Source organism: Globicephala melas, chromosome 4, assembly GCF_963455315.2.
Source record: "Globicephala melas chromosome 4, mGloMel1.2, whole genome shotgun sequence".
In the NCBI taxonomy this organism is placed as follows: Eukaryota; Metazoa; Chordata; class Mammalia; order Artiodactyla; family Delphinidae; genus Globicephala; species Globicephala melas.
Genome location: NC_083317.1, coordinates 142,339,433 through 142,916,148, shown reverse-complemented (window position 1 = coordinate 142,916,148; position 576,716 = coordinate 142,339,433). Strand labels below are relative to the sequence as shown.

Here is a 576,716-nt window from a genome sequence, read left to right as displayed (position 1 = left end):
TTATAGGAATGGCTAGAGAGGCTTTCCTTAGGAGTATAGGGTGTTTTAGTTTAGTTCTGTTATTTAAATGGGACTTTCGTGTCCTTGCCTTATGAAATATACATGATGTGTAAGATGTGGCAGGCAGAGCTGTCCTGTGTGTCACCATCACTGCGTGGACATCTGGACGTGTGCTGTGCTAGGCCATCTCTGCAACAACTTTTAACACACAGCTTCTGCTTTCTAAAAAGCTCCACTTTTGTCTATTTCGTTTGTTTCCTTTTTATTATGAATATTTCAAACATTCATAAAAGTAGAAAGAATAGTACAAGTATCCCCGTACACTCACCTCACTACCTACATTCAAGAATTGATCATATTTTTCATATCTGTGTTTTGTTTGTTTGTTTGGCTGTGCTGCACTGCTTGTGGGATCTTAGTTCCCCAGCCAGGGATTGAACCCAGGCTCTTGGCAGTGAAAGAGTGGAGTCCTAACCACTGGACCTCCAGGGAATTCCCCTGTTATGTATTTTTATTTACTAAAACATTTTAAAGTAAACTGATATCAGGACAATTTACCCCTAAATTCTTCAACCTGCTTCTTCAAAAAATAACCACATAACCATTATCACACCTGACAAAACTAGCAATAACTCTGTAGTATTGTCTAAATATTCTGTACACATGCAAGTCCCTGATTTCCCTTTAGGTTCGAATCAGAATCCTATCCAACACCATGCACATTGGGTTTGTTTTGTCTCTTTTAACCCAGAAACATCCTCAGCTGTTCCACCTCTCCTGCCTTTCTTTAATTGAAGCATTGGCTTGTTGAAAAGACACAAAGAGTTTGTATTGCAGAATGTTCCCACGTCCAGGATTTGCTTGTTTTTTCTTGTGGTACCGTTTACGTGACCCCTTGATCCCTTTTGTATCCTGTAAATTCGAGGTTTCGTAGAAAGGTGTGATTCATTCCAGTTAAACATTTGGGGCAAGACAGTCCAGTCATAGGTGACCCTGCATACTTCCCGTTGCATCACATCAAGAGGCAATGACTTCTCCCTTAAAAGGCATCTCTTGAGCAGCAGAAACATGGACCATTTCTCATGTGTCTTTTTTTAAATAATTTTATTTATTTTATTTTTGGCTGCGTTGGGTCTTTGTTGCTGTGCGTGGGCTTTTCTCTAGTTGCGGTGAGTGGGCCCTACTCTCCGTTGCAGCGCGCGGGCTTCTCATTGCGGTGGCTTCTCTTGTTGCGGAGCACGGGCTCAGCTCTAGGCGCATGGGCTTCACTAGTCGTGGCTCGCAGGCTCTAGAAACGCAGGCTCAGTAGTTGTGGTGCACGCGCTTAGTTGCTCCGCGGCATGTGGGATCTTCCCGGACCAGGGCTCGAACCCGTGTCCCGTGCACTGGCAGGCAGATTCTTAACCACTGCGCCACCAGGGAAGTCCTCTCATGTGTCTTAAAAAATACCACTGGCCCTGAATTCAGAACCTGTGAAGGTCATTTAGCCTCACTGCGCTTCAAATTTCTTGCTAGAGACAAAACCCATACAGTCGGTAGGAATTGGTTCCAGGATCCCTACAGATACCAAAATCAAGGATGCTCAACTCCTTTATGTAAAATGGTGTAGCATAAGCATACAACCTACTCATCCTCCCGTATACTTGAAATCATCTCTAGGTTACTTATAATGCCTAATACCATGTAAATTACTATGGAAATAGTTGTAAATGCAATGTAAATGCTATGTAGATAATTGCCAGGATGCAGCAAATTCAAGTTTTGCTTTTCGGAATTTTCTGGAATTTTTTCCCCCAAATATTTCTGTTCTGCGATTGGTTGGATCCCTGGATTCGAAACCTGGGAGGTACTATTCCTATCATCTCCATTGCACAGGTGAGAAACTGAGGCACAACACGTTGAAGCAATTTGTCTGAGGTCAAAGAGCTGGTGAGAAGAGGAGGTGAGATGCAAACACAACCAGCCTGACCGCAGAGCCCACGTGGGAAATGGGAAATCACGTAAGTACCGTATAAAAAGCGAAGTATTGTCACAGTAATACCAGGTGTTGCATTAGCGAATGGAGAGGATGTTCTTCTGTTTTCTTTCAGACTCTCACTGATGTTATCCTATTACTTGAATAGCCACAACATGAACAGGTATTTACAGAGGAAGACATACAGTATGGATATAAAATAACAATCAGAATCAGTTATTACTTACCTGCGCTCACTGGTGGTTCTGACAACAGAATAAAAGGTATCACATCAACAATAGTAAAAACTTTGCCTAGAGGAAAAGACATATTAAGTGATGCCATATACAGATACTCTGTATTTGCTTCTTCGTGGCTCTGCTCCTTTTGTCCTGTTTCATTTGACATACGGCTCACTTCATAAAAATGTTTAAATATCGATTTCCAAATGGCTTCACTTGGTCCTAAAACAGTATTAACAGACCCTGTGGTTTCTGGAAGGATCTGTTCTGCTGTTTCTGTAAAAGATGTTTTGGGGTTTTTTTTCCCCAGGATGTTTGAATCAAGAGAATTAGTTGGTCAATCATACCCAAACATGATGACCACGTGATTTCTTTTTTAAAGGCTGTGCGTAAGGCAATCTAAAAAAGGCATGGCCATCAGTGGGTCCTCTGGGTTCAACCTCTCAGATGACCGTCTGTCCTCTCCAAGGTGTGAAATCATACTTGGCAAGTGGCATCTAAACCCCCAGAACCCTCAGCCAGAGCCATCACGTTTTATGTCCACACACAGTAAAGATAGCTGTGAAAACTCTGTGCATTCTTCAAACGATTTTTGCCACTGAAGTCACTAGGAGGTTCCCCCCCCCCAGCCTTTTCATTCTACTTCAAATATCAGAATTACAATATGTTTAATTTGGTAAGTGTAATAATCCCAACCCTGGAAATATTTACAATAACATATAAAAGCCAATAAGATCTTTGAAATAGATTTAAAATATATATACGTCAGTCTAATATGGGAGAGAGACACGAAGATCACCAGTGAAGATCTCAGCAAGCTGTGGTAGGGTAACTGCATCACAAAGTTGAAAAACTATCATTTATCATGCCCGGATGGTTATAAAAAGAAACACATGGTTTCTTGAAAATTTCACATAGCTTATTTCCACTCTAAAGCTACTAAAAATGATCTTTTGGGGGGCTGTACAGTGTTATAAATACCAGCTGGGATGTATGATTGCTTACTATGTCCTAAGCACTTCGTCTACATTATTTCACTTAGCCTTTACAACAGCCCTTTAAGGCAGATGCATTTATTACCCCCAGTTTACAGATGAGACCACTGAGGCTTAGGGAGATTAAGTAACTCAAACAGAGTCACCCAGCTGTTGGGAGGCAGAGTCGGAATTCAAACTCAGGGCTGACTCCAGGGCCCAACTTCCCTGGCCGCCCATGGATGAGAATAGTGACTACCACTTCCATCAACCGAATTTTAACCCCTAGGAACATGCAAAGTCCTAACGCAGCAGAGTGCCTCGTGCTGAACCTAGAACAACTCCACGCAAGGAATTGAGTTGCAAAACGGAGCTTCTAGAAGCTGGACTTAGATTCACATTTCCTGTGAAGAGGATTCTCAGCACTGCCGAGGGGCCCCCTGCGCCCCGCCCTCCGGAGCCCCTGTGGGCACCCTCCCTGAGGACTCAACACTACCCGGGTGTCCGCAGCTGCTGGGCATCCCTCCCTTTTCCTCTCCCCCGCTCCAAGCTCTGGCAGGCAGCGCGTCTTCCTTTCCCATCCTCTCGCGTTTCACCCAGCAGCCAATCAGTAACTATTTGTTCAATGAATAAACGAATGAATGAATGAGTGAATGGACAAACAACTATCAAACCAGCCACAAATGGAAAAGTACACAGAGGTCCATAAATAGTAAGCTGTCGGCCTAAAACAGCCTCAGCCTGACCAGAGTATAAATTTCACCAAACTTCATATGAAATTGGGGAATGTTTATTTTTTTTTTCTGTATTAGATATCATATGATTTATTCACATTTCATACTTGGAGTCCTCAATATTATTCCACACTTTACTTTCTGTGTGATTGGGTCCAGACACAACATCTCATCCTTGCTCTCTGTTACAAGACGATGCTATTAAGTTACCCTTCCCTCCCGCAAACACCGCCCCCCCCGCAAAAAAAAAAAACCAACCTACATTATAACGTTAAAAATATCTGGAACTGGGAATTCCCTGGAAGTCCAGTGGTTGGGACTTGGCACGTTCACTGCCAAGGGCCCTGGTTTGATCCCTGGTCGGGGAACTAAGCTCCCGCAAGCCAAGTGGCCAAAAAAAAAAAAAAAAAAATCTGGAATCATAAATACCAAAATAATGACAGCTATTGCTTTTGACTAACAATGATTTATTTATTTTTTATGTCTCCAACACTTCCATAATAATATAAAAAAGCAAATAAACCATTTATGATAGAAAAGAGTTATCCTTCCCAGGTTGTCCTAAGGTCACGTGGGGCAGTGCTCTGATGCTGTCATCATCTTGCATTTACTGACCCCTGCTCTTTGCCCCAGAAACCTTAGGAGTCCCCTTGCTCTTCCTGGTCTCCATTTCAGCCGTCACTACCGTGGTTGTCTAGACGGATGGCCAACAACCTGATTGTGTAATCAAGCCATGCAATCACCCTGGAGACAGCAATCGCTAAGAGAAATGCTGGGCTTGAGCACAGCACCTGCCCAGGTGGCTGGTCCAGGAACCAAGAGAGGCAGCGCCCCACCTTCCCCTCCTCATCCACCCTTATAGGGCAAAACGAGGGAAAACAAAACTCAGGTGACTTGTCCTCGGCCCATCCTAACTTGTTTTCCTCCTTGCTGGGATTTACCTGAGCACGCGTGACCATTAGCCTTTGCTCAGGAGGCCCCGTTGTGCCGACAGGCAGACCTTAGAGAAAGGACAGCACGGTGAGCTGGGGAGCTTGTGAATAAACCATGCTTCTCCCTTGGGTCTTCTGTAGCCCTCTTCTGTTTGTCACCACCCCCTGCTTCCATCTGTGTAAGAGGAAACCCCTTGAAGCATCTGTGAAACAAACCAACAAACCAACAAACCACAACGCTGTTTTCTTTTCTTCCTCCAAGGTTCTTGGCACTCATTTTTAAAACTGGAATTTTCTCAGCAAATGATTTTGGTGGGTTCAGGAACATACATTTTAATTCTCAGCCCCGAAGCAAACATTTCAACCAAAGATCCCTTACCTTTTTAAAAAAGTGCAAAATAAGTTTCTCCAGCAAAGAAAGACCTAGTATTTTCCCAGGCCTTCTTGCAAACAGAGGCCCCTTAGACAATATTTACATCTACATGTGGGTGAGTTGAGACTGTGCTTGGGGCACTTGGAATAAGAGAGGCATTGATAGATTCCAGTAAGGCTGGCAGGTATTGAGGAGTGAGTATGGTGTAACCTGGGGACCGTGCACTGTGTGAAACGCCCTGCGGACACCATCTTCCTGTTTTATATTCATAACCACCCCACGAGGTAGAAATGAATCTTCCTGATCTACAGATGAGGAAACCGAGACCCAGAGAAGCAAGGGATCTAGACTGAGTCTCCCACTAATCAGTCTTAGAGCCGGGGTCCTAACACAGGCCTCTGACCCCAGGCCCTGCTTCTCCTGTGGGGTCCTGGACCTGCAGCGTTTGCAATCTGCATTTTCACCCACCCTCTCCCCCTGGGCGATCTGCCTACACCTTCCCCTGCCGTCCTGGGTCCACGGTCTTATTCTGACCCTCACGGGCCCTGCTTTTTACCTTTCGGAGGCTCAGTTGCTCATTTCTACAATGAAGATGGTCACAAGATTGGAGAATTCAGTGGCACTTAGCAGCCGCTTTCTAAAGGTCTCTGTGGAGCTTTTTTGAAGTTTCTGTAAACGGTGCTACGTAAATGGCATAATTAAAACCTGACTTTCAAAAAGTTAAAACCTGACTTTCAAAAAGTTACTTTGGAATGATAATAGAAGTAATACACACTCAGTATAGGAGATTTGGAAAATAAAGAAAAGATACAGAAAACATAGAATTCTCCCATAAAGCCACTATCCTGAGATAACTGTGGAAACATTTAGTTGCATTTTTCCCCCCAGTATTTTCTCTCTGTATATGTGTTTGCGATTAAATATATTATTTCTACAAATAGGGATCATTCTGTATGTATACATTTGCACCCTGAATTTTTTTCTCTTCTCATTGAAAAAATTCTTTAAGCTCGTGAATACTCAAGCTGCCTTCCTGGGCTCAGACTCTGAGTCAGAAAGTTCTTTCCATCTAGTTATTTTTGTTTTTTGCTTTTTTTTTTGTAAATTTTATTGAAGTATAGTTGATTTACAATGTTGTGTTAATTTCTTCTGTATAACAAAGTGACTCAGTTATACATATATATATATTCTTTTTCATATTCTTTTCCGTTATAGTTTGTCACAGGATATTGAATATAGTTCCCTGTGCTATACAGTAGGACCTTGTTGTTTATCCATTCTGTATAAAATAGTTTACATCTGCTAATCCCAAACTCCCACTCCAGCCCTCCCCTACCTCCCCCCAGCCCTCAACTACGAGTCTGTTCTCTACGTCTGTGAGTCTGTTTGTTTCCTAGATATGTTGATTTGTATCACATTTTAGATTCCGCATACACTTAGTATGATAATCTCTAGGTCCATCCATGTTGCTGCAAATGGCATCATTTCATTCTTTTTTATGGCTGAGTAATATTCCATTGTATATAGGTACCACATCTTTATCCATTCCTCTGTCGATGGACATTTAGGTTGCTTCCATGTCCTGGCTATTGTAAATAGTGCTGCTGTGAACATTGGGGTGCCTGTATCTCTTCAAATTAGAGTTTTGTCTGGCTATATGCCCCAGAGTGGGATTGCTGTATCATATCTTTCCATCTAGTTTTATTTCCTTCTACTTCGATTTAAGAATTAAGATCGGGACTGCCCTGCGCTTGAGGGTTTCAGAGATAAACCCATGTGTTTCAAGCGAGTAGCTCACGGGAGGTGGTGAGCTCTTCTGCAGGCAGGCCCAGGAGACTGCAGAGACCTGCAGGGGACCCACGTTTGTTCTGGGCATCTCAGGGACTCCGCCTGTGGGACGAGGAATGAAAGCTGGGCTTCCAGCTGTGCACATTCCTTCCAAGTAGGAGTTGTCTGCTTTTCGTTTTTGTTTTCAAGTCTCTGTGCCCCAGCGCTCAGCACTGTGCTGGCACAGAGTAGGGATGCAGTAAATTTGATTGATGAATGAATGGGTCAGTAAATGAGTTGGTGAATGAAAGAAGGAAGGAAGCGGAGAAGGTGGGCAGCCGCCTAAGGCTACAACTGAGGCATCTCCTGCCACTCTCCCTTGGTCTCACCTACACCTCAAGTTCCACCATGCGATTACTTCCTTGCAGCAGTCTTTGAAGGCCTGTTCTCACAAACGAGCGTCCCTGGGAGGGCTACCTGTGTCATTTATTAGCCTTTTGCAAATATGTTGATGTTGGGATTTTAAGAAAGCGTTTTCCTATGGTTTACCATGGTCAATAATATTCTAGGTAAGCCAGCTTCCTAAACTAAGTTTTCTGTCCATTTGAATATTCATAAATTATCTGCCCATTAAGGGTGTTGTCCCCAGGAGCAAGGAGACTTTACCTTAAAAAGCTCCAGGAATGGCGGGAGCAGAGAGATCTGTAGCATCTTCTCAGTGAATGGTCTTTGGGGGTGACACTGTTACCCCTGGCAAGGCTGGAATAATCTGGATGGGGCAGTGTGACCCATACAACCTGGTGGCAAAAGCAGAACTGGGTAGACAGCACACCTGAATAGAGGAGGGGTTCGGTGAACTTGGACTTGCTCTGTGCCGTGTCTTTATAGGGAAATCTTTGGTTTGGTTTATTTTTTTAAATTTTTTTGGCTGTGCGCATGGCGTGTGGGATCTTAGTTCCCCAACCAGGGATCAAACCCGGGCCCCCTGCATGGGAAGCTCGGAGTCTTAACCACTGGACCGCCAGGGAAGTCCCCTTTATAGGGAACCTAAATGCTCTGAGTCAGCTCTTTAGCTGACAGCCAACAGCAAGCAAGTGAGGAGTGCAACACGCACTGCCTTCACGCCACCCCACTACAGCCGTCATCACCGTGCGCCCCGATTCCTGCAGTGGCCCCTTCATTAGCCTTCCTGCCACCACTGTAGCCCCCAAACATTCTGCATCTGCATCTGCAAATCCCAAGTCAGATCAGGTCGCTGCTCTGTCCAAAACCCTCCAGTGGCTGTCCAGCTCTGAGCAAAATCTGAATCTAAATCGACATGGTCCTGTGTGATCTGGCCTTCCCAGACTCCTTTCTGATTCCATCTCCTGTTTCTTTCCCCCTTGATCACTGTACTTGAGCTGCCTGAACAGATCTGCCCTGTTCCCACCCCAGGTTCCACCCTGCCTCACTCCCTCGCTTCCCTCAGGGCTCTGCTCAAATGCCCTGCCTGGCCCGCCTAAAAATAATAACACTCTCCCTCCCTCTCCCTGCCAAAAAATCCCCTGCCCCACTCTCTACCCCCAACCCTGCTTTATTTTTCTTCATAGCATCTCTCATCACATGACATTTCATGTATTTGTTTATGTATCTCCTTCTCAACTAGAATAGAAGTTCCATTAGAACAAGGATGCTTGTTTAGTTTCCTCTACTGCTGTGGTCCAGTGCCTAGAACCTTGCCTGGAACTTAATTGTTTGTTTGTTTTTTCATGAATATTGAATAACTCTTAAAGAACAACGGTATGATTTTATTTTTTTATAGTTCCATCACCATTCTTCCAGTTCAGTGTTCCTCTCTATTATTCTTTATTACAGTGCTTTTTATTTCAAAGGAAAATCCAGACTCAGACAGGGCTAAAGTTTAAATGCCAGGGTTCAAAACACTCAGGAGTTTGGGAGATGACTTTTCTTAACTTGATTAAAACATTTTTTTTTGAAAATCCATAGCTTCATGCAAAACTCAACGTGACAGATAGGCTGCGTTTCAGTTTCGCTTACTTACCAAAAATTGTCTAAGTTCATCAATGATGCACCAGCCTAACAGTTTCCTTTCCGTCTTTATATTTATTAAGTGTATCGTTGAATTTCAGGAATGGCACCTGTCAAGCTACAAGCCCAAGAAGGAGGCAGGGTATTTATTTCATGAACTGATGTCATGCCTCTGAAATTACCCTTCAAAACTTTAGTCAAGCCCCTACATCAATATTTCTCAAACTTTATGGTGCAGAAGAAACCACCGAGGGAATCTTGTTAAAAGTGTGTAGATTCCTGGGTCCCACCCCCCAAGATCTGGATCCCTTACATTTGGGAGCAGGTTGGGGGTCAGAGTGGCCTTGCAAAGCCAGCGCCCTGGGAGTGTGAGATGCAAGCTCCTCCCAAGCGGCCCGAAACCACAAACTCCACCCAGAGGCTTCTTAGAGATTCCGGCGCTGAGACAGTTCTTCTGGAATGTTCTCCTGGGAACCAACAAAGGAATCTCCCCAGAAAGGAGGGCAGATAGGGAACTGTAGAGAAGCAAACACCCCCAAATACTGCACTTCAATAGACCCTCTCGGAAGCATCCAACATTTTGCAGACTCTCTTTGGAGATGATGGAAAGATAATGCTTGTTAATCTTGTCAAGATAAGCTTTAAGATGATAGATTGATAAGGACACCTCCTTTTAAAATTTGAGACTATCATGAACTACCCAGTCGATTATAGTGGCCCCTCTGGACCCATTCTGGTTCCTTACTGCTCGTTTCTGGTACGAAAACAGTGACCTGGAGACGAGCCCAGCTCCTCCGACAGAGAAGTCTAGTGGCTGATTTTCCAGGGTCTGGGGAACCTGTCCTGCTTACCGTCTACCCTGAGACCCATTGATTGCCTGTGAATATTCTGCTGTTAATTGTTGTGATGGGGGTGGTGTAGTGTTTATGTTGGCTTTTCCCCCCATGAATCCTATCTTTTGTTTTCATTGTTTTAAAAATGCACACGTGGTGCATAGACATTCCTTGTTCAAACAAACAAAACACAACTATGTGAGTCAAAAGAGACAATCCCCACACCCCCTTCCCTGGTCTAGGGCCACACAGAGAGCCCCTCCCTTCTAGGTGGATGCGTGTCATTCCAGACCATTTTCGAGGTGTTAAAAAAATGTCCATTAGGCCAGGGAGGGGAAGAGATGCCCATTTCACTCCCCAGAGCTATGGCCGAACCATCCCACCTCCTTTGTCTCTCAAAGACCTAAATGACTTAGGAAGGTCTTGTCAGTTTCCCTCTGTTCCTGGCATGCCCCATGCAGCCATCAACCAGCTGCCTTCCTGCCGTACTTTATTCACTGAAGGTTTACTTTCTCAGCGTACTGTCTTCCTCTCCATTTGACTCCTGTCCCCATTCTTGGTCATTTCGACACCCACATCAGGGTCTTTCAGTACCCCCGACTGTCAGTAATTTGTTCCCCCTCCCCAGCATCCATCCCCCGTCGCAGCTTTGACTTGGCAACACCAGTCATGGTACCAAAGGTCAACTTCAAACACTGCTCTCAGACCAACACCTCCCACCTGCTCCAGCTGCCTTTCACTCTGCTGCTTCTTTCTCTTGCTTGGACAAACTAAGCGCCCTTTCCTCTTCCAGGAGTTTGCGCTTACTTTCTGTCAACCCAAGAGGGAGTCTTACAGCTCCCCGCTTTGCTGGATTCTTCTCTGGTTCAGTGTCTCTTAAAAATGTCACCTCCCCCGGGAAGCCTTCCCTTTCCCAGTCACTCTCTTTCAACACCCGCTTTATTCCTTCACAGAACTCATCACGATCTCTAGTTGTCCTGTTATGTATGACTTCACGTGGGATGAGAACTCCTAGGGCTTCCTCTCTCAGCAGCACAGCGAAGTTTTCTTAAGTTAAAAAAAAATTCCAGCAATACAAATGAACTTATTTACAAAACAGAAATAGACTCACAGACATAGAAAACAAACTTAGGTTTACCAAAGGGGAAGGGGGGCGGGGAGGGAAAAATTAGGAATTTGAGATTAACATATGCACACTGCTGTATATAAAATAGATAAACGACAAGGACCCACTGTGCAGCACAGGGAACACGACTCGATTTTTTTTTTTTAAACCTTAAGTCCTGCTTAAAATCTTTTTTTTTTTAAATAAATTTATTTATTTATTTACTTTTGGCTGTGTTGGGTCTTTGTTTCTGCACACGGGCTTTCTCTAGTTGCGGCAAGTGGGGTCTACTGTCCGTTGGAGTGCGCAGGCTTCTCATGGCGGTGGCTTCTCTTGTTGCGGAGCATAGGGTCTAGAGCGTGTGGGTTTCAGTAGTTGTGGTGCATGGGCTCAGTAGTTGTGGCACATGGGCTCAGTAGTTGTGGCTCGCGGGTTCTAGAGAGCAGGCTCAGTAGTTGTGGTGCACAGGCTTAGTTGCTCCATGGCATGTGGGACCTTCCCGGACGTGGGCTCGAACCCGTGTCCCCTGCATTGGCAGGCGGAGTCTTAACCACTGCGCCACCAGGGAAGCCCTCTACTCAATATCTTATAATAACCTATAATGGAAGAGAATTTATAAAAAGAATATATATATTTAATATACATGTATAAATGAATCACTTTGCTGTACATCTGAAACTAACACAGCATTGTAAATCAACTATATTTCAACAAAAATTAAAAAAAAAAAAACACTGAGAAAAAGAAATTCCAGCTTCAGGATTCAAATGAAATTACTTAGTGGGACTTGCTGTTGGTACATTTCTGAAACGGAGGTCCCACCCAAACCCTCTCCACACTTCAGTGCTTCCTGCCTTGCCATGGGCTTGCAGGTCCCTAGAAGTGCAGACACAGCTGCTACCTGGATTAAAACCCCACCCCACAAAGGGACCCGGAATTTCTGAGGTGTGTCCTCGCTGAGGAGTAGAACACCTGCCAGAGGGGGAGTGGGCAGGCACCCCTGGGGGAGGACTCGTTTCCATGTCCACAACTTCAGGGTGCCTGGCACTGAATAGGCACACAAAACTCCTCTCAAATTTTGTAGCTGAGTTTATGCTCAAGTTGCAGATTTGTGAGCGAAATAAATGTCATTTTAAGCCACTAAGTTTTATGGTCATTTTTATGCAGTCATACACAACTAGACCAGACATACTGAGGTTCCTGGGCTTAACGGTCACCCAGTGGAAAGCGAGTCTCACAGGGAAAAAGACAGGGATGGGGGGGGATTCCTGCGTCCCAGGGGAGGCATGGGAGCTGCCAGGGGGACAGGTACCGGTGGGTGGGGCAGCCTGGGTCTGCACAAGGGTCCCGAGGCCGCAGAGGACAGATCGACAAAGGGGGAGGTGCCCATTTAGGCTCACAGACCTAGGGAAGCAGTCAGTCACTTACCCCGAGAGGAGATATTCTGCTCGGTCCTTACTACCAGAATAGACAACATTCCTTCAACTTTTTAAAAATGTGCCAGCCACATACATGACCTCTAATCCCTGCAAACTAAGAGTCAGTGTTATTTCTTCTCTTTTACTTCAGTTATGGGGAAATTGAGGCTGGGAGACTTGCAACAGCCTGCTAGAGGTCACGGAAATCAGAAGTGGCAAAACCACGATTCATACGGGACCCTGTTTAATGATGAAACCACTGTTCATTGCTGATCACTTTGACAGGTTACTAAACAGCCCTTAGCCTCAGTTTCCTCGTTTGTAAAACGGGAGTGGTAATTGTTCTCAACTCGAAGAGAGGAGAAATAAAATAACACGTTAGACCAAAGCTGTCCGGTATGACAGCCACTATCCACGTGTGGTTGGTCTGAACTGGGACATGCTCTCAGTGTAACATACATACCAGGTTTCAGAGGCTTCGTATGCAAAAAAGATGGTAAACAATCTCAAGAATTTTTTGTATTGATTACATGTTGAGATGATAATACTGGGTTAAAAAATATGCTATTAAGATGGATTTTACCTGTTCCTTTTTACTTTTGGAAATGTGGTTGCTAGACATTTTATTATATATGTGGTTTGCATTATATTTCTTGTGGATGGCTCTGATTTGGCCCTCTAGACTGGGAACATTAAGAGGTGGCCATTAGTGGGACTTCCCTGGCGGTCCAGCGGTTAAGACTCCGCACTTCCACTGCCGGGGGCACAGGTTCGATCCCTGGTTGGGGAACTAAGATCCCTCATGCCGTACGGTGCGGCCTTAAAAAAAAAAAAAAAAAAAAGAGGGCTTCCCTGGTGGCGCAGTGGTTGAGAGTCCGCCTGCCGATTCAGGGGACACGAGTTCGTGCCCCAGTCTGGGAGGATCCCACATGCCGCAGGAGCGGCTGGGCCCGTGAGCCATGGACGCTGAGCCTGCGCGTCCGGAGCCTGTGCTCCGCAATGGGAGAGGCCACAGCTGTGAGAGGCCCGCGTACCGCAAAAAAAAAAAAAAGAGGTGGCCGTTAGTACTGAGACAGCTCAGCTTGGCATGGCCCATATCAGAACCTTGCAATTCTACCATTTCTTTTACTTAACTTGCATTGAATAGTCTTTCTCTATAACCTCGCTTAATCCTCAGAAGAGCCATTCTGTAATTCGATGATGGTTTAAAAAATATATATCTTTCCCATGGTTGTTGATCTTCTTTCTCCTAGTGCATCTCCCTGCAATTCGTGATGAGAGCATCCTGTGAAAAGGGCCCGTGGGCTTTTCCAAAGGGCAAGAAGCAAAGGGAAGCTGGGAGGACAGTGCTAGGCTTGAGAGGCAGGGATGCTGCTACGAGCCAGAGAGGACGGTGCTGGGGGGTTGTGGGAGAGAGCAAAGGATCTGACTGCTGGGACCTGCCCGGGGAGGTGGTCTCTCCCAGGAGCAAGGCCTGGCTGCCTGCAGCTGAAGCTTATCCTGAAGTGGGGTGGTGCCCAGGCGGCGGGTGGCAGGCTGGCCTCTGAGTGGAGGGCCACCTACTGCTCCACGCAGACCTGGGTCCTTCCTGCAAATTCAGATGTGCCACTGGGTACTCCCGTCAGGGCTGCCACGATAGATTTCAGGTAATAACCCGTGCTAAAGCAGATTTTAATGTACGGTAGAGACTTTTGCCTAAAATGGTTCTTCCCACAATCTGAGATAGTAACAGTGTTCAGAAAACCCTGAACCCCATTATCCCTCCTCCCTCCAAGAGTCCTACCGAATCGGATGCTTTCTGTTATGTGACAACAGGGGACATTGCTCCGGTTTCTACGTTCAAGATACTGATTCTAATTCCCCATCACTCAGAGAACAAAGTGGACTTTTCTGGAATGAATCATGCCTTCAAGAAAGGAATCACATGCTTTCCTTGGGAAACTTGCAACCTCACTCCCTGTCCCAGAGGGACAGAGGGTAATGATTTCATGTTGTCGGCTGCGTACTCCCTAGAGGTTCTGAAACACGGGCTTTCTTTTGAAAGGAAAGATGCCTCATTTTTTTCTAAAGGCATTGCACGGCTCTCCGTGGCACGGCTCAGCCCTGGCATCCACCACAAAGACATTTGTGTGTCCTTTTAGGCTGTGGGCCAGGCACGCAGACTGCCCAGACTTTCTGCCCATCTGCCAGACGGAGGGCAAAGCCCTGGATCCTGCCAGCCCCAGGCCACGGGGACGCTGTTCGGGGACAAAGACAGCCCTGCTCCTGCCCCAGCAGTGGGCCCAGGGCCCAGGTGTGAGCCTCGGGTCCCCGCACGCCCTCTGGCTGCTTGACTCCAGACATAGGCGTGGACCGCAGAGTGAGGTTAGAAAGGCCGGGACAGGCAGCTTCGTTTGACAGACCAGAGGACCATGCGTGGCCTGCCAGGTGTGTCGCAAGGACTGCCCAGGGATGTCTCCTTCTCTGGGGGAGCCTTGAAGTAGTGGTGTCTGCGGGCTGAGCAGCAGGGCCTCTGAACAGAGCCTGAGAAAGCCACTTCCTCCCCCCTAGCTCTTTGATCCCTGCCAGCCCCGTGGGGTTCCCCAAGTTGGGGAAGCAACTCATCTTTGAAGTTATGGGAGCTGGCTCTGGAGAGACCTCACAATTGCAACCTTGGCGCTGTTACCACCGGTGCCTTTGGCAGGCCGTCCCCCCTTTTCTGTAGCCGAGTCCCTGCAGAGGCCAACCTCAGATGAGTGGTCGGGGCAGGAGCGACTTGGTCGGTGCAGGAACAGTCCAGGGAAAGGGGGAAATGCAGCTGTCCTAGTGCATTTGGGCTGCCCTAATGGGTACCATTTCCCGGGTGACCTATAAACAACAGAATCTTGTTTCTCACAGCTCTGGAAGCTGGAAGTCCAAGATCAAGGCGCCTGCAGCTTCAGTGTCTGGTGAGAGCCTGCTCCTGTGTCACAGACTGTGTCCTCACGTGGCAGAAGGAGGAATGGAGCTCTCTAGGGTCTTTTTTTATTTTTATTTTTTTGCGGTACGCGGGCCTCTCACTGTTGTGGCCTCTCCCATTGCAGAGCACAGGCTCCGGACGCGCAGGCTCAGCGGCCATGGCTCACGGGCCCAGCCGCTCCGCGGCATGTGGGACCCTCCCGGACCGGGTCACGAACCCATGTCCCCTGCATCGGCAGGCGGACTCTCAACCACTGCGCCACCAGGGAAACCCCTCTCTAGGGCCTTTTAAAAAATTTTTGAGATATAATTGACATATAACATTGTATTGGGGGTATACAACATAATGATTTGATATATGTATGGATTGTGAAATGATTTCCACAGTAAGTTCAGTTAACAGCCATCACCACACATAGTGACAATTTCTTTTTCTTCTGATGAGAACTTTTAAGATCCAATCTCTTAGCAGTTCTCAAATATACAATACAGTATTATTATTATTATTTTTTTTTTGCTTTACAATGGTATGTTAGTTTCAGCTTCACAACAAAATGAATCAGTTATATATATACATATATTCCCATATCTCTTCCCGCTTGCGTCTCCCTCCCTCCCACCCTCCCTATCCCACCCCTCCAGGCGGTCACAAAGCACCGAGCTGATCTCCCTGTGCTATGCGGCTGCTTCCCACTAGCTATCTACCTTACTAGCTATCTACCTTACGTTTGGTAGTGTATATATGTCCATGCCTCTTTATCGCTTTGTCACCGTTTACCCTTCCCCCTCCCCATAGCCTCAAGTCCAATACAGTATTATTAACTATAGTCACCATGCTGTACATGATGTTCCCATGACTTATCTATCTCATAACTAGAAGTTTGCAACTAATGTCTCTCTCTTTTTTTTTTTGGCCATGCCACGCGGCTTGCGGGATCTCCGTTCCCTGACCAGGGACTGAACCTGGGCCATGACAGTGAAAGCCTGGAATCCTAACCATTAGGCCACCAGGGAACTCCCAAAGGTCTCTTTTATAAGGGCATTAATCCCACTCATGAAGGCTCCACCCTCATGACCTAATCACCTCCTCAAGACCCCACCTCCAAATATCATCCCATTGGGGGTTAGGTTTCAACATATACATTTTGGGGAGGACACAAACATTCAGTCTATGGAAGCAGCCAACAGGGTGCATTATTAAGCCAGCTACCGCAGTGGGCAACGGAAGCTTCAACCGGCAGGGAAACGCCAGGAAGCAGTATGGAACACAAAACTCACAATCATCCCAGCCAAGGGGTGAAGGGGCTGGGGTACGTATACCCCTTACATGTTGGATACCCGTTAAGGGCCTCCCAAGGGGGTAGTCAACTCCCAGGCAGTTCTGGCCTGTCATGTTCATGGGCAAAGTGGATTTTTGCAGCCTAAAGGCGGTTCTCACAAAGATACAGGGGCAGGCCACTGGGAGCCAGACTCAGTTGCTCCCAAATGGTAAGGAGATATGGGTGGAGTGACTGGAGTGTCTGCTATACCCTCTAAGCCTCCGGTTCTATGGAAAACTGAGAGTACTCACAGCTTTTATCTTGTAGGAAGGATGGAATAAAAAGTTAGGTCCTGGGGCTTCCCTGGTGGTGCAGTGGTTGAGAGTCCGCCTGCCGATGCAGGGGACACGGGTTTGTGCCCCGGTCCGGGAAGATTCCACATGCCGCGGAGCGGCTGGGCCCGTGAGCCATGGCCGCTGAGCCTGAGCCTCCGGAGCCTGTGCTCCACAATGGGAGAGGCCACAGCAGTGAGAGGCCCGCGAACTGCAAAAAAAAAAAAAAAAAAGTTAGGTCCTTAGCACAACGAGTGGCCTACAGCAGTGCTTGTTAAATGTTGGCCATTTTTACTGGGACCATCCAGCTTTTGCCCTAGAATTTTGTTTGCCGTTCCATCATTTCTTTTATTTCCTTGAGATCCCTGAGCCTTTGTGCCTCAGCACCAAAACACGCGGGTCTAAAGAGAGGGACCCAGGCCTTGCTTTTGTTCGCCCCCAATTTTGAAGACATCACTATTACCTTGTTGAGTTGAGATGCAGGAAGTGACCAGCCAGGGTGGCTTCTGCCTGGCGCCCCTGCTGCCTGCCCAGTGGTGGAGTTGGGGAGGTCAGCAGGCACAGCCCCTATGTATATACTAGCAATCAAAGAGTAGGAAAAGCTGTCTTTGCTCTCTGGTTGGGCCTCAGAGGACCTGCGCAAGGTTTGGCGGGGGTTTGGCGGGGGGAGAGATGGTGGGTTTTCATTTTTCCTGGGTATTGCACACACACATGTATTTCACCAATGAAAGGGAACGCAGCATGCCTTAAAAGTTTCATATATCCAATCATTTCTACATGATTATTTCTGTTTGTGTGGTTTTTTGGCTGTATGGCGTGGCTTGTGGGATCTTAGTTCCCTGACCAGGGATTGAACCCATGCCCGCTGCAGTGGAAGGGCAGAGTCCTAACCACTGGACCGCCAGTGAAGTTCCTCTGTGATTATTTCTGGATAGGAATTATGAGTGATTTTTTTCTTTTCCTGTGCTGTATTCTACCTTTTCTGTGGTGAGTATAAAGGACTTAAACAGTACAAAGTAAGAGCTGCTTTTAAAACTATATCACAGCTGACAGATTTAGAAATGTAAGCAGACCTACAAGAAGGCAAGTTGAGAGCAAATAAGCTTTTTGTACATTTGGAAGGCAGTGACTTAAAGATGCCCATTGACCCCCTCCTTGGGCTGCTTACTTGTGCGTTTTGTCAGGTACACTGTGGCCATAGTGCCTGTCTTTTCTAGAAAAAGTCACGGAAAATGTGACTGGATCAGTACATTTATTCCAAGCTGCTGTGAAATTGTTAGAAACTGAGCCTATATTCTGTTAGGTGATTTAAAATAAATAAATAAATATATATATATATTTGCAGTAAAATAGGTAATTTTAATAGTCAAATCAATCTGAAATTATGCAAATCAAGCAAATAATAGAGTGGGGACTATCTTTTAAAATATCTGAGCCATATGTAAAATGTTTTTTTAATTCCACATAGTATTTTTATCACTTTTCTAGCACTCAGAATGAATAAAGTGACACAGTTTCATAAATACTTGGAAGTTGCACAAAAAAATATATTTTTGTCAGTATGCTTTTTTCCCCTCCTTTTGACGATTCACGGTGGAGACAGTAAAGATTAATCACATAAGGGAAAGTGAATAGGTGAAAACACACCCATTTGCAGACACACGGCAGCCCTTTAACCACACCCCCAGGTGGGACTTACTTCTTACTACGCTCTCAGTTCCTTTTAATTCAGGTTTTATCCCAACAATTCAAAGAATCAGCCCACTAAAACTATTAAGCTGAAAGGAAAAGCAATGATCATTTTAAAAGCACACAATATTGAAACAGGTTTTACAACAAAACTCTGGGCATTAGCCTGTGTACTATGATTTCAGTTCTTTGCTCAATCCAGGGGAATATTCTAGACTCATTAGTCCTACTGTGGGCAAAAGGCTTAACAAGTGCTCGGTTTTCGTGGCCAGCGTGACTATATCTGTCTTTGATTTTCATACAGGTCTCTCTTGCCATCAGCTTAACAAAATTGAGAAAAGAAGTAGCTAAGAGCTTCCCTGGTGGTGCAGTGGTTGAGAGTCCGCCTGCCGATGCAGGGGACACGGGTTCGTGCCCCGGTCCGGGAAGATTCCACATGCCGCGGAGCGGCTGGGCCCGTGAGCCACGGCTGCTGAGCCTGCGCGTCCGGAGCCTGTGCTCCGCAACGGGAGAGGCCACAGCGGTGAGAGGCCCGTGTACCGCAAAAAAAAAAAAAAAAAAGGAAGTAGCTAATATAATGGGCAGAATCAGTACTCCAGAATTTGGGGACTTTGGAACCTATCACCCCAACAAAGCAATGAGCTCTTTGAAGGCAGGGGCTATCTTAAATTATATATAAATATAAATAAATATATATATATATATATATATAGCTTTATATTCTCCACACACTATTATTAAATACAAAGAGACAAAGGGCAGCTTTACAGTGGAGAGAGCCAGCAGACACCGCCTGAACCAAGTGATTAAAGTGGATGTCGTCAGTAAGAGGACAAACTGACCTGATGCATTGAGAAGGACAGCATCACTTCTGGGGTATTCCTGCCAAAGGTGTACAACCTGAATCAAATCACGAGGAAATATGAGACAGACGCATGTCAAGAGACAGCCTACAAAACAGCAGGCCTAGACTCTTCAGAAATGGCAATGTCAGGAAAGACGCCACCCCCCATAAAAAAGACCTAGAGAATATCACACTAAGTGAAGTAAAGCAGACAGAGTAAGACAAATATCATATGATATCACTTATATGTGGAATCTAAAATAATGATACAAGTGAACTTATTTACAAAATAGAAACAGACCCACAGACATAGAAAACAAATTTATGGTTACCAAAGAGGGAAGTGGGGGGAGGGATAAATTAGGAGTTTGGGATTAACATATACACACTATATATAAAAAAGATAAACAACAAGGTCCTACTGCATAGTATAGGGAACTAGATTCAATATCTTGCAATAACCTATAATGGAAAAGAATCTGAAAAATAATATATATGTTATAACTGAATCACTTTGCTGTACACCTAAAGCTAACACAAAATTGTAAATCTGTACTTCAATAAAAAGTAAATGCATACTTTAAAAAAATAAACAAATAATAAATAAAATTTTTTAAAAAGAACAATTTTAAAGGCTGAGAGACTGTTCCAGATTAAAGGAGAGTGAAGCGACTTGACAACTCATGCGTTATATAATCCTGGATCCTGCGTTGGGAGGAAAATTGCCATAAATGACATCGTTGGGAAATTGGCAAAATTTGATCATGGACTGTAGCTTAGGTAATAGTATTGCATTATGTTAAATTTCCTGAATTTGATAATTTTCCTGGAGTTATGTAAGCAGTCTTTGTTCATGCTGAACTATTTGGTTGGCATAAACGGTTCAGAGAGAGAAAAAAATTAGAGTCCCATAAATCTTAGCACAGTTTAAAAAAATGGAGGTGAAATTCACATAACATAAAATTACCCATGTAAAAGTGTACACTTCAATGACATTTAATGTAGTCACAGTGCTGTGCCACCACCATCTCTATCTAGTTGCAAATCGTTTTCATCATCTCAGAAGAAAACCTCATACCCATGAAGCACTCAATGTCCATTTCCAGCCTCTCCGAGTCCCTGGAATATATACTTTCTGTATCTATGGGTTTACCTATTCTGGCTATTTCATATAAAAGGAATCATACACTATGTGCTCTTATACATCTGGTTTCTCTTACTTACCGTAGTGTTTTTGAGGTTCATCCCCATTGTAGCATATATCAGGACTTCATTCCTTTTTATGGCTGACTAATATTCCACTCTATGTCGAGGCCACATATTGTTTATTCATTTATCCACTGATGGATGATTGGGTTGTTTCCCCCCTTTTGTCTACTGTGAATAATGCTGCTACCTGTTCCAGTCCCTTTTGTCACTTCTTTTGGGGATATACCTAGGAGTGAAATTGCTAGATCATATGGTAAATGGATGCTTAACTTGTCAAAGGAGCTGCCAAACTGTGTTTTCAAAGTGGCTGCATCACTTTGCTATGCGTACTGTTCTTACAACTCGTCTCAAAGTTTGAAATTATTTTAATGTAAAAAGTTAGGGAAAAAGAATGAGTGTGTGCACCCAGGCCGAAGGGAAAGGAAGTCTAAATTCAGGAAAGTGGGGAAGTGACGAGAGCTTCACCCCGCTGAGCAGACAGGCGTGGGAACTGGGACAGTTAGAGTGACAGGCGGGGTGGCTCAAGGGGAGATTCCAGAGTGGAAACTTCTGTAAGGGATGACACAGCTTGAAAGTGCTACCAAAGCACTTCCAGGACCAGAAAGTCAGCCCGACAGGCGGAGAGAGCACGGAGAGCCCCACTCTCCTCGGGGGGGCGACGTTTCTGCCCTGGGGGTGCACACAGGCATGAGGGAGCGTGTGCCGGGAACTCGGGCTTTGATAAATGCACATCCGTGGAAAACTACGATTTTCCCTACGGAAAGCTGCCTGACTGCCCTGCTGCTGGGACCCTCATATGTAGAAAGGGGATACTGGTCACCCCTACGATTGTTCTGATGGTTGAAGGAGACCAGTGTGGGTCCTGCGAAGACTAAAGCACTGATAGACCTTGAGGATTGTAACTAAAGCTTGTAAATTCCATTCACATCCTGCTAGTTCGTTACTTCTGCAGCTCAGCGTGTGGTTCCCCAACTAGCCACACGGGGATCCCCTGGGAGCTTGTGAGAAATGCAGACTCCCAGGCCCACGCAGCTGGCGGAACCAGAACCTGCATTTCAGCAATATCCCCTGGTATTTGGCATGCCCACTGAAGTTTAAGAAGCACTGCTTTTGCACACGACTATATGTAAAATAGATAACCGACAACGACCTACAGGGAACTCTGCTCAGTACTCTGTAATAATCTGTATAGCAAAAGAATCTGAAAAGAATGGATACGTGTATATGTATAACTGAATCACTTTGCTGTACACCTGAAACTAACACAAAATTGTGAATCAACTATACTCCAATACAAAATAAAAAATTAAATTAAAAAAATAAAAGTGCTGCTTTAGTGTAGACATTCCTAAACTTTTCTGATTTGAACAAACATCTGGGACTGCTTATGAAAGAATTCAGATTCCCAGGCTTCCCCATAGTAGAGATTCATTCAATGCACCCAGGCTGATGCCCTGGAAAGGGATTTTTTTTTTTTTTTTTCTGTACGCGGGCCTCTCACTGTTGTGGCCTCTCCCGTTGCACAGCACAGGCTCCAGACGCGCAGGCTCAGCGGCCATGGCTCACGGGCCCAGCCGCTCCGCGGCACGCAGCACCCAGCGTGCGGGTTTAGTTGTCCCTGGCATGTGGGATCTTAGTTCCCCGACCAGGGATCGATCCCTGTGTCCCCTGCACTGGAAGGAGGATTCCTAACCACTGGATCACCAGGGAAGTCCCAAAATACGTAGTTTTAAAGACAAAAGGGGGAAATCGGCTTTCTGGAGAGAGACTGTAAACACCTGTCTGACCAGCCTGGGATCTGATGCTTTCTCCCTGCTCAGACAAGCTTTGCTGAACTTCTGAGCCCTACTGAGCACAATGTTCTATTTTTATCCTAACGCTAGACAAGGAGTATTCTAATCTCTTTTGCCCAGGAGAGGAAACAAGGCTCAGAGAGCGTAAGTAGTGGCCCAAGGTCCCTCAGCCAGGAAGCAGCGTCGGGACCGGGATTCAGACCAACTTCTTTCCACCTGCCACGATGCCAACCAAGTAACCTGGACCCGACACATGTACCTGATCTAACGTGTCACCGTGAGCCTGCCGAGACCTCTCCCACCTGGCTTCCTTCTACCTTCCTTCCCTTCTGCCTCTGCCCCTGGGGATGTGGAAGCAGAGAACATGCCCACCCTTCTGGGCTGGAGGGCTTCCTCTGGCTTCTAGCCCTGGGTACCTCACTTCTGTAAACCTCCATGTCCTTAACTATAAAATGGGAATGATATTAGGTCAGGGTTAAAGAAAAAAGATTTTCTGTGAGGATTAAGTATAAAACACATTAAATTTCCTGGTACATAGTATGTGCTCAATTAACGGTAGCCATTTCTATTATAATTTTCTTGTAGCTGCAGCAGTAAACAAAATTTAGGGATGAAAACTGAGGAGGTGGTTAGGGTAGTCATAAATCCTCAAAGAGAAACTTTCCCTGAATTTTTACACATCTGTTGTAGTCAGGCGTTTCGGTTCACAAGATGTATTAGTTTCCCGTGGCTTCTGGTACAAATTGCCACAAACTTGGTGGCTTGAAACAACAGAAATTTGTGACCAACAGGGAAACGTGGAGGGATAAATTAGGAGCTTGGGATTAACCACTACTATATATAGTAGATACACACTACTGTATATAAAATAAATAATCAACAAGGGCCTACTGTATAGCACGTGGAACTCTACTCAACATTCTGTAATAACCTATATGGGAAAAGAATCTGAAAAAGAATAAATATATATGTATGTATAAGTGAATCACTTAGCTATACACCTGAAACTAACACACCATTGTAAATCAACTATACTCCAATATAAAACGAAAATTAAATTAAAAAAATAAAACTCAATGATAAAAACAAACAAACAAATAAACAAAAAACAGAAATATGTTCTCTCAGTTCTAGAGGCCAGAAGTAGGTAATAGAAGTGTGGGCAGCCCTGTACCTCCTCCAGAGGCTCTGGAGGAGAATCCTGCCCTGCCTCTCCCAGTTTCGGGGGGTTCCAGGCGCCCCCCACTTCTGGTGCCATAATTCCAGGCCCCGCCTCTGTCCTCACATGCCTTCCTCCCCGTCTCTCTCTGTGTCTTCTCCTTTTCTGTCTCCTGGAAGGACATTTGTCACTGGATTTAGGGTCCAACCAATCCAAAATGATGTCATTGCAAGATCCTTAATTACATCTGCAAAGACCCTTTTCCCAAATAAGGTCTCATTCACAGTTTCCAGGCATTAAGATGTGGACATGTCATTCCTGGAGCCAAGGTCAGCCCGCTACACCAGACGTGGCGTGTCCCTCGTTTCCTCGGCCCCAGAAGAAAGGCGTTTTGTGGTCAGGGACCAGTGGGCAGGAAAGGGAATTGGAGGACAGGTCTGCTCTGTTTTCTTCCTCTGGGTGCTCTGATTCCCACCGTGTACCCCCGTCTCCCAGCTTTATGACCGTCAGATTTGGGTCCCAGAGCTGCAGCCTAGGGCCTTCCAGGTTTCCCAGCTCAAGTTCCCAAGTGTTAAAAGTGCTGGCCAGCCCAAGACAGGCTGACCTTAGATCACATGTCTTTCCCTGGTCCAGTCACTTGGGGTCCTGAGGGGGCTGGGACAGCAGAGCCACGTGACTCAGCACATGGCCTCCAGGCCCGCTCCTTCAGGCCTCCCTGGTGGGGCTGCGGAGAACCTCCTCAGAAGGGGGATATTTGGGTTGACAACCCTTGCACGGGCCCTTGAAGGAGAATGTGGTGGAATCTTGGGCTCCACAGTGTCCCTGGGACTGAGCTCCATCTCCTGACGTGCCAAACTCCTTTTTACAAAGAAGTCACGCTTTTGGAGAGACGTAAGCATGAATCCTGGGGTCACGTTACCAGGGAGGCTCTGGTCATGATGTAATCAGAATGACGGTCCCACTGATCCATCACCACTTTCATTTCTCACTTAAGTGTCGTAACAATGCTGCAAAGGAGTCCCTAGCTCTGCCACCACCCCACGGGGCCATCAAGGACATCAAGGCTCATCACAGCTAAATTACTTGTTCAAGTTCACCTGACTGCCAAGTACTGGCCCAGAATGAGCCCGTCGCCTTCTTCACGGCAACTTCTCTGTAATGGCCACTTTCTTTTCATTTTTTTGGCCATGCCACTTGGCTTGTGGGATCTTAGTTCCCCAACCAGGGATTGACCCCAGGCCAACCACAGTGAAAGTGCAGAGTCCTAACCCCTGGACCACCAGGGAAGTCCCGTGGCTGTTTTCATTAACGCCTTACATTAGTCACTCCCTTTGGAAATCAGTTTGGAATTAATTTAATGCCAAGGGCTCAGCATTAGAAAAGTGGCCTGGATTTTGTGGCGCTCTGATTTGGCACCATCATGCACGTGAGGTTGCAGGGATTCACGTGTGGAAGCCGGCCCTGGGGAGTGTTGCCCACTGCAGCATAAGCACTGAGAATCTCGGGTTCTTACCCACCATCTTTTTTTTTTTTTTTTTTTTCTCTTCTGGTATTATCACTGAGGACCTGATGCTTATAAAATATGTGAGGGGAATTAATTAAAATTATTTATCTTCCCCCAATCAGGGATTAACTGTGGGGCAGGGAGGGCTCTAGCAGAGCATAGAAGGGACCCCTATGAAGCTGAGAGATCCCTGTACATATTCGGAGATGAAATGACAGCGCCAGACCCAGAAATGGTAAGGAGATCTTGTGACAAAGCGACAGCCTGGACACCACGGAAGGGTCTGGAGGGGACCCTTTGAGGGGGTTTGGGTTCCGGTTCGGGTTCCCGTTCAGGGTTCCTCGGGGTACCCCCTCGGGTCTCTCCCCACCCCCGCATGCAGGATCTTATTTCCCCAACCAGGAATCGAACCTGTGCCCCCTGCAGTGGAAGCGCAGAGTCCTAACCACCGGGCCACCAGGGAAGTCCCCGCTTTGAGGTTTTATGTTGGAATCTGCCTTCTCTTCCTTCCCGTCTACCAGGCGTGCTTCACGGTGACTGGGAACCCTCAGGAGAGGACGCTCAGGAAGACTTCTCTTTTCCCAATACCTCCCACACCCACTTAATTTTCAGTAAAATAATTAATTTTGAAAAGAACGAGGTAATCATTAAACGAACTGTATTTCTAGCGGGCCGCCCTCGTCGGACACAGAAGCATCAGGGCCATGCAACCCGGCATCTACATCACCCCCTCTGGAATCTGCTCCTTTTTTTTTTTTTAATGCTTCAATTTCATCTTTGGTGAAGGAGCTGTGAACTCCACCCGTCCGGCTCGGGACGTCATTAGGGCCTCTGCGGGCCTGCTGGGCTCTGTGGCTGGGTGTGCTAAAAATAACTGGAGAGGTTAAAAAAAAAAAAAAAAAAAGTGGAAGCAGATTTAAGGGCTCTTCTGGAAAATGAAACACAGAAGCTGGGCTCTGGGTGGTTCTATTTAAAGATAATCATCATCTCATCCATGCCCGTGGATCCACACGTGAAGGCTTTATTCCTGGAGCAGAGCCAGGGCAGGGGAGGAGGGTCTGATCTGCGCTGGGACCCACCCCTCCCAGGCGCTCTTCAGGGCAGCTGCTGTCCCCAGAGAAGGGCACGCGACAGACCCCAGCTCAGCCCTTTCGTTCCACAGCCATTCCTTCGAATCGAGGAAAGCGAAAATAAAGTTTTCGAGGCCAATGTCACAATATTATCTTCTGTGAAAAGCAAAATCAATGAGGCTCTGAAAACTTAAAAGAAGTTAAAAGACTTTTGTGTGGTCCTCCCCTTAAAGAGAGAAGGAGAAAGAGAGAGACAGAGAGAGACAGAGACAGAGAGAGAGAAAGAGGAAATCAGGCTGCTTTGTTCAAAGCAACGGCCAACACAGACTTTTCTTTCTTTCTTTCTTTCTTTCTCCCCCCCCCACCTTCTTTTTAAAATACATCTGGTCTTAATCTTTATACACCAGTGGACAAAAGCAATTAGACAGCTCTGCTTTCCATGTCATAATAATGAAAGTCATACATTTTCCATGGCTGTCTCATTTGGTTACCCCAGCTCTGCAGAAAGAGCTTAAATGCAATTTAAAATGCGGGTCTTTACTTGACAGTCCTGTTTGTCAAGCTTTGACCAATCTGGTGGAGGTGGCTACAGGCGTTTTCATATAAGGTGAAACTTCGACTATTGCTCTAGTGATCAGGACACTGCAAGAGACAGAACTCAGTACAAGCCAGCCTAAGCAAAAAAAGAGAATTGGTTCATATACCTGGGAAATTTAAGAGGGTGAATCTGGTCAGACACAACTGATTCCGAGGCTTCAAACAATGCCGTCATCTTTTTCTCTTCCCCTGACTCTCCCAAGATAAGCCACTCCAAGGAAAGGGTTGCCTCATTACCAATACTTCCTGTAATGATTCTGGAATGAATTCTCACTGAGTGAGGTGCCCATCCTTAAATTGCTTACAGCTTTGGGTTGCTGGTCCATTCCTGGAGATGGGAATGGGGTCCACTCCACGAAACCAGAGGACTGAGATTGGGTTGGGGTTGGTTCCCCCTAAGAAAAAGGCATTTCAGCTGCAGAAGAAGGGGGAATGGCTGGAGGATGCCATAGCTAGCCCAGGTGGGAGCCCTTCTGAATTGTAGCTAGGCACCCCCTCCAGGCTAATGCAGCCTTGTGCACCCCCCATTTGGGGGGCAGATGGCACCTACCTTCCTCTGGGCAGAAAGCAGCCCCAGACCCAGGACACAAGGTTGAGTGAGCAGAGATAAAGCGGGATATTAGCCCAGTCTCCTCTCTTGTACAGTGTGAAACCTGAACAACTGTGATCGGCGGCCCTGCTGGGTGGGCAGATGTCCTGACAACCACCCAGACCATCTTAGAAGAGATCCCTCGCCCCGAGGGTTCTGGCCCGATAGGCTTAAGCTGTGGCTTCTGCGCAGGCCATACGCGTGAGCCGTTTCACGGCTTCATGTTGGTTCAGCCTTGGGTATGTGAGGTTAACTCATGGGGGACGTGCTAGAGGAGGAGACCAGACCTGGTTTGCTTGCTGGTTCTGTCCTTAACCACCGGGACATACCTGCTTCCGTCCTGATGCCTCTGTGGGTCTCAACTTCCTGTGTGAGGCAAGAGGACCCTTGCAAGTACTCTCCCCTCCCACAGAAAGTCCCGATTGGGAAGGAGTCTGGTGGTTTGGTGGTCTTTGCTTTCCTCCCAGCCTTCCACTGCTTGTGTCAACAAAAACAATTCTTCCTTCCACCTGCTGGCCCCCTTCCCCCAGCCTGGTCTCTTCAGATGTGTGAAACTGGTGGTTTTACTGCCTTAGTCAGATCCAACACCTCCAGGGCGTCCTCAGGTTGTCATTTCCCTCCCCTAGGCACTGGTGACTCACAACCCCCCTTTCTGCCTGTTAGGCAAATGAGCACCCACCCACTCCCCAACTGGGGCCCCTGCCGAACCTGGCTGGGGACAAACTCAGTGTGTCTGAAAGAGTGAAAATGCAAAACATAGCAGTGGGACTTCTGTCCAATGGGGTCGGGCGCTCACAGCCTTGGCAAAGGGAGGACCGTGAAACAAGGGTGTCCCTAGGGAAGGCTGGGACACTGCGCCGATACCCCTACCTGTCCTGCTTTTGCCCTGGTAGCCCCTGGGGGCAGGGGGCGGAGCACAGGGATTTGTACTCATCTTACAGGGGAGCATTTAACATGCCTATTCGCCTTTGCCGATAGCCGATTCTAGTGCCAGCGGTGAACCCCACAAACGTCTTGAAGACTCTGTCATCTGACAGCAACCAAACTTCCTTTCAGGTCCTTCTGCCTGGTCCCACCCCCCTAGACCTGGGAAAGCCGGGGCGGAGTGAGCAAGTTTAGCACCTGCCCGAGCTGCTGGGGGAGGGGGTGAGGACTGTGTGACACGTCCTTTGGGGTGAGCTGGTCTGCTTGTATTTTACTACTCACAGCCAAATGGATCTTCCAAGGCCAATCCACTAGACTCATTGGTCTGGGTGGGGTTAAGCAATGCCTATGGGTGCCACTGCGTGCCGGTAGTGGAGTATTTTGGGGTCTAAACGACCAGTCCACACACAATGTCTTTTAGTGATGTCTCCTCTATCATCCGGTGTCTTCCAGGGATCAGATTATACGTGGGGAAGCATAATAACAGTGATGCCCATATTCAGAGAGCATCATTCAGTCCTCAGAGACTCCCCACCCCACCCCCGCTGCCCTGCCCCGCCGTTTTTTTCAGCTTGCGGGATCCTAGCTCCCCTATCAGGGACCAGGGATCAAACCCAGGCCCTCGGCAGCGAGAGCGCAGAGTCCTAACCACTGGACCACCAGGGAATTAACAAATTTTAAAAAATAATTTATTTTATTGAAGTATAGTTGATTTACAATGCTGTGTTAATTTCTGCTGTACAGCAAAGTGACAGTTATACACGTACATACATTCTTTTTTTTTTCTTAACATCTTTATTGGAGTATAATTGCTTTACAGTATTGTGTTAGTTGCTGCTGTATAACAAAGTGAATCAGCTATACGTATACACATATCACCACATCCCCTCCCTCTTGCGTCTCCCTCCCACCTTCCCTATCCCACCCCTCTAGGTGGTCACAAAGCACCGAGCTGACCTCCCTGTGCTATGCGGCTGCTTCCCACTAGCTACCTATTTTACATTTGGTAGTGCACGTATATACATTGTTTTTCATATTCTTTTCCATTATGGTTTATCCTAGGAGACCGAATACAGTTCCGTATGCTATACAGTAGGACCTTGTTGTTTATCCATTCTCTATATAATACTTTGCATCTGCTAATCCCAAACTCCCAGTCTTTCCCTCTCCTGCCCCCCTCCCCTCTGGCAACCACAAGTCTAGAACCCTTTTATATACAGGGTAAAACCTAGCAGTTCGGAACTTGAACTACTGGACTCAAATCTTCACTCCTCCAATGACTAAGAAAACTTCAATAAATTACTTAACCTCCTGGGCCCTCAGTTTGCTTATCTGTAACATAACGACCTCTAACCTCACACGTCCGGGGAGAGTTCAGTGCAACAATCCAAGTGAAGCTCTTAGCACACGGTCAGGCATGGAATAAAGGTTCAATACAAGTTGGCTACTGCTGTCAACATCCATGAACTCATTTGACGATAACAACACATTTGAAGTCATTTTCTTCTTTTGAAGATATTTTCTTCCTTGGATCAATGAGGAAAGTGAGATCAGAAAGTAAAAAAAACAAGCCTGGGGGAAAGAAGGGGGAGAGAAAGAGGAGACTAGGGAGTGGGAGGCCGGGTGCCACAGGCAAGGGGCATGAAGGGGACAGAGGCTTACGCTCCAAGTGGCTCTGCGTTCCCTGCGGCGTGCGCAGGAGGGGTCGTGACCCACAGATAACAGAGACGAGACAAAGACATTGAAAGGGGACCCAGTTACGGAAGGGACTGAAACTTTACAGTAAAGAGGGGAAAAGATTAGATTGGCATTTTATCCTGGAAAAAAAAAAGGGGGGGGGCTTCCCTGACGATCCGGTGGTTAGGTCTCAGCACTCCCACTGCACAGGACATGGGTTTGAGCCCTGGTCAGGGAACTAAGATCCCATGAGCCGTGTGGTGTGGCCAAAAAAAAAAAAAGACACCAAAATTATGAAAATAACTTTATGGAGATTATATTTCCAGCCACGTGCTCATTCTGAGACCAATAAAGACATCTGAACCTTTTTTTTTGATAAAATTGTATGGTCTTCTTTACTTCAATTTTGACTTTCACATCACATTTATTAAAAAAAGGGCACTTTTTTCCCACAAAAATATTTGATGGCCTCGTCAATTTTGAGGGCCTTTTCTGAATCCTTGTCACACCCGTTGTCTCGTTTTACTTCTCTGTTTTCTCTTTGGTGGTTGCCAACTGCCCTTGGTCAAGGTGGCTGAGATCAGTCCTGCTAAGTGACTTTCACCCACTTCAGGAAACCCCGCGACTCTGCAAGATTTGCAATTTCACCTTATGAACTGATTTGCATTCGATTTGAATTGTAATTTTGGATGTTGCTACAAACCACACAAGTGTTGATTTGCCCGGGGTGGGGGTGGGGGTGCGGGCGGGATGGTTTCTGGTGTGAAACAGGGAGAGACTGTGTTATGGTCCATTAGAGAGAGTTTCATGCTATGACAACTTTTGCTTCGTGAGCGAGTCATAACTGTAGGCACTTGGGTAACAAATTCTCAGATAACAACCATACGCCGTATAGGAACGAAGCACATGGTTTTGATAAACACAGGGCTTCATGGCCAAAAATGTGGCTAACATTTTCTTTCTATAGGCAATTACAGTGGGATGAGAGAGGGCAGGAAAGTAATGATAGTAACAGGTTATATATAACACACTGAATAAAATAGGAAGCCACTAGTCCATTCTGATATAAACAAATGACTCAATTGAAAGTCTGATGAGCAATGAAATATTTATGTGGTTTCAAGGGTCTCCACAAAACACTCATGAAAGAGGAGAGAATCACTGTTGAGGACACCATTCTGACCAACGTCACCAGCATGGGGCAAACTGAGGTCGCGCCCCACACGGTAGGATGCAAAGAACCCAGCATTGCTTCTGCAATATTCCCGCCAAAGAGGCCCTATTCCCGCCTGACTCTAACCCAGGGGAAACATCAAGTCAAACCCAAACTGAGGGACATTCTACACAAGTCTGGCCTGTCGTCTTCAAAAGTGTCAAGGACATAAAAATCAAGGAAGAAAGGAGGAGCTGCTCCAAACTGAAGGAGCCCGAAGAGACAGGGCAACGGACGCACAGGTGATTCTGAACTGGATCCCTCTGTTGAGAAAATGCTGTTTTCAGGCTACTTGTCAAGACTTGAATGGAGCTTGAGGGTTAAATGGCAGCGATGTCTCAATGTTAGTTTCCTAACTTTTCAAAGGGTTGGACTCTGCTGAAATTGCAGGGCATCAGGTCTGCAAGAGGCTTTCAAATGGTTCAGGGAGGAAAGGGCTGTTTGTACGTATACTTGCAACGTTTCTGTAAGTTTGAGATTGCTTTTTAAAAAAAAGAGCAAGGAAGGCGGTCCTTCTCACTGAGCAGTTGGTAAAGTCATGCAGGATGCAGGGTGGAGTTAAAGGGCAGTGCTAAGGAGTGGCACCGGCTGCTGTGTGTTCGTTCAGGGAAGACACCTGCCAGGCGCGTGGAGGGTGGGCCTCGGGAAAGAAGGTGGGGGAGGGGCTCGGGACATGCTGTAGATGACAGGGCTGGAGCTCCGCCAGGGACAATAGACAAGTAGAAAACAGATTCGAGACCTCCAGAGGAGGGGGATGCAAAAAAAGAGGAGGGGGAGAAGGTGAGGGAGGTTTTAGGCCTCACGGGGAGGGGAGGGTGACGTGGGTCAGTGGTGAGTTGGGGCCTGGGGGCAGTGGGCTTGGGCAGGCGGGTGATGGGCATGCTGAGGACCAGAGCAGGCAGGCTGTGGCATGGGCTCCCCACCAACCTCCAAGGTCCAAGGTAGAAGCCAGTGTGGCTCATCTTCCCAGAAGGGGATTTTGAAATCTTGGAGTGACAGACACCAGGAAGCAATGAAATATGGTCTGGAACCAGGAAGAAAGATCACAGATGAGCAATATGAATTGGGGGTTATCTGCTGGGAAGCCAAGAGAACAACTGAGGTTAGTGAGGGAGAGCAGGGGGGAAGGGGGGAGGGAGGGCAGGCATGGGGGAGGGGAGGGGAGAATATGGGGGAGGGGGAGAGGGAGTATGGGGGAGGGGAGGGAGAGGGAAGGAGAGGAGGGGAAGGGGAGGGAGGGAGAGCATGGGGGAGGGGAGAGGGAGTATGGGGGAGGGAGGGAGAAAATGGGGGACAGAGTGTGGGGAGGGGAGAGGGGAGGCAGGGAGAACACGGAGGAGGGGAGAGAGAGGGCAGGGGGAGGGGGAGGTTTCTAGGAGGTTGAGGGGAAGGGGCCTGGGAAGGGGACAGTAAGTGGGGCTGGGGAAGCAGGAGGGAAACCTGTCTATCTGATTATTTAATCGTGTGATTAATCTAAATGCCCCAGTGAGAAAATATCCACCAGATCACAAGGGTTTCCTACTTACTTTCTGACCTTCTAGCTTTGCTTTTTGTTTTTTTTTTTTAAATATAAACTAACCTCTATGGTTAAAAGTAGAGCCCTCCACACGGCACACCCCGAATCTGTATGAGTCCCTCTCGCTCAGTTTGGACAGAAGACTTGGTCCAGCAGTTAGCAGAGAGGATGCACAGGGTGTGGTCCTCAGGGTCCCAGCTCCACCATGTACCAGCCTTAGGACCTTGGGACAGTTACTTCATCTGTCTGTGCCTCAGTTTCCTCATCTGTTAAATGCAGGTCATACTAGTTCCTACTCCTAGGATTATTATGAGAGTTAAAGGTGTTAACGCTCGAGAACTTCCTGGAATCGTGGCCAGCACTATGTGTGACTGTGTGTTACTAAACAAGTGTGAACCCTAACTGCCGTCCAGCCACAGACGCCTACCGGCCACCCCTGCTGCGGGAGTGAAGTACAGGTTACCCTCGTACTGGTACAGCACAAGCAGATGGCCCGTGGGCAGGGAACTTCTGATGTCCAGAGGCCGTTCTAGCCATCCATTTGTTGCCAGATCAGAGCCCCCGTGGTTGATCTCAGGAATCCAAGCTGGCTGTCACACACACGTGACCATAGAGGTGACAGCGGGGGAGGGGGGACTGCGGGGGGAGGAGGGAAAGCCTGAATCCCCGCAGGACTGTCCGGAATGCGCTCTCCTCCCCCGTCTCAGCCCAGTCTCAGCCCAGGCATAGTAGAGCCGCCTCCGCCTTCAACCTGCAGACACAGGACCTTGTTAAATGCAGATTCTGCTACAACATGGATGAGCCTTGAAGAGGTGATGCTGGGTGTCACCAAAGGACAGACACTGTATGATTCCTCTCTCTGGGGTCCCTGAGTGGTCAAATTCATCAAGACAGAAGGTGAACGGCATTTGCCAGGAACTGGGGAGGTGGAGATGGGTAGTCATTGTTTAATGGGGCCAGAGTCAGTTTTGCAAGATAAAACGGGTTCTGGAGAGGATGGTGGTGACGGTTACACAGCAGTGTGAAAGTGCTTAATGTCACTGAACTGTACTCTTAAAAATGGCTAAGAGGGTAAATTTAATTTAATTAATTTTTTTTTAGGCCACGCGGTGCGGCTTGAGGGACCTTAGTTCCCCGACCAGGGACTGAACCCACGCCCCCTTGCAGTGGAAGCCCCGAGTCCTAACTACTGGACCACCAGGGAAGTCCCCAGAAGGTAAATTTTAGATGTGCATTCTTACCACAATGAAAAATTCTTTAAAAAAATGCAGATTCTGATTCAGCCTTTCAGGAGTGGGGCCTGAGACTCTGCATTTCTATACAACTCCTAGGGGAGGCCAGTGCCATGGGACCTCACTTAGAGCAAAAAGCTGCTGCACAGCTGAGCCAGGTGCCTTGAGGTCCTTTTTAACAGTCCCAGCACCTGCTTTGCATTAAAGCTATAGGAACGGCTTGAGTGAAATGGAATTGGACTCTAAGCCCTTTGAGAGCTCTGGCCTCCTCATTCGACACTCAGAGAAGCGGCCAAGAAAGCTTCCATCGCAACAGACACAATCCCAGCAAAATACTTCTAGAGGCAGAATTATTATCTGTTCCTCTAGGGCTGGCCGACTCACTAGGAAATTAACTTCAGCCTGCGAGCTCATCTGGTCCTTTACTAGGGGGTTCTTCTAGCGGGTCTGAGCCTGCAACTTTCCTCCGGCTAGCCCACCAACACAGGGACCACCCCTGTGATGTTCACTGCTTATCTCCCTAGCACAGTAACTAGTGCATAACAGATGTTCAATAAACACGTGTTGAATGAAAATAGCTAACACACAGATCGTGCTTATAAAGCAGTGTTCTGAGAATTTTATACGGTAGATGGTATTTTCCAAAGAAGGCCATAAAACGTCTCCCATCCTACATGTTCTTCTTCTTCTTCTTTTTTTGGATATTCATTTATTTATTTGGCTGTGTTGGATCTTAGTTGCGGCACACGGGAACTTTTGTTGCGGCGTGTGGGCTTCTCTCTGTAGTTGTGGCACGCGGGCTCTAGAGCACGTGGGCTTAGTTGCCCCGCAGCACGTGGGATCTTAGTTCCTGGACCAGGAGTCGAACCCATGTCCCCTGCACTGGAAGGCGGATTCTTAACCACTGGACCACCAGGGAAGTCCTTACATATACTTCTTATAATTGACCTGGATGTTCTTCCCATGGAGGAGTGGGGTTTATGTCCCCTCTCCTGGAACCTGGGTGGACTCAGTATGGATCAAATGGACATTTGAAGGCATAAGTCAAGAACTGTTTGCATAAGTTTTCCAATGCTGTATCTTTGAATTTAATTTTTTATTTTTATTATTTTCTTGGCCATGCTGGGTGGCTTGTAGGCTCTCAGTTCCCCTACCAGGGATCAAACCCGGGCCCGGTGAGTGAAAGTGCCGAGTCCCAACCACAGGACCGCCAGGGTATTCCCTCGAATGCTGTATCTTTGGAGAAAAGATCTTTCTAGAATTGGAGCGGACCTTCTTCCTGTGTTAGCCAACGATTGCCACAAAAGGGCTGGATAATAAACCATCAGTAGGCTTGCAATACTTTACTCTCAGGGATCTGTGGTTTGCTGGGGGGGTGGGGGTTGGACCAGGTTGTACTCAGCTGGGGGGTGGGTGGGAGGTGGTCTGGTTTGGCCGCACATGTCTGCCATCCTTTTCTAGAACCAACGGGCTCACCTAGGTCTGTTCTCAGGCAATGGCAAAGGCTCAAGAGAGCCTGCCAAACCCACCAATGCTTTCCAAACCTCCCCAGCATCTCACTTGCTTGTATCCCAGTGGCCAAAATAGACCTCACAGCTGAAGCCACAGTCAAGGGAGGGGAGGAGAGTGAATATTTTTAACAATAGCCACACCTTTTCCAATGTTAGCAACATATTTAGACGTGTTTAGAGGTCTTACAGATATGTGGTGGCCATGTCCTCATTCCATTCAATACCCTGAACACCTTATTTTCAGAGGCTTCCCGGTACCCCGTCCTATAAATGCATCCCAATGTACTTCATCGCTCCCCAGTGGTTGACTATTTAGATTGTTTCCTTTTATTGCTGCTGTAATTAATATATGACAACATCCATGCCCATGAATCTTGGTTCACATTTCTGGATAATTTTCTCAGGATAAAGTTCTTGAAGTGGAATTTCTGATCAAAGGCACTCAATTTTAAGTCTGTGGACAGAACCTTAATGGCAGAGAGCTTTGTTCAAACTCCCTCCTGGAAAGATTACACACAGACTGGTCTCTGTAAGTGGAAGCTCACTTACAAATTAAATTCTTTGCTGTAAAACATGGGAGCCTCAAGTGAGTTCGGGTGGCATGAGCCAATTTTGCCTAAGACTGGTCACCCAGGAAAATGGGAAATTTAAGTTTTACTGGGGAGAGAAATCTTATGCTGAGGTCCATAGTCAGAATGGACACATATTTATTTTGCAAAACACCATTGGAGGAGTACAGAAGAACAAAAACATGCTTTCTGTGAGAAGCATTTCTTCTTTGTTACAGCATTCAGTTGCTAAACCACGCTTGGTGACCAAGACGTATTACATTTTTTTAAATTGAATTAAAGCTCTCGGCCCCCACTCTGAAGGTTGGTGAGAAGTCCAAACCAGTCATTTTGATAGGACACACACACACACACACACACACACAGTCTCCAGCCAGGGCTACCATGTATATAGCACTCAGGTTGCGCACAGAACTGAAACCTTGCCACCCAGATTGGGACTTAAACCCACGGTCTTTCAACTGAGATCACACACCTCATCACAGGACCTAATGAAGCTCAGGTTCTTGATGTCTCATTGCAGAAAAGTGAGAGACAAAGTGATAGGTAAGAAGTAGATTTATTTAGAGAGAAACACACTCCATAGACAGAGTGTGGGCCATCTCAGAAGTCAAGAGGCCCCAGGGTACAGGGTGGTTACTTTTCATGGGCTAGGTAATTTCCTTCTTTCTTTTTATTTTTTTACGTCCTAAATTTTATTTATTTATTTATTTATTATTCATTTATTTACATAGCAGGTTCTTATTAGTTCTCTATTATATACATATTAGTGTATATATGTCAATCCCAATCTCCCAATTCATCCCACCATCCCACCCCAACTTTCCCCCCTTGGTGTCCATACGTTTGTTCTCTACACCTGTGTCTCTATTTCTGCCCTGCAAACCGGTTCATCTGTACCATTTTTCTAGGTTCCACATATATGCGTTAATATACGATATTTGTCTTTCTCTTTCTGACTTACTTCACTCTGTATGACAGTCTCTAGATCCATCCACGTCTCTATAAATGATGCAATTTCATTCCTTTTTAAGGCTGAATAATATTCCATTGTATATATGTACCACTTCTTCTTTGTCCATTCATCTGTTGATAGGCATTTAGGTTGCTTCCATGACCTGGCTGTTATAAATAGTGCTGCAATGAACATTGGGGCGCATGTGTCTTTTTGAATTATGTTTTTCTTAGGGTATATGCCCAAGAGTGGGATTGCTGGGTCATATGGTAATTCTATATTTAGTGTTTTAAGGAACCTCCATACTGTTTTAAACAGTGGCTGTATCAATTCACATTCCCACCAACAGTGCAAGAGGGTTCCCTTTTCTCCATGCCTTCTCCAGCATTCGTTGTTTGCAGATTTTCTGATGAAGCCCATTCTAACCAGTGTTAGGTGATACCTTATTGTAGGTTTGATTTACATTTCTCTAATAATTAGTTGAGCAGCTTTTCATGTGCCTCTTGGCCATTTGCATGTCTTCTTTGGATAAATGTCTATTTAGGTCTTCTGCCCATTTTTTGATTGGGTTGTTTGGTTTTTTAATATTGAGCTTCATGAGCTGTTTATATATTTTGGAGATTAATCCTTTTTCCGTTGACTCATTTGCAAATATTTTCTCCCATTCTGAGGGTTGTCTTTTTGTCTTGTTTATAGTTTCCTTTGTTGTGCAAAAGCTTTAAAGTTTCATTAGGTCCCATTTGTTTATCTTTGTTTTTATTTCCATTACTCTAGGAGGTGGGTCAAAAAAGATCTTGTTGTGATTTAAGTCAAAGAGTGTTCTTCCTATGTTTTCCTATAGTGTCCAGTCTTACATTTAGATCTTTAATCCATTTTGAGTTTATTTTTGTGTATGGTGTTAGGGAGTGTTCTAATTTCATTCTTTTACATGTAGCTGTCCAGTTTTCCCAGCGCCACTTATTGAAGAGATTGTCTTTTCTCCATTGTATATTCTTGCCTCCTTTGTCATAGATTAGTTGACCATAGGTGCATGGGTTTATCTCTGGGCTTTCTATCCTGTTCCATTGATCTATATTTCTGTTTTTGTGTCAGTACCATATTGTCCTGATGTCTGTAGCTTTGTAGTATAGTTTGAAGTCAGGGAGTATGATTCCTCTACCCCCGTTTTCTCCCTCAAGACTGCTTTGGCTATTCGGAGTCGTTTGTGTCTCCATACAAATTTTAACACTTTTTGTTCTAGTCTGTAAAAAATGCCATTGGTAATTTGATAGGGATTGCATTGAATCTGTAGATTGCTTTGGATGGTATAGTCATTTTCACAATATTGATTCTTCCAATCCAAGAACGCGGTATATCTCTCCATCTGTTTGTGTCATCTTTGATTTCTTTCATCAGTGTCTTATAGTTTTCTGCATACAGGTCTTTTACCTCCTTAGGTAGGCTTATTCCTAGGTATTTTATTCTTTTTGTTGCAATGGTGAATGGGACTGTTTTCTTAATTTCTCTTTCTGATCTTTTGTTGTTAGTGTATAGAAATGCAAGAGATTTCTGTGCATTAATTTTGTATCCTGCTACTTTATCAAATTCATTGATTAGCTCTAGTAGTTTTCTGGTAGCATCTTTAGGATTCTCTATGTATAGTATCATGTCATATGCAAAGAGTGACAGCTTTACTTCTTCTTTTCCAATTTGGATTCCTTTTATTTCCTTTTCTTCTCTGATTGCTGTGGCTAAAACTTCCAAAACTATGTTGAATAAGAGTGGTGAGAGTGGGCAACCTTGTCTTGTTCCTGATCTTAGTGGAAACGCTTTCAGTTTTTCACCATTGAGGACGATGGTGGCTGTGGGTTTGTCATATATGGCCTTTATTATTGAGGAAATTTCCCTCTATGCCTACTTTCTGCAGGGTTTTTATCATAAATGGGTGTTGAATTTTGTCAAAAGCTTTCTCTGCATCTATTGAGATGATCATATGGTTTTTCCCCTTCAATTTGTTAATATGGTGTATCATGTTGATTGATTTGCGTATATTGAAGAATCCTTGCATTCCTGGAATAAACCCCACTTGATCATGGTGTATGATCCGTTTAATGTGCTGTTGGATTCTGTTTGTTAGTATTTTGTTGAGCATTTTTGCATCTACGTTCATCAGTGATATTGGCCTGTAGTTTTCTTTCTTTGTGACATCCTTGTCTGGTTTTGGTATCAGGGTGATGATGGCCTCGTAGAATGAGCTGGGGAGTGTTCCGCCCTCTGCTATATTTTGGAAGAGTTTGAGAAGGATAGGTGATAGCTCTTCTCTAAATGTTTGATAGAATTCACCTGTGAAGCCGTCTGGTCCTGGGCTTTTGCTTGTTGGAAGATTTTTAATCACAGTTTCAATTTCAGTGCTTGTGATTGGTCTATTCATATTTTCTATTTCTTCCTGATTCAGTCTTGGCAGGTTGTGCCTTTCTAAGAATTTGTCCATTTCTTCCAGGTTGTCCATTTTATTGGCATAGAGTTGCTTGTAGTAATCTCTCATGATCTTTTGTCTTTCTGCAGTGTCAGTTGTTACTTCTCCTGTTTCCTTTCTAATTCTATTGATTTCAGTCTTCTCCCTTTTTTTCTTGATGAGTCTGGCTAATGGTTTATCAATTTTGTTTATCCTTTCAAAGAACCAGCTTTTAGTTTTATTGATCTTTGCTATCGTTTCCTTCATTTCTTTTTCATTTATTTCTGATCTGATTTTTATGATTTCTTTCCTTCTGCTAACTTTGGGGTTTTTTTGTTCTTCTTTCTCTAATTGCTTGAGGTGCAAGGTTAGGTTGTTTATTCGAGATGTTTCCTGTTTCTTAAGGTAGGATTGTATTGCTATAAACTTCCCTCTTAGAACTGCTTTTGCTGCATCCCATAGATTTTGAGTCGTCGTGTCTCCATTGTCATTTGTTTCTAGGTATTTTTTGATTTCCTCTTTGATTTCTTCAGTGATCACTTCGTTATTAAGTAGTGTATTGTTTAGCCTCCATGTGTTTGTATTTTTTACAGATCTTTTCCTGTAATTGATATCTAGTCTCATAGCGTTGTGGTCGGAAAAGATACTTGATACAATTTCAGTTTTCTTAAATTTACCAAGGCTTGATTTGTGACCCAAGATATGATCTATCCTGGAGAATGTTCCATGAGCACTTGAGAAAAATGTGTATTCTGTTGTTTTTGGATGGAATGTCCTATAAATATCAATTAAGTCCATCTTGTTTAATGTATCATTTAAAGCTTGTGTTTCCTTATTTATTTTCATTTTGGATGATCTGTCCATTGGTGAAAGTGGAGTGTTAAAGTCCCCTACTATGAATGTGTTACTGTCAATTTCCCCTTTTATGGCTGTTAGTATTTGCCTTATGTATTGAGGTGCTCTTATGTTGGGTGCATAAATATTTACAATTGTTATATCTTCTTCTTGGATCGATTCCTTGATCATTATGTAGTGTCCTTCTTTGTCTCTTCTAATAGTCTTTATTTTAAAGTCTATTTTTTCTGATATGAGAATTGCTACTCCAGCTTTCTTTTGGTTTCCATTTGCATGAAATACCTTTTTCCATTCCCTTACTTTCAGTCTGTATGTGTCTCTAGGTCTGAAGTGGGTCTCTTGTAGACAGCAAATATATGCGTCTTGTTTTTGTATCCATTCAGCCAATCTGTGTCTTTTGGTGGGAGCATTTAGTCCATTTACATTTAAGGTAATTATCGATATGTATGTTCCCATTCCCATTTTCTTAATTGTTTTGGGATCGTTATTGTAGGTCTTTTCCTTCTTTTTTGTTTCTTGCCTAGAGAAGTTCCTTTAGCAGTTGTTGTAGAGCTGGTTTGGTGGTGCTGAACTCTCTCAGCTTTTGCTTGTCTGTAAAGGTTTTAATTTCTCCATCAAATCTGAATGAGATCCTTGCTGGGTAGAGTAATCTTGGTTGCAGGTTTTTCTCCTTCAACACTTTCAATATGTCCTGCCACTCCCTTCTGGCTTGCAGAGTTTCTGCTGAAAGATCAGCTGTTAACCTTATGGGGATTCCCTTGTGTGTTATTTGTTGTTTTTCCCTTGCTGCTTTTAATATGCTTTCTTTGTATTTAATTTTTGACAGTTTGATTAATATGTGTCTTGGCGTATTTCTCCTTGGATTTATCCTGTATGGGACTCTCTGTGCTTCCTGGACTTGATTAACTATTTCCTTTCCCATATTAGGGAAGTTTTCAACTATAATCTCTTCAATATTTTCTCAGTCCCTTTCTTTTTCTCTTCTTCTTCTGGAACCCCTATAATTCGAATGTTGGTGCGTTTAATGTTGTCCCAGAGGTCTCTGAGATTGTCCTCAGTTCTTTTCATTCTTTTTTCTTTATTCTGCTCTGCATTAGTTATTTCCACTGTTTTATCTTCCAGGTCACTTTTCCGTTCTTCTGCCTCAGTTATTCTGCTATTGATCTATTGAATAATATTGAAATATTTTTGAATATTTTTTCAATATTATTGAAATATTGAAAGTATTTTTCATTTCATTTATTGTGTTGTTCATCATTGTTTGTTTCATCTTTAGTTCTTCTAGGTCCTTGTTAACTGTTTCTTGCATTTTGCCTATTCTATTTCCAAGATTTTGGATCATCTTTACTATCATTATTCTGCATTCTTTTCCAGGTAGACTGCCTATTTCCTCTTCATTTGTTAGGTCTGGTGGGTTTTTATCTTGCTCCTTCATCTGCTGTGTGTTTTTCTGTCTTTTCATTTTGCTTATCTTACTGTGTTTGGGGTCTCCATTTTGCAGGCTGAAGGTTCGTAGTTCCTGTTGTTTTTTGTGTCTGTCCCCAGTGGCTAAGGTTGGTTCAGTGGGTTGTGTAGGCTTCCTGGTGGAGGGTACTAGTGCCTGTGTTCTGGTGGATGAGGCTGGATCTTGTCTTTCTGGTGGGCAGGTCCACGTCTGGTGGTGTGTTTTGGGGTGTCTGTACACTTACTATGATTTTAGGCAGCCTCTCTGCTAATGGGTGGGGTTGTGTTCCTGTTTTGCTAGTTGTTTGGCATAGGATGTCCAGCACTGTAGCTTGCTGGTCGTTGAGTGAAGCTGGGTGCTGGCGTTGAGATGGAGGTCTCTGGGAGATTTTCGCCGTTTGATATTATGTGCAGCTGGGAGGCCTCTTGTGGACCAGTGTCCTGAAGTTGGCTCTCCCACCTCAGAGGCACAGCACTAACTCCTGGCTGCAGCACCAAGAGCCTTTCATCCACACGGCTCCTTAATTTGGGATGATTCGGTGTCTATTCATGTATTCCACAGATGCAGGGTACATCAAGTTGATTGTGGAGCTTTAATCCGCTGCTTCTGAGGCTGCTGGGAGAGATTTCCGTTTCTCTTCTTTGTTCTCACAGCTCCAGGGGCTCAGCTTTGGATTTGGCCCCGCCTGTGCGTGTAGGTCGCCGGAGGGCGTCTGTTCTTTGCTCAGACAGGACGGGGTTAAACGAGCTGCTGATTCGGAGGCTCTGGCTCACTCAGGCCGGGGGTAGGGAGGGTCACGGAGTGCGAGGTGGGCCTGCGGCGGCAGAGCCCGCCGTGACGTTGCCAGCCTGAGGCGCGCCGTGCGTTCTCCCGGGGGAGTTGTCCCTGGATCCCGGCACCCTGGCAGTGGCGGGCTGCACAGGCTCCCCGGAAGAGGGGTGTGTATAGTGACCTGTGTTCCCATACAGGCACTTGGTGGCGGCAGCAGCGGCCTTAGCGTCTCATGTCTGTCTCTGGGGTCCGCACTTTTAGCCGCAGCTCGCGCCCGTCTCTGCAGCTCCTTTAAGCAGCGTTCTTAATCCCCTCTCCTTGCGCACCAGGAAATAAAGAGGGAAGAAAAAGTCTCTTGCCTCTTCGGCAGGTCCAGACTTTTCCCCAGACTCCCTCCCGGCTAGCCGTGGCGCACTATCCCCCTGCAGGCTGTGTTCACGCCGCCAACCCCAGTCCTCTCCCGGCGCTCCGACAGAAGCCGGAACCTCAGCTCCCAGCCCCGCCCGCCCCGGCAGGTGAGCAGAGAAGCCTCTCGGCTGGTGAGTGCCGGTCGGCCCTGATCCTCTGCGCTGGAATCTCTCCGCTTTGCCCTCCGCACCCCTGTGGCTGTGCTCTCCTCCGTGGCCCCGAAGCTCCCCCACTCCGCCACCCGTAGTCTCCGCCCGCGAAGGGGCTTCCTAGTGTGTGGACACTTTTCCTCCTTCACAGCTCCCTCCCGCTGGTGCAGGACCCGTCCTTATCCTTTTGTCTCTGTTTATTTTTTTCTTTTGCCCTAACCAGGTACGTGGGGGGTTTCTTGCCTTTTGGGAGGTCTGAGGTCTTCTGCCAGTGTTCAGTAGGTGTTCTGTAGGAGTTGTTCCACGTGTAGATGTATTTCTGGTGTATCTGTGGGGAGGAAGGTGATCTCCGCGTCTTACTCTTCCGCCATCTTCCCGGAAGTCTCTCCTTTTTCATTTCTAATTTTATTGATTTGAGTCCTCTCTCTCTTTTTCTTGATGAGTCTGGCTAAAGGTTTATCAATCTTGTTTAACTTCTCAAAGGCCCAGCTTTTAGTTTTATTGATCTTTGCTCTTGTTTTCTTTGTTTCTATATCATTTATTTCTGCTCTGATCTTTATGATTTCTTTCCTTCTACTAACTTCGGGTTTTGTTTGTTCTTCTTTCTCTAGTTCCTTTGGGTGTAAGGTTAGATTATTTATTTGAGATATTTCTTGTTTCTTGAGGTAGGCTTGTATTGCTATAAACTTCCCTCTTAGAACTGCTTTTGCTGCATCCCATAGGTTTTGGGTTGTCGTGTTTTCATTATCATTTGTCTCTAGGTTTTTTTTGATTTCCTCTTTGATTTCTTCAGTGATCTCTTGGTTATTTAGTAATGTACCGTTTACCCTCCATATGTTTGTGTTTTTTACGTTTTTTTACTTGTAATTGTTTTCTAATCTCATAGCATTGTGTTCGGAAAAGACATTCGATATGATTTCAGTTTTCTTAAATTTACCGAGGCTTGATTTGTGACCCAAGATGTGATCCATCCTGGAGAATGTTCCATGTGCACTTGAGAAGAGAGTGTAATCTGCTGTTTTGGATGGAATGTCCTATAAATATCAATTAAATCTATCTGTTCTATTGTGTCATTTAAAGCTTTTATTTCCTTATTAATTTTCTGTTTTGATGATCTGTCCATTGGTGTAAGTGAGGTGTTAAAGTCCCCCACTATTATTGTGTTACTGTTGATTTTCTCTTTTATAGCTGTTAGCATTTGCCTTATGTATTGAGGTGCTCCTATGTTGGGTGCATATATATTTATAATTGTTACATCTTCTTCTTGGATTGATCCCTTGATCATTATGTAGTGTCCTTCCTTGTGTCTTGTAACATTCTTTATTTTAAAGTCTATTTTATCTGATATGAGTATTGCTACTCCAGCTTTCTTTAGATTTCCATTTGCATGGAATGAATTTTTCCATCCCCTCACTTTCAGTCTGTGTGTGTCCCTAGGTCTGAAGTGGGTCCCTTGTAGACAGCATATGGATGGGTGTTGTTTTGTGTCCATTCAACGAGCCTGTGTCTTTTGGTTGGAGCATTTAATCCATTCACATTTAAGGTAATTATCGATATGTATGTTCCTATTACCATTTTATTAATTAATTTGGGTTTGTTTTGGTAGGTCCTTTTCTTCTCTTTTATTTCCCACTTAGAGAAGTTCCTTTAGCATTTGTTGTGGAGCTGGTTTGGTGGTGCTGAATACTGTTAGCTTTTGCTTGTCTGTAAAGCTTTTGATTTGTCTGTTGAATCTGAATGGGATCCTTGTCAGGTAGAGTAATCTTGTTTGTAGTTTCTTCCCTTTCATCACTTTAAATATATCATGCCACTCCCTTCTGACTTGTAGAGTTTCTACTGAGAAATCAGCTGTTAACCTTATGGGAGTTCCGTGTATGTTATTTGTCATTTTTCCCTTGTTGCTTTTAATAATTTTTCTTTGTCTTTGATTTTTTTCAGTTTGATTACTACATGTCTTGGCATGTTTCTCCTTGGGTTTATGCTGCCTGGGACTCTCTGTGCCTCCTGGACTTGGGTGGCTATTTCCTTTCCCATGTTAGGGAAGTTTTTTTTTTTTTTTTGCAGTACACGGGCCTCTCACTGTTGTGGCCTCTCCCGTTGTGGAGCACAGGCTCCGGACGCGCAGGCTCAGCGGCCATGGCTCACGGGCCCAGCCACTCCAGGCATGTGGGATCTTCCCGGACCGGGGCACGAACCCATGTCCCCTGCATCAGCAGGCGGACTCTCAACCACTGCGCCTTCAGGGAAGTCCTCATGTTAGGGAAGTTTTTGACTATAATCTCTTCAAATATTTTCTCAGGTCCTTTCTCTCTCTCTTCTCCTTCTGGGACCCCTATATTGCGAATGTTGGTGCATTTAATATTGTCTCAGAGGTCTCTTAGTCTGTCTTCCTTTCTTTTTTTTTTTCTTTATTCTGTTCCACAGCAGTGAATTCCACCATTCTGTCTTCCAGGTCACTTATCCGTTCTTCTGCCTCAGTTATTCTGCTATTGATTCCTTCTAGTGTATTTTTCATTTCAGTTATTGTATTGTTCATCTCTGTTTGTCTGTTCTTTAATTCTTCTAGGTGTTTGATCTTTAATTCTTCTAGGTCTTTGTTAAACATTTCTTGCATCTTCTCGATCTTTGCCTCCATTCTTTTTCCAAGGTCCTGGATCATCTTCACTATCATTCTTCTGAATTCTTTTTCTGGAAGGTTGCCTATCTCCACTCCAGTTAGTTGTTTTTCTGGGGTTTTATCTTGTTCCTTCATCTGGTACCTAGTCCTCTGCATTTCCAGAACAGCCTCCTGTCTCAGAAGAGCCACAGGGGGAGGTATTCTATAGACTATGACTGGAGTTGTAATGCAGGGTGACAGCCTCTACTCCCACTTAGTTATAAAAGAACTGTGGGCCTTACGCTAGGCAGGAAAGTGGAGGTGAGAGAGAAGGGAAGGGGGCAGGACACAACCTTTAAAAGAATGACATAGCCTTTGAGGAAATGATGTAAACTGGTTAGAACCAACTCGGCTCAAGGTGGTGGAAGATTCAACTTCCAGTGGATGTTGAGCCTCAGTACGTGCTCACTGTAATACATTAGCATCTGAATGACACACTCACAGGTGCCATAACAGTTCCAAGACCAACCATGAAAGGACAAAAAGTGGGCAATAACCCAATTCCTGGAAATCCCCATCGCTTCCCCCAAATAGTTGGAATAATCCTCCCTCTCCTTAGCCTATGAAATTAACCAGTCCATAAAAACTAACCACCCTGTACCCTGGGGTCTCTCCCCTTCTGTGATGGCCCACACTTTGTCTGAGGAGTATGTCTCTCCCTGAATAAATCTGCTTTCACTCTACTTTGGCTCACTCTTGAGTGCCTTCCTGGGAGAGGCCAAGGACCCTCACCTGATGGCCATCCCAGGGACTCACCTGAGATCAGGGATGTGACCATCCTCTCACCCCATTTATTTCTGCAACGGAAGTATGCCGGCTTCGGTTGATGTGATTCCTGATGCGTTTGCTTGCCCATGTTCATTTGTAGGTGGGTATCTCTTGAGGCAGATCTCTCCAGGCGCTCCAGCCCCAGCTCAGCTGTGGGGATTTTTGCTGACACTCTCAAGGTGAAATCATTTACAGCCCAGTCCTCACAGGCACCCACCTGGCCATCTGTGTCCCTGGTCCTGCCCCCTCAGGAAGGAATGTTAGAATAGACCCAGGTTCTAAGGCCTATAAAGCCGCCATACTCTCTTCCGCTCTTGAAGCTCACAGCCACCATCTCCTTTCCCTGACATACTTCCGATTAATCCCCTTGGTGGGCCTAAGCCGGGGTTGAAAACTCAGACTCTCACAAGAGCTGGCAGGTACCTGAATGAAAGATGCAGGTGGTATTGTTCCTCCCAAACTGGATTTGTCTCTTGGTGGGTGTTGAGCCGAAAGATACAACCAAGCCGAGGATTGGGAGAAGGAAGGAGTTATTATTACTTGCAGCAAGTAAGGAGGACACTGGGGATCTTTCCCAAAGCAGTGTCTCAAGGAACAACAAAATTGGGGGAGTTTTCAGCTCAGGGTACATGCCTATTCATGAAGGGCCTGGAGCAGAGGAGAATTCAGCATAGAATTGGTCAACAGAGTCCAAGCTTTCGTTGATTGAAGTCAAGAGGGTCAACATTATCACTCCATCCTCCACCCTTGTGGGGGCCTTAGTTCCTGCAGGACTCAAAGATATATTATTATGTATATCCCTTGAAGAGGAACTAAGAGTCTGTTTTTATGCACTATTGTCTGACTGCCTTTTCTGCATTCCTTTGTTCCCTTAAGATCATTAATTACTGAGACCTGCTCAAGGGCAAGCAGCATGGCCAGGCTTAGATCACAAAGTGGCTTAGACTGAAATGGCTTCTTTTATGTCAAGGAAGCCGGTGCCTGGTTCTCTTTCTCTGGGGACCCCCTAACCTATCTTCTTACAGAATAAGACCTTAGGGAGTGGTGGCGATTGTGGTAAAGTGGAAAGTACATGACCTGTCTAAAGGGGATCAGCGTGATCTTGCCAGTTTTTGCCACGTGAATGTAGGGGCCCAGAGATGCTCCGTCTTTGAGTTTTCCAAGAGAGCCAAGAAATTTAGATTTTCATAGGAAATCTCCCACTTTTTGAACGTTGCAATGAATATTTAAAATTCATATCAAATGCTTCGAGGCCAAATAAAGGATGTCCCGGGCCTCCAGTTTTAACTTGTGGCCTACACCTCAGAAAACAAAGGGGGAGGCCACCTCACCAGGCAGCTTCCCTTTTCCCACAGAAAACACACAAAAAGGCTGTTAAGTCTCCCCAGGGCCCAGGGAAGTCAGACTTCCAGGCACAAAGCCCTGTTACCTTCTCTCGGGAGAGGGAGACAGAAAGAGGTGGGGAAATGCTTGTCATTCTTTTTGCAGGAGACGAGGAGAAACGAATCCTTTCTCAGCCAGCATGGTTAATGGAGCACGGTCCAGGTTTGAGAGTTTGGTTGGCTATTAGTTGGAGAGTCAGACATAAATAACTATGTATAATAATTACTTAGTCTATTCAGACAGACCCAGAGCAGGAGCCCTCCAGGCCAGGGCGTGAGCATGCAAATGCCCCAAGGTGGGGCTGCTGGTGGAGGGTATCCCATGCAGCTGGACGGGGCAGGAGCTGGTACAGTCAGGTTGACCTAAGTGTTAGGCTAAGACACGTTTGTGTTTTGTTGTTGTTGTTTTATTTTGTTTTTGATATCCAGAATATATTTTTATTTATTTATTTCATTAAAAAATTTAAAAAAATTTTTATATTGGGGTGTAGTTGATTCACAATGTTGTGTTAGTTTCAGGTGTACAGCAAAGTGAATCAGTTATACACATACATGTATCCACTGTTTTTTAGATTCTTTTCCCACACAGGTCATTACAGGATATTGAGCAGAGTTCCCTGTGCTCTACAGCAGGTCCTTGTTAGTTATCTAGGGCTGCAGTTTTGAGAGCCGTTCTGCAGATCAGTGCCTGTGTCAGGGCGGATTAGGAGGCAGGAAGGGGATGGGAGTGGGAAGACCGGTTCACAAGCTGTGGAAACGGGCCAGGTACAAGAGAAGGGCTGATGCGGGTGTGGGTAGGGAGAAAGGAAGGGGCCATCATGGGCGCTGTTACACAAGAGGAATTGGCAGGAAGTGAGGCACCAGGGAGGGGAAGCAATCAAGATCACAATCAGGCGGCTTCGTTCTCCCTTCCTCTCCTAGGTCCCTCAGGACCGTGAAGGGTGGAAAGTGACAGTTTCAAAGGAAGAGGTTTGTACATGTCCGTGCTCATCATCACCAAAGCAGATAGACTGAAGCTTGTCTCTCCGTCGCAAACCGTGCAGTTCTGACGTGCACTGCTGCTTACATGTTGACATCTCAGACGTCAGGATACATCGAATAACCCGTGGCATGCCAGAGTTTAATTGATGCATATCATGGGCTAAATTATGTCCCACGCGATTATTATGTTGAAGCCCTAGCCCCCAGCACCTCAGAATGTGCCTGTATTTGTATTGCCGGGGGAGGGGGTTGGGGGAGGGATGGACTGGGAATTTGGGATGAGCAGATGCAAACTATTATATATAGAACGGATAAACAACAAGGTCCTACTGTAGAGCACAGGGAGCTATATTCCGTATCCTGGGATAAACCATAATGGAAAAGAATATGAAAAAGAATATATATATATATGTGTATAACTGAATCACTTTGCCGTATAGTAGGAGTTAACACAACATGGTAAATCAACTACACTTCAATTAAAAAAAAAACGTGTCTGGATTTGTAGATAGGGTCTTTAAAGAAGTAACAAAGTTAAAATAAAGCCTTCAGGGTGGGTGGGTCCTACTCCAATATGATTGGTGCCCTTAAAACAAGAGGAGGTTAGGACATGGTCACACAGGAAGGCCAGAGCTTGTGAAGACGCAGGGAGAAGACAGCCGTCTACAACCAAGGAGAGAGGGCTCCAGAAGTAACCAACCCAACTGACACCTTGATCTTGAGCTTCCAGCCTCAAGACTGTGACACAGTAAAATCTCTGTTGTTTAAACCACCCGGCCTGTAGTTCTTAGTTATGGCAGCCCCCGCAGACGAATGCAGTGGGTTTTTTCTTTACTAATGGTACATGACATAATGGTGTATCTTAAAGTGGATGCGAGCTAAGCATCTTTGAGTCTATGAATTAGTGCACTTCATCATTTTCCCTTTTCTTACTTATTGTCCTTATTCATATAAGCAGAACTCTGATTAAGGTCACTACACAATTTACCATCCAAACTGGGATAATTTTAAAAGTGAAGAGGGAGCTTCTATTAATAATGACTCCGGGGACTTCCCTGGCAGTCCAGCGGTTAAAACTCTGGGCTTCCGCTGCAGGGGACACGGGTTCAATCCCTGGTTGGGGAACTAAGATCCCACATGCTATGCCACGCTGCCAAAAAAAAAAAAAAAGACTTGTGGACAACAGGGGTAACCTGGCATGGTCCCTGACAAGTTGGACACTTAGTCACCCTAACTCTGACACCCTGGAGGATCTTAGGAGAAAAGCGTGGCTTTTACCCCACATGTATCTCCTGCCTAAATGCCACGCCCCAGGCCACCACCTGTCCAAATGACAGCACAAATGATATCACCCACAGAAACCGAGAAGCCAGGAGTTTTTCAGTGACACAGATAACCCTGGATTCAGGGTGGGTCTTCTTTAAAAGGCCAGAAAAAAAATCTTGGTGGCATAATTGGATAAACTCTCTGAAGTCCCAATGTCTCAGGCAGGTCTTTCCCAACTGATCTGCTACAACTTGGGAAATTCCCACAGGGCTTCCTCTTTTGAGTTAATGCATCAGAGAGTCTTATAAAAACATGAAAGCAAAAATTACCCATGCAAAGTGACAACATATTCGGCTATTAAACCATGACTTCTATGGGCTGATCAGGGAAAACCACTGACTGAGCGCTAATCATCTGTTCTATATATGTTGTCTCTTTTAATTCTCACAATGAACCCAGTAGGGTAAATAATACTACTCCATTTTCCACATGACGAAACTAGAGCTCAGAGAGGTTAAGGGCCTGTCCAAGGCCACAAAACTGAAAGGTGGAGCTAGGATTCTCAAGCAGTTTCCTTGACTCTGATGCTGAGTCTTTTCTGTTCTGTTGTCTAGGTTCTTTCTTCCTTTCTTTTTCTTCTCTTCTTCCTTTTTAAAAATTTAATTATTTTTTTACTGAAGCAGAGTTGATTTACAATGCTGTGTTAGTTTCAGGTATACAGCAAAGCAATTAAGTTATATACGTGTGTGTGTATACGTATAACTGAATATATATATATATAAATAATTATATATATATATATTCTTTTTCAGATTCATTTCCCATATAGGTTATTACAAAATATTGAGTATAGTTCCCTGGGCTATACAGTAGGTCCTGTTGTTTATCTATTTTACATATAGTAGTGTGTGTATGTTAATCCCAAACTCCTAATTTATCCCTCCCCTACCCCTTCTCCTTCGGTAACCGTAAATTTGTCTTCTATGTTTGTGAGTCTGTTTCTGTTTTGTAAATAAGTACATATGTATCATTCTTTAGGTTTCACATATAAGTGATATCATATGATATTTGTCTTTCTCCATCTGACTTACTTCACTTAGTATGATAATCTCTAGGTCCATCCATGTTGCTGCAAATGACAGTATTTTCTTTCCTCTCTTCCTTAACTAAGTTTTATACGCTTACCCAGCTTGCAATATTTTTTGTGTTTATCAGATTTAGCATTTCATAACAAATAAGGGCTGGGAGGAGAAGCAGAGAACCAAATGAAATGGGCTGGATATGGGAGATGAGGGGACCTGATTCCTGGTTTTGCCAGATGCTGTGTTTCCAGTGCTGTGTTTCCTGGAAACTTGATACAATTCTATTATTTGGTATTGACTTGAAAAAGACAGGCAAATACCACCCACATTTCCTTTTGTTTTCAGAAGGCAAGTATTTTATAGCTAATGGTTTAAATGTTATTCAGGTTACCAGAGGCCAGGAAAAGGGCCTGCAGAGGATGAATCAGTCACTTTAACATAGCTTCAGCTTGTAAAACTGGACAGGATTGCTTATTTTTTTCTTCTATCAACGGTCTGGTGAAGTAATGTTTTTATTTGATTTAAGCAAAAAATCACTTTAACACATTTTCAAAATTACAGATGCTGATAATAAAATGCTAGGGTGGAAATCAAAATAGATATCTGGAAATCCAGAATAAGGGTGTTCTAGAGCAAAACACAGATTTTTCTACTTTTCAATAGCAAGGCAAATCTCTTATTATCCCACTTGCTATATCTGGAACAGAATCGCCAAATGCTTCTTATATACATTATTAGTTCCACACTTTCTAACTCACTTAGGTTTAAGACCCTTCACCTTATGTCCCGTGAAGAAATCTACATTTAAAGTTCTAGCTCACGTGTCCTGAGCTTCGTTTGAAGAAAATACGTATTAAAAAAGCAGTTTCACTTTGTTCATTCTTCAGGGACCATATTGAAAGAGACAAGGTCAAGTTTTTAAATGGAGACAATGCAAACATTCTAGGTGTTAAAAAAAAAAAAAAGGTTTATTAATAACAGTTCCCCCTATAATGACCCCTTTGAGTTGTCTTTTCCTCCTGGAATTTAGAGCCCAGAGTTCTATTGCTTGATAGCAGCTTGGCGGAAACACTGGCCATTCCGCATCCACTTTCAGGCCCCTGGCATTCCCGTGTAAAATCCAGGGGTGACAGGTGTTCTAGCAAAGCTCAACCCTGCTGCTGGGGAGGGAGGGACGGAGGGAGGAAAGAAAGGAAGGAGGGAGGGAAGGAAAGAAGGAAGGAAAAGAGGAGGGGAGGAGGGAGGAAAGCAGGGAAATATTTTCTGGAAGAGTCTAACTCATTGTCATTTCTAATGACTAATGAAACCTGGAGAAGTAAAACCCACACCAGATTTGGCTGAAAGTCCAGGCCACTCTGAGTCACCTAGTGCTTGGCCACCAGCCCTTGGACCACCTGTGTCCACTCCCCTCCCCTAGTTTCCTGCTTCCCTTGGGGCACATCACTGCTCTTAAGCGCCGTCACCAGACTGTAGGCTGTGGGGAGTGAAACTCAATTCAATCATTTATTTCTTGGTGTTTCAGCAGCTCTTGAATCTCCCTGTGTAGGAGAGGCTAAAATTAATGACCAGAATTAGTTATTTGGATTATCTTGGGTTTCCACGGACAGAGTTGTTTATTAGCTGGGTGGGCTACTGAGAGTTGGATCTTAAGAAAGTTTCCCCATTTTATTTTATTTATTTATTTATTATTTTTTTGCGGTACGCGGGCCTCTCACTGTTGTGGCCTCTCCCGTTGCGGAGCACAGGCTCCGGACGCGCAGGCTCAGCGGCCGTGCCTCACGGGCCCAGCCGCTCTGTGGCATGTGGGATCCTCCCGGACCGGGGCACGAACCCGTGTCCCCTGCATCGGCAGGCGGACCCTCAACCACTGCGGCACCAGGGAAGCCCGAAAATTTCCCCATTTTAAATGACTTGAGGGAAGTGGGATGGGGTCCAAATAAGAGAAATCTGATGTAAGAATGGAAATGATAGGACAGGAATCAGGAATCGATGCTGGGACCTCCCAGGCAACTTCCACGGCAAGGAGATGGGTAATTGGACAACAATTCAGGGCGGAGTTGCACCAGATCTTGCAATGTTTACCTCCTCTGTCTTCATGTCTTGGCTCTGGTCTTTTCACTATTGGTGGGTATCAGACAGAAGTGGGCGGTGAGGGCCTATGAGCCAGGCAAACGCTTAAATTTAAGACTTTTGGGTTTTATAGCATTCTTTTCTCTCCAAAGAAAAGCAGTCTACCAAAATCTATCTGTTGAGTACTGGATTTTAGTGAAACTATAGTATTAACGGGGGATTCAGTTTCTCATTTTTGTAAAAAGACACGCTTCCTTCGCCTCTTGAACACCGCTGTTTCGTCAGGGTATGGGTGTGTGCACTTAATTCTTATCAGTATTGTAGGTAAGGGCGGGTAATGTGTTCAAAGGTGGGACAAATTAAACCTTTCTTCTCTTCTCACTGTCAACTGAAAAAAATGCACAACTTACAAGCTGAGAATTATATTTTATTTGGTGGACTTTCTGAGGGCTGGCGCCCAGGAGACAGCCCCTCAGATCGCTCTGAGGCTCTGCTCCATAGAGGTGAGGCGGGGAGCCAGGATAGAGAGGAGTTTTTGCCACAAAAAACCAGGTAGTGGGAACATCAAAAGATTGCTGTTAATCAAAGAAAACCAGACATCTCAAGTTAAGGAAGTTAGCGCTTTTCTATGTATGGGAAGATGCAAGAGTCTGGGCTCACTGAAATCATTCCTCTGATATGCACCCTAACTATCTAGGGCCAGCGTCCTGTTTCTCTCCATCCTGAATCCCCTCAGGGTGCACTGCTGTTGGCCGCTGCAGGGGCTGCTGGCCTGATGGCTGTAACATCTTTTGTCCACACCACCCTCAATTTGCTGCTCCTGGAAACTTGAAGGAAAAAACCCCAAAGACTAGGAATTTGGGTGAATGGAAAAGCAACACAATTCTCCCATCTGGCTTTCTTCCCCTGCAGTTATCACCGTGGACGCTCACATCCAGGCTGCTGGGCCCAGGCTCAGAGAGGTGGTCCTCCCCAGGATCTTTGCAATGAAGCCCCATGCTGACCACTTGAGAGGGAGGCTTCTGGCTTCTGGGGAAGGACGCACTTGGCTGCTCAGAGGGCTAGGGCTTCCCCAGTTCGGAGTGATGGGTGAGAAGTAGAGAGGGAGCTCTGGACCTGGGGCCTGATGAGACTCGACCGTGCTCGAAAGGAAGGGCGAGGGGTTGGGGGGAGGGCGGGCAAGGCCCTTTTCCCCTCATCTCCAGCTCCGGTTGTGGATAGAATCTCAGTCCATAACTCTGGTAGAAAATAAACACAACTTAATTTGTAAAACACTCACTGATTTCTGATGTAAGTTCCCATTCTCCCTAGAGTGGTGGAAGCAGAACCTCAATCAGTTTTTGCCTTTCCTGGGGGCCATAGGCAGCCTGCAGTGCCAGGCATTGGTGGCGGGGGAGGGCGGCTCTCGGGGGCCTCGGTCATCACTCACTCGGGTCACCCCAAGAGCACGTAACTGTACCCCGCTGGCCTGGGTCCTGTGCTGGGCGGGGCCTGGACCCGCTGTGTCTGTGCCTTCTCAGGGGACAGAAATCTCAGAGACAGGCTAGGGCAGCCACCTCTGAGAGTCTCACCGCCTTTGTGGGCTCCAGGGGAAGCAGGTGTCCCCGCTCTTGGGTTCCACAAACCTCTTTTGGGTTTTGCTGCACATCTAGGGTCCCGCTGGGAAGCAGGGCATGTGGCTTCTCAGTCCAGCCTCACCCAGGTCTCTCCTCTTTCCAGCTCCAGGAATCCCCTTCCCTCAAGTATCAGTTCTAACATTTTGCTCCTGCAAAGTGCAAGCGTGTGGTTGGCTGATGGAGTATAAGCGGGGGAACAGACCTTTGCTTCCACTCTCCAGACACAGCCCTCCCCTGGGGCAAGGAGCTCCCAGCTGTGGGATAGGTGGGGGGAAGCTAGGACAAAGGAATGGGTAAAGATGACCATCTCAGAAAGGTTAATCTACTCCCACAGTGTTGAATATCACTCGTCTGATTCCTCTCTGCTGCAAGGGCTGGGCACCCAGGAAGCTGGGAAGGCATCTTTACCTTTGCATCTATCTTTGGTGAATTTCAGGACAAAGTAAACCAGACCCACTAGGGTCTGGTACCTTATATGGGAAATCCTGAATCCCAGAGAGGTCCCTACTGTACCCCGATGCCTGAGGGGACAGGAGGGGAGGTCTGACAGCTCTGGGAGGTCTAGGGTGGAGGGAGGGAGCAGAGGGCCGGGCGCCCGCCACAGGTAGGGAGGAGGCTTCGGGAGCATCCCAGATCTGCATCTAATAAGCGCTCCCTACCAATTTTTTATGAGCTTGGTGACAGGTTTATTATACCGAGGATAGGAAATTTCAGTGGGACACGAGCTCTCCCGAGGAGAGGTCCCGGAGTCGTCCACTGAAAACCAAGCGAGTGAATGAATGAAAATGTGCTCGAATTCCAGTCTTTAAAGACCTGTCAGCTGCGCCAGCGTTCATTCGTATTCATTAGGTAGCTTGGTCGGCAGAATCCCAGAAGTTCTGTACGTCTACTTAAATATAAACCACACTGAGACAAAATCAACCCCAAATTAAAAGTGAACGACTAAATAGAACCCAGATAGCAAGTATCTTTGCTTTTGGCTGGGAAGACAGCCAAAGTGATATGTGTTTGGGTTAATTTTTTTACAGGGAAAACAGATTAATTATGTAGTAAATATAGTTTGCTAGGCAAGAGCTCTCAAAACGTGGGAGAAAAAGGATTCAAGCAAAGTCTATTTATTATTTAACAGTCGTTTACATTAGCACAAGGGCAAATATTTGCCTTTTTATGTTGGTCTTAAATGTATTGATATATTTGAATAACGATTGGGCTGACCATTAATCAGTATTAACATCCAAGGCTTACTCGAAGCTGAAATTAACTGAAGTCACTAAACTCTGACACAATCAGAAGCCTGAGCCTTGTCAAAATTATTGAAAGGTTTAGGGTTTGCAGGATTGGTAGGGCTTTCTGGTCTTGTGTTTGTTCTCAGGCTCTGAACTTGCTGAGCGGGTAGCACTGCTCAGTGACCCCACTGTTTGGTTTTTGCCTTTGGTGTTTCAGACATATTTAAGGAGAGCAAACTTCCGGGCTCAGGCTGCTTCCCTGAGTTCTCCTGAGATACCCCTTCAAAGTTTATTCTCTGGGAGCAGAATAGAGAGTACCTATTGGGGGCTGGCACACTTTTATATCAAGATCCCTTTTCCCTGTGACCCGCCAAGGAGGGTGGCTGCCCGTGAAAGAGGGGAGGGATGAGCCACAGGGCCTTTGCATCTGCTGCTGTTCCTGCGCTCACAGTACAGAACTGGGGACAGGGTCCCCTTGCTCCTGAGCCTTCCATCCCCATCTCCCTCCAGCGAAGCTTCCTCAGAACACCGGTCCTGTAAGATGTTGACACATGCCGCTCCCCGCCCCCCAAAAGGGGTTCTGTGATTGAAGGGTGCCTGACACCAGTTGAAACAACTGCTTTTTTCTCCTGCAAGAATTCTCAGAACCTTTAATATATTAATTTACATTGAGAATCTCTAAGAGGAAAAGAGGTAACCTTTAAAATGTTAGAAAATTCCATGATTTTGTGCACACGTAGCACGTGTCTTCCCTGGAAAGAGTCTATAGCTGTGCTGGTAAGAAGTGGTTCATGACGTGACACCCGATTTGTTTCACAGGTTGAGGAGCCCATTCTATGGGCTCCAGTTTTCATGAAATTCTTGAGTTCCTTGCAGACAGCCGGTGGTATGAGAAGCAAGAAAAGGGGAGGGACCTGGTACCCACTTTTAAAAAATAGCTCTTGTTTTAATTTTGTACAATAAACATTAATTTATTTACAATAAACATTATTATATAATTAAAAACATATTTTAACCTATGAGATACACATTAATATTCATTTTATTTTATTTTTTCTGGTGTCACATTGTTGTTCTTTTTCCTACTGCCCACTTTTAAGTGATCGTCGTCTTGACCCCCCTCTCTGCCTGTCGCCTGCTATTTCCAGTGAATCCTACTTGTAACGTGGGGGCTGGAGAGCTGGCCTGTGAATAAGTCAGGGCAGGAGGTTGAAGGAAGCACTCACTCTGGGAGCCGTCAGAGGCTGAGCCTGCAATTATCCAAAACCAAGAGGGAGTCCCTCCCGGAGTCCTGCCCCCTCAGCCCCTCACCCTCCTCCAACGATGGGAGTTGTGTCCGCTAGAACTGAGTCCCCAGGGACTGGGCAATCAAACAGACTCCGGTGAACAAAGAAAAATCAGGCCATCGGCCCAATTCCCTGGGACACAGGGACCTAAAGTGATCATGATGGTTGGAGGTCCCCAAGAGAACAGGCTGGTCTGGGGACAGAAGAAGAAGGTGACATCGTTTTAAGAAGCGTCCTCCTCTTAGCTCAGAAAACTCATTAGCTGAAAGGGGATGGGAGAATTAGTACCTGAGTCATCGTGTTTCCCAAGGCACACAAATCAGCTCCTGGAAGAGACACAGGGTCTAATGAAATTATTTTTATGGCTTTACCGTGGGGAGTCTCCTCCACTGCTTAGATGATTCAGAAGTGGGCACTGCGTATAGATTTTATTAGATAACCTCCAAGGCTTAGTTTTATAAACTGGAATTCAGCACTTTGCATTCGCAAAGCAATTAATAGTGCCTGTGTTAGTTAATATCCCATTTTAGGTTCAAGAGCAATATTTTGTTACTTAAAAATTAATAGCAATGTCACAAAGGGCTTATAAAAAGAGATGGATGACTCCAATAGGGCAGTACCATATAATGCTATGTTTTTATTTGCCATTACTTTAATTACTGAGATATTATTTTATATGTTTTCATTATTTTAAAGTGCCTTGGGAGTGTGAAAGATGTCTTACAGATGTGTTCCATTTTACCCAGAGCAGCCTAATCATAAGTAGCTGTAGATTAATGCATTTATCACTTAAAATTTCTTTTTAATGTTCTGTAAGCAAGTGAAATTGATGTCTCCAAGAAGACAGATACCTCTCATACCATGGAATTCCTCCTCCGAGAATATCTCTTCGTTAGATTATGAATAGCCCTCGGAAAGGAAAAAAAAAAACCAGCAAACAATCAGTAGAAAGAGCTGTACAGGAGCATGACAAACACTAGTTAAGAGCCAGTGCTGAGAAAATAGCACACATCCTTTGGATACTGAATATCTATTCTAAACTAAAGTGGGTCTTAAAATTCCACGTGTACAATTTCTTCTCCATTTCCTCCTAGGTGGGCTGGGGTGACTGTTCTGCAGACGTGGCCGTGTGGTTTTCCCTCAGCAGGCAAACTCCGGGGAGAAATGTGACTCAGGGTCATGATTCCTCCAAGACGGTTTTTAAAAATAACCTATAGCCACTATTTTTAGCAAACCTGCCAGGCCGCAGGGCTGCCGGCTGCCTCTTTCACAGAAAGTAATTAACAATCTCTAATCCCTCAGGTGAGGGAGATACTGAAGTTCCCGATGTGGAAACACAAAATAGGCTGTCTTTACAGGTGGACACGACTCTTGAGACAAAGCCGGCCACCCTCCTGCCCTTGCGCACCCTGGGAGAGGCAGCTCGCTCCAAAAGGATCAGATCCATCGGAGAAAAGCAAATAGTTTTAAACTTCTAAGAGGTGTTATAAATAAGGGGGATCTGAAGCAAAACGTTCAAAAGCAGCTGCATCCTCTCTTTTCAGACAAGAGCTTCCCCCTGACTCGAGCTCATTTGTTATTCAATTTCACTTCCCAGTCCTGCTAAAGGTTTGAAAGGTCTTGGCAGGTTTCCGTGGAATCATTTAAGCGCTCTAATAGAAAGAGCAGAAGGGCAAATTTTACAAATTCATTCTAAGTCAAACTCTCTTATTTTACAAAAGAAGAGAATCTGTGATTTGAGAAGAGAGAATTCAGGCCAGTGGGACTAGGCTATGCAGGATGCCCTTCCAATGGACAGACTGTTGGTCCAGTTGACAAACGTCGGGGTCTGTGGCTCTGGCCAGACCCTGATTTCACACCTCTATCAACGAGTCATCCTCTTGACTGTGGTGGACCTGTCTCTGTGCACTTACCAATTTTCAGTGAACTTCCTTAAGCTGTTACAGAGCCTACCCGTTTGGAAACGTTCACTGGCTTGACACTTTCTTTGAAGATGATCGTAGGTTACTAGTTGTGGCACATGCTTTAGGGGTTCAATAAATGGGACTCCTGATGAATACTTGTTTTTCTTAACATTACTTTTTTTTTTTTTTTTTTTTCGGTACGCGGGCCTCTCTCACTGTTGTGGCCTCTCCCGTTGCGGAGCGCAGGCTCCGGACGTGCAGGCTCAGCGACCATGGCTCACGGGCCCAGCTGCCCCGCGGCATGTGGGATCCTCCCGGACCGGGGCACGAACCCGTGTCCCCTGCATCGGCAGGCGGACTCTCAACCACTGCGCTACCAGGGAAGCCCTTCACATTGCATTTTACCAGGTTATTTTCTCTTTAGTTTCTGATTGTTTTTCTATGCTCTTGTTCTTAAATTAACTTTTGTTGTTTTGTAGAGTACATTCTCTAGCAATCCTTTCACACGGGGTTTGTGAATGGTACATTTTCGGAGCTCTCGCTTGTCTGAAATGTCTCTATTTGTTCCCCATGGGAATGATATTTTCACTCAAAGTCTATATTCACAAGCTTTTTCCATCAGAATTTTAAAGATGCAGCTTAACTGTCTTCTCTCATCAACTGTTTTTGATGAGAAGTATGAGGTCAGTGTGATACTCTTTTTTTTTTTTCCCCTGTGTACAATCTGCTTTTTAAATTTTATTCTGCAATCTGCTTTTTCCTTAGGAAGATCCAGGACTATCGCTTTGTCCCTGGTATTCTGAAATCTCACCACAATGTCACCGTTATCCATATGGCATCTTTCATTTTTCCTGCTTTGGTCTTCTGGTTACTTTTGGTCAGAGGACTCATATATTTCATTAAATTTGGAAATTTTTCTGCTATTATCTTTTGAAGTATTTTATTCCACTTACCCACTTTATCCTCTCGTTCTGTTGGATGTGGGAACGTATGAAAGTATTTTCCGTGTTCCTAACTTTTCTTTCATTCTTTTCATCTCTTGTCAGGGAATTCCTTAGTTCAATCTTCCAGCTCTCTAATTAGTTCTTCAGCTGTTCCCATTCTGATATTTTATCCAACTACATTTTTTTTTTTTTGAAATGCCAGTGATCAAAAGCTTAAAGACCTCCATTTGACTCACTTAATGTAATATCTGCTTCCATGTCCGTGCAGATACTGATCAAACGTATTCTTGAGTCACCTGTCTTTTCCAATTAACTTTACTTTCTCAGACGTTCGTCCTTCCATTTGTTAAATTTTCTGTCTCCTTCCATGGGGTGGTTTTCGTGTGCTTACTGTTGTGAGCTTGAAGCAGGAGCTGGTAGGCCTCCACCCACCTGCCTGCGAATCCCTTGACCATCTTCATCAACAGGCTCCCGTGCGTCTGTGTCTCTGCTGGACCGCACTCTGCCAGGGCACCCCCGCCCCCCGCCCCTCCCAAGAGCCAGCAGTGCCTGGGAGTTAATGTTCCTGGGGATGTGCTAATGCCAACAGAGGATATAAATCCTCCAGGTCTTCACCCCTCAATGGGGACACCTTTGAGGTGTGACCTGTACTGTCGCCAGAGCTCCCCACTTGAAGCCAGAGTTATCTTCTGAGGGCCTCTGTTTGCTTTCAGGGAGTGAGTGGCCACTCCCTTCCTGGTCCCACATCCCCACTCTCCTATCCATTCTTCCTGGGAGAATGTCCTAATACATCAGCTTCCCCATAAGTCTTCATCTCAGAGGCTGTTTGTAAGAATCCAGCAGAGGGAAATAATGCCATTTGCAGCAACATGGAGAGACCTAGAGATGATCATAGTAAGTGAAGTAAGTCAGAAAGAGAAGGACAAACACCGTGTGATATCACTTATATGTGGAAGCTAAAATATGACACAAGTGAACTTATCTATGAAACAGAAACAGACTCACAGATGTAGAGAACAAACTTGTGGTTGCCAAGGGGGAAGGGGGTAGAGGAGGGAAGGAATGGGAGTTTGGGATTAGCAGATGCAAACTATTACATATAGGATGGATACACAACAAGGTCCTACTGTATAGCACAGGGAACTGTATTCAATATCCTGTGACAAGCCATAATGGAAAAGAATATGAAAAAGAATATATATATATATATATATGTATAACTGAGTCACTTTGCTGTACAGAAGAAATTAACACAACATCGTAAATCAACTATACTTCAATTAAAAAAAAAAAGAATCCAGCAGAAGGGGGATGGGGGAAGGGATAAATTAGGAGTTTGGGATTAACAGATACACACTACTATATACAAAATAGATAAACAACAAGGACCTACTGTATAGCACAAGGAAGTCTACTCAATATTCTGTAATAAACTATAAGGAAAAAGAATCTGAAAAAAATGTATATGTATAACTGAATCACTTTGCAGTACACCTGAAATTAACACAACATTGTAAATCAACTATACTTCAATTAAAAAAAAAAAGAATCCAGCAGAGACAGTGCTTATGTTTAAGTGGAGGCTGGGCAGGGCTCTCTGTGAATCCTGCATCCATTTCCACAGCCTGGGTCCAGTGAATGGGGAGGAGCCAAACAGATGCTTAAACACATAGAAATGGATACACAACACAAGACATGGGTATCTCTTAAGTCTTTTCTAGAAATTTGTAAGAAGAGGCCAGAATATGTGCTCAGTCTGCTTTCTTGGCCCAATCTCCATAAACATCTATTTAGTTTTTGTTCTTTTTTAAACAATTTTTATTAGAGTATATTTGATTTACAATGTTGTGTTAGTTTCAGGTGTACAGCAAAGTGATTCAGTTATACATACACATATATCCTTTTTTTTAGATTCTTTTCCCATATAGGTTATTATAGAATATTGAGTAGAGTTCCCTATGCTATACAGGTAGGTCCTTATTAGTTATCTATTTTATATATAGTAGTGTGTATATATTAATCCCTATCTCCTAATTTATCCTTCCCCCCTTTCCCCACTGGTAACCGTAAGTTTGTTACCTACATCTGTGACTCTATTTCTGTTTTGCAAATAAGTTCGTTTGTACCATTTTTTTAGATTCCACATATAAGTGGTATCATATGGTGTTTGTCTTTCTCTGTCTGACTTACTTCACTTAGTATGATAATCTCTAGGTCCATCCAAGTGACTACAAATGGCATTATTTCGTTCTTTTTTATGGCTGAGTACTATTCCACTCTATATATGTACCACATCTTCTTTATCCATTCATCTGTCAATGGACATTTTGGTGGCTTGCATGTCTTGGCTATTATAAACAGTGCTGCTACGAACATAGGGGTGCATGTATCTTTTCAAATTATAGTTTGGTCCAGATATATTCCCAGGAGTGGGATTGCTGGGTCATATGGTAATTCTATAGTTAATTTTTTGAGGAACCTCCATACATGGTTCTCCATAGTGGCTGCACCAATTTACATTCCCACCAGCAGTGCAAGAGGGTTCCGTTTTCTCCACACCCCCTCCAGCATTCATTGTTTGTAGATTTTTTGATGGTGGCCATTCTGATGGGTTTTGTTCTTTTAATCAAAAGTCAAAGCTACAAAAGCAGAGTGATGCAAAGTATTTGTTCCTGACGGCACACTTCTATCCTTTGAAGCACAAGTTCTGCTGCAGACCCTGAGCTTGGAAGTCAGTCCCTCATTCCATGACTGAGCTCTTGTTATATGTGTCCTCACCACACACACAGTAAAGGGCACAGCAGCCGAGGCTCCTGCCCTCACAGAGGACGAGGGCTTGGAAGCTCTGAGACTAAGTACTCACTTTGACACAGGAAGCTCTCACTTGAAGAAGTTAATCCTAAGGAAGGTATCTGAAAGAAGGGAAGGAAAACTATGTCTGTGTAAAGATGGTGATGCTCACAAGCCTGAAAATGTGTGAAGCAACCTAAGTGGGTAACAGAGGAAAGGATAAATACTGTATGTGGGCCCACTGATAATGCAGAAATGGAAAATGATAGTGGTCAGAACCGTGGGGATCCCAGAAACTGCTTATAATGTGCGGTGAAAAGAGCTGACTGTAAAATTGTATATACAGTTGATTCAGATCAATTCTATAAAATACATACGCATGCAGGCCCAGATGGAGGGCAGGCACTCTATCTAAAAATACAAGTGGTCTCGAGGTGGTAAGACGACAGATGGTTTTTCTCTCTTCTGTTCTCAAATCTCTTTGTTTTCCTATTTAAATTTTTTAAAAGTTACTTTATTTCATTTATTTATTTTTATTTATTTAAAAAGAAATATTTATTTATTTGGCTGCACCGGGTCTTAGTTGCAGCTTGCAGGATCTAGTTCCCTGACCACGGATCGAACCCCGGGCGCCCTGCATAGGGAGCGCGGAGTCTTAACCACCAGACCACCAGGGAAGTCCCCCAAAAGACTTTTTAAATTGAAATATAGTAATTTACAATGTTGTGTTAGTTTCAATTCTACAGCAAAGTGATTCAGTTAAACATGTATCTATTCTTTTTCAGATTCTTTCCCATTATGGGTTATTCCAAGGTATGGAATACAGCTCCCTGTGCTATAAGGTAGGACCTTGTTGTTTATCTATTTTATGTATAGTAGTGTGTGTATGTTATTTAAGCTTTTTTTTTAAAAAAAGTTTGGCTATTAAAAAAATGTTACCAAATGATTCTTAGAGTTAAGAACCCGGCCATCTGTTCTCCTGGAATCTTGATTGTTACCTGACTGGCCCCTTCTTGATATCCAGGTCCCAGATCAAATGCCACCTTCTGGGAGCAGCGACCCAGTTACCTCCACCCCCAGCTCCCACTCATTCCCCCGCACATTCTGGTTTCCTCTCTTCAAGGCTGAAGAATTCGATCTGGAATTCTAGCTTCTTTCTGCCTCTGTTCACTTGTTTACCGTTTGTCTCATGCAGGTAGCACGTAAAACCCCGTGAGAAGAGAGACCCGGCTCTTTTAATTACCTGTATCCCTCGTGTTTTCAGCGCCAAGCACTGGAGACTTTGTTGAATGAATGTGTGCATCCACTCACCCATTCCATCGTCTTAATGTGTCACTTATAAAACACCCTTCAGGGCTCCCCTCGTGGTGCAGTGGTTAAGAATCCACCAGACAATGCAGGGAACATGGGTTCGATCCCCAGTCCGGGAAGATCCCATGTGCCGCGGAGCAACTAAGCCAGTGTGCCACAACTACTGAGCCTGCGCTCTAGAGCCTGTGAGCCACAACTACTGAGCCCGTGCGCCACAACTACTGAAGCCCGCGCACCTCGAGCCCATGCTCCACAACAGAAGAAGCCACAGCAATGAGCCTGCCCTGTGCTAGACAGTAGGTCCTTATTAGTTATCTATTTTATATATAGTAGTGTGTATATGTCAATCCCAATCTCCTAATTTATCCCTCCACCCCATCCCCTGGTAACCATGTTTGTTTTCTACATCTGTGACTCTATTTCTGTTTTGTAAATAAGTTCATTTGTACCATTATTTTAGATTCCACATGTAAGTGATAACAGTATATCCTTTCAATGTCACATTAGAACATTGCCTATGAGGTCCTGCGAGGGGTTATTGAACTCTCTAGGGCTGCGCCGCCCCATACTGTAGTCACTTGTCACCAGTGGCTTTGTTTTTAAGCTTTAATTACAATCCACTAAAATTCAAAATTCAGTTTTCAACCATAGTAGCCACACTTCAAGTAGCACATGTGGCTACTGGACTGGATAGCCAGATGTGGAATATTCCATCATTGCGGAAAGTTCTTTTGGAGAGTGCTGGTCTAACGGTTGGACTTTGTTTAATTTACCATTCACTATTTTTTTTAGAAAACTTCCTTATTTACTTATTTGTTTATTTATTTATTATTATTTATTTTGGCTGCACCAGGTCTTAGTTGTGGCATGTGAGATCTTTGTTGCGGCATGCAGACTTCTTAGTTGCGGCATGCATGTGGCATCTAGTTCCCCAGCCAGGGATCAAACCCTGGCCCCCTGCATTGAGAGCACGGAGTCTTACCACTGGACCACCAGGGAAGTCCCTCCATTAACTTTTTTAAAATTAATTAATTAATTAATTAATTTTTGGCTGCGTTGGGTCTTCTTTGCTGCACGTAAGCTATTCTCTAGTTGCGTCGAACGGGGGCTACTCTTTGTTGTGGTGAACCGGCTTCTCGTTGTGGTAGCTTCTCTTGCTGCGGAGCACGGGCTCTAGGTGCGCGGGCTTCAGTAGTTTTGGCACGCGGGCTCAGTAGTTGTGGCGCACAGGCTTCGTTGCTCCGCGGCATGTGGGATCCTCCCGGACCAGGGCTCGAACCCGTGTCCCCTGCATTGGCAGGCGGATTCTTAACCACTGTGCCACCAGGGAAGCTCCTCCATTCACTATTGATTCGGGTGAGCTTATAAGTCACATTCCAACTTAAAGATTTTTGTCCAAATAGATTTCCATCTGCGGGAAAAGACAACCCAGAAGGTTCCAGTTTTACTGCCCTGTGAGACATGAACTGTTCAATTTATCTCTAAGCACAGTTATTTTGCATACCTTTGCTCACTGACTAGATAAATCTCTGTTTCTCAGATTTTCCTTTGAATGAACTTTACCGTCCTGCTGATTGCATCATTAATGAGCTTACTGGATGGAATGGTGCTTCCCAAAACCTCTGCCGTGTCCAAATCTGTTGAGTGTCCCTGTGAATGTCACCTTATTGGGAAAAGAGTCTTTGCAGGTGTCATGAAATGAAGAATTTTGAGATTGAGATCATCCTGGGCTCCTCACGTGGGCCTTAAATCCAATGATAAGTGGCCTTACAAGGGACAGGAGAGGAGCCCCGGAGGAGGAGGTGATGTGAAGACGGGGCAGAGAGCAGAGAGGTGTGTCCTCCAGCAAGGGTGGCTGCAGATGGCTGATGGTCCCCAGTCACTGGGAGACAGGCAAGGATTCTCCTTGAGAGCCTCTGGGCGAGTGTGACCTTGTGGACACGCTGACTGGGGCTTCTGGCCCCCAGAACTGGGGGAGGATACATTTCTATTGGTTTAATTCATCTGTTTAGCGGTAATTTGTTACTCTAGCCCTAGGACACTAATACAATCAGTTCAACAAACGTCTGGCCTGTGCTCATTTTATTTAACTATATTTCTATGAGAGTCATGCTTTTAACTTGAAAAAAATGTCTTTTGAGATTTGCCATTTATATTCAAGTTCTGCTCTTCTTTTCTCTCGTCTTCCTACATTTCTTTTTCGCCTTCCTGCCCCTGACGGTGTTTGAGACCCAGCCCTTGACCTCCTGTCCCAGCCCAGAAGGAAGAGCTAGTCCAAGTGGGCAGAGGAAGGGGAGCTGCCTGGAGCTGGGAGCACAGACTCTGGAACCAGCCTCCTGGCTCAGCCCTGGCTCTGCCTTGAGTCGTGGCACCTTGGACAAATCCTGTGTCCTCCCTGGTCCTTGGCGGCCTCATCTGTAAAATGGGGGTAGTAACTACCTCTGAGGACTTTTAATCTCCTTACGATAGAGATGGAGCTCTCCACCCAGGATTGAGGGAATTCACTGATGCCATGTGCAGTGAATCAACATACGACGTTGATTTCATCCTTGTCCTGTGAAAGGACAACCATAGTGCTTTGTCTTTTCAGGTGTTAGGTTGTTAACCTGTATGTCAACAATCTCTGCTTCCTGGCTTGGGCTCCCTGGGAAGTGAACTCAGAGAGTTTGTGAGCAGGGAGAACCCTCAGGTCCAACAACTGTGGGAGGGAGTGAGGGAGGGAAAAAGGCTGTGAGAAGGGCCCAAGCCTTTCAGCATCGTCTTGAGTTGAGCCGATGCAGCCAGGCCTGTACCCAATCCCTGGCCGCGGGCCACCCCTGGCAGGTGCACCCGGGTGACGGTGGCTCCCTGCAGTGGGTGAAGGGGGTGACAGCTGAGGCCTTCCGCTGACAGCCCTCCTCCTGGCAGCTGCGCCACTGGGGAGGGAGCTGGGGATGAATCAGTCCCCCTCAACTCCGTCCTCCAGGCTGTCTTCAGGTTTCAGTGTCCAGGGTGGGCTGGCTGTGGCATCATCCTTCCCTGGCTGCGGGCAATGTCGCAGGGCCACCTTCCTCCACCTCACCCCCACGCCCCACCCCACGCCCGCCTCTCCCTCTTCTGCTTCTTGTTTGCCCTTGATGCTGACTAGTAAAGAAATGGAGGGGAAGCTGTGGGGAAGGGAGAGGCCAGATCTGAGCTGGGAGCCGGAACGCCGTAGCCTCAGGCTGCCGTACTTCCCCCATCCATGGAACTGTGTGTCCTCCAAGGCCTGGGCCAGCCTCACACCCTTGTCTGCAGCAGCAGGGGAGCGGCCTCTCAATAACCCAAGGAGCTACTCTTTAAAAGCTCGAATTCCAAAGGGATTATTCCTGTCAGGGGAAAGGAATAAAAGGAATCCACTTCTGTAAACATGAAACAAAGATCAGAATAAGGGTTTTAAAGTAATGCTCAGCTAAGCCACCGAAAGGCATGGAAGATTGTACCTTGTTCTGAGGGGGGTTTTCCTTTCTGATCCGAAGACAGAGAAGTGGGTCCCATGTAGGATTGGGCAGGTGGGAGCGGGCAGGGGTTTGAGACAAGAATCTCAAGCGCCCTGACTGCTGAGAAAGGGTGAGTGTATTTCTCCTCAGGACAGCACACCACCCTGTCCGCAGGGCAAGGATGGAGACAAGGTCGTGGGGGTGGAGAGGCTGATGCTCCCAAGGTCAAGGTTGACGTTGCCTCTCTCTTCCTGGATTGGGATCCACTGAGCGCTACACCCCATCCTGCCACGTGGCAGCCGTGAGACCCCTGGAGAGTCACTCACTGCCCCTGAGCTTTGGTTTCCTCGTCTGTATAATGGGGATAATACCCGGTGTATCAGTAATGGCCTTGTTCGCAAGCACGGAAACCAAGCTTGCCTAGGTAAACCGGAAGGGAGGTTACCGCCATGGGTGGAACCCTGGAGGGAGGGAGAAGGCGCAGGAAGCTGGGATGCAGAGAGCCAGGCCTGGAGTCACAGCAGGATGGGTCCACGTGCTGCTGTCCTGCTGTTCCACAACCTCGCTCAATCACTCAGGGCCCCCGCTGTCCCTGGAGAGGGCGTGGGACTGGCCAGGCCAAGGTCCCCCCACCTTCTCCCCCCGGGCTGCGCTGCAGCTTCATCAAGAAGAAAGCTCAGATTCCCAGCCTTTCACCCCCACCAGGACCACACAGGATGACAGACCAGGTCTAGTAAGAGCAGAGCTGTTGCTGGACAGCAAAAGACAGAATCGCAAACAAAAATCCCCTCCAACGGCTGGCACACCTGCCCTCTCTGGCTGTTATGAGACATGGTTAGAAGAGCTTTCGGCAGTAGTGAGTACTCAATAATAGAAGTCACTACTAACGGATTAATGAAGCGGGGTGCGTTCGTAGCAGGCACGTCTACTCAGGAATCAAAAGGAGTCAACTCCTGATAAGACGACATGGATGATTCTCAAGACATGAAGACTGAACAAAAGAAACCCGAACCCAAACCGTACATACACACTGTATGATTCCCCTTGTATGAAGTCCCAGACGTTCTAGGAAAAAAATCTGAGCTATGATAGATAGATAGAATCAAAAGATTCTATTAGATAGATAGAATCAAAAGCAGTGCTTGCCTCTGGAGCAGAGACATAGGGTTCAGGATGGCCCGGAGGGGGACACGGGGGGATTTTCTGGGATGATGGACATGTTCTATATCTTGACTAAGGAGGTGGTTACTCAAGTGCAGACACTACTAAAACTCATCAAAAGACACATTTGAAGGCTGTACATTTTAGTCTATGTAAATGACACCTCGGTGAAAATGTTTTACAATTGTGATCTCTTTCTTGTCATCAGTTGATGCAAGGGGTCTCCCCAGTCAAGTATCTCTGCCACAAATATCATGATACTAAGAACATAGCCGTATAACAAATTATTTCAGACTCCATCCAACTCCCACATGTTTCAAACATCATTTTATTTTATTTATTTTTTGTTCTTCAACCACAGTCTTTTTTTTTTTTTAAGTGAAGTGAGGTTGAGCACAATACTAGGGAAGTTACAGGTGTACGATATCGTGATTGACAATTTTTACAGGTTATACTTTGTAGTTATCACAAAATATTGGCTATATTCCCCATGCTGTACAATATATCCTCGTAGCTTATTTTAGACCTAATAGTTTGTGCCTCTTAATCCCCTAGCCCTATGTTGCCCCTCCCCCCCTCCTGCTTCTTTTTTTGTTCTATTCACTATTTTATTGTACTTTTTAGATGCCACATATAAGCGATATCATACACTATCTGTCTTCCTCTGTCTGACTTATTTCACTCAGCATAAGTCCATCCATGTGGCTGCCAATGGCAACATTTCATTCTTTTTTACGGCTGAGTAGTATTCCATTTTATATATGTACCACATCTTCTTTATCCATTCATCTCAAACATCATTTTCAATGAAAATGAAAAATTCCCAAAGTGCAAGGAGTTTGTCTTGATGGGTTTGGCTGTATCAGTAGGATGATCTCTCCACGTGCCCCAACCCCTACCTCCCCCCAAACTGAGAACAAACATGTAGAACACATTTATAGAAAGCTGACATTGTGACATCCAGGTGTGTGATCAGAGGACTAGTCTTCTCGAGGAAGGAATAAACTAAGTTGAGTGTTGAACTCGCGGGGTCATCATGATAGGAGCACATACTAGGCTGCCATGGGTTGGAGAAAAAATCAGTGTCTGTAAGTGCTGTTCTGAGCTGCCTTCCCAGCTTACAAGCCACTCAGGGATGGGCGGCCCACCCCCCGGCCCCCACCTGGGTTATTCCTGCATCCACGTGGGCTGCGCGGAACACGCTCAGTGAATCTTTGCGCATTTGTATTGATGTGAAACCTGATTCCTCTGGACAAATAAACACACTTGCCAGGACTGGGCTATTCCAGCCCTTAGGTTGGTCCCCCACCCAGGAAAAGCCCGGACAAAGCAGGCATTCTTATGAGAGCCCAGAACAACTTCAGCCCAGATGTTGCAAGGGCAGTCGTGACCTTCACGTCTCGCCAAATGCAGAGACGGCTAATTGCCACTCCCAGCATTCCTTCTCAACTTACTCCTTACTTCCTCTTTATTTGTCCCTATTTTTAACTGGGCACATAATGACCCGGAGTAAAAGACTGATTTCCCTGCCTCCTTTGTTGCTTGTGGTGTCCGTGTGAGTTTCTTCTGGCCAGGGTGATGCATTCTGGGGGACTTCCCGGAAGGCCGGCTAAAGGGAGCTGACTCAGCAGGGTGGAGCCTCTTTTTGCATTTACTTCTCTTCTCCTGGCTTGCAGATCTGGCAGCCTGGCAGCCTGTCTTGGACCCTGAGGAAACCTTCAGGAGGGAAGCCAGGCGCTAGGATGGAGCCCCAGAAACATAGGTGGAGTCTAGATCCCACCATCCTTGGATGCTCGCCTCTGGACTTCCTTTGTGGAAGGAAGAAATAGGCTTCTAGCATGTGTAAGCCATTCTTAGTTTTTATATTTGTGTTTCATGCAGCGAAATCTAATCCTCAGTGACCCATAAGACAAAGGTTCCCTTTGCTCCTTCTTTCACTGACAGCCATCCACGGAGCAGCCTTGGCCTGTCCACCCTGCGTCCTGGAATTCATTGAGGGTAGTTCTCAGGCACATTTGCCCTTGTAAGAGGACATCAGGAAAAGCAATGCTTCGCCCCAAAGAAGTATTATGGTACCACTGGAAGTAGAATTTGGAATTTTGTAACTTTTCTGTATAGAGCTAGATACACGTAGGGACTCTAAGGAATGTATGAAGTGCATCCTCTGATTTTCAACAGCTCCATGCAAGCACTTGGCCACAGTAATAAGAGGAGAAATAAAAGTTAACTGGTTATGTTTCTTTGTTTTTCAGCTGACTTGATTTTTTTATTTTTAATTTTTTTATCGAAGCATAGTTAATTTACAATGTTGTGTTAGCTTCAGGTGTACAGCAAAATGGTTCATATATATATATTATATATATATATATATATATATTTTTAGGTTCTTTTCCCTTATAAGTTATTACAAAATATTGAGTAGAGTTCCCTGTGCTATACAGTAGGTCCTTGTTGCTTATCTCTTTTATATATAATAGTGTGTACCTGTTAATCCCCAACTCCTAATTTATCTCTCCTCAGCCCCCAACTAGTTACGTTTAAGATCGAGGCAAATATATGTTTAGAAAGGCTATACATTAATGTCTTATTGGAGGGAGCCACTGTGCACATTAATTTTCTCTAGTCTTTGGAAAGCATTTTCAAAGGAAAATTATATTCTCTAACACAAAAAACGACACCTCATATCAAACATTTCTAAGAATGGTGGTCTCCTGTAGCATAGTTACATATAAGTTTGAGCTCTTCTCTTAAAACAATGGAATGGTTGGCAGAATTAGTAAGGAAATTGCTTTTGAATACAGAAGTTGAAAGTTATTTGATTTAGAAGTGATTAGAGAAATTTATTCACTGAGAAGTGTCATAAAACTGTAACAAAAGTCATTATTCCTCCAAATACTGTAATTTGTGTACAACACACAGGCTGATTTATGAAACGTTTTTCTTCCCCATGAACGATGAGTTTATTACAAACAAGCAGGTAAATTGAATTTTTTGATAGCTTTGTCCTTCCCCACAACATCATTGGCTCTATAGTAAACCAACATATCTTCCAAACAGTCCCATAGACACACATGCAGCATTCACCTACCCTTTCTCTCAAAAAGTCAGTCTCATGTTGAGGTAAAAAGTGTTTAGAGTATTCTAGATGATTCTAACTTAAGAAATTAATGATCAAGGAATCCTGTCTAATTCACTGTACTTCTTGCCACCTCTGAGTATGACCATGGAAATTTTATCACAATTCTTTTTTTTCTTTTTTTTTTTTGCGGTACGCGGGCCTCTCACTTGTGGCCTCTCCGGCTGCGGAGCACAGGCTCCGGACGCGCAGGCTCAGTGGCCATGGCTCACGGGCCCAGCCGCTCCGCGACATGTGGGATCCTCCCGGACCGGGGCACGAACCCGTGTCCCCTGCGTCGGCAGGCGGACTCTCAACCACTGCGCCACCAGGGAAGCCCTATCACAATTCTTTAGATATGTATGCAAACATGTATGCCCACACCCTCGCCCTCTGCACCAGTTGTTTGTTTTAAGTTAACCTCTCACACTTGCTATATTGATAAAAATCAAGTTTCTCTGTGGTTGGTATCTGGAAACTAATTTTGATAAATCAGATGAACAAGTCAACAATTGGAAAATGGTGCCACTGACTTGCCCAGGACCTGACTCTCTAATTTAATAGATCACAGAGCCCTTCCTTTTAAGTGCACTCCTCCCATTTGAAAGATGAGAGTTACATAAAGAAAGGGACAGAGGAGATAACTTTTAACAAATTTTATTTACTTTTATTTATTTATTTTGGCTGCCTTGGGTCTTTGTTGATGTGCGCGGGCTTTCTCTAGTTGTGGCGAGCGGGGGCTACTCTTCATCGCAGTGTGTGGGTTTCTCATTGAGGTGGCTTCTCTTGTTGTGGAGCACGGCCTCTAGAGCACGGGCTCAAACCCATGTCCAGGGCTCGAACCCACGTCCCCTGCATTGGCAGGCGGATTCTTAACCCCTGCGCCACCAGGGAAGCCCCAGAGGGGAGAACTTGGATGCAGTGCTCGGGAGAAGCTCTTGCAGCAACATTAGGTTATTTACATTCAACGCTCCATATTCATTTACTGGACAGTTTTTGGTGGATACGGTTTCTTGTTGAACTTGACATTTCTTACAGCTCACGTCCATTAGGAAAGGAGGAGCAGTAACAAGTTACATACTGCAAAGAAGCGTTACACATTCAATGACAGTTGCCTAAGAGAAGGCTGGAGATGTCATTTCGTCTGTGCTGTCTTCCTTTTCTCAGGTAGGTACCTTCGGTTCTGTGAGCTGGCATGCTTAGCGTCCAGCCAAAAACACAGGGCAATGGGACCTCCCTGGTGGTCCAGGGGTTATGAATCCACCTTCCAATGCAGGGGGCGCAGGTTCAATCCCTGGTCATGGAACTAAGATGTCACATGCTGTGGGGCAATTAAACCCGCACGTCCGCAACTATTGAGCCCACGCACCACAACTAGAGAGAAGCCAGGGCACCACAACAAAGAGCCGACGCAGCCAAAAATACATTAAAAAAAAAAAAAGTTCAAAAGGGTGAGTTCATAAAAACAAAACAAAGCAAAACAACACAGGGCAAACATGATGTACACCTTCGATTGCTTAATCCAATAAACAAGCCTAGAGCATGAACGTAGACGTCATGCCTGTTATTATAATCATGGTTGAACAGGCTTGGCTGGACTTCAGTCATCTATCACCAGCAGTTTGTGCTTGCATTTGGGAGCAGTTCACAGACACGCCACCCTCTTTCAAGCCAAAGCCCATCCCTTGGCCCTTCCCCTCCACTGACTGTGGTCAGTGCAGTGGGTCCAAGGTCTTGGATCGCCATGGCTGCCATATCCCCACCTGGATTGGCAAGGTTGGCTGAGTGAGTGGCAACGATTACAAGGTTGTTCCCCAGAAATGCCTTCTGCCCTGGCTCATTATTGCTTTTTAAAAACTTCATTCATTGTTTTTGTTTGATTGCATTCATAAGTTACAGGAATAATACATGCAAGGCATGAATACATTCTCCTTGTAAAAATTAAAACATCTGAACTCAACAGCACCATCAATTAACTGGATATATTGACATCTATAGACTACTTCATCGAACAGCAGCAGAATACACATTTTTTCTAAAGCTCACATGGAACATACACCAGTATGGACCACATTTTGGAATAAAAACACACCTTGACAAATTTAAAAGAATGGAAGTCATACAATGTCTGCTCTCAGATCACAATGGAATTAAACTAGAGATCAAGAACAGAAAGATAGCTGGAAAATCCCCAAATACTTGGAGATTAAACGATATACTTCTAAATAACACATAGGGCAAAGAAGAAATCTCAAGAGAAATTTAAAAATATTTTTAACTAAGTGAAAATGAAAATACGACTTATCAAATTTTGTGAAATCCAGCAAAAGCAATGCTTTGAAAGAAATTTATAGTATTGAATGCATATATTAGAAAAGAAGAAAGATTTAAAATCAATTATCTAAGCTTCCACCTTAGAAAACTAGAAAAAGAAAAGCACATTAAATCCAAAGTAAGCAGAGGAAAAGAAATAATGAAAATTAGAGCAGAGATCAATTAAATTAAAAATAGGAAATCAACAGAGAAAAATCAATGAAGCCAAAAGCTAGTTCTTTGAAAAGATCAAAGAAATCAATAAGCTTCTAGTCAGGCTAACTAAGAAAGAAAGAGAGAGGACAAAAGTTACTAATATCAGAAATGAGAGAGGGGACATCAGTACAGATCTCATGGACATTAAAAAGGTAATCAAAGAATAGTATGAACAACTTTATGCCCGCAAATTAGATAACTTAGATGAAATGGATCAATTCCTTAAAAGACGCGACTTACCAAAACTCACACAAGAAGAAATAGACAACCTCAATAGGCCTAAATCTATTAAAGAAATTGAATCAACAATTCTGTTTGCTTCCAAAACAGAAAGCATCAGGTTCAGTTGGGTTCTCTGATGATTTCCACCAAACATATAAGGAAGAGAAATTATACCAATTCTCTACAATTTCTTCCAGAAGATTAAAGTAGAGGGAATACTTTCTAACTCATTCTAGGTGGCCAGTATTACCATAATACTAAAAACAGACAAAGACATTACAAGAAAAGAAGACTACAGACCAATATCTCTTATGAACATAGATGTAAAAATCCTCAGCAAGACATTAATGAATCACGTCCAACAATGTATAGAAAGAATTACACACCATGACCAAGTGGAATTTACCCCAGGCATGCAAAGCTGGTTCAATAATAGAAAATCAATGTATCCATCACATCAATAGGCTAAAGAAGAAAAACCACATGATATTATCAATAGATACAGAAAAAACATTTGACAAAATTCAACACTCATTCATGATAAAACTCTCAATAAACTAGGAACAGAAGTTGATAAATAATTGATAAAGAATTCTTTATCAACTTGGTAAAGAATACGAACAAAAAACCCTACAGCACACTTGATGGTGAGAAACTATAAGTTTTCCTGCTAACATCAAGAAAAAGGCGAGGATACTTGCTCTCATCACTCCTTTTCAGTACTGTATTCCTTAAAACAATACTGAAAAGTATTATATATAGTTGATTTTTCTTCCTCATCTTCCGTAGAGTAGAGGATGACGCTGTCTGAAGCCATGGGTCTGTCTATAACATCAGGTATCCCGAGGATGGAATTGATGAGTTTTATCACATGCACACCCTCGTTCTACATGCCCATTTCTGATTACATGTCTTTGTTCTTAGCATCTTAGAGGCCTTTCCTTTTATCATCTTACACGACTCCTCCTCAAAGGGCTGGGGTAGACCTCCTCCTTCACTTCCTCTCCCTTCCCTAAGCCACACCCGCACTGCAGCACCAAGGGGTCTGCTGGGTCTTTCAAACACTTCTCAGCTCTGTGTTCTCACACAAGCAACCTTCTAAAAATAGAGTGGCCGTAGCTGTGCTCCCCAGAAGCCAGGGAGGTTTTCCAAATGCTGAAGGATCACCTCCGACTTTGACCAAATGTGGCAGATTGAACACACACATGAACTCTGCCCTCACCCACACCCTACTAAACGACAGTATATTAAAAACAATGATACAACCCACAAGCCCAAAGAGATCAACAGGGGAGTTGGCAGCAGACAAGCCATGGCAATAAAATTTTGGAAAAGTGAAAGCAGATGGAAAAATGATAACTGACTTCACAGAACAGGGAAACTGAAACCTACTTTTTACAAAGTAGGGGCATATTTGCTCGGTAGAACTCTAGAAAGCCTCAGGATTTGGAGGACCAAGTACCTCTAAACACTGGGGTGTAGGGTGGAGGTACACCCAGGGTTGATTGAAAGTTTAATTGATGACTAGTTAGATACCCAGATTCCTCTCTCTAACCAGTCAGCCAACTACCCTCCCTGTATTAGTCAGCCAGCTACCCTTCCTGTATTAGTAATCTATTGCTGCATAATAAGTTACCAGGCGATGTAGTGGCCTAAAACAAAAATAAACATTCATTACCTCACAGTTCCTGTAGGTCAGGGATTCTGGAAGGGCTCAGCTGTGTGTTCTGGCTGAAGGTTTCTCACGAGGTCGGGACGCTGGCTGGAGCAGGAGTCACCACCTCCAAGGTGGTGATCCCTTCTTTCTCTGGCACTTTGGTGTTTGTTGGCCAGAGCCCTTGGTTCCTCACCACACAGACTTGCCCACAGGGCCCCATGAGTTTCCTCACAGCATGGTGGCCGGCTTCACCCAGAGCAAGGGGTACCAGACAGCAAGCTGGAAGCCGCCATGTCTCTTATGATCTAGCCCTGGATGGAAGTCACACTCCATCATTTCTGCAATATCATGTTGGTGACCCAGGCTGCTTGAGTCACTGTAGGAGCCACCTACATAGGAGGTGCAGATAGCAGGGGGTGCGAATCAGTGGGTACCATTTTGAAGGCTGGCTTCTAAGCCCCCCTCACCCCCTTCCTGTCTCTCTTCAATGTGAAAACAGAGACAAAGACCACCAGACATTCGAGAAAAATAAATAAATAAATAAGAGACCAAACAAAGAGAAACAAAGGAATTCAGAGAAAACAAAATATGCAGGAAGCAGAATGAAACTTTAAAAAAAGAAAAAAGAAGGAACTAAACCTTCAGAGGTAGAAGCTATCACAACCACGAAACAAGACCAGAATGTAATAATAATAATGATGAAAATCACAACAAATACCACACAACTGTCTCCCCCAACAGTCATGTAGTCCATACACTGTAACAGGCCTTCTTTTATTTTTTAAATACACTTATTTATTTTATTTATTTATTTTTGGCTGTGTTGGGTCTTCATCTCTGTGTGCAGACTTTCTCTAGTTGTGGTGAGCAGGGGCTACTCTTTGTTGAGGTGTGCAGGCTTCTCACTGTGGTGGCTTCTCTTGTTGCAGAGCACAGGCTCTAGGCAAGCGGGCTTCAGTAGTTGTGGTACACGGGTTCAGTAGTTGTGACTCATGGGCTCTAGGTGCACAGGCTTCAGTAGTTGTGGCTCGTGGGCTCAGTAGTTGTGGCTCGCGGCCTCTAGAGCACAAGCTCAGTAGTTGTGGTGTGTGGGCCTCAGTAGTTGTGGCACGTGGGCTCAGTAGTTGTGGCTCGCGGGCTCTAGAGCACAGGCTTCAGTAGTTGTGGTGCACGGGCTTAGTTGCTCCACGGCATGTGGGATCTTCCAGGACCAGGGCTCGAACCCGTGTCCCCTGCCTTGGCAGGTGGATTCTTAACCACTGTGCCCCCAGGGAAGCCCCAGGCCTTCTTTTTTTTTAATATTTATTTATTTATTTATTTTTGGCTGTGCTGGGTCTTCGTTTCTGTGTGAGGGTTTTTTCTAGTTGCGGCAAGCGGGGGCCACTCTGCATCGCGGTGCGCGGGCCTCTCACTATCGCGGCCTCTCTTGTTGCGGAGCACAGGCTCCAGAGGCGCCGGCTCAGTAGTTGTGGCTCACGGGCCTAGTTGCTCTGCGGCATGTGGGATCTTCCCAGACCAGGACCCGAACCCATGTCCCCTGCATTGGCAGGCAGATTCTCAAGCACTACGCCACCAGGGAAGCCCCCCAGGCCTTCTCTTAATCGGACTGTACCTGTATTAGGTCATTTAATCCTCAAACCCACCATCCAGAAGTAGAGCTGAGCCCACAGCTGGAGCTCTAAGAAGGGCTTCAGCCCTTGTAAGCAGACCCCTTTCTAGAGAAGGAAGGAGCTCTGATTTCAGAAGCAGATCAAGCCGACAGCAGCTCAGCCTTGCCTTTGCAGCAGGGAGGGTAAGGCTCACAGTAGGGGTGAGTCTGTGGCGGGGAGGCTGCAGGGCCGAGGGGCAGAGACACGGGCACAGAACAGGGCCCAGCACACTGCTGCACCCACACCGCACAGTCCTCCGTGTAGCCTGTTGGCCATAGCCTTCATGGAAACTCTGAGGCAGGATCAGAAGTTTAGGGGTCAGAGGTGGACACTGGCAGTCATGGCTACCCCATGGCCTCCCCCAATGACCCCTGTTTTGTTTTTCTTTTGATTTTTATTTTATATTGGAGTAGAGTTGATTAACAATGTTGTGTTCGTTTCTGCTGTACAGCAAAGTGAATCAGCTATACATACACCTATATCCACTCTTTTTCAAATTCTTTCCCCATTTAGCTTATTACAGAATATTGAGCAGAGTTCCCTGTGCTGTACAGTAGGTCCTTGTTGATTATCTAATTTATATAGAAATAAATATATATGTATTTCTATTGTGTATATGTTAATCCCAAGCTCCCAATCTATCCCTCCCCCCAACCTTTCCCTTTCGGTAAACATAAGTTTGTTTTCTAAGACTGTGAGTCTGTTTCTGTTTTGTATCTTTTTTTTGTATACCATATATAAGTGATATCCTATGATATTTGTCTTTGTCTGGTTTAGTTCACTCAGTAGGATAATCTCCATGTCCATCCACGTTGCTGCAAATGGCATTATTTCATTCTATTTTAATGGCTAGTGGCGCGATCGGTTAGCACGTGGCACTTATATTACTCCTGCTCTTGACCATAATGATACGGTGACCCTTTAGTGGTCACTTAGTCAAGTCACTCTAAACCTTTGCCAAAGCCCTACTTCAGGGGTAAGTAACCAGTGGTTCAGAGAGACTTTTCCAAGGTCTCACGGCTGCACAGTGACAGAGTGGGGTCAGAGCCTAGGCTTGCCTAGCTGTTCACTGTGCCTCTTCTCATGGGGGAGAGTGTTTGGGCACCTCTTCTCCCTTCCCTGGATCCACGCCACTGACATTTCCGCGTCCTGAGGGCGTGTCTGGCCATGTGACCTGCTGGCTGAGGGACCGTTAGCTTGTGTGACGCGACCCAAGGCTTGCGATTCTTGTGCATTTGCCTTTGCTCTTTGGCTCCTGTGCTGTCACTGACGAGGACCTACCTGGGCTCACGGGTCTCAAGAAGAGGACGAAAGATCTGGAGCAGAGATGCCCCAGCCGAGCCAGCCTAGATCGGCCGACTCCTGCTGACACACAAATCCCCAAGAAGAAAGAATTACTATTTTAAACCACTGAATTCTGAGGTCATTGGTTGAGCAGCATTTCGGTGGCATCAGCTAACTGATCTACCAGGCCTTAGAGACGCCTGCTGCTGAGATACCTAACAGATGCCTGATAATTAGGAGTCGCGGAGAGGGTCAGGGGCTGCCTGGCTAGGGTAGCCAGAGGTAGCAGAGAAAAGCACAGGACCCAGATCCTTTTAAATTTCAGATAAACATCAAGTCATTTTTACTATAGGTATGTCCCATGCGATATTTGGGAAAGACTTATACAAAAAATTATTCGATGTTCGTTTAAATGACACATTTAACTGGGCCTTGTGTATTTTATCTGGCAACCCTATTCTGGCGGATTTGCGAGAGTCACACTACACAGAAGGCACCTGTGTGTAAAAGTGGGCCTGAGCTAAAGATGAAGAGAGACGGACACCAGAAGCCAACTCCTGGCCCCTGCCATCAGGCAATAAGAATATTCATAGGGAAGGTACTAAGCCTCTGAGGTTAGCCTTACCTGGAGGGACTGAGTCAGAGAAAAAGGTGTCTGAAATGTTAAGAAAGGGCAGCTTGCTAGTAGTTGGGGGGAGTCTCTTTCAGCTTGATTATTCAACCACTCTACAATTGGGAGTGCACGGGGAGGGAGGCCCTGGCTTCCCTAGTTTCAGAGCCTGTTGGTAACACAGAGAGCATTCCTCCCAGCAATCAGAAACCTGCATCCCTTTTGCTGGACCTGGGAAATGCTTCCCGGATTACTGCACCATCTGTCTCCGAGGTCCCTGCAAGGAGAGGCACTGTGGGTGTAGGAGAGAAGGCTGCAGCCCAGGCCCAGGAAGGAATTGCCTAAGGACTGTTTGTCGAGAGGTCAGGCCAGCCAGCAAGTGGCCAGTGAAGCCATGGGGCCAGGTGAATCAGAGAGAAGAAAGGGACCCCTGCAGTGGTCACAGGGCAGAGCAGCAGCGGCTGGGGAACTCCATCCATCCTCCACTTTAGCAGATTGGGACAAGCCACTGTTCTCAGTTTTGCACAGTCTGTGAATAATCGTCAACTCAGTCCAGGAAGAAATTCCATGCTGTCAGCCAGCAGCACAGACTGTTGCAGGAAAAATGACACAACTCCATCCTCTGGGCAAACCTGCAAATTATTACAAATTTCCCCATCTCTCCTCCACTCACACAGCTGGCTGGAAAAGCTGTCAGTTTTTCCATGGAGATGGGAGGCTTTTCCTCCATGTGGTTTCTCATGATCAAACACATCCCTAGGGTGCTCTGTTGACTTTCATTCCTGGCACCCTTTTCTCCTGACGTTGGGACGGAACTGGCCCAGACCCTGCTTCAGGACTCAGACACTAAGGTCACCTATGCCTGGCCTCGGGGAGCAAAGATGGATCCCTGCGAAGGGAACACTGGCCAGCAAAGATTCTGCATCTCCAGATGAATGACGTCACGCAGACAATGTCCGTCACGTGGTGATCAGGGCAGAACAGTTCCGACATGAACAAGTGCCCGCTCATCTGAGGACCAGGGCTGACCTAACCTCTGAAACCTGCCCTGATCACAGTCAGCACCAGGGTCCTGCTTCCTCCAGACTCATGCTCCTGCTTCCTCCAGACTCATGCTCCTGCTTCCTCCAGACTCACACTCCTGCTTCCATGTGGCTTGTAGATTTCACAGCTGCTCTCCCACTTGAATTCAACCTAGTGAATAATTATCGTACCCTTATGGGGCTCGGCACACTGTACTAGGCTCCAGGCAATCCAACAACTAAGATGCACAAGGTCGAGCTCCAGGAAGTTTGCTGTTTAGAAAGAAAGGAGATCTATAATGTGAGAGGAGACCCAAAGACCCTGCATGGTAGCAGTGGCCACTGAGGGAGGGGACGTGGAGAGATGCTTCCTGGCAGGGAAAGCCTGGAGGGGGTTCTCGTTGAGCTGGGCTTCAGTAATGGCTTCTGGAAGGTCAGGAGAGTCTAGGCACCAAGACAAGCAAAGGTGAGGAGGGAAGGTGACCTTAAAGCACGGGGTTTGCAGGGAGAGGAGTGACAAGTCAGGTTTTAGTACGGGACAAGGAATCAGAGCCTCAGAAGCACTTCCTCAGAGGAATATCCAGACATTGGTTTGTGTCCCCAGCTGGACCCCAGGTGCTGGTGGGGTCTCCATCCGACAGTGCACAGTCCAACGCCCGCCCCTTCCCCTCGTATTAAAAGTCTAGATTCTAAAATATTAATAGTTTACCCTGATAGGTTAAAGGATGACTCTTATGTGTACCAATGTTAGGTTGCTATCATGATTCTTTAGGCTGTTTCTTTAGAAGACCTCAAGTAGCTCTGAGCTCCAGCTGTCTCTGTTGATAAAAAGAAAGTAAATTCTCCCTGTTGGAAAAACTTTTGGAGCAGCAGGAAACCAACCTGTCAACTGAAATTGATTTAGTCACTCAACTGGAATGACCCGACCCACTTAACACATCCCCTGAGAGGGAGCTGTTTACTTCATTGAACCCATAGGATCAGGATGATCGTCACACGATAACGTAACATCTTCGTTACTTGGGGAAGTCAGGGTAGAGATGACCATTGCTGCTTGATAAATGGAGAAAATGAAGTACAAATTTCACAGTCCCCCAGAGAGATATTCACTTCTAGCCCGATAATGTGTTCACCAGATCATCCTAGCGTAGTTTCCTTAGGTATGGGATGAGTTCCAGGCTTTCTTTGCATTTCTGTGTGTATGTTTCTCCTGACCAGAAAGCCAAATGCTAGGGCTTCCTTATCATCACAGAGAGAGAGAGAAACCCAGTTTTGCAAAATTCCCCCCGCTCCTTCCTAAGTATCTGGTAGCCTCTGTTTTCTTCCCCTCACGACACTTCCTTACAACTTCTTTTGCTCGTATTTAGAATACAGCCGACCCCTGAACAATGCAGGGGTTAGGGGCGCTGACCCACACACAGTTGAAATTCCACGTATAGCTTTACCGTTGGCCGGGGTATTCGGGTATTCGCGGTTCTGTATCCGCGAATGGAACCCACCGCGGACCGTATTTAGTGAAAAAACCCCGCCCATCAGTGGACCTGCGCAGTTCAAATCGTTTTTCGAGGGTCAACGGTTGTTCTTGGTGTTTTTCTGTGTCACAGCTTGCAGGCCGCAGGAGAGCTCAGAGCCCGACTCGCGAAGTTTGACTCTGACACGCTGGCTCCAGGCATTCGGTCCGTGAGGAAGTGACATGTGATACCGTGTCAGCTTCCAAAACTTCCACCTGGCCTTGATCGCCTGGGGTCTCCAGACACTTGTGTGTGTTGATCTCGGATGCAGAACTGCTGCCGGCCTCGGAGGCATCTCGGGGGCTATGGAGACAGGAACATTCCCATCGATGAGGATGCCAGGAAGCAGGCGGTGGTGGGCTTAGGGTTCAAGCTTCGGGGACTGATGCAGTTCTGATGCAGGATTCCAGGCCTGTCTTTATCAAGCCTCTGCCCGGCCTCGTTCTCACCCAGGCACTTAGTGATTCACTGGCTTATTCTGCAAATACTCACCAAGGGGCTGCTGTGTTGCAGGCACTGTTTAGGCCCGGGAGACAGAGGTGGGGAAGCAGAGTCCCTGCCCTCACAGAGCTTCCCAGGACCTGGGACTCTGCAGCGAAAACTGGGCAAATCCTGGGCAAACGGGGACCAGTTGGTCACGCCACGTGGGGGACAAGCCATCAGCGAGCACACAAATAAATATGGTAAGTTCAGACAGTGATACAGGCCAAGGAATAAGGCGGGCGATGTGCTACCAGTGGAGGGTAGGAGGAAGCTTCTGTTGACAGCTGGGCACGGCGGGGAGGAATGTCGCAGGCCGAGGGAGCCAGGACACAGCCGGCAAGGCAGAAGTCAGGAGAGAAAGGCTTGAGGCTGGAGTGGATGGAGAGGAAGCAGGTGGCATCAGGGAGGCATGGAAGGAGCTGGGATTCTGCGACAACACGAATCCGGCCAATCAGCAGTTACCGAGGCCGGGGCCGCCTTCCCGGGCTTTACTTGTGTCGACTCGCTTCATCCTCACAACAAAGGTAGGCTCGTGTCATTATCCTGCCCACGTGATGGAGGAAGAAACCCAGGTACAGGAGGCGTGAGGACGTAGCCCAGGCTGACGCTAAAGAGGCCGCCCCCCACCCCACTACCACCCGGCGTTTGGACCAAACCCCCCCTGGCGCCTCCCTGTGTGACCTGCCCAGTCCAGACCCGTCGCACCCCAGGGCCTCCCGGCTGTGTTAAAAGTCACAGATTGTCTGTGAGCTGCGCCTCTGTAATATTTTCACAATGGGTTTCAAATGAAGAAACCAAGGAGGCGAAACGATGATGGCGTACCGCCTTTTTAACTTCCACCCTGCTTCTTTATAACCACCCTCAATGTGTTATTTTTGCCCCTCCTTGAATGTAGAAAACAACATAGCCATCCAAGTGCAGAGACTGTCATACCGGCAACAAAATTACTTTATCAGCTGTGGTTAACAATAGGGTTTTCTTTCCTCTACCATTTCTGATAAAATGTTTGCACAGCATTATATGGGGAAACAGAGCTACCGCAACAATACACGAACAAGGATAATTTGTGTGTTGGCATTTCCACGATAGAATGTCAAGTATTTCATACCCCAGTGATACTGAGCCTTTCTAAGCCGACTGCTTTGAAAAAAAAAATGCTTCATGTTCATTTCATTATTAATCTTAAGCTGTACATATGCATTACAGACACTCTTTTTGTAGGGTATGTTTCTCAAACAATATTTGAAAGTCTGAATAAAAATAAATAGGCGTTTAGAATGATTGCATTGAAATACGCATTGAAAATGCTACTGTGTCAGGCAAACTAACGCAGTTGCTACTGATGGAGAACCTTTTTTTCTAAGACCACCCTGCCCTTATTTCATGTAATGCCCCATCCTTTTCAGGATTCCCTGCAATGATCACTTTGAAAGGGACTTTGTCGCTTTTATAGGACATGATGATTAATCAGTGTGGACTCATTTCTCTCATTATTCTTACAGTTCTGCTTCAGACAGACACTTTCCAGGTGGTAGATAAGGATAATCAGATCCCAAATTTAACGAGAAATCATCACATCTGAAGATTACTTACAAATCATGTATTGTAAAATGAGTTGAAAAGTAATCTGTATGCATCATTTGAATTTTAGGGATTCCTTTATTCTTAAGAAATCGCTTTCATATTAAACCATAGTAGACAGTTGAGACAGAAAAGTATCAAAAGGAAAAAAAAAAGGTAGGAGAGACCTGTAGGTAACTCTGGTTTTGCATTTCAAAAAGAACCCTCAAAAGCAGAAGGGACCAGCCCTCAAGTCCCCCTGTGGTGTGTAGGATCCTGGTGAAGACCTTGTATGGTCCGTGCAGATGTTTGATCTCAGGTTCACATCTGGTCCACAAGGGACGTGATGGAGGTTCATGCAGCCTCCAGAGGGAGAGAGTTTTGGAGCCTGAGGTGACGTATCTTTGGACTTGCCAACAAGATCAGGCAGTTTCGAGCATGAATACAGAGTAAACGAATGTTTTAGTTTTTTCATGTCAAAGACAAGAAGACGGCTTCCCTGGTGGCGCAGTGGTTGAGAGTCCGCCTGCCGATGCAGGGGACACGGGTTCGTGCCCCGGTCCGGGAAGATCCCACATGCCGCGGAGTGGCTGGGCCCGTGAGCCATAGCCGCTGAGCCTGCGCGTCCGGAGCCTGTGCTCCGCAATGGGAGAGGCCACAGCGGTGAGAGGCCCGCGTACCGCAAAAAAAAAAAAAAAAAAAAAAAGACAAAAAGAAATCACCTTCAGTATCTCAGAGTGAGCAATCGGTAAAAATGTCACAAATACCTGCCATCTGACAACTGGATACTTGGTACCCAGGTCATGGGAATGAGGAATGTGGGCAGTGGGTGTGATTGATTGAAAAATAGTCTCCCGGGACTTCCCTGGTGGCGCAGTGGTTAAGAATACGCCTGTCAGTGCAAGGGACACGGGTTCGAGCCCTGGTCCGGGAAGATCCCACATGCCGCGGAGCAACTAAGCCCGAGCGCCGCAGCTACTGACCCTGAGCTCTAGAGCCCGTGTGCCACAACTACTGAGCCCGTGTGCCACAACTACTGAAGCCCGCGCGCCTAGAGCCCGTGCTCCGCAACAAGAGAAGCCACCACAATGAGAAGCCTGCGCACCACACGAAGAGTAGCACCCGCTCTCCGTAAGTAGAGAAAGCCCGTGCGCAGCAACGAAGACCCAACACAGCCAAAAATAATAAATTTATTTAAAAAACGGTCTCCCAAAGATATGTCCAAGTACCAATCCCCAGAACCTGTAAATATTACCTTATGTGGCAAAAAAGTTTATATTACCTCATATAGTTTTCCTTCGGTATCTATGGGGCACTGGTTGCAGGATACTCCCTGCCCCTAATGTGGACACCAAAATCCGCAGATGCTCACGTCCCTTATATAAAATGTCGTAGTGCAGTCTGTCCTCCATGTCTTCGGGTTCTGAATCTCCCCGCGGATGCAGAACCCATGGGTACGGAGGGCTGACTATATGGCCAAAGAGGTGATTAAGTGAAGAAACTTGAGTCTCTTGCTCTGAATTATCCAGGTGGGTGCGAAATGAAATCATATGTCTTTATAACAGAGGGGGGAAAACAAAGGAGTTCTGACCCAGACCCTCATAGAGATGAAGCGATATGAAGATAGAGGCAGACATTGGAGTGATGCAGGCACAAGTGGAGAAACACCTGCGCCACAGAGCCTCTGTAGGAGGTGCAGCCCTGCTGACACCTTGATTTCAGACGTCTGGCCTCTAGAACTGTGAGAGAATAAACTTCTGTTGTTTTAAACCACAAAGTTTGTGATCACTTTTTACAGCAGCTGCAGGAAGCTAATACAATGGGTACTAAGTATGGGGAGAGATAAGAAGGAGAGGAGATTATTATTTTTTAGCTGTATATTCATGGAAGCTGGGTCCTTCCAACAGAGCAGGACCCTATGGCCCCCTCCCCATGTGCTCAGCCTGCCTTTTGCGTGTAGAAAAACTTTAGCCAAAGAATACGTTTAACCAGAGAAGTGAGCAAATGCAGAAACAAAGGAAAATAGTCCAACAAGACTAAATAATAACAGTTTCGTGATTGAGCATAGTTAAGGACCTCTAGTTCCTCCTCAAGGGCTGTAGGTAATGTTCTGAGCCCTATCGGGTGAGCTGTCCTGTAGATACTAAAACCTCCACCAGGTGGAAGAAGTTAACTACATGATGACCAGGCTGTAGCCATGACATAAGCTGCCACAATTCCGAGAACTGGCCTCAAAGAAATGGGAAGCAACCGACCCTGGAACTGAAGACTAACTGTACTTAAAACAATCAAGATGACACTGATCAGACCACTGATGACCAATTTCAAGTTGGCCATCAGAGCTGCCTGTGCTGTTTCTGCATGTAGCCCGCTCCCTCCGTCTACAGAAGCTCTCGCCCCCTGATTGTCAGTGGGGGGAGTTGGCCTTTGGACAGGAGTCTGCCCTCCCGCCCAGGTTACTGGCCTCCAAAATAAAGCAAACTCTCCTTTCCACCAACCTTGCCTCTTTATTGGCTTTTGAGCGGCGAGCGGCCGGACCCCACTTTTGGTTACGCTTCCGTTAAGTTACTGTGCAAAAACAGCAACAGCATCCCGTGTCAGGCAGCATCGTAATATGGCCACGCTCTCCACCCTCCAGTGTCTCTCCTGGGTTTATGTCACTTTACATGGTCCAGGGATTTTGTAGATGTAATTAAGGTTACTAATGAGTTGATTTTAAGATAGAGAGGTTATCCCTGTGGCCCTAACCTAATCACACCAGCTTCTTTAAATGCAGAGAGTCTTCTCCAACGGGTAGCAGAAGGGGATGTCATTGAGACACACTGTGCTGGCTTGGAAGAAAGCAAACCTCCATACTGTGAACTGCTGATGGAGAGCGGTGGGGAAAATGGGGACCGTAGTCCTGCAGCCATAAGAGAATGGGTTCTGCCACCTACTAGTGAGCTTAGAAGAGGACCACGGGGTCCAGAGGAGAACCACAGCCTCAGCCAGTACCTTGATTTGACGCCGTGATACCCTGAGCAAAACGCAGGCACACGGTGCCCCCACTTCTGGCCTACAGATCTGTAAGCTAATGAGTGGGCATTGTTTTAAGCTGCTAGGTTTGTGGTGCGTTGTTAGGCAGCAGTAGATAGCTGATACACATCTCTAGTTAGTGAACTAACGTGGAGTGGGCAGAGAGGTTGCAGGTATGACAGAGTTCTCTCCCATATCACACCTCTACTCATTCCCACCTCCCCCATCACCCATCACACTCACACCCACGATATGCCTGGGTTGCAAAGGATCTGCCGAAACCCAGGACACATTTTCTATGATCCGATCTCTCCAAGTGAATCCTGAAGAAATCAAGCTCTCAGTCCAGCAGAGGCTCTTTGCAGGCAGGTGCTAAAATCACATGATATGGAGAACAGACTTGACTGTTCCCAAGTGGGTGCCTATCATTGTGCAACACACGTGCACACACACAATGGTACAGCTAAGTGCTAAAACGTATTATGCCCATTTTCAAGAGGGAAAAACTACAGGCATTCACCACTTTAACCAAGAGGAAGAAAACTGCTCTGGACTCAAACTCAGAGAATAAACCTCATCGCTCTGCATTCATCCCACCCCTTCCGGAGGTTCACCTCCCTGCTCTAGGGCTCTTCCACACACTTTTCTTCTGCCTGCACTTCCACTCTTCAAATGGTTGACTCCATCTTTAAGGTTTCAGCTTAAATATAATCTCCCCAAAGGCTCTTTTCCCTGACCGCCCAATCTACGATTGGTCTCCCGTGTCAGTCTCTCCAAGTTTCTGTTCTTTTTGGTCATGACACTTTATCACATTTTGTAATTATATATCGACTTCTGTGTCAGCTTGCTTGACCACAAGAGTAGAGCTTTATATATTATTCAGTAGTCTTTTGTTTGCAAGCAACAGAAATCCCCTCTGGCTTGCTTAAACTACAAAAGAAGGGTAGCTCGTAAGAATCAAAGAAAATGCTGCACGCCAAAGCCCCGGCAAGGGCAAGAATGATGACTACTGTAGGACTTTTCAGCTCTTGTCTCGCAATTCCAGCCACGTTAGAAATCTGGGTGTCTCCACTCACATTTCAAATTCCTGGGAGAGAGAAACTGTTAGGTCGGGTTGGGTTGAGTTTCCACCCTTGGACTTCACTGTGAGCTCCTATGATGGACCCAGTGTGAGGTCGAGAAAGCACAGTCTGTTAGTTTGTTATCAGAAGGAAAGCGGGGTTGATGTTGGATGGTTCTGGACAGTTAGCACGTGAGGTGAACATAGATTATGCAGAAGGCTCTGGATGGAGTGATGTTACCAGAGCTGTGGGTCTCTGACTTTTTTAGTCTCTGGTGGGTACAAGTCTCCAGCAGGTGTTGCCATCGTCAAGAAGCTTTATGTCACTGTGCCTAGGTGTTACAGACTGAATATCTCTCTCCACACCCCCCAGATTCATATGTTGGAACCTAATCCCCAGTGTGATGGTATTAGGAGGTGGGTTTGGGAGGTGATTAGGGCAGAAGGGCAGAGCACCCGTGAATGGGATTAGTGTCCTTATAAAAGAGGCCCCGGAGAGTATCCTCACTGCCTCTGTCGTGTGAGGAGATAGTGCAAAGACAGCCATCTATGAACAAGGAAGCAGGCTCTCACCAGACACTAAATCTGCCAACACCTTGACCTTGGACTTTCCAGCCTCTAGAACTGTGAGAAATAAATACCTGCTGTTTATAAGCTTCCCAGCCTATGGTATTTTGTTATAGCAGCCTGAACAGACTAAGACAGAAATTGATAGGGAGAAGTGGGGTGCTCCCATAACAAATAAGGAAGAAAGAGGGAACCCAGGAAGAAAAGAGGGGAGCTGTAGCGACAGCCCGCCTTTTCTTAGAGAACACCTAAGTAATCCTGAGCAGAATGTGGGTCGAAATATGGATGGTAAAGGCCATTCTGATGACATCTCGGATGGAAACGAGGAACGTGTTATTGACAACGGAGAAGGGCCATGCGTATTATCAAGCGGCGAGGAGTTCGGCTGAATTGCCTTCCTGTCCTAGCGTCTTGGGGGAGGTCGAGAAAATTGGATGCTTAGCTGAAGTTCTATCTAAGCAAAGTGCTGAAGGAGTGGCCTGATTTCTCCTTACCGCTTCTAGTGAGATATGACTTAAAGACATTAATCGACAAGGAAGCAGATCTTAAGGATTTGGAAAATTCTCAGCCTGTCAGTGTTGTGATGAGAACGCTCAGGCTAAACCATTGTCTGAGACAGAAGTCCTCCATCTCACCAGAGGCCGGGGAGCTGGTGTGCAGCACAGGGGAAGAACGACCCCAACGGTAACACAGAGTAGCTCCGAGCCCTTTCCAAGGAGGGTCTGGCACCTGCAGGACCTCTGCGCACGCTGCCGGGGGCTGCCTTCCACCCAGACTCTGCTGCCCACACTTGCCGTGCGCCTCAGCTGCCTCGGGCGGGCGCCTGCAGCCCTTGGGCAGTGCGGGCTGAGGTGGCCTCCCCTCCAGAGGGAACAGGTAAAGTTGGCAGTGTCTGCGGAGCTGTCTGAAGAGCACATGAGCCATGGGGCTATGGTTGCCCGCCCTCGACGGGGTTCCAAGGGGAGCCCAGGCACAGAGCCAGGGAAGAGCCCTCAGGCCAAGCCAGGGGGGTGGGCAAGACCACCTCGGGCCTTGGGGGCCCAACCCCAGCCTGGTAGGAATGTCCACCCTACGCCTGACCCACGACTGTAGTTTTGAAAGCACATCGCCTGTTTGATTTTGCAGAGTCACAGCCGGAAAGGAACTTGCCTCTGCATCAATTGTACCTTAGGGCACACCTGGATCTCCTTTAGATGATATTTAGATGAGACTTTGGACTTTGACTTTTGCGATTTTGCTGGAAAGAGTTAAGACTTCGGGAGCCATGGGGATGGAATGAAAGTATTTCACATGCAAATAGAACATGAATGGGAGGGGCAGGGGCAGAAGGCTGTAGCGTATTTGTGAGTACCAGTCTATAGTATTTTCTTTTTTTATAGATGAAGGCACTAAACGGACTAAGACAGGAGATAAACCAGCTGCCACGGCTAAGAAGTGTGTTTGTTTCTGTGTGGTCTGTGTGTTTCCTGGAGCCAGAGGCATCCAAAGGCACCCTTGACAAGACGGGCTGGACAGCAGGATACGGTGAGACAAACTGTGGCTCCAGAGAGAATCTTGAGTATGAATCCAGCATTATCACTGCGACTGTGGCCAAGTCAGCCTGCCTGCGCCTTGATTTCCTCATCCATAAAATGGGTATCATTATATACGTTTGTGGGGACATTGCTTTTTTAAAAAAATTTTATTTTATATTATAGTTGATTTACAATGTTGTGTTAGTTTCAGGTGTACCGCAAAGGGATTCAGTTATACATATACATATATCTATTATTTTTCAGATTCTTTTCCCATATAAGTCATTACAGAATATTGAGTAGAGTTCCCTGTGCTATACAGTAGGTCCTTGTTGATTACCTATTTTATATATAGGTATAAAAATATATATATATGTATATATATATACAATATATATGTATATATACATATATATGTGTGTGTATATATATATGTATTTGTTATACAAATATATATGTATTTGTTAATCCCAAACTGCTAATTTATCCCTCTCCCCTACCTTTCCCCTTTGGTAACCATAAGTTTGTTTTCAAAGCCTGTGAGTCTGTTTCTGTTTTGTAAATAAGTTCATTTGTAACATTTTTTTTTAGAGTCTATATATAATTGATATCATAGGGTATTTGTCTTTCTCTGTCTGACTTACTTCACTCAGTACGACAATCTCTAGGTCCATCCATGTTGCTGCAGATGGAGGACCCTGCTTTAAATGACTGGCTAATAAAGCCTGACAGGGATTCCTTTGCACCGTATCGCTGTTATTTTCTGCATAAACCTATTCCCATTAGAAATTATGATATGTGTTTATACACTGGTTTATCTGTCTCCTCACCAGAATGGAAGTCGTAAGAGGGCAGGGACTTCGACTGGTTCAAGGGTGTATTTGCAGTGCCTGCCACATCCTAGGTGCTTACTAAATACTTGTTGAATAAATGAACACTCACCTGAATGAATAAATGGGGACCCAAGAGGAAACAGAAGGGAATACAATGGGGATCATCTTTTTCTGGGGCCTCATATGGATGGAAGTCACTTAAGAGCTCCAGCAAATAGCATCCTCTAGGCCACATTTTCTCTGCTTGTGTTCTTCTCTTTATTTTCCTTTTGTCATCCCATGACTGTAGTCGCTCTTGTGGAACATTCTGCAGTGCCACCCAGTAACAAGAGGAAGCCTGGGGGTCAGAGGAACCTCCGCCTCTAAAGGTGCCAGGACTCCAGTGACAACAATAGCTCATGAGTCAGGAACCCTGGTGGAGGTGCCCCCTCTTTCCCGAATCAACCTGTGAGCCCCCGGGTTGTCTATTTGAACAGAGAAACAATTTCCCCAACAGTTCCTTACAGGGGTGAGGATTCAGTCCCATGATGGGACACACAGTAGTTCTAGAATGTCCATTCTAGAAATCAGGCTAAAACTCCATAATTCCAGCCCAATACGTTTTTCCTTCTGAATGATAAACTGGACTTTCTCAGAATTCCTGCCAGCTTGGGCCCCCGGCATTTCCTCTTTCTCAAGAGAAATGTTCCCTTCTTTTCCATCAGCGCGGGGCCACTCAGTCCAGCGAGGAGATGTAAATTACCCAGAGAGCGGACCATCTGCAGTAGTATCTAGTGGTTCTTAGGCAGAGAAGTTAAACACACGATGGAACGCCTGACCCCTCATCTGAAGTGTTTCCACCTGCTTTGTAATTAAACACCCGTTTATGGCCCCGTGGGAAGGCCGGGTGAGCAGCAGTACGTTTTCCAGTTAACTTCTTTTGTGACCTGGCAAGATTCCCCTGATTGTCGAGGCGCCCCCCAACCCTGGTTCCCCGGGGTACACGATGCTGCCTGCGGAGCTGGACGTCCCTGCCCTGCTGCGACAGCCTGAGCAAACACAGCAGAGGTGCAGCAGGTTGCCTTTCAGCCAGGAGTTTTAGGGTGGCTTGAGATGTTTTTACCTTTTAAAATACTTCACCCTGTTTTATCTTGAGACAATTTCTGCAGGACGCCTCTGGGGAGTCTCACATTCTAAGATTTCAGAAATCCAAGGAAGCCGGGGGAGGGTACTGGTGAATTTCAGCAAGTTTCTCTGGCCAAACCTCCCACCTGTGAGACCCTGGGGGGAGCTACTTAACCCCTCTTTGAAATAGGAATCATAGGAATATGTTCCCTGGGGTGTGTGATGAGGACAGAATGACTTAGAAGAGTGTCTGGCACACGACATCATTCAATAAATTGTCCTCTCTCCCCTTTCCCTTCCTCTGCTTTGCAAACGACTACCTTCATTGACTGAGTAGGAAATACAGGCACACAATTTAAAAAAAAAAAAGAAACACACACAGGTTACAGTGAAAAGACTCCATCTCACTTCTAACCAGCCCCACCCCCGGGTGTCATCAGTTTCTTGGCATTCGTCCAAATGCTCCAGGAGACCCACGTTTGTGTTTGTATATGTGCACTTTAAAGAGACAAATGGTAGCACACAACACACTGCTACACCTTTTTAAAAAGTACAACAGCCTTATTGAGATATAATTCACACCCTATACAATTCATCCGGCTTGCTTTTTAATGTGTCGTTTATCTCAGATAGTTCCACATCAGCATGATTACATCTCTCTTATTCTTTTCTACGGCTGCATCTCATGCCACTGTACGTATGTACCATGATTTTGTTTACTCAGCTCTCGACTGCTAGACATCTAGGTTGCTGCCTGTGCTGCAATGGTAGTGAATAGCCTCGGCCGTAGTCTTGGCCTATGTCTAAGCATTTCTCTGAGGGTTTTTTTTTTCCCCTGTCCCAATCCCTTTCCTGGAAGTATGGACCCTCTCCTCGGTTATCAAAAATGACATCTCTAACAAACCAACATGCACATGATGCTTGCAAAACATACCTCTGCATTGTTCTGTGGGGGGGTTTTGGCTTATGGTTTTAACCTATACTGGGTAACTCATACATTAGCATTATTAATTACTGTAACTACTATTATTAATGAGACAGCTTTATGACAGGGGCCTTATGGCAGGAAAGCGTCAGGGAGAATTTCGGGGATATCTGTGGTTGAATTTGGATGGAACACTATTTACTCATTGTCAAGGCTGGGTTTAGCAAGAGATAATCGTGGACGCATCATGCAGGCTGTAGAGTCAATTTCCCTCAACCACCCTTCTGTGCTGCACTTGGAAATGAGCTAACACGGGCTCACATGGAGCACATCCCGAACCACGGCCCTCCTAGACAACCCCGAGGCTGGAACGAAGCCTCCTGAGAGCTCGTCTGACAAGGGACCAGAGGCACTTTTCAGCCCATCTTATAATAACAGCAGGAAATACTTACAATAGCCTTTACTACGCATCAGACACAGCTCTGAGCACTTTGCATGTATTAACTCAGTTGCTCTTCGTGACAAGCCCCCCATTTTACAGAGGAGGAAACAGGCCCACAGAGGCTCCAAGACTCGTACGAGGTCTTCCGGCTAGTTTTGTTAACTGCTCCTCTCTGCTGCTGTAGAGTCTGCAGGAGAGGGTGTTTGGTGTCTAAGCAACGTCACATAAGAGGATCCAGGCCCCTGCACAGCGGTGGGCACACAGAGAACACGAGAGACACTGGAAGGATTGTTCTTACATTATTTCTGATACTCACATTCTCCTGCTTCTTGTTAAATTCTTCCAGCAAAGGTGTGTTCTCTTGCATCCTGAAGGCTTTCCGGAATCTCCTATGAAGACACAAACAAGCCTGCGGAAAAAGAAATGCTCCTTGGTTGGAAAGAGAAGGGCCCTGGGCTCGATTCAGGGCTGAGTGTCCTGCTAGCTGTGGGTCCTCGAGCGACTGTTTTCATCTTCATCAAGCCTCCGTCTTCTCACCTGAAAAGGTGGGGTAGGAAGAGTGCCACGGATGCCTCATGAATTGCTGTGAATGTGAAATCACGAATTTGAAGCTCAGGGCCTGCAGCAGGGAGGCCTTGACAGTGGTGGTGAACTTAGCAACTCTGGGGTCTACCTGCTTGGTTTCAAAACCCACCTCGACCATTACCAGCTGTACCAAGTTGGGCAAGTCACCTTGCTCCAAGCCTCAGTGCCTCTTCTGTAACATGAGGCTTTTGGTGGGCCCTACGTGGCGGCGTATTTACAATATTTAAGTGGGACACACCTGCAACGTACCCGACGCAGAGCACCGGAACAGGGTTGGGCACAGCTGTCTTTGTGGTCTGGACTTTTTTTAAAATTTTAGCCACGCTGCTTGGCTTGCAGGATCTCAGTTCCCCGACCAGGGATGGAACCCGAGTCTCTGCAGTGAAAGCGCCAAATCCTAACCACTAGACCACCAGGGAAATCCCTGGATTTATATATATATATATATATATATAAATTTATTTATTATTTATTTATTTATTTTTGGCTGCATTGGGTCTTCGTTGCTGTGTGCGGGCTTTTTAGTTGAGGTGAGCGGGGGCTACTGTTCGTTGTGGTGCACAGGCCTCTTATTAAGGTGGCTTCTCTTGTTGCGGAGCATGGGCTCTAGGTGTGCGGGCTTCAGTAGTTGTGGCTCGTGGGCTCAGTAGTTGTGGCTCGCGGGCTCTAGAGCACAGGCTCAGTAGTTGTGGCGCACGGGCTTAGTTGCTCTGCAGCATGTGGGATCTTCCCGGACCAGGGCTCGAGCCCATGTCCCCTGCATTGGCAGGCGGATTCGTAACCACTGCGCCACCAGGGAAGCCCTGGATTTATATTTTTAATGGTTGTGTTAGTCAGGGTTCTTCAGAGAAACACTTTACTGCCCATTGTATTGGTCTGCTAGGGTTGCCATAACAACACACCACAGACAGGGCAGCTTAAAACAACAGAAATTAATTTCTCACCGGTCTCTGGCTGGACGTCCCAGCTCAGGGCGTCGCGGGTTTGGTTTCTGCTGGAGCTCTTCTCCCTGGGCTGCAGACGGCCGCCTTCCCCTCTCATGGCCCCACTCTGTGTGCTTACATACACCCTGGTGTCTCTGTATGTCCTCATCTCCTTGTCTAATAAGGACACCAATCAGATTGGATTAGGGCCCGCCCTAAAGGCCTCCTTTAACCTCTTTAAAGCCCATCTCCAAATACAGTCACATTCTGAAGTACTGGGGGTGACGGCTTCAACATATGAATTTGGGGGCACACAGCTGGGCCCATAACAATGGTGGAAGCTCACCTCGAAAGGATTGCTTTGAAGATTACAGAAACAAGGCACATGGCAGGTTTGTGACAGCGTCCACAGCAGGCACTCTATAAATGCTGGTCTTGTTCTGTCATCTTGAAAGCCCTTTGGAGTTGTAACACACGAGCTTAGCCCTCAGCTGGTGAGGGCCGTGAGGAGGGAATCTGGAGAACTGATGGGTTATCCTTGCCAGCTCCCTCCCCAGCGCTTGCCAGATGCAGTGGTTCTCAAGCTTGAACTTGCGTCCAGATCCCCTGAAGGGCCTGCAGGTCGCTTGTCCGTTGGCCTCAGACCCGAGGATGGAGGACGGGCGTTTCCAACCTGTTCCCAGGTGCTGCTGCTTGCCCGTGGACCACACAATGAGAGCCACGCGCCTAGTGTATTCCTTGGGCCTCAGAGGCTAAGAGTGAAGGAGAATGGGTCGCAGAGGGAGAGAGTGTCCCCGGAAATAATGGCTCGCACGGGGGCGCTGGCCTGCTTTTCTGGGGTGTGATGACTCCAAGGTAGCTGTTGCCCTATGTCTCCACGGACCCCCAGGTCAGAGCGAGGAAGGTTTTTCCAAGCACTTTTGCCATGAGGTGAGCCGGCTCAGCTCCTGCCTTCCCTTGCTGCCTCTCTCCTGCCCTCCACCTGGTCCGTGCGGGCTGAAGCCGCTTCGTAGGTTCCCAGGGAGGAGCCCGCCCCTTCACAAAGCAACAGCTCCCGCAGGAGGAAACAAAGCCAGAGCCTCCAGAAATGTGAGCTTCCTCCACAGAGCCGACTGGATGACAGGAGAAGAGAGGGATTTTCTAACTTCTCATTGAAGTCGTTTTTATGTGTCTAAAGATGTTTTATGGAAACAGAAATTGTACCTGATAAAGTGCCCGCATTAATCCATTTGATGTGTTTAAGGGAAGCATTTTCACAGCAACATATCATGTTAATGTAGGACTGATGGATAAGACATGGCAGAGGAGGAGTTCCAAAGACCTTTTTTTTTACCACGATGGAGAAGAAAAGAGCAACTTTCCATTTTATTTTTTCCTGTGAGTCAGTGTATCTCTAATCCTGATAGTATTTGCTGAAATAGAGTTTGGGCTAAAATCCAAAGGGAGTCTTCAGAGTGCGGCAACTTCTTCATACGTCTGCTTCACGGACTCAGCCATCGGACAAGCAATTCTGTTCGATACACATTAATTGAGCACCTACTGTGTGTCAGGGGCTATCCTGCAGTCGAAGGGAACACACAGGTGACAGTGACGTGTGGTAGCTGACCCCGACCCTGCACCCCAGCCCCTCATCTCTCCACCCCACCTACTCTCAATTCATGAACTGTCTTCAATAAATCATACTGAGTGCCCTGTTCTACACTGTGCTCTGCAATAAGGAAGCATACCATCTACTCAACTTGTACTAAAATTTCAAAAAATGTTGTGTTTTTAAAGGTATGTGTCTCCCCAGCCAGTCCCTAAACATCTTCCCCAAAGCATGCATGAAAGTACATTTTCAAAGGTGTTTCAGATGCACTTGCAAGTTGAAGAGGCCTCTGGTTTAGAGTACGTGGATGCACTCTGATTCTTCAAAGAAAAGTAATAAGTTGCTTATTACTAATGGCAGTTAAAACATCACAGTTGTCAAACGATTGGCTGTTTTTTTTTAATATACTCGAGGAGATTCCACGGCACTCTCATTTCCTTGCATCGTGACGACATGCTCTCCGGGAGCAGCCTGTAGCCCTGAGTACACGTGCGGGAGGGCAAGAAAGAGTCGTTTTCATCACGGGCGTTCGGGGCAGAAAAACAGGCCAAGGGCAGCTGACCCAGCTGGGACCAGGGCATGTCATAGGCGGGGGCTCTCCACGCCAGACTTGGGGTCAGGTATAAAAGCAGGGCTGAGGCTCTCTGTTAGTCTTCTTTCACCAAGAAACACGACAAAGCAGCCAGCAGAAGGGAGAGGGAAGGGGGGCCAGAGGAGGAGAGAAAAGGGAGAGTGGACAGCAGGAGGGGAAGAAAGGAAAGGTCAGAGTGGAGACAATGTTTGCTTCATCTTCCTTCGGGATTCAACTCCACACTGGCAGAAAGGATCCTTCTAGAGATACAGCCCCCAGAGGTCGGGCTTTGGTAGTCTCCCCATCACAGTGGGGTTCGTGCACTTCCATTTTCAATGAGAAACGCTTCCATCTTTACGTTATGAAGCTGAGTCATTATTTTTGAATTAGCACCGGGGTCTTTTGAGAGTTACCAGGCAGAAAAGATGTGTTTGGTTAAGAAAGTTGGCCGATTCATCCTTTCATTTTCTAGTGACCCTTCAAGAAAACCTGGGGCCCAGGCCAGAGCCACTGTCTACTGCAGGGTATTTTGCGAAGAAAGAATTGACACCGGGAAGACCCAGAATGGAATGGCTGGATAAAGCTTGCTCCCCACCCCCCTTGCCCCCCTTTTCTTTCCTTCAGTAAATTTACCCCTGCCCCTTGACGTGCCTGTTTATTTCCTCCTTCTTTCCTTCCAAGCCCTTTGTGAGCAGTTACGGTGGCAGGTGCTGTGCTCAGACAGCGGGTCAGCCTAGCGGGGGACCCAGACCCTGACCTTGGGTGTTCCTCTCTCTCCAGCTGCGCCGAGTCCTCCAGGAGGAGCTGGCCCGAGGCCAAGCGAGGCTGGGCAGGTTCGGGCTGCACAGAGCGCAGCTGCTGAAATGTGGCCGGTCAAGGCGCGACCAGCAGAGGGGAGAGATGGGCCACAGCCTCCTGGAGAAAGCGGGGTGGGGGTGGGGTGGAATGGGAGGGTTTAAGCGAGGGTGTCATTTGATTTTGCATTTTAGGAAGAGCTTTCTGGTTGCAATTTGGAGGACAGAGGGAGGGCATTTGCATGTAGGGAGGCCAGAAGAGTCTTTTAGAGATTTGTTAGAGATTTAATGTGCTACCAACCTCAGGAATACTCTCCCGTTTTTTGTTTTTTTTTTTTTGGCCACACCGCGCGGCATGCGGGATCGTAGTTCCCCGACCATGGATCGAATTTCTGCGCCCCGCATTGGAAGCGCAGAGCCTTAACCACTGGACCGCCAGGGAAGTCCCAGGAATCCTGTATTTTTAAAAGGACCCCAAGGAGAGAGTGATGCTCAGTACACAGAGGGGAATCGCCAACGGTGGAAGCTTCTGGACCCGGAGAGAGATCTTTGTGAGCCTGGACGCCTGCCCTGCTGCTGTCAAAGCACACTGACATCAGCTGTCTTCATGGGGAAGAGCTTCAATGAGGAAAGGGGTGGGGAGGACGCGGTTTGGGGGTAGGGGCTGGGGTGATGGATTAGGGAGGGTGAAGGAAGATTCTGGAGGCGTCCAGAGCAGGGGTGCACAATCTCAGCTGCACACGGGGATTACCTGGGTGAGTCCTGATGCTGAGGCCTCAGTGCAGACCAACTGAATGAAATACCTAGGACAGGGAGCTTCCCTGGTGGCGCAGTGGTTGAGAATCCGCCTGCCAATGCAGGGGACACGGGTTCGAGCCCTGGTCCGGGAAGATCCCACATGCCGCGGAGCAGCAAAGCCCGTGCGCCGCAACTACTGAGCCTGCGCTCTAGAGCCCAGCGAGCCACAGCTACTGAAGCCCACGCGCCTAGAGCCCGTGCTCCGCAACAAGAGAAACCTGCGCACTGCAATGAAGAGTAGCCCCCGCTCGCCGCAACTAGAGAAAGCCCGCGCACAGCAACGAAGACCCAAAGCAGCCAAAAATAAAAATAACTAAAATTTCAAAAAATAAAAAAAAGAAATGCCTAGGACGGAGCCCAGGCATCTGCAATTTTCAAGCTTCCACAAGGATTCCACTGCGCAGCCAAGACTGAGAACCACGGCCCCAAACTGGTGCCCCTCAGAGTGTGGGCAGCGGACCCAAGGTGTCCGCCTCACCCGGAGCCTGTTGGAAACGCAGATTCTCAGGCCCCACCCCGGACCCGCTGACTCAGAATCTGCATCTCTCCCGGATCCCTTGGTGATGGCCACCAGATGGACTGCACACTGGAGTCCCTTGGGGAGCTTTCCATAAAACCATCCCGGCACCCGGGATGTGATTTTGATGTGATGAGTGTGGGTGTGGCCTGGGCAACTGGACTTTTTAACACCGCCCCTCACACCAGCCCCCACAGGTGATTGTCAAGTGTGGCCAGGGTGGAGAGGGGGGGATACAGCTCAGAAATTCCATCAGTGTTCTTCATGGCCCAGCAGCCTCAAAAACGAAGACAGGAGGGTGGGGCTTAGGATCATGCAACGCTAATATAACTAAGTGCAGAGTTGATTTGGAAAAGTTATTAAGAGTATAAAAATCCTTGAATGGAATCTGTGTCGTCTGCAGCAAATCATTCCTGGAATCGAAATTCCAAAAAGAGGCAAAGCAGCCAGGATGTTCACCTTGAAATATGTCCCACTAGCTGCTTGCCAAGGATAAGCCCGTCTCAGGTCCGCCGCCTGAGTGTGTGCATCTGAGCGATGGGTACAGCACTGCCGGGTCCAGAGCATCAACAGAACATTGACAGAAAGCAACAACAGAGCTACTGCTGTTCGGGCCCTTGTGTCATTTCCTGCTCTTGTGCGTTGGCTGGACCTGGTTTCTAAGAAACAGAATGTGGTAAAGTGACAGGACATCACTTTTTCTTTTTTTTTTTTTTTAATTCTTTTGCTGCACCGCACATCATGCCCGATCTTAGTTCCCCGACCAGGGATCGAACCCGCGTCCCCCGCATTGGAAGGTGGATTCTTAACCACTGAACGGCCAGGGAAGTCCCAGGACATCACTTCTGAGATGAGGTTACAAGAAGATTTCCAGCTCCCTTCCCACCCCCTCCTCCATTTCTTGGAGTCCTTTTTGGGAGGAAAGCAAGCTCCCATGCTGCGCGAGTAGTCCTGCCAGCGGCAGCAGAGGCCCACAGTAAGGTCCTGAGTCACGTGAATGAGCTGGGATGGGACGCGCCCAGTCAGGCTGTGAGATGCTGCAGCCTTGGGGGAGAATCCTTCGTGATCTCACCTCAAACCACACAGGAGAAACAGACTCCACCTCCCAGTGGGAGGGGCTTCAGCCGCGCTGTCAGAGTGTTGGGGATGGGAGATGATCAGATATATATGTAACATTGCACGGCTCATAAAAGCCCCTCAAGGGGCTCCTCAGATTAAATCAGGCTTTGTGTGCAGGATGGAGCAGCTCCTGCAGAGAAGACCCCTTCCACCAACCTTAACATCTGTATTATATTTATATACAGCGAGTCCCCTGCATAGGAACCTTCACCTTGCGAACTTTCAGAGATGCAGATGTGCGTCCCACCAATGTCAGACGTGAGTGACATTGCAGCTGGCCCTCCGTCCCCTATTGCTGACGATCCCTCAGCTCTACCATCTCCCACCTCCCCTCCCTCCTCCAGTCAGTAACTCTTCTTGCCTGTTCCCTCGATGCCAGCCCCTGGAGGCCAGCTGCTGTACTGCACTACGTACTTTGCAAGGTACTGCACTGTAAGATTAAAAATGTTTTCTTTATTTTGTGTGTGTGTTTGTTTTCTATGCATTATTTGTGTGAAAAGCATTATAAACCTATTACAGTACAGTACGATATAGCCGATTGTGCTAGTTGGGTACCTAGAATAACTTTGTTGGACTTAGGAACAAATTGGACTTATGAACACGCTCTCAGAATGGAACTCGTTCGTATGTAGGGGACTTACTGTAGTTATCTGTCTCTGCAAAATGCAACAGTCACAAAGTATTAGCTGCCCCTGTCATCCATGCTATCAGTGGTAGCAACAGCATCTCTATCTTTTGGGCCCAGAGAAGGATGAGGTACAGGATGCCTGGCGCAGGGCTCTGGAGCCAGGGAGGTTTGGTTTGGAGTCTCAGGACAACCTCTTACACAGGTTCAGCCTTAGAAATATCACTTAACCTCTTGGAGTCTCAGTTTCTTCATTTGTAAAGAGGGGATTCTTATGCTTGCCGGGTGGGGTGGGTGTAAGCCTGCATCTGGGAGCCAGAGGGAAATAATGGCGGGGTCGGGTAAGAAACGCCATTCCTAGGGCCAGGCTGGGAGGAGAGCTTGGGCGAAAAAGTCCAGGCTCATGTACTTTTCCAATTGTGGTTTTCTCTAGATACATGCCCAGGAGAGGGATTGCTGGATCATATGGTAGTTCTATATTTAGTTACATGCACCCCAATGTTCATTGCAGCACTATTCAAAATAACCAAGACATGGAAACAACCTAAATGTCCATCGACAGATGAATGGATAAAGAAGATGTGGTACATATATACAATGGAATATTACCCAGCCAGAAAAAGAATGGAATAATGCCATTTGCAGCAACATGGATGGACCCAGAGATGATCATACTATGCGAAGTAAGTCAGACAGAGAAAGGCAAATATCATATGCTATCACTTATGTGCAGAATCTTAAAAAAATGGTACAAATGAACTTATTGATAAAACAGAAAGAGAATCACTGATGTAGAAAACAAACTTATGGTTACCGGGGACAAGGCGGGGCGGAAGGATAAATTGGGAGATTGGGATGGACATATACACATTACTGTATATAAAATAGATAACTAATAGGAACTTACTGTAGAGCACAGGGAACTCTACTCAATACTCTGTAATAACCTATGTGAGAAAAGTCTAAAAAGAGTGGATACATGTATATGTATAACTGAATCACTTTGCTGTACACCTGAAACTAACACAACATTGTAAATCAACTCTATTCCAATTAAAAAATTTTTCAAAAAAGTTTAAAAAGTCCAGGCTCACCAAAAGGCTGCTGGGGAAGATGCCCGGGTTAAGAAAGTCTGGATAGAGCAGCAAGCGGCAGGGGGTGGGTGGGGGTGGGTGGGTGGGTGTCGGGGAGGGCAGGCTGGGAGGTGGCCGGTCCTATAAACAGGCAGCTGGTAAAGGCCGCCACCCCCTCCCCATCCTGGGCTCAGCTGTCCCTCCTCCCAGAACCAAGGGAAAAGCCGGGAAACAGGGGTCCGGGCAGTCGATGGAAGGGGTCTCTCAGTGGGAGCTGTTCCCTCTCTGATTTAAATCCAGCAGGAGCCCCTGGAGGGGGATTTGTGGGCCACGTGATGCTAATTAACTCCATTGTTATATTTTGTTTTCGGCGTTAGAGTCCCTCTAGTATTGGAGCACTTTCTGCTGCAAGAATTTTACATCTTGCCCCAGTGTATCAAAGTCTCTGCCAATACCTTGGGCAGAGGGGTCTGGAAGCTGAACCGGTAGAATTTTCTGGACCAGGATTCAGGTGGAGAGAGACTGGTTTCAGTTACGGGAGGAGTTGACAACACACCATAACCAGCATCTTCTTTTGAGTTTTCATTCTGTTTAAAGTACTCTCTAGCTTCCAGAGTTATCCTATGTTTTAATGGTTAGGGCTTTTTTTAAATGAAAGAGAGCAGGGAGAAAACAATGACCCAATGAACTAAACCTTGAGAGAATGGAAGCCACGTGAAGGGGCCGATTAGTTTCTGCCAAATTCCCTGCAAAAGCGATTCCAGAAAATTCAAGCTCCCGCTGCCAAGTAGCCTGGCTGTCTGCGAGCCAAGAAGGAAAAAGGGACCAGATGAGACATCCTGGCAGGGAGCCCTGGTTGGTTGGGCAGAACCAATTTCCCCAACTTGATCTCATCCCAGAGAGGATCGGGTGATTCAAAAGCTAGTCAGGAAGACAATTGTTCCAGAGCCTCCTGGGTTACTCATCACTCATGCCCTGACTCACCAAGCTGGACTCACTCCAGCCGGGGTGAACCCACAGAACGGGCCGCCCCAGCCTCAGGCAAACTGAAATCCCGATCTAGACGACAGGACTGCGGAATCTGGGTTTTTGTCCACAGGGCAGAAGACGTCTGCAATTTATGACCCCCAAGGCTGAATAGAGGGGGAAACTCAGGCATTCCAGTAACTGGCTGGCATCCCAAAGGATGCTCACGATTGGACTGTGGGGATCTATTATGGGTAGGAAATAAGAGCAGCCTGGCTCTGTGGGTGACTAAGGGTGACGGTGAGACAGTTTATGAACCACGGAGAGTTTACGTGACTGGACCGAGCCTTACAGCCAGATGATGGCAGGTCTAGGATTTCAGCCTTAACGGGATCCAGCCATGTTCCTGATGTGGCGGTAGCCCCCAGACACAAGTGCTATCGAACACTTGAAATATGGAGAATCTAAACTGAGTCGTATAAAATACTCACCAGATTTCAAAGACTTGGTGTGAAAAAACATGGAAACTCTCTCATAATTATTTATCCTGATATGTGTTGAAATGACACATTTTTGGATATATTGCGTTAAGTAAGATAATTATTAAGAATCATTTTATTTTTCTTTCCTTTTTAAAAGGTCACTACTAACATGGATGGGCCTAGAGATTATCATACTACGTGAAATAAATTAGTCAGAGAAAGAAATACTGTGTCCTATGATATTGCTTCTATGTGGAATCTAAAAAAAATGATACAAGTGAACTTATTTACAAAACAGAAACAGAGTCACAGACTTGGAAAAAAAAGTTATGGTTACCAAAGAGGAAAGGTGAGGAAAAGGGATAAATTAGGAGATTGGGAATAACATACACACAGTACTCTATATAAAATAGATAACCAACGAGGACCTACTGTATAGCACACGGAACTCTACTCAGTATTCTGTAATAACCTAAATGGGAAAATACTTTGAAAAAGAATAGCTATACGTATACGTATAACTGAATCACTTTGCTGTACAAGTGAAACTAACACAACATGGTAAATCAACTCTACTCCAATATAAAATGAATATTTAAAAAATGTCACTACTAGAAAAGCTACAATTACATACGTGGCTCACTTTTTTGTGACTCACCTTTTGTTTCACTGGACAGCAGCGCTTTACCTCCGTTCAAGTCTCATCTCTCCTAAGGGAGAGTGATCAGGAACACGGCTGGATCCTGACTGTTCAGGCTGAAATCCTAGACCTGCCATCATCTGGCTGTAAGACTTGGCCCAGTTACCTAAACTCTCCATGGTTCAGTTTCCCCGTGTCTACAATGAGACTAAAACCAGCACAGAGTAGGTGAAACTCAAATGAGAAGATGTACTCAGAGCATATAGAACAGGGTTTGGCACATGGAAGCTTTTAATACATCCTTGCCTTTGTGATTGTCTATTCTTAAGACTTCCTCACAAAACTGAAAGGCAGGGAGGGGGAAGTGGGGGGTTATGGAGGTATGTGGCTCTTGGAATCCACCTTTAACCCACTGGTCCCTCCATAGTAGCTAGTGAAGAGAAGCTCCCCCTTCACATGGATTTCATTTGCAAATTTGGAGACCGAAGGTCAGAGAGGCCCTCTGACTTTCTTAGTAAGGCAGAATAAGTCAGCCAGCTCAGAATGAGAGGCTTGGGTTCTGCCTTGAAACTTGAAGCCACAGGTGCAGGGAGCAGCATACCTGACTTGGCATCTGAAGATCTGGGTCTGAATCCTGTCACATTCGATTTTGCCTCTACCTACCCCTACATGCTAATGCAAGGGTTTAGCATTTTTTCCCATTTTCCTCTCGTTTGTTCAACTATGTCAAGACTTTGTTGAATGTGAAGCACTATGTTTCCACTTGAATTTTATCATTTGTGATGACTGGCATCACTACAGGTACAGTCACACCTTCTGGTTCACTAAATAGAAGGGATTTTCAGTTGTGTTTTCAGAAGCGTTGTTTATTCTTATTTTTACCTGGTCATATAACAATCGACATATCTAGGTATATTTTATTTTATTTTATTTTTATTTATTTTTTTATTTTTTTGCGGTATGTGGGCCTCTCACTGCTGTGGCCTCTTCTGTTGCGGAGCACAGGCTCCGGATGCGCAGGCCCAGCGGCCATGGCTCATGGGCCCAGCCGCTCCGCGGCATGTGGGATCTTCCCGGACCGGGGCACGAACCCGTGTCCCCTGCATCGGCAGGCGGACTCCCAACCACTGCGCCACCAGGGAAGCCCATCTAGGTATATTTTAAAGGACATAACTGGAAGTTGAGGAATATCTAGCCTCCCAGTGTTTGGATTAGGGAGCTAGTATCCCACACAAATGGGGATTTTATACACAAAAATATATCAGCTAAAATAATAATCTTCCATATATGGCTTGGGAATATTGGGAAACTGGTGTGAAACTACTTTTTAAGCTGATAGAATTGTCTTTTCAAGCCCATCCAGGTAGAACTAACCTTGGACACTTCAACCTGTCCTCCCACCCACCCTAAAGGGGAACGAAAGAATTTGGTTTGGTGCCTTTTATCAATAACTTATATCAGTTTCAAAGATTCCCCTGGTTCCAGAAGACCAAATGTCCTACATCACACAGCCCATGATACATGTGTTATATAACATATAGTTCCGTACTGGCTAACTATGGGTTTGATATAGGTTAATTATTGATTACTGGCTTAAGTCTTGTGTAGTGGTTTATTTGTTTGAAACCCTTACCAGAATGAGAACTGCCTTTGAAAGCCATGAGAGTCCTGTTGGAAAATAAAATGTTCAGGCATCTAAACGAGAGGCAAAGGGCTCCCTGCAAACACCAGGAAAGGTCATTGCATGAACTCAATCCAGAGGAGAAGTTACACTTCACAACTGCTGTCAAGTTCCCAGCCAAGCCAGCAAGGTCTTCATGTCCTTCACAAATCCAATCGTGTTTCCACAGGGCTCTGAATGAAAGTTACTTCCAAAATGTAAGCCGTGTACTTTTCCTTGACAATTACGTTAGAAAACCAAACCAAGGACTAATCAGCTTCTTCCCTCAACAAAGTGCGTTTAATATCTCATTAGCTTTGGAAAATTTCACAGTAATTTGGCATAAATGGACACTAGAGAAAGCATTGTTATCGTTCTGTCTAAATAGCTGTTGACAATCATTGTGCTTTTTTTCTTTTCTTTTTTTGGACAGTGCACTCTGCATAGCGGATTTATAAAAAGAGGGGACGTAGCATCATTAGTTCACCTGTTTCTCTCCATCTCACGGCTGAGATAGACACATAAGCTGTCAGACCACTGCATGTCCTTCCACTGCTCTGTCTTCAGTGGGACTGTGGAAAATTAACTTGGAATATTGTCAAGAACCTTTTTGCTCCTTTAACTCCAGGTAAAGGAGTTAAGCTTCCTTGTACTTATTCATCCCAAACCCTTGGCTTCTCTCCACACGTGTCAGGTGAATACGAATCGCTCAGCAATCGCTCTTGCCCACACAGCCATCCCGAAGGAAAACCAGAGTGAGGAGATCTCCACTTCAGAGCTTCCTACAAATCTAGGCATCTCCTCCAGTGGAGGGACACCACGACACTTTAAGAAAATACATTAAATGGAGAGGGTGTGGAGAAAAGGGAACCCTCCTACACTGCTGGTGGGAATGTAAGTTGGTGCAGCCGCTGTGGACAGCAGTATGGAGGATCCTCAAAAAACTGAAAATAGAGTTGTCATATGATCCAGCAATCCCACTCCTGTGCGTATATCAGGAGAAAACTCTAATTCAAAAAGATTCATGCACCCCTGTGTTCATAGCAGCACTATTCACAATAACCACGACATGGAAGCAACCTAAATGGCCATCGACAGAGGAATGGATAAAGAAGATGTGGCACATATATACAATGGAATATTACTCAGCCATAAAAGGAATGAAATAGTGCCACTTGCAGCAACAGGGATGGACCTAGAGATTATCATACTAAGTGAAGTAAGTCAGACAGAGAAAGACAAATATCATATGGTATCACTTATATGTGGAATCTAAAATACAACACAAATGAACATGTCTACAAAACAGAAACAGACTCACAGATACAGAAAACAGACTTGTGGTTGCCAAGGGGGATGGGGGTGGGAGAGCAATGGATTGGGAGTTTGTGATTAGCAGATGCAAACTATTATATATAGGATGGATAAACAACAAGGTCCTACTGTATAGCACAGGGAACTATATTCAATATCCTGTGATAAAACACAATCGAAAAGAATATAAAAAAGAATGTATATATATGTATAACTGAGTCACTTTGCCATACAGCAGGAATTAACACAACATTGTAAATCAACTATACTTCAATAAAATTTTTTTAAAAAGAAAATGCATTAAAAATCAGACTCTTTTCCAAAGAATAGCAAAACTAAAAGTAAGAAATCCCAAGTTAGAGCTGGAAGGGAGAGAAGGCCGCTGGGGTCACAGTGGACCCGGCTTTTATTCTCATCTGCCCTCTAGAGAGAATCACCACAGATTTGGGAATCACTGGCAGAAACCCACCAGATCAATTCCGCATCGCCATGTACGATGGTGTCTATACCATCTTCATTCAATTCAACTCACAGGTAGGTATTTATCAGGGTTTAGTACATCCAGGTCATCACGTCTGTTGTTCTAAAATTCTTTAGAGAAAGACACACTGATGCTCTGAGTCATACGTTTCAGCAAACCATGACTCTTAGAAAGAAGAGGCAGCTGAAAGAGGGCAGCTTCCCTGGAAGGTGGATATAAGGAACTTCAGCTGGAAACATGTTGCTACGGTTGTAAAACTGGTTGGCAACACCGTCTTTTATGGCAACCAAAGTCTATTAGTTCAAAGTTCACAAGGTAAATTTCCACGTATGTTTGGAGCGGGGGGGGGGGGGGGGTGGATTTTGTCTCTCCCAGTAACCTTGTATGCTTTCAAGTATAAAGGAAACTGTTTGCAGCATAAAGCTGAAATAAACCACTCCAGTTATCTGGCAATCCCCATTTTCTGTTCACTTCACTTAATTTGTTTTCTGATTCTTTTTATATCCTATTGCCATGTCATTTAATATCATAAGCCATCTCATTTTTTTGAAGCATAGAATGTTACATTCAAAAAATTATTCCAGGGCTTCTCTGGTGGCGCAGTGGTTGGGAGTCTGCCTGCCGATGCAGGGGACGAGGGTTCGTGCCCCGGTTCGGGAGGATCCCACATGCTGCAGAGCGGCTGGGCCCGTGAGCCATGGCCGCTGGGCCTGTGCATCCGGAGCCTGTGCTCCGCAACGGGAGGGCCCGCAACGGTGAGAGGCCCGCGTACGGCAAAAAAAAAAAAATTATTCCAATTAAAACAATGAGTTACCACTACACACCTATTAGAATGACTAAGATCCCCCAAAACTGACAATACCAGTTGCTGGGAAGGATGTGGCACAACAGGAATGCTCATTCACTACTGGTGGGAATGCAGAATGGTCCGGTCACTTCGGGAGACAGTGACAGCTTCTTACAAAGCTAAATACAGGCTTACTGTACGATCAGCAGTCGTGCTTCTAGGTATTCACTCAACTGATTTAAAGTTATTTCCACATAACTACCTGCATGTGAATGTGTATAGACACGTTATTCATAATTTCCAAGAGGTGGAAACAACCAAGATGTCCTTCAATAGGTAAATAGATGCATGAACTGTGGTACATCCATGCAATGGAATATTATTCAGTGATAAAAAGAAATGAGCTATCAAGCCACAGAAAGGCACGGATGAATCTTAAATAAATATTGCTAAGTGAAAGAAGCCAGACTGCAAAAGGTGTGTAATGGTTCCAATTATATGAAATTCTAGGAAAGACAAAAATACAGTAAAAAGATCAGTGGTTGCCGGAGGTCAGGGGGAGGGGAGGAGAATTAAATGGATGGAGCACAGGGGATTTTTAAGGAAGTGGACCCATTCTGTATGATACTGTAGTGGTGAATACATGACACTACCCATTTGTCATGACTCACAGAACTTTATAGCACACATAGCGAAACTTAATGCATGTTGTAAACTCCAAAAAAATCATTTAGGAGGTTGGCAAAAATCCTAGGACGGAATTCAGAAAGTGACAAAACAAACTGTATTAAAAATATGTGAACAACTTCACTGAAGGGGTAAGGAAAAGTGTTGACCTAAGTAACTTTGGAAATGAGTGGGGTCTATAAGACTAAAGACAAAAGAAATTATATATAAGCGCCGTCCTCTAGGCAATACAATTTTTCTCTGGGGGTGTGGGTTAACCATGCTGACATTGCTATACAGGTACACTGGAATTGAACTATTCCATACATGGATGGCGGGGTGGAGGGAGCCACTGTGAGGGTGGGAGCGCAGGATAACCCGTGTGGTAGTGGGTTAGAGCTGGATACATCAGTGTGAACTCATGTTTAGCTTAGTATACATACAGATGGTTACATATAGAAATATTTAGAAGTATGTATATATACACAGGTTAGTATACATATTTTCCTTGTTTTGTTATTTCAAAAGTAAGAGTTTAAAAAAGAAAAAAAAAATCCATCAAACAAACAAACAAAAGTCCCCATGGAAGCTGAGAAAGTTATGAAGTTGACTTTTCTGAAACACGAGGAATGAGTGAGGGGTGATCCAGCACCATGGGGGTGGTGCCCCCCTCTGGGCGTGCTTCGGGGGGTTTAACTGCACATGGCACTGTTCCACCCCTTTCCTGGTGGGGGGGCGGGGCTTCAGAGCTTCTCACTTCCTCAAGGTGCCTTCTTACATACCCACTGGGCCCACTGTCCCCAACGCCAGGGAACTCCATTCTTTGTTCGCTCAAAGTCAGAGATGCCTGACACTGAGCCTCCTCCTCTGAGCCCCCGTACTCAGTGTCCCACCTGGAAGAGAGCTATCAAGACAGCATCTGTCCTCAGCTGCAGCCCAGATTGTTTTTATACATTAGAACTGGACAGTGCATCCAGGAGGGGCTCTTGGTACCAAGGTGTCGCCACCTGCCCATTAAGGACCCCTGTTCTAAGAGCCTGGAAAAATTGATTTGCGTTTACCTCCTTATGTACAATTTTTTTTAAGATTTATTTATTTATTTATTTTTGGCTGCATCGGGTCTTATTTGCGGCACGAGGGATCTTTCATCGCGGCGCGTGGGCTCCTCTCTAGTTGTGGCGTGCGGGATTTCTCTTCTCTAGCTGTGACGCACAAGCACCAGGGTGAGTGGGCTCTGTAGTTTGCGGTATGTGGGCTCTAGCTGAGGTGCACGAGCTTAGTAGCTGCGGCACATGGGCTTAGTTGCCCCGCGGCATGTGGGATCTTAGTTCCCTGGCCAGGGATCGAACCCGCGGCCCCTGCATTACAAGGCAGATTCTTTACCACTGGACCCCCAGGGAAGATCCCTCCTTATGTACAATTGCACTTAAATGCACACATGTGATGACATACAGGGATTCAAATCAGTGCGATTGTTTTCCTTCCCCTCTTTTGTTTGTTCTCCCTGGAGCACTTTTTGCTCTTCTTTTGGCTTCTACACAGGGGACCAGGAGGTCCTCTGTCCCCTCACCTCTCCTGCGACCACAGAGTCCCCGGGCTCAGCTGAGCATTGGGAGTGGAAGGGAAAGGATCTGCGGTCCCAGAATCCCCTCCACTGGTTGTCTATGTCCACCTTTTCTTAGGAGAGCACTTTCTTGTTATTACCCTTTGGTCAGTGGCAGGGCACTGGCTGTCAGAGCCGTCATAGATCCTGCATGACGTTTGAGTGAAATTCAGCAAACATTTCTGGAGAGCCTGCTTTGGGGTCCAGGCCCTCTGCCGCGTGTTGCTGATACAGACAGCATCAGGAAAACCTTGCCTTTAACGCGTTCCCAGGCGTCAAACCCCAAAACATGCTCAGTGCTGTTTTTCTTAGCAATGCCAGGGCATGGGGAGAAGCCTGATCTCACCTGGTGGGGGGCACACCCCCTTCTTCACCACTCCATCCTCTCTCTCCAAAGACAATTTCTGACATCATAATCTAGCACCTTTTAAAAATTGAAGTATAGTTAATTTACAACGCTGCGCTAACTTCAAGTGTACAGCAAAGTGATTCAGCCGTATACATAAGTCCCCTACATACGAACCTTCACGCTGCGAGCTTTCAAAGACGCGAACTGCATTCCATGGGCGTCAGGCGTGAGTGACCTTGCAGCTTGTCCTCCCTCTCCTGCTGCTGACGATTCTTCAGCTCTACCATCTCCCACCTCCCCTCCCTCCTCCAGTCAGTAACTCTTCCTGCTGTTCCCTCGATGCCAGCCCCTGGAGGCCAGCTGCTGTACTGCACCACTGTTCTTTTCAAGGGACTGCACTGTAAGATTAAAACTGTTTTCTTTATTTTTGTCTTTTTTAATGTATTATTTGTGTGAAAAGTATTATAAAACTATTACAGTACAGTGCTATATAGCTGATTGTGTTAGTTGGGTACCTAGGCTAACTTTGTTGGACTTACGAACAAATTGCACTTACAAAAGTGCTCTCAGAATGGAACTCATTTGTAGGTAGGGGATTTACTGTACATTCGTTTTCAGGTTCTTTCCCATTATAGGTTATTAAAAGATACTGAGTATAGTTCCCTGTGTTATATGGTAGTGCCTTGTTGTTCACCTATTTTATATACAGTAATGTGTATCTGTTAATCCCACGCTACTAATTTATCCCTCCCCCCACCTTTCCCCTTTGATAACCACAAGTTAGTTTTCTATGTCTCTGAGTCTATTTCTGTATTGATATAAACTTTTAAAAAATATTTATTTTATTTATTTACTTTTGGCTGCATCAGGTCTTAGTTGCGGCATGTGGGATCTTTCATTGTGGTGTGCGGGCTCCTCTCTAGTTGTGGCGTGCGGGCTCCAGGGTGCGTGAGGTCTGTAGTCTGCAGCACGAGGGCTCTCGTTGACGCACTCGAGCTCAGTAGTTGTGGCGTGCAGGCTTAGCTGCCCCATGGCACGTGGGATCTTAGTTCCCTGACGAGGGATCGAACCCATATCCCTGCACTGTAAGGCGGATTCTTTACCACTGGACCACCAGGGAAGTCCCCCTCCTTAAACTTTTATCTCACACTTAAATAGCCCCCATTAGACCCTCAAGCTCCCCAAACTGCTCTCTCTCCTAACTAAAGGGAGTTTCAAGTTTGACCAGTTCCAGTCCAAAAGAAAGCATCCGGGACAGGAATGTGTCTGCTCCCCAGAGCTCCTCTTTATGTGGAGAGAAGTATTTTAGGGCCCCAGCTATCTCTTTCTTGAGAGACCACACTTGTCTTTTCAAAGCAGTTCCCATCCTTTTCAGAGGTTTCTATTAACCCACTCTCAGGCTTTGAAGTTACGGATAATTCAACACTGCATCCTTGTGTGTTGAAAAAGCACTTTTTGTGGACATTGGATAAAACATTCAAGGTTAGGTTTGTGCATTTCTCACACCAGCTCAGCCAGAAACAGCTTAATCATCCGAGGAAGTGGCAGTGACTACACAAATACATCCCACTGTACCCAAATGAACTGTATTCTAAGCTTCATGTCCCCTTAGCAGAATTTCCCAAAATGCCCTTGGTCCCTCCAATACTCACCGCTTGACAGGAGCGGAAGTCAGAAAGGAAAGAGATAGGCATCTTAACCTATTGTTGTAAAAAAAGAAAATCTTACTTTTGTAGAATTAAAAAAAAATACAATCCTGTGAATATTCACTGTGCCCCTTCCAGGGCCTCCCAGGGACGGATGTAGCCTCCCCAGAAGCCTGCTTCCTGGTAAATCTGCCTCTGCTCACATCAAAATACTTTGAATGAGTCACTCTCATAAAATCACTGAGCGTTTCCTTTGATATCAGCAGGCTGTCTCTGCGGAGGGCGTTCCTGGGATCCTGCTTTTCTCCAGGACCTATTCATGAGTCCCGTTACTTGCAGCTAAGTAGACCCCAAAACTCTTTTATGTCCGCTGGCTTACTCTAGGCTGACCAACCATCCAGCTTGGCCCAGCACATCCCAGATTTAGCTCAGAAAGTCCCACATCCTGGGAACCCCCTGAATCCCAGGAAAACCAGGATGGTGTGTGACCCTGGTGTGAGGACGCGTAGCATGGTGTAGGTTTCCCAACCACACAGACTCTGGGACTGCGTCCCTGCCTGCCTTTTGGGTACCACCTTGAACATCTTGACCCTGTAAACTGTGGGAACTGGACCTGATTGACTTAGGCAGTACAGGAACTTTTTGAAAGGGTATTTTCCTCTCTCTGCTTCTCAGTCTCCCGTCTCCAGATTCCAAGTCTTGTTGGGGAGCATCGTATTTGATAAACTGATCCACGTGTCAACAAACACATGGTTGGGTCAGGGAGGCAGCTAGAATCTGCCTTTTTTTGGCTGTGATGGGAGGTGGACACATTCGGGGCGGGGAGACTGCCCCAAACTTGGGAATGGGGTTCAGATGATTGCCATCCAAAACAACTGCAAAGTCAAAGATGAAGATGACGCTATACCTAAATCAGGCATAAACAGCTGTGGGACAGAGAGTGGGGAGCAAGCTCTGTGGGTCAAGGTTACCCACAGCAGCTTTATGGAAAGCCAGCACCTGCCTTATAACGTCAGGAGGGCTGGGAGGGGGGGCACCCGGGCTGAGTTTGTGTGCTCAGGATGTGATGGGATGAGAGAGTGCAGCCAGCGTGGGGGGCGGGTGGCAGAAGGGATTAGGAACCAGATGACATGTTCTAATCCTAAAGTGCTCAAAGGCTAGGAGGCAGGGGTACTGATATTCAGGGGAATTAGGGGGAAATAAAACGAGATATTTGGCTTTAATTGGGGAGCCTGCCCAACCGCTTGGATACATTAGCTGAGGAGTTTGGATCTGGGATATAGTGCTAGTGTAACAGGAGATAAGAGAGGGAAACTTACAGTTTCTTTCCTCCCCAAAGTAGGTGTTGGGTATTTTGGCTACTTTGGGTTTGTCAGTTTCTCCCCTGCCCCACCTCAGGAGCACCCGCTGGAGTCAGAACTTTGGGATTTTTCAAAACCCATCTGGCTGTGCTTATTCAATCTATTTTCACATCCCAATGCCCTTTGTTTGTAAATCCCTCAGTGCATAACTGCCTGGCTGTATTTCTATCTTTAGCTATTTAGTTGCACAGATAAGTCACTAGATGTTTCCAGGAAGCTGCACTTTACGTCAAAACCTGGTAGGCTTTCCAGGGTAGCTTAAGCGTGAATTCCAGACCTTCTCTCAGCTCAGAACTTGCTTCTGGTTGTCTTTCCAGCTTGTGCCCTTCACAGGGAACCACTTTTCCCAAACATACACCTTTTTTGGGCTGTGGGGTGTGGCGACTCTCTGTGGCGACAAGAAATGGTTATTTTCCTGTTGAAATGCACCCCTGCCCTTCCCACCTGTCTTCATGCTCCAGCTTTACTGTTTCCTCTGCCTGAGACCTGTCCTCCCAGCTGGAAGTAAATTTCCCAGCCTCTGAAGCCTCAGAGAGCATCACACAGCCCCATGATGAGAAGGGTCTCCCGGCTCCTTAAAATCTCGACCTTGCTACTTTCTAGACCAGATTAGGTCTCACATAGCAATGCAGAATCTTAGGCCCCCTGTAGACCTGTGGAATCAGGATCTGCATTTTAAGATTCCCAGATTCTTTGTATATGTGTTAAAGTTTGAGAAGCCCTTCCTAAGATCACTGGTCCTCAACTTCTGCTGCACTGGAATCCTTTGGGGTGTTTAAAAATATCCTGAAGTCTAGTATTATTCAGTCATAAAAATAATAAAATCTTGCCATCTGCGGCAACATGGATGGACCTAGAGGGTATTATGCTAAATGAAATAAGTCAAACAGAGGAAGAAAAATACTGTATAATCTCACATATATGTGGAATCTGAAAAACAAGGTAAATGAACACACATCACAAAACAGAAACAGAATTATGGATACAGAGAACAGACATGTGGTTGCCAGAGGGGAAAGGGATGGGAGAAGAAAGAAATGGGTGAGAGAAATTAGGAGGTATGAACTTCCAGTTGCAAAATAAATGAGTCACAGGGATGAAAGTACAGCGTGGGGAATAGAGTCACTAACTATGTAATATCTTTACATGATGACATATAACTAGACTTACCACGGTGATCATTTAAAAATGTATAAAAATATGGGGCTTCCCTAGTGGCGCGGTGGTTGAGAGTCCGCCTGCCGATGCAGGGGACGCGGGTTCGTGCCCCGGTCCGGGAGGATCCCACATGCTGCGGAGCGGCTGGGCCCGTGAGCCGTGGCCGCTGAGCCTGCGCGTCCGGAGCCTGTGCTCCGCAACGGGAGAGGCCACAACAGTGAGAGGCCCGCGTACCCCCCCAAAAAAAAGAAAGAAAGAAAATGTATAAAAATATTGAAACACTATGTCGTGTAACTGAAAGTAACATAGTGTTATAGGTCATCAATTATACTTCAAAACCAAAAAAAAAAAACCCGTAGAACGAGATCAGATTTGTGGTTATCAGAGGTGGGGGGTAGGAGGAGGGGAAATTGGATGAAGGCCATCAAAATGCACAAACTCCGTTATGAGATGAATATGTACTAGGATGTAATATACAGTGCGATAAATATCATTAAGCCTGCTTTATGGTAGAAATGAAAGCTGTTAAGAGAGAAAAACCTAAGAGTTCTCATCACAAGGAAAACGATTTTTTTCTGTTTCTTTACTGCTGTATTTATACAAGAGGATGGATGTTCGCTAAACTTATTGAGATCATCATGTCATGATGTACGTGTGCCAAATCATGATGCTGTACACCGTAAACTTATACAGCGCTACGTGTCACTTAACTTTCAATAAAACTGGAAGAAAAAAAAAAAAACATCCTGAAGCCTGGATCCTAACGCTGGAGATTCCGATTTCATTAATTTGGGACTACTAGCAACTTTCCAGTGACTCTAATGACAGCAGAGTTTGAGAACCACTGGCCTAGGTCTGACCAGCTCAGTTCTTGTCTCATCTCCCCCGAAGTTCTAAAACCGTCTGTGAGATGTGTGCTCTGCACCTGTCTTGGGCAGGGGTGTGGGTATAGGATGTGGGAACATTCTCCCCATCACCTCTTCCCTCATGGCTCTGCGGGCACTGCATCAGCCCAACCACTTCTTTGAATACCCCCAAGCCCCATGTAACCAAAGAAAAAGAGCCATCCACATCCGACATCTGTGAGGGTGGGTAAAGCACAGAAAGGGTTTACACAGCAGCGGTGCAAACAACTCCAAGAGGGATTCTATTGTCAGCAGTAAGACAATGAAACCTTTCCTCAATGTAGTTATGTTTTTATGTACATAATAATTCTGCCTTGGTTTTTTTTTGTTTTTTTTTGTGGTACGCGGGCCTCTCACTGTTGTGGCCTCTCCCGTTGCGGAGCACAGGCTCCGGACGCGCAGGCTCAGCGGCCATGGCTCATGGGCCCAGCTGCTCCGCGGCATGTGGGATCTTCCCGGACCGGGGCACGAACCCGTGTCCCCTGCAATGGCAGGGGGACTCTCAACCACTGCGCCACCAGGGAAGCCCTGCCTTGGTTTTTATAGCTCTGTGGGTATATAGCCTAACTAGATTCAAACCCCCTGAGGGCAGGAACCAGTGTCCCCCAGTTCTTAGCTTACGTGGTGCTCAAAGAATGACGACTGAATACTGAATGGCTATCCTAGGATTTAACAGAGCAGATGTGGGACAGAAGCTGTGATTTTGACTGGAGACTAATCTTCAGGGACAGAAAAGCTTTCCAAGGGTAAGAGCCTCAGAAGGGAGGCTCCTGAGAGGGAAAGGGCTAATGCATCGTTTAGGAACGGTTATTGCTTTAAACCTGCACCATCCAACACGTCACCCTTGAGCACTTGAAGTGAGGCTAGTCCAAACTGAGATTTGCAGGAAGAGTAAAGCACATACCAGATTTTCAAGATTTAAGGTGAAAAAGGGAATGTAAAATAACTCATTATTGCTCACATGTTGAAATATTTTAGATAAATTGGGTTAAGTAGGATGCATTATTTTTTTAATTTATTGAAGTATAGTTGATTTACAGTGTTGTGTTAATTTCTGCTGTACAGCAAAGTGATTCAATTATATGTTCTTTTTCATATTCTGTTCCATTATGGTTTATCACAGGATATTGAATATAGTTCCCTGTGCTATACAGTAGGACCTTGTTGTTTATCCATCCTGTATATAATAGTTTGCACCTGCTAATCCCAACCTCCCACTCCATCCCTCCCCCACCCCCCCCCTCCGCCTTGGCAACCACCAGTCTGTTCTCTACGTCTGTAAGTCTGTTTCTATTTCGTAGATATGTTCATTTTCTTTTTTTTTTTTTTAACATCTTTATTGGGGTATAATTGCTTTACAATGGTGTGTTAGTTTCTGCTTTATAACAATAGGTTCATTTTCTTTCTTTCTTTTTTGACCACCCCGTGTCCCCTGCGTTGGGAGCATGGGGTCTTAACCACTGGATGGCCAAGGAAGTCTCCCATAGATAAGTTCATTTGTGTCACACTTTAGATTCCACATATAAGTGATATCATATGATATTTGTCTTTCTCATTTTGACTTACTTCACTTACTATGATAATCTCCAGGTCCATCCATGTTGCTGCAAATGGCATTATTTCATTCTTTTACGGCTGAGTGATATTCCATTGTACATATGTACCACATCCTCTTTATCCATTCATCTGTCAATGGACTTTTAGGTTGTTTCTAAATAGGATATATTATTAAAAAGAATGTGACTGTTTATGTTTACTCTTTTAATGGGATTACTAGAGAGCTTAAAATTCCATGTGTGAAAAATGACATTTGTGGCTCACATGACATTTCTATTTTAATGGTGCTGCTTGAACCACTGCACTCGAGAGAAAGACGCACTGACCAGGAGGTGGAAGGGGACTGCTGTGGAGACCCACCATGTGGCTGGCTCTGCACTGTCCCCCACACTCAGCTGTGTGACCGGTTGTCTCATCCTCACCCCAGGGAGGACTGAATGGAGGCTCACAAAGGCTAAAGACCATGCCCCAACCACCAGCTAGGAGAGGAAACACCATGTTAGAATTTAGGTTTATTGAATTCGAAAGCCCAAAGGTAGGTCCACTCTCAAGAGGGGAGACCCCCGGGAAGAAGGTCAGATGTAAGCTGCACAGGAACCGTGATAGAAGTTTGCAGACAAGATCCCAGGACAGACTATGAGCTCCATCTTCAGATAGCCAAAGGTTCACCAGTGATCGGTCGGGTCTGTGCAGCTCCACGGGGTAGTAGTGTGATTGACAAGAATGAATCTGACTCCATATTGGATCTGTTTCTTTCACTTTATCTTTGTAATCTATTGCTTTTGCTTCCAGTTAAAAATGTTGCCTAGGGCCTGAAATATACAGGATAGCCCATTTGCAAGGCTCTGACCTTTAAGGGTATAACACTTTCTATTCATATAGAGATAAAAAGTTGCAGAACAGAGAATAACATTTGTCTTATTGGAGGTTTACAGGAACATCGTGACCTGACCTACTTGGACAGCTGGAAGAACAAAGGATTCTGACACCAAGAAGTTTGTGACAACCAACCACACCCCCTCCCCTTTCAGTATAAAAGAAGCCTATATTCTGACTTGGGTAAGATAGTTGTTTGGGACACTAGTCCACCATCTTCCCGGATTCCCAGCTTTCTGAATAAAGTTGCTATTTGTTGCCCCAAAAGCTCATCTCCCAATTTATTGGCCTATTGTGGGGAGAGCAGAATGAGTTTGGACTCTGTAACAGGAGTAGAGTCAGCAGGAAGAAGCTGGAGGAAGAAATGTTTCCCTGAGATGGAGGAAGAATGTTCAACAGTCGGCTACTTTGGAAAGCAGTGAGGGTCAGGTGCTGGAGGAGACTCAGGAAGGCTTTTGACTCTTGGCCAAGTCCCTCAACACTGCCGCACTGTGTGGCGGTTCTGGAACACTGTCCTGTGGAACTGCTGCACCAGAAATCCCCTGGGTGTTAATCAAAATAAATAGGTCCACCTCTGATTTCTATAGGATCAGAGCCTCATGGGGGTGAGGCCAAGTGATGGTCATTTTGAACAAGTGCCTTTATTTACTCTGATGTGCAGTCAGTATTGGGGCCTCATGCACAGAGGATATTGGAATATCATTGGATGGTTGGACTCTGAGACTTTTCAAATCTCTTCCAATGTTGAAATTCTATTGTTACATGTCAGATAAGGCGTGCCCGCAAAATTAGGGTGAGTGAACTTGGCAAGGGGGATCATTTCCTTATTTGGCCTGTTTACTATGTAACAGGAGAGTTTCTTTAGCTAAAACAGGCAAACTGTTCGTTGCTCAAATGAAGCAAGATGAATTAGATATTACTTCTTTTTTATTTTTGGTCAGTCAGGGGTTCAGGGGAAGGGGCAAGGTAAAAGGAAACCTTTTCTCCTCTCTTCTGGCTAATAGAAATGCCAAATGTCAGGGCTCAATCCTGGGAACCAATTCCAGGCTCTTCTGTCAAAGCCTACCTGGAACTTTGGTTGGCTTTGCGGCAGATGAGGACAGTGAAGGTGCAGAGCTTTGCCAGTGGGATGAGACCGTGTTAATCTCCCGGGAAGCGGCTTTCACAAGCTTGATTCATAGCACACCAGTGACCAAAAGCAACGAGTGCCAAGTCCCTTCAAGTTTGGAGGTATTGTTGGAAACACAGCTGGGACACAGACCCAGTTGGAAAATGCAACAGGAGGAAAACCAGCAGCAGCAAATGGAGAACCAGAAAAGGGGCCATGTGTTGCTGAGAGAAATCCGTGGCACTCAGCTCGAACAGAAGGCCTGGCTGGGGACCGAATCTGGTGTTGCAGAATGTCTGCATCACCAACCCCTGGGGCTGCAGGCTGTCCTCCTGGTCACTCTGAGGACTGCAGCAAAGGCAGAGGAGGGTCCCCTTTCCAAAGAGCAAATGAAGTGGTTGTTTCTTTACCCAGAAGGCTAAAGCAAAGTTCATCATTTTACTGTCTTTTTCATTAAAGGATTGCCTGGAGGACAGGTACTGAACTGAAGAAATTAACAAGGAGGCTGACAAGAGTCCAGGTAAAAAGTGAACACGGAGTAGCAAGTGTCTTAACTCGATCAAGTCTAGGCCAATGGCTGCTCGGTCAGGAAGAGGCATGAATACAGAGCAGCCAGTGATTTGTTCCCGCTTCTCCATTTCTCCCTGAAGGGCGTTCGCTTGTTCTTTGCTTCATTCAGCTATTGAACACGGTCTTTTTGTTTTTTTTTTTAATTAATTAATTAATTAATTAATTAAATTTTGGCTGCGTTGGGTCTTCGTTGCTGTGCACGGGCCTTCTCTAGTTGCGGCGAGCGGGGGCTACTCTTTGTTGCGGTGCACGGGCTTCTCATTGCGGTGGCTTCTCTTGTTGCAGAGCACGGGCTCTAGGTGCATGGGCTTCCGTAGTTGCGGCACGCAGGCTCAGTAGTTGTGGCGCACGGGCTTAGTTGCTCTGTGGCATGTGGGATCTTCCTGGACCAGGGATCAAACCCGTGTCCCCTGCATTGGCAGGTGGATCCTCAACCACTGCGCCACCAGGGAAGCCCAAACATGGTCTTTTGAGAATAATATCTGGACTGGGGACACGTGGAATCCATTTCCCCCCCTTAAACTCAATAAAGTCATTTGTTTCCACTCCTCCTAGCTTATCATATTTCTGGCGCAGTCACAGCTGTTTTACCATGTCTTTTGGATAATTGGATTCTGGCGCTCACCGTCCTCTGCAGTTCTGTGTTCAGATGATCTTCTACACATGGGAGGGGCTGCCATCATTTCAGACTCGTGTCTGCAGTTTGTGATCCTAGACAAGTGACTCTCATGTGGACGCACTTGGGAGACTTGTCCACCTCTAGAAAGAGAGGGGAATCACTCGGGGATGCGGTTGGTAACAAAAGCTCCTGGGTATTCCCAAAGTAGGAATTCTATTGGGAATTGAGAAATCCAACGTACTCTGACTTTTCTTTCAAGGAAGTGGTTCTTGTTGCCAAGGAGTAAACCCTGTAAGTTCTCATCTCACACACACACACACACACACACACACACACACAGATATGTAACTTTGTGTGCTGACGGATGGTAACTAAACACCGGGGTGATCGTTTCACAATATTTACAAATATTGAATGTTTATGTTGTACACCCGAAACGAATATGAAGTGGGGTGTTTTTTTTTGGTCTTTAAAATTTTTTTTTATTTTCTATTGGAGTATAGTTGATTAACCCTGTTGTGTGAGTTTCAGGTGTACAGTGAAGTGATTCAGTTATAACATAATATTATATATCAATTATACCTCAATTAAAAAAAAACCTGTTTTCAGGGGGAAAATATCATTCTCAAAGTCAGATCTCTAGTGGCTATGAGCTAATGCAAAAATTCAACTCCTTTCACTGGCTTTTATGGTGATGTACCACTCAGACCCACTTACTAGTAATTTATGCTTGAGCAGAGAACTCTCTTCGTCCTAAGAGGTCTGGCCGTGACAACATTTGGCATCACTACTTTGACTTATTTTTTTCCTAACAAAGAGATTTTATGACCTAGTATGCATTATGTTCCAGTATGAATTAAGCACAGCTCCAGTTAAATAAGACAGGCACATCGACGGGTGAGTAACAATGCCTTGCTGTTACCTAGTTGCTGCTGGAAGGTTGAAATGCTTGGCCTTTGGTCTCAACCAAACGGTCTGGAACTGGAAAAGGCGGTGAGGCACTCGTCGAAGACAGTGGGTTGGAGGAGAAACAGAACAAGTCCTGGAGTCAGACCACTTCGTGTTCCCACCTATGGCTGCACAGGGCACCTGGGGAAGGGCTCACGGCTGAGTCCAGCGTGCACTCTGCTGGCCAAGCCACATTCATCAGGCCGTGTCCACCCAGGGTGGGGAAGCGCCAGGGGCTTTTTTCTCTAGTGCACATGAAGGCATACAGGCCACCGGCCGCCCTATAGTATTGACACATCTCAGTAGCAGAGTGACTTTAGCAGAAATCTTGCTTCCTGCCTGCGATTGTAGAGTCATCGTTCCTCTTTGGCTGGGGCGGTATAGAGTAACCAGATCATGTGTGTGGTATACAGTCATGGTCTGGTCCCAGCCCAGAGCTCAGATGGTCATGTGACTGGGGCAAAGTGACTTCTGGCTGAGATGGCCTGGTCCAGCTGCATCTTCTTGCATCTCTGTGGCAAAACAGAGGGGCAAAGGTCTCTGGAGACAGGCTGAAGTATCAGCCCCAGTTCTGTTTCTCACTCACCGTGTGACTCGGAGAAGTCATGGTACTCCTCTTGGTCACCTGTTTCCTCATTTAGAAAATGAGTACAAATAAAGCTTATTTCAAAGGGCTGTTGAAAAGAGGAAATGAAGTAATCAGCACATCTGGCACATTTTAGGTACTAGATAAACTTGAGTTCTTTCCTCCTACTCCCAACCCCTCCCACTCTAATTCTCTGTTTTATTCCACATTTACCAAACTCCACCCAAAGAGAGGGGGTGTCGCCCCGCCCCCCCCCCCAACAGGGCTCTTTCCTTAAGCCAAAAAGATTACCTATGGCTTTTCCATGTCAAGGTTTTTGGGTTTTTTTGGCCACACCTCGAGGTGGGCGGGATCTTAGTTCCTCACGCAAGGATTGAACCCGGGCCCTCAGCTATGAGAGTGTGGAGTCCTAACTACTGGACCATCAGAGAACTCCCTCCATGTAAATTCTAAATGAATCAAATAAACACTTCATATACTTACTATATCCTGGCAGCCATGTAGATTAATTGGGTAGAAAAGGTAGAAAGAAGATACAAAAAATGGTACTAAATAAAGAGCCCAGAAACCATCCTAAATATGTTAGGGGCTTGAGATGTGATAGCAGTGGCCCTACAAATCAAGGGTATTGGAACAGCTGTTTATCCCAATAGAAAAAATGGAAATGGAAAAAATAAAATAAAGTTAGAGAGCTTCCCTGGTGGCGCAGTGGTTGACAGTCCGCCTGCCGATGCAGGGGACACGGGTTCGTGACCCGGTCCGGGAAGATCCCACATGCCGTGGGGCGGCTGGGCCCGTGAGCCATGGCCGCTGAGCCTCTGCGTCTGGAGCCTGTGCTCCGCAACGCGAGAGGCCACAACAGTGAGAGGCCCGCGTACCGCAAAAATAAATAAATAAAGTTAGATCTCTAGCTCACCGATCCTGATGGGACTGAAAACCTATATGTGAAAAACAAAACTTGAACTCAAATGAAAAAGTGGATACATCTGAGTTCATCGAAATGAAAAACATCTGTAATAGAGCAGACACCATAAAAGTGTTAAAAGGCTGATGGCAGGCTAGGAGATATTTGCAACAAATAAAAACAGATTGAAGGATTATATTCAGAATATGCAAAGAGCCATAAATTCATAAGAAAAAGACAAACTTTGCAGTAGAAAAATAGCAAAGGACAGGGACAGACAGTGCTCATAAGAGGACATCAGGATGGACAACATCCCCAGGTGAGTGTGTGTCCAAGCTCTCATCAGTAGGGAAATGAAAGTTAAAACCCCAAAGACTTCCCATTGGGTTAGGGGAAATCAGAAAGTCTGACAAAACCAAGTGAGAGCAGGTGGGGGAAGGCCAGCATTTCAGGCAGGGCTGGAGGGAGTGTAAGTCTGTGCAGGGTTTGGCCGGGCCATTGGGTCATACCCAGGAAAGCTGAATCCAACTGAAGTCTGGGAAATCGCAGCATCGTTTGAAATATCGATAAATTGGAAACCACCTGAACGGCCATCACGTTGGGAATAACGACAGTGACAGCGGGAACATCCCGGGGTAGGGGGAGAGGGACATGAGGGGAGGGGGTGGGGGACACACACGGAGGTTCCAGGAATGAACGGATCTGCTTGTGCTCATGTGGTTGAGTCTCTGTGATGAGTGAAAACAGCAACTCCCAGCAGGAGGTGGGATCCCTGTAAGGGATGACACAGAGACAGGGCGCCCCAGTTATAATGTACGTCCATGCAGGGAAAGGATAGAACCAGAGCCAAAAGCTCACACGCCACGTCTGTGGTCATGCGCGCCTTGGGGAGGGGATCGGGGACCGGGGTGGAGGGTTTCATTTTATCTGTAATGTTTGTTCTGTTGTTTTTTTTTGTTTTTTTTTTTGTTTTTTTTTTTTTGCGGTACACGGGCCTCTCACCGTTGTGGCCTCTCCCATTGCGGAGCACAGGCTCCGGACGCGCAGGCCCAGCGGCCACGGCTCACGGGCCCAGCTGCTCCGCGGAACGCGGGATCCTCCCGGACCGGGGCACGAACCCGCATCCCCTGCATCGGCAGGCGGATTCCCAACCACTGTGCCACCAGGGAAGCCCTGTTCTGTTGCTTTTAATTATTTAATAAGTGTCAGCATTTGTTTGTTCCTTCTAGGTGGTGAGCATGCCAGTGTTGTTACTGTTTATCGTAAAAAAATTGTACTAGAAAGTATTACGCACAACAATGGAACTTTGAAAAGGAGCAATGAAGATCAAATATGAGGCTTGCCTGGCCGGATTTAGAATAGCTATAGGATGTTAAATTATTGGGTTGGCCAAAAAGTTCGTTCCAGTTTCTGCATAACATGTTATGCAAAAACCCGAACTAACTTTTTGGCCAACCCAATGTTTAAAAACTTGATTGGAGAGGAGAAAAGAAAGTGGGGACCCAGCACCCAAAGGCCCTTCTCTGCGTCTGTGCCAAACAGGTGTGTGATCATCACAAGCTCACCTCTTAATGAACGGTTATTTAATCCAGGAACCGAGAGCTTTGCTTCCTATAGTCTGTGATCAGCAAATGGTTCTACCTGGTTTCTCTTTCTCCCTTTTTTTCCCAATAGTAATTGAATCTAGGCTTAAACTCCCATTTCCTTACCCCTAGGAGTTGGTGACCAGGGTTTTTACAACAGCTCGTATAAAATTCTTCTGTGATTTATTTGACCTCAGAGCTTCCTAAAATGTCATGAGTTTATGCTCACAATCCTTGTATGCTGACTTTTCAGCGAGGCTGGGTGAATCCAGTAAGGCTCCACCATCCACGCCAGCGTCCTCAAGTGCCCCTGGCTGCCAGGGTTGGGTGCTGTGAGTGAGAAACACACAGGGAGCCAATGGATACATTGTCATTGCTACAGCTCTATTTATATGAAGCACCTTTCCTTTAAAGGATCCAGGGATCCAATGGGTCATAGCCAAGGATTCAGGTATATAACAGATCCAATCACTTGTTATTCAGTACTAAGGTTGTGGATATACTAACTACGTACTTGCAGAGCTTAGAAGCACCGTGGAGGGTGGAGTAAAAGGCAGGGAATATAAGCCCATCAGAGTGCAGGCAGTGTGGTTCAGAAACCACATGTGAATAATCACAGCCTTCATCAAGTATTTTATGCTCCAATACATTTGTCATTGACCAATGATTTGTTTCTATGGCGTATAATACCCAAGAATAAAATCCAGAGACTAGGACCTTTATCTCGTAGTTAAATATTTTTAGTTCTATTTTACACATAGTTCAGAGTGGGGTTTGTTTAGAGGAAGTGATGCTTAATTTTATTTATTTATTTTTTATGTTTTCATTTTATTGGAGTATAGTTGATTTACAGTGTTGTGTTAGTTTCAGGTGCATACAGCATAGTGATTCAGTTATATATATACTTATATATTCATTCTTTTTCAGATTCTTTTCCTGTATAGGTTGTTACAGAATATCGAGTAGAGGGTGATGCTTAATTTTAGTTTCTGATAATTTTTTCAGATTGTGTGATACGAGTAACCTAGCAGTCTTCTTCTTTTTTTTTTTTGGCTGTGCCACACGGCTTGTGGGATCTTAGTTTCCCAACCAGGGATTGAACCTGCACCCTTGGCAGTGAAAGCTCAGAGTCCTAACCACTGGACCGCCAGGGAATTCCCCCTAACAATCTTCTTTTTTTTTTTGGCGGTAAGCGGGCCTCTCACTGTTGCAGCCTCTCCCGTTGCGGAGCACAGGCTCCGGATGCACAGGCTCAGCGGCCATGGATCACGGGCCCAGCCGCTCCGCGGCATGTGGGATCTTCCCGGACCGGGGCACGAACCCGTGTCCCCTGCAATGGCAGGCAGACTCCCAACCACTGCGCCACCAGGGAAGCCCAACAATCTTCTTTTAATGACTTTTCTCCCTGAGAAAAGTATAACTGCTAAGGGCGAATGCCTTTTCCCACTCCCAGCTCTTAGCAGAGTTCTATTACCTAATATGCAAAAAACTACTTTTTTTAAAATTAAGATGAAACTTGACTTAACGGGTGCATGGTTATTGCATCTATCTTTCTGATCATACCCAATGCTTTTAAAGAAAAAAAGCAAGGAAGAATGGGCAAAGAAATATTAAAAGTTACCACGAGCACACCCTCCTTCCTGGAATCTGTCAAGTGATAAAATATAGTAGGTGCGACTGTTCTAACCTACTAAGGCAGTAATTTCATCTACTTAATATTATATAATCTAGCTGTGGCTTGATGCCCGTAAATGCAAGATGTTCAATTGTTAACTGTGATATATTTAGCTCGGCTCCTCTACCCTGGGCTGGGGACACCCCCCCTCGCTGCCCTTGGAGCAGAGGAGGTGGGGTCTTTTTGTGGCTGAGAAAAAGGAATGTTCCCTTCCCTCCCCCCCTCTGAGGGCACCCTATCTGCAGAAATGAGCAAACCCTCAGGGTCTGTGAGGGCCCCCCTGCCCCCGATCTGCCCCCTCCACCAGGCCCATACTCTTTGGGAGGGAAGTTTCACCAGGAGACAAAATTCTTCAGAAGACAAGTCTTAGGATGAAGTGGTTCTTGGTCTCAGAGGGTCCTGAGCTGGTAGGTTTCTCCCAAGTGCTTTCTTACTGAGAACAGTTGGAGTCCTGAGGTCTGCACAAGGTGTACTTAGAAAGGGAAGGGCACAGAAAGCAGGGTCTCCTTTGGTGATAACATCATGCCCGCCTGTAAATGTCACCGGAGCTGTGTCCAGAGAGCCTGGGACAAGCCTGCCCTTGCCCAGCACTTCTGGGTTTCCTGTCTGCTTTCTATAGATCATGCCTGCTTGAAACTGGAAATCAAGGCTCCGACACATTAACTGACTCTGCCTGAGGCCACAGAACCCCCAGGACAGAGGCGGGTCTGGACCAGGAGCTCTGACTCCCGGCCCTGCTCTGTCTACACGCTCTCACTGTGTCTACTTGGCCCGGGCTGGGTAGGCTTTGGCTGCCGTGGCCAACTGTCCAGCGCCTTCTGCCTGCGTCTACCTTGGACCACTGCTAACTGGCCTTATCACGTAGCAGGGGGTGGTGGATGCTGGGAGGAGCTTCATCTCACGTCTTCCTGCATTTCCCAATCCAACAGGACAAACAGTGAGCAGCTGGGAGTTAGGCAAACGTAGACTTTAATTCCGAAACTGCTACCTAGCAGCTGTGTATCCTAGGAAACTCTCGTGTCTCAGATTTTTCCTTTGTAAAAATGAGACTATAAATACCTCCTCAGAGTTGTGACAATTAACTAAGTTAACGTAGGGGAGTTGCAGGTACAAGATAAAGAGTCACACCTTGGGGCTTCCCTTGGTGGCGCAGTGGTTCAGAATCCGCCTGCCGATGCAGGGGACACAGGTTCGTGCCCAAGTCCGGGAAGATCCCACATGCCGCGGAGCAACTAGGCCCGTGAGCCATGGCCGCTGAGCCTGCGCATCTGGAGCCTGTGCTCCACGACAGAAGAGGCCGCGACAGTGAGAGGCCCGCGCACCACGATGAAGAGTGGCCCCCTCTCGCCGCAACTGGAGAAAGCCCTCGCACAGAAACGAAGACCCAACACAGACAAAAATAATAAAAAATTTAAAAAAATATTTAAAAAAAAGAGTCACACCTTTTTTTCCTTTCTTTTCCCTGTTGCCTCTCCCCATGCTCCCCTTCTGAATACTTACATTGCTTTCCCACCCACCGAAGAGAAAAGTGGTCTGTAATGTTACAATATTAGTAGATTTCTTAGACAATTCTAAATAGTAAAAACCTCATAAAATTGGACTCCATTCAGCCTTGGTAGAAATTTCGCTGGGACGGTCTCCCTGTGGTGTCTGAAAAGAGAGTGTTAGTGCCAAGATAAAGTGTGTTTGTCAGGAAAGGCTAGGCTTGTGCTGCAGTAACAAACAGCCCCGACTCACAGGAGAGGTTATCTCTCCGGGACATAAAGTCCACAGCAGGGCTAGTGGCTCTCCAAGGCTACTGCATCCATCTGGTGAGGCTGTGGGCTCACCTGTTCTATCCAGTGGTCCTGCCAGCTAATCACAGCCTCCACTCTCCCTGCCGAAGGGGAAGAAAGAAACTGGCACTTGCACAGAGGCAGCTTGCCGCCTCCACTGAGAAACAATTCTCATCTCCTCTGCTCACACCGCCTTGGCCAAATCTAGCCATAGGGGCTGTGTGCAAAGGGGCCAGGAAGTGCATTTTCTGGGTTCCTGGAGACACATAGCGTTACCCTGCCATATAGGAGTGATTAGGAGTTCAGGAAGAACACATAATTGCAGGTTCAAGTATCTCAAAATGTATTATTTATGGACATAAAAAATTTAAGATATGGAAAGCCAACATCAGCAGGTGACTGGATAAACAATTGTACACCCACACAACAGAATACTAGTCAGTGACAAAAAGGCATGAACGGTTGATCCTTGCAACAGCATGGATAAATCTCAAAACAATTATGCTGCGGGAAAAAAAGCCAAAGAAAAAGTCATTCATACCGTATACATATATTTATTTACTTTTGGGCCACGAGGCTTGTGGGATCTCAGTTCCCAGACCAGGGATTGAACCTGGGCCACGGCAGTGAAAGCCCGGAATCCTAACCACGAGGCCACCATGGAATTCCCAACACTGTATGAATTTATTTATATAAAATACTAGAAAAGGCCAACAAATCCACAGTCAGAAAGCAGATCTTGCCTGGAGTCACGGGTGGACAGAGGGACGGATTACAAAAGGGCATGAGGAAGCTTCTGGAGGGTGATGCAAATGTTATCTTGGTGTGGGAGTGATTTCACAGGTGTCTACTTATGCCCAAACTGACCAAACTTTACACTTGAAGACGGGCAGTTTATGTACCTCAATGAAGTTGAAAAAATGATCTTAAGAAACCGCTTCAGAATTATTTTATGTGCTATTTGCTCCTGAAGCAGTTGTCTCTTGGGGGTTTTCTTCCTAGAAAATGGAATCTCGTGATATATAGTCTGTTCACCACCACCATGCTCTCTCCTGTTTACTCCTGATTCACCTGGGAGAGACCGTTGCCTGGGGCTTTGTGATGAAGAGAAAAATCAGATTCAGATCCTGACTCACCACTTGCTTCCTGTTGGGCCTCAAGTAGCTTAATGAGCTTCTCCGAGTAGCTCCCCAAACATGTGGGATCTTAGCTCCCTGACCAGGGATCGAACCTGCACTCCCTGCATTGGAAGGCAAAGTCTTAACCACTGGACCGCCAGGGCAGTCCCTCAAATAGTATTTTAAAAAATCAACATTAATATAGAAATCCATGATGAACACTAAGTCAAATATTTAAATAAAAGACAAGGCTCAGTCCTGTCCCAATTCCTTTTCAAGCCCTTTCCCCAATGCTGGCAATTCTCACTGAAACTAATTCCTTCACACCCAAGGTATTAAATGTAAATACCTCTGGAATAAATGATTTACATCTCAAGATTTTCAGGTATTTCTTCAAGAGCAAGGCATGAAGGAATTGGAATAAATAAGAATTTGCCAGAATTGAGGGAAAGGCCTGAAAAAGAATTTGGGACGGGACTGAGATGGTCTTTATTTAAATGTTTGATGTCTTGATCATCACGGATTTTTGTATTAATTTTGATTAAAAAAATATTTCATAGCTACTATTTATTTCGATGGTGGAGTAGTTTGTTTGTTTGTTTGTTTGGAGATCCCTTCATTTCTATGCCTGAGGTGAGTGTGCCCTAGTTCCTGTCTGCCAGAAAGACAAACGGGTCCGTTCCAGGTTTGCCTGGTAAGCAAGGTCGCAGAGGAAGGTGGTCTGCTGTGTGGGGTACACAAGACTTGGAAATAGACCCGTGGGTTTTAACTCTTTTTTTCTCTCCCCTTGCAAGCTGTGTGGACTTCTATAAGCTAGGCTGTGGGTCTCCGTTTCCCAAATTGTAAAATGAGCAGGTTCCCCCACCCCTAGCGTGGGAAGGGAGGACGATTACCCCATAGTGGTTGAGTACAGACCCTGGAGCCTGGAGCCTGGGTTCAAATCCCGGCTCGGCCACTTACCAGTCGTGTGACCTCAGCCTTCTTCTCTGAGGTGATCAGAGCGGGTGGGAGGACCAATTGTGTGGATCAAAGGGGTTAACCTGGAGGATGTGTAGGCGGGATGTGATACAGAGTCAGCACTCAGTAAATATTCTCCACTATTCTTGTCACCGTGCAGTTGCTCTAAGGATCCAAAATGTCAATATTTGTAAAAGCCCCTTTGCAGGCCACTAAATCCTACTGTTAGTTATTATTATCGCAGGGCCTAAAATTGCATCTAAGATCGATTCTCTGGTCACCTCTGCTGCTGGCTGAGTTTTGGTGGAACCCAATTAATTGCAAAGGGTAAGCTCTAAGTCTGAACAGAGGTACATTCATCTCTCAAATGAAGACAAGAGGAAGGTCAACTTTCTCAAGAAAACACCCCCAACGACCCAAATGGCTTTTTTCACATCCACTTCTGGCTTTCCCCTCCTTTGAAGACAGCACATGTAACCTCCTTTGCATAACTGAATCTTCACAGGTTTACGGACCCATAAAAGAAAGCAGCTAAAAGGGAACTGCTCTAAGGAAGCTGCTTAGAAAAGTAACTGTGAGTTTCAGAGGTGGAAGACTTTTGTTAATTAGAAACTGAAGCTGAGCATTTGAAAATGTAAAAGGACGCTCAGGTGCTTGGTTTTGGGGGTTTTGTTTTTTAGGTAATTTGAACATTTCCATTAATAGAAAGGAAAAAATAAAAGGCAGTGAGGTTTTCCTGGGTCCAACTCCTCTCTATAGATCTTGAAAAATAACTCTTGGACTAGAACTTATAATTAAATCCCTATAGATTTCTATTTCCCCATCAAGGGGCTGCAAACTGAAAACTCAGGAACAATAGGAGAATTTCTTAGGGCAGAAATAAAAATGATAGAGGCAGAGACTGCATCCATTATACAAACACATATGGGGAGATTTAGTAAGTGAGGACTTAAAGATTGATTCCACCCTGTTTGGTGGACATTAGAGAAACTTAAGTTTGAATTTCTGATTCCTTGGGAGAGTAGCAAAGTTTGGTTTATTTTAAAAAATTTTTTTACTGAAATATAGTTGATTTACAATGTTGTGATAATTTTTGCTGTACAGCAAAGTGACTCAGTTATATCTATATCTATATTCTTTTCCATTATGGTTTACCCCAGGGCATTGAATATAATTCATGCTATATGGTAGGACCTTGTTGTTTATCCATCCTATGTATAATAATTTGCAGCTACTAACCTCAGCCTCCCACTCCATCCTTCCCCCATCCGCTTGGCCACCACCAGTCCGTTCTCTATCTATGAGGTCTGTTTCTGTTTCATAGACATGTTCGTGTCATATTTTAGATTCCACGTACAAGTGATATCATATGGTATTTTAATTTTTTTAATTGAAGTATAGTTGCTTTACAATGTTGTGTTGGTTTCACATATATATATATTCTTTTTCAGATTCTTTTCCATTGTAGTTTATTACAAGATATTGAATATAGTTCCCCATGCTATACAGTGGGTCCTTGTTGATTATCTATTTTATATATAGTAGTGTGTATCTGTTCATCCCAAGCTCCTAATTTATCCCTCCCCCTTTCCACTTTGGTAACCATATGTTTGTTTTCTTTGTCTGTGAGTCTGTTTCTGTTTTGTAAATAAGTTCATTTAACATTTATTTTAAAAACAAAATCCCCTTGACTGTTTTATCCAAGTGAAGGCAGACAGGCATAAGCCTCCTCTTCCCCGCAGGGAGTGACGCCCCGCCAGTGTTCCCGGGACCCCAACTCCCACTGGGGCCCCCCTCCTCAAGGCAGGAGCAGCGGGCAAAAAGGGACCAACGTGGAGTGGTGATGGAACTGGGGGAGACTCCCAGAGAACACTCCGGAGGAGGCTGGTACGGGGGGGGGGGCTCCCCACTGCCTGGCCCTTGCAAGATCAATGCAGAGCAAACCCTAGGTGGTCAGTGAGTCACTGAAGGGTCATGAATAACTGGAGATAATTGCCTCAAAGGGGAAAAGCATTTAAGCAGGCTACTTTGTATGACTGTTCCCACAGCCCTAGGGAAAAGGGGAAAAACTCAAACTCTTCCGCAAGGTTCCGCATGGGTGGAGGGGAGTTGATGGCATTGTTCTACTGCCTTAGGTTCACCCTTCGCTTCTTCTCTATACTCAGCCTCTGCACAAACCCTCCACACTCCCACCCTCCTCAGGAAGGAAACCCCACCTGCCAGCTCAGGAGCTGGTCTGGTCTGGATCTGTGCAAACACAGGACAGCCCTTTCCCACAGTCTGGGTCACTGTCTGGAACACTCCAGGGAGCGCTGTGGCACCCATATTGCGCTTAAGCTCTCTCTGCCCGTGAGGTCAAGTATACCTCTTCATTACTTCTGGATTTTGTTGTATGGCTCAGCTGTGAAGAAGATTTACGTCGTCATCAAAATGTAAATGCTAGGGACTTCCCTGGTGGCACAGAGGTTAAGAATCCACCTGCCAATGCAGGGGACACAGGTTTGATCCCTGGTCTGGGAAGATCCCACATGCCGCGGAGCAATTAAGCCTGTGGGCCACAACTACTGAGCCTGCGCTCTAGAGCCCGCGAGCCACAACTACTGAGCCCGTGTGCCTAGAGCCCACGCTCTGCGACAAGAGAAGCCACCGCAGTGAGAAGTCCTTGCGCCAGAAGGAAGAGTAGCGCCCGCTCGCTGCAACTAGAGAAAGCCCGCGTGCAGCAACGAAGACCCAACACGGCCAAAAATAAATAAATAAATTTATTTAAAAAATGTAAATACTAAGTGTTGACTCAACCCAAACTTGTGATGTCACTAACTCAGGAAGCCAGGAGAGGGAGTGGCTGAGTGTGAGTGGAGGTGGGGAGGGGCACGGGGCAGGGAGGGGAGGTGTGAGCATGCTAAATCCTTCTTTTCTGCACTGGGGAAAAAAAGAGGATACCTAAAATGGAAAAATCAATGGTTTTTCTCTTTATTATGGGTTGTACATCCTTGCTTTTTTGCAAGCTTGATAATTGTTGATGTGGTTCTAGACATCGTAAATTTTACCTTGTGGGCTGCTGGATATTTTTTGTATGCCTATAGGTATCTTTAACTTCCTTCTGGGATGCAATTAAATGACTCAGTTTTGTTTGGTGAAAAAAAAAAAAAGGACAAATCAAGAGATAACAATATCAACACATGATGAGAAATAGAAGTACAAGCACCAGAAGAAATGGCTAGAAGATTTGAAACTGATTGCCTCTGGAGAGTATCTTTAGAGACAAGGAGAGTATGGTGGGAGACTGCTGGTCCATAATTGAACTCTTGACACCAAACACATCTGTGCTTTGGAAAGCAATGAACATAAATGAAAAACAAAGCCATCCTTCCCTCTCCAAGGTCACCTCTGAGCCAAACAAAACCTTGACGTGACCCCTTGCCTACGTGTGTTTCATAGACAGGTTGTGTATCCATTTTTATCTCAAGTGAGTTGGGAGTGAAGGGGTAACAGGTTTGGTCAACTTGTTGGAGGTACATCTCCTGGAGGCCCATTCATTATACCATCTTCTCGGGAGGAGACGTGACAAAGGATTTGTTACCCTTTATCTTTTAACGAGCTGGTATCCATCATGCTCTGAAGAACGGCGGCATTGCTTATAACAAAACGTACATGTGGAGTCTATACAACATCAGGAACTTCCTGACCAGGAGGATGGAGAAGGCCATCTTCACCTGCAGTGTTTCCAAAGGGACCGGCCATAGGTCTCTGGAAGGGATCCTTTCACCGCAGATGGGAGGCTAGGACAGCTGGCCTCCCAATTCCGTCCAGGTCTCAGATCTTAAGTTTTCTGAGAAAAAGGTCTTAGACTTTTGTTGAGTATACTGCTGCACTCACATCCTTTTATCCACAGTATGAGAATTCACGGATGTTCAGCATTCACCCACACCCTTCCCACAGGTAGGGGACATTTGTACTGTGATAAGATAACATTGGAAGCCATTACCCAGCATATATTTGTTTTATGCAGTCATCATTACTGCCTATTTTAAAACAACGGGGGGAAAGTACCGATGTCAGCCTGAAAACAAGTAATAAATCTGCCTGATCGGGCTTGAGTGTGATTTGTGAAAGCCTATTGATGTTCTAGAGAACCTGGTTGCACAGGAAATGGCCCAGCTCTGAACTCAGGGAGGAAGTATGAAAAGTCAGAGACAAGTTTCTGAGTGAGTTCGGCATGTCTGAGCTGTTCTTATAACATTTGAAATATGTGAATCAGCGATCCCAGTGAAAAGACAGATGAATTGCAGGGTGTGGAGACAAGAGTCACACCTTGGTCCCGAGCCCAGCTCTGCCTTCCAGGCTATGCAACCTCGGGCAAGTTACTTAATCCCTTTGGATACTGGCTTCCTCGTCTCTAAAATGGGCATTGCATCTGGAGCAGTTAGGCGCTTTCGGTGTAACAGGAAATCCAACCAAATTGGCTTTAAGCATAGGACATTTGATGGGCTCACACACCTGGGAGTCTGTAGACTGCAAGGGCTTCAGGGCAGCTGCGGACATCTCAAGTGATGTCCTCAATGACCAGGGTCTTTCTCGGTCTACACTGCTGTCCACAGTGCTGATTTCATTCCATGGGGCTCCCCTCAGGGTCCCAGGATGGCAATCAGAGCAATCAGACCTCCTGGTTTTCTTGTTCACATTTAGCTGAAGATAGAAACTAGCTTTTCCCGGGGCTTTCTCTCTAGCTCAAGGAAAACAAAAATTCTAGAAGCCCCAGCAAACTTCCGCTGAATCCCGTTGAGCCAAATTGGTCATGAGCCCATTTCTGAACCCATCACTGCCAAGGGGGTGGGACTACTTTGATTTGCTTGGATCAATCGGGACCCCCCCCCAATGGATCTGGCATCCATACCCTAACCCTATGGCTACCACACAACAGAGGGGCGTGGAGAAAAGCCCCAGTGCATGTAATAGCATCTCCTTCACCTACAAGGTCGCTGGGAGGGGTGAACAACAGGACACTGTGAGAGCTTCTGGTAGGGGGACCAACAACCAAAGTCACTTCCTTTCCAATTATAGTTCAGCCTCCAAAGAAAATGTAAATGCTTTTCTGGGAGGGAGTGAATGAACTATGTCATCTGTATGGAATGGCTCACCAGGCTGGGCTATTAGAAAGCCTTCCAGGTCACCTTAGTCCCTGAGAGGTGAGTGCCTGGAGGCACAGCGGGGTCCAGGCTGAACTGCCCCACACGGAGTCTGCGCGGAGCTGAAGCGCCAGCGGCAGGGGCTTAGCCGACTCCTTTTCCTCTAAGTCCCCCAGCAGTGGTGGCCACATGACCCAGCTCTGCTCCATGAGATGGAAGAGAAGGTGGCTGTCGGGCTGCTGGGAACGTCTGTGCATTCTCGATGGAGATGTTGCACCCCACCCTCGCCCTGCTGACTGAAGGTGCGGTGGCCGCAGCAGCTATAACATCTCGAGACCATGAAGGTGTACCCCCGGTACAGCAGTGACACCAGCCCTGATGCCAACAGACGCCCACCTCATTCAAACCCTATTTGGGTTGAGCCATAGTGGCGGCCTTGAAAACCCACCGTGCAATCTCCTGCTGCAGTGGGCATCATGGGAGGCTCTGCTGTTTCCTTTCTGAGTCCATCACCCCATTCATGGTGAGACAGGCCTGGGACCTGGGCCCCTTTGCTGCAGGGCTTGCACCTGGACAAACATCTCCGGGAACAACAAAATACAAAGGGACTATAAGGGACTAAAAATAACTGCGTGCATGCACAGTTGGGGCAAATTATGGACAACAAGATACAAAAAGATCAAAAAGCCCAACTGCCACTTCTGAAGAGCTGGGAGCAAAAGCAGGGCACTGCGCATGCCCCCTGCACACACCACCACCAAAGGGGTGGGCAGACCACCTAAGCCACACCTCTGGCCCCACCCCCTGGACCCGCCCCTACCCTCACCCCATATAAGGAACCAGCTTTCAACATCCCTTACCCCACAGCCCCCCCGCCCCGCACCAGCTCGCCGCCCACCCCTCCCCCCCGCGCCCCGAGCAAATGAGCAAGGGAAAGTGTTACTTGTTCTAACTCCCCCATGCTGCAGCAGGGGGCCCAATAAAGCCTTGCCTAAATTTCGTATCTGGCCTCTGATCAATTTCTATTGATTAAGGAGACCCTTGGTCAGTAACAATGGATGGGAGGCCACACTCCCCATGGGCCTGGCTGGTGGGTCGGAGAGGCTCATCCCCATGAGATGTGGCCAGTTTCCCACAGGCAACGCTGGATCGGAGGCCCCCCCCTTCACCCTGACCGAGCCCGGCTTGGACCTGCACGGCAGACTGAGGGTTCCTACAGGAAAGATTGAATCCAGGGAGGCGCGACAGTGCTCCCTCAGGAACAGCCGAGGAGCAGTAGAGTGGGGCATCTGTGGAGGTGGTGGGGGTGCGATGGGGGTCATTGAAGGAGAAGGACCAGGGGCGAGGCGGGGACAGAGACCCTGGGGAGTTCTCCCACGCACTGCAGTCAGGAGGCTGTGTCTTCATGCAGGTGAGATTCAGGTGTGAACAGCTAGGCAACCCCCGTTTCCAAGAATCGGCTGCCCCAAGTGGAGATCAAGCACCCAGTGCCCAGGAAAGAGCGACTGCAGCCTCTCTGAGCGCCCATTCTAACCCGGGCACAGGGGCAATTCTCTTTCACCGGGCACAGGGGCAATCCTCTTTCAAACACACACAGTGCCGTGAAAGAAAGAAAAGCAACTCCTATCTGAGCAGTAACTGTTGCTAATTCTGTCCCAGACATTATGTAGAAAGAACCTTAACCACCAGGAGTGTTGTGAATTTCTCAAAAGGCTGGAAATTCAATCGATCTCCCCCAGCTAGAGGAACGGGGGCCCTCCTGTTTGATGTGCAAATTATAACAAGGGTGTTGATTACACCAAAGCGAGAATTTACAAGCTGCCAATGTGTATCTCAAGTGAGAAGCAATTTGAACACAGGCGTACACTTAACGCTATTTCCAATGTCTTCCGGAAATAGAAACACCTCTACAAACTCAGTTTAAGATCACGAAAGCTCTTTAAAAGCTCTATTCGGGATATTGGAGCTTCCCCCTCTTCTGGATATGGCAATTATATAACTTCCTCCACTGTAAATCATAAGGAACAGAGTGGAGCAGGTGAATCACACTCTTTTTTACAGACAAGACATAAATTACCGTAATGACAAGACAAGACATAAATTACCGTAAAGACGTCCAATCCCCAAATTCCAAAGCGCTGTCATCTGATAGAACGTGCCCGTCTCTTTTCCCACCTGTTATTCACAGAACTCAGCTTCTACAATTGGGATTCAGATAGAAACCAAGGCCCTGCCCTCTAACCGGGAGGCACGTGAGGCCACCACGGCCAGCTCTACTAATTTTCCAAGAGAAGCTGGAAATCCTCTTTTTTTGGTGGGTGGGGCGGAGGTTGATAAGCTTTAAAAAAATTTTTTTTTTAATTTTCTTTTGGAACTCTGAGGATAACAGGGTGAAGAGATGGGGCCTCAATAACAGCAGGGATCTGCTGAACCGAATAAGGAGCTGCCTCTTTGCAGAATGTTTGTGCAATAGTACTGCCACTATTTAAGCCGCTTTATTAGGAGATTCTTTCATTTCTAGCTAAAAGCTAGAGAAGTTCTGAGAGCAAGTGAGGTGGGCGTTACAGTCTTGCAGGAATTAGCGAACTTCTCTTGAAGAAGCTAACACAGAGCTGGGTCTCTCGGGTTTGGGAGCAGTTGCCAGTGGACGACGTACAGGGGGAAAAAGCCCTGAATAAGGAACAGATTCTTTGATCTTCTGAACACTGGAGAGTAAACTCTTCATATACAGTGAAAAAAAAATTTTTACATTGGAGCATAGTTGATTTACAATGTTGTGTTAGTTTCAGGTGTACAGCAAGGTGATTCAGTTATCCATATTCGTATACCTATTCTTTTTCAGGTTCTTTTCCCATATAGGTGATTACAGAGTACAATCTCCTGTTTTTCAATGTTGGCAATTAAGTACAATTTCTATAAGAACAGAGTGGGTTCCACAAGGCTGGACCAAGTCTCCCTTGCGTGACCCCTCTCTGGTTCTCAGAACCCGGGATAAAGCGGCAAGACCACACCTGCCCTGGTGTCTCCAGCCAAGCTCCTGGTGGGAGGGCTTCACGTGACTCTGCAAGTTCTGGTTCCACTGGTTCCCTCCGGCTCAGGCTTTCTCCTTTGTATTCCTTTGCTCAGGCTGCCCTGACAAAATACCACACAGCTTGTGGCTTAAACAACAGAAATGTATTATCTCCACGTTTTGGAGGCTGGAAGTCCACGAGACCTTTCTCCTTAGCTTGCAAATGGCCACCTTCTTGCTGCCTCTTCATCTCTCTGTGCAGGCGCCTCTGGTGTCCTTCTGTGTGTCCTCATCCTCTTCTTAGAAGGACACCAGTGAGTGACCTAGGACCCACCTGAATGGCCTCATTTTTTTTTTTTTTTTTTTTTTTTTTTTGCGGTACGCGGGCCTCTCACGGTTGTGGCCTCTCCCGTTGCGGAGCACAGGCTCCGGACACGCAGGCTCAGCGGCCATGGCTCACGGGCCCAGCCGCTCCGTGGCATGTGGGATCTTCCTGGACCGGGGCACGAACCTGTGTCCCCTGCATCGGCAGGCGGACTCTCAACCACTGCACCACCAGGGAAGTCCAGAATGGCCTCATTTTTAACTTAATGACTTTCTTATTATTATTTACATTTCTCTCTCCAACTGGGCTAGGATCTTCTTTTTTTAAATTGAAATATAGTTGATTTATAATGTATAGTTTCAGATATACAGCATTCAATATTTGTATAGATTTTAGTCCCTTTAAAGATATTACAAAATAATGGCTATATTCCCTGTGCTATACAATATACCCTTATAGCTTATCTTTTTTTCTTTTTTTTTTTTTATTTGGCTGCATTGTATCTTAGTTGTGGCACACGGGCTCTCTGTTGCGGCATACGGGCTTCTCTCCAGTTTCTCTCTAGTTGAGGTGTGCAGGCTCAGTAGTTATGCGCATGGGCTTACTTGCCCATGTCATGTGGGATCTTAGTTCCCCGACCAGGGATCGCACCCACGTCCCCTGCATTGGAAGGCGGATTCTTAACCACTGGACCACCAGGGAAGTCCCCAAGCTTATCTATTTTATACATAATAGTTTGTACCGCTTAATCCCCTACCCCTATTTGCCCCTCCCCCATCCCTCTCCCCACTGGTAACCACTAGTTTGTTCTCTATATCTGAGTCTCTTTCTTTTTTGTTATAGTCACTAGCTTGTTGACTTTTTTAGATTCCACGTATCAATGATATCATTTAGTATTTGTCTTCCTCTGTCTGACATATTTCACTAAGCAGAATACAGTCCAAGTCCACCCATGTTGCTGAAAATGGCAAAATTTCATTCTTTTTATGGCTGAGTAATATTCCATTGCATATATATATATATATACACCATATCTTCTTTATCCATTCATCTATCGATGGGCACTTAGGTTGCTTCCATGTCTTGGCTATTGTAAATAATGCTGCTGTGAACACTTGGGTGCATGTATCTTTTTGATAGTGTTTCTCTTTTCTCTGGATATATGCCCAGGAGTGGAATTGCTGGATCATATGGTAGCTCTATTTTTAGCTTTTTGAGGAACCTTCATATTGTTTTCCACAGTGGCTGCACCAATTTACATTCTTCTCAACAGTGTACAAGGGTCTCCTTTTCACCCCATCCTCACCAACATTTTTTCTTTGTAGACGTTTTGATGTTAGCCATTCTGGCACATTCTGAGGTACTGAGAGTTAGGACTTTAACATGTGGATTTTCTTTTTAAAAGTCTTTATTGAATTAGTTACAATATTGCTTTTGTTTTACATTTTGGTTTTTTTTGGCTGCAAGGCATGGGATCAAACCAGGGATCGAACTTGCACTCCCTGCATTGGGAGGCAAAGTGCCAACCACTGGACCGCCAGGGAAGCCCCAACATGTGAATTTTTTTTTTTTTTTAAAGAAGATGTTGGGGGTAGCAGTTTATTAATTAATTAATTTATTTTTGCTGTGTTGCGTCTTCATTTCTGTGCGAGGGCTTTCTCTAGTTGTGGCGAGCGGGGGCCACTCTTCATTGCGGTGCGCGGGCCTCTCACTATCGCGGCCTCTCTTGTTGCGGAGCACAGGCTCCAGACGCGCAGGCTCAGTTGTGGCTCACAGGCCTAGTTACTCCGCGCGGCATGTGGGATCCTCCCAGACCAGGGCTCGAACCTGTGTCCCCTGCATTAGCAGGCAGATCCTCAACCACTGCGCCACCAGGGAAGCCCCAACATGTGAATTTTGAGAGAGACATAATTCAGTCCATAATACTCTCTACCGCAATTAGCCGTGCCTCAATTCCTACCCAAAGGTGAGGGGAGTGGGAATATGGTCATACCATACTGTTGAATTTCCAGAAGACCTAAGACCAGATCACTCCCTCACTGAACTTGGAAGCACTGAACTGATGTCTTCAGAACTGTCTTGAACCCTCAGACAACTCCACAGCCTCTTCCCCCTCTCCCACCTTCTCTGCAGGTCTGGGGTTTATAAACAGAAGTCATAGGTTCCTATTTCATAACACACTGTGGTGGGTAGCCTCCACAGACAGCCACCCGTAACTTCTTCCATTTCTGACTGAGCACATCACTTCTCCCATCAAGAGGTGGAGACTCCGTGCCCTCCATCCGAGTTGACTCTGGTGACTTGCTTTGACCAACAACATGTAGTGGGAGTGATCACCTAAGAGGCCTGCAGCTTCCACTTTTGCCCTGTTAGAACCCTGAGGCCACCATGCTGTGCCGAAGCCCGAGCTAGCCTGGAGGAGGAGAACAAAGACGCCCCACCCAACAGCTCCAGCCTAGCCAACAGCAGATTACAGTCACACACGTGACCCCGGTGAGACACCAGGCTAGTGAGAAATAATAAAGCATGGTTGTTTTAAGCCATGAAGTTTTGGGGTAGTTTTTTATGTAGCATTACTGAAACACCCCTTCTCAGAGACAACCCTCCCCTGTTCTTTCTATTAGTTTAACCATAGTCCAATTACTGTGCTCAGTTCAATGTTAGAGAACAAAAGGATTTCCTTCATATAAAAGAGAGGTGAACTGAATTGTGGAAATTTCTTACAGTTATGTCTTCTGTTGCTCTCCAAGCCTTTGTTAGACATGGTGTTATGTGTAGATACTATATAAGAGGGTTATTTTTCACATAGAAGATGCAAGCTACATAGACAGAGACTAGGCATTTTTGATGAGACTACGCTCACTATGGACTTAGTCCAACTAAGAACAAGGAAACCACTGTTGCACAGAGGTACTGGGGAGAGTGTCCCTCGAAGTACCACATACAACTCTTGCCCTTTGAAGTTTTATGTTTATGACGTAGTCAGCTGGTCTTCGCTGCACCATATTGCAGTTGGGAGTGTTTTGTTCTTTTGTTTTTTCAATTAAAAAAATGTTTACTTTATATTGGAGTACAGTTGATTTACAATGTTGTGTTAGTTTCAGGTATACAGCAAAGTGATTCAGTTATACATATACATGTATCTAATGTTTTTCAGATTCTTTTCCCATTTAGGTCATTATAGAATATTGAGCAGAGTTCCCTGTGTTACACAGTAGGTCCTTGTTGGTTATCTATTTTATATATAGTAGTGTGTATGTGTTAATCACAAACTCCTAATTTATTCCTCCCCCCCACCTTTCCCCTTGGGTAACCGTAAGTTTGTTTTCAAAGCCTGTGAGTCTGTTTCTGTTTTGTAAATAAATTCATTTGTATCATTTTTTTAAGATTCTGCATATAAGTGATATCATATGATATTTGTCTTTCTCTTTCTGACTTACTTCACTTAGTATGATAATCTCCAAGTCCTTCCATATAAATTGCATTATTTCATTCTTTTTTAATGGCTAATATTCCATTGTATATATACCACATCTTCTTCATCCATTTATCTGTTGGTGGGCATTTAGGTTGTTTCCATGTCTTGGCTATTGTGAATAGTGCTGCTGTGAACAGAGGGGTGCATGAATCTTTTCGAATTATGGTTTTCTCCAGATGTATGTCCAGGAGTGGGATTGCTTGATCATATGTTGGGAGTGTTTTGTTTTTTAAAGTGAAAACCAAGGCACAGAGAGATTGAATAATTTACTCCCAGGCAAGATGTTGGTAGACTTGAGCGAACCTGGGAGGGTCTTGGTGGCAATATCGAGTCAGGCCTTCTTGGTGTCGACACAGTGTGATGGGAAGGAGTGTGAGTGGCCGGGTGGGTGTGCAATGCCCTGAGAGCCAGGCCTTGTCTTGTGCATCCTTGTAGCTCCTCCAACACCTTGGTCCTCAGTGTGCATTAAGTCCTACTGACTCTCACTCTGTGTGTGAAACACTCATGTGTGTGGAGAGACCTGGGTTCACGCTCTGGGTCTCCTACCCCTCAGCTGTGTGATGCTGGGCAGATCAGTAAATGAAGCCTCAGTTTCCTCATCTTCACAATGAGACTACTAACACTCTTACTGCAACAACGACCAGTACTTCAAAGCATTGTGCTAAGATAAAATTTAGAAAAGGAATGTGAGAACCCTATCAACTGAGAAGTCAAAAACTGATGTTAGGGACTTCCCTGGTGGTGCAGAGGTTAAGAACCTGCCTGCCAATGCAGGGGACACAGGTTTGATCCCTGGCCCGGGAAGATCCCACATGTGGCGGAGCAACTAAGCCCGTGCACCACAACTACTGAGCCTGTGCTCTAGAGCCCACGAGCCACAGCTACTGAGCCCATGCACCACAACTACTGAGCCCACAAGCCACAACTACTGAGCCCACGTGCCACAACTACTGAGCCCACGTGCCACAACAACTGAGCCCGTGCGCCTAGAGCCCGTGCTCCACAACAAGAGAAGCCACCGCGATGAGAAGCCCGCGCACCGCAACGAAGAGTAGCCCCTGCTCTCTGCAACTAGAGAAAGCCCGTGTGCAGCAACGAAGACCCAACACAGCCAAAAATAAATAAATAAACAGATAAATAAATAAAAACAAAAAAACCCCTGATGTTACTATTATGGGATGTCCTGCTTCCTCTCTTGCATTCTTTTCGTAATTTCAGGACATAATGTGTCTGACGTAATGCAGGGGAGAGGCCTCCACAGGCAATTGGGAGACTTGGGTTTTAGTTTTATCTCACCAGTTATTGACCCTGGGCCTTGGGGAAAATCTCTTAATTTTCCTGCATCTCAGTTTCCCCAGGGGTTGCAATCTTAGCATTCTATGGTTTTCTGCAAGGCCATTGCTTCTGAAAGCTTTATGGAATGCCACTAGGCATTAAGGAAGAGCTTCCCGATCACCGGTGGCTGAGATGCATATGGCCGTGGAAATGGACGAAATTATTAAAATTGTCTTCAATAAACTGTCGTCACAGCTACATACCACACTCCTCTATAGGTATAAAACAAAGATCGGAAGCTCTGGAAGTATATTAGAGTCCACCATTAGAGGTATATTGATATTTGTAAAAATTAATTCACAACCTAGCAGACTCAAGCACTCCTATCCCAGTGGAACAAGTATGGCATAGGCTATTAAATATGGTGGTTTTATTTTCCCCAGAGAAAACTACGTATGACTAGTTTTTTTTAACATGATAACTAAATAGAAAATTATCTATTTTAAAATGTTACATTTGGGTGCCTTTAGATTTCCAATTGTATTCTTCCTCAAACTAAAACTTCAAAATTGTTGCTGATACGAGGAAATGTCTTAATTCAGCTCTTTGTCTGTTGGGGCCTTTGTATTGGGAAAGAAAATACATTCCTTTGAGAATATGAAGCTTGCTATGACCCTGCTGAGTTATGAATAATTTGTGCTATCCAGAAACGGTACTCAATTTAAAAATACCATTTTAAAGACATCATTTGTTGTTTGACTACTGTTTCCTATTTCATACAAAAATTGGAAAACTAGAATAACAAGGTCTGTTCTCCTGGGACTTCTACCCTCATTTGTTTGATGTCTCCTTCCAATTTGAAAATGCTGTATGTCACACATTCATGGTATAAAATGAAAGTGAGCTACCAACATTCTGTTTGATAACTTTGAGGGGGAGGAAGAAAAAATATATGACATCATTTGAAATCTTAAGAAGCAACCAGTATTTGCAATGAGCGCTGCTGTTTTCAGGTACTGTCCACAGGTCATTATTTCCCGTCTTTTCTCAGCTCTCAACCCTCCCAAATGGAGTGGTCAAGGGCTCATCAATCCAATGAAATACAGAAGTAAAGAAAGAATCAGTGTAGGGCGGGACTCCCAGGATGGTGAAGTTAGGCACTCAACAGACCCTCTCTCCAGCAAAACAACTGAACTAGTGAAAACTACAAAAAAAGCAATCAAGTCTCTAGAAATTGCTCAAAGGGCATACAGCAAATGAAGAAAAAGTCATTCAAGAAAATCTATGAAGGGCTACCCTGGTGGCAGAGTAGTTAAGAATCCGCCTGCCAGTGCAGGGGACACGGGTTCGAGCCCTGGTCCAGGAAGATCCCACATGCCGCGGAGCAACCAAGCCTGTGCACCACAACTACTGAGCCCACGTGCCACAACTACTGAAGCCCAGGCACCTAGAGCCGGTGCTCCGCAACAAGAGAAGCCACTGCAATGAGAAGCCTGTGCACTGCAACAAAGAGTAGCCCCCGCTCGCCGCAACTAGAGAAAGCCCTCGTGCAGCAATGAAGACCCAACGCAGCCAAAAATAAATAAATAAAATAAATACATTTATTAAAAAAAAAAAAAGAAAATCTATTAAACCTTAGAAAGCACAGTGAGCGTCTGTGGCCTTTGAAGCGCCCCCAGCTTCCTTACCTGCACCCGCAGCTCTGTAGTAGGGACATGCTCCACGGGACCCTCTGCTCTGGGCGGTCCCCAGCTCCCAGCCTGAGGCTGTGGTCTCACTTGGAGGGGCAGGCTCAGGCCCCCCACTCCCATGTTGCAGAAGCTCTTCTCTGGAAGTACAGCCAAGAGCACCAAGTCTCCCCTTCCCCACCTGCCCCACTTGCTCCTGGGGTAGAAGCTCTCCTCCAGATGAGAATACTGGGGTCCCTGCCACCCACCCGCAGCCCAGCTCATGGACGAAAAAGGTGGGGGTTCCATGCTGCAAGGAATAGGCCAAGAAGACCAGGGCTGCCGAGGTCCCGCATACAGTTGTAAAGATGGGGCGTTTATCACTCTGGGAAAAGTGGGCCCCTGACCCCAGCGCTGTTCAGTGGTGCAGGGGTTGAGCTTGGGGGTGGAGGCGGGTGGAGGGACTGGGGAAGGCAGGCCTAAGGACAGAGCTCAGAGCTGTACTGAGAGGACTGACCTCACCTGGAGCAGAATGGAGGACTCCACGCCTAGGGACGCTGCCAACAGCAATGGAGGTCTCGGAGGAAACTAAGAGGCTGGTAACTTTGATACAAGGAAAGCAGCAGAGCAGCCAGAAGTGTAACAGGAGCAGGAAGAAGCCGTGCAGGAGAGTCTTCCTGGGATCACAACCAACGCTGTGCACATGCTCTAGGCCCAGGAGGCTCTGGGGGGCAATCAGAGCCGGATGTGGAGCTGAGTGTCCCCTGAGTCTCAAACAGACCCAGCGACACATGGAGACCTCACTGACTCGAGGGGCTTAAACACAACCTGTGACCAAACCCTGACTGAAAACGAAGTCATCCTGAGGTGGGAGATAGCTGGGCCCCTGGGCTGGACAGCTGGGGTTTGTCAAGCGGAGAAACACTGAAGCTTTGTTCTCACCCAGACACTCCAAGGACAAAGCTGGTGGCAGAAGCCGAGCTCTGCTGGAATAGAGAGATAAGAGGACCACTTCTGAGGTCAAAGAAACTTCCCCAACTGCACAGGAGCAGAAAGACCCCTTGGGGGTCAAAAAGGAGGGGACGCCACCCCATAACAGGTGATGCCAAGACCTCCACAGACCTCAGCAGTGGAATCCATCTGAACAAAACGTTGCTCACACATGTCGGGGAGGGTCCTAGGGCAGGTCAGGTGTGAAGAAAGAAACAAGGTAACTGGCCAAAGGTAAACAAAGACCCAGAAGGACTGTCCTATATTAGTGATTTAAATCACTTCTTTACTGCACTCCTCATCCAAGATGTCCCCACTCCTTTCCCCTGTGTATTTCTGCCTCACTTCAGACTTAAATAAATAAACTGTTTCTCTCTGTCTCTCCCATACGTTGTGCTATGTCTATTATAATAAACTCTGTACCTGTTTTTGCAGTTTTTGCCTCCTTGAAACATTCTTGCTTTCAAACGGGGCAAGAGCCAGGGGACTTTGCTTCTAGCCTCTAGCCCCTGGTCGACTGGCGGCTAGGTTCAATCCCTGAGCAGGGAAATAAGATTGTGCTTCAAGACTGCTGTCCCTCCGAGAACAATCTGACGCAAGGTCAACTTCTAGGGAACCAGGCTTAGAAAGACATCTCAGTTGACCCCTGGCAGGCTGGAAGACTGTGTGATGTCCAAGGCTGCCCCCTGCCGCCCCCGGGGGGCAGTCAGAGAGGAGCAGTCAGACGACTCTAAGGTACCTCCAAACTGACAGCAACTCCCAGCCACCCACGAATCACCGTACAGTGTCAAAACCTGACCAGATCTGGGGGCTCGAGCACAGCGTTGACCACTAACTGGCTTACGAACAGCAGGGGTGATTCCTTGGGGACCAGGCCAAAAGGCAGGAGCAAGGTGGTGGAAGACTGAGCGAGGACCTGAGAGGCTGACACTGTGGGGAGCTGGACTTTGCAGGATTATTTCAGTCCAGTCACTAAACCACCCAGCAAACGACAGCAACAGCAGCTACAGGGGTGGGTTGGGGGTCTGCGTGTCAATATCCAGAGTCGCCCCAAAATATGATCTGAAATGTTCCGTTTTCCACAACAATAAATCACAAGACGTGCAAAGAATCAGAACGTGTGACCCACACACAAGAGAAAGAAAGCATACGATAGAGATTGCCTCTGCAGGGGTCCAGAGAGTGGACCAAGCCGACAAAGACGTCAAAAGAGCTATTATGAATATGATGTTCAAAGAAGTAAAGAAAACCGTGCTTAGAGCACTGAAGTAAGGTATGATGACAATGTCTCATCAAAGAAAATACAGTATCCCCTCCCCTTCTGTGGTTTCGCTTTTTGCGGTTTGTTACCTACAGTCAACAGGGGTTCAAAAATAGTACATGGAAAATTCCAGAAATAAACAATTCATAAGTTTTAAATGGTGTGCCATGTTGTGTAGCTTGATGAAATCTCACACCGTCCTGCTCCTTTCCCCCCAGGATGTGACTTATCCCTTGGCGCCGTGTATCTAAGCCATATATGTTGCCCTCCCCTTAATATGGGAGAAGACGTGGTATATACAGGGTTCGGTTCTCTCCTCAGTTTCAGGCGTCTGCTGGGGGTCTCGGAACATATTCTCCATGAATAAGGTGGGACTACTGTACCAATAAAGAGATAAAAACTCTTAAATAAAAAGAACCAAATAGGGCTTTCCTGGTGGTGCAGTGGTTGAGAGTCCGCCTGCCGATGCAGGGGACACGGGTTCGTGCCCCGGTCCGGGAGGATCCCACATGCCACGGAGCGGCTGGGCCCGTCAGCCATGGCCGCTGAGCCTGCGCGTCCAGAGCCTGTGCTCCGCAACGGGAGAGGCCATAACAGTGAGAGGCCCGCGTACCAAAAAAAAAAAAAAAAAAAAAAAAAGAACCAAATAGAAACCCTGGGCTAAAAAGTACAAACTGAAATGCAAATTTCACAGAAGGGGTCAACAGTAAATTTGACCAGGCAGAGAAATCAAAAGGAAAATCAGAAAATACTTTGAGAGGAATGAAAAGGAAGATGCAGCATACTAAAACTTACGAGGTGCAGCTAAAGCAATGCTTAGAGGGAATTTTATAGCAGTAAATCCTTATATTAGGAAAGAAGGAAGATCTCAAATCAATAAACTAACCCTCTACATTAAGACACTGGGAAAAGAAGAGCAAACTAAATCTAAAGCAAGCAGAAGGAAGAAAATAAGATGAGGGTGAAAATTAATAATGTAGAGAAGAGAAAAACAATAGAGAAAATAAATGAAACCAAAAGCTGGTTATTTGAAAAGATTAACAAAATTGACAAACTCTTAGCTAAGTTGACCAACAGGAAAAAAAAAGACTCAAATTATTAGAATTAGGAATGGAAGAGGGAACATTATTATTGATCATAAAAAAATTATGAGAACACCTTGAAAATTGTATGCCAAAATTAGATAACTTAGATGAAATGGACAAATTCCTAGGAAGACACAAAGTACCAAAACTGATTAAAGAAGCAGACAATCTGAATAGATCTATATCAGGCAAAGAGATCAAATTGGTAGTTTGAAAACTTCCCGAAAAGAAAAATCCAAGTCCAGTTGGCTTCACTGATAGATTCTACCAAGCATTCAAAGAACAAATAACACTAATTCTTCACAAGCTCTTCCAAAAAATAGAAGAGGTAGGAACACTTACCAACTCTGAAGCCAGTATTACTCTGATACCAAAACCAGACAAAGATACACAAGGAAAGAAAATTAAAGAGCAATATCCCTTACGAATGTAGACACAAATATTCTCAACAAAATACTAGGAAGTATAATACATCAACACATAAAGAGGATTATATGCCGTGAGCAAGTGGGATGTATACCAGCAATACAAGATTGGTTTACATATATTAAGGTAATACACACTATTAATTTAACAGAACATCCATATTAGAAAGGAAGAATTAAAACTATCTCTGTTTGCAGACGACAATCTTGTACATAGAAAATCTTAAGAAAATCACTAAAAAAATTATTAGAACTGATAAACAAGTTCAGCGAAGTTACAGAGTACAAGATAAATATACAAATGTCAATGTTATTTCTATACTCTAAAAATGAACATCCCAAAACTGAAATGAAGAAAACAATTTTGTTTACAATAGCATCAAAAAGAATAAAATATTTAGGCATAAATTTAACAGCAGAAACACACAAATTGTACACTGAAAACTACAAAACACTGTTGAAAGAAAGTGAAGAAGATGTAAATTAATAGATAAGGATGATATAAATCATGGTTTGGAAGATTATTATAATTAAGATGGCAAGATTCCACAAATTGATTTACAGATGCAATGCAGTTCCTATCAAAATCCCAGCTGTTGTTTGCAGAAGCTGATAAGCTGATTCTAAAATTCATATGGAAATGCAAGGGACCCAGGATAGCAAAATAATCTTGGAAAAGAAGATCAAAATTGAAGGACTCACATTTCTAAATTTAAAAACATGCTTCAAAAAAAAAAAAAAAGTGCTTCAAAGCTACAGTAATAAATACAGTGTGGTACTAACATAAGTAGTCACATAGATCAATGGAATAGCATGAGAATCCATAAATAAACCCTTACGATTATCATCATTTGGTCTTAACAAGGATGCCAGTATAATTTAAAAAGGAAAGAAGAATCTTTTCAGCAAATGGTGCTGAGATACCTGGATATCTTATGTGAAAGAAAATTTGGACCCCGACAGCACACCATACACAAAAATTAACTCAAAATGGATTGGAGAGCTGAAACTATAAAACTCCTGTAGGAAAATGTAGAGGTAATTTTTGTGACATTGGGTTAGGTGATGGTTTCTTAGATATGACACCAAAAGCACAAGCAACAAAAGAAAAAGTAGATAGATTCAACTACACCAAAATTAAAAACTTTTGTGCCTGAAATGAGATTATCATGAGAGTGAAAAGACAACCGTACAGAATGGGAGGAAATATTTGCCAATCATATATCTGGTATGGGACTCACTTCTAGAATATATAAAAAACTCTGGCAACTCAGTAATTAAAAGACAGATAACCTAATTTAAATATATTTGAGCAAAGTGTTTGAGTATACATTTTTTCAAAGACAGATGAGTGGCCAAAAAGACCATAAAAATGTGATCAATATCATTAATCATTAGGGAAATGCAAATGAAAACCACAGTGAGATACCATTTTATACATACTAGGACGGCTATAGTAAAAATGCAGGCAATAAGTGTTAGTGAGTATATAGAAGAACTGCAACCTTCATATATTGCTAGTGGAAGTGTAAAATGGTGCAGCCACTGTGGAAAACAGTTGGGCAGTTGCTCAAAAAGTTAAATATAGAATTACCATAAGACCCGGCAATTCCACTCCTAGGTAGATACCCAAGAGAATTGAAAACGTACATTCACACATCAACTCGTACGTGACTACTCATAGCAGCGTTATTAATAATAACTGAAAAGTGGAAACAACCCAAACATCTATCAACTGATAGATGGATTAAAAAAGTGTGGTACATCTGAACAATTGACTATAATTTGGCAATAAAAAGGAATATAACACTGATACACACTACAACTTAGATGAACCTTGAAAACATTATGCTAAGTAAAAGAAGCTAGTCAGAAAAGACTACGTGTTATATGGGCCCTTTTATATGAAATGTCCAGAGAAGACAAGTCAGTGGAGAAAGAAAGATTAATGGTACTTAGGACTGGGGGTTAAGAATGTGAATAACTGCTTAGGGAACCGGGTTTTTTGTGTTTTGTTTCTTTTTAGAGGGACAAAAATGTTCTAAATGTAGATTGTGGTGATGGTTACACAGCCCTGTGAATATACTAAAAAAACTGAATTGTATACATTAAATGAGTGAATTACACGATAATATAATTACACAATAATTATATCTCAATAAAAGTATTTAAAAATCAATGTAGGGACTTCCCTGGTGGTCCAGTGAAAACTCCGAGCTTCCACTGCAGGGGACACGGGTTTGATTCCTGGTTAGGGAATTAAGATCCCATATGCCATGTGACACAGCTGAAGACCAAAAAAAAAAAAAAAAAATCAATGTATGTTTTCTTTTATGAAGAAAAGGTACTGATTGTCAATCTTCCTAGTTAAAAAATCTTAATATTAATGCCCCTTACTAAAAAAATATTCATATTAATGTTAAAAACAGTACTTATCGCTCCAGAATCATCCTTAATGGGGAAAGATGACTAGAGTGATTTTCCAGATACATAAGACTGAAAAGCAATGGGCACAGGTGGCCTGAATTTTAGTCTCACTGAGTGCTACCAGACAGACTGCAAACAGCTTCTGGAAAACAATAAATTAGAAGAAAATACCTTATTTGTCGTAAAAATAACACAGTTACCAGGAAGCCATGGGTTTATATTTGGAGGAATCATTTTACATGATCAGCTCTTGCTATGAAATGAAATCCCTTTCAACTAAAAATTCTGGCAGATTTTTTTTTCCTCATGGGGATTTCAAAATTTTATTCACACACCTTTTTTAAAAGAGAGAAACTCCTTTGTAAACATGATCTGTTTCTCATACTTTCCAGTGGCTGATTAGATCCACATTTTTAAGCAGATGGCAGTTGAGGATGCTAACAAAAAGAAAACACATTTTAATTTTCTTTATTAAATCACTTAAATTACTCATTCCTTAGAAAAAATATGGCCAAAGCCACAAAGCTATTTAAGCAGTGACAGTGGAAATTAAGTGGTTATAGGACAGGGAAAAGGCTGATTTTCTTTAATAACAAGAAGAAGCAGCGATGCTCTCTAGATACTGCCGTCTCTCCCTTTCAATCTAGGAACAGTTCCAGATAAGGCAGGAATTGCCCTGAGCCTGGGTGTTTCATACACTCAGGGGATTGAAAATCTTAGCAGGAGATGATCTTCAACTCAGCACACTTAGCACTTTCTCTGGTTACAACTGAAGAAAACATGAAGCGTTCACTGTATTTATTGCCACACTCAGAAGAACACCAGGTGTGTGATGTGACCGTGAAAACTGACCTGCCATTCTCTTTTCGAGCAAAAGTGTCACAACCTCTTCTTCAAGAGGCTTTTCCACTTTATGATGCTTTCTTGCTCCCTTCTGGGAAGTAGATATTTTCTATCAGGACAAGGAGAATAAGCGTTTTGAACTGTCAAATAGGCTGTTGCCTTTATTTCTTCGAGGCATGGATTCCATCTGCTTCATCCCTGGAATGTAAACCAGCCAGGCCGTCGTTCTTTGTACATGGATGAGGAAATAGCGCAGCACCCCCTGATCTTTGTCAAAGCTGCTCTGAGTTACAGGAGTTTACTGATGAAACTGGCGTGGCAGGCCTGCAGCCCTTATGACCTGTGGATTGTGGGTTCATGAGACAAAGTGAAGCAGAGGGAGGAGTTGACCCACATCATTGGAGAGAAAAACACTCTGGGGCTTCGCTGGTGGCGCAGTGGTTGAGAGTCCGCCTGCCGATGTAGGGGACACGGGTTCGTGCCCCGGTCCGGGAAGATCCCACATGCCGCAGAGCGGCTGGGCCCGTGAGCCATGGCCGCTGAGCCTGCGTGTCCGGAGCCTGTGCTCCGCAACGGGAGAGGCCACAGCAGTGAGAGGCCCGCACCGCAAAACAAACAAACAAACAAAACACCTTGGAATGACAGAAAATGAGATTGGCTAGGATTTAAACTGCCTGCATATTCAAGTGACTTAAGGGCTGATATCATTTGAACAGGTAAAGAAAAAAACACGGTACTAGGTGTACAATAGTTGAAACGTACAGTAGGTTTTGCTCCTGTTCTGCTATAATGGTGGACACACTGATAAAGTCCATTCTCATACCTTTTTTTTTGAGTTTTTTTTTAATGAGTTTTTATTCATTCTTTCAACAAATATCTGTTGGGTAATTATTATATTCTAAACGTAAGAATACATCAAATATGTCTCCAAAGCTGCATCTAGTCTAGTCTGCCTGGGCTTAAATCTTGGCTCTGATCCTTATGAGCTAGTTACTTACCATCTCTGTGCCCAGGTTCTTTGTCTGTAACCAGGGACAATATTAATATCTACTTCACAGACTTTATGAGATTTCAAGGGGTTGATACATATAAAGTACTTAGAACAGAGGCTGGCACATATTCAACACTATAAGTGTTAGAATTATTGTCATTATTATCATCCGTAATAATTTGTTTCTTAAAATAAGACTCAAGCAACTATAGTGAAGTGTTACCACTTGTTAAATCCGTGTGCTCTTTTTTCCAAGTGTTATATATTATTCTTGATAATTTTCTATATCTTTCAATGCTTTATAATAAAATTAAATTATACATACAAATATACAGTCTCAGTTCTCGAGTAGGTTACATCTTAGGGAGGAAGATGAGTAACCTGTCCTAGAGAAGAGTTGTAGTGTGTGTGTGTGTGTGTGTGTGTGTGTGTGTGTGTGCAATGAGCTGAAATCTCTATCTTACCACCTGGCTCCCGAATTCCTTTTGGGGGAGAGCAGTGTTTGTTTTGGAAAAACAACTTGACAAGGCATTTCAGCTTGGGGTTGAGGGTGGGACCTTGAGGGCCAGGTGCTGGCAGGAGCTCAAGCATGAAAGAGACAGAATTAAGCTGCTCTGCAGGGGACAATGAAGGGAAGAAAGGAGAGAGAAGAGAGGGGGAAGGGAAGGAAGAAAGAGGGGAGCCCTGAAGTAGTGGAGGCTGGGCTTTACCAGGGGTGAAGGGCATGTCTGTTAGGAACTCATTCAGCACCAAGTTATAGAAGATGGCACTTGGCATCCACAGATGTGTAGGAGTTTATTTTTCTCTGATAGACAGTATTCCAGAGGAAGTTAGTTCTGGGCAGTGGTTCAGTCATGCAAAGATTGGTGTTGTGGCCACGGGAATATGCCTCCTGGACCTCCAGCTACAGGGGACATAACCGACCAAGGGCTCCAGCTCTGGCCCTTTAAAATCCATTGCAATGTTTGTTTCTAAGCCATACCTTCCATGGGCAGCTCCCAGCCAATGATGGTGCAACACAGGTACCAACACAGACCAGCTCCTGGGAGACCTGGGACTCCTCTGACAGCCAACTTGGGTATGATGACTCCCCGATGGCTTTGCTGGACTTTCTTTAGACTGTAGAACCTCCTGTTCCTCACTTGGGGTCAGACTTGATCATAATCTGATGGTTCTCCCTGTCTCCCTCAGATTCCTTCCTACTTTCCCTCACGCAGGCATTTCCCCTCATAAAATCCTTGCACATTTAATCCCATTCAGGCATCTGTTTCTTGATGGACCTAGACTAACACAATTGGTAAGTCTCAGATTTCTCTGGGCTTTCCCCCACGGTTGCAAAAAGGTGGCCAGAGCTCCTGCCATCTCATCCACAACCAAGGCTAGAAGAAGGAGTGAAGAAAGAGGGGCTGGACTCTTGCACGCAATGCTTTTATCAGGAAAACAGAAGGTTCCTTAGGAACTCCCACAAACGCATATCCTCACACCCAGTGAAGTCAATTAGGGTAGCTTTTCTAGGACATCTTAACTGTAATATGAAGCATCAAAGAAAAAGTTCAATGCATGTAGGAGTTCTGGGAGCACTTTACACACTGAAAGAACCTCTCTTCAAAAGAGTATTGTTGGTCCTTGGACTTCCCTGGTGGTGCTGTGGTTAAGAATCCGCCTGCCAATGCAGGGGACACGGGTTCGAGCCCTGGTCCGGGAAGATCCCCCATGCTGCGGAGCAACTAAGCCCATGCACCACAAATACTGAAGCCTGTGCGCCTAGAGCCCGTGCTCCGCAACAAGAGAAGCCACTGCAGTGAGAAGCACATGCACAAGGAAGAGTAGCCCCCGCTCTCCACAACTAGAGAAAGCCCGTGTGCAGCAACGAAGACCCAATGCAGCTAAAAATAAATTTAAAAAAATAATCATTTTTTAAAAAAGAAGTATTGTTAGCCCTAATCCAATGCCTCATGTCTTTATTTATTCATTATTAAGCGGCAGCAGTGTGTAAGCATTCTGCCAGATAGTGTGTAATTTGGGGAGCTATTCAGTACTGTCAAAAACAATGCAATGTTTTTACGAGCACTCACACCCCAGAAGATTTCCCAACGCTAACGACCCTAATAAAGCCTTTACCGTATAGATATTGGCTCCACGGGCCAAAGAAATCGAAAAGCAACCGTGTACTTCCTTGAAAAGATCCCTGCATTTAATTTTGTAGCTTTTAAAGCTTCCTTAGAACATTTATCATTTAGTATAAAAGGCCCAGAAAGTCATTGAAAAGCCATCTGAACTAATATGAGGCTTTCTGGAACGTCTTCAAAAATACTAAGATCACAGGAAATTATAAAAATGTATCTTTTTCAAGGAATTTGTAATTGGTAGAATTTATCCTACCAAAATGCCAGCTAGTGGGGTCTTTAGAACACAAGCTGCTCTCTGGAAAACACGACGTTGGATTCCACAAATATTTATTGAGATGCCAGGTGCTTGTCTAAGAGTTAGATGAACCACACTGACAAGGCCTCTACCCTCAGGGAATTTACTTTCCAGTCGGGGTATGGGAGTCAACAAGCCCAGGAATAAACAATTAGAGCATGTGTTGGGTGAGCGATCTACATTAACTACACTGGTTGGGAGTGGCATTGCCCAGAAAGGGACATTTCATCTGAAAGAAGAAAGAAAAGCCAGGGAAAGAGAAGAAGAACCTGCCCTTGGTGTGCTCTAGGAATGAGAGTAGGTGGGGGGTGGGGGGCGGGGGGTGGTGGGGAGGTGTAGGGAGAAGGGAAAACTGGGTGTGACATGATCCAACTGGCTGTGTTGTGGAAAGTGGGGTGTAGGGACCAAGAAGCAGGAAGCCTCCAGGGGGCGATAGCAGTGAACTTGGAGAGAAGCCAGCGAACCTGCTGCCTCTAAGATGTAAAATTGTCCTGAGGATAAGTGCCCATACTCTGGCTACTGCTATTGCTGTAAGTGATAAACTGTCCTTTGTCTCTGACCCAGACTCTGGGTCACTTTTTCAAAAACATTTGCCTTTTTTTAATTAACAATTTTTTTCTTTTTAATTAACAAGTCTAAAGAAAACCGTCATTGAACCCGGGGATGTAATACACATTATAGTGACCTGCATATAAAACCTGGCACCAAATTTGGCCTTTTAGAAAGGTTTATATATAAAAATATGCATGAAAACCTGCACCAGAACACAGTGCAGTGCAGTGTCTTTGTGTCTTCTGTCAGCATGCAAAAAACTGGCAGGCAAAGATGGTAAAATCTCAGGTCCCTCAAGTTCTTTTTTAAAATTTATTTTTATTTAATTTATTTTTGGCTGCATTGGGTCTTTGTTGCTGCATGCGGCTTTTCTCTAGTTGTGGCGAGCGGGGGCTACTCTTCGTCGCGGTGCGCGGGCTTCTCATTGCGGTGGCTTCTCTTGTTGCGGAGCACGCACTCTTAGGTGCACAGGCTTCAGTAGTTGTGGCATGCGGGCTCAGAAGTTGTGGCACATGGGCTCCAGTAGTTGTGGCTCACGGACTCCAGAGTGCAGGCTCAGTAGTTGTGGCTCGCAGACTCTAGAGTGCAGGCACAGTAGTTGTGGCACACGGGCCTAGTTGCTCCACGGCATGTGGGATCTTTCCAGACCAGGGATCGAACCCATGTCCCCTGCATTGGCAGGCGGATTCTTAACCACTGTGCCACTAGGGAAGCCCCACGTCCCTCACATTCTTGATAGGCAGTTAACTCATCCCAACCATGATCTTGATTCTCCCCTAATCCTCCCACATTCAAATCTCGCCCACCCCACGTCCTTCCCATCTGAGTCAATGACGTCACCATCCACCTAGCTGCTCAGTCCTGAAACCTGGACTCACTGTTCATTTCCACCCACACATCCAGTCTCTCAACAGGTCTTGTTGGCTTTTCCTCCAAGAACAAGAGGGCAAATCTATCTCACAAGTGCTTCTCAAGCCTTTGCCACGACAGGCTAACACGTCATTGGCCCACGCTAGTCATATGACCCAACCTAAAGTCAAGGAACAGGGACATTGACTCACCACAAGTGAAAAGAACTGCAGAGTCCCGTAGCCAAGGTCATGGGTACAGGGAGGGGGCATGAAGTGAGGCCATTAATGAATTCTGCCACGAACACCAAAGCGAATTTGTTTTTGTTTTTTAGTTGTTTTTTTTGCTAGGGAGGGATCTATTTATTGTTCAAAGTAGACCACAGATTTTTGACATATCATTTGCTCTGACTACAAAAGGGCTTTCGGAGGAACAGAAGAAGGGCTGTTTGCCCGTGGAGTCGTTGGCAGAGCTGGAAATAGGGGGTTTCCTGGTGCTAGAAACACAGTGGCAGTGGATGCCTGGCCTTGGAAGGTTTACATCACCCCAAACCCCTCTGGCCTTGAGGGTGGGCTCAGGCACCACGCACACCAGCAGCGAACCGGGGCTGCCCAAAGCATGGTAAGTCATCCCTGGTGCTATGTGAGGTGCTGCCTTTAGGCATATAGAGACTCATAGAGTGAAAATAAATGTCATCTTTCCATCTTTTATTTTTTAACTTTTTAACATCTTTCTTTATTGAAGCATAATTTACATACCATAATATTCATCCACTTTCCTGGGGACCAGGGAAGTCCCGACAATGCAGTTTTAAAACAGTCCCACCAGGCCTTGCCTGGCAGTCCAGTGGTTAAGACTCCGAGCTTCCACTGCAGGGGGCACAGGTTTGATCCCTGGTCGGGGAACTAAGATCCCGCATGCCATGCAGCACGACCAAGGAAAAAAAAACCACTCCCATCATCCCCAAAGTGCCCTCAATTTCCTCTGTACACACTGGCAGTCAATCCTTCTTCCTACCCCATTCCCAAGCAACCGCTGATCTGCTTTTTCGTCTCTACATATTTGCCTTTGCTGGACATTTCCTATAAATAGAATCATACAATATGTGGTCCTTTGTGTCTGGTTTCTTTCACTTAGTTTTTGAGATTCACACATGTTGTTGCATTTATCAGTAGTCTGTTTCTTTTTATTGCTGAATAGTCTTTCATTATATGAAGCTAGGGTGTTTTTAACACATGCTAATCTCTGTGTTTAAGAAAGAGAAGGTTGGTTCATGTTCAGAGACTTGGGTAGTCAAGAGTATCTAATGAAATTCAATGACATTGTTTTGGCTTTATTTTGTTTATTTTGAGGATACTTTCTATTTATAGCAAGTGGTCCTGGTTTTCCATTTAGAGTTGTGTGTTAGTTATCTATTGCTGCATAACAATAACCCCCAAACTTAGCAGCTTAAAATAGTAAACATTTCTCATCTCCCTCAGTTTCTGAGGGTCGGACATCTGGGAGTGACTGAGCTGGAAGGTTCTGGCTTGGAGTTTCAGTTAGGATGTCAGCAAGAGCTGCAGTCCTTGGAAGGCTTGACTGGGGTTGGAAGAGCATCTTCTAAGATGGCTCTCTCACATGGTTGTTGGCTGGGGGCCTCAGTTCCTCACTGACTATTGGCAGGAGGCCTCAGTTCTCACCGGGTCCCTCTGTGGGGCTTCTCACAGCGTGGCAGCTGGCTTCCCCCAGAGCAAGTGATTCAAGAGAGTGAGGGACAGGAAGTCCCACTGCCTTTTATGATCTGGTTTCTGAAGTTTCAGACCATCACTTCTGCTTCCTTCTGATCCCTAGAAGTGAGCCACTACCAAGTCCAGCCCACACTCAAGCCATCTACAGACAGGTAGTGGTTTTAAACCAAAATTCCCCTTTAAAGCATATTTAAGTTAAAACTAAGTTAGGTTTAGAAAATGAACAATAGTACAGGTGGTGCATAGAATCAAGACCACGATGACCAAAGTTTGGAAACACAGCTTTAGGCCATGATTTATTTACTGATTTTAGTCCTAAGGAAGCCTTATTAATAATAAAAGTTTGAAAAAAAAAATAAAAGTTTGTGTTTATAAAAAATGTTGTGAGACAAGGGTTGGAGTAGGTAGGATGTACTTCCAATGAGTCCTTAAAGCTCTCAAGGCGTCCCACCGCCTAAGAAGTTAAGTACAATCTCTTCATCTTGTTACACAAGAACGTGATACGGTCCACGTGAACTTTCCAGTCCTTGCTACATATGTGCATATTACCGGCGGATGCAGCATTTCTCAGAAGGAGTCCTGTGCCATTTCCGCTGTTCTTGAGAGAACAGCATCTGAGGCCCCCTGAGCTTAAACCAAGTGGAATTGGTTTACTTCCTGAAGGACTCGTCAGAGTCTTGACTATGCCGACACACAGCGGAAAACTCCAAAGAAAGACTCAAACACACAGATTTCCCCACCTTAAAACACCCTATAAACGCCTTGTTTCATGTGCAGAGCATCTCGTGGGACTCTTTCTCTCAGCACTCCTGTAGTGCTGTGGTCAGACCCTGCCTCTTGCCAGCCTCCCGACAGGACTCACCTTTTCCGGCTTCTGTGCAATTAGGTGCACGTCTCCCTATGCCCAGAAGGTGCTTTCATGGCAGATTGAAGTCCTGGCCCCGGTCCCTCCCCTCTCTTCGCTTTGCCATAGTTCCCCACCAGAGGTGGAGTCTGTTTCCCCATCCCTGACTTTGGCCTTGACCATCTGACTTGCTTTGGAAAATGGATGTTAGGGGAAGTGACACAGCAGAGACTTGAGATGTGCTGGGGCAGTTGGGTTTGCCCTCTTGTGTCTATGTGTCACCATGGGAACTGGCCAGACTGCACAGATGTGGGGTACTCTAAGCGCCCGCAGAGGGGAGCCAAGCCCAGCAGAGCCTCAGTGTGAGCAGAGCTGCCCGGCCAAGCCAGCCTGGATCAGTCAAACTCGGGCTGACCTGCAGACATGTGGAGGAGGTTTTGGGGGTGTGATGCAGCATTTATTGTGACAGTAGCCGACCAACCAACCTTCCTGTAAAGCCCATCACCCCAGGCCTTTCTGCTCTCCCCCAGACCATCACTGGACTTGATGGTGACCCCCTCCCTCCTTTGAGCCGCTCAGCACCGGCACCGCCTTACGGCTCTCATCAGACCCCTCTTGTGTCTGCCCCACACCCCGTGTTTGGCCATACCCTGCTTGAGGACAGGCACTGTGTCTTCGTCCTCTCTGTGTCCCATGGTGTCTACTGCCTTGTACTCTCTATCAATCTTGGTGGATCTGATGTCAAATGTAGTTCATTTCACAGTTCTGGCTCTGATAAGAAATTGTTGCTGGATGTCACTAGTGTAAAGAAAAAGAACAAAAGGCAGCCACAAAAGAGCGTTGTTTCTGTAGCGGAGTTTGCGTTTTCTCCAGTCGATGACCTCCTTTGTTTATTACCTTCACTGGCAGGTTGTAACGACACCTTGGAAGCACTCCAGGGATTGAGGCCTGAGGACAGCCCCTCTCCTGCGGGCGCCTCTTCTGTCACAAGCTGTACCTTCACACAAATACCTCCTTACAGCTATGGGGACTGAACTGTCAATTCTGAAAAAGCCATCAAGGAAATAGGAGAGTAGAGATGGAAACAGAATGAGGACCACCCGGCGGAAATGATGTCATTTCCCCTTACAGTGCTCAGGACACAGTCCTTTCTTTCTATGTCAAAGGGGTGATTTGGAAGCTGGGTCATAGGGTCACCTTTGACGCCCACTCTCTGAGGACATCCTGCTGTCTGGGCCACCGGCAGCTGTGGGGTCTGTAGTACTGAGAACTCGCTCACCGGGGGAAGTCATGGTTTGGCCACGGCCAAGTACACATGGGGCTGTGGGTTCAGTGACAGCCCGTCTACGGGGCTGCCTAGAGGGGACTTTGGGGCTCTGCTGGGAGATCTAAGGGGCTGTATGTGATGTGCCAGGGAGACCAAGGACCCAGGCCCCGGACTGCTCAGCTGGCCCTCCTCCCATCATCCCTCCATCCTGAGGTGGGCTCTGTGAACTGCAAGAAAGTTTGGCAAAATACACTGAACACGTATATTCAGCGCTGATCACACCAGAAGAGAAGTGAATGTTTAGAGCAGCAGTTGGCAAGCTTTCTCTGTAAAAGTCCAGAGTGTCAATCTTTTAGGCTTTACAGACCATGGGGCTTCTGTGACAAATACTCAGTTCTGCCCCCACTGTCTCCTGGAGTGGAGGTTCCAATAAAACTTTATTTACAGAACAGATTGCAGGTTTGCCCACCTGTCAGAGAGTCGCACTGGGACAGGGACACTCACGGGAGCAGGAGTGATGTAAGGTGTCCTCTGCTGGCCGAAGATGAAGAATCCCTCACCACAGCCATCCTGAAGCGTATTCCTCCCTCGGAGTTGGCTTGCTAGCAATTCTATTTATTTTAAAGTGTAAGTCTCTCAATCTCCTGTATTCAGGGTTTTTCCTCTTCCCGTCTTCTCAAACATTACTGCCACAAACATCCAGGCATGTCTGGTGGCAGTGCTGGAGGGGACCCCAGAATCCCCAAATCAATCTCATTTCACAGTCTGGGGACCCGAGGCCCAGGTCCCGATGCCCGTTGGTGACTGAGCAGGCACAAGGTGCATTTGGCTTCTAATCCGCGTGAGTCACTGATTCATGTATGTTGTTGGACAATCCCTTTCTACTGGCGACAACAATATACTGAAAGGTGTGTGTGTGTCTTAGATATCCCATCACACGAAACTCCACAAGGGAGAGATCCTATCTTACGTCACTTTTTATTATGTTCTTAAATTAAAATAATCACAAAAATAGCACGTGCTTGTAAAAATGAATGAAACGATTAAGAAGCACATAGAGTAAAAGAAGGTGCCCTTTCATCCACCAGCATCTCCTCCCTGGACCCTCCAGAGATAACTACATCTCCCCCCAGCATGTTGTTATGAAAAAATTCAAATACACAGAAAAACTAACTTTGCAGTGAACACCTATATATCCATCTAGATTCTCAGATGAGTATTTTACTTGACTTGCTTTATCACATATCTGTGCATCTGTGTACCTATGCCTCTATTCAGCCATCAATTCATTTTTTTTAATGCATGAATATTTCTGCTGTGAAATACGTAAGAACTGTAAATAGCTTCCCAGCCATTCAGGCCAAGTTTGCAGACAGATGAATTAAGAGCACTTTGTATTTTGTGACTGTGGATAAAAGACTGTTTGCAGAGTTTTCAGTGAGTTATGTTAGTGGCTTTCGAGTTGAAATCATGAAATATTAAAAAACAGAAGAGAATTCAGGGGTCATCTTATCCAACTATTTTTACTTGTTAGGAAATAATAACAATATTAAGTGAGCACTTAAGATGCCAGCCTTGCATTATGTCATTTAATTCCACTTAACCATCACATTAACAAATGTCAGTTCTAGCCTCCAACAAAGAATTAGACTCAGAAAATACTTGGGTAAATCAAACAAGGTTGGTCACTAAATGACACAGGAGGAAATCAGCACGGCACCAAACTTCTCCAATGAGACAGAAGTCAAAGCTTTCAGGGTTTCCCCCAAAGGGCCACATCAACTCTTTTTTTTTTTTTTTTTTGGAGGGGCGTATTTCAGAGTCATTTGCAGACATCATCAAGAATACAAGAGGGCTGGGCTTCCCTGGTGGCGCGGTGGTTGAGTGTCCGCCTGCCGATGCAGGGGACACGGGTTCGTGTCCCGGTCCGGGAACATCCCACGTGCCGCGGAGCGGCTGGGCCCGTGAGCCATGGCCGCTGAGCCTGCGCGTCCGGAGCCTGTGTTCCATAACGGGAGAGGCCACAACAGTGAGAGGCCCGCGTAACGCAAAAAAAAAAAAAAAAAAAAAAAAAAAAAAAAAAAACAAGAAATAGAACAGAAACATCACTCCGGAAAGAGCCTAGCTCCCTTTCCAACCTGATATTTTTCCACCACAGATTATTTTTGCCTGTTCTAGAGCTTCATTTAAATGGAATTTTACACACACACACACACACACACACACACGCACGCACACACTCCGCAGTCTTTTGTGTAAGCTAGCACTGGCTAGCTCCTCCCCCACCCACGCACACATACCCACAAATAACCAGGTTTGTTTTCTTTTCCCTAGGGGTCATGCTCTACACGCTGTCCTGACGTTTGCTGGGTGGCTAGGAGCTGACAGTCTGGAGGATCTGGTTGGAAACCCTCCCCTGACACTTACTAGCTAAGCAATTTGGAGCAAGTGTTTTAACTTCCGTGCGCCCTGACGGCCTCTTCTATTGTAGAATGGGAACTGCATTACCGGTCCCAACCTCACGGGGCGCTACGTGGCATAAACGGCCAAGGCCTGGAAAAGGGTGGGGGGGGGGCGGGGGCAGGGCTGGTCCCTGGGGGTGAGCGCAGCTGCCCCACCGCGGCCCCCACAAGGGCCCCCCCCACCGCCACCCCGGACGTCTGTGATATTCAGGGAGCTGCCCTGAGGCCACTGGAGCCCCTCCCCAAATACGCAGAGAGCAGCAGATGCGCAACAGAGAAGAGGGATGTACTGGTTTATGCCCCACATGTGCGTTTCACAGGCGTTTCTGTCCCGGGACTGACGGTGTGCGGGTTGGGGGACTGGCTCCCCTGCTCTGGGCTGAGGACGCGCAAGGTGACTTGCACTCCGCAGCTCCCTCGGGTCAGGCCGAGGTCCGCAGAGGTGGCCCCTGCACGGTTGCCCGCTCCCTGTGCCCCTGTCCCCATCCCTTCCAGGCACCTCCTGGGAGCACCTGTGCGGTGAGCATCTCACTGGTCCTGGGTCCCCACCTCTGATGGCGTTCCAAGCACTTCTGTCGATTAATCCTCGATTAATCCACATCTGTGGGCAGGGGCCTGGCCCAGGCTGTGGCAGGAGCTGCGGGGACAGGAAGCTTGCTGGCCAGGATGGACCTGTCATTTCATCTTCCTGGGCCCTTTTTCTCTCTAGGTAAAGTGGGGCTGGGGCGTCGGGGTGGAAACCAGGTCGCCAGAAAGGTCCCATTTAAGGACTCTGAGTCTAGGTGGGGTTTCCTCAGAGCTGCCTGACGTGAAGGTGGCCGGTTCTGCAAACATCAACTTGTGATGCGTGAGGCATGCTTGGAAATAACGCTTAGAAGGTGAGTGGTGGCTGTGATGACAGGAAGGTGATGAGTTAGAGAAAAGGGATGTCTGTGAAAGAGAGCAAAAACAAAAAAAAAGAAGTGGAGGTTCTGAATCAACGAGAGGGAAGCGATCAGGTGAGGGCAAGAGCAGGTAGAGGCCCCGTGTGCCCTGGAGCCCCGCCCAGAGGGGCCCGCCACTGACACCCTCCCCCCCCCCTCGCTGTTACTGCTCACCTGTAAAGCCGCCAAGAGTCCCTCCCGAACTACACAGTAGTGCTTTACTCTCAAGAGTGTGTGGATTTGGAAGAACACGGAGACGGGCCCTGAATAAAAGTCAGGAACGGGCTTCAGTGCAACAGATATTCTCTGATGCAAATGCATGATGAGAGCTTTTCTGGTCTGCACCCCATGTGGGGCTATGAAGGTGTGCAGCGCACTGGCCGGTCTCGGGGGGGAGGGGCTGGGCTGGGGGCCAGCCGTAGAGTCAGCCCTCAGTGGTCCTACTGAATCCTCATCCAAGGGCTTTTCAGCTGAAGACAGTCACTCCTCCCCAGGGCAGGGCAGGCAGGCAGGAGACCCTCCAAGGAAGCTGCCATTCCTTCCCAAGCTTATCTCCTGGCCTGTGGGAGTTACCGTCCTAAGGAAGCAACCCAGGACAGAACCCAGGGAACTGGGTGAAAAGCCAACTCCACGAGGATGGAGAATAATGCCCTGGCTGAGGGAAGTAGGCTAGAAGGAGTCCCTCAGGAAGCCCTGGCCCCCATCAGCATCTCATGCTCACCTCAGCCGAGGAGGAGAGGCTCCTACAGGGAAAGTTCTGAAGGGTCTGCTCAGAGGGCAAGGGCATGGAGAAAAGGGGAAGGGGCCGGCCTGGAGAGAGAGCTGGAGAGACTGGGAAGTGGGTGCTGCTCTAGAGGAAATCACGAGTAACACCTGCTCCGCACGGGGGCCCCAGGGGGAGGCTCTGGGGTGCAGCCAGGGAGCCTGGATCCAAGGCAGTGGGACTCCCAGTCTCAGCAAAGACCCCGCGCGCAAGCTTGGCCCAGGATGGGCAGAACACCCTCCCCTATGCAAGATCACCTTGGCTCTGACAGTGGGTTCACGAGTCGTTGTGTGTCTTGGCCAGTTGGAGCTGTTTTAACAAACCGGCATAGACTGGTAGGCTCAGACAACAAACACTTATTCCTCGCACTTCTGGAGGCTGGAAGGCAGGTCAAGGTGCCAGCAGATCCAGTGTCTGGTTGGGGGCTCCTTCCTGGGTAGACAGCTGACCTCGTCCCATGGCAGGAGGAGGCTGAGTGGGAGAGCTCTCTGGGTCCCTTTTACAAGGGCACTAATCCCACCACGAGGGCTCCCCTCTCATGTCCTAATCACCCCCAACACCATCGCACTGGGTTAGGATGTCAACACGAAGCGAGGGGGGTGAGACTCGATCCCGTAACACTCAATCAGGCCTCCAAACCAGAGTGTCCTGGATTGTGTAAGATCCTCAGTTCCTTCACAGGACTGTGGGGAGCGGGGGGTTAAGGCACAGTTTCCCTCGAGTCTGACACTGAATCCCTCCACTCTGTGGAACGTGGGGGTGGAGTCTGAGCTGAGTAAATTTAACGTAGTGAAACACAGAACTGTGACACACGTTACGCACCAAATTGAGGAGTTTGTGCTCGCAAGCCCACAGCCTGAACAGAGATAAATATTAAAAACCTCACCAGCACTGTGAGAATTAAATAATGATACAAGAGAATATCAAAACTGTCCACAATGAATGACACAGTGAGGAAGTGCTGGAAGGGGAGTTCCTGGACCCTGAGGCCTTCTCTGAGCTCCCAGGCCAGGAGCCCGGCTGCTGCCCTGCCTGGGGCTCACCCAGTCCCTTCAAGCCCACCCTCCGAGTCTTGGCCTGAATGCCCAACTCTTGCACCCATTCCCAGCCCCAAGTAGGCTGGCTCCCCTGCTATTCTCTCCTCAGCATAGCCTCTGCTGAGACACATCCCGGTCATCATAAATGACGGATTCCGCACTGGACCTGAGCTCAGGGTCGGGGTGGTATCTGTCCTGTTCTCTGGGGCGTTCAGAATCTAGTCTTCCGTCCAAAATACCAGTGCAGAGGGACTCTGTCCTGAGTTTGCTTTATCACCCAGTGGATTTTCTCTCCTGGAAGCCCCTCCCTCTCCCTGCCCAAGCGGCCCCTTACCAGGAAAACCACAGAGATGGGCCGGGGCTTGCCCTGTGTGGAAAGAGAAACCCATCAATACTAGAAGCAAAAATCCTGACGACATGAAACTTCTCGGGGCGACGGGGTAGGTTTATTATCTCTATTGTGGAGATGGTTTCCCGGATGTTTACGCAAGTCAAAACTTATCAAATGGTACACTTGCATACACGCAGTTGATTGTGGTCAATTGCCTCTCATAAAGGCAGTTGAAAAATAAAGTGTGGCTTTGAGCTGGCTCTCAGCTCTGAATATGTAAAGTGGAAATAAGTTTTGAAAGCCTAGTTCTTAAGAAAGAAAAGCACCTTTGAATCCCAGACCTGTTTCCTTGTTTTTGTTTTTGTTGATGTTGCTGTTGTTTTCCTGGCCGCGCAGCTTGTGGGATCTTAGTTCCCCGACCAGGGATTGAACCCGGGCCATCGGCAGTGAGAGTGTGGAGCCCTAACCACTAGACCGCCGGGGAAGTCCCCAGGCCTGGTTCAAACTGTCAGGAGCTGGATGTGGTGGGCCTAGGACACTGGGAGCAGAGCCGCCCCCAGACACTGGCTGGGAGCAGTGGGGGCTGGTCCACCCCAGACTCAGGTCCCCTCCAGGGCGCCTGCCCTGGCGGTCAGGGTACTGCTGGGACTGGTCCAGAGAGCATGCGTCCAGAGCCACCTGGCTAGGTCTAGCACCAAGGAGGAGCGGGGATGGAAACACGGCTTTGCCACCTCGGGAGAGGAGCACGACTCGCAGGTGACAGGATCTGAGCTTCGAGGCGGGGTCCCCGAGAAGGTGCAGTGTTCTGGGATTCTGCCTCAGAGTGAGCCCCCAAAAACAGGTGGGGGCGTGGACACCTCAGACAGGTCAGGGGACTTGAGAGCAAAGCTATGACCACCTGCCTCTCCAGGCTGTGGCCCGGGATGCCAGCCCTCCCGGAGAATCCTGCTGGGGAGCTCTGAGCGATCTTGGGCACCCCTCCGGGGACAGTCCTGGTGGTCCAGCCATGGCCACAGAGGCCACACAGAGGTTGGCGGGACAGAGGGCACACCCTGGGGCAGCTTTCCGTCACTTCGGTCACCTGAGGAGCAAGTACCCAATAGGGCAGGATTTTTATGCTGGAAGCAACCAGTTGTTTTGCATTGGCCAGATTAGGTTTTCTGCCTTCAGCAGAAACAAGGGCTCAAGAGCTGAGCTCATTTTAGTAGGAGACGACAAATAGAGACAGTTCTATCTTCGAGCCCTTGAACTGCTGACTCTGGGCTGGTCAACCTTCAACCTGCTGGAAATGAATGCAGATGGCCCTGCTGGGGGCTAAGGAAGACTAGCCCATCTCCAGAAAGGAGTTGAAGTCTTGGAGGTTCAGGAGGACATCTGGGCCTTGGAAGGGGACACGGAACAGCAGAAGCTCAGAGTTAGAAAGCCCCATCCCCGCTTTGATGTGGTTGAAAAACCACAGGGGACTTGAGTCCTGCTTCATCTCCTAAGTCCCCCACAGATGCGGGCAGCTCTCAGCAAGGTGGGCTCGAAGCAGAGCTGAGCCAGGATCCGAGGCAGTGCTATGATCTGGCCCTGGCCTCCCTGGCTAAGTGGAGGGCTCAGTCGCATGGTGGCAGCCCCGCTGTCAGCATGAGGGGCTGGCAGGGCGTGTTTAGCGCTGTGTTTGAGATGGGAGCAAAGGAAGTGGTGCCCAAGAGGACAGCCTTCGTGATCTAGTCATCTTTATTCAGTCATTATTCATATCGTAACCCAAACAGAAGACACATCTTATAATGCTAAAATGAAGGGTTTAGAAGTGAGTTGTTTGGTCTCCTGCGGAAAAACAATTATATCCTATTTGCAAACCTTCCTTGAAGATCTACGCAATGAGATAACCCTGTCACACTCACTAGGATGGCTAAAATCAAAATCAGAAGTGTTGGCAATGGTGTGGAGAAACTGGAACCGTCACACATCGCTGGTGGGAATGTAACATGGTGCAGCCACTGTGGAAAACAGTATGGAGGTTCCTCAAACAGGTAAATATGGTTACCATACAACCCAGCAATTCCCACTCCTAGGTATTCACCCCAGAGAACTGAAAATGTATATTCACATAAAAACCCGTCCATGAAGGCTCATAGCAGTATTTTTCATAACAGACCCAAAGCGGAAGCAATCCACATGTCTATCGACTGATAAGTAAAATATGGTCTATCCACACAATGATTACTCAGCACAGAAAGGAATGAAGTACGGATACATGCTACAACATGGACGTGCTGAGTGAAAGAAGCCAGATAGGAAAGACCGCATGGTGTATGATTCCACTTATATGAGATATCCATACCAGGCAAATTCACAGAGACAGGAAGTAGGTTAGTGATTGCCAGGGTCTGGGGGTGAGGATGGATGTGGGATGGATGCAGAGTGATAGCTAATGGGTATGCAGCCTCTTTTTAGAATCGTGGAATGTTCTAGAATTAGTTGGGATGGTTGCACAACTTCATGCTAAAACCCACTGAAGTGTATACTTTAAGAAGGTGAATTTTATGGTATGTGACTTATATCTTGAGTTTTAGGCAGCACTCTCTTTAAGAACACTCTTCTGAGCCCCACATCAGGCTTCCCAACTTGGGGGTCCGGCAACGGGGGGAGAAATTCCTAGAGAATCAGACTTTGAAGCCTAGTGAGGTTTGATTGCAGGACTTCGACAGGACTGGGGGAGACAGAGACTCCACTCTTGGAGGGCACACACAAAGTAGTATGTGCATCAGGACCCGGGGGAAGGAGCAGTGACCCCATAGGAGACTGAACCAGACCTACCTGCTAGTGTTGGAGGGTCTCCTGCAGAGGCGGGGGGTGGCTGTGGCTCACTGTGGGGACAAGGACACTGGCAGCAGAAGTTCTAAGAAGTACTCCTTGGCATGAGCCCTCCCGGAGTCTGCCATTAGCCCCACCAAAGTGCCTGTAGCCTCTAGTGCTGAGTCGCCTCAGGCCAAACAACCCAAGAGGGAGGGAACCCAGCACCCCCCCATCAGCAGACAAGTGTATTTAAGTTTTACTGAGCTCTGCCCACCAGAGCAACACCCAGCTCTACCCACCACCAGACCCTCCATTAGGAAGCCTGCACAAGCCTCTTAGAGAGCCTCATCCACCAGAGGGCAGACAGCAGAAGCAAGAAGAACTACAATCCTGCAGCCTGTGGAACAAAAACCACAATCACAGAAAGACAGACAAAAGGAAAAGGCAGAGGGCTATGTACCAGATGAAGGAACAAGATAAAACCCCAGAAAAACAATTAAAGGAAGTGGTGATAGGCAACCTTCCAGAGAAAGAATTCAGAATAATGATAGTGAAGATGATCCAGGACCTCAGAAAAAGAATGGAGAAGATGCAAGAAATGTTTAACAAAGACCTAGAAGAATTAAGGAACAAACACCTAGAAGAATTAAAGAACAAACAAACAGAGATGAACAATACAATAACTGAAATGAAAAATGCACTAGAAGGAATCAATAGCAGAACAACTGAGGCAGAAGAACAGATAAGTGACCTGGAAGACAGAATGGTGGAATTCACTGCTGCAGAACAGAATAAAGAAAAAAGAATGAAAAGAAATGAAGTCAGCCTAAGAGACCTCTGGGACAACATTAAATGCACCAACATTCACATTATAGGGGTTCCAGAAGGAGAAGAGAGAGAGAAAGGACCCGAGAAAATATTTGAAGAGATTACAGTCCAAAACTTCCCTAACATGGGAAAGGAAATAACCACCCAAGTCCAGGAAGCACAGAGAGTCTCAGGCAGGATAAACCCAAGGAGAAACATGCCGAGACACATGGTAATCAAATTGACAAACATTAAAGACAAAGAAAAACTATTAAAAGCAACAAGGGAAAAATGACAAATAACATACAAGGGAACTCCCATAAGGTTAACAGCTGATTTCTCAGCAGAAACTCTACAAGCCAGAAGGGAGTGGCATGATATATTTAAAGTGATGAAAGAGAAGAACTTACAATCAAGATTACTCTACCCGGCAAGGATCTCATTCAGATTCGATAGAGAAGTCAAAAGCTTTACAGACAAGCAAAAGCTAAGAGAATTCAGCACCACCAAACCAGCTCTACAACAAATGCTAAAGGAACTTCTTTAAGTGGGAAACACAAGAGAAGAAAAGGACCTACAAAAAAAAAAAAAAAAAAAAAAAAAAAAAAACCAAAACAGTTAAAAATACGGTAATAGGAACATACATATTGATAATTACCTTAAATGTGAATGGATTAAATGCTCCAACCAAAAGACACAGGCTCACAGAATGAATAAAAAAACAAGACCCATATATATGCTGTCTACAAGAGAACCACTTCAGACCTAGGGACACATACAGACTGAAAGTGAGGGGATGGAAAAAAATATTCCATGCAAATGGAAATCAAAAGAAAGCTGGAGTAGCAATACTCATATCAGATAAAATAGACTTTAAAATAATGTTAAGAGACAAGGAAGGACACTACATAATGATCAAGGGATCAATCCAAGAAGAAGATATAACAATTATAAATATATATGCACCCAAAATAGGAGCACCTCAATACATAAGGCAAATGCTAACAGCTATAAAAGAGGAAATCGACAGTAACAAAATAATAGTGGGGGACTTCAACACCTCACTTACACCAATGGACAGAGCATCCAGACAGAAAATTAATAAGGAAATGGAAGCCTTAAATGACACAATAGACCAGACAGATTTTAATTGATATTTATAGGACATTCCATCCAAAAACAGCAGATTACACTTTCTTCTCAAGTGCACACGGAACATTCTCCAGGATAGATCACACCTTGGGTCACAAATCAAGCCCTGGTAAATTTAATAAAATTAAAATCATATCAAGCATCTTTTCTGACCAAAACGCTATGAGATTAGAAATCAATTACAGGGAAAAAAACCCACAAACATATGGAGGCTAAACAACGCATTAATAAATAACCAAGAGATCACTGAAGAAATCAAAGAAGAAATCAGAAAAAACCTAGAGACAAATGACCACGAAAACATGACGATCCAAAAACCTATGGGATGCAGCAAAAGCAGTTCTAAGAGGAAAGTTTATAGCAATACAAGCCTACCTCAAGAAACAAGAAACATCTCAGATAAACAATCTAACCTTACACCTAAAGGAACTAGAGAAAGAAGAACAAACAAAACCCAAAGTTAGTAGAAGGAAAGAAATCATAAAGATCAGAGCAGAAATAAATGAAATAGAAACAAAGAAAACAATAGCAAAGATCGATAGAACTAAAAGCTGGTTCCTTGAGAAGATAAATAAAACTTAAAACTATTAGCCAGACCCATCAAGAAAAAGAGGGAGAGGACTCAAATCAATAAAATTAGAAATGAAAAAGGAGACGTTACAATGGACACTGCTGAAATACAAAGCATCATAAGAGACTACTACAAGCAACTCTATGCCAATAAAATGGACAACCTGGAAGAAATGGACAAATTCGTAGAAAGGTATAACTTTCCAAGACTGAACCAGGAAGAAATAGAAAATATGAACAGACCAATCACAAGTAATGAAATTGAAACTGTGATTAAAAATATTCCAACAAACAAAAGTCCAGGACCAGATGGCTTCACAGATGAATTCTATCAAACCTTTAGAGAAGAGCTAACACCCATCCTTCTCAAACTCTTCCAAAAAATTGCAGAGGAAGGGATACTCCCAGACTCATTCTACGAGGCCACCGTCACCCTGATACCAAAACCAGACAAAGATACTACAAAAAAAGAAAATTACAGACCAATATCACTGATGAATATAGATGCAAAAATCCTCAACAAAATACTAGAAAACAGAATCCAACAACATATTAAAAAGATCATACACCATGATCAAGTGGGATTTATCCCTGAGATGCAAGGATTCTTCAATATATGAAATCAATCAGTGTGATACACCAATTAACAAACTGAAGAATAAAAGCCATATGATCATCTCAGTAGATGCAGAAAAAGCTTTTGAAAAAATTCAACACCCATTTATGATAAAAACTCTCCAGAAAGTGGGCACAGAGGGAACCTACCTCAACATAATAAAGGTCATATACAACAAACCCACAGCAAACATCATTCTCAATGGTAAAAACTGAAAGCATTTCCTCTAAGATCAGGAACAAGACAAGGATGTCCACTATTGCCACTATTGTTCAACATAGTTTTGGAAGTCCTAGTCATGGCAATCAGAGAAGAAAAAGAAATAAAAGGAATACAAACTGGAAAAGAAGAAGTAAAACTGTCACTGCTTGCAGATGACATGATACTATACATAGAAAATCCTAAATATGCCACCAGAAAACTACTAGAGCTAATCAATGAATTTGGTAAGGTTGCAGGATACAAAATTAATGCACAGAAATCTCTTGCATTCCTATACACTAACAGTGAAAGATCAGAAAGAGAAATTAAGGAAACAATCCCATTCACCATTGTAAGAAAAAGAATAAAATACCTAGGAATAAACCTACCTAAGGAGGTAAAAGACCTGTACTCAGAAAACTATAAGACACTGATGAAAGAAATCAAAGATGACACAAACAGATGGAGAGATATACCATATTCTTGGATATGGATTGGAAGAATCAATATTGTGAAAATGACTATACCATCCAAAGCAATCTACAGATTCAATGCAATCCCTATCAAATTACCAATGGCCTTTTTTACAGAACTAGAACAAAAAAGAATCTTAAAATTTGTATGGAGACACAAAAGACCCCGAATAGCCAAAGCAATGTTGAGGGAAAAAAACAGAGGTGGAGGAATCAGACTCCCTGACTTCTGACTATACTACAAAGCTACAGGCATCAAGACAATATGGTATCAGCACAAAAACAGAAATATAGATCAATGAAACAGGGGAGAAAGCCCAGAGATAAACCCACGCACCTATGGTCAACTAATATAAGACAAAGTAGGCTAGAACATACAATGGAGAAAAGACAGTCTCTTCAGTAAGTGGTGCTGGGAAAACTGGACAGCTCCATGTAAAAGAATGAAATTAGCACACTTCCTAACACCATACACAAAAATAAACTCAAAATGGATTAAAGACCTAAATGTAAAACTGGACACTATAAAACTTAGAGGACAACATAGGAAGAACAGTCTTTGACATAAATCACAGCAAGATCTTTTTTGACCCACCTCCTAGAGAAATGGAAATAAAAACAAAGATAAACAAATGGGACCTAATGAAACTTAAAAGCTTTTGCACAGCATAGGAAACTATAAGCAAGATGAAAGTCCTCAGAATGGGAGAAAATTTTTGCAAATGAATCAATGGACAAAGGATTAATCTCCAAAATAACAGCTCATGCAGCTCAATATTAAAAAACCAAACAACCCAATCCAAAAATGGGCAGAAGACCTAATTAGACATTTCTCCAAAGAAGACATACAGATGGCCAAGAGACACATGAAAAGCTGCTCAACATCACTAATTATTAGAGAAATGAGAATCAAAACTACAATGAGGTATCACTGGTTAGAATGGGCATCATCAGAAAATCTACAAACAACAAGTGCTGGAGAGGATGTGGAGAAAAAGGAACCCTCTTGCACTGTTGGTGGGAATGTAAATTGATACAGCCACTATGGAGAACAATACGGAGGTTCCTTAAAAAACTAAATATAGAATTACCATATGATCCAGCAATCCCACTACTGGCCATATACCCAGAGAAAACCATAATTCAAAAAGACACTTGCACCCTAATGTTCATTGCAGCACTATTTACAATAGCCAGGTCATGGAGGCAACCTAAATGCCCATCGGCAGATGAATGGATATAGAAGATGTGGTACATATATACAATGGAATAGTACTCAGCCATAGAAGGGAACAAAATTGGGTCATTTGTAGAGCTGTGGATGTACCTAGAGAGTGTCATACTGAGTGAAGTTAGTCAGAAAGAGGAAAACAAATATTGTATATTAACACATATATGTGGAACCTAGAAAAATGGTACAGATGAACCAGTTTGCAAGGCAGAAACAGAGACACAGATGTAGAGAACAAATGTATGGACCAAGGGGGGAAAGTGGGGGTGGGGTGGGATGAATTGGGAGATTGGGATTGACATATATACACTAACATGTATAAAACAGATAACTAATAAGAACCTGCTGTATAAAAAATAAAATAAAATTCAAAAAAAGAAAAAAAAAAAAAGAACACATTTGCACTCAAACTTGCACCCCTCCCTCATAGTCTCTGATGGTTGTGACAGCTGCAACGTCTATTAACGATACTTTTTTTCCCCTCCTCTGGCAAAACCCCAAGGAGGGAAAAATGCTACAACTTTCTAAATTGCTCCCTGGAATGACTGGAATAGTCACTTCTTCCAATAACTTCTTCTTCAAAATGAAAAGGCAAGAAGTTTCTTTTATAGTTTGGGGCATCTGTGGAAGAGGGGGATGGACACTGAATCATGTTCCTGTCTTAAAGAGGGGTTTAAACAGGTCCTCTGATCTTTTAAATGTTGAAAAAGATTATTTTTGAAACTGATGTTTAAATAGAGAAAGTAAGATTTCAGAAATTGCAGCTTCAAAGCCGGAATTCACGAAGCCGTATAGAAGTTCTAAAGCAGTATCACTAATAAAATTAAAGTGCTTCTAACAGTTATAAGGGCATTCTTTTGTGAATAAAAGAATTTCTTGGGCTTCCCTGGTGGCGCAGTGGTTGAGAGTCCGCCTGCTGATGCAGGTTCGTGCCCCGGTCCGGGAAGATCCCACATGCTGCGGAGCGGCTGGGCCCGTGAGCCATGGCCGCTGAGCCTGCGCGTCCGGAGCCTGTGCTCCGCAGCGGGAGGAGCTGCAACGGTGAGAGGCCCGAGTACCGCAAAAAAAAAAAAAAAAAAAAAAAAAAAAAAAGAATTTCTTACAGGGCTCCAACATATCTTGGGCTAAAGAGGAAGGCAGAAACATTGAAAATGTAGATTTTGTTTTATAAGAACGAGAGCACATGATAGATCTTACTTCACAGGGATTTTTTAAAATGTAATTTTCATTTTACATTGGCGTATAGTTGATTTTCAATGTTGTGTTAGTTTCAGGTGTACAGCAAAGTGATTCAGTTATACGTATACATGCATCTATTCTTTTTCAAATTCGTTTCCCAGGTAGGTTATTACAGAATACGAGCAGGGCTCCCTGTGCTCCACAGCAGGTCCCCGGGCCTCCCTGGCCACACTGGCTTTGAGCCCACCCTGAGATTTGAGGAGGGGCAGGGTTTTTCTCTCTTGACCCAGCTGCTCCTACCCCCGCCAACGCACCTGCTCTGATTTGCCTTCTTCAGTGAATAAAATCACCAGATTCTGACTCCTTGATATGTTACAGAACGGCAGCAGGTGACCAACCTACAGAAATTGGCACCTCCCGCCCTACCTCATCCCCGTGCACTGGCAGGAAGTTTCACACTCACTTGCCTGGCCTCGAAACCAGCTCCCCCTTTCTCAAATGAAGACCACCGACTCCTCTGGAATTCCTTATCAGGACTGAAGCAGGCCTGCCTTGGGGGGCCCCAGAGGAAAAAACACCCAATACGGATATTGCAGACTGGCCATCCACAACTTAGAAAACACAACCTTTGGGGGCTGTCCCTATGCTTAGGGACACAGCAAGCACCAGCTTCAAGGAGCTTTGTCTAGAAGCCCTTTCTCATCAGAGCTGGCTGCAGCTGGAGAGCCACCTCTAGGTCCTGTTGGGCTCAGCCTCCTTCACTGGGCTGCGAGTCTGGTTTTATTTTGGCCACGTCAAATTCTGGCTGGAATCCGTGCTAGGATTGCCAGCTCATTCGTTATGCCCATGAAATAACAATGCTAGCAATAATAGCAATGAATAATAACAACAACAATATACCTCATTTCCTCAGTACTTAACAGGTGCCCAACACTGGGCTAAATCTTTAAGCTAAATATTCTCATTTAATCTTCATAAACTCATAGAGGTAAATAAGCACCCTAAACCCATGCCAGCCAGGATGCTTTGCCTGCATCCCAAACCCACTGACGACTCTCTCTTCTGTGCACAGCCTAGGCCCTAAGAATCAGGCTGCATTTCAAATCCCCAGAGGGCTGAACCCAGACAGGCTGTCACACCCCTGGAGGTCGCAGTCCCTGGGGGCTGTCACTGTTGGTGAGGTCCTACCACAGATGGATGGCAAAGCCATGTGCCTGTCTCTTCATGTCAAAGATTAAGGGATTCCTTTTCTCCACACCCTCTCCAGCATTTATTGTTTCTAGATTTTTTGATGATGGCCATTCTGACTGGTGTGAGGTGATACCTCATTGTAGTTTTGATTTGCATTTCTCTAATGATTAGTGATGTTGAGCATTCTTTCATGTGTTTGTTGGCAGTCTGTATATCTTCTTTGGAGAAATGTCTGTTTAGGTCTTCTGCCCATTTTTGGATTGGGTTGTTTGTTCTTTTGATATTGAGCTGCATGAGCTGCTTGTATATTTTGGAGATTAATCCTTTGTCAGTTGATTTGCAAATATTTTCTCCCATTCTGAGGGTTGTCTTTGACATGAAGAGACAGGCACATGGCTTTGCCATCCATCTGTGGTAGGACCTCACCAACAATGACAGCTCTATTTACAATAGCCAGGACATGGAAGCAACCTAAGTGTCCATCAACAGATGAATGGATAAAGAAGATGTGGCACACATATACGATGGACTATTACTCAGCCATAAAAAGGAACAAAACTGAGTTATTTATAGTGAGGTGGATGGACCTAGAGACTGTCATATAGAGTGAAGTAAGTCAGAAAGAGAAAAACAAATACTGTATGCTAACACATATATATGGAATCTAAAAAAAAAATGGTCATGAAGAACCTAGGGGCAAGATGGGAATAAAGATGCAGACCTGCTAGAGAATGGACTTGAGGACATGGGGAGGGGGAAGGGTAAGCTGGGACAAAGTGAGAGAGAGGCATGGATATATATACACTACCAAACGTAAGGTAGATAGCTAGTGGGAAGCAGCCGCATAACACAGGGAGATCAGCTCCGTGCTTTGTGACCACATAGAGGGGTGGGATAGGGAGGGTGGGAGGGAGGGAGACGCAAGAGGGAAGAGATATGGGAACATATGTATATGTATAACTGATTCACTTTGTTATAAAGCAGAAAGTAACACACCATTGTAAAGCAATTATACTCCAATAAAGATGTTAAAAAAAAAAGAATACTAAAAAAAAAAGGGTTAAGGGAAAGGTCACGCTCTCTGAAAAATCAGAAAGAAAACCACGCAACTGGTAAATCTGTATCAGAGGAAAGCAAAGTCTGTCTTTGTCTGGTGGACACTCAACATTATTCTGTGAACTTGAACCCTTTCTTCTTCTTTTTTTTTTTTTTTAACCCCTTCTTGCTTAGAACTCGCTCTTTGGGCTTAGTGGACCACTCGATGTCTCTGTAGGGGAGGTGTTTCCCAAGCTCATTTTCTCCGACTGTCAGTCTCAAGTTCTTGAGCCTTAGATTTTCAGGCCGTATAAAATGCAGATGGAAAAACAATTTCTCCCTTAATTTCTTTTTCTCTCTCATCTTATTTAAAACACGCTTTGCAGAACCCTCTTACACTGTTGGTGGGAATGTAAACTGGGGCAGCCACTATGAAGAAAGGTATGGAGGTTCCTCAAAAACCTAAAAATAGAGCTACCATATGATCCTGCAATCGCACTCCTGGGCATATACCTAGACAAGACAAAATTCAAAAAGAGACATGTACCGCAATGTTCATTGCAGCACTATTTACGATAGCCAGGACATGGAAGCAACCTAAATGTCCATCGACAGATGAATGGATAAAGAAGATGTGATTGATATATATACATATAATACACACACATACACACACACAAGAATATCAGCCATAAAAAAGAATGAAATAATGCCATTTGCAGACACATGGGTGGAGGACCTAGAGATTATCCTACTAAGTGAAGTCAGACAGAGAAAGACAAAAATCATATGATATTGCTTATATGTGGAATCTAAAATATGATACAAATCAACATGTCTATGTAAGAAAAACAGACTCACAGACATAGCGAACAGACTTGTGGTTGCCAAGGGGGTGAGGGTTGGTAGAGGGATGGAATGGGAGGCTGGGGTTAGCAGATGGAAGCTTTTACATACGGAATGGAAAAACAACAAGGTCCTACTGTAGAGCACAGGGAACTATATTCAATATCCTATGATAAACCACAATGGAAAAGAAGATGAAAAAGAATATATATATGTATAACTGAGTCAGTTTGCTGGACAGCAGAAATTAAGACAACATTGTAAATCAGCTCTACTTCGATAAAATTAAAAAAAAATGAAAGCACCCTTCGGAGCCTGAGTGATTGAGTTGTGGTGAACACATCCTCGTGTTAACCAGAATTAGCAGTAAGTTGTTCCAGGGCTGCAACATTGACTGAGGTTTCAAAACCAAAACATTTCCCAAGAAACTATGCAGATTATTATTAGTAGAGTCTTTAAATTCCTTCTTAGAAACTGGTAGTGAATGAATCCTAAATATATAAATAGTAGAAACCAAAACAGGACAACCCCTCACTGGCGTTTATTTTTTTCTTTTTCTTTTTCTTTTTTTTTTTTTTTTTTTGCGGTACGCGGGCCTCTCACTGTTGTGGCCTCTCCCGTTGCGGAGCACAGGCTCCGGACGTGCAGGCTCAGCGGCCATGGCTCACGGGCCCAGCCGCTCCGCGGCATGTGGGATCTTCCCGGACCGGGGCATGAACCCGTGTCCCCTGCATCGGCAGGCGGACTCTCAACCACTGCGCCACCAGGGAAGCCCCCATTGGCGTTTATTTTAAACCCACTCCAGACGTGAGATTCCACACGCCCTCCAGGCTCTGCGTGAGGCGAGTGGACCTCCCCTCGGCTGCACTGTTTTAGTCGGGGAGTAAAATTAACCCCCCTTCCTCCCAGCTCCTCTCCCCGCTTCCTGCCCTTCCCCCCAAGTCTCTTCAGGAATCCTTTGTAGTTGTACCTAATTTTCTCGGGGCTTGTAAACCTTTCTCTCTGTTCTATTTCTTTGGCTGCATCTGTCTTGCCCTGGTGGCGCCAGCAGGTACAGGTCATAATGCGGACATATGCAGACCAAGCTGCCGTCTGCATTCAGGGGCAGAAGTGGGACAGCAGGACTCCCGCCCAGGCCCATCCCTGGTGGCTGTTCCATCTCCTGCTCTGCTGGCTCAGAGGACCAATCCCACGGCCACCACCAGAGCTCACACCCCGGGATCCTGCACCCTCTGCCTGGTGCCTGGGCCCCGAGCGTGCCCCCCTTCCTAGGAGCCTGTCCTTTCTTCCTTCTGGGTGTGTGTGTGTGTATGTGTGTGTGTGCGTGGTCTTCCTTCTCTTCCCCGGTCCTCATGAACTCTCTTCCACTTCTGGGTCCCATTCCCTTCCACCACCCTCTTTCCCACCTTTCCTTACGTCATATTATGGGAAACCTCAAACACATTCAAAAGTGGACCAGACAGTAACAGAACTCTCGTGTTCCCATGGCCTGGGTTTAACGGTGTGAACACACAGCCCCTGGTGTTTTATCTGTTCTCCTTTCAACTCCCTGCCAAGCCATCGCTTTGAAGCAAATCCCAGATACTATATCATTTCATCCCCAAATGTTTCAGCATGTATCTCTAAGGATTCTTTTAGAAAAACATAACCATCATACTATTATCACACCAAAGCCAATGAGCAATTCCTTAAAATCATTACATCTCCCTTACTGTCTAATAATTTTTTTAACAGATTGTTTAAAATGAAGACCCAAGTAAGGTCCACACATTGCAAATGGTAGATGTTTCCTAGGTCACTTTTCATTTACCCTCCCCGGGAACATGCACACGCACACGCACACACATACACACACACACCCCGTCCCCTGATGTCTCTGTTGCTTAGGACCTGGGTCACTCTTCCTGCGGCCTCCTGGAGCTGGGCTTTGTGGCTCACACCTCGCACTCTCCTTGGACACCCCCTCTGCCCTGCAACTGTGTGCTCAGAGTCTATGGTTACCTGCAGGGGGCGCTGTCCTGGGGGCATTGATTGTGGATTAGGAGCGGAGAAAGGGCACATCGTGAGTGCCCGCCTAGGGTGTCGGGGGCTTGCCCTGCAGGTGGGGTCCTTAGGGTGAGGTCCTTCTCTCCAGGTCCCGGGGGAATGTCCTCTGAGGTCTGTGCCGCTGTGACCAAGGATCTTGAGCCTGGGGCAGCACCTCTGGTCCTGAAAGACGGGCTCTCGCCAGGCCACGGGCCCCAGCAGTGGCATCTGAGGATGCTTCCGGGGAGCTAGCTGCCAGGGCCTCCCTCCTTTGGGCCTGACCTGGTTTTCTTCGATGGAGCCAATGCCCGGTTTTAAGACAGGCTGGGACCTGGGACCTGGGACCCTCTGCTGCAGTGCTTGCACCTGGACAAACGTCTCCTCCAGCAACAAAATACAAAGAAACCATAAAGCACTAAAAACAGCTGCGTGCATGCACAGTTGGGGCAAATTATGGACAAGAAGATACAAAAAGACCAAAAACCCAACTGCCACTTCTGAAGAGCCGGGAGCAAAAGCAGGGTGTCAGGAGCAAAAGCAGGGCGCTGCGCATGCCCCCTGCACACGATACCACCAAAGGGGGCGGGCAGACCACCTAAGCCACACCTCCGGCCCGACCCCCAGACCTACCCCTCCCCTCACCAGCTCGTCACCCCACCCAACTAGGGGAGCAAGTGAGCAAGGGAACCTGTTGTTTGTTCTCACTACCACCCCCCCCCCCCCGCCCCGGCCTCTGCTGCAGCAGGGGCCCCAATAAAGCCTTGCTTGAATTTCTTCTCTGGCCTCTTGTCAATTTCTATTGATTAAGGAGGCCAAGATCACTGGTTGGTAATGGTTGACATTTTTGCGAATTTTATCTCTTTTTTCTCTCCTCCTTTCTTTCCCACCTCCGGGCGGGCCAAGGAGCCACTGTTCTTCTATCTGCCCTTTCCGCCTGCATTGCTTTTATGAAAGTCTCCACCCACAGTCAGACCCCAGGAGTGTAAAGGGATTTTAGACAATTCAAGGTGATCGTCATGCTGCAGAATCCCAGTTTGGAAATTCAGAAATCTACACCCACCCGTCCCTGCTGAAGCACCTAAATCCACTCCTGAAATTTTGCTACTAAGGGAAAAGTCATTCATGAGAAATTTGTTCTCATCAATTTTAGTGGGAAAAAAAAATCACGATGTATTTTCTCCTAATCTGAGATACTTCAACCGTTTTCACAGGTAGAAAACTCTGTCAATTGTACAATGAAAATAAGTACATACAAGTAATAACGCATGAAGGTATATAAATCTGGTTTGGACATAGAATGTAAGGTAACAAAGGTCTTTTCTGAACTCACCAAAGGACCAAAAGGGGTCGAGGGAAGGAGGCTGGGAGGGAATCATGCCTTATAAGTTCGTCCTTCTTGCTTCATGTTTTCTTCACGAAGTTTTCAACCTTTGGGCTCACAATTACTTTGCTCTCAAGGTGCACTTCAAGGAGTATACAGATAAACATCATTAGGGAGAAATAAAGGCTGAGCACACGGGTTCTTGGAGATGTGGGAATCGCGCAGAGGTAACGAGAGCCGAGAGTCATAGGACGTGTTGCTCTGCATCTTCCTGGCCAGGTTTACTCGCCCGGTACACGGGGTTCGTGCAAACGTGATGAACAATTCAAATCCGTGCCATACGGTCTTCTTTGACGAGACGCTGTCATGTTGGTTAAACGGCTGATGTGTTTTTGCCTGCCTGGAGGTCAAAATATCACCGATTTCAACATATTTATTTAGTGTGCTGTTGGCTAAAAGTTATTGCACTGGAAAAAACAACAATGACAACAAGCTATCGTCCAAAATGTGGTTTGAGAGCCACTATGTTGCAGAGTTAATTCAACCATCATGATCGAGAAAAGGCGGTGGTTACCTGGGGCTTTCTCCTGGATTTCCTTCTGCAGCCGATGCTAATTTCCTCCCAGGCACCTGGACTAGGGTGAAGGTTAGCTTCTCAGAAAGCCAAGAGGGACAGCCCACTGATACTCTAAAAAAGTTTTACCGACACAGTACTCACCTGCCCCTCAGGGGATCAGAGTTAAAAAGTGCTTTGAATTATCAATACTCTGAATAACGTGGACGAATCTCGCAAAACGTGCTGAGTGAGAGAAGCCAGACACAGCAGATGACACACTCCAATCGTAGGGAATTGACAGCAGGCAAACCGCAGAGATAGAAATCAGAATGTGTTCCCTGGGGGTCGGGAGAGGAGCTGACAGGAAAAAGGCTTAAAAGAATGTTCTGGGATCAAGGAAATGTTTTACATCTTGTTTTGGGTGGTGCTTACACAAATGGATGCAATTGTCAAAATTCATCAAAATCAACGTCCACGATCTGTGCATTTTTATGGTAGGTTTAAAAAGTTTGAAATACTGTAAATGAAAAAAAAAAGAATTCAAGGGTACTTGACATTAAATTGTTATTAAATACATCTTTGAATAAACTTTATAGGCTTTGGGGTTGGAAGGCCTGGGTTTGAATTCCAGTTCCACAACTCCCAGCTGTAGGATGCTGGGCAAGTCAATGAACCCTTTTGAGCCTCATTTTTCTCACCTATAAACCAGCGGCGAAAACAGCCCTCAGCTCGTAAACGTTTGTGAACACTGGATAGACTAAAGCCCGCAAAGCGCTCAGTCACTGATGAACAAGAATTACGTTCCTCTGCTTCCCTGAGCATTCTAAGGACCATCATGCCAGCCCTCTATCCATTTCATGTTGTCACCATGCACACTGTTCCCGGATTTCACCTGCAGCCAGTCCTGTCATCCTCCAGAGGCTCTCCTGGGCCCCTGTGGTCCCAGAGGTGAAGCGCCAGAGAGGTGAAGGCCAGTCAGTGCCAGGGCCAAGGCTGGAACCTGATCCTGTCACCTGACTTCAGTTAACCCCTCGGTGGCCTGGAGCCTCCAGGGCCCGAGCCAGCGCCCACTTCTTGGCATCCCACAGTCGGTCAGAAATGAGGTTTGCAAAAAAAAAAAAAAAACCTCAAACAAACAAGAAACCCCAAACCACCTGAAACGAACACAACAGGGTAAAGCAACTATACTCCAATATTAAATAATAATTAACAACCAAAAAATGAGGTTTGCACGGCATCTTGGCTCCGTCTTGTGGGTGATGAGGTTGTACCAGGTGTTTCCATGCATCTTTATGAGCTCATTTGGGTTTATTTATCCAAAGACGACGTGTACTTTGGGTGAAGATGGTTAGCCTAGCTCCCCCCGCCCCCCGCCCCCCTGCAACTGTTCGCTGGAGAGAATTTTGTGTTGTTTGGTTGGTAGCTTTTATTTTTTGAAAATATAGTAATTGCATATGGTTAAGATTCACACAGGGCTATAGGTGGATGGTAAGACGTTTTCTTACCAGTTCTAACTTATAATACCCGGATCCCCTCCCTGGAAAGCAGCTGCTGTTAGTTTCTCGTGTGTCCTGCTAGAGACAGGAAGGCGGGGTGGTCGCTTAAACAGAAGCACCTGTGAAATATCTGAAATAAATTTCACCAGGATTAATAACTTTGGGAAAAACCCCTGACTCTCCACTGATCCAGTGTTTCTACCGTGCCCTCTAACTCATTTTCTTTTCTCTTCCTCTTTAATTTTTTACATCAAAAACGATTTTTTTTTATTGGAGTATAGTTGATTTACAATGTTGTGTTCGTTTCAGGTGTACTTTTCTCTTCCTCCTTTTTTTTTTTTTTTTTTTTAGCGGTACGCGGGCCTCTCACTGTTGTGGCCTCTCCCGTTGTGGAGCACAGGCTCCGGACGCGCAGGCTCAGCGGCCACGGCTCACGGGCCCAGCCGCTCCGCGGCATGTGGGATCTTCCCGGACCGGGGCATGAACCCATGTCCCCTGCATCGGCAGGTGGACCCCCAACCACTGCGCCACCAGTGAAGCCCCTTCTCTTCCTCTTTTAATTCAATTTTAACCCTTTCCTATTTCTGGGTTAAGAACACAGGAGAGGAACAAGGCGGGTGTTTTTCTCTCCAGCACGTAGACAGGCACACGTGGGGAGGGAGGCTACGTGACCTGCCCAGGTCCCAGCTCACCTGGTTCCAAGCCCATGCTCTCTGCCTGTGCTTCCTTCTGGAGCGGAACGCGGCAGGGCAGTCACGCGACTGTTTCCCTTTGGGGGACAAACGTACGTGGTGTCAGGCCGATTTGGTTCCTGGCAGGATGCACTTTGTCTTTTATCTCTAGTTCTCCTGCAGCTGGCCATGGTTTATGGATGCAACACAGGCATATTGAGTGCACGAGTTCAACCTAAAAAAATACAGTTTGCTGTGCTGTGGGATATCCAGGTAACCATTTTCTGAGGGAAGCTGGAAATTGAGAGCTGATGTTTGTGAGAGATGCCAGGTGAGTGACGTCGAGGTCACCAGAAAGCAGACGAGATGAGATTGTCACATGAGAGAGAAGGCGAGAAAACTGGGGCTCGGAGACATTCCGAGGGTGAAAGGCTGCCTTTGGGGTGGGGATCAAACCTGAGCTGAGAGGGAAGGGAAGCTCTGGAAGGAGGGTTAGAGCATGGAAGGCTCTGGAGGCCTGAAGATGGGCTGCTAGGGGATGCTGTTGGCTTTGATGATTAGTGAGTGGGTTTGAGTAAGAGGATTCAGGAAGGTGGCAGAAAGGAAGCCAGATTTTGTGTGTGTGTGTGTGTGTGTGTGTGTGTGCGCGTGCGTGCGCGCATGTGAGAGGGGTCCACCTACTGTTCCCGCCCCCGCCCCCCCCATCTTGGTTTGGGTCTACTGCAGCTTTATGAGGTTGGGTTGGCCAGGTCTTTACTCTGAAGGCTGGCATTTCTCCCAAGAGCACCAGTGCCACCTAAGGAGGGCAACTCGAGTGAATCCACAGCAAAGAAAAAGGAAAGTAATATTTAATTTCATCCAGCCTGACACACCACTGGACACAAGGAATGTGTCTGCAATTCTGAATCGTAAACGTATGAATGCGTTATTTCATGGAATAGAGATGTGTTCTGGCCAAATTGGCTGTGAAGTGATAAACACTATTTTTCTATTGAATTCAGCTACAAAATGACTAGAAATCCTCCCATGCAGATTGAAAAAAAAAGAAAGAAAGAAAGAAAGAAAAAAGCAGAAACCTGTTGCCAGAAGGAAGAAAAGAAGGGCTGTGGAGCTGGTGCCGTGGCTGAGTGGGTGGCAAGTTCTGTGGCTGGGTGGCTGGTTGTGTGGCTGGCTGGCTTAGTGGCTGATTGTGTGGCTGGGTGGCTGGTTCGGTGGCTAGATTGGTGGCTGGTTCTGTGGCTGGCTGGGTGGCTGGTTCAGTGGCTGGCTGGTTGGTTCTGTGGCTGGCTGGCTGGCTGGCTGAGTGGCTGGTTCTGTGCTCTCCAGACTGACTGTGAGGATTCCTCTCACTTCCTCCTGCTTTGTTCTCCTTGTTTTCCTTTTGAGGGGCTTTCAGACCTGGTGGAGCTACATACAATATTTTGCTTTACCTGAGGTCCACTGGACATAAGGTTCAAGGATTCTGGTTGTATAAACCCAATAATTTCTTCCTTCTCTAACTGGTAAATCCACAACGATGCATATCACGTTTCCTCAGGCTGGGAGGTGCTGCTTCTGCGCCTGGTTTTCACAGACACACAGATGTGGGTTTGAGACCCAGCTCTGCCACTTAGTAGTTACAGGAGTTTGGATCAATTTTTTAAAAATTTAATTAATTATTTTTGGCCGCATTGGGTCTTCGTTGCTGCATGCGGGCTATCTCTAGTTGCGGTGACCGGGGGGCTACTCTTTGTTGCGGTGCGCGGGCTTCTCACTGCGGTGGCTTCTCTTGTTGTGAAGCACGGGCTCTAGGCACATGGGCTTCAGTAGTTGTGGCACGCGGGCTCAGTAGTTGTGTCTCGTGGGCTCTAGAGCGCAGGGTCAGTAGTTGTGGCGCACGGGCTTAGTTGCTCTGCGGCATGTGGGGTCTTCCCGGACCAGGGCTCGAACCCGTGTCCCCTGCATTGGCAGGAGGATTCTTAACCACCGTGCCACCAGGGAAGTCCAGGAGTTTGGATCTATTAAAATCCCGGTCAGTTTCCACATCTGCATGATGAGGATAATATACGTCTCGGGGGATAATAGCAAGGATTAAATGAGATTATACGTACACATACATATATTTACACAGTGTGTTCCATGCCCTGTGCTGAAGGAGGGGTCGTCATTGTGGTGATGATAATGACAACGATGATGATGATGATACAGAATCCTGTACCCATCGATCACTCTTTTTATTCATCAAACAAAATTAAAATGAGCTGATGAAGGAGAAACAGAAGCCCTAAATGTTCTGCTACAGAAATCTACTTTTGTTGCCCAAAGGCACACAATTTTCACAGCTTTCTAGAATCTCAAGCCTTTCACACTAGTACTTCTAAAAGAATTTCACCTCCAGTCAGAAGACCAAGATTTAGAAAAGTCTACAGATAAGAAGTGCTACTATACGCTTGAGAACCCTCACCTTCAGCAAGTGAGGCTGCAGCGTGGGCTCCGCAGTTGTCTGAATTCTCTGCTCAGACTCACTAGATGCTCAGGACTGACTCTATATTCAGTAGTAGCCATAACAAGGGATGACATAATGCCATTTGCAGCAATGCAGCTGGACCTAGAGATTGTCATACTAAGTGAAGTCAGACAGATACCATATAATATCGCTTATATGTGGAATCTAAAATAATGGTACAAATGAACTTGTTTACAAAACAGAAACAGTCTCACAGATGTAGAAAACAAACCTACATCTGTTTGTAGGGGGGAGGGGCAGGGAGGGATAAACTGGGAGATTGGGATTGATATATACACACTACTATATAAAAAATAACAATAGGACCTACTGTATAGCACAGGGAGCTCTACTCAATATTGTGTAACAACCTATACGGGAAAAGAATCTAAAAAGGTAGATATATGTATAACGGATTCACTTTGCTGTACACCTGAAACTAACACAACATTGTGAATCAACTATATTCCAAAAAAAAAACAAAAACAAATAGTAGATAGAGCAATGAATTAGCCTCCCTGCATTGAAAGGGCAGCAGGCCAGGGCCTGCACAGCTGGTTGTTTGGCGGCCTGAATCAGGCCTAAGTGTGCACTGAATCCCCTGGTCAGGTGAGGCCACTGATGTTGCCCTGCAGACGGGGGAAGCCACGGGCTGCGCTCTCCGTGTAAGGGCCCGTCTACACGGGGCGGGTGAATGGGCTCTGCAGCTGTCCACGTGCCCTGGTTAGGCGCCCTGGTCCGACAGGCTGAAGGCTGTATTCAGCGATACACAGGGCTGCGCATTAGATTCTCTGCCTGGGTGCAGTGAGAGCCGCAGCTCTAAAACTGATAAAGCTCTTTGGTGTCTTCACTCCGGCCGCCCCGCCCCAAGTCCCCTGGCTGAACTGGGCCACTGGCTTTGCTCTGCAAACCATTGGCTCTGTCTGCCCTTCTCTCGGCTTGAGCGCCACTGGGCGTCACGGCTTTCAGGGGGTTTTGTGGGCCCTACTGGTTAGACGGGGCCGGAAGACACTTTCCACAGTGGGTGTGGCTATGTCTCAGCTCCTTTGCCTGAGCAGGAGGGGGCGGGGCCTTCCCAGGCTACTTGTCAATTTCCACAACAGGCTTTCTGAGGAGGAGGGGCCAGGAGCTGCCCTCCGCCTTGGCTATGAATGGATTCCCCTGCCTGAGTGTAGCAGGCCCGGTACTGCCTTTGCCCTGGGGGAGCTCCGTTCTGCCCGCCTGCCTCTTGGCCTGAGCACCACTGGGCCGCACAGCTTCCAGGGGTTGCCACCAGCCCTTCGGGTCAGATGGGGCTGGGAGGCACTGTCCACGGCCTCTGGTGGGGCTGGAACTCAGCCCCTTACCTGGGCGTGGGCAAAGAGGATCCGAACCAGGAAGATCTGCACCCTGCCGACTTCCGCGGTCAGAGCGCAGCCCTGACCTGGGTCTGCGGTGAGCAAAGCCGCCGCCTGGGATGAGGGCTTGGGCCCTGCAGGTAGGAACTCGGTCCCCCAGATCCGGGAGCTGGTTCTTGCAAGCCCCTTCCCCATCCGCATCACAGCCAGATTCCTCGTGGTTGAGCCCCCCGATCCCCCTGCAGTCCCTGTGGGCCGAGAGCAGAGTAGGGACCCCACTAAAGGGCCCACCATGCTGCGGAGGCTGTTTGTCCATCCCGGGCTCTCTCTTCCCACTTGAGGAACCCAGGCTCGGGGCTGACCCCGCCTCGTGGAGCTGTGCTGGCCTGGGAGGGGCATGCGGGCAGCACGTGGCCGCTTCTCTTACCTTCTTGGTCTCTGAGCCGCAGGAGTGGTTCAGCCTCACCCCATGTTCTGGGATTCTCTCAGTGCTGTCTTGTTCTTGAAGAGTTGTGAGATGTTCTCGTGAGGCGGAGGGAAGCCAGGAACGACCTATGCCACCATCTTGGGGACGTGACTCCTGCTTTGATTTTTAAATCCTAGTACTCGGGCGCTGTTGGCTGAGGAACAGAGTCAGCTGTCCGTCTACAGGATGCAGACTGACACCGTCAAAGTTCATGGCGGGACATCTTCATTTACACGTTTGCCAGTAGTTCCAAGCTGGAGGCTGAACAGGCCTCGAAGAATGTGATCATCTTGCTTCCAGGCAACCTCAGCAGAGGCAGGCTGGAGCGGGCGAGTGTGGCCCCTCTGGCCCTCTGTGCTGTCCTTGAGCTATAGATTAAGCAGGAGAATCTCGCCTGGTTTCTCAATGTGTCCAGGAGCCCCAGCTGTAAAGCACCTGTTACTTTTCTGTTGGATAGCTTGATAGAAGTTCTCAGAAAGTTCCTAAAATTTCCTACCGACCAGGATGTGACTGTCATCCTGAACTCTGACCTCCCATCTAATTAAGAGGGGTGAGTGAGAGGAGGGGATAATAGAGCAGGGATCAGGGGTCATGTCACATCAGCCCCAAAAGATACCAAGGTTATTGGATAAGGTTTTTCTTAAAACTGAAAACCCTGACACTGGGAATTCTGGGGCAGTTGGGGTTACCCCCACTTGGACTAAGCGGACCTATAAGCAGGTCATAAGACAGACAGGTGCAGACAGAGAAAGACAAACATCACATGGTATCACTTATATGTGGGATCTAAAAAAATGATACAAATGAACTTATCTACAAAACAGAAAGAGAGTCACAGCCGTAGAAAACAAATTTATGGTTACGGGGGGAGGGAAAGGCAGGGAGGGATAGATTGGGAGAATGGGATTGACACATACACACTACTATATATAAAACAGATAACTAATAAGGACCTACTGTGTCGCACAGGGAACTCTACTCCATACCCTGTCATGCCCTATATGGGAAAAGAATCTAAAAAAGAGTGGATGTATGTATATATGTATAACTGATTCACTTTGCTTGTACACCTGAAACTAACACAACATGGTAACTCAACTAAATTTTCAACTCCAGTGAAAATTTCGAAAAAATCCACTCACGAAAAAAAAGAAAAAAAGACAGGTGATCCCATTATCTCCTCCATTTTCCTGTGTGGGTCCCATACATGAGAGATTTTTAAAATTCAGGAATTTCCCTTAAAAAAATCCTCTACAAAGGCAGATTATGCTTCAGACCACTGGTAGTAAGACTCCTCATAGAAAGGCGTACATATCTGAAGTCACGTTTGAAGTTGCAAAGAAAGGCTGCAGTTGGTTTCACTCACTCATTTGCCTCCAGAAGCAGAGGGAATGAGTGCACGTGGCTGGGTGTGAAAGCCAGAGAGGGTGGAATATACAGGAATTCCTCAAGCTGTGGAGGGCACATCTTTTCTAACAGGATCTCTGTCCATTGAGTAAAATACTTTCTCAAATAAGGCATTTCTGTGAGTGCAACCAGCCCTGTGTAATGCGTGAGACCTTAGGCTGAAATTCAGTCCTGGCATGAAAGCTCCAGTAACCAACAGTCCTGGGGGGGTCCCAGGCTGAGGGCGTTCCTGAGACATGGGACTTTCTGTTTTAAAAGAGGGAAAGTCCCAGCCAAACTGGGGTAAGCGGGTCACCCTAATGCACATCACCAGTGATCCTGGTGGAATTCGAGTGTGAAAGGGGCCTAGTGTTCCAGGCCCAAGGGACCAGCCAGCTTCCCAGGCGAAGCCTGGATGTGGGAGATGCATGGCTGTCATGGGAGGTCCTCAGAGGCCGGCCTCAACTCCAAGAGCTCCCAGATCTGATGTAGCTGGAAATGCCATGCTCAGCAGACAACTCGGAGTGCTCCAGTTTTCCTCTGTGGACAATTACAGGACCAGTTTAGGGTACGGGACGTGCCTGTGTGGCTTGAGGCCCATGCCACAGACCTGAGAGCCCTGTACAGAGGGGACATGTTAATAGGTTATAAAGCCACCTTGAAATAAAATACATGGCTAAGTCAGGATCCTCTGGTAGGGCTGTTTTGTACAATTTCAACTGTTTTCCATAGTAATTACAAACATATCTCGTTTTTCTTTTTTTCAATCTGCATAAAGTATGGACTATCGCTGTTGGTTCATTCATTTTTTTAATCAATTTTTTAAACTGAAGTATAGTTGATTTACAATGTTGTGTTAATTTCTGCTATACAGCAAAGTGGTTCAGTTATACATACATATATATATATATATACACATACATTCTTTTTAAAATATTCTTTTCCATTATGTTTTATCACAGGATATTGAATACAGTTCCCTGTGCTATACAGTAGGACCTTGTTGTGTATCCATTCTATATATAATAGCTTGCATCTGCTAATCCCAAACTCCCACTCCATCCTTCCCCCCCTCCCCCCCCCTTGACAACCACCAGTCTGTTCTCTACAAATGCATCTCTTTCTAAAGCACAAATTATTATGGAGACATTCAAAGAATTGCCGTGCCTGGTAATAGTTAACAGCACTTTCATCACAGCACTGAGATGCAGAGAAGTTCAGGACTCTTCCAAGTGATGTCTCCCCAGGGCTGGGTAGTTTGTAAGGCAGCAGCTCTAAGATTGGAAGTACTGCCTGGTTTCCCATCTAACACCAGGGCCACACTTCCTACAACCTTATTTCCCATTTATTGAAGATGGCAAGACCCCCAGCACCTAAAACTGTACAGCCCCTGGACTCTAAGACTGAATTAGGCCAGTTTATCTTGATAGTATGATCTCGTCATTAGGAGAAAGGTGTGTATGGTTTTGTAGTTGACAACAAGGGCTCCGCTGTCACATGCCTGGTGGAACTCTCACTTCAGTACTTTGTTAGCTGTGCAGGACCCAGGGCCACTGTCTCTGTCTCTTCAGGCTGCTATATAAGCCACGGACTAGGAGGCTCATAAGCTACAGAAATATATTGCTCACAGTTCTGGAGGCTGAAGTCCAAGGCCAGGTGCTGACACGGTTGGGTTTTGGTGAAGGCCCTCTTCCCGGCTGCAGACCGCAGCTTCTCACTGTGTCGTCACATGATGGAAGGGGGTTCGGGAGCTCTCTGGGGTCTCTTTCCTAGGAGCACTAATCCCAATCACGAGGGCTCCACCTTCATGACCTAATCCCCTCCCAAAGGCCCCACCTCCTCATACCATCACCTTGGGGATTAGGATTTCAACTCACGAATTTTGGGGGATACGAACGTTCGGACCGTGACACCCACCTACACCCTACAGGGCTGGGCGAAGGTTTTTATTAGGTAACGCGTACGGCCTGGTGTATAGTACCTTCTGAATAAATATTTCCTTTCTCCCTAATTCCCAAACCAGTATTTCAGGATGAACGTTTAGATTTACTCTCTAATCTTAGAATAAGAAGGAAAGATCGACTACTCCTGCATTTGCTATCTTCAATGGATTCCTGCAGAAGAACACATGAGGACTGTTCTATTTATTTGCAGTTTTACGACAAATTAAGGCCACAACATTCTGAATTGTTTAAGATCAATAAATACCATTTTAAACTACTTTCTCAATTACCAGTGGTCCTCCCTCAGTCAAGGATCTGCCAACTTTTTATTTAACAAAGCTACAAAATACAACTAGCAATAGTATGTTTGGAAAGTTAAATAATAATAGGGTACAAAGTCAATGCTATCCCCATAATTATTAGCAAAACCATTTAGCTTTCTGAGAGCTAAGCTACTGTCAAATCTTATTTCACAAGTGTTATCGAAAACTTATTAGAATTGTATTGCCTGCTCTGATGTCAAATAAAATTACCATGTTAATCTGGAATCTAGACTTAACAGGCTCAACTAAGAGTTTCCTGGTCTCTCTGGAGTTTTTCCAGCTTTCACGGTTTGAAGGGAAGGTACATTTGTTTGTCATTAAGTCCTTGGAGTTCATAACATGGGGAAAGAAGTTGTATAGACTCTTCATATCAAATTGATAGAAAACCTGATCATGGAATAGCAAACACGGATTTCTGATAGGATTTCCTACTAGAGGTGTTATAATCTCTGTCTCCTAAATAACACATGTTTTAAAATGATCCAAAGTACAACCAGATTGGGGATGTAGATGTAATATATTAGAAACATCATTTAAAATGTGTGTCCAATGGTGCTGACATTTTAAAAGAAGAAAGGCAAACGGAATTTAAATACTCCCTATAAAAGTCAGCATTAATATCATGAGTCTGGTTTAATCAGTCAAAAGTAAAAAAAAAAATAAGTTTAATAAAATTTCATATTAAAATGATTCAATGCTTTTAGGGTTGAATATTTTAATCTAAAGTATTAAACTAAACATATAAACCTCGGTGGTGAGAAAGTCTGTAGGTGGTAAAATACTCTGGGTAATTTTCTAAAAATCAGTCTTGTATTATGTTAATTAAATTTATAACATTTTAAGGAAAGAAATGTTAAACACATAGTTATCTGACTCTTTCCCCTCAGTCTATGGTGGTCTGTAACGGGCAGTGGCAGACTACAACTCACGGGCCAAACCTGGCTACTGACTGCTTTGGTAAATAAAGTTTTATTGGAACACAGCTGTGCCCATTCATACACATTGTCTGTGGTTACTCTAGTTACAACTACAGATTTGAGTAGCTGTAACTGAGGCCGTATGGTGTTCTGTAAGCTGGAACCTGTTTTCAAATAAAATGAATGGTAAAATCGTTATTAAAAAAATCCTTAGGCACTGTGGTTTGAAAGTCCCACTTTCAACATTTAAACGTATTTTCTGTAGGATTTCTTTTGAACCACTAAAACCCAATGAAAACTGCATCTTCTGAATCAGATATTTAAAATGTTTCTGATAAGGATATTAAAATTGACGTCAGAACTATTTAGAGGTAAATGACTTACGTTTGTCAATCCTATTTACCAGGAAAGATGTTCCTTAAATGAGACCAGGCTGTATGGTGGGCTTGTAACTATAATTAGTAGAAGCAGGAGTTTCCAACGGGCCTTGTAACACAAAGAACCCTGAATATTAAACAGCATGTCAGTGTGGTTTTCAAGCTGCACCACACACAAGTTTCCTCAGCCTCCTGTAGCTGCAAACCTAAAATAGCCTGAAGCTCAAAGCCAGACAGACATACTCTTGTCACTGAATGTGCTGACCATGACTGATATGAGTTGAGTTTACTTCCTCCACTAAAATTATGGTGGAAAAACAAACTCCAAACTCAAGGGCAATCACTATAACAATCTTAAGAGGAAAAAGAAGAGAGAAATAAGTCCCAAAGTGGTCTCACACAACGATCAGCTCAGACCTCACTTTCACTAGGACCCTCCTTGTGGAGTCACATATCTGAATTATTGCATCAAGAAGGCTGTAACAGAAAAGATGTCCGTGAGAAAGTAATGTGAAGCCAATATGCAAAAACGAGAGTGATTGGAAACGACCATAAAATCATCAGGCTATTGACAGCTGGGGAAATTCCACATGCCAAGCAAATCAGCTGCAAGGAAATATGAGAGGCTTGAGGTGAAAAAAATACACCTGAATCCGTAATTGAATTAGACAAGCCTCGCTGCACGGAGAACTCTGCTGGTCACCAGGATGCAAAGCAAACGCCGGGTTGCCAGACGCGCGTTTATCAGCCACAGTGATTTATTGAGTGCTTTAATAATACAAGTGTACATCAACTGATCCACAGTCAAAAGTGGCAGGTCCCTAAGAAATTTACAAGCACTTTAAGTAAATCAAAATACATATTATTTTGTTCAATCCAGCAGTCTTCTGTGTGGGGACAGAAGGCTAGTGATAAACAGAGTCTCAGTAATGCACAGTGATTCTGATTGAAGCTTTTGTACAAAAATCTGGTTCCCAGTAGCATGCACCCACCGATAAAGACTTCAGTACAAAAAACTTAACCCTAAGCATTACATTGGAGTAGAAACGAGATAGAATTCTGAATTCGTGTTTTCCCCAAGATCACAGGAAGGGAAAAAGGATCCAAAGAAAACGAACAACAAAATAACAGAACCACACAGGAATATGAAGCTTTGAAGGAAAGCTCATATTATTACAGATCTGACATTGTTTGCACTGAAAACAAAAGTTCCCATCCACGTGGAGGTGGGATTAAAAAAAAACAAACCCAGATCTTTCAAGTTAATAGAAATTAAACAGGGAATAAAACGGGAAGGGGTGGGGGGCAAAGGAAAGGGAGGGTGGGGGATGGATGACATTCCATCACAAAACGGTTCAAAAGGTGATAAAAATAAGACAAGCAGAGCCGAGGTGCGGGGCCCCGATGCACTTGGTGAGTGTGCCGCGGGCCAGGGCCCTATGTGGCGTACCGCTTGGTCCACTGCCTGGCCATCCGGTCGTGCTCCGCCCTGTTGGTCATGTACTGTGTGGCGATGCTACCCACCAGCGGGTCAGCTGGAAAGGAAGCAGAGTCAGAGGTCAGTCAACACCAGCAGCTTGGCCTCTTCAAAGCCGGGGAAGAGAGGAGTGTCTGGAAAGCTGGCCCTGGCTCAAGGCGTGGGCAGGGAGGCGAGATGCTGCGCCCTGGAACAAGGTCACCTTCGCCATGACCTGCAAGTGACCTGCCCCGGAGACCGCATCTCACCCCCGCCGCCCGAGGAGCACCTACCTGTGCTCTGACTGCTGCCTCTTGTCACGTCTCCGGACGAGCGTGACTCTCTCTGTCCCCACCATACATATGCTTCTCCCCCTCTTGCTCCCCTGGTTTTCAGGTAGATGTTTATTTCACAGAGAAGATGCAGGTGGGCTGTGGGCGGGGCCTGCAGGGTCCTGGATACGATCCCCTGGGGGAAGGGGGCGGGGGAAGCCTGGCCAACTCCCTGACCTGGGTTATTGCCCAGGCAGGGGTCCAGCAGCAGGTTAGTGACCCACTGACACAGGGCGACAGGCTGCTTCTGCCTCTATATTTGGGAATATCAAAGCCACAGAGCTCTCTACTACATAAACAGCGATGGATGTTAGTCACAGCTAACCCTCACTGACCTACCACGTCCTAAAACTTTAACACGGGAGGGCTGGCACGGGATGAAACTGCAGCCTAAGGATGGGGGTCGTCAGGGCTGGAGCTGGGCCCTGACTGCAGGTCTCCCGGGACACTGCTCCACCCAGACGGGATCAACGGTTAATGAAAACAATTCAAAGCAGCTACAAAAAAAACGTAATTTAGGTTTCTGGAGATCCCAGAATCCACCCGTCTCCCTCCATTCTCTAATCTCACTTCTTCCCTGAGTTTTATTTCCTGTAATTTTTGGTGTTGAGAATTTGAGTGTATTAGGGCACGTGGATAAGAAAGAACCAAAAGGGAAAAGGAAAAATATTAGCAAAAGCTAACGTTAAATATGAAAAAAAGAAAATAGGTAAAGAATATGGAAGTGGGTTTGTGGTCTAATACCACCTCGTAACTCGGGAAGATTCTGAGAGTCTGCTAAGACCCAGTAAGACATCCAAGGTCACACCTTCGCGATAACCAAGGTATAACAGGAAGTCCACCTTTTAGCGATCTGCTGCTGCTGAGGATAACAAAGCTCGTGAAAGTCCTCCCGACAAGACTTTGCTTTTATTTTTTTAATTTTGTTACAGTTCTAACATTATATTACGCCACTTTTTTTTTTTTCCTTTTTCGCGGTACGCGGGCCTCCCACTGTCGTGGCCTCTCCCGCTGCGGAGCACAGGCCCCGGACGCGCAGGCTCAGCGGCCGTGGCTCACGGGCCCAGCCGCTCCGCGGCATGTGGGATCTTCCCGGACCGGGGCACGAACCCGTGTCCCCTGCATCGGCAGGCGGACTCTCAACCACTGCGCCACCAGGGAAGCCCACACCATGTTTTTTTGTTTGTTTGTTTTTTCTTTTTTGTTTTCTGGCTGTGCTAAGAGGCTTGTTGGAACTTAGTTCCCTGACCAGGGATCCAACCTGGGCCCCCTGCAGGGGAAGCGCCAAATCCTAACCACTGGATCGCCAGGGGAGTCCCCAAGACTTGCTTAAGTTTTAACAAACCTCACTTAAGTTTTCTTGGACTTGTGCTAAGTTTGTTACAATTATTCTAGGGAGAGGCCAGTTTCTTATATTCACTTACATCACAAACAATGATAGTCAATGGGTGTGTTCGGAATGTCTGCCTCTCTGCCTACTCTGTGATTCTTGTCCTTCACTTGCCAAATGGTGAAACTCTATCACTTCAACTAACGGAGCCAGGGTTCAAGATGATTGAAATCAGCAGTACCAGATGTAGACACTAAACACCTGGGATTGGCAAGATATTTTAAAAAAAAATGCTGTCTTTCAGTTCAGACTATAGAGTCTAAAAAGGGCCAAAGACAGGTCTGAGTCACATTTCTCTACCTTTGAAACAAATCATCTTGTTTCAATTTCTGGAATGCAAAGCCTTAGGGTGGAACCTGGGCACCTTCAACAGAGCTTACATCTACATCGCTCAAGACAGCTGCTGGGTTAAACACACTCTACATTAGTGATGTGCGCTGAAGAGCCATCTGTACTTCCTGACTTAACTGCTCGAGGTAAAGGACAGGTTTAATGTCAGAAGAATGACCAGTGACATGAATGTTCTAGTGCAAATCTACCCTCACTGAGAGTGGGCATACTGGGAACAGGAGTCTGCTGTTTCAGCTCAAAGGAGGGAGAGGGAGAAGGAGACAGTGGGGTGGGAAAAGCATCTATACTATTTCAACAGGGGCAGAGGGGAAAACCTCAAAAACACGGTAGAGTGTTCTTGATAAAACTCACATGCGTTGTGCAGACATTTTTTGGTACGCTTAAATAATTAGCAGGAAATTCCTCTGAGTTCCTTGTATAATACCTTTTCAAGTTCGATTTTGAAAAGAGAAATATTTTTCCATCTGCAAAATTATACATGCTAAATATAAAAATAATAATTAACAATTTCAAAAAATCACTTCACACAGTACACAGGACAGAAAGTTGTAAGTGAAAACCGTTTGCAAATTCACTGAGAGAAGTACTGTTAACATTTTGACTTACATCTTCCCAGACTTCTTTTCTAAACTACAATTAAAATAAAAGATCATAGTCTGCTTTTGGAACCTTTTAAAAACTCACTGTATGGTGAATAACTTTTTATATCAATAATTATATCCTACTTGATCATTTTTATTTGATTTAATTTTTTAATTGAAGTATAACTGACTTATATTACTATATTAGTTTCAGGTGTACAACACAGTAATTTGATAATTTTATAGATTATACTCCATACAAAGTTCTTATAAAACACTGACTATATTTCCTGCACATCATTTAAAATATTAACCTGAATTAATAACCAGTCTTCTGTTTAGAGACATTTGGGTTCTTTCCTTTTTTTTTTTTTTCTGCTTTATAAAATGCTGTGAAGAACATTATTGTGTGAGCATCTTTGTAAATTTATGCAAATCTTAAATTTAAAGTGTTAATGAAGGAATAAAGGTATAAAATGAAGGAATTTAAAAATCATGTGTTATCAATCAAATAGTTCTTAAATGCTAAAATGTTTTGTTGAACAGAAAAAAGTTAAGACTACCAGTAACTGAATAGAAACTATGCAATAAATGTATATCCAATGATCACTGCAGTGAATTTAGTGGAATGAGATACTCCTTTTGTAGTATATTTATAATTATGACTTGAAGTAAGATTGAATCTTGTTATTGGGTTTCACATTTCCTGGATACAGATACGCCAGGGATGAAATAGCGATGACGGGTGACACATCTTCTTCCTCCTTCTCCTCTACTTTCCTGTCTGACCTCTGCTTCCCTACACAGCGCCAGGCGCCTGAACAGCAAGCATGGTTATTTGCGAGTGAGTGAAAGGTGATCTCAGTGCTCTGCCCCCTCCCCTTTTTTGGAGATTCGTGTTACCTGCACCTTTGATTCCAGAAGAGAAAGGCTCAGGCGACTCCTGCAACCCCATCTGAAGGCTCACCCGTGACGGGGGCTATACTGGAAACATTGGAAACCAGAAGGGTTCACAGCCCGTCCAGGAAAGGAGGGAGACAGGGAGAACGGACTTGAGGATATGGGGAGGAGGAAGGGTGAGCTGTGACAAAGCGAGAGAGAGGCATGGACATATATACACTACCAAACGTAAGGTAGATAGCTAGTGGGAAGCAGCCGCATAGCACAGGGAGATCAGCTTGGTGCTTTGTGACCGCCTGGAGGGGTGGGATAGGGAGGGTGGGAGGGAGGGAGACGCAAGAGGGAAGAGATATGGGAACATATGTATATGTATAACTGATTCACTTTGTTATACAGCAGAAACTAACACACCATTGTAAAGCAATTATACCCCAATAAAGATGTTAAAAGAAAAAAAAAGACTAAAGCGGGTAAGAAGCAGCTACGTGGTTAGAGGGAGCAGAGAACGACGGGCAGATGGCCGAGCCGCCCAGTGATTCCATTTGCGAGGCCAGGGAACATTCTCTCTTGGTTGGTAGGTGGAATGGGAGAAATCACATGGCAAAGAAATGCTGACTCCCTTTTCTTAAGACAACACATATATTCTCAAAGAAACACAGACAAAACCAGTCCAGTATGATGGAAAAGGGGGTGCGCTCCGGGTCCAGACTGCCTGCCTTTGTACCTCGGTTCCACCGATAACTGTGTCATGTCAGGCAAAGGACTTAACTTCTCCGTGCCTCGGTTTTCTCAACTGCAAAATGAAGTTGCTACAGTTGTTGTTATAAGAATGAAATGAACTGCTCTATAGTTGTTTTAAGAATGAAATGAACTGATTATTGTCAGGCACATACAAAACTTCTGCTATCATTTTCAAAATGAAGACAGGAAAATGAATATTCACGTGCACCTTAAAAGAAATATAAATCTTATTGTCCTCTTGAAGACATTCTCTTCAGATAAAATCCATAAAATCCAAAGTCTTTAGCATGCAATTATTAGAGAAATGCAAATCAAAACTACAATGAGGTATCACCTCACACCGGTCAGAATGACCACCATCAAAAAATCTGCAAACAATAAATGCTGGAGAGGGTGTGGAGAAAAGGGAACCCTCTTGCACTGTTGGTGGGAATGTGAATTGATACAGCCATTGTGGAGAACAGTATGGAGGTTCCTCAAAAAACTATAACTAGAGCTACCATATGATCCAGCAATCCCACTACTGGGCATATATCTGGAGAAAACCATGGTTCAAAAGAATACATGCACCCCACTGTTCACAGCAGTACTATTCACAATAGCCAAGATGTGGAAGCAACCTAAACGTCCATTGACAGATGAATGGATAAAGAAGATGTGGTACATATATACAATGGAATAGTACTCAGCCATAAAAAAGAATGAAATAATGCCATGTGCAGCCACATGGATGGACCTAGAGATTATCATACTAAATGAAGTAAGTCAGACAAAGACAAATATCATATGATGCCATTTCTATGTGGAATCTAAAATATGACACAAATGAACTTATCTATGAAACAGAAACAGACTCACAGACACAGAGAAAAGACTTGTGGTTGCCAAGGGGGAGGATGATGGGGGAGGATGATAGGGGAGGGATGAATTAGGAGGCTGGGTTAGCAGAGGCAAACTATTATATATAAAATAGATAAACAACAAGGTCCTACTGTAGAGCACAGGGAACTATATTCAATATCCTGTGATAAACCATAATGGAAAAGAATATGAAAAAGAATGTGTGTATATATATGTAACTGAATCATTTGCTGTACACCTGAAATTAACACAACACTGTAATGCAACTATACTTCAATAAACTAAACTAAACAAAAACAAAAACAAAACCAACAAAGTCCTTAGCATGGCTCCCAAGAGCATCATGATCTAGACCTAATCTTTCCAGCCTTCTCCACCCATGCTTTAAACCAGAATTAACAACTCGCAGCTTCTCCAATAAGCCCTCCAATAAGCTCTCTGCACCTTTGCTTCTGCGACGTCCTTTGCTTGATGGGCTTCTACGAATTTCTCAACATTTAGCTCAGGCATAGCCTCCTTGGGGATGCTTCTAGGGGCTTTGTAGCAGGCTTATGTGTCCCATTTCTGTTTTGTCTGTTCGCACCTCTATCACTGTGCTGAGAACGCTGCCTTTTAGTTGTCTGTCTGCTGTACAGTCTACATTTCCCATGGGGCTGGAGCCCACGCGTTCAGTCATTCGTCAACTATCACTGAGTCCCTACTATGTTCCAGGTCCTGCAGAACTAGTGCTAAATAAGCAAACTCCTGCCCTCATGGGACTCTGCCGGGGTCCCTCTGTCTCCGTTTCCCTCTCGTTAACCTCATGTTTACTGCGATGTATGAATGGAGAAGAACGTAAGACAAGTAAGTAAGGAACACACAAAATAACAGCCAGAAGGAGCAGTTACTCCATAAGGCAGGTGTCCCTCTGTAGCACTATATGCTGGCTCACCATAGAAGTTTCTTCTCTATACACGACTAGCAAGTCAGTAAAGGGGACCTGATGGAGAGTGTGACAGCTTTCTTGTCTTGTCTTTTTTTTTAAACTTATTTATTTTTTAATTTTTTTGTATATAAGCAGGAATCCTCCCTCCCTCCCTCCCTCCCTCCCTTTCTGGCTGCGTTGGGTCTTCGTTGCTGTGCACGCGGGCTTTCTCTAGTTGTGGCGAGAGGGGGCTACTCTTTGTTGCGGTGTGCGGGCTTCTCATTGTGGTGGCTTCTCTTGTTGTGGAGCACGGGCTCTAGGCTCACAGGCTTCAGTAGTCGTGGCACGCAGGCTCAGTAGTTGCGGCTCGTGGGCTCTAGAGCGCAGACTCAGTAGTTGTGGCGCACGGGCTTAGTTGTTCCGCGGCATGTGGGGTCTTCCCGGACCAGGGCTCGAACCCACGTCCCCTGCACTGGCAGGCGGATTCTTAACCATTGTGCCACCAGGGAGGTCCTAACTTAATTATTTTCTTATTGAACTTTGTGGTTAGCACTTTGCCATGTCTTGGATTCTTCGAGGCTATAAACCACCGCTTCTCCAGCTGTCCCACCATCTCCATGATGAGCACTTACTCACCAAGTCACTGGAGGCTTTCTGTGGCTCTGCCTTGCCATGAGGAATAGCTCTTTTGTGTGTCTTTCATGGAACTTTTCTTCCATGGTTTGGTTTAGCCTAGTTTTATTTAAATCTTCTATAAAATTAAAAAGTAATTGATGCCCATTATAATAAATTCAAATAATAAAGAAGCATGTATGATGTAAAGAATACTATCTTCTTCCCTTCAATTTCCCACCATCTCAAGGTAACTGCTGTTAATGGTTGGATGCTCACTCCTCCAGACTGTTTTCTTTAGTTATATTTAAACCCAATGGGAATCACATGATTCTGCAACTTGCACTTTCCTCTGGACCAATATACAGTACTTGTGTTTCTAACATACTAGAAATAGACCTAGCTTATTACTTTTAATAATTAGAGGGCATTCCTTTGCACAGTTATTCAGCTTTCATTTTTCCATCCCCTACTGATGCACATTTATTGATACATTAGATTTGATGTTTTGCTATCAGGACTAGTATCACCATCTTGTATACATCTTTGAGCATAGGTTTGTGTCGTCCTGGAGGGTAGATTCTTCTAGGTGATGGTATTGGGCCAGAGAGTACAGTACACATTTAAACTTTTTGCCAAATACTGCCAAACGGCCCTTCAATAAAAGGATGTACAATTTATCCTATTTCTGGACATTCTCCCTAACACTGCATTACCAATCTTTAAAAATTGTTTTTGTCAAGGTAACCAAAAAAAAAAAAAAAAAATCCCTGTCGTTGTATCTGGATATAATTTGATGTCTACTGAGGGTTAACATATTCTTGTGTTTGTTCGCCATTTGTGTTTCTTCTCCTGTGACGTGCTTGTTCATGCCTTTTGCCTATTTTTTCCTTACTAGCATGAAGGAGTATTTTATATATTATAAATATTAAGCATGCACTGCAAGTTCGGCTTTGGCCTCAGCATTCAGCCAAAATTGCTTTAGTCTTTGGAGGACTGAACAGACAAATGCCTCCTTTGATGTTATTTTGAGCTTTGCTGAACTTGTGGAGATCAAAGATCAGGTTACCATCATATTTAATAAATACAGATCATCTTTTGGATTATTACTAATATCGGAATACTGGTTTTTAAAATATTGGTAAGCATGATGAATGTTAACTTGGGACTGAAAATCTCTTTCAGTTGAAGACAAACAATATGACATACAAGGAAAAGATTTGGAACCGTCTTCACATGTATTCACACAAACGCTCAAAGTGAGATGGGAGCGCAGCTATCGTGAGGAAGAAGGCTTCTGGCACGAAACAGGCCTTACAATTGTCCACGGCAGATACTGAGAGTAAAGCACTTGTAACAACCAGTGGCTGCTGGCAGAGAAAGCAGTGCATCCAATGACTGTGTGAGTCAGGAAATGAATGCAAACATATTAGAGATACAAATGTGAGGGCATAAGGCTTCTGTTGGCTTCTGAAACACCCAGAAGACACCGTCTTTAAGCATTTTGCACACAGCTCCGGTTTGTGGGAGGACCTGCAGGGACACTGCACAGTGATCGCCGTGAGCCAAATCTTTTAAGTCTAGGGGGTGAGGAGGTAAGTCTTCACCTTTCTGTTATCATTAGAGAAAAAAGAAAGCTTATTGACTTCATAGCAAAATCTCCACTAAGAGTAACCCACAGTGGGACAGGCAGCCAAAGAAAAACATGCTTTTCATCAGGCGAAAACATCTGTCTAAGTCTTGCAAGTGTGCAGAGGAGTCTCCTAGCAGCTGGCAGGGCTCAGAAGTTATACTGCAACATCATCATGACAAACTTTAAAAACATATCTAATTTTTTTCATGAAATTAAAAAAAAATTTTTTTTTGGCCGCTCAGCTTGTGGGATCTTAGTTCTCCGGCCAGGGATTGGATTGAACCTGGGCCACGGCTGTGAAAGCGTGGAGTCCTAACCACTGGGCCACCAGGGGGTTCCCTCTAATTTTTAATAATAATATTATAGCATTACTTAAATTCTTAAAACAAAATTTCATATTTATTCTTGTATCTCAGAAGATCACTTTATGGTGGGAACATTCAACATTGCCTTAGGTTGTTTATTGGTTTTAATGCTGGCTGTTCAGTATTCAGCCAGAAATAAATTCAGTGCACCTCTAAGGAAAATACTATTTATCTATTGTATGTGGAGGAAATATTTTCTCCCAGTCTTTTGTCCTTTAACTTAGTTTATAATGTCTCTTGCCATTACAAGTTTAACGTTTTTCAGTACTTAAATAAGTCAATCTTTCCTTAGTATTTTTTAGTGTGATGTCATGTGTATTTGACAAAGGCCTTCTCCACTCCAGTATTTCAGAAGTATTCTCCTACATTGACATACAGTAACCGTCTGTGCAATGCTAGCTTTATCACACAGATGATTCCCATACGTATCTGGACCTGATTCTGTACTTGATATTCTTGCATTCGATGAATCTGTCTTTTGCTTTATTTACTCCTATTTTCTTGCTACTGTCTTACAGTATGTTTGATATCTGGTAGGATAAGTTCTCACGCGTCCCCATTTCTTTCCTTCACTAAAGTTTTACTTGGAGCACTGTCATCTTTAGGCTGAGACTTGGAGCAATGAAAGCTAGTTCACCCCAGGGTAGAGGAATTTCATGTCTCTTTGAAGAATGTTATCAAGATTGAGGAATGACTGAATTCCTCAGGGTCTACTAATTAAAAATCAAGTGAGTAGGACAAAGTTAAGGTTTTTTGTAGTTTGGAATGTGGGGAAACCAGACCATTAATTATAGGCCTAACCCAGACCAGAAAGGTGGTTAAGTACCCTGAAAAAAAAAAAAAAATCACATATACATAGAGTGTGTGTGTGCCTGCGTGTGATGGTCATGGCTCATAAAGCGATTTAGGGAGAACGTTACCATGCCTATGATTTAAACCAAGTGGTGGATGTTATCCAACTAGATTTAACTTCGAAAATGCTAAATAAAACTGCATATCAGTCTAGCAAGATATGCTATTACCTGAGAATTAATAACTAGCGATGCTAAAAGAGGAATCAAGTACCCCAACTTCTAAAGAGACATTAATACCTTCCTCAGGACTCGCTAAGAGAAGAGGAGCTGGGGGGCTTCCCTGGTGGCGCAGTGGTTAAGAATCCGCCTGCCAATGCAGGGGACACGGGTTCGAGCCCTGGTCCGGGAAGATCCCACATGCCACGGAGCAACTAAGCCCATGCGCCACAACTACTGAAGCCCACAGGCCTAGAGCCTGTGCTCTGCAACAAGAGAAGCCACTGCAATGAAAAGCCTGCGCACCGCAATGAAGAGTAGCTCCCGCTCGTCGCGACTCGAGAAAGCCCGTGCGCAGCAACGAAGAGGCAACACAGCCAAAAAAAAAAAAAAAAAAAAAAAAAGAAACACAGCCATTCTCAAATATTAAATTACATAAAGTTACAATTAAGTAATTTATACAGGTAATCAATACTTAAAACTTATCATTTCTTAATTATTTTACGGCTATTATTATTTATCATCATAGTTTTTTTTAAGGTCTTCTCTATCCGTATGGTGGAAAAACACCATGTGCTACTGTGCATCTTGTCCCAATTACACACTCAGGAAGGTCACATAAGTAGCTTGAAATCAGCAAATGCTACAAATTAGGACTTGATTTACTGTTTTGCTGATTGTCTGTGGTTAAGAAAGTGATGGAGAAAATGCTAATAGTGCAGATCAAACTTAAAAGTGTATCATGTCTAGATCCTTACACAGTGAAGAGCATAAAAACTGGAGGATATATTCTTCCAGCACATGAGACCATTATCTGATTCAGAAAGAAGTTGCTCATGACACTAACCAGTGAAGTTCTGACACGCTTTTTCTTTGTTTTACTTTGGTCTTAGTTCGTAACTATGTATGAAAATATCGCCCAACATTCCTGTTAGAACCACACTCATTTGCTAAAAGTCACTGTAAGTCTTCTGAGAATGAATCAGCTATATGGAATTTGCAGTAAAGAGAACTGTATATTTTATTATCTGTAAACTGTGTACATTTTTACATCAGTAAAATGTATAATAAATCTGTGTACGTACATATGTGCATACAACCACCCCTTCTAGCCACTGCCCATTTCAAAGTTACCAACACCCATGGGGAAGGGCTTAGCCAAGGAAGCTGAGCCGGGGCTGGGTCTTCTACATCAGGGGACTGGGAAGTGAGACCTCGGACTACGGCACGTGAAGCAGCATTTTGACACCTGTCACCCAGAAGGCATGGACGGCAAGATGCTGCTTGCCAAGGAAGCAGAAAATCAGGTACAGGGATGCCGCCCTCATCCTTTATCTGACCCCACAGCCTAGGAGTCAGGCCTTGGAAAGGGAGAGAAGAGGTGTCTGAGAACCAGACCTGCTTGCTCCACCCTGACGGAGTGGAAACAGGAAATGAGATTTAAATCAGTATGAGAGGAGAGTTTAAAAACCAACAAGACTGACTTTTCTATTAACTGAAAGTAACCCGAATGCTGCTAAATATTGTTAAGGGATAGAAAAGCAAAATTCAACTAAATGTGGCCTAAAGCAGTGAATGAGAAAATTAAGGCCAGTCCATATTAATGCCCCCTGAGTTGCGATGGCTCAACAAACAATACGAATACACTGGCTACAACCTAAACTATACTGTTGATAGAATATTTTTCCAAACGTCAAAACTCGTCCTATCAGCCTACACAGCAGTGCTATGTACCCTAAATCAATGTGTGTTTTGAAATAGAAAGCGTCTGTTAGACTAGACCCATCCACAGAGCAGCACAGATGGGGCATCCCTACTGAGAAGCTACTGGATTGCAATTCCAGGCTTAGTTAAACAATAATTCCTAATGAACTCTCAGAAAATATCCTTACGGTATTGGACTTGCTTAAGGCACCAGAGATTCACATTGCTTTCTCCAAAACGTTGGGCTGGCCGAAAAGTTCGTTCGGTTTTAAGTACTAATAAAAGGCACTTTTCATTTTCACCAAGAACTTCACTGAACAACGTATTCGCTAACCAAACAAACTTCTGGGGCAACCCAATACCTCTGCAAAAAGCTATAGCTGCAGCAAGTAGGCAAGAGTCAAAGATGCCGAGATATCAAAGCTGTATTTTTTAAAAAAGCAGCTTTATTGAGATATAATTCACATACCGTATAATCCACCCATTTATTGTGCACACTTCCGTCGTTTTTAGTACATCCACAGAGTTATACAGTCACAATCCACTTTAGAATATTTTCATCACCTCCAAAAGATACCTTGTATCCTATTCCTCTAAACCCTCCAGCCCTAGGCATCCACTGATCTTTCTATTTACCTATTCTGGACATTTCACATAAATGGAATCATTCAACATGTGGTCTTTTGTGACTGGCTTCTCTCACAAAGCATCATGTTTTCAAGGTTCACCCATGGTGTAGCATGTAACAGTACTTCATTCTCTTTTATTGCCAAATGATATTCTATTGTGTGAATATACCACATTTTATTTTAGGTGATGGACATGTGGGTTGTTTTCACCTTTTGGATACTGCGAATACCCACATGCTGCTGTGAACGTCTGTGTACAAGTTTTGCATAGATCTGTTTTCATTTCTCCTGGGTCTATACCCAGCAGTGGAATTGCTTGGTCATATGGGAACTCTATGCTTAACTGTTAGATGAACTGCCAAAATGCTGTCCAGAGAGAATTTCACATCCCTCCCCAGCAACGTGTGAGGGGTCCGATTCTCTATGTCCTCACCAACACGTGTTAGCATCTGAGGATGTCAGATTATAAAGACAGAATAGCTTACACCCATTGGCCTCTACCTACCAAGTGTCCAGTTAAAAAAATATATACCATATTCCCTACAAACCTATGTTCCTGCCAACCATGGAAAATAAATTCTCTGAAGTTGGAGTATTTTTCTCACGGTCTGTGTCTACGAGAGACCAAAGATTATCCTGATCCTGTCTTCCCTCTACTTCTAACCCTGATGGAAGTCAAAATGACAACAATAATCTAATGAGACTTGTTTGTAGTGCACACATTTTCTTCAATGTAAAAAAATACATTTTAATCCCACAGTCCTCAATTGTAGTCCGCCCGTTAAAAACTAGTATTCTAATGTATCGATTTCCCCCTCACACCACCTCTTTTGTTCACACTGCTATTCCGTGCGGAGAGCAGGACAGGAGATCGTGTGAGAGCGGGCGTGAACACAGCAGTTGTGCCCCAGATGCATCACACATGTCCACAGTCTCCGCCGCATTGGGGAATCTGGACTCGAGTCCAGAGGTATAAATAACCCAGCTCAGGGCCACAGCTGGACCAGAACGTCAGTGGTGTCAGGTGACTGGATCCTTCTGTCTGCCGTTGAGGGCTGGCAGTGTAGCCGAGGCGGCCTGGTGAGTCACGTGGACACTGCCGCGCTGAGGAATGACTTTCCCTCAGAGTTTGGGCTTTGACTTGGGCTGAGGCCTTGCTCTAAACCTCCTCCCAACTCCTCCCTTTCCTTCAGGGTAGGCAAGGCCTCTTTTGCTGTCTTTTTTTTTTTTTTTTTAATTAATTTTTTTTGGAGTATAGTTGCTTTACAATGTTGTGTTAGTTTCTACTGTACAGCAAATGAATCAGCTATATGTATACATACATCCCTTCTTTTTTTGGATTTTCTTCCCACTTAGGTCACCACAGAGTATTGAGTAGAGTTCCCTGTGCTGTACGATAGGTTCTCACTAGTTATCTATTTTACACATAGTAGTGTATATGTGTCAATCCCAGTCTCCAATCCATCCCACCTTCCCCTCCCCCCCTTGGTAACCATACATCTTTTCTCTATGTCTGTGTCTCTATTTCTCTTTTGCAGTCTTATATCACAAAAACAGCAGAGTGTCTGGGGCACGGGAGATGACAGTTCAATATGTATTTGTGTAATAAATGAGTTAACGAGTAATTCCACTGGTCAGGATGGAACTTAGTTTGTTGGAGGTATCAGGTTTCTGGCTAGACATCCATCTTCCTTCCCATGCTTGAGCCTAAATGACATTTATCCCTATGGGATCCGCAGCTCCCCAAGTCACTGACGTGAGATAGTAAGCATTTGGGCAGCCCTGGTGTAAATTTATTTTGTGATTTAATATTTAGCTATCTCTGCTTCGAGTCTAAACCATACAATGTGAGCTACTTCCTACAACTGACCTCTTACTTTGTCTTCAAGCTTCCCTGCTATCTCCTTTTGGTCCCTGAAGCCTTCAATTCTTATTTTTTAAAATTGAGGTATACTTGATGTATAATATATAAGTTTTAGGTGTACAACATAGTGATTCCCAATTTTTAAAGGTCATATTCCATTTATAGTTATTATAAAGTATTGGCTATATCCCCTGTGTTGTATAATATATCCTTGTAGCTTATTTATTTTATACACAGCAGTGTGCACCGCTTAACCCCCTACTTTGCCCCTCCCTGCACTGGTAACCACTAGTTTATTCTCTATATCTGTGAGTCTGTTTCTTTTTTGCTATATTCACTAGTCTGTTGTATCTTTTAGGTTCCACATATAAGTATATCATACACTAACTGTATTTGTCTGACATTTCACTCAGCATAATACCCTTCAGGTCCATCCATGCTGTTGGAAATGGCAAAATTTCATTCTTTTTTATGGCTGAGCAGTGTTCCATTGTGTGTGTGTGTGTGTGTGTGTGTGTGTGTGTGTGTCTTTATCTATATCTATACCTATATCTATATGTACATGTATATCTACCTCACATCTTCTTTACCCATTCATCTGTTGATGGACACTTGGATTGCTTCTGTATCTTGACAACAGTAAAGAATGCTGCTATGAACACTGGGGTGCATATATCTTTTCAAATTAGTGTTTTCATTTTCTTTAGATATATACACAGGAATGGAATTGCTGTATCATATGGTAGTTCTACTTTTAATTTTTTGAGGAACCTCCATACTGTTTTCCGTAGTGGCTGAACCAGTTTACGTTCCCACTAATAGTGTACAAGGGTTCCCTTTTCTCTACATCCTTGCCAATATTTGTTATTTGTGGTGTTTTGGATGACAGCCATTCTGACAGGTGTAAGGTGATTCTAATTGTGGTTTTGATTTGCATTTCCCTGATGGTTGGCAATATTGAGCATCTTTTCATGTGTCTGTATGTCTTCTTTGGAGAAATGTCTATTTAGGTCCTCTGCCCATTTTTAACTGGGTTAATTGTTTTTTGATAGTGAGTTGTATGTACTGTTTATATATTTGGATATTAACCCCTTATAGGTCATATTATTTGTAAATATTTTCTCCCATTCAGTAGGCTGTCTTTTCGTTTTATTGATGGTTTCCTTCACTGTGCAAAGGCTTTGTAGTTTAATTAGGTCCAATCATTTAATTTTGCATTTATTTCCTTTGTTTTAGGAGACAGATCCAAAGAAATATTGCTGCGAGTTATGTCAGAGTGTACTGCCTATGTTTTCTTCTAGGAGTTTCATGGTTTCCAATCTTACATTTAGGTCTTTAACCAATTTTGAGTTTATTTTTGTATATGGTGTTAAAGAATGTTCTAATTTCATTCTTTTACATGTAGCTGTCCAGTTTCCCAGCACCACTTACTGAAGAGACTGTCTTTTCTCCATTGTAAGTTCTTGTCTCCTTTGTTGTAGATTAATTGACCATAAGTGCATTTGTTTATTTCTGGGCTCTCTACTTTGTCCCACTGATCTACATTGTCTGTCTTTGTGAGAGTATCATACTGTTTTGATTACTGTCGCTTTGTAATATAGTCTGAATTCTTAAAAGATTTTTATATTTAGTCTGCATTCAGTTGTTCCCTGTTTTATTGGCATCTTGCCTGAACTTGAACCTCCTTTGTTTTTGTTTTTTTTTTTTGCTGTACGCGGGCCTCTCACTGCTGTGGCCTCCCCCGTCGCGGAGCACAGGCTCCGGACGCGCAGGCTCAGCGGCCATGGCCCACGGGCCCAGCCGCTCCGCGGCATGTGGGATCCTCCCGGACCAGGGCACGAACCCGTGTCCCCTGCATCGGCAGGCGGACTCTCAATCACTGCGCCACCAGGGAAGCCCTGAACCTCCTTTGTTTTAACCCCTTGGGCAACATGTTCTACCACTAGACCAAACTTTCTCTCTATATACTGCTTCTTCCATACTTCTGCTTCAGCCAAGTGAGAAGGTTTATTTCTAGGATTCAAACTCCTACTGTATCCCTCTGATATAGGTAAAGAACCATGTCAAACAAATTCTAGTATGTCATAGGTAGTAAATTGTGAACATTGTTTTCCATTTTTCTGCTAGCAGGAAATGGGGGATGGGTGACACGAGGATTGACACCCTGGGTACCATGAACTGACTAAATAATATTCACTGATCTTGGAATGCATCCTTCTTGCACACCAGGCTTGGCCTGGGAATTTGTGGGAGACCAGGCACAGTCAGGTTCACACAGTCACCAGTGATGCTGTCATAGTCATTAGGAAACCAAGTGCTGGGGATTCTGATTCCCAAATATCTTTTGGCTCTTCCCCTCTTCTACCTCCTTATGGCCTCTGTGATCTCCTACCTGGACCATCAAAGTACCTTCTTGAACATCTCCCTGTCTTCAGTCTTTCCACTCCCCAATAAACTAAACTTTAGTTTTTAAAGACACAAACCTGGTCATACAAGGTCCCTCTTTTAAAACCTTCTACTTCCCACTGTCCCCTCTCCCCTGCCAGGAGATCCCCAGGGGCAAGGCCAACGATGCATAAAGATGCTTTTTTGCCAATAACCTGCTTGATGTCACAGATGTCTTTTACCCATTAAATTATTTTTTCTGTATCTTAATCATACTTGTATCTTCAATAGGGGCTGCTCCAATGTTTTGCCCTCTTCTTTAGTTCTTACTGTTTCTGGAGGAAACAGAAGTTTTCAAAAGAGGCAAACAAGGTGAGAGAACAGTATAACATAGAATAGTGTGAAATCATTGTTCACAGAGGAAGATTTTTGATTCCCAACTTTATGCTCATGAAGTGTAAAGTGCTGTCCTATGTATTAAAACAACTCATCAGTACGAAGTGGTTTCCACATTAACAGGCTTGTGAGCAGTAACTCCTGATAACAACTGGGTGAGTCTACACGGTTGTGCTAGTCTTCCCTGGCAGACCAATCTCTGAGGATGAAGACAATAGGAACCACTGATCTCATGAGGCGGGCGCTGAAAACACAGAAAGGAGGGAAGAACGGAGGGGGCAGAAGCACGTAACCAAAGTAACTGCAGACACATTCACTCCTCCAAAGTAATGAACTACTTAGGAGAACCATCTTGTCCCATATGTGGGAGGGGAGAAAAGAGCAAATTGCTCGTTGTGGGATTTTTCTAATCCGCATTTTAAACCCTCGCAGAGTTAAGCCAACTTCTCTGGAGCCACATGGCCCCTATAACCTCCGCAGCGTGGAAATCCCAGCCCTCTGCTGGCCACTGCTCCCCTAAACAGGTTTTGAGTTACCCCTAACAAGACCTGTTGCACTGGCTTCTGTAACCTGCTGACCATTCTTACCTTAACACTTCTCAGCACGGCTGCAAGCCTCTGTCACCTTAAAAAAGTGCCAGGCCTATGTTGGGACAAGGACATACACCCAAACTCTCCAACTTTCTCACTCTTCAGGAGAGTCCAGTAATTCAGAATTGGGCCTCTCTCGGATGTGGAGAAAAGGGAAGCCTCCTACACTGTTGGTGGGAATGTAAACTGGTGCAGCCACCGTGGAGAGCAGTGTGGAGGTTCCTCAGACAGCTAAAAATAGAACTACCATATGATCCACTCCTGGGCATATATCCAGACAAAACTCTAATCCAAAAAGATACATGCACCCCTATGTTCACAGCAGCACTGTTCACAATAGCCAAGACATGGAAACAACCTAAATGTCCATCGACAGAGGAATGGATAAAGAAGATGTGGTACATATATACATGGAATATTACTCAGCCATAAAAAAGGATGAAATAATGCCACATGCAGCAACATGGATGCAACTAGAGATTATCATACTAAGTGAAGTAAGTCAGAAAGAGAAAGACAAACAGCCTGTAATATCACTTATATGTGGAATCTAAAATATGACACAAGTGAACCTATCTATGAAACAGAAACAGAATCATGGACATAGAGAATGGACTGGTGGTTGCCAAGGGGGAGGGGTGTGGGGGAGGGACGGAGTGGGAGTTTGGGATTAACAGATGCAAACTATTGTATAGAGAATGGATAAACAACAAGGCCCTACTCTATAGCACAGGGAACTATATTCAGTACTCTGTGATAAACCATAATGGAAAAGAATATGAAAAAGAATGTGTGTTTATATATATATATAAAACCGAGTCACTTTGCTGTACACCTGAAATTAACACAACATTGTAAAGCAACCATACTTCATAAAAAAAAAAAAAAGTGAAAAACCCGCACAGAATCAAGCCTCTCTCTAAGCGACTGCAGGACCCCTTGGTGAAACGGGGAAATCCGGCTTGTATTTGGTTGCCTCCCTCTCCGTTTGGCTCACTCCCTGGCATATTTATTTCCCCTTCCTGACACTCCCAGATCTTTCTCTCTGAGAGGAGATGACCATATATCTGACCTCAGTGTGACTGTCCCCGAATGGGTCATCTTTCCCAGGGGCGTGTACATTTTCAAAGAGAACTCCGGAGACCCCATTTAGCACAAAGAAATGAAACTAACACAAAACAGTTGGAACAAAGGACTAGGTTTATAAGTTAGCTCTGTCTTTTGCCTCGGAGGGGTTTGGGGTTCTTCAAATCACAGAGCTGAAAGCCACCCCGACTCTGCCTCTGAAGGGTCACAGCGCAGGGTGTGACACACAACCGTGTCTTTGCCCTCCCCTTCTCATAAGCCTGGTTTTCACGATTACTCCTCACGTAGCTGGATGAGTGCATCATTTTTCGTGAAAATTTGACCCACATTGATGCTTTAGTTTTGCAAATGGCACTGTAACACTCATGATACTATTTTAATTCTTTCTCCAAGATACATCATGAAAAGTGAGGAAACTGGTTGCAGAAAGCTGGCTTCTTGGCTCTGATTCTGCAGACCTTTAATGGGTGGAAGAGACGATGCTTTCTACCCTGTGGAGGATGCTGACAGGACCACCCCCCCCATCATCCCCAGGGGCTTTAACCCACCACCGTATTTATTCACAACTGCTTAAACCGTGGGATTCTTTTTGGAAATAGAAAGGCCACTCTTGATGCGGCATGAAATGGGCCACGCCGAGGCCCTAATTTTTAGATGCTCGTGTTGGGGACACCGTCATAGGTTCTCAGATGCAGTGCCTCGTTTGGAGTATTTTTTTGGAAGCTAAATTTTGGTGTTAAAATGGAATCTAGTAACAAGCAGTAAATGATACAACTGTATTTAATTTCTAAAATAGTTATTTTTACAGCAGCTTTATAAAGTTTAATTTACCCCCTTGCCCTGAAAGATTTAATGAATGCTTCAAACAGCTCCACCTATTTTTCTAGAATTGGATACATTTGTTTCCAGTGTAAATATGCTGACTAGATTTGCATAGTGATTATATGTCTAGAGCTGTTTTTTTGGGGGGGAGGGGAGGGGGGAGGCAATGAACAGACCCACTGCCCCTAGATGAGAATGTACCCACATCTGCATGAACAATTATATTTTCACTTGAAAATTAGGTACCCTTTGTACCTGTAATGTTTTCCTTGCTTAAAAAACTGTTCTTTGTATACACACACTGTGATTGTTTTTAAGAATGATTATAAAAATATATTTTTATATATTTTTAAAAAGGTTCAATCAACTCTCTAGACCCATTTTTACCCCATTTTGTCAGAGGCCAGTAAGCAAATTTTGGGCATTAACATATACCATGTTGTCTTACTTAGGTTTAGAAAAACCAAACAAAATACACAGCCCTCTGGGAAATACACCTCAATGACTATTTGTGGCCAATAAAATTAATAGAATGGATGTTCCTTTTAATTTTATCTACGTACCAACATTTCCCTCATAGAATATATCTAGTGAGGATTCTTGCTTATATCCCTAAATTATCAATTTGAAATGTACTGAATTCTTCAAAAAAATTTTTTTAGTTCTTCCAGATAAAACAGAAAGTTAAGAGCTTCAAAGAGAAAATCATTAGAGAAAATAATATGAAGTGCTCGGCACACCAGGAGAGACATCCAGCTCCGTATTAAGAGGTATGGGGTGGGGAGGGGAGGGGACGGGAGTGAGAACACAACCGCTACCTGCGTGAACAATGACTGTATTCTCCCTTGCAAATTAGGTCCAGCAGGTACCTATAGGGCTTTACATATTTAAATTACTCAGTCTAGGATAATCATAAAAATCAGTAACAAATCAAAATAATCCTGGAGAACTATTCCCTGAAAGATAACAAAAGAATTAAACATCATCGGCATTTAACTGAATGAGAGGTTATTTCTAAGGTACGTGGCACCAAACCACTTTGGTGTCAACTCATGTGAAATATTTTAACAGGCTTTAAAATTCTCACTGGAGTGACAAGTAGATGTTTGTGTCCTTAATTCGACATTGTACCAAAAAAAAAAAAAAAGGGAGGGATGTATAAACTCTTCATGGCAGGACAGACGGGGCTGCTGGTATTGGTTAAACATGACTATCTCTTATTTCAATTTTGTTTAAAATCGGAAATGAAAGTTAGCTCAGTAATTTAAATCTAATTCTCATTTGCACTAAGTTCAAGTCTCTAGTACATGATATCTGACACAGAACGGCCCCCAGGTAATCTAGTGTGGGGTGGCAGGTCATGGTTAAGGCTGATTACAGGGCAGAAGAACAGATGTTTCCTGCCTTCCATGACCAGTGGCTCTTTGGGACCGCCTGCCCTGGGAGTGATGTTAAATGCTTAATGAAACGCACTTGGATTCCTTAGAAGGTGCAGGGTTGTACTAACAAGCCAACCCTCAATCTATAATAATCAGGTTATAAACCAAACTAAAAATGAATAATTGTATCTCTAGGGACAAGATAATGAAACTTTAGTGCTTAATTTCATTAGCTGGTTATTTTTGCTCTGTCAGAACTGAAGTCTGTGAAGCTGTAAGAGGTTCAGCCCATACCTGTAGCAAGTCATCACGTTACGCTTGTGTTGAGACTTCCGATTTCTGGTTTATTTGACTGATCGCGTTAGAATTTCTCAGGAAGCGGTACTTAACTTATCATGGGAATGAAGGTGTCTATAAAAGTTGGGCATCAGCGCTTGAACTGGTCAATAAATATCATGTAGATGAGCAGATTTTAGTGACCAGAAGTGCTGAAACAGGCCAAAGAATACGCTCATCCTGGACGGGCAATATCCAGCTGATGGATGCGAGGAGACGATGGCATATTCCGAAAGTTGGTACATGCCATCTCTCTCATCCACCTACACTCTCCTACAAGTTAGACTAAGGATGACAATCTATAAACTAAACACAAGTGAGTCCACCTTAGGGAAAACCTGCTGATGAGCTGGTGCCCTGAACCGCCTTTTCTGGGAGACTGATTTGAGAATGGTCCAAACCTCACAGTCTGGACTCATTTACCAGACTTGGTTTTAAATAAGTCTGAGACTCAGGCATCAAACTGAAAACATGTATGTATACATTTATAGATACGCCTGTGTGTGTGTCTGCTTAGGGGTATAAAAGTGTGAGGCAGAGGAGTGGCAATAATAAAGCGAAATACTGTTTGCATACTTGCATTTATCTGGGCTGTCATCCTAGACTTAGAGAATAAAAGCTATTAGGCAATGTGTTTTTGAGGTCTGAGAATCAGTGTGCAGATCAGACATGGTTTGTTTTGAGATTAGCCTGAAGTCACGGTGGAGTATTTAGGCAACCAGGTTTTGTTAGGGCATCAAGCTGTTAGTGGCTTTGGAGGACATATCTCATTAGGCGGAACCAGCTCTTGGCCGGTCACTATTGTTGACATGCCTTTGATAGGACCATCTATAATATGACCTTCAAGGGGTATCACCCCAGAGACTAACAATGAGAAATGCAGTAAGACTGCCATTTTGACAGGCTCCTTTCAGACACAGGCTGACCTACTATGTTGGTGTCAAGAGAAACAAAAAGCTAGATTGACTTTCTAATGGAATTTGTCAGATCCCTGTAAACTCCAAGGAAGACTGCTTAAGCCTCATTTGTGGACAAGAGGGTACAGAAATACAGGGACAGAGTACCTTGCTGATAAAGAACCGAGAACTTACCTCTGGAAACAGTTATGGGTGAGGCTTGCTATGCTCTCTGTCTTTGGATAGTTGAGTGAATGATTAGGAAGTTGAAGCTCATCAATCGTAGGGACTACATAACTGATAGGTAGAGAAAGGAACAGTTTTACAGGACATACCAATTCTGTTTGTGCTATTTCAGAATCACAGAATGGTAGTATTTGTCTTAAAACTGTGTAGGATTCTTATGAGTTAATTTAAGGTATAAATTTTGATGGTACAGAGGAAAAAATGCTGGATTCCTGAGATATACATGGTTAAGGCGTCTGAGGGGCATAAAGGATAAAATTCTAAACGATGCGTGTGCATTACATATTTTAAGGGTAAATCTTTAACTTCATATAAACAGTGCAAGTACGTAATACTGGCTTCATCTTATATCTAGGATCAGCTGGTTTTTAACACTGACTCAATATCAACAATTCTAATCTGCTTTCTTTCCATGTTTACTTTTGAGGTAGCCTTGTCTTGTCTGGTACAGCTTTGAGAAAGCCTTCTCACGTCCGAAAGAATCCAAAGAACTAGTGTCAATGACTGGAATTAAAAAAAAGGACAGAGGCATTTAGAAAACCAAACCATTTCCTTGAGAAACGAATGTTGAATTTTGAATGGTGAATGTCTGATCCACTTTAAGAGCTATGTCAGTTTATACATGTAAATGGGAGATTAAAATCATTGACCAAAACAAAGGCCCCGTGGTTATGACTACCAGCATACTGAAGTATTTTGCCAAGAAACTGAAAACACTTAGACACTGATCTGTTATGGGAAACTGCTTCACTCCATGCCCCCAAGTTGTGATTCTGTGCAGTTATCCTTTTTTTTCTAAAAGGGTTATAAATACAAAGTTTATAATAGCATTGCTTCTTCTTTTTCTTCAACTATCAGGTACCATTTATTCCCTTTATTTTCCATCCAGCATCCCTAAGAGGAGAGCAAGGACCAGAATGAATACCATTGCTTCCTGACCTAGCATTTTACTTTACTAAAATGTGACCAAAGGCTTCTATCATTCCATAAAGAGGAAATACAGAGTGCATTGTGAGCTATGCTAACAATGGAAACATGTCAAGTTATTTACTGAATGTGTTATATTCGTCCACATGCTAACTTTATGACTGAAACAAAAGAGAACATTTTCTTCCCCTGAAATCATCTTCAACTTTGATCTGTAAGACCCTAGGGTAGATATAACCAAGGTGGTTATGAATCAACAAGAAGATGTCTATTAAAGTTCAGAAAATAAACAACTTTTTTCTTTATATTAAAACAATTAAAATTTTATATTAGTGGAAAATACCATTAATACATTTTGGAAAATTCATTTTGCTGTAAGATGACTGACTCTTCTGGAACCATTAAATGTGTTGGTAGTTAAAAGACTGGCTGGAAGTAGCAGGAAACGGAGGAAAGCGGACTTCTAGAATTGTAGTCAACTAGAGGTCAGTGTTTTTCTGGATGATTGATGGCCATAGCTGCTTGTTCAAGGCCTTGGATGATGGCTGGAGAGCATGTCAGACTGTGCTCGCATTCATGTGGTGAAAATGGATGGAGAGGTGAAGCCAGCTAATGGAGATGGCACAGAACCTGATATTCTTAAAAGTGCAAAAGTACAATTTGTAAAGAAGTTATTGTAAAGAAGAAATAGTGATCCAGACTCTATTCATAAGGTAGAGAACCCAAGCTCCTGGCTGTGCAGACACTTAGCTGCAGACTGGAAACGTCCACATGGAGGCACGTGCTGTCTCCTGACCACCGAGTTCTTGGAAATGCAGAAGTGTCCAAACCCCAAACCTCTCCTGGGTGACCTTCCTTGTTTAGACCGTCTTGACCTTGTGCTCGATAATAGTGACATCTTAACTCAGTTAAACAGATGTTTGCCATGACCCTTTCCTAATGCTGGGTATCCTGTTAGGAGTAAGAAAGAACAGGAGGCAGAAGATTGATTCCTGCCCTTATGCTAAAGTTTGAAAGAAAACAAACACCAGATCCTTCTTCGAGGCCAGTAGACGCTGTTGCGTCCCCCGTAAATTGAGGGAATCTCGGTCTCGTCGACATCCACAGTCCCCTGGGAACTGGTAAACGCTGCAGATTATTTTTACCAACATTCTGACGGGAGCTTTGATTACGCCCTGTACTAGTCAGCTCGGGCTGTCATAACAAAGTACCACAGACAGGGTGGTTTACACGATAGAAATTTACTTCTCACAGTCCTGGAGGCTAGACGTCCAATCCAGTTTCTAGCGAGGGTTCTCCTCCTGGCTTGTGGACAGCCACCTTCTCCCCATGTCCTCACAGGGCAGTGAGAGAAAGATCGAGGTCTCCGAGTTCTCTTCTTATAAGGACGCTAATCCTATTGGATTAGGGCTCCACCCTTATGACCTCACTTAGCCTTAATTGCCTCCTTATAGGCCCCATCTCTAACAGTCATATTAGGGGTTAGGGCTCCTACATGTGAGCTTTGGGGAGGACATAGCTCCATCCACAGCACACTCTTAGAGGCTATTGCTCCTGTGCCAGGGGGCCGGTGACAGCAGCCATGTTTCCCATCTCCAGCATCTTTTCCTGACACACAAGCCCCCTGGTCTGTCGTCCTCACATCCGCATCCCCTCTTTTCCTTGTCCTATGCCCTCTGGATAACCCTCCCCCAGGTGCCTCATCCTCTTCAATCGTACCCTCTCCAAGTCCAACGAGGAAGCACGCTATTTCTGTACTTCCCGAATTTCTGACCCACCCTCCCTTATATTCTAAGTGGCTGGAAGAATATTCCTGCCATTGTGATTGTAGCCCCTGTAGAACCCCCTGCAGTGCCTAGTTCAGTGCTTCCCAACTTTCGACACTAAAAATAAATATCTGTTGACTCAAGTGACTGAGGATTCTCTAAAATTACAGTAATTAACAATAATTGCAAAGGCTATTAATAGGCTAATTTTAAATGACTAAAAGTGAACAGGAACATTATTTTACATTCAGAAATCTGAGAATAGTTTGTATGAAGGGGAGTATGTCGAGGAATACTGTTAAAAGATTGGGGTAGATGAAGAATAATTTGAAAAGACTGCTAAGCCCTGGACATTTGTTCACAGAGAGCCTTGCAGAGTTGGTACAATGCCAAGAGCAAGGTGTCCTGTAGCTGGAGGGACCTTGGAAAAGACACTGGAACCCTGGACTCAACAGATGTCAAAACTGGCAGATGTTCTGCTGAGGAAAAAATGGACCCTGCACGGAACATATGCGGGGAGCATTTATATATCACTCCTGTTGTATGACGGTGCCGACGTACTTCAGAACTATCGATACAAAGGTAGCTTCCTCTGCCTCACTCCGAGCTGGCCAATCCTGAGCCCGCCAAGAAAATCGTGTTCCTGGAGATTCTGAGTGTGATGTGCTCCTTTTATAACACGCATGTGAGTTTGCTGCAGTGGGCTCTTGGGATGAATGAATCAGTTAATAACAAGGTCGCGTGTGAGGGTGACTGGTCTTAACCCAGCGCCTGGGATCTTGCCCACACAGAGCTCTCTTCTTCCTCCTCATGCTTTCTCTGTATAGGTCACTAGGGTCCTCTGAACTGGGGGCCTCAAGGAGACAAGGCCCCTTTGTCTGGGGCAGATGGAGGGGCGGGGAATGAACTGCGGAATCCACCTCTTGGGTCTCATGTGTTTGGGTGTCAAGGACCCACCCTGCTCAGGGAGGCTGATGACTGAGAAAGAGCTGAGTCACTGCTCCCTCATACCCCGCCCCCCACGTCTCCACCCGCTGAATCAGCTGTGCTGTGAGTCTCCTTCCCAGCCTAAGGGGTGGACACTGGAGAAATGCTGATAAAGGCATTCTGGGCTCCCTAAAAGGAGCACCTTGTATTCCAGCCACAGGGCTGTGTTGGCGGGGAGTGGCTTCCACCTGCAGGACATCCTGGCAGAGCAGGCATCCTGCGGCAGGGGCCTTCCATCCTTGGTCACTGTGGGCCTCATGGTGAACACCACCGCTGCTCCCAACTTCTGGATTTCAGTGATGACTCTCATTCACTGTCAGACTCTTGTACTTGAATGTCCTCAAGAGCAGGGACTTTAACCTAAGTATTTTAACTACTCCCTCCTTCCTGCTCTGGCCTTGGGAAGCCCCAAATTAGTGGTTTTGTTTTTCTCAGGTACATACCCAGGAGTGGAACTGCTGGATCTTACTACGGTAGCTGTATTTGTAGTTTTTTGAGAAACCTCCATGCTGTTTTCGATAGTGGCTGCACCCATTTACATTCTCAGCGACAGTGTATGAAGGTTCCCTTTTCTCCACACCCTCGCCAACGTTTGTTGTGTTTTGATTTGCATTTCCCTGATGATTAGTGATGTTGAGCACCTTTTCATGTGCCTGTTGACCATCTGCATTTCCTCTTTGGAAAACATGTCTATTCAAGCTCTGCCCATTTTTTAATTGGGTTGTTTGTTTTTTTGATGTTGAGCTGTATGAGCTGTTTATATATGTTGGATATTAATACCTTATTGCTCATACCATTTGCAAATATTTTCTCCCCTTCAGTAGGTTGCCTTTTTGTTTTGTCAGTGGTTCCTTTGCTGTGCAAAAGCTTTTAAGTTTAATTAGGTCCCATTTGTTTATTTTTGCTTTTATTTTTTTTTACTTTAGAGGACAGATCCAAAAAAATATTGCCACAATATATGTCAAAGAGTGTTCTGCTGGGCTTCCCTGGTGGCGCAGTGGTTGAGAGTCCACCTGCCAATGCAGGGGACACGGGTTCGTGCCCCCGTCCGGGAAGATCCTACATGCCGCGGAGTGGCTGGGCCCGTGAGCCATGGCCACTGAGCCTGCGCATCTGGAGCCTGTGCTCCGCAACGGGAGAGGCCATAGCAGTGAGAGGCCTGCGTACCAAAAGAAAAAAAAAAAAAGAGTGTTCTGCCTATGTTTCCCTCTACGAGTTTTATAGTATCCAGTCTTACATTTAGGTCTTTAATCAATTTTGAGTTTATTTTTGAATATGGTGTTAGAGAATGTTCTATTGTCCCCTGACAGATGAATGGGTAAAGAAGATGTGGTGTGTATACACACACACACACACACACAGACACACACACACACACAAAATGGAATACTACTCAGCCATAAAAAAAACCAGCAAAATTTTGCCATTTGTAGCAACGTGGATGGACTTGGAGGGTATTATGCTTAGTGAAATAAGTGAGACAGAGAAAGACAAATACTGTATGATATCACTTATATGTGGAATCAAAAAATTACAACTAGTTGTATCAATAAAAAAGAAGCAGACTCACAGATATAGAGAACAAACTAGTGGTTACCAGTGGGGAAGGGGGAGGGGCAACATAGGGGAGGGGGAGGTACAGACTACTGGGTGTAAGATAAGCTCAAGGATGTATTGTACAACATGGGGGACATAGCCAATATTTTGTAATAACTGTAAATGGAAAGTAACCTTTAAAAATTGTATAAAAATATATTAAACAAAATGAGAAGCACCGAATACAGCGCTCAGGACTCAGTAGGTTCAAAATTGGCCAGCTGCTGCTGCTGTGTTGTTACCATTTTCACCACCATTCGCATCACCAAACCCAGCAAAAGAAGGGGAGAAGTCAACGGCCACTAGTCCCCTCACTGCCGCCTGGTGTTCATGCTGCAGGGTTGATTCCGTTCCAGCTGCAGCGGCAGAAAGGGCTTCTCAACATCCCTCTCCTGTCTTTCCCAACCTGGGTCCGACTGTCACTCGACAGGTTAACCATTAGTGTAAGTTGTTTGGTGTCTCTACGGAGCTGCTTTTAGAAAGTGGATGGTGATTCTTTGAAAAAGTGTTCTTATTGTGGTAGAATACACATAACATAAAATTGACCATTTTAAGCCATTTTCAAGTGTGCAATTCAGTGGCATTAAGTACATTCAAATCGTTGTTGGATGGTGATTCTTGACAGGCGATATTTCTGGGCCTCCCAGGGACAATCTGGAGGACATTTCTTTTTCCCCTTGAGCCCAGTGATGTCCCTGGGAGGTGCCTAAGGATCACCTTCGGTTCAGACACTGTACTACGTGCAGCCTTCACACCTTGGTACTAAGCAGGATTTACTGAGACCCTGGTCTAAGTTTCTTCCTGCCATAAAAACATTTATTTTCACCAGGAGTGAAATCAATCAAACAGTGGCTGGTGAAAGCCCAACTGGTCATGCGTAATTAAGGCATGAAGTCAGACCTAAATTTTATCTCTTGGGCCACAAATAGAAAATCTACGCTGTCAACAGATTTTCAGGGGGAGAGATGAGAGCATAAGGATCATAATGCCGTCACTTATTTGGTGACTTAAACTGCATGACACCTACCGCCTCTATAACTATGTAAAGAATGTTAGATGAGAGAACATTTAAGAAGAAAACCTCATAGCCACTTACGGATTTCCTTCTTGGTGTGAAAAAAATTTTCCATCCTATCTTGTGGTTGATTACTACGATGGCAATGTATGTCACTGGGTGCTATGTTAAAATAACTATGTAACATACATTTTGGAAGTAAAAATGAAAAGTTCTGCTAAAGCATTCTAATTCTCTATTAGGAAGACCACAACAGGAACAGGAGGTTACATTTCTTCCCAGTGCCCAGCAGATGGAGGGTGACGCCTGTGCCTATGCTTCCTGTTCCCAAGGGGCCGTCCCGAGGAGTCACCTTGCTGACGGCCAAGAGGAGCTGAGGCGACACTTCATTACCAAAACCCCTTGAAGCAAGTGGAAATGAATTCCCCTGTAATTCTGAAATGTGTTATTATGTTTATTTCCTAATGAGTTTCTAATTCTCTGTACATTGAACATAGTACAAGTGAACAGTAAATATACACATTACTAATTATTTATAAAAAAGAAGTTAATTCCTCAAGACAAAGAGGGAAACTTCATAATTTTAGGAATGAATCATCAGTGACTGGAGTGAATGGAAAGAGACTGATGCTTTAAAATTATGAAGGGTACCGGGAATGCTTACAAAGTAACCACAACTTACTGCAAGTCTGAATATTTGCACATTTCTACTGCAGCCAACATAAATTTCTGACCAGTTTAACAGGTAATATTTTGGTTCTAATTAAGCAAAAGCCATGCTAGTCAATTCTTAAGCACTTACATATGAAGAAGAAAAGAGCTGAATAAATTTGAAAATATTAATTAAAAACTACAATAATGCTTCATAAACTAACTTAAAAGGTTGCCTTTCTATCAACTAAAAATTTTTTTAAATTTTTTTTTATTGTGGTAAAGTCACATAATATAAAATATACTATTTTAACCATTATCAACTAAAATTTAACTTCAGCTTTTCTCATTTTAATTTACCAACACTTATTTTAAAATTTTAGGTATATAAAATTTTAAGTTATTTACTTAAAAATTCAAACCGTAAAACAAATGTAATAGTAAATCATGAAAATCCTTCTCTCTTACCTTACACTGTCAAATTCTAACTCCCCAAAGACGATCTGCTTTTTTTAAATAAAAAATTTATTTAGTTTTATTTTTGGCTGCGTTGGGTCTTCGTTGCTGCACACGGGCTTTCTCTAGTTGCGGCGAGCAGGGGTTACTCTTTGTTGTGATGCGCGTGATTCTCACTGCGGTGGCTTCTCTTGTTGCACAGCATGGGCTCTAGGCACGCAGGCTCAGTAGTTGTGGTGCACAGGCTTAGCTGATCTGTGGCATGTGGGATATTCCCGGACCAGGGATCGGACCCGGACCCGCGTCCCCTGCTTTGGCAGGCGGATTCTTAACCACTGCGCCACCAGGGAAGTCCCAAGAGTATCTGCTTTTTAACAGTTTGGTATGTGTATTTCCACACTTTTTCTATGCATTTATAGTCAAACACATATGTCTGAGGGTGTTTACGTGTGTGTGTAAGGTCAGTTTTTAAAAATAGATCGAAGTACATCATATTGTGCATTTTCCTTTTTTATGACTACATTAAGCATCTATTTAACCATACTGTAATGATGCACATTAAGAACGTTTCCAGTATTTTGCTCATAATGGCAAATGCTGTGCTATAACAATGCTGTGGACTATTCCTAGTATGTACATCCATGAGCACATGTGACTATTTATACAGGGTGGCTTCACCAAAGTGAGACTGCTGGCCAGGGGTTATGTGCATTTTACATTTTGACAGGTACCTCCAAATTGTCCTTGAAAAATGGTGTCCCAATCTAGAGTCCTACAAACAATGTATAATTGTGTCTTTCCTTATACACTCCCCATATAGGATGTCATTAATCTTTTTACTTTCGTCAATCCAGTGATTAAAAAGGGAAATCTCATTTTAGTCAGTATTTACTAGAGTCTGAACATCTTTTCCAGTGTTTCTTTGTCACAGTTCGTTGGTCTATGAATTGCTTGCTTAGGCCATTTTTTCCTACTCAGTCATTGTTTTTTTACTTGTTGATTTGTAGTTCTTCCTATATGAGGGACAGTAACTACTCTCTGCCCATGGTATATGTTGCAAGATTGGTATCTGTCAACAATTTGTGGCGTTTTTGCCATATAGAATTTAAAAATTTTTATGCAGTCTAATCTGTTTGGTCGTTTTAGGTGGGAGGGCAAATCCAGTCCCTGTTATTGGAAGTGGAAGTTCCATTATTTCTTCAAAAATTTTTTCTTTCCTGACTCTCTTTTCTGGGACTCCAATTACAAGTATGTTAGATAGCTTCCTGTTGTCCCACAGCTCACTTTAGCTTTGTTCATTTTATTTCTTTTAGGCTTTTATTTCTCTTGCTTTATTATGAACAGTTTCTATTACTACATTCAATTTCACTGATCTTTTCTTCTATTGCACCTAATCTGCTGTTACTCCCAACCAATGTACTTATGTCAGATACTGTATTTTTTTTTTACCTCTAGAAGTTTCATTTGCATCTTTTTAACACTTTGTTTTTCTCTTCATCATGTTTGCATTTTCCCCTACCTTCTTAAGCACACAGAATTTATTTATAATAGCCATTGTAGCGTCCTTGCCTACTTAATTCCATCACCTCTATCGTTTCTGGGTCTGGTTCTATGAATTAGTTTTTCTGCTGGTTATGGGTTCCATTTTCCTGCTTTTAAAATGCCCAGTCTTATTTTCTTGGATGTACAACACTGTGAATTTTACACTGTTGGGTGGTGGAATTTGTTCTGTTTCCTTAAAGAATGCTGTACTTTGTTCTAGCATGTATTTATTTAGGCAAAGTTTGATCCTTTCACGCTTGCTTTTCAACTTTGTTAGGGCAGGTCCAGCGTAGCCTTTGCTGCAAAGCTAATTTACCCTTACTATTACGGCAATGTCTTCTGGGGACTTCCTGTTTATTGTAAGGTGTTTCCATTCACAGGGAGTCTTGCGTGAGCTCCAGGAATCACTGTGTCTACTGCTCTGTGGAGGCTCTTTCGCTGGTCCCAGGTGGCTTCTTCTGATACATGCGCAGACTCAAATCCCTTTTCAATCTCTGGAACTTTCTCTCTGTGCAGTTTGCCATCCTATATAATGTTCTGATATGTTTTAAGCTGTCTTTAGACCTGAGACTTATATTTTATACAAGGTAAGAGCAAAGAAACATGAGGGGTGGCAGTAAGATTAATAAAGGCTTGGGCTTGAAATAAGACAAAGTTCCCTGGAGAGTTTCTTGGTTGGATGAGGTTGCATGAGGACATACAGTTTGTGCATTATGGGTGCTGGGAATAAAGAAGCAGATTTATACTTCATTTAATACATGACAGAGGATAGCAATGAATATTTAAATTACCTGGATTATAAAGATGGGAGACTAAAGCAAATTGAAATCATTAAGTCAAGCTTGATTTATAATTCATTCCTCCTGTTACTTTCCTTCTAGAAAGTAAATTCTGTCACATGTGAAACTCCAAATTCACAGAACTATGAAGGAGCAATTTAAAGATTTTATTCAAAAAACAAAATTGTTTTTTTAGACATCTCAAAGGTCATCACACCTTGCAGAGTTAACATGGGCCTTCAGTTCAATACATTCTGTACAACAATACTCAGTCTTCAAAGTGTTTACAGATACATAGCCCCTTGTGTCTTTACAATAACACTGCAAGACAGTCAGGGTCAGAAGCACTGTCTTCAATTCATAAATGAGTACACCGACTTATCTAGTGAGAGAAAGAGGTGGGCAACACTCTTGTCTTCCTGACACCTTCAAAACTCGGTATAATCTGGTGCCTTTGACTTAATATTTTTTTTAACGTGGCAAAGTATAACCTTCATTGTGTTCAAACATGCCATCCACACACAGGACAAAGATGTTATGAACATCAAAATGAGATCATTGTGCTATGTGCACGATACGGCTTTGGCAGTGGTACTTACAGAGCGTAGGACTTTGTATTTAATATATTTTCCAGACTAGATTATAAAAAGAAGCTGGTTAGCTGGAGAAAGAGGCCATGGTATTAAGAAGGTATGTACTGGCTGCGAACGGCGCCCGCTCTGACACCACTCACAGTGTTCAGCCACAGTTTCAGACTTGACACGATAGCCCTTTTGAGAGCTGTCGGGCCACTCCTGCCCTGGCATACCAGAAGAACAAGAGTCACTACTTGGCACATGAAGTGAAATGGAATATTCCAAGGTTACCCTAGGCCAACAGACACTACAAGCTAAGTCATCTGGTTATAGAGATACTAATAAATAAAGCTCTTTCAAAACAAAAATAAATCAAAAAGATAGCTTGGATTTCCTTCTTTTTTCATTTCATTTCTTCTTTTTTTTAAATTAACATTTTGCTGGGTGAAAGAAAGGTTAAAAAAGTTAAGGGGAGGAGCAGCGCGGGGAAAAGACAGTCTCTTCAATAAGTGGTGCTTGGAAAACTGGACAGCTACATGGAAAAGAATGAAATTAGAACACTCCCTAACACCATACACAAAAATAACTCAAAATGGATTAAAGGCCTAAATGTAAGACAGGAAACCATAAAACTCCTAGAAGAAAACATAGGCAATGCACTCTTTGACATAAGTCTAAGCAAGATCTTTTTGGACCTGCCTCCTCAGAGAAGGGAAATAAAAGCAAAAATAAACAAATGGGACCTAATTAAACTTAAAAGCTTTCGCACAGTGAAGGAAACCATCAACAAAGCGAAAAGACAACCTACTGAATGGGAGAAGATATTTGCAAATGATACATCTCATAAGGGGTTAATATGAAAAATATGTAAAGAGCTCATATAATTCAATATCAAAAAACAAACAACCTGATTAAAAAATGGGCAGAAGACCTGAGTAGACGTTTTTCCAAAGAAGACATACAGATGGCTAAGAGGCACATGAGGCGATGCTCAACATCACTAATCATCAGGGAAATGCAATCAAAACCACAATGAGATATCAACTCGCACCCGTCAGAATGTCCATCATCAGAAAGATACCAAATAACAAATGTTGGCGAAGACGTGGAGAAAGGGGAACCCTAGGGGAATGTAAATGGGTGCAGCCACTACTGAAAACAGTATGGAGGTTTCTAAAAAAATTCAAAACAGAACTACCATGTGACCCAACAATTCCACTCCTGGGTATATATCCAAAGCAAATGAAAACACTAATTCAAAAAGATACATGCACCCCAATGTTTATAAGAGCATATTCACAACAGCCAAGATAGGGAAGCAACCTAAGTGCCCATCAACAGATGAATGGATAAAGAAGGTGTGGTATATGTACACGATGAAGCCTTACTCAGCCACAGAGAAGAGTGAAATTCTGCCATTTGCAGCAACGTGGACGGACTTAGAGAACACTATATAGTTAGTGAAGTCAGTCAGGCAGAGAAAGACAAATACTGTATGTTTTCACTTACATGTGGAATCTAAAAAAGAAAAAACAAATGAATATAATAGAACAGAAACAGCCTCACAGATATGGAGAACAAACTAGTGGTTACCAGTGGGGAGAGAGATGGGGGAGGGGCAAGAAAAGGGAAGGGGTTAAGAGATACAAATGACTATGTATAAAATAGACAAGCTACAAGGATATACTGTCTGGCATGGGGAATACAGCCAATATTGTGTAATAATCTCAAATGAAGTATAATTTATAAAAATATTGGATCATTATGCTGTACACCTGAAACTAACACTGCAAATGTACTCTACTTCAATTAAAAAAAAAGAGGGAGGGCAGCAGGTGACCAACAGGGATAAAAAAAGAAAAGAAAAAGAGAAGAATCAGCGGAAAAACCAAGAGGCCGGAAATACATATAAAAGAGAAGAGACCGCCTAGTAGGAAAAGGCAGAAAGGAGAAGGAATAACCAAGGAGACACCCACCACAAAGCTCCGTCCTCAAGAGACAAGTATGTGGCTGGTCCCCTTCACTTCGCCCTGCACCCAGCTCAGTGATCGCTTCGGAGGATAGGGGGCCCTTCACGCTTGAGTGAGGAGTCAAATCAGAGCCTGAGGCCCAGGCGGGGTTTGTGCAGAGGTGCTCTGTTTTTATATGACGAAGCCCAGGAAGTAAAGTGCAGCAGAGCCCCTGGGCTAATGAGGGCGGGTCAAAGGTGAGGAAGAAAGCATTTGTGAAGCTCCAGCATCTGTCTCTTTCAAAAGGTGATCTGGGTTGCACTACTTTTTGGACGACCTCTGATGTGGTCCGTTCTCTTCCTCGACCGCTTTTTCTGCTAGGATCCCTGAAGGGGGCGCTCTTCCGAAGGCGGTGATGAACAGGCCGCTGTGGGAGTGTGGCTCACCGGACACTGGCTGCTTCTGTTTGCAGGAGGAGGGAGTCTAGGGCTCTCCCTCAAGAGCATCGCTCTTCCCTCCAGCCTGCTCACAGAGCTGCTTTATCAACAAGTCCTCTGTGCGTAAAGACTCTTTAACAGCCGGTGTGATCACAGAGGGGCCTCCCCGGTGTGCCAGGGTGGTGTCAGTGAGCTCAGAGGTGGTCCTCCCGGAAGGGTCACCTGAACGGGGAATGTGACAGCCACACGGGGACTTGGGCCGAGAGAAAAGCTATCAGGGGCCCATGGCCTCTGGGCTGGGGGGTCCTTCCGACTGGGGGAGGCAGGGGTGGGGGGACAGTCAACATCCTGGAGGGTGTTTCACGCTGTTATCACATTTTAAACATGTATCCGCTTATAAAATTTACAGTAGGTAAAATCCATGCTATGTCATTCGTAAACCAGGTACAGGTGTTTCTGACAGTAAATGTTAGAATGGTCCCATCGACCACCAACAAGTATTAACAAACCACGACATTACAGACACGGACTGAATGGGGAGAGAAGTCTGAATTGCAAAAGAAATTAACCAACCAAGAAATAGCACTTGGAGTTTCAAAAGTGGCATATAGAGAAAAACACCACCACCCCATAACTCAGGGACTTCCCCGGTGGTCCAGTGGTTAAGACTTCGCCTTCCAATGCAGGGGGCGCGGGTTTAATCCCTGGTCAGGGAGCCAAGATCCCATAGGCTGCGAGGTGCAGCCCAAAACGAAAAGAGTGGCATATAGTGAAGATCTAAGAGAATTACACAGACTATTCCCAGCTCCGTAATCATCTCATAATTTCTACATATTCTAAGTGATAGAAAAGACACCTGGGGCAAATCCTTGCCTGGCATTAAGAGCGGGTACCTTTCTATGTGTGTGGAGACCCAGAGACCACAGGACAGCTGGACAACAGACAGAAAAAAATACCTCTCGTTGTTGGAACGAAACCACTTAGCAGAGCCTGATGCAGTTACGTTTCTCCTGACTGAAGCTCTCAATAAAGCCAAACAGCGAATGCTGGGTCGTTCCCCTTGGAACCTACCAGAGCAGAACTTTAATCTCAATGTTCCCCGTGAACCTACCATAGCAGAACTTTAATCTCTTATATATACCTTACTCTGCCCAAACAGAGTCAAATGATTGGCAATAAAATATCAATAGTTATGCTCAATAAAATGATCACAACAGAAACAGAGTAAGTCATAATAAAGAACATGGACAGAGGTACAGAAAAGCAGCACGTATAATTAGTATGCATATTCATTATACGGGTTAATGGAGTGATGTGACTAAGCATTAAATCAGTGCTGTGCTACCTCATGACCAAAGTAAAAAAAGACGGGAGTACAGAAGGAAAGGCGGCTCATTTTAAAGAGTGAGAAACTTATTACTGGTTCTAAACTGTAAAAAACAAAACAAAACAAAAACCCACTGGGAGAGGTTATCTAGGGGAATAGGAAAGACCTGTGACCTAAAATATACAAGTCTTGCATAATTCCTTCCCTATCATTTAAAACAAATCTTGCTTTACTCTAGATTCAGCAGAATTAATGAGCCCTTTTTCCACCACTGTAATCTTTATCTTTAAATGACCTTCATTTAAGAAATAAAGAAAAAGTTAATTAAGATCTAGCCTAAATGTCCTCGACTCTTCAGAGATTACTCAAGTAAAGGAAAGATAGTCTTTAAATCATTCTTTGGCTAAAGAGTTCTGAGTAAAAGACACATTTCCATGCGAGTAAAGATGGTGTTTATTTATACCGAGGGTCTGCTTCACTTTTCAATTTCTTATTTGTGTTTTCAGAGCCTTTCACTGACAAGGACAGAACAGATATTTCAACAGCTTTACCCAATTCCCAAAAGACCATCAGATGTTAAAGATTTGAAGACAATTTATGGGGAGGAAAACACCTCAAAAACAGACAATTTACTAAATTCTGACACTAAGAAATACATTCATTAATTGATTTTAGTGGAGGAAGACTTCAGTTTGGGGAGAGTGTAGAAATGGATAAGTACTGATTCAGACCACCCCATCATTTCCTCTGTGTTTCTCTAAAGAAAAAATAGATCACTGCTGATTTCTAACAAGGAAAACCCTCAAGTGACATTTTCTAAAAAGTAGATCGAAGAGAATTTCCATCACGAGTTAATATATACAGCAACTTTTTAATGAGATCAACTTCCAAAGCAATAAATTACAGGTTATTATTGCAGGGACAGCAAGAGATGACTTTATAACAAAATGTGTAGCAACAGCGAATCCATGTCTAGATTTATATTAATTAAGGGATAAGAAAATATGCACGGGGAATGCTAACCAGAAGCGGGTCAAAGCCAGGGCTAAAAAGTTGAGGTCAGTGAGTCTAAACCTACACCATATTATAATGAGACAAATGTAACTGACAAATATACTTTGCTGAGTCCCACTGAATTGGAGTTTGCAGAGCAAAGAGCCTCCAAGGAAAATTAAATACTTACCTTTAAAGGACATTTAAGAAAAAACTAAGAAGCATGCATTATTTTTACAAGAAAATACACTAAAGATATTTCCACTTGAAAAAAGAAAAAGCCACTACAGATACATAATCAAGGAGTACATGCATCTATAACCCCCTTCTTTTTCACCTTAGATACCCTCTTCCACGATGAACACTATGAATATACCCATGGCTAGAAATGAGTTCCCCAAACGCAACTCTCGCATGCAAATCAAAGGCTTCTTTGCCTGGTTAGAATAACTGCAACTTTTAATCACTTTTCCAGAGAATTAAACAAACAAGCAAACAAAACCCTCCCACAAACAGTAATCTTTCACTTAAAAACTTTTACCGAACTAGACGCAGGCTATTTTGAGCTCAGATGTGATGAATCCCAACTCTAAGCTACCCACAGTATTTGTGTTGGTTTGTTTTTATTTTGTTTTTGGCCACGCCACGTGGCTTGAGGAATTTTAGTGCCCCAATCAGGGACTGACCCCGGGCCCCCTGCGGCGGAAGCTCGGCATCCTAACCGCAGACTGCCAGGGAATTCCTTCTCCACGGTATTTGGAATGTAACTCCATTGAAAGCATGCGTTCTCTGCAGGCTCAAAACTATTCCGGATAAGGCTGAAGTTACTATACACCAGCCCTATGTGACCCTTGCCTAGATAAAAACCACACACATTCCTCAGGTAAATGCACCCTTCTACAGAGGACCAGGGTGGCTGGTACTCTTACGTGTCACTGCCCGAGTGAAACAGGGTTATTTATTCATGCACTGTAGCTGAGTGATCTTTTCTAGAGTTTTTCTTATAAAAACCTAACGCTGGCATCCAAAGCTCAATATACTGTAAAGACATGTCCTCTACGTCTCCATTCATCCTAATTTCCCTTATGTATTTGAATTAGACTGTGGATGAACACGTTTCCATCACAAGAGCCAGTCTGCACAAAAGAGTCAGTCGCCGGGGTAAGGTGTGGCCACGAAGCTCTTCACTGATGTGAAGTCCTCCCAAAAGGTCCTACCTACATGCTTGCCCACTGGGCACACGGCTGGCAGGCTTCTGTCAGCTGGCCTAGGCACCTGAATATCACAAACAATATGACTAATTTGGGGAAATGCCCTCAAAGGAAAGGCAGTGCTGAATTAGGGGGAAAAAACGCTTGCATTTTTAAGAAAAAACAAATGGGGGTGTTTATTACTCAAGTTTAAAAGTGCTTCATTTCGCTCCTCCATAGGCTACTCTGCAGCAGAAAGGTTCTTCAAATACACCAAAAATATTTTGATTTATAATTTTTTCCCAGGAACACACCTGTCGTGGAAAGACATATGCCTGTGGTTTAAAGGAAGTCCTGTACTGCTTAGTACAGGATTCTTCACCAACATGACACAACCAGAAATTCAACACGCATAATAAGCATGAGGCTCCAGGACCTCTTAAAGGACAAACAGAAAGAGAAGAAAAAGAGAAAGAAGTTATTGCTGTTGGGTAGGAATAATTAGTCTGACATTTTAGAAACATCTTCTTTTTAATATAAGAATTATTGCACATGCCGTTACTGACAGCCCCTTCCCAGGCCCAATTTTGAATGGAAGGCTGAGTTAGAAAATAAGGAAAAGTATAAAGATGACGGCTGATCCGTTAAGGGTGCCAGACACTGGTAGGGCTACATGAACTCTTCAAATTCCCATAATTATGATATTTCTCCCCAGACAATACGATCTCAAATATCCAAATTAAAAAGGCAAACTGTTAATCATCCAATGTTTTGTCCACACAAGTGCATTTCTGGACAATTAGAGGTGTTTTATTATGTTTCAGAATTCTAAAGTTTCCATATTAAAACACTACAGTGCATGGTAACGATGTCAAACGTGTGTTACTTAAATAGTTTATCGTCATTTCTCCTTAAAAAAACGACTTCACTCAGTGGCCTACTGTCCACAGCAACACACACTGCACCCTTCAGTAACGAATATTAATAACTGTGAGGCAACAACCCGTCCTGAAGTTGACTGTTTCATCCCTTTTAAAAAGGGTTGCCGTGAAAATGGATGGTGGAAAGCAATATTATCTGAGACTAGTTAGCCTGTCTAAAAGAGTACTTGCTAACCTGTAATAATACCTCAACCCTAAATAAAAGTAAGTTTTGAATCTGTATTAGGTGAGGGATATATTAGGGTTCATTATAACCATTTTCTGTATTTTTCTGAACGTGAAAAACCCACTTCCACCCCTTTCCTTGGTAAAGCAGAGTCTACAGGGCATCCAGTCTAAACATTTTACTAATGTTCCCTATATGTGCTTAAAAGTATTCGGTCTTCACTCATTTAAAATGTCCTACAATTCATTAAAAAATAACTAATCAGGCTGGCCTTTTCTTAATTATACTGAAATGGTGAGATTTTTACTGTACATGCTGTCGTGGGACACACCAATCAGAATCCTTACAGAGGATGAGTGGACAACTCCATAATGGTTAAAAAGAGAGCAGAATTGCAGTTGCGACCCTGGGATTCATCTTCCTGCTTTAGGAACGCCAGAGCACAGCTCTTCCCTGGTCACAGCTATTCCCTGGGTCAGAGGTAAGGAAATGGAAGCCAGAAAAAAAACAGGAAGATGATAAATCCCAGGCTGTATTTTCATATTCACCACTGGGAGCAATTTCCCCAATGGCCCTTTTCTTAAGTTAAGTTATGAAGGTGAAACTTTATGGGCACGTTTTAAGTGCATCTCATCCCATACATCAACAAATACGGTAAAGTCTAGTTTTTACCATCTTTAAAAGAACCAAACCTACGAAGGAGATATATTTAACTATGAAAGCAACAAAGCTTTTGGAGGTCAGCATTTCTGGACAATGATCTATCAAAAGAATAATAAGAAGCTAATGTTCTTTTTAACCTAGACACATTGGCTGTTCAGGAAAGATAGCAAAGTGAAGGTTATGTTAGATTAAAACTTGCCTACTGCCTATACCTGTTAAAGAAATTGAACCAGTAATTAATGACCTTCCAAAACACAAAGCACCAGGCCCATATGGGTTTACTGATGAATTCTAACCAAATATTTAAGGAAGAAATTATAACGATTCTCTACAATCTCTTCCAGAAAATACAAGCAGAGGGAATACTTCCTAACTCATTCTGAGGCCAGCGTTACCCTAATACTAAAACCAGACAAGGACATTAAAAGAAAAGGAAACTATGGACCAATATCTCTCATAAACATTGATGCAAAAATCCTCAACAAAATATTAGCAACAATATCTAGGAAGAAGTATACATCACCACCAAGTGGGATTTATCCCAGGTATGTAAGACTGGTTCAATATTACAAAATGAATTAATGTAAAACCACCACATCAACAGGCTAACGAAGAAAAATCATGTGATTGTATCAATAGATGCAGAGAAAACATCTGACAATCCAACACCCATTCATGAAAAAAACCCTCAGCAAACTAGAAATAGAGGGAAACGTCCTCAACTTGATTTTAAGAATCTACAAAAAAACTACAGCAATCATCATACTTAATGGTGAGGAAGTTTTCATTTTCTCACCAAGGTCAGGAAAGAGGCAAAAATGTCCCCTCTCATTATTCCTTTTCAACATTACACTGGGAGTCCTAACTAAGAAGAAGGAAAGAAGAAAATGAAAAAAATAGTATGCGGATTAGGAAGGAAGAAATAAAACTGTATTTTTTCACAGATGACATGACTGTCTAGGTAGAAAATCTGAGAGACAAAAAAATTCTCCTAGAAATAATAAGTAATTATAACAATGCTACTGGACACAAAGTTGATGTACAAAAGTCAATTACTTTCCTATATTCCAGTAATGAACAACTGGAATTTGTAATTAAAAACACAGTATCATTTATATTAGCACCCGATAAAAGGAAATCCTTAGGTATGAATCTAACAAAATGTGTACAAGATCTATACGAGGAAAACTACAAAACTCTGATTAAAGATATCAAAAAGGAACTAAATAAATGGAGCTATTTGTGTTATGGAAAGAAAGACTCAATGTGTCGAGATGCTAGTTCTTCACAACTTGACCTACAGATTCAACACAATCCCAACCAAAATCCCAGCAAGTTATCGATATTTTGTGGATATCGACAAACTGAATCTAAAGTATATGGAGAATCAAAAGACCCAGAATAGCCAACACAATATTAAAGAAAAAGAGCAAAGTCACAGGACGGACACTTTCCAACTTCAAAATTTACTATAAAGCTACAGTAATCAAAACAGTGTGGCACTGTGAAAGAATAGATAAATAGATCCATGGAAAATAACAGAGAGCCCAGGTGTCCTTTAGTAGGTGAATGGATAAAGTGTGCTACAACCGCACAATGGAATATTTTTCAGAGCTAAAAAGAAATGCGCCATCAAGCCATGAGAAGACATGGAGCCACCTTAAATGCATATCACTAATTGAAAGAAGCCAATCTGAAAAGGTAAATACTGTATGATTCCAACATATGACTTTCTGGAAAAGGCAAAACTATGGACACAGGAAAAAGATCAGTGGTTGCTGGGGGTTAGGGATGAGAAAGGGATGACCAGGTGGCGCATGGAGGATTCTTAGGGCGGCGAAGCTATTCTATGTGGTGCTGTAACAGTACATATCATCATGCACTTGACATAACCTGTAGAGTGTACAACACCAGAAGTGAGCTCTAACGTAATCTACGCACACTGAGGGATAAGCCTATATGCAGGTCCATTGACTGTAACAAATGCACACTCTGGTGCAGGATGCTGACAGCGGAGGAGGCTGTGGGTGTGCGTATATGAAAACACTTTGTACTTGCTGCTCGATTTTGCGGTAAAACTAAAACTGCTCTAAAAATAAAGTTTATTTTATGTCTACGGGCAGAAAAAAAAAAAAAGACTTGCCTACATGAAGCATCAATAGAAACACCAAAGGCTGATTAGGACACTTGCACCTCTATCTCTCACCTACACGCTAAAGCCCCCAATCCTTACCTGGCAACTCTTTGTCTCAAAGAGGAATCCTTTTCCCTTGTTTCACTACATGGCAATCCAAAGTCTGAACCCACGATCAGGTAATTTTAAGTTTCCTTTATCATTCTATATTTCCGAGAAAATCATCCTTTGACAAAATGTTACAACTGGATCTTTCAGTTTCATTATTATACGCCAGTATACCTTGTAAGATAACTATAAAGGGTTTCTTTTTACAGAGTGACAAGGTAGGGAGACAATCCTTTTAATAGCATTCAAGAGTCACAATTATAAATATATAGGTCAAGGTGAATATCTCAGAATTTCTATTTTCTGGTTTTTTCTAACCTAATTTATGATGGTACAGAATAATTTCTGTGAAACATCTTTCATTCGCAAAACTGAAACGTCGTTTTCTTTAATGATGCACATTCCCTGGTTTTATTCATCCTTCTCAATGAAGCCTCAGTTCTTCTAGAACCTCCACACCCTAGACAGCATATTTCCAAATTGATCTGAGTAAGCTTATGGGCACCGATGGGGCAAGACGGGGCAGTGACCCCAGGAGTCTACAGCGAACTCTGAGCCAGAACCCAAAGCCCTTTATACATTTTTTTGGTCCCCATTTAACTCCTGGTATTTAAAATACCAGGTAGTTTAATTAACTACATATAACTACAGCTTTCTCTTTCTTGTATAAGGCATCAGGGAAGATAAATGACTACAAATTACAGTTTATTTACATCTATATTTGGAAGTACTGATTGGAATGGCTTTTGGAATTCAACATGTAATATTCTAGAAGAGAAGCCAATTCTTCACAAACAAGGAAAACAGTCTGAAGTTAGCTGTATGTGGTACCGTGTATTTCTACATTATAAGCTTCTCACTTTAAAAAAAGTCATAGGTATCAGAAGATATCTGATGTCTACGTAGCCATTTGTAATGTCTGTTCTAGAAAAATCAATTTTTTTTTTTTGCATTCCTGTTAAGATAGCCTGCTTTGAAAACAGGTAGGCTTATCACTTTTACAGCTTTCCCTAAACTTAAGTTAAATAAACTGTTCTCTGCCAGTTCTCAAGTGTAGGAGTAGAATGGGGTATGCGGAAGCAAGGTTTGCGCTGCTGTTGTAAGCAACGGAATTCTCTTAAATTCCATTGTGTACCTTGCATCAGCCTAAGAGCTCACAAACTTAGTGTGAATAATCCACACAAATACATCTGTGTTGAAATAATTAATCCTATTTTATGGTCCCCACCCCTCAGCAGTCACTATCAAAAAGTTTAATATTTAATAGTAACACAATTTACTATGGAATCATAACCAGGGCAAAGACAAGCAATTGGTAACAATCAAAGTTAATGTATCTGAGACAATTGGTGGATAAGGATTGTATTAGTTGTTTAAAAACAGGCCATAAGAGATCTGGAGCTAAGGGCTGTGATGCTGGGGAAGGAGGAGGCCATTTGAACCCTATCAAAGGGTCCCGGGGAGCAGATTCCTCCCTCTGTTTGCTGCATCTGGGAAGAACGGAACTCTCGCCAGGGAAGCTGCAGCTGCGTGCACCCTTGGCTTAATCGCTGTGTAAGGCGGAGGGTTAATTAGCTGCCATTCTTAGCTCCACTTGTTGTTCTAATAAAGATCTGCATAAATCTGAGACTGGGAGCACCCGATCCTTGATTTCATTCGGCAGATGATGCGGGGGAGGGGAGGAGCGTGACGATTGTGGGTGTGCTCAGAGCTTCTTCAAGTGACCTAGCCTGGGGCGTTCTGCCTGCTTGAAAAGTGGTGGACGACGACCTCTCGGCTGTTTATGGACGCGGGACCCTGCTGGCCAGGCTCACCGCAGGCAGCCTGGAGTGTGAAGCAGATTATCAGGGAATGAAATACACAGAGTGTATTTGCAAAGTACTCAGTATGGATCTCTAAAAGGAGAGGACAGATAAAAAATTCAGCCTCACAATTCTGTTTTATTATGCCTAAAAATTTCTGGCAATCATTCCTCAATATCCAATACTTGGTTTTCCAATTTCCGATCATCTCCTAAGTGGTATATGTTTTTTGGGGGGGAATTTTTGCATGATACAGTGTCAGAATCACATTTAGAATCAAACCAGTTCACAAGAATCTCATGATGTCTCCTAAGGTAGGCACTATCATTATGCCTACATTATTATACAGACCAGAAGGCTGAGGCAGAGAGGAGTTAGTAGCCTGAGGGTCACAGTCAGAATGAAGGGGAAAGCTTAGCAGCTCAGTAGAGATTTGCAGCAAAAAAAAAAAAAAAAAAAAAAAAGGCCTGAATGGTTCTATTAAGAACACACCACAGAAACAGAGGCTTAGGTACAAATGAACTGAGAGTGTGGAACAAAAAAGTTTATAACTACCAAGTTGTCTTTTCAGAATTTCCCCATATTATGAAATGCCAACATCTTCCATTTCAGCACTTAGGGAACCACCACCACAACAAAAGAATCAAACAAGTTCATAACACTTTAGAAAGCAACAGTAGTAGAGCAGAAAGAACTGAGATTAATGATGCCAGATGTTACGCAGATTTATGAAAAAAAATTACTAATATTTCTGGACATTACTCTGTGAATAAAGCATTTGGGACAGGAAAACTGTTGACCTTATTTTATCTCATAACTGTCAGTGTTCCCAGTATAGTTCATTTTGTATGAGGGAAAATACCCATTATTAATAGGCCTGAAGACCGTTATATAGGCAGATTTTAAATAATAAATCAACAGATTTCATATAAAGGATATGCTAAAACAGCTAAGAGTTTGAAAAGGCAACCACGAAACAGCAAAAACCAACTTTGAAAGAGGACATTAAATAGAACAGAGCTTAAGTTTTATACCCGCTTGAGAAGAGAGTGTTTACAAACAGGGGCTCTGCCATGAAAGATGGAAACGTGTTTCCTACTGTAAACTTCAGCAATTCATGGATTACATCCTGTTCACCAGGCAGGACCACAGGCAGAGGAGCCGGGAGGCTGGTGCTGACCTTCTGAGCCCATCAACCTCCTCTCCTCTGGCTGTCCCTTTGCCCCCAGCAGTGTGTCACAGCCATACTCTGGCAGCCAGCTATGCCTGACTAGGCAGAGTGTCACGGCAGGCCCAATAAACACCCCTGTGAAGTGTGAACAGGGAGACCTGCCTAGAACAGACCTGCTGGGAACAGAACAGTTACCCCTGGTGCACCCGTCCACTGGCTGGTAACGGTTGGACATCTGCCACCTGACAGATAATCCTTCCCAAGAGATAATATAGTCTCGGCACTACTAATTCAGGACTAGGCTTTTTTTTCAGATTAAAAAATCCAAGAGGGTCCATGCTGAGGAGGTGGTGCTTGTTAGAGATTACTTAATACTATCTTCTCTCAGTTAAATGCAGCTGAGTGGGTACTTATCACATCAAATGGATGCCCATTTGGAGTCCTAAATATTCTGAGAGATAACATCAAGAACAATCCATTATGCTGACAGAGGGCTTTCACATACACCATCTCATTTTAAACTCACAGGAATCCTGTGATTTAGGTGCAGCTGAGGATAACGTCCGTTTGATATAATGAACGGAGGGTGAGGAAAGTTAAATGGCTGGTACCAGGTCACACAGGTAATAAACAGTGGAGCTGGTTTTTAAATCTATATCTGCTGACTATCAATACCATGCAAGAAAGGGTGTGCAGCCCCACACGGAAACACAAAACATCTGTTCTGAATGGACCGAAAATTCTTGAAAGAGATAAATGTAAATTATGAGAAAAATATGAAAAAAGATGAAAAAAACCCCCCAGTTCATGCAGGAACAAGAGTGGGAGCCCTTATAAAGCTGGTTAAATCTGTGTCTTCATGCAAAGCCTGCTTCTGAGCTGACAGCACTTCTGGTGTTAAAACAGGTCTGCAGATTCAGTGTAAGAAAATCTTTATTCATAGTCTATCAAACTTACATTTGTGACTGTTTGAAAATAGGTTAGATTGAAGTTTAACATAAATCTAGGGAGAAAAATCAACAGAGACTAGAAGGAAGTGTACCAGAAAACAGTGTGAAATAAATCCACTGAACAAAACAATGTGCTTTTTTGACTTGTTTTTGATAACTTTGTTTAAAACCCCAGAAGTGTGAACGTACCTGTAAATGATGTGCCGATTAGAAACCTTTTTTACGTGTGTTAAAGTATGAACACTTAGTTTGTTACCATGTATTTTACAGAGAGTATTCTATTCTTATACCAGATAGGCTATCTCTAGTTGGTGACACTTAAGGAACATTACTAGCTTTAGGTTTTTTCTTACTATTCATAGCATAATTTTCAAAATCTATTTATCCTATTTATGTGATTTTGCTTTAGCCAGGGGTGATTTTTTAATTTTTTTTGCAGAATGTGTCTCTAATTTTCTGAGACACAGAAAAAACTCTAACTTACGGAACAGAAACCTTTCTTGACTGCTGAGAGAAGGCTCTGGGGGAGCGTCACCTCCATAGAGAAGAGAATGAGGTGATGGGTCCATTTCAGCTCACGTGGTTCCCTCTGGGGTAAGGACTGCCTCTCAGCACCAAGTTTTCTCTAAGTGTGAAGTGACACCTTATTCCATGTATAAGAAGTGAAGACTTCTTATTCACCTTGTGTGAGGCTCAGAAGTGCCTCATAAATAGTAGAGTCTCAGAAGTCTTTTTTTGCTTTCTTTCTTTTTTCCCCAGTTTTATGGAGCTATAACCGACATATAACACTGTGAGTTTAAGGTGTACGGCATGATAACGTGACACCAAAAGTCTCCTGAATAAGTGACTTACCTCTCAAAATAAATTTTTTCTCTAAAAAACAGAAAAACCCCTCGTCTCCAAATTTCAGCAAACCCCAGAAGAAGTATTTTCTGGAGAGTGGGGAGGCAGATGTAGCCCCACGTTGCAACATTTCCGAAAGGAAATAGCACACACACAAAAAGCCTTTTTAAGACAAGACCTCCAAATGAGGTTATACAGTCACAGAGATAAACAGGATTGAAATGGGAATAGTGAGACTGAAAAAACAAAGTATTTGTCGTTTACTTTTAAACTAGTACATCATGATTGAACTTCACTATCTGGCATGAAGTACGAATTAATTTAAAAAATATTTTATAATGATCTTGCACAACTATATTTTCTTTTTGGTGTTAAAACCATTAATTTGTTATATATAGTCTACATATATCACAATTTAATTAGATTGCTTTTAAATGCCTTCACTAAAAAAATTTTTATTATTGAAAAACAACAAACATACAAAAATGGAAAAGATGATAATTTCTTCACGTTTTATTAACCAGCCAGGGACCTAAGAGAGACCTCGATTCCCATTTGCCATTTCTCTCGTCTAAAACTTCACTTATCTAGTGAGTTCATTCCTGAACATGGTAGATGGAATCTCAAAAAACATTAAGACTATTAATTAACTACTCAATGAAGAATTTCTCATTGAGAACATCAATGAAAATCCCAATGAAAAACCTTTGGATTTTTGTATTTTCCAAAATACACCCAAATATGTAAAAAAATTGGCAGTTGGTTAGTCTTTTAGTTAAAAGAAGCTGGTCAAAGACATGTAATCGTGCATCTAGGAAGACAGGAAGTAAGAATTTTCAGTATTAAGCACACCAGCAAGCCTCAGGGCTTGGCCATAGGCTCTTTTCAGGTTTCCTGGGAAGCTGTATTTCCTCGTTGACTTTTTGGGTATTTCCTAGTTCAGGAGTTTTTTGGCCCTAATAGCTTGTAAGGATGCACGATTATTGAGATGCGAAAATGGTGACGTCTGTGTGGTGCTGCCTGGTGGCTGTCAGATTTTAATAGCCCACGTTTCCCAAGTGAACATCTTCTGGTAGGCACCTAATTAAACATCTAGCTATTCAATTTGAATTTTTATTATTAGCTCAGGCCCAGCGGCCATGGCTCACGGGCGCAGCCGCTCCGCGGCATGTGGGATCTTCCCAGACCGGGGCACGAACCTGTGTCCCCTGCATCGGCAGGCGGACTCTCAACCACTGTGCCACCAGGGAAGCCCCTGTAACGCATTCTTTAAATGCACTTCCCCATCTAAAATGATTTTTCATTCATGCTTATCACACTATGCTTTTTCCTTCTTGGCAAATAATGTTTTTGAAAGACCAATGACCAGACTGAATTGAAAAAGAAAGCAGTTACAAACTATGAAAATTTAAGATCAATAAGAATAAAAATAATAGTGCTAGTGGTAGTATTGGCGGTGGTAAACAAATTACTAAGGTCTGACATTCAAGCCTTGAGTAGCTCCAATTCTACACTGGATTACAAGTCTCTTACCGGGATTGCAGTCTGTAAGAAGAGAGCAGATGGACAGGAGAACTTTAGAAATGGTGAGGGCCGGACTCCAGTTGTCTTTCAGGATGTCCAGACAGATCACGCCTTGGCTGTTAATATTACAGTGATAAATTCTGGTTCGGAAGGTAACCTAGAAGAAAATGTAAAGTTGATATAAATAGACACACTATTTATTTATTCATAAAATTTTATTATAGTTGATTTACAGTGTTGTGTTAGTTTCAGGTGTACAGCTAAGTGAGTCAGTTATACATAAACATATATTCACTCTTTTTCAGAGTCTTTACCCATATAGGTTATCACAGAATATTGAGTAGAGTTCCCTGTGCTATACAGTAGAGGTCCTTGTTGGTTATCTATTTTAAATATAGTAGTGTGTGTATGTTAATCCCAAGCTTCTGATTTATCCCTCCCAGCCCACGTTTCCCCTTTGGTAACCATAGGTTTGTTTTTGAAATCTGTGAGTTTGTTTCTGTTTTGTAAATAAGTTCATCTGTATCAATTTTAAAAATCAGATTCCACATATGAGTGATATCACATGATACTTGTCTTTCTCTGTCTGACTTACTTCACTTAGTATGTTAATCTCTAGGTCCATCCATGTGCCTGCAAATGGCATTATTTCATTCTTTTTTTGTGGCTGAGTAATATTCCATTGTATCTGTGTGTGTGTGTGTGTGTGTGTGTATACACACACACACACACACATATATATATATATGTACCACATCTTCTTTATCCATTCCTCTGTCGATGGACGTTTAGATTGCTCCCATGTTTTGGCTATTGCAAACAGTGCTGCAATGAACATTGGGGTGCATGTATCTTTTCAAATTATGGTTTTCTCCAGATATATGCCCAGGAATGGGATACTGAAAATATGAAAAGCCAAATTAACAAAATTAAGGTACTGAATGAAGATGAAATTCCATGCTCAACAACTAAAGGATACTTATTCTTTTCCAAGCACATAAGAAACATTTATAAAAACTGATCACATGCTAAGCCACAAAGAAAGCTTAACGTATTTCCAAAAATTATTAAGACTATTAAGGTCCCCCTTCATACGTTTGCAAACTGAAAAATACATTTTCAAATAATTCTTGGATCAAAGAAAAAAATCAGCTATGTTTATAACTGAGTGACAGTGAAAATGTTGGGTTGCCAATACCAAAATCTGTGATTGGCCTAAAACAGTTAATGAAAGAGAAATCTACAGTTTCAAATGCATATATTAAAAAGGAAGAAGTTTCCTGAGTTGTGCCCAAAGGAAGAAAAAAGAATAGAGTAAATCCTATGAAAGTAGAGAGGAATGGGCAGAAGTTAATAAAATAGAGAATACCTGTGATATTAAAATTCTGCAGAGAAGTGAGAGTACCTAGCTATTTAAGTGCTAGATGAAAAGACAAAATACTTTTATGATCCAGTGTACGTGATGAGTGGCTTTTGTCTATAATACCATATTTTTAAAACCTATCTGAGTTTCCTGTGCTATACAGTAGATCCTTGTTGGTTACCTATTTTATATAGTAATGTGTGTATGTTAATCTCAAACTCCTACTGTATAGCACAGGGAACTCTACTCAATACTCTGTAATAACCTATATGGGAAAAGAATGGATATATGTATATATATGTATAACTGAATCACTTTGCTGTACACCTGAAACTAACACAACTACTGTAAATCAACTATACTCCAATAAAATGTAAAAAAAGAGAAAAACCTAGCTCAGACTACTCTGAGCCAGTTAATCATCAAAATGAGTAAAGGAGGGAAGCATTATTATCGTACTCACTTTAAAAAGAAGCTGTAAGTATGTGAGGTTGGTAGATGCTAACTAAACTTACTGTGGTACTTATTTCAAAATATATACCTATATCAAATGAGTGTGTTGTACACCTAAAATTAATACAATGTTATATGTCAATTATATCTAAATAAAACAAAAAAATTTTATTAAATAAAGAAACTGAGGAATCTCCATGCTGTTTTCCATTGTTGCTGCACCAATTTATATTCCTATGATATGATCCAGCAATTCCACTCCTGGGCATTTATCTGAAGAAGATGAAAACACTAATTTGAAAAGATATATGCACTCCTATGCTCATGGCAGTATTATTTACAATAGAAGATATGGAAGCAACGTAAGTGTTCATCGATAAATGAATGAATAAAGATGTAGTGTACACACACACACACTGGAATATTACTCAGCCATAAAAACGAATGAAATCTTGCCATTTGCAACAATATGGATGGACCTAGAGGGTATAATGCTAAGTGAAATCAATCAGACAGAGAAAGATAAATACTGTATGATTTCACTTACATGTGGAATCTAAAAAACAAAACAAATGAACAAACTTAGCAGAAGCAGTCACAGATACAGAGAACAAACAGGTGGTTGCCAGAAGGGAGGTTGGTGGGGAGAGGAGAGAAATTGGTGAAGGAGATTAAAGGTACATGATAAACTTGCAATTACAAGATAAATGAGTCACAGGTATGAAATGTAGAGTGTGGGGAATATAGTCAATCATAATGTAATATCCTTTGTATGGTGACATATTGTAACTACACTGATTGTGGGGATCATTTTGAAATGTACAGAAATACTGAATCACTATATTGTGTATTAGGAACTAAGACAGTGTTGTAGGTCAACTATACTTCAAAAACAAACTCACAGAAAAAGGATCAGATTTGTGGGCAGAGGGGGAACTGGGTGAAGGCAGTCAAAAGATACACACTTCCAGGGACTTCCCTGGTTGCACAGTGGTTAAGAATCCGCCTGCCAATGCAGGGGACACGGGTTCGAGCCCTGGTGCAGGAAGATCCCACATTGCCGCGGAGCAACTAAGCCCGTGCGCCACAACTACTGAGCCTGTGCTCTAGAGCCCGCAAGCCACAACTACTGAGCCCACGTGCCACAACTACTGAGCCCGCGTGCCACAACTACTGAAGCCCATGTGCCTAGAGCCCATGCTCCGCAACAAGAGAAGCCACCGCAATGAGAAGCCCGCGCACCGCAATGAAGAGTAGCCCTCACTCGCCACAACTAGAGAAAGCCAGCACGCAGCAACGAAGACCCAAGGCAGCCAAAAAAAATTAAAAAAAAAAAAAAAAAGACACACACTCCCAGTAAGATACATAAGCACTAGGGACATAATGTACAACATGGTAAAGACTGCTGTTCGTTATGTATGAAAGTGGTTCAGAGAGCAAATCCTAAGGGTTTAAGAAAATAAAAATACATTTTTAAAATAAAATTATTTTCCCCTATTTCTTTAACTTTGGATCTATATGAGATAATGAATGTTCACTAAATTTATTGTGGTAAAAAAAAAATGAAGAAACGGAGGCACAGAGAGGTTAAGAACTGGCTCATGGTCCCACAGCTTGTAAGTGGTGGAGCCGGAATCTGAACACAACCTTGTTGATCCAAAAGTCCATGCTCTCCCGTTCAGCCTCAATGCCTGTTCTTTTATTTTTTTTTAAAAACTTTTAATTCTGAGCTAAGTACAGATTCACATGCGGTTGTAGGAAAGAATACAGACAGATCACCTACATCCTTCCCCCACTTTCCCCCAATATCACAGGACAGTGATACCGACACAGAGGATGGATCCATGTACTGATGGATATACGTGTTCCTATGCAATTGTATCACGGGTAGATTTGTGTGCGCATCGCCGCTGTCGAGACACAGAACAGTCCATCACAAACATCCTTTGTGAGACCCTTCACTAGCCACAGTCCTCCCCCGACTTCTGAATTCCCAACAAACACAACTCTATTCCTCTCTCTATAATTCTGTCATTTCAAGAAGGCTATATAATTGAAATCATACAGGATGTAACTTTTTGAAACTGGATGCTTTTCACTCTGCACAATACTCTTGTGATCCGTCTAAGTCGTTGCATGTATCAAGACTTCGCTGCTTTACTGCTGAGTAGTAATCCACGATATGGATGCACCAGTTTGTTTAACCATTTACCCACTGAAGGACAATGGATTGCTTCCCGTTTTTAGTTATGACAAATCAAGCTGGTATGGACGTTTCTCTGTGTTTGTGTGAACGTAAGTTTTTATTTCTCTGGGGCAAATGTCCAAGAGTGCAATTGTTGGGATGTACGGTGAGCTCATATGTAGCGTTATAAGAAGCTGCCAGACTTCTTTCCGGAGCAGATGTACCATTTTACATGCTCGCCAGCGGAGTGATCCAGTCTCTCTGCGTCCTCACTGGCATTTAGTGCTATCAACGTGCTTTATTTTAGCCATTCCGCTAGGGTTCAGTGATACCTCATTGAGGCTTTAATTTGCATTTCCTTAGCTGCTAATGATGTTGAACACGTTTTCATGTGATTAATTGTTATCTGGATACTCTCTTCCATGAGAGAGGATGTGTATGTTTTCTGCCAATTTCTAATTACAGTAAGTCCCTTACATACAAACGGAATGTGTTGGGAGATCCAATGAAATTAGCTTAGGTACCCCACTAACACAATTGGCTACATAGTACTGTACTGTAATAGGCTGTAATACTTTTCAAACAAATAATACATAAAACACAAACACAAAAAATAAAGAAAACATTTTAAATCTTACAGTGCAGTACCTTGAAAAGTACAGTAGTGCAGTACAGCAGCTGGCACACAGGGGCTGGCATCGAGGGAACAGGCAAGAAGAGTTACTGACTGGAGGAGGGAGGGGAGGTGGGAGATGGCAGAGTTGAAGGATCTTCAGCAATAGGGGACGGAGGGCCAGCTGCAGTGTCACTCACGCCTGACGCTGATGGCGCAGGATCTGGTTCCTTGCTGGATTCAATTCTATCCATCCTCTTGAAAAATCGATCCAGCGATGCCTGGGTAGTAGCTCTTTTTTTCTCGTCATAGATGACACGGTAGCACTGGGTTGCATTCTGAGCGGCTGCTGCAACCTCCGTGTACCGTTCTACCTTCTGATCCTGTACCTCAAAAACTAACAGCGCCTCTTCAAATAAAGAAAATCCCCTGCCATTTCCTGCATCGTGAATCCCTTCGGTTCTTCAGTTACTTCTTCCTCCTCTTGTCTCTCTTCATCCTTTCGCTGGATGAAGATCCAATTCCATCAGGTCTGCATTAGTAAGCCCCTCGTGTTGCACGACAAGGAGTTCCATGAAGTCGTCCCCTTGCAGATCTGGCTCCGGCTTCTCGCTGAGGGTCACTACGCTGCTGACGACCTCTTTGGACTCCTCATTCACCTTCTCAAATCCACGAAAAGCGTGAACAAACTGCGGGCAAAGGTTCTTCCAAACCCCATTCACGGTGACAGCCGTAACCTCACGCCAAGCCACGTCAGTGTTTTTTATGGCCTTGCGGATCTTCTAGTCCTCCCAAAATTATCACAGGGTTGTTCCTGCCCTTGCATTTACCGCTGTATTTGAAGCTCAGCTCAATATTGATGTTTTACAACGGTAGCCCTCAATTCCTCAAGGAGAGGGAGAATTACAGAGGATCCCATTTTCAAAGACAGGAAGACAGCACATTTCAGACATTTTCCATATACTAAGAAAGTTTTAAAACATGATTTGCATATAGTGATACAGAAAACTAATTTAGCCAGAACGGCTAATTCCCAGATAATTCTGGATGAGAGGGGTCTTAATTTATGTGTGATACATAAATACCCACACAGGCATATGTGTGTGTGTGCACGCGTGTATGTGTGTGTGTGAGTGTGTGTGTGCTGGACAGAATAAAGCCCTATCCCCCCGAAGATGTCCCTGTACTAACCCCTGGAACCTGGGAATACGCTACTTTACAAGGGACTTTGCAGGTGTGATTAAGTTACCTTGAGAAGGGGGGATTGCCCTGGATTGTCTGGTGGGCTTGATATCATCAAAACAGCTTTATAAGAGGGAGGCAGGAAGATCAGTAGGGGATGTGATGACAGAAGGAAGGCGTCGGAGTGATGTGAGGGAAGAGGCCTAAGGGGTGAGCTAAGGGATGCCGCTGGTCTCTAGAAGCTGGAAAATGCAAGGAAACAGATTCCCCCTGAAACCTCCAGAGCGAATGCAGCCCTGCTGACACCCTAATTTTAGTTTTCTGACTTCCAGAACTGTAAGAAAGAAACTGCAGTTGTTTTAAGCCACAAAATTTGAGTTAATTTGGTACAGCAGCTACAGGAAAAAAACACACGTTTGTATATATAGTTTCCAGTTGCCTCCTTCCTTTACCTAAAAAAGGTACCTTAAAAGCTCTGTTACTTCCATCCTTCACAGAATCACCTCTATAGAGAACAGACTAGTGGTTACCAGTGGGGAGAGGCAACTTGGGGCAGGGGAGGGGGAGGTACAAACTATTTTGGGTGTAAGACAGGCTACAAGGATGTACTGTACAACACGGGGAACACAGCCAACATATGTAATAACTGTAAATGGAGTGGAACCTTTAAAAACTGTATATTAAAAAAATAGGATCTGAAGTCAGACAAAAAAATAAAAGATGAGGAGACTGGGGTTTATTACAAAAATAATTTTAGAAACAGGTAATAAGATTCTTTGTGTTGACTACAGCACAGAAGAATGCTACTAGGCAGCGAATGATCTCGCGTAAGTTGCTTGCTACTCTGAGCCTCTATTTCCTGACAAAGTGAGAGACTTAAACTAGCTGATTTCTAAGGCCCATTCTAGTACCAAGATCCAGGAGCTGTACTGTAAAAAGAATATGTGGTTTTGGGAGTAGCTGGACTTGGGCTGGAATCCTGACTTTGGACAGATCAACGTAGCATCTCTGGGATTCAGGTTCCTCATGTGCAAAAATGGGGAAACAACAGCTATCCCCATAGGGGCTGTGATGACTGTACTACAAGGTAACCCTCAACACCAGGCCTGGCCCCCAGCAGGAGCTGGAGCAGTGTGAATCCTCTCTCCCTCCTTCACCTCTCCTAGTTCTACAAGATCATTGCAGGATGCACGTGTTCATGCAATAACTCCCCGTCACCTGAACTTTAAACATGCTTTCTTTCTCCCATGCCCCTGCTCTAGAGCAGAGATAACATGCCATCCACAGACAGAAAGCTGCTCTGAACGGGGAGAGGGGTCATGTAGGGTACGAATAGAGATAGAGAAGAAAATATTTTAAGAAAGTATTTCTGTCCGACGGAGTCTACACATAATTTAGAAAAATGTCGTAAAGCAAATAAACACCTCAAAGCCGGAAAGCTGATAAGGACAGTAAAACTAATCAATTCAAATAAGATTTCAGTAATAACCTCTATTTTTAACATAGCTTCCAGTTTTCAAAAAAATGTTTTGATCAGGAGATAAATGGCACTGCGATTTTACTGAGGAAGTATGAGATCAGTGAGAAATACGTTCCTCTTAAAAAGACTTTCCACGGAGACCCAGAGAGGAAATATTTGGAGCCCCTGTGCCATAAATCAGTGAATCATGTAACAAAGGCCCCAAAATAGCAGGGTTACCATCATTCAAGTGGATCTTGGCCACAGACTCACTATGAAACTCTTTATCTGAACGGTTTTTAGTGCACATTTAAAAATGTTAGTCCTACCACCCTCCTAGAGATCTCAAGTGCTCTTTTCTTAAAACCGACTTAAGAGCACTGTCCCAACAATGAATACATCCTAAGATTATTTTAAAGTATTAGCGGCAAAATAAAAACTGGAAAAATCCATTCTAAGGGAGGGGAATCACAAATCGTAAAGACACACTAAGAAATACACATCAGCAAAACAAAACAAAAACCCTCCCTGAACTGAAACAAAAAACAAAACACTGGAAGTAGATTTCACCTTGAATAACTGGCAGTAAGGGAATGAAAATGAAACATCACCTAGAAACCACGATGTGTGAACATGATCCCCGCCCTGCTGTGACTGAGACCACAGAGCACGCTCCATCTGGCTGTGGGCCAGAGCTACGCTGGAAAAGCTTCAAGCACAATTTAAATGATTAAAAATAAAAACACTTTATACCATAGACACTGAAGTTTAAAAAGGTCTTTCTCAGTTCCTTGGAAGTACAGATGTAGAAAAAGATGCAACTAGAAACTTTCCCCCATCCTGAGCAGCAAATCTATTGGGAGTTGGGACACCGTATTCAATTCCCAATTTCTAACCACACAGCAATGGATGACTCCTACCTCCTGCAAGGCACGATGCTTGCAATGACTTAAGGACCAATCATTAGACTCCTTCTTATAAAAATTCAATTTGTGTAGAATGCTTCAGGAACATACCTATAGTGAATGAGGCGCAATTTGGTTTTCCACATTTGTGTGTTCTTTTTTATCAGTGACTTGTTCTTTCACTGTGCTTTCTTTTCCGTCTTGTACTCCTTAAACATTATCTTGTCTCTTTTGACTCGTTCCACTGTCTCAGGTTTCAGTAATGGTCTCCAGCAGATTCTCCTTTATGGCAGGATTGTATCAGAGTGTGGATTGTAACTGTTGAGTGTGAGTTCATCCTCCGTGTACATTATTTATTTTTCTGTAGAAATCCCATGCGCCTTGGTTGGTGGAGTGTTTTGCATTTGCTTCTTCATGGGTTTCAAGAACAACACTAGTGTGAGCGCAGATTGTATTATACGTGCCAAAACGTAAAGCAATAAAGTCACCGCTCAGGAAGAGTTGACTTACAGTCAAACCTTTATTAAATGGCGATGGAGTTTCAGTTTAGGAGGGTGAAAAATTCAGGAGACGGATGATGCTGAGAGTTGTGAATGTACAATGTGGATGTACTTAGTGCCACTGAACTGTACAGTTAAATATGGTTAAAACAGTATGTTTTATATTATGTGACTTTTACTACTGTAAAAAAAATTTTTTTAAAGTCTAAAGGAAAAATCTGTTATATTTAGTATCTCAATTATTTTATTTTGAACAGGATACTATCTGCTAAAGACACAGTAGCCTGAGATCAGCTCAGTCAATTCTTGTTTGGCATGCATATAGAAGTCTCCTCCCTCAAATCAGTTTAAAAAAAAAGGAAAATACAGAAATTTAACAATGCTCTAGGAGTAGGACATTCCTAGGAGTACGTACAACTTTACCATTTGAAGACTCGGATTTTAACAGCCTTTTAAAGTTCACTGAAAAGAGAAATACAGTACTTTCAAACAATTAAGAAATTTCTTAAAAATCTGACTGTTTGAGTTTTCTACAAATGGGTTTTCATGGCTTGGACAAATTTTCCAGTCATATAGTCATATATGGATTCCAAAACTGCTGAATCCCAAACAGTTGAGGGGGAAATGAAGATGATCTGGTGTCTAAACAGAAACGTCTGCCCAAAGTATCACTTAAACGTTCCCACTGTTTCCATTCACTGAGCACACAGACACAGTAGATACTCAACCAATGCCTGAGGGTCCATCAAAAGCAGACCCCAAAGCTCTCTGAGTTGAATACTCCCTTAAGAGGCATCACCTCCCACCTCTTTTTTTTCTTGATGTGCTACCGTATGCTTTTTAATGTCAATTAAAGCATGTGTTGCTGTCCACTGGTAGTCCCCAACTCTTTGATGGGCAGAACGTGGCCAAGCCTAAGGAGGTCTTCTTCGGGGAAAAGCTGTGTCCCGTCGGGGCGCTGAGTGTGCCAGGCACCACGCTGAGGGCTGTGCCGGTGTCTTCTCAGTCCCCGCGGGCTTTCCAGCAGCCTGCTGGTGGGAAGTCCTCCTGCTGTCCAGCCTAAATCCCACAGGCTGCTATTCCTGCGGACACTGAACCTCAAACCGTCGTGTGGGGGCGACGGTGACCCGAACCTACACTTGGAAGACAACATGATTCATTTCTGCTTTAAAACTGCAAAAGTGTCTCTACATAACGACAATTCATTACGAAGCATTAACAGCTGAGATACTTAACGGGGTCCGTGTAAAGTGCGTAACAGATGACCAACCGTATGACAGCTGCTGTTCAATTAAAGACAGTGACACGAACATAAACATGAGGAGAATGCCCTCTTTTGTATTTTGTTTACATTTTTACAGGACTCACATTACCTGAGGCAATTCTATGAGATGCAGCCTATATACAGATTTGCTAAGGGTAAAACTGGAAGTAATATACAGACCTCCTTTATCCCCTGGAAAAGAAGTAATCAATTTCATGTTTGTAGACATACGAAGCGGCAGTTATTCATTTTAAGAGATTAATAATTCAGCATCCATACAACACAATACAAAGTATTCATCATCGCTAGCTGGAAGGGGCAATTTGGTTTTTCATATAGCCCACAACAGTCTAGAAGTAAACTATATTTTAACAGTCTAAAATGAAACAATGACTAATTCTGTTAATGATACAGTAAATTAACAGCAATTATAGAGCTGGCTGAATGCCCACAATCTCAGTGAGTGCTACATGACACACACGAGACGTCCTTTGAAAGTGCCAGAGCGTTCATAAATACCACAGAAGTTCCTGAACTTTGCGTGTGTACTGGGGGGGGGTGGTGGTGGTAACTGGTTCCCTATGTTTGTACCATGAAATTAAAAAGTATGTCACGTATATCACAGAAAATGATAACTACAACTACTAAGAATAATGAATTAGAAACAGCTAACAATGTGCCATGGTACCGTTCTAACGGATGTGTGTTGATTACATAATCAACCTGTGAGGCAGGTATTAGTATTAGTCTCATTTTACAGATAAAGAAACTGAGACACAGCTTCGGAGGAATTCAAATGCTCGTTGCTGAGGCAATTCCAAGAGAAAGTAAAGAAGTTACAAGGAGGAAGGAAATAGGAAACAGATGAAAACAAACCAAAACAACCACACACAAGAAAACAACCCACACCCCTAAGAGTTTTTTGAAAATAACAGAAGAAAGCAGGAAGAGGATAAAGAAATTTACATGAATTCTAAATCTCAACGGTCTGACTTTAGAAGGAAAAGCTAATGATACATGGTTTCAATAGCTTTTTCGGATCAAGTTCTGGTAAAATGAGAATTCATGTAAAGTGCTTTCAGCAAAGAGAAGAAAAGCGATGCTATTATCGTGACTGCTCTTATTCTGCAAACTGACCTGTCATCTCTGTGAGATTACTGAAGGCAAGAAAAACCAAGACAGTCAACAAAAGATAAACAAATGTTTTAATATGACTTGAAAATTGTCACTTAGAATTATCTAATTTTTGAATAATTTAAATCTCACCATTTAGAATATCCTAGTGAGTATTCTTCAAACATCTGTGGGGAACAGATGTAACGAAGGGGCCTGATACTTGTGATACTGTACCAGGTAACTTGCCTGAAAAGTAAAATATGACTGAGGTCTGTTTGGATGGACGGGGGAGCTGCGTGTTCAGAGATAAAATAGGGAGCTGGTCTCTTCTGTAGGTTTTGATCAGAGGAGCGCCATGATGACAGGGGATTGGAGAATTTGTAATAGGGTTGTTACAACAGCATTTCTTCTTAAACTTGCCCCGTGTGGAACGAATCCTTTAAAGTTGATGACACTGACTTATTCCTAAGTTCATAAAATGGCTTTTCTATGATCAACAGTGTGGAAGCTGTTTTTGGTATACTGTCTGAACACCTGACCAAATCAAGAGAGAAATAGATATAGGTGACAAAAAAGAAGAGGTGGGAAGGGAGGAAAGGTGGGCAGCTCGGGCCACAATCTGAAGCAGGTCCTTAGGAAAGGAGGGACCAAGCACCGCAGGCAAAGAACCACCAGAAATGGCTGCAAAACCATTTCTGATCACGGCCTTCATCACCCGCGGGAGGCCTCCTGCTGAGACAGACACAGGAAAAGAAAGACGGTACATATCTCATAGCTCAAGGTTAACCATTCTTTTTTTTAAATTTTTACATTTTTTTCAATTGAACTATACTTGATTTACAATGTTGTGTTAATTTCTGTTGTACAGCAAAGTGATTCAGTTATACATACACATACATTCTTTTTTTGTCTTCTTTTCCATTATGGTTTATCCCAGGATACTGAATACAGTTCCCTGTGCTACACAGTAGGACCTTGTTGTTTATCCGTTCCATATATAATAGTTTGCATCTGCTAACCCCAACTTCCTGCGCCAAGAATTCTTCCTCTGAGTGACCCCTGGGTTGAGGCATCCTCAGAAGGATGGATATTTGTTTCCCTCCTCACCCCCTCCCCCCTAAAAAAAAAAAAAATATCAAGAACTGCAGGGCTACCAGCAACATAGCTCTTCTGGCCTTCCTGGCAAGCATTCAAGAACTACTTGTAAGTTTTACTGAAGGAATGGTTTGTATTATGAGGGATTCCTTACATTTTATTTCTATCTAATGAAAATTACACGGGTTTGTTTCCTTTTAAAATTTTCATGCCTATTTTTCTTTGATGCAGGCAATCTCTCCCCTTCTCCTCTGTCCCACTCCTGTTTTTCCCCCGTCTTCAGTCTAGTCTTTGCTACAATCTGTGATTCCTGACACTGTTCCTCCACTCTTTAGTTCTACCTCCTGGGTTATCTTCTAGCTTCACACCTCAGGGCTTCTGAAGCCTGTTGCTCTGGGTTTGTCTTTTTCCCTCTGGTATTCTCTGTAAGATGACTTCCCTAAAAAAGCCAACACGTTTCATAGATAGGTTCCTTTGTGTCACATTTTAGGTTCCACATATAAGCACTATCATATGGTATTTGACGTTCTCTGATTTATTTCATTCAGCACGATAATTTCTAGGTCCATCCATGTTGCTGCAGATGGCATTATTTCGTTCTTTTTTTTATAGCTGAGTAATATTCCGTTGTATATATGTACCACATCTTCTTTATCCATTCATCTGCTGATGGACATTTAGGTTGTTTCCATGTTTTGGCTACTGTGAACAGTGCTGCTATGAACACAGGAGTGTATGTATCTTTTTGAATTATAGTTTTGTCTGGATGTATGCCCAGGAGTGGGCTTGCTGGATCATATGGTAATTCTATTTTTAGTTTTCACAGACATAGAGAACAGACTGGTGGTTGCCAAGGGGGAGGGGATTGGGGGAGGGGTGAAGTGGGAGTTTGGGATTAGCAGATGCAAACTATTATATAAAGAATGGATAAACAACAAGGTCCTACTGTATAGCACAGGGAACTATATTCAATATCCTGTGATAAACCATAATGGAAAAGAAGACAAAAAAAGAATATATATATGTATATAACTGAATCACTTTGCTGCACAGCAGTAATGAACACAACATTGTAAATCAACTATACTTCAATAAAAAAATAAATTGTACCTTAATTTAAAAACAACCAACAGGTTAATTTTCCCTAAGGCCGTGTGGAAATCTATCTGCTAGAAGAGATAACAGCAACAAAAATGAAGTCAAATAGCAATGATTCAGAATTGTGTGTGAAAAATACCCTCCCATTTTCTAATGTTCTATTCCAGCTGCCTGAATCTCCTATCCCTGGAAAAAATTCTGAAGTAGTATCTTAAATAAAAACTCGAGGGACTTCCCTGGTGGCCCAGCGGTTAAGACTCTGTGCTCCCAATGTAGGGGGCCGGGCTTCGATCCCTGGTCAGGGAACCAGATCCCGCATGTGTGCCGCAACTGAGAAGTCTGAATGGTGCAACTAAGACCTGGCGCAGCCAAATAAATATTTAAATAAATAAATATTAAAAAAAAAAAAAAAAACAAAACCTTGAGGCCCTGTCCCTATAATTTGCAACATTCAACTCTGTACTGTAGAAAACTGGCCTCTGTGACATTAACAAATATTACCTTTTAAAAGCAAACAACGGCACCGCATATACATGGCTTTCTTATAAACGGTGCCAACTTCATTTAACAAAACTGATAGCTGTACTATGCATAGTTAAATAAGGCTTTTAGAAATGAATTTTGGTAGATGGCCTAACAACGAATGTTTATCTACAAAGGGAACAAATTTATATAAGGTCCTTAAGCACAAGGATTTTATCTGATACTGATTTTTATCCTATACAGGGGCGTGTTGGATGTCAACATGTATTTATTCAGTAAGCAAATGAAATGAAAATATAGAATATTTACATTTTAAAAGGCCATACACACCATAATTAAGAATGACAACTGAGTGAGAACTTCTGATATGCCAACAGCTAGGTTTACAGAGCCTTGTAGTAGGGCGGGCATCCCCTGACAGATGTGCAGAGTTGATAAAGGGAAACGTGTTGTTGCCCAAATTTCAAAGTCTTGTGATTAACATTTTCATCAGTAGAGACTGTAACAGTCTAAATATTAATTGTAGAGTTAGGATTAAGAATAAATTCTTCAAGTTAGAAAACAGAACTGAAAGACATTCCAGAAGTCTGACACATATTATTACCTTGTGTCTACTTCAAATAAACAGTACGAAGAATTAAAAAATAGGAGCTGTCTACGTAAAAATGACTAACAAACTGCCTTTTTTTCCTTTCGTAACAAGATTCATATATTTTTGTCATGACGATATTAGAATTTACTTTTCTTTAAAAGCCTATTTGAGTCAGGTTTTCATTATTTTTCTCCCTGTTTTAGTGATGTGTAGGTTAAAAGGACAAAGCAATCGGCCTCCTGTTAGTAGTAAGAACGTCTCACCACAGCAAGGTGGTTACCTCAGCCTTGCTGACAAATTCTGAGGTTTCCAAAGACACATGTCATCAGAGGTCCCATGACTCCAACTGATGGATGGATTTACCTTCTAAGATGTGGTAAAACATGAAATTAAGACAATTTATTCACAGATAGGTACTTAAAACCTGTACTATACTTTATAGTCACATGGTGGGATATTTTTGGCCTGGTTAGGAGTAATTCTATTCCTCACTGACCACAAGAATCAATTCATGAAAGAGGTTAAAAAGAGAGGATACAAGAGTAAATTTCACGTTTTATCCAAATTTCTAATTATTATCACATTTTCACTATCAAAATTTTTAAGTGAACTCTTCAGTTCTTTGTTATAATGCAGGAGGAGTATTTTCTCAAGCACTGTTGACTGTTATAATACACATTTACTTATTTTATACCTAGCTTAGTGGAGGAACAAGATATTTTTGGTTAGAGATACTGCAGTGTAAGATTCTACTGCTATAGTTATTTAGCTTTTCTTCCTCTAGAAACGGAGGAAGGTAAAAACATATCTCCCCTTCAACAATTTGTCTTACAGATTTGGTCCACGGTGATAATGCAATTTCATGGACGTAGTCTCACGAACTGAAGTTTTACGTGCTGCTTTAAGAAGATGCTTTCGAACATTTTTGTGAGCAAACTTAATGCGACTGCCCTGATTTTTATACAGGTACGCCTCGGAAATATTGTGTGTTCAGTTCCAGACACCATAATAAAGCAAACATCACAACAGAGTGAGTCACATGAATTTTTTGGCTTCCCAGTGCACATAAAAGTTATGTTTACACTATACTGTAGTCTATTCAGTGTGCAATAGCACTAAGTCTACAAAAACAAGGAACGTACCTTAATTATAAATAATTTATTGCTAAAAAATGCTAATTATCATCTGAACTCCCAAAAGCATAGGTTCCTATAAGGTTCCTTTTTTTTTTTTTTTGCGGTACGCGGGCCTCTCACTGCTGTGGCCTCTCCCATTGCGGAGCACAGGCTCCGGACGTGCAGGCTCAGCGGCCATGGCTCACGGGCCCAGCCGCTCCGCGGCATGTGGGATCTTCCCGGACCGGGGCACGAACCCGCGTCCCTTGCATCGGCAGGCTGACCCTCAACCACTGCGCCACCAGGGAAGCCCAAGTTTTCTTATTTAATAAGAAAAAGGCCAACCCCTTCAGACACATGAAAGGGTATTATTCTCATTCATAATAAGAGCAATGCAATTATAATTAAACGTTCTTCCTTATCTATTAGATTGGTTAAGGTCAAATATTTGGTGGTGCCACATTGCCTGCGTAAGGATGTAGGGAAAAGGCAGACGCACCTAAGTTGGGAGTAGAACCTTAGTACAACTTCTTTGGAGAGCAAGAAGGATAATATCTATTACAATTGAACATGCATACATACTTTGTTCTAACAATCTAGAAATTGTAGGTATTTGTCCTACAGCTATATTTACATAAGAAAGACAGCAAGTACAAAGATAGTCCGTGAAGCCTTATTTGTGATGGGAAAACAGTGGAAATAACCTATATGCCCATTGTAGGGAACCTGTTATGTAGACTATGCACATTCCTTCAATGAAATAACATATCATTATAATGGAGCTGATCTACATATATGAATAGGGGAGAATCTTGAAGGTAAATGAACAAAAGCAAATGCAGAAAAAAAATGATGTCTTTGGGAGGGGAATGAATGCCAGGCAATGGGGAGGAAGACAGTTTTACTGCACACTTTTTGTGCTGTTTGAACTTTTTACTGTGTATATGCATATCACCTATTTAACACTGTTTTTAAAAAATGCAATAGTCTGGTTAAAGACAAACCACTAAAGAAGAGGTGACGTTCTAAATTGAGAAAGAAGGAAGATAAGAAAAAGTGTGGAAATGAAGAAAATAACTGGAAATAATCCGAAACAAACACATTTCTTTGTGTATTATTACCTTGCTGTAGAAACTATTGTTTTATATAATCTATGGGGACAGAGTTTAAAATAAGTTGGTAGCCAAGTAGACAGGAAACATAAATATACAGTACGTGTACAGGTTCATAACTTGGCAAATGCCAAAACAAACCCCATATCTAACCTAATTCTCCAGAGAAAGAAAGGCAAAAAGGATGTTCTCCATTAACTACGTAAAAGAATGCAACGGGGTGATGGAAAGTACGGCTGTTGTCAAGAAACTGAATTACTGTGTGTTTAGCAAGATCACAGCTCAGCACAGCTCAGCTACTTTAGGTGTGAAAAGTGATGGACTGGAAATCAGGAAGCCAGGAGTTTGAATCCCGGCCTTGGCACTTATTAGCTATGTGATCCTAATCACATAATTTAATCTAAATTTTAGCTTCCTGTGATAATGAAACCTGCCTCTCAAAGTGAGAGGACCAAGTGGGATAATGAATGCAAAAGTACAGTATAACATTAGTATAAAATACAGTATGATGTCCAGTACCCCACGCTCCACGACCATCATAATGTCAACAGAATTGGAAACAAAGCCCCTAACTGTTCTCCTTCCTTGTCTCCGTGCTTCCTGGGGTGCCTCTTACTCATGTCTATATATGGAGGGCCTGGAAAGTAGTAAGGGCTCAATGAATCTCTGCTTTATAAATTAGTCTTAAAGTAGACGTTTTAAAAAGCAACCAACCTCTAAGAATTTTTGGCAAGTTTCTCCCGATATACTGATACCATCAGAAGAATGTATCCGATTGCTTAGAATAGCTACACCCGTATGAATAAATCACTGTCACTGTCTGATTCTCAATCTATTTCACTTACAAGCTTTAACTTCTGACTTTGTTTCTTCTTATGCTCTGCAGGGTGAGACCTGCATAACACCTCCAAGGGCCAGCTGACCATATCTTTCCCCTAACTCAGTGACAAGTCATAATTACATACTGACTTTTTGATCTTGACCAACTGGGAACTGAGAACATTCTTTTCTCCCTAATTTTCCTTGGACCTGCTTGAGCAAATATCTGAGTGGCTGCTATCTCATCAAGAGATCCGGTTTCAACTCTAAGGAAAAAAAAAACCAAGGAAACGTGATCATTTGCTATAATGGGGTGATATTTGGCTGGAAGTCCTAAAAATTAACTCAGACCTCCCCACTCTACCCAAACTTGAACAAAATAACATACTATAGCGATCCAAACAAAAGTAACACATTTACATAAAGTAGAGATTACAATTTTTTTCTTACACGTAGAATACCTTTTCCCCATCCCATTTCTCAAGTGGATGTGATTTGTTTAAAAATTGACAGACATTTAATCAACCCAGGGTGTCTGTTCTATGTCTTGATCTGGTCCCATCAGGGGCTCTTTCCTACAAGGCTGGAAAAATGTCCAATTCGAAGTTGCTTCTGGTGCAGTCACGCAGAACCATACTATTCCTTCAACATCATCCTTCTGCCCTTGAACTTTCCATGGGTCATAGTGTTTCAGAGTTCCCAGTGCTGTTTTCTGGGACTAGTGGGTCCCTATCCTTTGATGTTTGGGATCCTGAAAACTTCATCCTGAAGCGGCTCCACCCTTTTCTTTTCAGAAAACCCATGAGGAGAGGGTGTCACTTGTCTAGATCTGTGAATTTTTCTTTGGAAAAATCTCCCTGATAAACGAGTTGCCATCTTTCCCTGGCTGTGACGGCAAGAGAACTCCTTGTTCTCCAAACATCCGAAGGTCTCACTCCAGTTTCCTTTGTTCATTTAACCTCCCTGTAGAAGAACAACCTTTGTGAAGAGATGTAGACCTGCCCACTTCTCCCAGATATGCTGACAGTAACATCCACAAACACCGACTCCCATCTGGAAGGCGGGCACACTCCACAGAGAAGGAATTCCCGAGCATGTAGGGACATAGCAAAACCCTTGTTCGAAGCCCCCATATCTACGGCCAGGCTCTGATGGGGGAGGATGGTAGATATCAGAGGGGCTGATCACACACCAGCTCCATCAGAGTTGGGCAAAGGTGTCGGTGGTTGAGTTGACCCAATCTGAAGAGATTAAGTTGGCTTGGGCAAGAAGCATTTCAGGGGAGACAGTGGAAAACCAAGTCTTTCTCCAAAGTTTGTAACTGCATCGGATTCTGGAAAGCTAGGGAGAAAGGAATCCACCCAAAATGTGACTAAACTGAACTTCCTGTCAGCCTAATGACTGATTTCCTATTAGCTTATGGGCATATTTGGTTTAGAACAAATAAAGCTGGTATTCCTTGCCCTCAAAACAAACGAAATCCAATCCTACTTTCAGTAACTCTTATATTGGTGGTAGCTGGGGCAGCCGCTGCACACACAGATGGATACAATGTACCTTGTTTTAAAAGCAGAAAGACAATGACCACTGTTTTGCTCTATTTTTATTCACCACATTGATTCTGAAATTTCTCACAACATTAAAGTATAGCACAGCATTTTTAAAAGGTTTATGAAAAAGGAGAACGAACTAAAAAGACAAATTACTGACTCATGAAATGTAAGCAATAGCCCAGTCATGATACTGAGGATACAAGGCTGTTTCGGCACTAAGTATGAAATTGACCTGTGAAATGACTTCTTTTACTTTTTTAATTCAAAGACTATTCTAATATGTCAATTATCCCCCGATTAATTAATAGATTCAACAAAATCCCATCAGGATTTTTTGCGGCAATTGAGAAGTTTATTCCAAAATTTCTAGGCAAATGCAAAAGACTTGGGTAGCTAAAATAATCCTGAAAAATAAAAACAAAGTTAGAGGACATATACTACCTGATTTGAAGACTTAGTGCAAAGCGACAGTCATCAGAACGGTGAGTGTTGGTTTAAGAATAGACTAGAGATCAGCCAACTTGCTTTATAAAGGGCTAAATAATAAATATTTTAGTCTTTGAGGCCATATAGTCTCGTTTACAACTCCTCAACCCCGGTGCTGGAGCAGGAAGGCAGCCCCAGACAACATGTAAATGAACAGGCATGGCTATGTTACACTGAAGGTTTATTTACAAAAGCAGGCAGTGAGCTGGCTTTGGCCCATAGGCTACAGTTTGCTGATTTCTGGAATAGACTAAGAGGACAGATCAGAACGTCCAGAAACAGTCCCATACTTATAAAGGCTAGTTTTTGACAGAGGGGCTAAATAATTCAATGGGGGTGATGGGGGGAAAGCATGTCTTTTCAACAAGCAGTGCTGGAACAACCAGATAACTGTATGGGGCAAAAGGAACCTTGACCCCTACCTCAAATTTTTCACACAAATTTATTTGAAATGGCTCATACATTTAAGTGTAAAAGCCAAAATTATGATACTGTAAAAAAAATTGGAAAATAAACAGATGAGTGGGAGGGGGAGCTACTATCTACAATCTACAAGGACTGTAATTTCATAAAAGAAAGGACATTTTAACAATAAAATGGCAAAAAGCTGTAATGTCAGTATATAAGGCAGGCCTTTAAATTGAAAAGAAAAAGAAAAAAAAAGAAAAAATATTGGAGAATATCTTTGCTTCCTTGGGAGTAGTCAAAGGTTTCTCAGAATGCATAAAGCACTAACCATAAAATAAAAAATTTGATAGAGTACATAAAAAACAAAAACCTCTGCCCACCAAAAGATATTTCAAAAATGAAGAGGCAAGTCCCAGACTGGGGAAAGATATTTGAACTACATAAATCTGACAAAGGATTTTTATTTAAAATATATAAAGAGTGCCAACAAATCAATGTAAAGAGACAAACAACAATAGAAATGGATAGCGAGCTTGAACAGACATTTCAAAAAAGATATATAAATGGTGTATAGCACATGAAAAGATGTGTCCTCTTTTAGGAAAATGAATGCTATGTTTCAGGTGTGTGCAGTGTAGGTGTCAGGGTTAGGGAGAAGCTTGACTTTGCTTTATTATCTTGTTTGGCTTAAGTGGGGTTTAATGAGGTGTTTATGGGTGCCGGGTTGACAATGGTAAACGGCGATGAGTCCAAAAAGTGCCAACCTGGTTAGGCTGAACTGTGCTGTGCAGAATTCCCTTCCACACCTGTGTCTGGTTAGGTGGGTACCAAGAGGCATTGTACGCAAGAGTTGGTGGTTGGAAAGAAGGGAGCAGAGAGATGGTTTCCATGTGTGGAAGGCTGGTGCCGGGGCATCAGGGTGCTCATAGGTGTTGCTGCTTCTCTGTAGGCTCATCTCACTGGTGTAGGGCTCCACCCTCCCCGGGACACTCCTTCAGCTCCTCCGACCCCTGGCCTGGGGACGTATTTATTTACCTCGATGGTGCCGGGAGCCACCTTCTTCTGCAGAACTCCTGTATCATCACAACCGCAGGCGATGAGAGACTGCCATGAGTTCCCGACGGTTCTCGTGGGTTTTAGTTCATGTTCCTGGCTTGCCCTGCAGACTTCAAGCTCTAGCATCAGACAGCAGCCTCCCAGAGACAATTTAACCAGAACCTACCGCTGTGTGGGGTCCTACAGATACATATATATCTCCTTACGCAATTGTACGTAGACTCTCCTATGAGTAAACCGTCTTCCCTCGGTAGCCACAGGGCATGGCTTCCAGTAACTCCCGGAGTACCTGACAATCCGAGGATGCTCGAGCCCCTCCTAGTTGGCCCTCCCCATCCCTGGGCTCTGCATCTGTGGATTCAACTGACTGCAGATCCTGGAGTATTTCCGTGGATGTGGAGAACCAGCTGTACCACTGCTCTGACTGAACCCTGCTTGATACAGAATCACTGCATGAACCTGTTTCCTGAAATCTCCACGGTTTCCTGAGGAAGGCTTCCTCCACTGTTCCTCACCCCAGTTATGTCCTCCAAAGTCCCCTGGAGAACCAACCCGAGAGTCTCTGATGCCTCGGGTGCCTAAAGGAGCCAAAGAAAAAGCCAATGATGGGGTTGGTGCTGCTGTTAAGAGACAGGATCATCTGGTCCTTCTGAGATAATACAAGAGCAGATTGGAATCATTCGGAATCCGGCACAGCCAAAGGGCAGGCGGGAGAGAAGAAAGATCAGCCTTGTGAGTGGAATGACCATGTGGAGCCCGGTCACCGCATCTGCTGGGGGCTACAGAGGACCCCGACAGCAGGGCCAGGCCGGACCTGGAGAGAACCACCAGTACAACAACCAGCCACGTGGCAGTGACGGAATCACGCACCGGACACCAAACCTGGTCAGAACCCCAACACAGGAAGCCCCAGCACTTCCCCCCAGAACATTCAGCAGGGACGGGGCCCAGAGCAGGGCACACACAACAGCTGGCATGTGTGTTGGGCAGTGGCAGTGGTACCAGACGGGCCACGAGACCAAAAGGCGGTGCTCAGTGCTAACAGTCCTGAGGATGCTCAGGCCTGTGGCGACACCGTTGTGAAAAGGCTGAGGATAGAGATGAGGGAGAAGGGAAGGAGTAAAGGAGTCCCTCCAGGGAATGCGTAATTTGGCAGCAGAGGAAGAGGAAGTTGGTCCCTGGCAGGTCCCTGGAGGAGTTCCAGAGCCAGAGCAGAGCCCAGTTTCCTGCCAGCTCAACTGAGCAACGCTGAAGACCAGCCAGGCCAGGATCAGGGTCTCCACATAGAAAAGTAGTTACTTTATCCATCCATCATCTATCGAGCTATGCACCTATCTATCCATCCATCCATCCATTTATGTATGTATATATCCATCTATCCATCTCTCTCTCTCTCTCTCTAGATATCCCTACCTATTTGAATAAATTTGACACGCAACACTGTATAAGTTTAAGGTGTAAAATGTGTTACTTTGATAAATTTGTATACTGTAACGTGATTGCCGATGTAGCTATATTTATCAATTGTATCATTATAATACAATATTTGGTCTATATTCATTATACTGTGCATCTCTATGGCTTATTTACTACTCATTACAAGTTTGTACCTTTAAACACCATTACTCTTACCCTGCTGCCCAGCCCCATCCTCTCTGGTAACCACCGTTTTACTGTTTTTCACACGTTTAATGTTTTTTAGATTCCACGTATAAGTGCTATCGTTCAGTACTTGTCTTTCTCTATCTCATTTAGCACAATGTTCTCAAGGTCCACCCATGTTGTCACAAATGGGAGGATATTTTCTTTTCTCACAGATGAATAATATTCTGTTGTGTATACATATCACATCTTTTTTATCCATTCATCCATTGGTGGGCATTTGGGTTGTTTCTGTATCCTGGCTATTGTCAATAAAGCTGTGATAAAAATGAGGGTGCATATATCGCATTGAATTCCTGTTTTCATTTCTTTTGGGTGTATAGTTAGAAGTGGGATTGCTGGATTATATGGTAAATAAATCCATTTTTAAATTTTTTGAGGAACCTCCATAGTGGGTGGACCTATCTGCATTCCCACCAGATAGGGACCCCTTTTCACCACATCCTCACCAGCACCTTGTCTCGTCTTTTTTTTTTTTTTTTGCGGTACACGGGCCTCTCACTGCTGTGGCCTCTCCCGTTGCGGAGCACAGGCTCCAGACGCGCAGGCTCAGCGGCCATGGCTCACGGGCCCAGCCGCTCCGCGGCATGTGGATCTGCCCGGACTGGGGCACGAACCCGTGTCCCCTGCATCGGCAGGCGGACTCTCAACCACTGCGCCACCAGGGAAGCCCTCTTGTCTTTTTTGCTTACATCCTTTCTGACAGGTGTGAGGTGATAGTTCACTGTGGTTTTGACTTGCATCTCCCTGACGATGGGTGATGTTGAGCATCTTTTCACATGCCTGTTGGCCATCTGCGTATCTTCTTTGGAGAAATGTCTATTTAGTTCTTCTGCCCATTTGTCAACTGGTTTTTGTTGTTATTGAATTGACAGTTCTTTATATATTTTGGACATTAACCTCTTACCAATATGTGCTTTGCAGAAATATTCTTTCATTTGGTAGGCTGTCTTTTCATTTTGTTACTTGTCTGTTTTGCTGTGCTGAAGCTTGTGGGTTTGATGTGGCCCTACTTGTTGATTTTTGTTGTTTGTGCTTTTGGTCTTGTGTCTCCCAAATTACTGCCAAGACCAATAAGGATGAGATTCTTCCCTATGTTTTCTTCTACAAGTTTTAGGGTATCAGGTCTTATGTTGAAGTCTTTGATCCATTTTGAGTTGATTTTTCTGAGTGGTGTGAGACAGGGGTCTAATTTCATCGTTCTGTGTGTTTCTAGTTTTCTCAGCACCATTAGTTGAAGAGGCTATCCTTTCCCCATTGAGCATTCTTGGATCCCTTGTTTAAATATTAGTTGACCATATGGTTCTGGGATGTCTATTCTGTTCCACTGGTAGATGTGCTTATTTTTGTACCAGTAGTGTTTTTATTACTATGGTTTTGTAGTATAGTTTGAAATCCAGGAGCACGATATCTCCAGTTTTATTCTTTCTTGGCTATTCAGGATCTTTCATGGTTCTGCCCAAATTTTAGGACTGTTTCTTCTCTTTCTGAAGAATGCCTTTGACATTCTGATGGGGGCTGCATTGAATCTGTAGATGGCTTTGGGTAGCATGGCCATTTTATCGATATTAATTCTTCTGATCCATGAACATGAGATGTCTTTCCATTTGTCTGTGTCTCCAGTTTCTTTCAGCAAAATTTTATAGTTTTCATTGTACTGGTCTTTCACTTCCTTGGATAAATTCATTCCTAAGTATTTCATTGTTTTTAATGCTATTGTGAATGGGATGGTTTTCTTTATTTCTTTTTCAGATGCTTCATCATTAGTGTAAAGGAATGCAATTGATATCTGTATGTTGATTTTGCATCCTGTCACTTTACGGAAATCATTGATTAACTGCAACAATTTTTTGACTAATTCTCTGGGATTTTCTCTATACAGGATCACATCATCAGCAAATGATAACAATTTTACTTCTTCCATTCTTATCTGGATGCCTTTTATTCCTTTGTGTTGCCTAACTGCTCTGGCTAGAACTTCTTGGACTATATTGAATAGGAGCGGTGAGAGTGGGCATCCTTGCCTTGTTCATGATTTTAGAGGAAACACTTTCAATTTCTTCTCTCCAATGAGTATAATGTTAGCTGTGGGTCTGTTGTATACGGCCTTTAGTATGTTGAGGTATGTTCCTTTTATACCTAGGAAATGACTTCTCCTTTAGCTTAGGGCTAGCAAAATCCAGAAATCAGTATTTACTGTTCCACACAGATTTAATAATGCAGAGTCTGCTAATTAGGAACTCACTGGTGAAGAGCCCCAGGTGTCTTTGGCAAAACTGCAAGGACTCAGAATCTCTTCGTAGCGTTCTTCCCTCCCTGGATCACCTCTTTCATCTCCCTCCCAAAAACCTATTTTAGAGAATGACCTAATATAGTGAATTTATACCAGAGTGTAAAATCCAAGAACAGGTGTGCCTTCTTCCAGGATTTAAGTAATTTAAATTTTCTCTATACCTGCGGAACGAAAGGTTCAGTTGAGAACTGGGTTTGAACTCCAGTTCTGCTACCTACTTCTTATGTGACCTGTGTGCCACGTGACCTCCACGGGCCTCAGTTTTCTGATCTATGAAGTGTGTGTGGGAGGGTAAATGCTATCTCCACGGCAAAGTTGTATGGATTAAATTAATTCAACACATTTTTTATTGTAGGCCTACAGGATCGCCAGGCATTGTTCTAGGTGCTGGGAATCCAGAAGTGACGTAAACATAGACAAGTGCCTGTGCTCGTGGAGCTTACATGCTAACTAGAGAAAGGGTAGCATCACCAACTCATAAACAGAGAAACACAGGATGCCAGGAGGGAGAAGTGCTATGGAGAAAAGCCACGTTTGCAGGTGGGGTAGGGCAAGTTGGGGGTTGTCACATGAGACCTTCCCTGGAAGGTGACACTAAGCAGATACCTGCAGGGAGGCAGGGAGTGTGCCACGTGAGTTTCTGGGGGAAGACAATGCAGGCAGAAGGAAGAGCAAATGTCAAGACTCCATGGAAGGAGCCTGCTTTAGAGTATTGGAACCAAGAGTGACAGTTGGCGATTTCAGCATGATTCTGTAAGGTCTTGCGTGTTTTTACTTAGCGAGGTGAGAATCATGGAGAGTTTTTAGGCCAAGAATGGACGTACTCTGATTCACACTCTAAATGGATCCTCTGATGCAGGGGTATACGCTGCAGGAGGGATAAGGCAGAAGCAGCGAGATCACATAGGAGACTCCACGGTAATCCAGGGGAGGGAAGCAGCTGATGGAGGCCGGGGCCAGAGTGTTACTACTAGAAAGAGTAGTACTGAATGGTTAGATCTGGGTTTATGCTGAATATTTATTTTGAGCTGGTGAGACGGGATCTGGCTAGGCTGTGTGAGAAGACTCAAGGTCTTAAGCTTTAGCAACTAGAGAAATGGAGTTCCCATACATTGAGGTGGGGGCACTGGAGGACCTGGATTGGCAGGAGGTGGGTGGGTTGTGTCATCAACAGTCTGGTTTGGGACCTGATCGCTGGGTGTTCAACTGGACATGTCAAATAGGCGAGCCAATCCGTGTGAAAGCACCTGATCCATGGCCAGGCTTTATATGAATGTACGAACGCAGGTTAGAAACAAGTGGATTCATGTCGCTCCATGACAACTGTGTGCTCTCTCTCCAAGACCAGAGTGAATGAGCACATGTGGTTACACATGTAAACCACTGCTCTCTCTGAAAATGCTGGGGGACACTGTCAGCTTTCTTCTTTGAGCGGCGGCAGAAGCAGCAACAACAACAGAAGCAAGTGAATAATAATAACCTAGTTAGAATAAAATTATGGAAATCCCTGATGAACTTTAATTTCAGATCTCTCTCTGGCTTTCAAATGCTGGGTATCGTTGCTTCTTGTATAACTAGTTAGCTACTTTATTCACAATTAGCCTCGACTTACCAATTTAAGAAAATGAAAATTTTGAAAATCTAACGCACCTAAATTATCTATTTCGTTCTGTGAAAGCAATTAATACCTCTCCTATTAACTGACTTTTCATTAGTAAGCAAACCACAGTTAATTTCATAAAAAAACAAAACCAAACCATAAAGCATACAATACACTCTGAAATGATCTCTAAGTTAAGATTTATTTTAAAATGTATTTGATGCAATTTGTAACGGAGGAACACGCTCTATTAAAAAGCTTTTAGAGACTGCTAATACTAACGTGCTTTTTTTCTCAAACAAATATGTATGCCTGTGGTTTTTCTGTTTATTTTTTTAAACATCCTAGGCACAAATTTTATCATTCCTTTTTGGAAAATACCTACTGGCAGATACTGTCCTGCCATTACCACGAAAACAATGCTTTCCAGTAACAGGTATGAGCAGCAATATAGTGCATCTCACTGGGGTGTAAGTGGCCCGAGATACTAAAAATAAACAACAAGCACGTTTGATCCTTCTACCGACCCACTCTTAGATCTACGTAGAAGGCCCACTTATTTATTTTATGAAATACCCAGATCCACAGGGAGACAGAAAAAGCCAATTATGAATAGGCTATGCCTATGTATTTCTACCACAAAAACAGCTCTGACCTGTTACCTAACAAGACCCCTTATCCTTAGGATGTATGTCATCAGAATCTCTAAGATACGAAGTACCAGACACAGTGTGTCACAATCTTTTCAAAGCGTTTTTAGCAGGAAAAAAAATACTATAGGAATAAAACATATTCCATTATTTTGCTTCTGAATTTTTCAAGTACACATGAAAATATTTACACATTAGACTATTTAAAAAGTGCTGGTTTTGAGCACAGGAGTAATTATCTATGATATGAGTGTGCAAATGTAATACCCAATAAGATATAAAACAACTCCTACTTTACAAATAAATAGACATCTGAATTATAACATTAAAATGTATGTCTACACTGAAAAAGAAATACAGTATTAAAGGACTTTGGGACATACCAGTGATTTATTATGCTTTTCTTTCTTTTTTTTTGATCAAAAATATTTTAAATATTTGAGTATGGTTAAAGGCTCCACAGACAATGTCATGAGAGTATTATGCTTTTCTTTCTGGCCATATATATATTATTCCTGGATAAAGTTTCACTAAACGGATATTTTCTCAGAGAAATGACATCACTGGTGGTTAAGTATTCAACTAAAGACTTGGCATCAGAGACAACTACCAGTATCATACCAACAGACATGCCGTGCACTTAGTAGAAGAGGCAATGAACATATTGATTAGATAAAAAAATCAGCGGACTAAAAATCATACTGAGATACAGCATTTGAAAGTACAACTAGTACTTGACTGATTTAAAACTCGCATACTAAGTGTAATGAACATTACATACTGCGTGAAAAATGTGTTTTGCTTGCCTTGTTAGAAGTTAGGTGGGTTCTGGAAGGAATTATTGGAATGGTTCCTCTGAAAGTGTGAAAAATTAGGTGCTGGAGTGTGGGATATTCAAAAAGTCCCTGTGGCAAGGAAAGGCATCCAAGCCACTCCACTGCCCTTTACGTGACAGATTTGAGCACGACAGTAGTTAAAAGTTCTCAGTAAGGATTCCCAGTCTGAGGGTTTGGGAAAAGGGATCTCGTGGATTCAATGGCACAACAGACTCATTTTATGGTAGACATTTGATAACGATTAGTGGCCAATCAGGTTGATTTGTGAACCTCTGCTCTCATCAACGATTCTCTCTGACACCTACAGCTACCCTGGTTCATTCTTCAGAGCACCGGAAAATGCTGCATGAATCAAAGTGTGTGCCTAAGGTTACTGGAAGAAGAGCAAAGGATGAAGGAAACAGAGAAATAAACAAAACGTAATCACAAATATGGACTACTTAGAGTAACAGGAGACTAGAAAGGATGGGCGTGGTACTTCCAAATTATTAGTAAGTCTTTGTTTTAGTGAACAGCTTTCAAGACACTCGCAAACTTTCCCCTTTAGAGCAACACCTCTGTTTACGAAATCCAATTTCCAAAACCGATAAAGTAGGTGGTGATAATCTGCTTTGAAAACTTCCCATGGGTTTCTAATAAATGTGCATTTAAACGATGATTTGAGTACCAAAGTTTGATTTTTCTTTGTCCTAATAGATTGTCTAATCAAATTTATCCACTGGAGGGATTTAGTTTTTTTTCTGGCAGTACTCTTGAGAGGTTCTAATTCAGCTTTTTTCTTTGAACACTCCCAGGAAAGGGAAGCCTGGTCTCAGAGGCAAAGCTATTCAAACACAGACTGTCCGGAGATGGGTCAGATTTTCCTCACGTGGAATCGAAATCTGCTTCCCTGTAACTGACACCCTTCTGCTTCTATTTTTGTCCCATTCAGCCATCCAGGAGCAAGTCTAACCCCACACAGCTTCTGAAACATCAGAAAACAGCTATCACGTTCCTCCTAGGTCCTATTTTTCCTAGTAAACATCTCCAGGCTAACTATGTATAATTCAGTGGGAAGTACATGGTCCCTGGAGGCCAAGTTCAGTAGATCCCTGGCTGTATATTATTAGAAAACCTCTCCAAACCTCATCTAAGTCCCCTTCTCTGTGAACGGGAACATCCCAGCCTTACTAGGGTGTTTTGGAGGAGAGACGGGTTCACACAGCGGACGCCCAATCCAGTGAAGAAACTCAAGAATGCGAATAGTTCTTTCCCTCCCCAGCTTATTCCTGTTTGTCCTTCTGAAAATGAAGAGCTCAGAAGGCAATGAGGCACTCCTGATACCATCCGATGGGCTCAGAGTTCCAGAGATTGTGCTCCTAAAAATATCTCCTTAAGGCTTCAAGAACTTCAAGTTCCTACAGAATTGTACTCAGTCAGAAGGCCACACACTTTATTTATATGAAAATAAAGCAAGTCTCTCCCATCTTGTATCGTGATTTCTTTCTGAATTTTCAGTGAAACAGTATACCTTGAGCCGTTTACATTCCACCTTGTCAGTTTTGGCCGCTGCTTCGAGTCCACCAAGGAGGCATTTTATCTAACCTATGAATCCGTTTTCCCTCCTGGTTTGTTTAATCTACACATTTCTGTCATGCAGAGGCTGGAGAAGCCCACGCATTTTGTGAGATGTAGGTTCCATAGAACAGACCATACCAGGCTTATAAGCAGCACAACTGCCTGCCCTGAGTTTTCCCTCCTTCTCACCACCTGTGCTTCCGTAACTGATGGGGCTGCAGAGAAAGGTCCTCACGTCACCGGCAGTGCAACAGGTAAAACCAGATGACTTATGGGCTGGTCCAAAGTAGAAGGGAAGATGTAAGGTTCCCACCCAGTAAAAGGAGAAAATAAAGATTAGTTATACGGGGGCTTCATCACTAAAAACCGACCAAATACAGCCCTGGGGGGTCCCAGTGCCACCAGCTCTGTCATCTTGGATAAAATGTACTGTGCAATGTAGTAAGGAACACAGGTTTTGGAGCCAGACTTCCTGGGTTCAATCCTGATATCATTCGGATTATGCTGGGTAGTTACTTAGTTTCTCTGTGCATGGGTTTCCTATTTGGTAAAATGATAGTTATTACTTTTTTTTTTTTTTTGCGGTACGCGGGCCTCTCACCGTTGTGGCCTCTCCCGTTGCGGAGCGCAGGCTCCGGACGTGCAGGCTCAGTGGCCACGGCTCACGGGCCCAGCCGCTCCACGGCATGTGGGATCTTCCCGGACCGGAGCACGAACCTGTGTCCCCTGCATCGGCAGGCGGACTCTCAACCACTGCGCCACCAGGGAAGCCCAGTGGTTATTACTTTTTGCTTTGATACCAAAACAAGATCCAAACCTCAATGGAAAGGAAGGAAGAAAGGAAGAGAGAGGAAAATAAAAGAGGGGAGGTAGGAGCCAGGGAGGGGGATCACAGGAAGGTGAAGGTCTAGTCTGAGTCTTGCTTTTTAAATTGTGCACTCCAACCGACAACTCAAATAGGTTTTACTTCCCTCTACGTTGAGAAGTCAAGCCAGATGAAATAAGAATTCTGCTTGGTGGCCAACAGACAGAGTCAACGCCCTCTGGGTCTTTTCCTTTCCAAAGTGGAGAATGACTGCTATATTTAGAACAGATAACCAACAAGGACCTACTGTAGAGCACAGGGAACTCTGCTCAATATTCTCTAATAACCGAAATGGGAAAAGAATTTGAAGAATAGGTACATGCATCTGTATAACTGAATCACTTTGCTGTACACCTGAAACTAACGCAACATTGTTAATCAAAAATGCTCCAATATAAATTGAAAATTAAAAAAGAGAATGAATTTAAAGTCATCAAATGACCGACTTACAGGCAGTAGATAGTTATGTGAAGAATTCTTAAAGGATATAATCTTGTCTTAAGTAAGTGAAAATTCGCCCATGTTCTGATGACACTGCTCTTACACTTTCTTCAGTCATTTATGTGTGGCTTTCCATTAATCCATCATTTTAATTAATGGACTATTATAAATTCTTCTTTATTGCATTTTCCTGACATGATTTCTCAGTCTCTGTGGGTCACACTCTCCGCTCTAGTGCATGTGGAATTCACATGGGCAGCTGGAGCCGGAAGCCTGGCCGTGGTGGGCTCCCTCGCCCCCAGGTCAGGTCTGGTTCCCCTGGCTCTAGGGCTGGCACCAGCCCACCCTCTGCCCCTACTTCCACCCATAACATGCTGTCTTATGTTACACTCAAACATGTACCACAGAAAGGCGACATGAGGAAGGATGAAAAAAAGCAACGAAGTATGCGTAAAGGGCTGGGGTGAGGGGATAAACCATTGTTCACATTCTGCTTCCGTTTACATACAATCAGCCCTGGGACGTTGCCTATGCTAAGAGAACAGACATGAATTCCTAGGTATGTACACTGAAGAATACGTATATATATATATACACACACACACGTATATATATATATATATATATATATATATAGGCAACAGAACACATTGCTAAAAATGGATGAATATTTCATACTGACCTTGGGGGGTTTAAACGGATAGTCTGGTGAAAAGGTAATGTCAAGAAAGAACACCCCTCCTTCATAGACAGATCCTGGGGGTCCCAATATAGTTGACCTCCATTCATAAATGTTGTCTCCTTTGGGTCCAGCACTGAAATAAGACATACAAATAAAATGTGCTTAGAGATCATATAAAGCTTGGAATTTAAAAACTATCTATTTACGGTAACAATAAATTGAGCCATTCCATAAAAACACACCGAAGTTAATAGATTAATTCTACATAAGGAGTCACTTGTCAACGTCATCAGTATTCTATAAATGGAATATGTTGGTATTACTAAATAAAACAGAACCAAGAAGATTCTGTTTCGCCATTCATAACCCTAAACTTATGAAACTAAAGATTCCAAGGACCGTAGACCAGAGGTAGGAGCACAAATGTTTGATAAAGCATAAAACTATTTCTGGGATCCTGAAAAGGGTGATACAGTGTCAAAAAGATAAATTTTCAAAGCTACAAGGGACACTAGAGAAAGAAAATACCCTAATCCTTTGTTAACTAAGAACACAAAAGAGGTTCATGGAGATCAGTAAATGTTCATCATTGATAAGACTCAGCTCAAGTATCATTCCCATCTGAATCTTCTTTTCTCTCTCTATCCAAAGATTCCCGGCCAACGCCCACACCCTCCAACTAGTGTGGTCTATAGAAGATAAGATGCAACCTTTTGTTTTATACCTGTGTTGTGTAACTGTTTGCTTTTTCCATCCCTCCCTGGAAGTTCTTTGAGGAACAGATTTTGCCTTGTCCTCAGTGCCTAGTAAGTAAATGTTTATTGGATGATGAAGCTGGGTTAACAGTGAAGCAAGGGGAAGCCACATGGCTACTAGCAGCAAACATACGTCCCCCAGTTGCAGAGAAACTCACTGAGGAAAATAAGGCCCACACAAGTCAACTTAACTGTGTTAATTCTCCCAGGGTAACAGAAGGCAAAGTGAGATTATAGTTTAGCTCCAGTGTTCCTCTTGCCCCATCAAGCTAATATGTACATCTAACAGCCAGAAATTCCCCTCACACCCTGTAGCAAAGTGGGAAACCCTGTTAAAGTGCTTGAGAAGATTTTATTGCCAACAAAGATTTCTCTTCTTTCTTATTTTGAAATTAGTTCATATCTACAAAAAAATTCATTGTTGAGCCGTATATCAGAAAAGCATGCATCTTATCTGTGACAAAGGAGGAAAAATATACAATAGGGAAAAGACAGCCTCTTCAATAAATGGTGCTGGGGAAACTGGACAGCTACATGCAAAAGAATCAAACTGGACTACTTTCTCACACCATATACATGATTAAACTCACAATGGATTAAAGACTTAAATGTAAGATCTAAAACCATAAAAATCCTAGAAGAAAACAAAGGCAGTACGCTCTTTGACATCTAAGATTGACATCTTAGCAATATTTTTGGTATATGTCTCCTCAGGCTAGGGAAACAAAAGCAAAAATGAACAAATGGGACTCCATCAAACTAAAAAGCCTTTGCACAGTGAAGGAAACTATCATCAAAATGAAAAGGCAGCCTACTGAATGGGAGAAGATATTTGTAAATGATACGTTCAATAAGGGGTTAATACCCAAGGTATACAAAGAACCCATACAACTCAACATCAAAAAACATACAACCTATTAAAAAATGGGCAGAGGACCTGAACAGATATTTCTCCAAAGAAGACATACAGATGGCCAACAAGCACATGAAAAGACGCTCAACATCACTAATCATGAAATGCAAATCAAAACCACAATGAGATATCACCTCACACCTGTCAGAATGGCTATCATCGAAAAGACAACAATTAACAAGTGTTGACGAGGATGTGAACAAAAGGGGAAGCCTTGTGTACTGTTGGTGAGAATGTAAATTGGTACAGCCACTATGGAAAACAGTACGGAGATTACTCAAAAAAGTAAAAATAGAACTACCATACAGTCCAGTAATTCTGCTTCTGGGTATTTATCTGAAGAAATTAAAACAGTAATTTGAAAAGTAACTGAAAAGATATATGCATCCCAGTGTTCACTGCAGCATTAGTTACACTAGCCAAAATACAAAAATGCAACCTAAGTACCATCGATAGATGAATGGATGAAGAAGATGTGGTACATACATATACACACAATGGAATATTACTGAGCCATAAAAGTATGACATCTTGCCATTTGGGACAACATGGATGGACCTTGAGGGTATTATGCTAAGTGAAATAAGTCAGACAGAGAAAGGCAAATGCCACATCATTTCACTTACATGTGGAATCTAAAAAACAAAAGAATACATGTAAGAAAACAGAACAGACTCAGATACAGAGAACAGAGGGGAGGAGAGGTTGGCGGATGAGAGAAACAGGTGACGGAGATTAAGAGGTACAAACTTGCAGTTACAAAATAAATGAGTCACAGGTATGACGTATACAGTCAATAATTATGGAACATTTTTGTATGGTGACACCAAAAAACCCCCCACAAAAACCCAAAATCCAAAAAAGCATTCATCATAACCAAGTTCGGATTATTCTGGGAATGCAAGGATAGTTTAATAATAGAAAATTATTATTGTAATTTATCTTATAACACATTAAAGTAGAAGAAAATGATAATCTCTAAGAGGTGCAGAAAAAAGCACTCCATAGGTGCTTTTTTATTAAAAATGATAGCTATTTAAGATAAAAACTCCTAGCAAAATTAGAATAGTAAGAACCATCTTTAACCTGATAAAAAGCATATACCAAAAACCTCATAGCAACTATATATTCAATGGTAAAATATTAAAGCACACCCTTTAAAAACTGAGGAACATGACAAGGATGCCCACTATATCCATTTCTAATCATTACTGTATTAGAGCTCATGTTCATCAAGGTATGAAAGGGCACAGGGAAAAACCCAAAAGATTTATGGATTGGGATGGAAGAAATAAAGCTGTTGGCATTTGCAGTATTTATGTACACAGAAAAAACCTCCCCAAATCGATACATAATTAAATTTAATAAAAGTTTAGCAAAGTAGCTGGATGTAAGATCAACAGGCAAAATCAACTGCATTCAACACAACAGCAAAATTAGAAAATGTATTTTAGGGCTTCCCTGGTGGTGCAGTGGTTGAGAGTCTGCCTGCTGATGCAGGGGACATGGGTTCGTGCCCCGGTCCAGGAGGATCCCACGGGCCGCGGAGCGGCTGGGCCCGTGAGCCATGGTTGCTGAGCCTGCGTGACCGGAGTCTGTGCTCCGCAACAGGAGCAGTGAGAGGCCCGCGTACCGAAAAAAAAAAAAAATTTTAAGATACTTTTATAAATAGTATTAAAAATATGAGAAACTTATGAATAAATTTCATAAAAATATGTAAGATTTTTATGGAGAAAATTATAAAACATATTGAAATACACTCAAGAAAATTAAATATCAATAGATGAAGACACCAAGTTTATAGGTAGGAAGACCCAGGATCCTGGGTATGTCAATTTCTCCCTGATCCAATGCAATTCTAATCCACAGTCCAACAGTTTTTTAAAAAACGAAACTTGATACGTTGATTCTAGAAGGCGTTTGGGAGCTCCAAGAAGCTCCTGAAACTTTTCTACACACATATGAAAATCTGATATATGTCAGAACTGATGGGGCTAAGAAAACAGTTCTGTCTTTGGGCAACAGAAATTTGATTTCTACCTCAATAAATATGTAAGACTCTGTTGCAGATGGATTAAACACTTAAGTGCAAAAATCAAAAGTTTTGGAGTGTGACTAAAGAGGGTGACAAGGCAAGCCATAAACTGAGAAAAGATATTTGGATCATATAAAACTGACAAAATTCTAGTGTCCATAATATACAAATTCCTATCAATCAATAAGGAAAAGACTAACGATCCATTAGAAGGGAAAAAAGAGGAAACACGAATGGCCATCATCATATGAAAAATGCTCAATCTCATTAAAATAAGAGAAAGGAAACAAAATTACAATTTAATATTATTTCACAAAATATATAGGCAAAAATAAATGCCTGACAAAACCTAGTGTTGATGAAGATGTGGAAAAACAAGAACTATCCATTGTTGATAAGCGTGCCAATCACTCTGAATGAGGACGTGGACTTTCCTAGTTCAGTTGGATATAGACAGTTCTATATTACAACACAGGAATTTCACTCCTAGGTACACACCCCAGAAAAACTTTTACCCATGCACCAGAAGACATGTACAAGAATGTTCATGGATGCGCTATTTGTAATAGCAACATTAGAAACAACACAGATGTTCACTGACAGAAAAATGGATACATTCACCCAAAGGAATACTACACAGCAGTGAAAATATATAGACTAACATTGATAAATCTTAGAAATAGCATATTGGATAAAAAAGCAAGTCTAAAAGGAATATATACGGTATGACACTATTTCTACAAAGTTTAAAAGCAAACAGGAAAATAAATTATGGAGGGACATATACAAAAAGTTCCAGAGAGGAGTCTCCTGGGTAGAGTGGAGAAGTAGCACACAGGAGCTTCAATGGTTCTGGGGATGTTCTACTTCTCAGGATGTGTGGTGGATTCAGGAGTTATTTGTTTTATTACTAGGTTTCATAACTTACTTAGGAGTTAGATATCTTAGATTTGTATCACATTTTCATATTAAGATAAACTATGCCAAAAGCAAGTTGTAGCACAGGTACAGTGTGATCCTACTATAGAAACTAGAAACATATTAATAAAACAACATTTTATATCATTTATGCATACAAATCTATGTCAATGTCTTTCAGGAAATGAACTGGAAAAATACACCCAAATTCAAGATGGTAGCTGTGCAAGGAACAGGGGAGAACTGGAGGGGGTGAGGGGAGGAAATCTGAATGTAGAGAATGAAGGAGAGTTCAATTTTATTTCTACAGTTTGATTTCTCTTATTTAAAATAAGATGTAGTAAAATAAAATAAAAGAAAATCACAGCCAAGTTTATGGCCAAGTACTGAAACATGGTGCAAGGGACTGGGGTGCAGCCTCCCTGCCCCATCTGACCACTGATCTCCCTCTCCCGAAGCAGACAGTGAGGCAGACAGAATATTCAGGCCAGATGACAGCAAAACCTTGCCAACAACAGCCCTTGTTGCCAGACAAGCTCACTCATTTAGATGAATAATACACATGGTTACGCCCGGAGCTATAATTAGACGCAATACACATAGATAAGTTTATTAGAAGGAAGGGCTTAAAAGTAAATTATAGGTTTGTACTTACAACATTACTTCAAGGTAGATGAAATTTAGTTTAAAAAATACACACAGGAGAGCGCACAGCTATGAAACAGTGTGCAGAGACACTTTTCCCAAATTTGAAGATATAATTTGTGAGTCACTTTGAGGAATTTTAAGATGATTTTCCAAGAATGGTCACCACAGTTAGTTATATAATGTTGGCTAATTAAGGAGTCACCAATAGTGCCACCAAAGAAGGACATCAAAAGCACAGGGCAGGAGACACTTCACAAACTGGGCCGTGTCTGCAGATAACGTATATTCCATCTGTGCCCATTCCAAGTTTTATCTGGCTCTCAGTCAGAACTCCAAATTTTATTGCTTCTTTTAAGTCAGTAAGCTGTCCAGGTACTTATTAACAGTGGATTAAATAACTCAGTTAACAGTATCACTCTGAGTTGGTTCATGCTGCCAAAATGTGTCTTTTTGAGAAATTACTAGTAGTGACAACCTATCTGAAAAACAGATGGGTGCTTTATTTTTACTTTTTAATTAAAAAAAATTTTACCGGAGTATAGTTGATTTAAAATGTTGTGTTTTTTTTTTTTAACATCTTTATTGGAATATAATTGCTTTACAATGGTGTGTTAGTTTCTGCTGTATAACAAAGTGCATCAGCTATCCGTATACATATATCCCCATATCCCATCCCTCTTGAGTCTCCCTCCCACTCTCCCTATCCCACCCCTCTAGGTGGACACAAAGCACCGAGCTGATCTCCCTGTGCTATGTGCATGCTTCCCACTAGCTATCTATTTTACATATTGTAGTGTATATACGTCCATGCCACTCTCTCACTTCATCCAGGCTTACCCTACCCCCTCCCCGTGTCCTCAAGTCCATTCTCTACATCTGTGTCTTTATTCCTGTCCTGCCCCAAGGTTCTTCAGAACGTTTTTTTTTTTTAAGATTCCATATATATGTGTTAGCATACAGTATTTGTTTTTCTGTTTCTGACTTACTTCACTCTGTATGACATACTCTAGGTCCATCCACTTCACTAAAATAACTCAATTTTGTTTCTTTTTATGGCTAAGTAATATTTCATTGTATATATGTGTCACATCTTCTTTATCCATTCATCTGTTGATGGACAGTTAGGTTGCTTCCATGTCCTGGCTATTGTAAATAGAGCTCCAATGAACATTGTGGTACATGACTCTTTTTGAATTACGGCTTTCTCAGGGTATATGCCCAGTAGTGGGATTGCTGGGTCATATGGTAGTTTTTTAATGAACCTCCATACTGTTCTCCACAGTGGCTGTATCAATTTACATTCCCACCAACAGTGCAAGAGGGTTCCCTTTACTCCACACCCTCTCCAGCATTTCTTGTTTGTAGACTTTTTGATGATGGCCATTCTGACTGGTGTGAGTTGATACCTTATTGTAGTTTTGATTTGCATTCCTCTAATGATTAGTGATGTCGAACATCCTTTCATATGCTTGTTGGCAATCTGTATACCTTCTTTGGAGAAATGTCTATTTATGTCTTCTGCCCATTTTTAGATTGGGTTGTTTGTTTTTTTGATATTGAGCTGCTTGTATAATTTGGAGATTAATCCTTTGTCAATTGCTTCATTTGCAAATAATTTCTCCCATTCTAAAGGTTGTCTTTTCGTCTTGTTTATGGTTTCCTTTCCTGTGCAAAAGCTTTTAAGTTTCATTAGGTCCCATTTGTTTATTTTTGTTTTTATTTCCATTTCTCTAGGAGGTGGATCAAAAAGGATCTTGCTATGATTTATGTCATGGAGTGTTCTGCCTATGTTTTCCCCTAAGAGTTTTAAAGTGTCCAGCATTACATTTAGGTCTTTAATCTATTTTGAGTTTATTTTTGTGTGTGGTGTTAGGGAGTGTTCTAATTTCATGCTTTTACATGTAGCTGTCCAGTTTTCCCAGCACCACTTATTGAAGAGGTTGTCTCTTCGCCACTGTATATTCTTGCCTCCTTATCAAAAATAAGGCGACCATGTGTGCGTGGGTTTATCTCTGGGCTTTCCTGTTCCATTGATCTACATTTCTGTTTTTGTGCCAGTACCATACTGTCTTGATTACTGTAGCTTTGTAGTATAGTGTGAAGTCCAGGAGACTGATTCCTCCAGCTCCGTTTTTCTTTCTCAACATTGCTTTGGCTATTTGGGGTCTGTTGTGTTTCCATACAAATTGTGAAATTTTTTGTTCTAGTTCTGTGAAAAATGCCATTGGTAGTTTGATATGGATTGCATTGAATCATTGTAGATTGCTTTGGGTAGTATAATCCTTTTTATAATGTTGATTCTTCCAATCCAAGAACATGGTATATCTCTCCATCCGTTTGTATCATTTTTAATTTCTTTCATCAGTGTATTATAGTTTTCTGCATACAGGTCTTTTGCCTCCTTAGGTAGGTTTATTCCTAGGTATTTTATTCTTTTTGTTGCAATGGTAAATGGGAGTGTTTCCTTAATTTCTCTTTCAGATTTTTCATCATTAGTGTATAGCAATGAAAGAGATTTCTGTACATTAATTTTGTATCCTGCTACTTTACCGAATTCATTGATTAGATCTAGTAGTTTTCTGGTTCCATCTTTAGGATTCTCTATGTACAGTATCATGACATCTGCAAACAGTGACAGCTTTACTTCTTTTCTGATTTGGATTCCTTTTATTTCTTTTTCTTCTCTGATTGCTGTGGCTAAAACCTCCAAAACTATGTTGAATAGTGGTGAGAGTGGACACCCTTCTCTTGTTCCTGATCTCAGAGGAAATGATTTCAGTTTTTCACCATTGAGAACAATGTTGGCTGTGGGTTTGTCATATATGGCCTTTATTATGTTGAGGAAAGTTCCCTCTATGCCTACTTTCTGGAGGGTTTTTATCATAAATGGGTGTTGAATTTTGTCGAAAGCTTTTTCTGCATCTATTGAGATGATCATATGGCTTTTCTCCTTCAGTTTGTTAATATGGTGTATCACATTGATTGATTTGCATATATTGAAGAATCCTTGTATTCCTGGGATAAACTCCACTTGATCATGGTATACGATCCTTTTAATGTGCTGTTGGATTCTGTTTGCTAGTATTTTGTTGAGGATTTTTGTATCTACGTTCATCAGTGATATTGGCCTGTAGTAATCTTTTTTTGTAACGTCTTTGTCTGGTTTTGGTATCAGGGCCTCGTAGAATGAGTTTGGGAGTGTTCCTCCCTCTGCTATATTTTGGAAGAGTTTGAGAAGGATAGGTGTTAGCTCTTCTCTAAATGTTTGATAGAATTCGCCTGTGAAGCCATCTGGTCCTGGGCTTTTGTTTGTTGGAAGCTGTTTAATCACAGTTTCAATTTCAGTGCTTGTAATTGGTCTGTTTACATTTTCTATTTCTTCCTGCTTCAGTCTCAGAAGGTTGTGCTTTCTAAGAATTTGTCCATTTCTTCCAGGTTGTCCATTTTATTGGCATAGAGTTGCTTGTAGTAGTCTCTTATGATCCTTTGTATTTTTGCAGTGTCAGTTGTTACTTCTCCTTTTTCATTTCTAATTCTATTGATTTGACTCTTCTCCCTTTTTTCCTTGATGAATCTGACTAATGGTTTATCAATTTTATCTTCTCAAAGAACCAGCTTTTTGTTTTATTGATCTTTGCTATCGTTTCCTTCATTTCTTTTTATTTCTGACGTGATCTTTATGATTTCTTTCCTTTGGCTAACTTTGGTTTTTTTTTGGTTGTTGTTCTTCTTTCTCTAATTGCTTTAGGTGCAAGGTTAGATTGTTAATTTGAGATTTTTCTTGTTTCTTGAGGCAGGATTTTATTGCTATAAACTTCCCTCTTAGAACTGCTTTTGCTGCATCCCACAGGTTTTGGGTCGTCGTGTTTTCATTGTCATTTGTTTCTAGGTATTTTTTGATTTCCTCTTTGATTTCTTCAGTGATCTCTTGGTTATTAAGTAGTGTATTGTTTAGCCTCCATGTGTTTCTATTTTTTACAGATTTTTTCCTGTAATTGATATCTAGTCTCATAGCATTGTGGTCAGAAAAGATACTTGATATGATTTCAGTTTTCTTAAATTTACCAAGGCTTGATTTGTGACCTTAGATATGATATATCCTGGAGAATGTTCCATGAGCACTTGAGAAGAAAGTGTATTCTGTTGTTTTTGGATGGAATGTCCTATAAATATCAATTAAGTCCATCTTGTTTAATGTATCATTTAAAGCTTGTGTTTCTTTATTTTCATTTTGGATGATCTGTCCATTGCCGAAGGAGGGTGTTAAAGTCCCTTAGTATTATTGTGTTACTGTTGATTTCCCCTTTATGGCTGTTAGCATTTGCCTTATGTATTGAGGTGTTCCTATGTTGGATGAATAAATATTTACAATTGTTATATCTTTTTCCTGGATTAATCCCTTGATCATTATGTAGTGTTCTCTTTGTCTCTTGCAATAATCTTTATTTTAAAGTCTATTTTGTCTCATATGAGAATTGCTACTCTAGCTATCTTTTGATTTGCATTAGCATGGAATATCTTTTTCCATCCCCTTACTTTCAGTCTGTGTGTGTCCTTAAGTCTGAAGTGGGTCTCTTGTAGACAGCATATATATGGGTCTTGTTTTTGTATCTATTCAGCCAGTGTGTGTCTTTTGGTTGGAGCATTTCAACCATTTACATTGAAGGTAATCACTGACATGTTTGTTCCTATTACCATTTTCTTAATTGTTTTGGGTTTGTTTTTGTAGGTCTTTTTCTTCTCTTGTGTTTCCTGCCTAGAGAAGTTCCTTTAGCATTTCTTGTAAAGCTCGTTTGGTGGTGCTGAATTCACTTCGCTTTTGCTTGTCTGTAAAGGTTTTAATTTCTCCGTCGAATCTGAATGAAATCCTTGCTGGGTAGAGTTATCTTGGTTGTAGGTTTTTCCCCTTCATCCCTTTAAATATGTCCTGCCACTCCCTTCTGGCTTGCAGAGTTTCTGCTGAAAGATCAGCTGTTAACCTTATGGGGATTCCCTTGTATGTTATTTGTTGCTTTTCCCTTGCTGCTTTTAATATATTTTCTTTGTATTTAATTTTTGATAGTTTAATTAATATGTGTCTTGGCAATGGTTCTCTTTGGATTTATCCTGTATGGGACTCTCTGTGCTTCCTGAAAGCGAATGACTATTTCCTTTCCCATATTAGGGAAGTTTTCAACTATAATCTCTTCAAATATTTTCTCAGTCCCTTTCTTTTTCTCTTCTTCTTCTGGGACCCCTATAATTCGAATGTTGGTGCATTTAATGTTGTCCCAGAGGTCTCTGACACTGTCCTCAATTCTTTTCATTCTTTTTTCTTTATTCTGCTCTGTGGTCGTTATTTCCACTATTTTATCTTCCAGGTCAGTTATCCGTTCTTCTGCTTCAGTTATTCTGCTCTTGATTCCTTCTAGAGAATTTTAAATTTCACTTGTGTTGTTCACCATTGTTTGTTTGCTCTTTAGTTCTTCTAGGTCTGTGTTAAACATTTCTTGTATTTTCTCCATTCTATTTCCAAGATTTTGGATCATGTTTACTGTGATTACTCTGAATTCTTTTTCAGGTAGACTGCCTATTTCCTCTTCATTTGTTAGGTCTGGTGGGTTTTTATCTTGCTCCTTCATCTGCTGTGTGTTTTTCTGTCTTCTCATTTTGCTTAACTTACTGTGTTTGGGGTCTCCTTTTCGCAGGCTGCAGGTTCGTAGTTCCTGTTGTTTTTGGTGTCTGCTCCCAGTGGCTCAGGTTGGTTCAGTGTGTTGTGTAGGCTTCCTGGTGGAGGGGACTGGTGCCTGTGTTCTGGTGGATGAGGCTGAACCTTGTCTTTCTGGTGGGCAGGACCGTGTCCGGTGGTGTGCTTTGGGGTGTCTGTGAACTGTTATGATTTTAGGCAGCCTCTCTGCTAATGGGTGGGGGTGTGTTCCTGTCTTGCTGGTTGATTGGAATGGGGCGTCCAGACCTGAAGCTTGTTGGTCATTGAGTGGAGCTGGGTCTTAGCATTGAGACAGAGATCTCCGGGAGAGTTCTCACTGATTGATATCATGTGAGGCCGGCGGGTCTCTGGTGGACCAATGTCCTGAACTCGGCTCTCCCACCTCAGAGTCTCAGGCCTGACACCCGGCTGGAACATCAAGACCCTGCCAGTCATACGGCTCAGAAAAAAATGGAGGGAAAAAGAAAGAAAGAAAGAAAAAAATATATATAGTTATTAAAATAAAAAATATCATTAAAATAAAAGAATAAAAAAGTAATAAAAAGAAAAGAGCAACCAAACCAATAAACAAATCCACCAATGATAACAAGCACTAAAAACTATCCTAAAAAAACAAAAACAAAAATGGATAGACAGAACCCTAGGACAAATGGTAAAAACAAACCTATACAGATAAAATCACACAAAGAAGCATACACATACACACTCAACAAAGAGAAAAAGGAAAAAATATATATTTTTTTTTAAAAAAGAAGAGAGCAACCAAATCAATAAACAAATCTACCAATGACAATAAGCTCTAAACTAAAATAAACATAAGACCAGAAACAAATTACATGCAGAGAGCAAACCCCGAGTCTACAGTTGCTCCCAAAGTCCACAGCCTCAATTTGGGATGATTCGTTGTCTATTCATGTATTCCACAGATGCAGGTACATCAAATTGATTGTGGAGATGTAATCTGCTGCTCCTGAGGCTGCTGGGAGAGATTTCCCTTTCTCTTCTTTGTTCGCACAGCTCCCGGGGTTCAGCTTTGGATTTGGCCCCGCCTCTGTGTGTAGGTCGCTGGAGGGCGTCTGTTCTTCGCTCAGACAGGACGGGATTAAAGGAGCAGCTGAATCGGGGCTCTGGCTCACTCAGGCCGGGGGGAGGGAGGGGTACGGAATGCGGGGCGAGCCTAAGGGGCAGAGGCCAGCGTGACACTGCATCAGCCTGAGGCACACCGTGCATTCTCCCGGGGAATGTTTTAGTTTTCTCATCTGCAAAATGGGGCCGTTACAGCACCGACCCGGAGGACCAGCTGTGAAATTTTAGTGGAACTGCACTCACAGAGCTTGGAAAATGGGTCTATAACAGTCCAAATGGTAAGCCTCCAAATGTTAGCTGCTATTGGTGTCGCAGTTATGCCTGTGGGTGGCACAAAAGTTCACCAACACACTCAAGAGGTTACTGCCTGGTGGTTTTCTAACAAAGGTTTCAGGATACCAGGACTAGAAAGCAGGCTACCAAGACCTGTGCACAAATAACGGCAATCATCTTTCTCTTCATCATCACCCTGCCATCTAATCTTATGATGTGTATTTAGGGCGAAACTTTGGAAACCATTAGAATTCATAGCTGCCGCTCCCAGGAAACCAAATTTTGCATTAAATGGCATGTTTATTTACAATCAGGACTTTTAGGTATGAAGTTATTATATTTAGCAACGTTTTCCCACTTGGGGTATTCTTAATTTTCTTTAATTTTCAGATTTTATTTATTTATTTTTAAAAATTTATTATTGAAGTATAGTTGAGATACAATGTTGTATTATTTTCTGCTGTACAGCAAAATGATTGAGTTATACATATATACACATTCTGTTTCGTATTCTTTTCCATTATGGTTTATCACAGGATACTGAATGTAGTTCCCTGTGCTATACAGTAGGACCTTGTTTATCCATTCTCTGTATAACAGTTTGCATCTGCTAATCCCAAACTCCCAATCCTTCCCAACCATCCCCCCAGCTCCGGCAACCACAAGTCTCTTCTCTATGTCTGTGAGTCTGTTTCTGTTCTGTAGATAAGTTCATTTGTGTCATATTTTAGATCCCACGTGTAAGTGATATCATATGGTCTTTGTTTTTCTCTTTTTGACTTACTTTGCTTAGTATGAGAATCTCTAGGTCCATCCATGTTGCCACAAATGGCACTGCTTCACTCTTTTTTATGGCTGAGTACTATTCCATTGTATGTATGTACCACTTCTTCTTTATCCATTCATCTGCTGATGGACGTTTAGGTTGCTTCCATGTCTTGGCTACTGTACAGAGTGCTGCTGTGAACATAGGGGTGCATGTAACTTTTTGAATTAGAGTTTTGTCCGGGTATACGCCCAGGAGTGGGATTGCTGGGTCATATGGCCACTCTATTTTCAGTTCTCTGAGGAACCTCCATACAGTTTTCCATAGTGGCTGCACCAATCAGATTTTTTTTTGCGGGGGGGGGGGGCACGGTACCGCTCAGCTTGCTCTCGGTTCCCCGACCAGGGATTGAACCCAGGCCACTGAAATGAAAGCGCCGAATCCTAACCACTAGATCACCAGGGAACTCCCAGACTTTATTTTTTAAAGAAGAAAAATAAACACAGTTAACAGAGTTAAACTGCAAATAAAAGACAAATCTATTAAAATGCAAATATCAGTTCACAAATTACTAATTGGCTGAAGGGCCAAAGCTGCTGCTTGGAGAAATCCTTTAGAGAATCAGTGTTATAAACTGTTTGGCTTTCAATGCCGTTCTCTACAGTGGAAGAGCCCTTATGTATATATGAAATGTTACACATTTACAATAAAACTGACGAAAAGGAAGGACTAAGTGCTCACTGTATTTAAGATCGTAAGATGCTCTAAATATATCTGAATACTTTGAATGTGCTGCGCCACAGCTGTGACTCTAAGACTGAGAGTTTCTGGCTGTGCCTGCTGCCTTTTCGTTAATGCTGACTCCAAGCCAGGTAAAGAGGAAGGATGCCTGGGCTCCCCGGGACAAGGAACCTGCCTTTGGAGAGATTCTCTGATGTGCCAATACTCATCTGAAATCGACGGGACAGGGTAGCAAGGAGAAGACGGTAGCAAGGAGAAGACGGTACCAGGGGACCTCTCAGGAGCTCTGGCAATCTCTGCTTATACATCAGACTCCATGGAGCTGAATTCACCCCTTCCCACCGGGAGGCACGTCATTCACACACAAATGATATACTGCACCCATGTCCAAAGTCCCTGTGCGAGTAAACAGCTGCAGGCATTTTGAGCTTCTGGGGTTACAACATAATAAATAACGTGTGTTTCTCTAGTGTCAGACTGGAAGGAAAGGGTAGTTTCTAGTTCCCGTGTGTTGAAAGAAAATATAAAGGCAAGGCGCAGATCAGCTGCAGATAAGGATAGTAGGAAAGGCAGCTAAAGAGGGGAAAAACCACACAACTGTCTGAATGAAATGAGGAAAAACATGTGGGCGTGGGGAGGTTTAAGGGGGAAAATGTTTTCAGCGCTCTCAAGGTCATACGCGGACCTATTTGTTGCTTGCTTTTTGTCTTCCTTTTACTAAAATTCTCCGTAGCTCTGCCCCCCGCCCCGATTCCTGAAAAGCTCTCTTCCCCAGGTATCTAAGAGCCTCCTCTGACAGGGCACCGCTCCGACGCCTCTGTCCTCTTCAATGACACCTCTTCAGCGTCTGCCTCGCTGGGGGCTCTACCCTCGGCCACCTTTTCTCACCTTCCACCTCGGGATCTCATCATCCACCTTCGACAATCAACCTACCAAACACTGATAGAATCTCTAACCTGGTCGGAAACCTGACCGTCGACGGGGACCGTGCTGCCTCCTTCTCCTCTCATTAGGTTCCCCAAAACCTGCTGAATCGTGCTCCATAGTACCTTCCTAACCCGTCTACTGGCTGCATCCTCTGTCACTTCCATGACGGCACCGGCATCCTCTGTGGTCTCCCTGCTTCCAGTTCTGCTTTCCTCCCATCCTTCCACTGAAGGGCAGAGAGGGCAATCTCCAGGAAATCTTTTAAATGGGATCTTGTTTCCCTGTTTCCTCTGACTTCTTAATAACTTCAAGATCAAGCCCCGGTTCCTCTGGAGCACGCAAAGTCTTCCAGAAAGATCTGGCTCCAGCTTGCATCTCTGGCCTCATCCTTTGCAGCCCCCTCTCCCTCCATCCTCCAAGCATACTGGAATCACCTGTAGAACCTCCACAGGGACTGGGTTCTTTCTGGGCTTTTGGATAAGATGCTCTGCAGGTCTGACCATTCTACTTGTCCTTGAGGTCTTAACTTAGCTGCCTTCTCCTCCAGGACATCTTCCTTACCCCCAAAGGCAGGGGGGTAACATTCTATGCAAACATGACATTATACAAACAGTTACGAATGGGGCCTTTAATACTGGGGAAAGAAGAAATGTTAAGGAACAACATTTTCTGGATCACAGGAAAGGAGGACTCACTCTGATGGTGAAAGGGCTTGTTAAGAAAACAAGCCAGGTCTGCAGCTCTCGAGAGGACAAATAGAGAATGGTGCCTCACAAACTCCTGGGGGTCCCTATGTTTGTATTCAGTGATTTTTTTCTAAAGAACCAGGACCACTGAAGTCCACCATAACATCATAGGAAGTTAGGGTATAACAGTGCTGAGTATGGAATAACTGAATCACTTTGCTATACACCTGAAACTAACACAACATTGTGAATCAACTATATACTCCAATATAAAGGAAAAAATTAAAAAAAAGAATCAGGCAAAAGGGTGAAATCCTAAAAGAAAGGACAATTAAAAAAAAAAAAAGACAAGATCCCTTATGTACACTAAGCTCCAAGCAGAATTGGACTGTTACTATTTCCTCCAAGTACCGTTTCATACAGCTTCTTTCTAGCTCACAAGGATATGGTGCTTATCTCCAAGATAAGTAGTCCAAGAAAAATAATTATTTTACGCTTTTTGTGAATGAGTGCTTTAATAAATGGGAAGGACCTTTGTCCTCAATCACCTTCTCAGATTTGAGATGCAAAGATGAAAAAAAAAATTCATTTGACTCTAGTTATCTTTTACCAAATCTTAAAAGTCGTTACTTTCACCTACTTTGGATGCTTTGTTAACAGTGTCAATGACTGGGCTGAGAGGAAGAAACAGGAGGAAAATAAAATTTTAAACACAAAATAAGTACTGCTTAAGAATCACAGCACTTCCTTTGCCCAGGGCAGGCAGTAGCTGAAAAGATAGTAGGCTAAGTCATAAACTAACCTTCTAGAAGTTACCGAGGAAGGCAGTCTCTTTCAGTTATATTCATGACAGCTTAGACATCCTTGCTTCTTTCTACGTTACATAATACAGGAGTTTGTGGTGTATGTGTTTAATTTTCCCAATAGGTGATATATTGCACTGAGTGAACAACTTTGCAACAGACATAATTTTAAGAGGCATAACTATGAAATAGCGAGGAGGGAAAAGCAGAGAAACTGGGAAGCAGGAAGACCTCAGGGAAAAAATGGTATATTCTCCCTTTCCCTTCTAAGCTACATTTCCGTAAGACGCATTCACTTGTAAGCACAAAGATAAGTCACAGAGTCAAAAGGAACCACATCCTATTTTATATATGTGGGTTGTCAGAAATAAGGTTATAATCATAAAGACTTTGGAAACCATCTAGTTCAACTTTTTCATCACCCAGAAGCAAGCATTAGAACTGGACTGGAATTCCACTGAGTTAGACCGTTAGGCATAACGTCAATCAGCGTTACTTAAAATACTGAATTATAGAATTTTTAATCCTTTAGTGAGCTGAAAGGCCTCCAGCAATAAGGTGATGGAGTTATTCTCAGTCTTTAAAAAATCTTTTTCGGGGCTTCCCTGGTGGCGCAGCGGTTGAGAGTCTACCTGCTAAAGCAGGGGACACGGGTTCGAGCCCTGGCCTGGGAGGATCCCACATGCCGTGGAGCAACTAGGCCCGTGAGCCACAACTACTGAGCCTGCGCGTCTGGAGCCTGTGCTCCGCAACAAGAGAGGCCGCGACAGTGAGAGGCCCGCGCATCGTGATGAAGAGTGGCCCCCGCTTGCCGCACAGAAATGAAGACCCAACACAGCAAAAAAAAAAAAAAAATCTTTTTCAATGCACCTTCGCCTTGCGGAAAAAATAACCCACTTCAGCAGTGATGCTCAGCATGTATGTGGGGGTAGGGCAGGGGAGGGAATAATTTGAAAAAATGAAAAGGCTCTTTTCCCGCTGGGAATCCCTTCTATTTCAAAGCCTTCATTTCAAAGGCGGTAAGATTAAGGGTCAGAAAAGTGAAGTAAGTGCTTTGCCCAAGACCACACCTGGACACACCTGCGCCCTCTGACCCCAAGAAGAGCTCTTCCTGCGTCACCACTGCTGCTAATCAGACAGCAAGACTCAACTGGAAAAGCCGCGTGGCTACCACAACGATAAACTGCTCTGCTCCAGACAGGAGACCGGATAGCAAGACCAACATCTGGACTGTCTTCTGCCTTCACATCCTGGGCACGTTTCAGGGTAGCTTCAGAGGTTTGGTGAACAGCCATGTTTATTTCAGCTCCCAAATTCTTTTTTTTTTTTAACTTTTCAAAGTAGAAACAGCAACTTTCTTCATTTCTTCAGGAAATCTACCATTTCTTGCCACCCCGCTTTTGCTGCTCACCTCCCACCTCAATTCCTGTGCATTTTCTCTAGTTTGTGTGAGAAATGGAAGCTCTCAAGGTCCCCAGGCCTGCAGAATTAGCCCTCTCTTATCTGCACTGTAAGAACAATTTTGGAGCTAGCCCATGTGGCTCGTCATGTGTCTTTATTATTTAAAATCCCCACTCCACCCCCAAGTGTTAGACAGGAAGGTTGTAGAGCTGTAATGCGTCTCCTGATCTTATCTGCAGGTTGAACAAGCCTTTGACAAGCAGACAAGCCCCTGCTGACCCTGCTCAGTTTGCAGGAAGTCAAATCCTTCTCAAAACGTTTCAACTCTCCAAAATGTTACCACGCACTGGGGACAGAATGTAACATCCCCTGGTATCATTTCAACAGCAGCTCTATGACTTTCTGACATTTATACTATACCAAAGTAAAAATTCTATTCAAATGTTAGGGCCGGGTGGACCTCGAGGACAGCTAACTATTCTTAGGAGAGATAAGATTTATTTGTTTGTTTGTATACAGAGTTACTATCAAGGCAATTTTGTTTCTCAGGTTAGATACCTCCAATATACACGATACACTTCTCACTGGCTGAGAATCTTTGTTTCTTTCATAGGAAAGTGGTAAGCAACAATTTCCTCACAGAGCTGCCTCATTTATTCCAAAAAGGTCAGCTGTGATATCCTACAACCTGCGTGGTTTTCTCTGTATCCCTGACGCTGCTCTCTGGCCCCAAGATTCACCATCACCGTTTTCTTCCACCTGGCTGCCTGGAGGCCAAGGTTAGCCCAGAGGAGAGAGAAGAAACAAGTCAACCAAAAGACTAATGGCAGGGCTTCCCTGCTGGCGCAGTGGTTGAGAGTCCGACTGCCGATGCAGGGGACGCGGGTTCGTGCCCCGCTCTGGGAGGATCCCACATGCCGCGGAGCGGCTGGGCCTGTGAGCCATGGCCGCTGAGCCTGCGCGTCCCGAGCCTGTGCTCCGCAACAGGAGAGGCCACAGCGGTGAGAGGCCCGCATACCGCAAAAAACAAACAAACAAACAAACAAAAAGAGACTAATGGCAAAAGGAAACTGCATGCATGATACTTCATAAATGCTTGTTGAAAAATAACAAACATCTGGGGCAGAAGACTAGTCTATTAGTGCAGCATAGTGGTAAAGGAAGTGGGCTTCACACGAGAGGCTCAGCGTCTGAATCCCGGCTCTGCCACTTACTGTGTGAAAGATCAAGTCGATTCCAACAGGTACAGGAAGCTTGGGCCTAACAGGTGAAATGCACTGCATGGAAAAAAAAAGCAGGGAGGTGGAAGTGGGTTCCCTGCTGGGAGAACGCAGGTGCAGGTGACTGAGGTGAGGCGGTGTAGGGCGTTAAATGATATGATAGGAATTGGATTTTGGAGACCTGTGGTTTTCAAATGTGTTGGTTCTAGGAGCTGCAGGGCTCCACCGAGATCTTTTGGGAATCACTCATCTCTCTGCTCCCTCCCACCTGAGATTCAACCAGAGAAACGCCACTGTGTGTATATATATATATATTACACACACACACACACACACACACACATTTAGTGAATAAAAGGAGTCTAGTGCTTTAAAAAAGGACTGAACTAGAACTTAAAAAAAAAAAAAGCCTGGGTCCCACCCAAGACCAGCTGAATCAGAACTAAAGAGCACCTGGGACTGAGAACCACTATCACAGATGATGGATTCACTGCGGGCCTTGAAGTATGGTCCAGAGAGTAGCAGCGTCACGCAACAGAACCTACTTTTACAAAAAGAGCTACAGAGGGGGGAGGAATGAATTGGGAGATCGGGATCAACACACACACACTACTATGTATAAAACAGATAACTAAGAAGGACCTACTGTATCGTACTGGGAACTCTATTGAATACTCTGGAATGACCTATACGGGAAAAGAATCTAAAAAAGAGTGGGTATATGTATAAGGTATAACTGATTCAGTCTGCTGTACACCTGAAACTAACAGAACATTGTAAATCAACCATATTTCAATGAAAACTAATTTAAAAAAATAAATTAAAAAAGAGCTGCAGATGACCAGTATGGACATTAAAGGCTGACACTGATGGAAGTTTCTAAGTAGGGATCACACAATGAAATCCTCGTGGTAAATAAGAGCTCCATTTACTGAGACTCAGACACGGTGGCAAGGCCTTTTCCACACTGCTCTGTAAAAGGGAACGTTGTTTACCTTGCGAGGGCTGTCAGAGGAACTAAATACATGTAGTGTCAAGTATAGCTCCTGGCAAAGAGTGGGTGTTTTAAAAAACGGTAGCTATTACCCTTAACATATATTCCTTCAAATTACTGCCACTCTGCAAACTTATTGTTTTCTGAAACTCAGGCTCAAAGAAGGTCAGTGGCTTGACAAAGGTTACACAGTGAATGGTGGAACTGAGTTTCAAACCCTGGATTGTCTCATTCAAAACCTTTTCTCCTTTCCCCCCAGTGCTCTGACAGCAGGGCTCAGCATAGAACGAGAGCAGGAGAAATGGAAGACGCGGTAGCCCTGATAATAAACTAAACGGTGTCAGCACAGCTCCCTACATTTCTGTCGAAGAGACGAGAATTGGCTAAAATGACAAACAAGTACCAATAAAAAGCAGATTAGAGTCATTACGGTCTGAAGAAAACATGTAAAGTGCTAACATCCTGTAAATATTTAGCAACTTAGTTAACAATCTTTCTAGTACTATTTACTTAGGATTTAACAATCTTTCATCACTGGACAGGTTTAGAGCGTGCACAAAGCACTTTCACGGGCATCATCTCTTTTAACCTTCACCACAACTATGTGAGACGGGATTATTATTCTCAAACGAGATGACGCCAGTTACTGTTTTCCTCCTTAAACCCCCTCGAGGCTCACGAACCAAGATTTCCTAATACCCTACAGTGGCTTTCATGAAAGAATCAGGCTTTGTGTTTAAAAAAACTCCGGACTTTCAGTGACATGCACATACTTCATCGTCTGTCATTCTTTCTTCCCTTCAGCCCATCAGCAAAGATGAGAAGACAGATTTTGGTCCCAGGGAATAAGAACAGGGAGGTAGTGTGGGTCCACTGTTATCTGCTCCGTAGAGAGGGGCTGGAAGGGACGTGACTGAACTCTGGGGGCTCTTGGCACAAGTGCTGCCCCAGCTGGAGGTGACTTTTTTTAATTTAATTTTTATTGGAGTATTGTTGACTTACAATGTTGTGTTAGTTTCAGGTGTACAGCAAAGTGAATCAGGTATCTGTCTACCTATCTATCTCTTCTTTTTCAGATTCCTTTCCCATATAGATTATTACAGAATATTGAATAGGGTTCCCTGTGCTATACAGTAGGTCCTTATTAGTTACCTATTTTATATATAGTACTGTGTATATGTTCATCCCAATCTCCTAATTTATCCCCCCGCCTCACTTCCCCCACTTTGGTAACCATAAGTTTGGTTTGCAAGTCTGTTTCTGCTTTGTAGAAAAGTTCACTTGTATCATTTTTTAAAAATTAGATTCTACATATAAATGATATCGCACGATATTTGTCTTTCTCTGTCTGCCTTACTGCACTTAGTATGATCATCTCTAGTGAATTTTTTATTTTTTTTCGGTATGCGGGCCTACTCACTGTTGTGGCCTCTCCCGTTGCGGAGCACAGGCTCCGGACGTGCAGGCTCAGCGGCCATGGCTCACGGGCCCAGCCACTCTGCGGCACGGGGGATCCTCCCAGAGCGGGGCACGAACCTGCATCCCCTGCATAAGCAGGTGGACTCTCAACCACTGCACCACCAGGGAAGCCCTCTAGTGAATTTTTATGAGACCAGCCACACAAGATAGCCTGATGGAGAAGAGAGAATGGGGAACCAAACAGAAAACTAAGAAGTTACTTTGCGACGTTTGGTGTGTTCACTGAATCTATGGAGTTATGCCCTTTACCCTCCACATCATTTGTGGCATTATGTCTATCAGGCATCCTTAAGAGTCTACAAAATTCCTGATTCCATAGCTGTAAAGAACACACGTTCTTTTTTTAAAATTTTATTGGCGCACAGCTAACTTACAATGTTGTGTTAGTTGCAGGTGTCCAGCAAAGCAAATCAGGCCCCCCCCCCCACATATATCTATCCATTCCGTCCCAGACTCCACCTCCACACAGGTCACTACAGAATACTAAGAGGAGAACACCCATTCTTACAAGGGAAGCCCACGAAAAGCTCTGGAAACATTCTGCTCCCCACTTGGCTCCCGGGGTCGGGTTAGGATTGCACTTCCACACTGCTCAGTTGTCTACGGACATCCATCATGCCCTCACTTTCATGCGAGATCCTGCAGTCTGCCCTTGTAAAACATTTATGGAAGGGCCTTCTAACACTCAACTTGGTGATTTAACCTTATACGAAGTTCATTAGTCATGGCATCTACATCCATTTACTACAGAAGCTATGATTACCTTTCCGAGTTCAGCCACTGCCTTCTCTCTTTGTAAGTGAAACACAGATTTTACTGAAGATCTGCTACTTAAGAACCACCAATTTATAGTATCCCTTAATAATGCCTGTCGAAGCAGGCTATCTTTGAGGGATTTTGTGGTTTTTGCTTTTGGCAGTGCCGCAACGGTGGAAATAACTTACACTGTCCACCCCCATCTTTCAGCGTCTGTTAATACGAAGGGCTGCCCACTGCCAAGCAGATTTAATTTACCTACTTCTCAGTTTGCATTAACCTTTGAATAATAAAGCACAGCTGAGGCTGCTGTAAGAAACAAACCGAGGAATGAATAATTTAAAACACCTTCTCAGCCTTGGAAAGACCAATCCCTAACCATTAGGAGAGTTTTAATTGTGACTGAACTAAGCATTAAAAAGGCTAATTGTATTCTTTATAAATGGAAACAGACGCTAAGGACATAGTGTGCCTACAATATATATAGTACATGAAAAGCAACGCTCTGAAAGCGCCTGGTAATTAGTTCCAATGGAAAAAAAGCAAGAGGAGTCTGAGTCTAAAGAAAAAAAAAAAAACTTCTAAAGATGGGTGCTCTCATTATCCAGGAACAGAAAAAAAATTGCTACTTCTTATAGAAAGCCATTATTCATTTGATGCAGGTGGATTGGCTGGAATAGCACTTAAAAAGATAGAAATGTTAACGCTGAAACAAAGGTTGAGAATCGAATATATTACAGGCAAACCCTATCTTCTCTGAATCTGTCAAGTGCTTCTGCCAGCTGGGATTCTTCTTTGCTTTTGATGGATTTAATTTTCCTCTGGGAACCCAAATCCAAATGTACTGTCATATTTATGTGTTAGGATCACAAAACAGTCACTGATATTTACAGTCCTGCTGAAATGTTGTTAGTATCTAATACTGTATTCAAACCAAAAAGTACCCTATTTATCTGAATGGTTGGAAACAATGATCCGTTTCTAGACCTCCAACAAAGGGCAGGACAGCCCCCTAAATCAAAGAGGGCGGTTTCCTTCTATTACTGACTTTAAAGTAGTTACGTTTAATTTTTCTCAAACTAGGAAATTACTTGCTTATGCTTCATTTTATTTTGCTAAATTTAAGGCTTTTTCCATCTACTTCTGTTCAAAAGACCGTATCAGTGCCCTTCTGATAATAACCTTTCCATTAATGGAAAGTTAGGAAGATAGAATTCTTTTTTTCTGTACTAAGCAATTTTATGGCTTTTAAAATGGCCTTTAGTTTCCATTTTAATGCTTCTTTTGCTTCTCTGAATCTTCTCTAATTTTTTGTATATCTAACTTAAAGATGATTCTCTTCACGTAATAGGTAAAAGGATGATCAAAGAGATCAGAATTGGATTTGCTGTTTTAGTAAAGATCAGCTTCTCATCCAGGAGGACAGAAATACTATGTTTTTGCTCGTGTGAGTTATATTCTTTTTTCCCTTGTTTCTAATTTTTTAAACAATTTTAAAGGTTATAGTCCATTTACAGTTATTACAAAACATTGGCTTTGTTCCCCGCGTTGTACAATACATCCTTATAGACTATCTTACACCCAATAGTTTGTACCTCCCCCTCCCCTGCCCTGTATTGTCCCTTCCCTCCTCCCCACTGGTAACCATTAGTTTGTTCTCTGTATCTGTGAGTCTGCTTCTTTTTTGTTATATTCACTAGTTTGTGGAATTTTTTTAGATTCCACATACAACTGATATCATACAGTATTTGTCTTTCTCTGTCTGACTTATTTCACTTAGCATAATACCCTCCAAGTCCATCCATGTTGCTTCAAATGGCATTATTTCATTCCTTTTTATGGCTGAGTAATATTCCATTGTATATATGTACCACATCTTCTTTATCCATTCATTGGCTGATGGACATTTAGCCTGCTTCCATATTTTGGCTATCGTAAACAATACTGCTATGAATATTGGGGTGCATGTATCTTTTCAAATTAGTGTTTTGTGTTTTTCTCAGGTATATACCCAGGAGTGGAATTGCCGGGTCATATCGTAGGTCTACTTTTAATTTAACGAACCTCCATACTGTTCTCCACAGTGGCTGCACCAATTTACATTCCCACCAACAGTGTACGAGGGTCCCCTTTGCTTCACATCCTCGCCAGCATTTGTTATTTGTGTTTTTGATGATGGCCATTCTGACAGGTGTGAGGTGATATCTCACTGTGGTTTTGATTTGCATTTCCTGGATGATTAGCGATGTTGAGCATCTTTTCATGTGGATTTCTTCTTTGAAAAAATTTCTATTCAGTTCTTCTGCCTATTTTTTAATCAGGTTGTTTTTTGATGTTGAGTTGTATGAGCTGTTTATATATGTTGGATATTAACCTCTTATCAGTCATATCACTTGCAAATATTTTCTCCCATTCAGCACGTTGTCTTTTCATTTTGTCGATGGCTTCCTTTGCTGTGCAAAAGCTTTTAAGTTTAATTAGGTCTCATTTGTTTATTTTTGCTTTTATTTCCTTTATTTTAAGAGACAGATCCAAATAAATATTGCTGTGATTTATGTCAAAGAGTGTTTTGCCTAGGCTGCAGGTTATATTATTAGTATTTTCCTCTCTCATGTCAGTTTTTTTTTTTTGGCGGTACGCGGGCCTCTCACTGTCGTGGCCTCTCCCGTTGCGGAGCACAGGCTCCGGACGCGCAGGCTCAGCAGCCATGGCTCACAGGCCCAGCTGCTCCGCGGCATGTGGGATCTTCCCGGACCGGGGCACGAACCCGTGTCCCCTGCATCGGCAGGCAGACTCTCAACCACTGCGCCACCAGGGAAGCCCCTCACGTCAGTTTTTTGATGTAAGAAAACTGCTGGCTTGTATTGAACTTGCTTTCTACTGGGACTAGAAATCTTGTAATTTGTAGTCCTACTTGTAATGAGTCACCACTGGATACAGTTTTTCTTATGACGCTTGTTTCCTATGAACGTCACTATACCTTTGCTATCACCTTCTAATTGTTAGATATTTGTTTAAAGTTCCTTTGGTTTCCAGTCCATTGCTTTTGTCTCAGAGTTAGCCATTTTGTAACACTTGGTTTCACTCCAACCCCAGTGAAATAAGTGACTCCAGCCCCTGGTTTCCCAAGCCCACAACCTCTGTCTCCACTATAGCCCTAATCCCACCTTACGCTGTCTCCTGCCTTGACTAGATCAGAGTCCCTTGAGGGCAGGCACTGTGTCCTATTCATCTTTGCATCCTACGTAGCTGCAACAGTGTCAGGAACACAACAGATACTCACAGAATGTTTTTTGATTCACTGTGTGAATTCACAAAGAACTGACACTTGTAACACCAACCAAAAGTGCTGAGGGCAGAGTAGATACTGAATATATGATTAACTTTTTCTGGGGGGGATGATACTTTTAAAAATAAACTTTTTATTTTAAAAGTTTTAGATTTATAGAAACATTGCAAAGATAGTTCAGAGTTCTCATATACCCTATGGCCAGTTTAGCCCATTATTAACATCTTACATTAGTATAGTACATTTGTCACAATTAATAAGCCACTGCTGATATATTATTATTGTTATTAACTAAAGTCCACACTGTACTGAGATTTCCTTAGTTTTAACCTAATGTCCTTTTTCTGTTCCAGGATTCCATCCAGGACACCATATTATTTAGTAGTCATGTCTACTTAGGCTCCATTCGTTTTAAAAAATAATTCAATAAAAACTTAAGTTGAGAAACTCGGTGGAGTGTATATTGAACTACTCTGTACTATCTTTGCAACTTTCCTGTAAATCTAGAGTTATTCCAAAATAAAAAGTTAATTTAAAAAGTTGTTATGACAAAGACAATGTCTTTCTTGGGTTTCTTTTAAAGATAATTCCTCTGTGTACAAAGGTTTAGCTTGTACAATGACTGTGTATGACTACTCATCTCTCTACATGGAGGTTTCCCCCAAATACTGTCATATGCGTTACATTAGCTACACCCTAGTTTTATTAATGATACTGGTAATATGATGGTGATCACCAATATTATGTGTAAAATGTCAAAATTTAAAATTACTTGATTTGGAGGGAGGGGAGGTGTGGGGAGACGTGAAGGTGGGGATATTTCAACTGGATCTGTCCTGATACACACTCAAGTTAAAGTGTCCAAATTCAGTTCGCTTGATCCTTTGCTCCCTAGACCCTCAACTCCTCTGTGCTATATCATTTATAATTTTACTAAGCTTAGTGAAAATGAATATATAGTAGAAGAAAAGTTAGCTGGCATGGCAATGGCTACTTTCCAGTGTTTTAGATCATGATTATTTTAGGAACTCAAAATACCTTCCCAAACCCATCTCCCCCTTTATCCAAAGACTATCATTCAAGAATTTGTTTAAAACAAATTGTCAATTGAATACTCAAGAGAAATGATATGAAAACCCTAGAACTAGTTAAGATTTGGTCAATGGTCACTTAACACTTCCATAGGGCATGTCACACTCCAAACTGTCCAGATGTCCATTCCTGTAACTTTCTGTAAGAAGCAGGGGAGAATGAATGGTTCCAATGTAACTACGGATGGTTATTAAAAGCACTTTTTAGTTTTGCAGTCCCCAAGTATCTTCTTTCCTTGGTACACTTGCCTGTCAGATGTCTGTCCGGGAAGATATGAAGGAAATCCGTACAGAAAGGAAACTGGTAAGAATGATAAAGTTGGGGAGAAACCTGAGAAAGAATGGAGCTGGCTGGGCACTGGCCCCCGCAGCACGCCTGCGCATCCAACCACTCAGCCCACACGTGCCCTCGGGCTTGTGCACGAGAGAAAGGAGAAGAGAAAGCAGGGGAGAGAGAGGGCAGTGGGAGATCAAAGAAAGGTAAGAAAAGATACAGGAAAGAAAGCGGGAGTGAACAACAACTGCTTGGGACTACTAAAACGTGACAGGATAGATTTACAATCTACTATGATATTTTAAAAGCTGGCAGAATTGAACTTTCTCGTCCTACCCCAGTTCCAGCCCCGATGCATATGAAATCTAATTTTGTCGAGACAAAATGTATCGTATAATATATGTAAAAGGAGAGCAGCTATTCAACAACCCTCTCAAAGAGTTGGGTAGGATTGCAGGGTAGAGGCAAAAAATGACTGAAAATTACTCAGCTGTGGGATTCTTATTTTACTGAATGGACTAAGAGAACATCAGCTTCAGAGGTTTCTCGAAGTTAATACATACAACTGGCAAACTGCTGGCTGAAAAATAAGAGGACCCTTCCTCTGCTGTTTACAGGCGCACTTGACTTCCTTCAGCTGCTCTCACTCAGCCTTGCTTCCGAGTCCAAGCCCTACCGGGGGCACATCCCGTTCCACAGGGAGTGGTGACGCTGTACCATGTCCAACCGCATGGGTACCCATGGTCCCAACAGTTTTCTTCTTTACATGGGATGATGAATATTCTTCAGTTTCAAGAGGGTTGTTCTTTTAACTGAGCACTTGCATATTCATGAATTTTGTTTGTTTGTTTTAATTAAAAAAATTTTTTTTAATTTAATTTTTATTTTATATGAGTAGAGTTGATTTACAATGTTGTGTGAGTTTCAGGTATACAGCAACGTGATTCAGTTATACATATACATATATCCGTTCTTTTTCAGATTCTTTTCCCAGTTAGGTTATTACAGATTACTGAGTAGAGTTCCCTGTGCTATACAGTAGGTCCTTGTTGATTACCTATTTTATATATAGTAGTATGTGTATATTAATTCCAAACTCTTATTTTAACCCACCTGCTACCTTTCCCCTTTGGTAACCATAAGTTTCTTTTTGAAGTCTGTGAGTCTGTTTCTGTTTTGTAAATTAGTTCATTTGTATCATTTTTTTAAGACAGTGATATCATATGATATTTGTCTGACTTATTTCACTTGGTATGACAATCTCTAGGTCCATCCATGTTGCTGCAAATGGCATTATTTCATTCTTTAAGAATACAGTATACTGTAAAGCTTCTGCCTTTTTATTTTTTTCCAAAAAGGGTGTGGTGGATCGGAATACAGACTCTGCAAACTGTTGCTGACAATCACAGTTTAACCAACATGGAGTTACTAAAACATCTCCAACAGACTTGATTTATATTTAATTGGACTATGATTTTTTTTAAAAAGATATTTTACTCTTTAATAACAAAGAAATGCTCAAAATATGTTAAATAAAAAGAAAAATGATGTAAAACAAAATTAATTTATTTGTTCATTTATTCAACAAATATATTCTAAACTCCTTCTTTGTGTCTGGTACTGTTCTAGGTAATACATTTAGCAGTGAACAAATCCAAAGTCCTCAATTTCATGAAATCTATATCGTAGTGAGGGGAAGATAAGAGTAAGCAAATAAGTAAATATATATCATTTGTCTGACAGTGAGAAATAATGGTGAACAAAACAGAGGTGGTGAAGGCAGTGATTCCCAATTATTAAAAACAAAACAAAACCTAAAATACATATGTGGAACATTTAGGTATTACTTGTGAAATTTATCTACCTCTATAAATTGCATTTTTCCTATTCCAAAAACAATCATTAAAAAGCTCCTAAAATATTTATTAGCACATAATAAATTGCTTTCTCTGTGAAAGGTAATGCAATGTAGTTCCATGTTCACAGCTGGTTAAGGATTTGCAAAATATTGAGAGAAACTCTGTCCTAATTCGTGTAAGAATTCTTTCTATTTTAGGCTAACAATTTATTCACTGCAAACACAATTTATGACCAGGGCACGCTAAACATTCACAGTGTAATTTTTAAAACTGTAATTGTAAAAAATGACTATATCTCTTTAGTTCGGCAGAATAATGTTAAAATAAAGACAGAGAATGTTTTTAGTAACAGAAACAACAGGAAATTTAATTCAAACTTCCAGAGCTAAATCAATGCTCCAATTGGAAATACTAAACCCTGGGACTCAGTAGCTATTGTCGTAACATTCCAATTTGATTACTCCTGTAATTTTAAGTATGATGTGGGCAGCAATTCATATAACGGTTTCGTAATACACAGGATGGAAGCAACAAAGAACAGTGTATTAACCATTGGACACAGTAGAATGGAAAAGAAAACCATTTAGAGTCATTACATTTAAACTGTGGGTCAATACTTTTCAGTGGTGTTCTACTGCCAATTTCATAAATCTTAAGGTACCTAGCATAATAATTATATTTAATGTCTATACCCACTATCAGAGTTAAGAAAATATCATAATAAGTGAAGTAAGTCAGACAGAGAACAGCAAATGTCATGTGATATCATTTATATGTGGAATCTAAAAATTAATACAAATGAACTTACTTACAAAGCAGAAGCAGACTCACAGAGATAGGAAACAAACTTACGGTTACCAAAGGCGAAAGAGGGAAGGGGAGGGGGCGGGATAAAATAGGAGTTTGGATGAACATGTACACACTACTGTATATAAAACAGATAATCAACAAGGACTTACTGTATAGCACAGGGATGTCTACTGAATATTTTGTAATAACCTATATGGGAAAAGAATCTGAGAAAGAATGGATATATGTGTATGTATAACTGAATCACGTTGCTGTACACCTGAAACTAACACAACATTGTAAATCAACTATAATATAAAATAAAAATTAAATTTAAAAATACCTAAGCTATCAAAACACCAATACTATTTTCTAAATTTCAAGAACAACAGCAACAAGAAGAACCACAGAGAAAAGCAAACCAATATTGAGAGAAGTACGTTGGACAAAGGAAGAGAAATCTAACAAAGCATATTTGTTTGCTGGGTCATTTAGGCAATACAGAAAACAACGGGGAAAGGGAAGGTGAGCTCCGCACACGACAGAGTAGACTATAACTCACAGTGAATGGGAATCCTTGGGAGTCCCATGCTTTTGCCTGGGTTGGTAGCAGTCTATTTCCAAAGCCCAGTAAGTCACCACAGGCTAAGTGACTCCTCTGTTTTAAAAGGTTAGAGCCTTATTCAGAGAGTGGATGCCAGATCAATTCATGCTTTTAACTCTTCTGTTTAAAACGGCTCAACTTGTAGACACATTATGAGTGTTCACAGGTTCCCCTGTAATGCTCGGCGTGTCAACTCAGTGGCCTCGTATGGTGGTTCAGCTAATCTCAGTGCAGGCGAAGGGTCTATGTTTGGATAGTTATGATATCATCACACATTAGTGTGTTTCTCTTAGAGTAAACCGATATAAATCTATTCTTCCTTTTACTGGAACAGTCCAATGCCAGGAAAAAATTAAAGACCTGTTAATATGTGGATTTCAAAGAGAGCTGCATGTCTCACTGAGAAATCCAACCCCAAACAATTGAGACCTGCTTCCCTTTCGTTGTTAATCGCGCTTAAAAAATAAGCCCTTAGAAGAGCTCAAACTCATCTCTTGGCAGCCTTCTGGTTCTCCATAAACCCTAACTAATTTACACTTTGATTTGTTGATTAGAATTTTAAGAACTGCATTTTATTCAATTTAACTCTGCTGCCGATCCCTAATAAAGTTACACATACAGACCAAGAGAAAGACATTAAGGAAGAACTGAAAAGAGAAACGGAACCCTCTTCCTAAGGGTGTTGCTAAGAACTCCAATCGGAAAAACAGTTTCAGAGACAAAAGCTCTGAGATACGCTTTCTCTCAGAGAGCAGGAATGGTGAGGCTAGAAAGAAGCACACCAAGTACAGAAAAACCTACTTGAGATTCTGTTAGGTCTGAATCACCTTTCTGACTCTGTCACAGAAAGATCGGGAGGGCTTGCAAAGCTTCAGTCCTCTGAGCAAAGCAGTGACGAGTAGCTAAACACACACCCACCCCAATGATACAGTAGAGGCCGGGAAACTCGGGGTTATTCCTAAGAAGGAACCTCACGGGAAGGAAAGACCAGGTGCTGACATGGACCAGAAATGACACTGCGCAGGGCACCCAGGTTCACTCTACAAAGTGGTTGGTCACAAGAAGCTGCAAGAGGCTATCCAACGAATACACACCCTGGGGCATCAGAGAGGTTTTAAGTGTATTACTTTCCTTCTCTCAAATTGTTGTTGGCATTCGTGAACATCAAAATTCCGTGTTTCGTACACACTGCTGCATATAAAATAGATAATCAACAAAGACCTACTGTATAGCGCAGAGAACTCTACTCAACATTCTGTAATAACCTAAAAGGGAAAAGATTCTGAAAAGAATAGATACATGAATCACTTAGCTGTACACCTGAAACTAACACAACACTGTAAATCAACTATACCAATATAAAATAAAAATTAAAAACGTAAGAAAAAATATTCTATGTTTCTCCACATCTAAGTAACAAAGGCAGATTTGAAAGCTATCTGGATCAGTGGTAGGATAGTTAACAATGATGTTAATTGCAATTTTAGGCATTACATCTAGAAACAAACAAAAAAAATGGTAAGAGAATGTTTTGTATTCACAATTTGCCCACCAGATAAATTTGTGGGTCTTCTGAGGTTTAACCAACTGTTCTTAGGCAACATTTAAGTACAAATATATTTGTATAATAAAGATCATTTGTTTTTTTATCTCTCATTTATTCATTTTAATTAAGTCAAAGTCACTGTAACCAAATGTATGAGGGTAAAGAAATACATAAACAGCCTTAAGAAAGGAGGGAAAAGAAAACCTTTTTCTGCGCTCTAAAAGCAAAAAAGCTAGAGAACTGGGAAAATTTTCCCAGGAATCCGTGCAGAAGGACTGGGGTCAATTCTACTGTGACGTGAGGGAAGGATGAAAGCTGGGGGTGGGGCAAGAGTAGCAGGTAGAGCGCCCCGTGAATGTCACATGTGTAGACGACACTGCTGGGGCCTAGGCGGCCGCCTTGGCTCTGACCACAGTAAAGCTGACCACACCTGTCTGGCCCTCAGGTCACACTTACAAAGGTGAGGATGGTGGACAAAGTCCCCTTCAGCAATCACGTCTGTCTGGCCTAATCTCATGAGGAATTCTTGTGGTAAGAAGATTACCAGAAGTATACTAAAATGTCCTTACTTGTGTCTGATATCTGCACAGGCCCCTTGGAGAAGCACATTTTGAATCACATTTGCCCTTTTTCTTTTTTTTAATCAAAGTAGAGTTGATTTACAATGTTGTGTTAAGTTTCTGGTGTTCAGCACAGTGATTCAGTTATAGACACACACACACAGACATATGTATTCTTTTTCGGATTCATTATAGTTTATTACAAGATACTGAATACAGTTCCCTGTGCTCTACAGTAGGACCTGTTGTTTATCTATTTATACATAATAGTTTATCTGTTTTATATACAGTAGTTGCTAATCCCAAACTCCTGATTTGCATTTTAAAGTAAGAACTAGAATCGCTGTGTGTTTCAGTCAGGTGACAGAATGTTCCGTCTGGCCTAGTCAGTCCAGCCACAAAAACTGAAGAAACGCTGGTACTTCTTTTGACCCCTGTGGATAATCAGTAAAGACCATGTAAATTGATTTTGAATAGCAGAAAGCTACTAAAACACTCAGAAAAACTAATGTTCTTTCTATAAAAGCATTTGAATAAAATCATGTAAAGATTTTCTCCCATACTAAGTTTTTTTTTCCTTTTTATCATTTTCATTTAAACACAACAGAAATTTTTCTTTCTTTCTTTTTTTTTTTTTTTTGCAGTATGCGGGCCTCTCACTGTTGTGGCCTCTCCCGTTGCGGAGCACAGGCTCCGGACGCACAGGCTCAGCGGCCATGGCTCACGGGCCCAGGCACTCCGCGGCATGTGGGATCTTTCCGGACCGGGGCACGAACCCGTGTCCCCTGCATCGGCAGGCGGACTCTCAACCACTGCGCCACCAGGGAAGCCCAGAAGTTTATTTCTTGCTCAAGTCATTTTCAGTGCGTGTTGACAGGGTGGAGAGAAGGCTCCTATTAATTTAGAGACCCGTCTCTTTCCATTTAATTCACGAGTTCTGAACCTCTCTCTTGCTCCTCTCTTTTGCTCTATGACTCATTCGGCAGTTTGGTGAAGCATACAGATCTCTTCTCAGAATAATGTTTTTAAATGCGTTACATAAAGCGCAGGGTATTATCAAGGAAATGGATTACACTGAAATACAGTTATCAAAGTTATTAAAAAATTTGGTGTTGCAGGTGTGCTTCCTTATTAGATTATACGACAACATTTAATCTAATCTGGTAAATCTCATAATTATTGTAATCTTGAAGTAGTGAAGCACAGACGCTACTTTGAGCTATCTGGAATAACGGTAATGTGATTTCTTTTGGTGTCAAAGAATATCTTGCTGGGCCCTTTGCACCCGGCTGGCCAATCAGTGGAGAGCGTGTGGAGGACGGGGCCTGGAGGTACCCTGCATTTCTGTCTCTCCACGGCAGGGCCAGAACTCGGTCACATGGCTACTACCTAAGCGCTGGGAAACAACTTCACTCTTCCCTTTCCTGTGATGTCTCCTGGTTGTTTTGTTTTGGAGGGGGATTGTCTGAAGCTCATTCTATAGCAGATTCCTCAGCAAGGGCTCATGAGAGCAGTAGTTCAGTTCTTACACTATTCATAACTCTTCCTCTGTGGCTGTTATACTTGCAGCTAAGTTTGGGCAGAAAATCTGTGGCATTATGTTTTCCATCCTTGAGTTCCTTAAATATGCTACTCCATGGATTTTCTTCAATCACCTAATTTCTGATCTAATTCTGATTTATGTTTTCTTTCCTATCCTCCATCAATTAAACCATTTTTTTTTACCTTGTTTTGAAATAATGGTTTAGCGTTTTCATCTATTTTTGTAGGCTTTGGGGGGCATGTTTTCATCGCAGGGAGATTATTCTGTTCCTTGTTTTTCCCTTAGAAAAACTTTGCTGAATTTTATTTTGCTTGTTTTCTTGTTTTTTTCTTTTTCCTTTTTTTTGCTGTACGTGGGCCTCTCACCACTGTGGCCTCTCCCGCCGCGGAGCACAGGCTCCAGACACGCAGGCTCAGCGGCCATGGCTCAGGGGCCCAGCCGCTCCGCGGTATGTGGGATCCTCCTGGACCGGGGCACGAACCCGCGTCCCCTGCATCGGCTAGGCGGACTCTCAACCACTGCGCCACCAGGGAAGCCCTGTTTTTGTTTTTAATGAAATAAGTTCTCCTGTACTTTGAAAGGGAGAGCCCAGGATAGTTTTTCTAACTTCATGATTCTCGAACTCTCCCTTCTGTTGTTTTTTCACAACGTGATTTTTAAAAACTAGCCTTCCAGTCCATAAGAATGCCTAAGTTGTCGTCAGTCGCTTTTTAACCTGGATACTTTCTTTCTTCTCCCCTATTGTCCCGTCCTGTTCAATCTGGATCCTGCTTCCAGCAGTTTTCCTCAGTGTGAAGATCTGTTTTGGAACAGAGATTCGGTTTGCTTGCTTCAAGAGTTTAGAAGGCCCGGACTGCTCTAGCATCATCCTGCGGAATCGTTTCCAGTCCCCTTATATTCACCTATGAACCAGATCCTGCAAAGAACACCCACCCAATCTCATGGCTACCCTGACCGGCTTGCTGGACTTTCCAGCAAGTTGAGGGATTTCCTCTTCTTGAGCCATCAGCTGTGCTGTTTCCTTTCCTCTGCTTCCTCACACATAGTTACAAACCCTACAAGAATCTCATAGCTCATAGCTGTTGGCAATCTGTCCTTACCTGCTAGTATAGGGGGGTTTGTGGAGGAACCTGGCTTGCTGTAGTTGCTCTCTGTGGGTTGCGATTTTGATATCCCAGTTGCTCTGTTTTTATGGAGAGATGAATGAACAACGCGACTGCTGCCACCATCTTTTAGGAATCTCCTTCCTGAAGTCTGTATTTTTAAATTTAAACTGATTATTGCTCAAGGTCTACTTCAGAATATGATGAACTGGGGCTATTAGTCATTCTAACAAAAAGGTAGTAAACTACCAATGATCTTCAGACTGTAGTTCTGGGAAGCGTGGGCGATGTATGTGTGTGTGCATGTCTGTGTGTGTACGTACAGGCACATCTGTTTTCCTTTCCTCACCCCACCTTAAACAGAGGGGATCCAGTATAGATCCAGTATAGATGAAATATTTAGTCTGAAGAAAAGATTACGTGGTTAGAACTGTCTGAACATCACTGCTCAGGAATCGTCTTTTAAAATCAGTATTTAAGACATAAGTGAAGTGAACTGACTCCTAAAACAGATTTAGTATTTGCAGAGATAAATTGAACCAAGAACCACAATCAAAGTTGAAGCAAAAAACATATCTTTCAATAATCCCTCCTGTTTTTCAAAGGCTTGAGGAGAAGACATACATTTATTACATTCCTTTACGTTTCTGTTAACAGTTTTTATTGGTCTTAGTTTTCTCCAATTGACTATCTGTTGCCTGCATATCAACTATGGTATAGAATGTGGTTCTTAAGTTGTCCAACTACTTACTTAGAACAAATGTGAAAATTTAAAGCGACACATGCTTAAAGTAATCTCAGAAATCATCAACCAAATTTGATTTTTTTCTACTTTGTATTATCTATTTAAAATTGTAATTTCCCTTATAGATGTTACGAACGAAATGTTGAAAAGACCAACTTTAGAAAAAATAAAAACCAAACCCTAACTGTCAGTGTTTGTGCAGGAAGACGGGACTCCTCCTGGGTAATCCAGAGATCCCAGTGTGCACTCTAGGGTACCACATGCCCATGGAATTGGACCCCATGGACCTGCCTCTCACCCCCTGGATCAAAGAGACCGGGATCTGTAACCCTTTTGTAAGCAGAGAGATTTTCATGTCCCTAGATGGTAAGACCCCCAGGAAGCAAGGAGGGCAGTTATCATAGGGCCACACTGCAGTTCTGGCAAACCAGGAAAGAAAAGGGTAGGCTGCAGGGCAATAATTCTTCCAGAGACCTACAAGGTCCAAAGGCAAGGTCTATTGGTGGATTCCAATCCATTAGTTGGAATCTCCATATTTGACCACTGGTAAACATGACCTTCCCAGGAAGCCTCTAATTACTGTAATGTTCTTAAGTTTTCCAACCCGTCTGATACATACCAGCTTCTTTAACCTGAAGACTCAGATTAGTACTACTTGGGCCTTGTAACATCTGTCTGCAGAGCAACGTGCCAGCTCTGTAACCCCAGGCATTGTAAACCCTTATCCAGAAACTTGCCAGGAAGGGACAATATTGAAGGACTGTGTGCATAGAAAAGTTGTGAAAATAAAGAAAAAGAAAACTGGGATTTTGTGTTTATTTTAGAAATCAGAGGACTTTAAAGAAAAACATACAAACTGGCAGTAGATTACATTTGTCTCTTCTACAGGCAGAATCCTTCACTGAAAAATGGAGTGAATCAATGTTCATTCTCTCGAAACTTGTTTAATCATGTATAATACTAAGGAGAAGTCAAACTTGACGTGTGTATTATAAAATACAGCTCTTCTTCTGCCAGTGAATTAACTGCTCGTCAACTTGACAAGCTCAACTCTACTTTAAGTTATTACTGAGGTACTTGACCATCCTAAGGGTGCAAATACATAAGTTCTTAGTGGGCAGAATGGAACTGCAAAACTCAAGGGGAAGATGCCACAGAGGTCCACCAGTATGACGACAAAGGTGAAGCCATACTGTCAGTGAGAAAAATATTTTACTAATGACTAATGCAATTTAGATGTATCCACTTTTTGCTGCAACAGTTTCTTTTAGGTAAATTAAAGATCCCTAATGAGCTTTAAAAAACACATTAAGAATTCCCTGGCGGTCCAGTGGTTAGGGCTCCGTTCTTCCACTGCAGGGGACACGGGTTCCATTCCTGGTTGGGAAACTAAGATCTCACATGCTGCGTGGCACGCCCCAAATAGTAATAATAAAATAAATCAATAAATCAATAAAACAATATCCTTTACCTCCTATCTTCTCTCTGAGGTAACTGACATAGAAGGTTAGAGCTCAAAGGGATTTTGGTGATTCTCTAACTGAAGTCCGTCACTTTACAACTGAAGCAACGTTGATCCATAGAGGTTTATTTAAAAATAAACACAACATTTATGCATCACTGAATCCCTTTGCTGTCCACCTGAAACTAACACAACATTGTTAATCAACTATGCTCCAATATAAAATAAAAAGTTAAAAAAATTAAATAAACACACCACTTAGTGTGTGCCCACGACACCAGGAACCAACGCACATGTTCTGAAGTAACCCCAGCAGCTCTGAAGGACTTCGTCATGCTCAATTTAGAGACGAAGAGTTCAGGAGGCGGATGACCCTACCGAGAACGCATATGCAGTGAGCCAGTTCCAGACCCAAGATTTAAATCTGTCATGTTTTAGCAGTTGTGTGGTTTGGTTCCCCACTCCCCTGGATCCCCTCAATTTCACACCTAATGTTAAGTGACCCTCCCAAGGTCATGCGACTAGAGTAATATTTGAATCCAGGTCTTCTGACATCAGGGATTTAGTGTATTTTCCCTTCTCCATTTCATTTTCATTATTGGGTAGTTAGGTACCTCCCTCAATGAAGTGGACTTTAATACTATTTCTTAGTGACTCCTGTGAGTAAAGTACTATGGTAGATGTTCAGTGTAGCATAAACATCCCCAGAGTAAATGGCTCAGCGTGTGCCAAGCTCTTATTTCACTTTATGACCACCACTTTTCCATCTTCTCAGTGGGTCTGATTTAATGTCCTCTTTCATCATCATCATCATCATTATTATTACTATTTTGGCATTAAGCCAGATAATTGTGGGTAATATGGAAAAAGTATAGGATACAGAGTTCTTTGCCCTCGAGTACTTAAAATTTGGTTGGAGACACTAAGATCTGAATAAAGGAGTTAGAGGGACTTCCCTGGTGGCGCAGTGGATTTCGTGCTCCCCGGCCCGGGTTCGATCCCTGGTCAGGGAACTAGATCCCACAGGCATGCTGCAACTGAGGAGCCGGCGAGCCACGACTAAGGAGCACATCGGCACAACCAAATAAATAGAATAAATACATAAGATAAAAAATGAATAGAGGAATTAGAAGAAAAAACAACCGATCAATTGTGTCAACTAGAAGTCCAGATAAAACAGAGTAAAGACTGACATACAAAGGGGAGATGGCACGCAGGACCGACAGGAAGGCCTGGGATGGGGGAAGGCAGGAGACGGGGCTTGAGAAGGGACAGCAGGTGAGCGGCACAGTTCAGGAGGGTCTGTGTGGAGCCAGGGAAGGACACTCTGCAGGAGTTCATGGAAAGAAGGCTGCCTGGCAGTGCAGTGAGGCTTGGAACATCAGGGGTCCACAACCGTAATTTACGGAGTCATTGTCGACGACTGAAAATAAAACTAATAGTTACCATCTATTACTCCGTTTAGCGTCCTCCACTGCAACTCCATTACCTAAGGACTGTCAGGCCCATCTTCAGCTGGTGGAACTGAGGCTCGCTCAAGGCATCTTGCCCAGAGCCACAGGAAAAGTAAGTGCAGGCTCGGTCTTCCAAACCATGTCTGCTGGGTGCCAAGCCCCACACTATTCCTGGCAGTTATTTCTCCATGAAAACCAACAGATTCAACAACCAAAAACGTCACCAAAGCACAAATCTTAGCCTTTCAACTTAAATTATTTTCAACCGTAACACCACAAAGGGAAAAACACACTTAAAAGATCAAAAGCCAAGGAAAGAAAACCTCACAGCCTGAGGTTTCTCTTGCAGCCAGACTGAAAAACTATAAGCACATGTCATGAAGTACATTATATGACCAATAGTTACTGTGAAATCCCAACAGAGCATACATTTCACGTTTAACAGGGCACTTACATTCCTCGTGGCCACCTTAACTGACTAATTGTTTCAGGGAAAAAGTGCTTTGAAGTTTTATCTCAGACTTTTCCATAGTAACATCTCATTTAAATTACCAAGGAAAAGAATTGCTGTTTTGCATTCACTTTGCAAACACACCACAGTGAACTCTATGGAGCCTCTGCAATTCTGAAAGAGCTGGCAAATAATAAATATATTGTTGGAAGAGAAATAAGGAAAGAAGACTCAGAGGTTAACTGTTATTTTGAAACAAGACCCAAAATCCTATCAAGAGTTTACTATAATGCAAAGAAGAAACAATCCAAAGCTTTCATGAGAGACAGTCACAAAAGCAAGAATCACCAAGACTTCGTTACACAGGACACAACACGATAGAAAACTAGCTGTGAGCTAACTGTGTATATCATGGGCCAATGCTTTCCACACACCATTTATATGTGTACCTGTCTATTCAGGTACTAACTCTAGTATACTGCACTTAAAATTTTCTTTAATTTTATTTTTAAAAGAGCAAAACACCTATGTAAGCCCTTTAAAAAAATAAAATATCTAGTTTCGCCTCAATTTAAAAATCATGAAATCATGGCTTTGATATACTAGTTATATACTTTTCCCAATATACATTAAAATTAATATAGGTAATTATACATTCTTAATGTTTATTCTGTACTACCAGTAATCACTGTGCACACCTCCGGTAGTAAAGCACCATACTTTAAGAGATAACTTTATAGGTGTTCTCCTAATACGGGGACAGTTAAAAAGTATTCCTCTATCACTGTGTAAATTGTTACACAACTCTAAAGAGTGTGAGCTCATACTCATAAATGCACACTAGTGCTTTGAGACGAGAAACTTGGTCAAACTAGAAAGTTTTGTAAAATTTGAGGCATGCTACATAGCTCTCAGTTACGGTTAAACAAATACATTTTTCCATTGATAGCTATTGTTCAAGAGAGCTTTTGTAGGTGTTCAATTAAAACGGTTTAAGGAGCTCTTTAAATATGCCACGATACTTGTCATTAGTTAAGGAAGAAAGCCAGCTGTACTAGAGCCAGGAAGCTGAAGGATGAGTCAGATTTGGGGATGTAAAGGACAGGGAGAATTCCACAGGCCTGGCCCGGGGAGCAGCAGAAGTGAAGCCCGCTTCTCTTGTTCACTAAAGGATTTGCAATTCAGCCACGGCATCACCACCAGCGGTCTCTCAAGTGCTTGAGTCATACACTTTCATCTTACAGTCCGGTAATGAATTTGTCAGATACTCTTAACCAGCAAAATCTAATGGGTCCTTTTGTGGGGAAAACTTATGGTATCAACACCAGTTCTAAAGTTTTAGACATTTCTGACTTTGGCGGGAAGGTGTTTAATATGAGATGAACTATACTATATCTGGTGTGATTTAAATTCCCTATTGCAGGGGGTAGCTGAGATGCCTGGGTTCTGGGATCACACAGATCTCAGTTCCGTCTTAGTTCTGGCCACTCATTAGCTGTGCGACCTTGGGAAATTCTTTTTTTTTTTTTTTTTTTGCGGTACGCGGGCCTCTCACCGCTGTGGCCTCTCCCGTTGCGGAGCACAGGCTCCGGACACGCAGGCTCAGCGGTCATGGCTCACGGGCCCAGCCGCTCCGCGGCATGTGGGATCTTCCCGGACCGGGGTACGAACCCGTGTCCCCTGCATCGGCAGGCGGACTCTCAACCACTGCGCCACCAGGGAAGCCCGGGAAATTCTTTTTTTTTTTTTTGCGCGGTACGCGGGCCTCTCACTGCTGTGGCCTCTCCCGTCGTGGAGCACAGGCTCCGGATGCGCAGGCTCAGCGGCCATGGCTCACGGGCCCAGCCGCTCCGCGGCATGTGGGATCTTCCCGGACCGGGGCACGAACCCGTGTCCCCTGCATCGGCAGGCGGAGTCTCAACCACTGCGCCACCAGGGGAGCCCCAACCCGGGAAATTCTTTAAGAAATTCTGTTGCAGGGTCTTCCCTGGTGGCGCAGCGGTTGAGAATCTGCCTGCTAATGCAGGGGACACGGGTTTGAGCCCTGGTCCGGGAGGATCCCACATGCTGCGGAGCAACTAGGCCCGTGAGCCACAACTAGTGAGCCTGCGTGTCTGGAGTCTGTGCTCCGCAACAGTGGGAGGCCCGCGCACCGCGATGAAGAGTGGCCCCCCCTTGCCACAACTAGAGAAAGCCCTCGCACAGAAACGAAGATCCAACACAGCAAAAAAGTAAATTGATAAATAGTTAAATAATAAATTCATTGTTTAAAAAAAAAAAGAAATTCTGTTTCAGTTCTTTCAATGGGGATAAGAACAGTACCTACATCGTAGGACTGCTGTGAGGATTCAATCATAGGACATGTAGAAATAGTGCTCAAAGAATAAAAATAATATGTGGATAATAATAAGAAGTCAATATGTGTCAGCCAGCATTACAAGAAGCAGCATCCCTTTGTATGAGACAAAAATTAAGATGACAATTCGAGAATCAGTAAAAGCCCGGGTTACAACACACTTGCCTTTCAGAAGACGTTAGGTAAATAATTTTCTAAGATAAAGATGTGTAGCTGTAGTCTTTGAGTCTATATTGCTAATTGGATCATTTGTATTGGGGATTTCACATATATATGTTCAAAAAACATCTGCTAATTAATGGAGCATTTTCTCATATATTATCTCATTGGATTCCCACCACAAACCCTAAGTAAGCAGCACAAGTATTATTCATATTCTGTAGATGAGGAAACTGAAGTTCAGAAAGGTGCTTTAATCGTCCCACAATTACAGTAACTGGAGAAGCACTTCTCACTACATCACCTTTGCCTTTAATAGCTGCTACTTGTTCACACTCACTAAAGAAATGAGTGTTACATAATTAAATGTTGATTTAAGATGACTGTTAATTTGTTTTGCTTTGGATGTAAGTAGAATTTACGAAGTATTTTTCAGCACCATAAAATTTCTAAATTAATTCTAATGGATGTATATATAGTTCTCTCTCTATCCTTATTAGGTTCTAGAATAGTATTCTGTTTGGAAGGCCCTAGAAAGGAATGCAAACATGTATATCAATAGTTGATGTTACTCAGATGCTAAACAGACATCCTTCCTAGATTGGCTTACTGCTCCAGAGCCAAGTTATTCTAGAACACTGCAATCACACGGTAGTGTAACTAAGCTGTTTTTCATGAAAGGTAGGATACTGGCTTTATTTTGTCCCCTTGGAAGAAAGTAGCAAGCACATTTAAACAGTGGATTAAACAGTCAATCTACCATCTACACAAAATACGTTGACAATATTGTTGACTGCACAGGTCAGCTTCTGGCCTACCCTTCAAAGACCACCCTTGTTACTGTTACAGAGGATTGTTCTCTTGTGCTATGGCCAGGCTAAGCTCCTCTGCCAGAGTTGTCGATTTTCTGCTAAATGTAAGGCAGGGCTTTACGACCCTTCAAGGTATCACATGCCCACAACAGTGATGTGTGATATGCAAACATGCAATCTTTTCATGAAGGTCAATGTTCATATGTTCTGTACGTTTTGATTTATCGAGAATATTATGATCTTTAACATACTTATTAAAATTGGTTTAATGAAAATGGCTAGCATTGATCCCTCTGATTCTTTTGAGTTGAAAACAGAGGACCAGGTGTGTTACAATAAATGACAGTCACTCAGCATGAAGGAGTTTATAACTGTACCGGAATAAACTTAAAATGGGTTTAGTCTGAAATATAATGAGGTGGCCAGTGGTTACTATATTATGCTGGGTAGTAATTAAGGAGAAATAAGAAGTAACTTAGGTACCAGTTTTTAAATGCCAGCCAAAAATTAAAAAAAACAATGGGGAGGAAAGAGAGCAGCTCATCAGATGCAGAAGCTACTCTGTGCAGACGTCTGGCATCCTGGGACCCAGGAGCTCAGGCCATCTCAAGTCACTGGCAAGAGGGTCTCATGGCCCAAATGTTCCATGAGACTTGGACTGAGGGTCATGGCTACTCCTGGTTACTAGGAGTCCCTGTATGGCAGACACCAAGTCTTGGGTCTCTCCCTGGCTTACAGTGATGCCATATCTTCTCTGATGTGAGAAGTTAAACTGACTTGGACATCTAGGTTACAGGCTGAGATTCTCCTTCCTAATTCCAGGTTGACTAGAATTCTCCCAATTAATGTGATTTAAATAGGAAAGGTTGCTATAGGGTGTGGCCACTAGTCAACCTGCCTTAAAAGTGGTTTAGTTTAGTGGATTATCAACTTTTCTCTCTCAGCTCCCTTATGTGAGTGTTTTGGCGGGGGGAAGACTGAACGGTAGTTCTGAGTAAGAGGCACTTATAAGAAAAGGCAGGTCTTTTAAGGAACCTCCACAGTGGCTGCACCAATTTACATTCCCACCAACAGTGCAGGAGGGTTCCCTTTTCTCCACACCCTCTCCAGCATTTATTGTTTGTAGACATTTTGATGACAGCCATTCTGACCGGTGTGAGGTGGTACCTCATTGTAGTTTTGATTTGCATTTCTCTAAAAATTCACGATGTTCATATGATCCAGCAATTCAACTCCTGGGCATATATCAGGAAAATATGAAAACTCTTAATTCGAAAATGACACACACACCCCAGTGTTCATAGCAGCACTATTCACAATAGCCAAGACATGCAAACAACCTAAATGTCCATCAAGAGATGAATGGATAAAGATGTGGTATATACATATACACACGCACACACACACACACAGACACACACACACGCAATGGAATAATACTCAGCCATAAAAAAGAATGAAAATTTGCCATTTGCAGCAACATGGATGGACCTAGAGATTATCATACCAAGGGAAATAAGTCAGACAGAGAAAGACAAATACCATGTGATATCACTTACATGTAGAATCTAAAAAGATGATTCAAATGAATTTATTTACAAAACAGAAACAGACTCACAGACATAGAAAACAAACTTATGGTTACCAAAGGGGGAAGGGGGGAGGGATAAATTAGAAAGTCGGGATTAACAGATACACACTATTATATACAAAAGAGATAAACAACAAGGACCTACTGTACAGCACAGGGAACTATATTCAATATCTTGTAATAACCTATAATAGAAAAGACTCTGAAAAAGAATATACATACACATACATATGTATGTGCGTGTATATCCATATATAAAACAATCACTTTGCTGCACACCTGTAACACTGTAAATGAACTATACTTCAATAAAAAAACAAAGAAAAGGCAAGTCCTTCAGGAATGGAACATTTAATAACTGCAACATTTGTTGACCCCTTCTAGGTGTGTATATGGCATCTCCCCTGTAGACAGCCTTAACCATCTAATTTGCAATAAGAATAATTTATTATACTGTCTCCTATATACCAGGCACTGTCATATGCACTTTACGTCCCAAACAGGATGGGGTGCTATTATACACCATCCCGGTTTTACAGACAAGGAAACTGAGGCCCAGAGAGGTTCAGTAACTTGCTCAAGTCACACTGACGCTAAGTGGCCCCAGAGTCCTTGACCGATAAGTTACCTGATCGCTGTAAAAGGACTCTTCTATCAGATATGCAGACAGTAGCGTGTAAGAGACAGTGAGGGGTGCAAAAGATGAGGTGGCTGGGCATCAAAAGCAACCTTCTTCCATGTTGATAACTGGTCGAGAATTGGTCTCGTTCTTTCCATGCCCTAGGAGTGCCCAGGTATCACTGAACTCTTGTCTTGTGTCTAACTCCACACATTCCCCTCCCGTCTGCTGAGACTGGTGTGGACCTAGCACCCAGGACTGGGGCAAGACGGTTAGTTTCCTGAGCTGGGGTGCAGAAACCTGAGGACTCAGCCTGGGTCATGCAGAGCTAACAGGAGCGTGAGAAGCTGCAGTTTTTCATCACACATTATCACACGCCTGTGTAGATAGTTAAAAACTATCAATGGAGACCAAGGGGGGAGATTCATTGGTCTTTCAAAGTAAACTTAATAATCTCTGGCATTTGTTACCACATAAAGAGAATCAGCATTTTAAGCTTGTGTCCTACTTTAGATGGGCAGCTTGAAAGTACTACTCCTCCTCCAAAATTCTAACAGACGTTCTTTTGTTTTAAATTTTTTTCGGTACGCGGGCCTCTCACTGTTGTGGCCTCTCCCGTTGCGGAGCACAGGCTCCGGACGCGCAGGCTCAGCGGCCATGGCTCACGGGCCCAGCCGCTCCGCGGCATGTGGGATCCTCCCGGACCGGGGCACGAACCCGTGTCCCCTGCATCGGCAGGTGGACTCTCAACCACTGCGCCACCAGGGAAGCCCCTAACAGACGTTCTTGATACACATTTGGTAACAAAGGCATACAGTCACACACAGTTCTTAGCAATATGAAGAATAATCAGCATATAAAGTAGAGAAAACATTAGATAATGAAGACATCCAGTTGGAATCAATACCACACAGTGAAAGCAACAGGGAAACAGTTTTGAATTATGCTGTGTATCAATATAATATTTCATACTGAATTATGCTAATCTTGTATTAGTAGAAATGAAAAATATGTTACACTGTATTCCAAGTAAATCCCAGAGTAGGGTATTTATGACGAATCAGTTCACTCCCAAGTTTACACTGCAACCAGAACTGGATGGAATTACAGTTTGTTATAATTTCAGAAAACCTTATAGAGTAAATGAAAATCACGTTTAATATAAATGTCACATCACATAGTCATTTTATTCTTGAAGTAACAGTTTTATTGGAATATTGTGAGCTTTCAGAATATGCAATGTAATCAAGACATTTCAAGTAGAAATATATTCACTTCGCATTTAAAATGTAACAAATATGCAATAGCATACTCATGGGAATATGATGAATTCTTCTAATGCTAGAAATATCTGTCTTGCAGATTAGATGGAAAGAAGACAAGTTGTGGCTTATTATATCAACTAAAATAAATAAGTAATGCAAGTCATGATATTTTATCCATACGAAAAATCCTTTTAAAGGTAAATGATACTAATGGTAACTAGAAAATTGTTCAGAATACTATGGTCTATGAATAGATGCCTACTTTACTTGACTAATATGAATTTATAATTTCCTAACATGAATATATAAAATTTCTTATTTTTACAAATATCTTTGAGTCAAGAATCAAGAACACACTGCAGCACAGCTTAAGACCTGATATTCATTTACCGGTTAGTTTCAATTTAATAAACTAAAGACAACAACATCCGAATCAAAACTACCTAGCGAACTTCTGCTAATTATGGCAAAATGGAGCAAAGATCACACACAGTGTTAATCAGCACACTTGCTTTGCGGTTGCCTTCTAGGTCTGTACCAGCAACTTGTGAGTTTGGAGTTCCATTTACAGTGGTGGTGCTGGATTTCCAGGGGCTCATCTAAATTGTTTCTCCAGCCCTCCTGAATACCGCACACATTTTAAGAAAGCAACCTGGGGCCAACTCCATGGTTGATGGCCTTGAAACTGTTTCAACTTAGACTAACGGAGGCAGTGTACGGCTGTGGACAGACATGAAATTTAGTGCTTGTACAACTGGTTTTCCCCTTCTACCAATCACTGCTGTGAGAGCCTCAGTTTCCTTATCTAGAAAATGAAAATAGTAAAACCCATCAGTAGTTCTCTGTGGAAATTAAAGTATTTTGTGAATTACACAATATTATAAGAATTTCCAGCATCTAAAACAACAGGCTATGTTCACGTGGACACAGTACATGGTCAAAAGATGGATGAATGTAATGATTCCTTGATATTAATATAGTAACTTAGTAATTAAGCATGCTGTTTTGTTCAGGTATTTACTTCTCCTTGGAATGTCCTTCACCACTTTCACTTCCTTCAGCCTAGGCATGTCCAAATTTTTACGATCCTTTAAGGCCAAGCTCAAAAACCACCTCTTCCAAAATCACTCCAATGATAACCTTGATGGAAAAAAATCTCCCTTTCCTGTAATTACCAAAGAGCTTTGTATTATCCTCATCCTCCTTATATTATTTTTCTATATATTTAATCTCCTCTGATTATATATCAATAAAGATTAGAGCATGCTGTCAAACATCTCATTAATCCTAATAATAGTAATAATAAGAAGAAGCTCTAGAGGGCTTATTATACACCAAAAATCATATACAGTAGGTCCCCTACATATGAACAAGTTCAGTTCCAAGAGCACACTCATAAGGCCAATTTGTTCTTAAGTCCAACAAAGTTAGCCTCGGTACCCAACTAACACAATCAGCTATATAGCACTGTACTGTAATAGTTTTATAATACTTTTCACACAACTAATACGTAAAAAGCAAACAAACAAAAAATAAAACGTTTTTAATCTTACAGTGCAGTCCCTTGAAAAGTACAGTAGTGCAGTACAGCAGCTGGCCTCCAGGGGCTGGCATCGAGGGAACAGCAGGAAGAGTTACTGACTGGAGGAGGGAGGGGAGGTGGGAGATGGTAGAGCTGAACCAGCAATAGGGGGCGGAGGGCCAGCTGCAGTGTCACTCACACCTGACGCTGATCTGGTTCCTTGCTGGATTCAATTCTCTCCACCCTCTTGAAAAAACGATCCAGTGATGCCTGGGTAGTAGCTCTTTTTTTCTCGTCATAGATGACACGGTAGCACTGGGTTGCATTCTGAGCGGCTGCTGCAGCCTCCGTGTACCGTTCTACGTTCAGGTCCTGTACCTCAAAAACTAACAGCGCCGCCTCAAGTAAAGAAAATCCCCTGCCATTTCCTGCGTTGTGAATCTCTTCGTTTCTTCAGTTACTTCTTCTTCCTCTTGCTTCTCTTCGTCCTTTCTCTGGGCCTCCAATTCCATCAGGTCTTCATTAGTAAGCCCCACACTTGCATCTTTGAAAGCTCGCAACTTGAAGGTTTGTATGTAGGGGACTTACTGTAGAGTTTGAGAGCGTTTTATGTAACCTACGAGGTAGGTACCACTACCACTTTATAGACGAGCAAACAGGAGACAGAGATGGTAGGGCCAGGGTTCGAGCCTGAACCCTAAGCTAAACCACCTGCATCCTGCGCGGCAGGCCAAGAAGGCATAGTGACCATCAGGTCATCTAGGTGGTTGTGATTTGGCAGAGACCAGAACCCAGGTCTTCTGACTTCAACTCCAGCGTTTTCTGAAGCACTTTACCTGTATCTCTGGCTTTCACACTGACTCCAACTGTGTGCCAAAGGACCTCCGAGAGGCAGCTCAACAGCTGAAAGTGCCCACCCATCACAGCTGGTCCAAATCATAAAATAACTCGGCGAGTGTCACCCACTGGGTTGCTGCTGCCCAGCACTGCCTTGAAGGTGACAGCCAGCTTAGTCACTAACCTCCCTGCCAGGAAGTTGGAGATACACACCTGACCCCCCCCACCCAAACTCACAGGATTTGAAACCAAGGGGGATAAAAACCTTTTAGCCAGCAGTCCCCGGTCTTTTTGGCACCAGGGACTAGTTTCATGGAAGACAGTTTTTCCACGGACCGGGGAGTGGGGAGGAGATGGTGTGAGGATGATTCAAGCGTGTTACATTTATTGTGCACTTTATTTCTATTATTATTACATTGTAACATATAATGAAATAATTATACAACTCACCATCATGCTGACAGGAGGCGGAGCTCAGGCGGTAATGCGAGCAATGGGGAGCGGCTGTAAATACAGATGAAGCTTCGCCCGCTCGCCCGCCGCTCACCTCCTGCTGTGCGGCCTGGTTCCTAACAGGCCACGGACCAATACCGGTCCATGGCCCGGGAGTTGAGGACCCCTGCGTTTAGCTACTCAGAATAAAATTATTTAGCACAAAGTAAACTTTATATTTTCTTCTTTTCCTTGTGATCATTTAAAACTAATAAAGTTATTTGATTCATTATACAGAAAAGATGCTGAGAGAAGGGGGCTTCATTCTGGTCTGTGGTTTTCCCAGATGACACAAGTTCTGAGGAATACAGAATTAAGTTAGGCAAAGTAGCTCTCTGCTAGCAGACCTTCTTCAGACATTTCCCTTACAACCTACAATGGCCGAGGCGCGGATAACTGGCTCATGCGCTGAGTCTGTGCAGCAGCCCTCAGAGCAATAGAAGGGTTCGTACAGAGGCCCTGGGGGTGTTTATGTAGCTCCCCTACTGTAAAATAGCATTTGCTTTTCTTTTTTGCTCCTCATATTTCGGTTCACGCATATGTTGCTTCATAATCGTGCGTGCGTTTGTAAACACGTTATGGTTCTTTTAGCACTCGCTTATTTTCTCATGCTCAGAAGCCTGAGCAGAACTAAAATGTATCAGTTAAGCAACCTTTAATGGCAGCTGAACTAATTTTGAGTGTAATTCTGCTATATGCATTGGTTACAAGTTTGGCTCTTAGTGTCTCTCATCGTTCCTAGCCACCTCTGAGCAGAGTGCTTACGAAAGAAAAAAAAAATTCATTTTGTTCTAGATAACTGAAGGATGAAAAATAAATTTCAAGAACAAGAGTCCCAGGAGCCCAGGCTGGCCTTTACGGAACTTCCCATGGTTCGATTTGTTTATTAAAAAAAACAAAAAAGTGCTGGCAGGCTTTGAAAACATAAGAGGGGTCAATAACTTGTGAGCACACACACGATCTGTGTTTAGTTTCAATGTGTGTGGCACCACGATTAAGGCAGGAGAGATCTAGTTCACACCATCACTTGCAAAAGATGAGGCAGAATCTGAGTTATTAAATCAGACTATACGTAAAACACAGGCGACTCATGATTACCTTACTTTTTGATTTACCCATGTTTACTTGACTTGTCTGGCAGACGCAAAAGGCACTTCCGGGACTTCCCTGGTGGTCCAGTGGTTAAGACTCTGCGCCCCAATGCAGGGGGCCCGGGTTCGATCCCTGGTCGGGGAACTAGATCCCACATGCATGCCGCAACTAGGAGTTCACGTGCCACAACTAAGGAGCACGCCAGCCGCAACTGAGACCCGGCGTAACCAAAAAAAAAAAAAAAAAGAAAAGGCACTTCCTATTGGCGTTTAAGTTGGCGCTGAGAGTTCAGCTAGGTAGCTGAATTGCTTAATTTCAGCTCTGTTGACAGTTCTGTCCCTCGACTTACTCTGCATGCCGGGAAGCCTTTTGGAAAGCCAGCGTTTCAGGTCTCCCAGAAAAAGGAGAGAGCAAAACCTGCAGTCAGCTGTTTCTTGGCAGGGATAGCCCTGACTATGGCAGAAGGCTAGGACGAGCCTAGTGAGCTCTTAGACTTCTTCGGAATCAAGTCTCCACCCTTGACTTGAGAGAATCTCTGATACATCCATCAAGGAGCAAAGCACACTGCCACATGGAACCCAAGCAGACCAAAAATGTTCCCAACATCTCCTGTGCAACGTGAAGAATCTGAGATCAACTGCAGCTAGATTAGTAAATACACTGTACGGCTTAAAAGGAGGTAGGCTTTTCTTTTAGTGTTTGCATTTTATGCAGTTTAAGAAGATTGGCACCTTAAGACTTTCACATAATTCAAATACAGCTTGAAAAGCACTGTTATTCTAGGTGTGTTTACACGGCATTATTTCTCATGTAAGCATACCCGCACATCACCCGAAAGTGAAAGGCAGCTGTCAGATGACCCTGGCAGCAGGCGGGGGCGTGGGCTATGCTCTCTGGTTTACGAGGTGACAGTTCTCCTTGTCCTTATGTAGGCGAAGGCGCTAGCGTTCCTCCTATCACATCTGCTTGCTAGCTTCCTCTACCTTACGACTCTGTTGTCTTAGGCTTTCTGAGAATTTATTCCATAGTTTCTGTTTTAAAGTTCTCTGAGACTAAAGAAGACACGAGGCAGAACATGAGGCTTAAATCAGATTTCAGAGGGCAGATGGAAAGCACTTAGATAGGAGATGCCCTTAAAGGTCTAACCCAGCTCTCAGCTTTTAAAACTGGGACTCCTTTCATGGGTAGCACCATTTCAAATAAACCATTCTTTTTCAAGGCTTTTCGTTCTTCCAAAATAATAAACTCTTTCTAATAATCTGCTATAAATTAATAACTAATAAACATACCATATGAAAGAAGTAAATTATTACATGTAAGTACTACAAAGTTTTAAAAAATCAGTTAGAGTATTAAAATCAATCAAATTTAAGAGCAGCTAATGAGCATCGAAAAAGCTCATTTGCTTATAAAAAATCCAAATAGTACAAAACTAAGGAAAGTAAAACACTGGCGCTTAGTCTTCCCGTTAAGTTGCGTTAGCCTAGGATTCTAACAGGTACCTGAACTTAGTGTCAGAATTTTACACAATCTGCAAATATCTCACAAATGCTGCCTCCCTACTGTGAAACTCAAGAGTGCAGAAAACTGTTTCTTTCAGGTTATTTTACGGCAGGCGGCTGAGCTATTTGCTTTCGGTCATTTATCTTCTGCGAGAGCAACTCTGGAGACGCTCAGGAAGAGGGTCCTCAAGGTATTATTCACATCTGAAAACTTAAGAGGTGCTTCCTGGGCCAGTGTGCAAATACACCCTGGAAAGAAAGCCGTGACATCGTGCCCTAGAAGAAAGCTCTGTCAGTTGCCGACAATCAGGAAAACCTATAATTAAAATTTTAATTATTATTTGCTTTGTAAAGTGGCTTACGTGCAATATCTTGATTTATACTCTATTAGGATTTTCAGTGATTTCCCTTCCGGACTCAGAAAGGCTTATAAATGGATTTTTTAAATCCCCAAACTACCAGTTCTAGTCATCTAAAATTTGTACCATTTAAAAAAAAAATTTCTTTTTTCTTCCAGTTTTATTGAGATATAATTGACATGCAGCACTGTATAAGTTTAAGGTGGGCAGCATAACGACTTGACTTACATACACCATGAAATGATGATCACAGCAAGTTTAGTGAACATCCATCATCTCTTATGTTACAAAATTAAAGAAATAGAAAACAATTTTTTTCCTTGTGATGAGAACTCTTAGGATTCAGTCTCTTAACAACTTTCATATATAATGTATTTGTACTATTTATAAATGAGAAGTGAACATGAAGAAAGAGAAAGTATGCTAAAACTTTAATCTTGGGTTTCTTGTTGTTGTTAATACTTTGGGTATTTATTCTGCTGAACTTCCTTTAAACCGTATTCACACCAACCCTCTCTTTAAAAATGGGTTAAAGTATTTTCTCTTTTGCTCACAATGAAAAGTAACAATCAAAGATCTAGAATTTAATGTATAGGAACAACAGCATTAACAGGCATATGACAAAACAAAGCACTGTGATAGGAAAATGGTAAAATAACCCTGTAATAATAAAATACTATGCCACAAATTACTCCAGGTTCCTTAAAAATTTAGTCTTATAAAAACTTTGTCTTTATGAGATAACCAACCACATCCACTCCCCCCTGCCCTTTAGATATTGCTCTCTCTTTTTTTTTCATTCTTAGCCACCCACTGTCTTAATGAAACATACATCAATTTTCTAAAACCCCACTAACACAGACATTTCTCGTCAAGAGAATATGAACATATTCCTCATAAAAATAATGAACCACTGTATAAAGAATAAGATCGAAATCACTGTAACACAAAGCGTACTTCTATGTTTTTCAAGTTGTATAAGAAATTTATTACCGTATTACTTTATTTTAGATTTCTTAGAGTGGAACGTTTGCTTGCTACATTGAGAGCAGAGAGAACACAACTTATCCTGCATAATCGAGATCCCTTAAGAGGTAACACAGTTCAGTGGTTAAAAGACTGACTTGCTAGGTTCAAATTCTGGTCCTGCCACTGACCAGCTAAGTAACCTTGGCTGAATTCCTGTGTATTCCATGCCTCAGCTTCCTCACCTGTAAAATTATGACAATATTATCTCTCAGGGATGTTCTGAAGTTGCCATGTTGTGAAACTTATGTAAGTGCTACCCACTGCTGATGTGATGATTCTTCTTTTGGATGCATACACAGCTATGTTAACGAATATAAATAGATGGCATGAGAAAATAATACGATGTAAGCAAGTTTTAAAAATAAACTTTAAGAAACTTTAGAATCGTTTTAGAGCTATAGAAAAACGGCACAGATAGTACAGAGAGTTCCCATATACCCCGCACATAAGTTCCCTTATTCACATCTTACGGTGTAAGCAATCTTTAATGATAGCCCGATAATGGAAGGACATTTACTATAGTAGTTAAAACTACAAATTTAATTAACCTGTAATCTCAATAACCCACCTATCAGAACCAAACTTTGAAACTTCTAAGTACTGTATTGTAATGAGTACGTGCTGAATTTAATGTTTTGGTAACAGCACTGCACTTACTGTACTCGTGTAGGATGTTTTATAGTCTCGTTTAAAAAGGAAGAATAAAATGAGAAAGTTATTTTGCTGTGTGTGATTACTTCTATATATATATTGAAGTTGCAAATTAAAACGTGTGAAGAAGAAAATAAAGCTGGGATATTTAAACAGATATTACTTCATAGTTTTAAGATTGAATTTCTCAAGACCATAAGGTAATTAAAGCTACATAAGGGCAATATGGGTGAATACATTTTGAGATGAGAATTTTTAACTTAATTATTTGCTGACTGTTAGAGAATCACATTTACAATAATGCATAAAATACAAGGAAGATTTTTCTGGGTTATTAAGAGAACAGAGGTAGAGAGGTACACCTGCAGAAATGTTCAAAGACAGCTCAGGCCCATGGCGTTAAGTGTAGGCATATTCACTGTCCAATTTAGCAGCCACTAGTCATACATGGAGAATTAAATTTAAATGAATTAAAATTAAATTAAGTTAAAAATTAAATTCCTCGGTTGCACTACATTTCAAGCGCTCAGTAGCCGCGTGTGGTTAGTGGTTACTGTATTGGAAAGTGCAGCTGTGGAACAGTTCCACCACTGCAGAAAGTTCCATGGAACAGAACTGCTCAGATAGCCACAGACTGTTTCACTAATCACGCGTGAGCCGAGTCTCAACCCAGAGCCTTCACCTCCTAACCAAACAATTTCTATGAAACTTGCCAAAATGAAGCAAAGGGACCCAAAGGAGGCTTACATCTCGTTTTCTGAAGTGTTTAAGGGGATGAAAGGGAAGAGGGTCTGGCTAATTCTCACATCAGACAAACGGCCACCAAGCAATGGAAACCGTGCTGAGGTCCTCAGAGCCGTGGCTGTACTCACGTGGTGGGGTGGCAGGGGCCAGCGGCCAGGGGGACTCCTCTTCGGGGGCACATGTCCTCACTAGGGGAGGGGCCTCCATATGGGGCCTTCGCACTGGTGGGACCTTCCCCATTATGGGGCTGGGGTTCCTGCCAGTGAAAAATGGGAAATTTCACTGTTAGCCAGCTTTGAGTCTCTCCCTACGTGAGATATTAAAAATGCTGCTTACTGGATGGATTATTCAGTTAATTCAAAGCAGGGTTATAGGAGATGAATTCTCAGAACTGATTAACCACGACGTGTGATGATTCTCCCTGCCCCTCAGTCTCCCAGGAAAAATAACCAGCAGCGGGACTGCAACTGTTCAAATCTCAGATCTAGTCACATACCAAAAAGATTAGATTGAACCAGATGACAGTTTTCCCAATCAAGATAAAAAATCAGGATAATTGTTTTTTAATGATCAGTGATGGGCAGTGGTAGAAAGAGAAAATGTAAGCAGATGTAATAAAAACCTCACAAAATCTCACGGCTCCTTATTCTCACCCCATGCAAACGTCTAAAATGAGAGCTAAAAATGGAAGCAAATGCTTGAATTCCATCCACTTACTTCTCCTGACCGTTTTGTGATTTGGGAGTGATTAATGGTGATCAAATGGTCAAAACAAGGATCTGTTGTTGTTTCTTTAAACAAATTTTAAGAAATCCATGTAAGCAGTTTGTTGATGCCTAATAATGTGGCTAACGATAAAAATCCCCCATGAACGCTTTCATGCACAAAATGTTTTCTACTGGTGCGAGATGAGCATTTTCATGGTTTTAGCTGTAACGTGCACACTTACGGTGGAATATTTCTACTGACATTCTGAAACGGGAAGAATTACCCTAAATTTCTCCAGTTCAAACTCCTTTTGCCTGTATATCTTACAATGGCACACTTTAGGGCAGTAAGGTCAGAGGCCCATATTAATAAAATACTGTGGATTCCCCTGGATAAGGGATAACATCACACTTCTAAAAAGCACTGAAAATGAGACAGGCTGGGACCTGGGACCCTTTGCTGCAGTGCGTGCACCTGGAAAAACGTCTCCTCCAGCAACAAAATACAAAGTAACTATAAGGTAAGGGACTAAAAATAGCTGCGTGCATGCACAGTTGGGGCAAATTATGGACAAGAAGATACAACAAGACCAGAAAAAACCCCAACTGCCACTTCTGAAGAGCCGGGAGCAAAAGCAGGGCACTGTGCATGCCCCCTGCACTCAGCACCACCTAAGGGGTGGGCAGACCACCTAAGCCACACCTCCGGCCCAACCCCCAGACACACCCCTACCCTCACCCCACATAAGGAACCAGCTCGCCCCCCTTGGGCAGCGAGCAAGCAAGGGAACGTTTTACTTGTTTCTGATCCCCTCTGCTGCAGCAGGGGCCTTGCCTGAACTTCTTGTCTGGCCTCTGATCCATTTCTTTTGATTAAGGAAGCCAAGATCTCTGGTCAGTAACAAAAAGATGCGAAAATTTCAGTTTGTGGTTTACTCTGAGATGCAAACAGGACTTGTGCACTGAAACACACGATTTTTCCTACCAGGTACCACAGATGGTGGTTCTGCCAGATTTGCTTCTCCTAATCTCTTGAGTTGCAGCTTTCCCTCTAATCTCTTATAATTACCTGTGCTCCCAGACAGCAATCAGAGGTCAGGTTACTGCAAAGTACACTTCTCTGTCTGTCCTACAGTGAGACTGGGGGATGGAGAAGGGAATCGTAAGCAGGAAGAGCTACTTTACATAAAATTAGATGATAGATTTGAATATAAATTATAGACCTAAAAGAGAAATTATAAACCTTCCAATTCATAACAGAAATGCCTTTCAGATAGTTGGAAGGTATCTAGAATCGAAGTACTTAATGTAAGTTTGAATGTTTCCCACAACAGGAACTAACATCCTCCTTGATTAGTTTCTTATCAGTATCCTTATGGCAGGCCCTGCATAAAAGTATTAATTTAGTAGAACATTTCCTAATTGTATTCAACATCTTAATTGTAGTGAGTGAATTAGGTTTAGCTGCTGTGGCAAAGTACAGTTGTAGAAATTTAAATTTTGACACAAGCAGTATGAAAAGCAGTTCCAGAGTATATGGTCAAACAAAAACACTGACATAAATATCAAAGGCTACATCAAACATCAAAGGCACGCCTGCCTTTCAGGAGCTGACCAAAGTTCCCAGGAGTGGGACTGGAATGCTTCACTGCCAGCGTTTCGTTCTAAAAAGATTATGAGGTCACTGACCCGGACAGTCTCAATCAAAATGAAATTCTGCTAGACTTCCTGTCTACCCAGAAACACCCTGATATTCTCAGATCAAAACTTCTTCACAATAGGCTTATCCATTAGAAAAAAAAAACTGCCTTAAAGAGAATGCTTTTTAAGAACAGAAACTTATCACAGGGAACTCTACTCAGTATTCTGTAATGACCTATATGGGAAAAGAATCTGAAAAAGAATGGATATGTGTATATGTATAACTGAATCACTTCGCTGGACACCTGAAACTAGCACAACATCGTGAATCAACTATACTCGAATATAAAATAAAAATTAAATTAAAGAAATAGAAACCTATTCTTCCGAATGATACTCACTTTGCTATATAGTCTAAGTTTTCCTGTGACCCTTCTTCCAAGTCACACCATGCTAGAATAGGATAGCAGTGCCTAAAACTACAGAGAATGTTCTGTTCTGAATTGTGAAAGAAAATTATTCTTCATAAAGCTGAGGCTAGCTGAAGCAGCCACGCACGGTACTGCTGGTTCCCTTTCCCAAAGACAGCTGGTGGAGAGGGCCTGACACCCTGACCCCTACATCCAGCTGCAAGGATGCCCTGGAGAAAGAAATGCCTCTTTCTAATTCACCCTAGAGGCCATATATGTTAACAGAGGCCCTGAAGACCACTGTATATAATATCACATTTCACTGACTCTAAAATGATGATGAGCTCTTACTCTGAACCACTAAGAAATTTAAAAATGGCCAAATTAAACTATAACTGATTTCTTATCACAGAAAAATCATACTTATTGAATGGGCTCTCATGATAAGCAAAACATGATATATGCTAATCTTTTTATTTGTGCTCAAGAGTGATATTATGGAAGCCAAAATAACGGATTATTATTAGAACTTCTTCACGTTCAGATTTCAAATCTTCCGCCTCACTTTTCAGCTCCAGGATGACTGTTTGACCACAAAACATGGCCCTTTGTGTCATCAAGAGCCCTGCTGATGCAGTGTATCTTGACTGTTGCTTTAGTACTGTCCTTGGAATTTTCTTCCGAGCTGCCGACACCCTTTTTACAAGTGTTTGTTTGCTTGCTGTTTGGTTTTTTGGGGTTTTTTTGCATGCACAGGCAATAACAACTAAACTCACAACAGCTACCCGGCCCAAAGCAATTGATATTAGAAATGTTAAAACATGGTTGGGGAGGGCTTCTGAGAATCGCTAAGCTAGAGTAATGGGGCTCCTGAGGCCAGGGTTCTCCACTGCTTTGTCCCGTCCACCTAACGATTCACTCATTCCTCAAATAGTTATTAAGCTCCTAGTATGCGATGCAGGTATCAAGTTAGGGAGAGAGCAGAGAGCAAAGCAGGGAAGGACACTCCCCTCAAGGACCTTAGGAAGAGACTGGCATTCATTGAAAAACACAGAAAATTGGGGCTTCCCTGGTGGCGCAGAGGTTGAGAGTCCGCCTGCCATTGCAGGGGACGCGGGTTCGTGCTCCGGTCCGGGAAGATCCCACATGCTGCGGAGCGGCTGGGCCCGTGAGCCGTGGCCGCTGAGCCTGCGCGTCCGGAGCCTGTGCTCCGCAACGTGAGAGGCCACAACAGGGAGAGGCCCGCATACCGCAAAAAAAAAAAAAAAAAAAAAGAAAAACACAGAAAATTAATACAAAGCTACAATTATTTTAAGTAATGCAGAGAAGAGGCACATGGTACCATAGTAACATACGACTGATCTACCCTCGTCAGGGAGGTCAGGCAATACCTAAGGAAAGAGCGGAGAGAGAAATACATCAGGCAGAGAAAAGAGCATGTGTAACGGGGAAGAGAGCAAAGAACTTTTCTGCATGGATGACTGTGCCCTGCGGAAAGGACTCTAGACTTTTTGAGGACTATTACATCAGAGCTCCAAACCATACCAATACTGGGGAATCCTAAATGCCATTATGTCCCGGTTCGAATGGGGCCTTATGGGGCTGAGGGAGCGACTGGAGTTATTTCTTGACTTCAAGTGTGTAACTGGGAGACCCTCAGATGGGTCTCTGATATGGGGAGTAAGTGTCATTCGGGTGTGAAGGACTGAGTAGAAGCCTCTGAAACTTTCCCCCGCAAGTGTATTCCTCACTCAAGATGGTAACTCAACAGCAATACCGTGTATACTGGGAAGAACTGCCGAGATGAGAACACTACCAAAGCCTTAGAGAGGAAGAGCAGTGTCCCTCCTTCTACCGCCTTTTCTATACTTCTAATGACCCTGCAGAAAAAATAACGATGGACCACTGCAAGCTAAAAGTGGTGGAAACCCTGGATAGAACTTGCTGTGCTAGAGATGACGTTATACAGCTTCTGGCACTGGGTACCCAGCTATTTGTGCGAATATGGCAATTACGGTCCATGGGCAGAGACAGGCGACTTACTCCCTTGTCTGCTGGTGATGTGAACTTTCCCGATCTCCCTCCAAACTTAGTCTGCAGGGACCCGGACCATCTTGACTTTCCACAGTACGTGACTCTAGTCCACTATACGGACGACCGCGTGTTAACTGGAGCAGGAAATGGGAAGCAGCCTCGTGGGCCTAGTGAAACACGAACACCACACACCACAAAAATTAAGAGACGGGGCACGCTGCTTACGTTTTTAAAAAGCCTAGGGCTCCAGGACGGGCTGAGAACATCCTCTCTAAGGAAAAGAACAGGTTGCTTCTTTCAACATCTACTGCGAAGAAAAAGGTCGGCCTCTTTGGATTGTGGAGCATATGCACATTCCATACTTTATAATACTGTTTGGACCCATTTATCAGAGACTTGGCGGCGGCCAGTCTCCAGAGTGACCCGAGTGATAGAGAAGACTTTTGCGGCACATCTAGACGATGATGGATCTGGGGGTGCAGACCTATCCTCGATGGCTAAGGAGTGCCAAGAGAGACGTCACACTGCAGATCCCTGGGGTTCTGGGGCAGAGAACAACGTTCCGTTTAAAAACCAGCCCCTAGTATGTTACGGGGCCCAGGGCCTTGGCATACCCAACCATGGTCAACAAATGACCCTCTGACATAAAGTTAGATGGGCAAAGAAAAAACCCACTCTAGGGTGGAAATGGCTTATCTGGGATTAGGTCCGAGTACGTTCAGAGGGCACAAGGAAATTACATTTACAGGTGGCCCAGACTCCCATACGACGGGTGATCAATAGACAGAGAAAACAGGAATTCAGACAGAGCCCCAAGTGACCTGGGGCTACACCGCAGGGTCATTCAGCAGTGGACCTGAGGGACCGTGGGAAGGAAGCGTGGCGGGTGAGGACACAGGGCAGCCCTGGGCACTCACGCCACGTGGGCGGAGGGAAGGCCTGGGCTACAGACGCACCCTGACTCCGGGCAGCAGCGAACGGACAGTTGGTCAGGGGCCTGGGGAACAACAGGGACAGACGATGTGCTGAGGAGGTCTGGGAAGGATGGATGCAGGTGGCACAGGTCAGGTGCTTTCTGTGCTTCAGGCTAATGCCCACCAGGAAGCATCCCCCAAAACGTCAACATGTGTACTGTCAAACATCAACAAAAGGTGGACAGGACGAGTCATTCTAGGGCTGTCAGCCGGCCTCCCGCTCAGGCCAGCAGAGAGTTGATACCATGGGCCTGTGAAGAGAGTGGCAGAGGCTCTTCCTCTCACCAATGCTGGAAAAGTTACTGCAACTGCTACATGTCTCACCTGCCAGCCACAGACACTGATACCAAGCCCTGGATACGGCATCATTACTCAAGAAGACCCATCACTGACTTGGTGTAAGATCAGTTCCATGGGAAGAGGGGCAATGATTTGTCTTTACCACAGTGTTTGGCTTCCAGCTCCCAATACTTGTGCTGCCACCACTGTCCCTGGGCTTATAAAATAACTGATTTCTCAATAGGATATTCCACAAAACACCACCTTAGGCCAAGGCACCCATTTTATAACAAAGGAAATGTGACAATGGGTCCAGAACCTTAGAATCCACCGGTCTGACAATGACTCATCCTCAAAGCTGGCCCAACAGGCAGGGAGAGTGGTCTACTAAAAAGTAACCCAAGAGGCATCTTAGGATAACTTCCTGCAGAGTTGGAGCCCTGCCCTCCAGGATGTGGTATAGGTATTGAAGCAATGGCTTCAATATCTGGTCTGCATTACCGAGAGCTACAATACTCAGGTCTGGTAACCAAAGGATGAAAACAGGATTGGCCTTTGTCATCATCAATCCCAGGGACCCACTTGCAAAATCTGTGTTTCCCATCCACGCAACGCTCGTATTCGCCAAGTTAGAAGTCCTGATTCCTAGGCAGGAGTGGGGGATGATTGTTTCCTCCAGGGGACACGCACAAGTTCCAATAAACTTGAAGCTCTGACCATCTCCTGGTCATTCTGGACTCCCCGTGTCAATACACCAGCAGAAAACAGGTGGTCAGGTGACTGCTGGGGATGTTCCATCCTGATATCATGAGCAGCAAAGACTATGGCTACACAGTGAGGGAGGAGAGGATGTGTCCAGAACTCGAGGGATTCATCAGGGTATGTCTAGGTGCTTCCACAGCCAGTGGTAACCATAAATGGGAGATTTCAGCACTTACGGCTCAACAGCAACAAGGCAACCAAGGGCTCAGACAATTGAGGGAAGAAGGTCTGGGTCATCTCAGCAGGCCAGCAGTTCAAATCAGACCAATTTGCTACCAGTGAGGGAAATCTGGACCAGGTGACAGATTGTGGTGCTGAGTCTCCAGGCGAGCTGCAGCAGTGGAAACTGGTTTGTTTCTCCTCTTGCCTCAAGGCTCTGGCATGTGATTACAGCAGGGCTTCCCCTTAAAGGGGACTCAGGTACTGCCTGCACTTGGATCTCTGGTCGCTGGGAGGAAGTGAGAGCGTCTCACTCTCGCAAAAGCTGAGGCCCCATGTCGTAGTACGGAAGCGATGGTGTCTGGCATGGGTGGGTCTGAGCGGTAAAGGGGCAGATGATCCTGGAGCCCTGGACGTACCACTTGAGGTTCTCGCACCCTCTCCTGTCTTGTTTCAGCTGCCTCATCAGCACTGGTGTCCCTGGGTATAGTCTGGCAGTGCCTGCTCATGCCTGGGGGCAGTTCTTGCCTCTCACTCCATGGCTTCTGAGTTGACATGGCTTTGGAGCTACACTTTCACACCACCCATTAACTACCTGGGGGTGTGGAGAAGGTAATACGTTGGAGGGAAACCTTTGACCAGTGGGGGACAGGCAGCAGGGGAAAAATTCTTCTTCCCTTCTCCTCTCACAATGCATAATCTTAGGACACCGTTCAGAGGATGCCTTGGCCTGTGACCTTATAGGATTGGGCAGTCCCAGTAGCTTACACACGTATGCGCTCTCCCTCCCACCAAACTACACACTTCTGGTCCCTCTCCCTCCTGGGATGCTATCCCCCGATGAAGGAACGGCACACAGCTTGCTCCTTCAGGCTGTTTTTCTGGGGAACCTAAGCTAAGATGAGCCGCATAGGAGTGGTGTCTTTATGATCTGTCCACTAGGTCATTCATTCCTTTGGTGCTCAGAGGTGGCAAGTGAAGCCACAGGCAGAGCTCAGATCACTCAGAGAGGGAGACAGAGTGAGAAGAAACGAGGGCCTAACACGTCGCCCGTCAATGGCCATAAGGATAATGGCTAGAACAGAAGATGGGCACTGGCCAGAGAGGTGGGTGAAAAACTGGCAAGTACTGATGTTACCACGAGGGAGTTGACTAGGGCATGGAGAAAATCTATTATCTGGGAATTCCCTGGCAGTCAGTGGTTAGGACTCTGTGCTTTCACTGCCGAGGGTCTGGGTTCGATCCCTGGTTGGGGAGCTAAGATCCCACAAGCCCCATGCCCAAAAAATAAAAGGAAAAAAAGAAAAAAAAATCTATATCTAAGGAGCTGTTGCTTTTTAATTATGTTAGATGTTGACTGCTGTGGCTACTTGATATGATGTATTACCAAAGAAAATGAAATGATATGCAAATAAAAGTGTGGTAGAGGAAGTTTTTTCAAACCACATTTTATCGGGGCGGAAAGACTCCAGGCAAACTGTGTAAGAGTGGAGGAATCAGAAACCAGGAAGCAGACCTCCTTCTCTGCCTCTCTGGAGGGCAATCTGGTGGGGATCCAGGCTGAGAAGAGGATGATCCGGTGGTTATTAATTTACAAAATTCTGTCTTTTAAAGTTTTCTCTTTCTTTTGATAAAAAGCTTAGATATCTAAAAAGAAAAGAAAAAAGGCTTGTAACACAAACTTTCGTAAGGAGATACTATAGAAGAAACACAGAAAGCTCAACTTCCTGAATAAGGCACTTTGGGAGACTTAAAACTGTATTTCACAGCAACATTTTCTTCCTTACACACAGGAGGACGTGGGAGTTCATAAAAATGCTTTATATGTCTTTATGAACACTGAGGATCAGAAAACAAATCTTCCTTAACACTCAGAATTTATCACAAAGCCTACAGGTATGAAATAATGTCAACTGCTGATATAAGAAGCCACACAGTCATTAAAAAATTTAAAATTAATTCTATATACGTATCAGTCACAGAATTAAATTTTTTAAAATTTAGAAATGTTGTAGTACTCTTCTTTAGCTCATTAAAACTTCTATTTATTTAATTTAATGTATTGCAATCAGCTCTGCCTGATTTTCACTATAATTTCAATATCTGTGAGTCTGTTTTGTACATAAGCTCATTTGTATCATTTTTTAAAAATTAGATTCCATGTATGAGTGATATCATATGATATTTGTCTTTCTCCAGACAGGTTTTATTTTCACAGCATGTATTACACAGACCACATTTAAATCTAAAGTTATAGTTAACAACATAAAAGGCAAGGAACTAAAATCTAAATTGTAACTAACAATATGAACACTGGGGAACTTCAATGTAAATAAATATGATATGTTCTTGAACACGAGTGTCTCAGCAGTGGTAAATACATACAAGTGTTTCAAAGGACCCAGGTGGAGAGTTTTATTTGCTGTCCCTGCTTCTGGTAATGAAAAAACATATTTAAAATCTTTAGCTCATCATACTGCCTCAAGTGCTGTATAGTTAAACAGCTGTCTTTCAACCACCACGGCACAAAGCCATCTCGAACACACTCTAACTTAAAAATAAGGCAGAATCAGTGTCCCCGATCCACAATGTTGGGGGCTACTCTGGGCACGTGAACATGAGAACCAGGTCAGTGGGCTTTTCTGCAATAACACAACCCTTTGCCTGCCTCCTGAGAGATGGTGACATATCCTCCACATTAAGCTCTCCGTCCCCACAGATGGGCACTGGCCAGAGAGGTGGGTGAAAAACTGGCAAGTACTGATGTTACCACGAGGGAGTTGACTAGGGCATGGAGAAAATCTATTATCTGGGAATTCCCTGGCGGTCAGTGGTTAGGACTCTGTGCTTTCACTGCCGAGGGTCCAGGTTCGATCCCTAGTTGGGGAACTAAGATCCCACAAGCCCCATGGCCAAAAAAAAAAAGAAAGACAAAAAAATCTGTATCTAAGGAGCTGTTGCTTTTTAATTATGTTAGATGCTGACTGCTGTGGCTACTTGATATGATGTATTACCAAAGAAAATGAAATGATATGCAAATTCAAGTGTGGTGGAGGGAGTTTTTTCAAACAGGCTGATTCTGATTCAGGCTTAAGTGGATGGATGGTATTCCAACAACTCTAATTCACCGACAGGCACAACGGCTGCCTGCCAACACCAGGGTGGATTCTGTTTTCATCTGATGCTTCAGAATACCCAGCTGACACACGGCCAGGTCAGGTGACTTCGGAGGTTTAAGAGCTGGCCTAAAAACCCCAGCATCTTTACACTAGACTTCAGTCTCCAAACAGTCCATTCTATCTTTAGAATTCTAACTACAATGTGAGCAGCAAAGGGTTTTGAAGAAAGGCCTCTAGGTGCTTCAAATTTCCTGTGCTCGGTTCAGCAGCCTATCGGGCTGTCTAACCACAAACAAGTCTCAGGACTTTTTTTTTTTTTTAATTTTTATTGGAGTATAGCTGAGTTACAATGTTGTGTTAGTTTCAGGTGTCCAGCAAAGTGATTCAGTTATACATATACATATATCCACTCTTTTTCAGATTCTTTTCCTATATAGGTCATTACAGAGTATTGAGTAGAGTTCCCTGTGCTATATGGTAGGTCCTTATTAGTTATCTATTTTATACATAGTGGTGTGTGTGTGTTAATCCCAATCTCCCAATCTAACCCACCTCCCCACTTCCCCCCTTTGGTAGCCATAAATTTGTTTTCTATGTCTGTGAGCCTGTTTCTGTTCTGTAAAAAAGATCATTCGTACCATTTTTTAAAAATCTCAGGACTTAAATACCCAGCTGTACCCCTGCAGGGGTCAACAAGGACCAGTTCTAGGGAGAGCAGGAAAGGAATTGGGGGGGACAAAATGGTAGGAAATGCCTTCCCCCCCACAAATCCAAGTCAAACAATAACTCAACTCTTTATATATTTAATATCTGAAAACTATTCTCCTAAAAAGTGAAATTTACCAGTCTAACAGAAATCAACATAACTAGACTGCAACATTGAGTCTGATCTTATTTTTACCCTTTACCTCAGTATCTCACCTAACAGCTGTGTATTTCAAAGCCCTGACAGATTTGTTTGACTGACATGATCTGTGACCACTTCCTTTCTATCAAGAAATACAGTTTTCTCCTTTTGATGCTAAACTATTTCTGTTCACACAGTACGAACGAACCCTTTGGTCTGTTTAGTACAAATGTTAACATGGATATCATGCAGGTCATTATTTTACATCTTATTAGGTGTTTATTAAAAAAGATAAGAACGTCTAGGATTAATACATAGAGTTTTTCTGTCTCCATGAGTGGCTCATCTGGATACACTGTTGAGATCCGGCGGGCTTGAAGGCCACCGAAGCTGCGACCGCGCAGGTCACTGAGACCGCCATGGTACTGGAGTTGTACATCTGGCTTGTGGGATGGGGCTGGGATCTACAAGGCATTTTGGCTGAAGATGTTAATCTACTAAACATGTTAAAATAAAGGTCTATCTTTCCATTTTCAAAAGCTGGCGTCATGGGACGGGGATTGCAAGCTGCTTGAGGGGAGGGGTGAAGACAGCTGCTAAGAGAACAGCCTGGAGAATATTCTGTAGCATTCATTCCAGGTCCCCAAGGTTCCGTCTCCTAATTTCTGGGGTGTTAGAGGCTTTGGGCAGCTGGCCAGCACGAGGGCTCACTTAAAATTCTCATTTCATTTTCCGAACATTGATCCATGAGAATCCCTAATGTAATTCCAGGGTTCAGACCCTGGGGAGGGGTGCCCCTGAGTTTGGCAGTATCTCCTGGCACAGTTGCTATGAGAACATTCTGTATGCCTTTAGTCCCTGGACTCCTGCATCTGGCAAGTCACAATATGTGATAACCAATTAGTAAGGAATTCAGTCACATGGCTTCCTTCTGGATGTACGTTAGGGAACAGAGTTTCTTAGCCACAGAAGTAGCCTATAAAAACAACAGGTTGTTTAAAAATCACACATAAAAAGCAAAACATCGCAAACTCACTGTCAAGAAACAGAAAATATTCCTTTTGATCAACCTGTTTATAAGTGTTACTGAGCTCTCTCCCCAAACTTTGTACTCTTACCAGATTTCCTTGTTGATGAAAATAATTTGACAATTATTTGGGGACAAATCTAATAATATTCATGTTTTCCTTAAAATGAAGGCAAGAAGAGTTAACTGTGTGGTGTGGTGAGTGTTCAAACATGGGTGCAAAGAAGCTACAAACCTTACAAAAATACTGAGATGTGGTATTGAGAAAATCTGGGGCTCTGGTGGTAAATCTGACAATCATAAAACTACATTCATTCTGATTCTTTGATGGTTTCAATCTGAGTACAACTGAAACCAAATATTTCAATTTATGAATGATGTAAAGTTTTTCTTTTCCATTTACACGTGGGATAGGTCACTTCCACAATAACTAATTTCTTAAGTATTTCAAGAATATATCAAGCTCATGACACATAAACTACAGTGAAAAGGACAATTTTAATACTTTAAATATTACTCAAGTAAAGAGTACACGACTAAGAGCTGAATGGCTTCCCGACACCTGTAACTATGCTGTAAAATTTACTTAGTATCCAAAACTGTACAATTACTTAAAGTGCCTGACACATAAAGTTGAGATTTGTCCTTTTTAATTCAAACCTTTTCAAACAAGGAATTTGTGATACCAGAGAAAAGACAAATGTATTATCTAATTTTGAGTACTACTTCTGCCAATCTTTTGTTCACAGCTTCCACAGGCTCCTAAATGTCTATATAAGAAAGCCCATGTTCTAGTTCTGGTACCCTAACTCCTCCATGATTTGGGGTCCCTCACTGCAATCTTACTTCCTCTTGCTCTAGAATGAGGAAATCTTTCTTCTAGACAACCTGAAATCCTGGACTTTGCCCACTCTATGCCTCTACCTGTGCTCTTTCTAAAGCATTCCTGGCACACCTTTCCTGCTTCTCTCCACTCAAGTCCCGTCTGAATCCATTTTAAATGCTTTAAGGGAACCTATATCGGTTCTGTTTGTGGTCCCACAATCTTAGCTCAGAGGCCAGCATGAAATAATGCTCTTCAAATGTCTGCTGAATTAAACAGACTCTACAGTCAACTTAAGACCCCATGAACAGTATGCTCCCCACAGCACCAGCTGGACCATTTCCAGTAACGGATCTTCAGAGTCACTGTGCTCATCCCGCATCCACGTGCCCACGTCAAGAGTTCTTAAACGTGTTGATTTCACAACATCTTTCTGTTTCTTCTTTTCTTTTTAACATCTTTATTGGAGTATAATTAATTGCTCTACAATGGTGTGTTAGTTTCTGCTTTATAGCAAAGTGACTCAGCTATACGTATACATATATCCCATATCTCCTTCCTCTTGCGTCTCCCTCCCACCCTCCCTATCCCACCCCTCTAGGTGGTCACAAAGCACCCAGCTGATCTCCCTGTGCTATGCGGCTGCTTCCCACTAGCTCTCTACTTTACGTTTGGTGGTATTTACAAGTCCTCGCCTCTCTCTGAGCGTTTCTTATACTGATCAAGTAAGTGGTCACCTGTCCAGTGTGTAGAGCACAAGGGTGCGAGGACGCAGAGACGCAGGACCAGCCCTTCTACGAGGATGTACGCTCAGAGATGATAAAGGAAGATCAAGGTCGGTATCGTGGGAGAAGAACCAAACGAGCCATGGAAATGCAAAGGAGGAGGGTGGGGCGCCTGTGTGCGGGCGGCAATCCAGACTCCGCAGAGGCACAGCAACGCTCAAGTCTGCCCTCGCAAGGAAGGTTCTTGTGGTGACTCAGGGCCTCAAGGACTTCTCCCCTTTCCATAGCATTAATGGGTGACGGTGCTTCTTTCCCCTTAATGAGGATGATGATTAGAAACTGACTGTGTTTACCGAGCACTCACTATACACCAGGGACTCACAACCAGCACTTTACACGTCCCGATGCACTGGACTTTCACAACGATCTAACCTATTAACATGCTGCCGTTTTACAGAGAAGCAGACCGTGGTACAGAGAAATGAAGTATCCTGGGGAAAAAAATCTCACAGGTAGTAAGAGGTTGACCTGGGAACCACTGGGCATGGAACAGTCAGCAGGGTCAGCTTTGGGTATAGCCCGGTCAAGGGATGTGTCTTTATAGATGATGCCTGGAAAGGGCCCGAAAGAAGAGAAAGAGCGAGACGTGGAAGGAAGAGTACTCCAGGCCGAGGAACAACATGGAGAAGCAGAATGGTGAGAAGCAGAAAGACGGCCAGTGTGGCCAGAGGCAAGTGAAGGGGAGGAAACACAGCAGCGGAGGGGGCTGCCCTGGCAGGCAGAGCCCAGCTCGTGGCTGGCCTTGGGGGCCTGAGTGCGGAGTTCTACGTGTACTGACTTGCCTCTACATGGTGCAATCCTTATTTCTTGTTCTCCACACTGAGAGTCTCAATGGCATCTCTTACGCTTTTAAGTATTTCTTGCAGCATTTAGCCCACAGTGTAAGACGGGCTGGGTGTCACCGTGAGCGGGAGTAGCTGGAAAGGTCTAATGTAGGAGACGCAATGGGAGAAAGAGGGCATTCCAGGCCTGGGGGATGCCAGCTGCATGGCTGTGAAGGCAAAGTAAACAAGTTCTAACCACAGTGACGGGCTCTGAGGAAACGAGATTGTGTTGTGAGAAGGGAGGTAGGATTCGCGAAAGGAAAAGCGTTTTCTCTGGGAAGAAGAAAACTCTAAGTCAAGATTCAATTAGGATAAATGGTACATATACATACAATGGAATACTACTCAGCCATAAAAAAGAATGAAATAATGCCATCTGCAGCAACACGGATGGGCCTAGAGATGATCATACTAGGTGCAGTAAGTCAGACAGAGAAAGACAAATATCATATGATATCACTTACATGTAGAATCTAAACAAATGAAGTTATTTACAAAGCAGAAGTAGAGTCACAGACGCAGAAAACAAACGTGTGGTTACCAGGGGGTGGGGGGAGGGATAAATTAGGAGATTGGGATTGACATACACACACCACTATATATAAAATAGATAATCAACAAGGACCTACTGTATAGCACAGGGAACTCTACTCAATACTCTGTAATAACCTATATGGGAAAAGAATCTAAAAAAAGAGTGGATAGATGTATATGTATAACTGATTCACTTTGCTGGACACCTGAAACTAACAACATGGTAAATGAACTATACTCCAATAAAAAATTTTTAAAAAGATACAATTAGGACTTACACTCCAATTTCCTTTAAAAGGAAAAACAAGTTCTCAAATTCTTTCCCAAATGAGAGTGCTCCAGTATTTTGTGAGAATACAATAGACACTATGGTACATAAACTCATAAGACAAGACTAAGAAATGCCCAGAGAAAGGAAAGTACTTAGTTACTAATAAAATGTTGACATGTGGTCTTAGCAAGGGGAAGTACCACGCGACAGTGGATAAACGTGGGCATGGAATCAGAAAGTCCTCAGTAGAATCCTGGTTTAGCCGCTGTGATGCAAAGACCTAAAGTCAAGGTTCAGGGTCATATGAGGTCTTGACAGCTGGTAAAATCAGATGAATACCTAACCGTGGGCTGCCCTCCCAGCCTGCCCTGTGCACACGGCCCCCTATCCCTCCTTATCAAAGGGCTCAGGGGCCTTCCGGCCTGTCCCCCAGGAGCAGGGCTCAGTCCCCTGCCCGCCTGCAGAACCATCTGAACAAGGCCATCACATCCTTCTGTGGGGACCAGGGGATACCCCACCCGCTTTGTACCACAAAGCCTGCCCCCGGCAGCCTCTGGCTGCTCACTCTATAGACACGTGCAGCTCCCCTCTGACCCTGCTGGCCTGCAATCTCTCTCCCCCTGGAGCATCGATCTCAGCTTTCAAGGGTTGGGCGTAGTGTGTTCAGTCTTGCCCACAACCCTATGGCAGCAATACTTTTCTCATGAAAGAGATGAAGAGGCGATCACAACAGCCACTTACTGACACAGAAAACAGTAAGTCCCCCTTCCGGAAGCGCAGGCTCAGCAGCCATGGCTCACAGGCCCAGCCGCTCCGCGGCATGTGGGATCTTCCTGGACCGGGGCACGAACTCGTGTCCCCTGTATCGGCAGGTGGACTCTCAACCACTGCGCCACCAGGGAAGCCCTGTTTTTTAAAAGAATTTTAAACCAATTTATAGTGCAAAAAAATGCTCAAAATCATATACATTTACTGTTGAGATTAACCCAGAACATTCATCCGCATCAAATTTCATTAAAACATGTCAAGAACTCTTATCACCATTTATCTAAAACCGCACATCAAAGAGGACTCCAACTTCACATAGGATAGGATTTAATCAGCTGACATTCACAGTGTTTTTCTTTTTTTAAGGTATAAACTCAGGATGTTTTTGTTTACTGCCGTGAAACTAGTCTAGTTCTTCACAGGGGGTTAAATCAATAGGACAGCAATTCAGTTGGTGGAAGACATACAGTCGTGAGAACAAGATTTTCTTTGGTATGCTGCAGTATCCCAGGTGCCCGGCATAGTGTGCCTGCCATACAGAAAGTGACACTCATTAATTATTTGTGGAAGGAATAAACACGTGGGTACAAGTCTTCTACCAGAAAATGTCATTTTTTGCTTCCATTAACATCTTATCACATACATGAACAGAGTATCTGTTCAAGGCATCAAAAGCTGAAAATACAGTGTTTCGTATTCTCACTTGCAGCATAATCAAGAATCTTATCATGAAAGCAAACAATGTCTATTCTTATAGGACCGCAGAGAAGGTTTATCAATGTCATTCAGAACTGTGAGAAAAAAGTAGCAGAAGTCCGTATATTATTGTTACCTCGAAGCGAGTCCAGAAGTAAACATATCTCCATAGGGAGGGCTGGGGTCGGGGGGAACTTTTTAAAGTATTTAAGTCATCTTTAACTGAATATGAAACATTCAAAAATGAGAAAACTACTATTAAATTGGATGGAATAATAGGAAGCGTTATTCTCAAATATTACATTTGTTGGGAAAAGGAAATAAAGAGAAAAGGAGAACGTAATAGAGTTGTGTAGATATTTGCAGCAGCAATTTACCCACAAAACAGTATAATGGGTACACCGAGATGTGCAGTTGTGTAATGAAAAGCCTTCTAAATACGTAAAAAATTAAAGTCCTCTCACCAGGTGTAAAAAAGTCTGTTTCAAGTCTAACGTGATAATCATTTTTGGAAATTTGCGTTTAAATGCTGGTACTATTTGTTACGATGTTTGGCTTTTCCTTTTATTCTGCCTTTTAATTATTAAATATGAAGAGTGTTCATTCAAATAAACAGTAATTTGCACTTTACGGCATCTTTCAGTCCACGATCTTAAGGTATTAATTAATTAAGGAGGTACTATTTATCCTAAATTAGGGTAATCAGAGTTAAGAAGGGCAAAGACTCCTGCTTTTTTTTCTCGATATACACCATTTTGGAATTTGAAACTGCTTGTGATACAATAACTGTATTCGATAAAACATTGAGAATATTTTACAGAAATGACTGAAAAGCTGATTTCTGGGTATAGCTGCAGAACATTTATCCAAATCTTCTGGACTGAAAGTTGTACATTACCATGGGATCGAGATTAGTAGGGTTTACCTACGTGCTTTTCAGTTAAGGTATTCGGTTTAAAGGTGGTTTTACATGAACTGTTTGCAAGAGCTTATTTAGTAACTGTACATCACAGTCTTCTGGTTATTTATCAGCTTGCACTACAGTATGTGGGCCAACTTGGCCACATTCTTATTGAAAATATTTTGAATTAATTTCACTCCCTAAAATAGTACGGCTTTATTTTCACTAAGCATCACATAACTGCATTTCTGTAATGTCATCATTTATGATAACAAAACAACCAAACTCAGGTCCTTAACCTCCAGTTTGCAGGGCTTAGCAATTCAAATAAATGGATACTACCTGAGAACAGGAAGGTTTTTCTATGTACAGTGGTTATTTCAAAGAAAGTGGTTTTCAGAGAGTAAAACTCTGTTTATACTATTTTATTGTCACTGCAAAGCTCTATTTTGTATTTAAGAGGCGATCCACAGATACATCAGGAATGGTGGTAAATCTATAAACTCCTTATGCAACTCATAAGATAGCTCTATTGAATGTAATACGTTAGCTAAGAAAAGGATAATAAAATTAATAGCTCAGGGTTCCCCTGGTGGTGCAGTGGTTAAGAATCTGCCTGCGGGAGGGAGACGCAAGAGGGAAGACATATGGGAACATATGTTTATGTATGACTGATTCACTTTGTTATAAAGCAGAAACTAACACACCATTGTAAAGCAATTATACCCCAATAAAGATGTTAAAAAAAAAAAAAAAAAGAATCTGCCTGCCAATGCAAGGGACACGGGTTCAAGCCCTGGTCCGGGAAGATCCCACATGCCGCAGAGCAACTAAGCCCGTGCGCCACAACTACTGAGCCCATGTGCCACAACTACTGAGCCCATGTGCCACAACTACTGAAGCCTGCATGCCTAGAGACCGTGCTCCGCAACAAAAGAAGCCACGACAATGAGAAGCCCGCGCACCACAACGAAGCCCGCGCACAGCAACGAAGACCCAACACAGCCAAAAATAAATAAATAAATTCATTAAAAAAATTAATAGCTCAAGGGAAATCAGAGAAATGTTTAATGGTTACAATTACCCGTAGTAAGCATACTATACTGTACTCAAGCCATTTCCGAAGAGCAACATAAATTGGAGACCACATGTCTTGTTAAGAAAAGGGACAATTTTAATAGGAAAATTTACAAAAAGACTAATAGCCTGATTATTCACACTTGAAAATCTATCAAGTTATGCTATCTAATACCTCTCACATATTGAGCTCACAAACAAAATTTGTTGATTTCCTCTTAAACAGTAAAATCCATCTTCCTCCATGCTGGACTCGACTCAATATACTTCCAAAAGCATGAATCTGTGGTGCAGAGAAGTGATCTTCAAATCATGCTCTTGTAACTTATACAAAAGACCCCCCTCTGTCCCCTACCTTTTCTCGAAGGAGGAGAGGGTATGTGAATGAGGATTCAGCTTTGTATGCCAACCCATAACGGAGCAGCCCAGCTTTTACATGTTCTGGAGTCTGGGATCAAATTCTGTTTAAACAGAACTCCATAACTCAACAACAAATAAAACCAACAAAAACCCAAACCCAAAAGCACTATAAACAAGCAGATTTCTTTCTCCTTTCTCCTGTCGTCCCCTGACCCACTGTTCCTTACATACTCACATTTCCTACTCTTCAGATACAGAGGAAGTGAAAAACTGAGAGTAAGAGGTGAGAAAACGTTGGAGAAAGCAAAGGAAGAGGTGGAGCTGCTGTGAAACTCATGCGAGCATCCCGCTGAAGACGAGTGTGCGCTGAGCCTTGAGTACTTGAGCAGGTTCAGAGCTAGGACTTGACATTAACATGCCATCATGAGCCGCATATACATATCAGCGTCACGCCAGTACTTGCGGGCTCTGCCAACACGTGTGCTCTTTGATCTGCTTAGCGAGAGCGGCGACAGTGACCGTGAGTGACAGTGAGGACAGTGACAGTGCTTCTGGAAAGCCAGGCAGGGTACTGTCGTTGTTATATTAGCTCTGTTCCCGAGCCATTGTTGCTGATAAGAGCAACAAAAAAGTCGTATCATTACAGATTATTTTCTTTCAAAAAATTTTAAAGAAAATTTAATTCTATTAATGCAGTGAAGAGAGTAGACACGGTCCTCAAATTGGCTTTTCAATGCCTCGCAAGTGCCTGGAAATACATCAATGCTCTATTAGCACGTAAAATTCTCCAATAATTCACAAGGCTCTACTGAACATCTTTCCCACAGTGTTCAGACAATATATTTAATTCCTATAATGATACAAAAAAAGTTGGCTACTATATTAAAACATGTTTTGAATATTTGGAATTCAGCTAGACATTTTCTGGATGATTCTTAAACTGTAGAGTATTCAGGGGTTTTTCTTCCCATCCCCAAAGAAATTAGATTTTTCTTTTTAGACATGAAGGCAATTTTTTTTTTTTAGTTTTAATAACCAAATTTTGCTTTCCTATCCTCACACGAAGAATCGGTTTATTCTTATGGTAATTTATTTGTGAGGACAGAGACAGACGAAGGAGAAATAGGAGCAATAATCCGGAGGAAAAAAGTACATAGTTTACTGGGCGTCCCTGGTGGCGCAGTGGTTGAGAGTCCGCCTGCCGATGCAGGGGACACGGGTTCGTGCCCCGGTCTGGGAGGATCCCACATGCCGCGGAGCGGCTGGGTCCGTGAGCCATGGCCGCTGAGCCTGCGTGTCCAGAGCCTGTGCTCTGAACGGGAGAGGCCGCAGCAGTGAGAGGCCCGTGTACCGCAAAAAAAAAAAAAAAAAAGTACATAGTTTACTAAGATGGAATAAATGGATTTAATGTCTCATGTGAGAACATGATACATGATGTGAAAGTTAAAATATCCAAATCATGATAACTCTGCTTTCTTAAAGGATAAAAAAGTCACCTCAGGGTCTATTTCTTCGTCACTAATACCTCTCACATACCGTCACATCAGTAACACCTACCTGCTCTACGCAACACGAAAACAGCAGAATGATAGCATCTTGATTAGAAGTCCCTTCACAGATTTCAAAAAAGGATAAGCATAGTTAAGCGTTCTGTGTTAGGTACACGACTGAATGCATTAATGGAAACCTTGCAAGAGTAAGGACTTCCTGGACAGACCTCAGTTTGAATTCTAACTTAGCCATGACTTGCTGCGAGTAATTTAACCTCTTTGAGCCTGACTTTTCTCACCTACAAAAGAAGTGTGCTTACCTTGCAAAGCTCTTGTGAGGATTATAAATAACGTGTATAAAGCATCCAGTAGAGAGATGTGTAGGAGGTTCTTTTAGCATAGGTAACAAAATTCAAAGTCTTTAGTTAACTGAATCTTCAAAAAATAAAAGGAGGAAAAACAAGAGGATTGCAAACTATGGAAAGGTTATCAAAACTTCAGTAAACATAAAAAAGAATTACACAGTGATACAGAATCTCAAGCGATGCAATCCCAATGCTGGTGTCTCAGAAACTGTAAACTGAGGAGCCTTGATGAGTGCGTCTAGCTGAGTGACGGGAAGACTGGCTGGTGGCGCCCGTCCTCCGAGGCAGCCCGCTGCTTGTCTGACTCACCCTCCAGGGACACGTTCAGGTCAGCATCTTTGAACAGCCTCCTGGGCATGGCCAGAGTGGACCTCCATCATATTAAACAAAACGATTCTCAGCAAACATACTCCCCCCACCCCCTTTCTGCCATTTTCTCGTCCTTTCCGGGGCACCATCATTCTTTGAGTGACATAGGCTCAACATCTCAAAGTGGGTTTTTATACCAAAGCCTGACAAAACTACCTTTGTCATATCTCGAGCAGCCACGTCAAAACCTTTTCATTTTGAAACTCCAACCTACAATTCCCCATAAAGATACCCGAGAGATTAATTCCCTAATAGACCTAACCTCACGGCTGTAAAGCCTCCAGAGACTCTATGATTTGTGCAGCTTCTCTACGTGAGGTCTGGGGGCGACCTGACGCAGACCCCACCCAGACAGTTGCCAAGACGCACTGGCCAAATCCATGCCGACCCGGTAAAACGCTCCGGCAATGGGATCCAGCGTTTCACAAACTTCCCAATTGGTTCTTATGTACACAGAGGCTTGTGAACTACTAACTGTAAAATAAATACATTTCGCCACCGCTAGGAGTAGTAGCCAACATATTCGATGCTCAACATGGCCTAGTTTGTACGGATGAGCTCGCTTAATCCTTGTGACAACCCTGCGAGGCGGGCATCACTGACACAGCGCTGGACACAGAAGGTGCAAGGCAGAGAAAGGGTAAGTGCCCCGCCCTGGGCCACACAGCCAGAAAGCGGTGCAAGTAGATTAAGTGCAGGCAGTCTGCATCCGGAGGCTTTGTCCTTCAGCACTGCAGAGACCACTTCTGTCTATCATTCAAGGGCCCTGACTCTCCAAACTTAACTTTTCTAGAATGAATGCCTACTACTATCCTGTATGCATGTGCTCCTTCATCTAGGCAGATGCTCACTATTTTAGTGAGGTCGTCAGATCCTCTAAGTGAAGCCGAGATAAGGAAAGGGGGCATTCACTGCGTTACTTATTGTACATCCAAGAAAGCAAACCCACGAGTGCAGAACACGAGGGCTCTGGCTCCATGGCTGCCTTCCTTCTTTGTGACGGCTTCACCTTCCATCTGGTAGCAAGGCAGTTCCAGGAGTTCCAATCCTCTTATCTAGACAGGACCACTTCCAAGCAGGGAGGGAGAGTATAACTGCCTGTGCTCTCCTCCACAGACATGAGGAAAACATCGCCAGACTTCACCCAGCCCACTTCCCCTCACGTCTCACTGCTCAGGCCAATCCACACAAGGGAAATATGATGATCATGAGTGGCCTGGACAAATTACTGGGGTGGAACGGATGTCAGGGTCAACCGTTATGACCACTACACTCATTCTTCTACATTTGTACATACTGCCTTCCTGTCTAGAATATTTCCCCTTCTCCATTTCTTTCTTCCATGGTCTCCATTTGTCTGAACTTAGCCATATTTTCCAAACCTCACTGCTCACCTCACGTCTACCCTCGCTCCCTCCCTCCAGCCCTCCATCCACCAGATACGTTTGGAGTACCGGGCATGGAGACTCTCTTGGAGCCCCGGAGCTATGACGGCAAGGTAGACAGACACAGTCCCTGCCCTCCTGGAACTCACGTTCTAGCACGGCAGCAGGCAAAAGTCACAAAAGCAGACCAAGCGCGAGTTATTATAAAGGCAACAAATAGGGGGAGAGGGAGCTATTTTAGTTATGTGGTGGTAAAGAAAAGCCTCACATGACAGGGATGTTGAAGCCGAGACCTACAGGATAAGAAGGAGCTGAGCACGAGGTGGGAGGGAATCAGAACGTGAAGGTCCCTAAGCCGGGAAAGACCTCCAATGGAACAAGGAGGCGAGCGGCAGCATGAGGGCTGAAAGGCCAGGTCACGTAGGGTCTTCAGGGCACCGTAAGCAGCTTAGAGTTAGATTTATTTCAAGCATTCTGGGTCTGGGACGTCCATGGAGAGAGAAAATCCCACCTACATTTTATGAAGATTGTTTAGGCTCCTCTGTAGAGACTGGACGGGGCGAGAATGCCAGCACAAGAAGAGGATGCTATGAAGAGGAGACAAACTGGTGATGCATTTTGTAGGTACGATGGACAGGACCCAGGGGTGAATAGCACAGGGGGACGAGTGACAGGTAAAAACTGATTTCTAGAGGTCTGGCTTGAGTTACTGGGGGAATGGTGTGCCATTATAAGTTGGGAAGAGATGGGGCAGGGAGAGAATTGCAAATCAGTTTGGAGAGTAAAATCAATTGTTCCCTTTAACATGTAAAATCTGAGATGTCTGTAAAGCATCCAAGTGAAAATGTCAAGTAGACAGTGGTACAGGTGGGTGTGGAGCTCTGGGGAGAGAACGGAGTTGGACGTACATACACAATACATGTATATACATACTTGGAAGTCATTAGTGGAAGAGGTTATACATGACAATCGTGGTGTGCAGTGTGAATATGACATGCCTAGATGCAGTTCTGGGGGGCATCTATCCTGCCTGGTGTTCTCTCAACTTCCTGGATCTGTAGTTTGGTGTCTGCCATGAATTGGAGGAAATTCTCAGTCTTTATTACTTCAAATATTTCTTTTGTTCTTTTTTCTCTTTCCTCCCCTTATTGGTATTTGCATTACATGAATTTATGAATATTCCTGTAGTGGTTCCACAGTTCTTGGATGTTCTGTTCTGTTTTTTTTGTTTGTTTGTTTTGGTTTTCTGGCTGCAACACGTGGCTTGCGGGATCTTACTTCCCTGACCAGGGATCAAACCCGCACCACCTGCAGGGGAAAAGCACAGAATCTTAACTACTGGAATGCCAGGGAAGTCCCCTCTTTTCTGTTTTTTCAGTCTTTGTCCTCTTTGCTTTTCCTTTTCAGAAGTTTTACTGACGTATCCTCCAGCTCAGAGATTCTTTCCTCAGCCATGTCTAGTCTCCTATTAAGCACACTAAAAGCCTTCCTCATTTCTGTTACAGTGTTTCTGATCTCTAGTACTCCTTTTTGATTCTTTCGTAGAATTTCCATCTCTCTGCTCATATGCCCATCTGTTCTTGAATCCTATCTATTCTAGCCATTGTAGCCCTTGGCATCTTAATCACAATCTGTTTTGAATTCCCAGTCTGGTAATTCCAACATCCCTGCCATATTGGAGTCTGGTTCTGTTACTGCCCTGTCTCTTCCACCTGTGTTTTTTGTCTTCTAGTATGCCTTGCGATTTTTTATTGACAGCTGGATGTGATGTGCTGGGTCAAGGCAACTGCTTCAAATAGGCCTTTGGTAATGCAATGATAAGGTGCAGGAATAGGGGCAGCATTCTGTACTCCTATGATCAGGTCATTCTTTTAGTGAGCCTCTGCCTCTGAACTGTGAGCTTCAGTGTTTCTCAGTACCTCCCCCCCCCACCCCACTTAGGTGGGACAGCACGACTAGACTGGGCTGGAGTTGGGTACTTCCCTTCCCCAGGTCCATTAGGCTCTGATTAATCCCCAGTAGTTTAGGCTCCGATACATAGTTTCTCTTGAGGACAGCCTCTGTTATGAAGGACAGAATGCTCTGGAGTATTTCAACATGGCTTTCCCCTCCCCCTGCCAGAAGCCTGAGGGATTCACTGTAAAACTACACAATTGTGCGGTCACTATGGCTGGGTCTCCTCGGGGTTTTGAACTCTCAGGCTTGTCCACTCTTCACCTCCAGCAGTTTGTCAATTACAGTTTAGGGTTTCTTACCCTGTGCTGGTTTCCACAGATAGTTCTGCTTCAGTAAGCTGTGGTCCTCTGTATCTGCCTGCCTGTCTCTCCAATTCTGGGGCAAGGGTTTGCCTTGTGACACCACTTCTCTGACAGATCTAAAGAGAGTTGTTGATTTTTCAGTTTCTTCGGCTCTTTACTTGTTAGCACAGAGTGATGACTTGTAAGCCCCTTACGTGCTGGGCCAGAAACTGGGAGATCTCCTCATTTTTTAAATTACGCATTTCAGGGACAGATGGGATTTGAGAGACCATCTTCTTGAATCTTCTCTTTTTAAAGACAAGAAAGCACAGGCAGGGGAAAGTTAAACGGCTTGTCCAAGTACTTAAAGGCATCAGAACCTGGCTGGACTCCAGCATTCCTTACTTCCTACCTGCAACCAGAAAGCAGCTATGTTTTTTCAATAGTATTGTAGTCATGTTTAAAGATAAAAAGGTTCTCAACTTATAGAGCCACATACTGAAATATGTACAAGGAAATGATGTGATGCCTGGGATCTGCTTTCAAATCTGAAGTGAGATGGGGGTGGATGGGTATAGTTTGGCCACGTGTTGGTCAATGTGATGGGAAAACAGACTTCATTATATTAATCTCCTACTTGGTATACGACTGGAATTTCCCACAGTCAAGTGGTAAAAACATTGGCAAAGCAGAAAAAGAATGAAACAAGTGTTGATTTTCACTTCATCATTCATACTGCTAAAAGAATTCATGTTATTATTATTACAGAAGGCTTGCAAGTAAACATGAACTGAAAGCTGATACCAACTTACTGGGCTCAGTACATCTACCAATCATAGAGGTAAATAAACTCTACCAATTGTAAATCAAATTGATTTATATAAAAACCACAGCCCTACATCTCTGAACGTCTCCATCATTTTACCATCTCACAGCTGTCAGGGTACCTTAGCCCCAGCTGAGATCAAGCGGACGCAATACTTAACGGCGAAGCTCTTACACAATAATAGTAACTCAATTTGCTTTTTCATTCTCAAATAAAATATTTTTCCTGCAGCAGAAGAACTCTCATTAATGGTACAATGTGCACAAGGCTGTAAAAAGACTGCTCATTAATCCAAACAATAGGATTAAATTTTCTATATTTACCCTTAGAAACCAGAAGAAAAAGCCATCAAATTCAGTATTAATTAAGGCACACACGGGAAAAGCAAACGTATTCAAGTCCATTAGTATTTGCTCTCCATGCAGAAAGGCTACCCAATCCTCTATTAGAGGAGATCTGTCCATTGACTGCTTCTTTTGTGACTGATTGTAGATAAATGAATACAGTTAGGAAATCATTTGTACCTTAATATGATAACTGCAAGTCTTTGCTATCTTTTCATTAACACTGTACTACAAATTATGTAGTCTTTGCTTTACTTCTTAGACTTATCTGGTTGACTACAGAAAAGAAGCTCCTTAAAGATTTATGTCTTATTTAATTTGGTATTTTCTGTAGAGCTTGGCACAGTAAATACTGAATTAAACAGAATTATCAAACAGTACTTATCTTTCCAAATGAGTCAGGGAAGAAAAGCTTGAAGAGAAACTCTTAAAATATCCACTCACTCTCAAAATTCTCAGTGGGAAGTGTTTCTTCCCACTATTCAAGAGGTCAAGCCCCAGACTCAGGAACTAAGTTGGGCAACTGAGCATCATGAGTTGAAGGAGGGCGTGGGATTCTGTTTCCAGCATTCCAGAGCTAAGGCATGGTCCTTACGCATATAGATAGGCAGCCCCAGGACATATGTACTTCCGATCTTAGGATTCAAGAAAGGATGTTGGGGACTTCCCTGGTGGTCCAGTGGCTGGGACTCCGCGCTCCCAATGCAGGGGGCCTGGGTTTGATCCCTGGTCAGGGAACTAGATCCCGCATGCCACAACTAGGAGTTCTCATGCCACAACTAAAGACGGCGCATGTGGGACTTCCCTGGCAGTCCAGTGGTTGAGACTTTGCCTTCTCAATGCATGGGGGTGGTGGGTTCAACCCCTGGTGGGGGAGCTAAGATCCCACATGTCTCATGGCCAAAAAACCAAAACATAAAACAGAAGCAATATTGTAACAAATGCAATAGAGACTTTTAAAAAAGTCCACATCAAAAAAATCTTAAAAAAAAAAAAAAAGGATGTGGGATTTACGCTCTGTTCTCACTGGTAATATTCGTTAGTATCCTCATAAAGACTTCATACATTTTGCCAAAGTGCAATGGCTCATATTCCAGTTTAAGATACATGTTTTAAAGTACCTGGTACCTCTTACAATAACTGTTTAGAAACGAAAAAACACACTGGTCATGCAAACGTTATACAGGTTATAGTGTTAGTTTGTTATCAAGTAATTAAAAGCAGTTATAAGTGAAAGAAGGCCAAGAGCTCTTATCTAGGCTGCCATCCTGATAAGAGAGAAATAATTGTTAAGCATTAAAACAAGAGCTAAGACCAGAACTAGACATACACTCCTATATTAAATCTTCAGAAAAGGTTATATAGACTGAGAAATGAAAAATGAACTAGCAGGGCTTTATTTTCGTATCCTTACTATTAAGATAAATAATGAAAATATAAGATAATTCCAGTTAAGAGTTGAAAATATAAGATAATTCCAGTTAAGAGTTTTTTTAAAAAAGTTATCTTTAGTTCACGTCACATTGCATGGCTGAGGTACTATACTCCCAAGACATCTGGCGTGTTAGGACTGGGGTAAACTGGCTTTAGTTATAGCACTAGCTATAAACTGTTTTATATGTACTCAGGAGAATGAAACAGGCACAGTTTCAGAGATCCTAAAGCTTTCACTGAATGTTGTGATTCCTTAACCTAGAAGGGACCTTTTAAACAAGAACTGCAAACTCTTCACCATATATTTTAAGTAGACAAGGAGAGAAAACCAAGTCTCTAAGAGCAACGGATTCTCTTGCCCAGCATTGGGAGGCTGTTCACTTGCAGGACAGCTCAACAGGGACCTAGAACTTGGTGACTCAAAAATCTCAGGATAGGAAGGAACTTCAAATGTCATCCTGTCTAAAGCCTTCACTGTATCTTCCTGACAACTGATCGATCATCCACCACCGGCTCGAATGCCACACCTTCTAGAAACAGAATCTTTTCCAAGCAAACAGCCTATATAGTCAGCCCTCCGTATCCACAGGTTCTGCGTCATGGATTCAACCTACCACGGATCGAAAATCTTCAGAATAAAAAATTCCAGAAAGTTCCAAAGAGCAAAACTTGAATTTGCTGTGCCCAGCAACTATTTATGTAGCATTTTACTGACAACTATTTACATAGTACTTACATTGTATTAGGTATTATACGTAATCTAGGGATGATTTAAAGGATACAGGAGGATGTGCATAGATTATATGCAAATACTACGCCATTAATGTTTTGACTCACTGACCGACAAATCTGGTCTTTAGTCAACACTGGTAAACAAATCTCCCATTATGCCACATTTCTCTCATCCTATAACTGCCATCATTTGGGAAAGCCAAATTTTGTGCATTTGCATTTATTCCTGTTACGTTTCACCTTTTGAATAAGCATAAGCCCATCCCCTAGGCCAGGTGATAATAGACTGCAATAGAATGGATCACTACCTAATTTCATAAGAGTCTGTGCCTACCACAAACATGTATAAAATATCTTCTGTTGCATTTCTGCCTAAACGATCTGAGAATTATTCTTCAAGCGAACAGAGGAACACCCCATACAACAACCCTACAGATGCTTCAACACTACTAGTTCACACATGTTCAGGCAGACCATGCCCTTTGGAAGAGTTTTAACTTTCGGAAAAGTTCTCCCTAATGCTGAACTAAAATCTTGCTTCCTCAGTTGAAAGCAAAAGGAATAGGATGCTACTTTTCATACACGATCCACATGACCACCTTTTTACCCATCTGAAAACAGTTCTTATCCTCTTCCTCAAGGTTACTCTGTTCCTGACTAGGCAACGCTTCGTCTGGAACATGCGTGGTTCTAATTACAAAGGCAGAAAAATATACATGTAAAGACCATTCCTGTCCTGGAAAGAAGGGGAGTCTGGGGAGAAGACTTCCTAGAAGAAGCAGGATTTAAACTAAATTTCAGATATACATATCAACAGACATATCATGATTCAACGCTTAGTGACTATTCTTGCCTCTTTACAAGTGGGTCTGGTGTAAATGGTGAAGAGAACTGTAAAGACCTGTCATGGGAGTTAGAATGACGAACGTGACTTGTCCCCAGACTACAGATGACAGGGAACGGTCACCGAGAGATGGTGTGGCCTTGCTTCTTAGAACTATCTCCTCCATTACTCTCTAGCACTTCCAATTACTTTAAGCTTCACTTCCAACACCACATAAAAGAGCCCTGTATGACCTTTATACATACATCTTAATATGATGTGACTGACTATGGGACTGTCAATTACAATTGTTTTTCCAAATCACATAATCATAAAACTTGACAGACAGAAAGACCTCTTTTATAAGCTTTCTAATCCAATTCCTTCATTTTATTCAAGAGGTGACTCAGTAAGCAGTTACAGAGTTCCTTCTGGGAAATCTAACCAGTTCATTCCTTCACTAAGCATTTACTGGGCTCCTGTTATGTTCAATGCACCATGTGGGAGGCTACAGAGATTACAGTATGAATACTGATATTTACGTACTTTAAATGGAAACAATGTAAATATCTAAAAATAGAAAAATGCTTAAATAACATAATATATTCAAACAGTAGAATATGAAGTCATTACAAATTATATATTTGAAGATTTTTTGAATGATATGGGGAACTTGCTCAGTGAAAAAAGCAAACTAGAGTTAATTTTATCTAATTTTTATAAAAATTACAGGCACAAACAGAATAAAAACCTGAAAAGATATCAACACGTTGATCATCATCATCTCTGGATGGTGAGATCACAGGTGGTTTTCATCATCTGTTTGCACCTTTATGTCCAAATTCTCTATAAGAGACTCATTTTCTTTTACCGTGAAAGGAAGGATTGTATTTAGAATGTCATTGGCATTCTTACTACAGAGTTATATCTCATTAGTAAGTATCAAATTAATGAGTGATTAAAAATATGTGTGAACAGTCATATCTCAAGCAGTCAACAAGCTCACATTCAGTGGACAACTGAAACTAACATAAATAATAATTTCTGTTAGAAAATCTTAAATTCTACAGTAGATGAGGGCCACTTGTTCTAATGTTTCATCATGGACTCCTTCCTTCAAGCATCTGTCACCTCCCAAATGCCTCCAAAGTATTTTGTTCATCAGAACCACTTTTTTTTTTTTTTTAGATTCCATATATATGTGTTAGCGTACGGTATTTGTTTTTCTCTTTCTGACTATGAACCTAGGGGCAGGACAGGAGTAAAGATGCAGACATAGAGAACGGACTTGAGGACACGGGGAGGGGGAAGGGTAAGCTGGGATGAAGTGAGAGAGTGGCATGGACATATATACACTACCAAAGGTAAAACAGATAGCTAGTGGGAAGCAGCCGCATAGCACAGGGAGATCAGCTCGGTGCTTTCTGACCACCTAGAGGGGATAGGGAGGGTGGGAGGGAGACGCAAGAGGGAGGGGATATGGGGATCTATGTATATGTACAGCTGATTCACTTTGTTATACAGCAGAAACTAACACACCATTGTAAGGCAATTATACTCCAAAAAAGTATGGAGTATAAAGATGTTAAAATAAAAAGTATTTTGTTTATTCGTTCTTGTGTCTACAAGCCGAGACTTAGCAGCCTACCAGCTGGCCTTTTGTCAGCATCCATGCAAGTGTGACTGCTGGTTTTGAAACCGATTAGCTGAGGAGTGAGGCAGAGTCTTCAGGGTTCGGCAGCCCTGAGCAGGAGTGGGCAGAGGGAGAATTCCCACTGCACGCGCTAGGTGCCGTGCAATCCGAATCGGCTGACCAGGCCTCCAGAGAAGACGACATCGGTGAAATTAATGACCCCTTCATTCACTTTGTAGCAAGTATGTATTCGGCTCCTTCTATCTGCCGGCACAAAGACCGCAACGTGAAGGAAAAGGCTCACGGTCTAGTTCAGGTCTCTCTCAAGACCCTGCAGAGCAGGTGAGTGGGAATACTCTCTGCAAAGCCCCTGCAAGACGAAACACAAATCCTCAAGCAACACCTACAGCTGCTCCGGTGATTCTGAGAAGGCACCTCCCTGTGCTATTTCAAGTCCTAAGTGGCTTCCACTCCTGTCGTTGCCATGCTGGCTCTCAGGGGGATCTGGTAAGAGAAACCCATCACGGTACAGATAGAACGACGAAAAGAGCTCATTCTGGGGGTGAAGGAGTGGTAGCTCTTCTTTACATTAGCAGCATCTGCATAGCCAGAGACGGTACAGCTCAAGGGTTACGATGGGCACATTTGAAAAGTAACGTCTGTGAAAGACAAAATCAGGAAGACTAGATATATATATATATATATATATGATATATATATATGATATATACATATATAACAGAAAGAAAAGGTTCCCAAAATAATACTTACTACAAGCAATGCACATCTATCCCATCCCGTTCCAAAGTACACTAAAGCACAAGATGCTGGTCCCACTGATTTTTCACAAACCACTAACTGATCATCGTTGAGACTTGAAAAAATACCAGTATAGATCATATGATGTATCTCTACATATGCAAGTTAACATGCAAGGGGCCTAGCCAAGAATGACCACTCTGAGAGTGGTTAGTTAGCTTGGCCAAAGACTCTCTTCAAGATTTTCACTCCAGAGGCAGATGGATGCCATGTGTTTACCTGCACCTCCAATGGAGGCTGCATCTGTGAGCACCAAAGAGGTCAGCAATAGATTTTATTGGGGAAATAAACAGCGTTCAGAATAAGTGACTGGCCAGAAGTAGCATCCAGGCTCCTCCACCTCTGCGTGAATGGAGTGGGTTCTCGGGCAAGTCCCGTAGTCTAATTCCTTTTGAGTTGCATGCAAGGTCATGACCGCCTTCAGGCCTTGTTCCTGCACCAAACACCCTTCCCAAATTAGTAGAAGATTCTGATGCCTAATCAAACTAGAAAGTTAGCTAATCCTACCATCAGAATATTTTCTTGCCTTAGTGCTTGTCCGAGCATGTTTAAAAGGACAAAGCAGGGAATTTACTTGCCTATGAAAAAGGGTTCTATGATCTTTTTTGTGTCTGCGTGGTAACAAAGGTTTGTACGTGTGGCAAAATTTGGTCTCAGATCTCCGTTCACCTGAAGCAAGGCTGTGACAATTACCAAAAGAACCTGAAAAAATATGAATAATCAAATTGGCTTGGATAGGTTTGCAACAGAAAGGTCCATATAATTCTCATATAATACACAAATCTGTATTATTTCATCAAACATTTAACTTCTTTGTGACATGTTTTAAATTATAGAAAAAGATCTTTATCAAATAATTTCTAGGTCCTAAAATTATCTCAGTTTCACTTCAGTGAATGATTTTACTATATTCTAATACAATTTTACATAAATTCCGTTTTTCAAACCACAGAGGTCAGATGCTGTAGTAAACTAAAAATTGGCATAGCAAAGACAAAAAAAGAGAATGGAAGGAAATATCCTATTAAGAGTCAGGAAAAGCTTTATTCTGTGAAGGAAAAAAGAAAACCTAATCTCAATGGGAAATGTAATAAGTCTGAGTCCTAAATAGCTTCCAATTTGTCAAGTCAGAGTTTAATACTTGTTTTACAACACGAAACAGATGCATCCTTTATAACATTAAAATGTGGACTATTAAAATGAGATATTACTTTGAAAATCAGTTTTATCTTCTCGTGGAATTAAACAATGTATATTCCACTTTATCTGTTGCTTATTACTCTCTTGTTTTCAACACCACCTCGCCTTTTTTTGGATTAAAAAACCCTCTTTATTCAAAGGAACCTAAACACCATAATGGAGTTCCTAGCAGCTTAAATCTGTTTGGCAGAAAACATTTCATGCGTTGTGGTATTCCTAAAGCATCCAGGGAGCCCTAGCATTCTCTGAGGCTAGGTCTTATGTACATGAGCATTTTTTAAAGTTAAACACACAACCATATGTAAGACTAGTGCTATTAAAATAATTTTCTAGTAGTACCAGGTACAGATGTTAGGGAGAAGGAATAGAAACTATAAAAAATAAATGCAGCAGTATTGCTGAAAGTGTGGTTTTCAGACTCACACTAAATTAGATTCTCTGGGGTTGAGGCAATTTACATATTTAACAAGACTTTTGAGAAGTTACTGAGTTACTACAGTTTGAGAACCACTATACTAGAAGTCTGTGTGGAAAACACACATGAATTCAAAATATTTGAGTTTTACACTATTCCACACAATTACTTCCCCAGAAATGTCTGTTATTTTGGTGTATTTCCTTCTGAAAGTTTTCCTTTGCTTAAGTAACTACAGCTATGTAGTTCCGTCCTTTTACTTAACATAAGCAAGTCTTTCCATATTTATATATACACATAAATATGTATAATATATATCAATCAACATTTTAATGGCTGCCTATTCATTCTGTTCAATAGATATACCACAACTTACCTCATTAAGCTCTCACTGCTAGAAATTTAGGGTACTGTTACACAAAATGCTACGTGAGGAGCCATGGACAAACACCTCGGAGCACCTGTCCAGTTACTGCCTTTGTAATTTCACAGTCACAGGACACACACTGCTGAACTGCCAGCGGGAAGGACTGTGCCAATTTACAGCGTCACCAGCAGCACACAGTGCTGCCTGTATCCCCACATCCTTGACAAGCCGAGTTACATCTTTTTAATCTCTGCCAATCTGACCGACCAAATATGGATATTTGGGTTTTCTGGTTCTGCTTAGTAGTCACTATGGTTAATTTAAAATAGTTCAGGTTTAAAACATAAATGAAACCAAATTTATGGTATAACAGCAGCAGAGGTTAATTATTTTCCTTCCAAGACTAAACGCCAAATTCCTATAGGACTATTTTAAAAAAATATATCAAATAACCGTAACTTGTAAGAACAGGTACCTTTAGATCAGCTTTAACCATAACATAATGAGGTGATGATTGAATTCACCTGTCAATTTGGGAAGTATACCTGGATGCAGCTTTTTTTTTTTTTTTTTTAAGGCTAATATACTATTTCTTGAGCTACTGACACTGACTCATTGAACGCCTATCTTTTGCCAAACATGATAAAAGGAAATCCCCACTATGAAACTGAACTTGGAAAATACGTGATAACATATAGCTAATAGCCTTTAGAAGCTGAGGACAATGCTGTACTTGAGGACCTTCCTTGACAGTCAATATACTGATCCCCTGGCCCTGAGCCAGTCTATCGGCACCATTTTTCAAACAGCATTTGCTCACTTCATGTCTGTGTGTCACATTTTGGTAATTCTCATGATATTCCAAACTTTCTCATTATTATTTTATTTGTTATAGTGATCTGTAATCGGTGGGAGGTGAGGAAGCTGCATGAGGAAAGTCTGAGGCTAGCAGAGGTTGGTTCATGAGGTTGAAGGAAAGAAGCCGTCTCTGTAACAAAGACGTGCAAAGTGAAGCAGCATATGTTGATGGAGATGCTGTAGCAAGTCATCCAGAAGATCTACCTAAAGATAATTCATGAAGGTGGTTACACTAAGCAACAGATATTTCAATGTAGATGAGACAGCCTTACATTTAAACAAAATGCCACCTAGGATTTTCATAGCTAGAGAGGAGAAGTCAGTGCCTGGCTTCAAAGCTTCAAAGGACAGGCTGATTCCCTTGTTAGGGGCTAAAGCAGCTGGTAACTTTAAGTGGAAGCCGACGCTCATTTACCATTCTAGAACCCTTAAGAATGATGCTAAATCTACTCTGCCTGTGCTCTAGAAATGGAACAACAAAGCCTGGATGACAGCACATATATCCGTTCACAACATGGTTTTCTGAATATTTTAAGCCCACTGTTGAGACACTGCTCAGAAAAAAAGATTCCTTTCAAAATACAACTCATTGGCAATGCACCTGGTCACCCAAGAGCTCTGATGGAGATGTACAAGACTCCTGTTGTGGGACTTCCCTGGTGGTGCAGTGGTTAAGAATCTGCCTGCCAATGCAGGGGACACAGGTTCGAGCCCTGGTCCAGGAAGATCCCACATGCCGCGGAGCAACTAAGCCCGTGCGCCACAACTACTGAGCCTGCGCTCTAGAGCCCGTGAGCCACAACTATTGGGCCCACGTGCCACAACTACTGAAGCCCACGTGCCTAGAGTCTGTGGAATGCAACAAGAGAAGCCACTGCAATGAGAAGCCCGTGCATCGCAACGAAGAGTAGCCCCCGCTCGCTGCAACTAGAGAAAGCCCGTGCACAGCAACGAAGACCCAATGCAGCCAAAATAAATAAATAAACAAACAAACAAATAAATAAATAGACTCATGCTGTGTTCATGCCTGCTAATACAAATTCCATTCTGGAGCCCATGGATCAAGGAGTAGTTGTGACTTTCAAGTTTTATTATTAAAGTAATACATTTCATAAGGCTATAGCTGCCATAGACAGTGATTCCTCTGATGCATCTGGGCAAAGTCAACTGAAACCTTCTGGAAAGGATTCACCATTCTAGATGCCATTAAGAACATTCGTGATTTATGGGACGAGGTCAAAATATCAACATTCAGAGGAGCTTGGAAGCAGCTGATTCTAACCCTCATGGATGACTTGAAGGGGTTCAAGACTTCAGTGGAGGTAGTAACTGTAGATGTGGTGGAAACAGCAAGAGAACTAGAATTAGAAGTGGAGGCTGAAGATGTGACTGAATTGCTGCAATCTCACGAGAAAACCTGAATGGATAAGGAGCTGCTGCTTCTTATGGATGAGCAGTGAAAGCGGTTTCTTGAGATGGAGTCTACTCTGGGTGAAGATGCTGTGAAGGTTGTTGAAATGACAAAGGATCTAGAGTATAACATAAACTTAGTTGATAAGGCAGCGGCAGGGTTTGAGAGGGCTGACTCCAATTTTGAAAGAAGTTCTAATGTGGATAAAATACTGTCAAACAGCACTGCACGCTGCAGAGACGTCGTTCATAAAGGGAAGCGTCAGTTGATGGAGCAAACCTCACTGCTGTCTTATTTTAAGTAATTGTCACGGCCTCCCTGCCCTCAGCAATCACGACCCTCATCAGTCAGCAGCCATCAACGCCAAGGCGAGACCCTCCAGCAGCAAGAAGATGATGACTCACTGAAGGCTCAGATGATGGTTAGCGTTTTTTTTAGCAATAAAAAACTTTACGGCACTTTAAAATTAGGCATGTACATTGTTTTTAAAGATATAACACTACTGCATACCTAGCAGACTCCAGTATAGTGTAAACATAACTTTTATACACGCTGGGAAACAAAAAAAATTCACGCGTCTCGCTTGATTGTGATATTGGCTTTACTGAGGTGGTCTGGAACCCAACCCGAATTACCTCCGAGGTGTGTCTGTATAGTGCATGAAGGGCTACAGAGCAATACACAAGCAAGCACTTCCTAGTGCTAGGCACAGGATCTGTGGGAACACAGAGAAGCTAAGGGAGGTTTACTTCAAGAAATGTCTAAGCTAAAACCTAAAGAATGAGTAGGTGGGGGCGGGGGAAGGATGCTTCCAGACAGAGGTAATTGAATCTCTTTCACCAAAAGGTGAAGAAGGAGCGTTAGAAGTTGAGGGAAATAAAGTCGTTTAGACTCTTTGGGAGGCAGGGCAAGGGGAGGTACCAAACGATTAAGGCTGGACCGATCTTAACAACTACAGTTGGAACTTGAAATTTAATACTTCCAATCTCTTTCCTGAGGGCGTATAGTTAAAACATCATTAGGAAAAGTTACAGTCAAAGGGATATTAGCCATACTACTGCAGAAATCAATACGATATGAATTTCTTATTAATGGCTTGAAACACTTATCATCTGTTTCCATTACAAAGCTAAAGGGAAATTTTTGCCTAATGTTAACCACATGATGAGCTGAAGTTTAAATTATCTTTTCAATAAGCATCTTGATTCCCTGTCTACGATGCAATACTTTCTCTAGTTTGTCAGTTTCTCCTTAAAATTTCCATCAAATTGCCAAGAGCCAATGTGATAAAAAGCAATGATACTCAAGTTTCAGCTGCATCAGAATTACCTGGAAGGCTTGTTAAAACACAGGTTTCTGAGCTCCCAGGCCAGAGTTTCTGATTCTGTAAGTATGGGGAGGGCTTGGAGGTTGTATATTTCTAACAAGTTCCCAGGTGATGCTGATGCTGGGGTCCTGAACCACATCTTGAGATCACTGCATCACATTGTAAGCGTACCTGAGTAAAGGTACAAGGGAAAAAGAATTGTCTCTGGACTCTTACCTATGGTAGAAACAGTCAGGTGTCCAAATTTAACTTAGTTGAACTGCATTTTCCAAACATCTTGAGAAACTGACATTCCAATCTTCCTGTCTGAATTTACTGTTCAACCAGTAGGAATTCTACTAACAGTCTACCTCTAATTTCGCACAGAGCGGTTAAATACTTTAAGCTTGTCAATAACGTCTAGCAAGAACCATCAGCTAAGAGCATTGTGCCTTTGAAAGCGCTCTGAAACCACTTTAGTCTGGCTGCTGCTACTACTACTAAGTGAAATTATATCCTTCCAAAATGATCTAGTGTACAAATAAGGTCCTTTATAAGTCAAAGGATTTTTAACATGAACAACAATCTTTTCTTTAAAAACACAGCAAATAAATTTTAAGATAGTGAAAATGGAGATTATAAACAACTGCAATGCATTTTATTAAGAAAGCCCAACATTTACATTAAGTTAACTTAATACATTAAGTTATTCTATTGAATTAAATATGTGATTATAATCATTGGTAATTCTGCATCATCTCTGGGGGGGCTTGACACTTCGGTGAACACAAGTTAGCTACATATGAGGTTCATACTGTCATCTAAACGTGCTGTTGGCACAATTTTATGATCAATATACACACAGACAAGCAACTGTGATTTCACTTTCGTTCCAATTAGAATTATTAATCTTAATAATGCATAGTTAGCAATGATGCATTAAAGATGTTCATAAACTGCTGAAAACAAAATTATGCATATAATTATAACAACAACATTAGTTCACTGACTCCTTGGAAGGCTGCATGCACTGCACTAAGTACTTAATTTTCACACTCTTTACCTCAGTCTTCTGGTGCAAGGAAATGTAACCCAGAGAACTTAAGTAACTTGCCAAAAATGATAGAACTGTTAAATAGACAGCTGGGACATTTCTGGCATTCTTTTGAGACACTATTATAGAAGAAACTACTGGAGTACTTCTAAGTTGTAATATTGAAGTATTTAATTTAATTTAGCATATACAAATTTGACCTCAATCCCTTTTTCCTCCTGACTCTTCATAGGACGCCCTCAATAACCAACAGACATGCAGGTGAAGCCCAGAATTATCCTCAACCTCCAAGGGAGAAAGCAGGAGTGGAGCTTCACTCTCCTCCTCAAGAAACAAAAGAGCAGGGCTAGAAGGGAAGGCTTGTCTCTCCCCCAGGAGACACGGATCGGAGACCAGCAGGTTACGTGCATTTAGAACAGAAGCTGCTGGACCCCATCCTCCCAACCTCAGGGGATGCTCTGGGCCATGATGACCTTAACTGCCACATGTAGTTTAGAAGCTGAGATGGCTTCTTCCAGGGCTTCAGCTGCAGGAGACAGTTTGCTGCGTGACTCCTGGATTTCCCTGGACTAGAGCAGACAGTTTGCCCTGAGTTTCTGCTCTGCGATGTGATATATCTGCACTTGATCCTTCAGAGCACATTATTCTACAATGATCATTCTCTTTCATTTGTTCACCAAACTTTTTCAAACTTAGAAACTGTATGCCAGTTCCAGGGGGGGAAGAGGGGTGAGAAAGAGAAAAAAAAAGGGAAAACAGAAGGAAGGAATGGTCTGTGTTCATTCTATGTTTTTCCTTAAGAACTGTCATTCCTTTTCTGTCACAGCTCACCCATTTGCTACCAAAGCAGCCTACAGATACCTCGAGCACTGACATCACATTAAGTATAATTGCTTGTTGCTTGTTTGCACCCCACACTAGATCTAAATGCCTTGAGAGCAGGGGACATGTGATCTGTTCTTTTATGCTATCTACACATACCGCCACTTGGTACACTGGACGGAATTCATATTAACTACACACTTCAGTTCTCCCATCGTTTAAGTAGATATAATACATATTCTAACTTCACAGGGCTATTGTAAGGGTAAAATTAGTAAGAAAGAAAAACTGAAAGTACTATACACTGCATAATTAATAGTATTCCTCAACCTTAATCTCCATAAGAAGCTGGAGGGCTTATTAAAGCATTCATAACACAGACGCCTCACTCCTTTGTGTGTGTGCTAAACAACGGAGTTCACGGCCAGTTAGTTCCCACCCTGTATTTACTCTCTTGACACCTGTTTCTGGAAATCTGTGTCAAGTATGTGAGCAACAAAAAATAAAAGGAAAGATCAAGAAATCATATCCTAAAGGTTAAAACTGTTGTTTAAACACTATCGAGAGAAAATAAAAACAGAAAATTGTAACCAAACTAAACATTCTGTACAAAGTAAAATCATCTCTCACTTAACACAAGTTCCCATTACGTCAGAAGACTGATCGCCACTTTTTAACTCTGCGATTAACAATTTTATAATAAAACCAAGAAGAAATAAAACCGTAACTCTGAATCTAACACTGGAAACCAGCCCTTCTGCTTATCGCTGATTATGGCCCCTCTATTGAGTTAACTTGTCTCCCTGAGAAAGAGATGTTCAAGTTCTAAGCCCTGGAACTTGTGAATGTGATCTTATTTTAAAATAGGGTCTTTGTAGATGTAATTAAGTTAAGATCAGGTAATTAGAGTGGGCCCTGAATCCCATGAGTGGTATCTTTATAAGAGAAAGGGGAGGGAGACTTGGGTACAGAGACAGAGGAGACACGCGCCGGCAAGAAGGCCACGTGACGATGGAAGCAGAGATCGGAGTGATGCATGCAGCTACAGAGCCAAGGAGGGCCATGGAACTCCAAGGACTGCTGGGGGCCTCCAGAGGCTAGGAAGAGGCAGGAAAGGATTCTTCTCCGGACCTTTCAGAGGAACCACGGCCCTGCTGACACCTTGATTTCAGACTTCTAGCCTCTGAGACCGTGAGAGAGTAAATTCCTTTTGTTTTTAAGCCACTGAATTTGTGGTGATTTGTTACAGCCGCCCTAAGAAATTAACAGAGCCTAGAAAAGAGGAACTTGTATCAGTTACAGCAGAAAGAGTTCAAAATAAATAGTTTTACGGCATCCATTTTTCCCAGTTGCCTTACAAAGTTAGAGGGAAAGTATTTGGAAGATAAGATTTCACTAGAAGGAGTGACAACATACAAATGACCCCTGAACAACACAGGGGTTAGGGGTGATGACCCGCTGCACAGTCAGAAATCCATGTATAACTTCCAGCTGGCCCTCCACATACACGGTTCCACATCTACAGATTCAGTCAAGAGCAGATCACACAGTACTGCAGTATTTACTATCGAAAAAAAATCCGCGTTTAAGTGGACCCTGTGCTGTTCAGGGGTGAACTGTATTGTCTTTTCACCTCCTCCCCATGTAAGAGCATGTTAATCAGGGAGCAGCCATAAGGCTACTTCTAGAAATTGCTACCCAAGGGTTCTTCTATTCTATGTACATCTTACTAATACTTGATTGTTTTGTACACACATTGATCTTGGTTTGGCATTCTGTCACAGCCACAGAAACCTCTCATTCTGTGATCCAATACTTGTTTTCTAACAGTCAACCTGTGTAACTCTCCCTTCGGTGCTTTCCTGCATTACTGATGTTGCACTGAATATTTAAAGGTGCAGTAGACACGTGGTACCCTGCCCCTTTCACAGTCATCTAGCTACACTCATCTGCTTTGGGTACTGTGGCTACTCAGATCTAATAATTTCCTGCAAAAGTAGAAACGAAGCACTGCCCCGTATACAGCAGCCTGTCCTCTGAGTCATGCAAAAACCAGTACTGATTTCTGATAGCATAATTTATAATCCCTGAGGGAAATCCATCATGGGCTAGGATAACCCTATGCATTTGTTCATGCTTGATATTACATCTAAGTAAAGCAAAACCACAAAAACTGACAAGCATAGTCCAAGTAACAAGTGTATTCCTGAAGGAAAAGAAAATGAAACAAAAGTATTGGCAAAACTTGGGGAGTTTCTGTGAACTGTGACTCTTAGATATAGGTCGTGAGGCCCAGCTGGGTTCTGCTTCGGTGAGCAGCTTTCACTGTCATCAAAACTCTGCTCCCAATTTCCAACTCTGGTGTTAAACTGGGAAAAGTTCATTTCTAATTCAGGTTCTGTATATCTTACCATAAAGACTTAGGACCTGCAAGAGGCCAACAGAGTGATACACTTCGACAGAGCTAATGCCTTACCCAGGACTGGCACACTTACCAGCTTTAAACTCACATCTCTCCCGGCTGGGAGAGAATGCTGCAGGACCAAAGGAGCAGCATGTGTATTATTTAAAGATTTAGTGTGACCCAGTAAAGATTCCAGTGTGACCCAGATGGAATGATTTTTCCAAATAAATTATATCTAGTTTTTGACAAATAAGGTATCTAACCCAAATCAATACTAAATGGCCTTCTCTTTCTCTCTCTTTTTTTTTTTTTTTTGCAGTACGCAGGCCTCTCACTGTTGCAGCCTCTCCCACTGCGGAGCACGGGCTCCGGATGCGCAGGCTCAGCGGCCATGGCTCACGGGCCCAGCCGCTCCGCGGCATGTGGGATCTTCCCAGACTGGGGCACGAACCCGTGTCCCCTGCATCGGCAGGTGGACTCTCCACCACTGCGCCACCAGGGAAGCCCTAAATGGCCGCCTCTTGAAAACATTTTATTAGTACAAAGAAAGAGAAAAGCTGTATTTCTTTACAGACACTGGAGGAGACTGATAACTCGATCTTGAGGCCACAAATATATCTCCTATCTAGCTTTAGATAACCCTTTCCCAAAAATGTGTGGACAGCATTTATTTACAGTCGTTTCCTAAACGGCTCTGCCTCACTAAATACGGAATTGTAAGCAGAATTAGCTCAGTGTTATGTTACAAAGACACCATCATGCTGTGCTAGTGTATTTTAATAGATTCTTTCTCAAGGTTCCACTGTACAAAGAGTGCTTCCACTTACGCAAGGCCTCAGGATCAGGTGAGACCTTATCTATACATTCTCTACCCAGGCTCAAAATCTCCCAGCCAGGGACTCCTTCAAAACTTTAATAAAAGATATCACTTGATCTCCCCACCAGACCAGACCAAACCAAACCAAACCAAACTACAAATACACAAACATACAAATAGCTGTATTAATTTCTAAAGGTTCCCATACCCACCCAGGGTTCTATGAACTTCACATTAAAAATTGCTGGGGGGCTCCCCTGGTGGTGCAGTGGTTGAGAGTCCGCCTGCCGATGCAGGGGACACGGGTTCGTGCCCCGGTCTGGGAGGATCCCACGTGCCGCGGAGCGGATAGGCCCGTGAGCCATGGCCGCTGAGCCTGCGCGTCTGGAGCCTGTGTTCCGCGCGGGAGAGGCCACAGCAGTGAGAGGCCCGCGTACCGCAAAAAAAAACAACAAAAAAAAACCACACACAAAAAAATTGCTGGGACTTCCCTGATGGTCCAGTGGTTAAGACTCTGCATTCCCAAGGCAGGGAGCCCAGGTTCGATCCCTGGTCAGGGAACTAGATCCCACATGCATAAGAGAAGGAAGGAAGGAAGGGAGGGAGGGAGGGAGGGAGGAAGGAAGGAAGGAAGGAAGGAAAGAAGGAAGGATGGAAGGAAGGAAGGAAGGAAGGGCGGATGAAAGAAAGAACAAACGAAAGAAAGAATTGCTGAAGCAAGATTATAAAATCATAAATCTTTGGAAAACAGAAATGTTTACATTTCTGTACTATTGGTAATCCTTTCCTGGGGTTGGGTGGGGGGAGGGAAGAGAGGCATAGGCAAAAGACTTGAATGTTTTCGGTTTTCCGTGGGATGTATAATGAAACTTAGGAGTGTAATCAAACGAGGACTGGCATTTTCTTCAAAATACTCCACACACAAAAAATCCCCAAACCATAAAAAGTGGGAGAAGTGCAGGAGAGAGAGATGAAATAGTCCAGCAAATGTTGATGGTAGCGGAAGCTGCTAGGCACCTGGGGTTTCACTCCCTACTTTTGTGTATGTTTGGACATTTTCACAATCACAAGTTTAAAATTTTACAAAAAGAACCCTCCAGCTAATCAAGACATCAAAATATTAAGACATAATTTGACATCTGTGGACACTGAGATCCTAGCTATGGTCACAGAACCAAAGAACAGACATGTAGACAGCTAGGGCTGATTCCATGATGCCAAGTTGTCTCAGATCTCACCTGGGGCTTTAAACTTCCTTCCCAAACAAGAAGAGAAGAAACAGGACAGGTTAGTTTTGGATACAGGCTCCAGGAGGGAGGGAGAGAAGGAGGGTATGAAGGGGCTTGACATCCACTTGCATAGTGGCAAGTCCTCTTTTCTGGGCCGTTCTGAAAGTCAGGGCTCGCGTGAGAAAAAGAAAGAATATGCCATCCTGACGACATCCTTTGGAGAATGTCTTTAGCACGTGAAACTGAAGAAATATATGTGTCCAAAACAATTGGGGAGTTTGGGAAGAAAACAGCCCATGAATTCAAAATATCACTAAGTATGGTCGCTTTAAGATTTGGACTGGGCTTTCCGGCCGACCTTCCTCCGCCTGTGAGGGCCCTGGCTTTATAAGGAAGCTATATGCCAAGACGGATAAGTGAATTAAATTGAATGCTCGGTGGCAGACTTTGGCAGGCAATTCATCACCAGGGAAGTCTCAAGTACTGCTGGCTGGATTTTAAAGTACTTTGTCTAACTAGGCTGGACACGCCTGCCTCTGGGCACACACATTTTCTTTAAGTTAGCAGGAGAACTGCTTCGTCAGCCCCTCTTTCTTACAGTCAACTCAATTATCATGGTCTCGGAAGACAGCGTTAGCACGGATAACCTCGGGGATAATTTTTAGGAAACTCATTTTAACTGTTAGTTTCAATCTCCTCTTTAACCAAAATCTTTTATTTAGCAACCCATAAATCATCAAATTTGTTTGAGCTCTTTTACAAATCATCAAATTTGTTACTCTGTAGTTTCAACTGGATGCCTAATGATAACAATATAAAAAACTCCTGCTTACTAAATGTGCCCTTGAAAACTGTTTTCTCATTTTTCCCAATAACCTCATAAATTAGGCATTGTTCTCTCCATTTTAACAGATATGGAAATGGAAGCTTGCTCAGAGAGTTAAACAGAGCATTCTGAGATCAGACAAGTAGTAAGTGACAGAGCCAGGATCTGAACCTAGGGCCTGACCTGCCCTTTGCAGTATGCTGCATCATTTCTACGAAAAAAGGAAGAAACAAAAAAGGGAATCAAAAAAGGCAGGCAGCAAAAGACGGAAGAAGAAAACTGGAAAACACATTGGCAAATCTTTCTTTTTAATTTTTATTTTTATATTGGAGCATAGCTGATTAACAACGTTGTGTTAGTTTCAGGTGTACAGCAAGGTGATTCAGTTATACATATACATATATCCATTCTTTTCCAAATTCTTTTCCTATTTAGGTTATTACAGAATGTTAAGCAGCGTTCCCTGTGCTATACAGCAGGTCCTTGTCGGTTATCTATTTTAAATATAGCAGTGTGTACATGTCAATCCCAAACTCCTAACTATCCCTCCCCCCTGGCCTTCCTCCCAGTAATCCTAAATTTGTTCTGTAAGTCTGTTTCTGTTTTGTAAATAAGTTCATTTGTATCATTTTTTTTGTTTTTAGATTCTGCATATAGCGAATCATGTGATAGTTGTCTTTCTCTGTCTGACTTACTTCACTTAGTATGATAATCTCCAGGTCCACCCATGCTGCTGCAAATGGCATTATTTCGTTCCTTTTTATGGCTGAGTAGTATTCCACTGTATATATGTGCCACATCTTCTTTATCCATGCCTCTGTCGATGGACGTTTAGGTTGCTTCCATGTCTTGGCTATTGTAAACTGTGCTGCAATGAACATTGGGGTGCACGTATCCTTTCGAACCATGGTTTTCGCTGCATATATGCCCAGGAGTGAGATTGCTAGGTTATATGGTAGCTCTACTTTTAGTTTCTTAAGGAATCTCTATACTGTTCTCTACATTGCCAAATCTTTATGAACGGCATGACCTTGGACAGACTAACACTGGCTTTTACTTTTTGGTACCACCTTCAGGCAGCTGATATAAAACTTCTAAGTGACCCTGTTTTATACTCAAGTTACTGTCTTTATTCATTTTTTAAAACAAACATACATTCAGATTCTTACTAAGATGATCTTCATGGAGAAAAGTGTCATTAAAGACGCTGAGACTTTAACATGGCACCAGGTATGGAAAACTCAATAAACAGTCAGTTCTTCTGAGTGGCATCAGCACTGCCATGGATTTCTGTTATCGTGATCTATACTGGAGTCGGGGATAAAAGGGTGTCTCCAAATGACAGATCACGCAAATTTACAAATACCTAAAATGAGTAATATTGGGAACTAGAAGTGTTTCTAAGTAAAGCTAAAAGCCACCTCAGTCTCACTCAGACCTGCTTCATGTTCCTCCTCTGCTCCCCACCTCAGTGAATGGCCTGTTATTGAGACTGCCAGCCAGCCAACAGCCTGCACGGCTCTCAACGCCTCCGCTGCCTTTCAACTATTACTGACGTTTAGAATCCTTGAGGAAAGTCCTGAACAGAATTTTACAGGGGAAAACCAGCTGAAAAAGTCGTAACTCTGCATAACCATCTGCCAGGACCCAGACTTCCTGCTAGCTGGTAAAAACTAACAACATGGGCTTCCCTGGTGGCACAGTGGTTGAGAGTCCGCCTGCCGATGCAGGGGACACGGGTTCATGCCCTGGTCCGGGAAGATCCCACATGCCGCGGAGCAGCTGGGCCCGTGAGCCATGGCCACTGAGCCTGCGCGTCCGGAGCCTGTGCTCCGCAGCGGGAGAGGCCACAACAGTGAGAGGCCCGCGTACCGCAAAAAAAAAAAAAAAAAAAAAACAACCTAACAACGTGCTGTGATTGAAAAACCATTTCTGTGTGTCAGAGGACCAGACTTTTGACTGATACCCGCCATTAAGGAGAGCTGGGACTTCAGGGCTAAAGAAAGGCACCAGACACAGTGTTGGATGTTTTCCATAACGCTGTTTTTCATTCTTACAGCTCAGTGAGGGAAGTGTATCATTCACGCTTTAAAAAAAGGATGCAAAGGCTCAGAGAGTTAGATGCCCTGCCCAAGTTTACGAAGCAAAAAGATCTGGAATTCAAACCTCAATCTGTGTACCACATTATACTATACCATATGACTTCCCATCTATAAAATTTTTAAAGAAAAACAAACCCAAGGATATTGTAGAGAAATCTGTTGCTGTATTTCTCAAAAATGCACTGAGTATAAGCAGCATCAACTTTGTCCACACTTTATATCACATCAGAGAAACACCTAAATACCTGAGTCAAAGTATACAAGCCAAATTTCCTAATACTAACAAAGTGGCTGAGAAGAGTGGGACACAGACTGTGGTAAACTACTCGTATCTCCAATTCCCTTGGACTCAATATAGACACAATAAAATATAATTTGACAGTGCAGAAAACCGAAGAAAATTTACAGGCAAAGTCTCTCAGCCTGTTGCCAAAGGAGTGTGGAGAACAGACATATTAGGCCTGACAAATATTTGAAAGCTGAAGTTGGCAATTATCTTAAACACAAAGCATAAAAATCATGCTTCTTAAACTGCCAAAAATGCTGACTTAAAAAACAAAATATCTTTGTGAAACAAGGTACGTGGGACTGCTATGAACACACTCATAAAACAGAATTAAAAATAAGAAAATCAGCAGACAGTTTTAACCCTTTGCTTGTTCAATTCCAAATGCAATATTTCTAATAGTCGTTCAAGTGATCTATTCATCAAATAACAAGGAAAACTCACAGCTCAATGCAGGAACAATTGGTTTATGTGCTAAAAAATGATGATAAGCCTGTGGGTTATGGGTAGTAAGTCTAAGGTAATTCCTACCCATTACAGAAACACTCCACTGATTTGGGCATTTATTTTTGATAAATGCAGAGTTACATGGGGAGGGAGGGGTGGGAAGAAGAGATTAAATATTGGCAGCGAATCTTATTGCACTCACATAAAAAGCCAATGTTCCAGAAATACCAATACAGATATTCCTCCTATGATATTCCGACATGCAGAATTTCATTACTACTGAGTTTAGAAATAAATGTATTTGTGTGTGCTTGCACGCGTGTGTGTGTGTGTTTGTGTAATCCAACACCATTCTCTTAGAAAGTAATGTCAAAGGAGGGGGATCAAGAGATTAGGGGCAGAGGTTCTGTTTCTGAAATACAATCAGTAGTACTTTGCACCCAGTCCCTGCACAGGACTGCAGAGAAAATGGGACAGCGGGGAGAGAGGCAGGAAGAAAGAGATACACAGAGAAGCAATCATGAGAGCCCACCAATGGTCCGCTGTCTGGTCACTGACACAGCTGATTCTCCCCTTGGTGTAAGCAGAGAGTGCTTTTTGTCTGTTCTCTTGGCTTATCTTTAAAGTCACTACTATCCTACTATGGCATTCATCACACATAATTACTCCGAGGATTTAACAGGCTGATGACAGAGCCCTGTTATGTGGCTGCAGTGTTACTCCATGGGAAGCTGAATGTGTGTGTTCCGAGTGAACAAAGAACTTTTCAATACACTGTTGTATCACTTGACATCCACAATCCACAAACAACTGAACAAAACACAAGGTTGGATTTTAAAATTAGGCCTTGGCAATTAATGGCACAAGACTCATTTTACTAGATTCCAGAAAAGCGAAACTGCAGGTGTGTGAGAGATGTGCAGTGTTCATCTGCTTCTGACAGTCACTGCAACGTCCACGAAGTCCTGCCTACGGTATTTCTCTGAATGCTCAGATCAAGCACTGCAAAGGGCAAGTTAAGAGATAACTATACAAAAATAATTACATCTATTCAAGAAGTTACATTCATTTCAGTTTCATGAAGTTTTTTTTTTGGTAATCTTTGCCCAATTTTATGAAAGAACTTTTGTTAATTTAATTCTGAGTAAGTATAAAGCATTTACAAAGCAAGCTCCAATACGTCCCAGCAAACCAGCCTGCCACTGCCACTCACTTTCTGAAACACACATCCAGTTTGCACCTGTGGCCACCATGGACCCTTTCCCTCAGGCGCCTTTAGCCCGTCAAGCTTGAGGCAGGTCAAGGATGGCTGGGCTGTGGTTGTACTCCGGCGGGGCTCAACCACACCCAGGGTTAGTGTCCAAACAGGCATCAGATTAAGGCCACGGGCTCACTCTGAGCCTTCACCTGAGTGTCACAACCACTAAGGGTCTCGTGCTGGATCAGACGGCAGATATTCTGGAAAGTTACTGAAATCAAAACGAGCCTTTGTGCTACTGCTAATATATGCCCATTTAAAAGCACATGACTAGCATATTAACTTTATTTCATATATTGTAATTCTAATGACATCTCAGCTATATGCCTAGAGACAAATGTCAGATAAAATTATTTTTTCTATTCTGTATTTAATAAAAGTATATATATATATATATATATATATATAGTTTTTTTTTTTCCCTGCAAAGAATATTCAAACTAAAGACGGTTGAAAATCTTCAGGACATTGTACCTAAAATAACGAATGTATTTCTGAAATACAAAATATCAGCTCCTGGATTAAAGTTCTTAAAACATTTTCTAAACATTATCAATCCTGACCCTTACCTAGTACTCATGTTTTAAGGAGTACCCACTAATTTTTAGTGAAACTAGAAAATCTGAAAAGCGTTCTGGCTGAAATGGTTTTTTACCCAACTGTTGGTGTACTTCATTTGGAAGTACCAGTGATTACCAAGCAGGAACTCTGTCCTGGGGCTGATATTGCTTGGAAGTAGCTGCGTAACACCCTCGCCTTATTCTAAGTTTATATTCTTTGCCAATAAAGACAATGTGAGTTACCAAGGAAGGGGCCCAGAGTGACAAATGGGAGAAATAAAATACAAAGAAGACTGGAAACCAGTTTCAATGAAATATAATGGGCTTCTCTGGCTATGCCCCAGCACCTGCATAACTGAATAAGAAAAATTTTTGAGGGATAAAGGGGACAGGAGGTGAAAATTAAGAACTGTACAGATTCCCTACAGCATGGTAGTTGAGAGCACCAGCTTTGCATCACACTTGACCAGGGTGCAAATAAAATCCCACTTTGTTTCCACTTCATAGATATGTGATCTTAAGTAAATGGACTCTGCAGCCTCAGTTTCCTCATCTGAAAAATGGGGATGACAATATTTATGTCATAGAATTTCCAGAATTAAATTGGATCATAGATGGTAATATGCCAAGCAGAGTACTTGGCACAGAGTAAAGTGAATCCATAAACAGTGGCCGCTACTATTATTATTGTTTTGATTATTTCATCCATACTTCTTCCCTAGCCTACAAACCGTTTGCTTGCTGCCCCGGGCTCATCTTTTCACCACCTTTTCACCATACTCCAGCCACCCAGTCTTCTTTCTGTTACCTGATTCCTGCCCTAGGGTCTCTGCACTGGTCTCTCCACCTAGAATGTCCTTCCCAAAGATATTAACATGATGATTCCTTCTATGACAACCAGGGCACAGCTTAACTATCTCCTCCTGAGAGAGGACCTCCCTAACCATCCACTCTAAGGGAACACCACTCATTCTCCAGCAGAACCCCAGGTTTTACTTGTCTGCAGAGCATGTATTCACTTCTGATATCTTCTTATTCACTTTGTGTCTGATTACTATCTGTCTCGCCACACTAGACTGCAAATCGAATGAGAACACAGACTTGTTCACAGCTGTATCTCCTGCACCCAGAACTAGTCCTAAGCACTAGCAGAAGCAGGAAGGAAGGAGGGAGAGAAGCAGGAGTGGATGAAAGGAGGGAGGGAGAGAGGGAAGGAAATCTGAGGCTGGAAAAAATGAATTTGATGCTTTAAAGGTTACTACAGTTTGACAGGGAACCTGGTTTTCTATATAAGTGGCCAGTAAGTGAATTCTCGTACCTAACTGCAGTACTGAAAGGCATGGCATCATGAAAGCAGGGTTTCAGATATACACACATACACACACCCACATTCACGTGGATACGTATGTCCACTTGCACATCTCAGGATGAACTCTAAGAGTGAGCTGCTGGCCATAGGCTCGTATCCACACGACACGTCAACTCATCCACTATTATTTTTCCTCATCTATAAATTAACGGCCCGCTTCATTCCTTTTTGTCTGTTTTCTGTTATGACTACATGTGGTTTATTAGGCAAAGAGATTAGTCAAGAATTCTGATCTGTAGGAATGTTTATGTTTTCTTCTAACAGAAACATGATTTCCCGACTCTGGTATTCTGGCAAATCTATTTTGCAAAATATAAGCTCAGAAACTCTGCAAAACTACATTAGCGGGGCTTCATAAAACCTATCAGCAGCATTTTGTTTTATCGATGGAATGGCAATAGTTCAGACAGAAATATGTTGCCTTTTTCATGCTCCGAAGTACGAGAATGTTCAAGAGAAGGGGGTAATTAAAAGCGACCTGCCCTGCAGTAGAGGAAGGAGTGCAATTCTCAACTCAAGTGCCAAAGAAAGATGCAAGTACTTCAGCAAAGTGAGAAAGAGTCCAGAAATCGTCTGTACAGTATTTTTTTCTTCCACTTTCACACTAGCAACATGTTAACGTAAATAAATATATTGCATAATGCAAATAGTGAACCGTAAGTTATAACGGAAAGGTACTGCTTGGCAGGAGAAGAAAACTGAGTTGTGCACACGGTTTTGTAAATAATTTGAATTGGTTTTTACACGTTGAATTTTTAATTTTCATTTTACTTCCAAGTTCATCATATACAGTTTTAATTTTTATCTAGGAAGAAAAAGTGTGTATTCTACTAGTTTTCTTATAATTACACTAATACTTAATAAAGTATTTAATATGAAGTTTGTGTTTCTGAGACTTGATTTCAAGGTTTAAATCCAGACCATTTTAAAGAAATAAGATGCATCATCAACGTTAAGGCGTTGGCTATAAAACACCTTGCCTCTAGAATTTCTTGAAATCTCTTCGCAGAAAGACGGCATTTCTAATAGTTTTCAGAAGACTTACTCTACTGACAAAGAAATAAAAAATAAACCTAGTAAAATGCCACTTTGACAATACAGAGGTGAGCTGAAAATGTTCACTTCAGCATATATCCCTTTAATATACATCACTATACCAAGTTCTCCATGAATGTACAGGGAAAAAGTAAAATCTGTCTTCTAAACTTTTCCAATCTGAAGTTGTCACTATCCTGTCTCTCCTAAGACAGGAGAATTCTGAGGTTCCTGGTGAAATGCCATCCATCTTCAAAGCTGGACAGAGCAGAAATACCAAGACAGTGAGATCAGACATTCCAAAACATCACGACTATTTTGGAAAAAAACAGACGGTGTTGAGGAATCCTACTTCCCAAGTTTCCTCGGTGCTCGTTTAAACAACGGAAACCAACAAGGCCATTCTTAGGTTCTGGACTATACCAAAACAGGCAGTGGACCAGATTTGGCTACCGGCTATAGTTTGCTGACCCCTGCTCAAAAGTTCTGTCATTGCGCAAAAGCAATCAAGTTCTTAGCTCTAACATTCACTTGTCCCTCTTCCTAAACCGTTCCATTGTTCCTCTAAGAACGGTGTCCTCAAATTTTAAATCACCTGAGGACTTGTTAAAACACAGACCGGGGATTGCCTGGTGGCGCAGTGGTTGAGAGTCTGCCTGCCGATGCAGGGGGCGCGGGTTCGTGCCCCAGTCCGGGAAGATCCCACATGCCGCGGAGCGGCTGGGCCCGTGAGCCATGGCCGCTGAGCCTGCGCGTCCCGAGCCTGTGCTCCGCAACGGGAGAGGCCACGACAGTGAGAGGCCCGCGTACCGCAGAAAAAAAACCAAAACACCACAGACCGGAGGGCCTCACATCCAGGGTTTCTGACTCAGTAAGTCTAGGGCAGGGCTTGATAATTCATATCTCTAACAAGTGCCCAGGTGATGCTCAGGCTGCTGGTCCAGGGACCACACCTTGAGAACCACTGCTCTCAACTTCCTCAGTATTATCAGCAAAGTACAGTACATCCTCAGTCTCTTTTTAGAACATTCCCTCTACTCTCTGGACTCACCTGCAACGTATGTATCTTCTATCTGATATCTTGGGAGTCCTCATTGGCAGTTCTTCTCCCTCATCCTTCACCTCCAATAAAACGTGAAGTCACGATTATCTGACGTCCCAGAGACGTTTTGATCTACCCACTTCTATCCATCTTCCACCTTACTCCAGACTACCACCTTACTTTTCAACAGCCTTCCCGCTGTGCTCCCCACATGTACTCTGCCTCACTCCAAATATTTTGCAGAATGCATGCAGGACGATCCCTTTAAGATGAAATTCTTCCTTGCTTAAAACCACCCTGCTAAGGGCTTTCCAAGACTGTACCAGATGGGACCCCTATCATCTCTTCTGGCCTGGCCTGGTCCTCACGCTGCTCTGACCAGGCTCCTTCCCGGCCTCCATACTTGCTGTTCTCAGCCCAGGATTCTTTCCCTATTCAGTCAGTCAACACTGTTCATCTTCCACTTCCCAGGCCCAAGTCACATCCCCAGGAAAGTCATTCTTGACCCTTCCAGACCAGGCCAAGATCCCCACAACGTGTAGGTTTTTCTAACCATCTGTCTCCACGTTAAAATAATAAAAATAACTAACATTTCTTATACTAGGCATTGTTCCAAGCCCTTCATACATTTCTTTATTTAACCTTCACAAAACCCCACAAGGTAGTTGCTGTTAGAACTCTCTCTTCTCCTCCTTCTCTCCTTTATTAAATAAACCACATGAGGGAACGGAGGCACAAAGAGTTAAAACAGTTCACCCAAGTTCAACCAGCTAGTAAGTGGAAGAGACAAATGCAAATTCAAGCCATCTGCCTCCAGTCCATAAATACTGCCTCTCAAGAGCAGACAATTTGACTAGATTTTAATTTTCATGTGGTCAGACACCATGCAGGCAGAGTTCACACAGAGCCTGGAATATATTAGGTACACGACTTGCTGAATGAATTAATTGATTATATTTTAGCAGAATATTATATACCATTCACTTGTCCACATTATTTAGGCTTATTTCCAAAAAGGGCTCTCCACCCTGCCATTGGTCTTAGCATAATCCATTACAGACTTTATCTTTAAACAACTGTAGTACCATCATTATGTGGATCAAGTGCTTTAATTCTTTTCACACCCAATATTTTTTATCGACGTGCTAAGCCATTTCACCTACTTATATACATAAATGTAAGCCAGCATAAATAGAACATTAACATATTACCATAATCCAGTTACTAAATTTCTGTGAAAATTATTTTTAGAGAGGAATAGGTATTCTTGCGGAGTATCTTTATATTCAAAGGGTACACAGCAGAGCAGTGACAGAGGGATAAAAATACTGTCTTAAATCACCATTGCATTCCATTTATTATTTTAAGACGTGATACATATATCCCTCACAATCCAAATTCTTCCAAACTCAGGAAACTGAACAAACTTTTTAAGACGGGGTTGTTTTCCTTTGCTATTCAAGCTTTCATTCCTACTCACTATCCGAAACTCAGGGACCAAAAATACTTAACTAATGAGGTCTCTTTCAGTATACAAAGTCAGGAACCAAACAGACTCAGATAGTAGAGAATACCTGAGTTTAATCTATTTTGAGATTTAAAATTAAGGAGGGCATGCCATTTGCTTTGGTTGTTTGTCCAAGAGAGGCACAGGCTGAAAAAAAAAAGGACAATGCGGATCACTGAGCACAGTGATCATGTTTCTAAATCTCTCCATCACCCCTGGACACAGCACATGATAGATGTCCAACAAAAATTCTGATGAGCGCTTAATGTGCCAATACACAGGCAATATAGTGTTCTCATTCCTAAAGTATGGTTTACGTGTACATTATAAATTTATTTCAAACTTACTATTATTATGAAACTAGTACTTAAAAATATATAGCTTAGGGCTTCCCTGGTGGCGCAGTGGTTGAGAGTCCGCCTGCCGATGCAGGGGACGTGGGTTTGTGCCCCGGTCCGGGGGGATCCCACATGCCGCGGAGCGGCTGGGCCCGTGGGCCATGGCCGCTGAGCCTGCGCGTCCGGAGCCTGTGCTCCGCAACGGGAGAGGCCACAGCAGTGAGAGGCCCACGTACCGCAAAGAAAAAAATATATATATATAGCTTAACTATCAATTAAGATAACTGGCAACTCAGGTTGATTTCTGGGAACTCCCTATTCATTAACCTTCAGTTAGGTAGTTAAGAACCTGCCTGTGGAATGTGCTAGCTGTATGACTTTGGGTAAGTAACCAATCACCCTCACACTTCAGACTTCTTGTATGAAAAATGGGGATAACATATCTACCACATAAGAGTTATTGTAAGGATTTAACGCTTCTAATGTACGTAAAGCAAACAGCATTCCACAAATACACAGTAAATAAGCATCCAGTAAGTATTAGCTGCTATATAGCTACTGTTACGTATACAAACATAAACTCGTACATTGACACTACTTATTACTTTACTAAAATGTGATGACGACTACTGTGATTTAGATATAAATAAGTGCGAATGCCAAAAGCAAAGATCTAATGATATTCTGTCAATAAACAACAAGTGGAAAACCACAGTAACAGTGAATCTGAGTTTTACATACCCTTTCAATGGATAGCTTGTTCAAGGGAGAAAACATCTACAAAGATAAATTAGAGAGTGTTTTTTAAAAGACATGATTTAAAATAAATAATCTCGTTGGGAGTCTGCTAAAACATACGCTCCCAAAAAACCCAAAAAACAAGGACCCAGCAAACTAAAGAAAAAATATCCACGTGAATATAATCTCCATATTCCTAGGAAATATTGCCCTGCACAAAGGAAGCACAAAGTACTGAAGCATTTTTACAACAACAATTCCTCCAAGATGAATATAAAGAGCACTTAGACACGATCCCCACAAGAACCCTCTAGAGTATCTGGAACCGATGACAGTCGGTAATACTAAAATGAAAACTGAAAAGTTAGAGGAAACTAATGTAAACGGCTTCACAAATTTCACAGAAGAAAAAGTCTATGCTTAGAATGGTTATGAAATAAATTTAAGTTTGAGAAAAATAGAGTTTAACGGGTCACCTGAAATCGCAAATGCGTAATGATGCAAACACTTGGTTAACTGGGCAATTCAGAGTTCCATGATCTCACTTCACTGAGCTGGTACCCTTGGACGCCGAGGATGGAGACCCCAGCCTGCCGGTCTAGGCGTGCCTGGGATGTCGCTCTTGTGACTTGGGCAGCTCCCGTTCACTCAGCTCTCACCCTACACGGAGGCCCTTCACTGCTGTCAGACTGCCCAGCCTCCACGTGGCCCTGCTCTCACTTGGAGACCGTAACTATGGTCTCTCCTCAGCATTCTGGTTTACTTGCCACCCCGCCACCTTGGGTTTTTGCGTTAAGAATAATTGATTACATTTTTATGGTGGTAAAATATATGTACCATAAAATTTACCATTTTAACCATTTTTAAGTGTACGATTTGGTGTCATAAGTATATGTGCAGCATTGTACAACCATCCCTACTATCCATTTCCAAAACTTTTTCATCATCCCAAACAGGAAGTCTGTACCCATTAAACAGTAACTCCCCATCTGCGTCCTGCCACCCCAGCCCAAGTAACCTCGATTATACTGTCCCTGTGAATCTGCCTATTCCAGGTGCCTCATAAGTGGAATCACACAATACTAGTCCTTTTTAGTTACTCCTAAGGCTGTTTACAGTTCTACCTATTCTTCAAGTGAGCACTGACAACTCATACGGATCTTCCCTGATTGTATCACTGGATACAAATAGACGACTATTAGATTATTCCAAGCATAACACCCATTCACCCACAGCCAGAAACCTAGCAGGCTTCGATAAACTGTTATGACAGATATATAGCATTTGGTGTAATTCAAGACAGGGTAATTTCTGAGGCATCACACACGCTCCGTGATGCTTTTGACAAACTGCTCACCTTGGCCTACTGGTGCCTTCCTACAGCTCTGTCCAGCCCAACCCAACTCTACATAAAGGGACAGGGCAGAATGCCTAAATGCCTAACATTTAAACTAGCAAAACACTTCCACATACCCCATGCCATCCTATCAGAATTAGAAATAAGTGAACTCTGTATTCCCTGTCCTGTTATTCAACTCCCTCTCATCTCATGGTGAGCCCGTGATACCTACACAGCTCATGGAGTCCTTTCAATGCCTAAGCAAGTTACCCCCGCTGAATGGCCTCTGGCTTGAGAACTACTTTTTTATGAAAACAGATTTTTACCTCCCAGCTAGTTGACTCTGGCATGGTAATTGAAAGAAGCATTCTAATTAAAATGATTCCCGTTCAGACCGAAAAAAATTTATATGGGAACCAGTGTATTATTTAAAGAACTGTAGGAAAAAATCAGGGTGCCAACAGATAGCAAATAAAGCAAAATGCTTCAGTTTTCAAAAGGATGGGTTTTGCCTACCATTTAGAAAAAGGAGTGATGATTATTAGAATTCAGATATATTTTTAAACTCTTGCTATGAGATCCGAATTTTCTTCTTTTAATAGGGTTTCAGGACTGAAGGAATTCTAAGAACACGGTATAGCAGGATTTGCAAGACATTTGCTAAGCTATCATATGATATCCAAGATAGAGAAACAGGTGGATTTTTAGTTACGTCGAAGGACCAAACCCAAACAGTACTAATCAATGGTTTGAGATGGACTTGCAACTTGTAAAGTATCACATGCCTTGAACCTTCCCCAGTCCCCTTCAACACTTACCAGGTAATTTTCATGAAAGAACAAAAACAATCAATTTACATATGTTACAAAGCTAGAAAGGGTAGTTAATATCAGAATTAATCTTTTTAAAAAGTTTGTAAAGAAGTGAAAAATATTGTCTAAGTTCCCCGTGCTGTACAATACATCCTTGGAGCCTATTTTACCCCCGACAGTCTGTACCTCCCCTCCCCGCCACCCCTATATTATCTGCCCCCCACTGGTAACCCCTAGTTTGTTCTCTGTGTCTGTGAGTCTGCTTCTTTTTTGTTATATTCATTAGTTGGTGGTATATTTCAGATTCCACATATAAGTGATATTGTACGGTATTTGTCTTTCTCTGTCTGACTTATTTCACTAAGCATAATGCCCTCCAAGTCCATCCACGTTGCTGCAAATGGCAAAATTTCATTCTCTTTTATGGCTGAGTAGTATTCCACTGTATGCATGTATATACCACATCTTCTTTATCCATTCATCTATTAATGGACATTCAGGTTGCTTCCATATCTTGGCTATTGTAAATACTACTGCTGTGAACATTGGGGTGCGTGAATCTTTTCGAATTAGTGGGTTTTTTTTTTTTTTTTTTGGATATATACCTAGGAGTGGAACTGCTGGGTTGTATGGTTGCTCTATTTTTAGTTTTTTGAGACACCTCCATACTGTTCTCCACAGTGGCTGCACCAATTTACATTCCCACCTACAGTGTACGAGGGTCCCCTTTTGTCCACATCCTCTCCAACATTTGTTATGTCTGTTCTTTTTGATGACAGCCATCCTGCCAGGTGTGAGGTGATATCTCCTTGTGGTTTTGATTTGCATTTCCCTGATGACTAGTGATGTTGAGCATCTCTTCATGTAATCTCAGGCTCATTTTACACTTTCCCTCCCCACATCTGGAATCAGCTATTTCTCCGGGGACTTCTGGGTTCTTTTATTGGGGAAAGGTAATAGCAAGATTAGGCACTAGATATACTCACTGCTACTGGGATGCCACTTCTTCTGGATCTTTCCTATGGACAGAACAGGAACTACATTTCTGCAATATCATGAGTTCGTATTGATAGTAGCAATTCAAATTGGACATAACAGGTTTTTTCCTTAACTTCTTTCATTTTATATTTGCAACTTCGTTACACTGAATATCCTGGGTTCTAATAACATGCTTATATGTTTTTACACATAAAAGTTAAAAAATTTTTCAAGCCACAATACTAGTATTATTAGTAACAATGAACTTACTGAAGAAAGTTCAAGATTTCTGTGCAGTTTTATGTCCTTAAAATGTAACTCACTAAAGATTTCCCAACTTTTTCAAACTGCCATATGTTCTCGGGATGTTCTAAGATTTCATATTCTGTTCTGTTCTGATCCATTCTTCTTTCTGTCTAGGAATAACTGAATTTTAATAGATATGTGATAAATGCATCTCTAGTTAGCTGAATGTGGGGAAAGCAGGCATATCTGTGGACAGAAAAGCCTGTAAGGGTTTCTTTTCTTTCTTTCAGTTGTTCATTCAATCATTTTCCAGTTCATACTCTGGCAAAGGAACATGCCTAAAACTTTCAAGTTTTGGTGTAAAGCTGCAAAAGGAAAAAAATCTTAATGTTCTGAGAAGACTTGAAACTGAAAAGCAGGAATCAGTCATCTAATGCAATTACAAGTGGTATTCTAGGGAGTTTATACCAACATTTCACTTCTGTAAACTAAAAATTTGTGTATTGTTTTCAATTTTTTTTTAAATCAAAGTTTAGATAAGGACTACTTAAGTTTTCCGAAGGAGCAGAATTTGCTTTTGTTTATCCTGGAGCACAGTTTAAAATACAAAGAGCTTTCCAAGTAAGCTATTGCAAAGAATACCTACATCGACAAATATGGAGAGAAATTCAATACGTATCCCTTGAATAACTTTCCTGAAAGAAGTGATTTATTTGGGGGGGATTAATAAAGATAGCTTTGTTTAGTGTTACGAAATGGCATCAAGAAACTAATAAAATGACTGTACAAGGGGATGTCACAATTCTTTAAAAACGTTTTCTAAGTTTTAAAATGAGTCAGTTTAATACTGGACAGTAGAATAAACACAGACATCAAAACCAATTATGAAAATAATCTACTACCTCTGATGTCTGCCTTCTTAGTATGTTTCCATGTTCTTTCAAAACTACTAGCTCGGTATTTAAATAAACAGAATGGGAGCGGACAATGTCAAAGTATTATGTTTTCTAATATATAAAATAATATAAAATATTTTATTAATATTAGAGTATTAACATGTAGCTTTTCAATAGATGAAGAAATATTATATGTATTTTAAAGGTATTATTAAAAGCTTTAAAATTCCTCAGATACGTTCTTTAAGAGTAGCTTACATTTCAGTAAAAATTCATTTGTAAATAGAGACCATCATAATGTCATAAAGTGAGGCGTTTTTAGTGAAGTATCTTTTCTCCTTTAATGTTCTAAAATTAACAGGGCTCTCTATGACCAGAGGTATATGAGAACAATGTTAGTTAGCATACAGAATATTCCCCAAACGACAGTATTTTAAAACAGACCAACAGTGAGAATTCCACCTGGGAAATATCCTACATATTTCACCGTCAACAATAAAAAATAATTACAATGTAATTACAGAAGCAGGTAAATATTGAGAAATACTGTTTAAACAGTGTAAGCAGCCCTTACTTAACAATAGTTTTACAGTACTCCACAAATGACTGTGAATCAAGACTGCAAAGAATGGCAATGAAGTGCAGGCTTGTACGGCCTTAATTTCTTTGAAAAACGTCTGGTAATTTTTCTTAGGTGGCTGAAGATTACCAGGTAGTTTGGAATAAGTATGTATAAGGTCACATTCCATTCATTTGAGGCTCAGTTTCAGTTTTTCAGGAACTCATTCTTTGTCCTCTTTATTAACTATTCTTCCCAATAGCAGTCATTGTAAAGGAAATTACATGGTAGTTTTTGTCCAAATGTCTGTTTTGTGTTATTTATTTGTTATTTTTATCTTGTTACTTCTGAAAAGGAAATGCATACACGATAGTCATTAAAATAAAGATAAATCACTGAAAAACCCATTAAAAATCATGTGGTCATTACAATCTAAAAACTATATGTAACAAGACCATTTCAAGAAAGGAAAGGAAAGGGACCTATGTAACAAAAGGAGGAACAACAGCTGTGACAGCAAACTGGGCTAAGGAAAATGGTTGCATTTGGACACAGAACTCAGCTTTGAGCTTCCTGGCAGCCAGTGCTGTTTGCAGATATGCGTATTTCTGTCTGGGAACTTTATCCGGTGATGTTTTTATCTGCAGAAAGGGGTGGTATTTAGGTACCCAGGAAACCATTTCTAGGTGCCCACCAAATGTTTTTCGCTACAGCTCGAAATCACTTTGCAAACTTTAGAGAAAACCAACAGAGTCCTTTGGCACTTTTTAAAAGGTGATGACAGGTGTACGTGCTGTTAGTGCTGGAAAATACAGCTATGCGTTTCCTTATACAGGTGATAAAAGCATTTACCGAAGCAGAGGTTTGCGCAAGTGACTGGGAGAAGTATGCTGGCGACTTAACCCTGTCTCTTCCCCACGGCCACCTGCAGGTCCCAGTTTCAGTCTTAATCTGAAGTAGTACGAGCCCTGGAAGGCTCTCTGAGATTACTGGTTTTCAAACTGGTCCAGGGGGTCTTGGAGGGATACCAAATGCACAGGGTCCTGAGCTTCCAGAGCTTTTAAAGAAAGAGTTCCTTTTCAGTTTAAATATCTTTAAACTCCCACACCTAAAACCTCTTTTGGATAACGTGCTCATCAAATACTTACCTCTGTCTCTTTGGAAGGCTACCCTGAGGAAATAAGTTACTGACTTGGGAGTGACCAGCCTTGCATATTTACTTTTCTTGGAGAACTGTGAGAGTTCTTAGGGCTTAAAAAGAGATTCTGATGTTTCAGATCGGTGATGGAGATGAAGAACCTTAGGACAGGTTTTTCTGGCACAAAGTCACAGCATCTGCTTACTTGACTGTCTTTTTCACCTGCGAGAGAAAAAATTAAGAAGACCCTATATAAAGCTTCCCTAGCATTCATTCGTTTTGGTTAGAGCAGTGAGAGTGCTGACTGACTACTAAAATTACCCGGAAGTATTTATAACTCTGTGCATTATTATTGCTAGCAATGGTAGTGAGTAATGGTAGCAGCAGTAGCATCTGGTAAGTAGACAGTTTGCAGTTTACAAAGGGTTTACACTTTCCCCTGTGTGTGTGCATCACATATAGTGTCACTTAATACTCAATAATTCTGAGAAATATAGACATATTTGCCATCACTCGGTTTAACAGATGAATAAATCAAGGCACAGAGGTTAAGTAACTATCTTACGATAACTTACAAACTAAAATCTGAGACTCAAATTCTGATCATATGTGACTCTTCAAAGCTCACAGTCTTTCAACTGCGTCATTTGTTAAATTAAAAGTTTCAGTTGCTGGTGCATTTTGTCCACTCAGAAAGAGCAACATTAACTTGATTTTTCATATTATTTGAAAAAGAAACAGGTACTAGCCCTACCCAAGGCTTAAATTAAAATATGCACTATCATTAGTAACAAGCCATTTTAGTAATAAAACAGTATACGATTTCCCTTTAAAAATAGGTTTAAAAAGTTTCTTCATCTCCTTTACCCTAGTAAAACTTATTAGTATTTTTAGAGTGATTATTTTTATTGTTTTTGTATTTTGGGGTTACAAGAAAGGCTTTTGAGAAATCTCTATCCTGCTGTGTCTTCCGAGCCCTCGAGACCCCTTCCTCCCTCACGAATGATGGGGGCATAGCCCCTGGTATGTAAATATCCTAGCTATCAGTGGCATCTACTTACAGGAAAAGATTTCAGTGTACAAAAACAGACCAAAATATTCATTTCATCCTTTTTTAATGACCAAAACTTTCAAAACAAAAGAAAACTAAAGAAATTATAACTCGAGTGTCTTTCAGATCATCTAGAATGGATTCTGAACAATAGGGATACATTTTAAACAGGAAGGCAAATGAGAAATTAATGACAAACACTCAATAAACTATATTAGCATACTTTTGGGCTAATGAAAAGCCAAGTATATTATATTTTTCTCTCTGCTGCTGTGCTATGTGTGAAGTCTCCAGGAGTGGCCCTTCAAATGTCTTTTTCTGGACGAGAGCACATTCAGCCACAGGTTCTGGAGTGAGGCAATTAGCTTTACAATTAAGCCAGGAGACCTGCTATTGAGACATGAATTATCCAGATGAGCTGTCCCTTCTGTTTAAAATTTAGCTAATTTGTCAGATTTTTCATTGACTTTCTACATAGATCTTTACATTTATGGTGCAATCAGGACTTTTATTGTGTGCAAATTTGAGAGAAACTAGGCTTTAGGGCCTTAAAAGTTCCAGCAAATAAGCATATAAGTGAGTACCATTCCTAATTTAAAAATTGGTTTTCCAGTTGTGTGGATTATCCAGGCATCTTTTTCCCTCCGCTGTGAATCAATGGTCATTTTGTGGACTTCAACATATATTCCCCAAAGGGTTTGGTGAATCCTTGGAGTTTGAAGAGAGAAGAATTATGCCATCAATTACGAAGGGAAAATAAAATGGGGGAAGACTGACTCTGGCTTTCAGTGGTCTAGTCTGTTTTTGTCCTTTCTTTCTGTTGACTTATTTTGACCAAATCATAGAAATGTTAGCCTTTTCTGTGGGGGTGGGTGGGTGGGGGGAGATTTCCGAAGTAATATAGATGACAGTATTATTTCTTGAATCAGCAGATTAATAACAGACTGTCATTTCATGGGATTGTTAGCAGATGTCATATACAAATATGATTCCATCTTCAGAAAGCTGAGATACAGGAAGTTAAATTGAAATAGATGTCTTTACTACTGGATGTGTTAGAAACAAACATGCTAATAACCTTCATAGAAAGGGATATGGAATAAAGCATTTTTGGAAAATTCACTTCACCACGGAATCCCTTTTTATGGAGTACCTACTAACTTCTCAAAGATTAGAAAAACGCTGAGTTTTAAACCAAATTTAAAAACCAGCCATGCTATAAAACCCTATTTGTTTGAAATGTAAATCACTGATTGAAACAATCTCAAATTTGTAAACTTTGTATTGGAAGATTCTATTAAAAAATAGTTTATACATGCCAACCTGCAGGTCAGCTCATTGACAGAATGTACCTAAACATTAAGAAAATGTTGGGGCTTCCCTGGTGGCGCAGTGGTTGAGAGTCCACCTGCCGATGCAGGGGACACGGGTTCGTGCCCCAGTCCGGGAAGATCCCACATGCCGCGGAGCGACTGGGCCCGTGAGCCATGGCCGCTGAGCCTGCGCGTCCCGAGCCTGTGCTCCACAACAGGAGAGGCCACAACAGTGAGAGGCCCACATACCGCAAAAAAAAAAAAAAAAAGAAAAAGAAAAAGTTTTATGTAAAAGTTACAAATGAGGTTTAAAATACAAGGCAAACGTGTATGTATGCATTTCACACAATGCTTTGTGGAAAGCAGTGCGTTTATTTAAAATGCATTAGTTCATCTGTCCATGACTTATAATCAATAAAATTAACCAAAACTCACAAAATGGAAAAGACCCCCGCAGTATACTCTGTGTGTTTGTGTGTGTGCATGTGTGTGCGCACGTGCACACGTGGTGTAAATGAATTATATACCGTAAGTAGGGAAAAAATAAGAAATTTTTACAAATTTAACAAATCATTTTATTTTGAATGTATTTTTATTTTGAAGTATTTTTTATTTAAACCAGGTAAATTTGGTAATAATTTTACTTAAAACATTGGCTTGGGAGGCAAATTCTTTTAAATGAAATGAATATTTGATTTTATTTTAAACAAATGCCCACATACGTAGTAGTCAAAAGATCTGAAATAAAGTTTCTTCATAAAACACTAAAACTAGATTTTGTTTGTGGACTCTTTTAAGTATTTTTATCTTTAACACTGTTGTAATTTGATGTTTTATTTCATTAATAGGCAAATCAGTTTTGTCCTAACTATCCTGTGGCAATATAGGAAACGTGACTGTTACTGAATAAAACTTTTTTAGATGAGTTAGAAAGAAAATAATGTTCATTTAAAAACTATCTGAATCTGGAGATGGATGTTAGTGGTGGCTGCACAACAACGTGGATGTACTTAATGTCACTGAGCTGTACACTTAGGAATGATTAAGATCGTAAATTTTATCTAATGTATATTTTACCACAATTTAAAAATTGAATTAAAAAGTATCTGATTATAAAAGTAAATTTTCATTATAGAAGATTTAGAACATAGAGAAAAACTCAAGATAGATATAGTGAAAAACTCAAGATAGATATAGTGAAAAACTCAAAATGTAAACCATTTGATATACTAGACTTCCAGTTTTAATTGAACTTGTTTTAGTAATTATACATATGTTTTATATATTTAAAATAATCTTGCGAGGTTTTAAAAAATATTTAGAGCTCATTAGGCTTTCTTTCATCTTATACCTGACACTTAGCTTTAATCCACGGTAAATATCTGGAGTAATAACATCAACTATAGTAAAACGTTGTCCCTTGTAGCTCATTATCTTTACTTGTTTTACATTTGGGTGAAATAAAAGTGAATGTGCAGTCTGCTATTTCTAACAAAGCAAAGTATATATTAATGCATTTAAAATTTTATGTACTGTAGTGAAATTAAATTTTATAACTAATGGTTTTATTCAGAAGTCAGTAATTCTTATGAACAGGGTAAAAGGTACAGTTTTTGAGTTAGCTATTCTTTGCTCAAAAATTTGGTGACATAGTGGTGTAAGCCTCATTGATGCCTCAGTATATTTCATCATTCTCAGCCATCAGGGATTAAAGCAAGATTGGTTCATCCTTTTTTGACAGATGTTGTGCTCTTGAGCAAGACTGTCTCATTTTCACTTAGGAGTAAAATTGAGAGAGGAATACTGTTTTTCTTTTACTTCTATAAGAATTAAGATTGTTTCCTTTTTTTTTTTTTTTTTTGCGGTACACGGGCCTCTCACTGTTGTGGCCTGTCCCGTTGTGGAGCACAGGCTCTGGACGCGCAGGCTCAGCGGCCATGGCTCACGGGCCCAGCCGCTCCGCGGCATGTGGGATCTTCCCAGACGGGTGCACGAACCCGTGTCCCCTGCATCGGCAGGCGGACTCCCAACCACTGCGCCACCAGGGAAGCCCAAGATTGTTTACTTTTTATATTCTGGTTTTGAAATCACTAGTTTGCTAATATGTTGGTTTAAGCAACCCAAGATGCAGGGAAATAATTGTACCAAAAAGAAAAAGGAAAGGAGAAGAAAAGGAGGGAGAAAAAAAACCCAAGAACAGTTGTAATAAACTATAGTCCTTCTCATATGTCACTTCCTGAGAAATAAAACAGGATTCTGATTTTATAAGTATCTACAAGATTAAAAGTCACAACCTTTCTCAAATTCCTCAAGATAAATTAAATTATTTCAACATGAAAATACATTTAAAGACCCATTTATACTTGGTTACAGTTTTCTTCAATCACATGATAGGAAAATTTCTGTCAGAGTCAACTGAACTGGAAATACAAAATCAATGCCAGTCACAAAACATCTCAAAATTTCCAATCACCATCTCATTTAAACAGATTGGTTTTTGTATTAATGTTTAAGCCAACATAAATTCATCTCAAATGTAAAACTGCATCAAGGACACAAAGCAGGCTAACCTAGATACTGGGTATCTCAAAGCAGCTAGATTTAAAATGAGTGATGGCTAGCGAAATCTAATAATGAACTTTTGAGAGAGGAAGAATTGATGAGAATTTTTTAATTATGTGTTAGGATTTTAGGCTTTTTAAAAAATTGTTTTTTATGGTTCTAGACTCATTGTATAAACCAATTTTAACCTTTCTCCATTTGCTGGATTACTACCTTATATTGGTAGTTCCAACATAGTAAGGTACTATGATGCAGCAGAAAGGATCCACAGGTCTCTGTATCCATAAAAATTGTACAAAGGTTACTTTTTATGTATTGCTGGTAGTTATTAATCATGATACGGTTTCAGTATCTACCTAACCTTTTTCATAAATACATTTGGTTCATTAATTTAGGCATTCATTCCATATGAGCCCTGTTTTCGTGCTATATGTACACTGTTTCAGGCACAGAGGACATAACACTGTGCAATACAGGCGAAATCCATTCCTTTAAGAAGTATATAATCTAGTCCGGAAAGTCCACTTAGAAGACGTAATTACAAACGTGTTTGGTGTAAACTGCCACTGAGAAATGCCAGGTGCTCTGGGATGGTTTGGCACGGTCGCCTAACCCAGACTGGGAATTCAGGGGCAACTTTACTAAGAAAATGATATTTGAGACTCGAATGGCATTTAGAAGCTAGCAGGGCTAAGGGGGACACAGAGAGAAGGAGCAATGTTAGGGTAGCGGGAACAGCATATGCAACACCCGGAACGTGAAACAGGAGCTCAAAGAGGGTTAACAGAGATGGAACAGAGAGAATAAGGGGCGGAGTACTGCATGCCTTGAGGCTAGGAAGGTGGGGAGAAGGTAGATCATGCAGGGTGTTTTAGGCTACGCTGAGGATTTCAGACTTCACCTGAAACACAGAGAGAGCCATCAAAAAGCAAACGGTAAATGATCAGATCTGTGTATTTAAAGGATCACTGGCTCAGTCTTTGAACTGGAGAGGAGCAAAATTGGATGTGGGGAGATTTACCAGAAGGGTATGCCAGTGGTTCAGCTGAGAGATGCGGTAGGGTGGGGAGAAAAGAAGTAAGCCGCTTGAAAGCTCCTGGGAGATACAACGAACAAAACTTGGTAAGTGTGAGAAAAGATGACTGCAGACTTCTTCTGGGAGGCGCCATAAACGACCGAGATGGATAAGGCTGGCAGCAGCAGACTTGGTGGTCAAGATGGGGGAGTAGGAAATCCCCAAGATGGATAAGACTGGCAGCAGCGGACTTGGTGGTCAAGATGCGGGAGTAGGAAATCCCTGAGCTCACCGCCTCTCACAGGCACACAAACATTACAACTATGTACAGAGCAACTGCTGATGAGAAAGACCAAGACCGGCAGAAAAGATCTTCCACAAATTAAGGTATAAAGAAGGAACCACATAAGATGGGTAAAAGAAGTGGAGATGCTGTATAGTCAAGACCCACACCCCTGGATGCGTGACCCACAAAGGAAGGATAATCACAATTTGAGAGGTTCTCCTCAAGAAGCAAGGGGTCTGAGCCCCACACTGGGCTCCACAGCCCATGGGGGCTCTGCACTGGGAAGACAAGTCCCCAGAATGTTTGGCTTTGAAGGCCAGCAGGGCTTACTTCTGGGAGACCCAGAGGTCTGTGGGAAACAGAGACTCCACTCTTAAAGGGCACACACAAAATCTCACACACTCCGGGACCCAGGGCAGAAGCAGTAATTTGAAAGGAGCCTGGGTCAGACCCACATGCTGATCTTGGAGAGCCTCTTGGAGGGTCAGGAGGCATCTGGGACTCCCCCTGGGGACACAGATACTGGAGGCAGCCATTTGGGGGAGCTCGTTCTACCACGTGGACACTGGTGCTGGCAGGTGCCATTGTGGAATCCTCCCTCCAGCTCATTAACACCGGGGCCCGGCCCTGATCACCAACCTGCCAGCACCGGTACTGGGACATCCTGGGTGGGTAGGGACACAGACCCACCCACCAGCAGGCCTGCTGCCTGCAGACCCTCTAAGCCCACAGGTTCCACAGTACACCACCCTGTCCAACAGAGGGCCAAAGACCCAGTCCCAAACACCACTGTGCCAGCAGTAGCCCCAGGGTCACCAGGGCCCTGCAGTCAGATACCCTGGGACCTGGTTCCAGCTGCCAGTGGGCCAGCACTAGCCCAGGGACCAACATCACCCACCAGTATGCAGGCACCCGTCTCAGGACCCCCTGGGATCAGCCCCACCCACCACAAGGCAGACACCAGCTGCAGGACCACTGTAGCTCTACAACCTGCCAAGTCATAATCCAATTCACTCACCAGTGGGCCAGCACCAATCCAGGAACCCCACTCTGGGCCTGACCCCGCCTACCAGCAGGCTGACACCAGCCGTGGGACACCTTGGAGCCCTCAGCCAACAGCCCCAGATTCAGTTCAACTCACGAGTGGGCTGTCACCAGCTTTGGGACACCCTGGACCCTGAAGCCACCCATGTCAGGAACTGGACCCACCCACCAGCAGGACAACACCAGATGTGGGAACCCCAGCCCCACAACCGCCAACCCCAGAACCTGGCTCTGTCCACCCATGGGTTAGCACTAACCCCAGGATCCCTGGGGACCTGTAATCACCTGCCTTGTGAACCTGCCCCTCCCACCAGTGGTCAACAGACTCTGCAAAAGACAAGGCCTGGCAAGCAACCAGACAAGGGGCCAGCCACACCTACCAGACCACCCAAAGCAGTCAACCCACCACAACAGAAGAAACCATGCAGAACAAAGACCCATATAAATGCTGCCTATAGGAGCCTCACTTCAGATCTAAAGACACAAACAGACTGCAAGTGAGGGGATGGAAAAAGGTATTCCATGCAAATGGAAACGAAAATAAAACCAGGGTAGCAATATGTGTATCAGACAAAACAGACTTTAAAACAAACACTGTTACAAGAGACAAAGAAGGACAATACATAACAATCAGGGGATCAATCCAAGAAGATGATACAACAATTGTAAATATATATATGCCCCCAACATAGGAGCACCTAAATACATAAAGCAAATATTAACAGATACAAAGTGAGAAATTGGCAGTAACATATAATAGTAGGGGACTTTAACACCCCACTTAGATCAATGCACAAATCACCAAACAGAACATCAATAAGGAAACACTGGCCTTAAATGACACATTAGACCAAACGAACTTAACAGATATATAAAGAACACTCCATCCAAAAGCAGCAGAATACACATTCTTTTCAAGTGCACATGGAACATTATCCAGGACAGATCACATACTTGGTCACAAAACAAGTCTCAGTAAAATTAAGAAAACTGAAATCACATCAAGCATCTTTTCCAACCTCAATACTATGAGACTAGAAATCAACTACAAGAAATAAGCTACAAAAAACACAAAGACATGAAGACCAAACAAGATGCTAGTAAACAACCAATGGACCACTGAAGAAATCAAACAGGAAATTAAAAAATACCTAGAGACAAATGAAAACGAAAATACGACAATCCAAAACCTATGGAGCACAGCAAAAGCACTTCTAAGAGGAAAGGTTACAGTGATACAAGCTGACCTCAGGAAATAAGAAAAATCTCAAATAAACTACCTAATCTTACACCTAAAAGAACTAGAAAAAGAAGAAAAAACAAACCCAAAGTTAGTAGAAGGAAAAAAGTCATAAAGATCAAAGTAGAAATAAATGAAATAGAGACTAAAATCACAATAGAAAAGATCAATGAAACTAAGCGGTGGTTCTTGGAAAAGTTAATCAAAACTGATAAAACTTTAGCCAGACTCATTGAGGAAAAAAGAGAAAGGGCCCAAATCAATATAATCAGACATGAAAAATGCAAAGTAACAACCGACACCACAGAAATACAAAGAATCACATGAGATTACTATGAACAATCATACAGCAATAAAATAGACAAAGTGGAAGATATGGACAAACTGCTAGAAATGTACAATCTCCAAAGACTGAACTCCAAACACTGATCTCCAAAGACAGAACTAGGAAGAAATAGAAAATATGCACAGACATACTACCAATAATAAAACTGAATCAGTGATTTGAAAACTCCCAACAAACAAAAGTCCAGGACCAAATGGCTTCACAAGTGAATTCTACCAAACATTTAGAGAAGACCTATGACTTCTCAAACTATTCCAAAATACTGCAGAGAAGAAATGCTTCCAAACTCATTTTACAAGGCCAGCATTACCCTGGTCCAAAGGCAGACAAAGTTATCACACACACAAAAAAATTACAAGCCAATATCACTGATGAACATAGATGCAAAAATCCTCCACAAAATATTAAGAAACTGAATTCCACAATATAGTAAAAGGATCACACATATGATCAAGTGGGATTTATTCCAGGGATGCAAGTATGGTTCAATATCCACAAGTCATTCAATGTGATACACCACAGTACGAAAGTGAAGAATAAAAATCATATGATCATCTCAATGGATGCAGAAAGCTTTTTACAAAATTCAAAATCATTTCATAATAAAAACTCTCCACAAAGTGGGTGTAGAGAGAACATGACTCAAAATAATAAAGGCCATGTAGGACAAATGCACAGCTAACACCATACTCAACATTGAAAAGCTGAAAGCATTTCCTCTAAGATTAGGAACAAGACAAGGATGTCCACTCTAGCCACTTTTATTCAACACAGTATTGAAAGTCCTAGCCAAAGCAATCAGACAAGAGAAAAAAATAAAAGGAATCCAAACTAGAAAGGAAGAAATAAAACTGTCACTGTTTGCAGATGCTATGATACTATACATAGAAAATCCTATAGACACCACCAAAAAACTACTAGAGATAATCTATGAATTCTGGAAAGTTGTAGGATACAAAATTAATATACAGAAATCTATTGCATTTCTATACACTAACAATGAAGTATCAGTTAGAAAAACTAAGGAGACAATCCCATTCATAATCACATCAAAAAACAAACAAACCCAGAAATAAAATTATCTAAGGAGGTAAAAAGACTTGTACTTGGAAAACTATACAACATTGATGAAACAAATAGAAGATAACACAAAGAGAAGGAAAGAAACACCATGTTTATGGACTGGAGGAATCAGTATTGTTAAAATCACCATACTCCCCAAAGCAATCTACAGATTCAATGCAATCCCTATCAAAATACCGATGGCATTTTTCTCAAAACTAGAACAGATAATTCTATAATTTGTATGGAAACACAAAAGACTCTGAATAGCCAAAACAATCTTCAGAAAGAACAAAGCTGAAGGTATCACGCTCCCTGGTTTCAAACTATACTACAAAGCTACAGCCATCAAAACAGTATGGTAGTACTACAAAAACAGACACAGGGATCAACTGAAAGGAATAGAGCCCAGAAATAAACCCATACTTACAAGGGCAATTAGTTTATGAGAAAGGAGGCAAAAATATACAATGGGGAAAAAACAGCCCTTGACATGGGTCTTAGTAATATTTTTTTGGATATGTCTCCTCAGGCAAAGGAAACAAAAGTCAAAATAAACAAATATGCACAGTGAAGAAAATTATTAACAAAATGAAAAGGCCACCTGCTGAATGGGAGAATACATTTTCAAATGATATAGCCCATAAGGGGCTAATATCTGTAATATACCAAAAACTCATACAACTCAACACCAAAAGAGCAAACAATCCAATTAAAAAGTGAGTAGAGGATATAAATAGACATTTTTCCTAAGAAGACATACAGATGGCCATTGGGCACATGGAAAGGTACTCAACATCACTAATCATCAGAGAAAAAAGCAAATCAAAACCACAATGGGATATCACCTCACATCTGTCAGAATGACTATTATCAAAAAGACAATAAATAATAAATGTTGGTGAGGATGTAGAGAAAAGGGAACCCTCATTCACTGCTGGTGGGACTCTAAATTGGTGCATCCACTATGGAAAACAATATGGAGGTACCTCAAAAAATTAAAAATAGAATTACCATATGATCCAGCAATTCCACTCCTGGGTATTTATCTAAAGAAAATGAAAACACCAATTCAAAAAGATATATGCACCCCTATGTTCACTAAAGCATTATTTACAATAGCCAAGATATGGATGCAACCTAAGTGCACATTAACAGATGAATGGATAAAGAAGATGTGTTGCATATATACAATGGAATATTAGTCACAAAAAAGAAGAGAATCTTATCTTTTATAACAACATGATGGACCTACTGGGTATTATGCTAAGTGAAATAAGTCAGACATTGAACAACAATACTGCATGATTTCACTTATGTATGAAATCAAAACACGCACACATACACACACACACAAAATGAACAAACATAACAAAACAGAAACAGAGTTATAGATACAGAGAAAAAACAGGTGGTGGGAGATTGTAGTGGGGGGGAAAGAAACAGGTGAGGGAAATTAAGGGGTACAAACTTCCAGTTGCAAAATAAATGAGTCATGGCTTTGAAACGTATGGTGTGGGAAATATAGTCAATGACTATATAATATCTTGTATGGTGACATATTGTAACTAGAATTATCATGGTGATTTGTTTTGAAATGTATAGAAATACTGCATCTCTATGCTGCATACCAGGAACTAACATAGTGTTCTAAGTTGGAAAACAAACAAATTCATAGAAAAAGAGATCAGATTTGTGGTTCCCAGATGTGGGGGTGAAGGGTGGGGAGGGGGAATCAGACGAAGGTGGTCCAAAGGTACCAGAAACTTCCATGTATAAGATCAATAAGTACTAGGGATGCAATGCACAACATGATAAATATAATTAACACTGAGGTATGTTATATATGAAAGTTGCCGAGAGTAAAGCTTTTATTTATTTGTTTGTTTATTTATGGCTGCGTTGGGTCTTTGTTGCTGCGCATGGGCTTTCTCTAGCTGTGTTGAGCGGGGGCTACTCTTCGTTGTGGTGCAGGGGCTTCTCAATGCGGTGGCTTCTCTTGTTGCGGAGCACGGGCTCGGAGCTCGCAGGTTCAGTAGCTGCAGCACGCAGGCTCAGTAGTTGTGGCTCGCGGGCTCTAGAGTGCAGGCTCAGTAGTTGTGGTGCACGGGCTTAGCTGCTCTGCAGCATGTGGGATCTTCCTGGACCAGGGCTCGAACCCGTGTCCCCTGCGTTGGCAGGCAGATTCTTAACCACTATGCCAACAGGGAAGTCCAGAGAGTAAATCTTAAGAGTTCTCACCACGAGGGAAAAAGTTGTTCTTCTATTTCTTTAATTTAGTGTCTATGTGAGACGATGGATGTTCACCAAAATTATTGTGATAATTATTTCATGATGTATATGATAAAAGAAATTTTCACATATTGAGTTATGGGGATGTCATTCTGGCTTATACATGAGTTAACTTGAATTTTATGCTAACTAAAACAGCCTGTGTGTGGCCTACCAAATATACACTGTACCTCTGCTTTAATTATTTTAAAAAAGGGCAACAATGACCAGAAGTAAAGCATGTCCATGCTAAAAATAAAGATTAAATGCCTCTCTTGCTGGGACGCCAATTCTGATCCTCCTTTAATGATAAGACTCCCTTCCCAGGCGCCAAGCTTATACTGACTCACCGTGTACATGCTGATCTTATGTTTGAAACCTTGAAGGAATGTATCCCTGACTTATTTGATGTTCTTGTTCTGAGAAGACATAAAACTGTGCTGAAAACCGTGCTTCTCTGGAGCGGTTCCTCAGAGTAATCCGGGAGGCTGTCTTCCAGACTACAGTCCTCAGTTTGGCTCAAATGAAACTCTTTTCTATTCCTATTATAAATTGTTTACTGATTATTTTCATTGCCATATGTAAACCAACCTTAAACTTATAGAGTACTGAATGTCAATTATATCTCAATAAAGCTGGAGGAAAAAAAATACTGGAAGAATGTTTTTTGGTACACTTCCACCAGTTGAACACATATCTGGCATGTCATGCATGCATTTTAGAATCAAAATGTGCCAGTCCAACTAGGCTCATTTAAAACTCAGCAAAATCTAAAGTGTGAGTTAGCAATTCTGAAACTACTTTATGTATATCTGAGCTTGAGCAAATAAGTATATTGTGGATATTAAGAATCAAGTTTCTTATGTCAGAGAAAGGAGCTCCAAATAATTCCTTATTTGTAGGGGGAAGCTATGATAAACCTTGTAATGTTGAACTGAAATTGGAGAAGCAAACAGTTTTAGATTAGATATTGATATAGAAATAAGAGTTGAATGTATGTGTATACCTTATATCTTTCCTAGCTCTGTTCATGAAAGAGCCTAGAAGCAGTGATATCATGGCACCCGTGAGCATATCTAGTGCACAGGTCTTGGTTTCTAAGTATGAAAACACGGATCCAAGGAACCAGGGCTCCTTGGAGAAACGGCTGACTTCAGGATTGGCGGAGGGAAGCGGGGGAAGTATGGGATGAGCCAGGAAGAACTAGTGTGTCAGAAAGTAAGGATATGTTCAAAAAATGATGGAAGTATGTCACAGAACAGAGGAGCCAACTTTAATGAGCTCTCAGTGGCCAAACTGGGAACAATATAAGCCAGTAATGGCTTATAACCCACAGAATAAAAATAAATATCCAGATATAACTAAGTAAATACAGAAGGGAGAAAAGTCTGCTCCTCCTTGCCACAAAACTCCAATGATACATGTAGAGGAAATGATGGAAATAGGAAATCACCGTTAAGAAATGGCACAGTAAGTGCTTCAGACAAGAATCACCACTGAGAGAAAGATATGATTATAAACATGATATTTACATAGTCACAAAGCATCTCACTACAAGATTCTAATTACAAAGGGAAATATAGTAACTTTATAGTGGAGGAAGTTGAAATCTCCTTAACCAAAGTGATCAAAGTAGACATACGGAATCATGTGCTCCCTGATCTGATGTACTGAGAAGGACGCAATGCCACTTTTAGGGGCCATGGTACAAATTTACTGACCAGTATTCTTCAAAAGTGTCAAGATTATGAAAGATGAACAGAGGAACTGTGCAGATTAAAGGAGGCTAAACAGACTAGATGACTCAGTACAATGGAGGGTCCTGGATTGGACCCCTAGACAAGAAGGACATTAGCAGGACGATTAACAAAATGTGAATAAAGGTCTGTAGATTAGGTAACAAAGTAATATCAATGTTAATTTTTTTCTGATTTTGATACTTGTATTGTGGTTATATAAGATGTTAACATTTGAGGAAGCTGAGTGAAGGGCATGTGGGAATTCTTTGTGAAGAAACTTTGTACTATTTTTGCAACTTTTAAAAAGCCTATTTCAAAATTTAAAAATTAAATAAAAAATTAAAAGGAGACACTGAGCCCCCAATTTAAATGTTTTCTTCCATTTAATGGGGGAGAAAAGATGATATATGGGGTTGGTTTTGTTAAATCTAACTTTACAATTATGTTTTATATTTCAGTTTTAATTATAAAACACTGCTAATGTCAAATTCTCTTTGCTTTTGACACATACTGGTTTTTTCTTGGCTCTGTCCCTAATTATTTACCTCATTTGAGGATTATTACAGTCTTCCCATGCTCTTCTTCAACATTACCTTGGAAAAAGGTATATTTTTATTACATTACCACCATGTATCTTTTTTTTTTTTTTTGCTGTACGCGGGCCTCTCACTGTTGTGGCCTCTCCCGTTGCGGAGCACAGGCTCCGGACGCGCAGGCTCAGCGGCCATGGCTCACGGGCCCAGCCGCTCCACGGCATGTGGGATCTTCCCAGACCGGGGCATGAACCCGTGTCTCCTGCATCGGCAGGCGGATTCTCAACCACTGCGCCACCAGGGAAGCCCACCACCATGTATCTTTAAACTACATTATGAAAATATAATTGTGCTTTCTGAAATTATTTAATTTCCACTTGACTTAAAATAATCAAATAAGTCAGCATGATGAATTTTGTGTCTGTTTCAGTTTATTCTTTTAAAAAAAAAATTTATTTTTGGCTGCGTCGGGTCTTCGTTGCTGTGCGCGGGCTTTCTCTAGTTGCAGCGAGCGGAAGCTACTCCTCGTTGCAGTGCGCAGGCTTCTCATTGCAGTGGCTTCTCTTGTTGCAGAGCACAGGCTCCAGAACACAGGCTCAGTAGTTGTGGCTTGCGGGCTCTAGAGCGCAGGCTCAGTAGTTGTGGCTCATGGGCTCTAGAGCACAGGCTCAGTAGCTGTGGTGCATGGGCTTAGTTGCTCCACGGCATGTGGGATCTTTCCGGACCAGGCCTCGAACCCGTGTCCCCTGCATTGGCAGGCGGATTCTTAAGCACTGCGCCACCAGGGAAGTCCCTGTTTTAATTTATTCTTAATTATTGGGAATAACTGCGTATATTGAAATATTTATAGAAAAGGGGTTAGGACAAAAAGAAGGAAAACATTAAAAATCTTTCAATATTTGGATAATACTGTGAATTTTCAGTCATTTAACATTTAACATGCGGATAAGATGAGGCCCAGAAGCTTAACTGTTTTGCTGGGGTCGTATAGTTAACACACTGGAGGCCACATGTGAACCTAGTTCTGTCAGGCTCCACATTTCCTACAACACTGTAACGAATAAAGGATGTACACGTTGTGCTGAATTTCTGAATAGCCATTACTCTTTAAAAAAATAGTTTTGTCTATTTGGTAATCAGAGTTTCAATGTTCAAAATCATCAATATTTATTTACATTGAGTTTTTAGCTAAAATACAGAGTACTTATAAACTGGTTTTTGACAAGTGAGCAAAAATAATTTGCATTTACTATGCACCATAATCTTTTTTAAAAATATTTATTTATTTATTTTAGTTTTGGCTGTGTCAGGTCTTAGTTGCGGCACACAGGATCTTTCGCTGTGGTGTGTGGGCTTCTCCCTCTAGTTGTGGTGCACAGGCTCAATAGTTGTGGTGTGCGGGCTCAGTAGTTGTGGTGCATGGGCTCAGTAGTTGCAGCGCGCGTGGCAAGCAACTGAGAGCGCCTGTCATGCTCTTGAAAAACAAATATGAAATCTGAACAGCTGATGATCATAAAATAATTACAGGTTGTCATTATTAAGTACATAATCACACCTAACCCTCCTTAATATAAACGTACATAACTAGACTACAATACATGTTTCAAAATGTTAGAGAGGGCTTCCCTGGTGGCGCAGTGGTTGAGAGTCCGCCTGCCGATACAGGGGACACGGGTTCGTGCCCCGGTCCGGGAAGATCCCACATGCCACGGAGCGGCTGTGCCCGTGAGCCATGGCCGCTGAGCCTGCACGTCCGGAGCCTGTTGCTCCGCAACGGGAGAGGCCACAACAGTGAGAGGCCTGCGTACCGCAAAAAAAAAAAAAAAAAGTTAGAGAAACAAGACACATGGAAGGTACTGTTTTTCTGAGGAACCATCCTAGAGGGGTACACAGTGAGAATTTTCAAAACGACGTAAAATCTCTAGTCCTGAAAACCCTTCCTGGCCTGTATGGGAAATAAATGTCCTCGTGTAGCCTGTACATAGGTCAGAACAGGGAAGACTGAGTGCTGGGAACGGTGGGTGTGCGTGTGAATCCTGTGAATAACTGAGAGTGGGAACCCGAGAAAAGGATGCTTAGGTTCATGAGATCTTTAGCGCAGATACATACAGCACTCGTTTACCTTTAACCAGCAGTGCACCTCCCCATCCTGCTCTACATCCTCACTTCCTACACTTCTGTTGTGTACGCCCTTACCTTTCACGGCAGCTCCTCTCCGCCAGCAACACCGGGGGACACTTATTTAGCTTATTTGTAGACCCTTCTGACTAGACAAATGAGTAAGTCAAATTAACTTTATCACAAAAATGATGAGTGTTTCTTGTGAAATACGGACCATGGTTCCAAGAGTAACATGCTCGCAGAGTCCTTGCACTGTGGATTTTCCAACAGACTGCGGCATTAAATATTGGCAGCAGGACTACAGGCATGCTAGAAGCCACAAACTGTCTTACTGGTCATGAGGTCAATTGTAGTAATAATGGTGAACTTCTACAGAGCACTTCCTGTGTGCCAGGCACTACTTTAAGTGACTGATATGTACGAACTCATTTAATCTTTATAGTTTTAGGTAATAGCCTTATCCCCATTTTATGGATAAGGAGACTGAAGTATAATTATTCAAAGCTACACTGTTGAGATTCTACCTGCAGGGCATCGTAGATCTTATTTTGGACTTAGGAACTCTGGTAGTTTATGTATAATATACATATTTTTCTACTTGTGCCCTTTACCTTCGATGTAAAAGACCACAAGCTAAACATTCAAGCATAGGTAAGCTTAGGTATAAGCCTACATTTTACTAGCATCTAAACCAGCTGACAGCTGCGAACAGAAACGAAAGGCAGCATTATAAAACTATGTCCCGCACAGCCACTCTTATCTGCATAAGCTATATTCTAATTCATGACCTTTGCCCTTTTCCTTCCTTTCTTTCCCCCGTTTTTTCTTTTCTGAAAATGCCTCAATAATTTTAATAGTGTAATCATTGATCACACTATTTATTTGGAAACACATCTGGCCCAAATTTCCTCCTTATGAAAACTAAACAACACTGCTGTATATCATTTTATCCTAATTCTCAAAAGGGATCAATTAGATGATGTAAAAGTATGAAAGAACCAAAAGACTAAAAAACTACGTGTATACAGTTCCATAAAACAAACACAATAATTGATAGTAAGGGAAGTGAAAAGGAATAAACATTTGTTGACTTCCTGCCTAAGATGTTTTTAAAAATTTATTGTTTACAATAGAGACAAATTTGGTTTGAAATGCCAAGTTTGGTTAGATTAGTAAGGGAGAAAAAGTGTTGATGGTAACACTATTTACGTCTCTTTAGATTGAAAGGGGAATCTAGGCATTACGGAGAATTTGTTTTAGCTGATTAGATTACATATAATATTCTCCATTGCTTTATAAACATGTATTTTCAACTCTGTGAGATTCTGAGAACCAGCCTATATGGTCATAAACTGAATTTTAACATTATATAAACCAGGCCTCTGGCTGCAGAATGCAGTGAATTCTGTAGTGTACCAGTGTATTTATTTATATGCAACTTTATTATTTATTCCTATGGGTTTATTTTTAGATTTCTGGCTTGCTCCTGACACCAAAAACACATATTTATATTTTTTCATTGCAAATATTATGGAAGGTAGATTAGGACTTAGCATCAGCCTGAGTTGATGAGGTGAATTTAATAGAAAAGGGAAGAGGAAACTTCCCGTAATAAACTTTAAGGCCAAGAATACATTTTTATGTCATTTTCCCTACTTCTTAACTGTGGAAAACTATAACCACCGAAGTCTCACAGTTAAAAGAACTGATATTTCAGGACAAATTATAAAGGGAAGCGTTTTCTTTGGAGAACTTCTCCCGCATTGTTGTTGCTGCGTAGGGGGGACGGTGCTTTTGCATTTAGCAGCATAAGCCTTCTGGTCTAACAGGAAAAAGGAGAGAAAAGTTATTCTCTCTCAGATTTTTAACTGTGGTTTGTATGCTACAACCCTACCTACTACTTGTATATGTGTGAGTGAATACATATACAATGAATATTTCCTTACTTTCAAAAATATCTTAAAATAATGACGGTATCAAAGTTCCTTCAATGAAACATATTAAATGACATGCGAATATGCTTATAGCTTAGCATTAAATGAAAATAAAAGCAAGAGGCAAGATTAAACAGGTAATATATTCTGCTTTTCCAAAACTCTTCTGAAGTGAACAAGCATATTACTTTGTAGGTAACCCTTTGCCAAGCACAGCATGCATACAGAAGAGTGCGCGAGTGGAAGTATACAGCTGGAAGAATGCTTCTGCAGTGAACACACCTGTCTAACCAGTGCCCAGACCAGCAAAGCAACACCGCCAGCGCCTTAGGCTCCCTTTCAGTTGCTGTCTCCTGCCCCCTCTAAACAGAAAGCACGTCTAACACCGCTGATGAACCTGGACTGCTCGGGACCATACGCGACTGCACTTACACAGCATGCACTCTCTTGCGTCCAACTTCTGTTGCTCGATGTTGTTTGTGGGATTCGTCCACATTTGCGTACTTGTAGTTTATGCATCCTTATTGCTGTGTAGTAATCCAACATGTGAATCTATCATAAACCATTCACTCTACCTTCGTGGCACTTGACTAGTTTCCAGTTTGGGCTTATGACATTGTTTTATTTTTATACTTAAAAACAGATCTAAAAGCCAGAAACACCAACCAAAACTAGTTTTCAAATGAACAATCTTTAAATTGGCAAATGATTTACTACGCTCATTATTCCACAAGTTCTCTTTTCAGTTCTGATTTATCAGAAATCTGCCGATTTAGGGGTGTCTAACCATGTTATTGATGTTGCTCAACCTGTTTTTCTTCAAACATAAGTGCTTTGATTTATTTGGTTCAGAGAGTTTCATTCCCTCTCAATGGCTGTTGACATTTCACAACAGAGGCACCAGCTCACTCTCCCTTTTCAACCTCAGAGTCACTTAAAAACCTGTCAAAAAACATTCTGGAAAAACCTTCCCAGAGGTCACGTGTTGGCCAACTCCTGCTGTCTGTAATAAAGAAACCAAAAGCTCATACACATAAAAAAGCCTCAGAGCCACAAAACGCTTTGCGCTTAGTCATTCATGTAATTTAGGGCAAACGTTATGAAGCAAGCCAATGCCCTAGAACTTTTTCTGTTTGTCTTAACGTAAGTGAGTATAATCACCTCCACTCCTACCATCACTTCCCACTGTCTCTGAGTTGCTTCCTGCAGGATCCCACTGCAAGAAATAAGTGAAAGGATGAAAAACTGAGAATGAAAGTATGGATGCTAATGAGATAGCGTAGTGTGAGCCAAGTTCAAGTGACAAAGTGCAAAGAAATGCAGAGTAAGGACAGCCTATACACCCTTTACTGGAGACAGTCTTCACAGTAGGATCCTCAGCAAATTATTTAAATGTGACTTATGCATATTAAAAAATACTTCTCAAAGACATCTCTTTTAAAGAAAACAAGAATTCTCTTTGATCTTTATTCTAGAATCTTCTAGTCTTACAACACTGTTCTGCAATTTAAAAGAAAATAAATTTATTTATTAATTTTTGGCGGCATTGGGTCTTTGTTGCTGCCTGCGGGCTTTCTCTAGTTGTGGTGAGTGGGGGCTACTCTTCGTTGCAGTGTGCAGTCTTCTCGTTGCGGTGGCTTCTCTTGTTGTGGAGCACGGGCTCTAGGCATGTGGGCTTCAGCAGTTGTGGCACATGGGCTCAGTAGTTGTGGCTTGTGGGCTCTAGAGCGCAAGCTCAGTAGTTGTGGCACACAGGCTTAGTTGCTCCACAGCATGTGGGATCTTCCCGGCCCAGAGCTCGAACCGGTGTCCCCTGCATTGGCAGGCGGATTCTTAAGCACTGCGCCACCAGGGAAGTCCTGCAATTGTTTGTTCACATGTCTGTTTCTTCCTCTAGACTGTGCTCCTCTGAGTGTGGATACTGTAATATTAAATTTCATATACCATAGCATCTAGCACTTAAGTGATGCATAAATGTTTCATGCATGAGAGGATGCATTAATTAAATGAGGAAACAATTTTTTGAAAAAGAAAAGTTGGTGGGTAGAGTAAAAAACATTGCCTATGTGAGGTCTTCTTGTTCTGAACTCAGCTGCAGACGCTCCACCAGGTCCGCAACCCTGGAGTGTAGAAACAACATCCTCATGAGATCCTGGATGCAGGGGAGGGAAGTCTGCCCTTAAGCACAAGGTGTCTGTCAGCATGGCTGCCCTTGCTCGCACAGGTCTAGCTCTGCCTCTGACTAGAGATTAACCGACTGCGATCCACTTGAATGTGGAGACCACCTGCCTAAAACTGCACTAAGTTGCAACTGACCTTTGGAAACTGAGTGGAGCTCTGGCCGTGGCAAACAGAAGGCTGAACGACACTCCAGCTACACGGCAGAGAGGGCTAGGTCGGTGAGATCTTGGTGGCTGAGAGGTGTCCGTCTTCCGGACGCCCCGTACTAAACTCCTATTGCCTATTAAAATTTAACACAGGTTAATGAACACAATGCTGTAGAGAGTTTAGCAGCTCTCAGCACAGTAGATCCAACACAGCTTTTTGTCTTTATCATTTTGTTATGTATCATTTACTTTATGTGGCTTGAGAAATATCATTGTGAAATGTTCTTCAGAATTTTGACCACAGTAACTATTACAAAAACCAATACTTCTTTTCTTTATTTTTTAAAATTGTTATTTAATATTGGATTATAGTTGACTAACAATGTTGTGTTAGTTTCGGGTGTACAGCACAGTGATTCAGGTATACGTGTACATGTATTTTCTTTTGGAAATTCTTTTCCCATTTAGGTTATTACAGAATACTGAGCAGAGTTCCCTGTGCTATACAGTAGGTCCTTTTTAGTTATCTATTTTATATATAGTAGTGTGTATGTCAATCCCAAACTCCCAGTCTATCCACCCCCACCCTCGTCCCCCCGGTAACCATAAGTGTGTTCTCTAAGTCTGTGAGTCTGTTTCTGTTTTGTAAATAAGTTCATCTGTATCATTTTTTTTTAAGATTCCAAATGTAAGCAATATCATATGATATTTGTCTTTCCCTGTCTGACTTCACTTAGTGTGACAATCTCTAGGTCCATCCCTGTTGCTGCAATGGCATTATTTCAATCTTATTCTATGGCTGAGTAACATTCCGCTGTATCTATGTACCACATCATCTTTATCCATTCCTCTGTCGATGGACACTTAGGTTGCTTCCATGTCTTGGCAACTGTAAATAATGCTGCTATGAACACTGGGGTGCATGTATCTTTTCTGATGAGTGTTTTTGTGTTTTGGAGGGATATATATCCAGAAGTGGAACTACTGGGTCATATGGTAGTTCTACTTTTAGTTTTCTGAGAAACCTCCATACTGTTTTCCACAGTGGCTGCATCAATTTGCATTCCCATTAATAGTGTACCAGGGTTCTCTTTCCTCCACATCCTAACCAACATTTGTTATTTGTGGGTTTTTCTGTTCCATGATAGCCATTCTGACAAGTGTGATGTGATATCTCATTGTGGTTTTGATTTGCATTTCCCTGACAATTAGCGATGTTGAGCATCTTTTCATGTGCCTGTTGGCCATCTGCATTTCCTCTTAGGCAAAATGTCTGTTCAGTTTTCCTGCCCATTTTCAATCAGGTTGTTTGTGTTTTGGATGTTGAGTTGTATGAGCTGTTTATATATGTTGGGTATTAATCCCTTATTGGTCATATCATTTGCAAATATTTTCTCCCATTCAGTAGGTTGTCTTTTCATTTTGTTGATGGTTTTCTTGCTGTGCAAAAGCTTTTAAGTTTAATTAGGTCCCATTTGTTTATTTTTGCTTTTATTTCCTTTCCTTTAGGAGACAGATCCAAAAAAATATAGCTGCGATTTATGTCTTCCTCTAGAAGTCTTACAGTTAGGTCTCTAATCCATTTTGAGTTTATTTTTGTATATGGTGTTAGAGAATGTTCTAATTTCCTTCTTTTACATGTAGCTGTCCAGTTTTCCCAGCACCACTTATTGAAGAGTCTTGTCTTTTCTCCATTGTATATTCTGGCCTCCTCTGTCGTAGATTAATTGACCATAAGTGCATGGGTTTATTTCTGGGCTCTCTATCCTGTTCCATTGCTCTATGTGTCTGTTTTTGTGCCAGTACCATGCTGTTTTGATTACTGTAGCTTTGCAATATAGTCTGAAGTCAGGGAGCATGATTTCTCCAGCTCCATTCTTCTTTCTCAAGATTGTTTTGGCTATTCAGGGTCTTTTGTGTTTTCATACAAATTTTAAAATTTTTTGTTCTGGTTCTATGAAAAATGCCATTGGTGTTTTGATAGAGATTGCACTGAATCCGTATACTGTCTTGGGTAGTATGGTCACTGTAACAATATTGATTCTTCCAATCCAGGAACACAGTAGCTTTCCGTCTGTGTCATGTCCAGTTTCTTTCATCAGTGTCATAGTTTTCAGAGTACAAATCTTTTGCCTCCTTAGGTAGGTTTATTCATAAGTATTTTATTCTTTTTGATGCAGCGGTAAATGGGATTGTTTCCTTAATTTCTCTTACTGATACTTCACAGGCCAGTATCACTGATGCATATAGATGCAAAAATCCTCAACAAAATACTAGGAAACCAAATCCAACAATACATTAAAAGGATCATCACCATGATCAAGTAGGATTTATCCCAGGGATGCAAGGATTTTTCAACATCTGCAAATCAATCAATGTGATACAACACATTAATAAATTGAAGAATAAAAACTATATGATCATCTCAATAGATGCAGAAGAAGCTTTTGATAAAATTCAACACCAATTTATGATGACAACTTTTCAGAAGGTGGGCAAAGAGGGAATATACCTCAACATAATAAAGGTCATATATGACAAACCCACAGCCAACATCGTTCTCAATGGTGAAAAACTGAAAGCATTTCCTCTAAGATCAGGAACAAGACAAGGATGCCCACTCTTTTATTCAACATGGTTTTGGAAGTCCTAGCCACGGCAATCAGAGAAGAAAGAGAAATAAAAGAAATCCAAATTAGAAAGGAAGAAGTAAAACTGTCACTGTTTGCTGATAACTTGATACTATAGACAGAAAATCCTAAAGATGTCACCAGAAAACTACTAGAGCTCATCAATGAATTTGGCAAAGTTTCAGAATACAAAATTAATATACTGAAATCAGTTGCATTTCTAAACCAATACTTTTTTTGTTTGTTTTTTTTGCGGTAGGCGGGCCTCTCATTGTTGTGGTCTCTCCCGTTGCGGAGCACAGGCTCCGGACGCGTAGGCTCAGCGGCCATGGCTCACGGGCTCAGCCGCTCCGCGGCATGTGGGATCTTCCCAGACTGGGGCATGAACCCGTGTCCCCTGCATCGGCAGGTGGACTCTCAGCCACTGTGCCACCAGGGAAGCCCTAAACCAATACTTTTTAAAATGTAACTAAAAATGAGCTTGAATTCCATCTTAATAGCATTGACTACTCACAAAATTAATAGTCATGCGAGAAGAATAATACAAGTCACTGAGATTTTAAAAATTAAAGTTACAGGGAGTTCCCTGGTGGTCCAGTGGTTAGGACTCAGTGCTTTCACCGCCATGGCCCCGGGTTCAATCCCTGGTCAGGGAACTAAGATCCTGCAAGCCGCGCAGCGTGGAAAATAAAATAAATATAAAAGTTAAGGTTATGGACATCAAAAAGTAGAGACTGCTAAACTGATAAATTGGTTATTTGTATTGTCATGTTAAGCATTTAAATTACCTTTATAAGACTTTCTTTAAAATCCTTTTTTGAGCAGCTACTGCTGCACATTTGATTAATATATAAACAAGATACTGATGTTCTCATTTTGATTACTAAAATATTTTCTTTCATTCTTTTCAATTATTTAAAGTTAGCAGAGCCCCAAGCATCGTTTGGGTAGGAAAGTGATAGACTGATGTCAGGATACCGAAGAGGAAGAAAAGCATCTCACGAAGAGCAGCCAGCAGCAGCTAATGGTTTTCAGCTGTTGCTGATGTAACTGATCAAGGTGCTGTAACAGAAAGCAGTTTTGTGTGATTCATATATTGTTCTGTTGGGATGCATTGTACTCCCTTATAATTTTTAAGCCTAGCTAACTCCAGGTTTCCCCCTTCCTTAAAAGGTAGTTTCTAACTATGTGTTTATTTTAAAGCTAATAATTGATAGTGAAAGAAAACTGGCAGCCTGTTGAGTTGCAACAAACGTTAAGGCTTGTGTTAAACAAATATTCTTTATTTGACTAAAATAAAATAGTCAGCTATGTGAACATTCGTCCCACATTTGCCAAATGCCTTTAGTTGAGTTGTTAATATCCTAGAATAATAAAAGATTAGTACCTTTCACTTATCATTAACCTACTGGGTCCAGATTTTGCTTTCAGATACTATCATCACACATAGGTTGAAAATGCCATTTACCCAACTATCAAGGCATAATTTTCAGTGAAATGTATTTAGCTATCAAAGATCTGCAAGCAATCCACTGGTGGAGATATGATACTGCTTTGACAGACTGCTGGTGAAGGTTTAGCTACAAAGTATATACACTTATAAAGGCATTCACTGTTCACTAAAGACTGTAATGTACTGCATATTAACTAATAAGATATTCTCTTATATAAATACTACCCCTAAACTGTATTTAGTGGTGTTCTTTAGCACCAATAGAATTTTATTCACAATACTAGAAAACTACAAAATTTATCCATGTTTTCTGTAAGTTTCTTTTACTTTTTTACTCATCATAGAGTCATGGACAGTTATGGAGAAAGCACTATTACTTCTATTATATTCTGGAAAACCTTGGTTCATTTGTGAAAACTTCTGGCTCAACCTGCTTTCTGAAGGAGTAAACTAAGTTACATATGAGACCACAGTTGGATACTGTGGGTACTAAAGAATTGTAATCAGAGGCTCCGCTCCCCTGACGTGGTACCATTCTCTGATGGCCAATTAGTACTGAGGATCCTTATCCAGCGACCTTTTCTTTTTCAGTCATGCTATTCCCCTCTCTTTACTCCACCTCCCACCCCGGCCCCTCTCCCCCTCCTGCCATTAGGACTATTCTTAAGTAACCTATAAGGCTGAAACTTATTGCTCAGATTGCCACCTACCAACAGGGAAGCTTAACTTTGGGTTTGAAAATAGATTTTTTTTTTTAAGTTCAAAGCTTTGTAAGCCAGGCTTTCAAGTGGTTAAAAGGTTTTCTAAGAACTTCCAAAGCTGAGTTTTTACATAAGAAAAAACAAGTTTGGAGGATTAACTGTATTATAATCATAGTGAGAAGAAAAATTCCAAATACCTTGCAAAGAAAATTCCATACCTTTCAGGTCCACAAGTGTTGGGGGACACAGAGATTCTGAGTGGATGAGCCTAGCGTGGGGCAGTCCTGAGGAGGGACCAAGTTCCCCTTCATCCTCCCTGACTTTCACACTAAGAGGTGGAACAAGACAGGATGCTCAGAAAAGCTGAAGGGTAAGCCTGAAATTTTCAGTCTGTCGCTTGGCTTCTCTGGGGCAAGAGCCTGCAAAAACTGCAAGCCTTTCAGAAAGTTCTGTTGGGGACAAAGTGTTGTGTCCATCGTGGCACAGAAGTAATGGACAGAGGAATGAAGTCTGAGGAAGGTTTTCCCAGCTGATGGATCAGAGGGTAGTTTTTACAGGATTCTACAAACTCCCGGGTAGTGCAGAGAAAGCAACCAAGAATTTCAAGTCCCTGATAAAGAGCTGGGAGATGCTGAGGGAACTGCAGGGTTAAAACTGACTTGGTTTCCAGAGCGAGGGGAAGGCAGCTGAGTGCAGATTCCTACACACACACAGAACGGCATGCCTCTGCAGCCCCTGCCACAGCTTTCCTACTGACCCCGTGGATGCAGTGAGGACAGGCCGGAGGCCCAGAGGTCAAGCCCATGTAAGATATCACTGGAAGCAAAGCAAGAGGGGGGATGCCTCGCCTGTACTCAAATGCCATCTTGATTAAGAGGGAGCGGAGAACCCTAGAGAGGAGCAGAAATTTTTATAGACTGAATAATTGGTCAAAAGAAAGTGTTTCGGGCTTCCCTGGTGGCACAGTGGTTGAGGGTCCGCCTGCCGATGCAGGGGATGCGGGTTCGTGCCCCGGTCCGGGAGGATCCCACGTGCCGCGGAGCGGCTGGGCCCGTGAGCCACGGCCGCTGAGCCTGCGCGTCTGGAGCCTGTGCTGCGCAACGGGAGAGGCCACAACAGTGAGAAGCCCGCATACCGCAAAAAAAAAAAAAAAGAAAGAAAGTGTTTCAAGTGAGAAGATACTGAGATACCTTTTTAAAAGGCGAGGTTGTGTGTTTTATAACATGGCTGGGAATGGCAGCTGAGAACTAGAAAGAGATCACTTCAGAAAGTAAAGTTACTTTTTCTGCACACCCTAGATTGGGACTGGCCAATTTAGACCTCTGATGCTAGACAACGTCAAACTATAATACTGTCACAATCCTCACAGAAATTAAAATTCCTGATCTATAAAACCTGTACTGAATGATTAATGCTATGACTCCTTTTTCTACAGCATTACCTTTAAAGGATAAAAAATATCATGCTATCATTCATGTCTCTCTGTTTACTAACCATATAAAGCAGTGTAAGCAATATACACGTACCCTCTACAACTACACGAATTTTTTTTTTAGCTCTCATGTAAATGATCTACGACTTTCTGAATTTTATTGTTAGATATTCTGCCACCTCTTTTTTTTTTTTTTTTTTGCGGTACGCGGGCCTCTCACTGTTGTGGCCTCTCCCATTGCGGAGCACAGGCTCCGGACGCGCAGGCCCAGCGGCCATGGCTCACGGGCGCAGCCACTCCGCGGCATGTGGGATCCTCCCGGACGGGGGCACGAACCCGCGTCCCCTGCATCTGCAGGCGGACTCTCAACCACTGCACCACCAGGGAAACCCATCTGCCACCTCTTAAAGTTTTTGTTTCACGTGTGAAGCTGCCAGTTCTGAGCAGCAGAAGTAGTCTCTGGACTGTCCTTAGAACCAGGCGAAAGCAGTGAGTCAGAACCCAGGAAGACGGTAAAGAAACAGGATGGAATATACCCAGTGTAGTCAGATGATCAAGGGCTTGAGCTAGACAGCCACCTACAGAGCAAGAATCACTGTTAACAAAGAAATCTTGGCTGTGAAGTAGACAAATATTGCATGCTTGCTCAAAAATGAATCCCAAGAGTTGCAGAGACTGTGCCTGCAGTTAAGTGCTGTTAGGTAAGTCAAAGAGGGATGTGAGGTTAGAGCCAAGACTTTACCCTCATGTCAGACTGACACTGGCTGTAGACAAATTCTTCACTTTCATATGTTCCCTGAAAACTCTTCTCCAGAATTTACTTTTGTGGATTATTTCATTTCTTCCTATACCCAAGTATATTCCTCGACTTCACCTCTCATCTTTGTTTTCAATATCCCCTGAACGTTTTCCTCTACTCCTCAGCAGTACCCTTCACCCTGTAAAATGTTTGCCTGAGACTCATCTCCCCTTTTCAGTAAACCTCACACAAACTCCAAGTAGCTTGCGGAACTAGCCCTCCAAGGAAAAACAAATGTTAAATCTTTGTTATCAATCAGGACAGGCTAAGTTATGCTGCATAACAAACATCAAAACTTCAGTAATTAACAGAACAGGGGTTTATTTCTCACTGCACATAGAGACTGTGTAGCAGAGTGATTCTCCTGGGCTATGACTCCTATGTCAGTAGCTTAGTAAATCCAGGCTGCTTTGAACTTATTACCATGACTGCCATGGCAGGGAAGGAGAGGGTGGAGAGTCTCGAATTAGCAATTAAAGGCTTTCATCTGGCCCAAATCCCATTGGCCAGAAATTGTCTCTCGGTCTTGCTCAACTGCAAGGAGGGGGAAAGCATAATCCTTCCATGGACCAGAAGGAATAGGGAACCAGAATGGACAAATACTAAGTCATCAGCACACCTTGCTTGGGCAATGAAAAGTTGATGTGTTGATATGGACTGCTGAGAAGCAAGAAACTGTAACAGTGTTTGTTATCCTAAGTGCTTTTTTTCTTACCTGTTGGCTGATCACTTACTTAATTCCTTCCTCTAAAGGGCCAGCTTTCACTTGCTGAGTCCTGAGAATGCCAGTACCCGGAGAAGTGTGTACGTGTGTGTGTATATATGTATATACACACACACAAATGAGACTGCAAGCATATGCACAGAAAATATTTAAGTATTTGATTCCTTTTCAATTCCCAACAGTACCCATTATAACAGGCAGATTTAGGATTTTTTTATCTGTTTTAATTGTATATGTGAAATTTCATTCCAAAGAGATTTGAGGAGTCTGGGAGCACAGCCTTTCCATTAAAGCCATTAATTCTACATGAGCGCTCTCCATCACCAGGGACGATTTTCAGAAAATAAATATACTGAATGGAGAGAGAACGAAAAAGAACTAGAGACACCGAAGGTTTCTATCGCTGGGGGGTGATATGGCTCTAGCAACACTGCCTGACTCTTGATTCCTAAACATATGTCACCTATACTTAGGTAGAAAGTCCTCCTCTGAAAATGTTGCATCTTCAAAGACAGAAGGAAATCTGTTTTAAGAAGAGACACAAAACTGATCACAGGACCACCTGGAAAAATACTTATATACTCCCGGTAGGCTTTTGTTGTTCTGTGGGGTTCTGAATTAGCTACTAGCTGTTTTTTACAGAAAGCTCTGCTAAAATGCCCATACGGTATACAATGGTGTAGTTATTCTGCCTTGCTGAATCAACGTCTTAGAGCAAAATATAAACAGTAAGTTTTTTTTTAACAAGTTTTGTGTACCATGGGTCATAAAATTCACTAAGCTCTGCCAATGAAATCAGTGTAGAAACATGTAATACGTTTGTCATGATAAAATATTCTATATAACGAACCTCTTTAAAAGAAGGGGTGGAAATGAGTTTTGAATAGCTCCATGGACAGTATCAGTAAGTACCTTTGTAAAAAACTGAATAGTTGATACTTGTATTTTAGGATTTTTTTAAGGACATGAGTCTGTCAGAATCAAATTGATTCACTTGTTCTATAACTATAAGTTACAAAGTGATTTATTAAATTATACGGTTAAAGACAACGTCTTGCTTACAAGATCACTTTCATGTTGTTTATATCTATCTCTTTTATTATAAAGTGGCTGTCAGAATATCACAAGGGAACTGAAAACAGGTCTTTAAATACCTAATCATTTGTCTCTAAGAAAAGCAAAAGAGCACATCATACGCTTCAAGTTAACGTGCCACAAACCACCCTGGATCGAGTGCTTGCCTATGCTGGGCACAATACCCTGCCTGCTACACACAGTATCTCATTTAATCCCATTGTAACCCTGTGAGAACTGAGACTCAGATATAGTCAATAAACTGCCCAAGGACACTAAAGTTTAGAAGCAAAATCTGAACCCTCGCGCTTGTTCTTTTCCTTTTGCTTTGCTGTTTCTGCGCTTTGGGAGGGGGTGGGAGTGCCAGGGACAAAGGAGCTGATGGTGAAGGAGCCCTACCTGGTCCCGCTCTGCCTGCAGCCTCTTTCAACTGTTCCACACGGTCAGCCTCACATTTCTGTCAGAGCTCACGCTCTGCTGCTTTTCACGGGCTCTGGACAAATGACTACTTTTGTGTCTCTGCTCGTGTTTCTTGCACTGTTTCAGGATCGTGGTGTTGCTACAGGTAGTGGCAGAGCACTGGTCCTGCCGGCTCAAGTGTAGTACTTGCTTTGAGAAACACCATTCTGGCAGGCTTGCGGGGTGTGGACAGACACAGGCAGGCTCGTAACCTGGCCGTGCACCCTGGAGAGATGCCCTCGGTTCCTCGGGCCTAAGTCAGGCATGAATGGGCTGGTAGGAGCCCACTGTGCAAGTTCCTTCTCTGAGAAAACAAAGCACTATCTAGTCATTAGTCATTCCCTCCTTTTGGAATTGAATGACAAGTAATTTCTAAATAACTTCTCTTGACCTTTGTAACTGTTATCTGTGGACTTTGGAAACTGCTTTAATGGTAGCATATTTGAAATGGACCTTGATCTACAAAATAAACATTTGTAGCGGTTAAAAACTACTATTTAAGAAACAGAACTTCTCATTTTTGCCCTTCTCCGGACACTGCAAAATGACATGCTTTTATCTCTGTGTAATTCTCAGTGAGCACTAAGATGTTTTTGGGTTTTACATAATTAAGCATTTTAATTAATTCAAAAATTATACTTGCCTCTTGAGAACACTTTGAAAATCTGCAATTCCAATGTATTTAGAAGGGGAGATTTTATGAAACACAGATAATGGAATTACATATGAACTAACTTTCTAAACTCTGAACGTGGGAATACAGAGAAGACCTCTGAGCTGCCATGGAGCCAGGCCCTCACTTGGGTCCAGGACTGTCTTCCGGGTTAAGGTTGCTGGTTTCACAGGCTTAGGTACCTGGCTTTTCCTCCTGCCAATTACAAGGGGAATCCCCACTTCATTCCGCCACAGTTATGAATTGCTGGAAAGATCAACCTAGGAGTCTGAAGAGCACTGAAAAGCATCTTTATTACAGCACAGAGGGATAGTGTTCCCAACTATGGCCCTCTGTCATCCAAAAAAGTTTAACAAGCATGTTTAGTTCACTCTGCTAGGAAAAAGGAGAGAGTGCTGTAATTGAGAAAGATTTCTGTTAAAAAAAAAGTCTGAGTCCTTCCTCCTCCCTACCTCCCTCTTCCTTATGTGACAGAGATTAATTGCTTTTCTACTGTGTGCCAGACCTGTACTGAGTGTTGTGGACACAAAGATGAGTAAAAAACATGTTCTTCGTCCTCAAAGAGTCTGCTATGTAATGGTTCAATAAACACATAAACAAATAATTCAAATACAATATTATTGCTATCGGGTGTGTTCTAGATACTACTAAGGAAGAAAGAATAATGAAGAGTCTTCCTGAGGAAGCGGTCAAGACCAGCTTCAGAATCACGGTGGATTTTCCAGTTAATACTTCATTCTCCAGTGGTGTCGGATAAATGAGGTGTAACTATATTTGGAAAGATTACTAGCTTGGGATTTACTGTGGTCACTCCTCTGGGATTGTAGTCTGTTGGTCTTTGGTAGAGAAGAAAAATAAAATTAAGAGTTATTTCAGGCTCTAGATGGGTCAATTTGTAAATTCTGTAGGAAGCAACTTGAACTCCTCGGAATAAATTCCTTTTTATAAATTGAAGATATGGTTGGATATTCTTTATACTATAACCATAGAATCACTTTATATAAAATCATCTATTTGAGCGTTAAGCAATGGTAATACAGAGGACCATCTGTATCACTTTATGTAATTTAAAATTTTTAATAATTTTTATACAAACTTTTATTTCATATATAGTAGATACTTATTCTCTGAGGATAATTCCATGAAAAGGCTCCTTAAGGTACAATCACTGAAAACTAGGATAAAACAGAATAAATTGTGAAAGAATAAACCAAAGAATAGAAAAGTAACCTGATTTTAACTCAGTTAAGAAAATCTCTACTATAACTGAAACAGTGTTCTAATTAGAAGGATAGTGAAAATCGAGTGTTTTATTGGCATGATTTTTTGTACGCCTGACAACACATTATTGGAGTTTTTTACTGCATATTTGGTTTTTACAGTATAATAAACACATCATTTTTACAAAAAATATTAAGGTGCTTCATCAATTTTTCCAAGGGCCTCTCTCAGTCCTCTGACAGTCAAGTCACTCGTTAGAACTATTCTGTTGTCATCCTTGTTGGCTTTCTCGTTTATTGGTGGCTTGGAATGTGATCTCAGCAGTTCGTCATCATTTTAATTCATTTCATGAAATCTGAATAATTTCCAGTTTCACTTTATAATCTAATTGAACTTGCCTTGTACTTGTTGAGAAACCAGTCTTTGATAGGATGAGCACACAGACAGACACTGGTATTAAACAGAAATAATGTTTGTGTTAGGACTAATTTTGTCAGTGATCACTTCATTAGTATTTTCATTTAGTTATGGCTTTTGTTTCCCTATGTATTTTTTCGTATTTTTTAATTGTAGGAACTGGTATGGTATATTTCTTAACACCTAACAGAACATTTCATTTAACCTCTTTTAATTATTTATATCATTATGTATGGAACTCACTTTATAAAAATGATAATCCTAACACAGAAACCAGCTAGATGATGAAAAAAGATGATGATGGTGGTGACAGCTGACATTTGTGAAGCTCCTACTCTGCACAGGCGCTCTACGTGGCAGTATACAGGGTAATCCTTCCCACAACCCAGCAAGGTTAGTGTCAGTCATCCTGACTTCATGGAGGAGGGAACTGAGGAAGTTCACACAGGTGGGGAGTGTCGTAACAGTTGAAGACAAGCCATTCCAGTCCTCACGTTTGTGCTCTGCACTACAATGTCTTTCCTTGGTGTAAAGAAGCATCCACTTCAGAGTTTAAATACAGTTTTTGGTGCATATAATATGAAATTCATAAAAACGTGATCAGTCCACAGTTGTAGGAATACATTTCTAGATTTTTATGTACTTTGTCTATTAAGAAACTGGCAAAAATGTCTCTTGCTCCTGTTTGTTATTGAGAGAGATTCCACAAATACATACCCCTGTCTCAGCTGATTCAAGATTCACAAGGGAAGGAAAGATGTGGAATTAATGAAATTAGCTTTCTAAAACAAACCTCATAAAATAGTGTTTTGAAAAACTACCTGACCTCATGAAGTAAATCTAATACTAACAGCTTATGATGATAAAAGTGTCTATTTAATGGAACTTGTGATTGCCATTGGAATTGTAGTTATTTTACAATGTGTATTTTTCTATTACCCACTACTCTAGAATTACAAGATTCAGCTTGGGTACATTCATGAGTTGAAGGAGGAAATACAGATATTTTACTCTTTTATAACTGCAGAATCTGGAATTTCAGATGGTGAGTTTTCAGTTGTTTGAAAGTTTCATTTCTCATTCAAAGAGCAGCTTTGATCATGGCCTTTGGTCAAAGATGCTGTTTTTATTGTTAAAAAAAAAAAGACTCTTCAACATCAAACAGTAGAGGAGGAAGGAGTCTAAAATTAGCCTGTTAGGTCAGGCACATAGAACTCTGTGGCCCCAGGAATAACGGCATTCCTAGAAAAATGCCTCTTAAGATGAGTAAAACTTCAGAAGTTATTGCTTTATTCCCTTGGTTTTTAAAAAAACTGTTGTCCTCTAGCACGAATCACCAAATAATGATACATTTCACAGATAGAGCCATAAGGTGTCACTGAGCTTTCAGGCTGAGATCTTATGGTTTCTTACATTCTCTCCTAAGAAAAATAATGGGATTACACTCTTGAAAACTGTCAGATTCCTGTGAATTATCAGTTCACGTACATACCATCTTAGTTTTGGTATAACATGTCCCCAGAGACTAGCACTATGGTTGTTTCTCCAGCACCATGAGCTACCAAACCTGCCGAGGCATTAAGCATACTTTTGGCATATGCCCTTAGAAATGTGGGAACTTCAATGCTGAAGCCAGCCATCCAGCCACCAGGTCTGGTTTTCTGCTCTGAATGCAGTCTGTCTTGCATTAGAGGCAGGCATTAAGGTCCCTTGAGTTGCCTACTTGGGTAGCAACGTACAGAAGGGAGAAATTCCACTTTCATTGCATCCAGTGATCTTTTTACAAAGCGTGAGGACTGATCTTTTGCAATTCTAGCCTAGTTAGTGTAATTGCAGCTACAGTCGTATTTATTTAGGCCCCTAATCCCTAAATCAACCTTCTACACTGGGAATTTCAGATTAATTTTAGGTTAACTTTATATCACCGTAAAGAAAATCCTTTCACTTTTTTGCAAGAGGTTTACTGCCACAACAGGTGTCATAAGAAACCACTACAAATCTAAGCCAAAATGGGAAAGAAAAAAACTCCTATCAGCATCTTCACTGGACACACAGATTTGGGCAAATCTACCACCACCGGCCATCTGATCTACAAACGTGATGGCACTGACGAAAGAACCACTGAAAATTTTGAGAACCAGGCTGCTGGAGATGGGGAAGGTCTCTTTCAAGTATGTTTGGGTCTTGGATAAACTGAGAGCTGAATACGAGTGCAGCATGACCACCGATATCTCCCTGTGGAAATCCAAGAGCAGCAAGTGTGATGGGAGCATCACTGATGCCTCAGGACACAGGGACTATCGAAAACATGCGGGCAGGCCCATCTCAGGCTGACTGTGCTGTTCTCATTGCTGACGCAGGCACTGGTGAATGTGAAGAAGGTGAATGGGCAGACCTGTGAGCGTGCTCCTCTGGCTTACACACTGGGCATGAAACAACCAGTTGTTAGTGTTAACGAAATGGACCCCACTGAGCCACCCTGCAGCCAGAAGAAAAACAAGGAACTCATTAAGGAAGTCAGCACCTACATCAGGAAAACAGGCTCCAACCCTGACACAGCAGCATTTGTGCCAAGTTCTGATTGGAATGGGGACAACATGCTAGAGCCAACTGCTAACACGCCTTGGTTCAAGGGATGGGAACTCACTGGTAAAGATAGGAATGCCAGTGGAACCACAATCCTTGAAGCTCTGGACTGCATCCTGCCACCAACGCATCCAACTGACACGCCCTGCGTCTGCCCCTCCAGGACGTCTACAAAATTGGTGGCAAAGGTGGTACTGTCCCCATGGAGGCTTGTGTTTTCAAATCCAGCGTGGTGGCCACCTTGGCTCCAGCCAACCTTGCAACTGAAACAAAGTCTGCTGAAATGCACCATGAAGCTTTGAGTGAAGCTCTTCCTGGGGACAACGTGGGCTTCAATGTCAAGAACCTGTCCGGCAAAGATGTTCATCACGGCAACAGCGGCAACATGGCTGTTAACAGCAAAAGAACCCACCAATGGAAGCAGGTGGCTTCATGGCTCAGGGAATCATCCTGAGCCATGCAGGGCAAATCAGTGCTGGCCGTGCATCTGTGCACGACTGTCACACAGCTCACCCCGCCTGCAAGTTTACTGAGCTGAAGGAGAAGCCTGATCGCCGTTCAGGGAAGAAGCTGGAAGATGGCCCTAAATCCTGGAAATCTGGTGATGCTGCTGTGGTTGACATGGTTCCTGGCACGCCCACGTGTGTTGACAGCTTCTCTAAATACCCTCCTCTGGGTCATTCTGCTGTTTGTAACATGTGACAAACGGCTGCTGTGGGTGCCATCAAAGCAGTGGACAAGAAGGCAGCTGGAGCTGGCAAGGTCATCAAGTCTGCCCAGAGAGCTCAGAAGGCTAAGTGAATATTATCCCTAATACTTGCCACCCTAGTCTTAATCAGTGGTGGAAGAACAGTCTCAGAGCTGTTTCTCTCAACTGGCCATTTATGTTTAACAGTAAAAGAGTGGTTAATGATTACAGTTCATCATTAAGCTTTCAGAAGGAAAGGAGAGTGTTTTGTGGACCATTTGTTTGTGAATGTGGCGGTTTTAAGTTATTACTTTTTTAAGTCAGTACTTTCTAACGGAAACAACCTGACCAAAAGTCTGTCACAGAATTTTGAGACCCATTAAAACAAAGTTTAATGAGGAAAACAATCCTCCCAAATCTCTTAGATATTTTATATCTGTTGCCTCTTTAGATACTAATAGCCTCACGTAGCCTCAAGTGGAAAATACAAGCTCTTTCCATTGTTAATTACCGTTTTAGACCTGTGAAAATTTCTCAAAAGCTCTGTCAACTCAGTCCCCAGAACATGTTTCTGCTCTCTTCCATGCTTTGTTTCCCCATCTTTTTTTTCTTTAACCAAAAGCAGGGTTTTTTTTAATTTTTAAAATTTTTTATTGAAGTATACTTGATTTACAATGTTGTGTTAATTTCTGCTCTACAGCAAAGTGATTCAATTATACATATATATATATATATATATATATATACACACATTCTTTTTCATATTCTTTTCACTATGGTTTATCACAGGATATTGAATATAGTTCCCTGTGCTATACAGTACGACCTTGTTGTTTATCCATTCTTTACATAATAGTTTGCATCTGCTAATCCCAACCTCCCACTCCATCCCTCCCCCAACCCCCACCCCTGGCAACCACGTCTGTTCTCTTTGTCCGTGATTCAGTTTCAGTTTCATAGATAGGTTCATTTGTGTCATATTTTAGATTCTACATATAAGTGATATCATATAGTATTTGTCTTTGTCTGACTTACTTCACTTAGTATGATAATCTCTAGGTCCATCCATGTTGCTGCAAATGGCATTATTTCATTCTTTTTTATGGCTAGGTAATATTCCGTTGTATATATGTACCACATCTTCTTTATCCATTCCTCTGTTGATGGACACTTAGGTTGTTTCCATGTCTTGCCTATTGTGAATGGTGCTGCTATGAACATAGGGGTGCACGTATCCTTTTGAATTATAGTTTTTTCTGGATATATGCCCAGGAATGGGATTGCTGGATCATATGGTAATTCTATTTTTAGTTTTCAAAAAGCAGGGTTTGTTTTGCTTTGCTTTTGCTTTGTTTCAGTGAACCTAATGACCCTGCATCGTTAATTTTTTCTCTTAACCTGTCTACATTCTTTGTACAACTTTTTGTCTTTTCTCAGTTCTATATGACTTTCCTGCCAGATTTCCTTTCCTGTCTTTGTCCTAAGTTTGTCCCTGTCCTGAATCGCTATCAAGGCCCTTCCTGTGGCACTCACTCCAGTGAGGCTGTGCTCCCCCTGAGGGCAGTGGGCACCTGGCCCTACTACCCAGCAGCTAATCATCAACACACAAAATGTGGAAATGGATTGCCTATAGACAATAGTGTTCCCTGAGATGATTAAAGAAGCACTGACTAAATTTAAAACAAAGTAAACCCCACACGGGAATCTAGGCACAGAATGCCCTGGTTTTTTATATGTAGCCTTTCTATAGAAAGTATTCCAGGAAATAGGATAGAACCAAATTCATGATAGTTAAAAGCCTTCTACATAAATGGGTACTATATTTTCCTAGGAAGGGTGTGAAAGGAAGAATGGATAGGTGTGCTCTGTGATATGGTGAGAAAACAAGGAGCTGTGAGAACGGCATTTTGATATTTAAGGACCGGGGTTGTAGGATGAGGAAATCCTAAGCTCCACCAGTGGTGGAGGTGGAACTACTGGATTCATTTGAATAGAGAGAGAAAAGATGTTGCTGAGTTCTGGAAATGGGAAGAAAAAGAGGTGAAGACAACCAAAGAACACCTCCAGTGGAAGATGCCAGGAGGAGGATGCCCAGGCAAACAAACACTTCCTGAGTGCAACTTTCTCATAAAAAGGGAAGAGAGGAGAAGGGAAAGCAGAGAAGAAGAATCAATGTGGCTACTGCTTATAAAATTTTAAGTTTTCAAAAGATGTACTAGTTATTAAATTAGAGTGTGGCTAGCACTTTTTCTATGTGATGAAATCTACAACCAGTTATGAACATATTTTTAATGAACGGTGTTTTACGATGTTAAATACCTATACCCTACTACATACAGTATTATGGATATTTTATATTTGTCATTCAATGTCACTGATTTGTTCTCAGATTTCCTCAATTACCCATATTCTCAAAGTAGCAAGTTTTCTGCTAAGGCAACTACGTCACTGATATTGAATTACCTACTTATCCATAAAATAAGAGCTGTTTTCCATTTAACTGGATATGAGAGAATAAGGCCAACAGCAGAAGAGAAGTGTTCTGGAAACACGCTGCGGAGAGAAGGCAATTGCTTGTTGCAACTACAGGCAACAAGCCTGTGACTGTGAAACTGATATGGTCGTTCACATAGAACTGGAGGCGAATTGAGAATAACTAGAGAATCAAACTTCTGAATAATAACAGACATGGTTTTCAGAGGCATGAGAGAACTTTCTGGCATGGTGATAATGTTCAGAACTTTGATCTTATTGCTGATGACATGGGTTTATTCCTATCTTAAAAGTCACTGAGCTGTATGATGTATAAATAAAACTTAACGTTTACACATTTTGCTCTATGTAAGTTACATCTTACTTTTTTAAAGGCGGGGGAAAACTCACCTGAATTCTAATGGGTACTTCAGACTAAGATATTATTTTAGCTTTTATTATTTCTACTGGATATACACTGAGTATCATCTTTGAACTCTTCTTTAAAGGGATACCCTAGGAAGAAAAACTAGCCAATATATTTCATTTATAACTGTCACGAGCTGAAATTTCCCAACACTAACCTCTGTTTCAGATTCCCACTGTTGCTTCTGCACTGTTAGTTGGTGCCGGCAGGGGGTTAACAGCACTCAATTTAACCTTGCTATTTGTACTCTGTTTTGATTTTTTTCTTTTTTTCCTAATTTAACTTCCTTACATGGTTTCCCCCATTTTAAAGATCGTACATGCACCATGGGGTCTGTACACTGAACGACCGTAGTGCAGGTAAGCACACAATAAAAGCACATTTAAAGATAATGTGGAGCTACAAGACCTTTCTTTTTTTCTGGGAGCAAAGAAGTATTGCTGTGAAATCACTGGAACAAGAGAAAAACTGAGCAAGTCTACTCATGCTGTTATTTTTCTGAGAAGATTACAGACCTGTCTAAAATATATATGACTCAGACAGGTATAGATTAATTATAGGTTATATGTCCAGACAGAGGGGCATCTCTGTGACTGTCCTACCTGCAGCTCGCCATGCACACAGGCTTCTCAGCCGAAGCACTTCCTCTCTCTCCCCCACTTTAAAATTCTAGAACCTGTTGTGCCTGGGGCCAAATCCACTACTGTTCTCCCAATTCCCTCGCCTTCCCCTCTTGCCTGACCTGCCCCCTTTCCTTGTCCCTTCAATCCTATCAATGTTGACCCCTTCTGATTCAAAACACAGTCTCCAGCAGCAGAATGGGGGAGAACAGGGGAACTGAAGAGGGCGGTGCTGAAACCCCAGATCCGTCCCTTCCCCCCTTCCAGAATCCTGGTGAACTTAAACATTCACCACTCTTATGAATGGTCTCTCTTTTTTCTTTTAACTTATTTATTTTTACTGAAGTACAGTTGATGTACAATATTATGTAAGTTACTGGTGTACAATATAGTGTTCACAATTTTTAAAGGTTATGCTCCATTTACAGTTATTATAAAATATTGGTTATATTCCCTGTGTTGTATATATCCTTGTAGCTTATTTTATATCTAATAATTTGTACCTCTTACTCCCCACTGCTATATTACCCCTTCCCACTTCTCTCTCCCCCTGCTGGTAATCACTGGTTTGTTCTCTGTTATCTGTAAGTCTGCTTCTTTTTTATTGTATTCACTAGTTTGTGGTATTTTTTAGATCCCACATATAAGTGATATCACACAGTATTTGTCTTTCTGACTTACTTCACTTAGTATGATAATCTCTAGGTCCATCCATGTTGCTGCAAATGGCATTATTTCATTCTTTTCTATGGCTGAGTAACAATTCCATTGTACATATATACCACATCTTCTTCCATTCATCTACTGATGGACATTTAGGTTGCTTCTATATCTTGCCTATTGTAAATAGTGCTGCTATGAACAATGGGGGTGCATGTCTCTTTCTGAATTAGTGTTTTTGTTTTTGTTTTGTTTTGGATATATACCCAGGAGTGGAATTACTGGGTCATAAGGTAGTTCTATTTTTAGTTTTTTGAGGAACCTCACTACTGTTCTCCACAGTGGCTGCACCAATTTACATTCCCACCAACAGTGCACAAGGGTTCTTTTTTCTCCACAATCTCACCAACACTTATCTGTGTTCTTTTTGATAATAGTCATTCTGACAGCTGTGAGGTGATATCTCCTTGTGGCTTTGATTTGCATCTCCCTGGTGATTAAGGATGTAGAGCATCTTTTCATATGGCCTGTTGGCCATCTGCATTTCTTCTTTGGAAAAATGTCTATTAAGTTCTTCTGCCTATTTGTTAATCAGGTTGTTTGTTTTTCTGACGTTGAGCTGTGTGAGCTGTTTGTATGTGTCGGATATTAATCCCTTATCGGTAGTATCTTATGAATGGCCGTTGTCTTTCTCTAAGCGGGTACTCAGTAAAACACCAGATTGGCGGAAATGGCTCAAATTCTGGCAATCCCATAAGAGACTCTCCCTTGGAGTTTAAACAGGAAGGAAAGCCCAGCTTCCCTGTGTTCAGCCCGCAATTCCCTTCATTTCCGACCCCCCCCCACACCCTTTGCATAATTCCAGCACATTCCTATCCTAGTCTGGGGCCTGAGCTTCCACTCGTTTCATCTTCATGTGCTGGGCACGAGGCACCAAAGTGAAAACAACAACAAAAACACGTCCAGTGACTTGGAGGTGCGGGAGACCCAGATCTCAGGGAAACATGCATTCCAGTTATCCCAAGCAGGGATCCTGAAAGCATTTCTCCACAGATGCATTTGGTGAATAGGGAGTATAATAATTCAGAGACTATTCTACTATAATATTGTAATAGTCTACTACTGCACTGGGTGATATATATCCTGGTTTACACCTGTTGTCCTGGCATATTTATTTTTAATAACAGCATCCCCTTTCACTCCCCAAAAGTTTGGCAGATAAATTATATGTTCACTCGAGTCACAACAAAATGGACCTCTCAGGGGAGGTTGGGATTGTTTAACAAAAACCCAAAATATAAGCAAATGACATTAAGTATTTCAAAATCAATGTGGTAATAGTTATGTTTGAAAGTATTACAAATGCAAATGTTCATTAAATGTTCTTAAAAACAAAACAAAAAACCCTTTGGAAAGAGGAGTGTCATTAGTATGATGTAATTTGTACATGATGCCTACAGCACTGCTATATAATTAATGTGGAATAACCATCTAGTATTTAAAACATTAAGGCAGATGGCATAAAATCTTCAGAAAAGAATAAACATTTCAACTGGGAATTTTTCAGCTTTAATAATAAAATTAAATGTTTACATTTTTCTTGTTCCCAGTTCTTTATAATTAAAGGTAGCCAATCATGGGTCGTCAAGAGATACTGACTTTAAAATTTGACAAACGTTTTACATTTATCTTTCTTTTTACCTTTGTAAAAGACATTGCCTCCTATAAATTATACTTCACATTTAAATGTATAGGTATGAATCTGCATTAGTAAAACATGCTTTAGTAAGAAAACAGTTTGTTTTCTGATTTAATACTAATCAGCCATTGTTAATGTGCTATAAAATACTACTTAAGAGAGATACCGATTCCAATTATTAAAGTTAATGGCCTCAGTTGTCTCATCTTGCCTTAGTCTAGGACATTAAGCATGCAGAACCCATAATTTAATTACCACCTGTTAATATTGGCTCTAAGTTCATTCCTCTCCTTTCAGGATGTAACTCAGAAATGAGCCAGTTAAAAACCATTATTTTCCTTCTCAAAACACCAGACTGCTAACTACACCCACAGGATACTGATCACAGATTTGCTGGGACTTTCAAGATGGAATTTGCTGCCTCTTGCCTTTAGGGATTGCTAAATAAAATTATTATGTTTGTCCGTTTATCGTTCTAATTGTTTAAACCTCTAGATTCTATGAAGAGATTATATTTTCTTCCTTTAATATATTTATATACCTTTAAAACCATTCAAGAAGTGGAGAGTTATGTCTTTCTATAAAAATAAAGGGCAAAAATAAAAAGAAATCTACACCCTTATTCCTATTTGAACATCATGAGATGGGAAAAAACATCAGAGGATGTGGCACAGAAAGAGGGTTAGCTTATCATGAAATCCCATTGATATGCACTGGAGAAACATACCGTTCATTTCCAGGAATTTATTAGAAACTTTGTCCCCTGTACCCTCCTGCTCTATGTACATTCCACTGAAATCTAATTTTATCACTTCACCCAAGGGAATCAAACTCTGGGAAATTAATTTGTGTTAACCAAACTCACAAGAGATTGATTTACAGACGAGTAAATCACTTTTTAATTTGCCATGAGAAAGCGACCTGATCCAAGAACCAGAAAAATTCATCTGATGTTTCTGAGTTCCCGCTACTCTCAGCTGAGGCACCACAGTGAATACAGAGGTGAAAAGCACTTGGTCTTTTAACAGGCTCATAACCTGGTGGCGAGGTCTTGGACAAGGGCACACACAAGTCAGATGACAGTTACTGCCTGAGTGACCTGCAGTGGTTCAATGTAGAGAGGAAGCCTCCTTCTTTCTGCTACGTAGACTCTGAAAGTTAGGAAGCCAAATTATACTGCAAATGGATTTTTGGTGGATGCATTTTAAAGTAATACATGTCTCTCAAGCCATTATTGGTTAATAAATTACCTTTCCCTTTTCTCTGCATGTTTTTGTATAAAGAACCGTGACCATATGTCTATAATTAGGGCATCTTTGCTCTTAGATATGTTTCAGACAGTCTGCAAATGTTTTTAAATTATAACATATCCAGATCCACGAAAAGCCCCTTCTTACTCTGGTTGTTATTACAACATCTATCTCTCTACTTTTGTGCTCTAGAGTCACCACTTACTTGTAGGTTGATTCTAAAGTTAATGCATAAGGCAAAAATTATGTATAGTCAGAGTACTCTTAAAAATTCCATAAACAGCCTACAAGTTAGAGTATAAGTGGGTTTCTTAAAACAATATTCAGTAAAATATATATAATGTTTAGTAAAACATGATACAATAAGGAATATATAATCCAAAAGTAACTTACTTACAGTATTTTAATATAAAGTATTTATATAAAAAGAACTTATATAAATTAAATGAATGTATGTATTGTGCATGTCCTCTGTCATAACACCCACATTTGTAGATTTCTTCCATTGGAATTTCCTAACAATATGTATTGAGATACTTGTCCTTTACATCACAAGACAGATTGTGATGCTCTGAAAAACTTTCCTGTATCCAGTCTATTTTAGACATTTTATGTGGATTCTTATTAGCTTCAGTCTCAGGCATCTCTCCTAGATGTGGATGTTAGTCATGCTTTTCTCTAATTACTATATCCACCCAAACATACCATGCAACCGGCTGGCACTGAGCCCATGCTCTGTCTCTGACGGTGGGCAGCTAACTAGCCTATAAGGAAATCAAACCCCTGACCTTGATGTGATTTGCACTGCACTCCATCAGCTAGGCCTGGGTGCCCATGTGCCTGGAATGATAACATCGTTTCACTTGGCAAGCACACCGGAAGCACCAGTAGCTGTGGATGTATGCTTCAGCTGGCATCCAAAGTATGTTACTATGTGACTTTGCTCGCTATCGTGTAATTCTAGGTAATCATTAGTGAGAGTTTATGGTACTAACTGTTGCCTGATTATTTTCACAGTGAGGTCAATATTATTTCTACCTTTAGGAGACCAGAGTTTGAAGGATGTGCAAAAGCCTTGATGTGAAAGAAACCAGGAGGATGTTTTCCACATCTACTATATCAGTCAGCAGTGGTCAGTTTATCTATTAGATCCGCATCTACTAGATCAGTCAGTAGTCAATTTATCTATTAGATCCTTGCCATTATGCGGAATGCTGGGAGGACTTGGTGAAAGATGGTTTTTAGAATCTGAAATTGAAAGTGTACAGAGCTCGGGCTCTGGAATACAACAGGTGTATGTCAATTTCACCTGCCCAACTTACTGGCTGTTCCTTATCTCAGTTCCTTATCTCCCTTCTGGTTTTTGAGACAATTAAATGAAATAACAGATAAAGTGTTTAGCATAGTGCCTGGTATATAATTAGAGCTTAATAAATAGCTTAATAAATATTATGTTTTTTTCATCTTAATAGCGATATTTGAAATTTCAAGTTTTCAACAACTTTTACCTATCTCTTATATGTGTACCTAGAAACAACTACATATATATAACTACATTTATGCTAATGAGGACACAGTAGTCATTACCAACTCCCAACACCTATTTTTGGTGTCGTAAAGTTAGTTATTCCCCCATGATATTTTCTTAATCTGCTATAATGTGAGATTTATGGCTACAGCTGAGAGGTATTTAAAAGCAGAACAGGAACCGCACAAGTTTCTTAAAATAAGAACACAAAGTGAGCTCAGGCACATGATGTTTATATACCTATCTAAAAAGGAAATTTAGTCAGTAAGCAGAATATACTCAAAGCTAACCACAAATGAGGAGTAAAAGAATACCACAATTTACTTTAAAATTATACACATCTTACTTTCATTAGTGTATACAGGAATTTTGTAAAAAAAATTATTTTTCTTTAAATTTCAAAGCTATGTGTCCCCCATCTGAATAATTCTAATTCTACTGTGGTATTGATTATACTCTACAACTTAAGCTCAACATGAGGTGTGTTCTGTCCTTGGCAACCTTAATAGCATGTATGCCATGTAACCAAACCCTATCTTCTGCAGGGACCAGCAAGTCAAGCTCATGTTTCTCAAAATATGTCAGCTGTCAGCAGCAAAATGTTGCAGGCAGCTCTCAATTTTTTTATTCATGTGTAATAAATGTATTTACTTAAGATTTTTAAAAGTGTGTTGATTAAAAAATTCAGTAAGAAAACTAGTATAGACACAACCGGCTAAAGTTGTGGAAACCGCACAAAACAAAGGTGGATATTTGATGATACTTTAACTTAAAATATTATTTGTCTTGACAGACCTATATTTTACTTGAGAAGAATAACATTAATACTAATCTTGTTTGACAAATCTCTGACTCCCGTTATTACATTTTTAGAAGCAGTGATTTGCTAACGTTTGTGCAAACTCTCCTGTGGTCTATAGACTTGTCAGATACTGAAGTGTTTCCTTAAAATTAGTGCTGCTATATTTGTATTTATATCTTCAGGAGAAGGGCTCCCTTTCAAAATCCCTTTGCTGTATACCGGAAACTAACACAATGTTGTTAATCAACTATATTCCAATATAGAATTAAAAGTTTTTCTAAAAAGTATATTGATACTGTTTCATCAAGAAATTGAATGTCTGTAGAATCGTTAAGCACTGGAGATTTTTAAATGTAAATTATGAAGTAGCTCTTCACACCTGAAGAAACATTACACAGAGATTCCCCTATGTTTCTTCAAGACTGTGTACCGACTGAGTTCTAACTACATCTCAGGCATGGTGCTAAACCCTGGGTATAGAGGGGTACACAAAATGGACACGGTTCCTACCCTCCTGACTCACTCAGCTAATGGGAGAGACAGGAGACAACTAAATACACCTCTCTGAGGAGGTGAGATTTCCGCTGAAAATCTGAGAGGGGTAAAGGCAGGTTAGGTGCAAGTAGAAGGAAAACGTGCAGAGACCAGGGGCCGAAGTGAATATCGTCTGTTAGACAAACGCAAAGTAACCGCGCATAGGGGGGCCTGCGGAGGGAGGGAATGAGTAAGAATCCCCGCCAGGTAGTGTCGCTTGACAATAAATTAACTCCCAGCAAAAATGGACAACCTGGAAGAAATGGACACATTCTTCGAAATGCACAACCTTCCGAGACTGAACCAGAAGAAGTAGAAAATACGAACTGACCAATCACAAGCACTGAAACTGAAAATGTGATTAAACATCTTCCAACAAATAAAAGCCCAAGACCAGATGGCTTCAGAGGCGAATTCTATCAAACATTTAGAGAAGAGCTAACACCTATCCTTCTCAAACTCTTCCAAAATATAGCAGAGGGAGGAACACTCCCCAACTCATTCTACGAGGCCACCATCACCCTGATACCAAAACCAGACAAACATGTCGCAAGGAAAGAAAACTACAGGCCAATATCACTGATGAACATAGATGCAAATATCCTCAACAAAATACCAGCAAACAGAATCCAACAACACATTAAAAGGATCATACACCATGATCAAGTGGGGTTTATCCCAGGAATGCAAGGATTCTTCAACATACGCAAATCAATCAACGCGATACACCATATTAACAAACTGAAGGAGAAAAACCATATGATCATCTCAATAGATGCAGAGAAAGCTTTCGACAAAATTCAACACCCATTTATGATAAAAACCCTCCAGAAAGTAGGTATAGACAGAACTTACCTCAACATAATAAAAGGCCATATATGACAAACCCACAGCCAACATCGTCCTCAATGGTGAAAAACTGAAAGCATTTCAACTAAGATCAGGAAAAAGACAAGGTTGCCCACTCTCACCACTATTATTCAACATAGTTTTGGAAGTTTTAGCCACAGCAATCAGAGAAGAAAAAGAAATAAAAGGAATCCAAATCGGAAAAGAAGAAGTAAAGCTGTCAGTGTTTGCAGATGACATGATACTATACATAGAGAATCCTAAAGAAGCTACCAGAAAACTACTAGAGCTAATCAAGGAATTTGGTAAAGTAGCAGGATACAAAATTAATGCACAGAAATCTCTTGCATTCCTATACACTAAGGATGAAAAATCTGAAAGTGAAATTAAGAAAACTCTCCCCTTTACGATTGCAACAAAAAGAATAAAATACCTAGGAATAAACCTACCTAAGGAGACAAAAGACCTGTGTGCAGAAAATTATAAGACACTGATGAAAGAAATTAAAGATGATACAAATAGATGGAGAGATATATCATGTTCTTGGATTGGAAGAATCAACATTGTAAAAATGACTACTACCCAAAGCAATCTACAGATTCAACGCAATCCGTATCAAACTACCACTGGCATTTTTCACAGAACTAGAACAAAAAATTTCACAATTTGTATGGAAACACAAAAGACCCTGAATAGCGAAAACAATCTTGAGAAAGAAAAACGGAGCTGGAGGAATCAGGCTCCCTGACTTCAAACTACACTACAAGGCTACAGTAATCAAGACAGTATGGTACTGGCACAAAAACAGAAATATAGATCAATGGAACAGGATAGAAAGCCCAGAAATAAACCCACACATATATGGTCACCTTATTTTTGATAAAGGAGGCAAGAATATACAATGGAGAAAAGACAGCCTCTTCAATAAGTGGTGCTGGCAAAACTGGACAGCTACATGTAAAAGAATGAAATTAGAACACTCCCTAACACCATACACAAAAATAAACTCAAAATGGATTAAAGACCTAAATGTAAGGCCAGACACTATCAAACTCTTAGAGGAAAACATAGGCAGAACACTCTATGACATAAATCACAGCAAGATCCTTTTGACCCACCTCCTAGAGGAATGGAAATAAAAACAAAAATAAACAAATGGGACTTAATGAAACTTAGAAGCTTTTGCACAGCCAAGGAAACCATAAACAAGATGAAAAGCACCCTCAGAATGGGAAAAAATATTTGCAAATGAAGCAACTGACAAAGGATTAATCTCCAAAATTTACAAGCAGCTCAAGGCAGCTCAATATCAAAAAAACAAACAACCCAATCCAAAAATGGGCAGAAGACCTAAATAGACATTTCTCCAAAGAAGATATACAGACTGCCAACAAACACATGAAAGAATGCTCAACATCACTAATCATTAGAGAAATGCAAATCAAAACTACAATGAGGTATCATCTCACACCGTTCAGAATGGCCATCATCAAAAAATCTACAAACAATAAATGCTGGAGAGGGTGTGGAGAAAAGGGAACCCTCTTGCACTGTTGGTGGGAATGTGAATTGATACACCCACTATGGAGAACAGCATGGAGGTTCCTTAAGAAACTAAAAATAGAACTACCATATGACCCAGCAATCCCACTACTGGGCATATCCCCTGAGAAAACCATAATTCAAAAAGAGTCATGTACCACAATGTGCATTGCAGCTCTATTTACAATAGCCAGGACATGGAAGCAACCCAAGTGTCCATCGACAGATGAATGGATAAAGAAGATGTGGCACATATATACAATGGAATATTACTCAGCCATAAAAAGAAATGAAATTGAGTTACTTGTAGTGGGGTGGATGGACCTAGAGTCTGTCATACAGAGTGAAGTAAGTCAGAAAGAGAAAAACAAATACCGTATGCTAACACATATATATATGGAATCTAAAAAAAAAAAAATGGTCATGAAGAACCTAGGGGCAAGACAGGAATAAAGATGCAGACGTAGAGAACGTACTTGAGGACACGGGGAGGGGGAAGGGTAAGCTGGGACAAAGTGAGAGAGTGGCATGGACATATATACACTACCAAAAGTAAAACAGATAGCTAGGGGGAAGCAGCCACACAGCACAGGGAGATCAGCTCGGTGCTTTGTGGCCACATAGCAGGGTGGGATAGGGAGGGTGGGAGGGAGACGCAAGAGGGAAGAGATATATGTATATTTATAACTGATTCACTTTGTTATAAAGCAGAAACTAACACACCATTGTAAAGCAATTATCGTCCAATAAAGATGTTTAAAAAAAAAAAAAACCACGGCAGAGCTAATGCTATTACTTTACCTTGATTGCAAGGGGAGAACTATTAAGAGAATTTGAGTACCACGAATAAAAAAACTCCATAAAATTGCTAAACTTCTCTCTTTATTCTATGAAAAACCCACCAAGACATCCTTTTGTTAAAATTTTTGTAAACAGGGTCTCCGATGGCTCAAGTCACCGCAGTCACTACAGGCAAATGGACACGGGAAGGGCCACAGGAATCCCCTTCAGCATTTAACACTGCTTTTGAATTGCCCTCTTCTTGCCTGTTCGCCAGCCACCACCTGTGCCACAGTGTACACCCTGCCATGCTTCCCCTGAATCTAGGAAGGAGACACAGAACTGGGTCTGTGGTAACAGGACCCACGATAATGACGGTCTGTGAGGACAGTCCCTTCGCCTCGCCTCAGAAACACGGCTCCCGCCCCTATGCCTTCTCCTCATACTTAAGGCACAGGCTTCTCAGTCAGGCAAACATCTTCCTGAGCACTGGCCTCCCTGACCTTCACCCTCCAGGCCCCATGTGCGCAATTCTGTTCAAGTGCTTACATGCCTGCTGTCAATGACTTTGGTCTGAGGGGTTTCTCAGTCCATGTAAACAGTGTAGATATCGTTCTTTTATTACACCTTTGAGTATGCTTTCTTTTGATTCAGAATTGGATTGGCTAATGATGTTCTGTATTTCAGGTACATTGTGGCTTACATTTTTTTTTTTTTAATGAACAGTCATGGGCTCTTAAGAACAGTATGCAAAATAATTAAATTGGGTAAGTGAATTCCAGGGTCTAAGTACTAAGGTGGATAAATCAAATTTTTAAATATAACTAGTGTAGAAGTTGGGAGCTGCTTGAGCTCAACTGTATTTTCATTTTCAATCATCTTGTTTTGTGACCCATTGCGAGAATCCACAGGATTCTGATTTTGGGTGGGGTCTGTGAATGGAGCCTTGAGGCTTCCTGCTCTCTTCACTGGAAAGGGCATTTTATTTAATGCTTCTTTTCTAGAAGAACTTGAGATAAGCTCCCTGTTGATCTCTTTTGTTTTTATCTTCCCACATTTCAAACAATCTGAAGACTGTATTAGCAGTGTACTTTTATAGGTTCACGGTAAGATTACAGCGTTAGACTAACACTGGATTCAGATCAGATGATCAGATATGGTCTCTTTCTAGGTGTGTAAAGAAATGTGTAGAAAGATATCCCATTAGCAAAATGAGAAAAGCTATCCAACATCTCAATATATTATCTATAAACTTCACTGTCCATGAGCAGAAGATGGCAAATGATCATAAACCGTTAGTTTACGCAAATGTCTCAGAAGAAGGTAGGTTAGGGGTTATTTTTTCAAGTATAGGATCAGGTTTGTTTTAAAAAAAAATCTCTAAGGTGACTGTGTGTGTGTGTGTGTGTGTGTGTCTGTGTCTGTGTGTGTGTGTGTGTGTGTGTGTCTGTGTCTGTGTGTGTGTGTGTTAGTCATTCTTGCAAAGCTCTGCACTGCTCCTCAGGACCTTCCTGCCAGCATCCTGCTGGCTGAAATGCTGGTACCTAGAGCATCTCTTGCCCTTCTGAATTACAGAGTATCAGGAAGGGAAAGGGACAGATTACTTGTAAAAGACAACATCTTACAAGTATCACTTAGAAATGCCTGCTGATACTTTCTGCTACCAATGAGAATTCAGTTCACAGTCAATTTATTCTCTTTGGGAGCATGATTCAGAAAGTCCCGTTTCACGTACCGTTTCAGGTACGTGATTTACTTTTAGATGAAAATAAAGGAGCTTTCTTTGGTACTTTGCTGGTTATGGTAACACTTTTTTTTGGATGCCAGTTTCCCAGTGTTTCAAGGCCACTGTGACCTGGAGAGTGAAGATGCAGACTGAGAAGGTGAAGGTGGGCAGCTACTGACCACAAGGGACTCATACGGTTATGCTGGCAGGTCTCCACAGTCCTTCTCCTACTTACTCCTTTCCCATCCTGGGGATAATTTACTCTAATGTAACCCATTAAAAAAAATTATTTTACTTAAGTAGTTGATTTACAAGGTTGTGTTAATTTCTGCTGTACAGCAAAGTGATTCAGTTACACATATATATACATTCTTGTTCATATTCTTTTCCATTATGCTTTTATCACAGTATACTGAAAATACAGTTCCCTGTGCTATACAGTAGGACCTTCTTGTGTATCCATTCTATATATATAATAGTTTGCATCTGCTCACCCCAAACTCCCACTCCATCCCTCCCCACCCCCTCCCCCTTGGCAACCACAAGTCGGTTCTTTATGTCTGTGAGTCCGTTTCTGCTACGTTCATTTGTGTCGTATTTTAGATTCCACATAGATATCATATGGTATTTGTCTTTCTCTGTCTGGCTTACTTCACTTAGTATGATAATCTCTAGGTCCATCCATGTTGCTGCAAGTGGCATTATTTCATTCTTTTTTATGGCTGAGTAATATTCATTGTATACATGTACCACATCTCCTTTATCCGTTCCTCTGTTGATGGACATTTAAGTTGTTCCCATGTCTTGGGTAATGTGAAGAGCGCTGCTATGAACATAGGGGTGCATGTATTCTTTTTGAATTATAATTTTGTCTGGATATATGCCTAGGAGTGGGATTGCTGGATCACATTTTTAGTTTTCTGAGGAATCTCCACACTGTTTTCCACAGTGACTGCATCAATTTACATTCCCACCTACAGTGTAGGAGGTAACATAACACATTTTTTTTCTTTTAGCAAATTTATTTATTTATTTATTTATGGCTGCGTTGGGTCTTTGTTGCTGTGTGCGGGCTTTCTCTAGTTGCAGCGAGCGGGGGCTACTCTTCGTTGCAGTGCGCAGGCTTCTCATTGCAGTGGCTTCTCTTGTTGTGGAGCATGGGCTCTAGGTGCGTGGGCTTCAGTAGTTGTGGCACATGGGCTCAGCAGTTGTGGCTCACAGGCTCTAGGGCACAGGCTCAGTAGCTCTGGCGCACGGGCTTAGCTGCTCTGCGGCATGTGGGATCTTCCCAGACCAGGGCTCGAACCCATGTCCCCTGCATTGGCAGGAGGATTCTTAACCACTGTGTCACCAGGGAAGCCCCATAACCCATTTTTTATTTTTCATTGATTTATTTTTTGCGGTACGCGGGCCTCTCACTGTTGTGGCCTCTCCTGTTGCGAAGCACAGGCTCTGGACGCGCAGGCTCAGCGGCCATGGCTCACGAGCCCAGCCGCTCCGCGGCATGTGGGATCTTCCCGGACCGGGGCATGAACCCGCGTCCCTTGCACCGGCAGGCGGACTCTCAACCACTGCGCCACCAGGGAAGCCCTCCATAAACCATTTTTTAAAACAGTTGCTGTAACTTGAGAGATTTTTAACTTTACCTATCATTGATAATACACTAGGATTAACAATTTTATTATCTGTAGTTTACAAAATGTAACAAAATAAAATACTTTAAATTACATTACTCTTTATAAGTACTGATACTTAAAAAAAACTAAACAACTGATTTTACTGTGAGCATATCAATGGCATTTTGAGGACAGTTTATACTCATATTTTTAAATGAACCCAAATTTTTATTTTGGAAGAAACAGTATTCACTACACATAATCATTATTTTACATTTACTACTCCTAACCAAATTAAGCACCTAAAAAAATATATATTTTTTAAATCACAGCATTGCTTGAGGGTATAAAAAATAAATAAACAGGACTTCCCTGGTGGTGCAGTGGTTAAGAACCCACCTGTCAATGCAGGGCACATGGGTTCGAGCCCTGACCTGGGAAGATCCCACATGCCGTGGAGCATCTAAGCCCGTGCGCCACAACTACTGAACCCGCGAGCCTAGAGCCCATGATCCACAACAAGAGAAGCCAGTGCAATGAGAAGCCCACGCATCTCAACAAAGAGTAGCCCCTGCTCACCGCAACTAAAGAAAGCCCGCACGCAGCAACGAAGAACCAATGCAGAAATTAATTAATTAATTTAAAAATAAATTAAAAAATAAACAAACAGAAAGCCCACTTAACTAGAGTTAGGAGACAAGAGGGGGAGCTCTCACACCCTGCAAGTACAGCAAAGCCCAAGAGGAAGGAGAAGGACTCAGTCAATGAAAAGCCACAGACCCTTTGTTTATTACAGCCCTCCCAACGTCCTTTTCCTCTCTATAAAAGTATTTTCCTTTCCTTGCCAGGGACTTTTGCACGTGGCTCGTGGCTCACTATGGTTGCAGACTGTGAACTGCAACTCTCTGCTAATCCCAAATGAACTCATCTTTGTTGGAGAAGTATCTGGCAGTCAGCGTGTCTCAGGTCAACCTGGGCTTCGCTGTATGTAGATAATTAAAATCCATGCTCTGAGCAGCATTTAGGTTTATGAGTACAAGGAAATTATACCCCTCAAAACAAATAACTGTTATAAGTTTATTGTGTAGTTTTCCTACAGTTTCTTTATACATTTAAAAGCATGTGCAAAGGACCAGACAGGAGAAAGAATGGCATGTGTTTTTTCACTGAATTACTAGGTCAGCCCTTCATCCTGCCAGGAGGTAAAAGGTGACTGGGATAAACAGGTGTAAATTATAAAGGGTGTTGTAATTCAACTGAAAGAGTTTATACTTTATCTGAAGGCAAAAAAGAGCAGTTGAAGAGTTTTAAGTAGAGTAACATTTTTGGGTTTGGACATAGTGAATTTAAGGTATCTGTGGAACATCCATGTGGAAATGTTCAGTAGGCAGTTGAACATACAGTAGCAAACTTAAGAAAAAAGCGCTAAATTAGGAGTATAGATTTGGAAGTCCAGCAAACAGATGGTCATGAAATAAGGGGAAGTAGATGAAATCACCAACAAGTATATAGAATGAGAAAGACGTCAACTGGCTTTTAAGAATTGAGCAGAGGAAGAAGTAAGCTTCTAATTTTCCCTTAATCACAACTTCAAAAATACCTGCCCTGTTCCAATACAGATTTCAAAAGAGACTCCAAAGTTTTCAACTAACTCCGTATGTGCTCTAATTAGAACTAATCTTTTTCTTGCTGTTTATATCACATTATCCTTTGATTTTAGTCGCAGCCATTATTTGTACACTCTGTCCCTTTTTGCAAGCTACTGTTTTAGAATCACTTTCTTTTCAACAGCTTTGCTGCAAAGGGATCATTTTATATTTGACTATTTTATCCACTTATTTCTTCAACTTCTTTTTCGTTTTGTTTAATTACTGGCATGTATTCGCAGTGGTTATCTTCATTTTTAAATGCAAATGTATATTTTAGGTACTTTATGTGTTAAATCGGCATCTGTGGGCCAGTCTGTGAACCTAACGTTATTATTCTTCGGAAAAGTGCATTCTGAGTTTCTGTTACTCATTTTGAAGAAATTTGGGGATGTAACTTGCTTTAAGTTAGAAGCCTGGCTACATCTGAAAATACGCTTTCCTCTGGATCCTTATTTGGCTCAGTTTTACGTCATTTCTTTAAGTATGATGATGCTATAGAACTTTTCAACTAAATTATTCTAATTATTATGCCGATAAAGTTTACTCAAAGGCACGTGAACAGGCAAACAGTCTATATCCCCATCAATGAAATGCATTATTTCTAATAAAAAAAAGATTTCAGTTTCATGTCATAGAAAACTATTAATAAATTAAGTCTACAATTTATCTAAGCACTGAACATGTTCAAAATGATGTCTTACACTAGAGGAGGGAGGAACATTTCTACACTGGAAAATTAGCCCTTTGGACATTTATTATTTTTTAAACCAAACTAACATAATTTAAAATTCTGTCTTAGGTAAGTGGTTAAGGTTGTTGATGCCTTGATAATGAAAGATATTTCTAATGGTTGGTGAACTGCTTTAAAGAAAGGATCTAATTAATTCTTTTCATGATGTCTGTATTAACTTGTCCTTTGATTTGAATTGCAACTATTATTTGTACGTTCTGTCCCTGTTTGCAAGCAACTGCTTTAGGACCATGTTCTTTTCAGTGGCTTTGCTATAAAGAAATCACTTCATTTCTGATTATGGCATTCACGGAAACAATTCTTTCCTGGCTGCCCTGAGCTGTGTTTTAGCATTTCATGCTGTGATTCAGTGTGCCCTTAAAGCATTTCTTCTGTCAGCCTGGTCTGCGATCCCCCATTTTAGATCACCATGCAGCAGCTGTTTGGACAGCCTTCTGTCATCTATTTTCAATCGTGTTACACAGCATTCCACATAGCTTCAAGGATGATAAATTGGCTGGACTCCAGGGCTTGCACTGTAATCCTGCCTTGTCACTTAATGTTAAGTGTATCTCACAGCTGACACTGATGAAACTGCTTAAGAAATCAGATATGATCTTGAGCAGAGCCAAACCTCACTTTCCTATGCAGGGTTAAGTTCTGTTTTGATCAACTTCAGGGCAAATACTAACACTATTTCAGAAAGCTGAATCATTTTTTAAACGTCTAACATCTTTTCCATTCAGCAGTCCATTCTCTCATACTTTTTTTTTTAGTTTTTTAAAAAAATTTATTTATCTTTGGCTGCGTTGGGTCTTCATTGCTGCGCGCGGGCTTTCTCTAGTTGCTGAGAGCGGGGTCTACTCTTCGTTGCGGTGCACGGGCTTCTCATCGCGGTGGCTTCTCTTGTTGCGGAGCACGGGCTCCAGGCATGAGGGCTCAGTAGTTGTGGCATGTGGACTCTAGAGCGCAGGCTCAGTATTGTGGCGCATGGGCTTAGCTGCTCCGTGGCATGTGGGATCATCCCGGACCAGGGCTCGAACCCGTGTCCCCTGCATTGGCAGGTGGATTCTTAACCACTGCGCCACTAGGGAAGCCCCATACTTTTGATTCCTGAGATATATTTACTGATCTGTATTTGGGGTGATAGCTGTACCCTCAAAACAAACTGAATTTAACTGGTATGTGATTTAACCCACAAACTCTGCTCCATCAGCATATACTGCCATTATATATCAAAGTGTATAGATCTGACCTTTTAACGTTTTTTTTTTCTTAATTGTTCCCAAGATTAGAGTCAGTTTATCTGCCAAGACTGGTTTCTGCCTGTCTTGATAGGAACAGGGACTTAAAAATCTTTGCTAATTAAGACCTGCTTACAGGAAACCAGTACAAACATCTCAAAGAACTAAAAAGAAATAAATTAGGTCAATGAATACATTTCTTCAATCTACAAACTACAACCCAGCTAAGATGCCACAATCATAGTTTTCATGGTTGTAGAAGTGTGGCTTGATTTTGGTTACTACTTAGCCAGTACTTACCCATAATATTAGGGATAGCATTATAAAGAATTGAACAAGAAAAAGTCTTGCCTTCTGTTTTATTTAATGAAATCCACAATACTTTTTGAAAGTGCTCCTTACCTAAAGCAAAATCAGCCAATTTGAATTTTATTACATCTTATCTGTAGTTTGTTGAGACAGAATAAATTATTTTCTAGCACAAGCTATCAGCAAGGAAGAAGAAAACCAAGGGAATGGACAACCTACAAATTGAAGCTGCTGGCTCTGAATAGTTGAGACTATGCTTAAATGATTCCCACCTTTAGGTCAACAGCAACACTGCTGCCAAGTGATCCATTCAGTTTCTAAGTGTTTCTTGTCAGTAACTTTCTAACACATGAGAAGAGTCCTTTAAAGGATGCTGCCACAGTTGTTTCATTAATTACTCACAGAACTTGGATGAAGGATCACAAGCTAAAATTGTGACTTTAAGAAAAACAAAACAAACTTCTGCCTCTCCAGAGATTAAATTCTTTAATAAACAGCAGATAATTCAAACCAACTTTCCCCAAAAGTTTAGGTTTTATATTAATGAGGTTTTAGTATGTATCAATATTTTCATTTACTGAAGTCACAAAACATTTATTTCAGTTTTGTGGTGGAAGAGATGGCCTGAATGGGGAGCCAAACAATTTTAAAAGGAAAAGATGATCTTTTGTGCCAAAGTTTGCAAGAGAGCACGTCTTTCCTTGATTTGCTGTGGAGGTGTACGCCTCGTAGTTTGATTTGAGCCTTCCTTAAACGAGGGTGCTTTTAAACTAAGGTTCAGGATGAGGCACCTTTAATCTTCACTCTTTTCATCAATTTACCTAGCACTTTCACTTTGGTGAACATGTACTGAGAGTCTATTATGTGCCACTTAACCTTTCTGTACTTTAGATCCCGTATTTGTAAAATGGATTAAATGACCCCCTCCCTCCAGACCTTTCCTGGTTGTAAAAGGATGATTTCTTAAAGTATCTTGGGAGCTCTGGCTGATTTCAGAGAAGTGTTACTCTGGTCAGCATGACCTTCAAAATAATGGTGATACTGGAGCTAACAGGAGAGCTCACTACCTAAAAAGTCACATAAGTTTGTTACAATTATACTCAGAAAACCTGCTTGAACTGGGTCGGGAAGTTTATTCCTGCGCATTATTAGCACTTAAAGACATTCTGTTCTTTCTTCAAGGTCAGCCTCAACTTTGCGTCTGTGAACTAGGCCTTTTTGCGGGGAACCTACCAATAAAGCAGTTGAGGTCAAGAACAAGGAGGATAATCATTTGGTAATTTTTGTGTACATTAAAGTAACAAGAATCCTAATTAACATTAAAAGCAAAATGGAGGGGTCTGTTTAAGTGTATGTATTTCCAGAACTAGGCTATATGAGTGAAGGCATGGGGAAGACAAGATGGCACTGACCCACAGGAGCTTATTTTTAGGGGCAAATAGAATTACGGTACATTCAGAAAAACAGCCAGAGAACTTCACGAGTCCTGCATCATGAAATGCTAGATGGTGTGGTAGAGACAAATTGACCGTTGTAATTCAGAGAAATCATCAGCATGGGCTTATGTTGTCAAAGGGGCCTCCTGAAGAGGATGGCGCTCGAGCACGCTAATACCTGCATGCAGGAAGAGGAAGTGTTCTGACAAAAGGGCAGGTATTCCAAGTAACAGCGTTTAACCTGGCCCAACAAAGTGGTAGGTCTATCCATAGCATCGTTATCATTACTTATTTTTATTAGTATGACTGTCAGAACTGGAGAAATTGGGAAGTCAGTGTGTGTGCTGCAATATGACTTTTGAAAATAAACTGAAATTTTTTTCAACTTGTTTGGTGCAAAGCTAGGTCACTGAAATCACACAGAATTACTAACACACTTACTTCTCTGGGTCAAGGCTGAATGTCTGGGCTACTTCCTCTCTGTTATTGCTTGACATTGTCTTTAATATTAACTGTAGAGTAGCCATAAAGAAATAAAAATGATTACACATAGACTGATTCTTTAAAAGCATGAGTTTATTTTGTAGATAAAGAATAAAAAAATTTTTTGTCTAATTGGTATTAACAGACCAGATCTATTCAGCTACTGCATTTATTTTCATAGATTTATTTAAATGTATCATAAATTTTTAATATGAGTCAGGCATATGTAAGTGAGTTTTCACATATTAAGAGCCATTGTCAAATGTAGTTTTGATACAGACATTACTTCTGGCTAATCAGTGTATTTTGGTCAAGTATTTTATACACTAAATTAGGAAATAGGATTTCAAATCTGAGACAAAAGTATTCTCCTCTGTAGATACAAAGAGCTTATACCTTGAATTTTCTGGTCACTAAGTTTTCATAGATTCTGACATGCTGTCAGACCCCATTATTTGGATCAGAAAATATAATTATAATTCCTATTATTAATGGTCCTGCTGCCTGACCTTCTGATCAGTTACAACTTACCTAAGCTGTTGAATCAGAAAGCATTTGTAGAGTCCTTGCTACATGAAAAGCATCTATGGAGGATTATGAGAAGGTAATATTTGAGACTACTGCCTACGAAGACTTTTTTTTTCAAAATTATTTTACTTATTTATTTTTGGCTGTGTTGGGTCTTCGTTGCTGCACGCGGGCTTCCTCTAGTTGGGGCGAGCTGGGGCTACTCTTTGTTGCGGTGCGCGGGCTTCTCATTGCGGTGGCTTCTCTTGTTGCGGAGCACAGGCTCTAGGCGCGCGGGCTTCAGTAGTTGTGGCTCACGGGCTTAGTTGCTCCATGGCATGTGGGATCTTCCCAGACCAGGGCTCAAACCCACGTCCCCTGCACTGGCAGGCGGATTCTTAACCACTGAACTACCAGGTAAGCTCCTACAAAGACTTTTTGGTTTAGGAGTAGAGGCAGGGTTCAAACTGAAGCAAAGTTTAAGACACACATATGCAGATGCTCCTAGAAGGATTTTTAATTCTGGAGGTATTCAGACATAGTATTCATGATGGTTTAAGGAGACTGTAGTTATAGATTACCCTGGGTACAGGTTAGAAATTGTAACAGAGGCTGTGAGGTCATCTTCACATAAGGCCCAAGGTACTATTTCTTTCTTTGTACTTATCCTTTAATTCTTTTCAAAAGGTGAGCTGGATTGGATTTTGATCATATCTCAGATAAACCCTATGCTTTCAACCTCTGCAAAATCTACTTTTTATGGTACCTGTAAAAAAAAGACCTTTGTGCATTTCCTGTATCCTTTAAGCACTGTGACCGTGATTTCCTTCTTTATCCGTAAGACACGATTTTCTCCTGTTTGTCTTTTCTTGTCCTCACCTTCACTGAAATTTTTTAAGTGAAATGACCTATCAGAAAAAGAAATGTGACAAGGCCCTGGCAATTTGAAAACTGTGTAATGTTAGTCTCTGTTATCAGTGGCTTATGTTTCTTCTTGCTTTACCGTCCGCAATTACTGTGTCTGTTCTTGCTGCGGGTATATTGTTGTAAGCTCTTGGCTGCTGTAGTGGGTATGAAGTGCCTGACAGTCCACTGAAAATAAACCAAGATAGATTACAGTTGTGGCCAAGGTTCCAGGCTTTGCTATTCTTGACGTGATACCATCTGTGCCTCTGGCGAATTCCTTCAGACCTCGAAAATGTCCTGTCAAACCGCTCAACAGGAATGAGAGGTTTTTTCCTAAAGCTACTACTGGGGTCACATTTAGAATTATTCCACAGCACCCCTCATACTTTTTAAATTAAAAATCGATTACTTTAGATCCATGAAAGGCAAAGAAGGGGTCTGGGAAGTGAAAAAACTCTGAAATTATCTAGCCTGCCTTCCTCTTTTTAAAAAACAATTTTTTAAATCAAAAGCATTTAACGCCCACCTCCCTACTGTCTTTTATCAAACAGATCAGGTAAGTATACACAACTTATCAAATGCTCCTTTTGAAATGAAAGCTAAATCATGCCACCACCCTGTTCAAAACTCTCCAGTGACTTCCGTCTTGCACAGCTAACGTCCTTAGGATGCCTTCAGGGTTCAACTTGACCTCCCTGCTTCCTCTCTGACCCGCCCTCCCCCCCGGGGCTCACTCTGCTCCAGTCACACCGGGCCTCCCATGGGCCCCTCTAATGTGCCAGCATGCCCTTTTCTGCCCGAGGTACCTTCTCTCCCAGAGAAATTAAATTAACACAGCTTGTTCCCTCATCATCTTAGGGTCCTTGCTCAAATGTCAACTTATCAGAGGTCTTCTCCGATCACCCTATGGGAACAGAACCACACCCCGCCACCATCCACTAGGGGTACCCCCTTCCCAGTTTGACTTTGCTCCAAAGCATTTGTTACCTTCTGACATATAATGTAATTTATTTGTTCACTTTCTTCTTCCTCCACTAGAATATAAACTCCAGGCTACTCATGTTTTGTTTTCCTTCTGTTTTGTTCACTGCTATGTCTCCAGCACCTAAACAGTTCCTGGCACACATGAGGTATTAACAGATATCTGTTTAATGACCAAAAGACTGACTCAATGAATAAGGCTCTCTCTACTCTGCTTTGCACCAATATTCCATTTTCTAGTTTTTAAAAGTGATTTGTGGGACTTCCCTGGTGGTCCAGTGGTTAAGAATCCACCTTCTAATGCAGAGGAGGCGGGTTCGATCCCTGGTCGGGAAACTAAGATCCCACATGCCATGGGGCAACTAAGCCCACATGCGACAACTACTGAGCCTGCGTGCCTCAGCTAGAGAGGAGAACATGCGCCGCAAACTACAAAGCCCGTGCACCGCAACGAAAGATCCCACGTGCCACAACTAAGATCCTGCGTGCCGCAACTAAGACCTGATGCAGCCAAATAAAATAAACAAATAAACAAATAAATAGCTGCTGCTGTTAAAAAAAAAAAAATTCCCTCTTTAAAAAAAAAAAAAGTGATTTGTATCATTTATCCACATGTGTACCCTGACCTTAGTTGAAAGAATTCAAAAGAACTTCATGAGAACATTTAAAACCTAAACTTGGCTTTGATTTACTTTTTAAATCAATACATGAGTAGCTAGAAAGTAAAATGATAGAAAAGGATATACCATGCAAATAATTTTTTTCAAAAGCAAGGATACTTATATTAACATCAGGTAAAGGGGACTTCAAATCAAAAGTTACTAGAGACAAGCAGAGACACTACATAACAATAAAAGGATCACTCCGTCAGGAAGCATAATCCTAAATGTGTCTGCACCGAACAGGAAATCTTAAAATACATCAAGCAAAAACTGAGAGGAGAAAAAGACAAAGCCACAACTATAGTTGGGAACTTCAATACCCCACTGTCAACAAGTGACAGTACTAGAGAGAAAATCAGGAAGGGTACAGAAAAATAGAACAAATAATCAACCATCAGGATACAACTAACATACACAGAACACTCCACCCAACAACAGTAGATTACATAAAACAAATATATTTAAAAGAACTGAAATCAGAGTATATTTTCACTATAATGGAGTTAAACTAGAAAGGAACAACAGACAGACAACAGGAAAATCCCCAAACATTTAGATAACAAACATACGTATAGAATGATCCTGATCCGTGTGCCAAACAGGAAGTCTCGAAGAAAATAAAGACAAATACATAGAACTGAATGCAAATGAAAACATACCATACCAAAATGCGTGAGTGGGGCATAACTCCCCACCCCTTCCATGTGAGCTGCACAGTGACTTCCTTCCAATGATTACAGGACAGGTAGAAGGAGAGGGTAACTTTACAGCGGAGAAACCTGGCAAACACGACCTATGCCACGTGATCCAACTGAACACCGTCAGTGACAAGTCATGTTGATCACGTGTACCCTTCATACGATACGATGAGAAATGGCACCTTACCTCTGTGTTCTTCCTGCCAAGAACCCATAAACCCCAGTCTAATCGTGAGAGTAAAACATCAAATTCCAACTGTGGGACATTCAACAAAATATCTGAAGAGCATTCCTGAAAACTGTCAAGGTCATCTAAACAAAGAAAGCCTGAAAAACGGTCACTGTCTAGAAGAGCCTAAGGACACATGATGAGTGAATGTAATATATGATATCCAGGATGGGCTCCTGGGACAGAAAAAGAACATTAGATTAAAAACTAAGAAAGTATGAATAAAATATGAACCCTACTTCCTAATAATGCAGCAATATTCGTTTACTGGTTGTGACAAATGTATCATAGTAAAATAAGAAATTAAATTTAAAATTTCACTCACCTTCTGCCCCCACCACATCCTGGTGACCTAAGGCCAGGCAAGGACTTCTTAGACGTGACACCAAAAGCATCGTCCATTAAAGTAAAACATGATAAGCTAATCCTCGTCAAACATTAAAACTTTTGCTCTGTGAAAGACCTTGTCAAGAGGATAAAAAGACCGGGAAGGAGTTCAAGGAATCTATGTCTTTTGTCTTATGGCTGTGTTTGAGTCTACAGTTATCTGAACCTAAAAAATTTAACTTCAAAAGCCAATGTAATGAAAATGGAAAGGTATGCATTGAAGGGATCATTAACTTCTTTCATCAACGTTAAGGATTAAATGAGAGTTTAAGAGAGTGACTGGCACAAAGTAATCAAACGTTGGCAAGTCCTATCACTATTATTTGAAAAGGACTAAAGGATAACAGTTTTCCTTTAAACAAGCATCATTTAAACAGGTTTTGACGTTTTTTAATTGCACTGGGGTTTTTTTTAACAGAACATTAAGATTTTTAAGCTTGTGTATGATACCAAAGCATCGAAGGATAAATTGGATTTGGAAAATCTAAAAGAAATCACTAACTGTCTAAACATATTTGCCAAACGTTTCCTTAAGTCAACACGTTCTACTTTGAAAATCACAACTCCATTACATGGTGGCCAACTAACATATCAATTATATGAATAAACTAAGTGTTACAGCATCGCAAAAGGATAATTAGAAATAATTAAGTGGCATAACAATGTTGTCCTAACCTTTTTCGGTAACGGTACATCCTATGCATTCTTCTCGAGGAATAATAAATAAGCTCTTTAGACCAAAGATGTAACCTCTCATCTGTTTTCTGAGCCTAGGATACTAATTTGGTTTGATCTCAGAAGTAACTATGTAAATAAGCACAGCTAAATAGTTCAGAGCATTTTAGAATCCTGAATCATTTACCCCAGACTTTATCAAGTCCAACCCTGATGCATGAAGCTGCTGGACAATGAAAGGGTCGTCTGGATTCTCTCCCTGCACCTCAGGGAAGGCACCCTGTCTTATCCAAATTCAAACAGCTCAATCAGGAGACACCCAAATCCCAATTCCTGGTAATCTGCACCTATTCAACGTATAATGTGGAATACAGAACTCTATCTAAATAACCTCTCTTGTACTTACTATGTGTCAAAGTTTTAAAGACAGTTATAATCATTTACCTCTACAGGATAATGTATCCTAGCCAGCAATGTACAGTAGATTTACTTTTGAGGATACCCTATTTGCAATATGTACTTCTACACAATAAAATAAGAGTGCTTTCAAAGTCCCATTGCTAAAGTCTGGAAGTGTTATAGAGACATGACCTCATGTCATGCCACTGAAAGTATAATAACACTTAGAGCTGTGACAGGAGAGTACTAAGTTCGGCTCTGAAGTACGTATGTACAGACCAAATTTGCTTAAAATTGTTTATAAACACTCTGGTTTTAAAATCATTTCTGACTTCTGAATATTTTAGGAGGCAGTCTCCATGTTGGGTAAGCTGGGGAAAGGCTGGCTTCTACAGAGTTTTATCCCACACCCACTGCATTCGAATTCATGGTGTAGTGCCACAGGAATCTAAATGTTTAACAAGATTCCTGGGTGTTTTCATGCACAATTAAGATTAAGATCATCTGTTCTGTTGCAAGTTACCACTCAATACGAAGCAGGATGCTTTGTAATAATTTTTATCCTTCCCAGATAGGGGCTCTCTCTATTTTCCTACAGTGGTAGAACTTTGCAACTGCTGATATACATTACAGGGGTGAGTAGCAATTGCATCAATATTACAGAAGGTGAAAGTAGCAGGGATCACCTGGGACACCCCTTGTTACCAATGGTTATTTAAGGCAAGGCTCTCCAAGAGAGGGCCAGGAGAGGTCTGAAAACGTTAACAGCTAAGCCTTGATGGAAGTCTTCCTGGCCAGCATAGAGCCAACCGTGCCACCCTCTGGCATCTGTGCTAACAGAGGCAAGCTGTCGGAGCCACTGGCCCCAATTAGCTGTTGTTGTCTAATTAGCTTGCATACCAAAGGAAACACCAACACTGACTAAATTCAACAATCTCTCATCAAAACCTAATATTTAAATTCCTTGTATCAACTCATTTAGAGACATTTGGCAGAGAATCTGCCCTTTTGCCCGCCTACATAACAATTTTTTGCTTACTATTCTGCCTTGTACTTCGGCAAAATATAAGCGCTGCATTTGCCTTTAACTGTCAAATTCAAGGCAACACAAAGAGAAAATATGCAATTTCATCCCCCAAAGTACCTAGTAAAAATGCATCCACTGTTTATTCAAAGCAAAATTTTTGATGCCCATTCTGAGAGGAGCCATGCTCACTTTCAGAAGCTCCACGGGGAGTCTGTCAACTTGATTTGACTTCTCAATATAATACTGAAATTTTGACTTCTAGCTATAACTAGAATGCCTTATTATCTAATATAAAAATTCTTGGGGCTTCCCTGGTGGCGCAGTGGTTGACAGTCCGCCTGCCGATGCAGGGGACGCGGGTTCGTGCCCCGGTCCGGGAAGATCCCACATGCCGCGGAGCGGCTGGGCCCGTGAGCCATGGTCGCTGAGCCTGCGCATCCGGAGCCTGTGCTCCGCAACGGGAGAGGCCACAAGAGTGAGAGGTCCGCGTACCGCAAAAAAAAAAAAAATTACATCTATGTATTCCTACCTTAATTTTCATATCATTAAACACTAAAATGTTTATCAAGAATTATTATTTTGTTACAGTCTCAAGAGAAACCAACATCTACTATAGCAAATAAAATCCTGGGGCGAGAGGGCAGGGGCCTAAGTATGAACGTCTTATTCAATTTAAATAGCACACGTGCAAAAATACCACTGAGACCAAGATATTTTAGCCAAAATAAACAGGAGTCTGCTTTATAGACTCAAAGACACTGAGAAAGGTAGAAGGCACGTCTAGAGATTATCTAATCCGATCTTTCGTTTTGCAAATCAGGAAACTTGCCTGTCAAGATTACTGGCCTGCTTCATTTTTCCTTTCTTTTTCACTGTACCAAATTATTCTGAAACGCTGCATTACTTTTCACATTAGATCACAAAAAAAGAAAATACTGGACATCCTCAATATTTATACTGTGACCACCATTCTATGTTTACAATAATAAATATGAGATGAGTTAATTATTACACACAATAATCACTGTTAAACAAGAAATCAGCATCTTCCTATCATCATACAACTTAAGATGAAATGACATTTCATGAAACCAGATCCCGGAAAACTTCGTCTTCACAAGCTACCAAACCACACCAAGTCCTAATCTGCACACACAAGTTTCATCTGAACCTTACAATGAGTTTTCAGGCCTGTATGTGGTTTCACTAGTCTATGAAATTTTGTCCAGCTTTCCCAGGGTTGATGAGATGAAATAAATCTAGAGTTTTGGCTTATTTCACCAGAACACATCCTCCTGTTTTGGGTCCTCGTTCGTTTTTCATTTCAGCAAGACTAACCGTATTTGCAGCACTGTCCCCAACCTGATGCCTGCCTAACCATCCTATAAAACCGTGCTTGCCCAAGTATCCAGTATTGTTTTTCTGGTACATACGGCCGAGAAGAGACAATGAGCGTTTTACTAAACATGTGTGTTTGCCTTGCCAACAGGAAGAAAAGATAGAGAATGAAGTCATATACCTTCATTGTCTGAAAGAACAGAAAAAGCAATTCCAGAATTACCTTCTGACGCTGTAAGTACAATAAGCAGTCTTATCTGTATTGGCTTACACAAGCATTTCTCCTGGTTATAAGGCTAAAGAGTTTCTCATTAGTGAAACGACGTGAACAATGGTGGGAGGAAAGGAATACAGTAGCAGTAACTTATTCTGTATTGCAGATTAAACTTTATGTGTCATTATAAGACTTCTAGAAAATTCTGAAGCCAAAACTGAACACAATCTCAAATTTTTTAAAGGATACCTGTCATTAATTATAACCTTTCTCTCACTTAATAATCAATATTTCTAGTAAGATTAAGTGATTTAGAAAAACCAAGGGATGAAAACATCTTAAATGTTTCTCTTTTATCTGAGTTAAAAACGTAAAAATCTCAGCAGCTGCTTAAAAAAAAACTATCAAAAATAAAAACATAAAAAACACGGGAGGTGGTGCCCTTGTCTTCTTTCTTTAGATTACAGTTTACAAAACATACATCTATAAGAAGTGAAGATGAGACAGGAAGATGAGAACCAAACAGCAATCCCGTGCTACCTGACGCTCATCAGTAACCAGAAAGCGTCAGGTTTAAGATACCTGTTCTTTCCCCACCCTCACTAAAACCAATCTCCCCCCTTCTAAATTTTCATAATGCTTTATTTGAAGCAGGTTTGAACTCAGCCTGCCGTTTACATAGTTATTCAGAGTATGACCATATAACTTGTCATCCAAACCAGGACATCTGGAAGTGAAAGGCGGTAAGATTAATAATTATATCAGGCACTTCCCTGGCGGTCCAGTGGTTAAGACTTCGCCTTCCAACGCAGGGAGTATGGGTTCAATCCCTGGTTGGGGAGCTAAGATCCCACATGCTTCGTGGCCAAAAAACCAAAAACATAAAAACAGAAGTAATACTGTAAACAAAGTCAATAAAGACTTTAAAAATGGTCCACATCAAAAAAATATTAAAAAAAAAAAATTACACCAGGACGAGAGACGTAAAGCAGGACACTTGGGCTCCCTGGTTATCCTCATCCTTCTCCTTCCTCTACTAGATTTGAAGAGCAATGGTACAGGGGAGTTGGAAATTCATTATTGTATTTCCTACAGCAGTACACTGTCTTGCATGAACTAAGCATTCCAAGTCTCATGCTGGAAAATGAACAGATAAACTCAAGAGGACTTTCACAGCTGCTCAGGAAAGCACAAGTGTAACATTCTGACTCCTCTGGGCAAAGTCTAAATTTGTAAACCTATTGCTCTGGATTTAAAAATCCAAGAAAAGAATGAAAATGGAAATTATTTAGGCTATCCTATTAAATATATTTTAATATTCTCTATAGACTACCTAAAGGACCTAAATGTGTTCAGATCCTAACAGTAAAATCTTAATAGCTACCACTATTCAAGAAAAAGCTTCTGCAAAGTATGGTATACTCCTGGCAGCCTAATAATCTGAAGAATCTGTCTCCCTCCTCCAGCCCAGTATCAGATTGGTATGTAAATTGTGGAAAGATTACACAAATTGAACGTTTTTATTTGCTTTTCAATATATTACTGTTTCATGCACATTTACTAAATATAAAACACATTTTATTATTAAATGTAAACATTTACATAGTCTAATATTTGTACTTTTAGTGAACGAAATGAATGTGTGCCTAGCTGACTCAGAGTTGCTAAAGTTGGCCTGATATTAAATGACGACCCTGCTTCCCATTAACTTTGTATCAGCAGATCTAGTTTTCATCAGGACTAGTCCTGGTTGGTGGCAGAAGCAATTGGTGTTGTTAAAATATTTATAGTTTCATTTCAGTTCCACCTTGAAATGCTGAAGAGACATAAAACCACAGTCTATCATATGTGTCACTTCCTGTAATTCACAACTGAGCCAATTCTACTATTCATTATATAAAACACAATTTAACAAAACTAAATACCATGAAGAAAATAATCAGAATCCACTTAGATCTGTTTTTCTTTTTAATTTTTTTCCCAAAGCAAAACTGTGAAAAAAATCTTGAGGAAGCATTTCTTAACTACTTTTTTTCCTTACAATTTTAGCCAATTACAGGTAAGTCATCGTTATCTGTGATAATGGGAGGTAGGGATAATAGGAAAGAGGCACAAATAACCTAACTATTTTCACTCTTCTTCACACCTAAAATTTACAGAATCTGCTAAGTAACTAGACTGAAGGATGGGAACTCCATTTCCTATTCCGCCCTCTGGTACTGCAGCTCCTAAACAACAGAACTGGTCAGAAGGTGGCTGCCAGAGGCAGAGGAGAAAAGCACAGAAAACACAGGAAATCAGACCCTAACCAGGCCTTTCTGCACATACCCACCTTTAAACTCCCTTCACAATTCACAAGGAACTCTGCTCTTGCTTAAGTTCACTCGTGTGGTAGTCAGATTTCAGCTAAGATTTTCATTTTTAAACACAGGCAAATATGACAGACCTCAAGCAACAAAACTTCACTTGCGTAAGAAATTAAATGTCCTGAACAATACTTTTTGTTTTTAATAAAATCACAGGCTCAACTAATGCAACGTTACAATGAAACTGATTCAGGTCCCAAATAACCCTAAGTGATGAAGCGTGGCAGGGATAAACTGGCCCAGCACCAACGGAGGACTCCAGAGCACTGATGCAGCAAACCACAGCGATACATCATGCAGTAAAAGCAGTGAAACATTTAACGCTGCACGGTTAATCCAGAAGCAGAGAGTCCACCTTGCTGGGCTTGCACAGCTTGTGGGCCATATTTATTCATCCATTTATTTGGAAAACATGGACTGAGCTCCACTATGGTTCACACAAGGCCCTGGAGAAGTGAAGAAGCTCATCACAGCTTTTGCCTTCAAGGAGCTCAATCGTGGTATCGACAAATAATACTTGTACCAAGCGATGCAGGTACCAAGTGCTACAGAGAGCAGAGAGGAATAAAAAATGTCTGTCTCCTTTGAAGAAAAAAGGCAGGCTTCACCGAGAAGGTGGCATTTGAGCTAAAACTGAGAGAAGGACAGGAGTTTGCTGAAAGGAAGAGGAAAGGAATCCTGGCCTTCAGAGGAGTTTAACTTATAACCCCTCCCTCCTGGGCCAGCTGTGGGGTCAACCTGAGTAACACAAATTATTCCTCTTAAATTCTCTAAAGTAAAAGTCAACAAAGACTTTTGCAAGTCGTTGGAAGAAATAAGATAATGCTACCATGACTGACCAGTGACATGCAAAGAAATGGGTAACTACAGGAGTAAATTATTAAGGTCATAAGATTTAGGCAAGTTATGTAAACTCCAAACCTCAGTTTCTCCACCTATAAAATGGAAATAATAAAGGTTGTCCAGCCTGTCTTCATCAGGTGGCTGTGAGGATCAAATATAATAATATACAGTCTCTTTATCAATATATAGCGATAAACACAGCAAATCATAATCTGTTAAGACCTAAGAAATTTTGATGTTAATTCCTGATTCACGAATTCCAAAAAATTTTAAGTGAGGTGCATAGATCAGATTTTATGTTTATGTTAATACTAACTATTGACAGCTATTTATGATTTACTGAAACATAAATGTTGAGAAAGGCGACAAGGAAATGCTTTCTACTAGGAAAGAAAACACAAAATTATCGGGTCTCTGTGGCTTAGTTAAGGCTAAAATCAAATTATTTGGTATATAGATGCCAAATTAACGCTTGACAAAATAATGAGTATAATACTATATTACAAGGAAAAATACATGCTATTTCCTAAAGCTTTCTGAAAAGAGAAGACTAGACGTTGCTTCATGGCTTCCGGGAAGTATTATCGTTTTGTTCTAGCCCTTACAGTTATATATGCAATCTTAAATTCTAAAGCTTAGCAAGTTACATAATCTCTAAGTACTTCAATTACTTCATCAAAACGATGGGGTGGGACTAAGCAACATCTAAGTTTCAAGCTTCTAAAATTCTAATGAAAAGCGTTGGTAATAAATGAACACACACACAGAGGCAGTATTTACAGTCCTATAAAATAAGATACAAAGCCTACAAAGCTTTACAGAAAACATTAAAAAAAATACCTTGTGATAATTCCACATTATTGCAGTGTCAGAGTGACTTCCCAGTACTTCGGTCTGGGAGAAGTAACAGAGATTTCTAACAGCTTCTAGTTTCAGCGATCTCTAAGTGTAGAACTCAGCTTAGTTAAAACTAATCACTACAAGAATGCTAACCCAACATAAATACATTCAGAGTTTCTAAAAAGCTTTCACGATGTCTTGCTGGCCCTTTCAACTAACTGAATAAGATAAAAAAAAAAAATGCAGCCCAGATGGTGACATTTACATCAAATAAACACCCACGAAAGAGATGTGCTATAAGTTCATCATGAAAAATTCCAGCTTTCAATGAAATGAAGACTTAGCTTATATAATTAGCCTGTCAAATATTCTAAGCAAAACTTTACTTGCTAAAATGAAACTTTATTAAGAACGTTCTTCTCTAACCATTTATTTTTAAATGTTTTCTGTGTAGGTAGGAAAAAAAGGTTATTTAAATCAAGTAAGAGATGATTTCAGTCATGTTAACAAAGGGTTGTAAAAGTTTTACAACTTTTGTAAAATGTTGAAAATGTTGAATATGTTGAAAAATAACATCAACACTAATGGAAATGATTCTTCTATGGCCTGAATTCCCTGAGGAGCTATGTGCCACTCCAACCCTATGTCTGGTCTCACTACCCCACCCTCAAAGATGCTGCTTTAAAACTCTTCAAAGGGGCAAGATTTTCTAGAATGGCTGTATGAAGAGCTGGGAGAACCTCCCCCTCCCCATGCGCACTATTTATTAATCTGGCAAAAATTAACAAAGACAGTGATTCGGAGTCCCTGGAGATCAATCAAAGGGCTTGCCACAAACTGCAAAGCATTTAACTAATAAAAATCCACCAACGCTCGGTAACAAGAGTGGAAGGCCATGGCTTTCCAGCCAGGGTCTGCCCCCAACCCCCGGCCCCCAACTCTGTGCTATAAGGACCTGACCTAGTAGGCTTGTCCCCCACAGACCCCTGGAGTGGCAGAGCTCTGCCTGGTGGATCTGACGGCTAGTGAACATCTGCAGACATCATGTCCCTTGGTTCTACAAGGAGGTGGCAGCACCCAGGCAGCACCCACTTGGCCACTCCGGATTCCCACTACTAGATTGAGGCTGTGGACGACCCATGCTGGATGGCAGGATCAGTTTCTGCCCCCTTCACACACCAACATATACACAGCTCCTGCTTCACGGGGAAGATCCAGGTGGAAATCTGGTAAAGCACAGACCCCTCATCACCAGCTATAGCTACAGATCCACCGTTCTCAGCCTAGGGGAGGATCCAGGCGAGCCTCAGAGACCGGCAGCACCCTAATCCTGGCCAAGGAGCCAGACGCTGGGTCAGAACGTGCAGCAATCTACGACCCACAGCATCACTGAGAACAGAAGAGCAACCAGCTACTGTTATGGGCTGAATGGCCTCTTCCTCCAAAAGGCTGAAGTCCTAACCATCTGTGAACGTGACCTCATTTGGAAACAGCGTCTTCCCAGAATGTAATCAAATTAAAGATAAGGTCACTGGAGTGGACCCTAATCCAATACGACTGGTGTCCTCATAAGAAGAGAAACTTGGACACACACAGAGGAGAAGACCATGTGAAGACAGGACACCATGTGAAGGCAGAGGCAGAGACTGGTGTGACCCAACCGCAAGCCAAATGAACGCCAAGGACAGCTGGCAAACACCAGAAGCTAGAAGAGGCAAGGAAGGATTCCCCCCTACAGGTTTCAGAGGCGTGACGGTCCTGGGGACACCCTGACTTTGGACTTCTGGACCTCAGAACTGTGAGACAATATATGTCTGTTAAGTCACCCGGTTTGTGGTAACTGGTTACAGCAGCCCTAGAAAACTCATACAGCTAGGAATTAAGAAGCTAACAGCTGAGTGTGATGATGACAGACACAGAATAGGCAGGAGACTAGGGGACAAAGAGGGCAGTCAAAGAGAACCCACTAACCCACAATAATCCCTGGTGGTCCTGAACACCATACACATGATCACAGCTGGGACTTCTGAAGAGAAACTGGAGAAGGACATCCTGTGTTTTTGTTTTTAATTTTCTTTTAGTTTATTTTTGGCTGTGTTGGGTCTTCGTTGCTGCGCGCGGACTATCTCTAGTTGTAGCGAGCAGGGGCTGCTCTTCGTTGCTGTGCGCGGGCTTCTCATTACAGTGGCTTCTCTTGTTGCAGAGCGCGGGCTTCAGTAGCTGTGGCACGCAGGCTCAAGAGCACAGGCTCAGTAGTTGTGGCACATGGGCTCAGTAGTTGTGGAACGTGGGCTCAGTAGTTGCGGCTCCCAGGCTCTAGAGTGCAGGCTCAGTAGTTGTGGCTTAGTTGCTCCGCAGCATGTGGGATCTTCCTGGGTCAGGGCTCAGTGTGTCCCCTGCATTGGCAGGCGGATTCTTAACCACTGTGCCACCAGGGAAGCCCAATATCTGGAACATTCTAAATGCTCAGGAAATGGTACCTACTATCATAGTTAAAAGCAATGCTAAGTAAACCTAAGTGTCCATTGACAGAGGAATGGATAAAGAAGATGTGGTACATTATACAATGGAATATTACTCAGCCATAAAAAAGAATGAAATAATGCCATTAATGGCACGTGGGATCTTCCCGGACCAGGGCTCGAACCTGTGTCCCCTGCATTGGCAGGTGGATTCTTAACCACTACGCCACCCAGGGAAGCCAAGTTCCGTGTTCTGAGTCTCTGGCTGAACGCAGAGCAAATACGTAACCTCTCTGAGCAGTGTACCTTGAGGACATTATGTTAAATAAAAGATGTCGGTCACAAGAAACATGTATGGTTCCATTTGTACAGAATGTCCCAAACAGACAAATCCCCAGAGTTGGGAAGTAGATGAGTGAGGCATGGGGAAAGGGGAGTGAGTGCTAGTGAGTACAGGGTTTCTTTCTGGAGCAACGAAATATACTACTGACTGATCTGTACACGTTCAATGGGTGAACAGCTTCATAAAAACTGTTACCAAAAAAGAAAAGCTATGACAGCCTACAACTTGCGAAGAATTAGAGAAAAGTAATACCTACAGAGGCATGAAGCAGTGTGGGGCTATCACTTAAAACAGGTCCGAAGGGAGACAATGATTAACTCAGCCAGTGGGCACAGAGAAGAAAGAGGGGACCAATCAGGGGAAACATTGTGCTGGAAGAACTAACAGTACTTCAGATTGGATGGGAGGAAATAAGGGGAGAAGGATGGCTGGGACAATTCTCAGATCTCAGCTCTGGGTGTCTGTGCATTAGGCCCTGTGACAATCCGAGTAAATCTTGGTTTTCCCCTAGAAGGGTGCTTTCTCTGAGCCCACCACTGGGTACAAACCATGAATGCTGGCCAGACGTGCGGATCTCAGCTATGTCTGTCACCCAGCTACCTTGACACCAAAGGAGAAGGACAATCTGTAAAAAAGGGAAGGACAGCTTTTTGTCATAGGGTTATTCTGAGAATCGAATGTGTTAAAACATAAAAGAGCTCAGGAGATGTCTGTCACATGGTCAGCACTATATAGGTGTTAGCTATAAAATGAAGAGAATTACAGTGTATTACCAAGGTCAACACACAGACATTTCAAGGAGGGTGAAGAGCACAGCATTTAAGGAGGTCGTGCTCACCTGTAACTCTTCTCACCAAGAGCTTAACTTCTGGCAGAAGAGCCAGGCCCATTTCCGGCCAAAGAGATCATCAGGGCTAAGGCAGGGAAAGAGCAAAAACCAATAGACCCAACCCCTTCCTGTTTACTTTGGAAGATTAAAAAGTTCATAAAACCAGGCTTTAATCAATGTTGGTTAACATGGTTAACATAGATTAATTATAACATAAATCTGGTTTACAGTTTAAAATAAGAAGTCATGGTTTGAAAATCCCTTATTCTCTATAAAGTAACGGACTATCAATCTCTCTCCATTTAATGTGCACTGACTTCTTAGAATTAACACACTCTTTTTTGTCATGAAAATATTTTTTAACGGCTGGAACACTGGGAAGAATGCAATCTTAAAATAATACTCAGAACTATATAAGGAAATATTAATTTATAAGACAATGTATAAGCAGATTGTTGTTTACACAGATATACTGGCCATTTTAACTCTTTCTTGCCTGTAAGTTTGGAAAGTGTTTCTCTAATAAACATTTTCAAATTATAGCCCATTGAGAATGTATTTTTTTAAATATCAATATATATTAATTAAACAGCAACTTCAGTTATAATAGCATAATCTGATTCCATATGGGTTTCCATTTAATAAATGGAAATTGGAGAGATTCAATCAAAGGGAGATGTTAGTAAATGTTCTAAATATGGTTCTGAAGTTGTTTTTATGGAATTAAAAAAATAAGCGGGGGAAACTTGTTTAAAAAAATAGAGAAATTCAACTGTTTCAGGTATGCCTACGTTCCTTTCCAAAGGCATAATATGTTAGCACTGGAAATGATCTCGTCCAACCCATTTACTTTCCCAGATTAAGAAACTATAGTCCAGGGAACGTAAGCAATCTGACTGCGGCTGCACAAGCAGCCCCTGAGAACCCGTCTTTCTGGATACTAGTGGTCCACGATCTCTCCCTGTCCTATCCATGCGCAGCGGACAGCTCTACTCTCTCCTCCCGAGAAGCATGCTTACCCAGGCTAGTGAGTCATGACATCACCATTCTCTTCCCCAGACCTTGGTAAGTGCTTCTGCACTCCTGTCAGTCGAGATTCCCTTTCCGTTCGAATCCTTCTACTGAGCCCCTCTCCAACATCTGAAGACATCCTGTCTTGTTCCTCTCCATCCCCCACCTTCCCTCCAAAAGCTTCTCCACAACGGAGCCAACTTGGTAACATCTTTTCCCTCTCGGCATTTAAGTTTAAGAGGATTCTTTAGCTGTAGTGCTGCATTTTTATCCCACAGAAAACAACTTGAGAACATTCACTAATGTCTCCCTGTGGTAGAATCTCTCCAATTTTGGTGGGAAGGACTAATGAAGTAGGTCTTTTTTAAAGAAAAGAAAAAAAAAAAAAAACAGAAGGAGAAGCTGGGAGATCTCAGAACCTTAAATAGCTGAGGAACTAAGAGTTCATTCTTTGAGTAACAGGGCAGTGGGGAGGAGGGATATGATTAGGACACGACGCGCAAACTGAAAAGCTGAAGGGGAGCTCTTCTAGAGGGCTGCTTGTAGTGTGGTGTTTGAAAGGTGGCTCAGCCTCAAATCAAAGTGACAGGGAGAAAAACTGTGAACAATGACAACAGGAAGTAAAGAGAGCTGGTTTGGGGATATCGTTGGTGAGTCAGATTATAGATCTTTTGAATTTGAGAAAATGGTAGGAAACCCAAGTCAAAAACGCCAAGTTAGCAGTTATCAAAAAAGGGCATGCCTTTGGTACATACTGCTCTTACAGCAATATGTAACTGTAATTCGGTGTTAGATAACACTAAATTATGGTTACCAATGTAACTACAGCCTCAGTTATCTATGAAATTGCATATCTGGAAGAGAAAGATGTTTTACTGCAATGATTTTAAAATATGTCCATGAATTCTTTGATACCTCTCCCTGCAAAAGGCAGTAATTCCCCTCCTGTTGAATGTGGACCAGACTTGGTGATTTGCTTCTGATGAAAAGGATGGGATAGAATTGATGCTATGTGACTTGTGAAGGATTCTTTTTGGATTGCTTCCCCACCTCCCCTTCCCCTTTCCTTGCCTCTTCCTCTCTCCCTGCACACCCCTCCCTCCTGAAAGCCTGCTCTGGGGGAAGCCAACCACCGTGTCTTAGGAGCACTCAAAACTCAAGCAACCCGTGGAGGCACCCACATGTGGAAAAGTGAGGCCTCTCGTCAACAACCAGTACCACCTTGGCAGGCATGTGGCTGAGCCACCTTGAAAGTAGACCCTCGAGCCCAGTCAAGCCTTCAGATGACGGCTATTCAGCAACCCCATGAGAGACCCCCAAGCCAGACCTAGCACCCAGAAACTGTGAGGTAATAAATGTTTAACGCGCTTCATTTGGGGGTAATTTGTTATGCACCAATAAATAACTGATACATTTCTTCTCCATTATTATAGCACTAGCACCTCGTACTGAAGACACAGTTGCCAGAGAAGGAATGAATGAGGTATCTGAAATAACACCTATTACTACCTAAGCTATTATAACTGTGTTCCCTTTTCTGAGATATTCCCATGATCTGTCCAAATCACAGTAAATTTTGAGAGACCAATAGATGTCATGTGTCTAAGGAATAACCGTCTTCAAGTGAAAAAAAATTCAACTTTTTTTAATACAAGGCATGATAAAAATTTTTTATAGTGACTGTCAATGACATCAAGACCACTGTCATTACCTTAACATTTATTGGTGTAAAAACCATAGCCTCTTTGTGTACAGTCATCTTCTAATGTTATTGTTAATTTAACTGAATACAATATAGTGTGTGATGGATTCTTCACACTGAGGGACGATCACAGCAATATGAATAAACCATGCACGATGGGAAAATGATGGGAGAACTGACATCTGTCATCCTGAAGAAAGAAAAATTGGAAAGCAGGCTTACAAGGGAAAGAAACGAATATCTGAACGCCTGCATCGCTCTAGGTGCTATACACATTTCACCTCACTTAATTCCGATGGCAATCTGAAGCAGACGTATGATCACCATTTTCCATTTTATCCTCGGATCTGCAACCAGTTCCGACTCCAGGTTCTGATTCCAACATCTGTGGCCATTCCACTATTCATCCCAAGGCCATCTGTTAAATGATTTGGGGGAATTTGTAAAAATCTCAAGGCTAATATTCTTGAAACTCACCTTCCTAGAAGGAGCCACTTGATTAGTAGGTGAGGGGAAGTGTACACAAATGCAAAGTTAAGCATATTCAAAACCAAACTGTTTCCGTGCTCCTGTAAATCTTTCCCAATTGTGAGTTACTGCTTAAGGTGTGGAGCATTAAGATGTCCATTTCTATTCAATTCACCTACTGAGAATGACCTAATTCATTAAGTAAATACACATGTCATTTTTAAAAATAATTCATAACTTAATTTTAAAATCCTGTACCCTTTTAATGAAAACAATTAATGGTAACTCATAAGCAACATTACTGAAGCCATAACATTATTTTACAGGATCTGTAAAACATAAAAATGTGATTGCTAAAACAATTTTTTAAACCACTGTGTTGACTTTAGTACTTGTTTGCTGAATTCAACTTCTGGTTTGAAATAAAAACAGTACAGAGGCTTTCATTTAAATAAGCAAACTTAAACAAGCAAATTTCCATCAAAGTAAAGATGGAAACGGAACAAACACCTTTGTTCCCTTTCAAAGCCCTATTAAAATGACAGTAAAATTTGTAAAAAAGCATAAATATACATCGGTCTAGAGGTAAGGGGAAAAGAGGTAAAGGCAATAAATTTTGGAAGCTGGAAAGCACGTGAACAAGTAATAATGATTTAGCAGACTTGAGAAACCTGGCCCATAATACACACAAGTGACCAAGGACTACTGAACACAAAAGAGTCAAAACAACAGAGCCACTTGGAGAAAGCCTATACAGAGAAAACTCTATTACTAATTTACTCAGAGAAGATCTTCACAGCACAGAATTGTAAGTACGCTATTTTTTTAAATTCACAAAATGGAAAGGGCATAGAAAGTTATACGTCTTACCTACAGAACAAATTTTAATCAAACGTGAGCACCACTTCCACCCAAAGCACTCCCTTTAAATTTCTCTGAATTATAAAGACAATGGTATTCTAACGGTCAGCTTCTCTGCTGCTTTTCCTGCATTCCAAAGCCTATCATGTCTTTACTAAACAAAAGGATTCCTACGAACATACTGGAAAAGTGTGTCAATTTTCCTTAGTTACGTCAAACCGTTAAGACTCGCTAAATTTTCCTGAAGAATTCATGTTTAATCATAAAATCTAGTTTAAAGAATATCTAAAATCCAATATCTGAAGTTTAATAACTAATACCTAAAGAATATCTGTCTGGATTGGTGGGAAAATAGTCAAAATAAAACTCTTCTACGTTGTGCCCTTATCAGTTGAGCCGGGTTCTGAACTCAGGGTCCATGGCTCAGTGGCGCTCCCTGCCCTCCCTGCAGGTACCCACCGGCTCATTTGCTTGTCATTCCAGAGAGAATGGCGGTGCTGTAAGAAAGCCAACCAAGAGCAGCGAAGCGGAGAAAATGTGTACGTGTCTGGCCGTAAATCACAAATCAGTGCCACTAAGCCACAGTGACATTTGCAGTATAAAAGAAAGGACTGGAACTAGATGATTTATTCACCTCTTTGATGTGTTTTGATTGGAATCTTACTGATATCTATAATCTGAACCAGAACATTTTTATCTTCTTTGATAGATAGTTGTTTAGCATTCAGACATACACCATTCATTTCTGAAAATACAATGAATACATGTCCTGGGCCGGGGGTGCTAATACAGTACTGCTCTTTAGATCCAATCCACAGCTAAAATATTGTTAGTGGGTTTACGTAAAGGATTGTGTTTCCTTCCATGGAGGTCTACTTCAGTTCCTGGACATACAGCCCAGAATTATAGCTGTTAAGGGAACAGAGGTACAGACAGGTCCAATGACTTGCTCAGGATAACAGAACAGACAGCTTTGGGATTAGATTTGGGCACACAAAGCAGCTAAGCTCAATCATTATTGTAAAGTGAAAAAACACTTCAAACCTTAGTTTATTTTAACTCCTTCAGTGGCTAGGTAGGTTTCTAGCACAAGTTTTTCTAAACACTGTTTTCAGTCGCTTCCTTTTTTATCTACCATTAATTTCTGAGGTTCATCTAAGCATAATTATTAATGTGACAGTATCACTACTTGAACCAAATAATAAAACAAATAAAGGCCTAGTGTTAGAAAATGAACAAAGGTTTCATAGCAATGTTCTTAGAGAACAGCGAAGTAAATGAAATGAGCAAGATAAAAGAATGGTTATATTTTATACTGTCAAAAGAAAAGGAAATATTAAATACTGTCTCCCACATGGGATATAAATACAGTTCTCAAAGTGTGGCCCACAGACTTCTGAACATCCCAGAGACACTTTCAGAGAGTCAATGAAGTCAAAACTACCTCATAACAATACTAAACCTCATTTACCTTTTTCAATGTGTTGACATTTGCAATGACGATGCAAACACAACAGCAGGTAAACTGCTGGTGTCTTATCTCAAAATCAAGACAATGGTACCAAACTGTACTACATGCAGTTAAAAAAGAAAAACAAATCGGCTTCATTTGTTCTTGATAAAAGCAGTAAAAACTATTAGAAGCATTAAATATTGACCCTTGAGCTTGCATAAAGCATTTCTACTGCACACCTAAACGTGATGGCTGTGTTGAAGCAAAGCACTTGTGTACCTGTTAGAGCTGCAAGCTGAATTAGCTGTTTTTTTCACGGAACACCATTTTTCCTTGAAAGAATGACAGATAAAGTATGCTAATCCAGACTTGGGCATATAGCAGGTATTTTCTAAAAATAATAACTAAATGAGCTTGTCATATCAAGAAAACCAACTTAAAGTTATTTGTTGCCAGTGATAAAATTTGACCTTTAGAGCAAAAAAATCAGAATTTTGGAAAACACATCTGCTGTCAATACTTAAAAGATTTTTGATGCAATCAGTGTTGATATTAGAGAATTGATATTTTTTGATATTGTATAATGAAATGTATCAACATTTGGAAGCTTAGCGAAACTCAGAGAGTTCAATAATTCCCAAATGACCAATACTTGATGTTACAAAATCATGCACGGGAAAAGGATTCATTGAAAATACAATAAAAAAATAGAAATTAAACACGCATGTGAATGCGCGTGTACATACACACAAACACATACCCAATGAATAAGTGAATGAATGCATGCGTGGAAAGTGCAAGACAGACCAGTGGATTTTAATGTAACATAGCAGGAAAAGTTCACTGATACAGTTTTAGATTCCACATGGCAATTAATGTATAAAAATTACTATTTGTCAACTTTTGGTGTATTATCAAAAAAAATCCACAATCATCTGAAAAAGTTGTTAAAACATTCTTCCTTTTTCCTACTATATATATGTGTGTGAGAATTTTCTTCATATACTTTAAGTAAAACAACATATAGGGCTTCCCTGGTGGCGCAGTGGTTAAGAGTCCGCCTGCTGATGCAGGGGACGCGGGTTCGTGCCCCGGTCCAGGAAGATCCCACATGCCACGGAGCGGCTGGGCCCGTGAGCCATGGCTGCTGAGCCTGCGCGTCCAGAGCCTGTGCTCCGCAATTGGAGAGGCCACAACAGTGAGAGGCCCGCGTACCGCAAAAAAAAACAAAAAAACAACATATAACAACATTCTACAAAAGTAGAATTCAGCTGTGGTCCAGTAAATCAGACATTAAAGAGATGTGCAAAAATGTAAAACAATGCCGCTCTTCCAGAGATTTTTCAGAATATATTTAAACTAATATATATTTTTCATAAAATCTATGCTAACACAGGGTGGGTTTACTGTTGCTATTTCTAAAAAATAAGTGTATTTAAAAGTAAGTGTATTTTAACTGTGTTTTAACTCCTAATATGGCAAATATTGATAGATATAATCCAATAATTTTTAAGAGTGTAAAGTCCTGAGGCGAAAAAGCTTGAGAACTGCTGATTTAATAATGTGGCATAGGAACTTCCCTGGTGGCACAGTGGTTAAGAATCCGCCTGCCAATGCAGGGGACACGGGTTCAAGCCCTGGTCCGGGAAGATCCCACATGCCGCGGAGCAAGTAAGCCCGTGTGCCACAACTACTGAGCCTGCGCTCTAGAGCCCGCGAGCCACAGCTACTGAAGCCCGCGTGCCTGGAGCCTGTGCTCCGCAACAAGAGAAGCCACCGCAATGAGAAGCCCACACACTAAAACGAGGAGTAGCCCCCGCTCGCTGCAACTAGACAAAGCCCGTGCGCAGCAACGAAGACCCAACGCAGCCAAAAATAAAAATAATTAATTTTCAAAAGATCACATTATCACTATTAAAAAAAAACAACGTGGCATAAAACAGTGGGTTTTGACGGTCAAAAACTTAAAAGGTCTCTGTGTTTCTAAGGTTGATTCCAATGTCTTTATTTGAAAATATTTAACCCTTTTGCTACAATGTCATCATGTTTACATCTTTGACATGCCCAAGGTCAGTTTTGTTCTTACACAAAGTAAACAGTGAGACCAAACATACGCTACAGTGAACATAAAGTGCCAATTCTTCCATGGAGGACACTACTTAGCTGCTGAACGGCAGAAATGAAACTGCTCAACAGTCAAGGAGTCAAGATAAGGAGACCCCTTTCGAGTAGGGGTGCTAGTAAGCCCAGTCAGTGCCCTGGCTAGAAGCCAGCTCAGACGACTGCATTCTACAGAGGGAGTTCAGGCGAGACTGAAAGCATAACCCTCTGGTGGCTGGGCCGTGGCAAGAATGAACGGGGTAGCAGTCTCACTCCCGTTACGAGAGCCATGGGATCTTCACCGCCAAGAGTGGTCAGAATCTGACTGCTGTACCTCAACAGGCTTTAGGAGATAGACTGAGTTACACAGTTCTGCTTCTAGCTCCAGTAATAAGTTGTTGTGACCCCTGGTTCAGTAACTTACTTTTGTTTTATTCCAAGTATCTGGAGGATGAGGAAAAACAATAATTCTGTGATTTAAAATCCTACACTAGTCACTGGAATGGCATCACCCCACATTTATGCAGATCATGGACCTACTATACAGAATATACTTAAAAGCTTCCTTATTACCTAAGGGCGATGTTTCTCAACTGAAAAGAAACATTACTGTATGACTTCTGAAGTTGAATTAAACATGACAATTTGTACCTGATAATAAAAAGTAAATTGCCCTTCCTTCTTTATCTGATGACAATTCAAAGAAAAATTAAGAGTTTTTAAAAACGTGTGTGTGTGTCTGTGTGTTTAATGTGTTGGTTCTAAAACCAACGTAAAAGGAAAAATTTGCTAGGACAGCTGTTAGTAATATTCTAGAACAGGTTAGCAAACTACAGCCCATAAGCCATAATTCTGGTAAAGTTTTATTGGAATACAACCACATTTATTAGTTTTAAGTACTGTCTACAGCCACTTTCATACTACCTTGGCCAAACCACATAGGAAGTTTGTGCTTTGCTATTAACTAATATGATCGAGGGCAAGTTGCAAATTTTCTATCATTTATAAAATGCACAGATGAGCTGATCTTTAAGGTACTTCCCAGCTCCAAAAGTATCTAAGCTTTTAAGCGATAAGCCATGTAGCACTCATTAGATGTAACAGAAATTCAAAGAAAGAAGTCAGTATGAGCTAGGGTCACCAGAGGAGATTCCCAGAAAGCATGAAATTAGGCTGTTAAGGATGAGGGGGATTTTGCTAGAAGAGTAACAGACAATGACATGAGACAGGAGACATAACCGGTAATAAAGCGTCTTCCTAACTCGGAGTGATAACTATTTCATAGTGGGAAATATAGTTGGATAGGGTAAGGATAAGACTACAGGGTCTCTGAAAATCTGAAAGAGAAATATATCTAGTAGGTTCCTACCTAATCAGAACCACTGACATTTCTGAAAAGAGAAGTAGAACGGTCAGAGCTTTGTTGACAGTAGACTGGACATGGCTGGAAAGGGCATCATGGACACAGAGAGACCAGAGTCATGGAGATAAGCTACAGAGCAACATGTGGCTGCCAGGTCTCGGGAAGTCCTGGGCCAAAGGACAGGAGTATGGAGGGACGTGAATCAGCAACTTCTCACAAGTCTGATTTATCAGGAAAATGATTAAGACAAAGAAACAGAAAGGAACTAGACTGGGAAAAAACTGAGTTCAATTTGAGACATGCTAATTTTAAACTGGCCAAGAAAAGAAACACTGAAGTAGCAAAATGTTCCAAAAATGGTCGGAAACATAACATGAGACCTAGTGTGAGAGGTCAGACGAGAAAGAGACTGAGAATACGAGAATCATACATTTTCGAACTGGAAAGGTCCTTGAGCTGAGCTGCCCTATCATTCTGAGGGAGATAAGTACTTGCCTCCAATTCAAAGTGGAGCCAACCGATGGCCAAAGAACTGTGACTCCCAGGTCACCAGCTAAAACTTTCTGGAACAGGAACCAGAATTTCAGTTTTCTACCTTCTATTTAAATGTTGGAAGCTAGGAGAATATATGAGCTGTCCAAGATTCAGAGCTGAGGTTACAACTTAAAGGTCCATAGTCATATTGCTTGGACTGTGGTTTAAAAAAAAGAAAAAAAAAATCAGCTTCCAATAGTTGTGGCAGGAAGAGTGGCTTGGGGGACATCTACCCCTACCGTCTCCATCAACCTTTCCTCTCTGTCACCCCCAGACAATATACATATATTCAAATTCAAAACTATGCACTTGCTGTGAAAATACAGCCTCAAGGCACTCTCTAAGAACACTCCTTACGGTAGTACAGGTGGTGCATATTGTAACGCAGACTACATGGCTGTGCAGTGTACCAGCGACATAACCCCTTTCCAATCAGCGTACTATGCCAAGCCCCTCTCATCTGGGTATTCCCAAACTTCAACTGACTGCCAACATTCAAAATCTGGAATATTTCATATAAATATTTAGACTTCTCATACTTTTCTTAATTAGAAGATCTGATTACAGGAAACCTTCCTTTCCCACAGGAAAGTAAGCCAAACAGCGGTGTTCCTTCTGGACAGGGCTCTGCTTTCTTACTACTTGTGTCCCTAACTTGGCCCATTCATTCCTTCACATCACTGACAGAGACCTCTTTGGCGGACTGTGCAACCCTAAAGCAGACAGAAGCAGAGCATTAGGACCTCTGCCTTAGAAAAGACTTTGAGGCATGAAAGGAAACCAGCAGAGGGACCAAGAAAGAAGTATCAGAGATAAGCACAGTACTGCAGAAATCAAGGCAGGAGATGACTTCAGTGAGCAAAAGCAGACACTAGAATTTAGCGAGAAGGAGGTTACTGACAGCCTCTGAGAGGAGACTCCGCTGATCTGCAGAAGCCATCCCACAGTGGACGAATTTTAAAAGGGCTAGAGAAAGGGAAGATGGCAATAACAACAAAAGAGAGACGGATATTACATGTAAACAGGTTTATAAGATGATTATTTTTAACTGCAGATATTTATATACATTTGAACGGAAAAGAGTGAGGGGGGCAGTTGTGAGAAGTGGTTTTACACTCAGTCTCAGGCAGATGGAAACAGTGAAGTTTCTGTATTCAGTAGAGTGACTGGCTTTAGAGAGTAATTTTGTAGACTGAGACAATAATTACCTTCCTGGCTATAGTTATGGTCATAACATATTTGAACAGAATATCTTTAGAGCAGATAATGATGAAATTGAAAGATACACCAAACCCCCTATACTCTGAACTGAACACAGATGATAAAGAGCAATGGAAATCAGATAAGTCATTTCTGGATTATCTTTTCTGTTCTGGTAGAGTAATCTAAGATCATAATCGAGGAAGGTAGAGGATAACATCACACCATTGAAAATCAAGGTTTCTCATCAATTAATCTATGTCAAATAATCTACTATTACAAAATCGGTTGACCACATATACAACTTACATCAGGAAAAAGCATATGCTAAATACCAGTGTTTTTCCTAGTTTAACCAGACACTGATTTATCATTACGACTCAGTGAGAACTGCTTTATACCTATCGTGATGCTGTGAATAATGTTTTACCAAGGACATTTAAGTTTTTTCTTCTACTAACACATAGTTGAAAATGCCTCACTCAAAAATAAGATCACTGCACAATTATTGTGGAACTATTAGTTTCTTAGCATTTTTATTCAGTGCCCTAGTAAATTATTCAAGGTAAATAAAACACGTTTCTACTTTATAGATTATACTTATGAGCATCCTCGCTGCCTAAGAACGATGTTTCTTAATTCAAAAGAAACATTATTATATGACTGCTAAAGTTGAATCAAAAAATTTTTATACCAGGGAATAAGATTATGATTTAAATGTAGCTCATTTGATCTTTTTTAACAAGCCATGGGAAGAATACTCACAGATGATTAATTTCTTACACTTCGGTGAATTCACCATTAAGGTCTCTGTAACATACCTAGAACCAATGTTTGCTCTCAATTTTTTTAAAAGACTATGTTATCTCATAAAACATGAGGTTTGACCACACATTGAAGGCGCTGTTAGGCATTGTAGATACAGTGTTAAACAAAGTGAACAAGTCAATATCTCTGCCCGCTCATGTGTAGGAGAACATATAATCAATCCTTAGTGGCTAAGCCAGGTCCAAGATGAAGTTTACTCTGAGAGGATCTTTAGAATAATGTCTTACGTATAACACAGGGTAATGTCTTAAATATAAGAATTACCTGGAAAGCGGATCACACAGAGAGGGATTGAAACAGAATTGGGGGAGGGATGTGAATTTTTATTTAATCTGTTGCTTTCCACGCAACAGCTGAAATTAGGGTGAGGACAATAAAGCAGCTGAGTGCTTATTATGGGACTGGCACTGTGCCAGACGTTTAATAATCACAAGCACCACAGGAGGGATGTAGTATTATCCTGGTTTTAAATATGAATAAAAAGACGCACAAATAGGTCACACAGCTTTGTCAAGGTTACGTAATGGCTACACAGCTATTAAGGGGCAAGGCAGGAACTTAGCCACCATGCCACTTCCAGGTAGCAGGAGGTTATTCTCAAGGCCTGGACTGCTCCCAGGACTTGGTGAATTTTCCTGACATAGTGCAACAAAGAGAGCTGGCAACTACTTATGAGGCACCTAGGAGACAGGTGAGAGGATCTCTGAGAGGTAAGAAAAGTAAAAGAATGCTATCATTTTATCTACTTCCAAATTTTACCAGGCTCAGCCTTGGTATTCCTCTTCTTTCTTAAAGGCCAGGAAGAGAAGCTGTTTCTCCCTTTGGGGAAAAAAAAAGCCAGGAAAAGAAGTAGCATGGGTATGCATGCCTTCCCACAAGCACACACACAAAAATATACCCGTAATATATTCCCAACACTGTTTCACAAAGAAGACACTTTAACGCCAAAAACTAGTAATAAATAATGAAAAGTCCCTTAAATAAATTTATAAATATGAAAACCTCACTACATTAGCTTATTTTTCTCATTTTGCCTGATACCATAAATTTGAGAACCACTTCCCTGGATTACAAATCTGTGGATGTGGCTATCGTCTAAGTTACCATGGTCAACAGTATGTTGCTTATATATGTATATGTGCTCTGCATTTTAGTTAGCCTGGGTAGCAACAGTATTCATTTTTACAGCAAGTATATTAAAATGGTAGAGGAAAATCCTACTATTACAACACATGAAAAGGTAAGATTTGGTGCTTAGCTTATAAACTTTTTGAGCAGTTGATTTTGTTATCACATATATAATATGTAATTATATATATATTAATTATTACATAGTATTATGATTATTTGAAATGTCTTTTCACACTGTTTTGTAACTTTGTACTCAGAGGTCAAACAAGGCAGAATCATCTAGTAACTTGCAAGTCTGTATACTGCACAAAGCCTCTTGGCCCAGGGAGTGAGTGAGGGCTTAGGTTCAAGCCTGACTGTGCAGGGTTCCATATACCAAGGGCAGGCGTCTTTTTCTAACTCATGAAGGCCTTGCGGCCGGCCAAGCTATGTATCTACCTCAAGGAGCATATGTACCCAATCAGCAAAGATACGGCAGAGGCTAGCAGCAGCCGTAAGCCAACGATACTTTGTAAGCCCAAGAAAACAATTTTTTTAAAGTACATATTTTAACAAAATAAATAAACAGAAATCTCTTGCATTTCTATACACTAACAATGAAAGATCAGAAAAAGAAATTAAGGAAACAATCCCACTCACCACTGCAACAAAAAGAATAAAATACTTAGGCATAAACCTACCTAAGGAGGTAAAAGACCTGTACTCAGAAAACTATACGACACTGATGAAAGAAATCAAAGATGACACAAACAGATGGAGAGATGTACCATGTTCTTGGACTGGAAGAATCAATACTGTGAAATGACTATACTACCCAAAGCAATCTACAGATTCAATGCAATCCCTATCAAATTACCAACGGCATTTTTTTACAGAACTAGAACAAAAAATCTTAAAATTGGTATGGAGACACAAAAGACCCCGAATAGCCAAAGCAATCTTGAGGGAAAAAAACAGAGCTGGAGGAATGAGACTCCCTGACTTCAGACTATACTACAAAGCTACAGTAATCAAGACAATATGGTACTGGCACAAAAACAGAAATACAGATCAATGGAACAGGATAGAAAGACCAGAGATAAACCCACACACCTATGGTCAACTGATCTATGACAAAGGAGGCAAGGATATACAATGGAGAAAAGACAGTCTCTTCAATAAGTGGTGCTTGGAAAATTGGACAGCTACATGTAAAAGACTGAAATTAGAAAACTCCCTAACACCATACACAAAAATAAAATCAAAATGGATTAGAGACCTAAATATAAGACCGGACACTATAAAACTCTTAGAGGAAAACATAGGCAGAACACTCTATGACATAAATCACAGCAAGATCCTTTTTGACCCACCTCCTAGAGAAATGGAAATAAAAACAAAAATAAACAAATGGAACCTAATGAAACTTAAAAGCTTTTGCACAGCAAAGGAAACTATAAACAAGACGAAAAGACAACCTTCAGAATGGGAGAAAATATTTGCAAACGAGTCAACAAAGGATTAACCTCCAAAATATATAAACAGCTCATGCAGCTTAATATTAAAAAAACAAACAATCCAATTAAAAAATGGGCAGAAGACCTAAATAGACATTTCTCCAAAGAAGACATACAGATGGCCAAGAGGCACATGAAAAGCTGCTCAACATCACTAATTATTAGAGAAATGCAAATCAAAACTACAATGAGGTATCATCTCACACCAGTTAGAATGGGCATCATCAGAAAATCTACAAACAACAAATGCTGGAGAGGGTGTGGAGAAAAGGGAACCGTCTTGCTCTGTTGGTGGGAATGTAAATTGATACAGCCATATGGAGAACAGTATGCAGGTTCCTTAAAATACTAAAAATAGAATTACCGTATGATCCAGCAGTCCCACTACTGGGCATACACCCAGAGAAAACCATAATTCAAAAAAGACACATGCACCCCAATGTTCATTGCAGCACTATTTACAATAGCCAGGTCATGGAAGCAACCTAAATGCCCATCGACAAACGAATGGATAAAGAAGATGTGGTACATATATACAATGGAATATTACTCTGCCATAAAAAGGAACAAAACCGGGTCATTCGTAGAGACGTGGATGGACCTAGAGACTGTCATACAGAGTGAAGTCAGAAAGAGAAAAACAAATATCATATATTAAAGCATATATGTAGAACCTAGAAAAATGGTATGGATGAACTGGTTTGCAATTGCAGAAATAGAGACACAGATGTAGAGAACAAACGTATGGACACCAAGGGGTGAAAGCAGGGTGGGAGTGGGGTGGGATGAATAGGGAGATTGGGATTGACATGTATACACTGATGTGTATAAAATAGATAACTAGTAAGAACCTGCTATAGAAATAATAAATAAATAACATTTTTTTTAAAGTACATATTTTAAAGTCAGTGGAAATATATTATCTATAATCATATGTTACCTGAGATTTTCAATACTAAATCACAACTATGATAATCCTATCCTTTCCTATTCAAAGAGTGGTCTTCAGACCTACACTGGAATCATCTGGGAATGCAGTACCTTAGGTTCCATTCCAGACCTCCTAAAAACGAAATCTTCATTTTTATCAAGATCTCCTGATGATTCTCACCTACATTCAAGTTTGAGGAACAGTGATCTAGACCAGTAGAGACTGCAAACCTTGGGCGCTATGTGGCCTGAACAGCTTCAAGAACCATCCCACAATCTAGATTAAGTGCTCCCTCATTTATTGTACTGACCTAACTAGATACAGCAGCTAGTACCTTGTAGCTGCTCAGCAGAGTAAACACATATTTGGATTTTGTTCTGGCAAATTATTCTTATGCATATTTTCTAAGACCCACCTTTCATTGGGTGGTTTGACTTGAAATGTCTTTTGTGTTCACCTTTTTTGTGAACTCAGATTTTCCTTTAGAAATATTTCAACGAGTCCTCTTTAGTCAATTTTGAATACACACATACACACACATCACAAGAGAAATTAGAGAGTCTATCAATCATCTTTATGCAAAAATATAATTGTATTTTAAAGAAAAATTTTATCACAGTAAGGAAAATCACTTTTACAGAACTATTATGTTCCTAAAGTAGAAATTTTAAATAAAACAATTTATTACAATTTGATCATAAAAGGCTTTATTGTAATGTCACTGGCACCTGCCATTTCTTCACAGTTTCATAACTTAAGTTTAACTATATATTAAGAAATACTTGGACATTTTAAAACTAAATAAGAAGCATTTAAAATACCACAGTCTTCAGCTAACGTGTGTATTTAAACATATAAAGGGAGAACTGTAAACACAATCAAAAAGATGTTTTAAACATGGCGTCTGGGAATGGACCCTATGTTTTACGTTTATGGCAGCATCAGGTGGTATTTTAAAGTGACGGTTTTAATAGTTTTTCCTCCTGATTGCTTTTGTTAATTTCTATTCATACATCGCATTTGAAAAATTGTATCAGGCAGTGGCAATGTGTCAAACTGCTTCTTGCTCAGAAAAGTTTTCGGTTAACATTATTTTTTTCCTTGAGAAATAGGGTTTCTTTTACTTTTTAATAAGTAGACTCTTACAACACTAAGAATATCATAACATAAAAGCTGATCTACGTTCTTTCCAATATTTATTTCTTTTCTGCTTATTGTAGCTTTGACAACACATTAATTTTCACGGAGATGAGAATGCATCTATCAATATTTAAGACATTTCTTGAACACCTGTTTTACGCACAAGTAAATGCCAGCATCTCCCCACATCAGCGATTAATTACAGAGCTATCCTGATGGTATGCTTGCCTGATTATTTCTTTTTTTTATTTTTCATTATTGTTTCTCATCTAGCCACTTAGAGAGTTTGGAAATTGTTTAAGAGATGAGTTACAATCCAGGAACGTCAAGTAACAAACTTTCATTGTGTGAGGAGGCTGCTGAGCTAGTATCAACGGTGGGTTTTTTCTTTCCAACTTTAAAGATATTTTATTTTAAATATAAATAAAATATAAAAATAAAAGATTACTAGCATACTTGAAGAGAAAAGAGTATGCCCTTATATACTACTATCTTAGCCCCTTTAGGCTGCTGTAACAAGTACCTAGACTGGGAAGACGGGGTGGCTTATTAACAACAGAAATTAATTCTTTCCAGGTCTGGATGCTGGGACGTCCAAGATCAAGGCACCAGGATGGTGGCATTCTGGTGAGAGCCAGCGCCTCACAGGGTAGCGGCTGCATCCTACGGGGTGGAAGGGTCTAGGGAGCTCTGTGGGGTCTCTTTTATGACCATTAACCCCATTCATGTGGGCTCCACGCCCAGGACCTAAGCACCTCCCAAAGGTCCCATCTCCTAATTCCTCACGTCAGGCACTAGGATTTCAACATACTGTGGGGAAGGGGGAATAAGTGGGGGGACACACACAAACATTCAGACCACAGCCCCATTTATTCAGCTTCAACAATTATCAATTCACAACTGACCACGTTTCCATTCTACCCCCATGTATTAATTCTCATTACCTCCACTCCAATTATTTTAAAGCAAATCCCTGATACATATTGAAATATTTACAGATGAAATTATGCCTTAACTTTAAAAGACAAATACTCCCCCTGTTAAACATACGCAAAGTATCACCCCCTCTCTTACACATACTTACACAAATAATAATTTCTTAATATCAGCAAATATCCAGTCAGTTCAAACAAATATTCTTCACCGAAGCACTGGGAAAGAATAAAATCATCCTACGCTATTTTAACAAAATCTCTTGATAAAATGTCCAAATATTTTATTAGCACAGGTAAGGCCAATAAGAGATTATTTTAAAATCACATACACTTCATTAAAATTAAATATTGTAACTTCTCTTCAGTGTAAAAGAAAGTTGTTTGTTTTTTATATTTATGTTTCATAACACATAAATATTATATAGTTCTTACCCAAATTCTAATTCCCTCAACATGGCTAAGTCTAAAATAGAAACATTATGACTGATGGCTATTAAAAAAAAAAACTGTAAACCAGATAAACCAAATTTTGATCAAATTTACTATTTGGATTATTTTTTTTTTTCATTTTCCCTACAGAGAATGGGAGTTGGAGTGTTATTGATTCAGATTGTACCTGAATTATAATCAACTAGTCACAAAATGGGTTTATTCCTAACACCACTCTAAGTAGGAACAGCCCTACATTGTACAGAACCCCTCTTATCTGCATTCTTAAGGTTTCAAGTCGCAAAGATACCTAGGGCAGCGATTCCTCAACTTCTGGCGTGCATCAGAAATACCAGGAGGGCCAGTTAAAACAGACTGCTGGTCCCACCCCCAGAGTTTCTGTTTCAGTGGTGTGGGGTGCAGCCTGATCATCTGTGCTGCTGACAAGTTTCCACGTGACATTTCAAGCTGCTGGCCTGGAGATCACACTGCGAGGACCACTGATCTCGGGTCTGAAATCTTGCAAATTGGCAGATTTGGCATTTGCTTCAAGCCCCACACAATACAGAGGAAAGAGCATGTGTTTTGGAATAAGATGAAGGTGGGTTCAAGTCTCAGCTCCCCCCCCCGCCGCTTGCTAGTTACAAATTTGGGGAGCAAGTCACCACTTTTTAAAGCCTGAGTTTTATCTGTGAAACAACTAAGTTTCAACTTTCTAGAAAGAAAAAAATTTGTACTGGTTGCCTCAGAGGCACTGTGGATCCATCACCTATTAATCTGTATTCACAAGAGTGGACACAGGAGGGTGGCGTTATTAACTTCTCTTTAGATAAGAATTTTACCGACAAAAAATCAGCCTTTTTAAACTATCCTGACAACTTAGACCCACCTCTGGAATCATTTGGCTACCATTCAATCTGGCAAAACATGAACTTTAGCCCTATCTAAGTTTCTGCCAATTCTGATATACTAATGTATATCTTACAGCTCTAAATCTCATCCTGACCAGAGTCTTTTGCCTACAAACTAACCTAGTTCATTACTAAACTAATTCACTGTTGCATTTTTTTAATCAAGGCTTCTATAAATGATTATGTAATATGTGTTTAGAATAACAAGCTGAACCCAGTTATTTTCATATTCACTACTTTGACAATACACAGACTCTACTTTTTAAGTTCACTTTAGTTTTTTTTGTTGGCATATAAAACCAGAATTTTTATCCTGAAAGAGGATAAAACTCTAAATTTCACACTGTAGAATACAAGGCTTGGGTTAATCAAATACAGTATTACTGTTAAGTATACAAAGCAAATTTTATTCACAACTCAGATGAAGTGAACTCAAACTTGATGGGGTATCATCTCCTATAAAAAGCCCTATAAATTTATCAGCTATCAACATGAGAATTTTATATGTGTGTGCTTTTGCTTGTATCAGTCTGGTGGGAGAAGAGCAGAGGAAATTTTTTACAATAGGATAGAAGCTGATACATAATTACATTAAAAGTTAAGGCTGTGTCATTAGAGCAATGGTTATACTTAATTCATTACAATGAACACTGATCCACCACCAACTATACCGGGATGACAGGAGGACCTAGATGAAAGCTTGTAAAAACACAATGTAATGAGAAATTTCTCAGAGTCTCCAACAGTGATACAATTTTTAAAATTTTATTCATTGCAAAGTAGTAATTTGCACAGGACAGTAGAAATTACACACGGCATAGAGGAGAGGGCTGGGCTTTGGAAAAAGATGGAGATCTGCTGTTTCTTCCTTGCTGGTTACAAAGCTTAGAGAGCAAGCGACCACATCCCAAAATCTGAGTTTCATCTGCAAAATTTAGATAATTCCCTCAAGCTTCCAGGATCATTTTGAAGACTGAATTAAAACTACAGCCAAAGTATCTGTGACACAAAGGAGGTACTCAATAAATTGAGTACTTTATTAATAAACAATAAACCTACTTTTGAAAATCTGGCCTGTATCTACTTCTTCAATAAAAATAATTCAAATTATTCTGTATTTCTCAGGTTTCTAAGGGCTTTAACAGATTTATGTCACTGTTAATGAAATTTTCAGGAAGTTTTTATAAATTTATCCATTTTATTGAAGTATAGTTGAAAAAAAAGTTTTCTATTCACAAGATTTTCTGGTTATTTATTCTTAACATTAAAAACAAATTAGGGACTTCGCTGGTGGCTCAGCAGTTAAGAGTCTGCCTGCCAATGCAGGGGACACGGGTTCGAGTCCTGGTCGGGGAAGATCCCACATGCCACGGAGCAACTAAGCCCATGCGCCACAACTACTGAGCCTGTGTGGCACAACTACTGAAGCCCACGTGACACAACTACTGAAGCCCACGCACCTAGAGCCCGTGCTCCCCAACAGGAGAAGCCACAGCAATGAGAAGCCTGCGCACCACAACAAAGAGCAGCCCCCGCTCGCTGCAACTAGAAAAAGCCCGCGTGCAGCAACGAAGACCCAATGCAGCCAAAAATAAAATTAACTTTAAAAAATAAAAAAAAATTATAGAAAATTAATTGTTTGTAAAGCATTTAGCTTTATTAAAATTGGACCACAACTGTATTTTTTAGTATCATGGAAACACCTCATAATGTATATAAATAGATATGCTGAAAGGTGTGTGTATGTATAGATATACCTACAATATAAGTGGATGCAAGCAGCTGTAAGTGGATATAAGTAGGTAAACCTAAAATAAAAATGAAATCTTCAAAAATTCTTCCTCTAGACAAAAATACAACTTTTTCATTAAAAGTTTTACTTTTAACCTTCATAATACAAGAATACATGCTTTCCATGTACTATATCCCCCATAAAAACTGACACTTCTCAGTTAATGTATAAATAAATAGCATGTTTAGAAGATAAAATACATTTTTCCATTCAAACTCTACTAACGGCCAACCACAGTAATCCCTGCCCACACACAGGTGACTGACTGCATAAGCTCTGGGTCAGGCCAGCCATTCACCCAAAACACAGCCAATCAGAATAGGACTCCACACCCTAGTCAAAAGCAACCCACCGAGGGTTGAACAGAAGAGAAACCAGAGCTCTTGGGGATAGCTGGTGTGAGAACTCTGGTCACCCCAGGTTTGATGGTAACTGACCCATCTGACCCTCTATGGGAATTCTGAACGTAAAATAAGAGAGAAGGTAACATGAACGAAGAAAAACAGAATCAGTAAAAACGGAAAAGGAGACTACGAAGCAGAAACAAAGAAGCTGGGTCTCCGGTATTAACTCCTTTATGCAACAAATACGAACTGAACCCAAGCAGGGTTATATGCCAAGCAGCGTGTTAGGACAACTGTGGCCAGCGCCACTAAAAGAAGGCAGCACCTCTGAGCGCGTAAGACAACCGGGCCATCGGGGTTGCTGGCAGGCCAAGAGGCTTCCCAAGAAAGCGACAGCCTCAACACTTGTCAGCTGCCAACTACAGATGGAAAAAAAGAGCACAAAATGTGAAACAAAGCAGGACCAAAGAGACTGGGCGCCCATGTCTAGTATCACTCATGATGCCTCAAAGCTCCCCAGTTCAAGTGGCACCAAAGGGATCCTGATCGGTACCAGCTCTTCCCTGTAACAGTTATGGGGGACTACAGTATATGCACAACATTTACATTTCCCTAAGAAAATGAGCACCAACAAAATTCCCACCGTTAACAAACTACACTTAGGGGTGCAACGCTGAATACCAGAAAGAGCTGCAGATGAAAGGGGTGCAACACTGAATACCAGAAAGAGTTGCAGATGAAAGCTAAAGAAAAACAACCTCCCCAAACTGTTTTATAAAGGAACTTAATCAAAGGGATTGCCCTTGGCAAGGTTTTAGAATACGCTGTGGCAAGTTATTTATCTTTGGTACCCCTGGCCTACCTTTGCTACAAGCTCCACCCTGTCCCACTGTGCTCTCTTCTCTACCAAAGCCTCCTACGAAAAGGAATTTGGTATCAATTATTTGAATCTTAATATGGCGGTAAGTCGAACATGTTTTCTCTCCCAGGTTATCTGCATTTATGGCCTCCTAATAGGTGAATGAAAGGCACTGCTGATTACTAATACATTTTAAGCATCAGTGAGTGAGTGGTGACAGAGGTACTGAGGAGAGAAGGGTAAGCATTTCCCGAGATGACACTTCAACTACTGAACGGAATGTGTCGATTTATTACCTGTAAAGAATAATACAAGTTTTTAAAATGACAGTTGTTTTAAAACCACATTTATAATAGAGAATAAATTAAACGGTGGATTTGTTTCTTCCCAACCTCCTACCTTTAAAAACTTACCCAGTGACTCAAGATCTGATCAGTAGAGTGTACGTAAATTCCAATAATGTTAAGAAGTAACAGTTTAGTATACTGAATGATTTATCACTACGTGATCCAAAAAAAAAAAATCACAAAATGAATGGGTGAATATCTGCTTAAACTATCAAAAGTCATAAATCACATCTAATATTGCTATGCCTGGATTTATACTGCTAGGATTTTGGCAATTCCGGTTATAATAGCATATTTATGCAAAATTTATTGCTGAATTCTACCACAAATCAATTCTGTTTATTCCAAATTAGTTTCAGATTTCATAAGTTATTGATTACTATTTATAATTTAGTGCAGTTAAATAACTGCTCAATATCTTTTGGAAGCTACACCTAGGAAGCATACATGTAATTCAACAAATGCTTCTGCGTACCTACAACATGTCCCAGACATACTACACGTTAAAACAAGGCTACAGTGACAGCTAAATACACGTTTATTATAAGCTACTGTTTACAGGCACTTAAAATTCCTCAAGATAATCCCTCTTGGACCTGGAATATTTTTACTCTCATTCTCATCTGCAAAATCATAGTTAAGGTTAAGTTTGAGTAAGTTATCTAATTGAATGTACTCAGGGACTTACACCAAACCTTTAAAAAATTATACTATCTTACAATGAGAACCTGTTGGGGACTACTGTACCTTCTTAAAATGACAGCTATGGCTTCTTTTTCCTAAATTAAATATATTTAACTTTCTGAATTAAAACTAGTCATGACACTGTACTAATTAAGTCAGAAATCTTAAGCAACATGAGAAATGTAATATACACTCTTTCTCATACATGCATTTAACATAATTATGTGTTAACATACATGGCATCTAAGTACACTTTAATGCACATTTATTTGAAAATTCCTCTCTGAAACGCAGTTATTCTTTTCCCAGAGGGTGAAAATTGCTCCTCATGATTTGCGTACCTTTCCACTCACTTATCAGCTGTTTTGTTACCTTAATTCCAAATGATAACATTTGACTGGGTAATATTTGAATACTCAAAGTTTTATTAGCTCAATAGCTTTAGAACACTGACTAAAAGCTGGATGCCACACCTAGTGGAGTAGAAAATTCTGTGCATACACTTTATGCAACACAATTTAGAAATTCAGACTATTTTTGTCATGCCTATTTCTCAGTGGGTGAAAATTAGTCCTCACAGGTTAATTAATGCCTGCTATCCTCAACAGGGATTCTCAGCACATCAAAACAGTGTTTTGAAAGAAGCTGGCATCTTTGCTGTTTTGGTCAAAACTGTAGAGCCCTGAATGGCCTGCACACAGCAGGCACTTACTATCTAAATAACCTCTAAGGCTCAAGCGACAGTTCCTAGCAGAATCAGACTCAATTACAACCCCTTAATTTGGGACTCTTTCTTATGTATCATTTATTAACTTTTCATGATTATATATTTTTAAAAGCAAAAAGGAAAACAATTATTTTTGCAATGACAAATTACTTAGAGAAGTATTTATGTTGATCCCAGGAAAAGTCATCAGTGGTTTGGGTTCTAGTTCTTAGATGGGTTGGGTTAGTCTGAGGTTTATTTACACGGTAAATACGATATGTGGATACAAATGTTGACTTTTGAAGCCTGCAGGAAATCATAAATGCTTGAAACCCACACCATCAATTATCAGATGAAAGTCTAATTAGCACGCCTAGCTTTTGGCAGTAGTCAATCTTTGAAAATATAAGTCAGCATAGATTTGGGAAGGCTACTATGTGAAATACAACAGTTTTACATGTTGCTGTGAAATAATGAACACTTTTGATACATTTTTTAGTTCTGTATTTAATACAGCTGATTAAAAAGCTAATTTCATTCCCCCTCTGTATTACTATTCTTCTAGCGTACAGCTGCCAACCATAGTTAAATCTGATTAGGCCCCATGTTGAGTTAATCAATTTGATAATGTCAGACTTTATTAAGAAAGCATACACGTCACAATGTCTACTATCAAAAGCATGCGTGCCCGAGCTTTTCTTTTCCCACAACACTGCAACTGCTTAAAGTAGCTCAGTTTTATTTTGCTTTGTTTTAAAAAGAATTTTAAAAAAAATTCTTTATTTCTTCCTTAGGCAAATACAAAAAAATTATTCTGTTAAAATATTACTACCATGATTAACTTTTTCTTTATCAATGTTTATATAAAGAAATAATCTCAAAATCACAATCATGATTAGAAATAAAAGCAAAAGTAAAAATGTTCACAATGTAAAATAGTATCCCATGATAAATCCCGAGAAATTTTTCTCAAAACACAACCCACTTTTCTCTACTCGTGATTTTTATAGCTTTGCTGCACTCAGGATTAACTAAGCAAAGGAAAAAGGGGCATGATCATTTGAACACACAAGTCTGGGTCACGATCCCACTGTAAGAGAATTTTCATACATTTTAGAAGACAGAAAGCATTATGAAATATATTAATGTTTTTATAAACCTCCTACCTTTCTTTTTCCTTCTGAGTCATGAAAAGATTCAAAGAAGGTTAAATGAAAGGAAGTTCTGTGCTAATGGAAATCAACCTCTCCTTAACTTTACATTAAAATTTTTCAGTTAATTAATTTTAACTTACGCAAGAGCAGAACAGTTTTCGAGTATTTGGTTTTAAAGGTTTGTTGCTTGAAACTAAAATTTAAAAGAAAAAATTAGGAAAACTGTACCTTTTATGGAACTACAATTCTACATATGGGGTGTAAAATTCTGTATTTTAGGGTAAAAATGGAGGCGGTAGGTAACCTATTGAAGGATTGTCAGAAAGAAATGAATAACTGAAAATAATGGAGTAGCTGTAAGAACCAACCTACGCGCATGCCAGGTAGCTGTCTTAACTTTCACTGGCATCATGAGGTAGATAAAAGGGAAAGAAATTGTAAAATAAAATAAAAATAGGCTTATCTCTACTTGTCTTCCTCATACCATGTCTTATCCAGCTACCAAGCCTTCGGTATCTTTCATGTGGTCCTTACATGTGGTCCGTGGGGCTCAGAGGGGATGGAGGCAAGCATTATTATGAATTGAAAGAAGCTCAAATTCAGATTTTTAATGAATCTGGGTCAGCTGTTCAACATATACTGCTTCAAATGCAAACTCAGTCTTCTGGACACCGTGACAAAAAGGAAGTGGGAGTTAGCTCTGACTTCTAAGCCTTGAATCATCCCTTCCTTCTCCCCAAAGCCACCCTTTCAACGCCCGTCCCCAATCCTATGACTGAATTTCTTTAAGTTTTTGGTTTCTGTTTAAGAAATCTAAGCACCTCTATCAGACCGATGATAATACGGTTGCTAAAAATTATATGGCAATAGAAAATATCATACATCACAAACCCACTGTCCATATCATAGCAGCCAAAGTGTTCTTTTTAAACAGTAAATCCTCTTGGGACTCCTCCACATAGAACACTTCAAAGGCTGCCCACTGCTCTTAGGAAAAAGAACAAAATCTTCAGCACAGCCAGAAAGACCTGGTGTGATCTAGCCCCAGCCTCAGCTTGAGCCACCCCGCTCCAGGCACCTCGGAATTCCAACCACACTTGGTCCGTTTCTGCTCCTAGAACTCGCCCACCTGCCGTCCACATGCTGCCTCCTCAGCCTAAAACACTCCTGCTCTCCCTGTGCCTACTCAGCTTAGGCTGCAAAGGTGGTTTTTCAAAGCTAATTGCTTCCTTGACACCCTTTCCCATGCCCTGTGTGATATACTGTCAAGGCGGCCCAGATGTCTCTTCCAGAGCCTTCTCACAGTGGTCATTAGCAAATGGGGAGCAGCTGCTGACCCTCGGTCTTTCCTCTGGGTGTGGCACCAGCGATGGTTGTTTTGTTCATTACTACACTCCCCCCGCCCAGCACACAGGAGGCACTCAGGTCTGCCTCCTGACAGGCAGCATTAATGCCCGCCTCCTAGGCTACCGTGAGGGTTAGACTAAACAAGCCATAGAAAGCCCCGGTTCAGACCGGCACTCCATACGGGTTAGCTGTTATCATCAATATTTACTATTTATGACAGTGAATAAATAAGGGCAATTAGGAATACTTATTAAAACCGTTCAAAAAGGGGACACTGATGCACCCCCACTCCATTTATTTATTTACTAACTCCACAGCACTTACTGTAAAGAATTATGAGAGCTATGCGGAATACTTACAAACAAGAATATGTGATGCATCTTTTTAAATTTTATATTGCAGTACAGTTGATTAACAATGTGTTAGTTTCAGGTGTACAGCAGAGTGATTCAGGTATAGATATACATATACATACACACACACACGCACACGCACTTATCTATTCTTTTTCAAATTCTTTTCCTGTTTAGGTTATTACAGAGTATTGAGCAGAGTTCCCTGTGCTATACAGTAGGTCCTTGTTGGTTATCCATTCTAGATATAGGAGTGTGTGTATGTCAGTCCCATACTCCCAATCTATCCCTCCCGCACCCTCCCCTGCTGGTAACCATAAGTTCGTTCTCTAAGTCTATGAGTCTGTTTCTGTTTGGTAAATAAGTTTGTATCACTTTTTTTAGATTCCGCATATAAGCGAACATCATACAATATTTGTCTTTCTCTGTCTCACTTACTTCACTTAGTATGATAATCTCCAGGTCCATCCACGTTGCTGCAAATGGCATTATTGCGTTCGTTTTAACAATGCAGCATTTTTTTAAGAATTCCAGTGATAAAGGATAAATTATGAAATATACCGATAAAGGAATATCTAGACACCGAAAGCATTTTCTTAATGAATCCAGGCATTTCCGCAACAATATGATTTTTCATAACTTAAAAGGCTATCACAATATATAAATTTTTCACATTCACAAACTACCACTGATTTTACTTAAATATGACCCAAGATCAGAAATCAGCATCGCACACAGGGAGACAAAATACAGCAGCCTAGCAATTCACTGCTGCTGTGCTTTAAAAAACAGTTTGTAAATCAAAACCCCTGTTCTATAATATCTGACCTCCCTTCTTTTATCAACAGCACGTTTTTCCCCATTATATCAAAGGGTCTCTACACAAGAATGATTCAGTCACTAAGGACTGCCAAGTTTGTGAATATCTGAATCATTTTTAACAGCATGCACTATGTCAACTTCAGATGAAAATAATCCTGCAAAGTGGGAGAAGGATCTTTAATTCAGCAACTGTAGAAGTTCATTCACCGATTTCATGATGCTTTAGAATTATCATATTGCATTTTATACTTTATCACTGTTCTAGCAGTGCAAACCATCACTGTCGTCAATCTTATATGTCACCTTGACTGGGGCTGGGGGCAGACATTTGGTCACGTGCTATGCTGAGTGTGCCTGTAAGGGTGCTTTGGGATGAGATGAATGTTTGCAGCATCGACTGAGTAAAGCAGATGGCCCTCCCTAACGTGGGTGGCCCTCATTCAATCCGTTTGACCTGAGTGGAACAAAAAGGCTGACCCTTCCTGGGGTAAGAGGGAAGCCCTCCTGCCTGACTGTGTGAGCCAGGACATCAGTCTTTTCCTGCCCTCAACTCCAACTGAAACATCAGCTCTTTGAGGCTCTGGAGTCTGCCAGCTGTTTGGACTAAAACTCATGCCCTCAGCTCTCCTGGTTCTTCAGACTCAGGCTGGAACCGCACCACTGGGCTCTCCTGGGACTCCAGCCTGCCGACTGCAGATCTGGGACTTCTCAGCCTCTGTTATCAGGTGAGCCAATTCCTTATGATAAATCCTTCCCTCTATATATATGCATCCTGTCGGTTCTGTTTCTCTGGAGAACCCTGACCAATACACCATATATCGCACATCCCCACCCACTTTGAAGCTCTCCCCTCTCACACATAAACCCCAACACACTTACACTCAGCAACCTCTGAAGGCCCATCAGAATACAAGTACAGAAACTCAAGGTCCACGGTTTTCGGCATCCCTGCTCTCATCTCATTTTTGGGTGCTACTGCGCGCTAAGCATAGGTAATAGAGGAATGGATAGATAAAATCTTTCCCTCCAGCTGCCCACAGGTTGGAGAAGATGCAAGTGGATCCAATCAGGGACAGCCTGTTAACAAACGGGGTATAAGGTTCAGGTGTCAGGATGATTTCATAAACGTTAGACAATTATGGCTCTGTAAAAAAAAAAACAGAAGTTAACCAAGTAATCTGAAGATCTAATTGGTTTTATGAGGTGATTCATGAATTGGGCAGCAGCCCATCTAGAAAGTAGAGGGCTCTGGGGGTGGGAGGTGGGAGGTTTTTATAGGAAATGGAAGGTTTTTATAGGAAGAAGGGTTGGGGAAGGGAGCTATTAGCAAAAGAAAATAAAAAAGTATTCTCAGTCCAGGACACCTTTTCGGGCAGGGAGGGAAGACAGGAGTTTTATCAGGTAGACTGCTTCTTCCTTTCCCTTGGGGGGGAATGGAGGGGGCCCACATGACAGATTACCTCACTGCTGCTGACCAGAAAACTCCAGACTGGCTGATTAAGTTACACTTCTGAGGAAGGTCAAACCTGCAATTAAGTCAGGTATTAAGTCGAGGTTTGGCAGGGTGGGCTTCAGCCCAAGTGGCACCATTTTGGGGCCTGTGGCTTTCCTGTCTAACAGTTCTTAATCCAGGACTTGTGACTGAAAACCAAATTTGCTTGAGAAAAACAATTGCAGGGAATTCCCTGGCATCCCAGTGGTTAGGACTCAGCACTTTCACTGTTGAGGGCCCGGGTTTGATCCCTGGTCAGGGAACTAAGATCCCACAAGCCGTGCGGCACGGCCTCCCCCCCAAAAAAAAGGAAAGAAAAGAAAAACAATTGCACACCTAGGAGAAATGATTAAATGAATTCCTGAAACTGTTATTAAGCATTCTAACTAGAAGCAAATATCCACAAAACGAGGGTGGACAGGGAGCTGGAAATACCCGAAGCCAGTAATGATTCCTTCACTCAAACCATCTCCTCCTTATTTCTTTTGCCCCGTCATGGAGACAGAAAACTCCGAGACAAATACTGGGTTTTTGTCTCAGAGCCCAGCCTCTCTGCCCACCTCTCTGTGTGTGCCCTACCACTGCAGAGGGCTAGAACACCTGAGCCCCACAAGATCCTGGCTGAGAGGAGAGTGGGAGCACGCCTGCCAAGACGTGGGCTAAGCCTCGGCCCCAGCGTTTGCCAGTCACACTGAGGGTCCCACTGCCCCCAAGGCCTGGTTCCAGCCCCCTCCCCGAGGCGCAGCATAACCTGGGCAGGGGTCTCATAGAGAGGAGGGCAGGGAGAGCCGCGCACAAGTCGGGCCACGTCGGCTGCACAAATCCACCATCCCAGAGCACACCTTGCACGCAAAGGGGTCCTCCACAGCGGACTGGGGGTGGCGTCAGGAGACGGAGACTTCTGGTCCTCGCCCTGGATGAGGAAGACCTCGCGGCAGAGGGAGCCCACTAGACACAGCTCTGTGGCCCCCTGCTGCTGCTGGGGGAGTAACCAGAGTAGTGCAGGGCCTGCAACTGGACAAGGCGTTTCTGAAGCCCCCAGTTACACGGAAGGGGCTCCAAACCAAGACTTGCAAGGAATTCCCGGTTCCTGGTGTTCACTGTGGCCCCTGTGGCATGATTCTTGGCTCCATCAGGCTACCAGGGCCTGAGAAAACATGCTGTTCGTTTAAAAACTGGCTGAAAAAATGCCGCCCCCCCTTTTTCTACTCAGCCGTCACCACATAAGCTACACGTCACTCTGCTTCCTCTCTGACACCTCCCTACAGCCACCGCCGCTGACACTGGCCCCCTGCTTTCTGCCCACAGACAGCGCCAGCGCCCCAAACAACCTACCTCAGCCGCCGCTGCTCCTGCTGAAATACCAGCTGACAGCTGTTCTCTGGTGCCCAGAACAGGCGACATTCTCTTGATCAGCCTTTTGCACGATGATGAGGCATCTGCCCCTCTCTCCTCTGCCCCCGACCCACCCTGAAGTCCCTCCCTTCGGAGGGTGAACCCTGATCTGGGCTGTGCCTCTCTGCAGTTCAGTCTCTGAGCATCATCGACGTTTCTTTATTTCCATGCGTCCCCAAGAGCAACACGGACCCCTAAGGCCTCTGGTCTTTCACTTGTAACTCCACGTGCCAACTCTAATCGGGTTTCAAATGCACGGCCCACTCAACACAAACCTCCTGTAAGAGAGGGGGGCAAATGCAGCTTCCTCCGCAGCGGCGCCCTGCCACCTGCACACACGCACTCCCGAACCAGGAAGCCCCGGGGCAGAGGGAGCTGCCAGGTACAAAAGCACCCTCAGCCACTGGAAGAAGCGGCAGAGAGGAAGACACCTGTACTTCCACCAGGATTCTCGGCCTCTCTGTCACTCTCCAGCCTATGCCATCGTCCACGCCAGTGCCCTCATCTCCAACTCCCACAGCAGCCCCATCTGCAGGGCTAGGAGAGAGCGGCCCTGCACACAGCCACCTCTCCAGCTGGGTCACGCGCGCGTGACTCACCTCTGGACTTCATCCACCTTCTCTAGGCTCGACCCCTTGTCCGCATCTGCCCCCCTCTGTGTGACCTGGGGAGGGTGGGGCGGTGGCGTGGGAGCCACTCGCACTTCGCAGGAGAGCTGATCCACTTACCACCCTCTGCGATCTGAGCTCCAACCCCTCCAGGCCCCGTCACCTGGGCCCTGCAACACCCATCATCACTCTGCTTTTTATCTTCACTTTTTCCTTCTCCGTCGCTTCCTTTTCCTTAGCATACAAACTGTCTCAAGCCTCTTCAAGGCCTTATACAAAAATCTTCCTTCGACCCTGGGGTCTCCAGCTCCCAGGTCTCTCCTCCCCAACACAACGTGCAGCTACAAGAGCAGCCTACACACGGGGTCGCCAATTCCTCACCTTGCGCTCACTGCGGAACCCAATATATTGAGGTTTCTACTCTGCAACACTCCACTGATGCTGTTCCTGCTAAGACACACAAGACCTATCCTTGAACACAGTGGACACTTCAGTCCTTATCTGACATGTCATCTCTCTGCTGCATTTCACAGGACTGAAAAACTCCTTCTTACTGGAAATTTACCATCTTGGCTTCCATGGTAGTCCCCTAGCCTGGGATAATTACCCATTCAATTGTAAGCTTAAAAAAATGAACAACTGTCACTATGTGCCTTGTTTATACGTCTCAATTTTCAAAACAGAGGTGTTAACTACTACCTGCTCATCTGACTTCCGAAGTATACACCAAGCCCAGGATTAACTGGCAAATGTGCAGCCATCTATTCCATTCCTCTGAGTATTCTGGATTTTTAAAAAAAATTTTATTGGAGTATAGCTGATTTACAATGTTGTTAGTTTCTGCTGTACTACAAAGTGATTCAGTTATACATGTACATATATCCACTCTTTTTTAGATTCCCTTCCCATCTAGGTCGCCACAGGGCACTGAGTAGAGCTCCCTGTGCTATACAGTAGGTCCTTATCAGTTACCTATTTCATACATAGTAGTGTGTATATGTCAATCCCAACCTCCCAATTCATCCCATCTCCCGCCTCCTTGCTTTGTAACCATAAGTTTGTTTTCTACGTCTGTGACTCTATTTCTGCTTTGCAAATAAGTTAATCTGTATCATTTGTCTAGATTCCACATATAAGCAATATTACACGATATTTGTTTTTCTCCTTCGGCCTTACTTCACTCTGTATGACAATCTCTAGGTCCATCCATGTTGCTGCAAATGGCATTATTTTGTTCCTTTTTATGGCTGAGTAATATTCCATTGTATACATGTGCCACATCCTCTTTATCCATTCGTCTGTCGATGGGAATTTAGGTTGCTTCCATGACCTGGCTATTGTAAAGAGTGCTGCAATGAATACTGGGGTGCATGTGTCTTCTTGAATTATGGTTTTCTCTGGGTATATGCCCAGTAGTGGGACTGCTGGATCATACGGTAATTCTATTTGTAGTTTTTTAAGGAACCTCCATACTGTTCTCCATAGTGGCTGTATCAATTCACATTCCCACCAACAGTGCAAGAGGGTTCCCTTTTCTCCACACCCTCTCCAGCATTTACTGTTTGTAGACTTTTTGATGCTGGCCATTCTGACCGGTGTGAGGTGACACCTCACTGTAGTGTTGATGTGCATTTCTCTAATGATGAGTGACGCTGAGCATCTTTTCATGTGTTTCTGGGCCATGTGCATGTCTTCTCTGGAGAACTGTCTATGTAGATCTTCTGCCCAGTTTTTGATCGGGTGGTTTTTCTGATATTGAGCCGCATGAGCTGTCTGTGTACCCTGGAGATTAATCCCTTGTCAGCTACTTCGTTTGCAAACATTTTCTCCCATTCTGAGGGAGTATTCTGGATTTTATACGTGGATCAAGCTACTCCGAGCTACTCGCATGGTCCGTCAACATGGTATCTCACTGAACTCTTCTTACCAAATCATGCTTGGGCATTCTGGCCTCCAGTTTTGTTGTGGGATCCAAAAAAAGCAGTCCTATGAAACCCATCACCACATATAACATAGGAAACGTTACCAAAGAAATCATTTCCAACATCTCCCAGTGAGTCTCCTCTGGAGGCTCCCACGGGGGGCTCTATTTGAAACCTCTAAGACAAGGGTTTTATATGGTGTTCTCCCACACCCCATTCACCCGCCCCACCTTTTTTCTTTTGCTATAGGAAATTCAGAGTCAAATTCATGCTTTAGGCGTAACAGCTATGGGACCTAAAGACATGAACGTTTCCTTTCCTCTTTCTTCCTGGTTTGGCCACTGCTTCTGATTTGCATCTCCCCTCTGTACAGACTAGGAGCAAAGGTTAGGCTTCCTAGGTCTGCACCCTGCCTCCGTCTCCCAGAACGCTGAACTCTGGCAAGTTACTCAACTCCTCTAAGCATTATTTTCTCAACTGCAAAACACAAACGATAGCGGTCCCCACATCATACGGTCGGTGTAAGGATCACGCACCTAGCTCACAGCAAGCACTCAATAAATGTTAACTACTGCTGCCATTATCATCACTGTGATTATTCACCGCAAACCCTCTGTGGAGAGATGGGAATACAAATGTACAAATAAACTGTAGTCTGGCTCCCCCACTCTGGAAGCTTGTTATTAAAAACAACAACAACGGGCTTCCCTGGTGGCGCAGTGGTTGAGAGTCCGCCTGCCGATGCAGGGGGCACCGGTTCGTGCCCCGGTCCGGGAAGATCCCACATGCCGCGGAGCGGCTGGGCCCGTGAGCCATGGCCGCTGAGCCTGCGCGTCCGGAGCCTGTGCTCCGCAACGACAGGAGAGGCCGCAACAGTGAGAGGCCCGCGTACTGCAAAAGAAAACAACAACAGCAACAACAACAGGGAAGCTTAGGCCTATCTATTCTAAGGTAGCACCAACCTATGCTGTTTCGCCAAAACTTTAATAAAAAGGGTTAAAAACACTATGACTTTGGTATTATTTTTAGATATATATATCTTTTAAAATCTTACCGTGAGTCCTAAACCTATCTATGGACCAAGCTTTATGACATTAGTATAAAGTCAAGTCTTTTAGTGTTCCCTTTCAGTCTTTACCGAAATACTATAAAAATCAAAATGACTGAAATGATCTTTTGCTAAAGCAATTATACTCCTAAAAATTTAACAAGGCTGTGTTCCAACCACCTTTTTTTAAAAAAACACATACCTCACAAATCATTACAGCTCTTAAATAAAAGACCCCTCCCCAACTATAATTTTTTAAAAAGATAAGCATCCCCCACTATGTTGACATGATTCTATTAACATGTTCCAAAAAGGGACTCAGGGAACAGCTGAATCTGTTAGCCTATTACTGTCAGAACAGCTAAATATCAATTATGCCAAAGCCGAAACCACTGTTATTGGCAGACGCTCCTCAGAAATTCTACTCAACTTAACTCATTTACCTACTTAAGAAGCTCAACCTATACATGCAAAAGATCTTTGTGTAAATGGTATCTTTCTACATGGCTCTCATAAACATCAGACTTTACAAACTAATACCTGAAGAAAATCTTTAAATAAATAAAAAATGGAAAGCCATGGTTGTTTGCTCACCTAACTCAACTGGACGTCAGAACGCGCCCCGCGCTGTCCCAAATGGCTCAGTACGTGTGGAGCTAACAGAGGCTGTATCCCAACCACACGTGCTCTCTCACCTGCACGCCCACTGTCCCTCCCCTCATCCTCGTCACAGGAGGGGAGACACTGATCCAAGAGGTACAGCTCTCTGTCACAACACCAACGCCACATCTGCTTTTCTTCATCAGAAGGAAGGTCTTTTCTACACTTAGAAAACAAGCTAGCACAATTCGAAGAGTTTCATGTCTTCCAAAGCTAAAGACTTTGTCGGCTGCAAGTGAAGACTATGCTGAGGTTTAAACAGTATGCCCATCCTGGCGGTTTTCTAATAAGGATGTGAAAATGACAGAGTTCTTGCATCCAATTATGTATAGAAATTGACTTTTTTAAAAGAAGAGGTATCTCATATGTGATAAATTTCTCAACTTAATGGAACTCAACACCTGGTATCTCGTAGGCAGTGTAAGGGTATGGTAGAACCCTTTAAAACCTTAGAAATCATGTGCAAGTCCCTTTTAAAGTATGACATTCTGTGTTAGAGATTGTTTGGTACGCATTGGTGCTAGAAAAGGCTTTTGTCTACGCAGAAGGCTAACCACCGAGATGGGTATACTGTTTTTTATTTTATTTTACTTTCTCTTATCTTCTTTCTTTCTTTCTTTCTTTATATTTTTGGTTGTGTTGGGTCTTAGTTGCTGCACGTGGGCTCTTAGCTGCGGTGTGCAGGCTTCTCTCTAGCTGTGGCGTGCAGGCTCCAGGGCGCGTAGGCTCCCTGGTTTGCGGCAGGTGGGCTCTCTAGTTATGGCACGTGGGCTTAGTTGCCCTGTGGTACGTGGCATCCTAGTTCCCCAACCAGGGATCGAACCTGTGTCCCCTGCACTGGAAGGTGGATTCTTTACCACTGGACCACCAGGGAAGTCCAGGGGATACTGTTTTTTAAATTAAAACTGCACTATGAAATACTCCTGGCACTGAAAATAATTTGGTACAGGATAATTTACAACTGTTTTTCAATTCTTAAACACATGTAATATATGGATTAGATAATAGAGTCTTTAAATTTTTTTTTCTTTTTTTTTTTTTTTTGCAGTATGCGGGTCTCTCACTGTTGTGGCCTCTCCCATTGCGGAGCACAGGCTCTGGACACGCAGGCCCAGCGGCCATGGCCCACGGGCCCAGCCGCTCCGCGGCATGTGGGATCCTCCCGGACCGGGGCACGAACCCGTGTCCCCTGCATCGGCAGGCGGACTCTCAACCACTGTGCCACCAGGGAAGCCCTGAGTCTTTAAATTTTATAATATACCCACTGTGTTTACCATAAATTTTATAATATACCCACTGTGTTTACCATATGTATAATGACTCATTAAACAAAACAGGACTAACATCCCAGAAATCTCCTTCGTAAATCAGATGCTTTCAAAGACAAAAAGATCAGTAATTTGTAACCCAGCAATGTTATACCCATATCTAGGACTCCACTGTGATACTAAGATACTCTTTTAAATGACAATAAGGAAAGGGTAACATTTCAATGTTTTAAAAAAGATATTTACTTTTGTGAGAAAGTAAATTGCTTTTGATAAAGAAATTTAAATCCTCCTTCGACCCTGAGTCCTCTAGGTCCTGGTTCTCTCCTCCTTTGACAACTTGCTTCTACAAAAAGTCTTCTACACAGAGTGCTTTTGTAAGAAAGGAGAATTCCAAGCAAGCATTATCTTTAATGAACTTAAGTTGGATTTTGCAGTCTGTCCATCTAGTTCCATATATTTTCTACCCATAACTCTTGCTGACATTATAAAGCAGAAAAAGGTAAACAAACTTGGTGAATTTTACTTTTATTTCTAAATTGGGAAAGTTCTCTAGGCCTTTTTTACCCTGAAATCTTCCACAGAAATCTTTCCTTTAAGGAACTGGGTCACTATAAATGTCTTCAAATATGCTAAATCATCCAAACAATTTCCACAGGGTAGATATGACGTAAGGTAATTTTTCTACAGGTAAACATACACATGCAATAAGCTTTGGTCACTAAATTCTACTCGAAGAAAAACGGCAGCATTTGGGTGATTTTTTTTTTTACAATACTGTTTTTTCATGAGAAGAAATAATATAGTCACAATGCAACATTTTCATTAAATATTTAGAGAAAAGGAAAACCACCTAATACCTTATAAAACCATGCCCCCCAAATAACTTAAATATTACTGTACACAGATGAACAGAGCTTCCCTTGGGATCATGTGATCACATGCATGTGTGTACACACACGCATTTACAAGGATCATCAAGGACGCAGACTGCATGCACGCCTACACACACACACACCCTTACGAAGATCACTGCGGACACAGACGGTGATTTAGGGGAGCCAATCCGTGTGTTTTGGCCGAGTGGAGACGGCCCTTCAGTGGGCCATCACTCGTGAAATCCCACAGAGGTACCGGTCGGTAACATTCATGTTCCTGTTGCCTCCATTTTCCATAATCTAAAGTGACTTTTTGTGACTTTTTTCCCACTGCAACGTTCATCTGAAGAAAGAGGTTTCAGAAGCCCTCCTGCGAGGCCATGAAGACGAGCCGTCCCTGCCTCTCTGCAGCCCTTCTCGTCCTCCCGGGCACTGCCCTCTGCCCGGAGCCTCCCTACGCAGGCCCGCACAGGGCACTGCTCATCAGGCGCGTCCAGGGCGCCAGCTCCGGGCTCCGCGAGGCCTCTGCTCGCGGCGGGCGCAGAGGGAGCCTAGCACCCTCCGGAAGGGGGGGCCGCCGCAGGGCCCGGGAGAGCCGGCAGCTGTGCCCCTGAGAGGCCCAAGTCCCGGGAGGCCCCACACAGGGCTCGGCTGTAGCCGCTTCTGAAGGACCTGGACCTCCTCCCTTCTCGCTTCTCAAACCCACCCTCCTCAGCAGAGCCTGCAGAGAGAGCTCTTTCCTCCCTGCACGCCCACCCCCATCCCCGCACTCCTCGGAGGGGCAGCGATGGAATTTCTGGCATCCAGTTCTGAGCACCAGTGGTGGCAGCGGTCTTTGCAGTAAAGAAGCCCTTTTCCCCACAGGGATGCTGCGTATTTATCCATCTGCGACTTCAACCTCTGGCATTACATTTAATAAATTCATTTTCTAATGAAACTAAAAAAAGACGAAAAACAGATTTCATTACCGAATCATTATGTGGTACACCTGATACTAATATAACGCTGTAGGTCAATTATACCTGAATATAAATAAATAAATGGGGGGTGGGGAGAGGGGAGTTTTAAAGTACAGGTACGTGTGATGGGAAGATCGCAGACAAAGGAGAAGCGGCACCGGGAGCCTGGGCCCTACACAGGGGCACAGTGAGCAGGGCGGCTCCGGGTCATCTGTGAGCCCAAGACACTTTGTAGGGGACAGGGCAGGGGTGCCACGCTCCTGGGAAGAGATGACGCCGCACGGACTGTCATGGGGTGTGCGACGGCCTTCCCATGCCTCCCCGATGCCGTCCTCATAAAATTCACTTGCTCCCTCAAAAACAAAGACTTCGGATGGCGTGACCATCTGGTAGAAAACCACGGAGTGAGCTATGGACTCTGGGTGGAACGGTGTGTCGGTGCAAGTTCATCACCCGAGACAAGCGTGCCACTAGGCGGGGGGCCAATAATGTGGGAGAGCACGCACGTGTGAGGGCAGCACGCACACGGAAAGCTCAGTTTTTCTGGGAACGTAAAACTGCCCTAGAAAATAAGGTGCACTTAAAAAAACTTACAGATACCAAAAAAACACCCGAGATTTCACTTGGATAAAAATGGTCACCTTAAAGCTGCCAAAGACCTTCTGTGTTTCAGAGTAAGTCTTTTACTGTACACAAGTCAAAACATTATGACAAATTCCTTCTCCCTTCTTGAGGTTAGATCCATTTCTAGAAGATCACCACCAAAAGAAATGTGTTTGTTATGATGAACATAATTATAACATATATTTTGGTAGCTCCTTTTACTGTTGTTATTAATAAAACTAAGATAGAAAGGCAGAGTACTTAAAAAGGGCCGTTCAAAAGCAGTATATTAAGGTGACTTTTTTCAACAGGCCATGAATCAGCTTAGGTTGTTTTTCTACTTTTTACTACCACTACTAACCCCACTTACATCAAGATCATGTCCAATGCTATGACTCACCTCTCTCATATTCTACTCTAAACTGTTGGTGATATCTCTCCCGTTTTGTCCTACTAGAAACATCTACTATTCATCATCTTTGCTCCCCTTAGGAGGCATCTCCTGTTCTGCCTCTTGCCTTCCTAATCAAATATAAGTTCTTAGTCTTATCTTCAGTGTGTTCAATTACATGCTCTAATCTTGCACGTGCAGTTGCCATTCCGTCCTGCTAGCACTCGGATCCCATCCCTGTGCTAGGCTTAGCCTCCTTTATCAGCATAATTAACTCAGACTTTACAGAGCCATCACACGGTTATATATGTACTGTCATCTCTTCTCATTAACCTTTTCTTTTTAAATCCATTTCTAACACTCATTTCTCCTAGGAAGAGAATTCTTTTTTTTTAATGGCAGTGGCTGAACAGATGAAAGACACAGATCTAAATGACGAAAAGCAAAAATACAGAACATAAGGAGTTATATCAAGTGTAGATTTCTTTCTGATTATTAATTTTACAATCCTGGAGGATGAAGAAAGATGAAGTGAATGACAACCTGTATACTATAAATTTTCCATAAAATACTAATATTTTCTCCAAATTAAAAAAAGAGATGAAAGTGATACTGACATGTTTAGTACTAGATATTGAGTATTTTTTGGATTCAAATGTACCATGAATCTAAAAAAATAAGAAGCCAAAAGGAAGTCCTAATATATTATACTTGTCTTCCCTTCAGCAGGGTAAGGCCGTGAAGCTAGCCAGGAGAGAGCTGTGTTGTTGCAGACCTTCCCTCACAGACTGGCCCTTAGACAGTGACGGAAGAATGAAAGCTCAGCTCACGGTCTGATTTAACAAGCTTGAGGCGTGGGAGCAGCGAAGGGCGTCCCGCTCTAATGGAAAAGAGCTGGATGGGAAAAGATCACCAAGGAAGGTCTTGGCCTGTGCCATGTGCTGCGGCTGTCACTGCATCCATCCCACTGAGAAAACAACCTGAGGCTAGGAGAGTTCTGGTTTGGCCTCCCCTGAAAGACAGAGACCCACACAGAAGAGCCAAGGCTCACGAGGTACTAACAGTTTCTCCCCTAAGCCCCATCCACCTAGAGGAAAGGTCCATACATGGGTCCATAAAAATACCTAACCCCTTAGGCTTCCCTGGTGGCACAGTGGCTGAGAGTCCGCCTGCCGATGCAGGGGACGCGGGTTCGTGCCCCGGTCCGGGAAGATCCCACATGCCGCAGAGCGGCTGGGCCCGTGAGCCATGGCCACTGAGCCTGTGCGTCCAGAGCCTGTGCTCTGCAGCGGGAGAGGCCACAACAGTGAGAGGCCCGAGTACCGCAAAAAAAAAAAAACCACCTATCCCCAAGACCCAAGGTGGGGAAATGGAGAGATAACTAAGTTGGTGTCACATCCTTCTTGGTTCACAACACCCAAATAAATAGAGTTCTATTCTTTTTTAAGTGCCTGATATTCTGTCAAAACATGCAGGTGGGTTAGGAAGAACTGAAATAAACTGCATATTACTCGAGCTAGACGAGATGCCATGCTAGCAACGTCTGGGGGAATCAAATGAAAATGGACAACGATGAGAAAGTGATTTTGTGTGTGGCATGAGAGCGTGTGCGTGTACACGTGTGAGCCTTAGAACCCAGTAAAGCTGCTAAGTAAACAACTAAATATCAAAACAATATCTAATGCACTGCATTAAAATGTAGAAAGAACTCAGACCAAAACACGCAGCCGTGCACTGACCTAATTTAGTATTATTATAAAGAATTTACATATCCCACTGATTTCAAAAGGACTTTATTAATTGCCTTCAAAGAAATTGACATTAACCTCAACAAATCAACACTTTTCTCACTTTCTTAAGTTTATAACTAAGAACTAAAATGCTCTTGATTAAATAACATATCTTCAGGAATACAGTTTGAACTTTTTTTTTGTCAAAGAAGTTACTTTAGTTTATATCACTAATAAAAATGCACACAGGCACATGTACATCTTCTTATGCGACATCCTTTACAATAAAAGACTAATAAAAACAGTAATCTAAATCGCCAAGCATTCAATATGACAAGCTGTTCAAATAGCTAAAATAAACAATTATCACTTTAATTAGAAATATCATGATTATAAATACAATCCTATTAATTTCAGTGAAGTCTTTCCCATATACACTGAAAGCATGTACATGCTAAAAACTCTGTAATCCAAAACTTATAAGAACAGGAGAAAAATGAGGTGGCCATGACTCATGCCAGTTTTATTTCTAAGAGCAGGCAAACGAAGTCACCTCCACAGCTGCCTCATGGGACTAGATGGGCAGCGTCACTGGCTTTTCCTGAATTAACTTCAAAGGCTGGTTTGGGAAAGTAAGTTTGCTAGGAAGGACTCTCAAACGTTGCTATGATGGAGTACTTCATTCCCAGCCACCAGGAAATTTACCCAACAGTAAAGTAGTTTAGATTAATAGAAGAAGTTAGATCTGCTGAAACTCAAGATAAAGACCTGCATGTGACAAAAAGCGAAGGGTTCAGAAGCTCATACTTTTGTAAAACAGAAAAAAGGGGAGCACTTACCTATCAACCACTTCCCACCTGACCAGTATCAATTATTTGGAAATGTCCTTTCTCCCTATTTTAACTCTTTCTATACCTGTATTTCTCAGTTCCCTTTAGCTGCCTCACTAAATTCCTGAATTTTTGCTTTTTGCTCATACAGTATATCATTAATAAATAGTAAACCTATACCTTTTACCTCTTTTAAATTGTGCTGTTTTAAAATCAAATAAAAGCTACTGCTTAAACTGCCCTTCACTATTTCCCGACAAAGTGTTCTTAAAAAAGATATGTTGAAAATGGCCAAGTTACGTGAAATCATAAACCACCTAGGCAGCACTGGCTTACCTGTCTCATTAGCAAATTTCTTTTAAACATGGTCATATGTTTCCTGACATATCATGAGGCACAAGAAAAAATGCCTTAAGGAAACTAACAGAGCCCCCAAATTCCTTTAAGACTGTCTAGCTACCTGGAGAACAATCTGGCTGCACCTGCCTTTCCGGAGTGCTCTTCTCTTCACCCTCACCCTCTCCCCTGACTTCCATTTATCCTTCAAAGCTCAGCTCACACACAGCCTCCTACAGCAAGTCCTCTTTTGTCACTCCTTCCCAGCCAGAATCAAAGAGCCCCCCCACCCCCATGTAATCCCGTAACATCTCATGGTTTCCTTTAGAACAGCACAATGTCTGAAATCAGAATTTCGTGAAAAGGCCAAAAAGCCCTTAACATACAAATTTAAGCCAATATACTGGATCTTAGTTAATTCTTGGTCCCCACACTGGACTACATGTTCCTTGAGAACAGAACTTTCTTCACCTCTGTATACCTAATCACTTGCACAGACTAGCAGGGACCAGCTTCTCAAATACCGGCTAGCAACTCTCCTCTCGCTGCCGCACAAACACCTTCTTATTTACAACTCCAGAAACACACGGCAACCTGAACGTCCCCTAACCCAGGGGGACATCGTGCCTTCACTCACGCTATTCCCAGTATCTTCCTTTCATTTACTTCATGGATCCTGTGCTGCCTTCAGAGGATCCATGAAAAAAACACTGCTTATTTCATGACCTTTTATCATCCTTCAAGGTTCAGCAGCCCGTCACAACCGCTGTGAAGTCTTCTCTGCATCCCTCAGTCAAAATTCCCTCTTCCCCACAGTTTCGAGTCATTCTTGATATAAACAGTGGTGGAAGTATTTAATAAAGTGCGACTGAGAGCAGGATCTAATCGGATGCAGAGACGATTCTCCTCAACAAAGCTGCCATGGAGCTGCGGCCAAGTTCTTCATTCATTCTCACCCCCAGACACATGCCTAGGCGATTTTACAAGCATTCCTCAAATCTATTTAAGTAAATACCTAGCTGACCATTCTGCGACACAACAGAATATATAGAATGTAAATTAATGGTTCTACCATCAAAATGTGAATAAAAGAAACAGCATCTCATTGACCGTTTTAAATTCTGAGACACTTTCAGTGCCTTTAAGAATCTAGTTTATGTATTTCATTAAGAAATATTAACTTTTCAGACTTCCCTGGTGGTGCAGGGGTTAAGAATCCGCCTGCCGATGCAGGGGACACGGGTTCGAGTCCTGGTCTGGGAAGATCCCACATGCCACGGAGCAACTAAGCCTGTGTGCCACAACTACTAAGCCTGCGCTCTAGAGCCCGCGCACCACAACTACTGAGCCCATGTGCCACAACTACTGAAGCCCACGTGCCTAGAGTCCGTGCCATGCAACAAGAGAAGCCACCGCAATGAGAAGCCCGCACATCGCAACGAAGAGTAGCCCCGCTCGCCACAGCTAGAGAAAGCCTGCGCAGAGCAACGAAGACCCAATGCAGCCAAAAATAAATAAATAAACAAATTTATTTTATTTTATTTTTATTTATTTATTTTTGCGGTACGCGGGCCTCTCACTGTTGTGGCCTCTTCCGTTGTGGAGCACAGGCTCCGGACGCACAGGCTCAGCGGCCATGGCTCACGGGCCCAGCCGCTCCGCGGCATGTGGGATCTTCCCGGACCGGGGCACAAACCCGTGTCCCCTGCATCGGGAGACGGACTCTCAACCACTGCGCCACCAGGGAAGCCCAACAAATTTATTTTTTAAAAAAAAGAAATATTAACTTTTTAAGGTTCACCTGTCTTTATAAGAACCCAGTATGTACACAACTGAATTTCAAGAGTCTTCCCAGAGCATTTATATATCTCTCATGCTAATAACATATTTCTTTTTATTGTAGTTCTATCCCACTAGACTAGCAATTCCTTGAGAACAAGAGCTAGATCTTCTTAAAAATATAAATCTACATTTAAATATTACAATTAGTATAACACTATTCCAAATAGGCCAGAAGAGGAAAGGAGATCATCTGTAACCTAACACAAGGTATTATAAACTAAATGTTCTTCTTTACCTTTCAAGTTTTTAAAATACATTTTATAAACCTATAATCATATATGACATATAACATGCCCTACTCCTGTTATATGCATCTTTTCATATTGCTATATAGTTTGCCCATTTGTTTTTATTGGATATATAACCATCCAAACTAAGAATTAACTTTAGCCATTTCGCTTCATATAACATTGTTTATTTTCACATTTCACTGTTACAAGTAATAGTCTTTATTTTTAATTGTCTTCCACAAGCTAGAGCCCCTTATGCTAAACTACTAAATTAAAGGTTGTGAACATTTCTACTGCTACTGAAGCACATCAACTATTTTTTAAGTTTCTAAGACAGTGTTTTTTAACGTTACAGAGAACTGCTTGATAACTTTCTTACAAAATTGAGAAACAGGATAATGATTTCAATGTGAAGGTATCATTTATAGCCCACCTACTGCCAAAAAGGTTATAAGCAGATTATAACAAGAGAGTTTATACAGTTAGACCATTAAAATATAAAACGAACAGCAAACCCAGAGAACAATGGTTCCTTATCTCGGGGCCAGGGGGCGGGGGCGGGGGGGGGGGTGGCTGGAAGTCACTGAAATTTTGATAAACGCCAAGGACACTCCTCCAGATTCCCACGTGCACACTATTTTACCTACCATTTCAGAGGGGCTCACAAACTCCCTGAAGCTGATACAAAGAGGATGGCTTAAAAACTCCTGCCAGAGAGAACTAGATGAGAAATTATCCCTATCAAAAGCCTAGGCTAATAAAGTTACTGTAATTAAAATGAAATATAACTCCAAGCTTCCTTGCAGCCAAAGCAAATAGAAAACACAATGGGCTAAATAATTCTCAATGCCTGATAGAAGGAAGCGTGCCAGATCATAAGAGAACTTTTCTCTGAAACTAAATCCTTGAAGAATTTGTCATGTGAATGCTTATAAAAGGAACTCTGGACATTTTAAGAGACAGCTTCATAGGAGATGCAGAAACATTTACCATATAACTGCATCTTACAAAGTGATAAAATATGAGGGAATGATATTAAAATATAGGACTAGCCATCTTTCTGATGATCTAGTTGGATACAAGGTTAGAAATGAGGTTATGCCACCATCTCCAATCTCATGCTCATTACAGCCTCTGATAACAAAATGAGAAAATTTTCCCCGAGTGCAGACCTAGTCTCAGAATCCTCAAAGCAGTCACTCTCCATACACTGGAGTGGGCATTTGAAACCTTTACGTAGGACACAGTAGTGTAATAGAGAATCAGGAATCAGCACAGAAGACGTGTTAAGAGTACAGAAAACAGAGCCAGTCTCAATGTGAATCCTATATTGCAGTTTCTGATCTGCAAGGTTGTAGTAACAACAGTCTCCACTCTCAATAGAGTTGTTGAGAATTAAATAAGTTAATATTGATACATACAAGCTCGGACAGAGTCTACTGACCCTCCTACAACTGTGAAGATTAAACAGGGTTGGACAGGGTCTGACATATGTAACTTATCAACTATTAAGCAATCCTTCAAGAATATATATATTTAAAACTTTAGGTTAATACAGAAGCCTTTTTAACTATCAGATTTAATTTAAATGACCTGATTTTTACTTAAGAGAGACATTTACTATCAAGGTCACTAGAAGCCCTAATCTTGGCTAATTTAATTACATCTAGCCTGACTCAATCCCTTGCTTCCCACTTTTTCTCTTTGCCCAAAGTTTTAAGAAGTTGGAAGATATACTAAGTGGCCTTAAAGAAAATTGACTGATTACAGAGTTATTTCTCTATGCACATCTTATTGAATGTCCGGGATTTTTCAAAGCCATTTGTTCTCGAATGCCTCCATTTGGCTTCAGCGCTGTTGGTCTAGTTAATCTTTAATTCATGTAAAACTACAGCAGAGTCACACCTTACTCCAGAATTAGATTCTGAAGTCATCGTAAATGGCAAAAGCTGCACACAGTCAAATTTCCTTCGAACACCTCCTTAAACCAGCCAGTGAAGTACCATCCCTCAGTCAGGCCAGCACAGCCAGTCCTCCTCTAGCGCTGCTCTGATCACTGGCCACTCAGCTGAATACCAGATGAAGGGGCTGACGCGGTCCAGAAAGGCTGAAGGCACACTCAGGAGAGGGAGCTGTGCGCACTACGAAACACGATCAAGAACTGAAAGAACATCTCCCGCCTCTCACTGAAGGATACACGTTCACTCATCAGAAGACGGGAATGGCTGAATGACTCTCGCCTACACTCTTGAGACCACATTTCTCCCAAGCATGCTCCCTCTTTCCTTTATGGGAGATTAAGTATACACAGCTGAACTCAGACACAATGCATATGAGATAATGTCTGCACTAAAAATTCTAAAAGTGGTTCTGATGCCATACAACTTCAATGTTTATATATTATAGTTTAATTGCATATAACGTGGCCCATTCTTTTTTGAGGTTTCCATATGCAAACTGGTCAGGAGATGTTTTTATGCTGAATGTTCTAAATTTTTCAATATTCCACTTGGCTGGCAGAACTCAGATTCTGTGGAACAATTTCCAATTTCATGATCTGATTGCCTTAACCTCTCCTTCAACAAGGGATTATAGTACAGAATTAAGTTGAAGTCCTAGGGAAATTCTACAGAAATTCCTTTCCTACCTGTAAAAGTGAGAGGAATACCAGTGAGGATGTGCGGTAATTCAGATCACATTGCCTAGTGAGAATTCCCACATTTAGAAACGGAATCAGATGCCTGTCATTAAGGCAGTCACCTGATGGAATCATCTACAGAAATGTGTGAAGCTGGGGTGCATCAGGCCAATGAATAATTGCCTTGCTGATGGAAGAAAATGTATTCAACTACAAAAAATGGGCAACATGATCTATATTTCTGCAATAGAGAGAAGTGAGTACACAATTTATTAGAATTGGGAACTGCACACAGAATACACTTGGCCTGGTATGTGCAATGGACTCTTCTAAAGCTTTATATTAATCAAAAATTTTACATGGCAATACTATCCTTTTAAAATACAACACTAAGACTTTTACAGCTTACGAGCCTTTAGGGTTGCTATTTGGGTACAATGGAAAACCAAACTGAATTTGCTAGTGACTTTTTACAAATTACTGTTTCTCTTGTAAAAGGAGCAGGGGAGGAAGAAGTAGTAAATGTCCGCAGAATTACTTTATAAAGCTAATTTCTGGGGGAGAGGTGCAATGGGAAGTGCCTTTGCAAATGAACTTCTATATTCAGCCCACTGTCAGAAAGATGCCTTTCCAATACTCTGGAAGAATTCTTCTTCTTTAGGCCCAGACATCTCTGCTTAAAACATGATATACCCATAGATATAAGTGATACGGAAAAAAGTTATTTTCTGATTTAAACATCAGATAATGAAGAACCAGATATTACAGTACCAGAACAACGATATGTAAAACTAGTCTAGTTTTATAATGTTTCAGCAATTAATAAATTCTCTTATTTTTTGTAGCCTTTGGGAAGGGGCTTTCGAAAAATGGAAAAAAAGAATTAAAAGTCTAGAAAGTCCCCACCGTGGTGGAGACTATTCACTTAACAAGTAGTGACTGAATACCTACGGAGTGCCAGGCAGCGATCCAGGTGCCCTGTCATGCCCTCTCGTAAAATTCTTAGGGAAGACGCACATACGCCACTGTGGTTTAAAAAAGATTTGATGAAATGTTTCATTTTTTCATTGATTATAACCAGGCAGTCTATGCTCAAAATACATTTTATCGCCCATTTTCAACAACCTGAAGCTTCTTGCGCCTCCTTTTGAAAGCTGTCCTTTTATTCGTCCATCCATTTATCTGTAATTGCCCAACCACGGGTATAATTACTGGGGAAGAATGAAAGATGTAAGTATGTAAACATGCAAAGACAGTTTCTGGACTTACAGAGGCATGGTTCTTCCTCACTTTAGAAAGGTCAAGAGGGAACAAAACCAGTCACGTGGTAGATCTAAGAAGAGGTTTAAGGTGCTCGGATAACATATATGAAAGGGCCCTTTAAAACTACAGGATGCTTTTCTAATGTAATATATTATTATTAAACAAAATTGCTTGTTTACTCTGATGGCTTCAATTATTCACACTATTATTATGAACATCAAGAGTCCCCTACTAACCTGAATAGGTACTTTTAAGAACCAAATAAGGCCTATCGTATCCTTTCTTGATAAGTTTAGTTGTAGTATTTAACTAAAGATATCCAACACTTTGCCAATTCAGTCAAGTTTGAAGAACTTATATCCTTTGAGGGCTTCTAGTCATTTACTATGATTTAGCAGAAAGAAAATGGGATTTAAAGTTAGGATTTGAATCTTGGCTTTGTGTGACCTTCAACAATGTAATCTCCCTGGGATTTGGTCTCCACAACTGCACAAGGAGGGCGAAGATACCTACCTGAGACAGATGTCAGGAAGATTAAATAAATAAGAACACGACAATATTCAGCATAATGTCTATCACGTATGAGAACTCAATATTTCCCTTTTACTTTCTTTAGAACAATGTATAACCTATTTATCATTATCAGTTACATACCCTCTTACCAGACAATAAAACCTTTGCAGGTTTTTTTTTCATTTATGACCCTCCATTCTTACGTAAATGGAACTGTAATCTCAGTATCTTTCACTATCTCATCTTTTGTGTGTGTGTGTGTGTATCCCCACAGTGCCTAAAATACTGGCTAAGCACATTTACTACGCCGTAATATATAAGTAGGCCCAAAGGGTATTTTCATTTATAAATGTATTTAATAAAAAGAAAACAAGGAGGAGTATCAGAAATAAGGACCCTCCCAGAAAATGTAGGATGAGCGAAGACCTAAATTCTCTGCACACCACTGCAAATTTATTATTACTAAATTAGTTATTGGAATGCATCATTTTTCTTTAGCTCTAATTCAATAAAATCAGAAACCAAAAAATAATGAGCCTTAGAGTGAATTTTCATTAACTTCCTAACATCATCCATTTGTATAAAAGAGCTCAGTCTTTCAGAACCAAAGTATACATAAACAATTGTATTGGAGAAGGGGCTTTTTGGAAAATGGAAAAAAAGGATAAAATGTCTAGGAAGTCTCCACTGCGGTGGAGACTATTCACTTAACAAGTAGTGAATACAATCTCCAATACAATCATTTCTCCAAGCAGAGTTTCCATTATTTCCTTATAGCAGTGCAATAGAAATGGCAATTAAAATTAGACATTTCAGTTCCTATTAACTGAAAAACTAAGCATGTGCTTACAAATTGACGAACCACCCAACGAAGGCATTATTACAACTGGTCAGCCTCACACACTGCTGTTACTCACTAATCTTCTCTATGTTTTCCTCTTTGATGCACTGTTCTAGTACTCAGCTACAATAAACAAACCTTGTATAGTTAATTATGCTGCCTTGTATAGTTAATTATGCTGCTGCACTAACAATAAAAAGTTGGCCCTCTTCCACTTTGACTGTAAAAATCTTCATTAAGGAGGCTAATGAACAGTAATTTTGAAAAGCAGACTGCACAGTCATGTGACTTGTTAAAAGGTAGAATGTATTTTAGAAAATAAAGTTCCCACAAAGCTAGGCACTAATCTATCTTTATATATAAATAATGTATGCAAATATGAATCTGTCAACCTACAGTGAGAATATATTACTAAAGATCATTTAGTCTTTCTTGGTTAAGATTTCTGCACAAGGCATATTCATCTTAAAAGTTTCTCCTGGGCTTCCCTGGTGGCGCAGTGGTTGAGAGTCCGCCTGTCGATGCAGGGGACACGGGTTCATGCCCCGGTCCGGGAAGATCCCACGTGCTGCGGAGCAGCTGGGCCCGTGAGCCATGGCTGCTGAGCCTGTGCGTCCAGAGCCTGTGCTCCGCAACGGGAGAGGCCACAACAGTGAGAGGCCCGCGTAACGCAAAAAAAAAAAAAAAAAAAAAAAGTTTCTCCTAAGTATGTTTAAAAGAAAAAATAAAAAAACAAAAACTTAAGCATATTTAAAATTTTTCCCACTTAACAACTTACTCTTTTTTTCCATATAAAACTCAGCGTATCTGTTTTTCTATAAAATCACCCTTAATAAGTATAATAATGATGAGATAAAGTTGTACAGGTTTGAAAGAAAAAAATCTCTGTGGCTGGAGGAGGGAAACATCATCAAGGCTGCACCACTGATACACAGTGGCAGCTAAAATATCAAGTGAAAATGAGTAAGTATGCAGTCTAAAGAAAAATCCTGAAGCATCATAATTCTCATAAAAAGGTAAATACTCTCTAAATTGGCATTAGGGGGAACAAAATCTGCTACATCTTATTACATTTAAGTGTTCTGAAGAAGACTGTTGGTAAGAAAGCCTTAAGGCCAAGAAAAAGAAATACTAGTTACAGACAACTGATTTAAAAAATTTTTAATACCATAAAGGTATTCAGACATTCAATTAGCCTAACCAATGCTTGAAAAAAGGCTGTAAACTTGCCAAAATAATTATGCCTGAACTAATGGCAGAATAATTTTTTTGCTGAGCCAGAGTACGGTATTATTTTAAACATTAAATAAACTATTTCCTTAAATAAAACCATTAACTTCAAAATGAGTATATGCCGCTCTTTCGAGGAAATTCAGAATATCAGATACAAAACAAAACATCAGGTATAAGGTGGGGGACAGGAGACAGGATGCAGGGTAAAGAGCCCAATATTTGAGGTCTGATAGGAAAACCGAGGCTTGTGAATTGAATGAAACATATTTAGCAAAGTGAAACCGTAGCATCTGCCATTATAAAGCTGTTGGGAGCATAAAAGATAAAGCATGAGGACTGATACACAGTAAGTGCTCAACAAATGTTAATATTATTATTTATTATGAAAACTGTTTGTTCGTATTACTGGATCTTGTGCAGCACATGAAGAATAACTTTGTTCACCAAAAACCCAAACCAGAATAGTGCTGAAGGTTTTCTTTGCAGTCCCCTTTTTTTAAACTTCAATAGTTATTTGATGTTTTTATAGATCTATTCAATGATAACTATTTTCAAGAAAAGCAGTTACGGCAAGTTATAAGAAAATCAGGGGGTTTAATTGCTTTTATTAACCAATTTATTAACCTAATACTGCTTCAATGGTAATCATTCCATTTTTATCAGCAGAAAGACTTGTGATTTAGTAGAATGTACTGCTTCACTTTTCAATATGATAATTAACCTCAATATCCACCTGCAAAGTACTCCACACTCTCAACAGAATAAAATTATCATCGTCTAAATCATAAAGATTTAGTAAAAATGGTGAAGGCTGTCGTCCCTGCGACACTGTATTCCTAAGAAGCAAAGAAGACTGTAAAAACAGTTTAAAACACACTCCCATACACTCAAAAAAATAGTCTTTCTGTTCCAAAGTGCATTCCAGCTTTGTGGACTGCTCATGACTGTGCCGGAAAAGACAGGGTAAAAGGATGCTGTTACTCTAGAACCTCACCTGAAGAACAAAGCTCTACGCACAGACCACTCACTCTGCAACAGACCTTTATTTGCGTGAGAATGATAGCCAGTATATTAAAAACAATGTTAAAAAACCATCGGGCTAGGGAGAAGTGTGATGGAAAGGAAAACAAGGGAGGCTTCTCAGGTGCTAGTAATGCCCTGGTGCCAACAAAGTGGGCTTCACTGAACAAGTAAATTATCAGTGCCTTCAGGATACTCATGGGCTAACGGGCGAGAAGAGAATACACGCGATCACAAGTAAGTCGCAGAGGAAGTGTCGGCTGTCTAGGCCCACGGAAAGAATTCATAGAGCAGAGTAAAGAAGACTGGGCGTGCTGAGGCAGGGTGCTCAGAGCAGGCTCACTGAGGTGGCATCTGAGGAAAGAATGAAGGTCAGGGAGCAAGTCACGCAGCTTTTAAAAGAAGAGCAACCCAGGCAGAGGACAGAGCCAGGGCAGAGACCACGAGGCGGAAGCGCATCTGGCACGTCTGGAGAACAGCAGAGGCTGATGCAGCAGGCGCAGAGGAGTCAAGAGGATGTGCAGTGAGGACCGGGAGATGGACAGGGACCTGATCACTTAGCATTTCACAGGTCACTGTAACGGGAATCCAAGAAGTAAAGCAATCTGACTTCCATTTCTTTTTTTTTTTTTTTTTTTTTGCGGTACGCAGGCCTCTCACTGTTGTGGCCTCTCCCGTTGCGGAGCACAGGCTCCGGACGCACAGGCTCAATGGCCATGGCTCACGGGCCCAGCCGCTCCGCGGCATGTGGGATCTTCCCGGACCGGGGCACAAACCCGCGTCCCGTGCATCGGCAGGCAGACTCTCAACTATTGCGCCAGCAGGGAAGCCCCTGACTTCCATTTTTAAAGGACCATTCTCTCATGTTAAGAACTGACTACAGAGAAGGAAAGATAGAAGTGGGGAGACCTGGTAGGAATTCAAGCAATAAATAAATGAAGACGGCTTGGACCAAAACAGTAACAACAAGGAAGGCAGCAGTGGTTGGACTCAAGGTATGTTCTGAAGGTCAGGTTAAAAAGATGTGGTGACAGGATGGATGCAGAAGAGACAGAGAGAGAGATCAAGGATAGCTCCAGGGTGTTTTGCTAACTGGAAAGATGAGTTGCTGCTATTAACTGAGATGCAAAGACTGTGGATGAAGCCGACTTGGAAGGGAAAACAGGAGTTCAGTTTTGGACTTGTTACTTTTGAGGTGTCTATTAAATACTCAAATGGAGTGTTGAGTAGGAAGTTAGACATAGAGGTTAAATATTAAATGATAGGGTTTATTTTATAGACAGCTAAACAAAAATAATTTTGAACAATAAGATTAAATCTTAACTGTTAACATCAACTTGACTAATCAATATAATAAAGTTTTTCAATATTATTCATCTTTATTTAGTACATCTATGTAATGCTCTATCATTAAAGGTCACAAAAAAAGTGAATATGGGCTAATAGAGAAAATACTTAGGCTATCCAGTCAGCTTAAATAATCACAGTGCAACAATACAGAAGGCTTAATTTGCCCCTATAGTAGATGTATAATGCTTAGAGGTGAAAATGCCCAAAGACTCTGTCAGATTTCATCTATATCTTTCACTGCAGATACAGTAAGTCCTGCAGGATTGTAATGGCATCATAAATGGTACTACTGTGCACCAAAGAAACAAAACTATTTAGTGACAGCTTTTCTGCCTAAACAAAATAACTGGATCTTGACTGTTTACTAATGACAACATGGTACAACCAGAATTGAGTATTGATGGTTAATATAAGAACACTGCTATGCAGCGACACACACTGCCGTATTTCAAGCATTACCCAAGTTAGCTGTTTACCTAATCAGATTTTTTTTTAATTTAAAAGGCTAGTGCATTAGCACAACTTTAAAACAAAACAAAAATTAATTAACCCTGTAAGAATTATGAAGCTAAAGAATCATAATTTAAGTGAAATGGAGGGAGGCAAGATTGTCAATGAAATAAATGAAAAAAGGGAATTGCCAGTTAATAAAATGTGAATGTTTAGCCAATTATCCGAACCTTAAATATTAAGCAATAAGGAATAAAGGGAAAGTTGAGACGCCTACTCTCCCAGTCAGTATTTCCAAAATTCAACTGGCTGCTCTGCAATTAAAAAAAAAAAAAATATATATATATATATATATATATATATATATATACACACACACACACACATATATATATACACATATGTATGTGTGTGTGTGTGTGTATGTATGTATGTATGCATGAGTATATATATATAAAAAAACCAAGGACAAGGCTGGTGCCATGGAGCAAGACCCTATATATCTCAAATAATGGAAACTGGGAAGAAGTGGGAATTATACTTTTAAAAGAGGAATAAAAGTTGAAATCATTCCAACTCCTTTCCAAAGGGCTCATTTTGCAATTCTTCACATTAAGAGGGTATAACTTCTTTCTACTCAAAGTCCAATTATCATCACCCCAAGGATGAAATACCAGCATAGCTTTTAGAACCTCCTCTGCTTTATCACCCAATAATTTACACAGCACCAAGCTTACAGATACTCAATGTTCCCCAAATCTGAATTTATTCTGATCTCATGCTTTTCCCTCTTATTTCACCTTCCTCCTTTCATGATGGGGCTCTCTTAAACCTCCCACCCCCATTCAATTTATTTGACTAGCATTTTTTATTATAAAACTGAATGTTTTCATTATACTAAGTGAAAGAAGCTAGACACGAAAGGCCACACCTTGTACGATTCCATTTATGTGAAATGTCCGGAATAGACCAGTCCACAGAGATAGAGAGGGTCAACCAGTGGCTGCCAGGGACTGGCAGCGGCGAGAATGGGAAATGACTGCTATTAGGTTTGGGGTTTCTTGTGGGGTGATGAAAGTGCTCTGGAAATAGTAGTGGCGAGGCTGCACGACTTCATGAGTACATCAAAACCACTGGATGACACACTCTTAAAGGGTGCATTTTACGATATATAAATTATATCTCAATTTAAAAAAAGACAGCACCCCAAGATCCTTTATAGGGCATTAGGTAAAATCCTTACACACCTCAATAACTCAGCAGTTCCGTGATCTATCACTGCATTACACGGTAAGGTCCTAAATGAACAAGAGAACGTTAAACTCAGTATCCTCTGTTTTAGAGGGGAGGGAAATGCAAAACTCATTTTAGAAATATAGAAATTTGTAAACTTGAAAGGACACATTTCAGTTGTTCAACGAACTCAGTCATGCAGAACGCTTCATCTTCCAAAAACACACAATTTGACAATTTTTCCATCTTACTCTTCTTTCTCCAACTATTGCATCAATCCTGTGCACTGGCTTTTAAAAACAGCCTCTCCCCCACTGTCTTCCGGGGGACAATCCCACCCAGCCGTCAAGGTTCATTCTGGGACCCCTGGCTGTCCCAGCCGCCACTGGTTTGTTTCTTTTAACTGCTACGAGACGTGTGGCCTGCCTCTGATGGCTTAGCATTATACAACCCTCTATAATTTGCAGGGTGCTTTGGTGTCGTGGGAGCTTCCATACACGTTGCTGTGTCTGCTCTTTCTTTCACTCTACGAGGTAGGCAGAGTAAGGAAAGACAAGGGGCTTGGTCAACTTCTCAGTGGCAGATCCTGGACTAAAATTCAGAGGTTCTGACTCCAATGAGAAAGAAGTGCTCAAAAGGGTTTTGGTGAATAAATGAACAAGACTGCTAGATGAATTATCTTACTACTTCAATACACCACACTTCCTTTGTATACTGTGTGATAATTTTCTCTATTTCGAGTGAGTCAGCCTTATTACAACAATTAAGATTATAAGCTCCTAAAGTCAAGAAGCCATATCTTACAGTTATCCCACATCCCCAAAGCACTAAGGACTTGGAGGTAAGCTGATTAAAAATGCCACAGCTACTACCCATGGACACTGAATACACTCATGGCTGTTGAACTGTATCATCAGAAAAGTTTTTCAAACTGGAAAACACTGAAAAAATTTTTTATCTTAAAAAAAGATTTCCCATCCCCTCCCAGAAACTTGTATGAGAGCTTAAAACCAAACTTCAGCTCATGTTATGAAGAAATATTTAACAAATATATTAAGATTCTATTTATTAACTGCATTATACAGAATATTTTTTAGCTTAAGTAGGAGCTTATACCTTTCAACAACTATTACTCTCCCAAACTACTGATGGTGGTAGGCCCTGCTACAAGACACAGGAACTAAGACAACTTACATACCTGTGAGAATGAAGCAAAGTACCTCACATGGAGAGTAATTACCATAAAGAACTAAAGATTACAATTTAAGGAAAAAAGACAAAGCTGACAATAAATACAACCCCAATTAATGAGCTCTGTAAACATGAAAAAGTAATGAGTTAATTTAGTATTTAGTGATAAAATGTTCGCTACAACCTCCCAATGAATTTTCTAATCATCTTCTTTTTACTGACCTCAGCCCAGCTGAGATGTCCACATACAAACGAAAATGGAACATCTTTATCAAGAAATATTGACCACCAAGCAGTACGCTTAGCTTTTTAGAGAAAAATAAAACATTCAGAAGTTCTCTGCCTTAATAACTTAATAATGCCAAAAATAGTTGAGTGCCTCTTACATGCAATATACCATACTGAGAAGTTAGTGAATTACATATATCATATGCCTTCACCATCCTCAAAACAAAGGAAGACAGTAAATGCATGTAACCCTTATAAATAACACTAACCGCATCAACGACTAACAGTTATGGAGCCGTATGTGGCAGGCACTACCCTTCAGTCCTTTACATACGCTAACTCACATAATCGTCACACAAACTCATGGGACTTTACAGGTAAGGGAACTGAGGCACAGAGAAGTTGTATAACTAGACCAAGAGGTTAAATATAGAAAACCTAGGCAGTCTCTGTGCAAGAAACAACTGTGCAATACTGCCTCTCTAACCCAAAGGAACATGTGCTGTGGGTACGCTGAGAGCAGAGAAAATCATAGAACAAAGGTGACATCTGAGCTAGACCTTGAAGCCCAGATGGAAGACATGGAGAGAAGGCTATGCTTATGCACCTGTGTAGGGAAAGGCTTTCCGGCTCTGCTATTGCTATTTGGCCTCTTCACACACGGACACAGGCAGGAACGGTGACAGAGAGACAGGCAAGCCACACACCCACAGGAAATGTCCGCAAGTACACCTGAGCCAACCCTGGCTCTAAAAGCAGCCTTTGCTGTTCTCCAAGTACTACATCCCTGACAGCTCTCTCTCAGTGACAGAAGTGAAGAGCACTCGGCTGTGTGTTCCAAGAGAACGGGAAGCAGATGCACACAAACTGACATGCAGTCAGCATTGACTTCTTCTCTAGTGAGAAGCACACTAGATTAAGAGGAAGGCAATAAATAACGACCCACGCGCAGCCGGCTGTGGTCAGTCCGTGGTCACAGCCAGGCTGCGAGTTCTCAAAAGCGTTCCTAATTCAGCTGGCCCCTGAGCCTGACTGGCCAACATTCCCGTGGGCAGTATCGTGCTTGAGCCCTCTTGAGCCCAGCTATGGAGTCTGGTTGAATAGGTCATATGAATAATCTTGAAAAATTACACAATAAATTACTCTTGAAATCTCAGTGTGGCTTGATAGTCTTTATTCACTTATTACTTTCCTGGTGGGGAGAGGAATTATGACCTTACTCCACTTTTCATTCACTTAAAAATTTCATTCATGATCAATTTCAGACCCGCTCACCAAGGACTGAGTGCTCTGCCCTTCCTTCTTGGCTTCAGAGAACCCTCTCTGCTGGCTTCCCCCTGCTCCCTGGAGGGCCAGCTCCTTAGGCCTCCTTCACGGCCCCTTCTCCTTTACCCATCTCCAGATGCTATGCTTTCAGCGGGCCTAGTCCTGGGTCCGCTTCCTCTCCCATACCCTTTCCATACAGAAACGCATCAATTCCTGTGGACTTAAATATCTTGATTACGACACCTCTCTTGATATTTCCAGCTCTCTGTGACTCCAACTCACGCTCAGCTGCCTGTCTCACATCTCCGTTTGGATGTCTCGCAGACATTCCCCAGCTGACACAGTCCAACAGGACTCCTGATCTGCTTCCCTCCGCAAACCTTCCCCATCCAAGAACAGGCGGCACCCTTTCCCCACCAGACCCAAACCCAACCTGACTGCTCCCTTTCCTGTAACATCCCCCCAGCTCTGCCATGGATCCAGCAGCAAGCCCTGTCAATTCTCCTTCGAGATACACACCTCACTTTACCCTCCTTCCCTCTCTGCTGCCGCCACCCTCATCCAGAATACCATCCTCTCGCAGCCTCCACGCCCCTCCAGCCCGCAGTCAGCTCAATCTGCATGAAACCCGAACCCTGCTCGACCCGGCCCGGCCTCACCCTGCACTTGACCTTGTGGCACAGCAGCCCCAGGCAAGCTCCACGGTCCCCTGAACCCAGGCACACCGGACCCCTCCCAGCTCAAACACCACGCCTCCGCGACAGCCGGGGGGCCTCCACGCCTCTGCTCCACGGGGCGCTCAGTTTCGAGGTCACCTCCTTAGAAAAGCCTTCCAAACCCAAAGTACAAATAGGTCCCCACTCTAAAATTCATCCTGTTTGTCGTCTTCATGGCAAGTGTTTTATCTGCTCACTGCCCCCTCCCCGTGAGGTAGTTTCGGATTCTTATCCCAGTCTGACCTCACAGCTGAAGCGTAAGCGCCGCAGGGGCTGGAGACCCACTGTCTCGTTTGTAATTGCATCCCGAGACCCAGCGCAGTGCTGACCACACAACAGGCTCCCAGGAAACATTTGTTTAGTGTTAAACGACTACCAATATTAATCTCAAAATACACCCTACTCAGCTTATTTTATTGTTCACTTAACCTAGTAATAGTTATTTTCTCAATACAACAGCACCTTACACATTCTTACTCAAAAATGTAATTTTATTTTGCTGTTTCTCAGACCCCAATACCATCCTGAGCCTATTCAAAGGCTTCCCTAGTAATCTCTGACCAGCTGCTTTATCAAACATGATGGTTATTCTTATCCCTCTGACAAATTCTTACTCCTCAACAATGTGGCAAAATGCATTTCTGCTCTCTCCTACCCAGAGTCCAATAAGCACTTAGAAACTGAGACGCTTATCCTAAGCCATAGGGATCAGTATGTCAGTAGGCCCCCTCCTTCCCAAGCCTCCAGCAGACTACAGGGCATCAATCCCAACAGTCCTTGACTATGCCTGTGTTATAAAGGTAATGTTGTAAGCACATAAATATCCACGTAAGCCTGCCTGATCTCCTACCTAGACACGTGTGCTTACTCAAATATACTCTCCACTTCGTAGATCAGTCAAAACTCCCCAGCTGGATCCCTAGCTGATGGGCCGGACCACGGAGGAGCTGAAGGTCACTGGGTGCATTTACACGTATGTGTCCAACTGAACTTCCATCTCTGACTACCTTCCACACAGAAGAGGGAAAATCTGCTCGACCAAAATTTACCATCTCCAAAATCCACAGTCAGGAGTCCCCTGCTGGCTGATGACAGAGCTACACTCAATTTCATCATGTCCCAGTCCAAACCCCTAACTTCCTAAAATGATGGCAAGCAGGGGAATGACCAAATGTTTCAAGTATGGAGAATGATGACGTCAGAAACCATGCACAACTCGATTTCTCTGTCAGCAGCCAACCCACTACCCCACACCTCTGGTGAGCTCAAAAACTGGAAGAACTGTTAACAGTTTTTCCCTGCTTGAAAGTTGGACACATCTGGCCCGTACATAATTTGGAGAAGGAGAAAGAATTTTAGATAGCTACCATACGATCATCTTGATAAATACTTACTGAACGTTTTATCACCTATATTTACATATTTGGAGAGACTACCCTACATTTATCACCTAAAACACTTGGTCCGTTATATTATTCAGATACTATCTATAATTCATATTCCATGGTTTTTAAATACGTTTCACCTTATATAACATAGGAAGTTATTAATTTCCCATTAGTGCATATAATTAAGAACAGACGAGGTCTGCTACACAAATACTGGAGGCTTCTTCTAACGTTATCTTTGGGGTTCATTTTACCTTTTAGGCAAAGCTAACTTATAATGAGGTTCTTTTGGTACTGCAATAACTAAAGCCACTTAGAGATAGTCCAGGCCGCTTAAGTAGTGCAAAAAGTGCCTTATACCTAACTCAAATTTAAAGCAAAATGCACAAGGTTTTGTTTCAATGTATCTATTCTATGAACTCTAAAAATTTCTAAAGGATTTGACACCAATGCAACAGGACTGTAAATTTAATTTCTTTGCCCCCTCTTAAACTTTGTCCTTCCTTTCCCCCACCTCAAATCCCAGTTGTTTGAAAGCAGTATCATAACACTGTTCCATATCATTTATGAACCAAGCTGTGATACATGAGGGCTTGGCTAAGAAGACATATACTTTCTCTTACACTGCAGAATATGACAGGCAACACAGAAAGAACTGAGAGAGTCCTCCTAGCCAATCCCACCCTACCTCAGTTAAGAAGGCCTGACTCCCAAACCCTTATTCTACTTTCTCAGATTCTAGACCACTGTCCCTGCCCCAGCAGGGTCAGGCTAGCCCTAGTCCCCCTGCTGCAGACCCCCTTCCTCACCCCCTGGACACCTGGAATCCAAAGACTGCACGTGTTGGGCTGCACTGCCTGCTAGCTTGAGCCTAACGCCAGAATGTCCACTGCCTAAGGCAATAAGCAGTGCTGCCACTCTTCAGAAACTCTGCCCTGGCTGCAGGAAAGGGTTTCCCTCCAGCACTTGCGCTGAATCTGTCACCTTCTTCCAGTTCATCACTTGTATGCAGGTCTCAGAACATTCTGCTCCCACACATTAGGCCACAGAATTTTGCCCCAGCCTACAGACGTGACAGCCATCTTTCCACAAGATTGGACAAAACTTTTAAAATAAATATCACTTAATAAGATCATAAATAAAACAGCAGTCCACATGAACGTATAAAGAGCTGCGGTAGTTTCTTTAGTATAGTCTGTCATTTGAAATCTTTGAAAGTCTGGATTTTCTTTTAATTCTAAGATGCTTAGCTCATGGAAAAATTATGTCAGAAAAAACACATACCAAATAAAATATAAATTTTCTTCATTAACGTTTATTCAATTTCTAAGGATGCAAATATTTTTTCCAGGACCAAAGGGAGGAGGGGGAAACCATGAGAATTCCAAACAGTGTGTTACATAGTTTGATAGACTTGAAGGTATGTTTACTGGCCAAATGAATATTCAAAAGATTTGCATTAGATGATTGTCAATTTATACTGGCATTTGAATAACACTAAAATTTTTATTTCTTCACTATGTCATATAAGTGGAGTTTATGAAATAACATGTCATAATCCGGGGCCGATGAAATTACTGCATATTAGTTAATGTCTCGAAACCCCACACCAGGCTCTTATTTCCACATGTTCATCATGTATCATCCTTTTCTTATAAATTTGAAAGTTATAAATAGAAAAGGAAATAAAAGCCTCACGTACTAATTCATACATGGAACTGATAACAAATAAACTGGCTGTTTTAAATAAAATAGCCAGGCCAATAAACTATACAAATTACATGCCACAGACTCCAAGAAGGCAAAGGAGAGAGAAAAAATGAGTCACAATCCATGATGAGGAAGACAAAGCTGATAAATTATACTTCATCCGTCTGGAGTCCAGCAGCTGGGAAATACCATCCTAGTACTACCTTGCATCTGACACCTGAAAATCCCTCTGAAATGAGCAAACAGGTCATTTTCAATCCCTCCAGAGACAGGGCACACACTAACTACCTCCTGAAGCCGTCCATTATTCCTCTGGACAGCTCTGAATGAAGACGGAGCCTTTTTATCATGAAGAAAATAGTTTCCTTCTAATTTAACACAGCACTGCTAGTTCTACACCCTGAAACCACGCAGAATCGGATGACTCTCTCTTCCATTTGATGGCTCTGAAAACAGTTAAACACAGCTATGATGACCCCCCACTCCACTAGACAAGGTAACTCCAACTCCTTTCAAATGTACTCTGTGATCATGGATAGGAATTCCCAAGTCTCCTTGTTTATGTTTTTTTTTTTGAGGTTCATATTTTTTTTAACATCTTTATTGGAGTATAATTGCTTTACAATGGTGTGTTAGTTTCTGCTTTATAACAAAGTGAATCAGCTATACATGTACATATATCCCCATATCTCCTCCCTCTTGCATCTCCCTCCCACGCTCCCTATCCCACCCCTCTAGGTGGACACAAAGTTAATTGTATCTAGATTTTCTAAGTGTATAAAACATATCCATTCTGTCAATGCAATAAGCAACACACTGACCTATCAGAGCTGAATGCTGGACCCGGCTTTGTCATGAAACTGTACTTCCTTGGAGGAGCGCTGTTTTCTCTCTGGGCTGGAGAAAGTGCCAGACCATAAGGTTTCCTGCTTCAATATCCTACGAGTCTATCTAAAGGGAATGCTTTCAGGAACTTCCCTGGTGGTCCAGTGGGTAAGACTCTGTGCTCCCAATGCATGGGGCCCGGGTTCAATCCCTGGTCGGGGAACTAGATACCACATGCATGCCGCAACTAAGAAGGCTGCATGCCACAACGAAGACCCAGTGCAGCCATAAATAAATAAATACTTACTAAAAATAAATTTAAACAATGCTTTCAATACCGCTTTCATTTTGTTAAAAATTTAAAATTAAATATTTAACCAATACTTTATAATATTAATATTTACAAGGGTCCTTTACTTAATTAAGGGCACTATGTGTAATGCTCTAAAAAATAAGTTAGTTAGGGGTCCCTGGCTATTGGACTATAATGGTGGTCGGTAGGAAGGGAGGGGGAAGACAAATGAATACATAGCTACAAGCACCCTTAAAAAGGTCAAAATGACCTTCTAGTTTAATATTACCTGAAATTAAAGTTAAGCATAAATTTAAGCTTGAGAAGTGTTTATTTTTCTAGGACTGTAACTATGTGACACAGTAGTCACTGGTCATATATGATTACCTAAATTTAAATTAAGTAAAATTAGAAATTAATTTACTCAGTTGGATTAGCCACCTTTCAAGTGCTAAACAGCCACTGCACTGGATGACAGATACAGAACACTTCCATCATAAGAGAAAGTTCTATGGGGCAGTGCTGTTCTAGATTGATTCACCTATGTCTATCTTGCAAACAGAAGACAGCACAGCAAAGACCCAAAACCCTTGGTCTCTTAACGTCACAAACACCAAGGCTGAAATCCTAGTTGTGCCACTTACTTGCTGTGTGACCTTGAACAAGTCATTTAACCTGTCTGAGCCCATCTTCCCACCTATAAAATACTGTCTAAAACTAGTATCTACCTCATGGAGAGTTATGACAATTAAGTGAGATAATGCTGGTTAATTACAGCAGGCAGTACACGGCCTCAAACACTGGCAGCATTCAACAGACGTCAGCTTTCTAGCATAAGCAACTGTATTTATTCACTCATAGGTACACTGAACCTCAAATGAATGCTAAGATTTGAAATATAGAGATTAAAGAAAGAGCTCTCAGGCTTCCCTGGTGGCGCAGTGGTTGAGAGTCCGCCTGCCGATGCAGGGGACACGGGTTCGTGCCCCGGTCCGGGAAGATCCCACATGCCGTGGAGCGGCTGGGCCCGTGAGCCGTGGCCGCTGAGCCTGCGCGTCCGGAGCCTGTGCTCCGCAACGGGAGAGGCCACAACAGTGAGAGGCCCGCGTAACGCATAAAAAAAAAAAAAAGACGCACCACAGCGTTCTGCTAACCAATACACATTTACATCACTTTTCAGTTATTTGTACTATTTATTTACTAATAATCTTCCTTGCTCCAGGAGTCTGAGATGGCTTTAAAAAAATGTATGTGGTAGAAAAGTATAAAATGAAGAGAAGATATAAGGTGGAAAAAAAGAGTAAGAAAATAAAATACAACCAGAGTTGAGGTTTCTACACAAAATGTAGTTAAATACTAAAATTGAAGAATAAATAAGGCTCACAGTTTCAGGGCAACCAAAGTAAAGAAGGGAAGCATGATCAATTTTAAGATTTGCAGAGCCCATAGATATTGGCAGTTCCTGCCAACAGTACCATCATTTTGCTGGTCTTGGTTCTTTAAGCATTTTATGTCTTATCTCTCAATTAGTTGTAACCAGCTCTGTAGGATTAGGAACTGCATCTGCATATCTTCTTGCAGACTACACTTGTCCTACCACAGATCTAATATTAAGCCCTCAGTAAATACTGAAACGTAGGGGAACATGACCTAGAATCAGGCTGAGTAACAGGGAAAAACAACTTGGCATTAAAAGTGCAGACCCCGAACTAGGAACTGTCAAATGTAAAGAAATCCTTTACCTGGACCAGTGCCGGTAATAATAACATAACACGAACATATACACCCATACAAACACACACACGAGGGAATGTTACAGAAATCACTACACTCACAGAATTACTTTTCAAAATGTTCCAACTAAATATTGTTTTATGGAATTCAGAAATATAAATCAAGCACAGTATAAATGATACTTTGGGTTGCCTCACATGTTGATTTTTTTCTTTTTTTTCCCCTTAACTGAAGCACAAATAGCTAGCCACAAATGTAATTTTTAATGTATTTCTCTATCTACTCACACATGTTGGAAAATAAAGGATGAAAGATCAGCAAACCTGGGTTCAAATCCAAATCAATCATTTCTAGTTGTGCAACCCTGGGCAAATTATTTAATCCCAGCGGCCTCACAGAAAAGACTAAACTGCATCATATATGAAAATCCTTTAAAAGCTACAAAATGCTACATAAATATTACTATAGTAACCAAAAAAAGAAAAACAATTAGTGACAATAATTAGATTTTCACATTGCTGGCTCTTTGTAGAGATCACACCTAAATAGACACTAACCCCAATTTCTACCTCAATGCTTTCCTGTTCTGTAATATAGTTTTGAAAAATGTTAACCCACACACACAGTTTTCCTACATACTGTTTCAGTTACTAGGATCTGGAAAATACATTTTCCTCTATTAAGTGGCTCTCATCAACAGGAAGGTGAGACAGTGGTAAGGTTTATGTCTAGTCATGGCCTCCTCTATTCTAGCAATGCCTTAACTAATGAGTTAAAACAATGAAAAGTAAATGAGACGACTTACAGTTTCTGATTCAAAACTTACTACATCAAGACTGAGGTACTGGCAGAAGGACAGATAGGCACAGATCAATGGAATGAAATTGACAGTTCAGAAATAAAGCTTCACATGTACGATCCATTGATTTTTCAAAAAGGATATGAAGCCAATTCAATGGGGAAAATGGTCTTTGTAGCAATGGTGCAGGGATAACTGGGATATCCACAAGGAAAACAATGAAGCTGGACCTCTACCTCACACCATATACAAAATGGATCAGAGGTCAAAATATAAAAGCTAAAACTAAAAAAAAACTCTTACTAGAAAACTGTAGGCGTAAATCTTCTTAGTCTCAGATTAGGCAATGATTTCATAGAAATGACGCCAAATGCGCAAAGTAACAAAAGAAGAAGTAGATAAGTTGGACTTCATCAAAACTTAAAACTTTTATGCTTCAAAAGTAACTATCAAGGAAGTGAAAACACTATCCACAGAATGAAAGAAAATATTTGCAAACCATATATCTGATACGAGACCTGTATTCAAAATAAATAACGCAACTCAGCAACAAAAAGACAAAACTCAACTTAAAAATGGTCAAAGAATTTGAATAGACATTTCTCCAAAGAAGATATAAAAATGTCCTATAAGCATATGAAAAGATGGTCATCATCATCATCATTCAACAGGGTAATGCAAATCAAAACCACAATGACATACTACTTCACACCTGCTAGAATGGCTATCATTAAAAGACAGAAAGTAACAACTGCTGAGGCTATGGAGAAACTGGAACTTTGATACACTGCTGGGAGGAAGGTAAAATGGTGCAGCCACTCTGGAATACAGTCTGGCAGTTCCCCAAAGGGTTAAACACAGTCACTATATGACCCAGCAATTCTACTCCTGGGTATATATCCAAGAGAAATGAACACAAATGTCCACACAAAACCCTGTACACCAATGTTCAGAGCAGCATTACTCACAAGAACCAAAAAGTGGAAACAGTCCAAACATCCATCAGCCGATGAACAGACAGATAAAATGGAGTATATCCTCACAATGGAATATTATTCAAAGACATAAATTAAGAACTGATGGCACTACAACATGGATGAACCTTGAACACATGATGCTTCTTGAAAGAAGCCAGTCACAAAAGGCCACATACTGTATGATTCCGTGTATATGAAATGTCCAGATGGCAAATCTATGGTGACAGGGAGGAGACTGATGGTTGCCTAGGGCTGGGTGGTGGCAAAATTGAGAGGGACTGGGAAAGGGGTGGTTGCTAAAAGGTGGTGTGTTATCCTTCTGGGGCGGCCAAAATGTGAAACCGATTGGGACGGAGGTAAGACTGCGAAGACACTAAAAGCCACTGGATTTTATACTGTAAATTACACATCTCAATAAAGCTGTTACAATTAAAAAATAAAGCAGAGCCTGTGTTCAGTGAGTAGATAACTGAAACATAACAATAAGAGTAAAAACTGCTAATATAACTGAATTACATCCTCTTTTTTAGTATCTCCTCCTCTTATTTGCTCAATTAGTAAATCAAAAGTCAAATCCAAACGGATCATTTTACCAGTCTCTACTTGCAAGAAGTAATAAGGATCTCTGTCAGCTCCATGCTCATAGAGCTAATATAAACTTGGGCAGTATCAGATCATAACAGAATTTGAACTTAGCTTTTCTCTGCAATAAAGAGAAACAGGTTATCCTTAGGATGACAGAAATTTTAATGCAGAAATTTTTCTAGCTAGCTGCCAGTTTTCCACTAACCTCAGGGAAATATAAATGAAAACACTAACACATTTACAGATTTAAAATCTGTGTTTCTGACAACTGTGAAGAGTCCTGAAAGTCACAACTTAGTCATCTACAAGCTAAGCTGGTGTGCAGGGCACTGAGGTCGTGAGCAACTCTAGCCAACAGCCCAGCACCTCCAACTCAGCTGGCGGCACCAAAACATTTATGGATCTGCAGCGGTCTCAGGAGAGAGCCCCTGCAAATGTCATGGGTCAATTATGATATCAATCATAAATGAGAGTAAGGATTTCCCTGGTGGCGCAGTGGTTAAGAATCCGCCTGCCAATGCAGGGGACACAGGTTCGAGCCCTGGTCTGGAAAGATCCCACATACCACGGAGTAACTAAGGCCATGCGCCACAACTACTGAGCCCGTGTGCCACAACTACAGAAGCCTGTGCGCCTAGAGCCCGTGTTCCGCAACAAGAGAAGCCACCGCAATGAGAAGCCTGCACACCGCAATGAAGAGTAGCCCCCGCTCGCCGCAGCTAGAGAAAGCCAGCGTGCAGGAACAAAGACCCAACGCAGCCAAAAAATAAATGAATTTATTTAAAAAAAATAAGACTAAGCAAAATACATTCTACTATTTACAGAGACTACTCTACGTATATAACCAAATTTCACACAAATTATGTACAATTTTCTATGCCCACAGCCCTACAGACCTTATGATTTTATGAACACAAACTGTTTTCTTAGATATATCATAAAGTTTTGTTGTTAAACATTAATTCTAATATTATAATATAAAAAAAGAATTAATTTTACGCAGCCTAAAAAAAAAAAAACAGTATTATTGCATTTCTACCTCAAAGACAATAAAAAAAAAATGTGAAAAGAAAACCAAAAAATGTATAGGCAGGTGTTTCCTATAAGAAGAAATAATGTAACTTATTGTCAAAATGTTATGTGCATGCTCTTTTAGAAGATTAAGTTTGTTCAAAACCTGAAAAAAAAAAAAAACTTAAAACAATACTGCAGTAGAGGATAAACACATGCTAGTTCCTGCAATACAAATCCAAGAATTGCTCACCTGGACATCACATAAGAGATGCACTGAGACTCAGAAGTCCCATCTCTAACCTGACATACACACAGAACTGGGCTGTACTAGCCTCTTAAGTTCCAGAAAATAAGAATAAACCACACTCCAAGTGGAAGGTGACACACACCCACCCTTACCGAGACAGCTAGCAGATAAAATCCTTCTCCATTCGGATTGCCCGAACACACCCATGCTTCCCCACACGTTATCTTTACCTGCGACAGTGAGTTAACAAGTACCCAAGCCACCAAAAAGCAGGGCTGTGAGAGGCACGTGTCCCAGGAAGTGTAACAAAAGGGAATACTTAGGCGACCGGGGATTCTGACTCTATCAGGCAGATGGCTTTAATTACTACACTTCTATAAACTAATTCATTACAGTCAGTAGGACACACATGAAGACAGCACAGCACTTTTAAAAAATCAACCACAAAAGCACTGTTAACCTTGTGCCAAAAACATGCCCAACCAAAATTGTTCTACCTTCTCTTTCTGAAGATAGTGACTACATTCTCATTGAAATATAGATGGGAAGATTTACTATAAACCACAATCAAATATTTGACACCTGAACTCCAAACGCCACAGCAATCCGCTTAATACAAGCACGTGAACGTCTAAGTGAAGAGGCGCAAGCACGCAGGGAACCTGGGGGTAATCACCACTTCCCAGCCAGCCCCAGCACAGCAGATCCTTTGCCAGGGGGAGCACCACAAACATGAAGGTGGGCATGATCTTAGCGTCTGCATGATCAGTCCAATCAACTATTAGGGGTTCAATAAAAGGAGCTAAAGACACTTCACCAATAGTCCTTACTTCTGAAGCAAATTTAGTTACCCAACCTGCACATGGTTAAAAGGATTTCATTGCAAATTTCCCAAAGCCAGCAAATCAACCAAACAAAGTATCTTTCCTACAATGTTCTATGTCAATATCTCAATAAAAATGGGGGGAAAATAAAACTAAGTAGGTGTCTTTCCTGAGATTGTCTGAGGGGCTTATTATGTGTGACATCTACATTTTTAAATGTAAAACTATTACATATATTTTGCTTACATAACCAGTAATGATACTTTAACTAAGGCTCAATGAAAAAGTAAATCCCCAAATTTCAGATGACACCATAATTAAGCTTTTCTTTTTTACATTAAATAGAACTATGGTTCAATTATTTAAGTTTATTTAAGTAATAATAACCATTATGTAATTCCTTTCACAGACTCTCCAGTTTTCATGCATGTTTACAATATATCGGTTTAATCTAAGTTAAATTATTATTTGTAGTAAGTCAAGGCTAAATTAGACTAATGCATTAGAAAATAATATATGATAGTAAAGTTGCAAACAGTCTAATCATCACGTTATATGTGGATGTCATTTATCGAAAGTGAGCCTTAAACAAGCTCATCAAAACAAAGCAATTAGTTTATTTTGCCAAGAATCTGTTGTCAAAATTTAAGCAAATAAGTGTATAAACTAAGTTCACATATTTACCAGTTCAGTTGTTTGTAAAAAGGTAACAAAAATAATATATGAGGTAAAACAGTTTATTAAAAAAAAAGATTCAAACCATTAAAACAAATATTATCATAAGAAACAAGGGATTTTAGTTTAATTCAAACTGAAGTTTTTCCACAAATCAATCCACTTACACAAATTGGCCACCAAAGCCTAAACAATGATCTGTCATCTGAAACAGCTTTGATGTAACATAGTCTTAAGTGTGACAAAAAAAGTCTTACTATTAAACAGTTTTTCCTAACAAAGAATCATTTGTTCTAGCTGAGTGAAACTTTCTTCGAATGTTATTATTGCAAGTTTATATACTATATATGACTCTCATGTAAAGAACCATATTAAATTCACCACAAACTTTAAGTCTTATTAGAATTTTTCCTACACAAAATAGCTGTCAACTAGCCACAGAGCCATCTGCAAAACTTTCACTTTCACTAACAACCATAGTTGCTGTCTTTGCTTTCATATAAAAACAAAATCAGTGAAATCAGAAATCACACCCAACAACGCACTCAATATTGGAAACCTGCCCTCTCACCTCTGATGCACACCACCACCAATTTAAACGACAAAAACTCCACGCTGGCCTGGTTTCAACACTGAGTTCACATCAAAACAGAAAGAATTGTCTTAAAACCGCCAAACAGCCATCTTGCAACTACGGCACCAGATGCAAGATACTGTTTAAGGTGGGAGATAGTTTCTCTCCTCTTTCCACTACGTACCTGCACATCATTAATCATTTCTGGGCAAGCACGTTAACTTCCTATAAGTAAACTCAGACCAGAAAGTTGAGGGTATGTGGTCATAAAGGAGAGAGCGTTTTAAATTCAACCTGCCTCCAATCACCCGTTCTGACTTAGTCACAAGCCATGACGACAAGAAGTAATGTAAACCATGAAGAACACTGTTTAATGTTCCAGCACTTTTAAAAATCAATTTCCAACAGGATAACAATTGAATAATTATCAAATAGCAAATATTTTAGCCACGCTGTTATTGCACCATTGAAGAAGTCATTTAAAACCCTCACGCCTCTTTCACTAAAAGGTGACTGTATTTGTTACCCTATAATTTCACTACCTTATTTTTATTGCGTTACTCTGTTTTTTGGTGACTCCACTCTACCACTGCAAACATACTTGCGGAATATCCCATTTCTGCAGAGACAACCACCACCACTGTCTTCCACAATCATTAAAGTCCAAACCACAATGATGTTTTTACTAACTAATCAGGCTACAACAACAATAGTTGCGCATCAGACCAACAGTTCAATTACCTCTTCCGCAAAAGATACAAATAAATAAAAATCCGTAAGTACTTACCTACAGTTGGGAGGCGGGTCCAACGTAATTTCTGCAAGTTCCTTCTGAATTCTTCAAAATAAAGACAAAGAAAGTTACATTAAAATGTCTTCACTCTTTTAATATTTCATTAAAATTATACTTTTACACTAGTCTTTCCCGTTTGTATGCTTTTAATTTGAAATACTAATACCGTATAAATCGTCATATACAATACCAACAAAGTAGTAATTTCTGCCACAGTTTTGACAATGCTCCTACAAAGAGTAATGAGACTGGCCACCATCGGTGCTTGCAGCCTGTGTTAGCAACACTATAAGTTCAATGAAAACTTCGTTAAGCCACTGCTAACACTAGCCAAAATTTCTAGTTTAAATTGGAAACGTTTGCCACACTATTTATGGATCATTCCAACTTCTGCTCTGTACTAGAACATCCCATATAGGACGGAAAAATGATCATATTAAGTTGAATCCAAGCATCCTGACTGAGCCAATCAACTGGTAAAGAAAGGATTATCAAGATCTCATTCTAACACCCAAAACCGCTATCAAAGTATAAATGGTATTATTCCCTGAAGCCTCTAGGTTGGAGCAAGTTGAGGCTTTCAAGTTTCAATAAGCCTTACTAGAATGCCTTCATTTTAATGTAACTGCATGAGCTTTGTGCAAAGGGGGGGAAAAAAAGAACTTTTATTTTAAAAACCTGTTTTTGCCCTCATGAGTTATTTTCACCTTTTATTTTTAACTGCACCTAACCCCCTATACATATACAAAGGCTAACAGTGCTACACTGTTTTGTAAGAGTATACTTAGCAACCTTCTATCATTCATGTATTATTAAAAGTAGGCTTTGTTAAGCCTAATTTTTTTAAATTCTCAAAACCATTTCTTCTCCTCTGCCTTGGTTTTAAAATATGAGATTCACTAACTGCTGGATGTCTGCTCTTCTGGTAATGACAGGTGACTAAAAGCACCATAAAAAAATAAGAATTTTAACAAAGACATTTATTCTCAAACAGTTTCATTCTGTGCCTTTTCCAAGACAACCAAAGGAAGCTCAGAATTGGTGCAAATCCCCCAGAAGGACTGCCACCAACCTCCCAAATGAAGCGCATGGTCCAGATGTAATGGTCACTTCTCTAAGCCATGTGACTCAGGGTTGGGGAGGCATTATGAAGTAGAGCAAGCCTAACAAATTTAAAGCCAAAAAAACTACTAATTCTGCTACCCCATTAATTGAGGACTCTTGGGCAAAAAGACTGCTCACACCTGCTCCCTCTCTTTAGGCCTCAATTTTCTCTCCTATAAAATGAAGAGGTTCTAACTAGGACAAATTCCATGACCTCTTATCGTTAGAACATATGATTTCCTTCTAATATGGACTCTGTGATGTGTTTATATGCATTTAAAGTACATATGGTCCAGAATTAAATAAGAGAAATCTCAAAGATCTGATACCCTTTGTAGATTTCACACAAAAATATAAATAAAACAGGCACTTGAAAACAAAATGGGTAAGTCCAGGTTAAAGACAGCAAACTGAGAACACACACATTCACCTCCCACTCCTTCAGGACCCCATGGTAATGGCGGGGGGGAGCAGGTGGAGATACAGAAAATGCAAAAAGGAATAAACAGCAAAGAGAAGGGGGTGGTCACCAAAGGAGGAGAAATTTCAGTGCATTTCTGGAAGACAAAGCAGATGGGTGTAGATCAAACAGGTTGAGATGGTCAAGAGGGGACTGCGGAGTACATAAAGATTAAAAAAGACCTACTATTCGGGGAGCGGGGAGAAAGACAGTCAGAAATCCCAGAAGAGATTACATTTTCTGCCTAAGAAAATCGTAGATCGAACAGGAAGGAAACTCAAACGTAAAATAATTTTAATCATGTAACAGATATTAAGGCATAAAACAGAAAGATTTGACCTGTTTCACCTAAATGCTATGACTCACTGGGGAGCCCTGAGATTGTAACATTGGACTTAGAGGAAATCTAATCCTAACACCGTGTTTGGTGTGGCACTAAATATTTAGGTAAACGTACAGACAGTCTATTGGCCTTTTACTTACAGATAAAGCACAGAAGACAGGTTGTAGTTGCACTACACAATGAAAACGTTACTAACCTTGAAGATGTGAAATTGGGTGTAGCTAATAGAAACCAACAAAAAGTGGATGGGGGGCTGTGAGTAGACGGAAAGAAGAAAAAAGGTACTAATATCCCCATTTTACAAACTAGGGAACCAAGGAATACTGCTGAAATGTGAGGGAATAAGAAATAGTGGCTTAACTATATTATTTAGTTTAGAAAGACAACCAATACTCTTTCTTTTAAATATAACTATCATTAACCGGGAGGAGGGAAAAAAAAAGAAAGCAGGTGAACAAGCTACATCCTCAAATTTCATAGCAAGGAGACAAAAGATATTATTTAAGTTAACAATTCAACAAGCAGGTATATGCATAAGATTTAGGGTTGTGCAGAAAACCAGAAGCAGGACAAACCAGAGACAGCTAAAGGAATGCAACTGGGACAGGGAGAGTGTTTCAACAAAAAACTGTTGCTTTTCATTAAAAATGTCTCTGTGCTGTTTAATCTGTTGCCAGAAACATGAATAACTTTCAAAAAATTTTTCTATTTAAGTACCGTTGATTTACAATATTGTGTTAGTTTCAAGTGTACAGTAAAGTGATTCTGATATATACATATATATATATACGCACATACCTATATGTGTGTGTGTATACACATATATATACTTTCGTTTTTATTCTTTATTTTATTTTATTTTATTTTATTCTGCGGTACGCAGGCCTCTCACTGTTGTGGCCTCTCCCGTTGCGGAGCACAGGTTCCGGACGCACAGGCTCAGCGGCCATGGCTCACGGGCCCAGCCGCTCCGCGGCATGTGGGATCTTCCCGGACCGGGGCACGAACCTGTGTCCCCTGCCTCCGCAGGTGGACTCTCAACCACTGCGCCACCAGGGAAGCCCTATACTTTCGTTTTTAAAATAAGAGGACCAAAAGAACAGGCATTCAAAAGAGTATGCTTAAACTGTCAAAGAAAACTATTTTTAACATAAAAGAACTTCTTTGGGATCTTCAAATAACTCATCTTGCTTTATACTTATACTGTCCCTTTTGGTTTAAAAAATTGATGTCATAATTTTGTCACATTATTCTATAATGGAACTTGAAACCCCTCCAGATATCTATAATTCTAAATCTAATTATTCAATACAAAAAGCAATTTATAAACTTGCAGTTGATAAACCTGACAATTCTGCGCAGGGAGTCAATATACTATAATATATTTGGAGCCACTGCTACCAAAGAATGGCTGTATTTCTCCTGACAGAAAAGATTATACGAAGAATTGCTATTTAAACGGTTGCAAGACGTCCTGCTGTTTTCAATAACAGCAATTCAATTCTATCTCAAAAGTTGTAATCATGGTATGTATTAAGTTTCTCAGTCTTGACACGCGGGGTAAGGAAGGCAGCTATTTCAGGCACTGTCCCTTAGGGTGACGAAAAATGAAAAAGTATCAATAATTCACACTTACCGTGTACCTTTTACATGATGATCTTAGGCTATTAAAAGTGAATTAAATAACTCTCACAGAATTTTCTAAGTATTACCGTTTTATCAGTCCCCATTTAGGATACTAAGGTTAGTAACTGTACACTGGTAAGGTGAAAAGACAAGCAATTATCTTGCTAAGTCAAATAAACAAAAAGACCTCTCCTCTCTCTTATCAGAACTTTTAAGACAAAATCCTTTCTTGAGACATAAATCAACTAGACAATTGCCTAACTCGAATTTCTGTCCGGCAGTGCCACTTCCTTAGTCGTTATGATACAGAAGTCAGTGACTGCACATGGCTACGGAGTCAAGTCAGAAGCAAAATGCAGACTAAATTTCAGCTTGTAAGACTTCACCCAATACCTTAAATGTTCCAGGAATGGTAAGAGTATTGCACGTGACTGTCATCTGCTAAAAAGAAAGGGGAGTGGAGGACGGGGGCCACAATCATGATTCATTCAGGCTTGACTGAAGAAAACGGCACCAAAATGACAAAAATGGAGGCAATATGAAACATTCATTTTAACACCAACATATTGGACTTATGGTTCAGAAAAATGAAGCGGTGTATAGGTACTGACATGTTTAAAAAACAAACATATTTTAGGCTAAAGAAAATTCAGTAACTTACTCAGGGCCAAGCAGGACATGAATATATGACATGAGGATTAGCAAAGGTGTTTGCTTAACAGTTATTATTTTAAAAAACCTTCATCCACTTAGATGACTTTCTATATTCCCCTACCGTCTGCATTCCTCAAAACCTTCCAAAATGAACTCATTCTCAAGAAGAAAACATCATGCAACTAATTACTAAAATTTTTAAAATCTCAAAGTAGTCTCTGAATTAACCCAGAAAACACAGAGCCATTGCAAGCAATAAACCTAGAGTTTACTTCTGAATGGTGATACACACCACGCACCTGTGAATCCAAAAGACCACTGATTCTTAAGACACCCTAAATTAATGATGGTGCACATCAACTGTAAGATGCATCCTGATTTCAGGAACATTAAAAATTTTTAAATGCACATTCAGAATCAAGAAAATACAATAATTATGAAAGATTATCTATAAAGAGTATTACTTCATTCTTATGTGGAAAACAAACTTAGATGAGCCCATATAATAGAAGTTCACATTGGAATACATGTACACTGAAATCAACCTTTCAACCTAACAAAAATGTAGAGTCTAAAGCTAAGTATCATCCCTAGGACAGTATTATATTGTATCCAGTAAAATCACAATGTCCACTCTGAACAAAGGTAGCATGCAATAAATGTGATTTAAAATTCACATTTACAGGGACTTCCCTGGTGGCGCAGTGGTTAAGACTCGGAGCTCCCAATGCAGGGGGCCCGGGTTCCATCCCTGGTCAGGGAACTAGATCCCACATGCATACCGCAACCAAGAGTTCGCATGCCACAACTAAGGAGCCCGTGAGCCGCAACCAAGGAGCCCACCTGCCGAAACTAAGACCCGGTGCAACCAAATAAGTAAATAGATAAATAAATATTTTTTAAAATTCACATTGACAGTACAGTCAATTCAATGAAGAGCTCAAAATAGATGTTTTATTGAATTGACTAGTCCATTTAATGAAATCATCAAAATTTGTTACTTCAGGTATAGTCCAACTACAAATAAGACAAATATATATATACAAAACAAATATAATTAGAGGTATAGCAAATATACCAACAGTGATACAGACGTTATCGAGAGAACAGACCATGATAAGAGCATGCCAATTTTTTAAGAAACAAATTCAAGCCAAAGAGGAGCAAAAATGCATCAAAGAAGTAACTAAAATCTCCCTCTTAACTCTGAAGAAGACAGAAATTAATTTTTACCATAGTTTAAATAAAATTCCCAGGAATTCCCTGGCGGTCCAGTGGTTAGGATTCTGCACTTTCACTGCTGGGGCCCAGGTTCTATCGCTGGTCAGGGAACTAAGATCCCACAAGCCGTGGAGCATGGCCAAATAAGTAAATAAATAAATTTCCCATTTAATATTTTCTGTATCCAACATTACTTTTCTGTAATACCTGAAAACTGAAATTTTTTTTCAAGAAAACATGTTTCTACACCTAATTATTAATTCTACAATTATAGCACATTTTATGCAATTGAACATCTATGTGCAAAGTACTTTTCTTGAGTTACTATAAAAATCTGAGTTTTTCTAGTTTAACAAACAGCGTTAAGTCCTCAGAGTTTAACATATACCTCATTTTCCTAAAGTTTATCAAATGGACTTGGAGAAATATCACTGTAGACTTTAACTGGCTGTGAGGACGGGACCGTTATTATCCCCATTTCACAGAAGATAAAGCTGAGGTCTAGAAATGTTAAACTATGCATCTAATATCACAGAGAGACTAAATGCCAGAACCTAGAATCAAACCCGGATCCAGATGATTAACTCTGGCTCACAAAAGGACACTATTTGGAAAAGACATCTCATCTGAATAAAAATCATTTATCAATAACAACAAGTTAGAATTTTATTTTGAAACTGCCTCTAACTTGGATCTTCTGAACACATTAGTACCAGGACTCTAATCTCCACAGAAGATCCAACTCTTACAACAAACTCAAGATCTAAGGCAGCCAGTAAAAAACTATCGTGACCCTATTACATTAGGCACTGTGGTGAATTAAAGATGTTAAGTCCCTGCGCTCATGAGTCCCAATGTTTTCCTCAGTTGTTAGAACTTAAGCAGAGACGGTGGGGGGAACAAAATTAACTTCACTATCAACTAAATTGGGGAAAAGGAAAAGGGAAGAATTAAGTTTTTTGTGTTGGGTTTTTTGGGGGGTTTTTTGCTTAAAAAATTAGCAGTGAAGCAGCATTTTTTTATTTAAAACAAATAGTAAATGACTAAGTCACTTCAGACACTGTCCCGTAAACCACCCAGAGACCGTCTAGAGGAAGGTCATCAATCACAGTTTGAAAACCACAGATTCACAAGAATATATCTGTCAATGGAGGGATTTTTTTTCAGCCAGGAAGCAACTCAAAAGACCCTTCTTACTCTCAGCAGTGCAGTAATACCAATTGCTATTATGAGCCAATCAGACACTGACTGATTAGTGTTTCTCCATTTACATGGGCCACAATCTGTACTTGAGTACCTCCTACCCACCCACACCCACCTCCTTTCCTTCATCTAAACGCCCTATTTTCTCCATCCCCACCTTCCTCATCCGCTCTAACTCCACCCGCACTTCTCCACAGCAGGGCATTTTGTGTTACCACCAGGTCCACCAGCTGAGGCCTCCTGGATTTGTGGTGTGACAGCAGAAACAAACTGAACCCTTTCCCCATGCTGGCATATTCGCGTATAGAGGCTCGAAGGTTTAAAGTTCAAGGCTACCTGACTGTCACATAGCTCTTTCAACAGAGGTCAGGGATCAGCAGCACACGTCTGGAAAAGGGAAACTGAGTACCCTAGTCCCTTGGAGCAGGCAGCTCACCGCGTACCATCACGCCAACACCTCTCCCTAGAAAGTCACGTCCTGCCAGGGGCCTGAGAAGGTTCTTCCCAATCCTGTGGACTGACTAGGCCAGAGAGAAACAAGGTCCACTAGCCTACATGGTTTATAATCTTTGGGATGGGTTCCCCCTAATTCATACTACCGAGTAAAGTATAAAGCTACCATTCAACATTCAGACATTCCACTATGCCTAAAATTTAGACTGCTTTTCTTTACACTTCCTATTTGATATAAAAAAGGTATTAAAACAAGAACAGTACATCACAGGACCAGGCAAGATTCTACTAAATTCAATTCACCTTTAAATTATTTACCAAGAGATATTCTGTAACGTAACAATATTAGAGCAGATTTGCCTGCTGAGTCCAATGACATGCCAATCATCATAAGCAATTGATGTGGCAATAGGGAATCACTCAAATATCTTCCTTCCAGATCTAGCTATTCTCTGGAGAAAAAGAAAATCTGTATCGAGACTGAACCACTGCCTAATATGATGAAACCAAGATGCATTTGTTACTAAACTCCTGCATTTCTCACTTTACTAACAGGGAGGAGCAGGAAATACAGTACCATCCAATAACTATTTCAGTGGACACCCACTCTTTATTCTCTGCTACTGAACAGAATAAAATATTAATGGTCAAGGAACCATAAATCAAATCATCACACTTTTACATGCATTTTCCTATACATACTCACCTAACAATACATAAACACACACACATGCACACACACGTGCGCGCACACACACACACACTATGTATATGTACTTTATAAATTTGCCACGCTGTTTAACTGACTTTAAATACCAAAAAGTTCATATTGCATACAGTTAAAACCATGAAAAAGAAGTAATCTTGAAGAAGAAAGAAAAGTCCATGAACTTCATGGTCCACATCCCAGATAAATGACTAAATGCAAGAGAAAGATAGAACTTAAGATGATAAACTGATACGAAAACCAAAGAGGTTACAATAATTGAGGTACCTTTTAGCACTAGTTGACAATTTAGCAGCTGTTTTGCTGGATATTTTTCCCTCCTTTTTCTTGGGCTGAACTTGCTCTCTTTCTGGCTCTTGCTGGACACTTTCACGTTGGTCTCCATCAGAACTTCCTCCACTAGTGCTTGGACTGTCATCAACTCTTTGTGCCTCAGTGGACATTTTAGATCCTGGATTAGAGAGTTAAAAATCATTTATTCAGTTGTGGGAGGACTGCAGTAAGGTACCTCAAGAAGAGATAGACAGTGAATCTTAGAGGAACCAAGGAAAGCTCACTATAAAATGAATGACTTGGTCACTTTACAAAACAGCTTTGGGAGTTGCCAAAACTTTTCTTTCATCCATTCAAAGTGTACTGAGGAGGGAAATGAAAACATACAAAATATATACACAAAATGCTCACAGCAACATTATTCATAGAACCAAAAAGAGGAAACAACTCAAATGTCCACTAACTGACGAACAGATAAACCAAGTGTGGTATATCCAAACGATGGACTATTACTCAGCCACATAAAGGAATGAAGTATAGTATCTACATGTTACAACATGGATGAACTTTGAAGACATTATGCTAAGTGAAAGAAGCCAGTCACAAAGGACCTCTAACTGCATGATTCCATTTATATGAAACGTCCAGAATAGGTAAATCCACAAAGACAGAAAAGTCAGTAAGCGACTGCCAGGGGCTGGGAGTGAGGGAAGAATGGGAAAGGGCTGCTAACAGGTGCAAAGTTTCCCTTTGGGGTGATGAAATGTTCTTAAATTAGATAATGGTGATGTTGTACAACTCTAAATATTCTAAAAACCACTGAGTTACACATTTTCAAAGAGTGAATTTTACAGTATGTGAATTACACGGCAATAAATCTGTTAGCCAAAAAAACCTGAGGCCCTACTGCCCACAGGCACTCTGCTAGGCCCTTTGGTCCCACAAGCATGAGAAATCTGATCCAGTGGGTAAGCCAACTTGCTAAGGGCTGTAACAGAGGTTAGTAAAAACAGCCGCAAGAACAGAGGAATGGGGCACACTTTCGCACCAATATCACGTGAATACATCCTCCGGGCTGGGCTAAGGTTAAAATCCTCTAAACCAGTCAATTGTTTGAAGTAACCTTTGTGATAACAGAAGAACACAGAGGCCTCCATGACTCTAGATAAAAACTGAGCCGTATCACAGTGCCAGCGCCGATCCAACAATATACCAAGCAACCACGTTTCACAGGAGATGAAGGCTTTATGGAAACAATGAAGGGTTCTTCCCCCCCCCCCCCGCCAAGTCTGGATGAAATATCCCTCAAGGCTTTCAAATTCCCTGTGCCCTGAGTGCATGCTCCACAAGAACTCTGATTACCAACTCAATTTCCTCAATACCTTGGTACACAGGTACTGTAAGTTGTTATAACCTAGATAACACAAAAAAAGTGCCAGTCCTCTTCACAACTGTCATTCTATCATAATCAATTTCTGAGTTTGAGCACCATGAATACATCCCTTGTGACCCGGCTAGGTTAGAGTTTACTGACAAGTCCAAACCCAAACTGACAAAACCCACACCCAGACTCTCAACGATGTTACTGTCACCTCATAACCACCTGAGATGGTGCAGCTACCTTCTGAGGTACCTCTTCCTTAAAAAACAAAACTACCTTTAAGAAGTGACATTAGGGGCTTCCCTGGTGGCGCAGTGGTTGAGAGTCCGCCTGCCGATGCAGCGGACACGGGTTCGAGCCCTGGTCTGGGAAGATCCCACATGCCGCGGAGCAACTAAGCCCATGCGCCACAACTACTGAGCCTGCGCTGTAGAGCCCGTGAGCCACAACTACTGAGCCTGCGCGTCTGGAGCTTGTGCTCCGCAACAAGAGAGGCCACGACAGTGAGAGGCCCGCGCACCACGATGAAGAGTGGCCCCCGCTCGCCGCAACTAGAGAAAGCCCTCACACAGAAACGAAGACCCAACACAGCCAAATTAATTAATTAATTAATTTTTTAAAAAAAGAAGTGACATTAACAACACAAAATATACCTTTAAGAATCACAGATAAATGGGACAAATTCCTTTTGAAAAAGATACTATGTTACTCTCAACCAAATCAGGACTTGAAATAAAACTGTATTTGATAGATCGAGAATAAGAATCAATACGTAAAAGAAGGACACCTCAAATAAAGCACTGTTTTTTATTACTATAATCGGTCCAAATGTATAGCTAGCTGACAATGATTAAAACTCATCATCACCAAAGATTTAACTTGTAGCTTGCTCTAAATCAAAGTGATTTCCTAATACAGACCTTTAAGTGGTTGAAATTCGTATGGTAACACAAACCAAAAAGCACTGCAAGAGAACGGAGGAATCAGGAAGTACAGGGGGTGAAGAGTCAACAGAAATTCCTGAACGTCTTCAATAAGACAACACGCAAACACAGCACCACCACCCTCTCACCCTCAACAGCCCCCTCCTCCATGCAGCTCTGAAACACACAGGGAACCCTGACTGCTTTTCTCTCTACCCTGTAAATGGAGAGCATGAGTCTCCACTGCCGCGACATCTTTTATGAGCACTAAAGTCACTTAATAGAATCCTGAAACACACAGGGAACCCTGACTGCTTTTCTCTCTACCCTGTAAATGGAGAGCATGAGTCTCCACTGCCGTGACATCTTTTATGAGCACTGAAGTCACTTAATAGAATCCTGAAATTTTATATCAGTATGTTTCACATCTAGCTCTAACCGTCCTAACGTATTTCTTGCTTTTTTTTCCTTTCATTGCTATTTCACTTAAATTCTCACCCTTGGATTTAACACTGATTTCTTTTTTCAGCTTACTTCTTTCAGTAAAAAAAATATATCAGAAGTTGAAAACCTTATAAGTATGTATATAAGAGCATGTTAGATAGAGCAGATGTGCATGCGAGTAAGAAAGAGAAGAATTCTCAGAGAAAGGCCCTCAGACACAGCAAAATGCTGCTGGCAATATTTTGAGATATGTGAAATGAGTGAGAAATTATTTTATACGTCTTAAACCAGAAGCAATCCATTATATGACAAACATATGGAAACCTAAGTAAAATTCTTTTTTACTGAAACTCCAGCTTCAGTTTAATAAACTATGCCTAGAAATTCAGTTGTATATTACATTAGTTATAAAGCTACACGTTCATCTTAATAATTTTATTTATGTGTAACTACATAATATCTAATAATGCCACAAGTATATATAATTACTTAAAAGACTACTCAATGATATAATCTGGGCCATAATCTGAAACCCAAATTTCAGAAACTGCTCCAGAATATCAGAAGACTAAAATTAGTCTCACTAGAGAACTATTAGAATACCCAAATAGATGTATAATTTCTACAGTTTCACAATAAGGAAAAAAGATTATTTCCACTTTGGACCTAAGATACCTTATTTTGTCCAAATCTTAACCTACAGATGATAAATTTGCTCAAGGCCACGAATAACCACTATAGAAACTTGTAGAAACAAAGTTTTCATATCTTTTTCAAATATCAAGAGTAAGGGGAAATTCTGTGGCTGTTGGTTTTTGAATGCCTGCTTACGCAAAAAGTATGGGGAAAAACTAAGTGACAACTAATCTTTATGAAGAAAAAACTGTCTATAAGCATTTTAATTAGTTACAAGACTGGTGTTTTGTCTCTCTAAAGTACAAATGAATGAAACTTCCTGAATTAAAACTCTCTAAATGTTATCTTCTAAATCAGCGCTTTAAAATCATCTATTAACATTAATTCCTAAATAGCTAATTTGATCCAATTATCTAGAGTGAAGATGAACTTGAATCCCGCCGTTATAAACATAGAGCTACTCTTCCATGATAGTTTCAAAGATATTAAGATACTTAAATTTTTGCCTTGTACTCAAAGTAAAACTTGGCTTCTAAACATAAAATAGTAAAGTAGAACTTTCCTCAAATGCGGGTTATATTAAGAGTTTAGATATCGTTCTTTCTTCAACACACAAATTACCTAAACCTGTATTAGCAATGTACTCCATATTGTAAATTACAGTCTTGGAAATTAGCAACATCCAAAATGAAACTCACATGTTCCATAAAAATGAAATGATTTGGTTATAAATATTACTGATAACGTAAAAACAACCATAGTCACTCCATAAATCCGGATTACTGTCCAGATAAGCCTTATAAGTGTACCTCATCGTATAAAACTGCAAAAGCAAATGTTCCTTTGAGCTTTTACAACAGGAAAACGCGTAATTCTGTCATCTGATTTCTTGCTATTTGTCTTCCCACTCACGTTTCCAAACTTTTCTAAAATGTAAAATAATTTATATTATATGCAGAATATCGAGCAATAGCCAGCTTTGCACTTAACTGCAGAGATATTTATGCACGAAATAATCGTGGAACACCAAAGTTTTGAGGAAAAGGTGCTATGTCCTGGAGGGGACCACCTTTCTATAATGGGCTATGACATTATATGAAAACCCTCCGTCATTGGCATCAGCCCACATACAAAACTCTAAACAGCCAAGGAGCATCCAAACTGAGTAAACACAAATATTTAGATTCCCAAGGTCCAGACTGAATTACCACCTATTCAGAAACATACATTTTTTGGAATCAGGGATTTTAAAGCAACAACAACAACAACAAAAAAAAAACTAAGAAGAACTTAATATCTTTCTGAAAGGCGAGATACTCTTAAGGTAAACCCTAGCATTTCCTTTTGTACTCTTAAACAGAAATATTTGAGTAGACGCTCAAGAATACAGAAGGCAAAACGATGAATCTTGAAGACATGCAAATAGGTCTAACAGCCACCGAGCACAGGATGAGGTCTTTCTAAAGCGGCCTTAATTTCCTTAAGGGAAGATGGATTGGACATTTCTGGTCGGTCGTGGGAAAAAAAACACAAGAAGCTACGCTTTATCTTCATTAGAAATGGTAAAGGGCAAAAGGATCAAAACACTAAGAGAGAAGAGAGAGGGAGGGGGGAGAAGAAGGGGAGGGCGGGGGGAGAATCCAGTTTCGAACCAGGCCAGTGGGAGCTGCAGAGAAGAGGTTGGAGAAAAATGGGCTTGGGCTCCAAACTGTGACAAGCGCTGGGCTTCACAAAAGACCAGGACGACACACACTCCACACCAGGGCAAACACAAACACACCCCACCGGGTCTCCAGGCGGGCCCCGGGGGGGGCCAGACCCTGCACTCGCCCGGAGAGACACCATGTGCTGCAATTATGCAATTAGTGAAAATAGCAGAAGACCGAGCCGGGCACTTTCCACCGTGACATTTATCCTGTACTTTTGCAAAGACTTAGTTCCAGGATGCGGCTGGAGAGGGATGGGGAACCGAGAACGGAAGGGGGTAGAGGATGGGCAGGGAGGGAAGAGGCAGGAGGAGGGGTGGATGGGGAGGAGGGGGAGGGGTGGAAAGGGCGAGAAACCGGGGCAGGAGGCTCGCGGGAGGGGGCGCGGGGACGGGGGCACGCGGGGCGCGGGGAGGGAACCGGGTCGCGAGCGGCGCCGAGGGGAGCGGGGGGTCGGGGCGGGGGCCCAACGGGTACCTGAGGGAGGGGCGTCCGCGCAGGTCGCGAGCTCGAGCCCCAGCCCGGGGAGAGGAGTCAGCGGAGGCGCGGGGGAAAGGGGCGCGGAGGAGGCCCCGGTGACGGGATGTCCCCTCGGACCGTCCGGTCACCGAACCCGGACCCGCGCACCGCGCACCGGACCGCCCGGCCACGCCTGTCCCCGCCGCGCCCGCGCCCGCCCGGACTCACCCCCGGCGCCGCCGCCGCCGCCGCCCCGGCCGTTCCAGCTCCGGCTCCCGAGGCTGCTGCCCGCGGCTGTCGCTGTGGCCGCCCCTGAGTCCTGAAAAGTGGAGCCACCGCCTCCGTGAGCCGCCGCCGCCCGGCCGTCCGCGCGCGCGCCCGCGACTGCGCGTGCCCGCGTGCCCGCCCGGGAGAGACCGCGAGAGCGCGAGTCCCACGTCGGCCCGCCGCGCCGCGCGCCTCCCTGCCCCCTCCCCGCTCCGCCCCTCCTCCGCGGGCGCGCGGCCGCGAGGGGGCGGCGGCGGGCGAGCGCACGGCGGGGCCCCGCGGCCGGGCGAGAAGGCTGGAAGGCGGCGCGGAAAAGTGAAGTGACAGCCGGGTCCCGGGAGCGGGCAGCGGCGGGAGTGGGCGAGGGGCGTCCCATGGAGAAGGAGCGGCCGGGACCGGGAGCGGGGTGGGTGGGGGGAAACAGAGGCTGCCGGGCGGGCCGGAGGGAGGGGACGCGGGGACCTTGACGGGCACGCGCGTTAAAGGCAAACACTGGCCGGGGGTGGGGGGGGAGGGGGGGTTGCCCTAAGGCGAAGCAGGGGCGGCGTGTTACCCCCGGCCACCGCGGCCCTGGCTTCACACTGGCCTCGAAGCTTTCTCGAAGTGGCTACTGAACTGACCCTGTTGACACACTAACCGCAACTCGGACGCGTGGTGTCCACGTGCACCCAGGATGGAAAACTTCGCTATGGCCTGGAAAGTTCGCCTAGGCTAAGCCAGCCTCTAAACCTGACATTGCAGCACGAGGGTCCTTCTGCCTTCAGGGCCCAGAATGTGGGAGCCAAGAGCTTCCAACCATTCATCCCCGGTATACTGGGGAGAGAGTGCGGCACGCGGGGGTGGGGGTGGGGGGTGGGGGTGGGGGGTGGAGCACTCCCAGAGCGAGTGGGATGCTGCCCTAAGGTCCACTTGAAGGGTTATGAGAACAGGAGCAGTGCTGTGGGCGACCCGAGGAAACATTAGGTCCCCCTATCATCTTCACCCCAGATAACCATTAAAAAAAGAAAAACCTATGTCTGCTATGCTAAGTCGGCTTCCACAAAATTTCCCCCACCTCTGCAACTCAAGCAGCCATGAGACCCCAGAGGACAGGAGAAAGTCGAGATCTGTACATATGTCTAGAACTGAACGTCTTTTATCAAATGCCTTCTTCAAGAATTGACTATTACCTTTGTAACATCTCTGAAAATTGCTTCTAGGCTCCATGAATCACCACTGAGCAAAACGTGGGTTTGCTCTGTGTATCAGTCAAGGACATCAACAGGCCCTGTTACCCTTAAGCTCTAAAATATGTACTGGAGGGTTAGAAATTACCATATCCTGGGCTTATCGTTGATTATACAGCCACCTCTCTCTCACACATGGTGCAATATATTAGTAGGTAAAGATGACGTAAAATGCATCGTATTTTTTTAATACTTAGAATATGACCAAGTTAAAGTATTTCATAGACTGCCTTAAATGTCTACATAACTTATTTTACCTCATGAAATCCGTGTGTATTAATATTCTCATTGTATTGACTGTGTTTCAGTATGTTTTGCAACTGTCTGGTGAGGATAGATGACAGAATCCCCATTTCCTAGGTTTCTGTGCTTTTCTCCAAATAAACTACTCTTTTGTATACTCTTAGGTGTATATCCTGTTGGTTTCTGTTTGTTCACAATGACTATTTTGTAATAAAGTACTCTTCTGTTACAGAAAGTTATCCAGGTTGACTTTTTCAGTCCTGGTCATTGGCAGCTGGGGGCCAGGGATGCAGAAATGGCAACTTCTAACTTTATGAAAGGACTGGAAAAGGCTTCACTGCTCAAATGCTGAAACCGTAGTTGCTACAGGACTTCATTTATCTGTAGGTGTTTTAACTGCTATATACTCTTCACTGAGTTTAAGAAGGGCATCATAATACAAATCACATTTGTCGAGTACCAGGCACTGTCTAGGTGGTTGGGATATGACATCTCCTCTCAGAGCTTTTCTATCATTGACTCGTTGTTTTACACACTACATCCAATTCCTCAGCAAATTCTGTTAACTCTGCTTTCGAAAATATATCCTGAAAGTAGCCATTTCTTCCCATCTCCCTCCCCACAGCTAATTCCCTGGTCCAAGCCACCATCATCTCTCAGCAACAGCCTCTTACCTGATCTTTCTAATTCCCCTATCCACTTCCCCACACACCCCAGCCCCCATCCTACACACAACATAGGTTGAATATGTGATCCTTTACAACATAGGTTAGAATAGGTCTCTCCTCTTTTCAAAACCTCAGGTGGCTTCTTATCCTAGAACCACAGCCAGAGACCTTACAAAGGCTACATGCCACTACAGGATTTGACTGCCACCCCAGGCAGGACCCCTCTGAGCTCACGTTGTATGACTTCCCCCTCTTTTCTCCCTCCAGCTGCACTGGTCTCCTTGCTAGTGTGGAACGCACCAAACATTTCTCAACCAACAGTTTCCTATCTCTGTAACATGCTTCCCTCCCCCAGCGCCTCCTATCTCCCTTCTCTGCTTTATTTTTCTTCATGAGCATCATAAGAAATCGGAAATAACATACTTTTTACTTATTTATTTTAGTCCTCCCCTTCTCCTCTGCTCCTCTGTCCCTCTCCCCTCTACATATAAGTACTTTGGAAAGAAGGATTTCGTTGGCTGGGGTTCATTGCTATATATATATTCAATAAATACTAGTTGAGTGAATGAAATTGCCCTCTTTCAGTTGCTGGCATGATAGACATTATTCTAATTTCTTCAATAACAACATTAGCATTTAGCGTGTTCTTAATTTGTGCCAGGCAAAATGCTAGCACTTTACATATACTAGCTCAGAAACACCCCATAAGGTTGGTTTCATTCAGTCACTTCCACTTGAAAGATGAGAACACTGAAGAGAAGGGGAATGAAATCACTTGCCCACAACCACACAGCACATCTGGGATCTGGAATCAGCAGTTTGGCTCTAGAGTCTGTGAATGTCAGGACACTCCAGCATGAGTCCAGTGTTAAAAAAAAATAGATTTTACTTGATTTTCTCAGTTTCTCTCCCCTGAGACTTAAACTTGGTCTCCAAAACAAATAGCTCACCTTCCTTCGATTTCCTGCTCTGGTCCATCAATGCATCATCGTGAACTCCCTCCCTCCTCTCCTACACTTCTTCTTTCTAGGCTTTAATATAGAGCCTACCTTTTACCCCCTAGAATTGGCAAATGGGAGTGTTTTTGTAGGTCTCTTCTTATAACTTTCGTTACTGCCAGCTTTGTGAGTAGCTAGAGTCACCATTAGTTTTCTAGTTTGACTAGAAAGGTGATGAAAAAGACCTCTCTGGGGATAACTGGGCTGGATTTCAGCAAAACACATCACCCTGGTAGAGCTGCTCCTTGGTTACGCAACTTCTATTCTCATTAGGCACCCAATGATCAGGGGTTGTTAAACATTTGGATTGTACCCCTTGGAGGAAATATCAAAATATCATTATTAGTCTGTTTACCAAACTAATAATGGATCCTGAGAGAATGGGATAAAAGTCAATAATCTTTTGCTTACGGCCTCGTTTGAAAGGGGCTATAGGCACCCTGTGGTCCCTCTGAATGTCTTGGATATTTAAGAACCCTGTGGGAAAATTGAAGCCCCATTAGAGCTGAAACCCAAAGACCCCACTACCTAGTATAGCACCAACACAGAGGCATGCATTGGGTGTTTAACAAATGCTTGTTGCCCAGATGAATAAATGAATTAATTCTTAACAGAGAATGGAAGGGGTTGAGGACAAATTGTCCTGACTTTCCCACTTGGGCCACCATGTACAGTTGTGTATGTTGCACACTGCAAAACATCAGATGGCACCATTCACATAAATGAAGATGCAAACACAGAAGTCTGGCTGTTCCTCCCACCCCAGCCCCGGCCCAAGAATGGTAGTCAATCTCAAAGACGGCCCCAATGATGCCTGCCTCCTGGTATTCACACCCTGGTGTAGTCACTTCCCACATCCTACTAAGGTTGGTTGGTATTCCACTGAGATGGGATAGTACATCACTACTGAGATTATAAAAGACATTAGTGCTTCCATCTTGGTCCTCTCTGTCCCTCTGTCTCTCTCTCTCTTTTGTCACTCACTTTGGGAGAAGGTGGCTGCCATAAGGTGAGTGGCCCTATGGAGACACCCATCTGACTACAAACTGAGGTCTCCCCCTGATACCCACATGAGTGACCTAGAGTCCTTCCACCTTAGCTGAGCCTTCAGATGATGCCACCCCACTGGACACCTGCAGTGCAACCTCATGAAAGACCCTGAGCTGGAAACACCCAGCTAAGCCAGTCTTGAACCTTGAGATAATCAACGGTTTCAGGCACTAAGTTTTGAGGGTCATTTGCTGTACATCAATAGGTAGTAGAGACTCACTTGAGTCTGCTACTTTTTCTTGCAAATATTCTCCCCGTCAGTCACAGCAGTGTGCCTCCCAATATCCTACACTGTTTAAAAGCCCCTACTTTGCTCTGAGCAACTCAAGGGCAGAGACCAAGGATTATTTATCTCTGTGTCTACACTTTAGGATAAAGAGTAGGCACCCCATAAGGGCTGGTCAAATCAAGGAATATACCTGCTATTCAACTGCCATTTCCTCAATTTATGGAACTTTGGGAGGTAGGTTTCTTAGTGTGCTATGTCTTTTATTTCAACAATCATTTCAAAGAATACACGAGCTCTTTACTATGACTTAGAAGTTCAGAAGTATATTAACGAATATTTTCCAGAGCTTTATGAACATTCTGGCCCTCTCAGCAGATCCCATTAAGAAAAATTATGGGGCTTCCCTGGTGGCGCAGAGGTTGAGAGTCCACCTGCCGATGCAGGGGACACAGGTTCGTGCCCCGGTCCGGGAAGATCCCACATGCCGCCGAGCGGCTGGGTCCGTGAGCCATGGCCGCTGAGCCTGCGCGTCCGGAGCCCGTGCTCCACAACAGGAGAGGCCACAACAGTGAGAGGCCCGCGTACCGCAAAAAAAAAAAAATTATGAAATCTCCTTATATGTGACCAAAATGAAGAAGATGCTATTTGCTCTCTTTATCTTATTGCTTTTTTCCCTGTACAGTCACCTTAGTACTACTTCTATGTTTGGAAGTGCACAATTTTTTAATAACAGCTTTATTAAGATATAATTCACTGAGTATACAAGTCACCAATTTAAAATGCATAATTCCATGGTTTTCAGTATATTCACAGGAGGGCACAAGTTTTATGAATGGAGAAGAATAAAGATTCTTCTGCTCTCTTTCACTTGCTGTCTATTCTATTTTTCTATTGACCAGGGCTTACTATGAGGACCCCATAGGTAAGCTATGTCTTTGGGCTCTCTGGGATTAATATTCAAACCAGGGTCAAACAAAAAGTTACCATCATCAGAAAAGCCAGGGCCCCCAGTTGATGATTTATCTTACCAGCCTGGCTCTGTTCAGGCTGTGTCCTAGAACAATGGCACCATCACCCATCCAATCCCCTGTGTGAGCTGAGTTTTCAGGGAAGCAGACCTCAGGATGAAGTTAGAAGTGCAAGAAATTTATTTATTTATCTATGAAAAAAAAAGGGAAAAGGGAGCAGAAGTAGGCAGGGAAATCCTTCAGGCTACAAGGCAGGGTTGACACCTGCGAAAGGAGAGGGGGAAGGAAGGAGGTTTGGGGCAGGAAGAGCCTTGGACTGACTCTGAGGAAGTCTCACCTAGTCTAACAAAAAGCTCCAGTGCAAAGATCGTCCATAAAGCGGTCCCACCTTTGGCAGACATTACCAGGTCCTAGTGCTTCCATCACACTTGGTCCTTTGCAGAGACTGCCCAGGAAGAGCATGTCCTCGGTTCAAAAGGTGAGATGAGTCTTGAAGGCACAGCTGTAAGCTGTCAGCTAACTGAACTCCCCGCATCACATAAGCAAGTTCTTGCTTGAAGAGTGACCCAAACCATGCATCTCCATAGATGTGCACTCCCCTTGCCTCTTGGTCATCAGAACTCCACATTCGTGAATATCATTTGACACTAGACTTCTATTTGTCCATCTGCCTTGGATTTGCTAACTTGCATGGCCTCCTTCACTCAAGTTATTGCTCACCATCTCCACCTAGGTTATAAACTCTGTTCCTTTGATCATAGCTGATATCTTGCCCCCAATTCTTCCATTTGCATTTGCTTAATAGTTGATTTGTTCAATCCCATGCTGTGCTCAACTTTCCTTAGACTGGCCTCAGCAAATCAGAACAAACGCCCAAGTTCTTTGGTAGTTTAAAGACAGAGCGAGTAGAGTATTAGCTTTCTCATTAATTCCTTTCATTTCTCTCCCTTTTAAAGGTAAGAGAAAGGGGCCCAGCGAAGGACACTCTGAAGAATATATAAGAATTCAAAAAGTTGGCTTCTTTTCCCCTTCTGGCACTTGTAAGGAAGGTTCACTTGGCAGAGATAAATAGAGTTCTCTCTGCTTTTTTCAAAGTGAAGGGCAGACATCCACTCTCTCCACCATCTATAGCTTTTCCAGGGAAGTTCAAAACATGCTGCGTCTTAACCCACAAGTTCAAACAAGTGTGTGCATAAGTATCTTTATATGTAAAGTACATATACAAGTTAGTCTTAATTGGACTCTCAAAATGTATAATTAGCATTGAATGAGTAATAAAAGTTGCTTTGCAAATACTATCAGCAAGCCACTGAATATATTTTTTTCCTGATATATAGACTAGAATTTCAGCAGTGAAATCTTATGGAGGACGACCAATCACATTGAAACTGCTAGATTACATGAGTACTTCTTTAAGTCCCACTACTTCGTAGTATAAATATCATACTGAAAAATTTTAAGTTCACTTACAAAGGTGAGGGGAAGGGATAAATTAGGAGTTTGGGATTAACATACACACACTACTATATATAAAATAGATAATCAACAAGGACCTACTGTATAGCACAGGGAATTCTACTCAGTCCTCTGTAATAACCTATATGGGAAAAGAATCTGAAAAAGAATAGATACATGTATATGTGTAACTGATTCACTTTGCTGTACACCCGAAACTAACACAACATTGTAAATCAAACATACTCTAAGATTATAAAAGACATTAGGGCTTCCATCTTGGTCCTCTCTTTCCCTCTTGTTTTTTGTTTTTTTTTTTTTTTTTTTTCTGTTTTTTTGCGGTACATGGGTCTCTCACTGTTGTGGCCCCTCCCGTTGCGGAGCACAGGCTCCGGACGCGCAGGCTCAGCGGCCATGGCTCACGGGCCCAGCCGCTCCGCGGCATGTGGGATCCTCCCGGACCGGGGCACGAATCCGTGTCCCCTGTACCGGCAGGCGGACTCTCAACCACTGCGCCACCTGGGAAGCCCCTCTCTGTCCCTCTTGACTGTTCCTCCCTTGTCTCTGCATCCCCTCCCTTCCCTGATTAGCAACTGTTTGAATTTGCCCTTTGGGACTCAGGGAAGGTCATGGAGGCTAGAGTCTGTTCCCTACAAACAAGAAATGGGGGACAGAGAGGCTTTTGTACCCAGAAGACCCACAGGGTCCTGCTTGGTTTCAGCGGTGGGAAGGATTTTGCAGGATGTCTAATCCAACCACTACCTTATGTAGAATTCTTTCAAAATAACTTGCTTGAATGTCTCCAAGGATGGGACCACCTACCTCCCCTGATAGCCAATCCCATCCTTGGACAGTTTTGACTCTCTTCACCCCTCAGTTGCTTCCCAATCCCTTTCTCATTCTGCCGTTGGGACTACAGAGTTATGTTAACAGCTCTTCTGCAAGAAAGCTCTTTCATTATTTAAAACTGGCTAACATGCCCCATGAGTTGTCTTCTCCTCAAGGAAACATCCACCTTTTCTCCATTTGTTCATCATGTGACACAGGTTTGTGTTCCTGGACCATTTAAGTCACCCTCTTCCGAACACACTCTAAATTGCCTATGTGTCTATAAAAACATGTGGTCAGGAACTGAGCCCAGTATTCCAGGAGGAGTAGTCAGCTTAGCTGAGAGCAGAAGGAAGATATTTGTCATGTGCTATTTCCATCCCAGGAATCTCTGATTCCAAACTCCTACATGTAATGTAAATCCTTATGATACTTGAGGATATTGCTTTTTCAACTAAACACTAGAGTAGGGTCAAAAGAATTTAAAAAAAAAATTTTAGGGAGACCCACAGCCCAGAAAACAATGTTGGCATATCAGTTCAGTACATTCTAAATCTTTCTCTCTCCAATCAGCGTGCACCCACTACTCATCAGGACTATAGAAAATAAGGTTGTCAGCCTTAAAGAATAGTGATAAATTTACCTCTTTCAGAAACTCTTGCTTGGTTCTCTTAGAAATGTGTATTTAGGGGAGGGGTAAATTAAGAGATTGGGATTGACATATACACACTACTATATATAAAATAGATAACGAATAAGGGCCTACTGTATAGCACAGGGAACTCTACTCAATACTCTGTAATAACCTATATGGGAAAAGAATCTTAAAAAGAGTGGATAGATGTGTATGTATAACTGATTCACTTTACTGTACAGCAGAAACTAACACAACATTGTAAATCAACTATACTCCAATAAAAAAATTTTTAAATAAATAAAATATTTTTTTAAAAAAGAAATGTGTATTTAGGAGGAAAAATAAGGGGACTGTTGTCAGGTCAGAGTTGTGTACTTCTATCCCAAGAATGTGGGGATGTATCCCTCATAGAAGATTTCAGGTGGGGTTTTTTATTTGTTTTTGAAAGTATGTTTCCATTTTGGTAGTAAAAACTATAAATTGATTTCTTTTGAAATTGTCAACCTGGGCCTCATCTCCAGAGCACACACAATTGCAGATCATTATTATTTTCAATAACAATTTGTTTTTCTTCCAGAAAGAAAAATGTGTTGGATAAATACATTTATATTTACATCTAGAACATGTTCTGGTGGAGCCATGAATAATTAATCCAAGCGTGGTTGACCACACAGTACAACTGCATTACACTCACACGACTAGCACTTTGTTGATGAAACTTTTTCCCCTCCACATCACAAATTCAACATTCCCAACATCTCCTATATTTTTATGTTTTTATTTCTAATAGCTGAGTTATATATAAACATGCCCTTATTTGGGTCATGTTTTAAAACACACTTCTTTACGTTTACGTGTTCCTGAAATATATTGCTGTGAAATAAACCACTCCGAAAGTTGGTAAGCAACAACAATCATTTCTTTTGCTCGTGGATCTGAAATTTGGCCAGAGCTTGGTGGGATGGCTTATCTCTGCTCCATGCGGTGTCACCTGGAGCAGTTTGACTAAAGGCTGGAAGACCTGCTTTCCTGATGGTTCATTCACATAGCTGGCAAGTTGCTGTTGGCTGTTGGCTTGGAGCTCAACAAGACTCCTGGGTGGGGACCTCAGTTCCTCCCTACCGAGACTCCATGGGCTTCTTGGTTCCCTCACAGCGTGGTGGCTTGGTTCCAAAAACAAGCAACCCAAGAAAACCTGACAAAAACTACACACTCGTTTCTAATCTAACCTTGTAAGTCACAGAGTGTCATTTCTCCACATTGCATTCGGGGAAGCCATCATAAATCCACCCACGTTCAAGGAGATGGGAACTAAACATCACCTCTTGATAGGGGAGTGGAAATTTCTAGGAGGTTTTATGAGGCTAGAGATATTGCTGCAGCCTTCTTTGGAATATACAACCTACCTCAGATACATCATTCCCTTTGTGTTGAATCACCTTTCCCTCTTTGTTCTCTGTGAAGCCCAGTGCATCCCTCACGGCTCTGCTCAGACATTACTCACGTCTACTGTGTCACCAAGGTGCCTCATAGATTCGTCTACTGTTCCCCATTATACAATGTCCTGCAATTATTTATTTGTATCTGACTTGCCTGGTAGACGATCAGCTTCTCAAGAACCAGTACGGCAAGCACTGTCCATTGGCTCCCTGTCAGCCCTCACCAGCATGCCCAGCCACAGGTGATGAAGGCTTGATGGGTCTAGACAACCTCTCACTCCTCTAGCTGTCACTAATATTACACGATGAGTTCTGCCCTTAGAGTCAGGTCAGTGGGCTCCTATCTGGGCCACTGCTGCACACACAGCCTTGGTACTCAAAATGTGGTCCACAGACCAGCAGCAGAGCATCCATCACCTGGAAGCTCATGAGAAAGGCAGACCATCATGCCTTACCTTAGACCTACTAAACCTACATTTTAACAAGATCCACGGTGATTTGTGTGCATATTAAAGTTTGAGAAGCATTCCTTTAGAGGACACCTCGGGCTCCCTTCAGAGGCGTCAGTGAGGCCAAAGGGATGTGCCCGTTTGGAGCCCACGTTTCTGCTTCTAGACCGTGTCTCTAGGAAACAGAGCTGTGCGATTCCCCATCCAAATGGCTGGGAGAGAGCTTTTTCCCAGCAACTCTTTGGTCCTCTGCCCTGGGTCTGTGCTCCTAAAAGGGGACGTTGGTTTTTGTGTGCACAGCCCGAGGTTGAAGGTGTGGCCAAAGGGAAGCTAGTTGTGATGGGGTGAGGGGAGAAGAAGTTGGAAGTTATACCCATGGGCTGGGACGTGCACACACACACACGTGTGCGCGTGCAAAGCCCCTCATTGTGTAAGACAGAGCCAGTTCATGGAAGGAGAAGAGAGCAGGCTGTGGACTTCCATCTGTACCCTTGTCCAAGCTAATAGGGATACGCAATTTTCCATCCTCTCTGGTGGAATTTTGACAGGGATTATGCTGAATTTACAGATCAGTATGAGAAGAGCAATCTAGACAAGACAGTATTTAGCCTTCCAATCCATGAACGTGAACTGTCTTTCCGTTTATTTACTCCTTGTTTCATTTCTTTCAGTGATTTTTTTTATAGTTTTCAGTGTCCAAGTCTTGCATTTCTTCTATTACATTTGTTCCTAAATATTTTGCTCTTTTTGCTCTTACTGTGAAGGAATTATTTTCTTAATTTCAGTTTCTGATTGTTCATTGCTAGTGTATAAAGATACTAACTCTTGTTTACTGCTCTTGTAATCTTGTTAAAGTCCTTTATGAGTTCTGGTAAACTTTGGGGGTATTCCTTTGGATTCTCATATAGGATCATATCATCTGTGAATAAAGATAATTTTGCTTCTCTTTTTCCCAATCTGGATGCCCCTAATTTTAAAAGAATTTTTTTTTTTTTTTTTTTTTTTTTTATTGCATGAGCTAGAGAAACTTCAGAGCAAGGTTAAATACAATTGCCCAAAGCAGAAATTCTTGCCTTGTTTGTGATCTGAGAAGGAAAACATTCAGTATTTTATCATTAAGTGTGATGTTAGCTGTGGGTTTTTTATAGATGTCCTTATCAGGTTGAGGAAGTTCTCTTCTATTCTTAGTTTCAGAGTTTTTATTATGAATGAATGTTGGATGTTTGTCATTTTTCAAATGACTTTTCTGTGTCTGTTGAGGTGATCGTATGGTTTTTGTCTTTTATTCTCTTAATCTAATACCTTTTAATTCTCTCTTTCTTTCTTTTTTTCATTTAATATGTGCCTTCAGGAATGTTTAGGGCTTCCTGAAGTTCAAAGCTAAAAGCTGTTAAAGTTTCACTTCCTCTGTTTGTCTTGAAGGCCACTAACTTTCTGCCCTGAAATAAAAGAATGTAATTGTCAAATGTTACTGCCAGCCTCCTGCTGGAATAAGTCTAGTTTCTCTTCCCTCTCTTGAACTTTAAGTTATGTCAGGTCTTTGTTGAAATATTCTAAAAAAAAATCAGGCTTCCAAGGAACAGATGGGTATAAATTGATACAAAATTTAAACCCAGTCAGGTAAAAGCTACCTTCACACCACTTCCTTCTCTACGGATCCTTTTGCAAATCACCTGCAGGCAAAAGGAGAATAAGGTTCCAGAGACTGTTTGTCTAGAAAACAGATGTAGAAATAGAGTTGAGGACTGGAGGACAGCTATGAAGCTGTATAGATAAAGATTCTGGAAAGAATGTGGTTGGGTGAGCACTTTAATGAATGAAACTCAGATTCTTCATCCTGATAACAGTCAACATTTATTGAGGGGTCACTCTGTTTTGGGACAGTTCAAAGTGCTTTAAATGACCTCACTTAAATATCACAGCACACTATGAGGTGAACATTGCCCCATTTTACAGCAGAGAAAACTGAGCCACGGTTTAACTGGGCACTTTTTCCAATGTTATGCATTTAGTAAGTGGTGGAGCCCATGTGTGAATCCAGGCTGCTTGACTTAAGCCTGTCCTCCTGATCTCTGTGTTATTCCAAAACATAGCAAGGGCAAGGTTAATACTAGGTTCCAGTACTTTGCAGCTTCTATGGGGTAAAATTCCATCTCCCATATACAAAAAGACTCCATCCTTTACCACGCAGTCTGATGCTTACCATCAGAATTGATCCGTTGAGTTCAGTATCAAAAGTACTGTGTGTGTGTATGTGTAATAAGACAAATAACCTACTTAAAATGGGCAAAAGGTTTTAGCAGGTACTTCAAAAAAGAAACTATATGAATGGGAATAAAAAGCACATGAAAAATGCTCATTATCATTAGTCATCAGAGAAATGCAAAATAAAATCACTGTGAGATACCACTACACACCTATCCAAATGGCTAAAATTAAAATGGTTGACAATAGTAAGTGTTTTCAAGGATGTGGAACAACTGGAACTCTCAACCATTGCTGATGGGAATGTCAGTGATACAATCACATTGGACAACTCTTCGGCAGCTCCTTGTAAAGTTAAATACAAATTTACCATATAACACAATAACTCCACTCCAAGGTTTTTATCCAAGAAAAATGAAACTATATGCCCAAGAAAGAATCATGCACAATAATGATAACAGCTTTGTTCCTAATAGTTGCAAAGTTGAAACAACCCAGCTCTCGCCCCATAGGAGAATGGATTAAAAAACTGTGATATATCCTTACACTCAATAACATGAATGAATATCAAAAGCATTCTGTTGAAAGAAAAAAAATCAGACACAAAAAGTATCCATGGTATGAGTCCATTTCTATGAAACTCTAAGGCAGGTAAAATTTATCTATAATGACCAAAAGCAGATCAGTGGTTGCCTGGGGCTGGGAGGTCATGTGTGGGTAAGATTAACTGCAAATGGGCAGGAAGAAAATTTTGGGGGTGATGAGTAATGTTGTGTATCTTGATTGTGGAGATATTTGCACAGGTGTATATTGTCAAAACCCTTTTCACTGCACACTCAAGATGGATGAATTTTATTCTATCAAAGTGTAGTTCAAAAAAGTTGATTTAAAAAGAAAAACTAAACAGAAATAGACTTGCAGATATAGACAACAAACTTATGGTTACCAAAGGCGAAACGAAGGGGGAGGGATAAAAGAGGAATTTGGGATTAGCAGATACACACTACTATATATAAAAGATAAACAAGGACCTACTGTATAACATAGGGAACTATATTCAATATCTTGTAATAACCTATAATGGAAAAGAATCTGAAAAAGAATATATATATATTATATGTATATATATTTTTAGAACTGTATCACTTTGCTTAGTACACCAGAAACTAACACAACATGGTAAATCAAGTATACTTTAATTTTTAAAAAATTCCTTTGAATGCCAGGACTATACATTAGCATCTTTGTAAAAGCCATAATGCCAAACTGAATCATTTTGCTGTACTCCTGAAGTGTTGTAAATCAACTCTACTTCAATCAAAAAAATACATCAATTAAAAAAAGAAAAAAATATATGTAAAAAAAGCAAAACCATATGCACAATGAAAAATACCAAAATAGACATTTTTCTTGATTAACTTGTTGTTTGTTTTGCTCACCCAGAAGGCAGAACAGAAAAGGTTTTATGGGAAGAAGGGAAAACCTCGAGATAGGGTTCCTGAGATGCATCGCTCCAGCAGGATGGGTTTGGGAGACCTGCTGTCTTGGGGACATCATTCGGGTTTCCAGGTGGCTGGGGGTGGGGGAGCAAGGTTGACACGGGGAGACAGGGATGGAGTAGGGGCTAACTCAGACTGCCCAGACTTCCCTGGCAGTCCAGTGGAAAGGACTCCACGCTTCCACTGCAGGGGGCCCGGGTTTGATCCCTGGTCGGGGAACTAAGATCCCTCAAGTCCCCCAAGTTGCACAGCCAAAAAAATAAGTAAATAAAAACAGACTGCCTGCTGTACAGTTGCCCCTGCTGGTATCTGGGGGAGAGCCATTCATTCTAGTGTTACGTTTCTACGGTAATTATCTTGTCTTTCATTTTTCGATTTGTTGAACTTACTCTCTTGAAAGGAGTGAGAAAGGGAAGGTCAGGAAAAACTAGAAAGGCAGAGTGGGATAGGGTGAGAGGCCCAGAAACATTCAGGCAATGACTGTTTAATTATGTTGTAAATAATTTACTGCTGAGAAAGAAGAATGGCAAAGCACTGCAAGCCGTAGGGAAGAGAGGGGGCTGGGATGCTTCAGAGACCAGGAGAGCTGGTGTGCCACCCTGACTTAATCTTTGTATTTTTCTTTTTCCGAGTGTCAAATAGCTCTTGGAAGGGCTGTACCTCGGTTTATTTAATTTACCATTTATATCCTATATAACAAATCATAGCAACGGCTTTCAAACTTAAATGTGCACAAGACTCGTATGATGAAATGCAGATTCCTGGGCCCTCTCCCTAAGACTCTGCTTCCATGAGTTTAGGATCTATCTGCATTTTACCCTGTATGGTTTGGATACAATTTCTCCGCAAATTACACTTTGAAAAATACTGATCTGGCAGATTTTAGGTGAGAATGAGAAAGCATCACTTTTTTTTTTTTTTTAGTGATCTGCAAGTTTTTTTTTTTTAACTTTTAGTTTTTGTTGACTATAGCTGGTTTACCATGTTGTGTTAGTTTCAGGTGTACAGCAAAGTGATTCAGTTATGCATATACATGTATCTATTCTTTTTCAAATTCTTTTCCCATGTAGGTTATTACAGAATATTGAGCAGAGTTCCCTGTGCTCTACAGTAGGTCCTTGTTGGTTATCCATTTTAAATATAGGAGCGTGTATATGTCAATCCCAAACTCTGGTTTTATCCCTCCCCCAACCCTTCCCCCTGGTAACCATAAGTGTGTGAGAAAGCGTCATTTTGATGACTCTATTCACTCCTGAGAAAGGGAAGACAGAAATGACCAAAAGGAACATTAGATTCAGAAAAGCGTCAGTTATCTATTTCAGTAGGGTGTGTGTTTGCGCGTGTGCTTTAAGAAAGAGCTGCGGGGTGGGGGGGGCGTGGCTAAGAGATATATTAGGAGGTTGGGGACCTTCTGATGTAGGGAACATATGCCTTGCTACTTATCACACTGACCCAGACCTGGTTTTAAGGTTTCTTCTCTTTACTAGCATATGCCTCAAATCCTTTTTCCCAAAGCCCATCCAATCGGTAGCAAATGTGAAGAATTTGCTGGCCTGTCCCCCTAATCCATCATAGTACAATACAAAGAGATGCAAAAAGACTGGGTGGATAAAAGAAATCAATACGTGTTTCCTGTTCTTTACCTTGAGATCCTTTGTCTGTTTTCAGGATGTCTTCAACAGAATAAAAAACAGAGCTCGAATTCCCAATCAAAATCAGATAAAACACAGGCGATAAGACACCATGTCTCTCCTTTCTGCAGACAAGAAATTTGAGTTATAACAGGGCCAAAGTGTCTGAGCCCAATGCAGTTTTTTAGTGATTAGAGGCTTTTGTGCTTCATAGTAATTTATAAACTTAATTATAAGCTATTCAGAAACACAGCAAATATTCCAACAGTAGAATGTTAGCAAATTAAGCAAAAAAAAAAAAAAGTTATCTACAGATTACAGGTAATCCTACATACTTTCCAGTTTAGATTGTAACTTTCTTTTAAAATACCTGAATACTGTTAAACTGTAAGTACCTGACCAAATATAAATATATTTATGCTTTCCTATTCGGCAACATAAACAAAAAGTTAGTTCATCAGTAATTTCTAACCTGATGGCCTCATAAAACAGTGTTTGCAAAATGCTTTATAAATCGCCTTTACTTTAAATGGTCTATGATTTTTTAATAACTCATATTTTTAATAGATCTCTTATCTAAACACTTAGAAAATTGCACACTTGGGACTTCCCTGGTGGTTCAGCGGCTAACGCTCCCAATGCAGGGGGCCTGGGTTTGGTCCCAGGTCAGGGAACTAGATCCCACATGCCACAACTAAAAGACCCCACATCCCGCAACTAAGACCTGGTACAGCCAAATAAAATACATAAATAAATAAAATTTTTTAAAAAAGAAAATTGCACGCTTACTACATAGATACCACAACACTTTTCCAAGTAAATTATCATAAGGATTAAGCAAAATAATCAACAGAGCATTTCATTTTCAGTATGACATCAAAGTTGCTACTTGGTATCATACCGAAGTCCTTTCTTCAAAATGGTCACATGGCAAAAGAGAATAAACCCTTTCCCTTAGCCTTTGTATAGAAATGTGTTCAGTCTTGTACGTGTAGATAGGATCAATAAAGTTATAGGAGACCCTAAGAAAAAAGGTGAAGAATGCTTCTTTACGGTGGGTCTAATAAAGCCGTTAGTCCGCCTAATAGCTCCCTTTTCATACCTGCACATGGGTACCAACACTGAAGGGTGGTAAATCTTGGCTTCCTTTCGTTTTGTTTATCATTATAAAATAAGGGTTGTACCCTCAACTAGTTGCCCATAAAAGAATGAATTGCCTAATACCCAGGTCTTTAAGGTGTTTCTCGTACTACGAGGGTCTCTCTCAATTTTAAAAGTTTGAACAGAAAAGTACTGTTTGGGAATGAGCTGTCAGCCTGAAAAGACTCTCCTTCACATGAGTCTTAGGTGCTGATAGAAGTCCCCTGATGAACTAAGTTAAAAATTTTAAAAGGAGGCAAAGAATTTTAACACGGGTAAAATGACTCTTACCGGGAGTATGACTCCACCAATACTTGTATTGGACAGCGTAAAAAGCTCTTTAAAATTACTTTGAAAAGCAATTCAGAAAGTTATTGCATTGAGGAGATGCACTTATAGTGCATACACTTACAAGATGAACTCAACTTTCTTAATGTTATGCCAATAAGAGTATGGGATTTAAGATAAGTTCTCTAATAGCATCATACATGGATTGTAAAAGTGCTGTATTTCAAAAACCGACTTGGATGCGAAGATGATGTCCTCTAAAAAACCGTTGGATGAATCCAAGATTGGTTCTAGTCACAGCAATGATGCTATGTTTTGTTCATCTACATTAGGATTGTCCTGATCTAAAAATCATTGCTTGTCCTGGGGAGAAGGGGGGATATGTGTATTCTTTGTAAGCATTGGCTTGTGCGAGAATGTATCATCATGCTGAGAAAGGAGTGACTGGCCAATTTGATTACCTACTCCTCTTACTTTGGAGTACAGACTTGGAAGTAGAGCAGTCGGGCTCAGCTGCTGCCTGAGTAGTTCCACCTGTGAGGTTATTAAAGGCTGATGAGTCCGGACTTTGGGCTGTGAGTTTTCCACCCACAGCCTCCCCTGTCCCTTTACTGTGTTAATGCACACGGGCTGCCCGCGTGCTTTCATCCCCAGTAAAACCAGCATCCATGTCTTTGTGGAAGGGTTGCCCCAGTGACTGGAATCCAACCTGTCTACACTTGGGGAGTCGGGATGCCTGGGAATGAGTTCTCCCTGATGGGTACGGCAGTATAAATATGGCAACTTCCTTGCCCCCTGATGGGGACAACTTTGACGAACTACCTATGCTGTCACCAAAGCTCCCCTGTAGAATTGAGCCAAAGTGACCAGCTGTAGGACGTTGTTCGATAGCCTTATTGACCTCGTTCCTTTCCTGATCTCTGTTCTCTACTGGCTTGTTCTGGGAACATTTCCTAATAAATCACTTTAACACAAATCTTCACGTCAGGGTCTGTTTCTAGGGAACCCTTCCTAAGACAAGCGTTTCATGGCAGACCATTGGATTGCCTTGTCTGGGTCATTGGAGATCAGCCCGCACATCTGAATAAAATGGGTACCACCCCTGGAGCAGGAAATGAGATGGGCTCTCCTTTTATAGTGCATGCTGCCCAGCTCTCTCCTTCAGGACCTACACACTCATTTCCCCAGCTGTTGGGAAACTCAGCAGCTCACATCCTTCTCTGTGAATTGCCATTAGCCAAAGGACCACTCTCACGGCCTGGCTGTTAGACGTGGGAGTTCAAAGGCCAGGCCCCCTTGTCTCTAGGTGGAACCACTTTGAAGAGCCATCCCAATTTCAGAGGTCCTGGGAAATCAGCTGATGACCCTGTTGCGATTCATCGTAACCCAATTTCTCCCTCTGCCCCACCCTGCTTTTCTTCTCAACGGCATTCTTCCATAAAACTTTTGCTAGTAAATCTCTATCTCAAAGTTTGTTTCTTGGGGAAACTGACCTAAGACATTCTTCAACCCAGAGAGGGAAGAAAGTCCTGAACCCCAAGGTTTAGAGATGTCTGAAAGCAAAGGCTCAGAGAAGTGGCTTGTCCAAGGTCACGGAGCTGGTAAGGAGTGACAGAGCCTGACTCAAACCATCTGGGTTTGAACCTGGATCCTTTTCCATTTGCACATAAAACACCCAGAATATGTGGCTAAATTTTTGTTTCGAAGATCAGTCATGATGTGTTTTTATTTTCATTATTTAATAGTATATTAAAATATTTTATTTACTTGTTTTTATTTTCTTCTAATGAAACCCAGTACTGACTAAATACTCTTCAGGATGATGGAGCACATGAACCTCTTCTCTACCAAGTACACTTCTCTTTACTTGTGACTCTCACCAAGATTAAAACAGGCGTCTTCCAGTGGTCAAGACTCAGAACATGCAGAGCAATACAGTGTGCTCTTAGGATAAGCTTCTATAAGTTGAGCTGAACACTGTGGGTGAACACACACACGCACTCACACACACTCACACAATGGATCCTCTCTTCCCTTCACCACCTCATGTTGGAGTCTGTCAACCTAGGAGCACACAGGACTAAATAAAAAATGTTCATTAAGTTATCTATTGTGACTAGCTGCGCTATGACTGCAGAAAATAAATAGGATTATGCCTGGTGTTTTGCCAGATATGACATAGTATTACTTAAAAGAAAAACATAATCTCCTCTGCTGTGAAGCCTTAGAATAAAATAAATTCCAAAGAAAGTGTTCTTGATAACATTGAAAATTAGGTCTACAATATTTTATGGATGTTTATTAAATGTATTTCATTAGTACTGTCGAGATGGGAGAGGAAGTAGTAAAAGGGAAAAGTGAAATGTGGGAATACAGATTGGATAGCAAGAATGAGAGAGTGAGACTGACCAAGGCGACATACATGCTGTTGATTGGTTTTCCCCAATTTAATTGATTTTCTGACCTACTGTGGCAATTCTTCTATCTTGAGTTTATGGACATAGAGATGACAAAGTTCGGCCATTGTCCAATAGAACTTTCCTACATCTGCCATATCCAATGTCTCTAGCCACATGCGGTAATTGAGCACTTGAAATGTTACTAGTGCAACTGATGAGCTAAATGTTCATTTTAATTAATTTAAATTTAATTTAAATAGCTACACGTGGCCAGTGACTATGCCCTGGACAGTGCAGCCTACAATTATGTGACAAGTGAAAATTTTGTTTCTTAACATTTATGGTCAGAATTCCTTTTAGGTATGAAAATGTCTTTCTTTGGGATGACCTATGCTAAGCCCATTGAGATATGTTTTCCATTTTATAGTATTAGCTTATTTAATTCCCAGTTTAACTCAAAGAGATGGTTACTATTATTAACCCCATGTTAAAGGCAAAAAGTCTGAGGAACATAGAGATTGAGGAATTTGTCGAGTCCCATAATAAGTAGAGATCCAAAGATATGGCCTTTGGCAGGTGTTACATTGTCATGGTAGATGGACAAAGTGCTCGACATGAATTAAGGAAAGGTCCGAAAAGATGTAAGCAGAGTAGGAAGATGGAGAGAGTCTGGGACTCGGGTAGAACGCCCATGGTGCCACAGGGAAGGGACTAGAGCTGTGCTATAAACATGGTAGCCACTAGCCCCATGTGGCTATTTAAGTTTAAATACATTAACATTAAATCAATGTCAAATTCAATTTCTCAGTCACAGTGACCACATTGCTAGTGCTCAAAATCCACCCGTGGTAGAAGTAGGGCATCTCTATCACCATAGAATGTTCTATTGGACAGAACTGAGTCAAAGGATAGTTCAGCATGGCTGTATCTCCTGACCATGGAGGTGGTGAAAACACTGATGTAAGGGAAACATCTCTTTCATCTTTCCCCAAATTACCGGCAAAGGCTATTGATTTCATGAATGCTCTGTAGGAGTAAGTGTAAATTAGGAAAGGGCTACATTTCTTGCCTAGATCGATATGACATGGTATATGGGTTGTATTTCAAAAGTAAGAGGTTGGAATCTAAGATGGTGACGTAAAGTTGCAAATAGTATTGTTGGAGTGAGAAGGGGGCTTGAACTCCCATGAACTGTGGAGTTAGGAGAGTGCTGGTGGTTTGAACCAAATTTTACCAAGATTTGTGGATACCATGGCCTTCCTTCCTTCAGCTGACAGTATTCATAGGACCACACATAGTGTGAAGAAGAGAATTACATTCTACTCTGTTCTTGATCTTGGAGTCTTTAAAACATTAGTTGAGTTTTTGTGAAAGCCACACTTTGTGGTCAGTTTGTATCTATCCATCCCTTTATTGATTTTAAGTCACCACACAGGTGATATTCCTGGCTCCAAATAGTAACGGTGGTTAGCAATCTAAGGGCAAAACACTGTTTCAAGCATCTTATATGTATTAAATTTATTGAATTCTCAGATAAACTCAGTGAGATAGTTACTGTTATCCCCATTTTAGATGCAATGACCTAAGGCACAAGAGATTAGGCAAGGTAACTTGCCATGAGTCACATACTAAGTAAGATAGGCAGGATTTGAATAAATCTGTCCCTAGACGTCAATAAGGGTCTTTCATATGTTGCAATACGCAGATAACTAGAGTGCCTTCCGGTTTGTTGTCTTGGCCCCTGAATCTCACGCTGTGTGTTATCTTCATGGGTACTTCATGGTAAGAAGAGCCAGCTCTGGGGGTGACTCTAAGATATGAATCCATGTGCCTGTGACCTCTGGGAGTGGAATCGCAGAACTGAAGAACTCCGGCGACATCCTGAACTTTTTGTAACTCTGAAGGTACCAACCTCTACCCTTTGGGTGGAAAATAGAAGTATCCCTGACCAGCTGTGCAGCTTCTAAAAGAGCTGGCTGCCAAGCTACTGAGAGTATCTGGATGTTCTCTGAACATCTGGTTGGCACCAGATGAGAACAAGGGGAAGCGATATGAGGAATCTATAATTAATTGCACATTATAAACTTGTAGAATGGTAGTGCTGGGATGAACTTCAGTGGTCACCTGGGGCAGACATTCTCAGTGGCTGGGCTGTAGACCATGTTTCAGAATCATTCAGGAAGAGTCTTAAGCATGCAGAGGCCAGGTCCTACCCCTGGAGACTCTGGTTCAATAGGTCTGTGGGAGGAGACCTAGTGTTACAGAAATTAGATGGATAATATATGAACCGCCAGAACTGGGGCAGTAATTACATTAACGACCTTCTTTTCTCTCTCCACTTGGCAGGTAATGATGCTGCAAGACAGAATATTTTACTGACTGTAAATCCTGTACTTTAAAGAGATGCCCATGAAAAAAAAATTCATTGGTCACCTTTGGAGGATGTTAGAGAAACAAATCATTTTAAAATCTGCCAAATAAAGGGGGAAATCATGTATTCATCCTGCTTTTCATTTACCAACATTATCAGGAAAGCTAAATCGCTATTTAGGGACAATTTTTGTTTACAGAAGTATTGCCTGTAGTAAGTAAAGGAAGAATGTTAGAATACCACATTCTGTCACTCCTAATGAATCAATGGTTGTGACCAGCCCCAAAAGGGACATCCTGATGGAAGTACACGATACCATTTGTAAAGTGTTCTTACCAAAAACTTAAACTAGAATCTCATCAAGTCTCTATAGCTCATTTTCAATTCATAGGAGATATGGAAGACAGAGGAACATGCTAAGTAACACCATTAGGATTCGATAATCAAAATCCAGCCTGTGAGAACACCTATAGGTCAGATAACCCAGTTTCTTCATTATATACATTGAATGAGGGAAAAAAAGATAGAGGGAGAACCCATAGAGTACAAGAGACTTAAGAAACAAATCAGTCAATTGAAGATGGGTCTTGTTAGGTTTCTGATTCGATTACAAACATTTACAAATAAATTTTCTTAGGTGTGATAATTATGTTACGGATATGTTTTCAGAGCTGCTTACTGAAATATTCATGGATGAAATGAATATAAATATTTCTGAATGAGACAGAAAGACTTGCTTTAAAATAATTCAGAGAGGTAATTCCCTGGTGGTCCAGTGGTTAGGACTCTGCGCTTTCACTGCAGGGGCATGGGTTCGATCTCTGGTTGGGGGACTAAGATCTTGTAAACTGCGCGGCACAGCCAAGAGAAAATAATAATAATTCAGAGAAAAGGAGGTGGGTAGGGAGTTAGATGAAACAAGATTGGTCCAGAGTTGATAACTGAGGAAGCTAAGCGATGGTTACCAACAAGTCATCATACTACTTCTTCAACTTTTGCATATGATTGAAATTGCCCATTAGAAAAAGTCAAAAATGAAAAATTGTGTCCAAAAATGCAAAGGCTTTGGCTTATCTCAGGGGTCAGCAAACTGTGGCCTTCAGGTGAAAGCCAGCTTGCTTTCAAGCTGTGAAAAAAAATTGTGAATACAATGTTTTTAGAACACACTAAACGACACCTATTCACTTACGTATTGTCCGTGGCTGCTTTCATGCCACAATGGAACTGTTGAGTAGTTGCAACAGAGACTGCTGTGTGTCCTGTAAAGCCTAAAACATTTGTCATCTGGCTCTTCACAGAAAATGTTTTGCCACCCTTTGCTTAGATGAAGTTGTAAATTGTAAAAAGAATTACATCCTAATTTCTTTGTGTTTGGTTCTTGTCATACATACCACTTTTATGTGTGTTTTAAAATTTTTCAGTTTTTTGAATACTATTGGAAGGAATATTAGAATTAGAATTGCCCACTTCTGAATATATGAGTGAAAGCTTTGCTACTTTGTCTTTTTTATTGAAGTAGGGCTGATTTACAATATTATATTAGTTTCAGGTGTACAGCATAGTGATTCAGTATTTGTACAGATTATACTCCATTAAAAGTTATTACAAGGTAATGGCTATAATTCCCTGTGCTGTACAATATATCCTTGCTGCTATCCTACTGTATAGCACAGGGAACTATATTCAATATCCTGTGATAAACCATAATGGAAAAGAATATGAAAAATAATATATATATATATATGTCTGACTGAATCACTTTGCTGTACAGCAGAAATGAACACAACATTGTAAATCAACTATACTTTAATAAAATAAATTAAAAAGAAAAGAAGCATTTGGCTTTCTTGAAGATGGGTGATTTTCACTGAATCTAGGCTGCGGCACATTTTACCCTGTCTAGACAATCCATGATGTCTTTTCCGACTGAATAGCTTACTTCCTGTTTATCCTCTTGTCCCCAGGAAGCATAAAAACAAGGGAACTGGATGAGATTTCAGGGAGAGGAATTATAGAAGGAAAGTAGAAGCAGAAGTTCAGGCTGCCCTTTTAAGAAGCAATATTTCTCTATAATTTGGCAGAGAGAGGGGGAACCAAAAAACATAAATGTAATGTGTGAGAGAAAATAGGACTGAGAAGGGAGGGGGCGGGGATTCAGAGAAGGCAGATGTGTTTGCAGGTGGGTTGGGGTCCTCCGGGCCTATTTACTCCTCCGGGTTGTACCTGGCACCTAAAAAAGCGCTATGCACACAGCATAGCAAGGACTCAATAAATATTTGGGGAATGAATAGTCCCTCCATTAAAGCTGAAAATTAAGAGTTGGCTGCTCATATTTCTTTCCTTCTGGAAAAGGATTTGTAGCTCAGAAGAAGGCTGTGACATTAAAACAACATGAAGAATTCAGTCCAGGTTGAGGTGATTAATTATCATCCTGTTTTCTCTGGCTTGGCCAGACACCATAACTACTTTCAATGTTCTGTACAGCGAGCATACAGCTAGAAGCTCCTGACAGACTGAAAGAACAGCCTAGAAAACCATGACTGACTGTTGTCTAAAAATTTTGCAAAGATGTATTTTTGATCCTCTCTGGCAGCTGAATTCTTGCTCTTGTATACAATCTAATTGCTACTCAAAGCAAAATATTTTAAATTGACCCATCCTTTCTACCTTGCCCACTTCTGAATATATGAGTGAAAGCTTTGCTACTTTGTCTTTCTTACTGAAGTAGAGTTGATTTACAATATTATATTAGTTTCAGGTGTACAGCATAGTGATTCAGTATTTGTACAGATTATACTCCATTAAAAGTTATTACAAGGTAATGGCTATAATTCCCTGTGCTGTACAATATACCCTTGCTGCTCATCTATTTCGTACATAGTAGTTTGTATCTCTTAATCCCATGCCCTTAACTTGCCCCTCCCCTATCCCTCTCCCCACTGGTAACCACTAGTTTGTTCTCTATATCTGTGAGTCTGTTTCTGTTTTTTTATATACATTCCTTTATTCTTCAGATTCCACATATAGGTGACATACAGTATTTGTCTTTCTCTGTCTGACTTAATTCACTTAGCATAATATTCTCTAGATCCACCCACGTTGCTTCAAATGGCAGTAAATGGCAGTAAGAGGTTTCTCCAGAGGGTCATTCCTGCATTAAGATACTCTGATGTCTTAGATATTAAATACCATAGATATTAAATAATATTATAGCTACTAAGCAAACTTCATATGTTATATATAAAATGCTGAGCAAGTTATGGGGATGTAATTGTGACTATAGTTAATAATACTGTGTCGCATATTCGAAAGTTGCTAAAAGAGTAGATCTTAAAAGTTTTCAACACAAGAAAAAAATCTTATAACTATGTACGGTGATGATATCAGCTAGACTTATTGTGGTGATCATTTCACAAAATACACAAATATCAAATCTTTATGTTTGCACCTGAAGCTCATATAATGTTATATGTCAATTATGTTTCAATTAGAAAAAATGATTTGACAGGCTTGTAAATTAAATATGCAAAAAAAGATACTGAGTAGGATAGCATCCGTTTCTGACGTTTAACGCAGGTCACCCAGGCAGTAATGGTTCTTTTTGAGAAATTTCTTGCTTAGGACTTGTCTTAAATCAGTAGAGCCTGGGATGGGATTCTGGTTTGGAGGGTTTATTGGAGGAGTGTTTCCAGGAGAATAGGAGTACATAAACAGGATGGGGTAAGGAAAGGAGGTAACAGGGATGTGGTCTCAGCTGGAGACTGGCTTCAGGCTGATCCCGTGGGGCAGCAACAGCACACACTACATGGCTCCTTTTAAATGGTACAAGGAGTTTAAAAGCTCAGTGAGTTTTGCAGTCATTTTACTTGACTAATGAAAAATCACATGAAGAAGAAAAGAAATCTGGAAGCTCAGGTAATATAGCGTTTCCTGACTCCGGAAGAGTTTTTGTTCTTCATGCATTTTCTTTGGTTAAAATAATCTAGAAATAATGCATTTTTTTCTTTTCCATTATGGTTTATCACAGGATATTGAATATAGTTCCCTGTACTATACAATAAGACCTTGTTGTTTATCCATTCTTTATATAATAGTTTGCCTCTGCTAATCCCAATCTCCCAATCCACCCCTCCTCCAACCCCCTCTCCCTTGGCAATCACAAATCTGCTCTCTATGTCTGTGAGTCTGTCTCAGTTTTTTTTTTTAAATAAATTTATTTATTTTATTTTATTTATTTATTTGGCTGCGTTGGGTCTTCATTGCTGCGTGTGGGCTTTCTCTAGTTGTGGCGAGCTGGGGCTACTCTTCGTTGCGGTGCTTGGGCTTCTCATTACGGTGGTTTCTCTTGTTGCAGAGCACGGGCTCTAGGCATGCAGGCTCAGTAGTTGTGGCACATGGGCTTAGTTGCTCCACGACATGTGGGATCTTCCTGGACCAGGGCTCGAACACGTGTCCCCTGCATTGGCAGGCGGATTCTTAACCACTGCGCCACCAAGTAAGTCCCGAGTCTGTTTCTGTTTTGTAGATAAGTTCATTTGTGCCATGTTTTAGATTCCACATATAAGTGATATTGTGTGGTATTTGTCTTTTTCTTTCTGACTCACTTCACTTAGTATGATAATCTCTAGCTGCATCCATGTTGCTGTAAATGGCATTATTTCATTCTTTTTTATGGCTGAGTAATATCTCATTGTGTGTGTGTATATATATATATATATATATGTATGTGTATATATATATATATATATATATATATACACACACACACACACCCCACATCTTCTTTAACCATCCATTTGTCAATGGACATTTATGTTGCTTCCATGTCCTTGGCTATTGTAAATAGTGCTGCTATGAACACTGGGGTGCATGTATCTTTTCAAATTATAGTTTTGTCTAGATATATGCCCAGAAGTGGGATTGCTGGATCATATGGCAACTCTATTTTTCATTTTTTGAGTCACCTCCACACTGTTTTCATGGTGGCTGCACCAATTTACATTCTCACCAATAGTGCAGGAGGGTTCCCTATTCTCCACACCCTCTCCAGCATTTATTGTCTGTAGACTTTTTAATGATGGTCATTCTGACCAGTGTGAGGTGGTACTCCACTGTAGTTTTCATTTGCACAGAAATAATATTTTTAACCTCTCATTCTTTACATTGTTTTAAAAAAAAGAAATTGATGAATGTGGAGAATTGACTACACTAAACAATAGGGCTTAAATTACTATTCTGGAAAGAAATCATGATGCATAGATAGACCTGGCAACTTGAGTTTACATATTCAATTTTTTATTTGATATTAAAAAACAAATTTTCACATTTAAAAATAATTCATGGTATAGTTGTTACATAAAGGATGACAATTAAATAGCAGCTCAGCAGACACGATAGACCTGGCAACTTGAGTTTACATATTCAATTTTTTATTTGATATTAAAAAACAAATTTTCACATTTAAAAATAATTCATGGTATAGCTGTTACATAAAGGATGACAATTAAATAGCAGCTCAGCAGACACATATAGAGACAATTTTTATGAACATCAATAGCACAAATATTATAAGTGTCTCACTAGGAAATTCTACCACCCTGAGTGGACTGAATCTTGTATGAAACATTACTTGAATACAGTTGGTAACAATTATTTCAGTATGTGTGTGTGGAGAGGCATGTTGGCAAGCATGGGATAGGGTTGTAAGAATGATGGGGTAGATTGGTAGATTTTTCTACAGCTAAATAGAGAATATATATGTTTTCTACACAGTTAAATATAGACTATATATTCTCTCTGTATACATACTCTATATAACTTCTCTCTATATATATATAGTAAATGCACAGCTAAATAGAGAATATATATATTAAATGTATAGCTAAATAGAGAATATATACGTATATATATCTTCATGCAGTGTCATTTCATATCCATTTTGGTACTAGCATTTGGAAATAGCATTTGTTACCTAAATTTGGTTAAGGGAAAAATAGATTAGGATTCATGCAACATTTTGCATGTGATAAAATTTGCCAAAATGACACATTATGTCTTCTCTTCTTACCCCTTTTTAACTTGTAAAAATAACTCAATAATTTATTCCATCTCGGAAGGTGTTATTTCTTGGATTTTTATTTTTTATTCTTCCACCGATTATTTTTTATTATTCCACAGTTCTTTTTTTTTTACATGAGTGCACACAAAGTATGAAAGCACTATATGAAACAAACAAACAAAAAATCTTAAGTATGTATAATACAATCCAAAATACTGCATATCCATGGAAAAATACAGGCAGGCATATATCTGGACCCAGAATAAAAGATACATTTCCTTATGAGAACTACAAAAATATCCTCAAAGACAGGGAGGGTGAGGAGAGTTTGTGGCCCTTGACGGCAAGCTGGAGTACACAAAGGATGACCAAGAGTCCCAGCATAAAAGTAGCTTAGAAATAATTAGAAAGATGATGGGTTTTTTCCAAAGGTAAGCAGAATTATGGGAGATAACCTCAGGGAATTGGCAAAGTGCCAGGATCAGAAGGGAGACTATCAATAAGGAAGATGAGGGCTTCCCTGGTGGCGCAGTGGTTGAGAGTCCGCCTGCCGATGCAGGGGACACGGGTTCGTGCCCCGGTCCGGGAAGATCCCACATGCCGCGGAGCGGCTGGGCCCGTGAGCCATGGCCGCTGAGCCTCCGCGTCCGGAGCCTGTGCCCCGCAATGGGAGAGGCCACAACAGTGAGAGGCCCGCGTACCCCCCCAAAAAAAAGAAATAAGGAAGATGAGGGCTGAGGGCATCAAGGAACCCCAGGAGGTGGAAAAGAGTCCAGAAACTTTTAAGGGAACAGAGTTGAAGTCAGGTTGAGAGAAGGTCCTGTGGCCATTGCACTACCTCCTGCAGTTTACAGCCTAACCCAAATCCCTGATGCTTGCTTAGTAAAAAAAAATAGAAAAGAAATAATCATCCCTTCCTAGAAGTGGAGTGGGACTCAGCTCCTCTCCTGGCCTCACCAGGCTCAGTCCTGCAAGGCTCTGCTTCTGCCGTCAGGGACGTCCTCTCCCAGGAGATCCTTGCTCTCCAGTTGCGCCTTTGTTGAGAGACCCTTGGAAAGGATGACTCACAGTTGAGTGACAGTCTTTCCTCTCCTGCTCTTCACTCCCACTGCCTGGAAAAAGTCATCAGAATTTGGTGTTTTGAGGTGAGAAAGGGAGAATCGCCATGCAGCGTGGGCTCCCTGAGAACATCCAGAGGTTTCTGAAGGTGAAGGAGGGGCAGCGGGACCTGGAAGGGGCAGAGGGAAGAGAAGAGAAAGCAGCCAGTAGCCTGGCCGATGCCAGGACAGGTCTGCAGAGCGGAGGGCATGCAACAGCAGGGGTCTCCAGCT

At 42.3% G+C, this 576,716-nt stretch overlaps 2 protein-coding genes and 1 pseudogene across 3 annotated transcripts; 1 reads left to right on the top strand and 2 right to left on the bottom strand.

The window, feature by feature from the left end:
- Window positions 1-195,099: 195,099 nt before the first annotated feature.
- Window positions 195,100-547,716, bottom strand: LOC115863453 (ubiquitin-conjugating enzyme E2 E2). 2 transcript variants are annotated; one of them, XM_030876330.2, is made up of 6 exons: window positions 547,566-547,716; window positions 541,783-541,966; window positions 533,719-533,769; window positions 275,768-275,900; window positions 244,334-244,481; window positions 195,100-195,898 (listed from the first exon to the last, which is right to left on the bottom strand). In XM_030876330.2, the coding sequence occupies exons 2-6, from the start codon at window positions 541,956-541,958 to the stop codon at window positions 195,801-195,803; spliced, it is 606 nt and encodes a 201-aa protein (XP_030732190.1). In that variant the 5' UTR covers window positions 541,959-541,966; window positions 547,566-547,716; the 3' UTR covers window positions 195,100-195,800. The 2 variants fall into 2 exon arrangements, with proteins under 2 accessions (XP_030732190.1, XP_060154629.1); XM_060298646.2 differs by lacking the exon at window positions 547,566-547,716 and adding an exon at window positions 547,356-547,475.
- LOC138842666 (mas-related G-protein coupled receptor member X3-like) lies at window positions 265,628-267,637 on the bottom strand. The gene is given in 4 exon segments (XM_070045403.1): window positions 265,628-265,759; window positions 266,052-266,104; window positions 266,107-266,269; window positions 267,536-267,637. Coding segments are annotated over 4 exon segments (450 nt in total).
- On the top strand, window positions 424,926-426,303 carry LOC115863452 (elongation factor 1-alpha 1 pseudogene; annotated as a pseudogene).
- Window positions 547,717-576,716: the final 29,000 nt, after the last annotated feature.

Coding starts and splice junctions, on each gene's coding strand:
- LOC115863453 (XM_030876330.2), bottom strand. CDS start 541,958: ATGTCCACTGAGGCACAAAGAGTTGATGACAGTCCAAGCACTAGTGGA. Junction 533,770..541,782: donor TTGTCAACTAGTGCTAAAAG/GTACCTCAATTA, acceptor TTTATTTTGAAG/AATTCAGAAGGAACTTGCAG. Junction 275,901..533,718: donor GACCCGCCTCCCAACTGTAG/GTAAGTACTTAC, acceptor GTCTTATTTCAG/TGCTGGACCCAAAGGAGACA.